At 52.1% G+C, this 522,474-nt stretch overlaps 26 protein-coding genes, 1 long non-coding RNA gene, 3 other non-coding genes and 1 pseudogene across 67 annotated transcripts; 16 read left to right on the top strand and 15 right to left on the bottom strand.

Annotated features, from left to right (window-relative positions):
- Positions 1 to 29,009: 29,009 nt before the first annotated feature.
- Positions 29,010 to 36,934, bottom strand: LOC127477492 (hydrocephalus-inducing protein homolog). Its single transcript, XM_051801868.1, has 3 exons — positions 36,892 to 36,934; positions 31,607 to 31,808; positions 29,010 to 29,208 (listed from the first exon to the last, which is right to left on the bottom strand). The coding sequence occupies exons 1-3, from the start codon at positions 36,932 to 36,934 to the stop codon at positions 29,010 to 29,012; spliced, it is 444 nt and encodes a 147-aa protein (XP_051657828.1).
- A 1,333-nt stretch (positions 36,935 to 38,267) lies between these two features.
- Positions 38,268 to 69,826, bottom strand: LOC127477491 (hydrocephalus-inducing protein homolog; annotated as a pseudogene).
- Positions 69,827 to 77,528: 7,702 nt separating this feature from the next.
- CMTR2 (cap methyltransferase 2) lies at positions 77,529 to 84,357 on the bottom strand. 4 transcript variants are annotated; one of them, XM_051801856.1, is made up of 2 exons: positions 83,772 to 84,357; positions 77,529 to 81,158 (listed from the first exon to the last, which is right to left on the bottom strand). In XM_051801856.1, the coding sequence occupies exon 2, from the start codon at positions 81,137 to 81,139 to the stop codon at positions 78,845 to 78,847; it is 2,295 nt and encodes a 764-aa protein (XP_051657816.1). In that variant the 5' UTR covers positions 81,140 to 81,158; positions 83,772 to 84,357; the 3' UTR covers positions 77,529 to 78,844. The 4 variants fall into 4 exon arrangements, with proteins under 4 accessions (XP_051657816.1, XP_051657814.1, XP_051657813.1 ...); XM_051801854.1 differs by lacking the exon at positions 83,772 to 84,357 and adding an exon at positions 83,422 to 83,466; XM_051801853.1 differs by lacking the exon at positions 83,772 to 84,357 and adding an exon at positions 83,267 to 83,376.
- Positions 84,358 to 91,528: 7,171 nt separating this feature from the next.
- LOC127477528 (purine nucleoside phosphorylase-like) lies at positions 91,529 to 105,232 on the top strand. The gene is made up of 6 exons (XM_051801960.1): positions 91,529 to 91,748; positions 95,072 to 95,241; positions 95,542 to 95,645; positions 96,924 to 97,099; positions 100,096 to 100,286; positions 101,202 to 105,232. The coding sequence occupies exons 1-6, from the start codon at positions 91,726 to 91,728 to the stop codon at positions 101,417 to 101,419; spliced, it is 882 nt and encodes a 293-aa protein (XP_051657920.1). The 5' UTR covers positions 91,529 to 91,725; the 3' UTR covers positions 101,420 to 105,232.
- A 3,829-nt stretch (positions 105,233 to 109,061) lies between these two features.
- Positions 109,062 to 115,442, top strand: CALB2 (calbindin 2). The gene is made up of 11 exons (XM_051801869.1): positions 109,062 to 109,198; positions 112,302 to 112,378; positions 112,550 to 112,639; positions 112,749 to 112,829; positions 113,696 to 113,752; positions 113,857 to 113,934; positions 114,049 to 114,104; positions 114,321 to 114,360; positions 114,491 to 114,544; positions 114,712 to 114,783; positions 115,029 to 115,442. Exons 1-11 carry the CDS (start codon positions 109,108 to 109,110, stop codon positions 115,143 to 115,145), a joined length of 813 nt encoding a protein of 270 aa, XP_051657829.1. The 5' UTR covers positions 109,062 to 109,107; the 3' UTR covers positions 115,146 to 115,442.
- Positions 115,443 to 117,078: 1,636 nt separating this feature from the next.
- Positions 117,079 to 129,501, top strand: GOT2 (glutamic-oxaloacetic transaminase 2). Its single transcript, XM_051801712.1, has 10 exons — positions 117,079 to 117,239; positions 122,567 to 122,723; positions 123,887 to 124,015; positions 124,290 to 124,349; positions 124,472 to 124,633; positions 125,116 to 125,220; positions 126,125 to 126,275; positions 126,905 to 127,070; positions 128,038 to 128,188; positions 128,331 to 129,501. The coding sequence occupies exons 1-10, from the start codon at positions 117,172 to 117,174 to the stop codon at positions 128,451 to 128,453; spliced, it is 1,272 nt and encodes a 423-aa protein (XP_051657672.1). The 5' UTR covers positions 117,079 to 117,171; the 3' UTR covers positions 128,454 to 129,501.
- Positions 129,502 to 130,436: 935 nt separating this feature from the next.
- SLC38A7 (solute carrier family 38 member 7) lies at positions 130,437 to 135,553 on the top strand. Of its 4 annotated transcripts, none has more exons than XM_051801710.1 (12): positions 130,450 to 130,537; positions 131,437 to 131,542; positions 131,717 to 132,157; positions 132,406 to 132,604; positions 132,685 to 132,829; positions 132,942 to 133,040; positions 133,763 to 133,820; positions 134,168 to 134,282; positions 134,493 to 134,640; positions 134,725 to 134,924; positions 135,186 to 135,240; positions 135,335 to 135,553. In XM_051801710.1, the coding sequence occupies exons 3-12, from the start codon at positions 131,891 to 131,893 to the stop codon at positions 135,435 to 135,437; spliced, it is 1,389 nt and encodes a 462-aa protein (XP_051657670.1). In that variant the 5' UTR covers positions 130,450 to 130,537; positions 131,437 to 131,542; positions 131,717 to 131,890; the 3' UTR covers positions 135,438 to 135,553. The 4 variants fall into 4 exon arrangements, with proteins under 4 accessions (XP_051657669.1, XP_051657671.1, XP_051657670.1 ...); XM_051801708.1 differs by having other exon boundaries at positions 130,458 to 130,537; positions 131,351 to 131,542; XM_051801709.1 differs by lacking the exon at positions 131,437 to 131,542 and having other exon boundaries at positions 130,437 to 130,537.
- A 2,733-nt stretch (positions 135,554 to 138,286) lies between these two features.
- Positions 138,287 to 192,585, top strand: CNOT1 (CCR4-NOT transcription complex subunit 1). 5 transcript variants are annotated; one of them, XM_051802018.1, is made up of 49 exons: positions 138,287 to 138,434; positions 143,923 to 144,199; positions 147,712 to 147,819; positions 148,497 to 148,595; positions 149,082 to 149,150; positions 149,257 to 149,311; positions 149,664 to 149,867; positions 151,198 to 151,366; positions 152,818 to 152,944; positions 153,239 to 153,349; positions 154,504 to 154,674; positions 155,211 to 155,338; positions 156,308 to 156,548; positions 157,999 to 158,118; positions 159,144 to 159,266; positions 159,499 to 159,650; positions 162,779 to 162,929; positions 164,315 to 164,516; positions 164,976 to 165,104; positions 166,236 to 166,360; positions 167,178 to 167,464; positions 168,312 to 168,390; positions 169,548 to 169,778; positions 171,023 to 171,163; positions 171,441 to 171,620; positions 172,916 to 173,032; positions 173,447 to 173,557; positions 174,143 to 174,220; positions 174,527 to 174,704; positions 175,199 to 175,329; positions 175,858 to 176,154; positions 177,351 to 177,491; positions 177,588 to 177,692; positions 178,263 to 178,382; positions 179,200 to 179,391; positions 180,914 to 181,056; positions 181,647 to 181,755; positions 181,844 to 182,013; positions 183,094 to 183,325; positions 185,349 to 185,597; positions 186,217 to 186,380; positions 186,658 to 186,775; positions 187,252 to 187,353; positions 187,610 to 187,783; positions 189,111 to 189,260; positions 190,033 to 190,213; positions 190,961 to 191,093; positions 191,213 to 191,347; positions 191,479 to 192,585. In XM_051802018.1, the coding sequence occupies exons 2-49, from the start codon at positions 144,098 to 144,100 to the stop codon at positions 191,555 to 191,557; spliced, it is 7,113 nt and encodes a 2,370-aa protein (XP_051657978.1). In that variant the 5' UTR covers positions 138,287 to 138,434; positions 143,923 to 144,097; the 3' UTR covers positions 191,558 to 192,585. The 5 variants fall into 5 exon arrangements, with proteins under 5 accessions (XP_051657978.1, XP_051657976.1, XP_051657977.1 ...); XM_051802016.1 differs by having other exon boundaries at positions 164,976 to 165,119; XM_051802017.1 differs by having other exon boundaries at positions 164,973 to 165,104.
- LOC127477557 (small nucleolar RNA SNORA50) lies at positions 163,256 to 163,391 on the top strand. Its single transcript, XR_007906983.1, has one exon. It is a non-coding gene; the product is annotated as a small nucleolar RNA SNORA50 (small nucleolar RNA).
- Positions 172,355 to 172,493, top strand: LOC127477556 (small nucleolar RNA SNORA46). Its single transcript, XR_007906982.1, has one exon. It is a non-coding gene; the product is annotated as a small nucleolar RNA SNORA46 (small nucleolar RNA).
- A 3,680-nt stretch (positions 192,586 to 196,265) lies between the features above and the next one.
- Positions 196,266 to 200,081, bottom strand: SETD6 (SET domain containing 6, protein lysine methyltransferase). Of its 3 annotated transcripts, XM_051802020.1 has the most exons (9): positions 200,034 to 200,081; positions 199,842 to 199,940; positions 199,612 to 199,756; positions 198,963 to 199,104; positions 198,474 to 198,668; positions 198,176 to 198,299; positions 197,760 to 197,940; positions 197,247 to 197,389; positions 196,266 to 196,755 (listed from the first exon to the last, which is right to left on the bottom strand). In XM_051802020.1, the coding sequence occupies exons 1-9, from the start codon at positions 200,058 to 200,060 to the stop codon at positions 196,444 to 196,446; spliced, it is 1,368 nt and encodes a 455-aa protein (XP_051657980.1). In that variant the 5' UTR covers positions 200,061 to 200,081; the 3' UTR covers positions 196,266 to 196,443. The 3 variants fall into 3 exon arrangements, 2 of the variants coding, with proteins under 2 accessions (XP_051657980.1, XP_051657979.1); XM_051802019.1 differs by having other exon boundaries at positions 199,842 to 200,071; XR_007906981.1 differs by lacking the exon at positions 196,266 to 196,755 and having other exon boundaries at positions 197,324 to 197,389; positions 197,483 to 197,940; positions 199,842 to 200,071.
- Positions 200,082 to 201,084: 1,003 nt separating this feature from the next.
- Positions 201,085 to 201,157, top strand: TRNAK-UUU (transfer RNA lysine (anticodon UUU)). Its single transcript has one exon. It is a non-coding gene; the product is annotated as a tRNA-Lys (tRNA).
- Positions 201,158 to 201,783: 626 nt separating this feature from the next.
- LOC127477484 (SNF-related serine/threonine-protein kinase-like) lies at positions 201,784 to 206,954 on the bottom strand. The gene is made up of 6 exons (XM_051801857.1): positions 206,855 to 206,954; positions 205,637 to 206,239; positions 204,068 to 204,209; positions 203,696 to 203,908; positions 203,457 to 203,594; positions 201,784 to 203,300 (listed from the first exon to the last, which is right to left on the bottom strand). The coding sequence occupies exons 2-6, from the start codon at positions 206,223 to 206,225 to the stop codon at positions 202,457 to 202,459; spliced, it is 1,926 nt and encodes a 641-aa protein (XP_051657817.1). The 5' UTR covers positions 206,226 to 206,239; positions 206,855 to 206,954; the 3' UTR covers positions 201,784 to 202,456.
- A 1,708-nt stretch (positions 206,955 to 208,662) lies between these two features.
- AGRP (agouti related neuropeptide) lies at positions 208,663 to 211,343 on the top strand. The gene is made up of 4 exons (XM_051801826.1): positions 208,663 to 208,932; positions 209,495 to 209,694; positions 209,956 to 210,050; positions 210,663 to 211,343. Exons 2-4 carry the CDS (start codon positions 209,511 to 209,513, stop codon positions 210,852 to 210,854), a joined length of 471 nt encoding a protein of 156 aa, XP_051657786.1. The 5' UTR covers positions 208,663 to 208,932; positions 209,495 to 209,510; the 3' UTR covers positions 210,855 to 211,343.
- A 514-nt stretch (positions 211,344 to 211,857) lies between these two features.
- ATP6V0D1 (ATPase H+ transporting V0 subunit d1) lies at positions 211,858 to 245,578 on the top strand. The gene is made up of 8 exons (XM_051802011.1): positions 211,858 to 212,052; positions 221,520 to 221,691; positions 235,608 to 235,786; positions 238,692 to 238,771; positions 242,029 to 242,106; positions 242,702 to 242,878; positions 243,619 to 243,696; positions 244,201 to 245,578. Exons 1-8 carry the CDS (start codon positions 211,923 to 211,925, stop codon positions 244,360 to 244,362), a joined length of 1,056 nt encoding a protein of 351 aa, XP_051657971.1. The 5' UTR covers positions 211,858 to 211,922; the 3' UTR covers positions 244,363 to 245,578.
- Positions 245,579 to 246,140: 562 nt separating this feature from the next.
- HSD11B2 (hydroxysteroid 11-beta dehydrogenase 2) lies at positions 246,141 to 263,468 on the bottom strand. The gene is made up of 5 exons (XM_051802012.1): positions 262,781 to 263,468; positions 248,700 to 248,912; positions 248,253 to 248,438; positions 247,500 to 247,637; positions 246,141 to 247,018 (listed from the first exon to the last, which is right to left on the bottom strand). Exons 1-5 carry the CDS (start codon positions 263,073 to 263,075, stop codon positions 246,657 to 246,659), a joined length of 1,194 nt encoding a protein of 397 aa, XP_051657972.1. The 5' UTR covers positions 263,076 to 263,468; the 3' UTR covers positions 246,141 to 246,656.
- Positions 263,469 to 270,952: 7,484 nt separating this feature from the next.
- FHOD1 (formin homology 2 domain containing 1) lies at positions 270,953 to 287,563 on the bottom strand. 4 transcript variants are annotated; one of them, XM_051802007.1, is made up of 24 exons: positions 287,328 to 287,562; positions 281,039 to 281,145; positions 280,837 to 280,901; positions 279,409 to 279,476; positions 279,211 to 279,316; positions 278,720 to 278,814; positions 278,208 to 278,319; positions 278,021 to 278,115; positions 277,789 to 277,932; positions 277,456 to 277,670; positions 277,191 to 277,301; positions 276,876 to 276,899; positions 276,147 to 276,200; positions 275,532 to 275,698; positions 274,357 to 275,285; positions 273,945 to 274,097; positions 273,616 to 273,798; positions 273,228 to 273,347; positions 272,922 to 273,083; positions 272,631 to 272,821; positions 272,359 to 272,551; positions 272,126 to 272,279; positions 271,864 to 272,040; positions 270,953 to 271,379 (listed from the first exon to the last, which is right to left on the bottom strand). In XM_051802007.1, the coding sequence occupies exons 1-24, from the start codon at positions 287,514 to 287,516 to the stop codon at positions 271,297 to 271,299; spliced, it is 3,897 nt and encodes a 1,298-aa protein (XP_051657967.1). In that variant the 5' UTR covers positions 287,517 to 287,562; the 3' UTR covers positions 270,953 to 271,296. The 4 variants fall into 4 exon arrangements, with proteins under 4 accessions (XP_051657967.1, XP_051657968.1, XP_051657965.1 ...); XM_051802005.1 differs by lacking the exon at positions 270,953 to 271,379 and having other exon boundaries at positions 271,389 to 272,040; positions 287,328 to 287,563; XM_051802008.1 differs by lacking the exons at positions 276,147 to 276,200; positions 276,876 to 276,899.
- A 1,679-nt stretch (positions 287,564 to 289,242) lies between these two features.
- Positions 289,243 to 303,351, top strand: SLC9A5 (solute carrier family 9 member A5). Its single transcript, XM_051802010.1, has 16 exons — positions 289,243 to 289,432; positions 294,336 to 294,638; positions 295,304 to 295,467; positions 295,749 to 295,827; positions 296,554 to 296,731; positions 296,862 to 297,082; positions 297,240 to 297,442; positions 297,945 to 298,034; positions 298,165 to 298,235; positions 298,950 to 299,079; positions 299,239 to 299,327; positions 299,478 to 299,604; positions 299,726 to 299,896; positions 300,469 to 300,538; positions 300,747 to 300,878; positions 301,244 to 303,351. The coding sequence occupies exons 1-16, from the start codon at positions 289,300 to 289,302 to the stop codon at positions 301,708 to 301,710; spliced, it is 2,628 nt and encodes an 875-aa protein (XP_051657970.1). The 5' UTR covers positions 289,243 to 289,299; the 3' UTR covers positions 301,711 to 303,351.
- A 13,251-nt stretch (positions 303,352 to 316,602) lies between these two features.
- Positions 316,603 to 398,595, top strand: PLEKHG4 (pleckstrin homology and RhoGEF domain containing G4). 10 transcript variants are annotated; one of them, XM_051801729.1, is made up of 24 exons: positions 316,603 to 316,796; positions 330,603 to 330,800; positions 336,386 to 338,459; positions 343,643 to 343,858; positions 347,002 to 347,125; positions 348,381 to 348,474; positions 353,485 to 353,571; positions 355,349 to 355,465; positions 357,651 to 357,749; positions 358,696 to 358,844; positions 371,082 to 371,220; positions 373,534 to 373,656; positions 374,173 to 374,364; positions 387,334 to 388,277; positions 389,941 to 390,190; positions 390,930 to 391,019; positions 391,345 to 391,569; positions 392,461 to 392,631; positions 392,890 to 393,067; positions 393,685 to 393,801; positions 393,888 to 394,154; positions 394,709 to 394,905; positions 395,463 to 395,538; positions 396,735 to 398,595. In XM_051801729.1, the coding sequence occupies exons 1-23, from the start codon at positions 316,794 to 316,796 to the stop codon at positions 395,502 to 395,504; spliced, it is 6,096 nt and encodes a 2,031-aa protein (XP_051657689.1). In that variant the 5' UTR covers positions 316,603 to 316,793; the 3' UTR covers positions 395,505 to 395,538; positions 396,735 to 398,595. The 10 variants fall into 10 exon arrangements, with proteins under 10 accessions (XP_051657689.1, XP_051657688.1, XP_051657686.1 ...); XM_051801728.1 differs by having other exon boundaries at positions 392,890 to 393,103; XM_051801726.1 differs by having other exon boundaries at positions 391,345 to 391,653.
- A 10,077-nt stretch (positions 398,596 to 408,672) lies between these two features.
- On the bottom strand, positions 408,673 to 412,527 carry TPPP3 (tubulin polymerization promoting protein family member 3). 3 transcript variants are annotated; one of them, XM_051801861.1, is made up of 4 exons: positions 412,406 to 412,527; positions 411,058 to 411,249; positions 409,835 to 409,988; positions 408,673 to 409,615 (listed from the first exon to the last, which is right to left on the bottom strand). In XM_051801861.1, exons 2-4 carry the CDS (start codon positions 411,243 to 411,245, stop codon positions 409,427 to 409,429), a joined length of 531 nt encoding a protein of 176 aa, XP_051657821.1. In that variant the 5' UTR covers positions 411,246 to 411,249; positions 412,406 to 412,527; the 3' UTR covers positions 408,673 to 409,426. The 3 variants fall into 3 exon arrangements, with proteins under 3 accessions (XP_051657821.1, XP_051657818.1, XP_051657819.1); XM_051801858.1 differs by having other exon boundaries at positions 411,058 to 411,410; positions 412,406 to 412,501; XM_051801859.1 differs by lacking the exon at positions 412,406 to 412,527 and adding an exon at positions 411,855 to 412,101.
- Positions 412,528 to 417,078: 4,551 nt separating this feature from the next.
- Positions 417,079 to 436,344, bottom strand: ZDHHC1 (zinc finger DHHC-type containing 1). 6 transcript variants are annotated; one of them, XM_051801850.1, is made up of 14 exons: positions 436,219 to 436,338; positions 435,240 to 435,334; positions 434,362 to 434,580; positions 433,005 to 433,056; positions 432,550 to 432,676; positions 431,837 to 431,938; positions 430,872 to 430,996; positions 430,379 to 430,537; positions 426,916 to 427,028; positions 421,292 to 421,310; positions 421,225 to 421,255; positions 420,522 to 420,615; positions 419,744 to 419,852; positions 417,079 to 419,319 (listed from the first exon to the last, which is right to left on the bottom strand). In XM_051801850.1, exons 1-14 carry the CDS (start codon positions 436,262 to 436,264, stop codon positions 419,042 to 419,044), a joined length of 1,569 nt encoding a protein of 522 aa, XP_051657810.1. In that variant the 5' UTR covers positions 436,265 to 436,338; the 3' UTR covers positions 417,079 to 419,041. The 6 variants fall into 6 exon arrangements, with proteins under 6 accessions (XP_051657810.1, XP_051657807.1, XP_051657809.1 ...); XM_051801847.1 differs by having other exon boundaries at positions 421,225 to 421,310; XM_051801849.1 differs by having other exon boundaries at positions 421,225 to 421,310; positions 435,252 to 435,334.
- A 2,463-nt stretch (positions 436,345 to 438,807) lies between these two features.
- Positions 438,808 to 442,209, bottom strand: LOC127477405 (fibulin-7-like). The gene is made up of 8 exons (XM_051801716.1): positions 442,071 to 442,209; positions 441,465 to 441,621; positions 441,131 to 441,301; positions 440,836 to 440,961; positions 440,550 to 440,672; positions 440,318 to 440,455; positions 440,097 to 440,235; positions 438,808 to 439,365 (listed from the first exon to the last, which is right to left on the bottom strand). The coding sequence occupies exons 1-8, from the start codon at positions 442,137 to 442,139 to the stop codon at positions 439,005 to 439,007; spliced, it is 1,284 nt and encodes a 427-aa protein (XP_051657676.1). The 5' UTR covers positions 442,140 to 442,209; the 3' UTR covers positions 438,808 to 439,004.
- Positions 442,210 to 443,861: 1,652 nt separating this feature from the next.
- LOC127477404 (C-type lectin domain family 18 member A-like) lies at positions 443,862 to 448,758 on the top strand. Its single transcript, XM_051801714.1, has 12 exons — positions 443,862 to 444,139; positions 444,937 to 445,028; positions 445,525 to 445,749; positions 445,824 to 445,921; positions 446,431 to 446,552; positions 446,636 to 446,743; positions 447,077 to 447,169; positions 447,309 to 447,415; positions 447,555 to 447,684; positions 447,755 to 447,851; positions 447,943 to 448,034; positions 448,197 to 448,758. The coding sequence occupies exons 1-12, from the start codon at positions 444,040 to 444,042 to the stop codon at positions 448,232 to 448,234; spliced, it is 1,302 nt and encodes a 433-aa protein (XP_051657674.1). The 5' UTR covers positions 443,862 to 444,039; the 3' UTR covers positions 448,235 to 448,758.
- Positions 448,759 to 449,561: 803 nt separating this feature from the next.
- Positions 449,562 to 455,988, top strand: LOC127477409 (RNA-binding Raly-like protein). Its single transcript, XM_051801723.1, has 7 exons — positions 449,562 to 449,619; positions 451,537 to 451,615; positions 453,859 to 453,909; positions 454,234 to 454,382; positions 454,697 to 454,810; positions 455,073 to 455,239; positions 455,621 to 455,988. The coding sequence occupies exons 1-7, from the start codon at positions 449,583 to 449,585 to the stop codon at positions 455,657 to 455,659; spliced, it is 636 nt and encodes a 211-aa protein (XP_051657683.1). The 5' UTR covers positions 449,562 to 449,582; the 3' UTR covers positions 455,660 to 455,988.
- Positions 455,989 to 456,108: 120 nt separating this feature from the next.
- Positions 456,109 to 458,650, bottom strand: EXOSC6 (exosome component 6). The gene has a single exon (XM_051801719.1). The coding sequence runs from the start codon at positions 458,535 to 458,537 to the stop codon at positions 457,704 to 457,706; it is 834 nt and encodes a 277-aa protein (XP_051657679.1). The 5' UTR covers positions 458,538 to 458,650; the 3' UTR covers positions 456,109 to 457,703.
- A 33-nt stretch (positions 458,651 to 458,683) lies between these two features.
- Positions 458,684 to 473,996, bottom strand: AARS1 (alanyl-tRNA synthetase 1). The gene is made up of 21 exons (XM_051801713.1): positions 473,918 to 473,996; positions 472,335 to 472,543; positions 471,526 to 471,714; positions 470,746 to 470,891; positions 469,432 to 469,623; positions 468,854 to 468,998; positions 467,773 to 467,918; positions 467,163 to 467,271; positions 466,915 to 467,065; positions 466,424 to 466,548; positions 465,675 to 465,819; positions 464,870 to 465,048; positions 464,261 to 464,374; positions 463,339 to 463,545; positions 462,525 to 462,709; positions 461,989 to 462,097; positions 461,169 to 461,282; positions 460,769 to 460,888; positions 460,562 to 460,648; positions 459,241 to 459,354; positions 458,684 to 458,949 (listed from the first exon to the last, which is right to left on the bottom strand). Exons 2-21 carry the CDS (start codon positions 472,476 to 472,478, stop codon positions 458,764 to 458,766), a joined length of 2,907 nt encoding a protein of 968 aa, XP_051657673.1. The 5' UTR covers positions 472,479 to 472,543; positions 473,918 to 473,996; the 3' UTR covers positions 458,684 to 458,763.
- A 221-nt stretch (positions 473,997 to 474,217) lies between these two features.
- On the bottom strand, positions 474,218 to 480,519 carry LOC127477410 (uncharacterized). The gene is made up of 3 exons (XR_007906940.1): positions 479,750 to 480,519; positions 477,341 to 477,410; positions 474,218 to 475,093 (listed from the first exon to the last, which is right to left on the bottom strand). It is a non-coding gene; the product is annotated as an uncharacterized LOC127477410 (long non-coding RNA).
- Positions 475,739 to 482,577, top strand: LOC127477406 (C-factor-like). 2 transcript variants are annotated; one of them, XM_051801718.1, is made up of 6 exons: positions 476,084 to 476,459; positions 476,953 to 477,004; positions 480,469 to 480,656; positions 481,030 to 481,188; positions 481,488 to 481,598; positions 481,921 to 482,577. In XM_051801718.1, exons 1-6 carry the CDS (start codon positions 476,316 to 476,318, stop codon positions 482,032 to 482,034), a joined length of 768 nt encoding a protein of 255 aa, XP_051657678.1. In that variant the 5' UTR covers positions 476,084 to 476,315; the 3' UTR covers positions 482,035 to 482,577. The 2 variants fall into 2 exon arrangements, with proteins under 2 accessions (XP_051657677.1, XP_051657678.1); XM_051801717.1 differs by lacking the exon at positions 476,953 to 477,004 and having other exon boundaries at positions 475,739 to 476,459; positions 481,488 to 482,577.
- A 120-nt stretch (positions 482,578 to 482,697) lies between these two features.
- LOC127477408 (C-factor-like) lies at positions 482,698 to 484,977 on the bottom strand. Of its 2 annotated transcripts, XM_051801721.1 has the most exons (6): positions 484,709 to 484,977; positions 484,290 to 484,341; positions 483,869 to 484,056; positions 483,433 to 483,591; positions 483,199 to 483,318; positions 482,698 to 482,897 (listed from the first exon to the last, which is right to left on the bottom strand). In XM_051801721.1, the coding sequence occupies exons 1-6, from the start codon at positions 484,853 to 484,855 to the stop codon at positions 482,784 to 482,786; spliced, it is 780 nt and encodes a 259-aa protein (XP_051657681.1). In that variant the 5' UTR covers positions 484,856 to 484,977; the 3' UTR covers positions 482,698 to 482,783. The 2 variants fall into 2 exon arrangements, with proteins under 2 accessions (XP_051657681.1, XP_051657682.1); XM_051801722.1 differs by lacking the exon at positions 484,290 to 484,341 and having other exon boundaries at positions 484,709 to 484,915.
- A 2,863-nt stretch (positions 484,978 to 487,840) lies between these two features.
- On the top strand, positions 487,841 to 497,109 carry LOC127477477 (uncharacterized). 5 transcript variants are annotated; one of them, XM_051801829.1, is made up of 14 exons: positions 487,841 to 487,958; positions 488,671 to 488,800; positions 490,290 to 490,414; positions 490,972 to 491,062; positions 491,610 to 491,689; positions 491,888 to 491,932; positions 492,454 to 492,488; positions 492,867 to 493,030; positions 493,228 to 493,312; positions 493,467 to 493,547; positions 494,607 to 494,705; positions 494,995 to 495,704; positions 496,203 to 496,276; positions 496,458 to 497,109. In XM_051801829.1, the coding sequence occupies exons 1-14, from the start codon at positions 487,867 to 487,869 to the stop codon at positions 496,525 to 496,527; spliced, it is 1,881 nt and encodes a 626-aa protein (XP_051657789.1). In that variant the 5' UTR covers positions 487,841 to 487,866; the 3' UTR covers positions 496,528 to 497,109. The 5 variants fall into 5 exon arrangements, with proteins under 5 accessions (XP_051657789.1, XP_051657788.1, XP_051657792.1 ...); XM_051801828.1 differs by having other exon boundaries at positions 493,225 to 493,312; XM_051801832.1 differs by lacking the exon at positions 493,467 to 493,547.
- Positions 497,110 to 497,229: 120 nt separating this feature from the next.
- CARMIL2 (capping protein regulator and myosin 1 linker 2) lies at positions 497,230 to 520,002 on the bottom strand. The gene is made up of 40 exons (XM_051801834.1): positions 519,898 to 520,002; positions 518,626 to 518,717; positions 518,444 to 518,494; positions 518,122 to 518,181; positions 516,715 to 516,863; positions 516,304 to 516,401; positions 515,621 to 515,691; positions 514,832 to 514,905; positions 513,742 to 513,817; positions 513,577 to 513,665; positions 513,139 to 513,233; positions 512,889 to 512,975; positions 512,556 to 512,665; positions 512,102 to 512,179; positions 511,897 to 511,973; positions 511,697 to 511,801; positions 511,396 to 511,465; positions 511,171 to 511,252; positions 510,576 to 510,672; positions 510,233 to 510,290; positions 509,526 to 509,698; positions 508,800 to 508,868; positions 508,098 to 508,191; positions 507,930 to 508,025; positions 507,176 to 507,304; positions 506,098 to 506,211; positions 505,792 to 505,967; positions 505,224 to 505,311; positions 504,662 to 504,778; positions 504,103 to 504,169; positions 502,760 to 503,031; positions 500,943 to 501,046; positions 500,124 to 500,529; positions 499,733 to 499,852; positions 499,374 to 499,410; positions 499,127 to 499,195; positions 498,532 to 498,918; positions 498,243 to 498,350; positions 497,876 to 497,986; positions 497,230 to 497,803 (listed from the first exon to the last, which is right to left on the bottom strand). Exons 1-40 carry the CDS (start codon positions 519,935 to 519,937, stop codon positions 497,628 to 497,630), a joined length of 4,572 nt encoding a protein of 1,523 aa, XP_051657794.1. The 5' UTR covers positions 519,938 to 520,002; the 3' UTR covers positions 497,230 to 497,627.
- Positions 520,003 to 522,474: the final 2,472 nt, after the last annotated feature.

The following is a 522,474-nucleotide window of genomic DNA, read 5'->3' as shown; positions in this document are numbered from 1 at the left end:
TGCCTCTTCGCTGGCTCTGTCGTGGTGGTGTGACACAGCAGCCACTCTGACACAGCCAGGAGAATTCAGGGAATTTTTCCCTTCCTCTCATGTTTTCAAAGCCACACTCATAGTCAGTCATCTGATGCTCATTAATGAGCCACTTCAGAGTGCTTTTTCCTTGTTAAAGTGGGCAGCAGTTCTGCCTACTGGCCACGGGGAGCAAGTTGGATTCACATGAAGAACAAACTGGATTCAGCTTTGAGTAAATACAAAAAAACTGGAGAAAGAGACAGGTGTGTTTCAGCACCCCTAGAAAAAGGAACGTGTGTAAAGAATGGCAGTAAAAAAGTGCAGTTAAAGTGCCCCGTCTGAGCCCTAAAAATTAAGATTTCTTTTTCTTTTTTAAACTAATTTAAAAAATTAGTTTAAACTAATTTAAAAAATTGGGAGACTGCTGAAAGCAAGGCGAGCTTGTGGTTTTGTTGCTGGGAAGCAGCAAATAAAAAAGAGACAATGATATTAGATCTGGTCCTGTCCCTGAAAATCGGGAATAAACTCCTTAACACCTGTGTAGTATTGAGAAGCAGGTATTACTTTATAGCAGCACTCCATGCATGCAGGAGTAATTTCACCTAATATGCAGGCTTGGCTTTACAGGTCTTTATTAAGTCAGTTTGACTCCTTACAAAGTTGGTTACAAAGCCCTCAACATTCCATTCACCGTTACTTTCTCAAAACCCATTTACAACAGTTCTACTGGTTAAAGAACTCACCCAATCCTAGTCTTTGTGACTGAGGGACACAAGGAGACATCCTGATTATTTCCCCCCGTCCGTGGCAGGCAGACAGGAGCTCGCTCTGGCCACACTCAGGGCTGGTAGAGGATGTCACAGCCCTTCACCCCCTTCTGGGGGCAGCTTCTCACCCGTGGCACCTGGAGGCTTCTCTCCTCCTTCAAATTTAGGTGGTGAAGAGGTGAACCTGGAAAATAATGTAACTATGATCAGGGACCTGCAGTGGGAGGGAGGGACACCTGCACGAGCTGCTCCTTGCCAGGACGCAGCCCCTGGGTGGGTGCTGGGGTGGTGAGCTCAGAAGCAGTCGGATCCAGCTGCTCCAAAACCAGGCTGGAGCAGGTCCATGCTCGGAGCAGCCCCGGGATGATGCTGGGGTAGCAGCAGTGCAGGCAGCTGCAACTGCTTGCAGAGGACAGAGATGAACAGCTTGTGGGGAGGCAAAAAGCACAGCAGAAAGGAAAAGACAGAGAAACCGTGCAAAAAGGTGAGACTGAGACACGAAGGGGCAGATCCAGCCAGCAATGAGCCAGCACAGCCCCCACAGCACCCCCCTGGAAGTGCCAATCCTTCATCACCCCCCTGAGGGCAGTGCCAGAAACTCTGCAGCTCTCCCAGGTTTCTCTGGAATGTTTCTCTGACAGTGTCAGGGAGGTTAACATTTTCCAACACTCCCAGGTGACTCAGGTCACGCTCCCTGTTTTAAATCACAGCAGGTGCTCAGGGTAACTCTGCTTGTCTTTCTAAAGCCATATGAGGGACACACTCGAGCTGTGCCTGCCTGTCAGTGTGCTGAGCTGCAAGTATTCCCTGCTCAGTCAAACATAACCTGGATACTCTATTCCCAGCTGGGCTTTCAGTCTCTTTCATGACTCGCTCCCCAAAGAATAACTGTCTTTAGCTTTGCAGCTTATTATCTAAGGATGAGTTTCGTTTCTGGATGAGAGACTCTGCTCATAATAACCCCCAAGAGATCCCAAGAGACCCAAAATTATCTATTCCACCACCTTCGGTTTTAGTGAGTGATTTGAGGCAACTTCCTAGGACCATGGTGCCCAGAGAACAACATTTTTCACTCTTAAAGTAGAAGCCCTCTGGGAGCCAGGACTGGGAGATGTTGTGATGAACAAGCCCTGCTGCTGAGCAGCACAGAGCCCACAAGGGACTTGTTCCAGTGGGGAAAAGTCAAAATGAATAACAGCAAGTGTCACAAGAAGGGGGGCAAGGAATCCAAGGTGCCCACTGAAAGCTGATCTCTGGGAAGGAAACAGTTCTGGCACTGAAGTTGGTGTCTCAAAAAAGGAGAAGGGGGAGGTAACAAGATGTTCAGCATCAGTCCAGGTGCTGCATAGTTCTTTCTCTTTTGAGCACTGGGACTTCCTAAGCATCCTCCAGCACTTCCAGGCCAAGGCTGGAAGGCAGAGGAAGGCAAGTGGCAGAGAGCAGCTCCTCTGCCTGCAGAGAGGACTCATCCCAAAGCACAGGGGCCAAAGGGTTGTGGAAGTGCTTCCACCAGCACTGTGGAGCTGAGACTAGGAGCCTCCTGAGAGAAGCAGGTCAGTCTGGAGCTGGAGGGACTGATAGCAAAGTGTCAATCCCTCTGAGTCCTTCTCACCCAACCCAGCCACTCCTCATGAGTCAAAATGCATCCAGGAATTAACACAGGGATTTAATGGGAGCATGGGCAGATTGACACCAGGGAGAGAGAGGAGTCTTTCCTGCAAGGGCCAGGACAACCCTGTGCCACCTACTGCTCCCAGCATCAGAGATGTTACAAAAAAAAAAAAAAAAGTCCCAGCCTGTGTGTTGGTTTCTGAGCCTGCTCGGGACACAGCTTCACACCACCTCCCACACCCGCCTCCCAGAATAGAGGAGCGAGGAATCACACTGCTTCTGCAAAGCACATGTGGAGATGCACGTGGGATGGCACTACCCTGCCAGCTCAGGGGTAGTGAGAGCCTCCAGTCACCCCAAAGCAGCAGTGGCAGTGCCCGAGGTCCCTGCAGCCCCTGCCAGCACCACAGACGTGTGCCAGAAGCCACCACCCCTCTGCGTTAAATGCAAGGGTTTCGTAGAATATCCTGAGTTGAAAAGGATCCACAAGGATCATTGAAGCCAACTTCTGGACACTCAGCAGTGCTGAAGGCACTAGAGCATGGCACCCACATGTGCAGCATCCTTGGCCAGGCCCCAGGGACCAGGCACAGGGACACCCATTAGATGCCACGAGGCATCTACATGGGTTTACAGAACCCTCTGATGCCCTTGAATTTCTCCTCCAGGCAATCAGATGCAGATTGAAAGGGCACTTTGGAGCAAGCCATGGACAGCTCGAGGGTGTTTGCAAGATCTGCTTTTTGGGTGCACTGAGAGTCCTCAGCTCCTGCTGAAACACAAAGGCCTCAAAGCGTGTCATCACTGTAGCAAGAAGAGCCAGAGGAGGGTCTGAGGCCCATCAGGCTCCATCTAACATGGCTCGTGCCTCTCCCAGAGTATTTCTACATGATGTAGCTCATCCAATTTTGCAAGGTGCAGGCCCTAAAGCTCCTCAGCCACTTTGGTCCAACCTAAGCTGGACCAGGACCAGCCACAATCAGCACTGCAGGAAGGCACAGCAGGTCCTTGTGCAGATCATTCTTCAGTAGCTGTACTTCCCTCTCTGGTCGAGTTGCCCTGGAATCAGTCTCCACTGACTTTGCTGGAGTTACTCTGGCTTGCACTGATTTTACAGATGATAGAACATTACCCATTAAGTCTTCCCCTTCCTTATGCTTTGCACAGCAGCCAGGGGATTTAAAAGCATCGAGTGAGCTCCTGATTCTCTGTCAGACAGAAAAATGCTTCTCCATCAGACTCCAGCCAAAGGTCCCTCTGAACAAATCAGTACCTCTAACAGTAAATCCAATTTGTAGTCTTTGTCTTTGCTCAAAATTAAACAAGCCCAACCGCTGTAATTTGGAGGTGCTACTTAAAGCAATCAGTACCAACAACAATCTTACCAGCTACTTCAAAAATCAGCTCTGCAAGCAGAAGTGACTCCCATAATGAAGAGCAAAGGAGGAGAGATGTGTTCCAGCCATCTGTGTGGCCAGGATCTGGACATTCTCCACTTTAAGATGTTTTCATGGGGACAAGTGCTAAGAACTTGTGAATACAAAGAGCATGGCTGCAAGGGTGAACAGCACATCTGGTTGAGCATAAACAGCTGAGAGCAGCAGGCTGCTCCTGCTTGCATCAGACAGGAAAGCAGGAGGCTTCTAGCCATGGGAAGAGAGAGATTCTCAATCTGTCCTCAGGGCAAAGGCTGCAGGAGATGGCTCAAAAACTGAACCCTGAGGGCAGGCTCATGGCAAGGCTGGCGGCCTCTCTGCCCGCTGGCATCGCTGTCCCTCCACGGGGCCAAGAGCAGAGCCAGGAAAGGGAGGGAGGTGAAATGATGGAGATGTCCTGAAGTCCTCACCTGAAAGGAAACATCCCTGCTCGTCTCGACCACTTCTGCTGAACCCCAGAAGGTGTCTCCACCGGCCCGTGCTGACGTGCCACATCCCGGGCAGGCAGCGAAGCCACAGCCCGGCGCACCCCTCGGAGGGGATTCTGCAGCGGGTCACCACGGGAAGGGAAGGAGAAGGTAAAGCAGAAACACAGATAATGAACACAAAATGAAAAACAAACAAACAAACAAAAGCTCCAGCTTAATATACTTCCTAGGATCGAATCCCAAAATTAATCAGACAGATGCTGAAGCTCCACCCTGCTGAGCGGCCGTCCGTCCCCTGCTCAGAAGGAGCAGGGATCCTCACCCTGGCAGAAATCAGATTATGGCTGGGGGGGGGCTTTTACCCAGTGTAAAAGCCAAGCTAACATCACTGCTGTGTTACTGTTAAAGGTCACTCACGTAATACAACGTAATTCCCCCTGCTTTACCCATAGCAAGGCAGGTGTACTCCTGGGATGTGCTCACAGTCAGAGCCCCACAGAGCTCCTGGAGATGGAAAGAGGGGTGACCAGACAGGATTGACTGGGTCCAGGTAACACCAGGGACTGCTGGGGACAAGAGCAGGTGATGGAGGCCAGGAGACAGGAGGGAGGTGACAGTTACCACCGAGGAGGGAACACACAGAGCAAGCTCACAGCTGGAAAGGTTTCCTGCGGAGGAGAAAGCTGACTCTCCTGAGAGCAGAGCCACTGGAAAGGCAGCTCTAATTGGGTCAGACGATCTTGAAAATGCAAGGCATGGCAGCTGGGCCCTGAAGGACCCCTGGGGTCCCTCACCCCCTGGGAATTCTGGCTTCCCTCTGCTACATGAAGCACACAGTGGGGAGTAAATCAACCTTTCCTCACAGCATCCCACACTACTAACTGTGGGGTGGGCATCTCTTTGGGCTTCCCTGCTTTTCACCAAGCCCAATTCAATCTTCCTGGGAGCTGAAGTCCTCTCCAAGCTGCTGTGCTGTACACAGCTAAAGGTTTCCCCTCTCTCTGCCCCTGGCTGCCTCCCTGTCCCAGCCAAGAGATACAGATGGATGGTGACACATCCCTGACATCCCAAAGTCTTCACCTTAACCCAACTGCTACTTCTTCTCTGAGTTGGCAAAGACAATCCATGGCAACCTGTCAGAGTTCAAGGAGTGTCTGGATGATGCTCTTAGTGATATGATGTAGCTTTAGGTTGGGCTCTCCATCCCCTCTGCACTAGGAAGCCCCTTGGGCTAGAAGGAATCAGCACAAAAAATCCTGTGCAGACTTACAGCCAAAAACATAAGAAGATTTGGCACCTGGATTCAAATTTAGCAAGAGGGGCTGAGCCCCTTCTCCTAAGAGTTTAAAGATTTCTCACCTACCCTGTGAAGACAGGTGTGAAGGAGCAAGATTCAGGATGGGAGCGGTTCCAGGCGTGGGGAAAGACAGGCAGCAATTGACAGGACTTTGTTATATGGACTTTACTGCTATTATGTGGTTTCAAATATGTGTATTGCATTGTATCCACACTGCACAGTGCACAGCCTGGTCTTGCCACGAGTTTTGCCTGCTCCTGCTTCCCCGCTCCCCTCTCTGATGGGCTGAAGAAGCTGCAGAGAGGAGACAGTTCCCATTCCCATTTCCTTCCCTGGTTCCTCCCACGTTCCTCCCCCTTTGCCTGTGTCCCTACCCCGATTTGTTCCCCCCTTTGTCTGTCTCATGCTCCACCCCATGTTCTAGCCCTTTCCCCACCAGAACTCATAACACCCCGGGCACATCTCAGTAAAAGTATTGCATTTGCACCTCTGCCTTGACTCCGGACCCATCCGTCCTGTGTCACGGCCCCATCCCCCCTTGGACCCTGGCAGACAGGGATGCACCAGGAAAGAGCACAGCCACAGTAGAAATGGCACTCTTGGGCAGGGCAATGCCTGGGGTTTCAGATGGATTTTCCCTTGGGAAAGCTGTTTGATGCACAACTTGCAGGAAGCAGCAATAGAATGAAGGGTGAGAAACAGATGGAGAAATTAAAGAGAAATGAGATCTGGAAGATTTATGTCACCTTACTCATCTCTGCCACGTGGAGTGAGGGCTGCTCCCACCAACAAACCAAAAGGAAACATCAACCTTTTGTCTCACAAACAGTAAAGCTTTGCAGAGACAGGCCTTGAACCTCCTGTGCCTCCTGCCCAGAGGGAATTCAAGCATGAGCCACCCAGAACGGGATGGACAGGGAGAGGGACACCCTTCACAGTGCCAGCCCAGGACCTTGGGCTCCCACTGGGAGCCTTGGCTAATGAAGACATGCAGAAAGCAAAGGCAGAAGCTGGCTGTGCCCCAGGTTTGCAGCTGAGCAGTGCTGGCAGAGCTAAAAGAAGTCACCTTCCAGCCAGCATTTGCTGGCTGGCTCTAAAAGCAGAAGGCAACCCCCACCCAACCCCCCACAGCCTGCTCGGGGCATGGGTGACACGTGGACATCTCCCAGGGTTGGTCCTGAGGGCACAGGACAAAGCCAGGGAGGTGGGCAGCCACCTGACAGCACCTTGGGATGTGCAGTGCTTTTCCCTCAGGCAAGGCTTTCTTTCTCCTTCACCTCCCCTGCCCTCAGCCTGCCCCTCCAACACCCTGGGGCTGCTCCCCAGTCCACCGAGGGGAATGAGAGCCCTCAGGGTCTGTCACCCTCGTGCAAAGGAGGAGGCTGAGGCTCCCCAAGCCCAGGTGTAACAGTTAAAGTGACTCCCATGCAGCTGTTCTGAACTCCAACCTCTATTCCAGTGTCTCAAGTCAGTGTCCTCCAGGTGTCTCACAGTGGGCAGAAGAACCTGCCTCAAACGTGCCACGGTGCTCCCATGAGCTCCACCAGAAGGTGCCATGCCCAGGCCTGGGGCGGGCTGGCTGACTTGCCAGCTGGGAAAAGAGCAGCACTGTGCTGGAAGAGGCACAGAGGTGGAAGGTGCATGTGACACCATGCTGAAGGTAGAGGAGAAAGAAGCTCTCACACACGCATTGCAAATAGGAAATCATCACCACCCCTACCTTTGTCCTGGCGAAGCATCACCGTCCCACACCTCATGTCCAGCTTTGTGTGTCTACTACAGACTTGCTAACAACATACACTCGCTGACAAACCCCTCCTTGGCGAGCATCTTGCTTCCTTTTCATTCTGTCTGAATGGAACAAGTAGCAAATTTCCAGGTCTTCCTTGCTTCAGCTCCACAGTGTCTCTGCCCAGGAGTACAGAGACTCTCTGCTGTCTGCAGCAGTGTGTGGCCATCCCAGAAGTGATCCCTGCCCGGCACTTGCTCCAAGAGCCACTCCTCTGTTACACCCAGCAAACCACTGCTCTGCTACTGCCAAACTTCACGCAGCAACTTTCCACCACAACTCAGCCCTTTTCTGAGTTACCCACAGGATTTAAACAGGGAAATAGCACCTGTGGGGTTACCAAAGGCCAAAATCTACTGCCCCATAGAGCTGAAAGCACCAGGGGGTAAGAAAGGTGTGTGCATGACTGTCACTCATCTGAGTGTCCCCAGCCCCAGGGGCATGTGCACATTTCTGATGGATGCTCCCACTGTTCCTGCCTCTCCCTGCCGGTGGCTGACAGAGCACTGCTGTCACATTTCTGCCTTGCACTCTTTTTCACTGCCTGCATTTTCCATTTCTTCCTTGTTATAAGAACAGCAAAGCAAAAACCCATCCACTCTAACACAGAATTGGGGTTTCTTTGGTCAGCACCAAGGCTGGGATCTGGCACAGCCTTGTCCAGGCAGCAAAACAACATTTTTCTCTCCTGGCCAAAATAAATGGCTGCTGGGAGTCTCTGCTGTTCGGCTCCAGCAAGGTTGGATGTGTATGGATGGTTAAATTCTACTGATCTCACCTTCCTGAGACTTGATGTTTGATTCCCTCGATGTCAGACCGAGTTAGTTTGATCTGAACATTTAGAACACCAACAGTGCTTAATGTGGACCAGCAATAATATCTGACATGCTGCCCTTCTGCCAGGCTCTTAATGAGCAATTTGAGGTGTTAATAGCTTGGAGACCATCTTCACTTCCAGCTCTGCCACAGAGAATCACATGGTGGCTGCTGAGGGACCCAGAGAGAATACATTACTGCTTAATTAACATGCAGAGCAGAACAGGGCTAAAGAGCCAGCAAAGGGGCCATGCCAAACCCTTTGGAGCAGAGGCTGCTCTCCTGCCAGATGCTTGGGACCCTCAGCTGCCACCAACTCAAGCAGAGTTGGGTGACTCAGCATCAGCTGGAAGAGTAAGTGCCTAAAGGCTCAGGTCCAGCAAAGCCAATTTAGTGGGAGATGGGGCGATTAAAAGCTGGAAACTGATTCAGCATTCCCATTTCCAAAAACCTAAATTGGTTCTAAAAAAAATAGGAGTAAAGAGAAACAGGCAAGCAGCCAACAAGTGGCCTCAGAGGAAATTAATTCCTCGCGGGCTTTGCTGGAATGTGCTTGTTTCTCTGTTATTATAAAATATGTGCATTGTTCTAGCATCAAAATTAGATTTCCCCTTTAGCTTGTAATTAAACCCTAATCTAATTTGCCAGAAGATGACAGGGGCCTCGAAACAGAGTTTACAGCCCTGCCCCTCTTTCTTTCTCCACCTCCCACCATCTGCTTTTGCAGATTTTCTTCTGTGTTCCAGGGTCTGCTTGTGATGGTGCTGTGCACCAAGAAGGGCCACACGAAAAACCTGTTGGGACTTGGGGAATGGGCTGCCTCAGTGTCCAGGGCTTCTTCCCCAAGCCCTCCTCAGAACCACAGCTAGTTTCCAACTCCCAAGAGGTCATCTCCTCTGAGCCAGGTCCCAGTTCCCCAAACAAAACTGTTTCTGGATGAGCTCTATTCTTTGCAACTGCAGCACTTCAATGCCCAGTGGTTAACTGGGCTCAGTTTCCTGGGGCGTTATGGAAGAACCGTTTGCTTCTCTAATAAAAACTGCCCAGACCAGACTTCTGCACTCTGCACAGGTCAGAGCAGGAGGAACTGCCAGAAATGTGTTTACAGATGTGCCCCAGCACTACTGCAGGATTGCACTTGGGCTTGGAAAGCCCAGCCCAGCCCTGGATGGCCCTGCTTCCCAGGGATGTTCAGACAAGTGCTCCCACCAACAGCTACAGCCACCCCTAGAGTCCCAGCAGAACCTGCTGATCACTGTCAAACACCAAAGAGCTGGTTTGTGAAGGTGATGTGTGGTTTAACAGCTGAAAACTCCCTTCACCAAAGTGGTCTTTGCCTCAGGCCACAGAGGTCTGAGAAAGCAGCTTTCATTTCCAGGGAAAACCAGTGTGGGGGCTACATCAGCATGAAACTGGTGGAGAACACCTATTCCCTGAGCATCCAGCCTGACCACGGCTGGTTGTTGTTATTTCCACAAGGAAATCTCAAAAGCACTTTGTCAGATCCCAGGCAAACATCCTTGGTCCTTGCAAAGCACAAACAGGACCCCAGGAAGAAGAGCTCCAAGCAAAGGAGCACCTACCTTATGGTGTTCACCTGGAAGGACCAGTGGTAGTGGACAGGGATTGGGCTGCAATTGGTCACTGCCACACAATCCACTTGTTCAGTGCCATTTATGAGGTAGCCAAAGTCCAGGGCCTTGGGCAGGATATAGAGGTTTGGGAAGTAGACTTCTCCCCGAATGGTGATCTGCTCCTCATGGGGATGCTCCATGAACTCCACGTTCAGTGTCTTCTCTGCTACCCAGCTATACAAATCCTTTTCATAAGCCGGGTTAAATTGGATGTGACGTTCCTCCCCTTTGTCTAGTTTTATGGGCTGCAAGGAGATGAAGAGACTGTGAAGCTCTTCAGACCCAAGGAAGGTGGAAACCCACTTCCAGGGTCTTGGCTCTGAGTGCAGGAGCCAGGCAACCACGCTGAGCTCACAGATGCCCTTTTGGATTTCCAGGCAAGACATCCTCACCAGTTCCCTGGTCACTCTGTTTACTTTCTAGAACCTTTTTCCCTTTTCAGCAAAACCCTGGGCTCAGAGCTGAACAGGAACAGTCCCACTTCTGGTGATTAATCGAGTCTTTCTCAAGCTACCACTGAGGCAACCCATTAAAACACCTTTCAGAACACCAGTCTCAGCAGGACTTTCATGCAGATACATTTCACATTCACTTCCACATCTGTGCCCAGTGGTCCTGGGACCAGGGGATGCACACCAGGGTTAGCTGGCAGCTTCTCTGCAGAGTTGTACTTCCCCTGGAAAGAAAGGTCCAGGGAGGAGAACACCCCAAGGCCCTGCTAAAATCTGCCCCTCTGAGCTGCTTTCCAAGGGTGCTGCAAGACCTGGCTGCCCTTGGGACACCAGGGCTGGCTGAGAGACTGGGGAGCAGTTATGGAAATATTGACAAAAGTCAAGCTGTCAATTATAATGATCTCTGGGAACAGTTTGCCACGTGGATGGACATCACACTGATCATTAGAGCTGACACAGTGTTGGTTTTCCTCCTCCAGGACTCAGGGTTAGACCAGCCCTCTGCCCACGTTTGTCTGCAGAGGACAAGCGATGCTGCTCCCAGACACTCCCTCCCTTCACAGGACTTTTGTTTTACTCCCTGCTTTCCCCAGATAAGGCACTTGGCATTTGTTTCATTTGCCTTCTGCCTGGGCTCTCAGTCCAAGTGTAACTTTTTTTTCTCTGCCCTTTCTTTCTGCCTCAGCACACGACACTGGTAACCTCCTGTTTGCCCTGAAGGACCAATATTTCCTTCAGCCTATATTTTGGGATCAGCACTGGGTTTTGGTAGCTATGGAAACACAAAAAAGCCTTAGCAACTGATGGTGGCCAGCAAGGAAAGCAACTGGTGCTGCCATGGAAACTTGTGGCCTTAAAACGGTTTCTTGAAGGCACTTGCTCCTTCTCCCAGGCAAATGTCAAGGGGCTGCAGGAGAAGCCCCAGTGGAGGGGATCTGATGGGAAAGGCTCAGCCCTTGGTGGGACCTCACCTGGGGGGTGCTGGAGAAGCCTTCCAGCACCATGTCCTTGGTCTGGCCCGGCACCAGCTCCATCTGCGGCGGCTGCAGCTTGAACACGGGGCTGGCAGGTTTGGGGACCTGGGAAGTGCTTTTGTCCTTGGTGGTACTGGAGGCACGACGCTGCTGAACGATGCTGAACCCTTCTGTGGTCCAGAACAGCTGATGGGTGTGTCACCCTTTGTTATTTTGAACTGGTAACAGCAGGGAGTGAGGCTGGAAGAGAAGCAGAGGTGGCATCAGCAGCACCCTGATGGAGCTCCCTGACTGCACACTCAGCTATAAAACTTCCATCAAAAAGGCCACTCGAGCTCAAAGCTTCAGCCAGGCCTTGGCTGGCCCGAAGTTCATCACCACCCAGCAGCTGCTCTCTGTGTGTACAGCTAGGAAAAGCTTCATTGTCATGGTTTGAGACCCCTAAAAATCTAATTTCCAAGTCCAAGCCCCCCTCCCACAACTCGCTCCAGTGTGAGAGGGGTTTTCCAGACACAACACAAGACTCAATATGGGGGGAAGGGAATTATACTACAATTATTACACAAATAAATATTATAATACATTATATACACAATCCTAACTATCTCTCCTCCTATGTTAAAGCAGTATTTACATTGGATCAAATCTCTTTTCCCTCCAATAAAAGTCCAGAAGGCCACTTCCCCCACATTCCATTTGGCCGTCCCAGTCCAGCTTCCAGGACAACTCCGAGCTTCTCAGCTCCTCTCTCTGGTGCATGTTGCATTTTAGGACTTCCATCAAGGAGAAGTCCACCCCCTCCTCCCAGGAGGGGTCTCAAAGGGGTTTTGGGGAGATTCAATTCAGTCTTACCCCAAAACTGTCTTTGTTGAGCTTAGTCCTCTCTCTCTCTCTCTCTCTCCATCAGACATCCCTGTGTCTCTCTGCTTAGCTGCAGTGCTGTCTTTGCTGCTTGCTTCTTACCTTCTTGGCCTTCTGCCACAGTTCTTCCTTCACTGCTGCTCCACCACTGCTCTCAGTATCTCTGGCTGTCCACTCACAGCAAGGAAACTTCCCCCAGCCCTTAACTACAGTACCTGGTACAGTTTAACACTGTTTCTGAGTTTCTGAAGCCCCCAGCGGGGCTCCTGGCCCCTCTCTCTCTCCTTGTGGTCTAAAACATGGCCACTTCTCCTCCAACTACATCATCATCCTTCTTTTCCAGTCTGCTGTGATACGTTTAAATTTTGCAGGGGCACTGATTGGGTCAACATCAAGAGACACCACCACCCCCTCGGGGGTTACCATTTTTTTAACTCCAAGGGGAAAACCACTTTTTTTTCCCCACCACATTCATGGAAAGGATCTTCTCAGTTGCTGCCTCATCTCAGAGCATCAGCAGCCTTTGCTGCTTAACACTCTGAGGGTTTTTCCAGGGTCTCACTGTACCAGACACCGAGCTGGCCAGTCCCAGCTGCAAGCAGAGGGAGGAACAGATTTGCTGCTGTTTCACCTTTCCCTGGCGAGGTGCTGCCTCAGGTGGCAGCATCCTCTGGGGATGCTACTGGGGATCTGCAGGGTACAGAGACTCATCTGGTGATCTGGGCACCACTTGCCTTCCTGCTGGGGCTCCCATGCTATCCCCCTCAACCCCCCAGGTCTTAGAGAGCATCCGACCCTCATCACTCCCAACAGATCATCTTTTGCCTGAATGGTGTAGCTGGGTCTGTTGTTTTAGGAAGAGAAATGCACTGTGGGAACATGGGATCAACAGAAGTTTCCCCAGTATGAAGATGGCAGCAAGACCAGGTCTAGCTACTGAGGGAGTGGAGTGACGAGACGAGATGACTGGCTAGACAGAAACCAAAATGAATGTTCAATGGAAATTGATTCCCTCATGGAAAGAAACACTAACTGCAGGCTAGTCTGGAGCCATTATTTTACTCTCAATAAATCTGAGCATGGCCAGCAAACAAATTGTTCCTGGAAAAGTTATTGGTTTTTTTGAAAGGCACGGATTATGTGGCTGGCAAGGCACAGGTCTGCTGCCAGCAGCTCCACACAAACACAGGAGGGATGGCATGGGGGAAACTCGCTCTGAAACAGGCTCTTAACAAATGAGGTGTGCAAGCTTAGTATGAAACAGTTTATGTTGGGGACAGCAACAGATGAAAGCCTGGAGAAGCTCTGGGTAGATGCAGAATTTGTGGCTCTGGGAACACCCAACTCATTGGAGCTGTTCCCTGGGTCCCATCTCAGCTCACTGGGTGGTAGCTCTGAGCTGACAGCACCAGCAACAACCCCAAACCAGGCCTGCAGGCACAGATGGGAAGGGGGCAGAGGATGATAACACCAGTCACACCTCTGTTTTGTAGCCAGTTTGTGGCTGCACAGAGCACAGGACATGTGGATTAGCACCCATCTCCCTGCAATGCCCCTGCTTGTGTGGATGGTTGGTGGGTGCATATTTAACCCCTCGAAATCTATCCTAAATGCCTAAGGTGGGATTAACCTGCTCTTTATACCCCAAAATTTGGGTATTGGGAAAAGAACAGGCACATTGAGGAGACTATTCTTCCCGTCCCAAGAGCTCTCCAGCACAAGGCAAACAGCACTTTGAAAAGGCTTCTTTTTCTCCTGTTTACAAGAATGTGTCTGGTTTCTGACAAAGCCATTAGGATGAATGAAGCCCCTCCTGCAAGCTCAGCTCCGTGAATTCACACTCCCAGTGTATCCCACCCAACCTCCCTCACTGGACTTTTCCTGTCCTTTTTGGAGCTGGTCCTGCAGCCACCTTTGCTGGTCTGTGCCTCAGGTTTCCGCTGTGGAGGAGAGAAGGGAGCAGGCAGAACAAACGAGGGAAGAGCCACTGTGTCTAATAAAGCCCAGCCCTGCAGGGGAGCTGGGGAAGAACAATTGGAGGGGTATCACAGGGCAGAGAAATTCTGCTGCTCCTCCCGGATTCCCGGGCAGAGGGGAAATAAAACCACACCATTCATTTAGTCGAGGAGCTGCCAGGAAGCCACTGCCAAGGTTTTTGTGCTGCTGTGAGATGATGCTCCATAGGGAACGGAAAAGCAAGCAACGTTATTGCAGAGAGAAATCTGTTTATACTGGTAATGTAGCGTTTTCCAGCCAGAGGCTGCTGGGACCTGCTGTTTTCCTCCAAATCGTTACTTGATAAAGTGAGGAAATAAAAGTATCAGAACTAAAGACAATTCAGCGACAATTTAGCGACTGGCTTCCACTTTGGTGGCTTTTGAGGGTATCTAAAAACTCTCAACTGGCCATCACATGTTTCTAAAGGAATCAGAGCTGGGACCTTGTGCTCTGAAGAAGATCCAGCCTGAAGGACTCCAGCAAAACTGCTCCTTGCTGAGCCCATGGGAGAAGCGGGAGCTGAGAGAGATCCTACCTGAAGTGGGGCTTAAAGTTGAGCTCCGGAGAGAAAGGTTTGTCAGTGACAATTGTGGTGCCAATGCCCACAGCCTGCACAGGGATGATGTTCACTTCACTGTTCTCAATGAACAGCTTCACCTTGTCCTCAAATTTCCCCGTGTCATCGAGGTTTGCTGTGACAGTCAGAGACACCTCGCTCTCGGGGGAGATCACTCCCTTACTGGGTTCAATCCTCCAGTGTGAGCTCGTGGCAGCCTGTAAGACAAACCAAGCACGAACTTGGGATGGAAACCATGGACCCTGGACTGCTGTGGGGTGCAGGAAATGGAAGGACTAAAGAGAGGAGGGTAAAAACCATAAAGGTTTAATTTACTTAAATCTAAGTGTCTGGCAACAGCAACTCTCCAAGAGCTTATACAACCTGTATTTTACCCTCCTTTAACAGATTCACTCAATTAACCCAGTTTTGTTCAACCCAAGGGATGTTCCTCCTCAGGAGAAGGTTATTCCTCCTCCAGTCTCTCTTTGGAGTCCATGCCAAGGGAAGCTACTTTCCTGGCTTCCTGACAACAGAGCTGGGTTGGCACAGAGGCTCAAGGCCAGAGGAAGCCAGGACTGCTCCAATCCCACCACAGCAGCCACACAGCTGGAGGATATTGCTGAGAGCCCAAAGGATAACTCTGCAAAACCAGCTGAACAAAACCCCAACACTAAAGTCTTCTTTCCCAGGAGGCTCTCAGTGCTTCTCAGCAGCCCCTGAAGGACTGAAGCCCTTTTTTCCCATTGATCATCGGCTGCAGGGAGGTGTCCCAGTGCCCTCTGCTTTGGAAAAGTCAGCTCTGCATGGCTATAGCAGGGCAGGAAAGCAGTAAGCAGAAAGAAAACTGCAGTATGTGTGTGTCCTGTGGGCATGGCCCAGCCTTCCCAAGCACTCTTGTCCTCTGGTTTCTCATGGACCTCCCTCTATGGATGGGGCAAGAGAGCTGGAAGCTGCCTGGGGGAGGGAGGGAAGGCCTTACACTGGGACAGCTGTGCTGACACAGCTCTGCAGGTCAGGGCCTGGTATGAGCATGAAAACCCATCACTGACAGGCCAGGACCACCCATCTGAGGTGGTTTTATCTCTGCAGAGCTGGAAGGCAGAATTTCATTGTGGAGTCAGAGAAAGCTTCCCTGGTTACATTTATCCCCCAAACATCTGGAAAAGCAGCAAGAGGAAAATTCACCTCCCTGCTCCTTGATGCAGGAGATTGAGCCTGAACTCTCACACACCTGATGCTTTATCCACATGTACAAGTCCACTGTGTCAGGGCTGGGTTTAACCAGCTCCAGAAGTTCAACCCACTCATCCTGGAGAACAAACCTCCTCCCAAGCCTGTTTTCAAGCCTCTCATAGATCCCCCCTCCAGCACCATCAGACTAATGCTCTACTCACCACTTTATTCAAATTAAGGGATCAATTTTTCACCTGACTACAATGACATAAATGCAGAGGAAATCTGTTGACTTGAACAGAATGAACAGCATGTGCCCAGTTCCAGAGCTGTGTCAGCTTTACAGCAGGAAGCTGAGGGCAAAGTGTGGCCCAGCAGGTGCTGGGCAGTTCATGGCTGCAGAGTGTTTCCTGTCCCCATTGGAGATCCCCACAGGGAATACAACTCATTCTGCTCCCCGGGAGAGGAGAAATGAGACAGGGAAGAAAAGCAAACTGATTTATACAATGACATCCCTCCCTCTAACAGCCACCTTCTGTCCTCATCCTTCCTCTGCTGCTTTCCATCAGAGAAATTCCTCTCAAAAACACACAAATGGCTTCTGTACTTGACCATATGGTACATGATTTCAGCTTGTGATTTTGGAAACAAAACTGTGCTCCTTCAGGAACATCCCGAGCAACCCAGCTAAAAGAGGCCTCACACCAGTGCAGATCTCTTACTTACACAATACTCAAAGCTGGCAGTGCCAAAGCCCTCCCACACATCAGTGAAGCTTCAGTCCCACCTGCTGAAGTGTGTATGGCTGGACTCTTCCCATACCTGGATATCCTGGAATGCCTGGGAGCAGATGGTCCCTCTGCAGGGCGTTATGGTAAATTCCATTGGCTTTGGGAGACCCTGAGCTCCCTTTCTCCAGGATGGGTGAGTGTTCCTGGATGTCTGATCTGAGCTGGTGAGGCTGGGCTCTCCAGAGCCGTCCCCAGGAATGTGGAGGGTGAAGGCCATGGGCATCAGGGAGGTGTTGGTCAGGCGGCAGGACAAGGTGCGAGGAAAGCCTGGAAAATGACACAATATGGGCACCAATCATCTCCTGATTCCGGGTGTGAATGTCCCAGTAGGATAAAACTGTGCTTGGAGTTTGGCTCTTTGTTACCTGAACTGCAGCTCATTGAGCAGCTCAGCCAGGAATTAATGGTCACTTAGTTCCCTTTGCTGCTGCCCCCAGATTGCTGCTTGGAAATGCCCACTCTTAGCCCTGCTGAACACCACAAGTTTCTCTAATGGGGAGGAGGAGCTCTCTCTCCTGCCCCAAACCAGCACCAGGTATTTCTCACTGATGAGTGTGCACCCAAACTGAGGATTTACTCTCAAAATTCAGGCTGTAAAACTCCCCGTTAACTCTGCCTACACTCCCATGTTTTCAAGATGTAAAAGCAGTGAGTTGTCATCGAGGAGAAGCTACAGTAAAACAAAGGGAGGATGGAACTGGGAACTGGAAAATGATGCAAAGCACTCTAATGCAGTTTCTCTAGGCAGGATCCTTAAGGCACCTCCTGGTTTGGGGCAACTAGACCAAGCATGTGACAACTCACAGCCCACTTCACTGGAGGCAAATTCCAGGCTTGCTTTGAGATCAGGAACTACATCTCACCTTACCAAACAAACAGGGACATAACAGAAAGCCAGGGATTCAGCCACACCTGGTGGGGATGTCCTGCAGAGCCAGGACACCAGCCCACAACCTGCTCTGCACTGGACATCTGTCTTGGCTGGCCAGCTCTGTGGGGAGGACACATCTCCCAGGGCCTGCTTACCAAGTGTCCTTTGAACACAGAGGGGGAGGAAAAACCAACTGCAGGCACAGCCAAGAGCTTCTCTGTGCCCATCAACAGTGAGCACTGCCCAGCTCCAGCAGTGACTCCAGCAGGGAGGCAGGAGGGGCACAAAAAGGACCAACACAGATGTCACAATCCCAAATGAGACCGAGGTCACCAGATGCAGACAACAGTCAGCAGCACAGTTAAAAGAAGCAAAGATACAACAGCTGCCTTCAGCTGAAGAGGCCTTGGGAATAAAATCAGATTAAGCAGGATGAATCTCCTATTACAGAACCATATTCCTACCTGGTGCCTTTCTTGTTGTTTCATTTATTGAAAAGGAAACCAAGAAGTGGCTCAGTGGTGATGCAGGGAGGGGAGGAAGCAGCTCAGGAAAAGTAATGAGTTTTCTTAAAAAGCCCATAAACAGCATGAAAACACAGAGGCATCCTGGTTGCAGAATGATAATGGCCCTTCAATCAATCCACAATTGATTTCACATTTAAGCTGTAGATCATCTCGGTAAAAAGCCTTTTGTGAGCCTGAGATGGAGAACTGGAATCTGCATTTCAATGGCGACGATGCTCTGGGTGCTCAGCCACAGCTCTGTCAGCAGAGCTGCATGCTTGGTAGGGAAGAAGAAGCCCGTGGCTCTGAAGACCTGTTTGTGGACAATGAAGTGCCCTCACAGCACTAATTAACACCCCACACTAAAGGTCAGAAGGGTAAATGGTGTCCTTGCATGTGCCCAGAGCAGCTACAGGCTGGTACATGACTTAAGCTCCCTCCTCTTGCAGTCCCATCCCCTGGGCCCTCCTGGGACAAGGACTTTCACAGCTGTTCTGCTGCCAAGGACTGGGAGATTGTAGCAGAACAGACTATGAGGGACACCAGAAAATACTGACTTTCTATCCCTTTGGTCCTACTTGACCTCACGAGGGGAAAATGCTGCTTAAGCCACCAGCAGCCCTGGAGTCAGCACCCTGGAGAGGCTGCTGTGAAGGAACATGAGTGATGGATGTTCTTACGTTCAAGTGCTCCATTTTGACAACACACAGACCTCTCACACTGTGATCTAAACCCTGGGCACACTCACCAAAGGAGATGTCACCGAGGTGGAGGGCATGGACATCAAAATGCAAAGTTGGTCTGATGACACAGCCCCTGTGAGGACAAAGGCAGAGGAGGCAATGGCTGGGTTAAAGGGAATTGCAAAGGGTTTGGCTGTAGTTACAGCTCAGGTGGGTAGAAGCTGCTGTCAGAGCCACTGTGGGTTTTAAATCAACCCACCACCCTGTGCTCAGCACGGCATCCACACGGACAGGAGGCAGCCAAAGCACTGGACAGCAGCCAACAGCTGCTGATGGGCTTAGGGCACCCCAGCAGGCAGGACATGCCCCATGAAGGACCCTGCACACGCACCCACAGGTGGCTCTGTGCCTCAGTTTCCCCATCTGTGAGGCGACGGACACAGAGGTGTCCCCACAAAAGTGGACTCACTGTAACCAGCCTTCCCAGCCACGGGGACCCTGCTTGGCTGTTTCTTAGCTGGGACTGGTGTTTCCATGGAGGATCTTTTCCCAGGAGATTCTGACCCACGCAATCATTACAGGCAGGATTTTGAATCCAGGGCAGCCCCAGCCATCCACTGAGAAGAGCAGCAACAGTTCTACACAGTGCACAGATGAATCTTAGAGGAAAGGACCAGCTTGTCACCAGTGCACCAGCTGACACAGCCAAGAGCAGTAGCTTAAAAAACCAAACATGGGTGTCCTGAATCCACCACACACCCATTCTTAAATTCAGCACACAGGCTCCAAACTCCAAAAGTCACTAACATCACTGATATCAGCACTTGAAGCTGCACAAAACTCACAAATTTCTTTCATGGTTGATGCCAATCAATGCCTACTCTGCCTTTTGGTTAAAAATCAAGGGCCACAGTGAACTGTGCCTTCTATTTTATTCACAGGACTGCCACTGGCTCTGCTCTACACGTCTCGTCAAGCAAAACCTGCCCTTGCTCAAGGAGAAAGCTGCTTATGCAACAACATCCCGTGACCAGTTTGGGGGAGGGACAGAGTAGAATAAATTATTTGATTGTGAAATGTTCCCTCTTCATTTCCAAAAAAAAAAAAAAAAAAAAAAAAAGAAAAAAGGCAGTACTTCTCCTCCAAACACAAAGCCAGCATAATTGTTTCTCTACCGAGGTCAGACCTACTTACTACTCTTCTCTTGCAAAGTAATAACCTTCTTGTTCTTTTTTATCCATTTCCCTTATCCTGTTAGTAAAATCGACTGCAGATTCCTTTCATTTCTTTACTGCCTTGATCCAATGGCTCCCAACAGCATCAGCCCAGCCACAGCCAGCTCCAGAGCTCCAGAACCCACCATCAGCTTTCCTGCCTGCACCACATTATCCCACCAGCCCATGGTTCAGACTAGCTGGGACAAGCCCTCATGCTGCTGTGGTTCTAAAAAGGGAGCTTTGCCTCTCCCATCATCACCTTCTTTTTCCCCCTTCTCTCCTTTGCTGGGTGAGGATTACCTTTTGCAAGGGCACCAGCCCATGGGATGATGCCCAAGCCCTTGTGACAGCCAAGCTTTTGAAAGTGTCTGGAATGATGTAGTGCCTCATTTTCTAACCCTTTCAGTTGCTCTCTCTACTTTTTTGCAGACTTGACACCATTGGGGTGGAGGCAAATAGGCAGAAAATTGCTTTGCTTCCTTTCCAGAAATGCTTTGGTCTTTCTAGAGCTGGAGATGCACCGAGGCTGAAGGGTGGTGAGGGACTGGTCAGCAAGGGAAAGCACTTCCAAGCCCTTTGTGAGGGCCAGTGCTGAGCCAGGAGGCTGGACAGCTTTCCCTGACTCCCAGGAACAGGCAGGAGGCACCTGACTGAAAACTGTTTGCAATGGACTCGAGCTCAAACGCAGCCAGTTTGTTCCAGCTGCTTTTGAACAGCCTGAGCACAAAGGTGCCTTGAGTCTGGGGCTGGAACTAAAGCCTCTGAACACTCAGGTTTTTGACCCAGTGTTGCTTTCATGTGCCAAGGGGTTGTTTTGCAGGAAGCCTCCCAGCTGCTCTCCAAGGGCAGTTGCAAAAAGCAGGGATGAGGGTTTCAGGAACAACAGATACACCCCTCAGAACCCATCAAAAGGATCCAAATTCTGTGAAACCCCCCCAATTTGACTAATATCACAACTGCCTGAGTTGCCAGAACTTCTGCAGGTCCACCAGGCCAGGAGCCATCAGGATCCACCCCAACCCCTGCTGCTCAGCTCATATCTGTGGGCTGGCCAACAAAAACCTTCTCAGTGTCCAGTTCCTCAGACTTGAAGTGGAGCTGGGGTCTGAGGTGCAGGAGCAGCCTGGTCTCAAGCCTGGAAAGAGATTTCTGTTTCAGCACAATAATTCTCAGTTATCCTGCATTTTCCAGGCTGCCTCAATGCTAGTCCCTGACTCTGAGCTGCATGGGACCAGGTCCTGATGCTCCAGCAGAAGATATGGGACCCTTCTCTTGCCTCAGGAGATATACCTTGGGGCTGGCTTCCAATTTCTAACCCACCCTTTGGGCTGGTTTCCAATTTAACCACCAGTTTTCACTCTGGAAAAGCAATGCCAAGTTTCAAACATGATCTCTGATTTCCTTCCCATGCTCTTAGAGGAGCTGGAGGCACAAAGCTCACAAAGAGCATTGCTGCCTGGCTTGCAGATGAATCGGGGTGTAGGTGGCCCAACAGCACAGGACTTTGTTGCCAAAGTCCTCAACTTCTGCTTTCTGTCACTCAGCCTCTTGTACACAGGATGCCCTCTTGTTTTGTGACTGGCCTTGAACATGATTCTCATCTGAGCATGTCAACAAACAGAGATCCACAGTTTCACATGAGGTAAAGGAGGGATCATCATTTGGGATTTTTGAGTAACTAAGAAAGTTCATTTTGACCTCCAATATTTGCCCAGAGCAAATTTCCAAGCACTTCTCCACTGCTGGTTTTGCCAGTTGCCCAGAGCTGGGCAGCTCTGTAAATCACCCCATCCAGAAGCATCTGCCAAGCAATATCTGGAGGCACCTGCAGTACAGGTGGAGGTCAGCAAAGCCCCTTTCCAGTGGGGCAGGAGATCCAACTGCACAATTCACGGTCCTGCACTGGGAAAAGCCTTCCAGATATCCCCAGCAAGGGGCACACACTGTCTGCAAATCCTCATCCCAAGGGATTTGGGACCGGCAGGCAAGTGCCTGAGGGAAGCAGTCACACTTCTTGCAGGGATCAAGAAGCAAAATCAAATGACTTCCCAGTTAAATATGGCTGTTTTCTTCCTTCAATTCTTTTTGCACCCAGGGGCTGTGACTCTGGGACAATTCCCACCCTGACAATCCAGTGGTTCAGCTCTGGTCTGTAAGGAATGAGAGGGAGAAGTGCATCATTTAAATGACCTCCCTGAGATCCTCTTCCAAGGGGCCAGTGGAAGAGTTAAGCTCTCCCTTGGGCCCATCAGGGTCGTTCAGGAGCAGGCTCCTTTTTCTCAACACACATCATTTGCCCAGCTCTGGTTCCTCTAACTCCCAGACCAGCCCAAGGCTTGCATGCAAGTAGTTTTCCTATTTCCCTGTCATGAAAAAGCTCTCCTGGCACAGCCCCTGGAGATCCCTGCAGCAAAGTGCTGGACACCCCTATCACCAGAGCTGAAATCCCAGAGCCAGGAGCACAGCCCTGAGTGAGGAATCCCTTGGGAGCAACTTTTTAAATCCATCCTTTCCTTCCACAGCTCTAACAACTGCAGCTGGTGGGCAGGAAGACAGTTTGTTAGCACAAGCCCTGAGTAATTACTGTAGATGGCATTTGCAGAGTAAACCCTGCACAATTACTGTCCAAATAAAAAGCTGTTTCTTGACATTTGTATCCGTCACTTGGAGAGGGAAGGAAAGCAACAGAGCTGCAGGGTCAGGGATTGCAGCACCCACAGGAATGGGAGCCTGGCTGCTGGGGGACCACAGGCCTTACACCTCTTCCTCTTAGGTGGGCAAAACCAGAATGTTCCCTGGGTGGACACCTGACAGCCACCTTCCACTCCTGAAAAACACCATAAGCAGCACCATGCAGAGACAGAGAGGAAGGTCAGGGGAACCTGAACCACACCAGGCTCTGCAAGTGTTCCCTGCCCTGGGCGAGCACGGCAAAGCCACCACCCCTGTGGTGGTGTCATAGGATGGGTCAGTGGTAACTGTGCTCAGAGAAGGACCTGACAGGACGAGCACAAAGGTTGTCCAGCAGCCTGCTCAGACTGGTTTCCAGGGAGGATGCTCTCCCTGCTGAGCACAGAGAGCCCAGTGCAACATCACCCGCCGGCACCACGGACTGAGCGCCACAGGGTGACAACTCCCACGCAGCTGCTGTCCAGGGGTGCTCCTTCTGCAGACACCCCGGGCTCAGCAGGGCTCAGCCACCTCCAGTCTGGTGTTGTCTGGGTGGTGGGAGGTGATCCAGGATCAGGGAGCACATTTCTAACTCAGCTCCTACTGCCTGATGATGGATCCACATAAAAAGGACCCATCCTGGGGGTTAGTGGTCTGATGCTCATTTATTAAAGCTGTTCTGCTCTGTAGCTCTTTGGCCTTTGAGGAAATGCTGGCAAAGTCATGGCATGAAAGCTTATCCCTACACTGCTTGGATTGTTCTGGAATCAGTGATCCAGAGCCATCCCGCTCTGCAAGGTGCATACATTCCTGGTTCCCTGAGCACAGGTTCCCACAAGAAGAGATGGGATTTGCTTACAGCTCCACAGCAATCTCAACCAGCAAGTTCTTCTTGTCATGCTCTTGCCCAGGGATTTAAGCCTGGGCCAGGCTACTACCAGTGTGTCTGCAACTCTCTGCTGCTTCCTCAGGGTCTTCTCTCTCTGCTTCTCTCCCAAAGAGTCCTGGCACTGATGCTCAGTCTCAGGAAGCCTTTCCACACAGTTTTGGAGGATCTCAACGTCTTGTAACTGGTTTAAACAAAGGCACCACTTACAGCCCCTCAAACCCCAGCATTACAACTGTTTCTTGATGCATTTGTTGACATAAATACATGCACCCCTGACAAGTGTAATAACACTCCACAAGGAATGACAAATTTAGCTTACAGAAGGAGAGAAAAAGACCAGAGTTATTTTTTTCTATCAACAGAATAAGGCTTTGATTCTGCCTGTGGCTGCACATCCTCACTAGTCTGTCCAGAAGAATCTTGAACTGACTGCAGCCTCCAGCTCTCCTGCAGCATAAATGTTAAATAACTATAATATTGCCTATTGACTTGGCATTTAAAACTCAAAGGACAGCTCCCCCAAAAAATTAAAGAGCTGTGACATGGTAAGTTATTGGGCTGCAGCTGCAAACGATTTCCTAATGCACAGCCTGCTTGGAGTCAACAGAACAGAAGGGACAACAGGGAGAAAAAAAAAAAACTGTTTCAAATGTCCACAAACCAATAAGAAGAAAAGGAAAGTCTGAGAGAATTAATTCACTCCGATGCAAACACACCAGAGCAAACACACTTGCCAGATCAGGTGTTTCTACCCAGCAAGCAACTGGATGAAGGTGAAGCCTCACTGTATGACAACACACTTCAGGAACATCAGCTGGCAACCCACAGACAGCATGTGAGACATCAGACCCCCCAGGCCCCATCAGGGTGCTGCACGGACTCACCAGCACCCAGAGATTGATCTGGGATTTGCAGGAATAAAAGCATGTGGGGTGCTCAGAACACCAGCTCTGCTCTGACACCTGGAGTTTGCCCAAGCAGAGAGCACTGAGAAGAAACACTCGGGTGACTGATTTCCCTGGCTTGGCTAATTAGAGCCTAATAACCCACCAGTGCTCATCACCCAGCTGCCCGCTGTGTTTACCAGCCTGAGTTCAGCGCGCTCACCCTGGGCAGAGCCTCCCCGGGGATAGGGGATGCACCAGGCAGCTGCTGGCCTTTGCTTCGAGCCCAGCAGCTGGAACTGAGCACTCACCTCAGCTCCCCGGTGTTCTGCACTTCTTAAAGCTGCTGTGAGGGCTGAGCTGCCCAGGGGCACCGTTTGGTCCTTCTGTGGCTCTGCCCCGAGAGCTGCAGCCAGCCCTTGCCCTCGTTTGGTTCCTGCACAGCAAATGGTGCCTTGCCAGCCTTTACCAGCACCATCAGCTACACAAACAATCCCCGCTGGTGTGCTGGGAAAAGGCATTAACGAAATGTCAAGAGCAGTGATGATGCTCGAGGTTTTCATCTTCTAGAGGGGCATAAAGCAGGGGGGGAGAGCACATCCTGAGCCTTAAAACCAAAACACAAGGCTGGGAGTAAAAGGCAGGGGAGTTCAGCAACAAGTGGGAGTGGAATGAGCTGCAATTTCAGAATGGCCACCCACATCACTCCAGAGGGAAGTCTCCATTTGCTCTTTAGAGACTCACATGCCAGACAGAAAACCAGGGAGGAGGTATTTGAATGCAACAGGACGCTGAGGGTGCAAACTGATGCCACATTTCACTGTAGTTCTGTCATCAGGCTTATGAGGGCTGTGCACAGCCAGATTACCAGGGACAGGCACCTCAGGGTTTGTGCTGGCTGTCAGGCAGTGCCCACCATAAACTGAGTCCTGATTTTCTGGGACTGTCCTATTTCTTGCAAGACTTGGGAATCTTGGCATAAAATCTGACTCTACTTTTTCAGATTTTACCTCACATTGTTTCAGATTTTAGCACAACACTGGCTGCTCTGAAGCAGAGTTCAAACAAACAAGAACAAGGTCTCAGAGCCAGATCACTCCTGGGAAACTCAGAGAGCATCCTTCCTTCCACTGAGGCCAGAAAACAGACTTCTTGAAGCCTAAAGCAGCACTTCCAGTTTTTCAGGTCAACCACCTCACAAAGTGCTGTTTGGCTGCTTGCTCCTGCAGGATTTCAGGCTGATGGTACTCACTGGTCTATTTTATTGCTGCCATCAGATCTATTGGCCCCATGGACACTTTGGGGCAGTTTGGCTGTTACTCAGAGACTGACAGGGGCAATACATCTCCTGCAAATGGGAGCAAGTGTAATACAATTCATAAGCAAAAATGAAGCTAAGCAGGAAAGGAAGAAAATTAAAAAGAACCGTTGGCCTGATGAATATACATCTGCTAACAACAGTGCTCTGTTCTAGCCCAGCGAGTTTAGCTGACTTTGGGATTTGATGAACGGCAAGGCCAGCACATCTGTGACAGAAATATAACCAACACAGAGATCCTACCCCACTGGTTTGGAGCACAGTAACAGCAATACATCACAGAGACAGGAGTAGGGAGAGACTTGACAGGGCAGGAGAGCTGGGAAGGTGGTGCAGGGCCAGAAGGCACGGACAGGAGTGGGAGATCAGAAACAGCCCACGCTTGAGGGCTGTGACAGCTCTGTCTTTGTATGAGGTGTGCCCACACCAGCTGTCCTGCTCTGGTCGCTGTCAGCTGAGCTGTGGGTGAAAGGACTAGGATGACAAACTTACCTGTTCCCCCCACTAAGCTCTGGAAGCCAGACACACCAATACCCTGCATGCCTGAGCCCCTAACGTGACTCACAGCAACAGTCCTGACTGCAGTGGTGAATACTGGAGCCCTGCACTCATATCCTTGCTCCCAAGAAAACCAGTTAAAAGACTCAAGTCTCTTGAACCCCTGAGATAAAGTCATCCCTCTGCAGGATTCAGTGTGTTTGGATGGAAACCTTTGGCAGTACATCCACAGAGAGCTTCCCTGTACTGTCAGGGACACTGCCAGCCAGGGGTTTGACTTCAAAGGTGGATGGCAGGAAGAAACCATCAGTTACACTTTAGTCTACTATTCTGTGGCTAAACCAACTCTTTAAAGGCATAACTAACTATTCTGGGAAACATTTGCCATTTCTCCCTTTATTACTGTGGTGTGTCAGACTATAAAAGTGGAAGATGTTGTGAGATATTTCTCCTGGGAAATTAAAATAGGCTTTTGAAGCCTGCTACCCCACAGGGTAAAAAGAACTGCTGGTCCAAAGGATATGCCTCATTACTCACCCTTGCAGGCTATTCCTACATGTGGACCAGCCTCGGGGCACCTCAGGACCCAGTGGTCTGCCTGGGCTAACACCTTCTCTATAGGATGGGCACTGAGTCAGAGCACAGAAAACTACCACAGGTGCTAAGCAGGACAGGAATAAAAGCTGTGAACATGACACTGCACCACTTCTGGCATAATTTCAGCCCCTGCCAGGCTGCCACAGGCAGGTGGCATGAAATACAGACAGTGGATATATGATGAGACAGCACAAAGTCTCCAGCTGTTGTAGCCTGGCTTTGCTACAGCATCCAGCAACATGATACAGGAGGGGTTGGCTCACCGTGACTCACAGCTACAGAAGGGACCTCTGTGCAACCACAAATACATGTGGATCCTGTTTCCCTGCCCTCAGGCCCTAAAGGATGAGAATCTGCTGGATCTCCACCAGGTTGGACAAGAGAAAGCTGGTCTTGAAAAGCTGGCTACCACCAGTGTTTGGGCAAGTGGCCTCTTTAGTTTGGCAGAGGGGGAAGGCAATCCATGGAAAGGAAATCACTGCTCAGAGCAGACAGAGAAACAAAGACAGAGCTGGCAACAGAAGCAGCGAAATGACACTCCAAGTGCAGCTTGTTAGTGCAGGGCACTCAGGAGAAAGGCAGTGCCAAAGCTGACATCTGCCTCTTTCCATAAATAACTGAACCCACCATGAGCTGAGGGGTGGACCAGAGCTCCCACTGGACATGGTGCCTTCTGCCGAGCACCAAAGTGTTCAGCAGTAACCTCTCCTTTGGATGGGCACCAGTTTCCCCAGCTGAGGTGGAAACAAACAACACCTTCACCTCCTGGCCCAACCCCTGGCCCAACACCAGCAGCAGATCCATAACTCTGCTATCCTGAAGACCCACCTCCATCAGCTCAGAGTTAACTCATGACACTGGGGAGTCGTGACCAGGCAATGACAGGGCACTGATGACTCGTCAAGGGCAGTGCAATGGTAACAAATCCTTGTCCTCCCCTTCCTCTGGTTTCCATTTCCAAGGAGTCAGCTCCCACGTGTCTGCAGTGTGACTTACAGCTAAGCTGAGGTGGGGAGGATGCAGCAAAAAGCAAGGACTTTCTCCTTTGGTAGCCACCTGGGCCTCTAGCACAGCTGCTTCTGCTGACCCATCATGTGTATTTGCAAAAATAAAACACAATTCGAGATGTGCTCGGCAAGTCACAGTTGCATAACAGTTTGTTTCCCACAGGCTTGGATGGATGCTCAAAATGTTCATGGTCACATGGTGATTCCAAAAATCCCTGCCTCCTCTTTTCGTTAGGATTTTCACCAGTGAGTTAACCCTATAGAGACTACAGTGACCTGCTGGAGCTTCTAAAGACAGTGACACCTGAAAATACTGGCAGCTATTGCCCCACTTAAACAGCAAAGCTTCTGCACAAGCCCTGCAAAGCCACCCTGCCCAGAAAGCCTTTCCAAGACTACTATCCCTCCACCATCTTCCTAACTTCTGGAAGGTACCATTTCCTCCAGTCACTTGTCATAAGGCTTGGATTATTTCTGTAGGTGCTCCCAGCCATTCCATCCTGGATGATGGGTGGGAGGAAGAGAGCAGTCACTGTTGGCCAGAAGGTCAGAGGCAGAGGGGTCCCAGCTTTTTGGGGGCCTCTCCAGCAGATGTGCATGGCAGTGCAAGGAGGGGTCTGACCAAGCTAAAAGTTACAGGGCTGTCACCACAGAGAAGGTTGTAGAAGTCAGTGGATTTTTAGATTCTATATCTGATAAAGAAGAGAAAATATTATCATTTAGTGTAAAGACACCATTTAGTGTAAAGAGCAGGGAGGAGACAGACAGGAGCAAAATTCCAAATGTGAAACCAACTGTTCCATAAATAAAGGAAATCAAAAGATTGATAATGCTGGACAAAACAGAAGGGGAGAGACCCCTGTAACAGCCCACTTACATTCAGTCCTAGAGCAAACTGTGTAACATTGAAACAGCCATTTAAGAAAGGTTTCCACACAAAACTTGTGGTCAGACCATGCTTTATGTCTGTCCATCACTGCATGGAGTACCAGGACTCTGTAGTGTGGGCAGCCAGACTTCTGGAGCTCACCTCAGTGCACTTCAGGAGCTCAGTTGTGGAGACATAGCCCTGTTGTAATGAAACAGGAGCCTGGGGAAACTCTCTGCAGGGCAGAAATGCTTTGTGCAATAAGCTCTCCAGCCTCACAGGAAAGCCAATGTCTTCCCTCTCAGCACATCAAGCCAGCTGAGGTGGGGATCTGCCAAGTGACCTCATGGAGGGGAGGAGGAGGAGAAGGAAGAGGAAGGGAGGTTCTCAGCTATCAGCTATCTCAGATATCACTTACCACCGGTTTAATAGTGAAAATGTCATCAAAGAACAGCATGGGATCTCCTTGCACCTTTGCCCTCTCGTTCTGGTAGATGTGGGAGAGCAGGGAAAGGCGTTCTCCACGAGTGGTGTCCGCTCTGCTCCACTCCAGAAAATTATCTGCCTGGGCATTTTCCTGCTGGCACAGCCTGTGGCAGAACCTGCAGCCATGGGGAGAGACAAAGCCAGGTCACATATTTGCAGAGATAAGGGTAAGTGCAGCAGCAAAGCACTTGGGGAGGAGCAGCAGCAGCTCCTCAGCCAGGGGCTGACCCTGAGCCCTGGAGTTCCAGATGGATCAGAGGATCCCTTGTTTGTTGGCACAGCAGGTGGTTTTACTCCACACTCACAAGCTCAGGAGAGGTTTTGAAAGCCAGCAACCCTTCAGAGAACCTTGTGGCTCTAAGCCACTGAGGGGGTGTCCACCAGCCACCTCAGCTGGCTTTTCCTACCACGGAGCTGCTGGGGGAGGTAGATAAAGATCAAGGAACACCCACTGCAGGGCTTCCCTGGGAAGGGAAGAAGAAGCTGGGTTTCAGCTGCAGGTTACCAGCATCACTCCTTGCTTCTTCCCTTTTGGACCTGCAGGGATAAGCAAACTCCAGCTGCTCTGTTCCCTACACTGCCTTCCACCAGAGCATCCCAGAGCTCTCCTTTACTTGGTAGCTGCAGCAGAAATCATTCTGGTGTTTAAAGATCACAAGAGAGAAGCCCAAAAGATGAGAAAGGAGCACTGCTACAGAGTAGTTGCTTTCTAGCTGGCAGGTCACTGTCCCCCCTTCACGCTCCAGTCCCCTGCCAAGAAGAACCAGCAGGTGACAACCAGGGGGACAAGTAGAACCTCCATATGGAGCAAATCGAGGCAGTGCAGAACAAGCAGGTCAGAGATCATCACCCAGCCAACTTCAGACACAATTAGAGAGGAGATACAGTCGTGGACATTACCAGCTGCACACAGACAGAGCCTCGGGCAGACGCTGTCACCAGCACCAAAAATACTCTCTTTGGCTGGTTCCCTGTGGAGCACAATTGGAAATGTTTCTCCGTGGCTGACCTGCAGTGCTGGGCACGGGGAGGCTTCCAGCCACTGGGATGGGCAACCCTCCACTCAACCTCCATCAACAGACAGTAATTCCACCATGGCATCCCAGAAAGTCCTGCAGGAGGGAGACAGAGCCAACTCCTGGATAGGCCTTGAAACCCATCCCAGAGCAGGGTCCTGCACTGCCCCCTCTCATGAAAAAGTCCTCTTAGCTCTGAGATCTCAAAAGCTTCTCTGACAGCAGGACAGCAGCCTTGGAGCTACAACCACCCCTAAGATTGCAAGTAAGGAAGAACAAAACCTCCTGGTCAAAGTCAAGGACACAAACTGATATGAAAGCAAATGTAATTGGAGAAGGAGTTAGCTGTGGGGAAACCTGGTTGGCTATGAGGGGAAAGAGGATCACTCAGGGTCCAGGCTGAGACAGGCAGGTGGGAAGAAATGGGAAAGGAATGGTCCAGAGAAGGTCATGAGATTTTCTTTTAACACACTGAGCTTGCATAGAAGTCAGACACTGTGTAATTAAATAGAGAACAGTGGAAAACTAGTTTTGGCCTGCAAGGCATTTCTGACCTAATTACGTTGAACTTTATTTGCTCAGAAGCCCTTAAAAAGTGCTGCAGTTTGAGGCAGTTTCCTGATCAGCTCTGGGTTCAGACTAACTCCTGTATACCCACATCCATCCAAATCTGAAAAGTCACACAAGGACTCCCTGAATCACCCAAGCTTTCCAGTGTCATTTTCAATCCATCCCCCTGGGCTGTAAGTGCTTCTTTACTGCCTGAAATGGGAATTTCAAAGCTGCCCCAAAGGTACCCTTTGAAGAACCAGCCCCAGCTCTCACCACCCTGAAGACACAGGTTGTTGAAGCCCAAATGCACTTCCAAGGCCTGTGCTGCCCTACCTTCCCTGCAGAACCCTCCACCTCCAAACTCCCCAGCCTGTAAGGAAGGGTGGAAATCCCTCATTGTGCTGGAGACTGGGGCAGTGCAGGGCAGTTCAATACCCTGCAACAGGATGGCCTCAACTCTCTGGGCAACAAAACCCCCTCCCCTGCACAGCACTGGAAAGGAACCTGCCATCTCATCAGAGCTGGAGCAGAGGAAACTGCAGTGACTACAAGAACAGCTGTGCTACCTGAGCTCTGTTAAGTCCTGCTGCTCAGTGCAGTCCCAGGTTTCGGGTGCTGACACCCTCCTCAGCCTCCCAGACCCTCTGTAGCCCAGGGATCTCTGGACCTCAGTGGTCTGTGGCTCCACAAGCACAAATTTGCTCTCTGAGGTAATCCAGTCATTGCAATCGACCCTTCCTCTCTAAAACATCATCCTCAGCTGGAGTATGGATGGAGCTGGAATGGAAAGTGCTGAGCTCCACTACTCTGAAGCCCAGAGACATCCTGATGCCAGGGATGGTTTAATTGTCCTAAACCATGCAAAAGCACCAACACCTCTCTGAGGCCATGTGTTGGTTATACCCTTGGGCAGTGTACCTCCCTGAAATGCATCTCTCAAACCCACCTCTGCTTCAGCTGATCCTCCTCTTCCTGAGTAGCAAAAGCCTTCCACTGGAAGCGGGCTGTGACATTACTGTGGTTGAGGATGGTCACGGTGCTGTGGTTTGACAGTGTGATGTAAGTCTTCTCAACAGTCACAGAATTCCTGTCCAGTCTGATGTGGACATTCACAGCTGACCCATGAAGGCTTGTGTGGGTATCTTCACCTGGAACAAAGCAAAGAGGAGTCTTTGCTCAGCTCACTCACTGTTGGAAGCACAAGGAACAGAGCAAACCACAGGCGACAGAAGAAAAGGTCACAGCTTTTGGCTGTATGAGCAGTTCCAGGGATCAGGACATTTATCACATCCCAACTGCTGTGTGTGTACAGCGTGGGGATGTCCTGGACACCCTCTCAAGCACCTTATTTCTGGTGTGTTTGTGGAGATCTGTCCCCAAGGTGACAGTATTTAGAGTGAGATTAGTCAGATGTGGTGGGGTGACCCACTCAGGTCACAGGGAATTCTGCATCAGAGTCATTCATGTGACTCTGAGGAGCCCCACTCAGTCATGGCTTGCCCAGGGTCTCCTGCAGGCATTCCAGGAGCTCCTGTCTCTCCTGAACCCTTGTAGCTGACAAGCAACAATGCCTGGGGGCAGAAAAGAGAGGTCCAGAAGAATAAGTGAAGTGATGTCCCACAGCAGAAAGGGACACAGGCAAGGAAACACAACAACATTCAATATGACAAACCACTACAGAATGAACACCATGAAAATTATCATCAACTCCCACGGCCACATCAGTCTTCAAATCTTTGGGATTGTTCTGATCTCACAAACCAAGCTGAAGCACTTGAAATTCAAGAAGGGTGGAAAGAAAGATTAAAAGTATGGAGCAGCTTCTATTCAAAAACTGAATGGGATTCCTCAACCTGGAAACTGCATGGGAGATAGATGGGAGAGGTTTGCAAAAGCATGAATGGCACGGGAAATGGGAATACGGAAAAAATTTGTCATAATTTGTCATCAAACAGGAACCTGAGGGCCTGAAAATGTTATTAGTCAGAAATAACACAGAAGTGGTAGTACTTTTGCAGGGAATATCCCATCCTTTGGAACACTCTGCCAGGGCAGGCTGTAGAGGCTCGCAGCTATAAATCCAGGGAGCAACTGGACCAACGCTTGGAAGATAAAACCATCAGAAGCTATTAAAGAAAGATGAGAATAAAGCCTCCAGCAGGGGAAAACGCCGACTCCAGAGCCCGGGAGGGAGGAAGCAGATGCTCTGCCTGTCTCTCACGCTTTGCTAAACATCCCCGGCTGCGGCGCTCCCGGAGAGGAGCCGGAGCTGCGGCCACCCCGGCACTGCTGCTGCGGGTCTGAGGGCTCTGCTGGAGGATGGAGGCTTTGCCTGAGCACCCCACACCACAGAGGGAAGTAGCTGGCACGTGCTGAACATGTACCCCCCCAAACTGCTGGTGCAGAAGGGCAGGCTGGGGTGCCAGCGAGCCGGGGGGAAGCCGCTCAGATCCTTCTGCCGGGCAGAGGAACCCACACAGAGAGTGGAGCTGCCGGGGTTGGCCGAGGGCAGCTGCAAGACTTCATGTCTCGGGTGCCAAATGAGATGTGACGTTTCATTTAAGGCTCTTGGTTGTTTAATACATATGTTTAAAAAATAAATCTCCGTACTGTACCGGCGCTGCAGCACGAGGCATTTCACTTGACAGCGTCGTGTCCACGGTGTGCGGTTTGGGATGCTCTGCTGCCATGAAAGCACATTTACTGAATCTAGATGGATCTGCCCTATCATTATTTACACAACACGATCTTATTACAGGCTGTCAATTCTCTCATCCTTCCATCCTGTGGATGTATTTCCTACAGATGGCAGGACACAGCTCTCTCTACAACCAGAGCAAAGCAATGCCTGGACTTAAAATTCAAAGCCAGACTTTCAATAAAGCACTAGAGCAGATGTGTTTGGGTTGTGCCCTCCTGAATAATGCTCTGACACAGCAGAAACACCACTGTGTTTTATCCCAGCATCCAGCTGCATGACTATGGACACAGGTATCTTATCACATCACGATCACTTTTCACTGCCCAAAAGTAAGAAATCAAGCACTGGGTCATCCTCTGTGGGGCCTGTAAAAAGAACAAGAGAGAATTTACAGAAGAGCTGTAACATTTCTCTGAATTCTTCTAATACTACATGATCAGCCTGGTGCTAGAGGGAATACTGCTCAGAGCAGCACAAATTGTTCTTAAATAGAAAGACAAATGTTGTTTAGCCTGAACATATATCTCAATGAATGGATGAGCAAGCCCTTGAACTAGATTTCAAAACAAATGTCAGGGTTTATGAAGAATGCTTTCCTAGGGTCCAACAGCTAGTACTTTCCTTCAATTACTGCTCTAAATATTGGGAAACTGGTAGCCAGACTGATTAGACCGAATGGAAATCAAACAGCCCTTGCTGCATTTTGTCTTCACTGAGGCATAGTCTTCCTCTATCCCTGTCAGTCCCTCTTTGCTGACTTTGGATTTTAAATCTTTTAGGAGAGCACGACCGTCAAGTTTGGAATTTTTGGCTATTATGGAAAGCGAGTCCAATCACATTTGCTCAGCCTTGCTCTCATCTCTTTTATGAGCACAGCTAAATCATTCCCAGGCTACAACAAACCTCAGAGCATCCTCATCATCACCATTGCTGCAGTTATTGCTGTTAATGGTCCTAAGTCCCCAGCAAAGCACCTGCTGAGCCCAGGCAGCACATTGCAAGAGGAAAGTCTCTACCCTGGAGGCACTGCAGGAACCACAAGACAACAGATGGGGAAGAAATGGGAGATGGAAAGCCATGGACAGCCAGCAGTGTGCTACAGGACTGGTTGTGGCTCTTCAGACAGCTCTCTGGCACACTGAAAGTCAACTAGTTTTCAATCATACTCCCTGTTGTGCATCCAAATACATTATCTCCTCTGCACTGTGCTGAGGAAGATCTGTTTGCCTTGCTACAGGATGAAAGACTCTGGCACAGGAATATCTGGGAGCCAGCACAGGGCCTTTTGTGAAGGAGCCTTGCAGAATGTGCTGGAAAGGACATGGAGACTGTCAGATGATGGAAGGCAGCTCTGTCCCATGGCCAGAGTGCCACGGGCCATTTTTAATCTTTATTGCTGCTACAGTAATGATACACTGGGGTACCTGCCTGGCTGAAACATTGCTTCTGGCCCCTGGGGAAAACACTGCAGGAACTTTCATTCTAATGGTCTGGCAAAGACAGACTCAATACACCACTTAATAAATCAATCACCCTTCAAGCTGCTCTGCTGCCTCTCAGGAGATGCTCATTGATCCAGGAGGAAAAGAAGCTAATGAATGGGTGGTTCTGCCCTGAAACACATCCAAAGGTAATGACACTTGAGAACACATTGGTGATCTCCAGGGATGGTGGAGCAGACAAGCTGTGGTCAAGGATGACCTGCAAAGAGATGGAAACCACATTCTTCCAGAAATCCTTCATGTGCTAAAAACGGGCTGTGTGGGCTCACAGGAAGCCTGTCTCTGGGAGTACCTGGGGATGACCAAAACAGCCCAAAGAAGAGTTTTAACTTCCAAACAACCCTCCTAGTCCACACCACCCAGTCTGTGGAGTCAACTCCGCAGGTTGCTTTAGCAAGGGGTGTGCCAGCAGGGGTATTATGGGGTTGTGGAGCTACAAAGCTGTGAAAAAAAACCCCAAAAACCTGAGCAAACAAAGCACAAACTTTATTCCCCTTCATCTACCCTCAAAATGACAGACCATCTGTCTTGAAACACAGGGCCCTGGTGAGGGGGCAAAGGCCATAATCTCTTTGCAAGCAGCAGAATGACCTTATCTAAAACAGTATAAAATCATTATTACAAGCAGTTCTAGACAAAGGGGACAGAGGCAGGAAGCAGTTGTTACCTATTAGCTGTTTTGACAGAAATGAGCACATTGGAGACCAATTAGACTCACCCATCAATCTAATTAATTGGAACTATAAAAGCCTATAACCAATCAGCTGGATAAAGCATTAGGTACCAATCCTGCCTCTGTGGCAGCGCTGCTACTATTAAGACACAAAAATCAACATATAATTGCACAAACTCCTACTTATACCTTTTTTTTGCCTACAATATCTGCCTCCCTCAACTCACTTTGAAGCGAGAGTAGAAGGACACGAAAGTTCAACAGGAACCAGCCATACTGCTGGGAATTCTCACAAGGAAAGGAGAAGCAGAAGGAGCCCCAGCCACCTGCAACCAGCAGAAAGAAAAATCCCTTTGCAAAGTCTTTAAAATGCCTGATAGTCCAAGGCAAAGCCAGAGCAGCCTCTTGTTAATAACTGCAGCATCAGTCTGGCTTACACCTTAAGGTAACACAGTAAACAAGATCTTCTTTTAAAACTCACACAGTAAAATAAGTTTCTAGCCATCTGCCAGCACCAAACACAGACAGGAAAAATTACATCACTTGGTGCACCACAGTGAAGCCCTGGAGTCAGAAGAGGCTGCTGCTTGGGAAGCAGAAAGTTCCCCCTCCTCTGAGCACCTGTAAGAAGCTCCTACCAATCTGTCTGGGGTTGAAGGAATGGAGAGTTGCATGAAGATGGACAACTCCAGGCTCGAATAGCAGTGGCACACAGCAGTGGCCAACAGGAGCTCAGGGTGTGCTGGCATGAATTTAGCCCAATAGTAACTTATCACTGCTCACAGCAGCAGCAAAGCCCCTGCAAACACTCACACCAGACTGATTTCAACCTGAAAATGGTTTTGGGATTCCCACTCTGGTATCCTGCACAGCACGGGGATGACTCAGATAAATATCTAACACAGCAGTGAGTTGCCCAGGCAAGTATTGAGCGTCCTCCATTCTGGCTGAAGTCAATATAAATGGAAAGCACTCAGGAACTTGTTTGAGTGATCTCAGGAATGTAAAAATGCAACACGACAAGAGCTAAACCTCAGTTAAACCCTGCTGCCTATCCACATCCATCGGGGGATTTGCAAAGGAAAAAAAAAAAAGAAAGGGGAAAAAAAAAGAAAGAAAGGAAAAGGCTTGATCTAAAGACTAAATCAATAGGATTTTCATTTCATTTTTCAAACAAGTTCCTGCAAGCCAGTGATTGAAGTGCCAGCCTTGCCAGACAGTTGACAACCCTTGGTAGAAAGGGGGTTCTTAAGGAGAGAGAACAGAGCTATGCAAAGGTGGTTGTTTTCTGCAAAGTCTAGGCAAAGGCACAGATGAGTATCAGAGCAAGGCAGTGGTTCTCTCGGATGCTTTACCCTTGTGGGCAGCTGAGATGTTGACAGGTGCTGGCACACCCATGCCACAGTTCCTTGTTCAGCCTCAGCCAGCAATAATCCACCAGGGCTGGGGTTTGAGGAGTTCCCTGCACGTGCACAGTGAGCACTAACACACTGCCAAGCCCCTGCATGGTCTCACACACTGCAGGAAGCTGATTTGGCCAAACCCAGCATCAGTTTTACCCAGAGAAAGAGATTCAGCATCACGACAGGTTTATGTGCGGCTGAGCAGCCCTGTGCTGCTCTGAGCAGCTGAGCAGCCACTAACACAGCTGGCAACTCCCTTTGGCCCACTTGCAGTGCCACGTAGCCTCTACTACAGCTTACCAGCAGGGCCAAGACACACAGCCTGCTTCCCCTGCTGCCAGTCAAGCACACCCAGTTCTGTAGTTACTCATCATCTTCACCAAGCCCCAATGGCTCTAATACAGCCCATCAGACCCGCTGCTGTTCCACAGGTCACTGAAGAGCCCCACGTCAGCTCCCAGGGCTTCTTTTTCTGTGCTGCAGCCTCGTGCTGTGGAACATGAGGCTGATCACATTTTGCCCCACACCTGGCAGGCAGCAATGGGGAGGAAACGATGCTGGGGAGCCCCTTTCCCTGTGCTCCACATGAGCAATTCCTGCCAACTCACAAGAGCCCTCAAGTCCTGGCTGCTTTAGTTCTGTCGTTGTGAAGTGTGGGATGTAGAGGCACAGAGGGCAACACAGATAAAGGGTCTGTGGCAAGACAGTGGAGAAACAGTGTATGGGACAGAGGTGTGCAAGAGACAGGGGGCACTGGAGAGAGTCTGATAGAGATGCTACACGTCACATATAGCACTGTCTAGGAAAACTTGACCCCTACGTATCCACACTGTAAGGGAGAACCAAGGTTCCTCCTTCCTCCACTCAGCAACTCCCAGCAAAACAGGATTCCAAAAATCTCATCCCTGTTTGAGGGGATCCACTATGTCAACACCCTAAACACCAACTAGGTTTTGCTTTTCTTTGTGGTAAAGCTGGGACAGGGGCGGTGCTGCTGGAGAGGGAATTGGGGTGGCTGGAACAGTGGGGAATGATGGAAGAGGGGGGTGCTGGATGGAGAACACTGCTGACAGCAGGGTCCCCCCCAGGGATGTGCACAGCATATACAGAACAGGGACAGACTCAGCCTTGGCCTCTCCTCTGCTCCCTTCTAAGCACTGAAACACAGGGAGGCTTTGAAAGAAACGGTTCCAGAAATAGTTTGCAAAGCGAGTTCAGCGTTATTCTGCTTAGAAAGGGCTCTGCTTTGGAGGATGCAGAGAGTGCACCTTGCAGTGCCCAGCACTCACCTGTGCCACAGTGCACTACCAGGGGTGTGGAACGATCCCTGGTCTGCAGAGGGAGAAATTCCATCGTCACTTGTACGGTGTCACCAGTGTGAGAGTCCCAACAGCTGGAATGACAGAGAAGGGGTTGCAACAGAGAGAGAGATCAGGACTCTTGAGGGAGATTTGGGGACGATATTCCTTTTGCAGTCCACTTCACTTCAGCTCACTTGTGCAAGGAAGGAGCAAACCAACCACAGTCAGCAGAGAGCAGAACACACAGGATGAGAAACTGCTCCTGGCTCACTTCTGAGGAGATCCAGCCCCCAGAAGTTCCTTTGGGACAAAATGACTTCATCTCCCCCATACTCTGCATCCAAGTTCTCTGCAGGGAGGCTCAAGGGTCCGACTGCCAGCAATCCCATCAGAGCATGGTTTGTGAAGAGCACAGAGAGGGTTAAGAGCTATTTGCATGCACAGCTTGACACTCACTGCCTCAGGAATCTTTCTTTTCCTGCCACCTCTAAACCTTACCTTAAGAGATGCAAATGTTAGGACAATACCTGTCCGGCGAGATTACAGCCTAGGAATCAGACAAGGAGAGTAAAAGTCTTGGAGACCAAAGAATAATTATTGTTTAATTTGCAGTGTGGTTGTTTGGGGTTTTTTTACCTTGAAAACATCCTGTTCTAGCCTAAGAAAGGGCACATTTTATCAGCATTTCAATGAAAGCTGCTCTAAGAAAAGGAGCAATCAAAACCCTAAATGAGCTCAAATTCAGATTAGAACAACACAGTGACACTGAAACAAGACCTGAAAGGAGGATCCCATTTACAACCTGAAGGATTCAACCCCAGCTAAATGAAATGCCATTAATAGGAGCACATCAAGGGAGCTGAACAGTGCATTTCTGTGTATTCACCAGTGATGCAATCTGGGACTCTGGGTTGTCATCCAGGCTGGTAACTGTTTTCTTGGCCCACCAGACAAACTCTGTGCCATGTGTTGGAAATATTTATGAAAATGTGTTGGTGCACTTTGGATGTAGCAGGAGCAATTAGGATTTGTTGCCAGGTAAACAGCTCCTGGCTGGCAGACACAAAACTCTGATGCTTAGGGATAGCTCAGCTCAAACAGCTTCTGCCCAAAGGCTGCTGGGCTTTGTGCCCTTGTACAGCCCCACTGAGAAAACAAAAGTTCTTGATCTTAGTTCTTTGCTGGTGGTCAATTTGTCACCTTAAAAACATGTTCTGGGGAGTTTGATGGTGATTAGAGAATGCAACACACACAAAAATAATGAGAACAACTGGAGCTGTGAGCAAGCTGAACTTTGTTCCTGTCAGTGGTGACAGCCGATGGAATTGCTGTAGTTCCTGCTCATTAAGGAGCTATTGCTGCAATTAGGGGCCTGACCCGGGCCCATTACCACCAGTGAGAACACCAGTACTGGCTAATGGAGAAGCCTTGGGCCAGCAATGTTTTTGTGCTGGGCCTGAGAGGTCGGAGAGAGAGGAGGAAAGACAAGGTCCCTCCAGCCCCAGAGCTGGATTGCTCTCCGTGCTCCTGCATCTGCCCCAGTGGGGATGCCAGGACTGCTGCAGGGCTCTGCTGGGGCTCAGGGGGGGATCACTGCCTGGGGTAGGAAAGGCACAGAATATTCTTTCCTATTCTTCTGCCAGAAATTTTGCCAGAACAGAGAAACAGGGAATGCCTGGCAACACTTCAGCACTGCCTTCCATCCCGTTCCCTTCCTGCTCCTGCCCCTTGCCTACATACTCCTGCCCATGGATGGCTGGATGGGAATAACACTTCTGAAGGTGACTTTAGGGGTTGCCTCAGAAAGAAGATATTTTCAAATGATCAGAAGAAGAGGATCCAGCCAAGTTCAGGACTCAGTTCTCAGGACTAAGAAAGTGAGTGCAAATCACCTCCTACATCCCTACCCCCGGGCTGTGCCCACCAGCCACCTCTGTTACTGCTGGAGCAGGAGCTCGTTATCCCTCACATAGACCTGGTTCTCCAAGGCCCAAAGGCACAAACTCCATGGTTAAACTTAACTGCTGCTCTGAATTTCAGCCAACATCACTGAGCTGTTCCCTGAGCCCACAGATAAGAAGAGCTGCGAAGGAGACATCCCTGACACGCTGTAATAGCCAAACGAAAACCAGTGCCAAGAGATGGGGTTGGCAGGCTAAACTTTGGCCTTTTATCCATTAATTGCGAGCTGTTCCTTAAGATAATTCCCATCCTGTTAGATCTACCCTTTCAATGAATCACTTCTGCTCCCGACAGGCAGAAAAGATAAGGTTTGGAGGGTTCTTTAATAGCTTGTTTTCTTCTGCTTTTTAACTACGCCCTTTTGTATGTTTGCTTTCCTGTATGACATCTAAACTTTCACAGGTCCAGATCTCCCAAAGGCACCTTGCAAGCCCCAGACACTGGTCTGGCTTTGAGCAGTGTGTTTGCTCAACAAACACAGATGATCTCCAGAGGTCCCTCACAACAAAAGTTATTCTGTGATTTTATCTTCTAAATCAGCCCAATTGCTTTTTGCATATACCCCAAATTTCTCATCTTTCCTATACACCTGGGCATGTACCTATGGGCAGATGGGTAGATCAACAGGCATCAGAGGAGCTCAACCTATAAGGAAGCTCATGATGACATTCTGATGAACATTTAACACAAAGCAAAGTAAATTAAAAAAAAAAAAGGGGGGCAGAAACACAGGAACTTCGGAGTATTTAAAAAGAAATCTGAAGGAACGTAGGGGTGACTTAATTAGAATAAAATGCTGCTTCGATTGAAAGATTTGAATAATCTGTTTGAAATTTTAAACTGACTTTCAAAGGTTCATCATGAAAGAGAAGAGATGAGTGATGCAGTCAGCTGACAAGAGAAATCAGATCAGCTTTGACTAACAGGAGCAGCACAGGCTGTTCACAACACAGCTCACGTTGGGCATCTGATGAGGGGACCACTGGAATGCCACGTGCTTGTGGCCTCCCAGAGAGTGGGTCTGCTTGGCTGACAGGGGTAGGTAATCATTTCAGAAGGTGTTTGGGGCTCAGGAGGGTGCAAGCCAGCTACTGACACATTCCAGCACTCTGCAGGAAAACTGTGAGAAAGCTCATCCTGCTTCAAGCACTGCAAGTGTTTGGCACAAAGAAAGATGAGCTGCTTTGCCTCTGAGGGCCAGTTTGGTAATGGGTTTTCCCACTTACCAAGGTTGCAAACCAGCAGAGTCTTCTGGGTGCTGTACTTGACTGGACAGACAGAGAAGTCCAGCTGGGCAGAGAAGTCCAAGACAACAGCCTGGATTGGCACAATGAACTTCCCCCTGTTGGTGATGCAGAGGAGCTGGTGCAAACAATCCTGCAGCAAAAGAAACAGTCTCAGCACAGGACATTCAGTGCCATCCCCAGGGCAGCAGGAAAACTGCTGTTTTTTATGCCCCTGACAGTAGCATTCAATAATTAATAGTACTTTGTACCTCAAAGGCCTTTCATTCCAGTAGGATGACTTGGACAGGGCTGCTAACTTGCAAAGAAGAAATAACCCTATTGATTCACCTGCTTTCACAGCACACTGGCAGAATGGGACGAAATTATCTGAAACTTCGATTCTGAGGCACCAAAATAGAATAATTTCAGGTAGTGGGTTGCAGCAATAGCAGAACCTGCTTTGACCACCACTGCAGGCTGTCAAAGGCACCACTGAGGGCCCAGTTGTGCCACAGCAGTAACTCCAGCCCCAGCAGTGCAGTGATGCTGGTGGAGCTTGGCAGGGCATGCTCAGGTACATTTTCAAAAGGACTTTGCCACGTGCACAATCAACAGCCCATCTTTGGTGAAATACTTACCAAGGTGGACACAGCAGCTGCTTCAATGCCAGGTGAATGTGGGGTATGTGTGTATTCCCCCTCCCTTCCCATAATATCATAGGGACAAGGCTGGGAACACACACCCTTAAAATATCTGATTTATCTCCCCACACAGAACTGACTCAGCCCTAACCCCAAACTATTCTTGCCAGATATCTAACAAGTACTTAAATCACTAAGAACTCCACCCCTGCCCTCAGCAGCCTGTTCCAGCTCTGCCAGAGACTTAAGAGTTCTTCCTGTGGTAGACTCATAATCTCCCTTTACATCTCACCGTGGCCTCAGAGGACACAGCAGATAACTTTGCTCCCTTTCTACAGCAAGAGGTCGATGGTCTTAATCACCTTTCTCTTCCAAGGTCTCTAGAAGTGACTGGGTGCCTACCTGGACAAGGGTGGGATCAGGATCTGTAAATGGGAAACCCTCAGACATCCCATCCTGCCACAGCAAACTAAACCCTGCTATTCCCAGTCATTGTTCAGGAAAGAGCCAGATAGCCCCCCTGCCAGCACTCTGGCATTTAGCAGTAGGAAGGTGAATCAAATCACCAAAACCATTTTACTGCAAGGATGAGCAGATCAATCTCCAGGTGTACAGCAGGGCCTTGCTGTGCTGGAATCAGAGGTGAAGCTGCTGCAGCAGGGCCAGGAGCCATTGCCTCCAGCAGCTCCTGTATCAATGAGTTGATAAAAGCTCTGCCTCTTATCACTCACTTACTGGCCTGATCTTTTTTCCTCGGTGCCTTTAACTCGTTTGATATTTTTATCATTGTTGAGGCAGCAAGCAAGACAATCTGATTTAAGGATTGCACACAGCAGCAAACTCCCTTAACCACAACCGATTCAGATTCTTCCATGCTTGGGACCTCCTGCTTCCATACCCATCCTCTCCAAGCCTGGAAGCATCCTAAGGCTGCTGGACAAGGCACAGACACAAAGCTACTGCTTTAACCCAACAGCTAGGACCCAGTGCCTGCCAATTACCTGCTCAGCTGGGGCCTAAGGTCACCCTAACAGCTGCTGTCACATCCAAGACGATGAAAGAGTAAAGAAAGATTTTTATTTTTTTTTTTTGTTCCCTAGGCATCTCAAATATTCACACTGGAAATTGCAGAAGGGCTTTTGCTTCCTCCTGTTTGAAAGGTAAAATTCCAGGAAGGGAACTGCAGCAAACGACCCACAGAATCGAAGATCACATTTCAGGAGAGCGTTTCATCTTCAGCAAGTCTTTCTGAATTAGCAGTTTTGCACTCAGTCTTGCAGCCTAAGCCCTCTAAAATAAAAGCTATGGGCAGCCCATGGGAATTTAAAGCACCTATTATCTGGGCACTTCACGTCCCAGCCTGCTCAGATCCCCAGAAATGCATTAGCAAATGAAGAATGCTATTTACCTCTTTTTTTGTTGTTGTTGTTATTTTGGCCACACTACTGTAACAAAGGCATTGTAAATCCAATTGAAAGCTGTGTGTCTTATTAAGCCTTGGCATGCTATATTCACTTATCTCTCCCTTCCAGATGCCAGGTAGACAGAGGAGGATGCAAGGAGTTCAGATCAGCAGGGGGATAAAAAGAAAAGAAACTTCAGCAACCGGAGGTATTTCAGGGAAGTAAAAGGAAATTTTCAAGTCATTGCCACTTCTAAGGAGTGAGGGAATCAAGAGGAATGTAAATAAGAGCCCAAGGAATGAATCCCTCCAAAAGCCAGCCCAGGCAGCTGTTCCCAGCTCCACTGTCAGTGGGTGCACTGGGACTGCCTGCACAGCTCGGGGAAAGGGACTTGCACCAGAAGTGAATGCAGTGTCAGGACAAACAGGGGGAAACCCAAGGAGAGAGGGGTGTGCTAGGCAGAAGCTGCCTGTCCATGCTGCTGTGAAGCCACAGCCCCTTCAGCTTTAGAAAGCTGAACTGCCCTCTCTTGGGAGAAGAGGGTTGCAAATTCTCCTCTGCAGCACTGCCCTGTGTTATGAGGGCAATAACTGCTACAAAACCCAGGGGTACAGCCGAAACCAGTTTAAAATCTTGCCTTACTTGGCAACTGAAAACCCTAAGCAGACTGTTTCAAACCAGGTTTCTAAATAAGCACGCCTGAGTGAGCAAGAAGATGCATCACTTCTCTGCTTTAAAGAAGATGCATCACTTCTCATCTTTAGATGCAGCTTGAGGCTATGAATTTTCATGAAAATACGACTTTTGTCTTCAGACAATTTCTCAATTTCAAGGAAAATACAGATGACTGTAGAATGGTTCCTCTGCTCTTATTCCCCTTTGATAAGCAGTAAGTTACCAGCTCTGGCCTTCCAAATATCACCCCTGGCATTCAAATTAGTATCCACTGAAACTAAACCAACTGCTTGTCTCAAGTGTTATTTTACAGAATCACAGAGTTGTTTCAGTTGGATAAGACCTTCAAGATCATCAAGTGCAACCATTAACCCAGCACTGCTTTCAGGCCCTTTGCAGACTCAGGCCAGAATTAATTGCTGTCACAGTGACATCAACCTTAATGCCTGCCCAGTACACCAGACTCGGATGTCAGTTATCCTGCATAACCAATCCTGAATCCTTCACTGAGTTCCCTGCAGCAGAAAACTTGTAATGAAAAGATCCCTGTAGCATGAGGTAACATGGTAAGTCAAGCAGGGAAAGCTCCCTGCTGAAACCATGATATCATAGAGGCTGGAAAATAATGGCCATTAAAAGAGAGGAGAGACTGGTGCCTGAGGAGAGCTCCTCAGGAGAAGGGGTCCCCCTGCTCCTGCCCCCTCAGCTACCAACCCACAGGAGTCTTTGAAATCAGTCACTGCGCTCCAGGTTCATTCTGTGCAGGGCAATTTGCCTTCATCCTCTGTCCCTTTCGTCCCCTCAAGAGTCATCTTAAAAGCCTGTTTGAAGTAACTTCCGTGTGCTACAAAACATCTGACAGGGCTGGAACCGAATTTTAAAGGAGTTAATTTCAGTAATGCAGTAACTCACTGTCCTGTCATCTTTCCTATTAATCAGTGAGCAGTAATTCAGTCATCAGGAATAAATTTTGCAAACCTTACAGGCTGAACTTGTATTGCCTGAAAATATTGTCTTGCTACAGTGGAAAGAACAAGAGGACAGAACAGAATAAGCTGTGCGCTGATTTTATATGCTTCCTGCTTCCTTCTTCCTTTCAGATAATCTATTAATAAGCCTGAAGGACACTCAAATGTAAATATTCTTGTCTTTTGGGTATTTGCCAGTCAGTTCCATAATGGTTTCCAATTAGGCAGAGGCTGTCAGACCACAATGCAAGGACACCCGGGAACACAGGGATGGCATGAGGAGACCCACACCGGGCAACTGGAGCCACAAAAGGGGAACGTGTAAATCAGAGGCAGCAAGAGGAACTAATTGGAAATGTTGCCCAGCAGAAACATTAGCATTTCATATTTATAATGCAAGTGCCAATAAACAAAGAGACACGCCAGCTATTCATTTACTTTCTGGCAGCCCGACCGTGCGGCACATTCCCAAACCACTGCAGGACGACGGGGAACTGCTCGTTTGTCAAGAAAGGGCGATGTGGCACGTGGCATTTCAGCCACTGACAACTCACGTGGTCCTTTTATTTAGGGCTCAGACACAATTTTACTGCCTTGAAGCAGGAGCGTCTTCGCTGAAGTCAGGCTTACCCCAGGGAAAAAACAGATTTAAAGCAAGAGAATTATATAAACCAACTGCAACGCCCACAGCCCTGACACAGGGGTTTGTGCCCCGTGGATCATGGAGCAGCTGAGATGTAGAGGTTCAAAGTAGCATCCTAGGCCTTCCATAACTAAAACACAGGTATTCTGCATGCCAGTGGCTGCAAGCCCAACGCAGGTGGCTTTTCAGAACCATTTCTCAGTGCCTGCCTCCTTGCTAAGGGGTTTTCAAGGTGCTCTGCACCTCCTGCCCGTGCTATCGATGCATTTCTAGCTGAGCCACAGCACTCGGGTACTTCGCTGACTCGCAGCTCCATCAGGCACGAGACAAAATGTTCAACTCGTACAGAATTCTGATTCTGCAGTAAAACCCCCCCCGTGCTCCTTGCAGAGCAGCACAGCCCTCCCCTGATGCCCTGCACGGCCCCCAGAGCCCCGCTCAGCACACACTGCCGGGGTGTTGCTGAAGCTGAGCAGAGGAGCTCTGGCTGGCAGAGCTCCCTGGGCCACACCCTCGCCAGTTCAAGGGCGAGGCGAGGGACAGAGCTTGGGACATCAGTGCTCTCCTGGGTTATCTCACCCTCCTTCCGTCTGTGGCCACGTTCACATGTTGCTCTGCTGCCTCTCTAAACTTCGAGAGCAGCGCTTTGCCCTTCGTGGGCATCAATTCACCTCTTCCACCCCAAAAATGAACACTAATTTGTACTAATAAATCACGTTTTAAGGACACCTGTGTACTTTTCAAAGCCTACCTCAGTGACATTAAGCTCTTGTGTCACTTGGGTAGTACAGAGAACTGCTCTAGGCCAGCATAATTTTTAGTCTAAATTTTAATGATGTTAAATAATTCCTCAGTCCCTCCTAAGGACAAGGAGCTGGGAACACAGGGCATTTCCTCTTTGGGTTTCTATATCCATGCTGCTTGAGGATAGGACAAAGCATTAAACCAACTCTAAGCAGCAAAGGAAAGATGAGAAAACAGCTGTGCCCAAAGAGATTCTGCACCTCTGCCCTGGTGCAGAAACATCAGCTGGCTCAGAGCTCCCCCCTCACTTTGCCTCCCCAAACAGGTCAGGCAAAGAACTGTGCCAAGAGGTAGCAGGATGCTGGTGGGCAGAGTCAGCCTGCCTCTCTTTGTTTCCCAGCAGGGCTTCCTCCCTTCCACACCATATCCTAAATCCCTGGGTGTTAACAAGCCTCCAGACAAGAGCATCGACCCTTCACATCCCAGCACTGAGATCAGACTTGCCAGGGCCTCAGCACTGATGTTCCAACCTCCCAGCAAAAGCATGGCACGTTTGGCACGGAAAAGGTGCCAGCTGGCAGATCAACCACAGGGACACACACAAGGACCCAACCCACGGGCTCTGGGGCAACACCTGCCTGCAGGTTGTACCTGCCCTACATGAGCTCTTTGGGGCAGGAGTCCAAGTCACCTGCAGCTCAACAACCTCCTGCTGGCTGAGAGCATCCAGAGCTCAGTGTGCCCATGCCAGGCTGGCTCCCTGCCACCAGCACAGCACGTCCCCTCCCCTGGCCTCACAACTGGATCACAGGCAGGCAAGTGCCCTCAGAGACAGCAGAGCCTGCAGAACAGAGGGTGTGGAAAAGCATCATCTTTGGTTCAGCCCAGGGTGAGGCAGGAAGTGGTTGCCAGGTGGGAAAGAGGAAAGCTCTCTGAATTTATCTGTTCCTCTAGTATTTTCCATAATTATTAAACCCCTTCCATTGAGCCTAGAGATGGCTAAACATCTTATCAACACCCCTCCCTGTCACTTCCCTGCTGTTCCATGTGCATCTTCCCTTGGAAATGCTCAAGGAAGTGCCTGGAGGGAAAGCACAGCCCATCAAGGCTGGCTGCAGTGACTGGCAGCACCCCATGCCAAGGTGTGACCTGCTGCAGGCTGCCTGCCCACAGCCTGGAGCCAACCTCGCAGCACGGGGTGGGCTGTAACCAGAGGGCAAGAAAAACAATGGCTTTAGAGACAATTTTCCTCCAGACTCACCTTGTTCTGCTCAGGGCTGAAGGGGGTGTGTAAAGCAGAAGACTTTACAAGACTTTACAGTGGTACCTCACAGCACTCACCACCGGGGCCGACCAACTTGAAATAAGGTGAGCTCTCCATAGTGACCTTCACCAGCTGAGGAACCTGCAGGAAAGATGTGGAATGATGAATTTGCCACTTGTGGCAAGGGCAGGAGAAGAGACCTGACCATGCCCTGGTGACATCCTTCCTTAACCAAATTCCCAAGCACTTTTAGCACATAGTACACAAGGGTGGACTTGAATCCCACCTGCCTGGGAACAGCATCTCGGCCAGAGGCAGGAGGGCAATGCCTTCTGGGAGGGAAGTGCCAAGCAGGTCAGGCACCAGCAGTATGGAGACAGAACACCTGAACAATCTGCATATTCCACAAGCCCAAAGTCCTGCTTGCTTCTGCCTGCACACAGCCCTGCAGCCCTGTTCTGGAGGGGAATGTGCTACCTGAAGGCAAAATAGCCTGGGGGAAGGAAGAAATTCCCTTCTAACAGACTGGGTTTGAGTGGGGCAGTCTGCTGTGGGCTCACAGTGGGCAGACCAGCAAGAGGAGGAGCCCAGACACCGTGGCCTTACTGGGAGTAAAAGCAAACCTGACGAGCAAGAGGAGGAACACAGCAAGTGACAACCCCAGAAACAAGGAGATGGAGAATTTAAATGGGCTGTAAAGAAGCAAAGTGACAACCCCAGAAACAAGGAGATGGAGAATTTAAATGGGCTGTAAAGAAGCAAGGAAGAAGCACAAGACACCACCAGGAAAGGTTGATGCAGAAGATGAGAGCAATCAACTTGCCAAAGTGATGGAGAGCCAGACAACACCCCAGGCTGTGCCTATCAATTATGGGCTTCAAAGGCATTTTCTGCCTGGAGAAACATGACCAGCACTGACTCACAGTGTGGTTTCATTATTAAAAGCCAATCTTGGCTCTCCAGGAGCTCTTGCTGCCTGGTGATTGTGGCCAGGCAGCTGCCAATGCAGGGCAGCTGGGCATTCCTCCCCTCACCCTGCAGGCACCCTGCTGCCAGCTCCTGCCCTCTGGGGTACACAGAGACAGCAAGCAGGCATTTTCTGGCACACAGATATCAACCTCATATCTCACATAGTCTAAAACAGGCGGTTCTGACTGACAGGCAGCTTCACTGATAAACAACAACCTCACATGAGACTCTGGAAAAAAAATGGAGGTTCACTGTGCACCACCCACCCGAGCCTGATAACCCATGGCCAAGGCTCTCCAAACAGCCTCTGCTTCCAGCGAGTTCCAGGGGCCAATTTCACACTGCAGAGAAACATTTTGGTCACCAGGACCCTTGGGAGATGAACACACCCAGCGAAGACCTTCAGCAAAAGCCACCCAGGGCATCTCTGAGGGTGGCAAGAAGCAGCCAGAAGACAGAAAAGCAATTTGGCAACAAGCAGGTGAAGAACTTTGGAATTTGCACAGCTAGAGAGCTTCCATTTGGAATACACTTGGCTGTTAGCTGGATTTTTATGGAGCAGACAACCTCAGGCTACCACACAAAGTCAGTATGATTCAGAGGAATCTGGGAATCTAGTGAGGAACCTTGGAGACAGAGCATGGTGTTGCTTTTCTCCAGGACATTACCAAAAGCCAATGAAATTAGAATACAATAACTTCTCTTGGGATTATCACCTCTGTCTCTCTGTGCACTTAAATATGCCAAGTGTTTTCCTCAGAGTTGATCTTACTTTTACAGCAGTGCTGTCCAATGGTTGAGGTCTTACTAACTTCAAAATTAATTCTTCTGGGGAGAAAAAATTGACAGCCCTTTACAGGGCATAAAAATCCCAAGATGCAGCTGTACAAGTTCTTTATTTTTTACTGGGAAGGGCAGAAATGTTAATGCAAATGTCCTTTTCCACTTGAAGAAGCACGAGCAGAGCAAATTCACTGCTTGTCTGTGGGCTGGTACTTGGCAAAGACAAACATTTTGAAGAGCTTTCACGGATACTGGAGCAGCTGAAGCCAAAAGAATCAGTGGAAATGAAAAAGAGCAGTAGGAAAAGAGAAAGTGAGGCACGTTTGAATCAGCAAAGAGAGAAACCTACAGCAAAAGTGCCCAGAATCAGTGTGGACCCCACCAATGGCATCCCTTGGGCATGGGCACCCATGCTACACCTTTCCAATATTCCCAGGATAAATGCCAGGCCAGGAATGGTGCACTACTCTCCAGGAATAACTGAGGGACCACACCTGCATCCTTCCCTGCCAAAGGGTCTCCCATTTGCAGCCATGTCCCTGTCAAAACCTGTTATTTCAGGATATATTTTGACTTCTCTTACTGTTCCTCCACCTGCAATATGCCCCAACAGCTTGTTTTGTCCACTTGTCTTTTCCCCTCCACCAGGTAGGCTTGGAGAGGGTGTTAATTCACCTGCTCCTGTGCACAACTCCATCTTCCCATCCCGCCTTTTTCTCATGCATACATCTTACTTCTCATTACAGAACAACATCTTTAATTACACTGTTGTTTTTCTGGCCTTTTCCCACTTCTAGTACGTTTAATGTTATGTACCAAGAGAAACCTTTGTGTGCAAGAAAGTGTTTTGGGAGAAAATGTTGAACCCTGCTCCTTTCCTCCATCCCGTCGCTTCCCCCCAGCTTGCTCCTGGCACAAGAACCTTTTGAGAAAACGTTCCCCTGACTGAAATTCAAAAGGTCTCAGTTTTCTTTTCTCCAGTGGAACACAATTGCTGACATTTTTCAACTTTTTTCCCTTCTCAACTTTCTTGGGAAGTTGCAAAACAATCACAATTTTTTTTTCAAGTGAGGGTCGAGACCTTCGAGAGCACGTTGCTCTGGGTGTGCTGTAGTTCTCCAAAGGGAAAGCAGAGCACCACGCTGCCTTTGGAAAACCTGAGCAGAGCTGAATTAAGCTTAGCAGGTGCCTGAAGTGGCACCTAAAGGCCTCCCACTGCTTCTGTTAAATCAGTCTGATTCCAGGGCTGTTTCAAAACACATTTCCTGCAGTGCCAGTGCCACTAATTATAACTAATTCCAGCATAAAGTGGAAAAGTCTCAACCCCTGAGCTTTGAGTGTGAGTTGCACAGAGGCAGCTAAACAGGCTGAGAGAGGCAGAGATTCCTGCCAGGAACCAAGACTGACCAAGGATCCACAGGACAGGGTGCACCCTCGAGTTAAAGCATGAGAGCAGGTAAGAACTGTGCAGCCCTCAACATTCCCATCAATTCAGGCCTTTCAAAGGAAAGAAAGGGGCTAGAAAAGCTCCTTTGGGGTAGATACCACCAACACACAGCCAAAATCAAGAGAGGATCCCCAGCATGGGAAGATGTGGATCATCTTGCCAAACAGAGGTGCTGAGACATTTCCTTCTGGGTATGCTGCAGCAGGTAACTTGCTCTGCTTACACCACAGGAATTGCACCTCTCTCCTCTTCCAGCACACTGTCAAACCTCCACATCCCAGCACTCACCATGTCCCTGTTCCTCAGAACCAGTGGCATTTCACAGACCTCGTGTGGGACGTAGTTCTGAAATACCACCTCTGATGGGAAAACATGAAACAAGGTCTGGTCTGGGTCAACTGCTGAGACCTGGAGAGGCAAGAGAGAGCAGGGAGAGGTTCAGCTGCTGGGAGGAAGGTTCACGAATGAGGATCCTGCACTGACCCCCAGTGAAGTACAGACTGTCAGTGAGTACTGCCCTGCTCCCCCTGGGGAAACAGCAGCTCACCCACCTCTGCTCTGAGCTGATCAAAAGCTGCTGCACCACAATGAGCAGGCTCAAGCTGAGCAGCTCTTTTGGCAAGCATTCCTCCAGGTCTCCTTCTCCAGAACACCAGGCAGTGCTCACCTCCAGCAGAGCCCTGTGCTAATGGGGTCACAGAGCTCCAGGGCACCGACTGACAGAGCCCTGAGCACCAATGGAGCAAGTGAAACCCCAGAATTTACATCAGTCTCCATGGGAAACAATTTTGGGATGACCTTTACTCTGAGACAGAGACACTGAGTCCCACACAACTCCAAATATCTCTTTTTATCTAGAGCTTAGACACCAGTAAGAAGAGAACAGTACCAGAGGAGGTGAGGGCAAAAAGAAAGTAACCCAGCAGTGAGGAAAAAGACAAATGAGGTGAATGCTGGATGGTGATAAGGTTCAGCTCTTTTCTCAGCAGTGCTGGGCAACTTGAGGAAGACTGGAGTTGGTATCTCGTTTTTCCATGAGCTTTAAATGGCTGCTTTCTTGTAATCTGTTACTGATGATTTATTTAATACCATTGCAGAGGCACATATGGAATGATACAACAGCAAATGCTCACAGAGCAGAGACATTGCTTTGAGAAAACTCCTCCCTGCTTTGTCTGCCCTCTCCAGCTGCACTGTTGCCACTCAAAGCACACAGGCAGGTCTCCTGCATCTCCAAGGAAGACACAGCCATGCTGAGGTGAGTGGTTGCAGCACACTGTCTGTTATTTGTGCACTTGTCTGAGGTGCTCCCAACCTCCTGTGCTCTCCAGGGCAACCCTTAACCACCTCTTGCTGACAGTTTCAACAGCCTGCCTCAGTCACCTACCCATTGGGACTGGGCTTTATACTCAGCAGTCCTCTAAGGAAAGCAGCTTTAAACACACCTCCCAAGTAAACACTGAACCAGACAAAGCACATCCACTCCCTTCTACCCAGGGAGAGTCCCCTGTGTATCTGGCAGCCTGCAAAACCCAGCACCCTGTCAGGGTTCCAACCCAAAGCATTAATGCAATTGGTTCTGTTAAATCAGGAGGAATTACCAGCAGGCTCTCAGCCTTCAAAGGCCAGCACTGCCATCCTGTGAGCCCAAGCATTTGATGGTGACCACACCAAAGCAAGAGGTGGCTATTTCAGCAGGAGAATGGCAAATGGCAAGCTCATGCCCTTGTGTCCTGCCCCAGCATCGTGCTTTAGCTTTAGCCACGCTCCAGCAAACCCCACCAGCTCCTGCAGAGGTTATTTGTGTTGGCTTAGGGCAGATCAGGACTCCAACATCTCACTAGGGGGAAATGTTTTGCCTTTCCCCCAGCAGAAGGAACTCCACCACCAGCAGTTTGAAACGACAAGAGGACCCTGGACACTGAGGTACTTTGATAAGCTGAAGGCAAGCCTGTCACAAGCACTCACCCTCTTCAAATGTCACATCAAACAGCAAGGAAAAGGGCAGGAAAATGCTACCTTGTGATGGAAGGTCTCACTCCTGTCTAGAAGCTGGACAATCCAGGGCAGATTCATCTCCCAGGTGCTGGCCAGCCTCTGCTTGGTGGTGAGAGACATCTGCTTCTGGAAGGCAGAGGGAGTCAGCTGAAAGGCAAAAAAACCAACAAGAGCCTCAGAAATGCCCTTGTTCAGAAAGGTTTTTCTTGTTCAAGTGCCACTGATGAATATTTTGTGATCACAGCCACTAGGACAGTCCTGGAAGTCCTGGAAGTTACTTCCTGAAATATTTAACATCAGTAAATTAATGATAAAGAGCAGAATGCACATGCTCTAACCACGTGGCTCTGTCCCATTAGCTGCTCCGTGATTTGATGTGACATATTCGGGGATTTCTGCTCTTCAGGCATTTGTTTCCTCTTTAGTTGCAGTGGATTGAGCCAGTGACCTTTGCAGAGAGTGGGGAGGAGTTATCAGAACTCCCCCAACTCCATCCCTGCACAACGCTCTCGACCCACGGCGTGTGGAGATGTCACTGCTGGGTGAGTCTGAGGAAAGCAGGAAAGCAGCGTCGTGCCAAGGCTGAGGTGCAGAGGAATGGCTCCAAGCTTTAGTTCTCTTGTTAATTAGCACTTGTTTTCTCTCTGTCTGGCCTCACAGGCCCCTCCACAGAAGAACACAGAGAGATCTTGGCAGAGCCTCAGCACTGGGTCATCTCCAGTCGAGTGAGTTCCAGTCAGCACAGAGGACAAAGAGACATCAGAGCCTGCTGGCATTTCTCACCTTCCCCTCAAGTCTCCCCCATGATTTTGGAACCCCATTTACTGGAATTATCAACCAAATCCCTATTAATACCCAAACTGTCCTTTATTACTCTTTAGAGTCTTCCCAGAAGTCTAATTCCCACTGAAAGAGTCTTCTTTTGGTGAAGGCAAACACCACTTGGCTTCTTCATTTTGCAAGAGCAGCAGACCTGATGTGGCTTTGTGTCTGTCCCTGCTGAGGGCTCAGAGTAGTATGAGCAACCTCAAACCCAAGGCACGCTGCTGCCCTGAGCACTGACAAAATCAAAGCACTTTCCTGCTTTGCAAACCAAGTGTCCACCCTTTGTGCAGGGAGCTGATGTTTCTGGTTAATGGAGCAGAGAGTTCAAGGCTCTGATTAAGAACTGTAGCTTCTCAAGGCTAATTTGGTTAAGTTACAAAAATTATCCAACAAATATGACTCCTTCCAGGCATGAAATTACCACACTGCCCAAGAGCATTTCTCCTTGGAGAACGAGGGCCCCTAATTTTCACTGAGTAACATTCGAATCCGAGGCTTCCTATAGGCATTAGAAGTTGTAACAGCAGAAATAAAAGCATTAAACTATTAAAGGAACATGAGCAATTAGGTCAAATAGAGATTCAACATATGGGAGAGCAGGGCCACTTCAGACTGTATCCTAGTGGCAATTCTTCTTCAGCATCCTTATCCTACAAGGAGCTGTGGGTAAACAGGGCCATTCCTCTTCTAATCACCAGCCTGAAAACCACCTCTCTCTGCCTGTCACACAAAGTGGGTGTGCAAGAAAGGGCAAGAGGAGAAGACAACCCCAGAAAATGGGTCTCAAGCACCAACAAAACTCAATCATTGACAACATTTACTAAGCACTACTTTGAACTAGAAATAATGTCCCTCCCCTTTCTAGTGGACTGAACCAAGGAACAGATGGATTTGCCCCCTTCTTATTTTCTTGGACTTGGGAGACCAGCTCTAAAGTAAAATTATTTGCATCCTGACCTTAAGTAAAATCTCAGATCATGTTCCCTCCTGCTTCCTTCTTTTCCACATCATATTTTTTTGTCCTTTGGACTCACTTTATACAGCAAGACATTGTCTACTCAAAGATGGCCATTTCTTTCCCCACAAGTTTTACCCACGTCCTGCAAGCAACCCAATAACTTCATGCCTTTATTCTCGAAACAGTTACAGCACTGCACACATAATCCACAAGGCTGCTGTTTCCTTTTGTTCTTACATGAAACATGAGAGCACAGCACTGTCCTATGGACACCAGGACAGGCTGCAGCAAGAGCTAGGGTTTGAAGCTGGAAATAACTATATTTCAAGAGAGAAATCTAAAGGGGAATAATACATTAATCTGGATTTCAATGATTTATTACTGGGCCTTAAAAATAACTGGATTATTTGTTCCAATTTTCTAACTGCAATTTCATTTCACTTGAAATGAAGCCTGTCCATCATGCCCACAATGCTTATTTCCAGAGGGCTTCCACTCCCCAAATCCCCATCCCAGTCCAGCAGCTTCCCCTACCCTGCCCTGGAGTGATGCTCTTCCAAAGCCCCACAGTTCCACTTCCTTAAAGACTACAGGGATTAGGCTCCCAGCCCTGGGGGAAAGAAGCAGAACTAAGAAATCAGCCCCATGTCCCTGCAGGGACAGGATGAAACACCAACCATGACACAGCCCAGCTCCAGCCAACCCCCCTGTCCTGTGGGGGGAGATCTGCAATCTGCAATCTCTTCCCCACCTCAGACAGCTCTGTGATATTCAGCATTAACTAGATTCCTGGTCTAAGGGCAAGCCTGGGGAGGTAAATGGGTTCTGGAATTGTTGTGCAGCTCGCAGTGATGGTGGGAACTTCCACCTTAGCTGTCTAGTGAAGGGAGAACTGAGGAGGCTGAATCTGGGATGCCCTCGATGATCTTCAGCTTGGTACACTGGTCTGATAGGTCTGGGTTTCCTGAGACATGTCAGGAATTGCAGCCCAGCCCCCTGAACATTTCTTTATTGCTTTTCTAGGTGGCACAGCTGTCCTGGCACAGATGGTTCCTGTGACTGCAGCAGTATTAGAGAATGTGCCTTAGAGTGGCATTTGGTAATGCTCCACAAGCTTCAGGTAAATTAAATTTAGGCACTGCAGACAAGTCAATCATGTCTTTGTTTAAGGAGCTAAGAAAAACTTTGTGCACTGAATTACAAAGCAAGAGTTTAATTTGTATTTTGCTCGCCCAGGGAGGACCCCGATCGTGTCAGGACAGCAGGCAAACCTCCGTGTTGCTGCAGCTCCAACAATGCCTTTGGGGGTGTCCTCTGGTGCTGCACCTGCTGAATACCCTCTGATGAGCTTGTTCCAATTAATCCCACACATATTTACACACACACCAGCCAAGGACACCCAACTGACAGGAGCATCTCTGCTGCCAGGGAGCTTCACACATTTTTGGCACAGCAGATGCTATAAACAAAAGCTTCTCAGGAGACTCTGGGCCACAGGCAAACTCAGTCCTCACATCTGCTCGGCAAGGAACAAGGAACCCTCCATTTGAAAACCAACATTCATTATTTAGGGAGTTACAATCCAGTCAGGGAGGATCCAAGCCCTGAAAACTAACTGGCTCTCCAGCCTGTGGAGACTCGCTCCAAAACATCTCCCCCGTGGTGTCCAGCTACAAAGCTGAGTGGAAACTGGAGAGCCTGGGCAAGGAAACCTCACATATGACACCCCTGTGCACTCAAGGCACCAAGACAATGGTGTTTTAAGAAAAGAAACTGGGTGGTGGGAGATGCTTCCTGGCTCAGAAGGCAGAGCCTGCATACAGATGTCAAGGTGAGACCCACCAAGTCTGGTCTGAGATGCACTCACAGGGTCACAGGGCTGCCACCTTGTGCTCCTTCCACAGCTCCAGCATCTTAGAACCAGCCTTAGAGCCTCTCACCTGCTGGGCACAGGAGTGACTCCTGCTTGCTGCGGGCAAAGAGCACTGCTGGAGACAAGTTTCATGCTCAGAGAACTTGCCAGAGAAGCCTTGGGTGCTCAGCAAAGGAAACTGCTGGCAGGAAGGGACCTTCATGGAACTGCAGTGGTAGAAACAACACAAAACCCACACCAGGCTTGCAAACACCTCAGCACCCAGTGCCCAACCTGATGCTGGTACCTCAGCCCGCTCTCAAACTCAACCACCTGCTCTCACACTCAGCTGAGTTCCTGCTGTTGAACTCACCATCTACTTTTCCAGCCCAAACCTTCCTCCCCTCCCAGGCAGTTGGAGGGGGCCCAAGTCATTCCTTGGTCCTGCTTGTCAGCCCAGACAAGGTCACTTCCACATCTCCTGGAACTGCTGCAAGGAGAATGCAAGTGAGAAAAAGCCTGATCCACAGGCTGGCACCTTGGATGCTCAAGAACTGAGGAAAAGGCATGGCTGGGGAGCTCAGCTCCCTGGATGACAAAGTCTTTTAGCTAATGACTATTTAATGTGCAGTGCATAAGCAGCTTCTGGAGGGGAAAAAAAAAGGAAAAGAATCATCTTTAAAGTGAAGGAAAGATTTGTTTCAGGATGTGGGCTCACAGTTACTGCAGAGACTCCTTGCTTCAGGCTAGGCAGAAAGGAAGGGTCTGCACAGGACCTGCACCTTGTCCCAGGTGAGTGGTTTTGGCCATGACCTACACTGAATAAATTAAAGCACCTTCACCTCTTGTCTTTAGGGTAGCAATAGTAACCTCTGAATGAGCCTGGCTCATGCACAGTCTCCTCCATTCTGCTCACATGCACCATTTGTTAATGCACCTTCAGCTGCACCCCAAAGCTGGAACAAGGGACTCTGCCAGCATCCCTAAAACCCATCCCAAGCCCTCCCTCCTGAGGCCAGGGAGCCTGGGCACTGAAAGCCACCCTCCAGACTTCAGCTGGGGAGGGGATGCAGCCATTGGCATGCCAGCATGTCACCAGCATCCCCCACTTTCCCTGCTCCACAGGGGACACGGGGCCACACTCACACACGGGATCCCTGCAGGCAGCCAGGCTGTGTCTGTCAGGAGCAACAGGGCCTCCCAGCCAGCCCCAACACAACAGGGGTGCTGAGAGGGGAGGAGGCAGTGGTGGCTTTGGGAGGCAGCAGCAGGACAAAGGGATGCTCAGCACCCACCCAGTCCCCAGAGAGGAGCTGCCTGTGGTCCCCCTGCCCCAGCACAGCCCCTGCCAGCTCGGTGGAGGGGAAACCAGAGAGCATCAAAGGAGCCCCAGACCACCAAACTGCTTCAACAGCTCACAGCTTCAGCAGGGAGCTCTGACCCTCATATTGCTGCCCCAGGACAGCAGGAACCTGCTGCACTTGCCCACATCTCTGGGGCTCTGGAGAGGCCTGGCAAGCAGTGCCTTGTCTCAAAGCAGTGACAGCAACCCAGGGAAAACACATGATGACCACAGCAAACGTGCAGTGAACTCCCTCCAACACACCTGCACAGACTGCAGCACGTCCCAGGGAAGCAGAGAGAGGGTCACACTTGCCCACAGCCCAGCACAGAAGCAAGACAGGCACCCCAGCACTTCAGACAAGCCACTCTTCTCCATCCTACCAGCGACTGAACCCAACCAGAATCCAAGCCCTGCTCTCTTAACAGGCACAGGTAACTTAGTTTGTGCAGGGAGCTGCTCTACAGGGCTGAAATCCTTTTCCCATCCCCTGGGAAATGCTCTTTTCATAGCTCTTCTCCTCCTGCAGAAGCAAAGGAGCATACAGCCAAGGGCAACAGGGAAGCATGTTGCATTATTAACCTCTCCTTTGCTGCAGTGCTAAAAGCACTATCAGCCAGCATCCCCCAAAAACCCTGCTGCAGGCTCTGAGATGAGACCTCACAGCACAGGCACTCTCTGGGTTCTGAGCACCAGAGCCTCTGGAGGGGCTGGAACCTCAGAAACATCTCTGCTGTTGTCATTGCAGCACTCACCAGATGAAAGCCACAGAGGTAACTGGGCACTTGTGGTGTCTTGCAGAACACACAGAGCTGCAGGAAAGTCAAGGGCTGCAAGGAGGATCCAGGGAGAGGAGGGAAGGGCTGGCACAGACAGCTTACAGGATCCAAGGGATGCACATGGGAGCATTTGCTACCCCTGTTTTAACCCAGTTCAGGGAAGGACTGACTGCAACACTGGATCACTTCAGATATTGTCAAAACATTTCCTACCAAATAACTGCACTGAGATCACTTACCCAGCTGCAACCTTAGGAAGTCCCAGTCGTGAAGTCCCAAACATGCAGCCCACAGTCCTCTTTGGTCCAAGTATTGTTCATATTTGTTTTCTTCTGAGAAAGAAGGGAAATAAAGTTGGCTCCTCTTAAGCCATGTTTCCCCTGCCTTCCCCTGAGCAATGCAATCCCCCATTTTTTTGGTAGGACAGACCTCAATACACAGCCTTGGGTTTGTTTTCTTCCTTTTTTATTCCCATGCTGGGAATCAATTTGTTTCCTCACTTTTTGCTTAATTTACATCTCACTTTCAAGTCCTGCTTTTCTACTCCATTTCTAAATCAAGACACTATTTCAAATTCCCACGTTTTGAAGACCCTGAGTCTTCTTAGAAAAGAGTAAATTGTTTCACCTCCACTGCTTTTTAAAAGAAAGCAAAATCCTTGGCCCCAACAAGTGTAATGCCTCCTAGGTTTTCTTTTCCCTTAGTTCTATGAAACCATTTAATCCTTGTCTTTATATAAATGTAGAAGAAAATTTACAAGCCTCCAGAAGTTAATCACAGTTCAAGGGGAATCTCTGACATGGAGGTTAGGAAAGGCAGTAACCCAGGGCGTGCCTGCCAGGAGACAGTGCCCCAGAAGGATGGGCAGGCTCTGGATGGAGGTTCAGGCCTGACTCAGCAAGGTACTGGCACAGGATCTCAGCCTCAACACGAAAGGGGACAGATGTCAAGGGCAGCAATATCTGGGCAGTTACAAGATGGTTCAGTAGCTGTTCTTGGGGCTGACACCACCTTAATCCCAAATGTCTTGGCCTCGTGTTTCCTCTGGCAGTTAAATACCACCTGAGACCCCGTGATCTGAGGACAGAAACGTGCAGCAGCACCACCACACTGCAGCAGCACCACCACACTGCAGCAGCACCACCACACTGCAGCAGCACCACCAGGGCTTTCCCAGGCCCTGAGGCAGGGCAGGGCTCGGTCTCTCCTCCCTCACACACAGCTTTTCTCAGCTAGCAGGGTCCTGCCAGGGCATTCTCCATCCCACCCACTACCACGGGGCACCACAGCCTGGGGAGCACCAGGCTCTCCTCTCCTCCAGCCAAGGTACAGAACCTCCTCCAAGCCCAAGCACGTGGAGCTCTCTGCAACTGGACACCACGTGCTGCTAAAACCACGGCAATAGCTGAGCACCCAGCATGATTCTCCCATGGTCAGCTCCAAGGACCACCCTAAATGCCACCAGCAGGCCTTCCCTCCAAACCTCTCCAGGCTAAGGGAAAAATGCCTCTTATGCTTAACCTGGATCACACCAGCTTGGCTGGCATTGGCAGCTTCTGGCATCACTTGGGAGCTCCCTTTGCAGCAGGACTCCTCTCCTCCAGGTATCCTCTCCTCCTGTCTTCACAGCAAGTTGGTCACCCCCAGCCCCAGCAGGTCTAGTGCCTCCCTGCAGGACACTTCAAACACCCAACAGCTGGTTCTGTGATGAGAAGCAAGGAAGAGATGGATTAGAAAACACAACAGTTGTTGTAAGTGGGACACGGGGAAGGAGCGAACCCAGCCCGTGACGTGCGTTTCAGCTGGAGCCCACAGGAGCACCTGGCACAATCACAGCACTACAAAGCACCAGGCTGTTCAGGAGCAGTGCTGGGAAAGGGCTTGCTTGTTTTATTTATCACTTGTGAGGCACTGAAGGGACAGGCTGATCTCCTTGCTGCTGCCAGCCAGCTGGTGCAGCTCCCTGCAGGGCACGGGGCAGGCTGCGGGCACCAGCTCTGCTGGGCAAGGACTCACCAACCACAGCAGGAACCAAGGAAAAAAAAATCAAAGCTGAACGTGGCTTTACCTGCACTGGGCAGTTGCCTTCACAGGCCCAACACAATCATGCAACAGCCACAATTGTGCAGTGTGAAAGGCAAAATCCCAAAGCAACTGCTGGGTTGCTTAAGAAGGGACTGCTGGATTGCCTTTGGCTTAGCCAAATATTTGACTGCATCTATATCCAAAAGTCTTTTGCTTAAAAGATTGGGAGTTTTGCTAAAGAACAGTCATGCAGAGGCCGTTCTGGACTGGAAGCTGAGCCAGGGCTTTGATTTTCAAACAAGGCACCTAGTACATCCCCTAAAAGAACCTCTGCTCTCTGCCCTGGAGGTGCTGTCAGACTTTGCAGCATTTCCCTGATCGAGGTCCCCGTGCTGACTCCCAGCACATCACACATTGGCAGTGGGAGCAGAGGGGCAGAGTTTTATTTTCCACATAGAGGTTGTCCAAGCTGAACTGTTAAACAAGCTCCTCAGCTTCTTCCTTTGAATCTCTTCCCACCTTTCACATGTCCCAGGAACTACAATGAATCAAAGAGGCAGCAACAAAACCAGCCTCAAACATCTTCTGAGATTCTCCTTCAGGGAAACCTTCCCACTCATGAAAGACCAGCTTTGTAATAAACATATGGCCTCAAAAGCAGAGAGGAAAACCCTTCAAAACACAAAGCAGGAGTGGAGCCACTGATGAAATGAGAGAGGTTGATCAGAAAAGCTGATGGGTCTGTGTAGCAAACACCAAGGGCCTGAAAGACTGAACCTGTCCAGCCACTGATACCATCTAAAACAACCAGGGTTTTGGAAAACAGACAGTAGCCACATTAAAAACAGACATTTTATATATATATAAATATATATATATTTATATATATATAAATTAAAAGCTAGGCACCCCAATGGGGGCAGGAACAGCCAGGTTTGCTTCTCAGTGGCCATCAGCACAAGCATCTCTGATTTCCCAGTCTGAGCTGCAGGACAGACCCATCTGATCAGAGCTGTCAGCCTCACTGCAGAGTTTTGTTTTCCCATTATAGGAGCAGCTCAAGAGGGTGCAGGTTTGATTTGAGCAGCCTCCCTCTGCCAAGGATGAAAGCAAGGACCTGAGTACCCCAATTGTGACTTCCTCTCACATTGAAAAGTCTTCCTACTGCACTCTGGCACCTGATCTTATTAAAAAGCAAGAGAGGGAACAGATGGAAACAGAAAGAAACTGTCAGCTGCCAACCACTGATCCCATCCTCTCTCCATCCCTCTCCCCACTGTGGTGGGAGCACAACTGGCTGCTCTTGCAAGGACAAGGCGAGCAGGAAACAAGGAGGATTTCAGCAGAAGAAGATGAAACCTTGGTAAATAAGATCTCCTTTTGTCAGGAAAGGCAACACATGATGACTGTGCCGTGTCCAGGACCCCTCCTGTCCCTGCAAACAGCAAGGAGTGGTGTGCTGGCCAAAACAGCCACTGTGCCTGAAGCCTGTCCAGCATGCCTGCACCTCCAGGCACCAGCAAACCCAGGAGCAGAGATGCAGCAGGTGAGCTGGGATCCCCAGCTGCATTCCCCAGTGGGAATCCCTCACTCCTCTCTCACAGCCTGTAGTTCAGCTATTGAAGCATTCCAGGAAGCCTCAGCAGACCCAGGGGAGGTCCTATAACCAAGAACATAATGGAAGGGACACAGAGCCTCCATCCTTCCTTTCCAGGTGTTTTCTTCATGCCTGTCCCCAGGATATCCCTCCTTGGGTTCCACCACAGAGACAGCACTGCAAGTTTCCCTCACAGAGCAGCACAGGGACTCCCAGGGCAACCAGGCCACAGAAGAGAAAACTTCCCCATTTCCTTGACCATCCCCAAACATTTTCCTCTTCCCCAAAGACAGGGAAAAAAAAAATAAATCCCCCTCCCCATGCCAGAGGCAGCACACAGGGTGGACCGAGGATGACACTGAAGATCATAGATTTGCACTCATCTAATTACAGCTCTGCCAGAGATCAGGCAAGGGGACTGATCTCACAGGGGCTCAACCTTCCATATTTACTTGGGAAAAGGCAAAGTCACAAGGGGTAGCAAAAAACTCACATTCACCACAGTGCTGGGAATGCCACGGGGAGGCTGATCTACTCTCTGCCTGTAATCAGCCTCTTGAATTTCTGAGCAGCCCAGTGGTTTTTGCAACATATAAAATCAGTTTTCCTAGTAGCAAATGGCATCTTCCACCCAACTAACTTGATGGGAACAAAATGTATTACTGACAAACCTTATCTGGTCCATACCCTTACAGCACAGCTTTAAAACAAGTGCCTGCAGCAGTCCTGAAAGACAGGGAAAACAGCATCTCAGCTTTGTGGCAGAACTGTGATGCAGATAACACTGCACAGGAAAATTAAGGCATAAGTTTATTGTTCATCAGCTCTTCTTCAGCAACTGCCTACAAGCAGAAGACACAAGGTGTCATCCTCCACATTTGCTGTGGGCTTAGATGCCCAGCACGTCTGCAGTCAGGTCACAGAGCCTGCCTCCTGCCTCAGTCACCCACCTAAAATCCCTCAAGAGAGAAATGGAAGGGCACTGAGCATTCAGCTGGTGCCTTCAGCCCTCGGCATCCTCCACCACTAAAAAAAAACCAGGAGCAGGCAAGTGAAGTTATGCCCAGGCACCAGGACCTTCTAGAGGCATCCATCAGCTGAACTCCTGAGACACAAATATCTACAGTTTCTCTTTACCACAGCTTCAAGGCAGATCCCTTCTTTTATCCCTCCCTGGCTGCTACTGCCACCTTTTTAATTAGGAGTTGGATGCTGATTTCTCCCAGACAGGTTTACATCAACTTGCTGGGCTTCAGTTTAATTTTCCTATGACTACAAGACAGAGGTTTCCAAACCTGTTTGGAAACTATTTTTTTTTTTCCTGGCTGGTCTCTCCAGCACTGAGAACTCCTTTTGCAAATGATATCTCATTATAGATACATCTGGGATTAACCAAGCCAGCTACATCAAACCTTCACAAGGAATAGCTGGGCTGCAAAGGGAGCTGATCAATCTCCTTACAGAGCAGATCTGGGAATTAGCCCAGCAATGGGGCTGGTCAGGAAGCCAGCTTGGGAAATGACACTTCTCCAGGAGCAAAAGGAGCAACGGCTTTGCAGGCTGACTGGAGAAGGTTCCAGCAGCTGAGAGAACACAGCTCCCTCCTCCCCTGCCCTGCAAGCCCTCCCTCCCCAGGCAGGGGCAGTAGATCAGACAGCAAACCTCCCTTCAGACAGGACATTTGAGGTTGTGATGGCAGCTTCAGTCCCTTGCTCCTCTCCACGGCTCAGAAAGCTTTTCTGCCCCATTGGACACACTGGTCCCCGCATGCCCTCGACTCGAGAGGGGACCCTGGGGAGGTCAGACCAGCCCCTCCAAGCTTTCAAGCTCACTGGGCTGCATCTCCGAGCAATCCTCAGTCCCTGCACATAAGGGCAGCCCTTTTTCAGTCTCGTTGGCAAACTGAGCTGAAAAGCAGCTGGGGAGGAGCATTCACTTGGGAAGGAAGGATTTCTCCTTCCCAGCAAGTAGCATTTGCAGGGCAGCAGTCAAACTGGCTGACATTTGCAGAGAGCTCTGAAGGCACATAACCCTCTGGAAATGCCCATCATCAGCCTTGCTATTCTTGGCCCACAAAGCTTGTTTGTCTCCCACAAAAGCTGTGAGAGAGCACAACTCTTGCACACATCCTGTCTCCCTGGGAACTAATCCTACCTTCGTCCTTCTTGACTTAACTGTTCGTTTGAGCCCACAGCAAAATTTCAAGGTCTGGAACACCTGGCATGAAATGAAAACAAAGATCAGGTATCAAGTGCCACCTCTCCTGGGGATGTACACCCAACAAGAAACCCTCTCTCACTATGGCATAATACAGGTAAGCCTGAAACAGCTGCTCTTGGAGACAGAAGCAATACAAGGGACTCCCCCAGCACATCCCTCCCAAAGCCCTGCTTGGTCCCGTGGCAGGGCAGGGGCTGCTGCCAGCATGGGCTCCCTGCCTTCCCAAATTTCCCCCTCAACATTCCCACTTGCCCCAAGACTATGTACAAGCCCATCTGGCAAATTCACAACAACAGCAGTTGTCCTTCCAGTAAAATAAATTCATCTAGAAGAGAAAAGGCAGCTGGCATCTGCTCCCCGCCAGAGCCTGCAGCAGACATTTCTTCATGTTTTATAAGGCTCTTTTCTCTCCTTTCACTCCTCATAAAGCAGACTGTGCAGGTCATCAGCAGGATAAGGCAGACAACTGTGGAAAAAATTAGGTGGAAGAGACTTTGGATGTCTGTGGTCCAACCCCTCTGCACAAAACAGACAATTTCCAAGTGAAAACAGACTGTGCAGGGATGCACCCAGCAGTGTTAGGCACGTCCCAGGATGGAGATTCCCCACCTCTCTGGATCACAGAAGACTTCACCTGCCTCTAAAGTTCCCAGGCACACATTTGTCAACTCCAGCACAGGCTCCAAGACGTGCTGTGTGCTGTGACCCCACAGCCCTTGCTCTGCAAGGTAACCTCAGCACATGCCTTTGAAGTCCTTGGCTCCTTGAAAAGAAGGAAAAGACTCTTATTTTGGGTATTGTTTGCTTTTAAGTAGCCATCTGTTGAACTATTGTCTGAGACCAAAATGCCAGCTGCCTCAGAGTGGAAAGGAAAGCCAGCAGAGAGGCACTGAGTTATCTGCCCTGCACACTTGAGTGCCAGAAGATGGGTAACAGACCAATAACCCCACTGAAATAAAAGCAACCTCTTTTAGCAACCTTTATCTTTGGCCCTGCAAATGCAGTGAGATACCCACCTCTTCTTCATGGTCTCCTGCAACCCAGCAGTACCAAGCAGGCCAGTCCTCAAGACCATGGCACAAACACCCATTCTCTGTATGTGGGGCACTGCCAGGGGATGGTGGGCCCTGGGTACACACCTGGCTGAGAAGATGAGTGTTAAGAGGGAAGAACTAAATCAGGGATGAACATCCAGGCAGTCGATTACATAAACCAAAGGGAACAGCCAGGAAATAGTAGAGAGAGACCTGAGTCCCAAACAACCTCCCAGAGCACGTGGTAAATGGGATGATGAAAAGGAAAGAAGGAAAAGGGTTCCCAAAGCACCTAAGCCACACTACAGAGGAAAAGTCAGAGAGCAGGGAACATTCCAGAGTCAGGCCAGCTGTAAGTGAACCCAGCTCATGGGCTGAGAAAAGCAGAGCTGTAACACGTACTGAGAGCCAAGATTTGCTCAGCTAATATATGCCAAACACTCAATAAAACAGCAGCTCTATTTGTTTTCCACTGGATGAATAATCCTTTCTATCAGGATGCAATCAGGAGCCCAGCAATGATTTAGCCTGGATAGCCTTTCCTCTGATTAGGAACCTGGAAATCTCAGCTCAGCCACTTACAAGTTTCTTGCTTGCAGGGAGATTGTGTGTAACAGCCCAGCAGATTAAATACAGCAAACCTTCCCTGCAAAAATCAAAGCAAAGCCAGAGCTGCTGCTCACCTCTTCAAACAGCTGCAGAGCATTTCAGTTGAGGGAACAGAGCAAAGGATCATTCTTGCACTGATCCCTTAAAATTAAAATTATGCAAAATCATTTCCATCCAGATTTAAATGACTGAAGGTGTTCATTTCCTTCTGGAGTCAGGGCAAAATAACGGGGACTTGCCACCTCCACACATCTGCACTCTGGGCTTGTCTGTGTGTGACTTACACAGCCACTGCAATAACACAGTGCAAGAACCAAAGTCTCTCCAATCACTTTATAAGTTAGCCCAGGGAGGTCCAGCTCACAAAACAGCAGGGCCAAAATCTGAAACAAAGATATGCCTGGGGCATGGGGAAGAACAGGGAGGAAGATGCAATGCTGGAAGCACCGGGTTTCTGAAGCTCAGAGCAGCGTGGATGCACTCAGGACAAAAAGCTCTTCATGCTGCATTCCCATACATAATTACTGGAAGTTTTAGCTTTCTCAGTGTTTAAGGCTGTCCTGTACCTTGCTGGAGGTGTCTCCTACAGTAGAGGACCTTGATTCACTCAGCCTTGGCAAGACAAAGCTGTATCCTAATGACAAAAAGCAGACCCGAGCTGAACGTGGGACCACTGTGAAAGTCACTGTCTGAAGTCCAGGACAGAAAAGCAAAGGTCTGCCTCCAATCTCCATCAAAAGGGGCTAATTCCCAAGTGCCTCCTGGGCAGTAAATCAGTCACTGGCAGACCAACCATGTCTTTGAGAAAGAGTCTGAAGCCTCCACCGTGAAGACCAGACAAGCCCCAGATGTCTTCAGCACAGGGCTGGCTGAATTATCCACACCCCAGGAATTAGCTAAGTGCAGTTTAACTCATTTGCCTGCTTAGTCCAGAGCACTATTAAATTCCCACACATTGATCCAAATTGCCAGAGGTGTTTTAACCCTTGAGACCCCCAAGATGGTTAAGAAAGCAATTTTAAATATACAAATCTCATTTCCTTCAGTGTTTAAGGGACTCTGAATGAACTGCTCGTCCGTCCTTGCTACCACCTCTTGCTAGGAGGGGGGTTAATTCAGCTCCATCTTGCATGTGATGCCTGCTTAAAACACGGAGCTGAATCAGCAGATCCTGTCCTGGAGGAAGAGGTAACCCTGCCCTGAACTTCTGTGCATCACGCAGCCCTAATTTGTCTCTGCAAACTGAGGGCAAGAAGCAGGACAGAAACAGAACAATTAAACAGGCATAAACTGCTGGATTTTGAGGCCTGGCATCCCCCTGCCAAAAGACACATCCAAAACCACCTGGGCTGAAGGATTGTTCCTTCAGGCACAAGAAGCAAAGCAGTAACACCTCTGTTCTTCTCCTGGTTTCGGTCACCAGAGAGCTGCTCATCAGCTCCTGGCCAGAAAAGTTCAGATCCTAATTAAAGGCAACATGTAAAAGCCCAAAGCAACAAAGACAGAGATTCATTGGCAGCATCTGGCAACTGACAAAAATACAGAAGCTTTCGGTAACAATTTTTTGAAGGGAAAACTAAAATTTCCAGGACTCGCCGCTGGAAGGCTCTTGGAGGAGAGGGTTAAACATTGTCAACTGGCAGATTTAAGCACTGTCTGGGAAATGTCAAATGCTGTCAAGATATGACAAAGCTCTCTGCAGTGATGCCCCCAGCAAGGGGCTCATCTCCCAGAACAGGCTGATGGGCCATCAGCCCTGCCAACAGAAAGCAGCTTATTAGCAGTTGGTACAGACAGTACAGCACCCTCAAATAAAAAAGGTCAGCTCAGTAAGGCACCCAGCATCTCCCTCTTGTACTTGCAGCCACACCTGCAGCCCTGCCCTGCCCATCAGGAGACCTCTCAGATGGAGTCAGTGCTCCCAGGCTTCCAAACCCTGGCTTTCCAGGAGCTGCACTCAATCCGTTTCAGGGAAAAAAGATTAAAACATTCCTTAACTTCGTCAGCACACTTCCAGGAATTTTCTCACCTCAGAGAAAATGAAATGGAAGGAACACTTCTATTCAGTTGCTCCAAAGCAAAATAAAACCAGCCACTGCAGCAGCAAGACAGCTACCACTGGAGGAGAGCTCTTCAAAGCACTGAAATAAATAACCTTGCCTCCAGCTTCCAGCTGCACTGGATTGCTTTATAATAAACCACCTTACACAAACCCCAAAATAAAATGCCTCCTACAAGTTATCAAAGAAACAGCACTAACAGTGTTCTTGGTGCCCACAGGATTAGGCATTGGCTTCTAAATCCCCCCATCCTTTGTTCCCTACACCAAAGTTTCAGGTCTGATTCAACCCCAGCATCAGGCTGGTGTTCTGAAATGGTGATGAAAGCGGCTTCAGCAAGAGCAGACAGAGCACAAAATCCTCCTTATTAGTTCAAGTCCTGCTGTCTCTGACCAGCTCGATTGCCACAAGAGCCACTTGGCCTGGGGCAGCCAAACAGCCACAGAGCCCAAGCAGGGGACGGGGCAAAGCCTGTGGAAGAAAGAAAGGTGAGAGAGAGACTGACAGAGCGAGGAGCACGTGGATCTGAATATCTCACCATCCCTTCCCAGGTGCCCCCATCTGGCACCAGAACTATCAGGGCCGATGCTCCAAGAGAGAGACACCCCTGCTGCTTTCTCTGCCCTTGCTTGGCACATCAATATTTAAGTGACAGATGCCTTTACTTCACCTCTGAGATATCCTTTGAGGGGAGAGGAGGAGGAAGAGAGGTGATGTGGGGCAATGCACCACCCGGGGAAGATTAAAAGAGCCGAGGTTTCATGAAACCGATCCAGGTGCCAGACATTTTTCTGTCGTTACAGATGTTCCTATACGTGGAACTGCAAAAGATTAAAATCCCTTGCGCGGGGAGAAGAGAAAAGCTTTGGAGACGAGCACAAAGGACAGTGCTGCAAACTCTTTCAAAGCCAGCAGAGCTCACCTCCCCCCGGGGGCGACCAGCCCTAATTGCCACATTGCTTCCCGGTAATGACAGGGGGGAAGGGAGTCAGGACAGCTGCAAAAAAAAAAAGTAAATGAGACTTCTCAAAAGGGGGGAAAAAAAGGAAAGAGAAAATAACTGAGATCTTTTTTTACCGTGCCATTTGTGACAAGAGCCATCAAAGCACGGGGGTCGGTGATGGGCGGCCGGGGAGAACAGTCAGGATTCGACAAAACTGTTCAGACGGCACGAAATCAGGATGAGAATTAACATCCATCAAAAAAAGTCCTCAGTCCTTTGCTTTGCCCTAGGGGTACCTCTGTGTCACAAGGTAAACATCCCTTTCTGCTGCCCAGATGCAGACCAAAACCACTCTTTTTCCAAAGGAGGATGGGACACCACCTCTTCTCTAGCTGGGGAAGAGGAGCTCCGTCCTGATCCAACAGGCACCAGAGTGGGCTGTGCTGCTCACAGTCAGCTGTGGTAGGATGGGCAATTGCTCATGGGCTCCTCGGGGCCACAGCAGAAGCTAAATCCAAAGCTCAGTCACCCCAACCTTCCTCTTCTGCTCTAGTTTCACAAAGGTAATTCTAGTTTTGAAAATAACTCCGTGACTCACCTTCTGTGCCAGTGACCCCATCTTCACTGGGGCTTGCTCTCTTTCCTTAAGCAAAAAGGAAAGGGCAGGGGAAACCTGCCTGAGCAAATTGTTTCCCTTCTGCAGGGGGCGTTTGCTCAGCCCTCCAGCACTGGGAGGCAAATTATCTTCTGGCACAAGGGCACAGAGTTCAGCACACTCTGCTAGCAAAGAGCTTGGCCCAGGTCTCCCTTCTTGATTCCTGCTTTCTAACAAGCACCCCACTGCTAAGACAGTATTTAAAAAAAAAAAAAAAAAAAAGGCACCAGCACAGCTGAGGAGACTCAGGCTCCCACCTCCTGCCTTCCTCAGCAGACCTAGCAACACCCAGGAAAAAGGAGATCTGGGAGTCATCAGATATCTCATCTCATTTATTCCTTACAGCTGCCCCTGTTCTTTCCCCCATATCATTATGGGCAAAATACATGGCAATTACAGTCCCCCCTGTGGGTACATTTTCCACGAGGTTTTGAAGTGCAGCTCTGAAGCAGAGCTCCATCCAAACAGACCCAGCTCTGAGATCTGCATCCCAAAGCTCAGTGGGAAATGGGCACCTCAAATCCTTGCCAAACATCAGTCTTCCCCAACAAGCCATGTAGGACACACATTCCTGTGCCCTCTGCCCTGTGCTGTATTAATTCCTTTCACCACATCAAAGGTCTGCAGTGTCTGACAGTGTTATTTGACAAATTGCTCCCTCCTGTTGCTTTACAGCACTCCTGTTGCCACAGCATTGCTTCCAAGGCTTCCCATTTACCCTAAGGAGCAAGGTTACCCCAGCACTTCAACATCAGACAACAGGTTATCAGACACTTCACTTAGTCAGCTAAGGCACAGAGCAAGCCCTGCACAATTTATGGTGCTACTGGAAGCTGGTGGGGTGGCTACAGCTCAGCTGCATTTAGACAAATCCCTTCTCCAGGCACAGCCTCATCCCACCTGCCAGAGCCCCTGGCTCAGTGCACTGGGCCTGAAGGCATGTTTTTCATCACCCTTCAAGTCCCAGAAGACCAGGACATGAAAGGAGCACCCTAAGGACACAGTCAGAGCGGCCCTGGCTGTAGTGAGGGAATTGAAAAAGTCAGATAGAAGCACAACACCTTTTCCATTTAGTTTCCTTTTCCACACAGTAACTTCTGCAGCTTGGGGTGATGGAGCCATGCACAACCAGTGGGTAGGGGCTCATAGCTGGATGCTTTGCATCCTTCTTGTCATTGCTGTCAAGACATTTTGGCTCTGCAAACCTAAATTCTGGTTCTGCACTGATTCCCCGAAGAGTCAAACTACAGTTTCAGGCATCCCATTACCTGCAGAGGATCCTGGAAGTGTGACTGACCACAGTCTAACCTTTCCTGTAAGAAACAATGGGACAGAGGAATGTGTGCAGGCAGTTCAGAAACACACACACAACCTAAACCCACAAGGATAGCACACGTGGCATGGAAGATGGAGAGACAGAAGCAAGACCACTGGGGTTGCCAGCTGCCAATATAACACTTGGTAGTGACAAAAGTAGTAAAGGAGATTCTAACTGCTTTTAAAATACCAAGAACTAACTGCTTACTAGCCTGAAATTGAGTGGATAACCCCTTTATAACGCAAAATTAAACTTCATCATGTCCTGTTGACCCTGCCTGACCCATCTTCAAACACATCACCCTTCTGAAAGATCTCAGCTGCTTCACCTGCAAGACTGAACACTGGACAAATCCCTCACTGCCAGTGGTCCTGCTACCTCTTCCAATCCATTACATTTTCATCACCACCTTCCTGCTGCTCCCCAAGGTCAATTAAGGATGAAGGATGAAGGAAAGCAGGAGAATGACAACAGTAACCAGAGCAGGGTATTAAACAGCTGACAGCAGAGCTCTGAAACAGAAGGGACAGACAGCAAGGCGTTCCTGTGCACCAGCTTTCACAATGCAAACACAGTATAAACAGGGCAATAATCTGCTCCCAGGTCTGGAAAACCCAACCCCTTCAGCAGCAGCAGCACGACTCACTTCTGCAAACTTCCTTCCACAATTCTTAAGGACGGGAGCTTCACCTTGATCCAGATCCTGCCCACCTCCAAGCTGTACTGCCACTTGGAGGTGTTCCCTCTTGCTGTGGGGCACTCTCAGCATCCCAGCACAAACCCCAAGACCATAATTTATACAGGCAAGGCTGGGTGCAAGCATCCTGTCTGTCTCATCCTCAGAGAGCTTGCAGTAAGCATTAACAATACTTGTGCCACCACTTTTCCTACTTCAAGGAATCCTTCCCTTCCCCACTGTCTAGTTAACCAAGTAGAAAATATCTTCTCTGGATCAACCCTTCCTTATTGCCTTCCTTCTCCAGCACTGCCTGTTCCATGTTGGACATCACCACTCACCAGACATGACTTGCTTTAGAAGTGGATTTGTTTTGCTTTTTACTTTCTATTATTGCTGTGGTACTTTGTGCTTTTAGGCTTGTGTTTTCAAATTCTTCTCAGCAGTTACAGGCATTAACAAAAAAAAAAAAAACACAAAAGAGAACAAAAAGCTCTCCAAATTCTAACATGAATAGCCTGGGATTTCATGAAAAGTTCAATACTGAAAGGAAGTGAGGAAGATTTGAAAGATTGTTCTGCAGTTGAGAGTCCTCAAAAATAACACAGTAGAACTCCCATCAAAACATGCAAAGCCCTAATTTATGTCTTGCTTTTTTTTTTAAACCCTCAGCTTCACATGAAGCTCAGAGTCCATACACATTCCTGCCACACCTCCCCAGTAGCAGCTTTCAGATACATAGACCTCTTCCACTGGTTTGCCAGTCAGCCCCTGCTTCAGTAGCATCCCTGCACCTTGCTCTGCTCTAGTGGGCCAAAAATTAGCACATCCATGTGCCCATGCTCATAAACCAGGACTGTGCTGCAGAGGCCTGGAAAGGCTTCTAGGTACAGAGACAGCTCCTCTGGAATTAATGCATCTTGCATCAACAGAGGCGAGGCCTTAATATTTCAGCAGGAACCAGGATTTCATGTGTTGGCCCTCTTCCAAAAACTTAGGCTACTTACATCACATGCACTGGAATCAAACAAAGCATTATGGTTTAGTTAATTTTTTCTGCTCCATATATCTTCACAGGCATAAGAAACAGCCTTCTGAATTTGAAATGGAGCCTGAAGTTTCTGCAGAGCTTCACTTCCCAAAAACCAAATATTTACATCCACTAGCACCAGCTGCCTCTTTTCTTTTCTCCTCCATTTCATTTCCAGATGCATTGTTGGTGCATCTGCTCTATTAATTAAAACTGATTTACACAAGACAAAATAGAATCCTTAATAGAAGCCTTCAGTGCAAACGAGTGACGTCCAAAATTGCACTGACAGCTTCCAAAATTCCCGTGTCCCATTTTCTCACCTTTGCTGCTTGAAAAGTGTTTTCCTCTCTTCAAGCCCACAGGACACTCCTGTAGCTGAAACCAAAAGATAATTCAGCCTAACCTGACTCTCCTGACTTGCTCTTAGCTCCTGCCATCAATGATTAACACGGTGGGGGCTGAGGGGAAGGCTTGGTGGTGTTCTGCTGTTTGTTTTCGTGATTGGCCCATTTTTCAGGCTCATTTTTAGGAGAGCAAGGAGTGGTGATGTAGTTTGGCTCCTGGCTTTAGCTGACTTTACAGTGCTTAGCAAGGAATAAATCATCACACGACTGGTAAAGCAACACACGACAAGGGATCTGAGGAGCAAAGAGCCTCCACTGTGCATCCCCCTCATCCTCAGAAGAGCCTCACTGGCCTCTGACTCTGGGGTTTGCCTGCAGTTAGTAACCCAGTGGTAACTTCCTTAGAAGGCTTTGCCTTTCATTATCACAGTATCTGAAAGACCTTGTCATCTTCCAGACATGGCTCAGAAGGGCTTGAGGTGGGAAGGGGAAGAGAAAAGCACACAGACAGCAGCATTTCAATTTATACTCCCTCTGGAAACAAGGCAATACCCCTCTGCCAACTACCAGGAAGATTCTGCCCCTGTTTCTCTCAGTTCCTTCTATATCCAAACACCTTTCTGACACCCTGCTGGCTCTTCCAGCCTCTGCAGGACACATCAGCCACAAAGGCCATCTCATTCTCCATGCTTCTCTCCCAGCTTCAATTTAATCTCTGCTGTGAAAAGCCACAGAAATGCAGCCCCTAAAACTCATCTACCTTCAGGGGGAAAACTAAATATACAAGTTGGCTCTAAGAGCAGATGGTGTCTAAAGGAAATTATGATAATTAAGCTTCAGAATTGTAGATTTCCAAGGGACTACTTCAGTCCAGCACCAGACCTCTAGGCCAGCGCCACAGTTAAAAGTTTCACCACATTTCATTAATTGCTAATTACTGCTTCATTACTTCCACTCACGCTCCTCAGATTGCTGCTGTCACTGTTTCCTTCAGGGAACGGTTCAGGTCACTTCAAAACTGCAAAGAGTGATGTGATGAGTAAGGTCAGTTATTGAAACACAAATAAGTATTCTCAGCTGCTCCCCTCGCCAAGCGCGGTTTGTCATCAGGATCGTACCACGGCAGTCAGAAGACGTTTTTAACTTCAGTTCTGGCTCCACTTTGGCAAACCCCAGTCCCAGCATCCAGCCTAAGGAGCAGTGCCTGTCCTGTCTGTCCCCTCTGCAACCCACTGAGGAACTACAGTGAGACTGAATTCCCCATCCGAGGCTAATCCGCTTCCTACTCAAACTCCTCCCTGAGCAAGTCCAGTCAGAGTTTGGCCACAAGTTTTCTCAACAGAGCAATGATACAGCTGGGAATTGAAAGCTGGACAATATCCAGAGCTTTGAACAGGTTTCCAAGTCTGAAAACAGTATTTAAGTACAGAAGTTTCACAAAGCTAGTCACATAATTAAGAGCCAAACCACTTATATGAATATAAATTTATGGGCGAATACTACCCTGTTTCATAATGGAAACAAAGTTAATTTGGGTTTTATTCAGTGCCAGTGCTATTAACTGTGCATCTTAGGCATAATTGAACTTCTCCATAACTCTAAATTTCATTAACACCCTGAAATCAATTACTTTTTGATTTATAGTTAAGGCCATAGTGCTGACAGTTATTAAACACCAGCTTACCCTGGCGTTTCCACACAAAGTGCAAGCTCACCCTAGGTGGGGAGCAGCCTCTCCAGTGTTCCCAAAGTGCAGAGGGAAGTTTTTGAAGTAGCTCTCCCTTCACTCCCAATACATTAGGTGGATCCAGGTCCCTTCCAGCTGCTGCTAACACTCAGTGTTCTAAGAGATGCAGAGCTGCTACATGGTTTTCAGGTGCAACGACAAGCCTCCGTCACCATTCCCGTCAGCCAGGACTCCTAAGTGCACTAATCCCAAGCAGATCCTGTGCTACTGATCTACTCCATGCAGGGCTCTTCACGCTGCCCACACAGCTGGCAGCGTGGCTGGCTCCAGCTGCAGGGCTGGGCACCATCAGCACTGCTGCAGGAGTGAAGGCAGGGAGCTGCTCCGAGGGCTCCCGTGGCTCTGACGTCCCCACACTCCTCCACCGAACACTCGCCTGTCAGAGCACATCATTATCTGAGGGGACGTGTAGCTCCTCAGCAGCCACTTTGGAGGTGGGTTTAATTGTGACCCCACGACAGATTTCATTACATTTCAACTCAACTGGTGTCGAGTTGTGCTCTGTCATCCACCCGGGGCAGTCAATTGATTATGAAGCAAGTATTTACTCACCTTCTCACTCGAGAGACTTAAATTAAGGCACTTCACCACAGCCCCTTCATTTCTTAGTCGTAATTGAGGTTTCATTACCAACTAGCTACAGGGTCATTGTTTTGAGGCACAGGTAGCTGACAGCTCAGGACCTGGGGGTACCTCGGCATGAGCTTCCACTTGTATCAGGCAGCATTTGCCCATTCATCTCTCTGATACGCAGATAATGATCTCTGGCTTCAGCAACAAATCAGTTTTGAATATTGATTCACTTTCACCCTGCTATCCCCCAATCTAAACAAATCAATTCGCCCACAAGTGACAGGCACTTCTCCCTGCTATCCCCTAATTTAGATAAATCAATTCTCTAACAAGCGAGCCGTCCTCATTCAGTGGAGCACCATAAAGATGCACTTCAGTAAATGCTTTCAGGTTTCCCAGGGAGGAAAAAATATTGTTTTAATAAAGCATTTCATATTATTGTTTTAATAAAAGGAGCCACTAACTGCGGTGCACTAGTGTGAGTTGTATTACAGGTAAAATTCCACCTCCTCGGTCTCGATGGGGTACACTGAGGACCTGACACAACACAGAAAAAGGGAATTTGTTAAATAGCTGTTCAGCCAGGGAGAGAGCAAATTTGCTTTGGGCTCAGTGCTTTGGCTTTGCTTTCAACACCAGCAATTTAAACTCAAAAACTGGCAGGCATGCTAGCATATTAAGTTCTATCAAAATTCAAATAAGATACATAATCTAAATAATGTAGTGTATAAATTGACTTTAAGGCCTGAAGAAGCCACATATGCAGCTTTTAAGGTCTGTAGCAGCAAAATAAAGACATCCACATTTTCCCTTTCCTTTCTAATCTGCCATTTCATATGTCTTTAGGCACTGTTTTTATACTGTTATACTGGGAATGCAAATATTTCATAGAACTGTTTATAAGCCTGAATACAATTCTAAGCATTTACATTTCCCTATAATTCAGTAAAAGCACATTAAACAATATTTCCACCAAAATCAACCTGACAATCCCCCTAACAGGCTCTTCCATCCCTGCCTCCTATTTCAAGGACACTTCCAAAGCCCTCATGTCCCCTGAAGTACATTTTGACACTAACAGCCAATGCTGACAGTCTGGAGCTTCACTAAAACCAAGTGAGGCAACACTGTCCTGCAGTTCAGCATCCATTCAACTCCTCTTCTTGTTTCAACATTTTCCCAACAAACACCTACCAGCTGTAAGGAAAGGAAGGTATGGGAACAGCATCCATTTCCTGTGTTGTCTCACACCTCCAGGACACAGAATGATCTTCCCCAGCTCTCTAGTTTGGTGCTCGCTCTCAAAGAGAAAGGCAATGAGAAAAACATATTAGCATTAATAATTGCAATTAAAGTTAGTTAGCAAGCAGGTCTCCAGACAAAGCAGGACAGCCAACCCAAGGAATCCCTGGCAGTGCAGCAGAGCCAGCCTTGAGGAATAAGGCACACAGCTTTTTCTTAATCATACCACTCAGTGAAGGCAAGCAATTAGGATGAAAACATTTGGATAAGGATTAATAATAGACTTTGCAGACAAAAGCACAGTGTTTGACAGGCTTGTCCTACCAAAGCAGCTGTCATAGCCGGGAGAAAATGAAGATCCTGAAGACAAAATCCTTGCTGTTAAAAGTAGGTTACAGCAGCCACACCGAGGGACTGCAAGGCTCAGTGACAAGGCCAAGGGAACTGTGGTCAGGCCTCCTACGCTGCTTTGACCATGTCTGCAGCTGGAATATCTCTGAGCTGTTGAACTGCAAAGGTAAAGACAGTGAGAACCAAAGACCACCCCTGCTGAGCAGGCTGCTCCCCTGCCCCAGCACCCCTCACTCATTAAGGGTGGATCTAAGTGGCAAGATGAGGAAAACCTGGCTCAAAAAAAAAAAAAAAGGGAATATTAAACCTCCCCAGACTTCCCCCTACTGCACTTCATTGTTTTGTTCCATGTTTGGTAAAGCAACACGTAAACAGCAACACTGAAAACTTAAAATAAAAGACTTTATTTTCTCCAAATAACATTTATTTTCCTTTCTTTTTTTAAAAAAAAAGGTCTTTTAACACTTTGACCATTTGCAGACAAAACAAAAATATGCAACAGCCACGTAAATCAACATCCTTTCTTCTACTTAAAAAAAAAAATATGCATCCTTCAAACCAAAAGCACACATGGATTAGTTACAATCCAAAAGTTTCACGACTGTACAACCCCGAGAGTTCCCACACGTGCAAACATGAACACCCACGTGTACTAGAAAGGCAGCACACAACTGGTGAACTGTTTGTTCAGGTGGTTACGCCTCAAAGTCTTTGTTTTAAAGATTTTTAGCAAGGAAAGTCTGGCAAATCCCATCAACCACATGTTATATGAGCCTCTCCTGGCTGGTGGAAAAGTTTCCTGCATTTAAATGTCTCCTAAAGGTTCCACTTGTTATAAGTGGTAAGTGTCTACAGCCACTGGCTAATTCTTTTAGCAAATTTCATTCTTAGGACTTGAGCTCAGCTTTGGACCCATAAGGAGTCACAAGAGAGGGCTCGATGGCAATTCAAATTATTGCCTGAAGAGCAGGCAATGAACAGCCAGAGGCTGAGAGCTTCTCTGGCATAAACAGCTCCATTTGATCCTTCTGTCAAGTGACTGAAGTGCACAAAGAACTGGAACTAAGGATATCAGCATGGCATTGACAAAACAGTTGCGGGAATGAGATGGAGAAACCATTAAAATTTCCCTTGCCAAAGTCTGATAATCTCAGTTCTCAGTTGCTGAAGTGCTAAAAAAGAGGCTGATACTCAAAGGCTACAAGGTGAAATTCAGAAGCTCTTGTTTAAAAATGAGAAACAGGGACAAGTACTGATAAAACACCATAATTCCATACTACCCAGAATGGTAAGGGAGGTTACACAGGACTTCCCCCACTTCATCATTAAGAATTAAACCAGCTGTAAATGAAAGGGATGTCAAAAGACAGTTTTTAGGGATGGTAACAGGAGGCTCTGAGGCTCCAGCTCACTGGTCAGCCCTTGCTTTCACTGATTCAAGGACTCCATGTTATCCTGCATCCTAAAGCACCCAGCTCAGTGGCCAGAAATCAAGGTCTGGTTTTCCTTTCTCCTACTTTCCACATGGACAATATAGTGCAAGTGGGACTGATAGTTCAAAACATCTTCCCAGCACTCCCAATGTCACACCAAGGTTTTACAGTAACACTGCCTTCCCATTAACAACGTTTTTAACACCTTCTGCCTGCCTGTGAAACCAGGTCTAGCAGCAGCAACCCGCCCAGTTCTGGAATGACTTCAAAGTGAAATGTTCCCAGTCATTTGCTGCTGCTGAGCTTGCACAATCAGGTGGAGCTGTCTCTTTGCGATGGCCGTGTTTAAATCCCACAGGAACTCCAACAGCTTGCCCTGGAGGAGAACCTCCATGGGCACGAACTGCAGGACCTGCTGGGGGGAGTCTGTGTCCAGTAAAGAGCTCATCAGGGTATTCAGCTGCTGCAGATATTGGAGAACCGGAGCGGGGAGGCCCCGGTACCCAACACACAGCAGGGCGGCGCCGGGTCTCAGGGGCTCCCGCGAGGTGGGACACGCGAATGTGACTCCTCTGAAACAGCAGTGCAGGATGAACACCAGCCCGGCCGTGAAGCGCGTCAGGCAGGAGAGGAGAGGCAAAACCAACGCGTCTCCCGTCGTAAGCTGGCTCAGGGAACGCAGAACACACTCCAGAAGCTGCTGCTGGTACTTGGGTTCTCCGTCATAAAGCGAGGAGAGGCTGAAAGTCAGCAGCGTGGCCGAGTCCACGGGCTTTACCTCCATCCTGGGCCGGCTCTCTGTACCACAGAGGGAGGGAAAGCCCACCACAAGGCACTTGAATTGGTCACTACAGCTTTCATTTAGGGCGTCCTGATGACACCTGGAAAGATCAGACACTTTCGCCAGTATCAGCTCCCCGGGAAGAACTTCACAGGAGTGACAAGGCTGCAGCACTGCTCTGCTCTTCAGCTTCCCCCCACCCACCTTCTTCACAGCTTCACTGAGACTTTCCAAGACTTGACCATCACAAAACGGGGAACATTTTACCACTGGTAGTCTTTTTCCTTCCAAAATGTACCACAAGCTACATTCGAGGTTAGAAGGTGATCCTTCCAGGATGCACATGTTCCCAGCATTATTTGAACTATGTTCTTCAGCCAAGTGATTAAAATAGCCCTTTGCCACTTTATCATTCCAGGTCAAGGTTTCCATCATCTTCCTTTCATTGTATGTACTAAAATATTTGTTTCTTTGCCCAAACCACTTTGCATTCATGCTGCAACCAGCCTGAGATTTCTTGACAAGCCAGTTTTTTCTGGCAATGGGTTTCATACAAAACCTTTGCATGAAGAACTGTGCTGCACAGTCTCTTAACTCGTTCAGTTTGATCTGCTCTGCTTCTTCCATGCGCTCAAAGAGACGGATGTTCTCAGAGATAGTCTCTACCTGGCACTTGTGGAAGAACATGCAACACTCTTCATGTGTTTTAAGGAAAGATTCCGGTAGTGCATGCTGGGGAAAAAGGGCTTTGTTGACCACTTCTGTTCCAAAGTTCTGTGTCATTTTAGGAAGCAGCAGATGGAGGCTCTCCCTGCCCAAATAACGCAGACAAACCACATAGGCCTCTGAGTTTCCAGCTTTGCTAGTGGCTGGCTTAAAGACATGGACCTCCTCGAAAGAGCAGTTTAGCAGAAAGAGCAGGTTGACAGAACAGTGTTCAAATAGGGTGAACATCTTCAGAACGAAGGATCCTCCAGTGCCCAGGATCATCAGAGCAGTGACTGTTTCACAGTACAGAAGGGGTGAGACCAGAGCTTCCTGCTCACCCGGATTTCCCTGGCAATCAAAGCTGCCATCAGCAGTCACCAAGTGAACTGTGGTCATGCTGCTCACAAAGTTCTGCAGTCCTGACAGATGTCTTAATGTCATCACATCCCCAGTGTTATCTGGGCCAAAGTACCACCAAGGCAACGTATTTGCTATCAGACGGTCGTCCATGATCATCATAAGGGTGTCATTGGCTTCATGGTACGGGTTTAGAGTATTAGCTACCCAATTCCAGTGGCAAGGGACATGGTGGGACTTCAAGTAGTGATTGAGACTGGCTATGAAAGCTCCAGGTGCTTCACAGAGGTGGACAGAATTCAGTTCTCCCTCCTGGAGAGCTTCTTCTGGGAGAAGAAGAAAAGTGCACAGGATCTCATGAAATTTGCACCACGCCTGGGTACACAGCTCAGCATTCACAGACTTCCTCACGTGAGATATTATTTTCCCTGCTTTATTGGTAAAGGAGGTGTGCCGATGCCAGTCCTCCAGGTTCTTATCACTCAGCTGGTTCTTCACTTCATTCATTGAGTCCTTCAGAGCCAGGAGCGAGTGAAATTCCTTGTGATCACATGTAAAAACATTGCTGGCATCTGGCAGCTTCCATTCATTATTCACTGGCTCAGTGTAAGTAAACTTCTTTGCAAAGAGCTTCTCAATTTCAGAAAGAACTTCAGGACTGAACTTTTCAAGGTTTGTCTTCTGGTCAACATAAGGCTGCTTACATTTGTCCATTCTTGGATGGATTCACAACCTGGAAAACAGCAGGGGAGAAGAAATTCCAATCATACAGGTTATAGAAATAGGCAAAGTTTTTCATAAAAAATAAAAATGTCTCCTGCTTAACCTCAGTATTCCAGAATGGGAGAGAAATGCTCCACAGAATCATGCACCAATGAGGAAAAGAAATGAGGGCTACCCTGAATAAGGCCATTTGGAACTCAGGAGGTTCACCAGTTCAGTTGCCCTTCTTGCTATTTAAACAGCAAGGGAAGAAGAGTTTGCTGGTGCTTTGGCCCTTCACTGACTCCACTGTGTGTTCACTGTGTGGGTCTAAACACTTACATACAAACACCTCTCTCAGTCACAAAAGAGAACACACCACAAGCTCTACAAATTAAACAAGTGGCCCAGAAATCTTTTAATCTGTTCATGGCAGTATTTATCTGAGAGGTCAAAGTATGGAAGGTGGGGAGCCACAAGGAAAGGCTCCCTTTGAAAGGGAGCACGGCTGCTGCTCTCCCAGTTCCCCAACAGGGAATAACCCTCCCATCTCTTCCACCAGACCCCGTGTGATGCTGGGAAAGCCCTCACTGGCACCCTCCAGCACAGTCCCTCAGCTGAAGAGGCCCTGGGGGGAGGTGGGACACCAGCCTGTGAGCAAAGCCCCTTTTTTTGTGCTCAGCATCACAGCTCTCTGCCAGGCCCCTGCAAACCCTTATGCCTCCTTTTTCTGACTGAAAAAACTGTGATAAATCCGAAGTGAGAGGAGAGCTGTTTGCAGCTGTGGTCAATGTGAACATGTGCTTGATGTTGAAGAAGAAAGTAGTGCCAAGTGTTGTGCTGCGAGTGGATAAAAGCAGACGAACACAAGCACACTCTGCACAGAGCCAACGAGGCTGCTGCCATCTGCTCCAGCGCCCAGCACAAAGCACACACGGCACAAGTGACAGTCACTAACCAGAAACCAGCCAGCCAGCAATTTATTCCAAACTAAAATGTTCATTTAAGCAAAATAATTTTATCAAAATTACCACCAGAGACAGGAAATCTCTCTGCGTATCATTTCAACCACCCCCTTCCCTTCAAAAGCAAAATATAATCATCTTAACGTGTTATGAAATAGCTGGGTGAGAAAAACTACTGGATTAAAATTGAAAGAGTTGAGAAACTTTGGAAGCAAACAGCACAAAGAATGGCCAACCTCAACACTTCGCTCTTCCCCTCGAACCCACGTGGCATCTCAGGCCATGGCCATGGCCGTCTCCCCTCATCACCATCAGCCCTCTGGAGAGAGACACGTGGTCACACACACAGCTGAGGTTTTCTCTCTTCGAGGCCTTTCAATGAGCAGGTTTAGTTTCACTGTCCTTTGCACAAATGTACTCTGGCTTCAATCTCATCCTTTCTCACAGCATGTGCTGGAGAGGAGAGGGAAACTCAGGGAAACACAGAGACTCCTGTGTCCTGGGCTAGTTTCCCTTCATTTTAAACACCAACTATGAGGCTTTTAATTACAGCTCACCCCAGGAAATCAGAGAAAAGGCTTGGGTTGGAGGGGACCTTAGAGGTTATCTCATTCCAACCCCCTGCCATGAGCAGGGACACCTTCCACTACACCAGGTCACTCCGACCTGACCTTGAACACTTCCAGGGATGGGGCAGCCACAGCTTCTCTGGGCAACCTGTGCCAGGGCCTCACCACCCTCACAGGGAAGGATTTCTTCCTAACATATGATCTACATCTCTCCTCTTTAAAAGCTTTCCCCCCTGCCCGTGTAAAAAGTCACTCTCCCTCCTTACTGTAAACCTTTAAGCACTGGAAGGGGCTCTACGGTCTCTCCAGAGCCCCCTCCAGGCTGAACCACCCCAGCTCCCTCAGCCTGTCCCAGAGCTGCTCCAGCCACAGCACCAACAAGCTCATCCCTAAATCCCTAACCAGGCTGTGCCAGCGCATGACAAAAACAATCCTGCTTTTCCATCATCATTTCCAGCTCCCCCTCACACACACACACACACACACACACACACACACACACACACACACACACACACACACACACACACACACACACACACACACACACACACTCCCCGCCCCCGACCGGCGCTGTGCTCTGCGCTCCCCGCACGGCTCCTCACCCATCCCCGCGCTCGGCCGCGGCCCGGCCCGGCCGCCCGTCCCTCCGCCCCGGCCGCTCGTAGCGCCGCGCCCGCCCCAGGCGCCTCCCCGCGCCGCCCGCTCGCTACGCGAGGCCGCGGCTGCAGCGCGGCCCCGGAGCCGCCCCGGCTCTTACCCACAGGCCCGGCCCGGCCCGGCCCCTCGCCCGGCCCCGCCGCCCGCACCTCCCTCCCTCCCTCCCGCTGCTCGGGGCCGCCGCGGGCACCGCCCCGGCCCGGGCGGTGAGGGCTGTGCTGCCGGGGCCTCGCCATGAGCGCGGGGGAAGGCTCGGGGCGCTGCGGGCGGAGGGTGAGGGCGGCCCCGGGCAGGGCAGGAGGCAGCGCGGAGGTGGAGGCCGTTTCCTTCTCAGGAGCTAAAGAGGGGCTGCTTCGTCGGGGAAAGGGGGAGCGGAGGAGCCGCCTCCCCGCAGTGGGGCAGCCCCGCAGGACGGGGAGCGCTGCCAGGAGTTATTCCCCCAGCACTTACCGGGTGGCTCGGGGAGAAGGCGGGAGGGAAGCGGGGTTGGGATGTGCTGGGCAGGGAGGGCCGGGGCTCAGCGCCCTGGGGGTTCAGGCCCTGCAGGGCTGTCCGGGGAGCAGAGCCTGAACCAAACTCCTTCCTTCATCTCCCAGCCCTGCAGAGGCCCGGGCTCAGCACACCCTGGGTCTGCAGCCCGGCCTGCGCCTCCAGAGCCGGCAGTGATGCTCCTCCAGAGCTCGATTGGGCCTCTGTAACCCACAAGGCAGGTACTTAAGAAGACTCTTCACATAATAACCCACTTTAGTGCCCCTTCTAAATCCTCAGGAGACTGGTTACACCCAGCTTGGTTTAGCATGAGCCATGAGCCTTGAAATATTAACAGATCCATAATGAGCATCATCAAGCATCCATTGCAGCAACCCTGGAAACACACAGGTACTTTTTAGACAGTAAAACAGCATGTAATCTGCACACAGAGGCAGGAAGGTCAAAGCAGATTCATTATTACAGCAGACAGCAGGTGCAAGTTGCTCCCAAGACTTTAAATATTGTGGGGATTTTCCTATATGCAGGTTCAGGAACGAGGCATTGCCAGCCCGTTTGGGAACAAACAGCCAACACTGGAGCATGAGTAAGCAGAAATCCTTTGGCTTCAATGCCAGGCTTCCTGCTATTGACTTTTGCACTCTCACATACTTCTTCTTCACGAAGCTCAATTGAGCCCTAAGCCAGAAGTAGTTTTGGTACAGAAATTCAGTGCTGTGACTACAAAGAACTCCACAATTGATGATATGACTTGGGAAAATTTTGCTAAAAGCCTGGTAATTGGAAAAATTTTGCTAAAAGCCCGGTAATTGGAAAAAACCCCCCTGACATGTCCATTTTAAGGATATAATATTGTATAGGTAAGTGATCTTTTCTCCTGCTCTAGGTAATAAAAGAACTAATATATTAAAGTAAGAAATCTATAACCACACAGTGTCTCTTTTTTCTTTTAAGCTACTTGCCTATTTTCGAAAATGAAGCAATAGTACTACAAAATAGAAAGAACCATAAGTATAGAAAAAGCCCACAGGAATACAGGAAAAGGAATACAGGACTAAAACTCTTGTAATCCCTTGGAGAAAAAAAAAAGATAAGATAATGTATTTTTTAAAGCTAAAACTCTCCTATTGACCCCTAATAAGGAGTGTAACCAAAAGGTACTGGCTACCTCACCAGAAGCTTTACCTAATGAGAAGGAGTTGAGGTGCAGATGGAAGATTTCTGTGTCTGCAACACCTCTTCACCCTTTGACTGGCCTGTTTGAAAATCACTTGTAATCAATCAAGGTGTTTGGCTGTGTAAGGGTGGGAGGGAGAGCTGGGGCAAATGAATGAAAGCAGGTGAGCAGCTGGTGAGGTGGGAGTTGGGGGTGTGGTCTCTCTTTTATTGCTCAGGGCACTCGGTAATGGCATTGCTAAAATCTTATCTTTAAGCTCATGAGAATTTAAAGTTAATGAGAATGTGGTACACCTGAAACATTTGTGTCTTCTGTTTGTAGTAAAATCCTGAACAGAGCTTTCCTTTACTTTTGGCTTTCCCTCTGGTACCTGCAGTGGTGCTGTGATGTTTCAGTGACCTTCCTTTTGTTATTCCTGTGTGCTCACACACCAGGCACCAGACTTGCACTGACTTCTGTGGGCCAGGGGTAATTAAATCGTTCAGCTTAAGGGTTGATTCTTTTTAATTTCTTCTTAAACACTTAAATCACCTTGTCACGTGTTCTCGGGTTCTTAAGCATTTGGATAACGCTACCGACAGGAAAACTACTATTCAGCTCGTAGGGGAAAGTGGTGTGTAAGAAAGACTTTGACCTTTTCAGTCCTACCCTGCTAGGCTTTTACTGTAGTTTGCAGCTTTTCAGTGTCAGTCTCCTGGACTGCTGAAGATAAGGCTCTTCCAAAACAGAGGAGAGAGCAATTCGTCACTGGGCATGTGACAGTACAAGAGCCCTAGCTAAAATAAATGTGATTGAACAGCACACTTAAGAAAAATGTGATACTTTTTCTGAAATTAAACCTTTAACTCAGCTTGTGAGCTTCAGAGTCCTCCTGTGTTTTCTGAAATCTCTTCAAGGTAAAGCACAAATCTGAGTAGATGCTTCTGTCTTATGCATAACAATACCTTTTTTGGGGTTTTGTCCATGTAGGACACTGAAAATGGGAACATAGCACTTTATTCATGGATTAGTCCTGCTTTTGTGGACCTAATCTTTACCAGCTGATTGGCAGCTGATCTTTTCCCAGTCAGACCATAACCTGTGTGCACAGCTGTGGCACCAACAGCCCCAGATGGAAGCATCTGCCTTTGAGGGAATACCGGGCAGTTAAACATCTCATTAAGAACAGCATCCTCTTGTTTATGCCTCTGACTTTTTTCTTTTTCCTTGTGTAATTATACTATGTGATGGAGATGAGGAGTGTTACTGGAGCATTTGGGAGCTCTTTCAATCATACTGGATGTGCAGGAAGTCCTCTGGGAAGACTACAGTGAGCCTTGGCAGAAAATCCATAGATTCTGTAGGACATTCCATACTTCTCACCCTGCTTCTAAAGATCAGCCCCAAACCCATGTAATTTTGGGATAGCATTGGTGTGGTAGAGCAGTCAGGAGAAGGCTCTCAGTCAGGTGGGAGAAGAATCATCCACAGTGATTATGTGCATGACTGTGATTAGATTTATTGCCAATTCAGTGCCTAAACTTTGCCAGTGCAGTGTCTAAATAACAGCACTGTCATCTGTGGTGCACAATGCTGGGATGGCTGGTTGCCCTTAATGCAGCTTTGCATGACCTTGGGGACTGCTCTGTAAGGGTCATTCTTGTTCTGCTCCTGGCCTGCAGTCCAAAGTCAGACGGATCTACATTTCATTTTCCTCCCTGGAAGAATTGCAGCCACTATCTGCTACAGGGAAAGTGAGTTGGGAGACTTCAGTAAACTACATCTAATATAGACAATTAGTGAAATGATCTACGCTTGTCTAACCTTTGCTTATTTAAACAAAAAATCAGTGAGATGAAAAGGAAAACCTATAGACTTTTCAATAATGTGGCATTATTGCTCCACAAATGAGATAATGAGGAAGCATTGATCCTGTTGGAACAGCACAAATACATCCTGACAGACCGTGGCTACAAATGGTGCTATGTTCACCTACTGACCTCCAGAAAGCAGCGTTTTCCAAGGAGGGCTTTTGGAGAAATGGGAACATGGTCCTGGGGCCTGGTGAAAGGTCTGGCACCCAGTTCCACAGTGTGAAAGTATGACTGATTAGTGAGGAGAAAATCAGATCACAGAGCAGGATGAACCTTGGTCCTCTGCTGTTCTGATAGGAGTAAGTGTCCTTCCCAGGGAGAAGTCATATTCTTCCTATGGAGAAGCACATTGGAGCCCCAGGCCAACAGCTGGCTGTGATGCCAAAATATGAACCTGTGTTGAATAGGGGAATATATCTGTTTTCAAGAATATTTAGTGATACACTACTGTGTAGTGTCATTTAACTGTCTGAGAATTGTTTTCTTCTGTGACAGGCCTGAAAGCATTTCTTCCTTATTCCTTAGAATTTTTAGTTCTTTTCAAGTTATTTCTGTTTATTGTGGGCCAGAGGGGTACCTGGCCTTTTGTAGTCTCTAGTCTGCCAGGATCTGTGGTTTCTTTTCCACTTATCCTCACTAAAGTGTTGTTTCAGTCATCCACCACACTTTCCCCTGAGCTCTCTGAATTTCTGCCTGCCTCAAAGCACTTCCAAAGCAAAAAGCCCATCCATTCATCCCAAGCCTGACATACTGCTGATCCCTTGTGCTGGTTTTATCCCTTCAGAAAGTACAACTCCTTTCCCTCAAATCCCCAAAAGGTCCTTTTTATACCTTTTCTCACTGAATTCCTTGACACAGGTGCCTTTGCTTCTGCAAACCCCCATGGCCACAACCCCAGCCTTATCCTTTGCTGTTTGACACCTCTTCTAGGGCTGGAAGATGGAAGTGTTGGCTGGTATTAAGGCATCTCTGCTCTTTTACTGTTTTCTGTGGTATCATTTATTCACAGGTTTCATCAAGTTGCTTTCTCTTTCTGCCTGAGTCTTATAAAGATGGTGAGTTTTTACAGAACTGGCTTACAATTTGTGAGTGCTGTGTCTGGTTCCCTGCCAGTAAACATCATGAAACCCTTTACATTAACTGATCTCTGCCCTAAAAGCCATTTCCTCACTGCCCTCACAGGAGGGCTGTTCAGGGCTGCACATTTTGGGCGGCTGGAAGCTTTTTTCTGACGTCTTGCCTAACTGAACACGCATCTCCCTGGCTTCCCGCTGCCTGTCTTAAGTTTCTGTATCTCTCCTGCCTCCATGGCAACATTTTCAGGCTGTCATCAGAGCATTGCTTTGCTCTTATTTGGCTCAGCTAACCATGACAAGCTCTTTGAATGTCTGCTTTTCTGTTCCCTTGGCCATCCCTTTGCTGCATCCACTCTGGTCAGAGGTGTCTTTTCTGTCCACTTAACAGTGAGCAGCACGGGCACCACTTCCAGCAGATCTTGCTAGAGGTTTCTGTTACAATGGTCTGTAGGGGAATAACTTTTTCTGGCTTATAATTTGATTTCATTTAACTTTCCTGTGGCTGGTGACACTCCAGTGGCTGTCCAGGCTAATCAGTGTACAAACAGTGATGAGTTTCCCAAACGAAGAGTTTCCAAATTGCTGCAAAAACACAACTGATTAGTTCTTGGCATTTAGTGATTTTTCTTAATCAAACTTGGAACCTGTGCTTTTGGTAGTCAGCAGAAAAGCAAAATCTTTCAAAACTTTGTCCAGTTCACCTTCCTCCAAAACACAGAGGCAGAATCCTGGCTTTTCTAAGGATGAAAGGAATTGGGAAAAATTCCCCTAGGCAGTTGAGCACTGCACCTGTAAGGGTATGGTAATGCCTGTAGGGCTTTGGGGGGATATTTTCTTCTGGACTGGGCTAACCAGGGTTGTCCCCACTGTGTAGACACCCTGTTCATGTTCCCCTTCCCAAAGGAGTGATGTGTAGTATGGGTGAGAAGACTGCAAGGTAATTTGATGCTGTGATAATGTCAGCACACAGGGAAGTGGGAGACTTACCCTAAGGCATTAATTAAATGTTTTGATGAAATGCTTGCAAAATACTTCACGACACTTCTTTAGATAGAAATTGCTGTAGGAATGTAAAGCAGTGTTAGAAAATGATTTCAGGTGATTGTGTCTGCATCCTGTAGCAGTTGAAGTTCTAGCTACAGGAGCAGGGCTTGAACGACAGCCAAGTCAGTAAAATCAGGATTACAGATACAAATTGCTGCAGACACATACATACAGAAAGAGATGAGTGAGATTCTTTCAGGACAGAAGACCGTCAATACTTTTTTCAGGATTATGCAATCTATTCAATAGCTTATTTTTCTGGATAGATCTGCTCTGGAGTACTCCCTGCAGTCTAATTGGCATGAATGCCCTCAGTGCTCAAATTAATTTTTTCCTAGCAGGGTGAATCTTTATCTCGTCCTTGTCCAGCCAATGCAGCATTACAGGTTAAAACTCAAGTTAATTTTTGTTGCTGTTGAATACCAGACACTGCAGAAAGATAGATAAAATGGTCCCTTTTTGATAATCCTGTTTTCCATGTAAATCCAAGCTAGGAAGGAGATTGTCTTAGACGAGGACAAATTGGGAAGAGCTCTCAGGCTGTCTGATCTCTCTTGTCTGCTTTGCAAAAAAGAATCAGATTAATGAACGTAATCAGATTAAGGCTAAAGAAGGGAACATATCCAGGGGGCATCAGAACTCTGCTGATACTAACAAACTGTATGGAAAATCAACGTTATGGGCCTAACATTGCTCTGTAATTTAATTAATGGGAGCAAATAAAGGCTTTCAAAGAAGTCCTGAGTGATGGCAAGAGGAGCTTGGTCTTCCAGAGGGCAAAAAGACCTGAGGGAGCTGGGAAGTGGCTCTAAGACCCTGGTTTAGGTCCTCTGGCACGGTGGCTCATGGCTAAGCAGTGTGGGCCTTCTTTGGGCACAGGGTTTGGTGCAGTTAAATCTGCCCCAAACCATCTCTGCTCTCAGCCTGCTGTGTTTTGTGCAGAAAAACAACACTGTAGAAAACAGAGGATACACCCAGAGCAGGCAGAGACAGAGATGACTGAGGTTCAGAGAGACAGGGATGAGAACGACAAAAAGGAGACGTGTGAAAAATGAGGGGGAACGTGGTGAAAACAGAGTTAGAAAGAGGGCACAGGAGGGAAAATGATTTATAGAGCAATATTAGACCCTTAATGTTGATTTTTTTTTCCACTGCCTCCAGCAAACTGAGAGCAAGATGCACCATGCCAGGGCAGCAGTGTGCTGCTCGGTCCTGAAGTGGCAGCACTCTCACCTGCTTATCTTTAGAGAACAGGCATTTTAAGCTTTCTAAGAGAAAGTAAGAATGTGGTGGAAGTGGGAACACACAGAAGAAAGGGAGAAGAGGGTCAAGAACTTGAGGGAAAAGAGCCCTTATTATGGTTTCTGATCAGATCCATTTTCTGTTTCTTCAGTGCCAACTGTACCTTTCAGGAAATAAAACAGAATTCAATGCTTAAATTCTGCTGGTTGTTACAGACTCCCAGCCTGGGCTGGCGTCAAGGCTGGCACTGGGTTTTTGTTTTCCAGAATGAAGTATATATCTCCCTAAAAATGCCCAGGGGTTTTCTTGCTGCATTTTATTACTTTGTTTGAATTTGAAGTTCTCTGAGACAGTTTTCTGGGGCAACAAATGGGATGTTTTGATGTGGGGTCTTCAAGACCAAGAGGTAGAGATGAATGGAAGCAAAAAGAAATAGGAGACTTGAAATGGGTGCTGCCCAGTTTTCTAATTTTTATTTTTAAATGTCTGGCTGATTTGTCTAGGAATTGACAAGTTCTGATTGAGGTTTTGTCCCTGTTTGGGATATTTATAAATTCTACTCCCATGTGTCCCCTCTGGATCTATTAAGCTGTGAATGCATATTTTAGCTGTGGCCTTTTATCTGGGGCATGTCAGGTCTCTACTCATCACTGCTTTTCTTGAATTTTTTTGGCATTCAATTGTCTTGGAAACATCTCTGGCTCTCTGTAAAATGTGGCTCACATCAGTTGTTGGGATCATACACTGTCACACAAACAGATCCACAGGACAAGGTTGTTTTAAGCTTTGTTTTCATTTAAAGCAAAGCTGAAATTAGAGGGGCAGATGGTGGGGCCTCTGACTTTTTTTCCCCCCCGTGTCTTCCATACTCAGCTGAACAGAGGTTTAGCACCTCTCAAGGCAGTATTTCCTTTTGGGAAGGGTGAGGCAATTAAATGTGTGAGCAAAAAAAAAACCCAATAAAGCTGGGGGAGGAGCTAATGGGTCATCACCCCTGGCTGCCATGAAAGGATGGGAAGACAATGGTGTGGGCTGTGGAAAGGTCTCATTGCAGTGGTGGCTGGCATGGGTCATCCTGCAGAGTCTGCACGCTCCCAGTGAGCTCATGCCACGCTCCCAGGGGTTGGAATTGCAAAGGAGCAGGTGACTGCAGCTACCAGCTGGTTCCCAGTGACGCAAGAGTGTGCAAATCCAGGCAGATCCCTTGTCAGCACAGTGTGTGCGTGTGCAATTTCTGGGCTTAATCTGCATTCTAAAGTGTGTGTGTCGCGTGTGAGCTTTCTGTGGAGCTCTAGAGCATGCGTGTCATGTGAGGTGAGGCCAGAAAAGCAGATGTCCTGGCCATGCCCCTCCTACTCGGGGATTGGAGGTGCTCAGGGGGAGCTGGGACGCACCTCCTGGACTCACGGAGACAGCAGCAGCTTCTGCAGGTTCAACAGGCCTCTGCCCTTTGGTCAAACAAAAACCTGCAGCTCCCTTTCCAGCACCCATCCCCTTCTTTTGGTTAACCAGAGAGGAGGAGGATGGCCTATACTGAGGAGGACAGGTAAGGTGCTGTGAAACAGGGGATGCACAGGCATCCTGGCTGGAAAGGGGCTGGTGGAATTGCATCGCTTCTCCTCACCTCGTTTTCCTCTCCTTCCTACTGGGCGCTCAATAAATGTCAGACAAAGGCTGCTCAGAAGTAAACATCATATTATTGAAGAGGAATCTGGCCATCTGCCTGTGCCAGGTGCTGGTATTATGAAATATGGCAGCGGTAGGTGACCTTGGGAGGGGTTATGGACCAGGAGAGACAACTGTCTCATGTGGAGGGGCACAGGCTGCGAATACGTATGGCTGCGTGCCCCCAAACCAATGCTTTAGCTGTTTATTGGGATATGTCTGCTTTTTTTTACGTGGATTTGCTTTCAACCAACCCAGGAGCACAATGAGGGTGGGTTTTTTCGTGCCATAAAAGATCTGTCACCGGTGACAGTCCTGTGTTTTGCAACAGAGGCGTTTCCGCAGCGGATGACAGCAGTCACAATAAAGGGGGTTGTGTTTTCAGCTGATCCTGTGATTTAATCCAAAGCCGTGCTACTGAGCACTATTATTAGGTGAGCATTGTTGGAGGCAGAGTAGCTGGAGGGGCCTTTGTGCTACATGTATTAATTCAAGCTGTCAAAAAGCTCGCACGGGCCTCGTGCTCGCGCGGTTCCAGGCTGAACAGTGTGGTTGGTGACCCACAGATGGAGCTCCCCCCCTGCTCCTGCTGGGCAGGTATCTCCCTCGCATTCAGGAATTATCAGTGCTCGCCAGCCCCTTTGATGTGTGCATCTGGAAGGCTTCTGAAAACCAAATACTGCAGGCAGATCAATTTTGGCGTGGCTGTGCTCTCAGCACTAGGGACAGCTCTGACGTGCCCAAAGCCTTTGGGATGGACAGGGCCCTGCCAGGCCCCTGCACGCCGGCTGGAGCTCCATCCAGGCCAGGAGACGTGTGGGGCACTGGAGTTTTAGTTCTTTGGATAAGAAGTATTTTAATATCTTCTGTTTAAGAAGAGAAAAAAAAAAATCCCTGGAACTTGGCACAGCTCAGTCAGTCCCGATATCTTCAGCAGACATCGAGTGATTCATCCCTAAAATTTCTGAGGATGTAGGAATAATATCCATTCTTTAATGTTATTTTGCAAGGGTGTGTGCACCTTTTTTAAAAAAAAAAATATGGAGACAAAGGGGATTATGGTCAAGATGAAGAGCAGATCCTGGTGACCTCATTCTTTTCTCATGCCTGCCACAGGTATGTCAAAAACTTGGGTATTACATATAAATTCTCTTGGTTCCCTTGAATTTCTAAACAAGGATTACAGTTATTCAATGGAGAGATTGGGTGAAATTGTTCATTAATGTATGTAAAGCACTTTTAAAGCTTTTGTCTGGGAGCAAGCGATAATATAGTCAAGTGTAGACCTCATTAATGTCATTTTCACAGCTCCTGCTTATTTCAGGAGCTCATGGTACACTTGGAAAATTCAACAATATGTGACGGTAAATAAACTTCCTCATTTCCAGACTTTTCCTTTGAAAAGTGTTTCAGCTAAGTAGGACTCTTCATTTTAATCCACGTATATAGAAGTTATTTCTTCTTATTGGGCTGCAGATTTATGATATTTTCGGGCATTTTTGACATCACAGTTTGTAACTGGGAACATAGGTTTGTTGTACAACACGTTGGACAGGACTTGCAGTAGGAGCTGGACAGCTAGGAGAGGAGAAGCTCACAGAAAATATCTGTGCAGTAGCTACCTACCCTGTCAGTATAAAGGAAGAAAAAACATAGACTTGAGATCCTCTATTTCAGTGTCTGATACCTCAGTTGGACGACTCAGTTGTACACAGGCAGTCAAATCCTCTTAGTCAGTGGCCTGACACCTCCTGGAGTGAGGAGCACCACTGTGAAAGCTTTTCTATAAATCCTCTAAGGCTGCAGACAGCAGCATCACAACATTACTGAGGTTTGCACCTCTGGAAATCAAGAGACTTGGGTAAAAAAAAAAACAACCAAAAAATAAACATTCATGAAGCAGACGGTGAGTGCTTATCAGCATCACAGGTGATGTAAAATTGACTGGAGGCCTCGCAGTGTCTGATTCTCTCACCTCTCAATAAGCAGATCAGCTTCTCATATAGAGAACCTTTTTAGCCCTGCCTGTGTTGGTTCACTCCAGGACCTCGTCCTCTACCTTGTACAGTCATTAATTCTACTCATCAATGGTAACAATCGAGTTGCTACCAAGAACTGCTGTTGGTGCCCCTGCTTTTGAGGAGAGTTTCCAATCGACCTTGGTATTGACTTTCAGGAGGTATCTGCATTGTCCTGTTGGAAACAGGATTATCGGATTATTTCCCTATTGATCATGTTTCAAAACTGTGATTAAAGCACCTGAATACTGGGCTAAGAGGTTAAAAATTGAACTTCCCTCCCCTGAGACAGCTGCACGACTGTACAGTGTACACACTAATGCCAGCTTCTATCCCACCTTCTGGCAGGGGGGCTGAGGGCTGGATAAGACTTTTTTTGCCAAGGTATTGGAGCAGTCCCCCTCTTAAATCAGCATAAACTCTTGAGCCCAAATTCCTGGTTTTCACTTGTTTTGATGTAGACTGGTGTCCTTGGGCCTCTTGCTATGGCCTAGGCTGTGCCCCCTGCCCACTCTGTGGGAGAGAAGAGGCTGAGTGAGATCTCCATGTTTATCCTCCTGTGCTGAAGGCACGAGGGATCGAGGAGGTGGGTGTTTGAGGTGTGGTACCAGGCCCTGAAGGAGGCACTGGGAGCTGATGGCACTCAGCACTTATGGAGATTGGCTCCTCCATCTCTGTAGGTGATTCTTGCCCCATGTCTCGGTAGTCAGGCTACTGCAGAGGACAGTGTCTGCTTTTTCATCAGCCCAGCACTCCAGCCATGCTGTTCAGGTGCCTTTGGAGTTCCATCCTCTTGGATTTCCCCATCACAGGCTGCACATCCCCCTGCACACTCATATAGTTTGCAATTTCTCAGTCTAACTGTGCTTTTGCCTTCCTTCGGTAACTCTGGAAAGACCAGAGCCCATCAGAAGCAGGAGTGGTTATGCCTTGTGACATTTCTGTGATCTAGGTATCATTAGCCATTCTTCAATGACAGAATGAAACCGGCAAAGATGATTCAAATGCCTTCCCTGGGTATATACATGAGATTAAAAGCGATGCATCTTCAATAATAGCAGTGAAGCTTCTATTATTATAGCCTTAATGAAATTTCCTTTTCTTTGCACCTTTTCAGGACTTGTATCCTTTGAAGCTTGTTCTTTGAATGGGTTGATAGTCCCCCTGACCTGTTTTCCTTCTGCAGAAACAGCTATGAGGTGTACAAGGAAACAGCAGATTGGTTACGTGCCCGAACCGTCCGGCGCCCAAAAATCGCCATCATCTGTGGATCCGGACTGGGGGGCCTGGCTGACGTGTTGGATAACAAGACAGTCTTTCCCTACGAGGACATCCCTCACTTCCCACAGAGCACAGGTCAGCACAACCCCAGGGCACCAGCGTCCCACCCCTGGGCAGCCCTGCAGCACAGCCTCACACAGATCACTGGAGTCAACGTGCCCCGCTTGGCATCGCCCTGCACGCCAGTCCCTCGGGGCTGAAATGCGTGCTCAGAGTGAAAAAACATAAACACATAGCACAGAAATATGTGTTTATTTATTTATTCGGCTCCCAGCGCCTGCTCTCGCTGCAGAGCAAAGCCATGGCCTGGCAGAGCCCTGTGAAGCCCCAAGGCCTCGAGACCTGTGAGTGAGGTGACGCTGTGTTGGTTTGCAGTTGCAGGGCACGTTGGCAGGCTGGTGTTTGGGGAGCTGAGCGGGCAGCCCTGCGTGTGCATGCAGGGGCGTTTCCACTCCTACGAGGGCTACTCTGTCAGCACGGTGAGTCCTCCTCGAGGAAAACACTCAGGCAGGGGGAGTGTAAAAAAGAAAAAAGGCAAAAAAATGCAAAAGCGACTGCTTGCTTTGCTATCCAGCTGCACATTGTTAGCTCTCACGATGAACTTGCGTTGCTCTTGAAATGGGTCTTTCTTAGATTTCAGATTTCTCCCCAGAAAATAAAATTGGGAGTTCAAACCAAGAGGCTTCTGCTGGGTGAAGGTGATGCTGTGCAGCCACACAAATTGGCTAACCCTGTTATACTTGCAGGGGAAAACAGTTTATCATACAAGGCAGATTAATTTACATTCTTTAACTCAGGCAGTTTAATCATGATTTAAATCAGCAACCAGAAAACTCTGATAAGAATAATCTATTTTAATCTTCTTTTGCATTTGTATAGTTTACAGCTTTTTTTTTTTCCCCTAGAAAAAACTCCCTGGCTACTGCAACTTGCCATACCCTCCCAGCTAACATATAGGAGTGTGTGGATAGTTGCATTTATGCTGCCTAACATACACATATGTACATTTCTGTTAGAAAACACCAACAATATTTACTCTCTGACAGTGTTGTGTGTTCTTTTTTTTATTTGGATAGCTTTGAGATTTTCCTGGTGGCTGAGGTTGATTTGTGTTTGGGTATAAACTGCAACATTTGGCACCACTCAGCTTTTTACAGAAAAACAACTATTTTAAAATCACTCAATACATAACTAGTTTTATCAAGACATGTTTGTCTGTTAAAATTAACTGGTTTCTTAAAGAAGTGGTGTCCACAGTTAGGAAATTTTCTGCTCACAGCTCCTCTAGCACTTGAGAGGGAGCAGCTATCACCCCAGTTCCTTTGTGACTCCTCAAAAAAAAACTGTTAACATTTTTTTCCGGTTCCCAGTTTTTCCTTAACTTTGGATTGCACTCCAGGGCTATATGCATAAGTAGTCACTTCAGTCAGCACAGTGGTTTGATCTCTGCAAGACCTTGGCAGTGAGGAAGAACTATCTGCATGTTCTTTCTGTACCACCTTCATTTGACCTTAGCACAACTGCAGGAAGTGTGGGCTTGGATTTTAATGGTCTTCATTACAAGATTAGGTTTTAATATGTTTAAAAACCATTAAAATTCTGTTTAGATTAGAGGAATGTTTAGAATTGGAGAAAGTTGGTTTGTCTCTGTATATAGACCCTTCTTTGCACCCACCAACTGTGATACTACAAATGTAGTAGCAGTAGCTGTCTGTTGGCTGTGATATTCATTGCACACATGCCTTTGGTTCTTCCAGGTCACCTTTCCCATCAGGGTCTTCTTTCTCCTGGGAGTGGAGATCTTGATTGTCACAAATGCTGCTGGAGGACTGAATCCCCACTTCCAAGTGGGGGACATCATGTTCATAAGAGACCACATCAGCTTGTTTGGCTTGGGAGGGCAGAATCCACTGCGTGGACCAAATGATGAGAGGTAAGAAGGCATCAGCTCCATGTTACCAATTAATCCTTTCTTCCTCCAGCCACAGGCTGGGGCTGCCTGTTGTGCCTGCTGACGGATATTTACTGAGAGTAGAGTCTGGCTCCAGGTATGCACAAGGAAGAGTTAAAGCAATAGCTGTGTGTGCTGTGCCACCTGCCCTGCCCTCCCCAAGCACCCTGCCTTGGCTGTTGCTTACTCTTACAAGCCCAGAAGGTTCTGTGCCATGCAAGTAGGCTTCTGATCCTCTCCTGACATGACCAGCTGCACCGTCTGCCAGAGACCCACTGCTGTCTCTTCTTGTCAGCCCCTCTCTCTGCTGGTTCCTGTTAATTGAGCAGTCAGTGAACTGCAGTGTCCCCAGTCTGTGTTTACCAGCAGCCATTTCTGGTGTGATGGAAGGGGTACAAGAGAGGCCAGGCAGTGAGAGCAGGGCAAAGATAAAACCTCTGATCTCCTGATAACCACACTTGTATCCAGGCTGTTAAACTGGGGTGCCATTGTTAACAGAATGGATTCATTGAAGGCATTGCTCTGATGAGAGGAGGTTGTCTTGGCAGCTTCTTCAGAGACCTGCAGAGTGACCTGCTGCTGGTTGAGCTGGGAAGTCAGGTTTCCTGTACTGGCTGTGTGGCAGAATCTTTACCCTGTGGCCAGTGCAGAGAGGGGCTTCCAACATATCCTCACCCCAGACTGCAGTTGCCACTGGGCATAAAGTTGCTTTGAGAGGGATTTTGGACTAGGAGACCTTGAGGTCCCTTCCAACATGAATTTATGATCCTAAAATCCTTCCAATATGCCACTAGTCTGGTAGGGTGGAAGGCAACCAGTGTGAGCAAGGTCATGCCACTGAGAGGTTACATTCCAGGTGGACCAGTGCTCACAAAGAGAAGCCCTTTGGCTCTCAAATGGGGCTAAAAGGAGTGTGAGGACACATCCACTGGAAATCCAGGCTGAGCAAAGGAAAGCACATCAGTTGTCAGGAAAATCAACATGGAAGCAGTAAAGATCCAGTGCTGTCACAAGCAGGAAAGAAAGAGGCTGGATTGTGATAAGGAGAAAACAGTAGCAAGAATTATTTCCTAACCAAGCTGGCAGGAAAGAAGACTAGGAGACAGCCAGATATGTGAAGCCAGAGGACAGGCTGGTGAAGGAGGTGGTAGTTTATGAGCAAAGAGTGAGTTCAGATAATAAGATGGTTAAATCTGTTGTTGGGTTGGTACCTTCATCCTGAAAAATGGACATGTTTGCCAGGCAGGCATCTGGATTGTCCTTGGATCTTTCCAGAGAGAAAGTTCTGCTGAGAATAAGGTGGCCTGCCTGGCTTTCCCTTAGTTATTTCCTTCCTGATATAACAGCAGCCCCGGCTCCTGCTTGTGGAGAGTCTGAAAGGTGCTGGCAGCTGCCTCGGGAGAAATAACCACTGTGCTGCGATTCCATGGCGAGAGGACAGCAGCCATCTGAAGTGGAACATCTTTACATCTTTGTAGGTAGTGCTGTGGGTTGGAGGAAAGAATGATCAAAAGCAGAGAAGCCACATGGAGCGTTTAAAGCTCTCTGGACTTGCATAATTGCTCTGGAGCAGGAGGAGAAACGCCAATCAAACAACTGCATCTGGACAACGTTCAAAGGCAGCAGAGCTGCCTCATTGCCTCCCAAAGGCAGCTTCCTGGTGAAGACTGCAGTGCTCTGGGAGGTGACTTTTGCACTGCTGACCAAGGCATCAAAATGGGCAAAAGGTCTTTATGAATCAGGTTTCAAAGTATTGCAGAGCTTTAGCTGAGCAAACTCCTAAAATCCTGTCCAGCTGAGCTACCAGGAAGGATTTATCTAAGCACAACAGAGCAAAACCAGAGGCAGTGAAGTGATGTGGAAATAATATTTTTTTAATAAATTAGAGATTGGCTTCTGCATTGCTGGCCATCCTTCAGGAAAGGGAAGCAATTTTCATAGTGATGAATACTTATTGCCTTTGACCAGAAGGGAAAGTTTGTTTTTATTTATATAATATTTATTGTTTATAAAAACAAAATAAGGCACCTCCTGCCCTAAGCATTCAGCTGGAAGAACATGTAAACAAGCAGGAGCTTTAATAGCCTAAATGAGGGACCTGGTCCACTCCTACTGAACTGCACTGGTGAATATGGCTGGGAGTTTATTTTCCAGGTTTCCTCAGTGGCAGCATAACAATCTTTGCCATCTACTCTGCTCTCCATGAGCCAGTAGAAAGATTCACTCCATCAGGAGCAGGACTGAGCTGTTATCTTAAGACCTAAGGCAAGCAAGAGACCCAGCCTTGAAGCAGAGGATGAAGGCTACCTAAAATATGGCCCTGGAGCTCCAAGATGTTAGGAGCTGCCTGCTGGGGTGGGCCTTAAATGTGGTGGCTGGTGCTCCATCAGGGCCTGCTCAAACCCCCTCCCTGGGACAGCCTGTGGGACTCTGTGCCTCAAGGAGCCCAAAGGGCAGCAACTGTTTGGTGGACAGTGTTTAAAAGTCACTATGAGCAATTACTGGGGAGAGAGAGAACTGGCCATCAGTGCTCCCTGAGACAAAAGGAATTGATTGACCATTTCAGGAGGGTTTGTGCAGTAAATAAGCAGTGTCAGACCTTCCAACAGCCATAACCTCTGCGTGCTGAGAGTTTTGGGTGATTAGATCTAGCAGAAATGTCATGCCCAGAGAGGTGGTAGATGCCCTGTTCCTGGAAACATTCAAGGTCAGGTTGGACAGGGCTCTGAGCAACCTGATCTAGTTGAAGATGTCCCTGCTCGCTGCAGGGGTTTGGATGAGATGGCCTTTAAAGGCCCCTTCAAACCCAAACTATTCTATGATTCTCTGATTTGAGAATGATCTGATGATAAGGGCAGAATGAGAGAGGCTGCTCTGCCCTTGACATTTCCCCTCTCCCCAAAGGATGAGCACCCCTGGACTCCGACGGGGGGGAAGGTCGCGGTGTCACACGGCCCTGTCCTTTTACTGCCTTGCAGGTTTGGGGTGAGGTTTCCCTGCATGTCAGATGCTTATGAACAGGATCTGCTGGGCCTGGCAAAGGAGAGTGCCCAGGAGCTGGGCTTCCTGAGCTTCACCCGGGAAGGAGTGTACTGTGTGCTGGCCGGGCCCTGCTACGAGACCGTCGCCGAGTGCCGGGTGCTGCAGGCGCTGGGAGCCGACGCCGTGGGTGAGCCCAGGCTGGGCTGGCAGGGTTGGTTGGGCACATGGATTATACAGTTAATTCTGCTCAAGGCTGATTTGCTTCAGTCTTTGAGTCTCTCAAGTCTCCCGGGGCTGGAGAAACAGGCTCTGTGTGTTCCTGCTTCGTTCTGCAGTGGCTTAGTGCAGCTCCTTGGGTGGATCATGCTTACGGCTGCCCAGGACAGGGATGCCAGCACAACAATGTGTTTGTTTCCCAAACACAAGTCTCTTATGCTCAGATGGCTCCACTTCACCAGAGCTGAGTGGGGCCCAATCAGAAAAAAAGTCTTTTTCTAATTTATTTTTTTTTTAAATTCTGACACCGTGAAGATTTTCACTGTGCTTTCTCCCTACAAACCAGCCCTCCATAAGAGTCTTGTTTAGGAACAGTAATCATGGATACCTTCCCAACTATGCACAAGGAAAGTAAGGGCCATGATCCATATGATTCCTCCTGCTTGGCCCCTGGCTCGTGGAAGTCTGTTCATTAATACTTTGCAGATTCATTGTGTGTGAGGAAAGGAGCTCAGCTCCCCTCAAAGCCGTTTTTCTTTGCAATAGGTTATTTAGCTGGGGAAGAGAAGAGCCAAATGACACAGCACATCAGTACTTCCCTCGGCAAGGCTGCAAGCAGCCTGACACGTCTTGAGGAGGGAGCTGTGGCTCAGGGATCAAATGCAGGAGGTTTATTGTGCTGAGCAGAGTTGTAACTGTAGTGCTGCAGCTATTTGAGCCTTCTAAGTGTCACAGCCTTTAACTATTGCAGGGCTCAGGAACAGAGAGGTGGGGGGAAGGAGACAAGGGCATGTGCTTTGGAGGTAGGATCGTGGTTTGCAGCCTTGGAGATGTTTTGTTTGGTGTAAATCCTGACTCATTCTGGTCCTTTCCTTTCCCACCACAGGCATGAGCACTGTCCCAGAGGTGATTGTGGCCAGGCATTGTGGCCTCCGAGTCCTTGGGATCTCCCTCATCACCAACAAAGCGGTGATGAGCTATGACAGCCAGGAGAAAGCCAACCACGAGGAAGTGCTGCGCATCTCGGTGGTCCGGGCTGAGGCCCTGCAGAAGCTGGTCACACACCTCCTGGGGAAGCTGGGGGAAAGCACAAACTCTCTGTGACCCCCCAGCCATTCAGCATTCATATCCTAACGTGTGAACACTAGCAAGTGCTGGGGGAGAGCCGTTGGTGGGACTGTCCCCTTCTGCTCTCCTCCCTTTGAATAGACCTTTTTATCTTTGTGCTTTGTCTGAACAGGTGCAGAGGTTTGCTTTGAATCCTGCCAGAATGATCCCCTTGTTAGTAGCCAGTGGCCAAAGCAGGTTGCTGGCACTTAAACACTCTGGCACATTCCCAAGCCCCAGTGTTAGCAATGTGAGCTCCAGCTCCCCCTGGTTCTGCTGTCTCTCTTGGCACAACACCCTCCTGCCCCGAGCCTCTGCTCCCCAATGCCTGTCAACAGTTGGTCCTGGGGCTTGGTGCCTGCTGGGCCTGCTTTGGTGGGGCCTGGTCTGAAGCCAGTGGAAGTCCACAAGAAGACTCTGGATTTTGGATACATGAAACGGGCCAGGCTAAAGGTGAGATCTGCCTGGAACAGGCAATGCTGCAGAGCAAGTGAATTGCAATGGATTTTACAGCTTGGAAAACCACTGCATTCCCATGCATGGGGTTGTGCTCCCTTACCATGCCAGATGGTCTCCCAGAAAGTCCCAACTTTGCTCATTCTTGGCTTCTCGTGACCAGCTGCAGAGCTCAGTAGCTGTTTGCTACAATTCAGCTCTCCCCCAGCACCCCTCACACCTCTCTGCTCTGTCTCAATTTACAGGGGATGAAAATGCAGCCCAACAACAAGGCATGACCTATCTGTGCACCATGTAAACATGGCCAAAACAGAAATCCAGGTCCAGCTCTGCCTGGACGTGTTCTTTCTGTTTCTGGATGTCTTGGAGATCAGTAGCTTGAGCATTGGAGATTGGTTCCCTGTTGGTGTCACGAGACAGAGAGATCAGTTTGACCCAGTGTTTCACAACAGCTTTGCTCCACTGCTGCTTCTCCTGCAGCAGATGTTGGAGCACCAATGGTCTGAGGAGTTTAATAATGTGAAATTACAGTGGAAATATTTTGGAGCAGGTGTGATATTTTTCTGACTTTCCAGGTCCTCTTACATAAAGAAGTTGAGCCAAGCAGTGAGCAAAGGACAAACAGGAGAGGCTCTCTTTTACCAGCGTGCTGATGGTCTATCAAGGAAGGGGAACATTCACCAGAATGGTGCATTATTCATTGTTCCTCAAAGGTCAGGCTGAGCCGTGGATGCAGCTGGATGTGAAACAGTGACTGTAATTATTAGATAACCTTTTTCCCTTCATTTATCTTGGAGTTCTCTATAAAGCCCATCACGGTCATAGTTAAATGTTTTCAGTTGACTCACTGGTCTGAACTGAAGACACCCAACTGGTCATGGAGAGCTCCCAACCTGCCTCCCTAAATTTAGCTGATCAGTTGTTTACCACTGACGCTTGCCCTCCGTCACAGCCTTCAGCCTTCCTTGACATTTCTTCCAGTTTTTTTTTCCAAATGGGTATTTGCTTGAAGCCCTTCATGCTGCAATTACTGGTGTTGACCGCAGCATCCGTGGTGCAGATATTGCCACCAGGAGGAACAGCTGTGCCTTGAATGTCTTCCATGAAATGACAGCACTTCAGGTGTGGGGGAGATCTTGGGTGACCGCCCCGTCCCCTTCTCTTCTCGTGGGCAGGGTTACCTGTGCTCATTCCTGACAAATATCTGCCCAGCCTGCTCTGGAGGACTTGTGGAGGAGGAGGATTCATTGCTTGTGCTTTTCTGGCAGAGTCACTTGTTCAGCAGCTCCTGGAACTTGGAGGAGCCCTCAGAGACAGCAGCTCTTCCCATTTGGTGGCTCTGACTGTCAGGGCAGTCTCGAGGACCAGCTCTGGTGGTTTTCTGCAGAGGGGGAGAGACTCCAACTCCATCTTCCACAGGGCTGTTGCCTTTTCAGATCTAGCAGGAGTGAAGTGCTTGTCACGTGGGGCAGCACAAGCAGCGAAATACGAAAAGTGCCAGATGTGCAGAGCAAGGAGGAGCCACTTCTACCTGCTCCCTTTTCAAACTTGCCTCAGTACGGGCTTGCTACAGGGCAGGGAGAGAGCAGATGATTTCCCCTGCCTGGAAAATGGTGCTTCACATTCATCTAATTAATACTTGGTAAATACAAAGTCTCTCAAGTGGGAGTGGAAGGCAGCTGTGCAGCTCGCTGTAGCTGGCAGCAGCCAGAGTAGCTAAGGCTGGGATTTCAGCAGGCTCCATTAATTAATCAGAGTCAGGCTGGGCTGTGATGTGAAGGGAAGCATCCAAAAAACCCTGCTGTTGTGCTGGTGCTTCTCAGGCGGGGTTTGAGATGAAGAGGGGCTTGGCAGCAGCACCTGCTTCCAGCAGGCTGGGCCTGCTCCTCTCTGCAGCTGTACCGGAGGCAGATCCTCTGCTCTTGTGCCTGAATGCGGCTTAAATGCGACTTAAAATTGAATCTGAAAATCACCCTGCAACTAAATCTTGGGCAAATTATGTCTTTTTTTTTTTTTTTTTTTTTTTTTTTTTTTAAGAAATGTTTTCTAAATAGCATTTGAGCCCTTAAACAGTTTGGGGCTCTTCTTTCTGCTGCTCAGGGTTGGCTTGGATGGCCCAAACTCTGTGTGAGTGTCCTCATTTTTGTCCCTGTAAGTGATGAGAGGGAAGATGCCCTGGGCACTTTGGAAAGGATCTTATTCATGCTTTATGGGGGAGAGGGAGAATACAGTTAACAGAGGGGGCTCATCTGGCTTTGGGAGATACTTTTAATACAGTTTTTTGAGGTTGTTTTTACTGCTGCTGAATTTCAAAAGTCTGAAATACAATGGTGCAAGGCAAATAAGATGTGTGGGGAAGAAACTGAGGGAATAAAACCTGCTGTGATCCTGAAAACAGTGTTTTTGTTTGCTGTGCCAAGGCCGTTGTGCAGAAAAGAGGGAGGTGCTCAGCACTCCTGCACTCAGCCCCAGGCTGGAGGATGTCTCTGGGGGACCCCACAGCACCACATCCCTGGGGAGCCAGAGCTCAAAACTGTGGATAAGCAGGACCAATGTTTGACCAGCACTTTGTGCAGGTATTTCTTACTGATCCTACCAGGCTGAGGAACTTATGGAAAAAACACCAAGAACCGAAGGACCTGGACTAACTTTTGAGCAGCTGGGAGGTGTGGTGGGCTGTGGTGGTGCCAGTGCAGCAAGTCAGCTGTGCTGGAGGCAGGACACGGGTTCCTTGGTGCTGTGCCTTTTGTTTAGTGCTCCTGGTGCTTTCTGGCAACATCCAGGGCTGAAATGAATAGGTTGTGAAACAACTTTGGCTTTCTTCATTCCTGTCCTCTGTGCCCCTTACCTGCTTCTGCAGTCCAGGGCATTATGGTCATAGGGATAAGCTGGAAGATGCACAAAAAGCTAAAAAACCTGGCAGGTAGTAAAAGAGCCCCAGATTGCATGATGATCCTGGCTGGATTGGGAACGCCACCAGCACAGGCTGTCCCATGCAGCTCTACCCGTGGCAGGGGGATCCATGGAAAACATGTGTCCATGCAGGGCACAGCTGGCACAGCTCCTCCTTTACTCCCTCACAGCCATGGATCCATGAGCCAGTCTGGCCCATCCTCTCTGCCAGCCTTTTCCTTTTCCTTGCTCACCGTTCCAGAGAAAGCTTTTTGGATCATGAGTTCCTGCTGCTTCCAGTCCCCTGGAGAAGATGGAGGTGTTATATGGATGTGGGATCCACATGAAAGTGTGAGGCCAAGAGGAGAAATCTCTGCCAGAGCCCTTGGCTGGACCATATAATGAGTGTTTAAGTAGAGATCTCTGCTGTTATCTGCAAAACAACCTTGCAACCCCAAAAAATTGGTGATGTGATCATCCTGTTTCCTTTGCAAGGCTCGGTTTTCCAGACTTCCTTTTACATGAGGTTTGCCTTTTGCGTTCTTTCTCATATAAAAGTAAATCAGAAAGCTTTTAAAAGCCTGTGCTGTCTGCCTCAGCTCGGCAGCGAGCGTGTGCCTTGCCTTCAAGTTATCAAAATTCCCTTAGATGTTTCTCTTTATTGAAATCCTGCAGCTGAATTAAGGGGGTTCTGCTATAGTACTGTGTTGTTCGGGTTTTTTCTGAAAGCTTTAGGTCTTCACTGCGTGGATTTCATGTGCTGAAAAGAATTAAACTCTTGCCTGCCACAGTGAATGTGGAGAGCAGGGGGGAGTGATGTGGGTCACGGCAACAGGGCTGATCTTGGAGCACTGCTGAATTAAAATCTGACTCTCTCTCAGCAGCATGGTGGGCTGCAATTTCCAAAATCTGATGGTATGTTCAGAGAGAATCATAAAATATCCTGAGTTGGAAGGGACCCACAAGGATCATTGAGTCCAACTCCTGGCCCTGCACAGGACAACAACAGGAATCACACCATGTGCCTGAGAGTGCTGTCCAAACACTCCTTGAGCTCTGTCAGGCTGGTGCTGTGACCACTGCCCTGGGGAGCCTGTTCAGTGCCTGACCACCCTCTGGGTTAAGAAACTTTTTCTAATATCCAACCTAGGAAGTAATTTAAGAGCTGGGACATGGGTGAAGGCTGGAGGGAACCATCCAGCCTTTTCTCCTGCAGAGGGGACACGCCCTGTGCCCAGACACTCCTGTGGGAGATGGCTTCAAACAGAAGAACAATCATCACTTGCTTTCCTTACCTGAAGCTTCACAGCCCTCTCTAGAAGTCTTTCTCAGCCTTAGCAAATCCCTTCCTGCAGCAACGAGCCCCTTTTCCTGCCGGCTGCTTCGCAGAGGCAGCTTGGGGAAGTGTTTCCCCAGGGAAGGCAGGGAGTGTACCCAGAGCCCAAATTTTGCTCCCAGGTCCCACCTTGGACCAACCTTGTCTCTTTGTTAGCAGAGACCTGGGCATTGTGGAGCAGTGGGTCTGTGATGGGCTGGTGACTCAGAGCCATCCCTGTGCTGGGGCTCTGCTCCCTGTGGAGCAGAAGATGGACCAATGTCAGGTACCTGTGCTACTTCTCTCCCCAGCCTGGGCACAACTGGAGACACATCCCTAAATCCAGCCCTACAGAGGCAGTGAGTGTCCCCTCTCAGCCTCCAGGAAAAAACTGCTCTGGAGGGAGGGGGATAGAAAAGCAGTGGGCTCGGCTGGGGAAAATTGCTCTGCAATAATGGGAAAAAGAATGGTTTTTTGGGTCTAATCTCTGTGCCAGAGCTCAGGAAATGTGAATGGAATACCCAGGGCACCCTTCAGCATGTCATGTGTGCCTGAAGGCTGTGTTGTGCAACAGGGAGAAGGAGAAGGCCATCTTGCTGCTTGGTGTCCCAGTCTGGCTCTCCTCGTGGGATGCTGGTGCAGCATCTCCCTTCCCATGCCTGGAGTCGGGTGTCCTGCCCTGCCCCAGCTTCCCACGGCGTTAGAGCCAGGTTTGGTGCCACCTCCATTGCACTCAGCTCCCCCAGTCCCCAAGCCTGCATCCCCTGCCATTCGTGGGGGGGCACCTCACTTTTTTCTGGCCAAGAGATAAAAATAAAAGGTGCCAGCACCTGGTAGGATGGGCAGTCCCCTGGACAGCTGCCTGCTGCCAACTCCATCCCTGCTCTGCACACATCTGAACTTCCCTGGTGCCTTCTCATCTTTAATTAAGCACTTCCATCGGCTCAGCCTTCTCGCTGGATCTGAATTTCCCCCCCCCCCGTAGCCATGGCAACGCTTCCCCTGGGCAGGCTGCACTGGAGCCAGTGACAAACCCCACGTGTGGCTGTTTGTTTGGGCCTGGAAATTTCCCTGCAATTTGGGGAAACTTGGGAAAAGAGAATCCCACGATGAGCTGGCGAGCAGCAAAGAGAGCCAGGGTGGGAAATGTTTTTTGGGCTGAGCATCACTCCCATCCCTCCAAGGAGCTCTGTTCCAGCAGGGATGGCAGAGCCTTGATCTGGACGTTCCTTGGTTTTTCCTCCAAAAGATGGATGCAGTCCAAGTTTTGTGTCCTTGGGTGGTGAGTGACAGCCCTGCTGTGGCCATGGCACGGTCCCTTGGTGGTGGTGACACAGGCCCTGCCTTGGCCCTGCTCCTCCCGCCAGGACCCCCAAATCATGAGGTGTGAAGCTGCCGTGAGGCAAAGGGACAGTGGCACAGGTGGGGTGACACAGGGAAGGGACATGGTGACAGGGGTGAGGCTGGGGGGCACAGGAGGGGATGCAGGGACTTGGGGAAGGGATGGAGTGATAGGCAGGAGGAGGTGGCAGGGCAGGACTAGGTGACAGGAAAGGGATAGATGACACAGGGCAGGGGTGGGTGACATGGGGCAGGGCAGGTGGCACAGAGCAGGGGGAGGTGACAAGGCAGGGACAAGTGGCAAGGCACAGGCTGCCGACCCCAGTGCCCGGTGCTGCCCCTGGTGTCCCACTCCCAGTATCCTGTCATCCTGGTGTCCCAGTATCCTGGCATCCCAATGTCCCACTATCCCGTTATCTCACTATCCTGTTATCCTGGTGTCCTGTTATCCTGGTGTCCCATTATCCCAGTGTCCTGGTATCCTTGTGTCCCGTTATCATGGTATCCCACTATCCTGTTATCCCTATATCCCGTTATCCCTGTATCCCACTGTTATCCCTATATCCCTGTATCCCTGTATCCCACTGTTATCCCTATATCCTTGTATCCCTATATCCCTATATCCCATTATCCCTGTATCCCTATATCCCTGTACCCCTGTATCCCATTATCCCTGTATCCCTCTATCCCACTGTTATCCCTGTATCCCTATATCCCTGTACCCCTGTACCCCTGTATCCCGTTATCCCTGTACCCCTGTACCCCTGTATCTCACAGTTATCCCTCTATCCCCGTATCCCTGTTATCCCTGTACCCCTCTATCCCCATATCCCACTGTTATCCCTGTATCCCTCTATCCCCATTATCCCTATATCCCTGTATCCCACTGTTATCCCAGTATCCCATTATCCCTCTATCCCCCTATCCCCGTATCCCTGTACCCCTGTACCCCGTTATCCCCCATCCCCGTATCCCTGTATCCCTGTACCCCTGTATCCCACTGTTATCCCCCTATCCCTATATCCCTGTATCCCACTGTTATCCCCTATCCCTATATCCCTGTATCCCACTGTTATCCCCTATCCCTATATCCCTGTATCCCACTGTTATCCCCGTACCCCTGTATCCCACTGTTATCCCCTATCCCTATATCCCTGTATCCCACTGTTATCCCCGTACCCCTGTATCCCACTGTTATCCCACTGTTATCCCCGTATCCCTGTACCCCTGTATCCCACTGTTATCCCCTATCCCTATATCCCTGTATCCCACTGTTATGCCTGTATCCCACTGTTATCCCCTATCCCTATATCCCTGTATCCCACTGTTATCCCCTATCCCTGTATCCCTGTATCCCACTGTTATCCCGTACCCCTATATCCCTGTATCCCACTGTTATCCCACTGTTATCCCACTGTTATCCCACTGTTATCCCCTATCCCCGTACCCCTGTATCCCACTGTTATCCCTGTATCCCCTGTTATCCCACTGTTATCCCTCTATCCCACTGTTATCCCACTGTTATCCCCTATCCCGCTCTCCCGCTGCCCCCCGTGCCCGGCCGGTGTCCCGGGGCGGCGGCGCCCCCTGGCGGCGGCGGGCGGCGCGGCGGCGGCGGGTATAAAAGGCGGCGACGGGCGGGGACGGGATCGGGAGCGGCGGGATCGGGAGCGGGATCGGGATGGCCGGCCCGCAGCAGGCCCCGCACCTCCACCTGGCCGAGCTCACCGCCTCCCAGTTCCTCGACGTCTGGCGGCACTTCGACGCGGACGGTCAGTCCCGGGGCGCGGGGGACGTTTCGCCCCCCAAAAAACCGGCGGGGAGGGCACCGGGCTGAGCATCCCCGGGGGAGCGGGGCGGGAGAGTGGGGGGGCGGTGGACAGTCCCTGGACATCCCGGAGGAGAGGATAGAGTCTCCATCGCCGCAGCCTGGGGATAACGGAGAGCCCCCGGGATAGAGAGATCTTAGGATGGAGAGCCCCCGGAGCAATGGAGAGCCCCCGGGGTAGAGAGACCTCAGGATGCAGAGTCTCCGGGGTGATGGAGAGCTCTCGGGGCTCAGCCCCGTCGGTTGAAGCTCCGGGATCGGGAAGGAGATCCCCAGGACCTCCCCGTCGGGAAAGGAGGGGGAGCCCCAGAACCGGACCCCACCGGGAGCCCCCAGCCCATGGGACGCTGAGCCTGGAGTGCCCCGGGGCTCCTTGGCACGTCCCCCGAGTGCCCTGAGAGCTGGGGTTCGCTCAGGGCTGCTCTCACCTCTGGGTGCTGCTCTGGGGGTTCTGCCCTTTCCGGGGTGCCCCCTCCCTGCCCAGTGCCCACTCTCGGCCCCCTCTATCCCCGCACCTCGACAGTGCGCCATCCTTGGCACCTGGAGAGAGAGGGGCAGCGGGGCCACCCCCTTGCCAGGGGCGACAGAGCGAGTGTCCCACTCCCTGAGCGGGCTGAGGAAAGATCGCCCCGTGTCTGGAGTGCTCGGTCCGTCCCCGCCTGCTCCCCAGCCCCACCAAACCTCTGCCCAGGGATGTTGTGCCAAACGACCGTGTGCACTACGGGGATGTCACCTTCCCACGGAATCACAGCTGGGCAGGATAACCCTGTTCCCACCACTGCCAGCCCCAGAAAGGGGGGGGGAAATGCAAAAAGCAGCATCATTTTATGAGAAAATAGTTTCTTTCAGCTCTGCAGTGCTGTGAAGGAGGCTCAGCCCGCTGGGAAGAGCAGCCCAGGGGAAAGCTCCTGCCCTTCGCTGGGTCTCCTGTTCCTGCAGAGAGGTTTGGGGACCAAAACCCTCCTGGGAACTGCGTCACGCAGCCTCCTCGGCTGTGCTGCTGGAGCTGGAGCTCAGCTTGCTCCAGCTGCACCGTCAGGGTCCCCCCTGCAGCCCCGCAGCACCGGGGACACGGGCATGAGCCCCTGTCACCACTGGAGCTGGCACTGGATCACCACCAAGGGGTTGGGAAGGTGGCACCCCACAGCTCCTGGTGTGGGTGTCCAGCTGCCTCCCTGCAGCGCATCCTGCTGCACCCTTGGATGTGCTCTGTCATCTCCAAAACACAGCGGTGGGCACGGATCCAGCTTGGCCTGCGGCCCCCGGGCAGGGCAAGGCTACCGGGCTGCGGCTGTGCCCGGGAGAGGAGGGACTCGGGCGTCAGGGAAGAAGGTGGCCTTGACAAGGACGATGCTCAGCCGCACCAAGTGGGAGCTCCAACAGCCCCAGCAGCTTCCCTCTGCCGATGGAGGGACGTGGGGTTCATTCCCCTGTGGATGTTACTTCAGCCAAGCTCATCCCTGCACTTAAAACCCTCCAATGGGGCTTCCATCCCTTGAGCCACTTCCCCTCAAGGCTCTTCATGCCCCAGAGATGTCCCCTTGGATGTCTTTGATGTCCTCTCTTTGCCAGTCACAGCTGCCCCGAGGCTCCGAAGTGCAGCCGCATGGACCGGCCGCGGCTCTCCGGAGGGGATTTTCCATGATATTCCACACCCTGCTGCTCTGCGGACATGGATCACACTTGTCCAAGCTGCTGCTTGGAGGAAGCCAAGCTGTTGGCCATGGCTTTTCTTGGCCTTTTCTCTTTCCCAGCTCAAAACTTTTGCTGATTTTTTCCTTTTTTTCCAACTGAATTCGGAGGAGCTTGGGGTTCTCCCGAGCCCGCAAAAGCAAAGCCCCTGGGAAGAGCAGTGGGATACCAAGCACCTCAGCGGCTCACAGCGGCACCCCAATATCGCCCGAGCCCCTCATCCCCTCCAGGGAAGGATGCTGCTGATCCATCGGGTTGTGGTCACCAAAGAGGAGGGTCCTCTGGGACTTTCCCAGGTGTTCCAAGCTGGGATGTGGATGGGTTATTCCCAGCCACTGTGTTGCAGCAGGGAGAAGATGCTGCTGGGGAGCCTGCAGGTGACGATGCCGAAGGCGGTGCGGAACAGGGCACTGTGGTCCCAAGCCTCCAGAGGCTGAAATGTGGAGCAGTTTTTGGGGGAATGCCCACAAGGAAGAGCCCTGGCTATCCCTCAGCCAGGCACTTCAGAGGGAAGGGCAGCATCCCTCAGCTGTGCCCAGATGTTGGTGGGAGGGAGCGTTTCTGGCAGGGAGGTGGCACCTTGCCTGGCAGCACCATGGAGCCAGTGTCCTCTGCTGTCCCCAGCCGTGGTGTGACCCTGCTGCTTTGAGGCACAGTGGCCACCCCCTAAAGCCACCAAGGGCCAGTGCCATGTGTGGCTGGGCCCCAGCTGAGCCATCCTGCCACCGAGCATCCTGCAGGCAGGGCAGGGCTGGTTCTGGAAGAACCACATCTCAGCACAGATAGCAGCAGCAAGGGGCACAGGGGACACAGGACAGGGACCTTTTGGAGCTCCCGAGTGGGAGAGATCAGCACTGCGCTGACCCCTTCGCTTCCTGCTGATCCTGCTGATCCTGCTGGGGCTGATCCTGTGCCCGGGGGCATGGGGGAGATGCTGTGCCATGTGCCTTGTGTCTGCTCCCCATTTGCCCTCACGGCCCCCACAGTGTGTTGAGAAGAGCCAGGCCTGGTTTGGGAAACGCTCAGACAGGATGGGGAGGTTGATTTAAACCACTTGGTTGAAGCATCAGATACAGAAAATGCAGCAAAGACTAAGATGGACAAAATCCCCAGTGCCCTGCAAGTGGGTGCAGGGGACAAGTCCAGGGCTATGTGTCACCTGGGCAAATTTGGGCATTGCCAGTTTATGTAACACTCAGAGTCAGCATTGGTTGGTGTTTCTTTGCTGCCACAGTCGCCCTGGAGCCGTGTTCTGGTGCGGAGGGAACAAGCACTGTGTCCGCTGGGAGCATCCATCCCTCTCCTCCTGCCCTCCAACATGGGGCAATTCTTATTGCATTTTTTTCCTTCCCCAGGAAATGGCTACATCGAAGGTAAAGAGCTGGAAAACTTCTTCCAGGAGCTGGAAAGTGCGAGGAAAGGGGCGGGCGTGGTAAGGGCGTCTCCTGGTTTTGCTCCCTCTTTCCTCGGTTCCCTCCTGCCCAAAGATTCAGACTCATGCCAGCCCCATCTCCTTTGGGAATGGCACTGATGAGCGGGACCAGGTCTCCTCTGGGAGAGAAGGGGGAGGAAATGCTCCCATCCCCTCTCTCCTTGCTGGCAGGACTTAAAGAAGGACAACTTGGCCGACAAGATGAGGGAGTTCATGCACAAGTACGACAAAAATTCAGACGGCAAAATCGAGATGGCAGAGGTGAGTGGTGCTGGACCTGACCAACCCCCGGGGTGCTCGTGTTCCCCCCCGATGTTCGTGTTTCCCCCTGGTGTTTGTGTTCCTTCCCTGATGCTCCTGTTCCCCACAGCTGGCCCAGATCCTGCCCACAGAGGAGAATTTCCTGCTGTGTTTCCGCCAGCACGTGGGGTCCAGCTCGGAGTTCATGGAGGTGAGAGGGACAGGCTGTGCTGGGGCTCCCCGTGGGATTCCATCCTCAGTGCCCAGCTCCACCATGGAAAAATAACTGGGAGCTGAAATTGCCCAAACCTCCCCCAGTCTCCCCCAAACTCCTGGCATTAACTCAGGACTGGGAGGCACTGCCAGTCTGGGGGGAGAGCGGGGTGTGGTGAGTTTTCCCAGTCCTCAGCACCTCTTGGGCACCCCTCAGTATGGTCAGGTGCCTCATCCCACCCTCTGGGCGAGGTGAGCTGTGAGGATTTGGGGCTGTTCTGTAAATTCCCCCTCATAGTTGGTCCACAGTACCCAAGGAATGTGCTTGTGTGTGTTATGGAAGCCAGCACTGCTCTGGGCCACCCCACAACCTCACCATGCCCTTGCATGGGGTGAACCCAGGGAGGTGGGAGAGAAATTGTGGATGGGGAACAAAACACAGCTGGGGGTGGAGAGGAATGTGCAGAGTCCTTGGGAGTGGGGAGGTTGTGCTTGGAAAATGAACCCCAGGTGAAGGCGATGGCTGAAATAAGAGCACACTGTGGCATGGGGGGGGTAAGCTGGCACTGTTGTTTAATTGGGGGTGCAGTTAAATGTTATTAAATATTAAAGCCTGATCTTACATACTGGCACAAGGACAATAGTGCTTGAACTCTTGGCATGGGGCTGGACAAAAGCACCCAGCCCCAAGGGAGAGTGTGTGGCACTGGTGAGGAGGTGGGAGCTGTGAGGTGACCCTTCTCCATTAGGGTGGTGGTGGGGATGCTCCCAGCGAGGGGTTATGGGGGACACACACATGTCAGGAGGGGAAGGGGGGCACAAGCTCACACTCCCACACTCAGGGTCACGGTGGTCCCTCCGCAGGCTTGGCGCAGGTACGACACCGACCGCAGCGGCTACATCGAGGCCAACGAGCTCAAGGTGGGCTGCGGGCACGGGGTGGGCTGAGCTGGGTCCTCGCCAGTGGGACATTCCCACTGGGAGAGCTGGGGACGGGGACAGCCAGTAAAGCCCTCTCCTCCCAGGGTTTCCTGTCGGACCTGCTGAAGAAGGCGAACCGGCCCTACGACGAGCCCAAGCTGCAGGAGTACACACAGACCATCGTAAGTGGGACCCGTGGGACTGTTCCCCCTGCCAGGGTCTCACCACCCCGTGGCAGGTGGGACACAGGGGAGGGGGAGACAACAGGTGACCAGGGGCTGCTCCTGTCCCCACAGCTGCGGATGTTCGACATGAACGGCGACGGGAAGCTGGGCCTCTCCGAGATGTCCCGGTAAGGTCACGGGTGGTGAGAAGGAAGCAGTGGGGAGGCAAAGACACACCTGAAATGCCTGTGTCTAGGAAGAGTCTGCTCCAGCTTCCAAGGGAAAAAAACTGCTTTCCTATTTAATTTGCCTATTTTTTTTTTTTTGAGCAAAAAGTCATTGTGGTTTAATAAGTGTATTTTCCTGGCTGCTTCCCGCCCTTCCCCGCCCTTCTTGTTTTTCAGACTTTTGCCTGTGCAAGAAAACTTCCTGCTGAAATTTCAGGTAAGATAATAATAATAATAATAATAATAATAATAATAATAATAATAATAATAATAATAATAACAACTTGTTCCTATTGCTTACACCTCATCCCCTCCCTCACGGCCTGGTGTCCCTTGCCACTTCCCAGGGGATGAAGCTGTCCTCGGAGGAGTTCAATGCCATCTTTGCCTTCTATGACAAGGTAGGGAGACGGCTCCTGGGAGACACCCCCAAATAAATATAACTTGGGAAAAAATATCCCAAAATCACGTGTTTTCGGATGGGTCAATGCCCCCTGTGCCTATGTCCAAGGGGGAATTGTGGGGCTTGTGTCCTTCCTGCTGCTGATGTCCCTCCCTCATTATCCAGGATGGAAATGGTTTCATTGATGAGAATGAGCTGGATGCGCTTTTGAAAGACCTCTATGAGAAGAATAAGAAAGTAAGTAGGGGGGACAGAGCCTGGCTGCCACCCCCAGAGCCCCCCAGTTCCTCCTCCCCTCTCCCAGCAGCATCTTCCACCCCGCTGTGTCCATGTTCCCTGGGGACCAGGTGAGATGCTGGTCCTGACCCTGCATCCTCATGGGAAGCTGCACAGGAGCTGGGGGGGTTTGTAATCCCAGCCTGAGGATGCTCCCCGGGGAGAAATGGGGTGCCCACCCCCACTGCTCCCCCCATGCCTTGCAGGAGATGAACATCCAGCAGCTCACCAACTACAGGAAGAGCATCATGAACCTCTCCGACGGGGGCAAACTGTACCGCAAGGAACTGGAGATGGTGCTCTGCAGCGAGCCCCCCATGTAGGACCCCCCGTACACACGCCCCGCGCTCCTCCTCCCCCAAAGCGAGCAAACAGGGGAGCCCCCATCACTGCAGTGCTTCCCCACCAGCTCTTGGGTTTGCTGTAGGTCGCTAAAATCCCATTTGGGGGGGGAAAACTCTTATTTTTTTTTTTTTTACCCATCTGCCTGGTTTGTTTAATTATATGATTTTTTTTTTTTTTTTGGGGAGGGGGAGGGTGTTGTTTTCGTTCCTTTGGTCTCTTCTTGCGTTTTTATCATTTACCAAAGAACAGTTTACTAATAAATTCAAGTACTGCTAGACTGGAGCCCCTATTTCTCCATCCCATTGTGGGCTGGGGGGTGGCAGGGACACGGGGGACCTCCCCTACATCCCGATCCCAGTGGGGATGTGGCTTCTGGGTGGAGGAGGGAGATGGAGCTTTTGGGAAAGCCCCTGTGGAATGGGGGAGCAGAGTGCAGGCAGGCTGTGGGCACTGATGTCCCAGCACAGCACACATCCCAGTACATCCCAGTACCTCTGAATACCTCCCAGTTACCCCTCCCAGACCCTCCCAAACCCTCTGGGCTCTCCCGAGGGTTGTTTTCCCCCCTTCCAGTTTTGGAAGCCGGTGCCAGGGTGACGATGCTGGTGGAGTCTCAGTGCCACCTTTCCCAGCAGTGTGTGCAGGGGACACCCCAGTTCCCCCCCACCTTCCCAGTGCCCTGACACCAGGGTGGGTGCTGGGAATGTGCACGAGGTGCTGGTTTCAACACTGAGCCCCCCAAGGGGGAGTGTGGGGGGGGTGGGGGGGAACTGGGCGGGGCAGCCCCTGCACTGTCCAGTACAGCCCAGTTCAGCCCTGTATAGCCCAGTATGGTGCAGTGCAGTTCCATATGGACATGAACAGCCCAGTATGACCCTGTACAGCCCATTTTGGCCCAGTAAGACCCTACACAGCCCAGTATGGTGCAGTACAGAGCAACACAGTCCTGTATGGACCAGTGCAGCCCTGTACAGCCCAGTGTGGTACAGTGCAGCCAAGTGCAGCCCCATACAGCCCAGTATGGCCCCATACAGTCCTACACAGCCCTGTACAGCTCCCTATGGCCAAGCACAGATCAGTATGTCCCAGTACAGCCCTACATGACTCCTCATGGCCCAGTATAGCCTTGGGCAGCCCAGTATGGTGCAGTACAGTCCTGTATGGCTCAGTAGAGCCCAGTGTGGCCCAGTAGCACCCTGTACAGACCTGTAGGGCCTCATATGATGCTGTACAGTCCTATATGGCAAAGCACAGCCCAGTACAGCCCTTTACAGCTCCATATTGCCCTGTAGAACCCTGTACATCTTGGTACAGCCCAGTACGGCCCAGTGCAGTCCTGTAGGGCCAAGTACAACCCTATACAGCCTAGCATGGCCCAATACAGCCCTGTACACCTCCATACAGCCAAGTACAGCCCCATATGGCCCTGTAGAGTTCATTATGGTGTGTTACAGTCCTGTATAACCCAGTGTGGCCCAACACTGCCCTGTGCAGACCTGTATGGCTCCATACAGTGCTGAACAGTTCTATACAGCTGAACCACAGTGCTGTACAGCCTAGTGTGGTACAGTACTGTCCTGTATGTCCTGGCACGGCCGAGTACAGCCTGGCACACACAGGATGGCCCAGTACAACCTAGTATGGCTCACTGTGTCCCAGACAAGTCATCCATATCCCAAGGAAGCCCAGCACATCCCCGCACATCCTAGCACAGCCCGCACAGCCCTGTACAGCCCCGCACATCACAGCACAGCCCGCACATCCTAGCACAGCCCTGTATAACCCCGCACAGCCCCGTACATCCCCGCACAGCCCCGCACAGCCCCGCACATCGCAGCCCCGAGCGGGCGGGGCCGGTGCGGTTGCAATGAGCCGTCCCGGCCGCCAGGGGGCAGCGCCGGCGGTGCCCGGCGGTGGGCGGCGCATGCGCGGGGCGGGGCGCTCGGCCGGCGCTCGCAGTGTGAGGTGTGAGCCGCCCGCTGCCGTCCCGCCGTCACCGCCGCCATGGCGCTCCTGCACAGCCGCCGGCTCTTCGCCGCCCCGCGCCTCGCCGCCGCCGCCTCCCGCGCCAGGTGAGGGCTGAGGGGCGGCTCGGCCCCCGGAGCTGCCCGCCGGTGCCGTTGGCGAAGGGGTTTCTCCGCTGTGAGGCCGCGGGGAGCGGGTCCCTCCGCGCGGCCCGCGGGTGACGCCGCGCTGGGAGAAGGGGGTTGGCGGCGGGACGGACCGCGCGCGGATTGGCTGGGGAGGGGGCCTCTCGCGCTCCGATTGGCTGGGGAGGGGGCTCTCACGCTCTGATTGGCTGCGGCGCGGCCCGGCGCCCCTCGCCTGCCCTTGAGGCGCCGCCGTGGAGGGCGCGTGGGCACCGGGTACCGGGGAGCCCCCTGAACGGGGGGGAGGCTCTGCCCCGAATAACGGGACTGGGGCCGCCCTGTGCCCTGAGAAACGCGGCGGGGGGCACTCTGTGTCTTGAGCGGCGGCGTTGGGATGTTGCTCGTGCTGTGCGCTGAAGCTGCAGGGCACGAGTGATGTGGTCGATGAGAGGCCGGACACGGGCCGGCCGTGTGCGCTCGCAGCCCAGAAACCGACTGTGTGTGTGTCCTGGGCTGGACAAAGGCAGCGTGGGCAGCAGGCAAAGGGAGAGGATTCTGCCCCTCTGCTCTGCTGAGACCCCGCCTGCAGCGCTCTGTGCAGCTCTGGGACCCCAGCACAGGAGGGACATGGACCTGTTGGAGCGAGTCCAGGGGAGGCCACAAACACGATTAGAGGGCTGGAGCACCTTTCCTATGAGGGCAGGCTGAGAGAGTTGGGGCTGTTCAGCCTGGAGAAGGGAAGGCTTTGGACTGACCTAATTGTGGCCTTCCAGTGCCTAAAGGGGCTCCAAGAGAGCTGGAGAGGGACTTTTGACAAGGGCATGGGTGACAGGGCAAGGGGGAAAGGCTTTAAATGGACAGAGTGCAGGGCTAGATTGGACATTAGGAAAAAATTCTTCCCTCTGAGTATGGTGAGACCCTGGCACAGGTTGGCCAGAGAAATTCTGGCTGCCCCATCCCTGAAAGTGTTCAAGGCCAGGTTGGATGGGGCTTGGAGCAACCTGGTCCAGTGGAAGGTGTCGTTGCCGGTGGCAGGGGGTTGGACGAGATTATCTTTAAGGTCTTTTCTGACCCAAAGCATTCCAGGATTCTGTGTGCTGTGGAATGGGGATACCATGCCGCAGGTCTGCAGTGACCCCATGACCCATGGAATGCAAACAGTGCTGGCTGTGCTAGAGCTGTGCCCTCAGGCTACAAACCCTGGCGTGAGGGCGTTTCTGTTTGGGCCAGTCCTGCACTGGCAGCTCTGGATGCCACTATCTCTGGTCAGCAGAGTTGGATGGAAGGATACAGGGTGCAGCTGGAGCTGTGTGAAGAGCCCAGAACAGCTCCACTAAGTACAGCTGACCTGAGAGCAAAGGGCTGGGAACACCACTTGGACCAGGCATCCAAGAAGCAGAGTGTGCAGAGGGATCTGGGCAAGGCCTTGCTGCTCTCCAGAGCCCTTCAACTCTTGGCCCACACTGGCTGGGAAAGCTTTAAGAAAGTTTCCAGCCCATGTCAGAGCAGGAAAGCAGTGAGGTGTTTTAAATCCCCATTCCAGCAGATAAAGAGGGCTATTAGATATTGATTAATGCTTGTGAGACAAATGCTCCCTGTCCCTCTCCTTCTGAGGCAGCCTTCTGGCTCTCCTCAGAAGGGATGGAAGAGCAGCTACCTAGAGCTTGTGTTTTGTGCCCATGGACTGTGAAGGCCTGTGAAAGGTATTGGAGCCCCCTGGCATTAGTTTTGTTTTTCCCAAGCTTGTTATACAGCGAACTATAAATTACCAAGTTGAATTGAGGTTACCCAAGAGACACAGACCATCCCTTCTGTAAGCAAAGAGCCTTGTGCACAGCCCCCGTTATTTCTGTTCAGGAATAGAGTGCCTTGTTATGCAACAAAGAGTGACAAACAGTGATTAGCAGTTTCTGTTTCCTTATCTTCAGCAACATAACTGGTGGTGCTCAAGCTGTTACCATTACTCTGTGCTGAGTATGCTCCTTCTGAAATCAGGACAAAGATAAAGAGAGAGGAAACGGTTAAAATGGCTCCCTTGGCACACAAATGCTAATTAAGGTGATAACTCAGTCTGCTGCTCTGATGTCACAAGACAGCTATTTAAATGCTTTTCTTGGTGGGAAGCTTCCCCGCAGCTCTCTGTGGCGAGAATGTTTAGGCTTGAAAGGCCTTGTAGTAGCCAGCAGCCTGTTGGCATTGTTGGTGTGTAAATATTTGCTTTAGCTGTGGTATCTGGACAGCCTGACAGCCTTTGGCCCTTCTGCTCTGCTCTAGCTTGCAGAACTGCTGTGGGGACTCTGGCAGAGGCTCTGAAATCCAGTATCTGATGTATCTGTATCCCAGGGAACCTGGGCTGGCCACTCCACGGTGGAAACCTTCACTGGGCTTGTAAACACTCGCTCTCCCAGCTTGGCTTGAGTCCTCAAGCACCTCTTGGGTCTGTGCCATAAGTTCAGCAGAAGTTTTTGAAAGGCATTGCTGTTTTGTGCAGTTCCTGTTGCATTTTCCCCCCCCTCTCTGTCCCACTACACTTGCAGCTGTGCATTAAACTGGCTCAGAAGACCAGTCTGGCTGAAGAGAACAGAGACTACTTGGACCAGCTTTGATGAGCATCTAAACTGTGACTCTGCCTTCTGTGTTGAAGTCCTGTAGCTTGAGAGTGTGCTTGCTTTGACTTCCATTGAGTATTCCCTTGGGTAGCTCAGCCCCAGCTTAAATTTACCTCTGGTTAGTTTTCTTCATTGAAACACCTCTAGCCTGGCAGAGATGTGCAGTTTATAGCTTTGACCTTTATTCAAGACCAATATTCTTCTAATTGCTCAAAATAAAATATAGGGCAGTGCAGGGACAACAGTACCATGGGGTAGCAGTGTATGAGGGTTTGTGGCCTCAGATCCCTAGTAGACCTCTTTTCCCAAACCCCTTTGGGAAGGCCTTGCCTCTGTGATCTCTTTAGTATCCTGATGTGTTGGGACAACTCAGCCTGGACTTTTTCTCCTGTCTCCCAGCAAGCTCACCACCCTGGAAACAGCTTTGGCCTTCACCTGGAAACCTTCAGGCTGAGAACAAGAAAATCAGTCCTAAACCTACCCTTTGGGTGCCTTAAGCCGACAGGAAAACCGGCTCAGAACTAAAGTACTTAACTCTCTGGAGTGCTGTAGCTTAGGTAAATGCCCCCAGGATCAGCATTAATTGCAGTATGTTAGAACCCAATGACCTGCTTAAGTCTTTGCAGGATCGGGACCTAAATACCCCAAACTCTGTAAGCTGCTTGGGGAAAAGCCCAGCAGAAAGGAGGTGCCATCACCACTTCCAAAGCAGCAGCTCTTTAAAATACATGGCCAGGCTCCTGCAGCCCTCCATACCAAAATAATCCTAAAGCAGGTAAATTGCAGAGGGACAAACTCCTACACAATGTTTCTCTCTTCCCTTGCCCCTCCATTTGCCAGGAAGGCAGTGGGAGAGGTTTTTCCAAAGCAGCATTGCATGCTGCCTGATCCTGCAGCAGGTTTCTGCCCTGACTACCCCCTTGATGAGTTCTGCTCGGGTTGATTCCCCAGGTCACTCCCTCCCCACTGGCTGCAGCCCCTGTCCCTCTCTGGAGGGTGTGTGTTGCTGGCATGATTGACTCATCCCCCTTTCCAAGCTGATCCTATACTTAAGAGGTAATTAAGACCGGTTAGTGGTCTAAAAATCATTAAGGACATCTTCCATTTTTAAACTACCTGAGGTGGCTCTGCCTTCTACGTGTTTACTGCCCTTTTTTCCACAGACCCTATCGAGAGAAGAAACAGAGGCTTTTTATTTGGAAATATTGTGCTGATGGGAAGAGCAATTTATCTGAAGAAGGAAAAATATGTTTAGGGCTCCGTGAGATTCAATCTACATACACGAGACAGTGCAAAGTATGTTTATGTAGTGAGTAAAGTGGGTCTCGATGGACCTAAACCAGGGACAGAGTAGAGAGGAAAGATGATTTTGTGAGTTCTCCTGATCATGTTAGAGCTTCCTCAACCTGCCTGGCCCTGCTGCCCACAGACCTGTATCTGCCTAGAGAGTCTGCACTGAGCACTCAGCAGGAGGTCTGGCTGTCCCTGAGCTGGCTCCAGGCTGCCTGCATTGCCTGGGGCAGAATCCAGCCCCAGGACAGCATTCCCAAGTTGGGAAAGGTTGTTATCTTCAGGTGAGGTGGCCTTTTGTGGGCTGCAGAGTTTAGTAAAGCTGATATGCCTCCCTGACTTTGTATTTCTCCTTCAGTAATCAGGAGTCCTGCCCCAGAGGAGATAAACCCAATCCACTCTTTGTTCCCCACTGAGCTCTGGGGCCTGGGTAGGCACCGGTGTGGTGCCATGAGTCTGGATGCTCAGAGCTGGGTGGAGTTGCCTTTAGTAACCCAGCCTTCTGGAGGGGACTGGGACAGCCACAGCCTCTGGCAGGCAGGTTAAAAACCACCACATCGCTGCTCCTGCACTGTCTGCAGGCCTGCAGAGCCTGGACGTGGGGCTGGGCAGAGGCTGTGGCCGAAGGAAATAACAGGTTTCTTTTTATAGCCTGGTCTAGTCTGCCCTTGACATTAAGAGAGCCTCTCCATCTCGGGGTGTGCTGCCAACAGGGCAGAGGCAGGTGGTTTGTTGTGCTGGGGGAGCAGGGCACAAAGCTCCTCCTTGACAGCAGGAGAAGGGACTTGTCACCCTGGGAAGAAAATGTCCTCTGCCATTTCCAGGAAAACAGTATTTGGCTACAAGAAATGAGGAAGAGTTTGTAGGGCAGGAAATAGAAATATCTCTATTAGGTCAGCCAATGTTGTGGGAAAAGTAGATTAGTTTTCACACATTAGAGCCCCTCCGGGAGTTTGGAAGAGGCTCCCTATTCACGTTTTGTGCAATTGCCTGGCTCTGGCCAACATTCCCTGGGGGGTACTAACCTATGCAATCCCACCTGTGAGCTCTGGGCACTTGTCCAGAGCATGAGAGTTCAAGGTTTCTGTTTCCTGGACTCTTTGTGGTGTCAGCAGGAAAAGCAAACAGGGCCATTTCGACACACTAATGACTGGGAGGGAGTCAGGTATCTTCAGCCACAGTGAACTGAGGCTCTTTGTCCATTCTGCAACGTAAAATGCAGAGCCAGATCATGGAGCATAAAGGGGTTGGTTTGGTTTTTTCCCCTCTGGATAATTCTCTTAACATTACTTGTACCTTTTTCAGTGGTTTAAAGACAAGATTTCCTTGAGGGTTTCTCTCTACTCGTGTTGCTGTACGTCTCTGCCCAGTTCTCTTGGCTAATTCTTAGCTGCTGCTTTTTCCCTTTAGCTCATGGTGGGCCCACGTGGAGATGGGTCCCCCCGACCCCATCCTGGGGGTGACAGAAGCTTTCAAGCGCGACACCAACTCCAAGAAGATGAACCTGGGTGTGGGGGCGTACCGGGATGACAACGGGAAGCCCTATGTCCTGAACTGTGTCCGCAAGGTGAGCCGGGTGCTGGCCAGGCCAGGTGTCAGGGAGGGGGAAGGCCACTGAGCAAGGCTTGTCTTCGGTCCTTAAAATAAACTTTGTCACTAACAGAGCAGGAAATGTTCCTGGATGTCTCCTTTAGCAGGGCTGATGCTTTTGAGGCATGACAGAGCCGTTAGGTAGTAGGGGACAAAACAGGAAATACATGTCCTGTTCCCATTCATGTAACCCTTAACTAATTGCTGACTTGCACAACCCCTCCAATGCACCTGTCCTTTCAACTTGAAGGTGTTTCTTGAATAGGCTGATGTTCCCTGGGCCACCCAACATGGGAGGAAAGACCTGATATTGTCCCCTTAATGGATTAGTCTTAGAAATTCTGTTGAGCCGATGTTACCAATTTCTCCATAAGCCAGTCTAAAACTCCAGCCCAGGGAGCAGAGTGTGGACATTGCCCTGAGGGGATTATGGGGTCTTTCAGGGCTGTCAGGGTAGAAATAGGCTGTTAAATATTTGGCAGCTGACACACACACTGATTGGCTGATCTCCTTGGAGCTGGGGGGGTGTGCTGTCCATGTGTCTCACCAGTGGGGGGTTTAAAGTCATCCTTTGCCCTCCCTCTCCCCGTGTACTGGGTCACAACCAGAAGGCCTTGTTGGTGTTGCAGGGACAGTTTCCTGGTGGTATGTGACTGCTGCCAGGGTCTGTCCCACTCTCAGCATGATGAGGCTAGGCAAAAGGCTTGCTACCCTACCTGGTCCAGGCACGTCACCTGTATAGACATAATATCTGTCTTTCAGTAACACTCAAGACACCTTCCTGCATGACACTTCCTGCTTGGGCAGAGAAATGTATGTCCTTGTGCAGCACCACTGACTTTTAATGGGCTGGAAGTGGTGGTCTCCTCTGGTGTTGGGTGTCCTGGCTCTGCTGTACTGGCACTGGCACCCACTGAGGGCTCTGGTGGCTGCTGGGCACCACATCCCCTGGTACAAGCAGGGTTTCATCTGAGATGTTTACTGCTGCCCTTTGCTTGGATTGAGCCCTGAACAGAAACTCCTGTAAACCAACTTTTGCCCCTTTTGAGCAAGCAGAAAGTGCAGAGAAGTGACCTCAAGCTGCCCACTGTCCTCCCCACGGGGATGCCTTCCCTGCTGAACGTGTGTCCTCTCTTCCAGGCTGAGGCCATGATAGCATCCAAGAAGATGGACAAGGAGTACTTGCCCATTGGGGGACTGGCAGATTTCACCCGGGCATCTGCAGAGCTGGCCCTGGGTGAAAACAGCGAGGTCATAAAGAGTGGCCGGGTAAGGAGGGGCTGGGGCACGGCGGGTACTGATGGCTCTGAGCTGTGGGCTGGCTGGGCCCAAGGCTCACTGTGAGGCTGGGGTGGAACAGCCCTGTCCAAGGAAGGGATTTAACCTTGCCAGGGCGCCCAAATCCCTGCCCTGCAACTGGAGCTGCTGAGCCTCGCAGTCCCTCCATCCCTTGTCCCTGTTTTGGTGTGCTGATGGAGGGACTGTACTTCCCCGTATCGTAACAGGGCTGCTCACACTCAGGTATCTCTTTCTTCCCCTGCAGTACGTCACTGTGCAGGGCATTTCTGGGACCGGATCTCTGAGGATTGGAGCCAACTTCTTGGTGAGTCCTTGGCCAGTGGGGGAAGGAAAGGCCGTATTTTGACCAGAGCTGAATCTCTAGGGTTTTCTAACTGCTTGAATCTATTCAACCTGTTTGAACACTCTGTCTTTTCTCTTGACCAGGACCGGTTCTTCAAGCCTAGCCGTCATGTGTACCTACCCAAGCCGTCCTGGGGCAATCACACCCCCATTTTCCGTGATGCTGGCATGCAACTTCAGTCTTACCGCTACTACGACCCCAAGACGTGCAGCCTTGACTTCTCTGGAGCCATAGATGACATTTCTGTGAGTTGCCTTCCATGCCTGGAAGCAGGGAGGTGATGTGGGGAGATGGATGATGATCTTACTTTACCCTAAATATGATCCCACATGAAGCTGTGTCAGGGAAGGTTTAGGCTGGGTATTAGGGGCTGGGTATTAGGAAGAGGTTCTTCACCCAGAGGGTGGTTGGGGCACTGGAACAGGATCCCCAGGGAAGTAGTCATGGCACCAAGCCTGCCAGAGTTCAAGGAGCATTTGGACAGCTTGTGCACAGGGTGTGATTCTTGGGGTTGTCCTGTGCAGGGCCAGGAGTTGGACTCAGTGATCCTTGTGGTGGGTCCTTTCCAACTCAGGATATTCTATCCTACAATGCTTGAAGGCACTAAATCAAGTCTGGAACCCTTGCAGAGCTCATCTAAGTTGTCTAGGGCATGAGTCTCATCTCTGCTGCTGAGGAGAGCGCTCAGATACCATTAATAATTCATTCTCTGTAATGTTTTCCTTAGAAAATTCCAGAGAAGAGCATCATCCTCTTGCATGCCTGTGCTCACAACCCCACCGGGGTGGATCCCCGGCAGGAGCAATGGAAGGAGTTGGCAGCAGTAGTGAAGGTGAGCAGTGTCCCAGGGGTACTGTACCATTCCTGGGGAAACCACAACTGGCCTTTCATGGGTGGCACCTGGTCTTCACTTTGGTAAAGGTTACTCTCTTCCCTGAAGCCAGGATGGGTGTCATGTTCCTGACAGGAGCCAGACAAATGCACCCATCGGGCTTTTGTGACCATGTGGCTGACCATGAGACTTTCTGCTGGCACCTTCCCAGGAAGCTGGGACAGGGATATCTGAAAGGAGAGCAGGGTTGAAAGAGTGATCTGTGATCGCTGGAGTGGAGCTCCCAGTGTTGGTGTATTCAAAATGCTGCAAGATCTTTCATGTGCCCAGTGTCTCCTCACAAGCTTCAGCTGGAAACAGGCAGGGACAGGTTCTACCCTCTCCTCCTCCTCCCTGCTGCTCACTCAAGCTGTAGCCAGTGAAATTTGGCTTGGGGACTCCTTAGTAGTGTCCTGAGAACTGGTAGATATCAAAGTGGCCTCTGTGGCCCCCAGAAGGCTGTGGGTCTCCTGACTGAAGGGCACTGTGGCTGGGTTATCTGCCTGGAGGAACTGGAAGGGCAGGCACCTGCCTAGAGAGTTCCCAGGTGGTTTCCTGGAAACTGATAATACAGAAGACACTGAAATAGAATATTTTATTACTGCTGAATCCATTTGTGCCTCCTGTGCCAGACTGCACATCCCATAAATGCACTGGAGGGTTTTTAGCTGCCGTTTTGATGTGTGGCGGGCAGCTGCAGGTTTTGGGCTGCTTCCCCTGTGGCAAAGGAAGGGGAGTGCCTCTCCTGGAGGAGAATGGTTGCAGGCGGGCAGGCCGCTGCCTGCATGGCTCTTTTCACCCTGCTGCCCTGCTCCCTGGAAGGGTGCTCAGCTCCCATGACACTCTCTCCCCTCTTTACTGGCAGAAACGAAACCTCCTCGTGTACTTTGACATGGCCTACCAGGGCTTTGCCAGCGGGGACATCAACCGGGACGCCTGGGCCGTGCGGCACTTCATCGAGCAGGGCATCAACATCGTCCTCGCGCAGTCCTTCGCTAAGAACATGGGGCTCTACGGTGAGGGGGCCTGGAAGGGCTTTCATCTGGGCTGCTGGAGGCACCCCGGTGCCTCTGGGGTTTAGCAGCCAGTGTCTTCCTGCTGCCTGTGTTCATCCTGCTGTACTGGGTGGGGATAACCCGCTGGAGACCCTTCCAGAGAACAGAGATCCACTAAAGCTGTGTGGCGTTGGGTGTCACAGTATAAGAAGGATATAGAGCTTTTACAGAGCATCCAAAGGGCAAAGGGTCTAGAGGGGAAGCCATACAGGGAGCAGATGAGGGCACTTGGCTTGTTGAGCCTGGGGGAGACTGAGGGCAGAGCTCATCACAGGCTGCAGCTTCTCACAAGGGGCAGCACTGATCTGTGTTCTCTGTGACCAGTGACAGGACCCGAGGGAATGGCTGGAGCTGTGCCAGGAGAGGTTTAGATTTGATATTAGGAAAAAAGGTCTTTACCCAGAGGGTGGTTGGGCACTGGAATGGGCTCCCCAGGGAAGTAGTCACAGCACCAAGCCTGACAGAGTTTGAGTGTTTAGGCAATGCTATCAGATGTGATTCTTGGTGTTCTGTGCAGGGCCAGGAGCTGGACTCGATGATCCTTGTGGTGGGTCCCTTCCAACTCGGAGTATTCTCTGATTCTCTTTCAGGAGAGCGTGCGGGCGCCTTCACAGTGGTCTGCAGCGATGCAGAGGAAGCCAAGAGGGTCGAGTCACAGCTGAAGATCCTCATCCGTCCCATGTACTCCAACCCACCCATGAACGGAGCCCGCATTGCCTCTACGATCCTGAACACCCCTGACCTACGGAAGGAGTGGTAAGAAGGAACCTGTAATGCTCACAACAGTGAGGTGTGAGTCTCTTTGTGGCAGCCCTGTGCTGTGCTTATTGCCTGCTGCTGTCACAGGCAGCTCTTAGCTTCAGGAACAGTCAGAACCATGTGCCGCCCCTTTTCACTGGAGAAATCCCTGCTCATGTCCTGGCATCAGCTGGTATTGGTCTAGCTTGATACAAACAAGTTTTCCTTGTGTTACCAAGGCAGAAAACACTGTAAAGGAGGGATAAAGCTCCCCTGGGATTAAGGGCTGCAGGAGCTGCCTATCCAAGAAGTACAAAAGTCTGACTGAAACGCTGCAGCCACGTAGTGTCTCTCACATGGGGGAAATGGAAGCATAAGCCCCCTGGGAACAAGACGAGGAATGTAACCCTCATGCCCTAAGCCTGCTTCCTGGCATCAGCCTGGGCTGTTCTCCCAGGTCCTCGGTGTGGGGTCCCTACTGGCAGCTGGCCTGGCAGAACAAAGGCTGGCAGTGTGCTGTGGCCTCACTGGGGGCTGTGTTCTTTTGGCAGCCTGATGCTTCTGCCTGATCCAGGGCCCAGCAGAGACGTCTCCTAGCTGTGCTGCCTTGGAGCAGGGCCTGTCTGCTTGTGCTGGAAGCTGCCTCTGCACTGTTGGTTTATCTGTAGATGCTTTACCTGGGTTTAGGCAGGGCTGCCATGAGGCATCCTGCTGAGCTGTGGCTTTCAGACATGAGAAATGCCTACACTCTGGGAGTAGTGTCCCCCACTATGAAACAAACACATAGCAGTCAGCTTCAGGTATCAGGAGAAAGAAGCAGCTCCTCAGCTGGAGCTACATCTTCATGCTCCCTGGTCTTTGCTCGTCTGCATCCCCATATGAGGCCCCTCGAGGTGCAGAGATCGATTCCCAGTAGCTGGGGTGGGAAGAGCAGTGTTGGGGTGTTCCAGCCCTGCTCTGAGCAGTTCCTTGGTTGGCTCCTCAGGCTGGTGGAGGTGAAGGGCATGGCTGACCGGATCATCAGCATGCGGAATCAGCTGGTGTCCAACCTCAAGAAGGAGGGATCCTCCCGCAACTGGCAGCACATCACTGACCAGATCGGCATGTTCTGCTTCACAGGGCTGAAACCTGACCAGGTAAACGCAATTCCTGTGGTCTCAAAGTGTCCTTTGCGTCCTTATCAGTAAGTTTTTGACTGCAGGTGCCAAGCTGGGTAAATTTGCACTCTGCTGACAGAGCAGAGGTTGGCCTGTGGTTAACTCTGCTCTTTCCCCCCAGGTGGATCGGCTGACGAAGGAGTTCTCCATCTACATGACAAAGGATGGACGCATCTCTGTGGCAGGAGTTTCATCAGGCAACGTAGGTTACCTGGCTCATGCCATCCATCAAGTCACAAAGTAAAGACAAAGGTGTGCCCTGGAGCTGGTGGCTTTCCCTTCCCCACCAGTCAAAGATGGGGAGGGAAAAGAAACAAGCAGAATACTTCCAGCCACAGCACTTGAAGCCGCCGCTGAATGTATCTTGTAGATGAGTTGTTGTAGAAGCCTAGTCAAATCCTCCCTGCGTTGTGGAGCAGGGACATCATTGCTGGCTCCTGCTCGTCACAGCTGCTCTTCCCTTCTGTCCATCCTTTCTCCATCAGCCCCAGCACCCTTCTGCGCTGGAGGAAGCAAAGGCTTAGCCATGCCATCCTACCGGCGTAGGCACCAAAGGCTTCCCCACACTCGTTTTCCCACGAGGAGGCTTTGGGAGGCTGTTGGCTGCTTGCCCGAGTGGCAGCGGGCAGGGAGCTGGGTGGGCTGAGTGGGAGGGCTGCTCCGGTGCACTGCTCCGACCTCCTCAGCCGTTCCCTGCTGCCAGCAGGCTCCATCCTCCTCCATCCTCCCAGCCTGGGGCTGGGCAGCACCAAAGCTGTCCTCTGACAACCAGCTCTGAGGACTTCTGACTACCAAACTCTGCTCCATCGATGGCTTCGCTCTTTCCATCTGGGACTCTCCTCTCAGGTGTAATTCACAGTGGCATCGGTGTGTGGGGCAGTGCCCTCCTCTAAACCTGCCTGGTTCTCCTGACTTCACTCTTGTACCCTGAGGTGAAACCATTTCTCATTCCCCCCCAGTAAGAACCACCTCTGGAAACTGCTCTCTGGTGCTCTCTGCCTCACCCCATTCCTGCCCTAAGCCCAGCAGTCCAGCCCTGTACCTCCCGTTGCCCTCCCTTCAGTCTTTGTGTGTGTCCCAAAGCCCTAAGCCAAGAGGTTGGTCCTGCTGTGTGTCCCCCCTCATGTGGGGGTGCCCCTCTCATCTGCTCTGTTCAACCACATTTCTGGTGACACCAGAAAACACAAAAGCTCCTGAGGGAAGTCTGAGGGGAGAACTGAGTGTCCCCGAGGTCCTGTGACTCACTGGACTCTGATTTTTAATCCAAATAAACTGGTGCATGGCTATGTTGAGCTGGGGACTTCATCCTGTCATTGTGCAGCTGGATCCTGTCCCTTCCATGCACCAAACATTCCCTTTTGGTGACGTGCCAGCACCTGGGGTCTTGTAGGGCCAGTGAAACCCTGATCTGAGAATCCCACATGGAGAGAGGGCAGTTCCCACCGGTGTGCTACAAGACCACAGGGGTGTGTGAGCTGAGGTCCCAGGTGGGAGTTGGTGTCGTGGAGCTGAAATTAAAGCCTGCAGGGTTGAACGTAGATGTTGCTGGGGAGAGGACAAGTTCCCAAAGACTTCCTGCCTTGGGACATGGGGCTAACCCCTGCCACTGGAGCGTGACGGGGTTTCTCCTTGTGGCCGCCCAAGGTGCCTCCCGAGGCAGACCCGGGGCCATTACCTCTGCTGGCACCTTTCCCCTCTGCAGCCATACCAGGGTATTTAGCAGAGCAGTCCTCATTTCTCATTCCTGCCCAGGGCAGCCGTGTGCCCCTTGGGAGCTGGCAAGGACCGGTCTAGTGCACCTCTCCCAGTCTAGCACGCGTTGTTGGCAGGCTGGAGCCTCCCGCCGCTCCCTGACACGGGTTTGCACTTCCACGCCTCTTGTTTACTGGCCCGGTGCCCACAGCCGCTGCTTGCTGTCCTTTGTGCAATAAACCGCTTTCCGTGCTGCTGCCGTGGGTGCTGCCCTCGGCGCTGCGGGTTCCTGTGCTGTGGTTCCCCGGTTCTGCATGGCTCCGGAGCTGCCTCCTCCTGCCCTTTTACTCTACCTGGGGTCTTTCTACCGCCCGTTCCCTGTACAATAAAAGCACCCTGGAGCACAGCCCTGTCTGTCGCCCTCTCCTTGCCGCGGGTCCCCGCGCGGCTCAGCCGCAGGGCCGGGCTGCCCGAAGGGGGAGCCCCTCGGTGATGCTCCCCGGGATGCGGGGCCGGACTACAACCCCCGGCGTGCAGCGGGCAGGGCGGAGCCGCCGCCGCGCTGCCGCCGCCGAGCCCGGCCGGGGCTGGGACCGGCACCGGGGCCGAGCGGAGCGGGTCCGCTCCCACCGCCCGGTGAGTGGGGCCGGGCTGCGGGGCTGCGGGGGTGGAGGGACACGCGGGGAGCCCGGAGACCCGCTGGGGCAGCGCCGCGTCCCCCGGGGCATCCCCTGCGAGCGGGGGTGGCCGTCACCGGTTCCGGGCCTTGCTTTTCGGGGCGGGGGGCGCCGCCGGGGCTGTCGAGTCACCCTCGGAGAAACGCCTGCTCTCGGGGTCTGCGGTTGTCAGAGTACGGCGGCGTTGCCTGGGGGGAAAGGACCCTTCAGTATCCTCCCCCGGCCCTGAGAGAAGCATCGACCCCCTGCAGCATCCTTGGCCGGGTGGGAGCTGCAGCCCACGCGGACCCACCGGCCCGTCCCCTCCACGTTCCTGCCCACAGGGGAGAGGGCAGCCCTTCCTCACCTTTCCCAGAAATCTTTGAAGAGGATTCATAGCAAAAGCACAGGGTTTAAATAGCCCAGAAGCAAAGGGTGGGCTGGGCAGGAAGAGTCTCTGTAGATGTCGTCTACAGAAAAAAAAAAAAAGAAAAGCTATTTTCCTTGAAAAGAGATTTCCCGTGGCCGTGTAGGTCCCTGCAAAGCCCTGACAGGTTGTGAGGGTTGATTTCCTCCAGCTTGGAGGCACTGAGATGAGATCTGGGCTGTCCCACCCCCAAAAGCTGCGATGCTGGAAACACCAGATCTTCAGGTCCAAAAGCTTCTGAGACATGTGCCAGTGTTCACACTGGGCGTGCACTGGAAGGGGCCAGTCCTGCTTTTCCTGGTGACATGGTGTTCCTGGTGCACATGTGGGTCATTCCCGTTGAGCTCAGCCTTGCCCTTTACCCAGGATCACGTGCACAGTGGCTCTTGCAGAGCTTGCAGGAATTGGGGTTGGAAATCAGGAAGCTGTGACGCTGGGTCTCGTGCCCACAGAAAGGCGAGTCCTGCTGTGAGGCTGCAGCTCCCCAGCCCCGGAGGTGGGGCTCAGCCCCCCATCTGGCAGCAGCAGTGTCCTCTCCCTGGATCTGGGGCACGAGAGGTGAGTTCTCCTGCTGTGTCTCTGCTGGTGTGAGGACACCTGCGTGCTGTTACCCCCCCCCAAACTGAGACCCGGGGAGCTTGTTTTCCCTGTGCCTCCATCTGATGCCCAGGTTGTCCCTTGTTAAGGTAATTTAACTAACACTTAACCGTGTCCTTCATCATCCCCTTCTAGGAGCAGGGAAGTGCCTGACCCCCGTGTTGCTGCATCCCAGCCTGCCTGTTTGCTGCCCTCCCTGCCTGATGGAGCCAGTGCTGGCAGAGGACTCTCCTCGAAGCGACGGGCTGAGCCTGGTGCAGGACCACTAGTGGGACGTGGACAGTGGCGTGTGGCACCCTAGGAAGGACAATGGCTCAGGGCACCGGGAGCATCAACAGCGACTACAAGGACTGGGAGTGGAGCGACGATGCTGGGGAACGGGCCAGGCTCCTGCAGAGCCCCAGCGTGGAGACGGTGCCCAAGAGCGCGGAGAGCCAAGGGAACGGTCTGGGGGCCACGTCGGCTCTGGGGGCTGTCTTCATTGTGGTCAACGCCGCCCTCGGCGCTGGGCTGCTCAACTTCCCTGCTGCCTTCAGCATGGCCGGCGGCGTGGCTGCCGGTGTCACCCTGCAGATGGTGAGAGGGTGGGGAAGGGAAAGTCCCCTAAAGTCCCCATCCCATCCTGGGAGGGTGCACGGGAGGGACACATGGAGCTCCAGAAAGGGCTCAGGGAGGACCAAGGACCAAGCTGCTGGCAAGAAGCTCTGTTGGGTGAGGCACACCAGAGATGCTCAGTGTGTTCAGGGATGGCTGCCCAGGGTGGCTTTGGGGACCATGTCATGTTGTTGCCTCAGTGTCCCCTCCCTGTCTCTTCCCCACCCTAGTGCATGTTGATCTTCATCATCGGAGGTCTGGTCATTCTGGCATACTGCTCTCAGGCCAGCAACGAGCGGACCTACCAGGAGGTTGTGTGGGCTGTCTGTGGGAAGGTGCCTGGTGTGCTGTGCGAGGTGGCCATCGCCGTCTACACCTTCGGCACCTGCATCGCCTTCCTCATCATCATCGGAGACCAGGAGGACAAGAGTAAGTGTGTCCCACAGAGCAACCGGTTGCTGTCCCTTCAGCTGGAAGGGACAACCTGATTGCCCTGGCTGTTCCCACAGTCATTGCTGCTCTGGTGAAGGAGCCCGAGGAAGCTGGGAGCAGCCGCTGGTACACAGACCGCAAGTTCACCATCAGCATCACCGCCTTCCTCCTCATCCTGCCCCTCTCCATCCCCAAGGAGATCGGCTTCCAAAAATATGCCAGGTCGGTAGGGAGAGCCCTCCAGGGCTGGGAGTCAGGGTAGGCCAGCCAGAACCCACCTAAGCACACAGAGTGGGGAGGCAGAGCACTGATGGTCTCCTGTCCCCTCTCACAGCTCCCTCAGCGTGATCGGCACCTGGTACGTCACAGCCGTCATTATCATCAAGTACATCTGGCCTGACAAGGAGCTGGTGCCTGTGGAGATCCCCACCAGGTGAGAGGCAGTGACACAATGCTGATGGTGCCATCTCAACACTGCAGAGCCTGGCAGGGGTGTGGGAGCGAGGGCTGCAAAGGGCTACAAATCTTTCGTGAGTCTCATCCCTGGACCTGGGGATGCTGCATGTTGCTGCCTTAAGCTCCCAAGTGGCTGCACCTCTCCATGTTTCAGAGGAGCAGGTGATGAGGAAGAGGAAGAGGTCGTCTTGAAGGTCCCCACGGCTCCATTGCAGGTTTTGAGGAGCACTGATTGACTTTTAGCTCTGATACATCCGGGCCCTGAGTTCCCTGTGCAGTGCTTGTGCTCACCCAGCAACAAGGGCTGTGTTTACTTTTGGATAATTTTGGTATTTCCTTGGCCAGCACAGCCTCTGTGGCTTGTTCCCTCCCTCACAGTGTGGGCATGTTTCTGGAGCCAGTGCAGGCAATGGAAATTTTTGGGCAGAGCAAAGGTTAGACCAGTTTTCTGCGCTGCCCAATTAGATCCTTATTTTTTACTGATACTTTTACTTTTGTATGCTCAGGTTGGGCTAGTTCTGTCTCAGTGCAAGGCCCTGGTTTTCAGGGAGTGCCAGGCACTCCACGCAGTGGTATCATGCTGGGTGGGGGGATGCAATAACAGCAGACACTGAGCACTCCCAGTTCATCCTCCCCTGGGCACTGGTTGGGGGGCACAGGGGGCCCTGGTCTGACTGGTGGGTGTTTCTCTCCCACCAGCCCCTCCACCTGGACAGCTGTCTTCAATGCCATGCCCACCATCTGCTTTGGGTTCCAGGTAAGGCCACGAGCCCAGCACTCCCTTTCCATGCCACTGCTGCTTGGGTTGGGGACCAGCGTGATCCAGGGATGCTCCCCTGGGTGATTGGCTAAAACCCTCCCCATGTGCTCACTGCACAGCTTTGGGAGGGGGCTGAAGCCTTTTTAACATCTCACCACCTCTGGATGGAGGTGGATCCATTTTCCCCCAGCTGGGAAGTCCGGGGAAGGCTGTTACCCCACTTTTTCTTCCCCAGTGACAAACCTGGGGGGATCAGGATATCACAGCAAGCCTGGGATATCACAAGTGGGATGCTGCATGGCTCAGCCCATCGTGTATCCCTGTATGTCTCTGTGTCCTGGCAGTGCCACATGAGCAGCGTGCCCGTGTTTAACAGCATGAAGCAGCCGGAGGTGAAGACCTGGGGGGCAGTGGTGACAGTAGCCATGGTGATCGCTCTCTTTGTCTACACAGGCACTGGTGAGTGAGGGGGTGGTACCACATGGGTGTGGCACAGTCCTTGGAGAGGCTGTGAACTTCTGGAGGGCAGGAAAGGGAGTGGAAAAGGAGGGGAGTCCATCTAACCCCCTCTGCAGTGTGCCCTGTGCCATATTCATCCAAGTCTGGTCCTTCAAACACAAGTGCAGGAGACTTTTCCTTGTCCACTGCTGACTGCTCCCTTCCTGGCAGGTGTCTGTGGCTTCTTAACCTTTGGAGCTGGGGTGGACCAGGATGTGTTGATGTCCTACCCCTCCGATGACATCCCTGTTGCCCTGGCCCGGGCCTTCATCATCCTCTGCGTACTGACATCCTACCCCATCCTGCACTTCTGTGGCCGGTGAGCACTGGGAGAAGGCAGGGGCTGGTGTGGGCAGGAGGGGCAGCACAGGGAAGCCCCCCTGCCCTGGGTCTGTGCCCACAGGGCTGTCTTGGAGGGTCTCTGGCTCCGCTACACCGGGGTGACGGTGGAAGAGGACGTGGTTCGGGAGCGGAGGAGGCGCCTGCTTCAGACCATCAGCTGGTTCCTCCTGACCCTCCTCCTGGCTCTCTTCATCCCTGACATCGGCAAAGTCATCTCTGTCATTGGGGGCTTGGCCGCCTGCTTCATCTTTGTCTTCCCAGGTAGGGCATCCCGGGATGCTCAGGGGCTGGCAGGGGTCTCTTGGCCTTGTGTCTTGAAGAGGGAGGGAACAGGATGGTGCCTGGAATCAGGAGGTTTTTAGAGAAGGACAAAAATGTGGCATGAGGTTGGTTGGCAGCCCAACTATTTTGACTGGACTCTGCTCTGTAACAGGGAGTGTGGCTCCCTGGCTTGTGGGATGTCTGCTTGGTCCCCAGGGCACAGTCCTCATCTGGGTCTAATTTGCCTCCCCTGCCTTTCAGGGCTCTGTCTGATTCAAGCCAAGCTCTCTGAGATCCAAGAAACCAGGGCAATCAGGTAACTGAAATGTGCTTTCCCTCTCCCCTATTCCCCTGTGGGTATTGGGGTGAAGGTCCCCTGTAAAATGTGCCCTGTCCTCCTGCATCCACAGCTGGTGGGCCCAGGTCAGCTACGGGGTGTTCATGGTCACCCTCGGAGCCTTCATCTTCGGACAGACCACTGCCAATGCCATCTTCCTGGATCTCACTGCCTGACTTCTCCAGGCTGGACTGCACTGCTGCTGCTGAGGGGACGCAGATTCCCCCTAGGACCAAAGGGAAGTGGGAAGAAAACACGTTGGCGTGTTGGAAGATCCAAGAGGAGCGTTGTAACTTGGGGCTTGGCCGAACAAGCCCTGTGGTGGTTCGTATCTCATTGTCTTAAGGCTCCAGGCAGTCAGGTTTCTCTCAGCCCTGGCTCCCTGGTGAAGCCAGAGCAACACTACAAGGGGACCTGTAGTCCAGGGCAAGCCCCTTCTGTCCCTCAGGGTGGACATCACTCTGTCAGGCATCACTAAGGGGTCGTGGTTGGGGTCTGTGAAGCCGAGCTGCTCTCATCCGTGTACCCCCGTGCTGGTGGAGCTCCTCTCCACAGCTCAAACTCCTTCTTCTCCCAGCTTTGGAGGGAGAAAGAGTGTTTTGCATAAAGGGAACTAGTAATCATGTTTACCAGACAGGGTGACACCCCTGTAGTCATCTTCTGTGTCAATGTTTGGTTTGAACTCTGCTTTCCTGTGGCTCAGCTCACTGGTCTCCTGCCCCTCTGCCTGGGCTGCAACTTCCTGTTACAAAGGGGGACTGTTGCCTTCAGCCTGATTTTTTGGGGGGGTGGGGGTGGGATCAGGATGACCCTGGGGTAGGAATGCACCAGTGCAGTGTTTTCCCTGCAAGAGGTTGATCACTCGGTAGAGAAGTTGCAATGACTGCATCGAGCTACTGAAGGCACTACACAAGAGCAAAGCTCTTCTCTGGATTTCCAATCCTGTTCTTCCAGGTGTCCAGGGAACGGGACTGGGCCAGGTGTAGGTTTTAAGGGATGCTTTGGAGATAAAGCAGTCAGTATTAATCTGTTTTATATTGTCCCCTGTGGCTGGTGTTGCTCTGGGCTGTCCCTCTGCTGCCTGTCTGGATGATCATTTCATTCCTGCTTTTGCTGGGTTAAGGAGCTCCCCCAGCTGCACATTTGGCTGGGGGAGTTAAACCTCAACAGCAAACGGCTCTGGTTATGTCTCTGAATTTCTTTTGACCTTGTTTGGCTACTGAACCCCTGGGAGAGGGAGGAATTCACGTGTCCCTATTGCTGCAGCTGTGAGGAGGGTCCAGCCATCCTTATGCAAAACCTTGCCCTTCCTCTCCAGCATCTTTCTGGAAGCAGCCCAGGCTGTCATGGTGGGAACTCCAGTGAGCCATGGCATGTGCTCCTGTACTTCTCACCATGGCTCTCTCCCTCTGCAACCAGAGGCTGCAGATGGGACGACAGCACTTGGGTTCTTCCCAACGTGGAAACTTTTGGTTTTTCCTTATTAACACTCTCTGTGTGTAAATGGGGATCTCCCCATCTCTGCTCAGGATAGGACAGGGAGATCCAGATGGAGAAGGAGGAAGAAAAGCCCCAAGCACAGCAGGAATGTTTGAGGAATGCTGTGAGGGAACAGGTCCCTCCTTCCAAGGGACCTCCAGCCCCTGTGCCCTCAACTTTTGACAAAACCAGGCTCCAGCAAAACCCCCACTGGTATGGCACCAGCTGCCTCCCAAGCCCCTTCCACCAGCAGGTGCTGGGGCTTGGGGGACCCTTTGGCATAAAGATGTCCACTCCTCCTGGATGTGGGGAGCACAAAGCCACCTCCCACGGCGCACAGCAGAGGTGCCGGAGGCTCAGCAGGTGCCAACGCCAAAATGCCCTCCAGTGCCTGTCCCCCACCAAGATGGGGAGGGGTTTGGTACCCACTGGGTCTTGTGGCCTTGGCTTTTCCAAAGGTGTGCTGGGCACGAGGAGGTCCCAGGGCCGGAGTGGAGGAGGACGTGGTGTCCCACGTCTTTGGTCGTCACCCATGGCTGAGGGCAGGACAGGTCTGGAGGTGCTGTGGCTGTTCCTGTTTGCCTTACTGCTCCCCTGACTGTTTACAAACACCGGCCTTCTAACGTGTGTTTTATACGTGCAGAAAGCAGAGGGGGCTTGGACTCAATAAAAGTGACGTTGTGGTGCGTGCGCTGGGCCAGCACGAGGTGGTTTCTGTGGGAGGGGGACGCTGCCGGGCGGGATTCGGGGACAGAGCCGTGTCCTGAAACGCCATCGCAGCTCTCTGAGCTTTGGGATGGATGGCGTGGGGCTGGTGGTCCCACTGCCTTCCTCAGACCCTCACCCCCGGGGTGTCCTCGCACCCAGGGCCGGGGGAGGCCCTGTGGGCACCCCAGGGCTGGCAGGCCAGTGTGGGGTGGCTGAGACGGGCGGGAAGGCGCTGAGGGGACATTCCTCTCCGTGACTGAGTCGTGAGGGTGCAAACGGAGGGAGAATTTTGGTAGAGGGGCCAAAAAGCCCCCGGAGCGGCTCGGGCGCTGTGAGGGACCCGCCGCCGCCATGTCGCGGTGGGGCAGGGGGAACGGCGCCGGGGCCGTACCACAGCAGCGGGAGGGGGGGGAGCCGCTCTCGGGGCTGTACCACCGCCCGGGAGTGGGGGTGAGGCGCCCCCCGCGCCGTAACTCCGCGCGCCCTTTGGCACTGCCGCCACTTCCCCTTCCCGCCCCGCCCTCACGCGCTCATTGGGCGGCCCCGCCAGCGCGGGTTGGCCGCGGGCGCGCACGCGCGAGGCGAGAGGGGCCAACCCCCTCCCCTGTAGCGGAGCGCTGATTGGTCGAGAGCAGAGGAAGGACCCGCGGGCGCTCCCGGCCAATGGCGCGCGGCGCTGGCCCCGCGCGGGGGGCGGTGGAACGCCCCCCGCGGAAGTCGCGCCGCGCTGATTGGCCGCTTCCCGCGCGGCCTCGCGCTCCGATTGGGCAAGCCCCGCGCCGCGGGGGCGGGGCAGCGCGGCGCTCGGTCCGCCCTCCCGCTCCCCCCTCCCCGCGTGCCCGCCCCCGCCCTCCCCGCGAGAGGACGGGGGAGGGGAAAGGCCGCGGCGCGAGCGCGCGACCCCGTCCGCCATTTTGTATCGGAACGGCGGCGGCGCGAGAGCAGCGCGCGAGCGGCCCCGGCCCGGCCCTCACGACACCGCCCAGGTGCGAGCGGAGCCCGCCCGGCCCCGGCGCCCCGCGGGCGGGGTGGGGGGGCGTGAGGTGGAGGGGGGGAGCACTGGAGGGGGTGCTCGGGGGCGGCGGGGAGGGCGGTGTGGCCGCGGCGGGGCCGAGGGCCTGGCCCGGGGTGCGCGGGGTCAGCGGGGCCGGCTGAGGCGCCCGCCCGGCCCGGGCCGCCCTGCGGGGCCCGCGGCCCTCCCCGCCCCGCCGCCCGGTCCTGCGGCCGCCGCGGAGCGACGGCGGGAGCGGCCGAGAGGGAAGCCCGCGGGTGCGCCCGGCCCGCGGCGCTCGGGGCAGGGGGAGGCGGTGGCGTGGCGAGGTGGCGGGGAAGCCGCCGGCTCTCGGGCCGTTCTCATCTCTCCCCCTTGGCTCGTGTGACGCCGGCAGTGACAGGTGGAGTTCGGAGCGCTCCGAGCCGGGCCGGGCTCGGCGGCCTCCGTAGGAGAGCGGCGTTGTTGTGACTTGCCCGCAGAAAGCACGGAAAAAGTGAGCGGTAGTAAATAATCCGGTGACATAACCTCCCTGCGGACCACACGGAAGAAATCCGTCTCACCGCCGTCCTCCAGTTAAGAACACGCTGCCCAGTGAAGTGGACTTGCTTAATTCGAAACTAGAAATAGCAACAGTTGGGTGTTTTGACAGATGCTGTATCGGTACAATGCCTCCTTTGCAGTAGTTCTGTAACTTGGATTGGTACTATTTGCTCCTTAAACAAGAGGTTTAGCGAGTAGCCATAGTTTAATTTCAGCATGTCATGAGCAATTTGGACTGTATTTACAACAGAAGTGAGATAGTACTAAAAACACAACCCCTTGATGTTGATACATCATGGGCTCAGACTGTCTCTGGTTCCCACTTGTTGCAATAAAGCATGGCATCTGCTCTCAGGAACTTTTTTTTTTTAAGCAGGTAACAAAACAGGTGTGACTCTGACAAATCGTTCTTAGTGCACACAGCTGAAGTACTTCCTGTTTCTAAGGAAACTACTTTGGCATTGGCTGAAATTATAGGTAGGGTGAGTCCAGGTGGGGTGACTCTTCTAAACAGGAAGCAAACTTAGTTGCTAATAGGCTTGCTTGTCTTTTCTAGGCTTGTTGCCTTGATTTTTTTCTGCCCTTTTGCTTTCAAGTTCCCTGTTAACTGTTGATGCTGTTGGCTTGGTGTCTCCAAATCACTCATAGCCAGCTTGCTGTCTACCTGTCTCTCCTCTTTGGAGATGTTTAATTCATTTTAATTGATGCTGAAATGGCTGCTGTTGGTGTTAAGCTGAGTAAGTGGGGGAGAAACTGTGTAAACATAACTTAGGAATAGAGGACAGTGATTTTGTGAGCCCTTGATGGGACATCACTAAATCACGTTGAGAATTCTTATCACTGAGAATCCTGGTTGAGGACATCACTATTTTAGCCAGATTTATCTTTTTTTTTTTTTCCTATAGACATCCCTGCTGTATGAATACTGCAGTTCTTTGGCTTTTAAAATAGCATTTAACTGTTTCCAAACACTTTTTGGATGGTAAAACAGTACAAAGCCTTTGAGAACAGGTCCCTCCTTTCCTTTCCTCCAGCAGAAACTTTATGCTGCAATGTTTGAAGAAGTGGGAAGTGAGAGTTTCTTGGGTTGTTGGTTTTTTTTTTTTTTTTAAACAGTCCAGGTTGAGATGTGGGATGCCTGAAGCAGCCATGTCATGCTTGGTGCATGTGTGGTGTATTTGAGGTAGGTTCCAAACCTGAAACTCAGCTGGCCTGAGTGTATGGGAACAATATTGGTGCTTAGCTCAGCCACTCCATTGTGACTTGCAGTTGACTGGAATTGTGTGCAGCTTTCCAGTACATAGCATGTTAAGGTGGCTTTTCTGTGTGTAAACACCTACATTTGAACTGGTCAAACTAATTGGGAATTTATTTTATTGCTAATGTGCCTTACACTGCAAGGTTTTTCTCTCAGAAGATTTCAAGATGGTAGATGTCCTGAAATCTAAAGTATAGTATAATTCAAACCCTTCTTTCTCCCTTGGATTGCTTCCCATGTGGGGCTCTGGAGAGGTGTGCTGCTCTTCCATGTGGTCTATTTGTGTGTGGGTTTGAAAAGAGAGCAAGAGACAGTTCTGAAGAGCAGGTTTAGCAGTGCTCCCTTCAGCATGTTTTATGTGATGTTTTTTGACAGGAGTTTAGAACCTAATCAGTGAACACATTGGTGTTTGTGTCACTTGAGCTGTTTTATCCTCCACATGCAGCATGTGTGGCCTAAAATCGTTACAGCTCTTGAAACACAGCAGGAATAGTTAATTCTGCAAAATACTGAAAAAAATTCCAAAGTTCAGCTTTAAGTATTTTGAAATTACTTTCTTTGTAAGGCTGTTCCTGAGTTTATGGAAGACTTCAGGTTTGTCAAGTTCAGCATCAAGGCTTAGTTACTCCTGGTGATTTCTGGTTAATAGGGAGTGTCTCTGTCACACCTGATGGCTGGTTTCATATTGGCCTTCTGTTTTGTGCTTCTTGAATTCGTGCCTAAAATTTTATCACATTTGTGTTTTAATAGCCCAGCAGAACTCTGCTGTTGAAAAGAATCTACTTAAGTGCCAAATTTTTTGCTGATGGCCCATTGTTTTCCTTAGAGTGTGTTCAGGCTGTGTAATGCTGTAGATTTTGGTAAATATTTTCTAACTCTGTGATGCACAATATAAAGTGGTAATATTGTGAGAGCTCCTGAGTCCTGTGTCTGATATCTTAATCCATTACTGTAATATAGGATCTGTGACTGAAAGTAGCTAACTTTGACAGTGAATCTAGATTTTTTTTTTATAAAATCCCTGTGGCTGAAGCCTGACTTGTCTGAATCTGGCAGGTTTGTCCCATGGACTGAAAGCTTCCTGAATGGTTGAGGCCAGTGTAGGGAGATTCATTCCCACAAAGGATATATGCATCTAAAAATAAAGGCTGCTCCACATAGCATTCATAGCTTTCTTAATCAGTGCTCTAGTAATTGAATTTTAGCCTTGCACTGAATGACCAGAGAGGTACCTGTGCAGTTCTGCTTCCCGGGCAGGATTCCCTTGGTTACTCGGATTTTGTGTACTCTCCCAAGTTGTGCTGTTTGAACCTCTGAACTGCTGTTGGTGTGTTGCTCGTGGGAGCTGTCAGGGTTTGCCGTGTGTCGGGATACACTCCGTGCAATCCATATGTTTAGAACATAAGTGAGAAGCTGTTTCCTCAGCCATTGTGTTCTGTCCTTGAGTCGCCGCGTTTGCTCAGCTCTTGTTCTGCTTCCTTGAAAGGGAAAATCCCATTTTGCCTCCAGCTTGGGTTCTCCGGTAGCACTGCCAGATTTTGCAGTTGGAAAGTGGCAAAGCTTCTTGTGCTTCCATGCAATCAGAGCATGCTGAGAGGGAGTCCCTGCTTTTTGGGGAGACAACAGAGGTGCTAATAGGAGGGCGGGACAGTCAGTGTCCCTGCTCTGCAGGGTAGCAGGGAGGATCAGATAATGGATTGAGCCCAACTCGAGAATTCCAGTATCAAAAAGCTTGATTTTTAGGTGGAGTAGGTGTGAATTGCTGTGCTATTTGTATTGGTCTGAGCAAATTCTTGAAATTCTGTTACTGCCTTAAAAAAAAGTCAAGTTAAAGTTTCGCCTTGTGTCCCGTTCTTGAGTCCTGCTTCAAACATCCCTTGAGTTTTTTCAGGCTGGTTGCTGAAATCTGGTGCTCTGATGGGACTGGATTCCCCTCACTGCCTGCCTGGCTTTGGTAGGTGCAATTACTGTGCCAAGGTCTGTCTGCTTACATTTTAACAAATGTTTCACAGAAGCTTCATACTGGTCATGTATGTTAAACCTTGCCAGTAAGATTGTCTTGGAAAGTGTGTACTTGCCATGCCCAGTGATGTTTTCTGGATTATTCCAAAAGATGAATTTTAGGGTTATTAAAAATAAAAATTAAAAAAATCGGATACTGTGCTACTGAGAAGTGTTTTTAAACTTTTGTGTCAGTCCTCCCTTCTGCAAAGGTGTTTCACGGTCAGTGGCCTTTGAAAGTGTGTGTGAAGGTAATGAATTCTAACTTGTCAGATGCACTAAAAAGAAATGGAAGTTCTGTGTAGTTCTTCTCACTGCAGTTTTAGACATGCCCTGAAATTCTTTCAGAGCCCAACTGCCTTGTGATTGAAGAATCCTTTCAATATTACTGCTTCAAAATTTGTTCTTCGTGAGATGTGAGTTTTATTGCAGAAGAAGGATCTTGCATCGCTTCTTGGGGTAGGCAGGGTTTTACTGTGGCATAATGAAAGTCTGGAAGTCGGTTCATTTGGCTTTCCTTACAAATAGTTTACACATACATTTATTTAACATAATAAATTTCTCTCGAGAGCAGAATGATCTTCATTGTCTCTGATAGTGTTTGTTGCTCCTGATGCTTTGAAATGTAGGCAGATGTCAAATAAGGTTCTAAGTGTGAACGATGAAATATAAAGGGAGATGAGGAGAAGAGTTCTGATCGTATCCAGCTGCCTGTGGCCGCTCGGTGGGGTCTCCCAGGAGGAGGGGTGGCCCCGGAGCTGCTGCAGGAGTTGCTCCCTGCACTGCTTTGCCCTCGGCGTTCCTCGTGCCAAGCGAACACATCACCCGGGCGATCCATCTCCATGATGAGGCAGAAATCGTGTACTGGTGGTTTTGGCCGGAGAGCCAAGACAGCAAGGCAGTAGTTTTTATTCTGAAAAAAGGATCATCAGACTCTTGGCATGAAGCCCAGTGACCTTTGTGTTTCGATCAAGTAGAGCTTCCAAACAGCTACTTTCCAGCTCGATTCTACCTCTGATAATGTACAGTGCTGCTTCGTGGAGCAGCTTAGGGCTTCCTTTGAGATTCCTCAGGCGGTTGGATATGCAGGACTTGCTTTGGGATGCAGTTTTGTCACATTGGCAATCTGTAATTTAACAGATGAGATGTCAAGTGCCAAGTTTTGTGTTGTCATAGAAATTTATTAAGCTGGCAAGCTCTGCTGTTGTAGCTCACTGGAAAGCTGTTTCAGTATAAGCCAAATGTTAGGGTTAGTTTATTGCAGTTCTTTGTGTGTTGCTCATTCACAATTGCTTGTTTTGGTGTGCAGGGTTGAGGCAATACTGCTTGGATGGTACCGAGGCAAAATATTGAGGAGACGGTAAAAGCACGTTTTTTGTATAAACTTGCGATCGATGCTTTGAACGACTCTGACCTCTGATTGTTGCTGTGTGGTAACTAATTCATTATTCATCTCATTTTCTTCTTTCTCACAGTGCTGAAAGGGTAGTCATTCTTCTCACTGAGCTGTTTGCTGGCTCTTTCAGACTGGCAAAATGCAGAAACAAATAAATGTGGTCGGGTGGTGTGGAAACAACTAAGCTTGTGTTGTGAAAACTTGATAGTACTTCTTTTTCCTTGTAGGCATAGTTATGTGAGGTTGCTGCAGAAGTTTAATGTGATACTGTTTGTTTTTTTTCAGGTGCCATGTTTCAGAACAGACGAAGACAACTGAGAAAGAAGAGCTGAAGAAAGTAACACAGAAACAAATACAGGCTAATTGGGGGAAAAAAAATTGACCTGTCTCTGAGGTGACTAAAGGGGAATAATGGTGATTTTGCGCCGGGCTCGGCCGCCTGCTTCCGCCCCAACCAGCAATGAATCTTGACTCGCTCTCGCTGGCCTTGTCTCAAATCAGCTACCTGGTGGACAATTTAACCAAGAAAAACTACCGAGCCAGCCAGCAGGAAATACAGCATGTAAGTAAAGTGAGACGGTGCTACAAAATAAATTTTGGAAAGAGAACTGGAGTGTTGAACGGAGTTTCTCTTCTCGTTGGAACTGTGCTCTGCAGTGCTCTCCTGTGCCACTGGGACTGTTTTCTGTGGTGTTGGGAATCCCAGTGCGTGTCTGACACTCCTGTTGGTTCATCTGTCATGGAATACAGCAGCTCAGAGCCCAGACCAGTGTTAACTTTGTAGATGAATATCAGGATTAACTGCTGCTCCTGGGGCAAAGCTTTCCTAACTCCTCTAGGTTAAATCTTTCAAGTTTTGGACATTCTGCAGAACTGAGGGGAAGGAAAACATACACATTTTGAGATGTTGCACTGAAAGCATGAATATGTGGTAATTTACATCTGAATGCTTTCACTTACCTCAGGTGGAAGTTTTTTGTCCCTCATTCAGTGAAGCATGGCTTGTTGTGAAGCCAGGCTGATTGTCTTGGCCCTGGGTTTTCAGAAGGCAGGCAGAATAACTGTATGTTGAGACCCAAATATCTGTGATCTGTGCAAGAATTCTGGTTTAGCTGACCTTTTTAAAAATAGCTCTGACTAGCAGGGTGGACCGAAAAGCATTATCCACAGAGGAGTGCTTAGGAGGAAGTGAATGTTACTGAGCCAGTTTTAGAAACTGGTTTAGTTCAGTTCCCAGCAGACAGCTGGGCCACTTAAATGTTTTTTTCCTCCAGCAGTTTGATCCTGCAGCGATTTGAATCAGATCAGAAGGCCAGAGGGCTTAGGCAGTGTGAGTTTCTGATAACAGTTGTTATCTATAAAAGTGTATTCATTGCTTATCTCGAGGTGAGAGGAGCTCACTGCTTTAAATGTAGGGCATGGAGATGGAATAGATTTCCTGTAACTTCTGTAACTTTCCCATGTTTTTGCAAGTTCAGTAGTCCACTGTCTTATCTGTGATCACTGCTGTGCTTTTGAACAGATGGTTTTTGCAGCGAGGTGTGACTGAAGCATGACTTGCAGATCTGTCAGGTGAACACTTGTGTGAAGGATAATAAACATTCCTTTGATTTGGGAGATGTGGTTGATCTGCCATTCAGTTGGAGGCTTAAACTGGCAGATTGTCCCTCACCCTTCACGCCAGGCCTGTTTCACTCAGTGTGGTGAGAGACTGGAACCTGGTGTGTGGAAATGGCTGGTTTGTGTAGGTTGGGTTGTAAGACAGATCTAGGATTTCAAGACTGAATTTCTAAAATCATCCTAATCCATTGTCTTTTTTTCCTTTTCTCCTGGTATTGCTTTACCTCTGTGGTTGCTAGTACAGTTTTTCCTTAGATAGTTGAAGAGATTATAAATGCTGTAAGTCTGTCTCATGGTACACTGCTTGGTGTAAATTTTGAGCATGATTCATACAAAGCTTCCATGTAAGCATGTACAGATGTGGAAATCCATACTTGGTCACTTGTGACAATAACAATTCCAAAATGACACTTGCATTTAAATACATCACTCAAGCTTAACAGTGGCAAAGCTTGAGCAACTAATTTCTTTGTAGATGTGCTTCAGTAGTCATTTAACAGAGGTGATGCTTTAATTCTGCTTTAAAAAAAATATGTTGAAGAGAACCTTTTATGCATTTGTCAGACATAAATTCTAAAGAATGGCTTCCTCTGAAGTGAGTTTTTGTGGTCTCCTTTTTTTTAAAGGAGTGGAAAGGAGAGCCTGGTTGGAGAGCAGGGAAGGGCTTTGCAGACAGGTTCATCTAGGAAAGCAAAACTTGCTGAATCTAGAAAGACACAGTTATTTTTTTGATCTAATCATGCATTTGCCTAAACAAAATCCAGCTGGTTCCTGTGTGATAATTCCAAATGCAAGTGGCTCAAACTTTATCGTGAATCACAGACTGGTTGAGGTTGGAAGGGACCTGTGGAGGTCACCTGGTCCAACCTCCTACTCAAACAGTCACTTGGAGAGGGTTGCCCAGGAATGTGGATGGACACTCCACAATCTCCCTGGGCAGCCTGTGCCAGTGCTTGGACACCCTTGTGGTAAAAAATGAGTCTTTAGATCTTATTTTATGACTGGATACACTGTCTTGTAGATGTATATCCATAACTCTGGACTGACATACCACAGACATGCATATTGTAGCCTCTGGTCAAAAGGCAGAGCTAGATCTGACTTGGAAGTTCCTTTGCAGCGGAACAAAACTTGGCAGCCACTGGAATAAGCAGGCTGTGAGGGAAAGGGAAGCACAGTGTCTTAGGTAACAGTGGAAAAATGGAGATGGAAACAATCAAACATCAGAGCCTGAAGCAGCCCTGTTTGTCTCTTTGCACAAAGGAGCTACCAGCGAACAAGGGCACTCAGGATGGGGTGAGGCAGTGGGCTGGGGGCAGGCAGGCAGGCCAGAGGCACAGCTGCAGGTTTGTGCTGGCGTATGTGGCGTGTGTCCTGCAGCTAGAAAGGAGGAAACAATGAGAAAAACGTTGCCAGTAGATGAAAGTTGGGTTTGTCATTAACTTCTACTCTTTGGACAAAAGAGGCGAGCTACTATTGGGTGTGTGACTTCAAATTTCTGCCAGTATGGATTCTATTAAAAACAAGTACTGCTGTGTTCTTAGATGGGGTTTGAAGAAAAGAATAAGCTCTGAAACGATCTGGAGCTGCTTCAGACAACAAGCTGATGAGCTGGTCTGTAGCCAAGAGTGAAGGCAAATGGTAGGGGGTGCTAACAAGAATGTGATATTGTTAAGATTTAGTAATGAGTGATGGTGTTGAAAATTAACAGATGTAGATCACCTGTTTTTGACAGGTATTGGATACAGCTGAATGAGCTCTAATGACTGGGGAAGACTTGGTTAAACTTCTCAGCTGCAGGTGTCCAGCATGTGGCCTTCGATTTTAAAGCTTGCTAATGAGCAAGTTTGAGATGAACTTTTTGCTTTAGATGGCAGAAAAAACTTCCCTTGTGCTTTAAAAGACCCTGGAATAATGGCAGTCAAGTCAGTCCCAGCCAGGAGACAACATACAAGCTGCCTGCAAGATCAGTGAAGATGCTGTCTGATGGCTTGTCTCCTGGATAAGTTCCTGCTACCCAGGCATAGCACAGAGGTGCACACTGTCCCAGGGCTGTGCTCTGGAGGAGTTAGGCACTGCAGCTGTGGGGGAAAGTGGGGGAAATGAGACCATGGCACTGGGTTCTGGGCTGCTTCGGTGGCAGAGAAGCTTGAAACCATCCTCTGGGTGACTCAAAAACCCTTTTTACTTCGTTTTTTAAAAATGCTACCCCTGAAATGCATGACTTCTGTGTCAGTGACTTGTGTCTGGGTTCTTTATCTCTTCATTTATACTTCTATTATGCCGGTGGGGTTAATGACTTGGCTTTTAGGTTACTCATTAAAAAAGAACATTCTCAGCGGTTTTGTTGAAACTATAGATGACTTAACCACTGGAAGTATCCATGGTACCAGCCCCAGATCTTGCTCTGTAATCCCTGTTTGCCCAGCTGGTTTTTTTGATCCTTTTTTGCAGATTGTGAACAGGCACGGTCCCGAGGCAGACAGGCATTTACTACGCTGTCTATTCTCGCACGTGGATTTCAGTGGCGATGGTAAAAGCAGTGGCAAAGATTTCCATCAGGTACAGTTTGCACTGAGGCATCTGTTTATTAGTTTTGGTTGTTAAAAATCTGCAGTAGGATTTGATCCATGTTAAGCACAAAGGCAGGTTAGAAGCAGTAGCTTCAAACAAACTTCTGATCCGTGGCCTTTCAACTGCAAGCACCTTTCACTAGTATTAAGTCAGAAGACAACAAGTTATTGATATCTGACTCTTGCAGTCTCTTGATCTGGAAAAAAACCCAGATGGCATCAGTTCAATTGCTCTTTCTACCACATGAAGTGCTCTGTTGTGAAAGCCTTTCTGTGTCTTTTAAAACTTTGTCCAAATCCACTGACAGTTCTCCTGGTAACTGTGTCTATTGGCAGGAGTGTTTTCATCTTTAAAAAATTTTGCCACAGACTTTTTAGCTCATAAACATGAATTCAGTGCTCTTAGATTCTGTTGAACATGTGAGAATGACTACAAAAAAATGAAACACTGCACATGTGATGGAGAATGTTTTATCACTTTTGTCTTAAAAGCAAAACAAACCTGAAGGAAGCTTGAATGAAAAGAAACTAGTTAATGTTAGTGAGAATTTGGGCACTTAAACGTATCTTATCATTGTTTACTTTTACTACATGAGGTGGGCAGCAGTTTTGTTTTGTTGTCCTGTTACAAAACTCTGAGTCTTCAATTTATCTTGTTCTTTTCAGACTCAATTTCTGATCCAGGAGTGTGCGTCGCTGATTACAAAACCCAACTTTATCTCGACGCTGTCCTACGCCATTGACAATCCCTTGCACTATCAGAAGGTTGGTATGCTCCAAGGGGATCCCCCTGTCAGCAGCTGCACTGAATTGGTCTGTAGGAAACCAGCTGGTTTTCCCTTGTTGTACTAAAAATCTTCAAAAATTGAGCTTGCCCAATTGGTGTGGGCTTTTTGTTAAACTAAGCAAGTTAGTCACTCAGAATGACTGCAAAGTAATTTTAAAGCTTTATCTAATATCAGTATTTTACGTCTTGTTTGTGGCACCAGAACAAAAATAAATCATCAGTGCTCCTGTTTCTTTCTGTATGAAAACCATGATAGTGGTTTGATAATGAAAGAGTGGGGTATATGGAAGAAGCTTTTAGTTTAGTTGGAAAGATGTTTGTTTAGCCATATAAGCTTTGTGTGAACCTACAGCAGAATAGTTACTAATATTCCAAACTTGCCAATGGACTCTAGATAGCCTGGCACATTGCAAATGAGACTAACCCCCTAACAACTTCCATTTAACTCTTCTTACCTGTTTCAGAGTCTAAAGCCTTCACCCCATTTATTTGCCCAATTGAGTAAAGTCATCAAATTAAGTAAAGTTCAAGAGGTAGGTGAACACTTATTTAAAAAATATTTTAATGTATTTTTTTTTTTTTACTAAGCATGTTAGAAAGGATGATGCCCCTTACTATGATGTTTATTCCTGTTTGTAGGTGATTTTTGGTCTCGCTTTACTGAACTCTTTCAGCTCAGATCTACGAGGTTTTGGTAAGTGAAGCTTCTGAAGTGCTGCAGCAGGGACACCCTTTTCTTTTTCAGCACTGGGCTTTCTAGATGGGTAGATATGTGCCTGCCTGGCCTGAGCTTGCAGTTAGTGGTGGGCAATAGCTGACACAGTCATATTGTATGAAGCTGAAGGTCCCTTTCATAATGACTTGCTAGATAATGAATCAGCGTGAGGTACTGCCATAACTTTTAGTTGTCCATTAATATTTGAGGTTTGGAGTATTTAAATCTGAACTGTTGAGGCAAACACAAATTAAGAGAATGGTACCCACGAATCTTTGTATTTAAAAAGGAATTGCAGGTTTTTACTGGAGCCTCTTTTTGTTTCCAAAAGCTGCCCAGTTTATCAAACAGAAACTCCCGGATCTCTTACGCTCTTACATTGACGCGGACGTCAGTGGAAATCAAGAAGGTGGCTTCCAAGATATTGCAATAGAGGTCCTGCACCTTCTCCTCTCCCATCTCCTCTTTGGGCAGAAGGGAGCCTTTGGGGTAGGACAGGAGCAGATTGACGCTTTCCTCAAAACATTACGTAGAGGTAAGTGGTGCTGTTCAGGAAACCTGCCTGGATGCAAACTTGGGAAGGGAATTTCGTAACTTGCCCTCAGTGCCGAGGGCTGAAGTTGTGGGGAGCTTGGTGAGGCAGAACTCTGTAAATTTTCATAGCTCTGAACTGACAGAAAAATAACATTTCTCTGGCATTGGCCATAATGTACTGTTTTGCTTTCAGTGAGCAGTAATGTGGTCTCATGTTTTTGAAAAGTTTGATAAATAAACGTGAAGTGGGGGGTATTCAAGTCTGTATTTGCTTGTATGGGCTGGTGTTTGTGGGTTTAACCAGAGGAGTTCAGTGCACTGTAGCTGAGAAACCCCATACGGTGTAAAGTGTAAGAACATATATGGCCATTTGAAACAGGTACATTTGCAGCACTGTGCTGTTTATATTGGGTGTGGATCCATGAGGGAACAGTGAGGGAGGGAGGTGCTTCTGAGTTAAACTCTGGTTCATTTCTTGGAAGCTACAATGGTTGTTGCAGGGGACCTTATCTACAAGGTAGTCTCTTCCTTTCCAATATGAGTATTTGCTGTAAACCTATCAGAATAGGGAGGATTTGAACTCAAGATGATAACTGAATTTAAATTAACCCACTCCTTGGTTCTGCACAGATCTAGAGGAAGGTACCCTGTATACAAAAGCAAAATACTTGTTCTTATTGTTTAAATATAACTTGTTAGTGTATTAGCTTCTGAAATTCCTGACACTTTGCTTTGGGAAATTGGGAACTCTTCCCTGACTGGCCCTGGAGGGTATGGAGACATTATATGTCATCTTAAAGACAATGCTGTCTCAGGAAGGCCCACCCACAAGGTGACAACTCCCATGCCCACACCTGATCTTCTTGTTACCTGTCTCTCTTAAATTTTACCTTCCAGAAGTGAAAAGTGAGTATCTTCTCTTTCCACACCCAAGTGCCTGGCTTAGATTTGCTGTACTTCTTAGACTTAGTAACAGATCCTTTGTTTCCTAATACTTCCTGACTTGGAGGAGAGGCTTTTGGTGGACTGCTGTATTGTTTCCTGATCTGTGCTTTTTTTCTGGATGACTGTTAGTGACAATCTAAGTCTAAACTTACACCAGCTGCAGTGAACCTGTATGAACCTAGTCTAGTCTGTACTCTTGCTCTTTAGGAATATCCAAGTGCCATTAGAGAACTGAGAGTGGGATGGAGGGATGCTGCATGAGTACCCTCTTGGTTCCTGCAGGAGCAGGGCAACTCTAGCTCAGCAGTGGAATAATTTTGCATAGCCTTTTATGTGCAACTGGTGTTCTGGGGTTTTTGACGCTTTTTTGTTACTCTTGCCTTTAGATTTTCCCCAGGAGCGTTGCCCTGTGGTGCTTGCACCACTTCTATACCCTGAAAAACGGGACATTCTAATGGACAGGATCCTGCCTGATTCTGGAGGGATAGCCAAAACCATGATGGAGAGTTCTCTGGCAGATTTCATGCAAGAAGTTGGCTATGGCTTTTGTGCAAGGTTTGTGGGAAAATGTAATTTTCAAGCATCTTGGGTGGCGGTGGTTTTCTTTCTTGTTTCTTGAGGCAAAAGGTAAAGAACGCCTAAAGTACTAAAATAACTACAATCTCAGTAAATATTGTGAGGTCATTTGTTTGGATTCCTGTTTTATATTTTGCTTTCTTCTAAAGTGTAGGATTTTGTAATAGTGAGAAGTGCTTCAGCAGTGTTCTGTATTCCTGCTCCCTCCCCAGTCTGAAAGGTTAGAGAGGCAGTTCTGGACTTGTTTAGATACATGTGTGAATTGAAGCAGTTACTAGGAAAGGGGAGGGAGAAGGTAGACTTCAGTCAGGAGCTGTCTGTTCAGGAGTTAATTTGAATATATTAAAGGTTAACTTCCTTCTGTATACCTGCTATCTGCACAAAGCCAGCTCAGTTTTTGAATGCAGTTTATCAGGATTTAGGGTAGCGCTCTGCTACTGGTAGTGATAACAGGAGCCTGCAAGTGTGTGGCTGGTTTTGAAGAGGGCCTTAGTCTTAGCCCTCAGTATGAACCTAACCTGTTTTTGTAAAGGAAATTCATTAGGAAGCATAAGCTAGAAATAAATGATTCTGTATTTTAAGAGACAGACTATTGCCTACTTTGGGGAGGTGATCAAATCTCAAAGGTATTAACGTGAATTTGTTTAAACCATGAGGTAAAAACACAGTAAGTGTGTTGGAAGAAAATTATTTCCTTTGTTAGCATGTGCCTGTTAATAAAACAGTTTATATCTGTATTGATGCTGTATAAATCTTGTTGGCCTAGTTATGAAGTGTTCACAAAATAAAAAAAAATAAAGCAGAAAAAGCCTTCAGTTCTAAAACTGAAAATTGAGCACCTGCTCATTGTTTGCTCTTTTGGCTCCTTGAAGGTTTCTGCTGGTGACCTCTGCTCAGGGATGCCATGCCTTGCATCAGGCTGAAAGGCAAACGTTCACAGCTTACCTTTGAACAGTGCATGTCATCGTTTTGAACTGTGTGCATTCTCAAAGCCTTTGTTTCACTTTTAACTACCAGAAAACTTGAGTCTTTGAAGCTCTGTATCACAGGTCAATATGTGGAAGTGCTTTTAGCCAGAAACAGTGCTAAACCTACCCTGTGCCTTTGCTGTGGCAGAGTACAGTCTGTGAAACATCTCCACCTGTCACTTCAGTACACCTGGCTTTGAACTGCAAATGTGGCACAGAATGTTTCATGGAAATAATTGCACGGATTCTCTACTGAATCTTTCTTCTTGATTGTCCTGGAATTTTGTTATGTTGGATCATTTGGCTAACATGACTGAAGTTGAGTTTTAGTCTCAAGTTAGTTTCTCCCAACAATCAGTGTGTGGTCCCAGCTGTACTCACAGGCCTTGTTTCCATCTGTCCTACGTTGTGCCACGGTGAAAGCCGCTTTCACAAGATCTTTGTGTTCTGTTGCCATCTTAGTGTCGAAGAATGTCGCAACATAATCATGCAGTTTGGGGTGCGGGAAGTCACGGCTGCCCAGGTCGCCAGGGTTTTGGGGATGATGGCTCGCACTCACTCGGGACTGACGGACGGGATTCCATTACAGGTGAGTGGCCTCTCGGGCTGGGGATTGTATTTCAGCAGAAACAGAGGAGTTAAAATGCCAGCCTCTAGTAATTTAACAATTGCTTGTATTATTCGAGGCTTGTACTTGTATCAGTTCTGTTGCAAATGTGTTTAATACTTGAATGAATGAAAGATTCTCAGAAGTCTAAAACTGGTGTCAGTACTGGTCTGAGCTTCTGATTATGCCTTCCCAGTGCAGGGAGTTCTGTAGCCAGTGGGTGTTGAGACTCCTTTGTTTTTAACTATTGTTTAATTCAGTGTATTTGACTTGCAGTCTATTTCGGCTCCTGGCAGTGGGATTTGGAGTGATGGGAAGGATAAGAGTGATGGAACCCAAGCCCATACCTGGAATGTGGAGGTCTTGATTGATGTTCTTAAAGAGCTGGTGAGTATTGTGAGCATCTTGGTCTTTTATGTGGAATATCTGAAAGCAGGACATGTCTCAGTGTGATTGTAAAGCTTTCTAAGCTCCAACAGCCTGAATAGCTTTGAATCTCCTTAATGTGACTGTACTTAAAATGATTGGGGTTTTTTTCCTCATGAACAAGAAAATTTTGAGGAATTGTGGGAAATAAAAGCTGCTTGAATGAGTAACTCGGGTGCAATTTGAGATTTATTCCACGCTGCTCCCACGTACTCCAGCATGTGTTCTCTGAGGGTTTTTGTGTTTCAGCGTATTTCTGGCAGGGGAATGTTTTGTTCATCAGACACCTTGCTTTGAAAAGCTTCTCACTGTAGGCATAAATGATGAAACTATTTTTGTAGCCACTCATTCCAACGCTGTAAAGCTTTTTGCGTATGAGGATGCTTTAGAAATAGGAAAGTTTTTCCACCACTTTATAAAAGCAGCAATTTTTGTAATTAACTCAGATAAATGTGAGTCCCATTTTTTTGGTCTGCCTTATTTTTTTGTGATTTTTTTTTTCCCCCTGTATATTCCCTCTAAAGTATACAGGGGTCAATTATTTTTCCTAAACCTTGGACCATACAACTAGCTTTGTATTTTTGCTCATCTGTCCCTGAAGTGAGTGGTTTATGTTCCACAGTGGCCACAGTTCCCTCCCAAGTCTCTCATCCTTATTGTTTCACAGTGTTGTTGAAAAATGCAGTAGGTGCTTTTCAAGGACTTGCAGTTTACATTTTGCAGAAGGAGAAGCGAGTTCTGCTTGCCAGCAGGTCAGACCCTTCTGCCTTTTATTAGAAGGCACGTGGGAGCCTGATAAAGGAATAAGTTTGCATGCTAAGAAAGGAGCAATGTGTTTGGGTTTTTTAAAACTTGTTAATGAGATGTTTGGAAGGATAGACAGCTACTGTAGTGCTGGGCAAGTGCAATCTCACAAGCTAGTTTCACACACTAACTTGCATCAAATTCTCACAACTGTCTAAATACCTTTCTTTTTAAAAAGAACCCCTTGCTTTCAGCTAAAAGTTGGGTGGATGTTAAACTGGATAAAATACTGATGAAGAAAGGGCTCTTACAAGACAGTACTGAGGATCATAATGTTCAAGGCTGACCCCCCCTTGTTTGTCTGGTTGCAGAACCCCAAGCTGGACTTCAAAGTAGTAACGTATGAGTTGGACCACCCGGGATTTCAGATTCGTGACAGCAAGGGCCTGCATATCGTGGTGTTTGGCATCCAGAGAGGGCTGGGCATGGAGGTTTTTCCAGTTAATGCCATATACAGACCTTGGAAGCACGCAGAGGGCCAGGTGGGTGTCCCAACATTTCTGCTGTATTACTGGAGTTTGCGGAGTTCCTGAATTTCTTGGGTTGGTGGATTGGTGAGTTTTAAGATAAAGCCACATTTGAGACCTTGGTAAGGCCTCAGGTGTGTTACTGCAGGTACACTCAGGTGTAGTTCAGCAGTGTCTGCATTGTGTGGGAGGAGATGGTCACTTGTGCACTGTGGCAGCCCCCGTGGCTTTAGCAGAGTTCTGTGTACCCTCTGTGTAGTGCAGCAGAGGGTAGAGCTGCTGCTGCGTGGCAGTGCTCTGCAGTTTGTACCTGGTTACACAAACAGGCCACAGCTTTGTGCAAACAAGTACCCTCAGCATGCCTGTCTCCACTTTCAGAAATCCTGGGAGAAGTGTGAGGTTCAGTCTTAGTAAAACACACTGGTAGTAAAGCTTGGCTCATCTCTGCTGCTTCGTTGTGCATCATTCTCAAAAATGTGTCACTTGATAAAGTGGGAGGAACCTGAAAGTCTAAATATCTAAATTAGTTTTGATGTCTTTTTTAATTCCAGCTCTCCTTCATTCAACATTCCCTCATAAACCCTGACATCTTCTGTTTTGCTGACTACCCTTGCCATACTGTTGCCACAGACATCCTGAAGGCACCACCAGAGGATGACAATCGAGAAATTGCTACATGGTAATCCTGCTCTCAACTGCTTTTCACACCTAGAGTTAGATTACTTGTCTGCTCAAAGCTGGCTTTATCTTCCTGCAGCCAGATTTATTTGTAGCTGTGTGTACATCCCAGTAGATCAGCCATTAGTATCTGTTCCGTGTTTGATGGGTGAAAGTACTCATACCATCAGAACTTCCTCTGTACTTCCATAACAGATGAAAATGTACTGCCAGTGCTTGCTTTTATTGGAGTGCTCAGCTTGTCTGGAGAATTTCTGCTGGTGTATTTTGACTTATACTGCAAGGAGGGGATAGAGGAAGTGGTGTGAATTTAAATCTCTCTTTCCCAGGATGGCATTAGAGAAGTTGGTTTTATTTGTATGAAAGAAGTCCTGGAATTTAAATAATAAATTTGTGGAGCTGTTGGTGAGCATGAAGCTGACTGGTGTGACTTTTTGAGCTGATCCTTTTCTTTTGATATAGCCAGGTAGCTTATTTCAGTAAAGATACTTGCTTCCTTTTCAATTGTATGGCCCAAAATAGGGAATTGAAGGATAGGAAACACAAGTAAATTGACTGATTACTTGTCCAGGAAGCAGACAAAACAAGTAGAGTATCTTCAGTAAGTTTCGCAAATTGGGACTTGGAGGTGTTTAAAAAAGTGTATTCCATTTCTGGAAGTACATTTCAGGTTAAATTATCCAGGTCACCCACCTCAAGCTGAATTTCTTCAACATCAGCTTTCAGTTTTCCCTCTTCCCTAACAGAGTCAGAAGGTCTTAAGCTCTTAAATTGTGAGTTAATTTTTCATGATTTCTTTCAGTCTTGATTGTACATGGTACAAACAACCTGCAGTGTCAGGTTGGTGGCAGTGGGTGTTGCTTTATGGTACCTTACCATTGTTCCTACAGAATGCTCAGCTCCAGGATCCTGTAAGCTTTCTGCTTGGTAACTTTGGGGGGGCTGTCTTGGTTTTTTTCTCTTTTGTTAGGAAGAGCCTGGATTTGATTGAGTCTCTGTTACGACTGGCAGAAGTGGGACAGTATGAACAGGTTAAGCAGCTCTTCAGTTTTCCTATCAAGCATTGCCCAGATATGCTGGTATTGGCCTTACTGCAGATCAACACGTCCTGGCACACCTTGCGCCACGAACTCATCTCCACGCTCATGCCGATTTTCCTTGGCAACCATCCCAACTCTGCCATCATTTTGCACTATGCATGGCACGGACAGGTGGGTGTTTTCACTGGAGTGTGCCTGTAGTTAATTCATGTAACTTGAAAACTTCTAAAATGGGTTGAGCAGTTAGAACACTTAAAACAACAACGGTCGTATTGGTTTATGAACTGGTCAGTTTAAAACCCAAGGGGTAAATCATCTGTGGCTTATGCAAAGCAATGAGTTTGTCCCCTCCCTGACTTGAGGCAAATTGTTATGATTTGATTTTCAGTAATATTTACTGAGAAAATATACCTGGAAAAGTAGAGAGACAAAGTTAAGTTTGACTTTTTTAAGCATTTCAGTTTTAGCTAAAGTTGCCCACAGTTTGATTTTTAAAAAACGCAAAATCAAACAATCCAACAAAAGAAACCCCCAAAACCTTCACAACAGCATCACCTGCCCTGCTCTGCTCAACTCTCAACCTCACACATTTGAGTGTAAAAACTTGAAGCAATAAGTGAAGAGGTTTAAACCAAAAGAGTCTCCTTTGTACTTGCCAAAAGGTAAAAGTTGTTCCAGGCATAAAAAAACTACCCACACCATAAGTTTTCACAGTCTGGGGTGTTTTCAGAAATCTTAGGACTGTCTGCTGACCTCTTTCAAAGAGAACTTCCATGCAGACATAACTATATATGCAAATTCCATACTTTTAATGGGTTTGGTGTTTGGTGTGGCCTTATCATTGTGAGTGCTGGTAGTTAAGCAAAGAGAAGTCATAAGAAACTTAAAGCAGAGGAAGCCTCTGAGGTGGGAGGGAATCTGCAGTGGGAAACATCTTGCCCTCATCATGTGGAGTTAATGGCAAGAAGCTTGAAATCGTGGCTATTTCCTAGCTGAATGCTATGGATGTTTTATGTTTTTCCTTATAGAAGTCTTAAATTGAAGAATGGGGGTAGGATAGGTATGATGTGCTTTTTGCATAAGGCCTTGAAATGGCAAAATAGGCAGTTTTTCCCCAGGGTAGATTTCAGAATAAAGCACAGAATGATGGCTACCATGGGACATGGTGGCATTCCACAACTTAAGGATGTTTCACTTTCCCTTTAAACAAAACCCTTGCTGCCATCAAAGTCTCAGTTGTGTTGTAGTTTAAAATTGCCCCTGTGTGAGCAGAGCTAGATACTGTGTTTTCCATGTTGAATTCTCACTTCAGGACATCATGTCAGGCATAACATTTTTTAAATGGCTTGCATATTCCAAAAGCAATTTATCTACAGTTGAGAGCAATTAGGGAAGAGATGGGGATGTACTTACCATTTGCAGTCGTGCTGCATCCTTTAGCTGTAGCTCCTGGATAGTCTATTCTCGCATAGAAAAGGCTCAATTCAAAAGCAGGTTCTGAAGCTAAAGAGTAAGTATGTCTGTATGTTAAGCTTTAGATGTAAAATACTCTGTTTAACGTTCACATAGGTGATCCTATTCCTAGAACCATGAAGTACAATCCTAGTTTAATTCTCCTTAGGGTCAGTCTCCTTCAATCCGCCAGCTCATCATGCATGCCATGGCAGAATGGTACATGAGAGGGGAGCAGTATGACCAGGCAAAGCTGTCACGGATTCTTGATGTGGCGCAGGACTTAAAGGTGAGTTTTGCAAAACACTGCCATTATTTGCTGTCTGGTGCCTTTTGCAGGTTTGCTTATCTTTTATCAAAGGCTAAGCTTAAATTAGACTAATTTAGTAAGTAAGGATTACTTTTTTTTAAGCATATCTGGATTTATTTGTTGCTGCTCATCTTAAAAAAGAAAAAAAGCCTATGTTGATGTGAGCTGAAGTACTCTTCAGCTGATTTGTGGTATCTGACTGCAGATGCTTTCAGCCTGTCCAGCTGGGAGCCCAAGATGTTTGACGTGGTTATTTGCAGTGGGGTTGGTTATCGTGGCTTAGGTGACAAGTACCTTGGGAAGCAGTACAACAGAATTGCTTGCTGTGTAAATCCAGAAAGAGCTCTGACTGCTTTAACCTTGAGTACTGTTGAAATGAGAATGTAGAAAATATCTGTGAGATATTTGCATGAAGGTGGCACTGCTAAGCACAACGGAATGGGGATTTCTTGCTACTGCTTCTTAGTTTTTACTCATTCTCAACAGACTGGAAGTTGTGACTGACTTCTTTGAGGCCTTTATTGCTTCCTGAAGTTAGATGCAAAATAATTGGGTTGTCACAAAGTGCAAGAGCACCTGCTGCTGCTTGAAGTCAGTTTTGTTGTAGCAATTGCTGTGTGCAGAGATGACCCCTTAGAGCAGATACATTCTGAGTGTCTCTGAAGGGGTTGAGGTCTGTTTGCAGGGAGATGCTTGGCTCTTCTGCTTAATTTTGTTGCAATGTCAACTTGGTAGTTCTCGACCACTTGCTGGTGGATTTTCAGGTAGAGGAATTTAAAACTGTCAGCACAAGGTCGCTTCAAAGAAGGTAAAGTCATGATTTCAAATCAGAGCTCTTGCTTATTTGCCTCATGAGCGAGCTGTAAGTGAAGTTGATAGTACCAAAGAAAGCACAGCAGCATGGGATAATAAGACTTCTTTCATAAAAGGGGGGGGGCTAGAAAGAAAAGGAGAAAGGGTGTCTGTGTGTCTTCACTAGTAGTCTTCTGATTTTCTTTCTTTAGGCCTTGTCAATGCTGCTAAATGGTACTCCATTTGCCTTTGTTATTGACCTTGCTGCACTTGCCTCTCGACGGGAATACCTCAAACTTGACAAATGGCTCACAGATAAAATTCGGGAGCATGGGGTAAAGCAGAATTTTTCTTTTTATTTCTGCATTCGTATCAGTGACTAACTTAAGTCACTTTAACAATTTTATAAGTAGCTTTAAAGTTGTGGAAGGTGTCCATGGTCTGATAGTTCCACATTTTTCACTGAACTATAGTAGCTTAGTGCAATTCTTTCCACGGTGCAATTGCCAAGTTTGAAATAGTGTCCTGGATGCAGTTTGGGAGATTAAGATAACATTTTTTCCTCAGGAACCTTTCATCCAGGCCTGTATGACTTTCTTAAAGAGAAGATGTCCATCTATCCTGGGTGGCCTTGCTCCAGAAAAAGATCAACCCAAAAGTGCTCAACTTCCTCCAGAAACGTTGGCGACGATGTTGGCCTGTCTGCAAGCTTGTGCTGGGTAAGGATTACGTTGCTTACACTGAGCATGTCATCTGTTTGCAACTTGTTTTCTGGCACATGGTCACAGCTGGCTTGGAATTTCACATGGGGTTAATGAGAATGGATAAACTTGCAGGGATAGGTGCTGTAGTATAGTTCATTTTGCATTGAAACTTTTGTTGTGGGCTGGGTTGTGAGAGCTTGAGCATTTTTGTCTTTGTCATGGAACAGGTGAGGTGATCTTGGAGACTGGGGGCTGGCTGGTGAGTCAGATACAGGGCTTTAGTTTGGACAAGGGAATACAGACCATGGTACAGAATGGAACAGTATCTTGGAAAAGTCATTATATAAAGGATTTTGTGATTGTGTTAAGCAGATGCCTCTGTCTGGTAACTGTCCTAGCAATAAAGGGCTCCTGCAGTCCCTTATGTGTAGGAGAAAAGTGGTGAGTGGTGACTGTAGTGTAATTGAGACTGAAACTAGACGTGTGTAATTTCTGTTGTCTTCATTTGAGAGAGACTCAAAGTACTCAGATGGAAAATATTGAAGATCTTTTGCAGATGAGTGTTTAGCTAAAGGCAGAAGAAAAAATGTGTCGATCTAAGAGCTGTTTTGTCTGCTAGAGGGGAGGGATAGACTACAGAAGGGATGATGGAAACTGAAATTGGACAAATCAGTCTTCAAATACTGTGTACACATAGTAAATGTGACTGAATGTTGTAAAGTATTTGCAGTGTCATTTCTTGGTGCTGTCAGACCAAGATGGTATTTATCTCTGAAACACTACTGCAGTTAACTAGACCTGTCACAGGGCCATGTGTGAGCCAGAGCGACTGGAAGCTGGAGATGGTGCTGATTTTGCTGCTGGTTTTGGCACCAAGTGAGCCTGGCATGTCCCAGTGCACGTTACTGATCTGAGCCTTATGCTGTGTCCTTTGGCTTAACCAGTGTTGTCTTGAAAAACATGAGAAACATCTTTAAAGGCATCCAGGATGATTCATGGCTCTCCTGTAGGTGCTAGGAAATTCATACCAACATAGAGTTGTCACAGGGGGTAGTGGAACTGAAAGGGAATTTGAGATACCTGTAAGATTTTAGGAGAAAGGAGTCTCCTGGTTTCTGCTGGAACCTGTGCAACTGATCTTCCAAATGCTGTTAAAGTACTGTTTCTTAAATACAATGGTCAGCACGTGTCTTGGACTGAGAGATAACTGATATTTTTCAACTCAAAGTGCATCTTCTGAGACTAGTTCACAAATGAACTTATATTCCTTGTTTTGCATGCTGCAATGTCCACGTTTTAGAGGTTCAGTAGTTAACTATAGATTTGACTTGCATCTAATGTCATTGTGTTCTGAATCTTAATGTGTTAACCAAACTTTATTTATTGCATTAATTCCAAAAGCCACTAGTTCTCTACTGGCACAATTCTCTCAGCTTTTGGTTTCTTTTTATAGCTCCTTGTATTCCCTTTTATACAAGAATGTGACCTACTTGCAGTCATTTTCCATCAGTTATTCTCTTTGAGCTTTAGAAAGAAAAAGCTTGGATTTCTTTCATGCAGCAGTGGCTGAGCTCAGGTTTCATCATGAATGGGAGCAGGCATTGTGAAGGCTGGAAGGTTAAAATCACAGTAAATATTAAATACATTTGGCAGAGTAGTTCCACTTCACTAGCTGAAGTCTGCCATTTCCTAAAGCTGTTGATTTAGGAGCCTGCTCTTTAATTAGACTAGTTATTTCTTGTGCTGTTTTGTGTCCAGGGAGACACTTTTTTTAGCCACCAGGACCCTGCATGTTCTGAGACTTACTTTGGTGCAACTTGTTTATCCCTGGTGAGCACTGCAGTTGTGGCATCATGTAACAGTGAGTCTTCAAAAAGAAATAAATGTTCCTTCTGTTGCTGAGTGTTTTATGAAGTCAGGGTGGCTGCAGGCACCACAGGCTGACCAAGCACGTGATCTGTTAACAACCTGCTTGTGAGAAGTCTTCCCCTCGTGGAGCTGCAGTGAGTTGAGAGGGGCAGCAGTGCCTGTTCCACACAGTCCTGCATGGTCCAAATGTGTCAGGATGGGGAATTGCCACTTCTTCTCAGTCCCTCTCTCAAGAAGGGAAGAGGCTTCTGTGTAATTGTGCCTTGGAAATGAAAAGGCTTTTTCCTGTTTTGTAAGAAAGGGTTTGGAAAAAAAAAATTAAAAAAATGCAAGAGATGTGAAAGTTTTATTCCAGGAAGCTGGAATTTCCCTTATGGTGACAGTTTTGTTGCTCTAGAGGTGGCTGACTGTGGTTCCTGCCTCTCAGCCCGCCGACTTTGTTTGCTTCAAATGCAGGCTGGTGTTTTTGTCAGTGTGTAAAGGAACCAGCTTGAGAAACAGTTTATTAAATGGAGTTAAAATGAGGAGTCTCCAGACAAGGTTAACAGAGCAATAAAGCTGTGTTGGTATAGTTGCACCATTACAGGGAGGAATCCTCATCAAGAAAGTAAAACTAAAGTTCAGGAGAGTGTAAATAACTTGCTGTATTTTCCAAGAGGAAAATGTTAGTGTTCTGTTAGGATGTTTGTGGTTAGGTATGTCAGCAGCAGAGCTGGCTTTCCTTCCAGTTTGGGAACCTGGCAGTCAGACATGGAACACTTTGGGAAGAGGTACTGACTGCTCTTGGTTGTGCAGTGACTTTGTGCCTAAATTTGAGTTTTCTGATGGTTTTTCATTATATTTACCTTGAATAGTTGAGTTTCCTGCCTCTGTTTTGGTTTAATGTTAGTGTGTAAAGCATGTCTTTCAGTTTGTAGACAGATGAATTTCAGTGAAGCAGGTGGTGGCATTTACCTCTCCTCAGTTTTTTGTCTTTGTGTGTGTTTATTCCATGTATCTCCTCTTTGAGAGAGACCTTGTGTGTAGTGAGATTCAGAATGGGAATAATCACCAACTGTGAAGTTTGAGGACAGGAAGGAGCCTTGGGGAGCAGATTTGAAAAAGGGATCATAGCATCATTAACTATGTTTTAATTCACAAGGCTAAGCTGTGCAGAGCCCACGATGTGGACGACTGGCCAGGCCAGGCCAGGGCTGTTGTAGATGGTCTGCTCTTCCAAGAACTGTTGCAGCCATGCAAGTACACATCCCTACTGTCCTGCCTCTGTGTCCTAGGAGTGTTTCTCAGGAGCTGTCGGAGACGATCCTCACCATGGTAGCCAACTGCAGTAACGTCATGAACAAGGCTCGGCAGCCCCCGCCTGGAGTGATGCCCAAGGGCCGCCCGCCCAGTGCCAGCAGCCTGGATGCCATCTCACCTGTTCAGGTACAACCAAGGGCTGCCTCTGCACAGGGTGCCGTTGGTTTAGTGCTAGTTCTGCTGTAGTAGTTGAGCTCCTTCTGCAGGACTAAGTCAAACATCATCTGGCTCACGTAGTTCTGTGCTTGCATGTCTGGATAACTTGCTTGTGACTGCAGAATGTTGTCTGAGGGTTGTAGTTCAGAACTGTCTTTCACTTCACAAATGTCTGTAAGAAGTAACTGTGAAGTGTTACAGGATGGGAGCACTGGAGAGGGACAGATGTTTGGTTTATTTAAAGTAACTGAGGCTTTCTTTTAAAGTGCTAAAATTTACTAAGAGTTTTGAGAATTAAGCACTGCCTTTGAACCTGATGTGTCTTGTTTGTAGCTTCACGGGCCAAGCCACAGTGCTAGAGCATAAGGACTTGTTATAACTGGGGCTCTTCAGCTCTCAACTGAACTGCTCTTTTAAAAACAAGGTACATTTCAGTTACTCCCTGCCACTCATCATCCCTTCCTCCTCTGGGAGCAACACATTACAGACAGGTTTTGCTTCTAGCAGTTACATTCAATTTTGAAGTGGTGACAGGCTTTTCACATGAAATAGTGGCAATTCAGCATTTAAGAATGACTGAATTGTCAGTAGATAAACTAAACATAAACTAAACACAGAGAGCAGTTTCCTTGTAAATTGTTGCTTTATTGAAGTTGCTCATCAGATGTACCAAACATCTTGGCAACGTGCTGCAAATAAGTGATACGATCAAGCAGAGCAGCAGTTGTTAGTCTGTAGTCATGCTTTCTTCTGGGTGGATAACACCATTTTCTGCTGTTCCTAGTCAGTTCCTTGACTTACTGCTTTGTTAGCCTGTATTGTGCCTTCCCTCCTACTCATCACCCAGGTTTTAATGCTTTTTATTGAAGACTTCATTCAGGTATTTAGGTGGGGAAAAGTGGGCATATAGTGGGATCCTTCAGACAGTGAAAAATAAAAATACTCTGTAAGCTTGAGTCGAAATACCTTTTTAAGTCTTGGGGTGAGGTCTGAGGTTGCAAACTGCAGAGCATAAACTACTGTAGTATAAAAATCTGCAAGTAGAAGTAAATGCTGCTTATTATAAGCATTTACTGTTGTGTTACTCTTAACTGCAGACCGTGGAACAATCAGCCTTTCTGTAAAAGCTCGGAGAGAATGGGATTTCATGGGATTGTAGAGGAAAAATGAAAGCGCGTTCTCTAGACAAACTGATCTTTTGGGGTGATCTGGATGACTTCAGAATTTACAGTAGCCATGCAGAAAGGCTTTTCTCAGAAATGTTTTGATAGGTAGCCGTCTTTATGCAAAACATGCCAAAAATCAGCTGGCTTTTGGTTTATGGATGTCTGTATAACCTTCCTCTCTTCGTTCAGATCGACTCGCTTGCAGGAATGGCATCTCTTAGTTTAGGTGGCTCAGCTGCTCCTCACACCCAGAGCATGCAAGGCTTCCCTCCAAACCTGGGCTCTGCCTTCAGCACTCCGCAGTCACCAGCAAAAGCGTTCCCCCCTCTTTCCACCCAAAACCAGACAACGGGTTTCAGTGGCATAGGAGGACTCTCTTCACAGCTTCCAGGTACTGCTGTTGGGCTGGAGTGATTTGTTTTTGACATGGCAGAGCTAAGGCACTGTTATTGCTGAGGTTGGAAATGCTGGTGGGTTAGGTGCTTCCTTCCCTTTGAGGGTGGGACACCCCAGTGGACAAACAGCTGTGTTGTATGGGAGGGAGTTACACACTTCTGGGTCGTTGCTGAAACAGCACTTCAGAGTGTTGCAGCTGCAAAAGGTAAAAAGTTTAAAGAGTCAAGAGGGTGTTTTGACAAATTCAGCAGCGTCATTTTCAGTTGGGACAGAGATGAATTGCTTAAGTTAAAATTGCTTGATATTAGACAGCTATGAAGATTATAAAGCTGTTGAGTTCTTGGAAACGATAAGTGCTAGGAGGAGTTACAAATGCATGCTGTGAGGGTGCAACTGAGATGACCAGTGGTTTACTTTTCAGTAGGTGGTCTTACTACAGGTTTCTTTTCAGTAGGTGGTCTTACTACGGGTAGCCTGACTGGCATAGGAACTGGAGCCCTGGGCCTTCCTGCAGTGAACAATGACCCATTCGTGCAAAGGAAGCTGAGCACATCTGGACTGAACCAGCCTACATTCCAGCAGAGTAAGATGAAACCTTGTAAGTGGTAGTGTTGTCTGTGGCTGTGATGTGTGACTGTGGTCTGCAGATAATCTGTGTTTCCTTCAGGGGAGGCTTGGATCTATAGGTGGTAAATGTTAGAAATGTGGCTCTTCTGTTACTCCATTAGCCTGAAAAGGTGCTTCTAGGCTTGTATCCTGGAAGCTTGACAAGTGCCCTGGGGGGAATTTAAAAAAACCTGTTAGCATAAAAATACAACGTGTTTCAGATTTATGTTTCTGTCCCTTTTCTGTGGTGCTGTGTTTTGAACAAAAGTGTTGTCCTGCTCTTGACAGAGAAAATTGTATATGCCTGGTACCAGGGTGTTTGGGGATTTATTTGTAACAAGGTTAAAGAAAGCTACCTGAGTAAGGTCCTGTTGCAGCAGAGAACTTAACAGGTGAAGCAGTGAAATAGACTGCAACATTGAATACAAATAAGACTAACAGAAGGTTGGGAAGGTAGTTTTTGGAAGGAGTAATTTGGTTCCTGACACCAAGCCATTATCCTTAAATCATTTATGCCTCTGCAGTATGCTCACAGTGAAATGTTGAAGCAGTCAAATGTTCAGGAAGCACAACCATATGCTAAACCTTCCTCATTGCTCTTAGGGAGGAGCTATCAGAGAAGCCATGAGTAATAACAGCAAAGTTACCTGTCTTTGCAGGTGTACAGGGGAGGTGGCTGTAATAACCATTGGTTTATATTTTGGGTCTTGAGCATTCAATATAAACTTACTGGAAGCTCACTGGCTGGCCTGAAAGTTTGTGTGCAAGTTTGTGTGCATGTCAGTGTTGTGTAGCATGCTTTATTCTAGTCTGTTCTGCATTCATTCATTTAGTTGTCAGTTGAGGTCAGCTTGGGATGCAGTGGGTTCTAGGAATACAACTGTGAGGTTAATGCTATCTTAGGATTCAGGGTTTTTTAATAAATACGGCATATTGGAAACAGATTTTTTTAAATAACAATTCCTGTCTAATGGAAAGGTTAAATATCCTGCCTTTTAGAACAACTAGCAGGTTCTGTACAGATTGGTGGAAGAGTTGAAAAGGACTAGATGAAATCCTGTGTGCCTGAAGTTGTCCTGAGCATAATACCTGTTCCCTTTTTTAACAGCTGACTTATCTCAGGTGTGGCCAGAGGCTAATCAGCACTTTAGCAAAGAAATAGATGATGAGGCAAACAGCTACTTCCAGCGTATTTACAACCATCCACCACATCCCACCATGTCTGTGGATGAGGTGAGTTCCCTTCTTCAGCAGTTGCTGTCCAGAGACTTGCAATAAAGTTGATAGCAATTATTCCTTCACGTTTTAGTGGAAAATAAAAAAAGGGCTTGTGGTAGATACTTACAGCATTGCTTTTTGGCTTGGTTGAAGTTGATTTTGCAGCAAACTTGCAGTTGATCATTACATTCAGCTTTGACTTCTGTGGACTGAAAACTTTAGATGTCTAATTAACGCTCCTAAAATGCTGCTAAGTGGGAAGGATTCCATGTCGTTTGGAAGCCTTTGTGTTCAAAATAAGTGCTAAAGAGTGCCTTTAAATAGTCTGTATAAATTATCTTGAATACATGTTTTTTAAGTATCTAAAAATGACTACAGCATCCATATATATAAGTGTCCCAAGTTCTACCTTCTGAGCTTTTGATAATTATTTTGGTTAGTCTCTATGAGAGTAATTATTGGCCTGATGTACTTGCTCTTTGAAGTACTTCGAGTTTACTTTAATGTATTTGTGTGGTTATAAATTATGGAGGACACAACATTAATTTTAATTTTTCTGATTTTGAAAGTGATGGAGTGGGCGGCCACAAAAAAAGTTCTGTGTGAAGACAGTTACTTAAAATGGAGAAAACTCCAGTCTGAAGAGGAAGCTCATTGTAGTGATGTGGTGTTTGCTGGCTAAAGTGAGATGTTCTTGAAGCAGCTTCTTTGTGGTGTAACTCGTGGTAGCACAGTTTACCCGGGTAGTCGCACACACTCCTGAAGCGTGAAGATGTGGAAGGGCTGGAAGAAAGCAAAAACCCATCAGTAACAATTCCCAATTTCTTTGCAGGTCTTGGAAATGCTGCAGAGGTTTAAGGACTCCAACATTAAACGGGAACGAGAAGTGTTTAACTGCATGCTGAGGAACTTGTTCGAGGAGTACCGTTTCTTCCCGCAGTACCCAGACAAAGAGCTGCACATCACAGCCTGTCTCTTCGGGGGGATCATAGAGAAAGGACTGGTTACTTACATGGCCTTGGGCCTGGCCCTGCGCTATGTTCTCGAAGCCTTACGAAAGCCTTTTGCATCCAAAATGTACTATTTTGGTATTGCTGCACTAGATAGATTTAAAAATAGGTGAGTGTGGGTGTTTGGTAACTTCTAATAGTGTTGTGTCGTGAATGTTGAACCTGCTCTAATCGTGCAGTGCAAGGTTGCTGGTATGTGTTAGGAATTAACACATCTCAGCTTCAGGATTGCTTCAGAGATATGCTGAGCTGAGGCAAAAGGTGTGAATGTGCCAGTTAAAGGGTGACTTTTCAAAATGAAAATGTTCAGTGTGGTGCCTGTATTAATGTGGGGCAAACAGATGCTGAAAATTAGTGCACTTTGTTTATAGAAATAATTAGTGGTGAGTTAGATGAAATTGTCTGATAGAAATGGAACAAATGTAATCACTCTTCACAGGTGCATTCCAATGGAGTGCTGTTTGCACTGTTCCTTATTGAAGGACTGACTAGGAACTAAGCTCCAGGGCTTGGGTTTTACACAGAAATCTCAAGTATGGCAAAATAATCTCAAAAAAAAAAAAGCTTTCTCAAAGCTTTTCATGAATTGCAGATAGAGGAAGTTCTAAGTGTGAGGGGTGCTGTATAAAATGCACTGAGCTAAACTGCAAATTACTTATCCAGTAATCTAAACATAAATGCAATTGTGTGCTCAGTCAGAAGTATAGAGATGTAGGATGAGTTGCTGTGAATAAACCTTGTGTTTTACCGTTACACGAATTAATTTCAAATGGGTTTTGTGACAAAAAGTACTTTGTAGAAAGTGCTTTATTTATAACACAGCTGCTGTAAGGAATCCAGAAGTAATTCTGTGATGCAGTGTGGGAATGACATACCAGTCTGATATTTGTGTTTCTCTGTAAGGCTGTTTCTGGTTTGGGCTTACACTTCTGACTAATGTGTATTTTGTCTGACAGATTGAAGGACTATCCCCAGTATTGTCAGCACTTGGCTTCTATTAGTCACTTTATACAGTTCCCACATCATTTGCAGGAGGTGAGTGTGTTTGTATTAACAACACCAGCTCTCTATGATCTGAAATTCTTATGAGCAGATTTCTGTTTTCCTTTGGAAAAGCAGTCTTGTGTATCATGATTTTAGGCCATGTAGATCCACAGAATCAAATGCCTTTCCTTAAAGTTTTTTCTGTGGGATAGGGTAGGCAGGTGAAGGTGGTTATCTGGTACCTTTCCTGTTTCAATAAATCTCTTTGGGTTGCTTATGTTGAAATAGGTACCTGAATATAACTGAGTGATCCAGCACTGCACAAAGGATTTAAAGTGCCTCAGTGGATTCATATTCCAGTCCCTTAAAGATTTGGAGTTTTCCTAAAATAGAGGACATTCAGCTGGGTTTATACAGTTTCATACTCAGACCTGCTAAAATAATCCAGAAAAAATTTCATTCCTGAAGGTTTGATGAGAGCCATGGGAATACTGTGTAGTCCAAAGCAGTGTTCATCGTATGGTGTCTGCCTTGAAGGTGCTATTATTGGTGGAAATAAAGAAAAGCTAATCCCAGTGGCAGAGCTTGAGAGCATGAGCTAAATAAGGAAAATTATTCCACTGAGGTAGAGAGGCCTCATATCCAAAGCTGAAAAGTCCAGTAGCATTCTTGGTTTCAGACTGTATCCCTTAAATGACAATCTGATGTTACCAGTTTCTGAGGAAATGTATAACAGTGGGGAAGAAGCTCATTTTTTACTATGGAAATACTTAAAAATATGTAGTAACTTGAAGTTGGCCATTTCAGAACTGTAGTTTTGCTTATTAATGGTGAGCTTCAGACTTTTTTATGTAGCTGTTGGAGTCCTTGCAGAAGACTTCTCACCTGCTTTGTAGCCTGTTTCTTGATGTTCACACCTTGCTCTTAGGTTCTCCTCTTCCACTCTGCTGTTTCAGGCTGGGGGGGATGGGGATGGAGTTTTTTGGGTAGTACTGCAAAATTTTAAGGATATTTAGTCTTGTGGTGCTTGACATCAACCTGTTGAGGCCAAAAGGTAGAGTTTGAGGCTCCTCTCCAGCAAGAAAGTCAATACTGACAGGCTGTGCTTTATGAGGGTATACAGTTGTAGTTTGCAGATTCCCTTATGGCAGTAGTGTTGAATATTTTAACAGTTGTTGGCAAACCTGTGCTTTTTCACCCTATTTTAGTACATAGAATATGGACAGCAATCCAGAGATCCTCCTGTGAAGATGCAGGGATCAATCACCACCCCTGGAAGTATTGCACTTGCCCAGGCTCAGGCCCAGGCCCAGGTTCCAGCAAAAGCTCCTCTTGCTGGCCAAGTCAGCACTATAGTGACCACCTCAACCACCACCACCGTTGCAAAAACCATCACAATCACCCGACCAACTGGAGTCAGCTTCAAGAAAGACGTGCCGGTGAGCACTGTGGCATTGTGCCCTTCCCAGAGGTGTTAAGTTGCTGCTCTGTATTGAATTCAAACTGTGATCTGTTATTTTGTATTTAAAGCATATAAACTTTTTAGATATGACAAGCGTTTTTGTAGAGAGAAGGCATTTTTAGTCATTAAACTACACAATTACTTAGGTGTCAAGTTGAAATGTTTTTATTGAGGCTTTAACTGTCAAGACAATTACAGAACCATTGTTTCTCTTAATGACCTCCAGTAGGACTCTTAAAATAGTTGGCAGCTGCTGTTCTGCCTGGGACTTGAGAACACCTACTGCACACATCTGACCTGGCAGTTCTAACTGCATTAGGTTTTTCACATCTTCAGTCACTTGCATAAAGAACTCTCTGAACTGCTTGTTGGAGTTATTACAGGGTTGGCAGGTTGATACTATTGGCTATTGCATAGAAGGGTGTGGGGCACACTTGGTGCCACGTGTTCACTGAGGATGGGTGGTGCTGTAGCTGTATGATGACTGATGCACTGTAAAGTCGAGCCTGTCTTGCTGCTTGGGACTGTCCTTGAAGAGTTCTCTGTAGAGGAGGCAAAAGCCAAAGGTAGCTGAAAGTGTTGTGAACAAACTGTGGAGGACAGGTCATGGTGTAGCTATTACTGTCTTTCACCCCTGGTTATGTCCTGTAGATAGTTGTTACTTCGAGGTGTTTATATTTTCCCATTTTAAACTCCAGTCAGGGTTGATATTTAAAACTGCATCTCCTTTTCCCTTAATTGCAATGCACCAGCTGCTAAAGCCCTGGGGTTCAGTCCTGCAGCTGTAGGGACCTGGTTCACGTTCTGTTGACTTACACTTGACGTGCTGCCTCAGAAGTGAATCTCAGGGATTTCTCCTTCCCAAATCAGCACTGAATTGCTCCTGGAGACTCCCTGCTGTGCTAAGTGCTGCTCACTATTGTACTGTGATTGTTCTCCTGGCTAAAATTGTATGCAGGCTGTTAGCCTAAAGGGTGCCATTGCAGTGGCACCTATTATATATGAATGTGCAGCAGCATTCTTCTGCTGAGTATTGATCATGATTTTTAGGGTAAAAAAAATCACTTGGCTCCTTTAGAGTGCTGCTGAAAATGAATCTGAGACAGTTAAATGTCTCCTGATAAAGCTCAATTCTATTTTGGCTTGACAGAACAGAGCAAAAGTTTCTTTTGATGTCACCCCTAGGTATTGTCTATTCTTAACTTCTTGTTCTCCCTGCAGCCTTCCATTAATACTACCAACATTGATACGCTGTTAGTAGCAACAGATCAAACAGAGAGAATTGTGGGACCTCCAGACAATGTCCAGGAAAAAATTGCTTTCATCTTCAATAATCTATCTCAGTCAAATATGACACAGAAGGCAAGTATGGAAGAATGCTGGTAAAAAAAAAAGAATTTTTTTTTTAATCTGTATTTTTTATATATTTTTAAGTGTCTGCTGATGATATTTCTACAAAATTACAACTTCAGATCTTTGGATGCTGAGTCACTGATTTCAAATATTTTTTTTTAGAAAAACATTAATTTTAAAAGCAATTGACTGACCATAACTATGTGTTGGTCAGAGCTGGCCCCAGAAGGTTTTGCTTATCTTCTCATCTATTCTGTGGTGTGCTTTCTCTTTGGTTTGGCCACAGGTGGAAGAACTGAAGGAAACAGTGAAAGAAGAGTTCATGCCTTGGGTATCACAGTATCTTGTGATGAAGAGAGTCAGTATTGAGCCTAACTTTCACAGCCTATATTCAAACTTCCTCGACACACTTAAAAATCCAGAGTTTAATAAAATGGTTCTGAATGAAACCTACAGAAATATTAAGGTGAGTAGTGCAAGTTTTCTAATACTTGGGTAAAGATTAGGGAGTGTTCCCTTCTTCTCATTCTGTTTGCTTATTATGTTGCTGATCCTCAGCTATGGAATATCGTTCAAAAATCTGCTTCCTAGTTTACTACTAAGCTTAGAGGTTATCTTTATGAATACCAGGATTCTTTTCAGTTAGGAACATGCAGAAGACTTAAATTATATAACAGGAGAGAAAATCTGCATTTGGATTTATTTATGTAGGTGGACTCTAAATTTGTGTGAGATTTGCAAATTATAACCTAGGGAAAAATTGCTTGTGGTGTGGTTGTTTTGTGTGGGGAAAGTAGAAAGATAAGAAAACCATTTCCCAGAAACTGTTATCAATAGAGCATTTACACCCTCTGCCCAGAGCAGGGGGCCCAACAAACACCACTCTGTTCATGCCCCAGGGTGCTGGGTTGTACATTTGGGTTTTGTGGGTTAGAACCAATTGTTTGTCTGTATAATCGTACTTATTGTATTATTTTATTAAATTGTTATTCTGACTTCTCTCTCTTATGAGTTGGGTTCATTTCCCCTGCCGGTTTACCTTTAAACCAGCACAGGTCAAAGAGGAATAAAGGGGAAGTGTGTAGAAAACAGGGGTGTAACAACCAACATTTACTAGAGGGCTAAGATAATGTAGAGGGGAGGAGGAGGAAGAAGCAGAAGCCCAGAAGTGATGAAGAGATGAAACGAGCTCTTGAACCAAGCACTATTTTTAAACCTGTTGGTGGAATTCCCTGACCACCATGGGTTACGCTGTAGTGCAAAAGCATCTCCTGGCTCTGGAGAGCACAGCTGACCTTGCTCTGTTCAGCTGATGCCCCTCTGAAGCTAAGGAACAGAACTAACAACATCAGAATCCTTGTGACAGGATTTAAGCCTTGACATGAGAATTACATGGTTTCCCTAGAAGTGCAAGCTGTAGCCTTCAGGTCTGTGATGAGGCTTTAAGAGGAAGCATTGCCTGCACAGAGTTAGACTTTGCTGAATGAATAGTTGTAACAGTCTCGACAAAGTGAATGGTAAGGTCTGGGAAGGTGTAATCCTCTTTTTTGATCCTTTTAAAGAAATTAACTTTGCAGTCATTACAGAGCAGGTTTAAAGGTTCCTGTCTTAAAGGCTGCTCCAGTATCTCTAATGAGAGTGAAGCTCAGGACCTGATATTCTAAAACTTTGCCTTCATTCAGATCAGCTGTTGGATTTGGTTCAGAGGCTGATAATCTTCCGGTGGTTGCTCAAGCTGGTTTTTTTGTTTGTTTTCATTAGGTGCTGTTGACATCAGACAAAGCTGCAGCCAACTTCTCAGACCGCTCCTTGTTAAAGAACCTTGGTCACTGGCTGGGAATGATTACCATGGCTAAAAATAAGCCCATCTTGCACACGGTGAGCTGCTGTCTTTACAGATTGCTTTGGCAGGCATTGATATGCTGTTACGCAGTAGCATAAGCTATTTGGGATATGTTATCACCTTTCTGGTGCCTCTTTTTTGTGCCAAGTACAAAGTATGATTCCAGAGTTGGTCATTTAAGACTTCTAAATATTTTTTTTTTGTATCAGTAAAGTTAGTGGCTATATTTGTTTTGGCGAGAACTCGTTAATCCCATGTAAAAATGTAGATATGTAAATCTTTGTTCTAAAAGGAATTGCTGCTTAACAGTCTGTAAAATTCAAGGGCTGTCTTTACTCAACCTTGCCTCTATCTGAAAAGGAAGTAGTTTGTAAGTGGAACTTTGCAGTGTGTTTGCTGTTTTCTCCACCCTCCTTCCCAATTCCATAATCACTGATGGTATTTTTCAGGATTTGGATGTGAAATCACTACTACTGGAAGCATATGTGAAGGGACAGCAGGAATTGCTTTATGTAGTGCCATTTGTTGCCAAAGTCTTAGAATCCAGTGTCAGGAGTGTGGTAAGTGTCTTTGTGCTGACAGAGTTATTGCTCAAGTGGCAAAATATTGCAGAAAGTAATCAACTTTTGTCACAAAGTGAAAACTGATTGAATGCCATGGAGAGAAAGAAAAGGGATGCAAAGGCTTAAAGTGAAGGTGTTCTGTTTTGAGGGAAAGTACCATGTATTTTTGCCATATAAATAGTTGGTATTAGCTGAACTGTGCTGTGGTACCCTTCAACAGAGCTTTAGTGAGACATGGAGGGATACCATTGAAGAGGTTCTAGAATATATTTATTTTTTTATTATTTTTTTTTTATTCCACACACTTTGACCCTGGTCAGCTTGTCAGTTCTACTTGGCATAGAACTGATCTCTCAGAAGGATCAGGTCATTGTGTTTCCAGTTTTACACTTAGCTTCCTAATGTAGTTCCAGTTGAAATTAAGTTACTGGACTAATTATTACCAGAATACTAAATTCTACCCTAGTTGCAGCTGTACAAAGGTTTCCATGGCTGTATGCTTGTGTTCCAAAACTTCCAGTCATAAGCCATCCAGATGATTCAAGAAGTTTATGTAATACTGTTCTCTTCTTTCTCTTGTAGGTTTTCAGGCCTCCAAACCCATGGACAATGGCCATTATGAATGTTTTAGCTGAGCTACACCAAGAACATGATCTAAAAGTAAACTTCTGGGTTTTTTTTTCTGTACCTACTGAGTGAGGTTTTCTTGACATACCAGTCAAGAGGGATGTTGGGAAGGACCACTCAGCACTTTTCACTGCTTTAGCAAGGGGAGATTGCTTGGGCATTGCTTTATTTGGTAGAACTTGGATGCAACTCTTCTCCTGTGAGGTCAGAGTGCAAGATATTTGTCTGATCCTCAGTCACTGTTGGTCTCTGAAAGGTGTGGGTTAGAATGGGCAGCCTGGGAGTCAAGGGGCCTGGTAGATGTTTTGTTACACATCCTAAACTAGAACTGTTTTGCAGTTGAATCTGAAGTTTGAGATCGAGGTGCTCTGCAAGAATCTTGTACTAGACATCAATGAGCTGAAACCTGGAAGTCTCCTGAAAGATAAGGATCGTCTGAAAAACCTGGATGAGCAGCTGTCTGCTCCAAAGAAGGATGTGAAGCAGCCAGAAGAGCTACCACCCATCACAACAACTAGTAAGTACATCTATGAAATCCATAATCACACTGTTGAAGGTCAAATAAGACAGGTTTTGCTATTATGAAGAAGAGTATGAAGCTGCATATGCTATTGTAACATCCTTGAATGCTTGGAAGCACTTGGATAGTTTTGTAATAGAAGTAGGTGTACAGAATTTGGAGATGGGAAGGGAGTGGAAGCTGTCATGAGGGCTAATTCTGCATGTGGGGTGTGTAGCTACTCCTTAGAAGGGAGTGAGGCAGGATGATCTGTTAACACAACATCAGGGGCTAAGCTGTTGCAATAGACAGCTCTGTTAGAATGTGCTGAAGCTACTTTGGAACTAATAGTTGGGAAAATGCAGAGTGAAAGTTGTGAGTTTCGGAGGTTTCATGATGAAACTGCAAAACTTTTGGGTTTTAGTAATTTTCTGGTGTAAATATATATACTTGCATTTACAAGCATTTACTTTCCACTAATGGCTCAATACAAACGTATTTCTGTTCTCCAGCTGCTTCTACAACTCCAGCTACCAACACCACTTGTACAGCCACGGTCCCTCCACAGCCCCAGTACAGTTACCACGACATCAACGTGTATTCTTTGGGAGGCTTGGCTCCACATATTACCTTAAATCCTACCGTAAGTTTTAGAGCTGATTTGGTTTGCTAAAAGAGTTTTTACCACCAGATTTGCCACAGGTCTCAGCTGGTGGGAGCAACATTTTGTAAACTGAAGTTATTGCAGTCACTTTTCAAAAGTTATGGGGAGGTTGAGCGCTAATGAGTAATCCAAAGAAGAACTTTAGAGGTGATTAGTAGTTGCATTAGCAACCTGAGATGATCAAGTGGTCTTTAACTGTGACATTAGTATCCACTTTATTTCTGGCAATGTATCATTTGGGATAGTTGCTGCTGTGCTCCTTTTGACCAGTCAGTGGCTTAGCTCTTCAGTCAGTCTTTGCATTGTGGTCAGCTTCATCTTGGTAAGGAAAGCGATCATTTGTCCTGGTTTCGGATTTATCAAATATTGTAATAGCTGCACGTGGAACAAGGGAGAACTGCACCAGCCAGGACAGTGCACTTAGGAGTCGTTCAGAACCTGTGACTGTCTCGGGCAGGTGGGATTCCGGGGCACTTCATTCCCTGACCTTTGCCGCTCCCCGCGCAGATCCCGCTGTTCCAGGCGCACCCGCAGCTGAAGCAGTGCGTGCGGCAGGCCATCGAGCGGGCGGTGCAGGACCTGGTGCACCCCGTGGTGGATCGGTCCATCAAGATCGCCATGACCACCTGCGAGCAGATCGTCAGGAAGGACTTTGCGCTGGACTCGGAGGAGTCGCGGATGCGCGTGGCCGCGCACCACATGATGCGCAACCTGACGGCCGGCATGGCCATGATCACCTGCAGGGAGCCGCTGCTCATGAGCATAGCCACCAACCTGAAAAACAGCTTTGCCACTGCGCTCAGGGTAAGAGCCCCGTCGTCTGAAGGTTATTTCCAGCTCACAGGGCTGCAGGCATCCAGCATTAGCAAGTCAGTTCTCCACGCTGAGGGCTTGCTGGTTAATTACATGGCTTAACTAGCGTGGAGATTAATTCACTGGATAAAAGCCTCATGACTCTTGTGGAATTATAGTGAAAAAAGCGTGTTGAAATTACAGCTCATGTCGAACACAAACTGCTAAGGTGGATCTTACTGCATAGCACACAAACTTCCTGACTAGCTTTTTATTTTGCCCCAGTGTTCTCTCAAATTTAGTCACAGAAGAACGTGCGTAAGCAGAAGGAATTCAAGTTTTGTGGAAGACAGTGCTTTGTATTGCTGTGTTTGCAAAATGTCAAAGTGTAACTTAGTAGTCAGGTTTTTTTATCCCTGAAGACGTATGACATTAATATAAAACCAGTGGTAATCTAAGGAAGTTTTCTTAAAGGGTTAATTATAGAAAGCATTCTGTTGCAGAAGAAGGGTTGTACAAGACACCTTAAAATTCATGCCTGGCTCATTGTATGAAGTGGGTTAACAGAAGTAGTGTAGTAGGAATTAATGAAAGAGAAGTGAAAGGGTAGATCTTAACAGACAGGGAAGTCCAGCTAGATGGGACAGGTTGCCTTTATAGATGTATTCCATTTCTAATGGCAGTTGCTGCTTTGCACCCTAAAAAATAAGTCCGTCTGTTCAGGGTTCTCTTAAAGCAGACTCTGAGAAGGAAAGAAGAAAATCTGTATCAGAAAGGGAACCCACTGAAAAAGGCTTAGGACTGCTGTTTTGCACTGTTAGTGCTGTGCCTTTATATCTTCTGATTACAACCTGGGGAGGGGTAAACCTTGTGCTGTGATGTGAGGCTTTCCCTGCATTAGCATCACTGTGCATGCATCCGTCTGAAGGAGGGCTTTATTTCTGTGCCCTGGAGATAGGGAGGTGGAGAAGATGGAGAACTCCTGCTGTTCTGTTCCTTGTTGAAAGTCTTTACTGTCGTCTTGCCTACATGTTTTATTCAAAGCTATGCAAAATTAAATTTATTGTTGTATATTCCATGGGAAGGGAGCATGAGCCTAAGAGCATTCCTCTTTATTGCTGGTGTTCTGTACAGACAGTGGTGCAGATTTGAGGGGTAGTAATAGGGAAAAACCTACAGCCTTCACTGATTATTGTGGTTTTCAATAGGCAGCCTCCCCACAGCAGAGGGACATGATGGAGCAGGCAGCTGCCCAGTTAGCCCAGGATAACTGTGAGCTTGCCTGCTGCTTTATCCAGAAGACAGCTGTGGAAAAGGCAGGCCCTGAGATGGACAAGAGGCTCGCAACTGTAAGTATGAGACTGCTGTCTTTTAAGTATTATGTGTGCTCATATACATCCAGACTCAGTGTCTAAAATCCAGTGCTGTGTTTGTATTTTTCCCAGGAGTTTGAGCTCAGAAAACATGCCAGACAAGAGGGCCGTCGGTACTGTGATCCTGTTGTGTTAACTTACCAGGCTGAGAGGATGCCAGAACAAATCAGGTTAAAGGTGAGGACATGAACTCAGCTCTGTGCTGATGCTGCTCTTTTCCCCTTCCTGATAAGAAAAATTGGATGGCACAGCTTCAGCTGAGCAATCCTGTATATTGTAGTCTTGCCTAACAGTGCAGCTGCTGTTATCTTGATTAGTATGGAAAGACATAACTATATTGTTCCAAAAGGAGTATTCATATAATTTTCCTTAATTCCTTGAAGACATAAGTCCTGTCTCTTGTTCTGTGCTGTTCCTCTCACTGAAGGATGTCTTGTCTGTTTTGTTGTCTTGCCTCCTTTATATTTTCTTCCTTTAAAGGATGTAGCATGTGCTTTCAGCACAGCATTTCTCAGTATTCAGTTGTTTCTGTTTCTTGAGTGTGAGTTTCAGTTTTAGAGGAAAATCCTCCTGTTAGGTGTCACAGGAGAGGACCTCAGTGCAGAGCAGCTGAATCCTACTTCTTGATGTCTAGGCCACTCTGTTCAAGAATGTGACTGAGCAGCTGCCTGTTACACAAACTGCCCTCATTTTTAACTGCCCCAGTGCTTGTCAATGAGATTAATGCCTGTTCTTTTCTCTGCAAAGGTTGGAGGTGTGGACCCAAAACAGCTGGCTGTTTATGAAGAGTTTGCACGCAATGTCCCTGGCTTCTTGCCTACCAATGACTTAACTCAGCCTACAGGATTCTTGGCTCAGCCTATGAAGGTAGAGGTTTCTGAACTAATCAACTTGAGAGTACTGTAGCCCTTTTGGAGACTGTTGGAGAACTTGTCTTTTGCCAGAAGGACTCATAAGAGTCAGGTGTTTGTATTGTTTGAGAACAGTGGTTGACAGATGCACTAGTTCTAATGACAGAGTAATGGCAACATAAAATTTCCATCCAGTCTGAGGGGTTTTTAACCCAAATTGGGATAAGTTCTGCAAGTTATGATTACTACATGTAGTTCTAGTAGTAGTGAAACATTTTATTCAAATTTTGGGTTACTTTTGCAGGAAGATCATGGATGGCAAGCATGAATTTTGAGCAGGTTTTTGTATACATACTTGGTCTTAGGGACTTAAAGCCTTAGTGACAGGACAAGGGGGAATGGCTTCAAAGTAACAGAGGGCAGATTTAGATTAGATATTAAGAAGAAATTCCTTGTGAGAGTGATGAGGCACTGGAACAGGTTGCCCAGAGGAGCTGTGGTTGCCCATCCCTGGAAGTGTTCAAGTGGGTGGGGCTTGGAGCAGCCTGGAATAAGTGAAAGGTGTCCCTGCCCATGGCAATGGGATTGGAACTACATAGCCTTTAAAGTCCCTTCCAACCCAAACCATTCTGTGATTCTGACTGCCAGAATTGGTTGCACTGCTTTACTTGCTCATATTTGTGTGTTTAAAATGCCAGCATAACAAACCACAGTACTGTAGAGGTGTAAATTCTGGGTGCTATAATTCCTGAAGCAGAAGAGCCAGTCAGTATTTTGAGTGTGACAAACACAATCCTTGCAAAAATCGCTCATTCTCACTTTCTCTTAAGCAGCAAGCTTGGGCTACAGATGATGTAGCACAAATCTATGACAAATGTATGACAGAACTGGAGCAGCACCTGCAGTCCATTCCACACACCCTGGCCATGAATCCTCAAGTCCAAGCGTTGCGGAGCCTCTTGGAGGCTGTGGTGGTGGCTCGGAACTCCCGCGATGCTATTGCTGCACTCGGGCTGCTGCAGAAGGTGAGTGCTGACAATTCTTCTCTGGAACAACTTGTCTAGAGTTTATTACTCATCTGGCTCGTGCATTGTCTTGCCGGTGACGGTGTTTCTTCGTGTATGCTGTGGAACTTGTTTGGTGAACAGTACTGAGCTGCTGTCTTTGGAAATTCGATACATAAATTTGGAAGGGAGCCATGATGTTCACTTGGTGGACTGTACACACAGGGTCCAGGCTCCTGTGGAAAGAAGCTGCTTGCTCATTCCTCTCTTCTGCAGGACAGGGATTAAAACAGAGGGAAGACAAGATGATGTGTTCATTCATATTATGACAGTTCAGTAGGGAAACCAAAAGCTGTGTGTGCAAACAAAACAGAAGTAAAAATCACTACTTCCCATCAGCAGGCAGATGTCCAGCTGCTTCTCGGAAAGCATGGCTTCAGCACATGTGACATTTGCTTGGGAAGACAAACATCAGAACCATGAATGCCCTTCTTCATCCTCCTGTCCCTAAGCTTTTATTGCCGAGCATGATGTCATGTAGTGTAGAATATCCCTTTATTCAATTTGGATCAGCTGTCCTGGCTGTGTTGCTTCCCAACCTCTTGCCCATCCCCAGCCTACCCACTGGTGGGAGAGGCAAGAGTGGGAAAGAAACAGCCTTGATGCTGTGTAAACACTGTTCAGCAATTGGCAAAACTCTGGTGTGTTGTCAACACTCTTTTCAGCACAAATCCAAAGCACAGCACCATATGGGCTGCTGTGAAGCAAATTAACTCCATCCCAGCCAGAATTTGTGAGGCTGTACCAGTGGGGAGTGTCACAGTGAGCTCTGTGAGCTGAGCTGGCACCAGTGCCTGTGTAAGTAGTGCAGAGCAAGTGACAGACGTGGAGAAAAATCCATTTGAGAGTAGTGGAAGAATACTGAGCTGTCTGCCTGAGGATCCAAGAACAGTGCCAAAACAAGAGTCACTGAAAGCTGGAGAGAGACTCTGTTCTTCTCTGATAGTGGTTGTACCTATTAAAGGATCCAGTCCTGACTAGGACTTGACCAAATAAATTGTGCTGCTCCTGCAGGACTCGTCTTCCATTTGCTGTAGACTAACACAGAGGCATCTCTTGAGTGCTGCAGCTCTTTCTCTGAGGAACCTGCTCACTTAGTTCTAGCAGGCTCTGGAAGTCTTTTGTCATGTAGTTTTCCATAAGCCGTGTGCTGAACTGCTGAGGAAGCACTGACTTAGAGAAGCTGCAGCACCAACTAATGCACTCTGTCATATTATTTGGTGCACATACAAAACTAGTGGGGCATAGAGAGACCTGTAGGTTTGTTTGTGGTAGCACAGCTGTGTACAGTGAACTCGTAGATGCCATAGTAACTGGTCAAATCTCACATGGTCTTACCAAGGGGACAAGCGCAATTACTAAATTGATTTTTTTTTTTTCATGTCTGCCGAGTCTTCTGGTGATAACTCTTGCTGATGTAACATGCAGAAGACTTGGAAGAGGACTTGTTTTTTCCTCTGCTAACAGGTTGCATGTGTTCTAGGCTGTAGAGGGCTTGCTGGATGCCACGAGCGGGGCTGACGCTGACCTTCTGCTCCGCTACCGGGAGTGTCACCTGCTGGTGCTGAAGGCTCTGCAGGACGGCCGCGCCTACGGCTCTCCGTGGTGTAACAAACAGATCACCAGGTCAGTCGTGGGGCAGCAGGGACACTGGTGGAGCTTTGGTCATCTTCTGGGAGTTCCCTTGGTACTCCGAATCACTTGCCTGTTAATGTTTTGCGTTGCTGCAATTTAGACAGGCAAAAATTACTGGCTTTTCTTTTTGGTCAAAATTAACTACATCTTCTGATAATGCTGTTTCACCCCAGAACATGATAGGAATCTATAATGGAATTAAGCATTAGATGTGCTCTGGGCTTTTTTATTCTCCTCATTTTGCTGTCACAAAGTGTGTGACGTGGCATATGCCTGTAGCAGAAGCACTAGTGCTTCAGCTAGGCAGATGTGCCACTTTGTCCTTGGAAGAGAGGCTTCTTATGCTGAATAAACTGAAGCTCTTGAAGGGCTTTTGTGGCCAGTTGTGCAGGGCAACAAGTGCTTGAGCCTGACTGTTGTGAACTTAAACATTACCTTAGAGAATGCTCTGGAAGAGGCTTCTTTTGGAGCTGAGTAGTGGATCACAGTGAAGGGCACAGTTTCTGCAGTGCTGAATCTGACTTGCTTCACTTAAGCTGTGTTGTCGAGGTACACTTTGTAAAAGAAGTCCTTTCCTTCAGGTGCCTGATCGAATGCAGAGATGAGTACAAGTACAACGTGGAAGCTGTGGAGCTGCTGATCCGCAATCACCTCGTTAACATGCAGCAGTATGACCTTCACTTGGCTCAGGTAAAGGGAACCTGCTCTTTTGGAGAGATGCGCTCAGCCCACTGTGAGATTTGTGGCTGGGCTTTAATTGCCTTTTTTGTGTTGACAGTCCATGGAGAATGGCCTGAACTACATGGCTGTGGCATTTGCCATGCAGTTGGTGAAGATCCTGTTGGTGGATGAGAGGAGCGTCGCCCACGTAACAGAAGCAGACCTGTTTCACACCATTGAGACACTCATGAGAATTAATGCTCATTCCAGAGGAAACGCCCCAGAGGGGTGAGAGTGTAATACTGTGAAATCTGTTACTTTTTTTCTCTGCTCATTTATGATTTGAATGTTATATAGGCAATGTCTCATATCATTCAATCATACAGCTTTAAACTTCTATAGAGCTGCAGTCCTATGTTAATTTAAACTGTCACTCTAATGTAAATGTGCTCATCTTAGTCAAAATAGAGGCAACTGCAGCAACATGTCAAGCTGAACGCTCGAGCAGGAAAATCTCTCTATGCACTGTGCTCCAGAATACTGTGGTACTGTAAGAAACTTGTTTGAATTCCTGCTTTATCTCAAATTTAGGCAATATTCTTTTCTATTTCAATTATACATGTTATGTTAATTTGTTAATCACAAGCAGTTAATAAGATTGGACAGTCCTTTCTGTTTAGAGCCTACGAAGCAATCCTCCACCAGTCTCACATGGCCTGTGTATCCACCAGCAAGTAACTGGGCAGCAAATGTTGCCACAGCACCTGAAAATACCTCTGGGACTTGCAGGCTCCTGAGGTGGAAGCAGTTGTTGCTGGGTTTGAGAACAACATGGATTGGAGCTTGGAGAACTCTGGATTGCTTATGAGAGCATCCAGCAGCTGGCTGGTGGCAGTGGCTGCCACTGTCAACACAGCTGCCAGTGGGAGGTCCCAAAACAAAAGTCCATTCATCCAGTTGGTGTGGATAGACTGTCTTCACTGTATGGGTTGACTTTCACTGCAGCCAAATTTGGTACCCCAGTCAGGCTGTTCAGCACTGGCATCTCACTATCTGGGAGCATTTTAGGGCTCCTGAAGTCTGCAGAAGTGAAGCTGTCTCTAGTCCCTGGGGGGTTTTGTTGCAGCACTCTGCTGTACAAATTGGAGTGGAACTTCAAAGCTTGTGTGATTTCAGTGTTCCTTCTTTCATCATAAATGTGTCTGCTTTCATGACTTATTTCTGCTATTCCAGTGAGGACTGAAAGATGCAAAGATTTAGTTTAAGAAATAATTTGCTTTCTTTCAGCTCTGTTTGACTGAGCTCCAGTTCCTTCACCTTCTGGGGGAGGAGGAATTCTAACCCAGCTCTTGCTGTTTGTTGCATTAGATTACCCCAGCTGATGGAAGTGGTCCGATCAAACTATGAAGCAATGATTGACCGAGCTCATGGAGGTCCTAACTTCATGATGCATTCAGGAATTTCCCAAGCTTCTGAGTATGATGACCCACCAGGCCTGAGGGAGAAGGCAGAGTACCTGCTGAGGGAGTGGGTGAACCTCTACCATTCAGCTGCAGCAGGCCGTGACAGTACCAAAGCGTTCTCTGCGTTTGTTGGACAGGTAGAGCTTTTGGAAAGAAAGGTGCTTTTTATTCAACATAAGTAGGGTGTGATGCCCTCCATTTTAAAACAGTGTTATAACCTGTGTTAGGCATCCTTTTGAAACTTCCAGGTTTTGACTGTCAAAATTTTGGCTGGTTTTGATGGCAGGGTTCTGTAGAAACTCCTGTCCTCCACCAAATCATGTTCTTCAGATAGTGTAGGAACAAGCTGTCAGTTCAGACCATGAGCTCTGAGATAAGTTTTTGGTGGGAAAAGAACTGCAGCTGAGATAGCTGTTGGGAATAGTAATGAACCTTGACTAGTGTTGCTCCTTGTGGGTAACAGTAAAAGCTCTGACAGCCTACAGAAGGAAATTGGTAATAGAGATTCAGGTAAATTGTTTCAGATCATGTAGACAAGGGAATCCCTCTTCAAACTGGAATTATTAGTGAGGAAAAACTTGAAACATCATTAGCTGAAGTGCTGCCTAAAATTTAAACAACCTCCAACATGTCACTCTGGGGCACCTTAACAGGTGTGACGAACAGCACAGATCTGCCTTCCAGGTGTGATTGAGAAGGGAGATGCCCTCAGTAGCCTAGCAGGTGTAACAAACTCCCTGTAGATCTGCAGTCATCCTCTTAAAACTGTGTTCCTTGCAGGCAGCTCCTTGACTGCAGCTGCAAGGAAGTCTCTGTCCATTGTGTTCATTTTAAATGTCTGTGTCACTGCCACAGAAATGCTGCAGAATTTGCAGCTACGAATGAAAAGAAGTTCAACCTACAAAGTGTGGATAAAGATCACGACTGATGCAGTGGGTTTTTTATGTGACTTTAGTGTCCTTGTGTACTGGCTTGTAGACAGGTTCCTGTTGGTCTGACTTCTACTGCATAGCATTTTTGAATGTTTTTAATAGATATTGTGCTAAACCCACTTTTTAAAGAAATATTTTCACTTATTCGTGTGACCTCACTCTTTTTTACCTTAAATCATGCTTCTAAAACACATTTCAGTGTAGTGTACTCATAATACTCAATACACTTTTTTGTACACTTCACTGCTTACCTTTTATAAATATTTGATCAGTTTTGAAATAGTAATTTAAATATATTGAAGTGCAGTGTTTATTTATATTGTTTCCTTACAGGCTTTAACGATGGGTCTTAAAGGGATTTTTTGTAATAACTGCATTAAATAAGGTTCTATCCTGAACTTAATTTTGCCTGCTTAAGTGTTACTTTCTTTTCACTAGTCTTTAGGACAAGAAGAAACATAGAACTTTGAAGGCAGATACATAAATTCCTTTTTTTTAATTAGGAAAAAATGTTTCTCCAGAAATACTAGAAGTTCTCCACATGATCTCCAAGTTATCAGTTATGCTGTTTTTATAGCTTTATGTCTGTGCAGTAGTTTAGAAATAGGATGTTTTATTTAAAACCCAGAAGTTTCCTGCAGTGTAATTTGTTTCCTTTTGGTGATTTTAATACTGTGGATAACAAATAAAAGGAGGCCTCTTGGGTTTCTTATATATATATATATTATTAAAGCAGCCCCCCCAGTACAAAGCAAAAAAAGCCCACCCAGTTTTTCTTCATGTAATGTTAATGTAAGGAAAATTCACTCTGCTAAGTAGTGATGGTTCCTGAGGTAGGAGCTGGAATCTGCCCTTCCCAGAACTTGTACTCCCTGTTTGGGCTCCTAAAGGCCCGACAGACTGAGCTGCTGCTGCTGCCTCATGCTGTCCTTCATGCAAGGTTGGGTGCTGGTAGCAGAACTGACACTGATGAAAGGGGCTCCTCAGGCATGCTGATGGCTTAAAATATTTGAGATCCGAAAGATTCCATTTGGCAGTAAATATGTTTGCTACAATTGTGTTGCCACCCCCAAATTGCCTTGCAAATAATTATCCCTCTGGAGAGTATGGTAAAAATTAATGGTGGCAGGCAAGGTGAGCACTTTGTAAAAAGGTTTGTTGTTCTAAGTAAACTGTAAAATGAATTTTCTATGGTTATGGTGCTGAGGATTTTTCCTTCCCTGCACAGATGCACCAGCAAGGGATCCTGAAAACAGATGACCTGATCACCCGTTTTTTCCGCCTTTGCACCGAAATGTGTGTTGAGATCAGTTACCGTGCTCTGGCAGAGCAGCAGCACAATCCTGCAGCCAACCCCACCATGATTCGAGCCAAGTGCTACCACAACCTGGATGCCTTTGTGCGACTTATTGCACTGCTGGTGAAGCACTCTGGGGAGGCAACCAACACAGTCACAAAGATCAACCTCCTGAACAAGGTTGGGGACCCTTCCTGTGCTCACTGCATTTAACATGTGCTGTTGGCTGTGCCTTTGCTCATAAAGATGTAGACCTTAGTGCAGGCTGCTGCTGGAGTGTCAGATGAGGACTCTGGGTTGGTCCTTCTGAGTAAAGCATCAAGATGCCGAGTGGCTTTCTTGTTCACAAAGATTTCGTCTCAAACCAACCTGAAACTCTTGTTTCAGGCACTTCAAGGCACACCCTTGTACCTTGAAATGAAAAAGCCAACTGCTGTTGTTTTGAGGCATTTGAAGTGTAGTTTAAGGTAGTTTAAGTGATTCCTGAGTGTTTGCCTTGATGTCGTGAGGGCCTTTCCTATGCTCTTATACTACTTGGTTTAGGGCAGAATGGTCTCAAGTAGTTAAGACCTTCTAAAACTGTCCAGTCAGTCATTGTGTTTGTGATCCAAGGGACAGGGAGAGCAAAGAATAGTGGTTGGGAGTTGCTGAAGCAAATTGTAATGTTCATTTATGCAGCACTTCCAATAACTAGGATTTTTGGTTCTTGTTATCATCTTCTGATGGTTAAAGTATTATCTATAGATCAACTGGCAAAGTAATTCTCGCTGCCACTAATGAAATGTCTTGATCTCTTTAGGTTCTTGGTATTGTGGTGGGAGTTCTCCTGCAAGACCACGACGTTCGGCAGAGTGAGTTTCAGCAGCTTCCTTACCATCGCATTTTCATCATGTTGCTGTTGGAATTAAATGCTCCCGAGCATGTGCTGGAGACCATCAACTTCCAGACACTCACAGCTTTCTGGTATGTATTTGGGATTGGCCACAATGCTCATCTTTTCTTGGTAGGACCAAGGTTTTTCATGTAAAGGCTGTGACTGTTCTTTTGTGGTGGCTTAATCACCTTTGGAGTAACTGGTTCTCCCGTGGACTGTCCACTTGCTTGATTTAAGGAAAATGACTGGTAAAACCCAAGATGCTCAAATGCCTTTGCTTTTAGGGCTGTGTATGTTTTTCCCTCAATGTTATGAAAAGCAGTCTTATTGCTGTGCACTTCTAACCTGCTCTAACTTTTCTTTCAGTAACACATTTCACATCCTGAGGCCTACAAAAGCTCCAGGTTTTGTTTATGCCTGGCTGGAACTGATCTCCCATCGGATATTTATTGCAAGAATGCTGGCACATACACCACAGCAGAAGGTGTGGCTGCAGTTTATCTCTTCTGAATTAAAAAGCTCACACAGATGCTTATCTGGTGTGGTGCTGTTTCACATCTCTTGAAGTGCACTAGTAGCATGGCTGTTCTGTTTTTGTTGTCTTCCATATTCACAGTAACCTAACTGCATGGAGGAGAGTCTGTGTGTCAATAACTGTGGAACACAGGGTGAATTGAATTTAATGAACATGCCTTTTTCAATGTTCAGAAGAGCTGTAGCCTTCTGGGCCAAATACTGTCAGCTCACTATGGCATGTTGAGTGTTCTGGAAACACCCACAGCTCAGTGATGTGCAGCTGAAGCCCTTGAAATGAGCTGTGCTGCACTCAGGACTAGAGCTGGCAGTAGCTAAGCTCTTCCATCCAGGTTTATATAAAGATCCATCTAGTTATAGTTTTGAAGTTAAGGTAACTGCTCTTTGTTGCATGTTTCCCACCTGCTGTTTTTTTTTTCTTGACAGGGTTGGCCTATGTATGCCCAGTTACTGATCGATCTGTTCAAGTACTTGGCTCCTTTCCTTAGAAATGTGGAACTCACCAAACCTATGCAAATTCTTTACAAGGTAAAAAAGTGTTATCTAATAGAGGCTACTTCCAACCAAAGTTGTCTGAAAGTAGAGATGTTGTGGTACCAAATAGGATTTGCTTTTACCTTCTGTGTTAGAGTTGAATGCAAATTGGTGTGGGACAGAAGCAGGCAACCTTCCCAGATTAATTTCCTCCTGGTAATGTTAACATGATATAGAATGATGTCTCTGCAAGTTTTTGGGCAGTTTCTTCAACAGTTAAACACCTCGTGTATTGTATTTTATTTCACAGGGCACTCTGCGTGTGTTGCTGGTCTTGTTGCATGATTTCCCAGAATTTCTTTGTGACTACCACTATGGGTTCTGTGATGTGATCCCACCTAACTGTATTCAGCTAAGAAATCTGATCCTGAGTGCCTTCCCACGGAACATGAGGCTTCCAGACCCTTTCACCCCCAATCTAAAGGTAGAACTTACTTTCAGGAGTTTGATAATTGCTCCAAGTATTCTTTATCCAGTTTTTTTGGCAGAGACTGTGAAATTTTGGGAACAGTTTAAATACTTGATATTGATACTAAAATTAATGCAACCATTCAAAAGTTAAAAAGTAATTTAAAACTTAAGTGAAACAGCATCTGGCAGAACAACAGTTTTTAAAGCAGGTGGGCTTCAGTTATATTTTAATGGTCCCTGTTTGACGTGTACCATGCAGAGTAGGAAGCAAGCCTTGTCCTGTATGAAGTTTGCTGCAGTTGGAGGCATAAATCTTGCCTCTGTGTGGCTTCACTGGCACCAGTAGATACTTGGCTTGCTTGCAGGTTCAGCCTGAAAGGACAGACTTGTGTTATGTGAGAACTGCACTGAGAACCTTGTGCTTGCATGGAGAACCAGAGAGGGCTTGTCTTTCTCCCAAGGGAGACTGACTTGATGGCACCCCTAGATCTGATTGGCACAAGGGGTTGGAGCAAGGGCATCTTTATCATGTCACTGAAAACAGGCTGCTTGAGCAGCCTTTGTGGCTTTGCTGTTTGACAGTTCAGCCAGTAGTTCTTGTCTCCATTTTGTTCAGCTCATGCTGGGCAGTGTAGTTTGTGCTCCACAGGATGCTAGAGACTGGAGTCCTGGGAACTCATTGTGGAAGAGATGGTGTCCAAGCACTGTGAGACTGTAAATGCTTTTGGATGAGAAACATTTGGAACCATTTTATCTTGAAAATAATAAGATAAAGCACTGTTATGAAGCAAGCCTCTTGCTTAATGGGGAGAGACTTTGAGAAGTGTTAATGTTACCTCATTAAATTTTTGGGTATATGCCAGTCAACTAATCCTGGACTGATTAGAAGCAAACTTCCTCATGCTGCTAAAGCATTGTCCTGTTATTCTTCCCTGCCTGAGCTGTGCAGGGTGGTGGGAGCGAAGCTGCAGCTCTCAGTAAGTTATCACTGAAGAAAGCTCCTCTTGAGCTCCTCTGGTGTGGATGTTTGTACTTTTTTAAGCTGCCAGACTGTCTTCAGTGTAGATAGGGAGACCACAAAGGCTGTGACTGAATTTCCCTATGGCCTTCACCCTTGAATTTTTTATCCTCTCAGTTCCTCCAGACATCATGTAATTAGTTTGCATGTTAGAAATCAAGTTTCTTCTGAAGTCTGCAGAAGTCTGCTGTTTTCTTTTCATTGCTGGGAGGAAAAGTGATCAACCCCAGTAGTTAATGTCATGTCATTTACAGATCTGCTTTTGCAATTTGTTCCTTTAGAGATTGTTTGTGGCTCACCTGACTGGGGTTTCTCTCAACAGGTGGACATGCTAAGTGAGATTAATATTGCTCCACGAATACTCACAAATTTCACTGGAGTGATGCCACCTCAGTTCAAGAAAGATTTGGATTCCTATCTCAAAACCCGTTCTCCCGTCACCTTTTTGTCCGACTTGCGCAGCAACCTACAAGTAAGTGTGAGGGGTTTGAGGTTTCTGAGGGTGTTCAGTTCAAATAGCATGGGACAGATGATCTCAGTGGCTCAGTCACCCACCACCACAGGAATTTTGTTGATGTGTTGGTCAACATGTGTTCCAGGCAGTAGAAAAGCCTGTGAAAATGCACACATCTCTGAATAATTCTGCCTCTCCTTAGTAGGATGTTCAAATGTATTGAAGGCTTTTGGAATCTGACTAAATTTTGACTCCAAGTAGATTAATTGATATAGAAATAGATGTATCTGCATGCTAATGCTGTAGGGGTAAAAAAAGGTCAAATTAGCTAAAACCCAGTGCGAGGTTGTGGCTAAAACCACATTTCAGACATCACATGGCTTGGCTTGCAGCAGACTTCAGGTCTGAAGTTGGACTTCCTCAGAGGATTGCTTAGACAGAAACATTCACTTGGTGAGAGGAGGGGTGTTTGGGCCTCTGGCACTGCTGCTGAATTCACATTGCCTTACCTGATTTTTTTCTTTTAGGTATGGAGTAAAAAAAAAAAAGTCTGCTGGGTCTGTTAACACTTTGCTGATGCTTCTGAATATGTATATTCAAATATAGTATTATAATAAGCTGTAATACATGCTTCATAATACATGCTGTATTAGAAAAGGGTAAACACCAAGTTGAATTTGTGGGTGTCCATATAATCAAGAAGAGACTTGGATGCTGTTGTTGTACATGCTGTACCTTCAAGTGCTGAAGGAATATAGATTGTTCATGGTTTTCCTGTCTTTGTTATTAGGTATCAAATGAACCTGGCAACCGCTACAACATCCAGCTGATTAATGCACTGGTGCTCTACGTAGGTACTCAAGCTATTGCACACATCCATAACAAAGGCAGCACACCCTCTATGAGCACCATCACCCACTCAGCTCACATGGATATCTTCCAGAATTTGGCAGTAGACCTGGACACTGAAGGTGAGCTGGAAGCACTGCAGTTCATGCCATGTTACATTTACAGCAAGTGTCTCTTTAAAGAGCACATTGAGGTGCTGGAGCGTGTCCAGCAAAGGGCAACAAGGCTCATGAAAGGTCCAGAAATCATGTCTTGTGAGGAGCAGCTGAGGCACCTGGGTTTGTTTAGTCTCAGAGAGGAGGCTTGGGGGGGCCTCATAACCCTCTGCCTGAAAGGGGGTTTTAGTGAGGTGGGGATCACTCTCTTCTACTGTGCCTGCAGTGAGAGGACAAGAGGAAATGGCCCTAAGATGAGAGAGGGGAGATTCAGATTAGATATTAGAAAAAGTATTGTCACTGTTAGGGCAGTCAGGCATTGGAATAGGTTGCCCAAGGGAGGTCATGGAGTCGCCATCCCATGAGGTGTTAAGAGGTGTCTGATCTGGCACTGGGTGATGTGGTTTAGGGGTTACAGTGGGAGTGCTGGGTTGACAGTGGGGCTTGATCTTAAAGGTCTGTTCCAGCCTCAGTGATTCTGTGATTTCATGTAGCTGCTAGTGAATTCACAGTAAGGAATGCTATGTTAGAATAGTATTACTGTCCCATCAGCCTGAGCTGATACAGTTTTTACATATCTTCACTTAGCTTTGTTCCTTGTGCCTCCATAAGACAGACTCACAAATGTTATCTCAAGCACTGTTAGTGGCTTCTTTACTCCTCTTTGGCTGTGTGTGAGGGGAGCTGTGTGTCCTCACCGTTCCTGTCCCGCAGGCCGGTACCTCTTCCTGAACGCCATTGCCAACCAGCTGCGGTACCCCAACAGCCACACCCACTACTTCAGCTGCACCATGCTGTACCTGTTTGCAGAGGCCAACACTGAGGCTATCCAGGAGCAGATCACCAGGTGAGAGGGGAGGCGTTTCACTTGCCAACATACCTGCTTTTTGCTTTTCTTCCTTCTTTTGGGTCTTCGTTCCCAGTCTGGGTCTTTGAGCTCCAACTGTTTTTACTTTTGGATTTCAGGGTTCTCTTGGAACGACTCATTGTAAATAGGCCTCATCCCTGGGGTCTCCTTATTACTTTCATTGAGCTGATAAAAAACCCAGCGTTTAAGTTCTGGAACCATGAGTTTGTTCACTGCGCTCCAGAAATTGAGAAGTGAGTATGACTTTAACCACAGAATCATTAAAATGGGTAGAGCTGAAGCAGTTGCACCTTGAGGTTTTTGGTGCTGTCACAGCAGAAAGGACCATTTGCTGCCACTACCACCGCTTTGCTTCCTTGTGCAGGTTGTTCCAGTCGGTTGCACAGTGCTGCATGGGGCAGAAGCAGGCCCAGCAAGTCATGGAAGGGACTGGTGCCAGTTAGATGAGCTGCATCCTGCATTCTAAGCGTGCCAACCTGGAGGTCCTGTCCCATCGACTGACTGAAGACTCTGTAAGGCTCCTCCTGACCTTCCCAGCCCCCTCGATTGGGTAGAACACGACAGACCCTGGGTGAAAGTCTTATGTGGGCATGTTCCAAAGTTTGAGACAAATTTTTTGACTTTTGGCCAAAATTCAGAAGATGCTGTGAATATCATTTTAAACTAGTGTAAATACAAGGAACAGAAACATTTTGTCTGGACTTTTGGGTTTGTGCAAATTGTGTAAAAGGCAGGTGGGCAACTGGTGCCTGTCCAGCTTGTAATAAAGGGGCAGCTGCTGATGCCAAGCACTTGTCTGGGGCAGACCTCCTTGTCCTGACATTCCCAGACTCCCAAAGAATATTGAAAAGCCAGTTATAATAAGTAACTTATTTTTCTTTATGTGGATGGGGGACCTTTCAATCACTAAGTTGTTAAAAAAAAGGTGGATGTGTTTGGAATATGGGAATTATATGGAGTATGGGAGGGGTGAGGGAGGGGTTAAGGTTCAGTGTTGCTTTTCCCTCACCCTCATCAGATGCTGATAGACAGCAAGTGGAGTGGCAGTCAGAGAATGCCTCCTTCCTGTTGGATAAAAAACAGGCCCTTCAGGTGAGGGTCAGCTGTTTTCAGTAAATAAACCAGAGACCAGGCCTATAGCTTCTTTATTTTTGTTCTTTTTTTTTCTTTTTTTGACAGTTGTAAATTTTGAAAGATGAGGGGTTCAGTCTAGACCTTTTCCCATCCCTACCCTGTGACCACACATACAAGTTTAAGTTTGTAAAAAAATAATTAGAAAAAAAAAAAAAGGAAAAAGAATAAAAACAAAAACCCAAAGGACCAATACAGCCCATTTTGTAAGGATTTTCAATGTTTTGTAAAGTATTGGTCCATGTGTTGTATTTTGTAGCCTTTCTAGTTCTTGGGCTTTAGTTCTCCCACTCTTGTATGTATGCATACTGTAGTTACACATTAAAAGTCATGACATGCAGCACGTGCCACTCTGCTTATTCTCTCCAGTTCCATCCTGGCTAGTTGGTGTCTTTCAAAGTCTGTTCCACCCATCCAAAACCTGCAATTTTCCAGTGTGTTTTGGGCACTGCCTCTTGAAAGCAACTGGGTTTGTTTCTCTAGTGTGAGGTCAGTGGGGAGATGGAATGTCTAGACAGGGCCTTGCTTTGAAGTGCAAAAGAAGGGAGAGTTATGTGGAAATAGAAATGTCTTAATTGCAGCTTCATGAGCAGTTTGTCTCAGACAGAAGACTGCAGTGGAGGGGTACAGAGTGTAGAGAGCCCATCAGCTTCATTTCTAGTGCCTTGCACCCTGCTGTGGTTCTCCCTGCAGCCCAAGGCTGGGCTTGGCTGTGGGAAGGGTAGGCAGCTCCAGTGTTGCTAATGCTGCAGAATCCCTTAGCCTGTGCCTTACAGCCTGGCAGATGCTGGGAAATTGGGCTCCACTGCTTTCTTTTTTCATAACATTACTAGTTTGTTAAACCTAGTTGGCTGCTGTGGTATGGGCAGAGAGGAGGTCAGGATTTTCTAATCACGTTTAAGGGGTTCTCTATAGGGTTTTGCATTTCCTGCATGGAGCAAAACCCAGCTCCAAGGGGCTGTGCCAGTGGACAGCAGCTCACAGGGAATTCTCTACCTGTTTCTGTTCTGGGCAATCTTTTTTCAGTCACATGTATGTCAAGGACTAGACTGTGGGCAGGTCCTACAATTCCCTGGTGTTTCTGTAGCAGCTCACCAGTTGTGCTGAAACTGAGCCTTTTGAAGTTGGAATTTTTTGGTTCTGCTGTTGTAACTTCAGCTTACTCCTCCTCCTGTGGGGTTAGGATACAGAGAATTACCAGCAACCAGTTTTTCTTTATCTGGTCCAGATGCCATGGGATTTTTTTCCTTCCATTTGACTGTAGCAAAACCATCTGCAGAGCTTATTGCCTTGTCCTGATGGCTCAGATGTGTCTCTGGTTCTGTACTAATGCTGCTGTACAAGGCTGGTGTTGCAGAGACTGGAAGGTGGACAAGACTCAGCCAAGATCCCAGTAACACAAGATGGGCTGGTAGGATGGAGGCCACGGCACTCACATCCTCCCTTTGTTGCTGAATTTTAGGAACTCTCTGAACATGGACAAAGAGTCAGGTTTAGAAAGGAGACATTGTTTATTCTGCACAGGGTGCAAGGTAGAAGTTTTTCCACAAATCAAGCACACCAAGGAATAAAAAAGTGAGAGAATTTAGGCACCAAAGTTTACATAACCCCACCTATCTAATACATAGTTACCTCCTACCTAATGCAGAGTCATTTAGCTTGTGCAACCCTTATGCAGTCCTTTACTGTGCCTGTGGGGACCTTTTCAGAGCTATCTGGTGGTCGTTTGGGGAGCTGCCCCCGTCTCAAGTTTCAAGCAAAGTTCAGCTCAGGCTGCACAGAACCCAAGGTTTAGTGCCAAAGGTGATCTGCAGCTGCAGCTCCATGTCTTCTAAACAACTGCCAAGCAGGGCATAAAATACCAAAGCTTTCCATAAGGATAAAGCAACACCCGTTTGACACACCTGATAACATCTCTTTGTATTCAAAAGAGGAGTTAAAGGTGAGAGTAATACCATCAGCTTCCATCTGCAACAGAGATCAAAGGAAGGGACAGAGAATTCTACTTAAAGATATAAAGAATTCTGCTTGAAGATATCAATTCCCTCCCTTGGAAGCTTTTGAAATATTTTATTAAACACTTGCACATTCTTTTGGCTATTATTGTTCCCAGTTATATTTAAATCTTGGAGGTAGGTGTTTCATGATTCTCCACATTTGATATACAATCCCAGCACTGAAATAAAAAGCAGACAGGTTAGTTTTAAAGACAGTTATGAGATGTACCATTTTATTAAAAATTCCTGATGCTGTTGGAACCCATCCAAATAAAATATTCCACCAATGGTGATTTCTATCTTTCTTCACTCTTTCCATTACCTGATGGATTTCTTTGCTGTCATGAGAGACAGTAATCAAAGTCTTTCTACTACTCTGTTTAGCTTCTTTTAACAGCCTTTGCAAATTTTTATGTTGTAGCAATTTCTTTACTAGCATAAGGCTTATACCCACAGAGGTGAGTTGTAGAGTTAATTAAGCTATAATTTGTTTTTAATAGTTGGAAGGAAGTTACTGGGGCTGAGTAGTTAAAAATCACAGCCTCTGATTTGGGTAAGTTTACAAACACAAAAATTAGAGTGTGATTTAACTGATTATCCATTTCTGTGTATTCCCAAGGAATACTAAAGCATACACACCCTTTAGCTATGTATACAAATACTGGTTTTATATTAATCTCTGGCCGAATTTCAAAGTTACAGATATGCTGTTCCATGTCTAGGCAGGTATCTTGAGTTCAGTTGTATTTCCTTCACAGACAAACCCTTGTTCTTGTGCTATACAGGTGCTGACATTTGTCATCTGTTCCTTTCTCTGTTCTGTTGGATGCACTGTGGTTCCATTACTGATCATGCCTAGAGCAATAATAGGATGAATATCATAGTCTTTAGTTTTAAGTATAGTCAATATTAAATAGTATTTGTTGTTTCCCTACCTCCTTAATTACGTGTGGGTTGGTTTCCCAGGCTTGAGGGGGTTTGGGAGGTGTTAAAGGTTTTCTTTTTACCTTTACTTGTATCCAATGGCCTTGTGCTACTACCTCATCTCCTATGGCTCAGCAGTGATATTTACCTTCCTCCTCCTTATGCATCAAAGGAAATTCTAGAGAGTATATATTGTTGGATTCCCATCTAGTTGCAACAGTAATAATTTCAATTCTCTTCCATCCTCGTTAAACCATTGTACAATTGATTTCTTGTTACAGTATTTGACTGGACAAGAAAGAACAAAAGGATTATCTATGTGAGTTTCCTATTCAGAAGGATTAAGGCAATTCAGGAAAACATGTCACAGTAAGGGGCTTAATCAATGTAAAATTATACCAACATTATACCAAGTTTGACATCTGACACTGTCTCAACAGTCCTGGTTTGTGCAATTGTGTTTGTGTAAAACAATTACTGCAATTAGAAATGCTCCTACCCCTAGAGGGCATTCAAGTTCTGTGTAAGACAGGCTTTCTTCTTCCCAGGTACAGTTCATTAAGTTACTTCTTAATTTTTTTTAGTCCCAAAGATCCGGAGGGGGTGGCTTCTCACTTATCTAGTCCTGTAGTTTTCTTCCCTCATAAATGGTGGTTCCAGGGCTCTAGTCCCTGAAGTTTCATAGCCATGTCTTGGGAGGAGAACCTGCTGCAGTCCTTTCCAGTGTTCCTTTAGTGTCCCATCATTCCACAGTCTCACACAGATCCAATCTCCCGCCTGGAATTTGTGAGCAGGAAGGTCCAATCCAATCCAATTGGATTTCTATGTTGAAGGGTTTAGTGTTGTCAGCAGCTCCAGCTGCCAGATGTTTACTCTGAGCTGCCAGCTGGATTTCTGCCCTCTTAATCTGGACAAGGAGCTGCTCTTGCCTTAAATTTCTGATGCTGAATTAGGGAACCCACTTGCTGTTCTGACAGTGTATGCCTGCCTTCCTAAAACAGCTGCTGGGAGGTCTGGGGTTTCTTAAGGCCTCTGGAAGAAGGTGATATTTGTGCTCCAGAGCTCTCACTGTACAATAATGCCACCCAAAATCCCTTCAGTGCTGTCAAGATACTTCTTTATGTAGAGGTAGCTCAAAAGCCACATGCCATATAAGGGACAAGTGGGCCTATAGTCAGTCTTGCCATCTGTCCTCCCTGCTGCAGGATTGATGTCCAGAGGCTGCCCTTCCCCTTGGATCAGTCCTGGGCAGGTCCTGTCCAGGGGCAGTGAGGTTTCTATCGTACCAGCTCCAGCAGCTGATGCAAGATCCTTTTCTGTCCGTATCGCACGTGCAGAGCCTGCTGCTCCCTTCGACTCAGTTTCTCATAAGCCTCCTTGTTATTTAGCAAGTCCTGCTCTGCTTTCAGGTCTGACCTGTAGGACTCCAGGGTCAGCAGCACACTGTCATAAAGGAGCTTCTTGCATGGGGTTTTTAGTCTGGAGAGAGCCTCATTGGAAAGGGTAGAGTTTTCCTCTTCCTCACTGTCATCTTCCCAGCCATCTTGTTCCTTATACTCCTTGAATTCTTCTTCTGACATGCACAGCACCTGTAATGACCCAGGCAAAGGGACAAGTCACTGGCAGTGTGAGCACATCAGGCTTTCTCCTCTGTGGAAGAGCCACGTGGAGCAGGTGAGTTATTCCTCAGCCACACTAAAGGTTAACAGACTGAAACTGGCTTAGATCCCTAATTGCAGGCAACTCCTGTGTTAGAAGAACGTTCAAACAGAAAACCTGGACATCTCAGCTGTCACCTATGAAGTTTTGAAAGCTCCCTAGAACAGCAGTGGCCATGGAGCGAGCTGTTCAAAACAGGTACGAGTACAGATGGGTGGCTAGTTGAGGAGAGGAAGATGTTTTAACAGCACCTGGGAGCTGGACAGCCACAGCCCCTGCCACTGTTCATGCAGGAGTGTTGGTACCAAACTGCCTTCCCGTGCTTGTCCCCTCCACTGAGCCCTTCTGCCCTGCTGGTTAGCCCAGCTGCACTCCATGCTCTCCTTGTGTAGCTCTCTGCCCCCTTCCTGGCTGTGCTCACCTTCAGGGTCACAGACAGCTCTTCCTCTGTCAGCACCTCATCCCAGCCAAGCACAAAGGCACCTTCCTCACCCACCATCTCCAGCTGGCACAAGAAGTCCCACTGCTCTGAGACCAGCTGCTGCTGCGCTTCGCTGCTGGCACCTGTTTGAAGACAGCAGAGCTGCAACCCCACCGGGGCGGGGGGCGAGCGGAGAAGGGAAACAGGAGGCAGAAAACAAGGCGTGGCCCCAGCACCTGAAATGCTGTGGATCAGGCATTGTTTTTCGTGTCGCACTCGATCCCTGCCCCGTTACATCCCCGTGTACCGGATCCCTGCCCCGTTACATCCCTGTGTACCGGATCCCTGCCCCGTTACATCCCTGTGTACCCGGATCCCTGCTCCATTACATCCCTGTGTACCCGGATCCCTGCCCCGTTACATCCCTGTGTACCCGGATCCCTGCTCCATTACATCCCTGTGTACCGGATCCCTGCCCCGTGCCCTCCCGGGGTGCCCGTGGGTGGCACTCACGCCGCAGCGCCGCCGCGCGCACCGTCACCATCTGGATGTCGGCGGTGTCGTGGGTGTTGCCGGGGTAGGGCTCGGCGAAGCCGTACATGTGCAGCAGCTGCCAGTTGGCCATCTGCCCGTAGGTGTTGAAGATCTCCTGGCCCTTCCCCACGGGCTGTGTTGTCACCATTCGCAAGCAGTGCTGCGGGCAGGGAGAGGGAGCTCAGAGCTGTGCTGCTCCGACGGGGAAACGTGGGGTTTGAGAGCGGCTCAGATGACCCCCAGCTCTCACTAACCAACTCCAAACACGCAGCAGGGCTTCATATTAACAAGATCCAGGCCAGACTCGCTGCCCAGGGGTGTGTCTCCATTCCCAAAGGCCTCATGAAAGGGGAGCCAGGCTGTGACAATGCCTGGCACAGCAGCTTTGCACTCACAGGAGAGTACTCCAGGTTGGCGTTGTGGTTGGCCACGTGATTCAAAATATCTGCTACAGGCACCATCATGGGAGGATTGGGCCCCTTCTCATCTTCATCTTCCTCCTCCAAAGGTTCCTGAAAGCTAGAAAGAAGGGAGATGAAGACAAGCCTGTGGTTCCTGTGGCAGCACAGGGCAAGCTTCATCTTATACTTACATTCTCATGCAACCGCAACCTTTAAGTAACAGCCTCAAATCTTTCCTATGATCCTGCTCCTTGTCCTTACTCCCTGTCAGAGCAGAGCCTTCACTTCTCACCTGTAAGCCATGACAAATGCCACCAGCTCCTTATATAATTCCAGAGTGTGCAGCTTGGGGTCAAAGACATCAGGGTGAGACTCCATGAAAGGGAGGATGATGGAGCTGTACTCCAGGTGGATGTTAGCTAGATCCTTGTCCACGGCTTCTGGAATGCCTGTGCCCTGCAGGAGCCTTGTTCGCTCTTCTTCAGGCCTGTTGCAAGAAAAACAGAGGTTGTGCCTCAAGAAGAGTCTACAGACTGCTTCCTCCTTCAAAATCTCAGCTTCCCCCTGCTCTGCAGATCCCTTTCTCTGCCTGTACCTGTAGCATAACTTCATGGGAGTCCCTCAGGCTCCTGCCAGTGCCAGCACAGGGCTGGAACAGAGGGCTGGGGTTGCCCAGTAGGACCAGATCTGTGCCCAGGACCCTGCTCAGCAGCCCCTGGGCTGTGCCTGCCTCCAGCTGCCAGCCTGGGCCTCCCCACAGCCCTGCCTGGTTTCACCTTACCAGAACATGGGGTGATCCAGGCTCCGGAAATCCTGCCAGAGGGAGAAATACGGCTGCCACCGGGAGCTGCTGGCTGTGTACTCATGCAGCAGGGCCAGCAGGAGAGGGACCCACCCGGACTGGCTCTGCAGGGACTCCTGGGCTGAAGAACCAGACACAGTGGAGAAAATGTAAGTTGATCTTGAGGTGCTTTTTTCCTTATAGAACCAAAGCCTGACACCACAAGCCTCAGTCCCACCTTCACCCTGGAGGCAGGAGTTCTGCTTGCACTCTGCTTTGTCTTAGTGTGTCCTGAGCTGAACCACAAGCTGCTGCTCTGCAGCTCTCCCAGACCCTACTGCCCTGCCATCCTCAGCCTGAGCCTGTGGGTGCTTTCAGAAACCAAGGAACTGTTCTTTTCCCTACAAGGGCCTGTCCTGGGCCTCCAGGGAAACCTAAGTGACATGAGCCTGTCACTTGGAAGTTGGAGATATTGGACTATTGGGCTTTTCTCCCTGCCCGGCAGAGCTCCAGGCTCCTTTAGGGAACCCCCTTCCTGGCTGGTATCTAACAACCCTCCAGGAGGAACGTCCCCAAGGCTTTATCCCAGACCCATTAACTCCTTTAAAAAGCAAAGCAAACTCGAGTGCCACGAGAAGCTTGCGCTCACCTTCCTGCAGGAGGGTGTGGATGGAGGTGGTGTGCTGGGACAGCAGCGCCGTGCGAGGGATGGTGAACAGGACCTCTCCCGCCTCCAGCTCCTCGGCGGCCAACAGGCCGTACCCCGCCACCGCGCCCTCCCTGCTCACGCGCACCTGGGCCGGGAGGGGAGCGGTGACGGGCGGGCCGGAGACACCGGAGCGGCTCGGGGGAGGCCCGGCCCGGCCCGCACTGCCTCACCTTGGGGCTGAGCTCCACCCCGGCCCGCCCGCACCACGCCAGGAACGCGGAGAGGGGGTCGGCGCTGCCCTTCCCCCCGGAACCGCTCCCGGCCGCCGCCTGCGGATGGAAACACGGCGTGAAGGGGAAGGAGCCGCAGGCCGATCGCGGAGCCCCGGTAAGGGCCGGAGTCTCCCCCGGTGCCCCCCGTACCTTGAACCTCTTGGGCGCCGACGCCATGACGGAGCCCACACGTGGTTCCGCACCACGTGGTGCCGCCGGGCCCTTCCGAGTGGGCGGAGCGGCTCCACCACCCCCCCCCCTTCCCCGCGGGGGTGACGGTGGCCGCGGAGGGACAGAAAGGGCCGGGGGCGGCGGCCGCGGAAACGCGCCCGGCAAACTGTGGAGTTCGGGCGTTTCTCTGTAGGCTCTGGGGTGGTCGTAGAACCTCCTGTGGGGTCATGGGACCTCTGAGCACCCCCCTGAAGGGTCTGGGGTCCTTTTGGTGCCTCTCGGTGGGATCCAGGGACCACCACGTGTTTGACTGCGGTGTCTGGGGACGCTGTGGGGTCTCTCTGAGGGGCTCCTCAGGTCTCTCCCTGCATTTTGCTGCCTCCATCCCACCCCGGGGGGCTGCACTGCTGGGCTCACACCTCCAGGCGTGGGTTAAAAACAGCGGGCTCTAATTAATCAGGATAATTAAGCTCGTGCTCTTGTTCTGTCAAGACCATCCCCCTCCACCCTGCGTGGGGCTCTGATCTCCCTCCAGGGCAGTCCCGCGGCTCATTAGTCCCGTCCCCAGGCCCGGCAGAAGGGGGGCCGGTGCCATCGCTGGCGGCTCTAATTAAGCCAATTAGTACGCACGAGGTGTTTGAAGAGGCCCCACGGGGCTCTCCGCGGGCTGTCCCTGCTGCTCCCCCACCCCACCAGCCTTTGGGATCGGCTTTAATCACCTCCAGCCCCTCCCGGGCTGGACTGGCAGGGTGGGTTTCCTGAGGGGCAGAGGGGTCCCATCCCGCTCCCCTCCCTGCCAGCGCATCCCTACGGCACCGCATCTTCCCAGGGCACATCCCCAGGATGCCGGATCAGTGCCCGCGGGATTCCCGGGAGCCGGGTGTTCAGCCCGGTGTGCGCTGGCAGCCTCGCTGGGGTGCTGTGGGGGTGGGAGAGGTCAAAGCAGGTCCCCACACTGTCCTTCCAAATGCTGCAGCAAAGTGGGGTCCCCCCTGCCTGTCCTGGACATCCCCCCAGACCCCAGACAGGAGCCTGGATAGCTCAGTTGGGAGAGCATCAGACTTTTAATCTGAGGGTCCAGGGTTCAAGCCCCTGTTCAGGCGGTGGCTTTATCCTTTAGGAGCAAGAAAGGGGAGCCTCGTGGGCAGCAACTGCCTCCCCTCCTGCTGCTGGAGTCCCTGCTTCTTTTCCCACCACCATCTCCCCCAGAAACGTTCCAAGTCCAGCTCATTCCCATCTGACACCCTCACAGTCACCCAGGAGTGCAAAGAGAGGGATCCCACACTGTGATGGCAAGTCAGGTAAGGCTGTTACACATGAAAATAGTGAGAAATAGAAGGGATAGGAGAGGCACAGCAGAGCTGGAGGGACAGAAGAAAGGGCTGCAGTGGGTACTGGGGGCTCAGGGGTGGCCCTGGGCTTAGGTCACCTCAGGCTGGGGGTGAGGAAAGCAAGTGGGGGGATCCTGGGACTGAGTGTGGTTTTGCCTTGTGGAGGTCTGCAACACCCTCCCCGGGCCTTTTGGCACGTCCAGGCCCTCCCTCACCTCTGGGTGTTGCTCTTCCCTATCTTCACTCCCCTCTGTTCCATTTTGGGCCCGTGCCCACCCCAGCTCAGGCAGACGCTCCCGGGAACCCACCCCTGGTGCACGGGATGCCACCCCTGCTGCCCTGGCCTTGGCAAGGCTGGGGGGGACAGTGGTGTGTTTTTACAAGACACTGGACCCCCATCAACCCACGAGCTTATTTTATTGTCCCGGTGAACTTTGCTTCCCAGCGGCTCCGATCCTTCCACGCGCACGCGCCGCGGCCGGGCCGAGCGCCGGCCCGCGCCTCCGTCAGCATTCATTTCTTGCCAGCAAGAAAACAAAGAGATAATAAATAGGAAGCTTATTTGTGGGGAGGGCCCAGGGGATGGCCTGGGGTCACGGGCCAGGCTGTGCCTGGCCCCGGCCAGGGCCAGCGGGGGGGCTGCAGGCGGGACAGCCCAGCCCCGGGCCGTGCACTCTGCGGGGCTGGGCATCGCCAGCCCGGGGGGACCAGGGGGATATAGCAATCTCTATTTAATTACAGTAAAATAGACTATTTAAAAAATTATTTCTAGTAGTTAAAAAAGTGTCGTGGTCCATCGCACCCCAGCAGGGTCAGGGAGCTGTCCTGGGGTTTGGGGACGAGCCGGCCGGTGCAGGGATGGACCCCAGTCCGCTTCGCCCTCGGAAGGGCCCGTCCTGGGGGGTCTCTCACAGAAGGTGCTCTGAGGGGGCTGGCAGGGTGGCCACCATGGGTGACAAAGCAGGGCACTGTGCCCCCTGCCAGCCCCATGGCACTGGCAGACCAAAGGCAGGGGAACGGGTGCCCTCCCACCCAGACCCCACAGCAGGGCTGGTCCCTCACCCTGGGGCCTTAAATGACGTGACAGCAGTTGAACTGCCCCAGCGAGAGGAGGCTCTCCTTGGAGCCCGGCCGCAGTTTGAAGGCCAGGGCTTTCTCGCAGAGCGGGATCTGCAGGAGCCTGTCCCGCAGGCTGCCCCCCTTGCCCTTGCCCGGGTCCAGCTTGATCACACTCTCCGCACCCCCTTCGGTGCCTGAGCTCTCCACCGACTGCCGGGTGGGGCTGGTGGGAGCCCCCTGCCCTGGGGACGTGTCCGTGGGGCTTGGAAGGGAGGCAGGGGTCGTCTCTGCTCCCAGCACCTGGGGTACCCCAGCAGAGCTGCTCTGGGGTGACAGGACGGCTCCCCTTTCCTTGGGGAACTCTGACAAGGAGCCCCCGGGCTCTGTGTCCTCCTCCCTCCTCAGGGGCTCAGCTCCACGCCCCTGCAGGCCCAGGAGACCCTGGCCCCCCGTCACTCCCTTCCCAGCCCAGGCTGCCCCCGGGCGCCCGCCCCGGCCCCCCAGCTCAGCCCCCGGCCCCCAGACCTCCCCACGGCCGGGTGGGCGGTGGGCGCGCAGGAAGGCTCGCATCTGCTCCTGGTTCAGTGAGCTGCTCTTCCTCTCCATGGCGCTGGGCCTCCCCTCCTCATCCTCCTCGTCCTCCTCTTCCTCCTCGCAGATCTGCTGCAGGGCCGGGGTGCTCTTGGTGATGGTGGTGTCGACGGCGGGGACCTTCAGCAGGGTCCCGGTGGGCTGTCGGCCACCAATGTCCCCTCCGGGGGGCAGCCGGGACCCCCCAGAGAGGCTGCCGGGCTCCTTGAAGGGCAAGAGGCTGCTGGCACCGCCCCCGGAGCCAAATGTGTCCGATAAGTTGGTCCTGAGGAAGGGGAGAGAGGGAGGGAGGTGTCGGACCCAGCTGGGCATGGAAAGGGCTGTGGCAAGGAAGGGGACAGGGGACTGGCCAAGACCCTGCACTGGGGACCTGGGATGGCACAGAGGGGTAACGTGGACAGGGGGAAGGAGAGGGGCTCACCTGCTCTGCACCTCCTTGGCCAGGTTGTAGACGAGGCTGAGGCGGTGGCCCTGCTTCTCCCGCTTCTCCCGCAGCATCCTCTCCGCCAGCAGGAAATACGTGGCCGTGATGTGGTTGTAGCGATCGGCTTCCAGCGCCCTGTGCGACCGAGGGACTCACGTCAGTGCACCACGGACGTGCCGGGACCCCCAGAGCCCTTTGCAGGGGCTCCCACCTCGACATCCCACCCCAGCACTCACTCCTGGATGGTTTCCCGATCCGCGATGTTCCCGCACATCATGGCCTGGAGGATGATCTCGTGCTCCTCCTGGGACACGCGCTTGTGGGAGGTGAGGGGCAGCAGGGAGCGGCTGGCGGGGGACGGGTCCACCCCCTGCAGCCACGTGTGGCCCTCGATCTGCTCCAGGGACGCTCGCTGCTTCGGGTCCCGCTGCAGCATCCTGGAGATGAGACTGCGGGAAAAGGAGCGACGCTGCAACCCTGCAGCAGCACGTGAACCCCAAACCAGGCAGCTTTACCCTCCCTTTTCCCACCTCAGCTCCCAGGCATCCCCGAGGGATGGGGCACCCACCCCGGGGGCAGCATGTTGGGGTCTGGGGGGTGGTGCTTACTCAGCGCACTGGGCCGAGACATGCGGGGGGACGGTGTAGCGGCAGTCCATGATCATGGTGAGGGTCTCGCTGTCGTTGGCCTCCTGGAAGGGGGGGTGGCCGCACACCAGCATGTAGAGGATGACCCCCAGGCTCCAGATGTCTGCAAGAAGCAGCAGCAGTTCAGGTTGCACTCCCCGTGGGCCGAGATTCTCCACCCCAGGGACTCCGGGGGGGCCACCCCACCAGTCCGTAATGCCGATCCAACAGACACCAGCGGGAGGCAACAGCTCCCAGGTCCTGCCCCATGGACAGGGGGACTGCAGCCCCACCAAGGCAGGGAAAGACCTTCCCCATCCCCACATCCAAGCAGGTCTCAAGGGGCTCCACCAAAGCAGTTGAGGTCTTATCCCCTTGTCCAGGGAAGCCAGCCCTGAGCTCTGTCCCACCAGTCACTCTCCCCCCTCCCCCCTAGTGCCATCTCATGTCATTTCTCAGCTTCTCATTCCCAGACCATTCCACCACAACCATCCTGGCACTGGGCTGTGCTGCAAGAGACTGCAGTGATGGGATGAGGACACAGCACTGATCTGGGCTTTCAGGCTGTGTGGGCACCAGCTGGAGTGGGATCGCTGCCCCATCCTGAGGGCAGGGATGGAGCCGGCAGCATCTTCACTGGTCCCTCCTGCCCAGAACACAAAACTCCTGCAGAAGGCACATTTAGGATGCTGAGCACGCCCCGGGGCTCTCTGTTAATACCTTCAGCTGCTTAAGTCAAGTGTTTGAAAATTTCTCATCTGCGTCGGTTCTCTCCCTTCATTTCCCTTTCAGCGCCACCAGCTTATTTTCCTACCGCCTCCATAAGCTATCCCTGCTCTCTGCTCAGGATCCGCCTTTTCCTGAGCCAACGCTGGGCTTTTTCCTTTAAGGGCTCGTGTTTTGCTTTGCTAAATCCTCCTGCCCTAATTCCAGCCAGCCAGCCAGCTCAGATCCTGCTTCCCTCCCGTGTCCCCTCTGTCACAGCAGAGCCTCTCAGAGCCCCCAGCCCAGCTCCCCGTGCCTTGGGACAGCCTCCCCAGCCCCCCGTGCCCCAGCCAGGGGAGGAAGGGCGCTGGGAGGCACAGAGGGGAAGCGGTTTTCAGGGCGGGGATGGAGCAAAGGAAACTTTCGGAGCTCCTCCACCCAAACAGCAGCATCCCAAGCAGATTTCCTTCCGGCCTCACCCCCCCAAATAACCACTAGCGCCAGATTGCCGGCAGCTGCGTCCTCACTCTGCTTCTCACTCTGCTTCTCCCGAGCCCCGGCGGATGCCACGACGGACTCACAGCCTGCTCGGGCTTTTTCCCCTCCCCGCCATGGTCCCTGTGGGATCTCAGTGGGTGCTGGGATGGTCTCTGCAGGGAGGACCCCTCGAGCCAGGGCAGGGCTGGGCAGCCCAGCACCCAGGGGATAGCCGTGCTCCCTGCAGGGACAGCAGGGCCACCGGGTGCTCCCGGCGTAAGGGGCCAAAAGCAAGGTGGTTCCTGGCCGGCAGGACCACACTCCAGGATACGAGGGAGGCAGGTCCCCAGGGTGCCTCACCACCCTTACCCACAGCCGGGGCGTCGTACTCATCCCCGAGCAGGATCTCCGGCGCCGAGTAGGCCAGGGAGCCGCAGCTGGTGGTGAGCATCTTGCCGGGCTGGAAGCGGTTGCTGAAGCCGAAGTCGGTGAGCTTGACCACCCCCTGCTCTTGGAAGAAGACCACGTTCTCGGGCTTGAGGTCGCGGTGCACCACGTGGAGCTTGTGGCAGTAGGAGATGGCGTGGACGATCTGGGCGAAGTAGTGCTTGGCCCGCGGCTCGGCCAGGCCGCCCTCGTGCCGCATGATGTGGTCGAACATGTCCCCGCCGTCGCCCAGCTCCAGGATGAGGTAGAGCTTGGCGTGGGTGTCGATGACCTCGTAGAGGCGCACCACGTTGGGGTGCTGGACCAGCTTCATGCAGCGCACCTCCTGCAGGAGCTGCCCCGCCGCCTCCCCCGCCAGCTTGCTCTTGTCGATCACCTTGACGGCCACGCGCTGCCCGGTGAAGACGTGCCGTGCCAGCTTCACCACTGCGAAGTGGCCCTTGCCCAGCGTGCGCTCCAGGTCGTACAGCCCCGCGATCTTGCCCTCGCCGCAGCCCTGCGCCCCGGCCATGGCGGCCTCGGGCGCTGTGGGACGGAGGAGACGCTGAGCAATGTGGGGTGAGGGATGGAGCTCCCCCGAATACCAGGCCCCCCAGCACCTTGGGCATCAGGACCCCAGCAGCTTGGGTACCCTGACACCCCAGCTCCCAGTCCCCATCCTGGGATTTAGGCACTCATCTGTATCCCCACCTCCACTCCCGAACATCCCAGGGTACCCCATTCCTCATGTCCAGGTCCCCAGCACCCTGAGCACCCCAACATCCTCTCTGTCAGTTCCCAGCACCCTGGACATCCCGTTACAGCCCCGCTACTTCCCAGCAACCCAGAGGGCATCTAGGTGTCCAGCACCACCACACCCCGGGCACCCCAACACCCCTGCCAACAGTCCCTCATCACCCTGAGCACCCCCATACCCCACCTGCGTGTTCCCAGCACCCCGGGCACCCCAAGACCCCTATGTCCAGGCGTCCAGCACCCCTGTCACCCCATGCTGCCACTTCCAGATCCCAGCACCCTGCGCACCCCAATACTGCCAACCTCCAGGTGTCCGGCACCCTGGGCACCCCAACGCCCTCACCTCCAGACCGCAGCACCCCGGGCACCCCCACGCCCCCCCCCCCGCAGCCCCCCGATACCCACCGCAGCCGCTGCCCCCCGGTGCGCCCCGATGGAGCCGCTCTCCCCGGGGCGCGGAGCTGCGGCCGCCGGGGCTGCGGTGCCCGGGCGCGCCCGCCCCGCTGACGTCAGGGCGGCTCCGGGATCGCGCCTTAAAGGGCCCGGCCCGGTGCCCACCGGGGCCGGGGGGATGATCTTCGCACCTCCCGACGGGGAGACCCCGGGCATCGCCGCCCCGACGGCTCCCGCGGCCCGGCTCGTCAGTGCCCGTGTGGGGTGGTGGCACTGAGGGGGCATTAGCGGTAACGAGGGCTGGTGATGGGCTCAATGAGCCGCCCGCCTGCCTGGATGCTTCCAGGAGGAGAGGGAGAGGGAGAGCCGCCTGCCCGGGGTTGTCTCCCGAGGGTCCCGCTGTGGGATGAGCTCCGGCTGTGCTGCCCTCCTGCCCGGGGTTGTCTCCCGAGGGTCCCGCTGTGGGATGAGCTCCGGCTGTGCTGCCCTCCTGCCCGGGGTGCCCGCTCACGGCACCTCCGCTGTGCCCCTGACCCGCTCCATCGCCCGCTCCCACCCTCCCTGCAGCCGGGAGCACCGAGCCGGGGGCGCAGCCCCGGCCCCCCTTTCCCCCTCGCTGTGAGCCCTCTTTTCCTGGAAGCGGCCCGGCGAGCGGCCGGCAGCCTCATTTAGCTCGTTACTGGCCATCGGGATGCGCACAAAGCAGATGTTGCTCCTGCAGATTAAAAAGCTCTCAGCGCGGCCGCCCTCATTCCCGCTAATGCCTTCCCAGAAGTCCTGGCCCGCGGCCCCGCCGGCTGCAAACAGGCCCTAATGAGCCGGGCCGAGGCCCCGAGCGGCGGTGGCGTCAGCGGGGACGGGGACAGCAGGGCTGGGGACCCGGAGCCCCCAGGGCTGGGGATGGAGGAGCTGGGGATGGATGGGGCACTCGGCACCCACCTGGGCCTCGGGGATGGGAATGGGAAGGGCTGCCAAAGCTGCCTCTAGCCCAAGATGAGCCTTCGCCCAGGCATGTGGGTGCAGGAGACACCCGGGTGCTGTGCTGGGGGGGTCCTGACTGGGTGTCGTGCACTGGGGACCCAGGCGGGTGCTGAGTGTTTCCAGCAGCCAGAGGAGATGGGACACGGCAGTCGAGCTTCTCGCTGGTCCCACACTCGCTCAGCCCGTCCCTCAAATGCAGCAGGAATCAGATTATGTTGGGACAGGGAGTGTGAGGGGCAGAGGGGGCCTGCGAAGAGCCCCAGGGCTGGTGCTGCAACCAGGAGTGGTGGCTCATGCTCTACTGGGGACCTGCTGGGAGGCCTGGGGGGTCCCCCCCATCCAGGAGCAGCCTGGTGAGGGCAGAGCCTGGGCTGTCAGCCTTCCTTGCTGGGAATGTCACAGCCCACTGAACCTATGTCTTATCCTCCCATTTCCTTGCAGCACTGAAGTCACTCAAGGCCATGAGCATTCCCGAAAAGAGCCTGGCTCTGGGGAGCTGCAGGTTTTCCAAAGGAATTATGAATGAGAGACACAGCCCGGAGAATCTGCAGATGGCCAGTGGTCAGAAGCCGGAGGACTGCTGGAGGCTCTGGACTATGACTGGACGTTTGCCAGGAGATATGGATAGGCAACATTCCCTTTGAAAACCAGTCGAGCTTGGCATGTTTTTGGCCAGGAGCCCGTAGCCCTGATAATTCTCTATTTGGGAACTAAGAGATGCCCTCAAGTTGCAGCCTTGGTGCTTCTCAGGCGTGGCTGGAAAGGGAAGCAGTCTGGAAGGGCGGTGGGGATCACTTCCAAGACACCTGGGGGTTTGGGGGTAGCAGGGAGCTGTCCCTCCCACGGCTGTGCGGGGCACAGGGCAGGAGTCCCCCCTCCCGCACATTGCCCCGGCGGCTGCTCTCCATCCAGACAAAGCCCGTTTTCCAGAGAATCCCACCTACCTGGTAGTTAGTGGAGTCATGTGGCTGCAGCACTTAATTAATAAAAAGCCGATATAAATCCCAGGGAGCGTGTGGGGCGGAGGACACTGAGGCAGAGAGCGGTGGCGGCGCTTCCAGCGGGCTCGGTGGAGCAGTGAACGACGAGCCCCCTCTCTGCTTGGAGAGGTCAGTGCCTACCATGGGAAGGGGCTTGGGAGCCTGTGGGGTGTGACTCCCACGGGTGTGGGGCTCCCCAAGGTGCGGAGGGGTCTCTCCCAGCAAAGAGCTGGGTGGTTGTGTGGGATGGGGGGAAAAGGGGTGGCCAGCATTGTGCTGCTGGAGCCAGGGCTGGAGCCCCAAGGCTGCTAAAGCAGCAGGCACTGGGTTTCCCAGGATTTGGCTGACGGCAGCAACTGTGGTACCCCCTCCTGGCCTCTTTCCTTTTGCTCCCTAAGAGTCTCCCTGCTTTTTACAGCTTTCAGGCCCCCAAAGCCCACAGCCCGACCCTGCAGCTACTCCCGTCCCCCAGCCCAGTTTGCCCAGTCCTTCCCTCAGCTGTGCCCGCTGTGGTCCTCCCCCAACCCAGCACCCAGCCTCCACTGGCATTTCCATGCTCTGAGCCTGGCCAAGGGAGCAAACAGCCTGGCACGGTGGCTGTGCTGGCAGGGGCTGCCCCTCGCTGACACGGCACTGCTCGGGGGGTGATGCCAGCGGGGGGGGCTGACACTGGACGGGCCCCTCTGTGCAGGCTGTCCCCTGGAACCATGCTGAACGTGCTGCTGCTGTGCTGTGGGCTGCTGCAGGGGATCCAGGCCGTCCTGGACCTCAGGACCACCGACCTCAGCTGTGGGCACCTGCAGAAGGCGAGCGCCGGGCTGGAGGGCGCAGACAGAGCCCGCCACGCCAGCCTGCAGCGGAGAGCCAAGGAGGCACCTGCAGAGCTGGCAGGTGAGTCCTGTGGCCCCTCTGCCCTCCACTGACCCCCACCAGCTCCTTGCTGCATTGCCCAGTGCCTCAGAGTTGAAGTGGGGGTCCCACGCCCAGAGTCACATGCAGGGTGGTCCCCCTAAAGCAGCAACAGCTTCTTCTAGGCCTGGCAGGCAAGAGCAGCCTGGCAGCCCACAGGAAGCAGGGCCTTTTTTTTGTGGGGAGCAGAATCAGGGCTGACCCCCCAGCAGCCTCCTTGTCCAGCCTCTCTGTATCTCACAGGACCTCTCCCCAGGCTGGGGTTTGAGCAGATGGCCCTAGAGGTCCAAGAAGCCGATGGTGACCTCGTGAGGAGAGGTGGTGTGCTGGAACCACAGGTAACCCTGAGCTTTCTTACAGACACCTCAAAGAGCAGGAAAGCAGCCTTCTCTGTGCCCCTGGGGCCAGGGGAGGTTTGGAGCCCATCACGGTGCTGCCTGGGAAGGCACTATCTGTTCATCACCTGGGGAGCAGCCAGGGCTGGGATGAGCTGAGGCTGACCAGAGACACAAGGAGCTACAGCACTCAAAGGAGAGTGGTGCAAACCTGTGCTCCTGCAATCCATTTAATTAACCTCAAGTGCAGCCCAGGAAGCCTCTGCAGAGCAGCAGCTCACTGGGCAATGCCATGTTCAGCCTGGCTCAGCCCTCAGTCCCTCTGTTTGGGCAGAAGGCACAGCACCCTTCACTAAAGTCTGGGCTGTGCTTCAAAATAAATGTGTGCAGAAAGGCCTTGAGACACAGTGGATGAGGCAGTGAACCCTGCAGAGAGACCACAGGGCTCAGTGGTGATTTCCAACAGGCTGAGCCCAGAGTTGAGCACGACTGTGCACTGCTGGCAGTGGCAGGTTTCAGCAGCCACTCCTGGCTCTCTCCCACGCAGTTCTCTGTTGCTGGCGCAGTGGTCCAGCACCAACTCTGCCCCTGCTGTTCCTCCTCTCTCCCCTCCAGGCTTCCTCCACAGAGCTGCAGGCTGCAGGCCGTGAGGAGCGCTCCCCCCGCCGCTGCGTCCGTCTGCTGGAGTCCTGCCTGGGCCAGCAGGTCCCCTGCTGCGACCCCTGTGCCACCTGCTACTGCCGCTTCTTCAACGCCTTCTGCTACTGCAGGAAAATCAGCACCAACTTCCCGTGTGGCAAGAACTAGCGCCCGCCCCACAGGGCTGCTCCCTGCCCACGTGTGGGCCTCCTCCTCTGCAGCTCCAATAAACCAGCCCTTTGCAAAAGCCACTGCTGAGTGGGAATGGTGTGCTGTGTCCGCTGGGGATCTCAGGGGAGAGGGGCAGCAGCAAGGGGAGGGTGCCTGCACACGGCTGGGCACCGTGTCCACACAGCCAGGAGTCCAGGGCACCTCCACGTCAAACAGAATGAGCCTTTCCTGGCTGGGTAAGTGGTGTCTCAGCAGCAGGGGTGCTCCAGGTGATGTCTTGGCCATGCTGCTTTCACCCACAAAATTGAGTTTTTTTCCCCTGTGTGCAACAGGTCCTGACACACTGGAGAGAGAGACGCTGGTCATTGATTTCAGAGCTGCCGAGCCCGGGTGCTCGGGGCTATTCCACAAATCCAGCACGTCCCGCTGGACTTGCCGTGTTGTTATTCACACACAAAGTTCAGAGGCAGTAAATTCCCAAGCACAGCCGCTCTGTTGGGTTGTTTGGTAATTTCCATACAAATCACATAACCCAGGTAACTTCTACTCATGCTCAGGGGAAAGGTCTTCACCTGGGCAGGGTCTTTTTGACCTGCAGGCGTGATTTTTAGTATTATAATGAAGATAGTTCAGGTCTATGATACATGGACCCACAGTATTTTGCCAAGCTAGCCATGAATCCATAGACAGACACCTTGATTTACCTTCTCTACTCTTGATTTACTGCACCCCTAAAGCCTGTCAGCTCCAGATGTCCCTGAGTAAGGGGTGCCAGTTCCACTGTCAGCCCTCCTTCCCTGCTCATTAGGCTTGGAAGCACACAAAGGTTTTACACCAAAGAACACCCTGACACGCTCCGCACTTGGCGGCACCTTCGCGTCGAACGCCGCTATTTGATTTATTCCCAGGGGATCCCGGGCCGTGCCCGCCGACCCCTCCTTCCCCCCCCTCCCCTCAGGCGGCTCCCGCCGCGCAGGGGCTGCCGGGAAGGGGCCGCTGCCACGTGACCAGCGCGCGGGTCACGTGAGGCGGCGGCGGCAGCGCTCCCGGCCCGTCCCCGCCGCCATGTCGTGCTTCCCGGAGCTCTATTTCAACGTGGACAACGGGTACCTGGAAGGGCTGGTGCGCGGCTTCAAGGCGGGGGTGCTCCGGCAAGGGGACTACGTGAACCTGGTGCAGTGCGAGAGCCTGGAGGGTGAGTGGTGGGGAGGGTCCGAGGCTTGCGGGAACAGCCCCCCCGCCTTCCCCTGCCATCCTGAGGGGAAGGTCCGGGCGGTGGGCTGAGGGAACGTGGTGAGGGGCTGAGGGGAGGTGGTGAGGGGCTGCGGGGAGGCGAGGGGCTGTCTGGCAGCGGCGAAAAGAGTCCACAGCGGCCCTGTCCCCTCTTCACCCCTCGGCCGAGGCCGCGTTTTGTGTCCCGGCCCCGCCGCCTCAGCTGACTCAGTTTCCCGGTCAGCGCGGCCGTGTGATTGCCCAGCGGACACAGCGCTGTGAGGGAGCTTGGGCTCCCTGTGCTTTCCTGGGGTGGCTCTGTAGCTGTAGTTGTTGGGAGCCTGGTGGGTTTTGTCGGACATTGCTGGTGAGACTGGTTTTGTGGCTGCACTCCCTAAATGGCAGGAAGCCTTTTTTAAGGCCAGAAGTAAGGTTATCGGGGTAATCTAACAATCCCTGATACCCATGATTAGTTTTTAAGGGGATCAGGTCACCTAGGAAAGTACCTGTTGTTATTGAAGGATCACCAATGGAAAAAATCCGGTGCCTATCTGAGTAAATTCAGCAGTGAATTGCCTGTTGCCTGTGATCTTGAGTTCTTTTTAAAGGCTAATTCTGACTCCCAGACATAATTTCTTTTCTAGATCAGCGTGTACAAACCTGGACAACTTGGGAGGTTTTGCTCTGTGATGCTCATTTTTTTCACAATGAGGGTGGTGAGGCCCTGGCACAGGTTGCCCAGAGAAGCTGTGGCTGCCCCATCCCTGCAAGTGTCCAGGGCCAGGTTGAATGGGGCTTGGAGCAGCCTGGGATAGTGAAAGGTGCCCCTGCCCCTGGCAGGGGGTTGAACCAGATGGCCTTTAGAGGTCTTTCCCAACCCATGCTCTTCTAGGATGCTGAGATCACTTGCAGTCACTCATCAGCTTAATTAGTTGCTGTTAAACTGTTTCTCTGATCAGTGCCCTGCCTGGTTTTCACTCGGCAGTGTCTACAACCTGGATCAAAAATCACAAAGATTAAAACCAGGCCTCTCTTGAAATAGGCTAGAAATACACGTGTCTGGAAATGTTGGTTGTTTTTGTCAGTGGGACTATAATTATTGGATTATTCTTTCTTCCAAAACTATTTGTTAAGCATCAGGTTTATACTGACAGTCATTGCTGAGTGGTTAATTAACCCTGAGTATGTAGATGGATCCCTGACCAGTTGAACCCTGGATACAAGTTACCTGGGGCTGCTCACTCCAGGTAACAACAGAATGGCAACAGAGTGCTGTGATGTGCCTCAGCCTCTACCTTAAGAATTCCCAAGCTGTTTTTGCTTAGGAGAGAAGCTCCTTTTCAGCTTCTCTTTTTTGCAGCTCTTTGCTTGCAGCGGTCACTGTCATTCCTACTGTGGAGCCCAGGGCCTGGAAGAGGGCAGTGGAGTAACTTCTGCTCTCTGGGCAGTCACAAGTGTCAGCATGCCCTGAACTGTGACTGTGTCACTTCCCTGCAGTTATCTTCCTCTTTGGAGTCTTTCTGTACTGAGAGCTTCTCTTTTTTTTCTCCCTTCTTTGCTTTCTGAACCAAGTTGCCTAAACCTAGTTCCCCCTCAGAGTGGTGTTTGCTGATTTGGAATGAGTCAGGTTGGAGTTCCCATATGTTTGCCGTGGTATCATTGGTGTCCTGCCCCCGACAGCTCTCTGCTGTGCTCCTTGTCATGCTTCCTTCAGAACCTGAAGGCTCTTCCAAGTTCACTGTCAATCTTGTTCCTCTTCCACCTGGCTTTCTGTGCCTCTGCCCACTGTGTTTTTGTAGAGGTGTTTTCCTTCAAAGGAATGTTGCTCTTGATCACTCATGTGGGGCTGTGGTCAGACTGTTTCTTTCCTCTGTCCCTTTAGTTGGGATTTTCCCACTCAGTACTTGTTTTCTGTGCTCCACAGTCTTCTAACATGCATTCTTCCTCTCCCAGGACTTGTCTGCATTAAATCCAGGCAGTGGATGGCGTGTTAGCAGCCAAAATAAGTACTGGGACAGAAAGTCCTCATACATTGTTCTCTACTCTCTATTTTGTCTTCTCTCTGCCGCTTGTGTGCAAGTCCAGCTCTGCAGTTTGTCCCAGCCCTGGAGCGAGTGATCCTTGGCCATGGAGAAATCCTGAAGGACCAAGGCTGTTCTGGGTCTGGCCCTGGGAATCGGGTATCTGCCACCTTGCTGCTACTGGCATTGCTTGGAGGGTGCTGTGCTTCCAGGTCTGAAATGCTGCTCCCTCTCGTGTGCTTGGGTTGGTCTGGAAGCACAAAGGCTTCAGAAGTAGCCAAGTGGGCTGTCTGTGGTCAGGCTCCTGAGCTGGCCTGAAGAAGAGCAGAAAAACATGTCCAGGACTGAGGGGGGCAGTGAGAGCTGTTTTCGCTTAAGCTTTCTCGTAAACCCTGCAGCAATAACATGTTTAATCCCTTCATTCAGCATCAAAAGTCCAGGTGCTTTGGTTGTTTCTCAGCCAGAGGCCCTGTGCTGGGGTTGCTTGGAGGCTGCCCGGCCCTCCCTGTTGTATCCAGTTCCTGCTTCTGACACAAGGTGTCAGTGAAGGACCTGGAGCCGCCTCCCTCAGCTCCAGCGGTGTCAGCATGGATCTGTGCTGGAGTGGAATCTGTCTGGGGCAAACAGACTTACAGGTCATCCAGATTTCTGCTGTCAAAAGGTTGGTGAGTCATCTCCAACTCCTAAAGCTGTGGTAGCCTGTTAGAGGTCTGGTATCCTCTCTGGAGAATGAAAAGCTGTTGATGTAGTTGGACAGTGGTGCCAGTCTGGGTCTGGAATGTTGGTTGTGGGCTGGCTTTAATGGTGGTCTGCAATCCTCCTTACTGCCAAATGCACGTGGAGCCCAAGAAAGCACAAAAACATCTTGTTTAGAACCAGGACTGTCTTTACCTTCAGGTCAGTGTTCATGAGCCTCCTATTGCTAATAATTCCTCTTGCTTCCGCAGCAACAGTGTAGGAAAACTGTTTTCTTTCTGACCTGCCAGTGTTGTAGAGGTGATTGGTGTGGTGAAATCCAGCTTCTAGCTGGGTGATGAGGCTGTGAAGTGGCCTGCTGAGGAGTGGCAGGGACTTGGTTCAAGCCTGTGGGCCTCTGTTAGGAGAGGTTTTCCAAAGGCTGCATGTCTCCAACACCACTGCTCTGTAGGTGCCTCTGTCCATGCAGTTGGACAGAGTTGGACAGTCCTCAGCTGAGGACTTTCCATGCCATATAGAAACAGTGGTATGCATGTGGAGGAGTGGGATCTGTCCCTGGAGTGTGTCCTCTCTGCACCAGGCTGAGTGCAGTGTGCGCTTTTGTTTTCACTGTCCCAAGGATCTTTTGTTCTCCCCTAGAGGCTGCCTTTGCTTTGAGGTGTTCAGCACCTCTCTTTTTGCTGAGAAAAGAGCTGGAGAGGTTGTGCTACCCTTCTCTTTTCCATTTTATCACTATGGTCCTGGAATTTGGGCCCCAAAAGGCTGGAGCTGGTCTTCTCTTTCAGCATAACCGCACGGGCAGCATGTCCTCTCTTGTGCAGAGAAGTTGCATTGCTACCAGAGCTCCAGACTGCCTCCAAGAGTGCTTTTGGTGGAGCTTGTGGTGTTCTCACAGGTGTAAGGGGAATGGCATAGATCCTTTCCTGTGCAGCTCCTTTGCCAAACAAGGAGAGGCCACTCGGTGGTCCTGAAGGGTGGCTGTGCTTAGATCCCTCTGGAGCTCTGAGGGGTTCACTCTGAACTCGGGGGGGTGTAGAAGCCAAGCCATAATGTGGTGGGGACCTTTCATCCTCACCCACACAATGAGGATGTTCTCTGTCTCCTGGCATGTGTAGGAGCCCTGGGTGAAAAGCTGCCCCTTGCATGCTGGGACTGTGCAGGAGAACTGTCCCCTGTCCCCAGGAGCTTTCTTCTGCCAGATGAGGCAGAGTCACAGTGTCTGAAAGGCTGTGCTGCTGATCTTGGTGCTTTGTCCTGCATCCTCTGGTGTAACCACTGGCTGTGGCTGGTTCATCAACTGTCCTGTTGAAACAAGCTCCAGGAAAACATTTTTTATTGGAAGAAAGATAGCCCTTCCATAGCCTGCTAGATCATGGTGGCAAACAAACACTGTGGTCCCTGGCTTCCTGCAGGGTTCAGCGGAGGCTCTTTGCTGTTTGTTCTGGCCTCCTTTACTGGGCAGAGACCTACTTCATAGCTTCTCCTAGCTAAACTTCAAGCAGCAGCCGAGGTCAGCTTCTGAGTACTGGTGCAGCTTCAGCCCTTGTTTGGGTCCTGCCCCTCGTTAGGAGATGATGGTGTCTGGGTTTCCTGGCAGGTATTGCTGCTCGGCAGCCCGTCAGTGCTTTCATCTTGTTGTTTTTCCTCGGCTGTCAGCTCCTGCAGCAGGAGACTGCTTTCTGCCCTGTTTATTTTAGCTTCTGAGTGATTTGTTGCCTCTCCCGTGAATCACTGCAGTAGGTGCTGGGCCGATGTCCTGTTAGTGCACTGGACCTCTGAGGTTACAGCTGAGGCTTAGAACAGTCTGCTTTTGGAGAGGGTGAGGATGCAGGCAGATGGGGGGGTGACCTTGCCTTTTGGACAGATTAGGAGGGGGCTGCCTGCTTGAGGGCACATGAGCTGGTTGTGCTGGGTTTGAAAATCTGAGAGGGGTTAATTCAGCCCCAGGAGGGGATGTGATAGAAACACAGGTTGCTGTTTGGTGCTGAGGACATTTCAAACAAGTGAAGAGCCAGAGGTGAGACACTGATGGAAGAAAAGGCCAAAAATGATGCTTCTCTGTGTCTGTGGCCCAGAGGAATTTGCTGCCTGACAACAGAGAAAAGGTGGCACGTGACTGCTGGTGATGTGCAACCACAGGAAAGGTCTTAAATTCTGCAGGGAACAACGGGTCTCTGAGTAATTCCTGAGCGAGATTTCAGAGAACCAGCTTCAGAAGTGTCTGAGGTGGCTATAAACACACCAAACAAACAGCAATAAGGCAAATGGTAATGACTGCAGTCTCCTGAAGGGAGACGTGGGCAATGTAGCTGATCTGCAGACTGCTGTGTAATCCCTCAGCTGCTTTACTGCCTCCAACCTGGGAGATGGCAAATGATATTTTAATTTTTATATAGGCAGTGATGGCCCCAGGTGCTTTGGAGCGAGATGTCGGGGTCACAGCAGATAATTTGCGTGAAAACATCATTTCAGCTCGGAAGTTGCAGAAGCTGATTCTGTGCCTGTGTGTGAGAAGACAGATCAGTCCTTGCCTGGAAGTGCTTGAGCCCTTAACTTGATTCAGAGCTCTGCAATGCAGTTATGGCAGGATGCTGAAGAGGGACAGGGTGGAAGTCTGAGCTGATGAGGCCATGGATCATTCTGTCTGAGCAGGGCTTACAGGACAGGCTTTGACTGACAGATGTCTGACAGACTAAGGGCTTGATTCCTTGTTATGGCAAAGCAAACTTGCAGGAGAGGACGGTTGTATTACTGTGGATCTGAAGTCTCTCGAGAAAATGTCATCTGAAATGTCAAGGTGTTGGCACAGCAGGGTGTTGAATTAACCTTCTGTTGTGTTTGTGGCTCATGTAAAGGCAGCTGCAGAGGGCCTGATCCAAGAGCTGAATGGAGGTGGCTGTAAGTCCATGTCATGGTAATCCCAAGCACTGTCCTACTCGGCTAAAAAAGGCTGTCGTTCTGACAAGCTGTCGTGTTCTTGCACAAGGCAGCTTTCTGGAAGCTGTGACCCAGCCATAATTTACCAGCATTTGCAGGGGAGGAGAGAGAGCAAAAGTGTTGTGGTCATTCAAGTGCTCCCTTGCCAAATACTGGCTCAGTCTGTTACTCAGTGTGTGAACCGCTTGGAAAAATGCCGAGCCAGGCAAATGTACCTCTTAAAATCAATCGCTGGGTCGAGGCCGTGTGCTGCTGTTAGTCAGCATCTGGAGGAGCTCCTTGGGAGGAGCTGGGCTCTAGGTGCAGGTCTCCCTCCTTTCCAGCAGGCAGCTGGGGAAGAGGCACGGCAGAAGACTCGCAGCCAGCTCTTATCGACGTGCAGCCTGTGCGATCTGTGGCAGCTGCCCCTGCCAAGGGGCTGCTCTTGCTGCCAGAGGCCGACTCCAGCTCGGTCTGAACTTGTGTTGGGAACTTGAGCTTTTGGAGAACTTGGGGCTTGCTCAGCAGTGGGTCCACTTATTAGTCACCATGCTACTGGGACATCTCTTCTGGCAGGAAATTTGTGAAACCACGAGATTAGTTTGTTCTTAACCGAGAAGCCTGACATGTGAATAGTCCTATTAAAAGCTCCCAAACTTGGGAGCTCACCCTCTTGGCCGAAGCTCAGTGACCAGCACAGCGGCTGGAGGAGGACAGGCTCGTGTGAGGAGCTGATACACTGTGGGATGCATTGAGTCAGGGTTCGTAAATCCGGTCCAATTTTTGGAAAATATGTTCCGTTTTGTCTGCTTGGGTGCTAAGAGATTCAGAAAAGTTTAGTTTCCCAGTTTGTGGCTGGCCTTCCCTGTAAAAATGAATTCCAAGTGTTATATAAACATGGCCCTTATTCCAGTTGCAACATAATGTGCTGGCTCTTGTGCTGTGGAGTTGGGGGGACGACCCCCTCACGGAGCAGGGCAAAATGTTCTGGGCAAGCAGCTCATGGGAACTTGCTCAGAGCTGTTGAGGGAGAGCCTGCAAGGCACAGTGTGCAGCCTGTGTGGCTCTGGTCTAGATGCAGTGCAGCTCTGACTTCCTGGAAGTACAGCAAACTCTCCTTTTTGTGTCACTGTGTCTCTAGCATCAAGTGACCTGAGGGCAAAGCAGCTTCTTGCGACCTCAAAAGCAGAGTTTCAGGTTGTGATGACACCAAAACAAACCAATGGTATTGGACTTGAGGAAACAAGATATAACCTTTGGAAACTTCCCTACTGAGGCCAGATCTGGTAGGATATGCAATAGCTGCTTCCTCTCCAATGTCCTGTATAGCTCCAAAACAACATCACATGCCTTTTTGGGCAGGCTTAGCTTTCCTTAGGGCTCTGCACAATTACAGAGAAATGCAAGCAGGAGGTGTGTAAGTGTAGCTACTTCAGTCCCCTGTCCCCTCCTTCACAGCCTGATTTTATGTGTGTAATAGTCTTACCAAGACCCTTTGTCTCTCCCTTTCCTTATCCAGATAGTGTTTTCCCACCTTGAAGGTGTGAGGATAAGTTGACTGTGCTTCGGTAGAATAAACCACAGCTATTCAGCTGCAGCATAGTCTGGGGAGCAGAGGTCTAGCTTAGGTTTCTGCTTTGCTTCAATGATGTGTGTTGGGCAGGAAGATCTCTTTGCTGCATCCAGAATTCATAGAACCATAGAATGGATGAGGTTGAAAGGGACCTTAAAGATCATTTAGTTCCAACCCCCTTGCCATGGACAGAGATACCTTCCACTGGACCAGGTTGCTTCAAGCCCCATCCAGCCTGGCCTTGAACACTTCCAGGGATAGGGCAGCCACAACTTCTCTGGGCAACCTGTGCCAGGGCCTGCCCACCCTCACAGGGAAGAATTTTTCCTGACATCCAGTCTAAACCTACTCTCTTTCAGTTTGATGCCATTCCCTCTTGTCCTGTCTCTCCCTGCCCTTGTCCAAAGTCCTTCTCCAGCTCTCCTGTAGCCCCTTCAGGTATTGAAAGGCTGCAGTAGGGTCACCCAGAGGCTTCTCTTCTCCAGGCTGAACAATCCTAATTCTCTCAGCGTTTCCTCATAGGAGAGGTGTTCCATCCCTGTAATCCTCTCTGTGGCCTCCTCTGGACTGACCCCAAAAAGGTTCATGTCCTTCCTGTGCTGAGGACCCCAGAGCTGGGCACAGCACGTGGGGTCTCACCAGAGCGGACTAGAGGGGCAGAATCCCCTCCCTTGCTAAAACTAAGAGTGTCCCTGAACTCTCCTGTAACCCACTGAGAAACATGACACAAGCTGGGTGATATTTAAGTCTCTGGCCTTTATGTCCCCTCTCTATAAACTCCATCTGTTTCCTGCAAGACTGAGCAGTGGGAACACCTTTGTAACTGAAAGTGCTGGTGAAAACCATCTTTGCTAGACCCTCCTGGAAATACTCAGAAGACCTGAAGTTGGCTTGGAAGCTGTTGGACCCTCCCATCCCTCGGGCTGAGGACAGTGTTGGGCTGTACAAGCTCAGGTTGGAGCCTGAGGAGGAACTCTCCAGCTCATGTCTGTGGCTGGGTGGGATGTCAAAAGATGAGACTCCTCAAGCCATGCTGAGTCCTTGCTCTGACCTGGGTGCCGTGGATGCTCGTGCCGTAATGCTGAGGACTCGTGTGGCTCAGCAGAAGGGAAAGGCAACCTCAGTGCTGCTGCCTCAGAGAAACCAGGGAGAAATGTCTTCTTTGTTTTCTCTGGATGGCGTGTTCACATCTGGTTTGACTCAACTCTTCCAGCTGCTCTCCTTTCCCCATAAAGGTCTTGAATCCCTGGGAGGTTGCTTGCCTAACTGGCGCTCTGAGGTGAAGCCGAAGGGAGATGAACATTGTGTACCAGTGCTGCTAGTAGAGCTCTGAGGAGTAGGATTATATGACGTTCCTCAGTTCTGGATTCAGTTTTTCCATAGAGACACTTAAATGCTTTTGGCTCAAAATAGGGCTTTTATCTTGACAGAGCTCAGCATGTTGTGGTTGCTTGTTGGCCAGGACTGCAGCTTGGTTGGGCACCTGACCTGCAGCAGGGGTAACAGAGGAAACAAAGGTTTCCTCTGCTTGAAACTGGAGGAGGGGAAGACTTCTGAGCATGTTCTTCCATCCTGGGCAGGGTTTGCCTACCCTGTGAGATGGATTTAAATGGCCTTCATCTTCACCATCCCCTCTCTACCTCTTAATGCCTGACTTGTCTTTATCAGTGCAATTAGTTGGGCTGGCTTGATGATGTAATACCAAGCTGGTTGATAATTTCAAAGTTGCTGTTCAAGTTTTTTTGGCTTTGAAAGCTTTTTAGGTGCCTCCACATCACTCGTATCTGGGTGGGTGCGGTTAGGTTCTTGGTTGTGATTGCTTCAGAGAAGCCTGCAACCAGAGCCCTTTTGGCTAAAGGGGGTGTTTAAGTTGGGCTTTTTTTTCCTTCCCTAGATTTCTAGCAAATACTTCCTAGAAATGAGTAAGCTTGCACCTTGACCAAGCACAGTGAACAGCTGGCACCCGTGTGTGCTCAGTTGCACAGGTGGTGTCACGGTTTCCTCTTTAAGGGGAGGCAAGGCTGATATGGTGAAACGCTGATCTTTTCCTGCACTTGGGTTGTCCGTGATAAAATTGAGCACAAATAAAAGTGTGTGACTGAACACATGGGTTTTGTCTAGGAGAGCTTTCAGAGAAGAGAATGCCTGGAGGAGTGCTGAGCAACAGCTTCCTTGGCTGTGCTGGAAAAAAACCCGAAACCCAACTCAAAACCCTCTAGAGTGGAATTATTCTTTCTTTTTCAGACTTGAAACTGCACCTCCAGAGCACAGACTATGGGAACTTCCTGGCCAACGAAGCCTCCCCGCTCACTGTGTCCGTCATAGACGACAAGCTGAAGGAGAAGATGGTGGTGGAGTTCCGTCACATGAGGAACCACGCGTACGAGCCCCTGGCAAGTTTTCTGGACTTCATCACGTGAGTACCAGCTGTCTGTGAGCAGCGTTTGAAGTGTTCTGTTTTTCAGGGCTTGAGAGCTCTCAGACCAGCTTCTCAGCCCTGTGCCTGCTGGGTTTGCTGCAGCTTCTTGAACGAAACTGTTTTGGTTGTGTCTGGAGGTCTGAAACCAGCAGCACCATGTCACTGTGTTGCTAAAGGCTTCTGCTCCTGGGATGTGTGTGCTCCATTGGCACAGCTGTTTGGCTACCTCCCACTGCAGAATTGGTTCAGCCTCTACTACAGCTGTCACTTATCTTTGTCCCTTGTGTTAAATGCTCCCGTTTTCTTAAAAACTATGATCCTACTGCAAAATGTAGGCATACCATGCATGTGCACACTGGCAGTTGCCTGCTAGTTCTGAGCCACTGAGGTCGATCAGGCTTCATGAGGGCTGCAGTGATCCTTCTGTTCCCACCCCAGGGTCTGTGGGCCTTCCTCTGACCCCGTCACAAACTGGTTCAGGGAGTTGAGCTGGCCAAAAAATCGAACGCCTTTTCCCGTTTGGTGGTAACCTTTGTCTGGTTTGTTTTTCTTGGACAGTTCAGTGGGATCCAACAAATGCCAGCACTAGGGGAAGGCAGGGCCTGGAATGCTCAGTAGGGAAACACAGGGCTGCAGCAGCCTCAGCACGTCTCTGTCAGTTCATGGAAACACACGGTGCTTCCACAGCAGTTTGAGCTGATGAGAAAAGCTTGAAATAGCTCAGTGTTCTCAAGGTATTTTCTGGTGGTTTTGCACAACCCTCTGTTTCCCTGTGTACTGCTCTTGTTTTATTCAGTAATGAAATGGAATTGCTAGTCTTGGAGAGATTCCAGTTGTCCTACTTAGCATCTGAAACGTGGAAGTAAAATTGACATTTTTCCTTTCCTTTGTCTATATTCCTATAAACTCTAGTTTGGCTTGCAAACTGCACAGCCAGTGGCATCTTCTAACCACCAAGGAGATGTCTTCCAGCTGAAAGTGAATCTGTAGTTCAGTAGAGAGTGACTTTAACTTGCACCTCTGAGAAGAAGATTGTTCTCAAGTAGCACAGTTAATGCACCAGCTCTGGAACAGTGAGCCCAGGCTCATCACAGGCACTCTGGCAAGTGGTGTTTAATCTTGCATTTTTGGTAGGGGTGTGTGTGTGTTATCCTAGCTTAGGATAACAGCTAGAGGGTTTTGAATGATTCAGGCTGATGTAGAAAAGACCTTTGTGGTTGATGAAAAAATTTAAATTTTTATCTATCTGTGAAATCTCCTGCATTTGCAAATATTGAATAAACACCTGTCTCTCTGCCACATGCATCTGTGTTTACTCCTTTCTGTGCCTGGACACTACCACTGTCTCACTTTTCTGACCCAGTGCCTCATATCTGTTATTTTCTGGGTCACTGTGCTAAAGCTGCCTGTCTCTTAAGCCTTTCCTGTTTTCCAAGAAATAGTTTTTTCGTATATGCCTGCCACTAAGATTTCTGGAGTTTTCATGTTTGGACCCAAATATGGGGCAAGACATTACTAAGCCCCCATTTTGCTGCAGTGTTTGAAATGAATGAAGCAATTTCTAGTTCATCTTAGCTGTATGGGGCAATCTCTTCTATTCTCTCAAACTTAACTTTCAGAACACCTCTTTACCCATCTTGAATTTGCTGTAAAGACATTGGTGCTGTTTGAACTTGGCAATATTAGGTAGATTGTCCTCCACTGATGCTTTTCCTTTACTACCTTATGGGTTTATGAAAATGTTTAGTCTCTATGGAATTATCATAGTCATCTCTGATGCTTCTGTCATATCTGTTTAGAGGCAGTAGTTTGGCCAGCAGACATGAGCGTCTTGCAGACTTTAAAACTTTGCTGTTGCCCAGCAAATCTGACTTTGAAAAGCAGTGTGTGGAAAAGATGAACTGGGAGGTTTCAGACCGTGCCTGCCCTGGTTACACACTGCCTGACTTGGCCTGAAGGCTGCAGATGGCCTTGAAGATCCAGTTTCCTGTTACATCAGTCCTGTTGACCTTTATCCAATGTCTACGACCAGCTCAAGTTGTGCAGAAGACCTTAAACATCTTGTTTAGTCAGAAAGGCTGGTTCTTACCAGCCTGTTGGAATCGCTTTTTTTTTTTTAAAAATGGTGTTTTGCCCTCAACTTGATTTAACTTGATCTTGTGCTGCCTCTGTCACTCTGATTTTGATGAACTGTCTACAGCAAATCACGATTCTGTGCAGATATCTGTCTCTTGCTACTGCATAATCTCCTGTTGAATATATTGGTTCCATTCAGCCCAGGATGTTTCTTCCTCAAGTTGTCTTCACTCTTATCTCTTCTTTTCCTTTTTACCCACATGATTTGCTTTAATACAACTGTCTACAGTGCTGCCTAGAGGAAGGTAAAAGGTGTAGCAGGAAAAAGCTGCTTTCCCATATGGATTGTCTCCAGTCTCTTGCAGAGACTTTTGTGCAAGGAGTCCAAGTCTGCAGTTGTGTTTTGTCATGGTTCTGCTGCACCAGTGCTGGAGGAGTCTCCTTTGGCTCTGTACTCATCACACCAGTGGGGTACTGATGAAATAGAGAAGGTGTTACCAGCTTCAGCTGGTCCAAGGTGGGAGTTACTGTCTGGATATTAGAATCTCTATTTTCTAATGACACTATAGACAAGTTAAAACAGAAGACTGAGGACAGTGAAACACGAGGGAGTTTGAAGAGGGTGGTAGTTTTGCCCAGCAGGGTCTTAATATGTTCTCTTGATAAACCTAGTATTTGGTGACAGGGCTAGCAGAAAAGAGAGTAGACTAGATGTGACTTCTTAGGCTGCCTTTCAGACTGTGTTCCCTGAAACTGTCCCATGGCTTGTAGTAGGTCTGGGTTTGGAACAGGGGATAGAAACATCAGAGATGTTTTCTGCTGATGGCATGAAGTTTCCCATGCATGTCCCAAGTAGCTGGAGTGGTGAGCATCTCTGTTTGGAGCTGGCAGTGCATACTTGTGCCAGTGGTTTTCCTCTAGCCCAGGCTTGTGTGGAGGCAGCGCTGCAGAAACGTTTGGCCAGGGGATGTTGGCACTGCTGGGGATGTTGTGCCTGTGCACACAGGGGTACTGAGTCATCCTCCCTGCCTGGGGACACTGGGACAGGCCTGTGCCACTTGATCTTTTACCCTGGCTGCACACGCAGGTATGGGGTGATTGATCTCTGCCTTTTGTAGGTGGCTATTTCCCACTCCGTTCTTTTGGGGTAGTTAATGAAACTTGAGCAGGAAATGGTGAAGACTGCTCCCAGTAGACAGCTCAGGGCGATTGAGTCACCAGGTGCTCAGAAGAAGAAATTGTATTCAACTGGATGTATCCGTGTGCTAAAAGTGTACAGGCTGAAGGGAAATAAAAAATGGTAGAAAGATGTGGAAAGTTTGAGCAGGGCTGGCTTCAGCAGGAGGAAAGCTTGAGTTCACTGAGCCTCTCTTGAGCTGTAAACAGAGATTTTTAACATTGAATGGGATTGTAGGTGTATCTGGCTCAAAATGGAAGGAAATGTTTTGCGGCATATCCAGTTCAGCTCTGAAACTCTCTGCTACTGGTTGCTGTTGTATGTATTTAACTTTTTGGCCTTCTTAGAACTCTTGGATAACCTCACACAAGACAGGCCCATAAAGGCCTGTTGACACTTGGGTACCAGTTCAGTGAGAGTGGGCAAGGTGTGCATGGCTGGTGCCAGGAGGTGGATCAAGCATTTTAAGTCAGACTTTCTCCTTCCTGAATGTCCTGCTGGACCTTTGGAGTGGTTTTGAGTTCATCATCAGGTGACTGTTGTGCTTGCTTTTGAAGGATGCTCACATCTTGATCCAGGCTACATTGCCGAGAAGATCTGGGGAACTGTCTGATCTTGGGAGGCAGCTGAAGTCCTTGTCCCCTGTGATGGCTCCGGAACCAACCTGCCAGGAGCCGTGTCATTTGTCCCATGTGGAATGATGCCGTGTCATTTCATTGGCCTCTTTGAAGCGGCCCATGAACTAGGTGAGGCCGGCGGCAGGAGAAGCAGCAGTGGGGGCAGTGCAAGGGCTCTGGAGCACCAGAAGGATGTGTATTCCTTGCCTGGCTCCAGTGAGGGAAGGCCGTGCTGCCCGTGGCTCGCCGGAAGGTGGCACTCCAGCCCCGTGCTGCCCGTCCCCAGGTGCACACCGAGCGTGGGTGAGGGTCACCTGTGGAGGTGGGCAGGGGTTCATGGCTCTCCTCAGCTTAGGGGAAAGGACGGCGTTTAAAAGCACACAAACAGAACTGACCCCAGAATGCAGCTTAGGCAACAATCCCAAAGCAAGGTCTTTGTTCCTTAAGCCACTTGCTGACACTGGGTTTTGTCCTGTTGTGCTCCTCTCCTGGCACCACGCTGACTCTTTCCTGGCTCTAATCCTCTCCAGGAACTCTGCTGTGGCAAATGTTGTGTTCTTAGTACCAAAATAAGGGAAATCGGCCAACTTCCTCAATTTGTTTTTTCAAGTGGTGGCTGTAACTGGCAGCCTCTGCCACTGCATATTGTGGCAAGGGAGAGCTCGACTTGCTGAGCCTGCTGCCATCTCAATAAACACCTGCTAGCTCTGCATCTTGCCACGCAGAAGGCTGCTGGTACTTCCCCGTGTCTTTCAGCCAAGCATAGTAGGTTCTGACTGATAGGCACAAATTGTCTGCTAACATCCCTGCTCCAACACAAACAATGGACTGTTTGGCTGAGGGAATGCAGCAATGTTCTGCAGGGCAGCAACAAACAGGTATTAAGTGTTCTTGAAACAGCAAAAACCCACTTCCTGAATTCAACAAGCACATATTGACTTGTGGGATGGAAGTGGGTTTTAGGTTCTTCTCAGTGATGTGCTGCCCTGCCTTTCTGTGAAGGCTTTGTTCTTTGTGTTAGCATGACACGGTGCCATGTCCCGTTTCTCCTTCCTTCCAGTGTTCCTGTACATGGTTTAGATAGGGGTGACACTATGATAAAGAGTCCTGACTCTAGCCTGCTGTAGCCTGATCAGATTGTCAGCTGTAGTATTTTTCTGGTGGCAGGGAAAAGGGTTAGGTTTTGTTTTGTTTGGGTTTTTTTTCCCTTGCTTCAGCACAGTCTCTTCCCTGCTCAGTAAGGTCTGGCTTTGCAGCAGCCTGGTGTCAGGGCTCTGGCAGCTGTTGGGCCCCTTGAGCCCTCACAGCAACCTGATGGGCAGAGAAGGGGAAAGGGGTTGATCTTGTGTTCAGGTAACTGTGGGGACACTGAGTGTGCTGTCAGAGTGAAGTCTGGAGGTGAACTGGGTCTAAACACATCTTCCAAATCTGAGATCAAACCTGTTGTCAGAGGACAAAGTCATCTTTTATCTTTACCTTGCCAGCCTGCAAGGGCTGGGAACCAGGTTCCTTTTTTGCCCTGAGGATGCAGTTGGGAACTTGGCTTTCAGTGTGTTTTTGTGGTTACAAGACCTGTTTTTGATGAGGCTGCATGTACCTTTTCCCCTTGCACATGCCTTTTCTTTTCTTAGCTGACACTTCCCTCTGTTACCTTCTCCCTGACCCAGTCCTACTCTGCCTCTCCCCTGTGCTGGGTAGATCTAGTTTCTGCTGCACAACTTAGAGTTCAGTTTTAATCTTGCAGCAGTGGTTTTTCTGGAGCCAAAGTGTTTCAATTGCTACTTGAGCTGAAGAGCAATAATCCTCTTCTTTGGAGTAGGAAGTTGCCTGTCTTTATTCTAAATGTACTAGAGTGTGCATCCTGGCATAACCGTGGAGGTTACAGAATATGACTGCAGCCTTTTGAAGTCCTTTCCTGCAGAAGGAAAAGACTCCAAATGCTTTCCATTAGACATTTGCAGTTCATTTGGGCAAATGCAACAATCTGAGGGATCTCTACTAATGCTGCTGTGGTTAAAATTGCGCTATACTGTTTCAGTTAGTTGTTGACTCCTTGGTGGCGGTGAGATTAGGAAGCAAAAATTACCGTAGCGGCTGGGGATCCTGCAATAAAAGGTTTAAGAGCCTTTTCTGGCAGAGATGGTTTTGGCAAAGCAGCACAGGTTTCTGACAAACGGCTTCCCTGTTTGCAGGGAGTACAAAGTTGAACTGATAAGCCAAGTTCTTGGAGGGGATTATGCAATGTTCGAAATAAGAGGGCATGTAACTAATGGTGTGGAAGTGATCACAGACTTGTGGCCTCTGGATGGTGGCATCAGAAGTGCATCTGCTCTCCTGCGGGCCCAAAGGACGCCGATCTCATACCAGTTTCCCAGAACCAGTGTCTGTGCCGGTGGACTGGGCTGCATGGTGGTGACTGCGGGTGCCCTCATCGGAAAGGGAAGCTTTGAAAGGTGTGTTTCACTGAGAAGGGGCTTTTTTTCCCAGACCTCTGATGCCTGGAAAACGCTTCATTTGGCCAGTGGGTTTGAACTGGAACAATGTTGTTCTTACTGGCCAGCGCTGTTCTTCCCTTGGAAGGTGTTAACACGGTGCCCAGCAAACACAGTCATCTGTGGTAGTGATTGGAAGAGCTAACAACATGTTACTGGGGGCAGTGAAGGTGCAGCAAAAGTGAGTGATGGGCTCCAGATGTCAGCCCACGTTTCACTAGGATAGAGAAATCGTTAAACTCTGCAGCCCTGAGAAGGGGCTCCGGCGTGCAGGCTCTGGGTGATGAGGTGAGAACTCATCGCCCCTGGATAACACCCTGTCCAAGCTGTTGTGGTTTCATCCATAGGCAGCACGTGGACTTCTCCATCTTCCTGGGCTTCGTTTAAAGCTGGATTCTTCTGGTGATTCTGCAGTTCATGGGAACAGTCCTCGTACTTCCTTCTTGCAATCCTTCCCTCGACAGGCTGAACAGGCACAAAGCAGGGAGGGAAGGGAGCACGTGTGTTGGGTTTTCAGTGCTCCTCTGGTCAATCTGTGTGTGCCTGCAACTTTTCTTGAAGACAGCCTGTGTGCAGTGCCCTCAGCTGGATGAACGCTCACTGAGCACTTCTGTTGCCATGTGACATGCTTCACTCCCTGACTGAAACCATTCCCAAGGTTTTCTGGTGCTACACCTTAGCAGCCTTCATTTTCCTTTTACCTTTCCATTGATTTGCCTCACCCAATGCTCTAGACGGGCAAGTTCTGCCCAGAGAAGGCCTGGAGGCCAAGGGCACCTCTTCTGAAGGCTTCTTGGGGTCACCTTGGGTCCTGGTCCCCTCTCCCAGATCTATTCTCTATGCTAGACTGAAGTCTAGCAAATACTTATGTAGAGCTTTGCCTAAGTACTGCAGTATTTAGAGGCTGAGCTAAATCTTGTGTCTGCCTCATGTGGTTTGCTGAATGTCAAGTGGGATGATGAATTTTCTTCCTCTGGCAGCAGGTCTGTATGCACAGAAATGTTCTGCACATTGGCTGGGTCCAGGCCACACATTCATGAGAAGCAGGTAAAGGCTTTTAGGCCATTAAACTCATTCAGATCTCCTAACTACTTTGGGGGATAAAGTGAACAGTGCAGCCTTTCCCCTTATTTTATATCCTTGAAATGTTTTGGGGTTTGGGCTTTACATGTAAAGTAAGAAAAAGTTGATGCATGTTTAGCTTTTGCAGCTGGTCTGTGTGAAAGCAGCATGATTACATTTTAAATATTGACCAGAACCATCTAATTAGTCCTGAAGTCTTCTCAGCACTGCACACAGAGTGCCAGGACTCAGCTTTGCATATGAGCCTAGTGTTTCTGTAGCTTCCAGGCATCAAGTTTAGGCAACTAGAGGTACTTGCGCAAGGCCGTGAGGTGTTCAAAACATTCCCTGGTGTTTCAAGGGGTTTGTAGAGATCTAGCACACAGTGTCAAATTCATAAAGCCTTAAAATTAAGAGTACTTCTATCTTTTTTCTCGCTAGCCTTTCATGCAACTAACACAGTATCACTGCTTAGAAGTTAACAGATGATACAAGTGGAAAACTGAGGTCAGTATCCCAAGAGACCTGGACTAGAGGATGGTAAAAATCATGTGGAGATGCAGCTAAATATAGATTAATGCTGAGAACATTCCTGGATACTTGGGTTTGAAAGGCTGCCACAGCCTCTGCAGTACTGTGAAGTTATGACTCTTTGCTCTGAAATGGTCTCGTTGATCTAAGTTTAGCGGGGCACCCACTTACTGGCTGAGTGCCCTTGGTTTGTGGTGGCAACCATGAAATTCTCAGCTTTCTCTTTGGCAGGTTCATGAACCTACTACTTAGGTGTGGTTTGTGTTGGTGTGACTCTAGGAAAGACGGTGAGCAAAGATAGGAAGAGATCAGGAAGGACACTTTGAGTGGAGACCATCACACGCTGCATCTGCTCTTGCTGTTCCCTGGACTGTGGGAGCTTCAGCTGCAGACGAGGGGCAGAACTGCTCCTGGCCTGAAGCTGCTGGTCTGACATGTTCTAATCCCAGCTGAAAAACTAATTCAGGGTTTTGACTCTCTTCACATCCATTTTCTGTTACTCAAACAAGTCTCAGTGAGACACTGAACTCTTCCTGATGTGCAACATTCCTCTCCAGTTCAGGACAGCTGTGCAGTTGTTTACTAATGATCTTAAACCGACCCTCCAGATACAAACATCTCAGCTGTTGGCACTATTCTTAGTGTCAGCCACTGTTCTTTTGTGCTTTGAAGTCTGTGTGTTGCTTTCCCCCGTGACTGCTTAACATTTGGAACTTGAGAGAGGTGTGACAAGTGGCTCTGTGTACCAGCAGCACAGTATCCAGTGGGATATAGAGGTGGGTCTGTGTATTTATGCACAAACTCAAGGAAGCAGCAGTACAACCAGCCTGAAACTTTTTCCCACAAGTTACTTCCCCCAACAGCCCCTGAGTATATGAATTGGATGAGCTGCAAGAGGGAAGCATTAGATGCTAAAGTGACTATAGTCAAAACAACTTAATTATCTTTTAAAGCTGTCTCTCGAATTCATGTGGAATTCAGAGCACTGCTCTAATCCCACTGGAGATTTCCCTTTTTCATCCCAAAATAAACACATGCTTCTACAGTAATCCAAGTAGCTGCCCAATGCAGTCACACAGGGACTCTGGCCTTGCTCACAGCAGTCTCTGTTAGGGTCTAATGCTGGAAAGCATTAAAGTTACCTGAGCAATGACATACCTTACCCCATCCCAGCAAAGCCCTGCCATGCACCTCTGCACCGGCCCACTGCTCCCTGTGTTGGCTGTGACATGGGCTGTCCTCATGACCCCTTGCAGAGCAGCTGTTAAGCTACAGTTTGGCACAACTTTTGGAGGATCCCTGAGAATCGCAGGTCATGCAATGTTCCGTCATTAGTCATGCTTTGTGACCACTTGCAGTATTGTTAACGGTTTCTTTAGTATCCTGGAACAGAAAGCAATAAAAAAACAACCTATCTGCTATAGGACAATGACTCTTTATGATTAGATTAGATTAGTAAGTGGGGGAGGGAAAAGCTCTAACTGCTTTGGGGTCACTGCCTTGCAGGGCTGTGCCTGAGTGCCTTGAGGCCAAGTTGTAAATGCCCCATGTGATGAGCGTTCATGCATTTCACGTGCTCCCCTGCTAAAACAGCCTTTCCCACTACTCAGTGGGCCACTGCAATCTGTCCTGGATGTCTCATTTATCAGTGCTTGTACTTAAGGAACACCAGAAGGAGAAAAACATACGTTGTAAAGTACCTGTACATGGCTTTTGCATGTGTGCTCTACTCCAGCTCGATCCTGCTCTATAACCATCCATGGATGACTGTCCCAGACTGCAGCTTCTGGGGGCTGGCTCTCCTCTGTTCTCTGTGAGGGGTCTCTGCTGAGTCAGCCTGAGACCACACCTCCCAAACCCAGCACTGAGAATGAACTCTGGTCTGCTGCTGCTGAAAGGAAGGTTTCCCCCCACCCACCTCCGACTTTGGCTTCTCTAGGCATGTTCTAGCCTGACTTTGTTCTTGGTATCTGAGTGCCACCCAAGGTGTATTGTGCTGAAGTGGGTGTCGCTGGAGGAGCAAAGAGATTGGACTTCAGGAAGCTGGAAACCATCATCTCTCTCCTGCTGTGGATGATACCCATGATTTTTCTGTGTTTGCTCTTTTCTGTCCTTTAATAAAAAATTCTGCCCTCGTGTGAGATGCTACTGATGCTTCTCAGTATTGACTAAAATGGTATTTCTGTGAATGTGAATTTCTGGAATATACCACACCTCAGTTCAGGGGGTGACAGGAAGAGCAAGGCAGGGTGTAACATCGAACTCCTGCTGAACATACACTGGTTTTGTGTCCATGTCCTTGGGTGGGCAGAAAACAGCTCAAAGCAGGATTTTCAAACATGTTTGTGCCCAGGAGAGCTTTGTTATGAAAAGAACCCAAGTGGGCTGAAGGAAGACTTCCCGGGGTTGCAAGTGACCAGCTACTCCTGTTTTCTCCTGTGGCCCCTAGTTTGGTGCTTTTATTAGTGCACTGAGAGCTATGAGGGTTAAAATGCTTGTGGAGGGGTCTGAGCATGCATTAACTGTGAAAGCTGAAACATTTGAAGCTGGTCAGAGCCCTATGGGAGATGAGGAGGGTGATGACAAAAGCTGCTCCATTACACATGTAGTTGGAGGTTCCTAGGAAAACTGCTGCCACTGTAATAAATCTGATCCTTTGGACCTGGGAGAAAATGCCAGCGTAGCCAGGACCTCTGCTGTGTTCTTGGGACAGCTGTGCTGGTGGAGGCAGATGTGTTCTTGTTGAGACCTGGCATGAAAAAGAAAGTGTCACCCCTTCCACAGATGAGAAGAGGCTTTACCAGCTGCCCTGGCACTAGAAGATGTGCCTTGCAGTCCTTAGTGACTTAGCTGTGACTGTTTTTACTGGGTTGAAACAGGGACTGAACGTGAATAAGTGTGGTCTGGGCTTCCATGAAGGAAACAGAACTATCAGAAAGGATTAGGTCGAGGTGCTGGTGTCTGCCTGGCCTCGGCAGGCACACCAAGACCTTTGTCCTGCTGCGTCTCCTTTGTTATTGTGAAGGGCTGAAATGCTGTCACATGGTAACTCCTCCTGCAGGGCTGAATCCTTGGACAGCAAGATTTAAGTGGTGTCTGTAGGTGAAGTGCTCTCTAAAACAGTTGATGCCTCCTTAGAGGCCTTGGCATTTGGACTGTAGACCATGCATGTCCCCAGACTTCCCTGAAGAATGAGGAAACAAGCAAGTTAAGGGGTATAAATGAAATGAGAACCATGCTTTGCTCTCTGGCAGTGGGTTGTCTTTCCTGGGACCATCAGTCTGAAGCATAGTTGCACATGTGAAGAGGGTCAGATTTTGGCAGCTCTCTCCAAACCTGGCTGTTGCTTTCATACTGAGCTCATCTGAGGGGGCATGGATGAGTTTGATGTGACTCCAGTAAGCTGCTCTGAAGACCTGCAAGCAGAAGGGCTCCAGGTACTTTTCCTCACTTCCTTCTTGTGCAGTTGACTTTGGCCAGGCTCCTTTTAAGTTGCAAATATCTTGTGGAAAGTGATATCTGTGGTAAGCGGGGGATAGGAAGGAAGTGTGCTGACATACTGTGCAATGACCATATTTCCTTACCTATCCCTTCACTGTGGGCTCAGTTGAAGTAGCAAATTTGGTCTCACCCTGTGTTGTTGTCTTGCTTTGGTGAGAGTAGTGCTGCCTATGGTCTTTCCTTAAAGCTACTATGTCACACTAGGGAAACTTGCATGTTTGAGGGCAGGTGGTGGAGCTGGGAAAGGATCTTCTGTATCCTTTTTCTGGCACACCTCATGGAGATGCATCTGTGTTAGGGTGCAGATGCTTGTATTTACCAGGAACCAGCTGCTTACTGCAAGGGACTGACCTCAGTTCTCATAAACAGGCCCTTCTTGCTGTCCTGGAGATTGCAATCATCTCCATGGTGAGAGCTGCACAAACAGGAGGGAAGATAATGACCTTGTGGATTAAAGGGCAAAAGGAGGTTTCCTAGTACCTGAAGCTTGTGCTGATTGCCCTGGTTCTAGATTGAACCAGGAAAGGTAGGCTGCAAACACAGAAGGGCTCTCTGTAAAAATCACAGGGCCAGGAGGTGCATTACTCAGCCTGGCAGTGTGGAGAGAAAAGAGCAGCGCCTGTTTGAGGAACTAAGGTGTGGATTTGATTTGTTCATGGACGTGCCCTTTGAGCATAGTTGAGAGGCAGTAAGCCCATCTCATAAAAACTACTGAAATCTGCCTTTAACTGGTTCTGCTTGGCTACCTTTGATGTGGTAAAAGGGAAACAGGGCTGTACTATGTCCTCCGTGTTAGCTCGGAAATACAGAGACCTGCAGCATCCCAGTGCCTGTCTGGCAAACATCAACTGAGCCTTGCAATCCCTGCCCTCACCCCAGTCCCAGGGTGCTGGCCTTAAGTTCCCTTTCTTCAGTACATGTGGGAAGCCTGACCCTCAGCAGAGCTCCAGCTCCAGACTTGCACAGCTCCTTCTGCCGTTCTAGTTCAGTCCTGATCTCCTTTGTTTTGGAGCAGCTCCTGCCAAGGAGCTTCTTCAGGTCTTTTCCATTGTCTGAATTTTTAGAGTCAGAACTAGCAGTGAGAGCAAGGGAGTGTAAAATGCCAAATACCCTGCTCTTCCAGCATCTGTGCCTCTTCCCTTTGCTGCTGAGGAACATTTGCAAAGGCAACTTCTGCTGACTGAAAAAACCCCCTCATCTCACTTGACGTTTTTCAGGTTTTCAGCTTGGTTGGCTTGTGTCTTATCTGGAGATGAAGGTGCCTAGAGCATCACTCCTGTCCTTGCTGGGGACACTCAGTATTTATGTGATACCTCGATCTCTTACTTGAACCTCCAGGCCAGCTGTGTCTCCCTTCTCTGACTGGTTTGGGAGAACGGGGAGGTGTTCTTTCCCCTCTACCCAGGACTAGGAGGTCTCACCTGGCATACTGTGCTCATCTCTGGGCTCCTCAGTGCCTGAGAAACATGGACATACTGGAGAGAAGGGCCACAAAGGGCTTGTGTTGGTAGAACTTGTGACAAGTGTGGTGATTCCAGACTGAATGTCCCATTGCTGCAGTGCCAAAGGCTGAACCTGCTGATCCTGAACAACATAAGCAGAGAACGTGGTTAGTGATGTCATAACTTGGGCTAGTGCAAAGAAGTTTGTACCTTTGGTGGTAGAGGTGTGAAAAACCTCGTGTGAGGGTGCGAACCAAGGTTGTGCCAGCCCTGTTGTTTTTGGAAGGGAGCAGGGCTGCAGAAACGTGACCCTTCCTGCTTTCTCTTGGCAAGATGGAGCAGTGTGGCTGGCACAGATAGCTTGGGCTATCTGCACATTCCTCCTTGCTGGTGTCCTACCGTGTACACCTTTGCACATGCTCTCTGCAGAGCACAGCAGTGTGAGGAGAGCAGTGGGAATGCTGGAAGGACAAATGTTCCCAGCTACCTTGTGGGAGGGCGTGGGAAAGCTGAAGCCAGGCTCCTCTTGGAGATGTGTGGGGTTAGGATGAGAGACAGTAGACCAATGACCATGGGGGAAGGTTAGGAAAAGACTTTTCATTTGAGTGTGGTCAGACACTGAAGCAGAGCCCTGGGGAGGTTGTGAGATTATATCTTTGCAAATAACTCAAAGTTCATTTGGACAAGGCCCTGAGCAGCTGGAGCTGGCCATGCTTAGAGCAGGGTATTGGGCCAGAGACTTCCAGAAGTCCCTTCCAATCTAATACTCTTTGATGGTAGGTGGGTGATGCCCAGATGGTGTGGTTCAGCTGTGGCATAAATCACAGCCTGGGATTATGCTTGACTGCCTTTTCCTAGGCTGGCATGATAAGCAGACACTGAGGAGATGCCTTACTATTTCTTTTTTGGGGAGGGTGCATCTTTCTGGGGACATTCATAGGAAGATGATGTGTGTGTGGTGCGGGGTTTTGCATTATTTCTGTTGTTTCAGTCTTCCTCTTTCTTCCTCTTCCAGGTACAGCTACATGATTGACAATGTCATTCTGCTGATCACTGGGACTCTGCACCAGCGTTCGATCTCCGAGCTGGTGCCCAAGTGCCACCCTCTGGGAAGTTTCGAGCAGATGGAAGCTGTGAACATTGCTCAGACGCCTGCGGAGCTCTACAATGCAATCCTGGTGGACACTCCCCTGGGTGAGTGGGGCCCATCAGAATACCTCTCAGCTGTGTGTGGTGGAACAGATGTCCCTTTCTCCCCCGGTCTAACTGGCTCCAGCTAAGCCTAAGTTGTGCTCCAGGAAGACAGAGCGGTGGGAAATGCACAGCTGTGGCTGTACTGCCTGTGGTGGCTGGGCTTGAGTTCAGGTTTAGGCCTGTCCTATGCCAGTTTTTCCTCTGGAGGACCAGCTAACTCTCTGTACCCTTCAATCAGTGTCCAGGCCAGCACCCTGGTAGTGCAGACTGCTGGAGAGTTTGGAGTTTGGTTTGTGTGAGCCAGGCCTTGAGCTTCCTTAGTGAAGGGCTGTCAGGTCTTCTGCTGGAATGAGTCACTTGGTTTCCAGCTCTTTTAGTTGGACCATTGGGTAATTTCTTTAGGCAATTTTTTTAGATATTTACAGAGATCTGCACATGCCCAGTCTTGTTCTGAGACTACTAAAATTAGCGCTAGTTAAATGAAAGCTCTTTATACAAAAAAAACCCAAACCAAAACAACCACAACAAAACAAAGAAATCTCCAAAAGCCTTTAAAACTCGTTGTGTAGCAGGATCCTTCACTGAGGTATTCTGTCTCAGACTGAGGTAAGCTGTTTCAGGGCCATGGGCTTGTTCAGGAGGCACATAATGCTAAAACCAAGTGTCTTGTGAACAGCAAGTCAAACAGATATTCTCTAAAGATAGAAGGTGTAGGAATTGGTTCTGGAGAAAATATGGTAGTCTTTTAGCAGTAGTAGGGGAGGTAGTCACAGGTGACTTGCAAGTTTAGTCTATGTGGGCAAAAATGTAATGAGATGTGCCTGAGTCAGTGATTAATCATTCTTTTGGGGTTGCTAGAAGGAACAAAACACTCTAAGTCATCATATTGTCTTTGATAGAAATCGTTGGTTTTGGAACTGAAAGTGCTTTTGCAAATGCTCTTTGTAATCATAGGGGCAAGTGAAGTAGTTGTCATGGAAAAATGACTTGTGCCCAGGAAAGGAGGGAAGACATGTCTCAAGAGATCTGGGTTGCAAGGCAGGGCAACAGCACAGCAGGAGAACTGAGCCCACTGTAGGGATGATATGTGGGAAGAAAATCCTCCTCATAAGTAAGTGGGAACCTTCCCATTTTGGCAGTAAGATAGAACAGAGTATTTCAGAGATACTAGCTCTCAGAGACCTTAAAGCTTCCAGCAGTGCATAGAGTGAAAATGCCCTGTGTCAGTGGGGAGGTGGTTCTGGAGAATCCAGCTGACAGTTGAGGGTCTTTGCCTCTTGCATTCATGTGCTTGTACAGGAGTCAGTTTTGCCTGTTTCTGCCCTGGCTGGGCTGACTTCTTCTCCAGACCTTTGCCCTGACCATGCCCTTGGGGCTGTGTACCAACCAGTGTGGCATTTCTTCAACAGGGGAACATGGGGAGTAGCTGTGTTGCCTAAACAAGCAGGCATGCAGGCTCCAGTTGTTTAACTTGCACTCTTTCCAGTGACCACACGCAAGGAAACAGCAGCTCTATCTCCTAAAAGTACTTGAGTAGCTACGTGGCTTGGTGGGAATGCCTAACCCCAAATGGCTTTCAAAGGTTAGCAGGGCAACATAAGACTTGCTGTAAGCCTAATTTGGGATATTAGAGGGCCAAGAACTGAAATAGCTGTGTACTCATTCCTCTGCTACTCTGAAGTAGCCACTGCTTAGCGATCCAGGCTGGCCAGCGGGTCCTGCCGTAAAAACCAGTCCTGGCACGCTCTGTTTGCATTTTTGCCAACTGTCAGGCCCCCAGCTACGTGGCACTGGGCTCTGGTGCTGTTGCAGAGGAACCTCTGCAGGGGTTTAAGCCCTGTGCAGGACCCTCCAGACCCACAGTGCAGCTGCTGTCCCTGCCAGGCAGCTCATGCTCTGGCAGTGGCTCAGGCCAGAGGTGTGAGCCTGTGTTGCACCAGTCAGTTCTCAGCACGGTACCCACAGCTGGACTGTGTCAGCTGAGACAGATCAGATTGCTCTTTGTAGCAAATTCAGCAAAGTTGGTTGCTGAGTGAGAGTTAAAGAAGTCATAAAGTCCCGCCGCTGGGTTTTATTGTACCACTTGCTTGGAAGCAAGAGCACGACAGCATTACATTACACTGAGACATCTTCATCTGCAGCTTGCAGCATCCTGTGTTCAGTCTGAAATATGTGTTCTTTAGGTGGCAACAACTTCTCCAGCTCCCTCCCAGAGGTACTCTGGCAAAGTATGTAGGGCTGAGCATCCTACCAAATCCTACTAATTCGTCCTGTCTCCTGTTGTTACCTTCCAGCTAGAAAATAAAAGCCCTCGGAAGAGGTAGAAAATATGACCGATAGACCTGACCAGGAGAAACAACTCCTGATTCCAGCCATGGAGTGTCGTGGGTGGTGGCATCCCCATGCCTCCTCAATCCCACAGAAATATTGGAGAAAGGGGGAGAATCATCAGTTCCTCAGGACTTGCTGTCTCACGGGTGCTTAAGCGCTCCTGCCGTGCTGCAGCAGGCAGTTTGAAGCTGCCTTGTCACCTCCAAGCCCCTGCCCAGACTGGGAACAGTTTGGGGTTTGCTTATTTTCAAATGCAGACTGCTCTGTCACTGATGCTGGGGCCCAGAGCTGAGAATTTCTGCTGGGAGTAGGCTGTTAGCCAAACCATAGGACTAAAGGGTCAGCAAAGATTTTCATGTGAGAATTCCAAAAATTGTTATGGCCTAGGGAACCATGGTGGAGCCTGAGGTTTTGAGTCATGGCAGTTTGGTGACTGCTGAAGGTAAGGGTCAGGCCTAGGAGGGACAAGCTGAACACAGGGTATGCTTCTGCCTGGTACTGTTCAGGAGTCTGGAAGGTGCTGAGGATGGGTCTGGTTAGGGCAGTGCTAACTCTGTTTGTGGCTCTGTTTCAGCTGCTTTCTTCCAAGACTGCATATCTGAACAGGACCTGGATGAAATGAACATTGAAATCATTCGAAACACGCTGTATAAGGTAAACGAGTCTCTGGGAAGGGAAAGAGATGTTAACTTCTCTGTTTATTCCTGGTGTGACTATAGCTCTGTCTTGGGTCAGGAGCTCCAACCTAGGCTACCTTTCTTCAGCCAAAGACATGGCTGTGGTTGGGGTTAGATGCTCTTGGTAGAGGAGTGTAAAAGGTGCAAGCTGGGGGGGCAGACTATTGGCACAGGGATGTGGAGGGGCTAAGGATCTCCTTGTCCTGAGCTGTCATCTCCTCTACAGGCCCCATCTGGTTTTAGCAGGCGGTGTCAAAGCATGTGTTTATGTGCAGGCTGTGGCTATCGCTCCATCTCGACTCTCTGGATCAAGGGGGGGATGCAGATTTTATCTGTCAACCTTGTTTTGGCTGGTCACAGCCAGCCTGCAGTCAGTGTGACCTCTGTTTTCCAAGGAAGCCGTGGCCTGTTTGGAGAGGCAGAGAGCAGGTCAGGCGTGAAGGGAAGAAGGCAAAGGGAGGGGAGAAGGAGTGGCATGTCAGCAGTCATGCCCAGCTGCCTGTGGCCTCTGGCATGTACTGGCCTTTGCTGTAACGGGGAGGGATGGCTGTGTGCATAAACACCCCCAGCCATGCAGGGCACAGGTCTGCCTGTTGAGGTGAGGCAGGAGGGGAAAGACAGGGAGCAGACCAAGCACAGGGAAAACAGGTTGGGAGGGAGGTGGGGGGGGGCATCTCCTTGGTCTCAGCTGCCACGTCCTTTCCCATCTCCTTTTTTTATGCTGCTTTTCATTCTGCTCTTCCTACCCCCAAATAGAAGCATAAGTGCCTGGTATCCCTTGGTGTGTGCTGGGTAAAGAGCAGCCCCTGGGGAACACAGGGGCTCCATCCGTAACAAATCACAGGGCTACAGGGGTGGAAAAGGTGACTGCTGCTTACAGGCTCTCACTTGAAGCCACCTCTCTCCCCAAGGACTGGAAAATATGTAACACAATGCAAACGAGGGAAATAAAATCAGGTGTGGAATCTGCAGAGAGTTGCTCCAAGAAGCAGGCAGGTGCCTGGGATGGATGCCTGTGTCTGTGAGGAGTTGGCATGGGAAGGGGAAATGCTACCTCCCAGGCATGCTGGAGGTTTTTTGAAGGAATTTCTGAGTGTGTTGACAGAAGGTTTGAGCAGGATTTAGAGGAGGAAAGCCATTACAAAGGTTTCTTGTTAGCAGTGGCAAGTGAGAAGGTTCTCAATGGAAATATGGTTAAGATGAGGAGCAGAGGGTGAAGTGGTCAGTGCTTAGTGCAGAGGGTGGTCAGCAGCCAAGTCCTACAGTGAAGGTGTCCTGGCATTGTTATCTTCAGTGCTTATTCCCTCTGTTCCACCTCTTCAGTGGATATGTTGAAGTGAAGCTGGCTGACTGTTAGCCTTTTTCTGATGACCTTCTTGTAGGAACCAGCTGAAGGAGCTTTGTGACTGGGCAATAAAATAAAGCAGGAGAATTACTGTGGATAAATGTGGAGTGATGTATGGGAGAGGCAAGGAGGTAATCCTAACTGTGCTTGTGCAGCAAGGGTCTCCTTGTTCCTTCCTACTACTAAATGGAATCCTGGGTAGTGATTGACCTAAGCAAGTGTCTCTCTACAAGGTAACATGTTCCTAACAGTAGAAAAGAACTGCACAAATATCATTGTGCTGCTGCATCCATCTGTAACATTTTGACATGGACACTGTCTCGTTCATCTCATCTCCAAGTATGAACAGCAGAATAGGAGAAGGTGCTAAGGAGGACTCATTTAAAGGCTTGGATATGATGACTTCTGTATGGAAAACTACAAAAAAAAAGGCTAGGATTCCTCACCTGGAAAAGGAAGGATTCCCAGCTGTGGTGGTATCCACAAATAATGTTGGAAGAATCAATGTGGATGGACAGGCCACAGGTCTTCCTATAAGCTGGATTTGACAACAGATGAGGCTGGCAGGAGGCAGGGGGGGCGGTTCATGGAAGTGAAAGTCCATTAAGGATCATTAAATGCAAAGAAACCCCCATTCCTGGGATAAGGGCTTCAGGACACCAGAGAGTTTCTGTAAGTTGCTGTCACTGGGAGGGCACCCAGTGTGACTGTTTTCCTGTGTTTCCAAGGTGTCTGTGGTACTGGATCCTCATTCACTGCTGCATATCTGAGTACACCTGGTTTTGCTTCTAAAGCAAAGTGTGCGTGAACTCTGATAAGGGCAAAGGTAGTAACTGAACCTCTTATCCACGTTACCTCTCCCGTCAGCCTCAAACAAAGTCCATTATCCGTGTCCTTATTCCTGTGGTAGCTGCAGGCCAATGCTCTCCTCCACCTGAGCAGTGGCGAGTGCTGGAGAGGATGTTTCTTTGATGTGTGATGCTCACCCCAGTACTCTCCTCTTGCACTGTGTGGTTACAAGTATTTACAGAACACAGTAATCCAGGTGCTTTCCTAGTGCTGAGGGTGTCCAACACGTGCATTCTTGGTCCGTCTTCAGTCCAGGAGTTGTTGTGACAAAGCAGAGATTTGTGATGTCTCAGCATCATTTTATTCCATCCCTTTGAAGAGACTCTGGTTGCAGCTCTCTGCCCAGGGAAGTGCTTTATCACACCATCACTTCTTCTGAGAACGTTATTTCCGAATGGTACTTTTAGCCATGCACAGCCTTCCTAGGCTCCCCCTGGGACACAGAGTCATCTTCCAGCTGGATCATGGTACATCTCCACAAAGGATTACGTTTCCTGGAGGCAACGTTGCTGTCCCTGGCCTTATGTTTTCTGCAGTGCTCCAGTTGGGATGGAGACCAAGAGGCCGCAGTGTGAAAAGAGAATTAGAGGGGATGGCTGGTTTCTTTCACAGATGTCCTGTCTCATCCCTTGACTCTGCTTACACAGCGGTACTTTCTGAGTGTAGGTCTTGCAGCTATGGTTGTGTGGCTTGGCACGTTTGTGGAGGCCAGAGCAGGGTCAGGAAACCACGTGAGACTTCAGTAAATGAGTTAGATGATTCAAAGGAGAAAAATAGGCTTTAGCCTTGCTGCCCGGGGATCTTGCCCACAGTAAGCTCATGCAGTCACTTGAACGAACCCAACCACAACCCGTCATGTCTGCAGCTCCTGGGGAAGCACTGTCCTTGTGTGGGCAAGTTCACACGGGGCCAGAGTTCCTGTGCTGTGTTAGAGAGCATCTGGGATCCTCCCTGCTTGCTTTCTGTCCTCTGCTGAAGGGCCCTGTGGGACGGTAGATGAAGCTGTGTAGCAGAGTGCTCACCTGCCCTCTCTCTTCCAGGCTTACCTGGAGTCCTTCTACAAGTTCTGCAAGACACTGGGAGGCACCACAGCAGATGCCATGTGCCCAATCCTGGAGGTAGGTCTGGAAACTCCCATAACTGGCATGGTATTGTAGTGATGTTCAGGCCCAGCTTGCCTGCCAGCATTAAGGATGCTCAAGATACTCTTCAGCAACCCCATGCCCACTCTGCCTGCTCACTGGGAGACCTGGAGAACACTCTCTGCACATAACTTTAGTTCCCCAGTCCTGATCTTGCCGGCTGTTGACACATTTGTTGCCTTTGTGGCAAGATCTTCATCTTCTCATATGGATAACAAGCAGGAGAGCAACCAGAGCTGTTCAGGGCACAGCAGGTCTCCATGCCAAGGCTTGCTATGGGATGTTCAGGGCTCAGGAGCAGTAGGTGAAACACACTCCTGGACTTGGGCGGGATTTGGCTTGTGCCTGGGATGGGGATTTCCTCACCTGCCTGCTCCCCAGGCATCATCTACTGGGTATACTGGGATCCTGCACGTGTAGCCTGCCCTGGCTGAGCGCTGAAGAGCTGTGCACATCCTGGCAGGCTCCTCATGCTGCCCTCTGACGTGACTCTGTGCAGAGCAGCTGTAGTATCTGCTGGCCTCTGGTAAGGATGCTGCATCCCAAGGTGAACCTCTCTCTTGCCCCGCAGTTTGAAGCTGACAGGAGGGCCTTCATTATCACCATCAACTCCTTTGGTACTGAGCTGTCCAAGGAGGACCGAGCCAAGCTGTTCCCACACTGTGGCAAGCTCTACCCCGAGGGCCTGGCTCAGTTGGCCAGGGCAGATGACTACGAGCAAGTCAAAAACGTTGCTGACTACTACCCTGTGAGTGCTCTGGGGTGAGGGCCATGGGGACTGGTACAAGGGCCTGCTCTGAGTCAGAGCTTCTCTGGGATCTGGGGGAACTTGTGGATTGACAGCCTGGGGAGAGGGGTGCCTGTCTTCTGCTGTTGCTGTTGGTCCTGTGCTCTGCTTGGCCAAGTCGGACTTGGCTTTCCTGGGATGCCGTTGGCTTGTCAGTCGTGGTTGTCATTCCAGGGGTGATTGGGAGACTGTACCCTGTCCTGGGGTGTGGGGACTGCCCTCACCACCAAACCCTTGAGGTGTTAGTGTGGCAGCAATGACAGGCTCTCCTTGCCTGGTTTGGGAGTGGAAATGTGTCTTCAGTAAGAAGTGGCGTGCCCCATCTCCAGCCCTGAGCTCTGCTCCAGTCGCAGGGGAGACGCTGACCTGGGAGCACACGCTTGGATGTGTCTGTGTTCCTCAAGCTGCTCTTGTGCAGGCTGGGGACCTGTTTGGGGTCAGTGTCCCTTCTTGAGCAGCCAGGGCATGCGCCAGTGTGTGTGGGCACAGGAGCCTGGCCCAAGCACTCCAGTTTGTACATGGAGGGGGCTGTACCTGATGCCCCTTCCTGCAGGCTCTAAGCGACGATATGGCTTCTTCAAAGGACTCTTGGCTTCTCCGTCCTCTGCTGACTTGACAGGGTAGCCTGTCTGACACAGGGGGCCCCCAAGTGCTGCTGGGCTTGGGTATGGGATATATCCTCATGTAATGCCTTCCTGCAGGAATACAAGCTGCTCTTTGAAGGGGCTGGCAGCAACCCTGGGGACAAAACCCTTGAAGACCGGTTCTTTGAGCATGAGGTGAGTGACACCCGAGACGCTTCTTGGCATGTGCCCTTTGCAGAGCTCAGGGTGGCAGCAAGCTGGTGTGCTGCCCTGTTAGCAGTGCTGTGGATGAACATGGTTTGGGGGAAGGAAAAACACATTGCTCCTGCATGGGAATGGGGGCCCAGCATGCTTGGAATGTTTTCTCACCCAGACAGATTAGAGCACGTTTTGGGACTGCTTGTGGATATTTGGTCCATCGATAATAAAACCAGAGTGTAACTACGTGGGAAAGGAAGATTTTCACGGTACCCGAGGGTATAAATATTTCCCCCTTCAGTGTCAGAGCCTGTCCTGAGTCCTGTGCTGTAGGCTGGAGCTGTCCCGAGGACCTAGAGAGATGCAGAGCAGGATACCTGTGCTGAGCCTTCCAGCCTGCTGGGAAGTCATGGGCCCTCCCAAGCGGGTCCACACTTACCTTGACCAGCTCTTCCCATCTGAGGTGGACAAGTGACATCTCCTCCTTTGGGCTTTCCCCAGGTGAAGCTGAACAAGCTGGCCTTTCTCAACCAGTTCCACTTCGGGGTGTTCTACGCCTTTGTGAAGCTGAAGGAGCAGGAGTGCCGCAACATCGTGTGGATCGCAGAGTGCATCGCCCAGCGGCACAGGACCAAGATCGACAACTACATTCCCATCTTCTAACCCTGCTCTGCTCCTGCCTGACCCTCCCGCCCCTGGAGTCCGGAGGGACCCCCGTCTAACTCCCTGGGTTGTCCCTTACCCAGACTCCAGGGATGTCCCATCTGTGGAACTGGATCAGATGAGGAAACTGTATAGTTGCTAGTTAAATTATTCACAAGCTGAAGTTTGAGTTGTGTGTGCTGTGAGGCGTCCGGAGGGACCAGCGGCCCAGGGTTGGCCCTGTGCAGCAGGAGGGACACCTCCTGTTGTGTGTCCAGTGGTCCAAGTGTTCCTGTACTAATTGCTGTGTACGCTTACGCTCACAGAGCGAGCATGAGCTGGGGGGAGCTTCCTCCAAGGGGGTCCCACTGTTACAGAGGAACGGGTCAGGTCTGCCATGGCTGGGGGTCCTCTGTCAGTGCTCTGCACACCTCCTACTCAGTGTTGTTCCTGTGAGATGTAGTTTGAGTGTGGTCTGTAGCGTAGCCCATGCTGCTGTGCAATCCCTGCATCCCCTTGTAGCTAACCCTGACCTGGGAGGGACTGAACAGCCCTAGCCAAGACTGGGACAGAGCCTCTGGGAACGTGAGGGCAGAGCCAGAGGGCTTGTGGAACACACTCCTCCCACTCTGGCAGCATTTGCACTCATGCAGCCTTGCTGTGTCTGCAAGAGCAGCTCTCATCAGTCTTTCTGCTGCCCTGGACAGGGTTCCATAAGTTGGCTGAGCCCCTTCCTCCTCTGGAGACCCACAGGTCGCAGTTTACTGTCACAACCATGCAAGAGCCAGGGCTCTTTTGGTCTCTGCAGATGCTGATGGACCCTTGCACCTCCTCAGGGCAGACATCCAAGCTCCTCACCTGTGGAGGGCAGGCTGGCAGTGCCATGGAGCTGTACAGTCCAGCTGGCTGTGGGACAGAGCAGCCCTTGGTCACCCCAGCGAGGGCAGATATGTCTTAGGCCCTGCCTGTCCATGGCCTGGGGTGGGAGCCAAGCCCTGGCATGGTGTGGCAGCCCTGTTCCTTGCTGCTCTGTCCTGGCTAGCTCTTACTTGCACTCAAGTTCTGGGAGATGTGCTATGGCAGCAGAGGAGCCTTGCTGGTGGCAAACACGCTGCATGCTGCTGTGGGGAGGGATCAGTGGAGAGCGGCTCTGTCCCAGCTTGTGCTGTGGTCACCTCTGCAGTTTGTTTTCCTGTGACCCCCTCCTCTCTACATCAATAAATATCTGCCTACTGCACTGTGCTCTCCTGCTTACTTGGGCATCTGCTCCCACAGCCCCAGGCAGAGCCTCCATCAGCCACAGGGCCTCTTCCCCAGGGAATCTGATAGTTGTGGTAGCGGAGCCTGGTGTGGCTCCTGCGTGACTTGGGACACTTGTTTCTTCCACGGGCAAGGTGGTCATACCACCCCGTGGGGCCCAGGGCAGTGCCTGGTGTGTGGGTGCAGCTGGGTGCTGAGCTAAAGGGGTGCCTGAGGGGTGCAACCTTAGGGAGCTGCATGGCTTGTCACCCTGCGTGGGGCTGTCCATGCGCGGCACTGTCACCCCTTCCATCCTTGCCCCAGCAGGACCACAGCGTTGGAGCAAAGCGAAAGGAAGCCTTTGGGGTAGGGTTGGGGAGGAGCAGGGAGTGGGCACAAGCCCTTCCTGGCAGACTGACCCCTTTTCTGGGACTCCCATGGCTCCTGCTACAGTGCCCAGCGTGGTGCCAGCCGTGACCGGGCTGAGCTCTGCCTGCAGGCAGGGCATCCCTGAACAGCATCACGGCGCTGCACTGCGGAAGGAGACAGCCAGAACCTGCTGGAATATCAAGAACGGCTTTATTGAAAAAGTGACAATCACGTGGTTCATCTCGTGGAGAGCTCTGCAGCACTGGCAGCCCGGCCTCGGCCCCTGCGCTCGCCGGGAGCACGTGGAGTGTGTAATGAGTGGCAGGGAGGCAGCAGCCACAGGGTCCCAGCCCTGACCCAGCCAAGAGGTGACGGAGACGAACAGCTCTGAGAGCAGTACGGAAGATGGTGGGTAGCTGAGGAAATGCCCGAGGTACATCCCAGCCTGCGGAGCTGCTCAGTCAGGCAGGGATGGGCCCCTTGGAGGATGCACGGTTAGAAAAAATACAAAAAACCAAGGTCTCTAGAAAATGTTGATTCTCGCACAATAGAAAATAGATCTACCTGATTTTGGAAAGAAATTTGGTTTTTAACGTCTAGTGCTGATTGTTCCCCCCACGGTGCAGGAGGGCGCTGCCTCCGGCCGCGCGCGCGCTCGGGGGCCGGCGCGCCTGGAAATCCCGGGAGAGGCCACGCGCGGGCCGAGGTCAGGCCTTCTTCACATCGTTGTGGTGCTCCCGCCGCAGCGCTCGCGGCAGCTTGGGGTTGATGAAGAATCCTTTCAGGAACAAGTCTCGGACAAAATAGGGCAGGTAGCGGTGTATGAAATACATGAGCCCAAGGCCCTGCCCTGGGTAGTAGCGCACGGCTGGGTTGGCAGCCAGGAGCCCGTCCGTGATGCTGTTCACCACCGCGCTCAGGTCCTCCACCGCCACCTTCATGAACTGGATGAACTGGTGGTTGATCTCCTCCACGTAGTCCTCGCCGTAGGCCTGCAGCAGCTCCTGGGGCAGGCTGGCCAACAGCTGCTGCTTCTGCAGGTTCCAGAAGGCTGGGTCGCACGTCGTCCCTGCAAGGACATGGTCCCCCCGTGAGCTGTGTGGCCCCTCCTCCTCCAGCCCCCCTGCCAGGGGTGCCGGCAGCCCCAGTCACCTCCCAGCCTCTTGACAAGGTCCTGCTGAAACTCTGGCAAAGATCTGCCACAAGGGAAGTGCAGTGGGAGCACCATGGTGGCTCTTGGTAGCGCTGGACTCGACCAGAGGTCTCAGACTCTGCCTGCAGTGGGGATAGTGCTACCATAAATGTGGCTGAGCTGCTTCAACCAGCCCTTATGCCATCAGATCTGCTGTCAGGACTTGATCCTGACCCTGTTTCCCATCCACCAGAGCACAACGCCCACAGGACAGCCACTGTCCCCAGGGAGGTGGCTGGAGATGCTCAGAAGCTGCATCCTGCACCACCAGCTGCTCATCCCATTGCTCCATCTCCTGCCTCCCTGGAATAGCTGCCCTTTGCCTGCGGGTGCAGGCAGCGAACAAAAACCCTCTTACCTGTTTTGTAGTAGCCGGGCAGGATGAGGCTGACTTTGACCCCCCAGGGCTGGAGCTCGCTGCGGAACGTGTCCATGAGCAGGCTGAGGGCTGCTTTCGAGGCCCCGTAGGCTGCCAGGCAGGGGAAGGGCATGTCTCCTGGCAGGAGGGAAGGGATGAGTGAGCGGGTGCTCAGGAAGGTGCCTGCATGGCCAGGGGCAGGCAGGGACTGGGGAGGGGGTGTGGGGTGGCTTGTGTTGTGTTGGGCTGTGCCCCCGACCTCTGTGCACAGAGAGGGCTTAGGGTTTGATTTGCTGAGAAAACAACTGAGAGTAGATTCAAATTAATGTTTTAGTGGGGGGAAAAAGTAGGGAGGGAAGAGGAAAGTGGTTTTACCTCCCCATACAGACAAAGCTTAAGGTCATGAACCCCAGTGGAGGATTAAAATGTTTTAATGGGAAGAAAAATTTTGGGGGAGGGGCAGAAGGAGGCTGGTTTTCCCACCTTGGCCAGGGCTGTCGTCCATGGTGGAGGTGTGTGGCAGCTGGGTTTGGGGTTGCCTGTGCTGTCTGTAACTGGGCTGCCTGTCCCCAGGCCCTCCAGCTCCCCATTTCCCTGTGCCCCCTGTGGGGCTCAGTGATACCACCAGCTCAACCTATGGTGCCTGGGGCCTGTCTGATGCAGCTGGCTGGGAATATGGAGGTGCCCAGGGGGTGGGAGCCACACCACACCACGGGGGTGCTCGATTAGGGGTGCTGGAGGGGGGCTGCTCACCTGCAGGGCTGCTGACGGTGACGATGCGGCCGCCGGCAGAGCGGAGCAGGGGCAGCAGCCCCTTGGTGAGCTCCAGGGAGCCAAAGAAATTCACCTCCATGCAGGTGCGAAACTTGCCCAGCGGCGAGAGCTCGGCATCGGCGATGGTGTCGTTGAAGCCGGCGTTGTTCACCAGGCCCCAGAGTCCTGCAGGGACAGGGTGCTTGAGAAGGTGATCTGAGTGGGGACCCCCACCCCAGGAATCCCAGCTGCCCCCCAGGCTCACAGGGGTCCCACGGGGGAATTGCAGGGTGCCCCAGGACAAGCGCTTTCAGCAGAGACTGTTGGCACGGGTGCCCACAGGGATGCAGCCCGCTGTGGGGGCACATAGAGGCTTGGCACTGCCATGCTGGCTGCAGGCTGAGGTCCCAGGGAGCTGTGAGGGGTCCTGGGGGGCTGCAGTCCTACCTGTGCTGTTGGTGTGGGCCTGGATGTGCTGCAGGACACGCTGGATGTCGTCCGGCTTGGTCAGGTCCATCTGCAGCAGCGTCAGCCTCGCCGAGCAGCTCCGGCGCAGCTCCTGGGCACCAGGACTCTGCAGGTCCAGCACGCTGGCGAACACCCGAAAGCCCATGGTGTCCAAGTGCCGGGCTGTCGCCTGCCCGAAGCCCGAGTCACATCCTGAAAGAGACAGGAGCCTTGCAGTGGCCAGTGACAGCCACTGCCTGTCCCCAGCCCCCAGAGACCCCCTAACTCTGCCTCTTCATCCAGGGACCAAATTTCCACCCCAGTATCAGTTCCCCCTGCCTGGGGACAACCTCGGCTGTCACCCTGCTGCAGGTCCTGCCCCACCAGGACGTGACCTTGCCCTGGGGCATTTGCAGGTCGAGGACCTGCTGTTTTCTCTCTGTTGCGGAAAAAACATTCCCTTATCTGCAACCCCATCGCCCCGAGCGCCTCCCTAATTGAAGGTGCAGGCAAACCCGCAGGCACCAGCAAGGCACCAGCACAGCCCAGAGCCCTGCAGCGGTGCGGGGTGGGAGCCGTCAGCCCCCAAAATAGCCTCTGAAAGCTCCATCAAGCACCTTTCAGAGCTGGCATAAGGCTCCGTGGGAGATGCTGCCTTTTGCAGAATGCTTTTCGCCTCTCAGAAATAGTGACCAAGAGGCGGAGCACCCCCTTGCCTGGCTGGGGGATGAGGAGATTAAAAAGTGTGGGGGGAAAGGGATTTTGCTCTGCTCCTGCCACCCTGCATCCTTCAGGGGAGCATCCGACGGGGATGTCCCTCTCTGGAGGGCACTGGGTGCTCCATGCCCGGTCCCAGCCTCATTTCCTCCATCTCGCCTCAAACAGGGGCACCACAGGTGACACTGTCACTGGCAGAACCACCATTGGGGTGGCTGGGGGACAGCCTGGGTGGGAGCTGGGTACTGTGGGGCGGTGACAAGGCCAGTGGCCAGGGTGGAGTGGCTGGGATGCAAACAAACAGCGGCAGCAAGGTACAGGCTGTTCCCGGGGCCGATGGCAGCGCTGATAGCTCGGGGAGTCCGTGCCACAACTGCTGCCCAGGCACATTAACCATTAACAGGGGAGCGCTGCAGGGGCAGCCCCATGGCCCTGCACCCTCCTGCCTGGCACCCTTGGGTGCTCCTCAGGACATGCCTGAGAAGGGCCCCTGTGCAGGAGCCACCCTGGGATGGATGCAACTGTGGCCCTGGGGACTGTCACCCCCCGAGATCCCAGCACCCCTCCCACCAGCCTCAGGGGGGCACAGGGACTGGCTGCCCCCCAGCTTACACACCCCCATCAGGGCACTTCCAGCTCTTCAGGTGCCAGCTAAGCCATCAGCTCAGCAGCTCTGGGCCAGTCCCCAACTTTAGAGCTTTACTTTATTGCTGCGTCAGAAACCCATAATTAAGCCCGTGGCCAGAGGCCAGAGTGATAACACACCCCGGAGGTGCTCAGCTGGCAGGAAGGGGCTGCAGGGACCTCCCTTTCCCATGCAACACCCAGCATCCATCATGGATGAGTGCCAGGCTGGCTCAGCATCACCCCTGGCATTGCCCCCGCATCACCCCCAACACCCTGGTGCCGCAGGGAATGCTCAAGGTGCTGCCGGAGCAGCACCGTCCACCTCTCCTCTCCCCAGGAACAGCTCGTGCTGCCAGCAGCCAAACAGATAAGGTGCATTTCACCTTTCCCAGCAGTGCAGGAGAAAACTGCAATAAAGATAAGGTTTAAAAATAAAAGTGCTCGTGGCCGCAACCTCACCATGACGCAGCTGATGGGACACGGTTACCTGTGCTGCTCCCACGCAGCCAGCAAGAAAAGCTTCCAGTCCAAACATGAAGTTTCCTATCACCAAATGAGCCTCAAAACCCCAGGAAACATCCCCAAAACCTGAGAGAGACAAGTTCGCCAGATTGTTTCAGGCAAGTCTGGCAAGGAGGGAGCAAACACGGCCACGTGCTGTCCAAGCCAGGCAGGATTTGTTTTGCCTTAGAGGAGGAGGGCGGTCAGAGGGTTTGTTTCGGAAGTTCTAATTTATTCACACAGACAAAAAAAAAAACTCCTGGGAGGCTGGCAGGAGGCCCGGGGCCAGGAGGGTGAGGATGCTCTGGTGTTATTTAAGGTCTCCGACGCTGCTCAGCTCCACATCTGCTGTGCTTAGGCCTGGCCAAGAGTGCAGGGAAGGACAATGAAACCCCCGGGCCCATAACACGTGGCCCCAAAGCATGGCAGCTTGCCCAGGGCCTGCTCGCTCCCCATGGCCACCAGCACACGAGCTGCTGGCCATGCTGGAGCTGGCACAGGAGCCGTCACCGCTGGCTCAGCCCCACCGGGATCGCTGGAGCCGGCCAGTCTGTGCGGCCCCGGCGAGGCTGGCGCTGGGCTCGCCGCCCTCCCAGGATGCTGCATCACGAGGAGATGCCGGCGCCAGTTCCTCCCGCCCCAGCTCCCAGCTCGCCAACTGGTTTTGCAGTTGTGCCGGCGGGAGGGACATGGTCAGACCGAGCACAGGAGAAGCCCAGCACAGGGAGCGCAGCAGAGGACAGCAGGTGCCCTGAAACCCCCCATGGCATCCCCACAGACCCCAGGCCAGCAGAGAGAACCTTTTGCTGTAGCAGGAGCAGAAGAAAGCCTGAGTCCAGTTTGCAAAATCCAGCAGCGCTCCGCAGGCTCGGCAAGCCGGGGCAAACTCCCGCACCAGGGGCCGGCTGGTGTTTTGCCGGAGCAGCGGGTCAGCAGCAACTCCCGAGGACTTTGCAGAAGCTCCAGACACTGCAGCGGCTCCCCCAGGAGTGGGACACACCGGCCTCCACTGGGACTTTGGCATGACAAGCCCTGGCTTTACTTATCTTGAGCAAGCAAAAAAGTTTGGCCTCCGGCATTGCCACTGGGGTGCCCTCCCGGCCGCACAGGGAGAGCAAAGAGGACTGACCCCACGGCATCATGTCCTTCTCCAGTGACAGCAGCTGAGCCACCACAGGGGTTGAGCTGCGCCAGCCTGGCAACCCAGCCCACCTGCACCACCTGTGCTTCCTCGCCGACAGGAGCCGGCTGAAGCCGCAGTCCCGGTTTGGTGTGGACACGTTTCTTTCAGGTGAGTCGGGCACGGCACTGCACTGACGTTTGGCTATCTCAGGTATTCACCCTGCTCCTGCACCGGCACCGAGGCCCCCACGTGCAGACACTGCTCAACATCAGTGCCGCAGTTCGCTGAGCGGAGCAGAGATGGGCAATAACACGGCTACGGCCTGGGAGCTGCCAAACCACAACCACCCCCTGCCCCTGCCAGCACAGCACCTGATGGAGGGCTGGGGGCACAGGTCTGCAGCGCTGCTCATCCCAATGAAACATAGGAGTGGCTTCCTCTCCCAAGATGTGAGCTGTGAGTCCATCCCTGAGCCCTGAGCTGTGCAACCTCATCCCTGAGCTGTGGAAGTGCAGTCTGTGCACCTTAATCCCTGAGCTCCAAGCTGAGCATCCTCATCGCCAAGCCACGAGCTGTGTACATCCTCACCCTCAGGCCACGAGCTGTGCATCCTCATCCTCGAGCCGTAAGCAGAGCACCCTCATCCCTGAACCACAAGCTGTGCATCCTCATCCCTGAGCCACACACAGTGGGAGAGGACCAGGGAGACCTGCAAAACCTCAGCAGTGCAAAGCACAGCTTGGCTGAAGAATTTCCATGTGGCCGTGAAGCTGCCCAGAGCCTGGTGGGCTCCTGGGCACAGCAGCAGCTCCTTGGAGCTGCTCTCTCCACAGCCACCCCATCCTGGGACCCCAGTGTGGAAGCTGAAGAGAGATTGCCCCAGGGCTGAGCATCCCTGAGATGGACCAGCTCCCCCAGGGTTATCCTGGCAGTGTGGGCAGTCAGCAGCCCCAGGGGCTGCTCACCAGGCACCCGTTGGCAGCATCGCCCCCTCCCCAGCTCTACAGGCCATCATCTGGGTGCCCCCTGCTGTTCCCCAAATCCCAGACATCAATCCCACCTCCTATGCAGAGCTTTAGGGCCGTGTGTCCCAACACCCTGTCCAGGATGCCTCACCAAGATGGAGCTGTCACCACTGTCAGCAGCCTCCCAGCCTCGGGATGGTGCCATGCTCACGGACACCGTCATCTGGAAGGGAGCTGCAGCACCAAGGCCAAATGATTTAATATGCTGAGCCTTGTTTCCATAGGCTCATGCTGAAATCCTGCCTGGGATGCCAAGTTACACATGGCCTTCTGGCCCTGACAGGGTTCACCACCACCTTGGATCCAGCTTCTCCGGGCACAGGATGGGATTTAGCCAGGCAACACTGCAGGGAGGCTCAGCTGGGCACCTGAGCAGGGACTCATCCCAACTCAGCTACTTGGGGCTGTTCATCTCTGCTCCATCCTGGGATGGATGGGGAAGCCCAGGCTGAGGTGGCACCAAGCAAGGATGGTGCCACCAGGGGAAATGGCTGTTCCCAAAAGGGACTCAGGGAGGGGCTCCCCGCCCAGTGCAGGGCCAGGCAGGATGAAATGCCCGGCACCGTCCTGTGTGGGCAGGGCAAGGCCCTGTGGCCAACACCTCCCGGATGCTGCGAACATTGGGAGCAAGGAGCGATAAAGGGGTGATGTCAGCCCTGAGTGAGAGGGAACAAATTCTTGGCAGGACACAGGAGAGGTAGGGAGGGGAAGGCAGGAGCACTTGTGCCCACAGCAGCTGAGCCACCATGGCCACCCACTGGCCACAGCCTCCCCAGCCAGACACTGGCCACCACCTCCCACAGCCAAGGTCCTTCCAGGAGAGTGGGGCTGGGCAGGGGCACCCACAGCCCCTCACCCATCACAGCCACTGGCATCACTGTCCACAGGAACCCCCACCCCAGCCAGTGGCTCTCACGGCATCACGGCATTCCATGTCCCCACTCCCCACGGAGCCCCCCGGGAGCAGCCCCCCTGTCCAGGCTCAGGCAGATGGATCAGGGCTGGGCTGCTGGTCCTCAGCACCCGGGTTCAGGATGCCACAAGCCTAATTAAATTAAATTAAAGCCAGGAGATGCCTTCAGGGATGATCCAAATCCCATCCCCAAATTCCCAGCAAGTGGACAATGCAGAAGCCCCCCACCCAAGCAACCCAGGTGGGCATCTCTGCAAAGCCTCATCCTCCTTTCCAGGCAGGACCTGAGCCAAGGAGGGCACACACTGCCCCCTGCTCCCCCAGGACCCCTCCCACATGGTACAGTTGGCACAGGCACCTGGATTGAGATTGCTGATGGTTTCCATAGCCCAGGATAAAAAGCCACATCCACATCCCTCCAGCAGGTCCTATGGGGCACAGCAGGGGTCACACAGACCCTCAGCCCTCCCAGGGAGACCCATGACCACGGCTGAAGGCAGAGCTGGGGATGTCCATCCCCACAAGGGGAACATGAGCAACCTACCCCCTCCCTGTGCCAGGGACAATAGCCAGATGGTGTGAATTACAGCGGATTAGCCAAGTGTTCCTGGAGCCTCACACGCCATCCCCTCCACCTGGGAGGTTATCTTCCACTTAACAAACCAAGAGAAGGGGGGAAATCTGATTTTCTGCCTAGACAACCAGTGCAGCCAGGCAGAGATGACGAGGAGCCCCGAGGCCAGTGTGGATGCACCCACAGCTCCTGAATTAAAGCCCATTTCTCGGGAGCTGGTGCATCAACATCGGCAACCCAATGGCACACGAGCAGCTGGGAGATAAATCAGTGTCGGGAGCCCACCCCAGCACTGTCACTAAAAGCCACCCACACGCCTTATCTCCCACCAAAGCTGTGAGCAGCAGATGCTACTTGCAACCAGTGGGGCTAATGAAGGCAGGAGCTTGTTAGTGCCCTGGGGCAGCCGGGACAGGAGTGAGCCCAGACACCTCCCCCTGCACAAGGCCAGTGCCTGGTGGGATGCCAAGGAGGTTGGGATCCCAGAGGTAACCCAGCCCTGGCTGGGCAGTAATGCTGCTGCTGCTGAGGAGCAACCCTGGGCTCACAAGCAGACAGGGTGGAGGAAGTGTCACCAGCAGCACTGCTGCGGTGCTTCGCAGAAAAGGGGCACAGGAATTTCCTAGAATCAGCTGCTTGCTGCACCCGGGGCTGGACGGCATCTTCCGGCAGCCACCGTCTCCACCGAGGGGAGATCCTCTCCCCAAAAGCTGTGGCAGGACTCTCACATCAAGGATTTGAGCTTCTCTTGGGCAGGGATGAGTAAGATAAGACAGCAGGGCTGACATCAGCTGGCTCAGCCGGTACATCTGAGATAATCTGGGATGGATGGATGTCCCTCCGAGAAGAGGAAGTCGTGAAGAGCTTTGGTGATAACCGGGTTAATAATCACCTTCAGAGGGAACACTGTGAACTGGGAACACAGAGCTGACAAGCTGCTAAAGCCATCCATCAGGAAGAGCTGTCACTGGGAAGGACATCCACGGCCCAGGGATGGCTCGACCAGATTGGTGCCAATGCCAAGCCAGCACTGCTAACACATCCACCTGGGCTCTTGGACAGGCTGGGAGCCAGGCTGGGAAGCTGGAAAGTTCCACCAGCCATGGCTGGGATGTGGCACTGGAGATGCCCCCAGGGAACAAGGTGATGGCAGCAAAGCCCTGGCTGGGGCACCTGCTGGGCTGCAAAAGGGCTCTCCAGGAACTCCCAGCAGGCTGGAAAACCACCAGCCAAGCCCCATATCCATCTCTCCTGTGTGCTAATGAGCAAAGATAGGCAGAAGTCACGTCTAAGGTCTGCTACAGGCAGGTCTAAGCCATCCACAAGCAGCTGAAGGGAAGACCAGCTCTTCTACATGGATCACCATGAGCCATGACCACCCTGGGACATCTCAGGAAAGGTGTTTCTCACCAGGAGAGCAAAGCACCACAGCCACTGTGGGACCAGGAGAATCTCTAGCCGTGTGGTGGGGCAGGTCAGCCACGGAACAGCCCCAAAGTGCCACCCAGGACAGGATGCCAACCCCGCCCCCCACCACTGTGGACAAGTCACAGGTGATGCCAGCAGGGACAAAGCCATGCTGAGACAGTGCTGACCAAAGCAGCAGCTCCAGAGCCATCCCAGGGGATCCCCATGTCAAGCAGCTCAGAGGTTGTAGCACCACAATAAGGCTACAGTGGTTTCAATGGAGCTCTACCAGTTCGAGGGTATTTTGGTGATGAAATTCTACTTTGCTTGTAAGGTACCATCTCATCACTCTCCTTATTACAAGAATAAACTCCCACCACATGCCACAAGGCCAGGCAAGCAGAAAAACTGGTGCAAGCCCTGCCCATCCCCACATCATGATGGGCTCTGCAGCTGCACCAACTATTTTCTCTTGCAGCTTCCAGATCCATGTGGATGGAGCTTGGGACTTTTTTTTTTTTTTTTTTTTTAGAAACAGAGCAAAACACTTGAGCAATTTAAGCCCCTGGTCTCAGAGCTGTACTCCATGCCCACTTCAAGCCACACCAGCCCTTTCTATACCCAGTTCAAGCTGTCCCTTCCTCACCCTCTACACCTGCAGCTCTCAGTAGCTCGTCAGAGTTTCAGTATCATAAGACTATTTTGGTGCATTGTCCTCAAAATGCATGAAGGTGGCCCTCCAGGCTGATGTGCTTGGACACAGTCATGCTGACCCAGGCAACGCAGCACCCACAAGTGCCCTTCAGCTTAGGTAGAGCTCAGCACACCAGCTGAAGCAGGGGCAGAAGTCACCACAGGATGGCTGCACACCTCAGGTTAGAGCTTGTCCCCCACCTGGTAACCAGGATCCTGGAGAAGAAGCAGTACTGGTCACAGTGGGTACTCAGAGAGGGTGGTGAGGCCCTGGCACAGGTTGCCCAGAGAAGCTGTGGCTGCCCCATCCCTAGAAGTGTCCAAGGACAGGTTGGATGGAGCTTGGAGTAACCTGGGATAGTGCCAGGTGTCCCTGCCCATGGCAGGGGGTTGGAACGAGATGGCCTTTAAGGCCCATTCCAACCCAAACCCTTCAGAGATTCTACAATTCTGAGAGGCCAGACATTCAAAGCCACCACAGAAGAAACCAGGGCAGGCACCTCAGCTCAGCAGCCCATCCCTCCTCTCCATTCCCAGCCTGCCTGGGAGTCACCCACCATCTGGCTCCACAGGGTCAACCACCCAGCAAGAGGAAGCGCCGCCACAAAGCCTGTAAAGCCAAAAACTGCTTTTCAAGATTACAGCCTTAGAGCCAGCAAATCCCAGGACAGCACCATGTGTGACAGGGAAGCCAGCTCCCAGGGGGAAGCTGATAAAGCTCAAGGGCTGGCAGCTCTCCAGGGGAGAAGGAAGCAGAAGTGATATGTTGCACATGGAAGCATGCACGAGCTGGGACAGAGGAACAGGGACTGGATACGGTGGATGTGCCACAGTAGCCGGGGGGAGTGGAGAAGGGAGTAACAGACAGGTGCTGGAGTGGTTAAAAATAAGAGGTCCCAAACCACACCTATAGCAATGCACTGGCAGCATGAGGGCAACAGTCTGGGGCATTTCCCACTTCATCATAGGGTGGGATCATTCACTTCCAACCACCCTTTCACTAGCCCAGGTTGCTCCAAGCCCCATCCAGCCTGGCCCTGGGGGCTCCACAGCAGTATCTCAGATATGTTATTGCAGGAGGGGCATCAGGTGAAGAGGCACGAAAGCCCTGCAGCCTTTCCTCCTAGGGAAAAAAGCCCTCCAGCTAGAGTTTTAGACCAGCACTGAAAAAAGACTACAGTGAGACGGCAAATGCTTGCCCAGGTTTGGTGGAAACACCTTGAAGAGCCCCCTCACCATATCTCTGCTCAAACAAAACCCTGGCTGGGCAAGCTCACCACCCCTGTGCTACCTGTAGTGAAAGCAGCAACTGCTCTCCTGTAACCAGATCCCGGCCTGAGGGGAGCTAGACTCAACAGTGGGTAACACAATCCCAGGCCTCATTAAAGATGTGCTGCTCATTGGACTAGAGGGCAGCAACTGCCTACACTTCTCTCCTTCCGAAAGCATCCGTTCCCATCTGACAATCTCATTTCAGCAGGGAAGTCTCTGCTTTGTTGCTCTCATGTCCCTGCATAACCCCGAGGGCTAATCAAGCCAGCTTGGGTTTCTCTACCAACTCTGGTCTCCCACAGTATGAAACCTCAATGCGTTTTCCCTCCTAATTAGCTGTGCTCATCATTTTTGGTTAACGGTGATAAAAAACCCCACCCCGACAGGTCTGTGTCACGAGCGGGCTTTGAAAGGGCTTATTTTATAGCTAAGTGAGAAAAAGCTGAGCTTATCAAACCACATGCCTGTGGTGGGCAGGGGTAGGTGTCTATTTCTGAAGAAACCTCAGAAGGGGAAGAAGAGTCCTAAATCCATGGAGGGCTGCTGACAAAGTGGGGGGAAAGCTTCAGCCCTGCAAAGAGAAGGAGAGAAAGCAGCTTTCCTGCTCTGCTCCCAAACGCCAGCAGCAAAAGGGTGTTTGATTTTGGTCCTGTCCCACCCCTCAGCTTGGAGGGAGCAGTTGTCTCTGCTGTTAATTTTTAATAGATTCTGGAAAAATCAGAGCGATTTCAGAGAAATAAGCTGATTTTCAGCCTGCACATATAGAATCACAGAATAGTTTGGGTTGGCAGGGACCTTAAAGATCACCCAGTTCCAACCCCCCTCCACTGAGCCTGGGGAAAGACCCCGGGTACCTCTGAGCTGGCTCACTGGCTCCAGAAGCAGAGTGGAAGTCACCTATGGAGAACTGCAGCACCTTTGCATGAAGCTTTTCTCATGGTGAGGCTGCTGGCGGGCTCAGCACCAAACACAGGCTGTGATCGTGCCGTGCCAGTGCTCCAGCCATGCCCTGGCACAGAGGTGCCCATCCCAGAGCCAGCCCCAAAGCCTTGACCCTCTCCCCCAGCGCCTCTCAATCACATTTTTAGCTGGAAAATAGATCTAAGACAACATCAGAGTCCAGACAGGAGCGATGCTGCTCTTTTACCACGGAAAGTCATTTACCTTCGCAGCAGAAAGCGAGAGTCCCAACATCTGGATTGAATCACTCTGTCCTGCTGCAGTCACCAGATGCTTCAACATCTGTGGAGTCCATGGGAAACGCTGAAGTGCCGCTTGGCTGTGATCAAGTTGCAAAACCTCTGTTAACCTTGAACATGATCTGAAGCTCTGACCCATTTCAGATTGTTAATGGGGCATGCGATTGTAACGAGAGCACCTCCCCAGGAAAACCACGCTTCCCCTGCTGCAGGAAGGAGAAGAGAGGAGAACAGGGCTGGTTTGGGTCTGGGCAGCCTGACCTGCCAACCAATTTTGCTCACAGAGATGATTTGTGGGAAGACAGACCAATCTGCAGGTGCTCCTGGCTTCATAGGCTGCACCAAGGAGGAGCAAGGATGCAAGAGACCCAAATTATCTCCCTCAGGCAGCCACCCAGATGTTTTGGGTTATTTCAGAACTAATTCAGGTGCAATCATCACAGACAGAGCAACAGTTCACTAGTTTCAGCTTCTCATCCAAGCTGAAGTGTACGAACTGATGCCTTGCAACACAACTCCTGTCGTCCCTCTGTCCTGGCAAAGCCCTGCAGACAGGCAGGATCTATGGGCCGGTTTGCCTTTGGTCTTTTCCAAGGATCTGCAGTAAATTGGGCAGTTGGCTACTGTCCAAAGAACCACCCCAAGCAGTCACACATGGCAGAGCTACACAACAGCAAGAGGCTTGCACTGCTCCAGCTGCACAGCGGAGCCCCGGGATGCCCCCTGCCATCCCCTCACCACCCCCAGGCACTACACCCAGTTGTGTTGGGTGGTTTGCATGGACTCACTGAGTTTCACAGGCATCCATTGAGACCACAGGGACCAAATGATGGTCTAGGCTCACGTCTAAACCGAGCCAGTCAAAGCCAAACCTTGCACTGAAGTGCTGCCAGCCTGGATCTGGAGAGGCCAAGCAATGGCAGCTCATCACCTCCTGCCAAGGCTGCTCTTGCAGACCATCACCCTTGCACAGGCTCTGCTTTTTGTATCAATTCCCGATGGGAAGGAGTAAGACTGCTCCTCTTTGCTCACACAGTTCTGAGGAGTCCAGTGGCCCTGAGGACACTCAATGGTGCTGTTTCAGATTTGGGAAGGAGGAAGCACATACAGAAGGCAGCCCTTGGATGCTCAGAGCAAGGCAGCTCCCAGTGAGCCGCTGGCACCACACAGGTCCACGGGTGCCAACCAGCAGCATCAGCACCCCGGGGTGCCCTGTCACACACCATGGAGAGGGATGCCGGGTATCTGCTGTCTTGCAGCTTCCCGGTGCCAGATCAGGCAGCTGCCCGTACCCCGCCTGCCTACACCACAGACATGCCGTGTCAGGGTCCCTGCAGCTTCCCACGTTTGGTCAAAGCCTGTGCGAGGTGTGGGCTCATTTTCAAGGCAGGGTCGGGCTCGGGGCAGGCTCAGGTCAGCACACCAAGGGAGGCATGGACATGGCTGGTGTCTCCCTCCCATCCCGGGCTGGAGCAGCTGATCTCCCCTCCTCATCCCCACCATCCTCCCGGGGCTGACCTCTCCCAGCCCCCGCTGCACAGGGGGGCATTCTCCTCCCTGCAAACAGCTGTGATCTCCTCTAGGAAGACAGGATTAACGCTTTCCTCACCCCCTGCCCCCAGCCAGGCTGCATCCACCGGAGCCATGTTCTAGGAGAAGCTGGACCACTGGGATGCAGAACAAGAGCCCCAAGGTCTCAGTCCCAGACAAACACATCCCTGTCTAGCCCAGGGGACACACTATGACAGAGCACAGCATTCCTTGCTCCCCTCTGGGCAGCAGGCAGCTGCCCATCCCTGCTCCAGCCAAGCCCCAGTCCCACGTGCGACAGCCAAAATGCAAACCTGCAACAGATGGGAAACGCCACAACTTTCCAGTCCCTGCTGCTACCAGAGGGTCAGCAGCTTCGCTCTGCAGCAGCTCCACAGCTGCTCAGCTATTTTCCCATCGAGCTGCAGAGTTAGTTTTCCTTCACCCCCTCCCATAAACTAAGTTTTATTTAGCCAGCAATGTCCGGACTAGCACATGGAGCTGGAGCATCACATGCAGAGCTCAACTTGGGGTTGTTCCCAGGGAGAGTGGGCAGCTGGAAGAGCTGGGACACATCGACTGGGAGATAAAACACCACCACAGCCACATTTCCTTGCTCCAGATAAGCATCACTGAACCTGCTGCGGGATTAAGACAGCAGCCAAGAAGTGTATACAAGGAAACGATGCCTAAAGTTTTTCAAGCTGAGACTTGCAATACTCCATAGTTGGCATCAGGAAGGACTTTGTGGCACTTCTCAGTTGACCTGCAAGGTCCAGCACGACACACAGCATGGCAGAACCTCTGTCCCTGACTTCACACACCTTCACCCATGCCCAGCATCCCCAGGCACCCAGCTCCATACTTCTCACTCTGCTGGGCTTTGCCTCCCATTGGCAAGAGGAGGAAGGCCAGAGCTGATCCTCCCCGGCTGCTCCCACAGGAGACACCAGCAGTGACACCAGCAGCCACTCAATACCCAGCTGCCAGGAGGTGTCTGGAACTAATCCGCAAAAGAATCAGGCTAATCACCATGCAAATACCCGAGTGAGGGATGCCATCCCCAGCAGAGCAGCCCTCGCATCTGCCCCTTGGCAGGCACCTGGTGGAGCAGCAGCACAGAAACACTGATCCTGCACCACGGGCTGTGCCTCGAACCTGTAAAACTGCAAAGTATTTACAGCCAAGAGCAAACACACCAGAACTGCAGAGGTGTCACCTCAACGCACCGGGGTAAGAACACCTTGTTCCAGCCACTGACTCACTAATTATACAGGCAATGCCAGAGAGCCAGGGCTGCCAGAGCTGGTGTGCCACAGGGCACCTGTGAGCACATGGCTATCAGACGTCCTCCCTAGGCAGCCCTGCCCCGACAGGGCTTTGACCTTCACTCGGTTGAATCATTCATTCATCCACCGCCTTGCTCCTCAATCTTCTTCCTCCAGAGTGGCTTCCCTGCACTTCCCACCAGTGCCACAGAGCCCTTCAAGCTGCAAGGGGGACTCGGCTCTTGCCTCAATTTTTTAGGAAACATTAAACCCTCTTCTCCAACTTAGGAGTCTCCAAGCCCAGCCCAGGCATTCCCACCAGGATGCAGGCTCCTGTCCTTGGGAGCACTGCCAAGGTTGTGCCCACAAGTTTCCCTCTCCTCTGCATCCGTGCAGAGCCAGCAGCACCTTCCGGGCACACCTGCAGCAACAACCACCCCAGCTCCAGCGCCTCCTCCTCAGCCTGCCTACTGCCGTCGCCTCACAGCAAAGCACTGCTGAGCCCAGCTCTCTTCATCATCCTCCAGCTCCACTGCCAGGCAGAAGGAGTGGGGAAAGGATTTGTATACCAAGATATCCTAACGAGATTCAGCACCAAGCCAGAGCTGTGCAAAGCCTGGGAGCACAGCACATTCCTTGTGGAGCCACCTTCCCCACGGAGGAGCTCTGGGCCAGGCAGCCCAAAGAGAAGGCAGGCAGTGGTTGGGCAGCATTTCCCAAGGATACCCATGGAGCAAGGGGAACAGCCTTACTTGCCCCCAGCAGCTCCCAGGATGGAGCTCTGGATGAAGCAGTGATGCTCAGCCCTGGGTAGCCAGCTCTGTTGCAGCCTCTAGAGATGCCATGAGTAGCTTTCCAAGAACAAGCACGGCTTCAGAGGGGAGGGGAGGAGAGGGCAGCCTTTGGGCCAGCCGAGGGGGGTCCCAAGCCAGTGCTCCGGCTCTACCCCATCCAATCTCGGGGCTCCCAGAGGAAGGGGCTCTCAGCATCGTGCTGCAACTGATGCTCAACACTCGAGGGGCCAACGCAACTCCCTGCTTCGGGGGCAGGTACAGCCTGGCCGCCTCTGTTCGGACGTGGAGGAGGATGAGGGATGCGCTGCCAGCGGCGGCTGGTCCCCAGCGGGACCCCGCTGACAGCAGCGCGCCGGTGCCCTGCGGGACACCCCGCTCCGCTCCCCGCCGAGCCCAGGCGGTGCCGTCGGGGCGTCGAGGCCGTGTCCCCGCACTCACCTGTGACAAGGACGGCTCTGCCCGCCACCGGCAGCAGCCCGCGGGGCGCCGCCCGCCACAGCAGCAGCCCGGCGGCGGCGGCGGCCAGGGCCAGCCCCAGGGGCAGCGGCAGCCAGGCGCGGCACAGGCTCTGCAGCGCGGCCAGCAGCGCCAGCGGCAGCACCAGCCCCCGGCCCAGCGGCGGCCCCAGCCCCCGGCCCGGCCCCGGCGCCCGCCGCGCCGCCCGCAGCGCCAGGCTGCCGGCCAGCGCCGCCCACAGCGCGCCGTGCGCCCAGCGCTCCAACCCCGGCTCCATCCCGGTGCCGATCCCGGGCCCGGCACGGCCCCGCCGCTGCCGCTCGCCCGCCCCGCCGCGCCCGTTTATAGCCGCCCGGCGGGGGAGCGGGGCGGGGCGGGACCGGCCGCCGCCAATGGGAGACGGGCGGGACGGCAGCGCCGGGCACCGGGACCCGCCGGGGCACCGGCACCGGCACCGCCGCCGGGCCGGGGAAGGCGGAGCACCGTGGGACCCGCGGCCCGTCCCGGCTCGGCTCGGCTCGGCTCGGTGTGGCTCGGCGCGGCGCGGCGCAGCACGGCTCGGGACATCACACCGCCCGGGTAGGCACGGCTCAGCACGGCTCTGCGCGGCTCGGCTCGGCTCAGCCTGGCGTGGCTCAGTCCTGCTCAGGATATTGTGCTGCCCAGGTAGGTGCGCTCAGCGTGCCTCAGCCCGGGACATGATGCTGCCCAACCAGGCACAGCTCAGCTCGTCCTCAGCCCTGCTTGGGATGTTGTGCCAGCTCACCAGGCACGGCTCAGCTCGAGTCAGCACAGCTTAGCTCGGCTCAGCCTGCTCAGGACATTATGCTACCTAAGTAGGCACAATTCAGCTTGGTCCAGCTTGGCACAGCTCAGCTCAGCACAGCACAGCTCAGCACAGATGAGGACTTGCCAATGTGCCAGATAGGCACAGTTCAGCTTGGCATGGCTTGACTTGGCTCAGCTGAGCAGAGCTCAGGATATTTTGCCACCTCAGTAGGTGTGATTCAACTCGACACAGCTCGGCTCGGCTCAGTTTGGGACATTGTGCCACTTAGGTGGGTTCAATTCAGCTCACCTCAGTTCAGCACGGCTCAGGACAGTTTGGGACATGACTCTACCTAGGTAGACACAGCTCAGTTCGACGTGACCTAGCAGAGCTTGGGACATCATGCTGTGTACAGCATGGCTCCACTCCTTTGGCACAGCTCAGGACACGATACCATCTAGGTAGGCACATCTCAGCTTGACACAGCTTGACTTGGCTTGGCTCAGCATGTCTTGAAACCTCATGCTACCTAGATAGGCACGGCTTAGCTCAGCAGAGCTTGGCATGGCTCAGCATGACTCAGCTCAGCACGGCTTAGGACATCACATCATGTCGCCTAGGTAGGCACAGCTCAGCTTGACTCAGCTCAGTTCAGCTCAGCTTGGCTCGACTCAGCACAGCGCAGCCTGGCACAGTTCAGCTTGTCTCAGTCCAGCATGGCTCAACTTGGTTCAGCATGGCTCGAGATGTTGTGGCACCTACAGCAGAGTTCAGCTCAGCTCGGTTCAGCACAGCTTGGAACATCATGCCACCTAGGTAAGCACAAAACCCAGCTTGGTTCAGCTCAGCTCAGCTTAGCTCGGCTTAGTTTGGCCTGGCACGGCTTGGCCTGGTGCCTGTGCTGGGCAGAGTTTCCTGGCAGGAAGTGGCACTGCATCCAGGGCAGCTCGGTGGGAGGGAGGCTCCCCTGCCCCCTGCCCGAGCCAGAACCAGTGCCACCAGCAGTGCCACCCCACATCCTGCTGGGACATGGGGAACAGAGGGCACAGCCACCCCCAGCACCACCCCTCCATAAGGTGGTGCCCCCAGGACCTGCTGGTCTGCTGGGGAGCACCAGGCAGGCACTGGGCCACCTGGGTCCCAGTGCCTTGGCCAGGCACACTCGGTTCATCCCGGTGCCCAGAGCAGGCAGGTGAGGTGTAAATCCCTCCCTGCCATTGGGGGTCAATGTCCCCTGGGTGATCCCAAACCATTTCTCAGCACCCAGAGTGGGCAGCACTTTGCCCCCCACCTACCTGTTGTCATTCTGGGACTCCAGCATGGCTTCCATGCTGGAAGGTCAGCTCCTCACTTGTCCCAGTGAGGCTCGTGGAAGCCCTGCCACGCAGCGCTGGGTGCCAGGTCTGTGCCATCCCCAGCGGGTGCTGTCAGGAGCTCCCTGCACCACCCAGCTGGGGGGGCAAAGTCCTCTCCTTCCCAGGTTAATTACACAGGGTAATTGCTGCCTCTGGGCTCGCTTTATTAAGCACCTGCTTTAATATTTCACCAAGCCTCTGTACTTGGTGATCCTTCGTGCGTCCCTGCTGTGGGCCTGACCCCCAGCGCCCTCCGTGTGGGCTTTTGTGTGCCAGCATCAACACCAATCTCCCCTCCCCTGCCACCAGAACCGGCTGCCCCACCAGACCCTGCAACCCCTGGTGTGGTGGTGGCACGTGCCAGGGATACCTGTGCCATCCTGACTGGAAACAACCTCCCTGCTGCTGGCAGAAAAACACATTTCATCAGCGGTGATGGCAGCGGCAGCGCTGCAGAAGTGCAGCGTCAAACAGGCTGGGGTGGTTTTGCCGGGGTGTGGTGGTGGCACCCAGCTGAGTGCACAGTGCTCAAGGGAATGTTGGGAATGCCGGCAAGGTAGAGGAGGAGGAGGAGGAGGGATGCAACAGCATATCCGCGGGCTCTCCCACAGGAATCTGCTCGCTTGAGGCCCTGGGCTACTGAACTCAGTGAGAACAATGGAGGTGGCCACAAAGCAGAGCCTCAGGGAACTTGGGCTCTGAACTGGGCCCAGTTAAACTTCCTCATCCATCACTTCACCGGGGCTTGAAAAATCCTATCGGAGAAAGGTTGTTTTCCAAGAGGGAGCATCCCTCACTGCCCTGACCAAGCCGGAAGTGCTGGGGTGTGCAAGGGAGCAGGGTCAGGGATCCAGTGTTTTACAGGGGCAGCCACAAGGTAGAATCCATACTCATGATGGCATTTCACAGGGGGTAGATGCAACCTTTCCCAAAACACAACATGAATTCCCACAATCCCCTTGAGAGCTGGGTTGGATGTCCACCATCCATCCATCCATCCATCCATCCCTTCCCGAGCTCCTCACACATGGTCTCAGGGTGCCCTCCCTGTGGGATGCCTCAGGATGGGTTGTAGGTAGCCGTGGTGTTCTCTGTCGTGGCACTCAGAGCGTTCCATGGATGCTCTCACCACGAAATCCAGCGCGGTGGGGCTGGACCAGCAGCACTGTTTGCTGGCCCTAACTGTTCCCCAGCTTTCCCCCAGAAGGCTGGTGTGTGGTCAGGGGGACCTTGGTGGATCTTCCCTTGAAGACAGCGCCTGGCCTTGTTCCTCTGCCCATTGCTCAACGCTGAGGGTGCCTCCCTCCCACCTGGGCCCTGCCGTGAGGAAACACTGGCGATAGCCCCATTACCTTTTGACCTACTTGAGCTCTTCCGTACCCGTTCTGCTAATTACAGATCAACCTCTGCAGGGGAAACGGGGCTGGTTCGACCACAGCCACCTCCCACACCCTTCCTGGGGCTGCTCATGGAGGGGGGACACACATCTTCCTAGTGCTCCCCTTGCCCTAGGCTGTTCCTCCAGCTCCTGGAGCCTCCCATGACTAACAGGTTTTGAGATAATTGTTCCACTCCCTAATCTGATCTGCAGAAGATTCACGACATTGTTTTCAAAGTGCCATGAGCCATTTCCAGGGGCTCTAAGCCCATGAGGGTTGTGATTCATCCACATGCTGCTCCCACAGGTACTTAATCTCCTCCAAAACAGCAAGTCCTTCTTCCAGGGCTATTATCTCCTCAGGAAACACCACCCAGGCGAGCGAGTACCTAACAGGGCACTTTTGTCTGTTCAGTGCTGATGGAGGTTTGTGCCAGCACTTGCTTCCTCACACAGGCCAGAAGGTATAGTCCTTCCCTGGGAGCAGTTGTCTCAGGAGAGGGGACCATGGGGCTGGAACCCCCTTGGATGTCTCTTGTGGGCTGGGTACCTACCACGGACCATCAAAACCACAGAAAAGGGGATATGCCTTGTTGACTATAGCACACAGGGCTCCTTCTGTCCCACACCATGTCCTCTAACAGCCTTTGGATGGACGTGGGTTCATCCTTCTTCATGCTGAAGATTTGGGACACTGGAGCCCATCGGTGTCTGGGGCCGGAGACAGTTCAGGGATGACAAAGGCTGCTGCACTGCCTGGAATTAACCTCATTTTGACCCAGAGGGTCTTGCAGACGACAGTGATTAATTACTCCTGGCACCAAATATTTGTGTCCTACCACTGAACTTGGGCAGTTCTACTGCTTCTGGTTGAACTTTGCTGCTGCAGTGGGAGCTCTGTTATCGCGGCTTTCTTCTCTGGGGAGTGCAGATCCATGAGTGGCTGTGATTCAGCTAAGCTGGGCTCAGCTCCAGGAAGCCTTTCCTGCACCCAACAATATCCCCATGTTCCTTTCCCAAACCTAGGGCATGGAAACTGAATCTAACAAAGCCCAGCCTGGAGGCACTTCCCACGGCATGACCAACCTGAGCCACAGCTGCCCATGGAGCCACCTTAGCTCCTTGTTCTGGGATCTTCTCTCCCTTCTTCCCAGCATTTTCCATTCCTTGTTTCCAACTTACTTGACTGAAGGACTTTTTGGGGGCTTTCTTTATGTTTTGAAGCTGTAAACCAAAGGTGACCATTGGTGCCCATCATCTGATGCCCTGCATCTGATGCCATGTCGGTGGGATCAGCCTGAGCCCCAGGCTTTCATCCTCCATCTGTGGGGTTTCCACACACCTCAGCTGGATGATGGGCACAGCCCAAACCTCTCCCCAGAGCCTGGGCAGGACCTCCCAGCTCCCGGGGTGCTGTGGCTGGAGCAGCTCCCTTGGGGAGTACCAGGGCTGCTCCCCAGGACAGCCTTGCTGCCAACATGGAGCATCTAGCCAGGCACTGACCCTGGGTCTGGCTCTTTCCAAACCCCCTCATCTTCGGAACATTCCTGCCTCTGACTTGTTTTTTCAGGTTGTGCAGGATCCCCAGGTATTTACAAAACATGTCTCTGCTTCCAGCTGCATTCATGGCTTTGGGAGAGGCTTCACCTTCTGCCCTGGTGGGGACCCCGTGTCACTGTGCCTGCACGACCTTGGCAGCCCCTTTGCCATCTGGGCTCTCTGCACCTTGGTTCCCCAAACCAGAGCTGCTTTTGGGCTGCAGGGACCTTGTTCCTTTGCTGTGCTGTGCTGCAGTGGTCATATTCCAAAGTGATTCCAGCTCCACTAATGCCTGGTGCTCTCCTGAGGCCTGTGTGGTACCCACACCAGGCCTGCTTTGCCAGCCCAGCATCACCTTCCCATCTCCCCTCTCTTCCATGCCCATGACAGGGTCTCTACCTCGATATTGGAGTGGTGGGGACAAGGGAAATGTGGCTCCCCCTTGGCCACAAGACAGATACCAGGGGAAGCCGACTGGGCCACGCCCCAAGTGGCTCCTGCTCCCTCTGCCCCCAGGGAAGAGGGCAGTAGGTCACAGCAGCTGTGACCTGGTTCCCATCCCACGCCTCCATCCTGCTGGGGAAGGTGGTTGCAGAATGGAGTGTGTCCAGCCTGGAGTTGCTTAAGAGGGTTGGGGCCAGGAGGTAGAGGATTCCTGCAGCTGAGGCAGGAGGAGGAATTTGGGGGGTGGTAGATGCTCCTGGAAGTGGCCAGGGTGCCCCAGTGCTTGCAAGAAATGTTCTGGATGGTTCTGACCTGGGAACAGAGGTGAGGTTGTGCTATTCCTGGTGGGAATTGTGCTTCTCACATGACGGTGGGGATTTGTGGCAACTAGGAGGTCAGGACCACAGGCAGTCCCCCACCCATGTAGCATGAGGCTGCAGCTGACCTCGGGGTGTGCCAGCAAACAGGACCCTGCACTGGGACAGTCCCATGGAAAGGATGGAATGGAGAAGGCAGGGGACATCTTCCATCACAGTGAGGGTGGGAGCTACAGAAGAGGGTAAATGCAACAACAAGTGGAGCCAGGCTCGTCCTCGCTGTCCCCTGCTCCTCCCCACTGCCTGGAAGGGGGCCAGGGCAGGATGGGGGCCAGGGACAAGCACTGGAGACACATCTTAGCACAAGGGACAGAAGCCTGTCCTCGCCAGCCAGACAAACAGCCAGGACCAAGGACGTGGCTGTCACTCCACCGGGCACATGAAAGAGGCAGGATGTCTCGAGGGGAGGGGAGCAGGGTGCAGCCCCCCGGGTGCCAGGCAGAGGGGGAACAGCGAACTGAAGGCCAGCGGCGAGTGCCTGCAGAGGCAGAGGCAGAGGCAGAGCGGCGGGACCGGAGCGTGTCCCGGGTGGCCCCGCCGTGCGCGTGGCCGCCGTGCCCCCTCGTGGCAGCAGGACACAGCTCGTGGCCCTGGGAGCCACGCAGGGATGGGGATGGAGGGAGGCACGGAGGTGCTGGGAGCCGCGGGGTGCTCCGGCAGGGTCACCTCCTCCCACCCCCGGGAGTCAGCCGGGGGTGCAGCTCCCCAGCTCTGCTGATCTGCCTGAGGCCACGTGTGCCCCAGATCCCCACCAAGCCTCGTGTCACTGCCACGAACCTGCCTCGGCTCGCAAAGGCCCCTCCGGCATCCCACCACCCCCTCTCCTTCCCGGGGGGGCTGCCCCTGCCTGTTGTATTTTTGGCGTAAGCCACTTGTGCCGCGGCCAAGCCAAGCACTTCAGGCGCCGCTCAAGGGCAGCGTGTGCCCAGGGCTGGGCTGGGAATCCTGGAAATATCACCAAGGCTGGGGGAAAAAAAAGTGGAAAAACCCAAATGGGTTGGCAGAGGCCTTGGCTGAGGACAAAGCTGCCCCAAGTGCCACCAAACCACCCAGAGGGAGACACATTCCCCAGCACCCTGCCTACAGTTGCCCCCATCAAGGCCCTTGTGAGCAACACTCCTGGGATTGTCACATGTGTAATGTCACTTCAGGTACCTGGGGCAGGTGCGGGCGTTCAGGAAGATGCTTTCCCATCCCTTTCTGCTTCCTGCTGTGGCTCAGTGTTGCCTATCACAACCTCTTTGTTCTCTCTTTGCAGCCCCAAGTCAAGCACCCAGAGGGCAGGAGAGCCAAACGACATCCTGGGGCATGTCTGGGACACCTGCAGCTCTTAGTGTGGTATCTGGCTGTTCCCAGAGCCACCCAGGGACATCTCAGACATGCTGCAAGCTGGGGCAGGCTGGTGCTGCCCAGCACCTCCGAGGCCACTGGCATGTCCAGCCTCGTGGGAGAGGGACAACCCTGGGCAGAGATAGCCCAGAGGGAGAAGCTGCCCTGCCCGGTGGAGTTTTTCTTCATTCCTTGAAAGCCACAGAGACCTGCTGTGCGGGATTCAGGGCTGGAGGCAGGGCCAGGGCAGCACCGAGGAGGAGCCGCCGTGACGGATGGCACGACACCATTCCCAAATGCCTCTACCATGGGTGACAGTGCCCAAAGCACAGGGGGATGCTCAGAAACGGTATGGACCTGTGGGGAGCATTGCAGCCAGCACCCACTGTGGGGTTTAATCTGTGTCTGGCATGGCATGAGCCATGCTGGGACAGGAGGTGGCAGGGACATCTCCCAGTCCCTCATGGGGACAGATGGATGCTGTTCTTGCTGCATTTACAGCACCAGGTAGCCTGTCTCTGCCAAGCACAGGGAATGTTTTTGAGGCTTGCAATGTGGCTACTGTGCCCAGGACCTGCTCCTGGAGGGGAGCAACCATCCTGCCTCTTACCCAGGTCCAGGTCTGGCTAAGACCCCCCAGGAGAGGTTTGTAAGGGAGAGATGAGCTGAGACATGATTTTATTGTGCTGTGGCCTTGTGCTCGAGCCACTGCTCCTGCCCTTGAGCGTGCAGCCTTGAGCCTGGCAGCAGTCCTTGCTCCTTCTGGAAAGGTTCTGAGCTGTCCCAGCACAGAGGGGACCATGCTGTCCGCAGAGGGACAGTGGAGCCTGCAAGCCACAGGGCTGGCTGAGTGCTTGCCCCAGGCAGCAGGGCTGAGGATGCAGGAGGAGGGGTACTGGCTTGTCCAGGGGGCAGTACCATATCCTTGTGGCCTCTCAGGTACAGGGACAAGGGACACTGGCAGCATATCAGATCACTTTATTGCCACAGCGGCCACGGGCCAGACCCAGGTCCCAGGGGGGGTCTGGGTCCAGCCCCTTGACCCCTATAATACTGCTGAGAAGATGAACCCTGAGCCTCCATGCACGAGTGCTGAGCATCCTCCATCCCAGTCACCGCAGAGCAGCTCTGGGGCATCACCACCCTCCTGCTGCCTGCACCTCTGGGAGCTGGAGGCCAGGAGCGAAAAGTGAGGCAAGACCAAAGGTGCAGAGTGTGCCAGTCCTGGAGCGTGCCACGGGGGCTGCCACCACGTTCTGCCCTGGGGCTGCTGGTGGTGGGGAGCAGCAGGAGCCCTCTCGGCCCCCTCAGACGTCCATGCCGGGCGCCCGCCCCAGGCCCAGCGCCTGCACCAGCTCGTCGCTGAGCCCGCTCTTCAGCGTCCGCCGCACTGCGGGGGGAGCAGAGTGTGGCACCGGCAGCACGGGCGGTGCTGGGTGCCAGGGGCACAGACAGGGCGGCCCTGGCATACTGGGGAGAGTGGCAATGGGGTGCAGTGGCATGGGTTGGTCTCAAGGTACATCCTGCTGTGGCCTGGTGGGCTCAGCATGGCAGGTCACCGGTGGCCCGTGGGGAAGGAGCCAGGCAGGGTGTGGGAACAAGGACACAGAAATAGGACAAGTCATGGGGACAGAGCACAGAGACGTGGAGATGGGACAGAGGACAGGGACAGAGATGAGATAGAGTGCAGGGACTGGGCAGAGCATGGGAAGAGAGATATAGAGATGGGACAGGGCACGGGGACAGGGCCAAAGGGATGGGAGATGGTAAGGGGACAGGGACACAGAGGTAGGAAAAAGCATCTGAGCAGGGACACTGACATGGGACAGGGACAGAGTACAGGGCCAGTGCATGGGGACAGAGATGGAACTTACAGGACTTCCTATTGCCACGGGACCTCCTGCGCTCCCTGTTGGTGCAGGGCCGGGGGTTGGCATTGTGAGTCACCGATTTCACCAGCCGGTCCATGATTTCATCCGAAGCATCGTCTGGGGAGCTGGGAACGTCCTCCTGGGCCGAGGAGCCCTGGGTTGGGGTGGAATGCCCTGTTCCTGCAGGGGGACAGTGAGGATGCAGGCCTCAGCCATGTCCAGCCAGCCAGGCATGCCTCGAATGCATTTGCCATCCTGCTCCTACCCTGGCTGGCCCGGCTGCGGCGGGCAGGGATATCCACGGGGGAGGTCAGCACACTCTTCATGCTCTCGTGACCTGCTTCCATCTGCTCCTTGGGGCTGCTGGACACCACGGCGGGCGGCAAAACGGCCTCGGCGATGCCAGAGAACTTCTCTGTCTGCGGCGGGAGGAGAGGTGGGGATCAGGGGCACGGGGGGCGTCCCCTCCTGCCGGCGCGCGGCCGAGCCCCCCCGTACCTCGGTGATGAGCCGCCCGCGGGTCTTGCTGCGCTCGCGGTGGGCGGCGCGTTTCTTGTGCTGCTGCAGGACGCGCTCGCGGCAGGTGCGGTACTCCAGGGCGAACTCCCGCAGCAGTTTGCAGATGGGCGTCACCTTCACGTCCCGCGCCGCGCTCGCCGGGTACCCCAGGTACAGCAGGAAGGAGTGAAACCTACGGGAACGTCAGTCGTGGCGAGCCAGCAGCAGGACCGTGGGGCTCCTGCTGTGTCCCTGGACCTCGAGCCACCGACCTGTTGAGGACGCGCCTGTGCACCACCTTCAAGACGACGATGCGCTGGGTGCTGTCCTTGAGGAACTCTGTCAGCTTGGTCTTCAGCACCGGCTTGGTCTCGTGCTTGGCAATCACCTTCAGGTTGTCCCAGGAGGCCCTGCACCTCCGCTCCAGCTGCACCAGGCTGTTGGCCAGCTCTTCAAAGTCAATCTGGAAGAGTGAGACGTCAGCCCTTGGCCACGCTGGTGGAGCTGGGCAGCCACAGGACCCACACCCTGTCCTTGCCTGGGTGTCACCTGCCTTGCCTCACCTTGGCGGAGCGGGTGATGGAGGCAATCTCTGAGTAGAGATCAGTGGTTTCTGGGAACTTCTCTACCACCATCTGGCAGAGATGGTAGAGCAGGGACTGCCGGTGCACGGTGTCCTTCACTTCCGAGACCTTCTCCAGGTAGCCCAGTTCAAAGCCTCTGCTCTGAAACACAATGGACTCTCCATCCCTCCTCCAGCAGACCTCCACTCTGCAGACCCCACTAGCACCACCCAGCCTCAGGCACCGTCCCAGGCTCCCCGTGGTCCCTCCCCTTGCACCATGGCTGGTCCTCATCCTGCTCCTCACCTGGGAACCATTCAAGAAGTTGCCCATGGCCAGCAGCGTGGCCAGGATGCACTTGAAGGTGTGATTTTTGGCCAGCTGCTCCATGCCCACCTTCAGATCAAAGAGCGGCTCTGCAATCTCCTGGGTGAGGAGAGAGGCAGGTGAGACCCCTTGGCCACCTCCTCCCTTGGGAACTTCAGCATTCACCCACGAGGACAACCACCCCCTGGTCAACTCAAGCCCGTGCTTGCCTTGGCTGGGGAGCTGCAGCCTGTCCCCAGCCAGGATGGCACCTCCCATGCTTGGACATGGCTGGTCCCCACCAGGAACATGCTTGGCTCAGCACTTAGAACTGCTGGGGTGGCAGCGGTGGGAGGGCAGAGGGGAGATGGGGTACATGGCTCTCTACCTGCTCCAGGCTCTCATAGTCCAGCTTGAAGGCCCAGAGCTGGAGTCTGGCTGTGAGGTCACTGATGGAAGACAGGGCGAGCAGGAACTGCTCTGCAGAGCCCAAGGGCACGTCAGGGTTGGCCAACTGGGCCTCCTGGATCTTCTGCTTCTCCTCCTCAGTTGGGACCATGGTCAGGATTTTCTAGGGCAGGGAAAGAGGGATATGTCAGACTCCAGACATGTCATCATGGGACGTGTCACCCCAGGCATCATAGCATGGAGGTCTCCTGGCCAGGGAAAATGACCTGCATGAGGACCTCAGAGAGGCTGAGCTTCTCTTGTGCTCACCTCAATCCCTTCCTTATTGACTGCAAACTCGTCAAAGTTGAGCACAGCAGTCTTGATGATGTGGACGGGTGGCAGCACTGTGAGGCCAATGTTGATGGCGTTGCTTCTCTTGGGGTCCAGCACCACCACGACCTTCTTCCCATCCACAGCTTTCTGCAAAGAGGACAGGATGGGTGGGGACAGCCAGGCAAAGGGCTCATGAGCTCATCATGGACACAGAGAGTCAATCACGGACCCCATGGTGAGCCAAACCTGTGCACTGCCCATCACCCTCCCCACCGAACCTCTGGGCTGCTGGTACCAATCCTTGGCATAGGGTAAGGGTGACAGTGCATGCTGAGGGTCCCCAGAGGAACCAACAGCCTTCCTCCCACCCCTGAAGTCCCCTTGGCTGATGGGTGCCCACTGGTACCTTTGAAGCTGGCACTTCCTTTGACCGCGACTCAAAGAGATGCTCCAGTTTTGCAGCGTTGATCTCGACATTCTGCAGGGATGCCCACAGTGTCCCCTGGCCAAACCTGCCTGGCCCTACAGTGCCATCCAGCTGCTTCAGCTCCTTCCAGAAGAGCTTCACTGTCCTCTTCTTCTTGGCCTGGGAGGGGCCATCTGTTGCTGAGAGGCCTGGCAGCCCTGGTGGGGGTGGGCAGCCAGGGGCTACAGGAGGTGGAGGTGGTGGGCAACCAGGGATGGCAGGAGGTGGAGGTGGTGGTGGTGGGCAACCTGGGATTGCAGGAGGTGGAGGTGGAGGTGGGAGACAACCAGGGATGGCAGGAGGTGGAGGTGGAGGTGGTGGGCAACCAGGCATGGCAGGAGGTGGAGGGGGAGCCATCAATGTTCCAGTGCTCGTTGCTGTAATGCCAGAATGGAGGAAGGAGCCATTGGCCATTGGCCCTGTGTCCAGGATGTCAAAATCTTCTTCCTCCCCCAGATCAGTGAAGTCCAGGTCCTTGATCTTCAGCTGCACGGGGCTGGCCTCCAGGCGCTCCCATGTCAGCTCCATGTCCTTCTTGATGGGCATCATCCCGGTGTTCTCCAGCTTCTGCGTGTGGGTCTCGGCATCTATGCTGGACATGGCACGTACCAGCTTGGCGTGGGCACTGGCCACTGGCCCATCTGGAGCCCTGCCACGGAGCCAGGCACTCTCCTGCTCCTGGCTGCTACCTTCCTTGGCATCCATCTCTGCCTCACCCTGGATCCGGGGAGATGAAGGGACCTCAGGGAACACCTTCTCTCTCCCTGGCTCTGAGGAGCCCTTGGCATAGAGCATGTCCAGCATAAACTTGGTGTCAGAGGAGATGGTGCTGCAGGAGTCGGTGGCGTCAGACCGAGCCAGGCGAGACCCTGCAGGGAGAGAGGGAGAAGCTGGGACAACACGCTTGGAGGGAGCAGGTAGTGCTGAGCTGCACATGGAGCTGGAGTCCTGCTCCCTGGTGGGGTGTGCTCAGATGCCAGTGTTTTGAGCAAGGAGGTACCACCAGCTCCTCCATGGCTCTGGGTATCACAGTTGTGGCACAGGGACAGAGGGGCCACTAACCCCCACCCCAGGGGCCCTGATGGGCTGGGAACACACACCCTGGCAGCACTTACTTATGCTGGGTGGCTCCGTCCCGGAATCAGAGGTGCCGCTGTCTCTTTCCCACGCAGGAGCAGCAGGATGCTCCAGTGCAGCATCACCGAGGACGTCGAGCCGCCCCTTGGCCATGGAAGAGATCTTCTCCTTCTGGGCTGCAGCCAGGTTCTCCAAAAAGCGAGCTCTGCAAGACAGGGGTGAGCGTTGGCTGGGAGCAAGGCAGGGATGGGGACAACGGGGACAATGGGCACACCACGCCATGCCACACTGCACAGCCAGCCCTGCAGCACAGAAACCCCCTGCACTGGCCACACCACATCAGGGACCCAGAGGATTCAACCTCCTCTGAGCCCTGCAGAGAGACAGGCGTTGCCCCCAGGGCTCGGGGACAAGGCCCCATGGGAGCCAAAGGCTTGTGCCATCAGGGTGCCACTGTCACCAGTTGGTCCCAACAGACCTGCTGCCCACTGCAACCCTCATCCAAAAGCTGCAAAACCCATGAGGGCACCCAGGTAGAGACTCGAGGGGACCCTCCTGCTCCTCATGCCCTGCATGGCTGGAGCCCAGACACCTCCAGCCGGGCACTGCCCGAGGAAGCGCACGCCTGGAGACACACGCATGCCTCTACTTACTCAAACCTCCTCAAAATAGGCTTGTCCCCATGCAAGGAGGGGGCATCCTCCCGCCTGAGGGAAAACAGGGGTTAGCCCCCGCTGCCAGCAGCCCCACAGGGCTCGTGTGTCCTGCACACACCCACCTGGCAGCCCTCCAGCACGGGACCCTCACCCTGCCATCACCCTGTGGCCCCAGGGTTCACGGGGAGCTGGGAGAGCCCCGGCAAGCCCCCTCCTGCCCAGGTATCCCGTGGCACTGGGTGCTCATGAGACGGGACACCGTCTCCCCCACCTGGCCAGGACACCTCGAGCAGGCTCTGCCACCCTCAGCAGGGACACCTTACCCCAAAGTGGGGATCAGAGGGTGCCATCATCCTTTGGGAGATGCTGGTGATGGGGGCAGCGGGATGGGGGTAGTGAGGTGGGTGCAAGTCCCCGCTCCCCCTGGAGCATCATGGAATAGGACAAGGGAGAATTAATAGGACAAGGGAGAATGTCTTTAAACTGAAAGAGAGTAGGTTTAAATTGGATATTAGTAAGAAATTCTACCCTGTGAGGGTGGTGAGGCCCTGGCACAGGTTGCCCAGAGAAGCTGTGGGTGCCCCATCCCTGGAAGGTGTCCCTGCCTATGATAGGGTGGTTAGAACTAGGTGATCTTTAGGGTCCCTTCCAACCCAAACCATTCCAGGATGCAATGATTCTGTGACATGCTGGGAGGGAGCGCGGGTGCAGAGCCCAGGCACTTACCAGACGGGGGCAGTTTGGCGCAGCCTGCAAAAGGAAAGATAGAAAGAGTGGGCAGAGGAGAGGGCAAGCGTGGGCAGAGAGGAGAATGAGGAGGAGCTGGAGCAGAGCTGTGAGTGCCCAAAGGATGCCCTGGAGCCCCTGTCCAGACCCTCTGATACCTGCTGCCCCATTACATATCTCTCCAGCCCCAGTGCCCTCCCAGACTCTGTTTCCCCCTGGGACAGGCAGAGTGTGCCCTGGGATAGGCACACCTCATGCTCCTGGGAGCCCATCTTGCCACCCCAGGGGACCCCCATGCCCCTCCTGGCTCCTTACTTGTAAACACTGCGCTCTCCTGGGCCCGGGGGCTGCTCCTTCTCGGCCAGGGGGGGGGCCAGGGCCAGCCGCACGCTGGACGCGCTGCTGTAGGTGCTGCTGGGACAGGGTCTGGAACAAGAGGTGACAGGGACTGAGAGCAAGTCCCACAGGACTGCTCTCCACCCTGGCACTGGCATGGATCCCACTGCTGCTTATGCTGCACCCCAGTGTCTGCACCATTCCAGAAGCATCCCCACCACAGACCACCTCCAGCTGCACTTACTCTGCTGGGCTGCTCGGTGAGGGGATATCTGGGGTGTCCTCAGCTGGGGGCTCCTTTGGAGTGCCAGGGGACTCCAGAAGGGACTGGGCATCAGCACTGGGCTCTGGGCAGCCGCTCTGGGACCGCCACCCACGCCGGCCCTCGTCTGTCCTCCTCCTCTCCTTGCGTCCCCCCGAGGGCGGCTCTTCCACGCCATCCTCCAGCTTGAGAGCACTCTGTGGAGGGAGTGGGGGGCATGGCACTGGGCACAGCAGCACCCCTGCCACCCCACGCACACCCCCCCTGCTGACACTGGATGTGGCACGTGGCCAGATCCCACAGATCCCCGCTCACTTCGTAGAGTGTGAACTGCTGCTTCAAGTCGAGGTCGGTGCCCTTGCTGCCCAGGTACTCCTGCACCACGTGCTCCATGCCCTGCTGCTCCAGGCAGTCAGTCACGTCGTAGAAGGTGTCCTGGTCCGGGAGGGCTGCCAGCGTCTGAGCAGGACCAGAGGGATGCTGCTGGGACTGGGGTGACCCACCCCAAGCCCCACCAGCATGGCACTGCGGGGACACCCCCCCAGACCTTGTTGATGAGTGTCATGGTGAACACCAGCAGCTCCGTGTCAGCCCCGTGGCGTTGCTTCAGGATGGCCATCAGGTTGGACCATGGGCAGGCACCTGGGAAAGGCAGCAAGTGCAGGTGACACACGGGCCAGGAGGGGACCCCATCCCCTGGTGGGGACCCTGCGGGAGGCGGGGGCTGCACCCACCTCTCGCCTGGTCCACGGCATTGACGGCGCGGATGAGGAGCAGGGCATTGGGCTCTGTGTACTCCACGAACACCAGGAGCAGCTTCAGTGCCATCTTCACCACCAGGCGAAACTGGGACAAGGGATGGCAGCTGGGACAGCAGCAGTGGCAGGGGCTGCCAGTGTGATGCTGCGGTGGCTGTGCCCACGCCCCACGACTGGGGGTTTTGTTCATGGGGCGGGGACCTGCAGCTGTGATGCTGATGGCCAAGGGGCTCTGGCTCCAGACCTGGAGCAGGACCATCTAACCCAAGTTCTGTGCCAGGGAACATGGTCACATCAGGACGAGGAGCTCTGTGGACCCCAGGTGATTTCCAGATGGTTGGGAGCAGGACCCAACTCAAGCAAAGGTACCAGGGCATTGAGCAGAAGTGGAGCACACCCTCTGAGGGATGATGCGAGGGGACAGCCACAGGCAGGGAAGGGGGTGCAGCAGGGGGCACAGGCAGCCCCCCAGGAGGAACAGAACTTACTGGGCTTCCTGACAGCGTGTACAGCCACTGGACGGTCTCGTTGTGGTTGATGACACCCTGCATCCCGTCCACAAAGAGCATGATCTGGCTCAAGGCTGCAAGGCAGAGAGTGGGCAGGCTGATGGCATGGGCAGGCTGATGGCATGGGCAGGCTGATGGCACAGCAGGCAGGGGTTGGGCATTCCCATCCCTGCACAGCATTGCCATGGCAATGTCTGGCAGCTGTGAAGACAAAGCCCTGGCAAACTTGCTGGTTCTCTCCCCCTGAGTGTCAGCCCCTCCTCCCTGGGGATGAGCATAGAATCCCAGAATGGTTTGGGTTGGAAGGGACCTTAAAGACCATCTCATTCCAACCCCCATGCCATGGGCAAGAACACCTTCCGTTAGATCAAGTTGCATCAAAGCCCCATCCAACCTGGCCTTGAACACTTCCAGGGATGAAGCACTCACAGCAGCCCTGCTCCAGAGGTGCCCTGGGCCCAAATACCAACCCCGGAGGATGTAATTCTGGTAGTTCTGGTCGGCCTCTGCCCCCACTTTGATCAGGCACGTCAACCCATCCAGGTTCACGAACTCGGGCACCAGGTCCTTGTCCTCCTGCAGGACAAAGGCCAGGTGTTACCCCAGTGTGGGGTGGGCAGCCAGCCCTGGGGGAGGCCCTCGGCCCCTCCCCACCACCATCACCGTACCTGGAAGAGCTGCTTCAGGGAGAAGAGGGATCGCCGCAGCTCCGGCCCCTGTGAGTTGTACAGCTTCTCTGGGAGGGAAGGAGAGACGTGGCCTGAGGGCCTGACTCACAGGGGCTCACTGTTGTACTGGGGCTCCCAAATGCTCCCAGCTTCCTAGGAAAGCCCCACATCCTGACTCAACCCCTGTGCCATCACCCCAGGATGCCAGCATGGCCCCCAACCGTGGGACACTGTGTGGAAGCAGCTGCTGCTCCACAACTACATATTTCAGCCCTGCCACTTTCCTATTTCCTTTTTTTTTTCTTTTCTTCTGGCCAGCAATGACACAAATATCCCCTCTGGTTTCCTGTGCACAACCTAAACAGGAACTCTGGCAGAAGCCTGAGCTACTTTTAGCTGTCCCTCCCCAGGCATAGCTGTGCCATGGTCCCAGAGCCCTGTGGCTTGGGAAAAACTGCAGGATGGGGTTGGGAAGGATGGCAGTGTGACACTGGCTGCTTGGGGACAGGACTGTAACTGGGCTGGAGACTATGTGCTTATGGGGATGGTGCCTGCAGGCAGGAGCCGGCACTGACCAGCTGGGGCAATGGGAAGCTGGAAAGCCCCATGAGGACACCAAAGCCATTGTGAGTCAGCACTTTCCACATCCAAAAACTGAGTTAGCCAAGCATCCCAACTTATATGGGTCAGGCTTAGAGCTGTAACAAGCCAAAAACAAGATGTCCAAGGAGGCCTCCAGACATGCCCTGTAAAACACGATGTCCCGGCAGCCTCCTCCGCTCTGCTATCAGCTTGTCAGAGCAGCTGAGAGGGAAGGCAGAGCAGCCGGGAGGGAAAGCAGAAGAGCCCAGAGCTCAGACAGAGCCTGGGAACTGCTGGTAAAGAGCATGGCCATGACCCCAACCCCGGGCTTCCTGTCCCTTCCCGCATGGCCCAGCTGCAGCCCTGCACAGCCAGATGATGCCCATCTGGCATCGCTCTGCTCAGTGCTTGTTTCCCCCCTGCTAAAGATTAAAAAGAGGCTTGAGACTCCCGAATATTTTGCAGGACCTTGGAGCAGGCTGCCCGAAACCATGGCAGCACTTTCTGCTGCGTAAGAGCTGTTTGTTTGTCTCCTGCAAAGCTATATTTAGAGCTTGCCTGAATGACCCAGAATAACTGCAGTGGGTGGTGGGCTCCCAGCCCAAGAGGCAAAAGTCCCGGTCTCTGAGGATGGAGGTGATTGACCCAGCGGGCCCCCCATGGGGACCACGTGCCCTGGTCTTTGGGAGGGCTTATGGGGTGGGAGCAGCCCTGGGCTGTATCACTCCCTCTCTCCATCACAAAAAGCCTGGCCAAAACTCACCACAGAGGCCAAACCCCCACCATCCAGGGTGGACGAGCCCCTGGACACACACCAGCCTGGAGGAGGGAGCAGCCCCCACTCACCGATGATGGCGTGGACTCGGACGGAGAGCTGCGTGCGCAGGATCAGGGTCGGCCGTCTCCCCTTCCTAGGGCAGAGGAGAATGAGGTATGAGTACCTGCAGTGGGACCACCACAGCCCCTGGCCCCTTGCCCATGGTCTTCATACACACATGGGGCCCCCGTGTCCTGTCCCCAGAGGGCTCGGGCACCCCACGTGCCTCACCTGACCTCCTCGTAGAAACCCTCCAGATCATCCTTCTGCTCCAGCAGGGACAAGTCAAGGTCCAGGTAGTGTCCGGAGGGTGAGACCTGCAGCGTGCAGTCCTCCAGCTGGGGATGCAGACAGACAAGATGAGCCTCTGGGCCCACCACAGCCTTTATGGTTCCCAGCGCATTCCCGGGTCACCCTCCCATCTGCACTGAACCCAGGAGGCAGACACATCTTGCAACAGGGTGGCAGATCCCGCCTGTCCTCAAGTGTTGGCCATGCAGGGACATGCCCTGGCACCCTTCACCTCAGCCCAGTGCTAACTGGGGAGAAACATGGAGCCCCAGGCTGGGAAAGCCTGAGTGATGGTGGTCCCACTGCTGTGGGGCTCCTTGGCAATCCCTTAGGTGGGAGCCACGGCAAGAGGCTTGATCTGCTCCCTGGGGCTCCCCTTAGTCAGCAGGGTGTGACTGGGGTAGGATCCACCTCCTTCCAGGGCTGAGGAATCGCCTCCGCCTGCGGGAACTGGGTCTGCCAAGGCACCCAGCCCAGCCAGGGACACCCCAAACCAGGGCGAGCCCCGCAGAGAGGTCCCCTGGCTGACACACCCTCTGACTCAGCCCACAGCCACGTGGCATCTTCCACTGGGATGGGGAAAAGCACAGCCCAAGACAAGGCTGGGGTGAGGGTATCTGCCCAGAAAGTCCACTTACAGCACCCAGGGCACACCCCTGCCAGTGGGCACAGCACCCACAAAGCCCCTGAGCCACCTGGGAGCCAGCAGCACCCCACAGCACCCAGGCAGGTCTCCCGGGACAGGGCAATTTGTCCTAGGTGGGTGAGTAGGAGCAGAGAGAGGGCAGTGCCAGCACTGCCTCCCCAGCACATCTAGACCTGTTCCTAAAGTATTTGCAAACCCCCCTGCCCTTCCCACCCCACCTCTGAGGAACAGATCTGCAGAGTAGGAGCTGTCTGGGGATAAAAGCTCATTATTAATGCTACTCCTGCTGCAAAAAAAAAAAAAGCAAGCAACACAAACAGCAATGGGGGAGAGAAGTAGGGACCCACCATCCATCTAAAAGCCCACCTCAATTTCAGCTTCAAATTGCAAAAAGCTCCAAGCACAGCCCTGTGGCTGAGGAGCTCAGATGGAAACAGTCACAGCTCCTCTGTCTTTCCCACCCATGCCTTTCCCCACTGTGATCCCAGACACCCCCAGCAATGCTGGGTATGGCTCCTGCACCTCACTGGGGTTTCTTTCCATGACATTCCCATCTCCTGAAGACCCAAGACTGTGCAAGAGCTCACAGGTATGAATTCACTGCGAGTGTGACGTTAATGGCAGAGGGCAAAGTGTAAAAATGCCACACGCACTGAGTAACCAACGCTGACCACGCCCTGAAATAACGGGCAATTTGGCAGGGCCCTGTTGGGCTGGACTCTGATGTTGTTCAGGATCCTGCTCCACCTCCCATGGTCACCAGCCACTCCAGCCAGCCATGGCAACGTGAACAAACACCTGCTGGCACCGGGCAGGTGCTCCTGGCTGCCTCACAGTGACCCCACACAGGATTTGCTCGCTGGGGAAAACTTCAATTCCTCCACAGGGACAGGCTCTCCTGCATCCCAGGGCATCCCTGGATCCACCCAGGCATCCTTGCAGCTGCCCAGGCAATCCTGCATCCTCCTGGGTGTCCTTGCAGCCATCCCTGCATCCTTCTGGCCACCCCTACATCCTCCCAGCCACCCTTGTATTCCCACAAGCATCCTGGCATCCCCACAGGCATCCCTGAATCCTCCTGGGCATCCTCTTAGGCATCCCCGCGTCCACCCAGGCACTCAAACACAGCAAAGAGCAAATCAGCTCCAGCACAAAAGCTTTGCCTTCTCTGGGCTGCCAGTAAGCCCAGTTAACATCCCCAGCTCCTGCAGGGCCGATGACAAGTCCCAGCTGGAGGGGGAGGCCAAGCCCCTGGGACCCGACCCCGCACATTTCCCGTGTGAGCTTGGCAGTGCTTCCCGCTAGGGATGCTCCAAGCACTGGGCCTGGGTTTGGCTGTGACCCCCCCCTGGCAAACACCATCCCCTGGGGATGGAGACAGGCCATCCCAGGCTCCTGCTGCCCCTGCCAAAAATCACGGGCGGCACTTCCGCGCCAGGGAGCAGCGACTGCCCCGGGGCCGGGGTCACTCCGGTTATCTGGACGAGGGGTTTATGCCCTGCAGGATCCGAGCTGGGACCGAGGGGTCGTGCTGCTGGGGACGGCACGTTGGGGTCATGGGTTGCTGACAGCTCCCAGTGAGGGTGGCTCTGATCCATCTGCCTCCTGCCTGGAAAACCGTTATAAAATGAGCCAGGATTTGAGGGCAATGGGGACTGGAGGGCAAAGCAGAGCTGGGAGAGGAGAGAGTCCCACGCTCACACATCCAGCACACAGCTCCTGGGAGTCCCAGCCATCCTGCAGAAGCATGGATGTGCCTCACCCACAGGACTGGGGTCTTGCTGAGGACAAGATGCTGGTGCCAGCCCTGACAGGGGACAAGGACCCCATGACCCGGAAAAGGTTCCTCTCTTGAATGCCCCATCCCTGGAAGTGTTCAAGGCCAGATTGGATGGGACTTGGAGCAACACGGTCGAGTGGAAGGTCCCTGCCCACTGCAGGGGGATGGAAGTAGATGATCCCTTTAAGGTCCTTTTCAACCCAAACCATTCCAGGATTCTATGGGGCTGTGATGGAGACATCTCCACCTCCAATATGGAGACATCCTCCACTCACAGCTGAACTCACACCACCCACCACAGCATCACATCTTCCTGCTCACTCCTATCATGGCATCCCCACACAGGAAGATGCTCCAAGGCCAGGCAGTGAGTATCCTCTTTATCTGCCAGCAAAGGAAACACTTTTACTTGCTTTCTAACACTTTCTTGTTGTGGCAACCACAATTTCCAAAATTGCTGCAGCTCTTCTAGAAAGGCTATGGGGAAATGACAGAAAAAACCAGTTTATTTATATAATACAGAATAAATAAACATAGGCAGCAGTTAAACACAAGGCACCAGTAGGTCAGAAACCCCTGGCATCACCAGCCTCTGCTCACCCTCCCAAAACACATGGGGACTGAGGGTTTATAGAGCTGCGCCACAGAGGCAACCCCCACCCCAACCAAGCATGTTCACCATGATTTGGTTTCAGGGCTAAGAGGGGTGCCTGCTGCCAGGGCACTCAGGTGCTGCCTCCTGTCCATCCCTGCATGATGGATGGCAGCAAGTGGATGGGAACACTGCCACTGCCCTATCGCCGGGGGCGGGGAATAATACCCAAGCCAGGAGGGAACTCTGGAGGTCACCCAGAGTTGGCCCAGAACTTCACACTTGTGTCCCTCTTGAAGCTACTCCAGCCAGGCTCATTGCTCATTAACAGACCCCTCATTACTCATCAACAGACCTGCAGCAGTGAGGACCCCAGTCCTGGGGAGCAGTCGGTGTCCTGGCAAAACCATGGCATGAATTCCCGGCTGCAGCTCCCACCCCGGGATCCGTGCAAGGAGGGTGTTGGGAGCTGGGGAGCACCAGGGGCTGCTGAGCACCAACACTTGGCTCCAAGTGTGCAACAAACTGGGGGACAGCAGCGCCACTGAGAACCCCCCCTCATGCTTTTGTGCCTTCCAGAGGTTAAGTGGGGCAAAGACCCTCAGTGAAGCCCTCCCCAAGCTTGGTAGGAAACAGAGGGCAACGGGGCTGTGGGATGGAGCTTGTGCTCTTCACACACGCACCGAGGTCAGCCCAGCAGCTCCTCTATCGAGCACAAGAGCTCTCAGTGAGCTTATGGCACAGAGGCCAGCGAGCTGTTTGCTCTTCCCAGGTTTCCGGGGGAGGAAGGAGAAAGCAGAACTCCAGCCTCTGGGGTTTTGCAATTGTTTGGAAAAATCCCCAGATTCAAAGGTGAGATAGTGTTGGGGGCAAGGGAGTACAGTGGCCTTTGGGGACTGAAAGCACGGCCAAAAAAATCTGCCCTGTCAAAACCTGCTTGTGGAGGTTCAGAGAACACCCACACCCCGCACAAGCATCACCCAAGGGTACTGAAAAATGCTGGAAAGCAGGAGAAGATAGTATCGGCCTGGAGGCAAACAATGCAGCAGCAGCAAACAAAGCTGGAAGGTATTTCCAAGCACAAACACACTTTCCGGAGAACATGAAAAAGTCATCAGAGACGGGTCGTGCTCAGGGAGAGGAAGCACTGAGGGTGTCATGGGGCAGGACAGGCTGTTCAAACCTCTTGCTCATCATCTCTAGGCTGTTCCCAGCACAGGGTGCAGCTCTGCTGTGCCCAGGGAGGGCAGGACCCAGCTGCTCCCCCATGGCAGCTCATCCCCTGGGTGCCTGCAGCTGGATTCAATGACGACGATATGGGGACCCCCAGCTCAGCTCCCTCCCAGCTGCTTCACCCTCTTCCTGGTGCTCTGCAGGTCCAGGCACACTGCCCAGCAGGACAAACCTGGCACCAGGCACCCCCAGCTGAATTTTTTTTCAGCCAGTTCCTTGGGAAAAATCCAACTGTTCATTTACTAATTTTAGGGTGGCGACTAATGGAGCTGAGCACTACCTGGCACAAAGGGCACCAGGGGAAGTTTCAGCTGGTTGTGCCAGGGTAACGACATCTGCATGGCTCCAGCTCTGAATTTGGACTTAACTGGGTGCTTCAGGAGACTGACCTCACTCCACAGGGTGTAAATCCTGCTGCAGGAGGCTCCCAGTGAAGACATTGGCTCATGCAATCCCCAGCCAGCATCCCAGCTTGTCTACTGCAGCCCTCACTGGCTCAGAAAGCTTTGTGTGGTAAAGGCAGCATGGTTTATAACCTATAGAATCCATATAACTCAGGAATTTGGTTTAGAAACCCAGCACAGGGTCCTACCAGCTCACCTGTGATTTCACCAAGGGTCATGGGGCGATGCAAGGAAACCACAGGAAAAAACATCCAAAGCTTGGCTTAGGCAGAGAACAGAACCTGAAATCCCAGGATCAACACACCTCTGCTGGGCTCAGGACCTCCTTGGAAGGCTCCTGCCCTCGGGAACTCTGCGTCCAGTCCCCTCCCCGTGCCACCATGGCAGCACTCCGATCCCATTACAGCCAACTCCTGCCCGGGGAGCAGAGCACACGCCTGAAATTTGAGTTTGCTCCATTCGTCATGTCCCAGGGCTGTTTGTTCCCAAACAAACTCCGTTTAGTCACTGCCTAAAAATCGCCTTAAAATCCCATGACGGTGACATGAGACGCTGCTGCTTTGCTCCAAGGAAAATTAAAAGGAGGATAAAGGGGAATTTTTTTGCTGCAGACAAAGGTCTCACAGCGATCCACTCTCCCCTGACAGGCCAGCAAGCTCAGTGCCAGGCACACCAAGCTGATTTCCCCCTCCTGCTGTCCCATCTCTGCTCTGAATCCACACTCCCCCAGACAGTCTGGGTTCCTGCCTGGATTCCTGCCTCCCTTCCCTGCACTCCTGCAGTGCTGCAAGACAGATGCTCAGACATTGCCAAAGCTCTGCTGGGTCCTGTGTTCCTAAGGAGGAAAACAAGCCTGTCTCCATCCTGTGAAGGATGCATCACGCCAACAGGGAAGGTCCCCCGTCTTCTCTGTCTCCTCCACTTCCCAGTCCCCTTTTACCAGCCTGAGTCAGGCCTGAGGACACACAAGCCAGACACAATGCCTCGCTTCACCTTCGTCCTTCTGCCTTCCTCCCGGCTGGAGGAAATTGCTCAGCACGAATTTCCGCGCTGCTCTCTGGCGGCAAAGCTGCCGCCGGATCGGGGAGAGACGAGGGGCTGCAGAGGGGCTGACGAGGAGCCTCTCCGGCCCCACTGTCACCTCCCCAAGGCCCAGCTGCCCCAGGGAGCGGGGACACTGGACGGGTCCCCGGGGTTAGGGAGCCGGTGTGCTCCCGTAGAGGTTCAGCTCCGCTCCTGGCAGCCGGCGTGGATGTGGGATGCCAGGGTGGGAGCACGCTGCCCGGCTCTGCCCCGACGACACGGGGTTGGACGCTTGCCTCCCCCTGCCTGGGTTCCTGCCTGCTCTGAGCAAGCACAACCTCTTCCTCCTTGCCGACTCATCCGGGGCAGGCCGAGAGCTGGCATCTCCCGCGGGGGCTCCGGCATCTCGCCGTGACTCACACCGGGACTGCTGCCCGGGATTTACCGCCCCATCCCTCGCCTCCCCGGCCCCCTCTGGCCGGCAATCCCCACTCTGTCCCCCGTCCGATACCTGCCCAGTGCCTTCCCCAGCGCCCCCCGCTCCCCCTCACCGGCAGCGGGGCCCCGAGCAGGCGATGCAGCGCGGGCAGCTGCGCCCCGAGGGCCAGCGCCTCCTCCACGGCATAAACCGGGGCTCGCCGGGGCTCCGGGAAGCTGCCGCAGCCGAAGGGATCCGCATCCTCCAGGTACTGCACCCGGCAGGGCACGGTCGCCTCCGCCGCCTCCGCCGGCTCCCCCATGGCCACGGCCCCGCCGCCGCCGCGGCCCCGAGCGCCGCCGCTGCCGGGGACAGCGGGGCGGGCACGGCCCTCGGCCCGGCCCCTCGGGCCCGCCCCGTCCCGGGAGCACCAGCGGCGCTCGGCGCGCCCTCCCGCGGGCATCCCGCCGGGATGCTCCAGGCCTCGGGTTGCTCCAGCGTCTGCGGGGCTCCGCCGGGATGCTCCGGCATCAGGGATGCTCCAGGCTGAGGGATGCTTCAGTTCCCGGGATGCTCCGGCATCAGGGATGCTCCATGTTGAGGGATGCTTCAGTCCCCGGGATGCTCCAGGCTCTGGGAGCTCCGGGCTGTCCCGGAGGGCCAGGTAGGGCTGCTTGCCCCGGGTGAACTGGAGCACGGGTGGGTGCCTGGGCTGCACCTCCCCATCCCGGGGCAGGGAGGAACTGGCACGGGATGAGCGGCCCGGAGTCATGGGTGCCGTGGTGCCGCCCTGGAAGCAGGGCAGCTCGGGGCCTCCACGGACAGTGTTGATGCTAACGAGGGTGTTATACATCCAAGGTATCAGTGCTAACGGTGTTGTGTTAATTGCCAAGGCTATGGCAGGCTTGGAAATGAGGATGCAAAGCAGAGAGACAGGGCCCCTGGGGAGACCCAGGAAGGAAACATGGATGCACCAGGGATGGGACTGGGGACATGAGAAGGTGTCATTGCTCTTGGAGTCGGCATTAGTCTACAACTGCCTGGAATCCCTGAAAGGAGGTTGTGGCAAGGTGGGGGTTGGGCTCTTCTCCCAGGTAACAAGAGACAGCACAAAGGAAAATGATCTCAAGTTGCACAATCCCACAAGGCAAAGCTTGTGCAAAAACCATCTTACTTTCTTTTTGACAGAGCGGTGACGATGGTCAGATGTGATGGAGTGGTGGGCAGGGAGCTTTCCCCTTGCTCCAGGCTCCAGCCCCCCCCCCCGTTGGCAAACGTTTGCAGCATGTTTGTGCCTGAGCAGAGAGATGGGAAGAGGTGCTGGCATCAAGGCTGCCAGGAAGGTGTCCTGCAGCTCGTTTCCCCCCAGGCAGGGGGCTCAGCCGGGCACTCAGCATCCAGAAGTGCCCATGCCCTACCACTCCTAAGAGGGAATCTTGGGTGCCCCCCTGGGTGCTCCCAGGCTAGTGCTCAGGCAGTGTCTGGGGCAGGGGTGGGTGGTCTCAGCGGGGAAGGAGCTGGTTGGGAGTGGGATCAGGTGTGTGGGGAGAGTGGGAATTTAGTGGGTGCAGTGAGCGAGCGTGGGAGGATTCAGACAGAGCAAGGACACTGGGGGAGGGTACACGAGACCAAGGTGATGCAAAGGGCACTGGGCAGGTGCCAGGGGATTGGCATGGGGTAGGGGGCAGTGCGGGGGCACCAGGATAATGCAGGTGGCACTGGGGCAGTTGCAGGGAGGACTGAGACAGGGCAGGGGGCTGGCATGGGCCAAGGGGACTAGCGCGGGGTGGGGGGCTCCAGGAGGGTGCAGGTGAGCTGGGATGGAGGGGGGTACGAGGGGTGAGCGGGGTGGTGTTGGGGTCTGGGAGAGGTGCTGAGCTCTGGGGCAGTACCGGGGGATGGGGTGCCTGGGCAGGACCGGGGGGGTCCGGGGCAGTGCGGAGGCCCCGGGACAGTACCGGGGGTGCGGGGCGGGCCGGTCCCGGTCGGGGCGGGGCCCGTGGCGCGGGGGCCGTCCCGTCGCGGCCCCACGTGCGCATGACGCGGGCGGGGGCCGGGACCGGGACCGCGGCGGAGCGGAGCGGAGCGGCGGGAGCGGCGGGGCCATGCAGCCCCCGGCGGCCTCCCCCGGCCCCGCCGCCCCGGCGGGAGCTGAGCTGCTGCGGTGGCAGTGGCAGGAGGTGCAGGCGCCCTGCCTGGTGGCCGCCTGGATCCTGGTGGCCAGCCTGGCCAAGATCGGTGAGTGTCCCCGTGTCTCTCCGCGCTCCGGTCCCCCGTGCTCAGCCCCCAGGGAAAGCGGGGGGATATGCGGCATCGCCGGCGGGTCCGGGGGCACCCGGGACGAGACGTGTCACGGCACACCGGGTCACGGGTCATGGGGACAAAGCCGGCTGGTCACCACCCCCAGCGGGGTCGCGGGGGTCGGGGACCGCCCCACGCCGCGCCGCATCCTCCGTGCCCTGCGCGGGGTGATGCGCGGGGACGGGGAGAAGGTACCACCCGAAGGACGAGGTGGGGGCCAGAGGCTGTTTTCCCTGCAGTGGATGGGCGGGTCGGCGCAGAGGAGGGAAGAGATGCCCCAAAGGATGTCCCGTGTTCCCAAAGGCTGGAACGGCACATGCCATTGGCAGGTCTGGAAGCCATTGATCCTCCCCCCCCCCCGCCCCAGCCCCAGTAAGGGCTTGGTGCTGCCAGTGTCAGGCAGAACGTGTCCCCAGCAGGCTGCGGACGGGTCCGTGCCTGCAGTCCCCTCCAGCGGGTCACTGGGGATCGCCGTGGCCTCGGGCTCTCGTGCTCCCCAGCACAGGACCACGCAGCCGGGGAGGCTCCGCCGCCAGAGGCTGTGTGGGAAGGCGCAAGGAGGATGTGTGTGAGCTGCGCAGGGCTGGGCTCCCCCACCGGCACCCGGGGCGCTGGGGAGGGGACGCCCGCGCGTGGGTGCCAAACAGGGTCCCCAGGGGCTGGTCCCCCGCAGTGCCCCTGCCTGCAGTGCTGGGCCCAGGGGACGAGACTGTGACCTTGAGGCAGGTTTCCTCCTCGGGGACCCCGCTGAGGGCACAGCCCCCGTGGTGGGGGTGCGAGCACCCTCTTAGCTTGGAACTGGTGGGTTCAGAGTTAGGTGGGGGAGTCTTCGAGCAGCCAGGGACTTGCAGCAGCGCTCGGTAGACAGGGGACAGCTACAGCTCTGGCCACCAGCTGGCCTCTGCCTGTCCCAAGCATCATCGTAGATCTCACAGTCCTCTCCTTCCTTGCCTTCTCGCAAGGGAGTCCTGAAGCATCGCGAGGAATGAATTAAAGGGCGTTGTAAGCTTAAAAATACAGCCCTCTGCTGTAGCTGTGCCACCTCCAGCTGCTGAGTGCGTCCCTCCTACCTGCAGAAGATCAGAGAGACAATTCCCTTCCCTGGCTCTTATTTTCTCTTATTTTCTACTCTTGAATGTCTCCCTGGAGCTGCTCCCTGTGCAGGTTTCCCTTGATGTGCTCCTCTAATCACCCTGGACTTTGCCCTAGTGAGTGCAAGAGGGCCTGAGCTGAGATCATTCCCAAGCCCCGAGACCTGCCACACTCTTCCAGGCCTGAGGAAAGCTGATGGTCACTCTCCCTCTCCATCTGGGAGACACAACCCTGATGGTTGGAAGCTTTGGGCTGTTTGGCTTAACGTATCCAATGGGTCTGATGGACACTCAGAGCCTGGGCATGGGTGTCCTCAGAGGTGGCATGTGCGGTCCCCAGGGTGCACAGGAGCCCACAGAGGAGATGAACCAGGGGTGGAGGATTTTGGGGAGCGGAGAGGGCAGTGCCAGCTGTGGTGGCCGTGGACACTGGGCATAGGCTGGCGCAGAGGAACCGCTGTGGTTGTGGTGCTGGGCTGCCAGCTCACAGCCCTGTGATTGCAGGGGAGGAAGTGGCCCCATGCCTGGGTGATGGGGAAATGACACTGTGGGCTCTGTTCTCAGAGGCAGTCACGATGCTGGGGTGCCCCGAGCCAGCAAACAGATGGGGCGGGGAAAAACTGGCTTGGGTGTTGCCTTCCTGCACAGTGAGGCATCATCTGGGCCTTACTGCCTTTTCAGTCCTTGGTCAGAGTACAGGATGTGGGGAAGAGAGAAGTGAGGAGCATTGCCCCAGATGTGCTCCTTACCCATGGCTCTCCCACGGGCAGGGGTTCACCAGCAGACAAGATATTTTTCCACTCAGCAGCATCCTCATGGTTGCAACCCTCTCTCCTCACACCATCACCTCTGTCCCCAGCTGCTCCTGTCTTGGTTTAGGTGTTTTGCCATTTCCCAAGCTCCAGAGGAGCAGAGCAGGTTTTGGCCCCAACTCCTCTCAATGGCAAATCCTGTATTATGGATGCCTGAGTATGGATTATGGCTCTGAAGTTAATTCACATGTGGCTAAGTTACTGTTGCTGTGGGAACCTTTAATGCTGAAATCCTTGACTAGTGTGTGTAAAATTAGAGCTCGTTCTGCCCGTCCCCACTGGCAGCTCCCTACGACTCAGGGGAGCTCGTGTGCTGCCGTTTGCTTGGGAGGGTGGCAGCTTTCCTCATCAGCCAGGGGATTTTGGACAAGCAGGGTCTTTCCCAGTGATGCTGCTCTTTTCTTTGCCCAAGTTTTTGGCTTGCAGGGAGTAATCATAGAACTAAGAATGGTTTGGGTTGGAAGGGACCTTAAAGTTCATCTCGGTCCAACTCCCTGCCATGGGCAGGGAGACCTTCCACTAGACCTGTTTGCTCAAAGCCCTGTCCATCCTGGCCTTGGACACTTCCATGATGGATGACAGCCAGGGCCCCTGTCCCCACAGCATCCCTGCAGGCTCTCCTGGGTCTCTGTAGCCAGCCAGGACATACCCCCACAGCATGGGGAATGCAGATGGGTTGCTGAAGCAGGGAACAGGGAGCTTGGCAACGTTCCTGAGCATGCAGAAAGGGGCTGGACGCCTCGTTCCCTTCTTGAAAACTTCAGAGCTTTGTTCCCGTGGGCGGGAAGCGGTTTCAGAGCCTGCTGCAGGCGCTGAGCGAGCACCATTCATCCACCGGCAAAGGCAGCTTGTGTGGGGTGAACGGGGCTCTGCAGCAGCTTGTGTGGTCATTTAGCAGGAATTTGGCTTGGATGAAGCTCAGCCAGCCCTTCCCCAGGCTGTGGGTCTGCTTGGAGGGCTGCAGTGTCCGTATCACCACGGCCTTGGGGGCTGTGTTGCAGCCTGTGGTGGTGAGTGGAGGTGGCTGGAGCTGAGGGGGGATGTCCCAGGCTCAGTGGCAGAGTTATGGCAGAGGCTCTTTGCTCTGGAGGTGGTTGGTGATGGAGCTGCAGGTCACACCATCCCTCACTTGCTCTGCCCTTGCTGACTGCAGCAGTGTTTCCAGTGTGTTAAGGCAGGGGAGCAGTGCCAGGGCTTGCCAGGATGGCATGGATAGGGCTTACTGTGCCAAGGAGCAACCTCTTGGGGTCCTCAATGAGAGGAGAAGTGGCCCTTAGCCTGCACATCAAGTGGTGGGCTCAAAGGTGTTGTCTCTAGTTGGGAACCAGATCTTTGACATTAAATTATCTCCTCTAATTCAGAGCTCAGCCGTGGTGAAGGAAAGCAAACCACCCAAGAGGTGTTAGGAAAGGAGAAAGGGAGAACATCAGGGGGCTATGATCTCAGCTCCTGGGGTGTCAACATCTCAGGGACACTGGGACCTGTCTCGGAAAGGATAGAGCAGCACTGGGACAGGTTCAGAGGAGAATGACAAGGGCATAGAGAAACATGGAAACCTACTGATGAAGCACTGCTTGTTCCTGGGCTCCTCTCCAAGTCTATGTCACTGGAGACAGGACCCTGGGCTAGGCAGACCTTATGGTCTGTGCATGGGGTTTCCAAAAGAAGGAAGCAGCCAAGTGACCTGGGGTTGATGCATGACCACAACACAGCTTTTCCTCTGGAGGGATGACTTGGCACAAGGAATGGGCACCTTTAATCCTGCTAAAGGGCTTTAGGGACTGGGTTTTGGGTTGGCAGCAGGGCTGGGCTTGCAGCCAAGTGATGGCTCAGAGCCTGCCCTGACGTCCCTTGTACCTGCTGAGTGTGCAAGGACAGGGGTAGCTCTGGAAGTGCCTGGAGGAACCCACTCCCCAGGAGAAGATTTCTTCTTCTGATGGCCAAGTCATGCTGCAGAGCTGGGCTGGATGTCACAAGTGATGGCAGAACTCAACAATGTGGGGGCAAACCTGCTGTGACCCTCGACAGCCTTTCCCCAAGCAGTGCTCTTTTTGGGGCAGCAAAAACACAGCACCCTGTGCTAGGGAGGAGAAATCAGAGGGTTGGGGATTGCCCGCCTGGGAGCTGGACTGATTCAGGATTTCACAGAACACCCTGGCCCTGGGGATAAGGGTGCCTGGAGGAGCAAGTCCCCTGTGCTGGCATCCTGCTGGCTTGTGCCTGAGCTGCAGGCTCACTGCCACATTGCTGATGGATGGATACCAGGGCATCCTCTGCTTGCTTCACAGGATACATCCTGTTCCACAGTAGCTTAAGATTTGGTCCCAACCTCGCACGGAATAAAATGATTATTCCAAGCATCTCTAAAGCTGCAGCTCTCGAGTGCCTGTGCTTTTGCATGCAGGTAGGTTAGCTGGTGCTGAGGGAGGTTGTGCTCTGGCATGGCTTGTGCTGCAGTGGTTTGCTGGCTGCTCTGGCTGCTTGCTGAGACGGATGCAAACAAGGTCACCCCGCCACCAGGGCTGAGCATCCTCGTCTCCAAGTGGGGTAACATGTCCCGGTGAACCAGGATTTCTTCACTCGAGCAGCAGCCAGCAGCGCTCGTGACACTGTGAACGTGCTCACTGGCTGCTTTAATCCTGTAAGTGCAGACACCAGAGACCAGGAAAAGCAAAGTGCCTGGCTGCTTGGCTTATTAGGCAGTGGCTGAGGAGGAGAGGGAGATCCCAAAGCATCAGGGACCTGCAATCCTGACCTGGGAGGCAGCTGGAAGGTCTTCTGTGCACACATGGCCAGGAAGCAGCCTTTCCTTAGGTGCTCCCTTGTCCTTCCCTCATCCATCATGCATCACCCAACCCTTCCGTGGAGCCTCTGGATTTGGGATGCTCTGTCCATGTGCCTGTTTGGCTGATGCTCTCATTCCTCTTTTCTTTCTAGTTTTCCACCTGTCGAGGAAGGTGACATCCATTGTCCCGGAGAGCTGCCTCCTCATCCTGCTGGGGCTGGTCCTGGGGGGCATCGTGTTGGCCGTGGCGAAGAAAGCCGAGTACCAGCTGGAGCCCAACATGTTCTTCCTCTTCCTTCTGCCCCCCATCGTCCTAGACTCGGGCTACTTCATGCCCAGCCGGCTGTTCTTCGACAACATCGGTGCCATCCTCACCTACGCGGTGGTGGGCACGCTCTGGAACTCCTTTGCCACCGGCACAGCGCTCTGGGGGCTGCACCGGGCCGGGCTCATGGGTGGGTGTGCAGGGCTGCCCAGCTTGGACCACACCCACAGACAACAGGTTGGAGGTGCAAAACACCCCGATTTCATAGCCCACTGCCTGTCCCTGCTGTGGATTCCTAGGAATCATAGCACAAACGGGGCCCTGGCATCCTGGGAGTGGTGCTCTGGGTCCTGGCATCCTGGGAATGGTGCTCTGGCAGGACAGTCAAGCTCGCAGGACAAATGGGCCCTGCTTGGCACTGGGCTGATTCATGTCTTTGCTATTTTTGTCGCTGACCTTGGCTGGCGTAGCTGGCTCGCCGCCGTGCTCCCTGTCCTTGGCTGGAGCCACTGGCCCTGGCTGGCCTGGGCTGTGTTTTGAGCTCTCTTGAGACCTGAGGAACTGCTTGATGCCTGGACCCCTCTTCTGGTGGTACCTGCCACAGGGGCAGAGATGCATCTGGGTGCCAAGGGGGACATCCCTCATGCTCCTCTCCTGTTGCAGCAAGGATGTGCTGAGCCCCACTTTACAGGGGGCACCCCAGAGGTCTGGGAATACTCACATTGGGTTCATCCCACTGCACTCCCAGTTGAGATGCTGCAGTTGGGATCAGCTGAGGGACAGGCTCATTTCAGCCTGGTGAGAGGGGCTCAGGGGCAGATGGTTTGCCTCACCTGGGTCCTTCTGTCCTGTCAGATCCGGGTGTCGAAGCTGGGCTGATGGATTTCCTGCTCTTCGGCAGCCTCATCTCAGCTGTGGACCCTGTGGCAGTGCTGGCTGTCTTTGAAGAGGTCCATGTGAATGAGACCCTCTTCATCATCGTGTTTGGCGAGTCTCTCCTGAATGATGCTGTCACTGTGGTGAGTTGCAGTTTGGGGGACCCCAATGTGGAGCCCAGTGCCATGCAGGGTACTGGACTCTCCCAGGTCAGAGGGTGCAGGTGACATCCCCAAGCTCTGGACAGACCCCTGCCATGCTCTCTTGGTCTTTCCTCTCTCCTGGCCCTGGGGGACTTTGCCTGCTGAGATGAACTGTGTCAACTGGCAGGTTTGGGGCAGGAGATGCCTCTTCCACAGGGTCCATCCTGCTCTTCTCAAGGCAGGATATCCTGCATTCCTCAAAGGATTTGCCTTGCTTGCAGGTGCTGTACAAGGTCTTCAACTCTTTTGTGGAGCTGGGCCCAGCGCACATCCACGCCACAGACTACGTGAAGGGGGTAGGTGAGTATGTGCCACGCCAGCCCCTCTGCCTCTTCCTCCATTGTGGAAGTGGACAGGGGCAAGCATGGGTGCTGCTGTCCTGTGGGGTGGGCACTGAGCACCCAGGTCTGTCATCTCCATCCCAGTGGACACATGATGGTCACCAGCAGAGAATCACAGAATGGTTTCAGTTGGAAGGGACCTTAAAGATCATTTCATTCCAACCTCCCTGACATGGGCAGGGACACCTCCCACCAGCCCAGGTTGCCCAAGCCCTGTCCAACCTGGCCTTGGACACTTCCAGGGATCCAGGGGCAGCCACAGCTTCTCTGGTAAACCTGTGCCAGGGCCTCCCCACCCTCACAGGGAAAAGTTTCTTCCTGATATCCAATCTAATCCTGCCCTCTGTCAGTTTGAAGCCATTCCCCCTTGTCCTGTCACTCCATGCCCTTGTCAAAAGTCCTCCAATTCTCCTGTGGCCCCTTTAGATATTGGAAGAGACTCTAAGATCTCCCTGGAGCCTTCTCTTCTCCAGGCTGAACAATCCAACTTTGTCAGCCTGTCTCCATAACAGAAGTGCTCCAGGGGATGCTTTGGGATCATCCCAAAATCCAAAATTCCATGCTCCATGAGATACTTGGTGGGGACCCGGGTGGGAACACAGGCCAGCCCGGTGTGGTGTGGCCGTGGGCCACAGGAGCTGGGCCCGCTTGCCTTTGATGCAGATGAGTCTTCTCCTCCCAACAGCCTCCTTCTTCCTGGTGAGCCTGGGGGGCACGGCCGTGGGGCTGCTCTTCGCCTTCCTCCTGGCCCTGATCACACGGTTCACCAAGCGCGTGCGCATCATCGAGCCGCTCTTCGTCTTCCTCCTGGCCTACGTCGCGTACCTCGCCGCCGAGATGGTCTCGCTCTCCTCCATCCTGGCGTGAGTACTGGGGTGCCCCCCAAGGGGATCCAGGGGGTCGGGGCTGCAGTGCTGAGCAGCAAGAGGCAGCGAGCAGACCCGCTCCTCATCCTGCCGTAGGGCCATGCCAGCTCCTTCTGCCCCTCTGCAGAGTCACCTTCTGTGGGATCTGCTGCAAGAAGTACGTGGAAGCCAATATCTCCCAGAAATCCCGCACCACGGTCAAATACACTATGAAGACACTGGCCAGCAGTTCAGAGACCATCATCTTCATGTTTCTGGGCATCTCGGCTGTGGACACCTCCAAGTGGGCATGGGACACAGCACTGGTGCTGGGCACCCTGTTCTTTATCCTGCTCTTCAGAGCCGTGGGTCAGTCTGCCCTGCCGTGGGTCTGGCCGGTGGCACCTTACCCCCAAAAAGGGGTACTCCCCAAAAAAGGTTGGGGCACAAGGCCAGCCATGGCTCCTGGCTGGGATTTTGTGCAGGCAGGGTTCTTGCAGCATCCCAGACTCTTCTTCTTCCCTAGGTGTTGTCCTCCAGACCCACGTGCTCAACCGCTTCCGCCTCATCCCCCTGGACAGGATCGACCAGGTGGTCATGTCCTATGGTGGCCTTCGTGGGGCCGTGGCCTTCGCCCTGGTCATCCTGCTGGACAGGGAGAAGGTGAAAGCCAAGGACTACTTTGTGGCAACAACCATCGTGGTGGTGTTCTTCACTGTCATTGTGCAGGTGAGGATGGGCACTGTGCCCTCCTCCAGTGCTGCTTTTTTGCCCCAGAGCTGGCCTGGGGACATGTGCTTGGGGAAAGCATCTCTTTTCAAGTGACCTTTGGTCCTCAGTGCCTTCTGGCACCCCATCCATCACCAGGTGTGCAGGACCACTGTGGCAACTGTTGTGATGGTGGAGGCATGGCCCATGTTTTTTCCCCACTGGCCTCTTGTTCTGGGACTGGCTCCAAGGGCAGTGATGGTGTGTGCCTGGCCAAGCTGTTCTCTTTACAAATCTGCTGATGGGCTTTGGCTCTGGGGTTCCTGCAGCAAGGGGAGTCACAGGGAGGGGGGGAAGGGGGCTGGGAGCTTATGACATGGCACAGGGGGTCGGGCTGGTAGGGGCACACGTGGCTGGTACAGCCACTGTCCCCGGTCACTTCATGCTGCTTCTGCTCCCCGTGCCCCAGCCATGCACCCTCTCGCCCTCCCAGTCTTTCCCTTGCCTTCTCCTGCCATTCTAGGGCCTCACCATCAAGCCCCTGGTGACATGGCTGAAGGTGAAGCGCAGTGACCACCACAAGCCCACGCTGAATGAGGAGCTGCACGAGCACGTAGGTGCAAGTGCCAGAGGCTGCCCAGCTCCCCACGCCGGCAGGGCTGGGTGAGGGCCACGCATGGCCTCGGCATCCCCGGGGCACCCCCAGCCTTGCCACCACTCTCACCCTCCTCCCTTCACTCAAGGCCTTTGACCACATCCTGGCAGCAGTGGAGGACATCGTGGGGCACCACGGCTACCACTACTGGCGGGACAAGTGAGTGTCTTAGCCAGGATCCAGTGCCAGCCATCAGCTGGGTGAAGGACACATGCCAGCTGCGGGGATATCACAGGGTCCCCACAGGAGGACAGCCCTGCTGTAGGCAGGGCAGCAGGACCAGGAAGGCTGTATGTCTGTCCATCAGTCTGGATAGGTACCATCTGGCTGCTGTTGTGCAGCAGATCAAAGTCCCAAAGGCATCCCAGAGAGAGGTCAGGGAGGTGCTGTTGGGAATGGTGTGGAGCTGGGATTGATTGTCAAGGCTGAAGCTGCTGGGGGGCCGTGGGGTGTCCATGTGGGTGGCAATGGCCCTGTGCCTCCTCGTGGATGGAGCTGTGCTGGGCACTGAGGAGGGAACAGCCCTGTTCCTGCCCGGGCAGTGTTTATCTGCAGCACGGCGACAGGAAAAGGATGCAAAAAGCCTGTTTCCTGGAGGGGAAGTCTCCAACAGGGCTGCCACACCGGCCCCAGTCCCACTCCCACTGCCTCCCACAGACCTGCTGGTCTCTGGCTTCCCCTTGGGCAGGGATGAAGGGTCAGCCTGTCCCCTCCCCTCCTGCCTTCCCTGGCAGTGTGTCCCTGTGCTCAGCCAGGTCCCGTGTGCCCAGCCTCCCTTTGCCACGATTTGGACACTCATCCTTGCACAGGCAGGTGTCTCTGGCCATGCTGCGCGGTGGGAGCTGAAGCGCCTGTGTCTTCATCTCGTGACAGGTGGGAACAGTTCGACAAGAAGTACCTGAGCCAGCTCCTGATGCGGAAATCTGCCTACAGGCTGCGGGACGAGATCTGGGATGTTTACTACAAGCTGAACATCCGTGATGCCATCAGCTTCGCTGATCAGGTAGGGGCGCGTGGTGGGGGCCAGGCGGCAGGATGGCCCTGACAGGAGAGGTCTCCCCCACGTATGGTCATATGTGAACCCTCCGGCCAGGCAGTGGGGAACCCCCAGCCCAGCTGGGTCCTTGCTGCCCCAATGCCAGCCTTGCCCTCCCCCTCCCAGGGTGGCCACGTGCTCTCGGCTGCCAAGCTGGCGCTGCCCTCCATGCCCAGCCGCACGTCCATGTCGGAGTCGTCGGTCACAAACCTCCTGTGAGTACGGGCATCCCTCCGAGCCCCCGGGCGGACCTCGCTGGACCTCACAGCCGCCCTCTTCCCTGGGGGTGGGTTGTGCTGGGGCTGGCAGGGGGCTGGCACAGTGCGGGCATCGAGTCCAGTCCCTCCACCTCCATGTGCCCGCAGGAGGGAGAGCGGGAGCGGCGCGTGCCTGGACCTGCAGGTGATCGACACGGTGCGGAGCCGCCGGGACAAGGAGGACGCTGCCATGCACCACGTGCTGCGAGGGAGCCTCTACAAGCCCCGCCGGCGGGTGAGCACTGCCGGGCCGGGCTGAGCCCGCGGGGAGCAGCGCCCGCAGGAGGAGCAGGGATGGAGGATGCTCTGCGGAGCCAGCTGCTCACCCTGTGTCTCTTTGCCTCTCCCTCGGCCAGTACAAGGCCAGCTACAGCCGTCACTTCATCTCTCCAGATAAACAAGAGCGCCAAGATAAAGAAATCTTCCGGCAGAACATGAAGAGGCGTCTGGAGACCTTCAAGTCCACAAAGCACAATGTCTGCTCCTCCAAGAGCAAGGCCAGGCTGAAGGAAAAGGGCAGGAAAAAGGCAAGTGCTCCCCAAATTCCTGCTCTTTTCCTAGCTCTGAGATTTGGCTTCCCCCCAGATGCAGTCAGAGAGGTCCTTTGGGGTGTAGGTGAGGTGCTGTAGGGCACTGGCAGCTCCACAGCCAGCAGTGAAAGCAGCTCATCTCACCTCAGTTCTGCGTGTGATCATGCAGGTGTCACGTGTCCATGTGTCCCCACCACACCAGCACTGCTGTGGGGTGGCTCTTCCCTGAGCAAAGTGGTCTTAAGCCCTGGAGAAGCCAGGTTTTTTTTCCAAGAGCACTCAGCATAAAGCATCCAGAATGTTGGTGCAGATCCAGTCTCAGAAGTGTGACACTGCACATTAAATTGAGCCTTGGGTGTCTTCTCTCGTTTGGAGGCTTTTGAAGCCATTGCAGCTGAGCAGTTTGTTGTAGGGCCATGGGGATGCAAACATAAAGACTAGGAACCACTGACTGCCACCTGCCATGTAGCCAGGGTGGGAATCTGCATGGCCAGGGTCACCCTGGATTGCAGGGCCACCTGTTGGGGTTTGCACAGGGCCGATCCCAACCAGTCCCTCTTCCCTCACAGAAGAGCATCTCTCTGACCAAAGAGACGCCCAATGGGAAGACGCAGAGAAACATCCCTTGGCAGGAGGCAGGTGAGGCCAGTGGCAGGTGAGGCTGGCAGGTCCTGGCAGGGGGACCTGGAGGGATGGGATGGGAGCACCTGCTGTGCCTGCCCACTGCCAGCTCGGTGGCACAACAGCGCCCAGGGTTGCACTGGCACCAAATCCTTCTCCCATGGATGCAGGCCTTCCCCCACAGGGTGCCCCATCCTCCAAAACAACTCCCTCTGTCTGGCTGCAGCTCCTGTCCTGGTGATGGTCAGCTCAGAGGAGGAGGAGAGCGATAGCTCGGAGACGGAGAGAGAGGATGATGAAGGGATCGTGTTTGTCGCTCGAGCCACCGACGAGGTCTTGCAGGGAAAGACAACTCCTGGTAGGCACCGAGGCCCCACCCCAGGGCAGCTGCCATTGGATAGCTTGTCCTTCCTCCACCTGTGCAGCAAATTTGCCTTGGCCTGGGCAAAACCAAAATCAGCAGAGCATGAATGGGAGAATCACTGTCCTCTGGAGGCATGGCAGAGCCTCCCTCGTGTTTCCTGCATCCCTGGGCCAGCACAGGGCGTGATTCTTGGAGTTATCCTGCAAAAGGCCAGGAGTTGGACTCCCCCTCCCAACTCAGGATATTCTAAGATTCTATGGCCATTTGGTAGTGGGTGGCTCAGCAATGTTTGCAGGGTCCAAGGACAGACTGAGAACTGTGCAAGCTCCTTCTCACTGTCCCTCTTTCTGCATCCACAGGCAGCCTGGACGTCTGCCCCAGCCCCTGCATCATCCCACCATCACCCACCTTGGCAGAGAAGGAGCTGCCATGGAAAGGAGACCAGGCTGATCTGGCTGTTTATGTCTCCTCGGAGACCACCAAAATCGTGCCAGTGGATATGCAGAAGGCTTGGAACCAAAGCATCTCCTCCCTGGAGAGCATCGCATCCCCACCAGGCACTGAGAGCGGACCTCAGCACAGGAGATTCGTCTGCCCTGTGCTGGAGGAGCAACCCCAGTCTGCAAGCCACGTGACACCAGAGCAGAGCTCCTGCTTCCAGTTCCCCAGCCACATCTCCAGGAGCGGCCGGTCACAGAGTGACAGCAGCCCAGACGGCCCTGAGCAGCAGGAGCTGCAGCCTTTGATGGCCACGGAGGAGCAGGGCAGGATGCCACCCACCGTGGAGCCCAGGCGGCTGATGTTCCACAGAGCGAGCCACCTCTGAGGCACCCTGTGGATGGGGAAGGGGCTGGGGGCTGCAGACAGGCTGTGACCTGCTGACTGCTCCGCTGTCTTGCGTTGTAAAGCTTGTGTGTGTCTCCATAAACTCCAGGAGTGGCAGGAGAAGCCAGTACTCCTCCTGGAGCTGCACTCCAGGGCAGGCTTTGCTCATGCACCTGCTGATGCAAACCTGGTCGATAACTTGGCTTTGTGCTGCGACAGCAGGTACCAGCCCTGTCCACCCAGGGAGGCACAGACCCCAAACCTTATTCTTCCTCTCTGGTCCCTACACATCTCAGCAGCCAGGAGGATAGAGATGTTCCTCCCAGGGCTGGGATCCCAACCAGACTCGATCCTGTCGTGGCTGCGCTGGCCTGAGGTGTGGGGGTGCTGGCTAATGGGCTGTGGCTGCTCACAGGTGTAGGAGTATGAGCTGATCTTCAGCCTGGCTGTGAGTAGGACACCTCTGGGGACAGGACTGGGAGTGGTGGCCGGTGCATGAGAGCCCATCCACACCCAGTGGCCGAGCCTTTGATTTCGAGGTGGCCACAGTGCTGGTTCCTCACAGCGTGCGTGGAGCTCAGCCAGGCGCCCAGAGATGGGCTCCTTGCCACGGCAACTCTGTGTTCCTCCAGTTGTGGAGGCACCACAGAGGCAAGGCCACGACCTTCTCAGGACTGGGAGCAGCGCTCCTGGAGTTTGGCTCCACCAGGAGCTGGACTAGTGAACCTGTACGCACAGGGACTCCTCTGGCAGCCAACCTGCTGTGCCAGCCTCACACCTGTTGTCTGGATGTGTTCCCAACACCTGTGGTGTTCAGCTTTCTGGCTTTGATAGGAGGCAGCTGCCCTGCACAGCATCCTTGGCATTCATCCTGCCCACGTCCCAGTCCCTCCAGTTGCCTGGGGCCCATCATCTGGGAGGACTGGCCATGGTGCAAGGAGTGGAGGCAGCAGCAGGTATGAATGTATATAAGGAACAGGGGTGATGGGTGTGAGCTGAGTGCACCTTCAAAAGTCTGTCCCCACCACCTGCCTCCCAGCCAGCCCTGCTCCCTCCTGAGAGGGTGGTGGGACCTGGTGGCAATGGTCCACGCAGTGCATTATTCCTGGTGCGACCCCAAGGATCAAGAACTGCTCCCCAAGAACTGCTCAGCACACAAAAGAGCACAATGGCTGGGCACTGGCAGTGCAGGGGGGTTGGGGATGCTCCTCTTAGGGAAAAATGGAGACTTGGACTTTTACTTGGGTAAAAGCTGCCTGTTCCAGCTCTGTGGGTGTGCTGAGACAGCAGGTACCAAGGGGACACTCGGGTGCACTGGGTGGGTGAGCCCGATGTGGGGCACGTGAGCTGGTGGGACCCCTGGCACTGCTGACAGGGCTCGGCAGAGACCCTTTGGCAGTCCCACCAGATGAGCATGAGGTTTTTAAAAGGTTTTTATATAGTTTTGCATTTCAGGTATGACTTATTCTGGTTTTGATTTCTGATATTGGGCCATACTAAATCTCTAGCTGGGTCAGTGTTTTCTGTAGCCACGGGCACCACAAATGACTCAAGACTTAATATCTTATTTGCAAGAATATTGTTATAATGTGAAAATATATGCAGAGTATTTTGTAATGTTCAATAAACGAGTTGGAGCAGACATTGCAGTCTGGTCTCTCTGCTGTCTGGGAACCTCTGCCCATCCTGGTTCTATTCTCCTCCACTGTGTCTCCTGTGCCTTTCCATTCTTTTCCACTTGAGGCCCCAGCCCCACCCCCCCCCAGCCCTGATGTGCCTAAATGGATTTCCTGGTTTCCGTAATGTTTGTGGAAAATGTGAAATTCTTTCCAGAGAGGTGCTTGCCTGCAGCCATCATCAGGCCGTGCAGAGGGAGCAGCCAGCCCTTGTGCCCCGAGCCGTGGCTGCGGCACAGCAGCAGCGTGCTGGGAGCCCACCTCTTTCCATGGCCCTGCCACCTCTCTCCTTGCCAAAAATGTGCTTCAAAGGGGTCTGTTTCAGGGTATTCTGGATCACAGGAGCCTCCCTGCGTTGGAGTGTGCTGGTTTTGCTCTTCCCTTGATGTCCTGATTCCGCTTTACCTGAAGGAGAGTAAGTGTGGTTTACTTGATTCACAAGGTGGATGTTTGGCTTGTATTGAACCTGGTATCTACCATCACCCCCAGGTCCTTTTTAGCAGGGTGGAATACAGCTCCTAGCCCTGGGAGCTTTGTGCTGGCCCCTGTGGAAGCTCTTGCTCCTCCTGACATTCCCCACCTGCCTTGCATCCCACCGACGGCAGTGCTGGCTGAGCTGTGCTCTGTGTGCTGGGCCTCCGTGCCAGCATCTCCTGCAGACACGATTACTTTGGCAGTGCACCAGGTTGTTTCCTGGAAGTGGTGGGTCTGCAGCCTTCAGGTTCCTCAGAGGAGGGAAAGTAGACACCTCAGCTTCGGGAAATGCTGATGGATATGGATATCTGATATGTCTCCCACGGATATCTGAGCCTAGAAGCCAATGTGTGTGCAGGCTTTTTACAGGGCACCAGGCAGCAGCTTGGAGCCCCTTCTTCCCACCCTCGACCCCACCTCCTGTTGTGAGCAGGGGTGGTGGCTCCTACTACACCCTTCCCCACAGGGTTTTGTCAGGTTTAATTCTTGTACTCCACGCTCTGTATTTCACTTTGCAGCGTCCTGCCTGCACAGGACTGCTCTGATCCTTCTAGCACAGCACAGAGCAGCCTCTTTCAGCCTAAAAATACTAAAGTGCTTCAGTGGAAAAACACAAGGAACGGGCCAAACCACGAACACATGTGCCCAAACCTCTGCTTCTCCGGGACAGAGTAAGGCACAACCAGAGGAGCTGCTTGTCACTGTAACCCAGAACATCCAATCTTCTGACTGTTACTGTAAGTAAACCCCATCCCAGAGCTGACTATCGCAGACCCGTCATTTTGCACGCAGGCTTCTATTTAAAGCCTGCCATTAAACCTGCACATTTTTTCCACAGGGATTTACTTTCTCCAATACTCAGCTCCTCCACTTTCTCTGTGGTACCAAAACTTGTGAAGTCAGCAGGGGATGTAAGGCAGCTCTGGCATCAGTTGGATGGAAGAGCTGTGGGCAATGGATTGGTGTTGGGTGCCTTCCAAGTGAGTCTTAAAATCACCACCTTGCTGTTGCACAATGCAAGTTGGAGCATCACATAAATTTTAGGCTGGAAGGGGCTTGGGAGGACTCCAGTCCAACCCCAGCTCCATGCAGGGCTGATGGTAAAGCTAGAGCAGGTAGCTCAGAGCACTGTCCCACTGGATTTGGAACATTCCCATGGAAGGTGTCAACTGTCTGTGTCCTAGAGCCACACCATGGCTGCACAGGTCTTGCACAGAATTAATTTCTCCTTATGCCCAGCAAACATTTCCCCTAGGGCAGGTTCCTCCTATTGCCTCTTGTTCTTCCATGTGTGTGTCTGAGAAGAGCTGGGTTTCTGTGTGTCCCCTTGTAGGTAGCTCCCCTCTGCCTTGTCTTCCTAAAGCTGTTTTCCTCTGACTTACATACATACAAATATATGTATACATATATATATATATGTATATATTTGGTGTATATATTTTGGAGACACATCAGTCTGTTCCTTGCTCCTTCCTGCTCCTGTCCATGTATGCAGGCATCCATCTCACTGGACATGATCAGACTAATCCCTCTTCTAAATTCTCCTGCATTTGCTTTCCTGCTCCTTGCACGTGAAGCAGCCGTCCCTGCTTTCAGTGGAAAGCCTGTTCGTCTCTGCCTGTTGGTGGAGCGAACAATTCGTTTCCATTCCAGTACTACCTCTGGAGGGGGGATGCCAGCCCTGGCGCGGGTCTGCCCCGCTGCACGGGCTGGCGAAGCCGTGCAGAAGTTGCCCTCCTGACGGGATGCGAGCTGGCCGGGGCTGTGCAGCGAGCGGCTGGTGACGGAGCTGGGATCAGTTGGCAGCCGGGGAGGATAATGAGGAACAGATTTGCGCTGGGCAGTGGTTCCCATGCTGCGTTCCAGGGCAGCGCGGCCAGGATGGGAGAGCCTTTGTGCTCCGCGCTGCACCCCTCGGGCGTGTGCGGAGCCAGCCCCTCGGCTCCCCCGGCTCTGCTCGACGTGTGCCGGCACTGAGTGTCCCCGGGCTCGCCGCAGAGCTGGGGACCCTCTCCAGCGGCTGTGCCACTCGCCGGGCTGCAGGGCTGGCCAGGAGGCTTCCCCCACACCCCGGCTGTGCTGGGGAACAGGCTGCAGTGTGGACTGGCTGAGGACAGACGAGATCACTGAGGTCTTCGGGTCAGCAGGAGCTGGGTGGGGTGATCACACCTCCCTCCCTTCATGGTTCAGACTTCCCTGATTTCCCGTGGAAGAGCAAACTGGGGGAATCCCTGGAGGACTGTGTGACCAAGCAGCTGCTCCTGGGGACTCCTGCAGAACAGCCAGGATGGATGGAAACGTGGTGGGGGCTTTGATTTTACGAGCACTGCAGATCCAAGAGTTGTGATCACCCCTGCAGCCAGCCAGAGCTGTTCCTCACAGTCACCAGGAAGGCAAAGATCCCTGAAGAAGCCACCTGGGCTCCTCTCACCTCATCTTTTCCTGCCATCTGTGGCCACACAGCCAGGCCGTCCTGAAGGTAAATGAAACCTTTGGTGGGTTAGTTGGAGAGGGAGGGAGGGAGGGTGCTGAGGGCACTCTGGGGAGGTGGCCACCAGCCCAGTTGGTCTGGTCTACATCAGACCACAGGTCACCCCAACCTTGTGGGAAGTCCGTGAAGAAGGGCTTGGAAAGGCCATGGGGTACCAGCACAGCCCAGACTCTGCAGCAGCTCTGCTGTATCTGTGCTCTCCTCTCTTGCAGCCATGCAGGGCAATCCCTGCTGCCTCACAAGCTTTGCCTCTTGGAGCCCAGCTAAGCCAACGCTGTTGAAGTTGAAGAGCCAGTTAAAGCTTTGCTTTGGCTCCTTGGCTGGCTGGGGGGAAGTCAGCTTCTGGCTGTGAACACACCTGGGGCCTCACTGTGTGGCTCCTCGGCAGTTTTGGGGCTTTGAGACTCTCACAGGGAGCTGGATGAACTGTGGGCTCAGAGGTGCCCTGAGAGCCCTCCTCATGGTGCTGGGACCATGTGAGCATCACTTGTGCAAGGGTCACCCCCTCCAGATTTCTCCTGGACGCTTGGATCCCACCTGCTCTCTTAGAAAGCCCCATCTCCCAGAGCCAGAATATCCTCTTGTCTACCACATATGTGCATGTAGATACAAATATTACCAGTAGACCTCCCTACCCTCTTCTACTTACAGAGAAGCTGACAAAAGCTTCAGAAAGGTACCCCAGGACAATGAAAAAAAAACAAACAAACAAAACCCAACTATGAAGGTCAATAAGTATTATGTTTTCCCATGTCATGGTGTGGGCTGGCAGGGAGGAGAAGGCAGTGAAGGAGCACGACCCACGTGTGCCGGGACGGAAGAGCTGTGGAGCGAGCAGTGGGACAGGCTGCTGCCGGGGAGTTAATCCATGATCCCTGCCAGGCTCACTCCGATCTTTGCTTTATCCTGCTGGAGAACAGACAGCACTGTTATAAACGTTTGATTTTTATTTTTTTTCCCCCCCCTTAGTAAAAATAACTTTAGAAGCAAACAGGAAATTACAGACTGAAGGAGTGCAACCAAGAGGGTAAAAAGTCAGGCAGATACCTTGCTGTGCTTGGATTTGTCTACAAACCTACAGAAAGGGACCTGGGAGTTGGGATTGACAGGAAGCTGAGCATGAGCCAGCAGTGTGCCCAGGTGGCCAAAAGGGCCAATGGATCCTGGCCTGGATCGGGAACAGTGTGGCAGCAGGACCAGGGAAGTGATTCTGCCCCTGGACTCAGCGCTGGCGAGGCCACCCCTGGAGTGCTGTGTCCAGTTCTGGGCCCTCAGCTCAGGAAGGACACGGAGGGGCTGGAGCAGGTCCAGAGGAGAGCAACAAGGCTGGGGAAGGGACTGGAGCACAAGTGCTGTGAGGAGAGGCTGAGGGAGCTGGGGGGGCTCAGCCTGGAGAGGAGGAGGCTCAGGGGAGACCTCCTCACTCTCTGCAACTCCCTGACAGGAGGGGGGAGCCAGGTGGGCGTCGGTCTCTTCTCCCAGGAATCAGCAGTAGGACAAGAGGGCTCGGTCTAAAGCTGTGCCAGGGGAGGTTTAGGTTGGATATTAGGAAAAAATTTTTACAGAGAGAGTACTCGGACATTGGAATGGGCTGCCCAGGGAAGGGGTGGAGTCACCGTCCCTGGAGGTGTATAAGATGAGACTGGATGTGGCATCACTGCCACGGTCTGGTAACCACGGCGGGGTTGGATCAGGGGTTGGACTTGATGATCTCGGAGGTCTTTTCCAACCTGGTCTATTCTGTGATTCTGTGAAACCCAGCTCCGCGTGGGGGGTGTCGCTTAACCAAGGGCAACCAAAGCGCCCCCAGGCCGGTGGGGATCGAGGGGCAGGGGTGTAGCGGGGGTCGGAGGAGGTGCTCCCTCACGGACCCGGCGCTGCTCCCTCACGGAGCTCGGCACCGGGAGCGGCGGGAGCGCCCGCACTGCCCAGCAGGTGTCGCCCCGCGCCGCGGCCTCGCCCCGGCCCGCCCGCCAACATGGCGGCTGCGCCCCTCGGGCAGGCCCTGGGCGAGGCGTGGGGTGCGAAAGCCCCGCAACCCCATTAAACGGCGATCTTAAGGGAAAGCAGCATTAAATATGTGGTGGTTTCTGCTCTCCTTTGGTGTGCAGCGCGGTCTACGATGTGCAGGCAGCTGCCTGCTGGACCCACGTCTTGTGCTCTTCCTCAGACACCTTCATCTGGCCCAGCAGGCAGGGGCTGCAAAATATGACCCCAAACCCAAAGCTTTTTTTTTTTTTTTTTTTTACTGAGAGGGTGGGGAGACACTGGCACAGGTTGCCCGGGGAGGTTGGATAAGGCTTTGAGCCACCTGGTCTAGTGGGAGGTGTCCCTGCCCATGGCACGGGGTTTGGCACTAGGTGATCTGTAAGGTCCATTCCAACCAACCCCTTAACGTCCTGTGATTCTGTGAAGAAAAAAAAAAAGCAGCAGAGAACACACACTTGTACGTGCATGGATCTGTGTTAGGAAGGAAGCCTCTGGAGGCTCATGGCCCCCATCTAACAGTTCTGTATGAATCCTAGAGGGGTCTGAGCCTCCCAGTCCCCCCATGGCTGCTCTGTCGTTACTTTACCCTGACTCAATCTGGGAGCAGAGATCCTTCTGTAAGGAGGGATCATCACAGTGGCAGCGGTGATGGAGGAAAGGCAAGTGAGAGGATGACAGGAGGCAGGAGACCTCCGCCCTGCCTGTCTGAAGGGGAAGCTGCTCATGTCCTTCAGGAGACACACTGTTATTACTGCTGATGGCGCTGAATCACACAGTTTCCTGCCTGTGCTCTCCAGCCCTGGTGCCGTGGAGGGGAGGTGCCCACCCCAGCTGGCACCACGTCATGTGCTCCTTCCCGGTGCAGGGTCCTCTCCTTCCAGCCCACACTGGGAATGAAGGTTCCATAGTGTAGGAGCTGTGAACCACATCATACCACCTCCTCCGGGAACCCACTGTGCCCTGTGTCCCATCTGCTCTGTGTTCCTGCTTGGCATCTTTGCTGTAGGCATTCCCTGGGGTGCACTCCTCTAATTGCCAGCTATGGATGTTCCATGGAAGACTGCTCCTATCCCTGTCAAACCAGCCCTTCCTGGTGGCATCTGAGGAGCCTTCCCATCACCTCCTGTGCTCTGGGTCTGCAGACAGCAGAGTTGGCTCCGGACTCCCCTGGGGAGAAGACCCTGACTCCAAACTGCTGTTTGTCTGTGGCAGAGTGACTTGAACAGCCTGGAGCCTTGTGGAGCTGCTCTGTTGAGACAGAGATGGAGGACTGAGATCTTTCCCCTTTGCTACAAGCTGGGCAAGGCTGGAGTGGGACAAAGCAGGTCTCTCTGGTACCAGAGGACACTGCCACTCCGCTCTGAGCAGGCTGCCATTCCCCTGTTGGAAACACCAGCCGGATTAAGGGTAGTATGAGAAGCACCTGGTGGACCCACAGTGGGACTGCTAGAGTTCAGTGGGCAACACAGCCCAGCTGTGACAGGCACCATGAGAGCTGGTGCCAGGGACCGCCCACGTGGCTCTATAAGGCACTGGCTGCAGCTGGAGCTGCACCTTGGGGCTATGGCTCTGCCCCAGGGAGTGCTGAGCTAACCCAGCTGCTCCTCTGCCTGCTTGGTCTGGAGGAGCAAACTGCAGGCAGGTGAGAGCTTTCCTTCTCTCTGGAGAGACTGCCATGGGAGAATGGTTTGCAGGATCAGCTGGGATCTGCTGGGCACAGGCTCTGCAAGTGCTGGCTGTAAGTGTGGGGTTTGTGAGGGACTGGGGGGGGGGGGGCTGGATGGGGGCTTGGCAGAGCATGCACCCAGGGGGAATAGCAGTTCTGGGGCTCAGAGCTCCTGGATCAGAGTCCCTGACTGTCACTCCAGGTAGGACCTGGGTGCCAGCCCTGGCTCTGCAAACTGTGGGGGAGGGACTGCTGCCAGTGGTGAGAGGGGTGGTCCCCACTCCCCTGGTTAGAGCAGTCAGCCCTCCCTCCTAGAAGGGCATAGCTGAATTTAGGTTGGTTTTGGAAAAAGAAGGGATGAGTCTCCAGTTCAGAAGTGTGTCCTAACCCTTGTCTGGTGCTTAGTGGTACCTCCAAGGGACATACCTTCTTCTCTTGGTGCGTGCTGGTTGCTGAGGTGTGAGCTGGGGACAGAGCAGGGACACAACCTGGGGGGCTCCTGGTGGTGTGGAGCCATGGAGGGGGGTGTCTGTTATCACAGCCCTTGTTCTGTCAAGCAGACCTGGAGAGGGGAGCAGGCCCTGGCAGCTGTGACTGAGGATGGCACTTGCAGTAGTGTGTGACCCTGTGCTCTGTGTCTCCCATGTCCGTGGGACAGGGGCTGGGGCAGGAAGGGTGTGGGTGCCTGCTGGCATGTCTAGCTCGGAGCTGAGCGTGCTGTCTCAGAGAGTAGAGTAAACATGTGCTGTGGGGACTAAATAGCATGCAACATCACTGCCAGCAGGGAAGGTAAACAGATGACTGTCTTGTGCCATTAAATACGTGGGATCTGGAGAGAGACAGGTCAGTTTTAGGCTGCTCTTCAGAGAAAGCTGATCTTTTCTTTGAGTGGTGAGACAGTGGTGAGTTTCGAAGCAGCAGGTCTGAAAGCAGAGCTGGATTTCTAAGCCAAGAGCATTTTGTTCTCAGCAAAGGCTGGCAGTGCCTAAACTCCACGAAGACAGACAAGCAGCTTCTCTTAAACCACTTAAGCTCTCTTGACTGGGCCCACATCCACAGAGGTGTGCCTCTGCCTGGCTCTGTGTCCTACAGGTCTCTATTCCAGGCTCCTGGGGGGGTAGGGATCCTCTCTCCAGTATGGTCATGTCCTGCCAACCAGTGCAGCTGCCAAATGCTCAGAGCACCGGGATGCTGGGACCCAGCACCCAAGAGTGGAGTCCACTGCAGAGGGGAAACACCTTGGGGTGTGGGTGCCATAGAGAAAACCTGCCTACTGGGAGGGTGCCTGATTGGGGCAGGAGCCCTGGTTTCCATCCAAGCCGTGCTCCTATCTGTGCTGGCTGTGTTCATGACTTCAAGGAGAAGTCTCTGGAGAGGCTTCTTCATAAGGCCTGGGAGCACCTGTGTCCCCCCCCCAGCACAAAGTTAAGGGAGCCCAAAACTGCTCAGCCTGAGATGGGTGTCCTGGGTGTGTGCAGAAGCAGGACTCTGTCCTGTGGGCTCTGGCAGTGATTGATGCCAGAGCTGGGCTGTTGCTGAGCCAAGACCCCGGGCACTTGGGGATGCCTGGGGCTAGTCTAACTAGCAAGTGCTCTGCATGTATGGAGTCCAGCTGGCTTGTCTGGGAGGGTACTGTGTGTCATCAAAGTGTGCCTTAATATCTGGGCAGAGAGGCTCTGAGGCTGGCATTCCCCTGCTTGGATTGCTTCCCTGTGGGACTGCACACTCTGAGCTTGCACACAGAATCACAGAATGGTTTGGACTAGAAGGGACCTCAAAGTTCCAGCCCCTGCCAAGGGCAGGGATGCCACTGACTAGATCAGATTGCTCCAAGCCCCATCCAGCCTGGCCTTGAACACTTCCAGGGATGGAGCATCCACGGTTTCTCTGGGTAGTCTGTGTCAGTGCCTCACCACCCTCTGAGTAAAGAATTTCTTCCTAGCATCTAACCTAAATCTCTCCTCTTTTAGTTTAAAACCACACCTCCTTGTCCTACCACTCTCTGCCTGCATAAAAGCTTTCTCTCTCTTTTTCTGTAAGCCTCCTTTAGGCTGCTCCAAGGTCTCCCCAAAGCCTTCTCTGCTTCAGGCTGAACAGTCCCAGCTCTCTCAGCCTGCTTCCATAGCAGAGGTGCTCCAGCCCTTGGATCATCTCCGTGGCCTCCTCTGGTTCTGCTCTAACAGGTCCATGTCATTCCTGTGCTGAGGACCCCAGACCTGGGTGCAGTACTCCAGGTGGGGTCTCGTGAGGGCAGAGAGGGAGAATCACCTCCCTCAACATGTGCTGCAGTGGCTCTGATGTGTGAATTATTATTTTTTTTTTAATTTTTATTTCCCCCCAGCCCCCTTCCCTTGTGGCACACCTGGGTATTTGAGACCCCCAAGTGGGACCTTCCTCACTTCTATCCCTATAAAACACTTCCTGTAAAGCCTCCTGATGGTTAACTGCACGCCGAGGTTGCACGTGGCTCCGAACAACATCTTGAATTGTAGCTGGAGACCCAGTAATTGAGTTGCTCCTGTTCCTTCAGATGGGGAGCGTGACCAGCTGTTGTTATGTAGTCTCTCCTCCAGTCCTTCTGGGAAATCACACCGTGATTATATTTCTGGCTTAAGAAACTTTTTTCCCTAATCAGACTGGGCCTCACAAAGAGGTTGCCACTTAGTGGTAATTACTTGCTTTAGAAGCTGAATGTCTCCTGAGGATTGCAAATAGCGGATTATCAAATTAATTAGTTAAACCAAGATGTGCTTTTGTGAAGCCGAGACCTGCTTTACTTGTCATCTGAAATAAAGGTTTAAATGTTATTAAACTGCATACAACTGGCTCTTGTCTCCCTAATGGGGAGAGAGCCATTTCTTTCCTGAAATGTTGTTGGTGCAAAGGGCTCCTTGCAGCTCTACTTGCTGCAGCACTTGTTGCTTTTCTTTCACAAAACGTGTTTTGAGCAAAACCTATCACTGGTTTTAAGGCATCTGCTTGTGTTTGGGTCTAGAGCTGCTTCTTGGTGGCTTCCCATGCTTTTGTAGGCTGCCACTGGAAGGGGAATAGGGTTGGATTTGGTGATCCTTGTGGGTCCCTTCCAAGTCAGGATATTCTATGAGGGTTCATGGTGGATATCTTGGTGGGATTGTAATGTACCTTCCTTGAAACTGTACTTTCAAGGTACAGCTTAATCCATGGGATATCTGCACTGCCATGTCTGTGGACATGGGAGCTGGCAGAGAACCCCAGTCTGGTGATGAGATGCCTGGAAGTAGATTCAGAGGCATCCACTGATCAGTGGGTTAGCAGGAACTGTAGGTCCTGGAGTACTACTTTGCCACAGCCTGCTCCCAGGCTCTCCTTTCCCTTGGAAATCTCTGTGGCTGTAGGAAGTTCCCTGTGCTGAGAACTGCACCAGTGATCATGCTAAATTAACGTGGAGCTCATGGTGGTATTTTCCTAAGAGCTGTTGGCCACTGTAGTGTAATCATCCTGCTAACATGCATATTGCACAACTTCCCCTAGGTCGGGAGATGTCCTTATCTGGCATCTAAAACATCTGTCCTGTGTTTCTTCCAGCATAGCTGAATCCTATTCATAAAAGAATTAAGCATTTCCTGATTTGCAGAACTGAAAATAAGCAGAGCTCTGCTAGTGTTGACTCAAAGGCAGAGGTCCTTTCTCTGCCTTCTACCTCTGTCTGCACTCTCTCCCAGCTCTTGTGGGGCTCTGGATTGTGGTACTTCTTCAGGCACTTGAGAAATACTGCAGCACCAGAAACCAGATCAAGAAAAGGAGGGAAAGAGATGAGGGTCTGAAGTTTTCAGAATAGTTTTTGTACTGACCCCTCTCCCACCTCCTTCTCTTTCAACGCTGGGGAGGCCCCACAGCCTTCAAAGTTTGGCTCCCCATCCCTCCTGATGTCAGAGTCTGCTGCCTTGTGCTGTATTTCACCTCTGGGGCAGATTCTGCTCAGCAATACTCAGCAGCTGCCGAAGGTGGGTACCAAAGAGGTTCCCTAAGTGTAAAATTGCCCCCCAGTCCATACAAAAGACCTGGGTCTGCTGGATGGGAAGCTGGAGCACCCAGATCTCTGCCAGCAGGGATGACAGCAGCCTTTTGCAGTGGCTTCAGCAATTAAACCCACCCTGAGGAAAGCACAGGCCTCGCACAAGGGCGAGGAGACAGTGTGAGACTGTGCTGGGGAACAAGCACAGCATTGTTGTCAGCCTCAGTCAAGAGGGGCTTTCTAACACCCACTGGAGTGCTGGCTACAGCTGTCCCCCATGTGCTTGTGTGGGAAATGGATCTACAATGCAGGAGAAGAGGGAAAGGCCACTTTGCAATTAAAAAAAAAAAAAAAAAAAAGAAAGTCTCTTAGGATCCAGCCACGAGTAAACAGCAGTGAGATGTTCCCCTTAGAGCGGTGCCACGGCACAGGAAATCACGTCACTGCCTCTGACTGTGATGGGGGTGAGCTGAACTCGGGCTCCTCAGCCTGGAAATCCATATGGGGGAAGGTGCTCTTGAGCTTTGAGTGCAGTGTAGGAATGGGAGGAGGTGGGAGGCTGGGCTCTAAGCCACTCCTGTGTTCAACAGCCCCTTCCCCCTCTGCCTCTATAAATGTATACCTACAGCACCGACTTCCTGCATTCTCCTGAGTGGTGTAGGCTTGGGAGCTTGTGGAGAGCTTTCAGTTGTCATGGAAAATGGGATATACTTCCATGGTGCCAATGTAGCCTTGTGCAGATGGTGAAAGCTGTGGTCAGAGGCTCTGGGAGGCAGGTTCCTCATCCTCCTACTATGACAGAGAAAGAAAGTCTCTCCTGTATCCAGACAAGATCTAAGATCTCAAGTGAGTTGTTACAGATAACAACTAGGTGGTGCCTGTGCTGGGTTGTTAACCCCTGTTGCAGTGGCAGGGATGCTCTCCTTCACCCCGTTTGGGATTTGCAGTTGGTGTCACCTGACATGGGCACTGCCTGCAGAGGCAGTGCTCTGCCGATGTGGGGAGGTGACTGGCTGTTCTAGGCCACGGGAGAGCCTCTGCAAGCACAGGGTGTTTGCAGGCCAAGTGCTGACAGTGAGGCAGCTGCTCAGCTCTGGGCACTGCCAGTGTCACAGCCCCTTTTAGGAGGGCACTGCTTTTTCCTTAAGGAGGGCAAACGGCAACCCTGCAGGGACTGTCCTTGCTGCCCTCAGGAAACACAGCAGCACACCAAGCAGCTGGTAGATGGAAGGGTTGGCTTTGGGGCTGCTCAGACCCTCAGTTGCTGGTTAGGTCTGGAAACGTGCTGTGAGGCCATCATGTGCAAGGAGGTTTTAGGGCCAAGTGTTGTCAGTCCTCCCTGAGAACGGAGCATCTGAAGGTGGTCTTGAGCTGGACCAGCCTGCATGGGCTCTGCTGCTGGCCCTGTGGGACAGGGCTTGGGAAGGCTGTGGGAATCTGCCCCCTGAGCCAAGGCAGCAGAGGTGTTGGTAGCAGTCACTCCAGCTTCATCAGGCAAGTACCCTGTGCTGCTCTGCTGAGCTTGTCCATGCAGGAGGTTCTTCCCTCCTGCTGTAGATATGAGTAACCCTTCCTCTTAGGATGGATTGGTTTGTGTAACCCCTCCCAGAAGTGGAGACAGCCAAGTACCACTGCAGTGGATTCCTCGATAGAGGGTCAGTCCCCCCTGAGGCTGCCAAAACCATGCACTGCTTGGTCTGGGGAAGCAGTTTCTGGTCCCAGGCCCTGCACCTCGTGCCCAGGGCTCCAAGGTTCTGCCTGTGTGTCACTTCCCGCCCTGCTTCCCGTTACACAAAGCCTTTGTTTGTCAGCAGATCCTAGGATGCCCCGCGGCACCTGCCTCTCTCCTCTCTCTCTCCGCCTCTGTGGCTCTGCCCTTTCCCGTTGTCACTTCTGTAGGCTGCTGCCTGCCTGTTCGGTGACCTTCCCTTGTGCTCGGGCACTGCTTTTGGCCCCTGGCCATCTTAAACAATTAATGGAGGGGTGGAGAAACTTGCCGTGTTAAATTACTTCCTCCTTTGGGAGGGGGTGAGGTCTCCACATCTCGCTCCCGATCCCAATGCAGTTTGTTGCTGTTGCCTGAAGCGGTCACTGCTCTCTGTTTTCCTTCTAGAAGTTAGAAAAACAGTATTTCAGAGGGCTCTCTCCGTGTTCCTCGTCATTTTGCTTAACCTGCAGCGCTGCCTCAGGATCTCGCGGAGTGGAGAAACTTCTCCGGACTTAGAGAAAAACAAGCCAAGAGGAGGCGGCGGGGGTAGGGGGGGGGAGGCGGGAGTATTTTGCTGGAAACCTCTTTGGGAAGCTGGAGACCTTCACGGGATGCCTGCCGTGGGCTTGTTCTCCTCTCGCAGCTATTCAGATCTTCCCGGGCGAAGGCAGCTCCCTGCCACGACGCGCTTGCATTAAGCAGGTCTGTGCGGCGGCCCGAGGGCCGTGGCTATCGGCGATGCCGTAAGGAGCAGCCCGGGAGCGCCTCTGGCTCTGCCCGTGTCCCCAAGGTCCCCGCAGGGCTGGGGGACGCGGCACCCTGCTCTCGCCATGCCCCTCTGCCGTCTAGCGCTGGAGTTGGCTGTCAGAGAAACCTTCGAGGTCCCCTGCTCAGCCCCGGTAGTGTCATGAGTTAGATTAGTTGGAGCTGTGCTGGGGGCGGTGAGGGCTTGGATTACAGTCCAGAACTCAAAGTGCTTCGGTGGTTCACGTCGGAGGGGAGAGGAGACGCCCCGTCGCACACATGGAGGAAAAAGAGAAAAAACGCCGTCTCTGGAAGTGAGGGGCAATAAAGGAGGCCGGGAACATGGTAAGGAAATCTCTGCGGAGGGCTCTTGCCCTGGGCACGAGCAGGGCTGAGCGGGATGGAGCTGCTCCCGGGGCAGCCTCCCTGGAGCCAGGGCACGGCGCTAATGCCGGGATGGGAAACGGCTCCTCTGGCGCTTCCCGTTACTCGGGTGGTTCCCCTTGGTGCCAGTCCCGAACGGTGGCAGCAGGACCACGGAGCTCTTGCTGGCACTGACCCCCTGCGAGGTGCCTGCCTGTCAGGGTGCAGCGCTGGAGCGAGGAGCTGGGATGGGGCAGGTCAGGCAGGGCCCTGTCTTTCGGGCTGCCTGGATGCTGGGCTCGCCTCCTGCCCTCGCTCTTTGCTGCCCTGGGGCTGTGGACACTGCCCCATTGCAGAGCCCTGGAGAAGAGGAGAGCATCGGCTTCTCCTGCCCAGGGTGGGCATCTGGGGGATCAGAGAATCCCTGCAGCCGGGCAGGGACTCTTCCCTTCCAGTGCCAAGTTCTGCACGTGGAGATCCTTGTTTGGGGAGGGGTGAAGCTGGTGAGCCCAGCAGGCAGCAGAGTACTCGGTCTCCCTGGGAGTGGCTGCAGGGCTGTCCCCTGCCCAGCCACGCTGGTGCTGCCCTGCAGAGGTGCCCAGCCCTGGGCTGGCAGAGGCTGGAGGGATTGCTGGCCCTGTGGTGAGACCCCACTGAGCACCAGCCTGGCTTCTGATGATGGTTTGCTCCTGGGCTCAGGTTGGGATCCGTGTGCCCTGCAGCCCTAGATGTCCTCGAGGTGACCTGCTGTGTCATGGGCTGCTTCTCCACAGCAGAGGGAACAAAGTCCGTGAGGGGCACAAGCAGCTTTCATTGCTGCATTGCCTGGCAGTGACTTGCTCTTTCCTAAAAGTTCAGCTTCTGAGCCTAGAGAAGTTTGGCTTTCCTTGAAGGATGAGTTGACCAACTTCTAGCTTGTGCAACCTGAGCTAACCTTAGACTCATGTCTTTTCCCTTTGCCACCCTCCAGCTACTCTGCAGAGGATTCTGTGGTGCTCTGTACCCTCACATGCCAGTGTCAGAGCTGTGGTGTGCTCTCTTCTCCCATCCTGCTATGGAGGCCTGCAGGCATCTCACTTCTTCCACTTCTCCATCCCAATCAGGAGACTTATTTCCCTCCCCCCATGCCTTGTGTGTTCCTGGCAATTTTTGGTCTATGCTGGTTAGTGTGTGAAGCTGAAATCAAAGGAAAGCACTGTTTGGGGCCGTGCAGGGTGGAGGCCATCCCTTGCAGTCCCATGGGCTGTATTTTGCCATAAGGGCTGGAGCAGCACTTGTGAAACTCTGCTGTGGGAGGCCTGAGGCAGAGACCAGCTCCTGCTACTCTGCTCCTGCAAGCTGGAGGTGACTTTCTGATTCCCAAGTGCTTCATCCCCAGTTCAGGTCCTCCTTCACGTTGTCCTAACGTGTGATGCAAATGCTGTCTGAAGCAGGGTCCTTTGTGTAGAGCAGTGCCACAGCCAGTCCAGGTGACATGGTGGGTTGTGAGTGTGCAGGGACCATGTGCCTCTCAGGTGCTCAGTGCAGCTGGAAGGAGCAGGAACCAGAGGCCAAGCTGCCACAGGCCCAGCAGTGGGTGCTGACCACGCTGCAGACACTTGTGGTGCATGGCAGATGTTTGTTCTCAGTGCTGTGTAGACCAGTCTGCATTTTGGGAGACACGTTTCTGTGAGCAACCAAGTTGTGACTGCGGCTCCAAGCTGTTCTTTTTGAGTTTTTGATGTCCCAGTGAATCAAACAAACCCTGCAGGCAAAAAATATGGATCTCAGTGAATGTGTGTCAGTCTGCTGGCCTGCAAGAGACTTCCCCATTGCCTCCAGCAGCCTGCAGGACACTTGGAGGCTTGGCTCCTGATGGAGGTCTGGCAAGGGACAGCTGCTGGCTGCCCTGCTCTGCGTGAGGCAGGCGACTCCTCTTCATGGGGCTTCAGTGTTAGGGCTGGGGTGGTGTGTGTGCACAGGGTTGGGGCAGCTGGGGGATGCCTAAAGCACCAAATGGGGTGAGGTACCTTGGACCAAAGTAGCCCACTTCCACTAGAAGTGACTTTTGCAGCTGTGGAAACCCCATGGTGTGAGCAAAGCAGGAGCCTGGCTGGGCTCTGTCTACCTTGCTCGTCCCATCGTGGCTTTTGTGACTGGGGATCTGCCCTCATTCCCTGGTATGGAATGGGAGAGAGAATGGGCTTCACCACGCCTTGGTGCTTCCTGCAGAGAAGTTCAGGTGGCACCTCTGTGCTGGCAGGAGAGAGGATGGGTTTCAGCAGAAAATAGGGTCTTTCTTTTATCCCCTGGTTATGTCTTCTCCCAGGGTGGGAAGGAAATGAGTCTGGGAATCACAAAGAGCTTTAAGCATCGGGGATCTTCTTTCTTTATTTCTGTGCCAAAGCCATGAGTAAGATGTTGGAAAGCAGACAAAGTCCAGACACATAATCCTGAGCACATGGAAGCGGTTTGAAAGCACCTCCTCTGGGGTAACAGGGATGACAACTTGAATTTTGCCCAGAGTCCTTCCAAAAGCACTGGGCAGGTGAACATGCTGCTCATTGTAGCAATAAAAATAATGGCTAACTGTGGGTGACAGACCAGCTGCATCCAGGTATCTCCACCCAGGAATCACCAAATGTGTTCTAGTACCACGTGGGAATGCCAGACAGCAAGTGCTTATGGTGAGGTGCTGCAGGCATCCAAGGAGGACTCTGTGCTGAGTGTCAGCACTTATCTTCAGCAAACCAGCATCCTGTAGCTTAACCCCCTCTGGCCATGCTGCTGCCATCTTTCCCCATGGGCAGTTGGCCTGAGGGCACACCCTGCTAGCAGAAGAGATCATAATGTGAGAGCCTTGTCAGCATCTTGCAACTGGTCACTTCAGACATGACAGCCAGCATGTCTGCCTCTAAATACTGGAGCACAGGCACAGCCACTCAGCTCGTGGAGCCTCATTTTCTAGTTTCATCTCAAACATAACCCTGTCTGCAACTGAGCTGTTCAAAACCTGAACCATCCTACAGGCTGTGTGCCTGAACCTGAGCACTGGTGCCGAATGTGGGTGGAAGTCACATCACAGAGGCTACAGGCCCTTTTAGCACCCAAGTGCTGGAAAAAAATCTCTGTTAAAACAGTGGTGTCTTCTGTGGAAACTATAAACTGAACCCCCCCATGGGCACTCATATAAGAGCACCTTTTGTTCATATTCCCGGCTCCCTACCCATGAGGGAGCCCCCTGTTCCAGTCCTGCAGAGTTCAATGGATCCAAGGCCTGAAAAAGGGAGTAGCAGCACCAGGATCAGATGTGTTGCTGACTGAACAGCAATATAAAGCAAGGAGAGGCTGCTGGGGTAAGCTGCTCACCTCTGGCCATGGGATGCTCCGTACTTTCTGCACCACTCCTGGTACCTGGGTAGCAGCTCAGAGAAGTGAGTGGACGTGTCTTATTGACTCTGAAGGTTTGACCATGCTAATACCTCTCTGCCACACCGAGTGCCTCATCTCTGTTGGCTGGCCTAGTCTTTCATTAAAAAATTAACAAAAAAATGGGGCCTTTCTTGTGGTAAATGCTCCTGGCTGGTTTCGTACGTATCCCATTTTTTGCATCATTGGACACCAAGCTGAAACTTCCAAGATCAAAGCAGCACAGAATGAATCTGAAAGTCTTTCTGTCTGCTCAAATTTACCATTCTGCCATCAGACTGGGAAGCCCTGGATGAACCCTTGCTCCAGCTGGTGCAGCCAGACATTTTTTTGAACAGGATCAAATGGCTCAGCTGAAAAGAAGTGGGGACCAGGTGAGGACTCCCACGTGCTCCTCCTGGACACTGGTGGATGTGGTAGAGGGGAGCCTCCATGGGGCCTTCTGGTCACCCCCAGTGGGACGTGGTGCTGTGGCCCCACAGTGGTTTGTGTGGTGCAGAGGAGGAGAGCTGCTGGAGTTCTGGTGACCTGAGCTAGGTGTCTGCCTTGAGCTTTGCAGCCTGCCTTGGGCGTGGCAGAGGCTTCCTGAGCAGGTTCCTTCAGGAGGATCCCTTCCCTGAGGCTGCCTGTCAGATCTCAGTGCCTCCCAACAAAAACCCGGCGCTGTTGAGCCTCCAACATGGTTAAAGGATGTGGGTTGTTTGCTGTCTGTTGTCATCTTGCTGAATACATTTACCTTTTGAACAAGGTCCCTCTCATATGCTCAGGAGGCTGGTATGCAGACCCGTTAATGGATCAAGGGGAAAAATGCCTGTGGATGTATTCTCCTTTGTGTTTGGGCTTATAACCACCCACGTTTTGGCATACATCCCTTCTGTGCACAAAGATCTTTTAGAAATTGCTAGTTAAATCTCCACCCTCCTTTGATATGTATGGAAATAATGGGACACGTGAGACTGTTTTCTGTTTGGGGAAAAAAAGCTATAAAGGGAGTAGCTTTAAAAGCCTGTGTTCACCCCTTTCTAACTCAGGAGTTTAGTAAAAGCAATGAATTTCTGACTGATTTACTTAGCTTTCCAGGAGGCATGCATTTAGTGCTGTATCCAAATATAGGGGAAATGGTTTCATCTGACTCTGCCCCAGGCTTGGCTGCTCAGGGGCAGGAGAGCTTGAGCACATGTGTTTCAGTACCCAGTGAGCTTGGAAAGTCTTGGAGTAAATCTGGGTCCCTCAAACTAGGAGCACTTCTCCCTGCAGGGCACTGACTGATGCTTCTTGGGGTGGCCCATGACTGAACTGGCATAACCATGGACATCTCTGGGCTGCCTGCTCTGTCCTTCTGGCTCATCCTTCCTTACAGCTTCTTCCTCAGATGTGGCATCTAGTTGCTGCTGACGGCTCCTTTCTCATATCAGAGGTGTGCAGGGATGTTCTCCTCCAAGGAAGGTCCTTCTGCACTGACTGTCTTCTCTTGCTGGCCCCTCCTGGAATTGCAGCTCTACTTCAGAGCAGTTTCTGTTCCCCTCTGACACAGCAGGACTTGTATTTCGTTAGCTCATGGTAATACAGTGTGTTTAAGGCCAAAAGGAACTACGGCTCATCTGTTATGGGATACTGGGACCACAGACCTAGCTCCCACATTCAGTCTGGGAGCTCTTTAACTAAAAGAGGATCATTTCTCCATGGCATCCACTGTCAATTATGAAGATGACAAGATCTGGAGAATCCATGAGTCCCCATGGGAGTCTGTCCAGCAGCTCAGGCACCTTGCAAAGGAAGGGGTGAGATGTGAACGTGAGCCCAGAACGTGTGCAACGCTGGCACAGAACTAATAATCTAAATAGTGACCCCATGGAGATCGTTTTTGGCACTCATCAGCTGGTCTGCTGAAGGATTATCATTTTTTTTTGAGCACAGGCGGCTGCCCATCTGTTGTAAGATGCCCCCAGATGGGTGTCTGAACACGAGGGGTAGGCTATGGCCTAATGCCTCTGACTAAAAGGTGTTAAAATGAGCTGACCTGTTCGGTGAAGAACTGACACAGGGTATTTTATGGCTGGCTGGTATAAGCAAAGCTTTCATCTGCCTGGAGTGCCCTGTTACTTGGTACACATTAGGCTACTGCTCGGGTTGGTTTGCCAATGCCTGAAGTTGAGAGCAGAGCAAATGCTGTCGCTAATAATAAGATGAATGAGCTCAAGCAGTTTCTTTTGTTGGGTAGCAGAGAGAAAGGTGCATTTGCAAGAAGAGCTCTGTAAAGAAAGGGAGTCTGCTGCAATGTCTTGTATAGAAGTGGCCTGGGAAATTCTTGGCTCTGTCTGTGATATCTAACAGGATTTAGCAAGCTTTGTCCCAGCCTGTTGTAGGAACATGACACTTTGAATGTGGAGGTCCCTGGCTGGACCGTGGCGTACGGTGCCATGGGCAGACTGTCGGTGCCCATGCCAGGGCAACCCCTGCAGTCTGGCAGCAGGAGTGGAGAATTCTGGGGGGTCTCAGGGAGGTGGGCACATGAGGGCAGTGAAACCACGGCTGCCACGTGCTCATGCTCTTTCAGTCTCTTGCTGGGAAGGGTGTTCTAAAGTACCTGAAGCTTTGCATCACGCAGAGTACCACTTTGTTAATTAATTGCATGGTTAGATCTATGCCAGTGATATTTTGAAAAAACCTGTGCTTAGACAGTTATTTCAGATTAAGGACTTAATCCCTTGATTAAACTAAACCAAAATAAGCTGGTGTCCAGCTGTAGGATGGTGTTTTATACACAGCTCTTCTCATCTTCTGGGCCCTCATTTCAGCTGGAAGATGTCTCTTTAAGGACAGGGCTTTGATCCGTTCTCTCAGCTGCCCTTTAAACACCTATATCATATCCTTGATCTATTGCTAATAGAAAGTAACAGGTCTTTGGCAGCAGGCTCGTTTGTTGGTCTGGATAAAACCTACCTCCTGCTCAGTTCATTGAGAGCTCATTTGTGAGCGGGACACATCCCCGAGAGGAAAGGCTTATCTCCATTTCCCAGGTCGGCCCCTCTCTGGCTAAACTTTCTTGCATTGTGGGTCATCCCCACTTTGGCCTCTTTAATCTGTTCAGGAGTTGTCAGCAGCTTTTCTGATGTTTTGGGTGTCGCACAGACAAAGGAGAAAGTACACAGGGTCTGCTCCAGAGAAGCTGGAGTATGAAAACCTAAAGGAAAGGGTAGAGAGGAGTAAGGTGAGTAAGGAGGAAGGTGCTGTATTAGGCCCACATAAACAGGGGTCTTGGGCTGGAGGGCAGGCTCAGGTGACTGGTCATGTTGCCATATGATAATGTCTGTGTTAGGCCACCTGCAGCACGGCACAGAGCCAGGGATGTACCTGGACCAGGCTGCCCCTGCCATCTGCTATTCCCTGCCTTTTGCTCCAGCATAAGGACAGCACAGGGGTAGCTGTGCACCAGCTCCAAAGCTCGAAGCTCACAGGAGGTCATGCTTCATTTCCAGAGCAATCTGGGATGTCCCCCTTGAGTGAAAACAAACCAAACCTGGGCTGGCAGGGAGGTCGCCCAGCTCTGGGCCTGCCTTTCACCGGCTGCGCAAGCCCAGACCTACAGCATGCGCAGAAGAGGGACCTCGGAGCTGAAAAGCAAATACATCATTTTTCCCTTTGTTTAATTAAATGAGAGATCATGAGTTAATCGCTTCCAAGCGCTTGTTTTCCTGCAGTGCCTGGAATGATAATCCCGTGTGCTGCCCAGTAGGAGCTGCTTTGGCTGCCGCAGCCGCGTCAACACGGAGAAGGGCTGGGAGAACAGAGGGAGGCATCTGGAAATGATTCTCCCAGCTCTGTCTGCTGAGCACCACTCCCTGCAAGGCTGTAGGAGCTGGTTTATCCACAGGCTGCGGAGCCGTCCTGCCTGCCCCAGCGGCAGGGGAGCCGAGCCAGGCTACAGCCGTGCCCTCTGCCAGGGATGCCATGGTGGCACGCAGAAGGCAGCTTGCTTTTGGAGGTACAGCCCCTGAGCAAAGCTGGCCTGGGTGAGGCTGCAAACACTTGCCTCCCAAGTGGAACTGGGCGCTTTGCTTTTCTCCCTGAAAAGCCTAAAACAACAGGCCAAAGAGCAGGTAGGGCCTTTCCTGGTTATCTCACAGGAAGGTGCTGTAAGTACAGGAGTGGGAATGCCTACCTCTACAACTGCACCACTTAAGAGTGCATTATTTTGTCCAGAGGCAGGCAGGGTACTACTGAAGGCAGGCGCCCTCCTCTCAGCCTCCCCGTGAGCCTCAGAGCAAGCAGCAGAGGGGGGAGCTGGCACTTGCTCTGGGAAGATTTTTCTCTCTTGAACTCATTGCCGCTGTGATTAGAACGGCTCAGGAAATGGGGCTGGGAGGGTTCTCCTCCCTGCAGCAATGGAGTGGGAAATCTCAAATTTTGTCAGAAAAACAAGCCTTGCTTTTAGCCAAAGACCTTTTTGAACAGAGAAACGTCTCGTTTTTAAAGGCAAAGCGGCCTGGCTTTCAGCTTTGTGTCAGAAAGTGGAAAGGCTTCATGGAAAGCCCAGAGGTCTGTTTTTACTGGAAATGAGGTTTCTCACGTCAGCTGAGAGCTGAGCAGCCCCAGCCAAGCGGCGCAGCACGGCAGCCTTTGCTGGCGGAGGGACCAGCTAACCCGGCCCTGCTCAGCGCCTGCTGTGAGCTCCTTTTCCCCCAGTCCCAAAGCTGGCTGGGGGCCATGGGCAGGCTCTGTGTTGTGCTGCTTGGAGCTCTGCCTCTTCCCAGTTTTGCTGTTATTTCTACTTTGCAGTCTGGGGCGTGGGAGGCCTGGGTCATCTCTTCCCCTCACCTTTGCGGACTCTGGTCTTTTCTCTCCTGCCTTCACAGTGTCTGTTGGTACCTGGGCAAGAGGGGAGACAGTGGGTGCGTGCAGGACGTGGCCAAGCTCCGGGCAGCCAGCAGAAGGAGGGCAAAGTTGTGGGAGCTCCTGGCACGGCCTCCCTGCTGAGCGGGAGCCGAGGCACTCGGTGACTCAGAGCTGGGTGTTCTCGCTGTGCTCGCAGCCCTGCCGGGCTCTGCTCCACTGCCCAGCCATGCTCCCTGCTCTGCCAAGCTCTGCATTTAGCCAGGGCACTCTGGGACATGTAGTTCTCATTCTTGGGCAGCTCGGATTGGGGGTCTAGGTTTCTGAGAGCAGAGCTGCAGGTTCTTTAGCTTAAATTCCTGCTGCGGGATGAATCCTCGGTGTGCTACATGGGCCAGACCAGCCTGCTGGAAAGGAGTGTTGTCCGCCATAAGTCGTGGGTTAGTCAAACAGTTAGTCTGGTCTCACCGTAACAATGTTTTTTAGGAGTCTACAGACAGCATCTGGGCTGTCAGCAGGGAAGACTCAGCATTTTCTAGGCAAAATTAGCAAAGTGCTTGGGTGAGTTGTAGGGAAAATGCTGCCAAGGCTTCGTGGGCCCAGATGGGTCCAGTAGCATTGCAGCCCTTCCCTGCACCAACTTGCATTATCCTGAGCCTTTTGTGTTGCTGTCTCTTGCTTGAAGAGCATGAAGTATTCTGAGGCTGTGCAAAGTGTGTGTGTGTAGCCCTGGGGATGATCTCTCTGCTCCCCAGGCAGGCTGACTTCTTGTTCTCCAAACCTGTAGGAGGTTCTCCAGAGTTCAGACTTAATTGGTGAGCAGCAGGTCCCAAAGAGGAAAAAGTTGAGTCCTGAGTCAGAAAGAAATGTAGCATGACAGGAGTTCCCAGTGGCTGGAGCTGCTATGTCGTTCTCTCCATGCCCACAAAGGTAGGCAGAAAATTCAATCTGTGCACCTAGAAAAGCCTAAGAAGCTCCTGATTACTCCAGATGCCTCCTGATAGGCTCGTCTCACATCCTGCAGCAGCTGCTTGAATGAGGAAAGGTAGATGTGTCTCCTGAGCAGGTTTGTAACAGGTCCTGGTCTGCTCTTCCTGCTGCCTGCTTGTTAGTCCAGGCTTGGGGCTTCTGCCCAGGCACTGGTAACCTCATTTCTGCTTGACTCCTGGTATTGCTGCAGTTTGTGATGGAGAAGGGCTCTTAGGGCTGAGCAACAGAGCTTTGCCACAACTTTATTGCTTTATTTGTTTCACAGCATCTGTGGCTCTGATGATATGCAGGGGAGGGAGGGCAGCCCACCCACCCCACTCACTGCTGGCCCTGTTCAGACCTAAGCCCTCTGCCAGCTATGAAGTCCTCCTGGGTTCTCCCTGCTCCCCTTCCCCCCCGGGTGGGACCACGCTGGGTTGTTCCTGTCCCAGGGCTCAGCCCACGGAGCCCATCCCATCCCCATGTGCTGCTTTCCTCTTCCCTCGCTGTGCTCCAGCCCCTGCAGTGGCTCCCAGCTGAGCAGCAGTGAAAGCCGGTTTGGCCGGACATGACCTTAACCTGGGCTTTATTTAGCGCCTTGATTTATAGAGGAGTTATTTTAAAAGCATGTTTCTCTTTTGGGAGGTGTGGTGGAGTGGTGGCAGTGAGCTGGAGTTCACAGGTCCTCCTGTGCTATTGACAAAGAAGCATTTGAGTTCCAAGACATCTTTTGCTTGGGGAGATGCTCTCTGGCTTGCTTGGAAAGCGCCCTGGCTAGTGTTTGTGCCAAGTGGCTGAAAAGGAATAAGTGTCCAGGACCTTTTCTGTGAAAGGGATGTGGCAACAGTGTTGGAGGCAGGGAAGCTAGAAATTTCCAGTCCCTGAAGGAGGCTGCTTTTCTGCAGCAGGCTCCTGTGCTGGGCTCTGCCAGCTCTTGGGGGCCACTGTGGGCTGGCTGAAGTGGAAGTGCCCTGGGGTAGGAGTTCTCTCCCCTTGGATCCTTGCTGGGTTAGCTTGCTCTCCTCCTCTCCAGGTGCTGTCCACTCATCCTGGGTCACAGAGGTTTCTCCTCATGCCTGCTGGAGCTAAGTGATGGAAACTCTGGAATAGGTTGCCCAGAGAGATTGTGGAGTCTCCTTCTTTGGAGATACTCAAAAGCCATCTGGAGTAACATGCTCTGGGGGACCCTAACATGCTCTAGGAAACCCTTCAGTGGTCTGGGGGACCCCTAATATGGTCTAGGGGACCCTGCTGGAGCAGAGAGGTTGGACTAGATGACCTCCAGTGGTGCCTTCCAACCTTACACATTCTACGATTCCGTGATGTGGTTTGTAGGTAGGACAGGCTCTGGACTTCAGGTTTATCAGCCTCTGGACTGCAGGGCACTATCCCCTTCTCTTGTTTGTGTGAGTTCCCTGTGCCTCCAAACCATGTCTTTTCCATGTGTGTGGCAGCAGGCCCTGCCTGCAGGCTGGATGTGTGAGGCTGCCCAGCTGTGCTCTGGCATTCAACAGCCTCTTACAGCCCCTGCTGAGGCCCTTTCCTCTGGCCCCTCTGCAATCTGAGAAGTTAATTAATACAAATAAGCAATTCCATCCCTTGGATTGTGAGTTGGGTTAATGAGTCCCTGATTAGAGGTGAATCTGCTGCTATTGCAGGCTCCAAGCTCTGCCGTGTTCCACCCTCTGTGTTTTCAAGGTGACTTCTGAGGCACTGCCATGTTGCACCCTCTATCCCAGCTGGACATAACCCTGGTGACCACCCTGGGTGGGTGGGAGCACTGAAAAGTGGTGTCACCTCCACAATTGCCTGTTGCACATGGAGGCTGCATCCATCCTTGTTCTGCAGCTGCCCAGGGATGCTGGTGCTGCAGTCACATGCAGCGTGGTGGGATGTGGGAATTTACTCCCTATTTGGGGCTTTTGATGTGGAATTAGCAGAGACTGGGGCAAACATTTCTTTCTACCAAATGGTAGGGGTTGAAGCCTTCTCTCTGTCCCTTGGAAGCCTGCACAGCTCTCATGGCTTCATGGTATAGTCTAGCCAGAGGGAGATAAAGCCTCTGTGCTTTGGAGTGCACTGTTAGCACTGCACTCTGCAATGGCTACAGGCTATGGTTATTCTGTATTTTACTAAAGGAAGGATAATGTACGACCTGGTTTATTTTAACCATATAAAAGATTTTTGATCCGGTGCCAGTGTTAATAATTGTTTTGTGAAGGCTTTGCTAAGGCAGCAGGAATGGTGTGAGAACCTTAGAGCGATGCACTGACTCATGTGCAAATATTTTGACTTCTTTGTTTTATTTGCAATAGTAAACTTAACAAATGTCTTTTGGGGAGGGATTGATATCTGAAAGAATTTTGCTCAAGCAGGACATGGGGACAGAGGATGGCACAGAACCAACCCCAGCTGGTTTTGACTGGTACTTTGAAACCTGTGGGCTGTGGAGGGTCAGGGAGATTGTTGTCAAATGCTACCAGCAGCAGTGCTACTGTGATAGTGCCCAAGCAGGCAGCTGGTGCTGGGTGGGAGAGCACCTGTGTGAAGGCCAGTTTTGTCTGACAAGGCCAAAGGCACTTGCTGGGACAGGTTGATGTCAACAGAGGTTATTATTTTTCTGAGTGGGAAGAAACTTGTCTAAAACAGCCTTCTCCTCCCATTTAGGATTGGGGTTAAATGCTTACCCTAGCACTCCGTGTTTGGAAGTGTGCATGTAGGGCTCCTGCTTTTGGAGTCCTTGGGTTAAGAATATTGGGTTAAGAATTCCAACTAAGGACAATCTGTGATTCTGTGAATACGAAAAATAGCTCCTTAACCTCTGTTCATCTGGTTGCATTGGCCTTGAGGAGTACTGCAGGAGGCAGCTGGTTTCTCAGAAAAGGTGTGAACACTTTAGGAGCCTGCTGCCATCTAGCCTTGCTTGTTGCTGCCACCAGGAGAAACAGCAGAAGAGGTAAGGAAGCAGTGCTGTGCCACAGGCAGCGTGTGGTTTGCCTGTCACACGTGTTCTGCCAGCTCGCTGCAGGCAGGAATTGTGGAGGCATCTCCTGGGTGTCCCCACCTCTCCTGTGCAGTCCCACAGGCTGTCCTACAACAGAACAGGGAGTTTATATTAAGCTTAAAACATCCAACCCTCTAAAAGAAGAACTTGGAGATTGTTGAGCTGTGAGAGGTGGGAAGGCTCGTGTGAGGAGCATCATCTCTGCTCGGGCTGCAGGTCGGTTCAGGCTTTCTCTGAGACTGTTGCATTTTCTCAGGCCAGTGGAGGTATCTGGAGGGATGAACCTGTGCTGCCGTGGAGTGGAAGAAGCAAAACAGTTTTGTTTCCTCCTGATCCCCTCGCCCTACTGCTCCCCGGTGGTGGTGTAAGCTGTTGTGGCACTGCTTTGTTTAACTTTCTCTCCCCATCTTGCTGTGGGACTGAGGTATGTTTTCAGGCATGTCCATGCAGCTGTTCCTGTTCTGCAGGAGGCTGTAGGGCCAAGTGGCTGAAATGCTTTTCTTGTCTCTAGTGAAAGGAGGTGGATTTAGATCAGATGAAGACCTGGCCAGACACCTGAGTAAACTTTCATTTGGTTTTGTAGCAAAACTTACTCCCACTGGCTGTAAGTTAGCCCAAGGGATCCCCTCTGAAATAGAAAGCAAAGGAGGGATCCTGATCCTCTCTCCAGATATGTACAGCTTTATTTTTTTTATTGTTACTTTTTGGCAAGCCCTCTTGATTTACACCCATGCAATAACTCAGATTTTGGCCTCTGGCACTGGAATTGGTCCTGACACCATGGGCAGGCTCTGGCTGGCAGGTTCTTCCAAATGAAGGTGTATTCAGGGAAGCCATTGCCTCTGATCTATGAGCTGGAAATGGGCATCCCACGTATTGATGTGTGTGCTCAGGGACCACTGTTCATGTGCAGTCTGTGAATCCTGTTGGGAGGCATCTCTCAGTGCAGAAAATTCCTGGCTCCTGGAGTGGAGCCTTTCATGAGAGGCAAACAGCTTTGGATAATGAGGAATCTCACTGGTGAGCGGCTTTCCTCGGGACCAAGCGCTCCGAACTCACCCTGTGCTGGGACTCCAGAGCGCGGCAGGCTCAGGAGCTTCAGCCCAACCTGTTGTCCCTGCAGCTCTGCTCAGCCCAGCGGGGAGCTGTAACTCTGGGATGTAACGTACCCAAGTGCTGGGCAGCATCTCCAGCCCCGGGTACCCAGGACTCGGGTCCCGCCGATGCGCCCACCCCATGACTGGCTCGCCCGCACGCGCTCACGTGCCGCGGTGTGGTCTAACAGCCGCCCCACCCCGCGCAGGCAGGAGAAGGACTTGCTGCGTAAGCAAAAGCTGGGAATTCTCGCTGCTGTGCACAGCACACTCTGCGAGCACTCCACTCCTGTTTTGGGAGAGCTTTCCAGTGTTTACCTGGAATCTCTGGTGCCAAGAGGAGCTGGAGAGGACAGCGCTTTGCTCCTTTGATCTCCGCTCCTCCTGCGTTTGGAGATGGCTGCTCTCCTGGGCGGAGGGCTCGTCGGGGCGCCGGCGCGGATCGTGCCGTGGTACCACTAACGCTTTGTCTCTCGGCAGGACTCGGAGTCGCTGGACGGCTGCATTCAGAGCACGTTATCAACACTCTACCCTCCGTTTGAGGCTACCGCAGCCACTGTTCTGTGCCAAGTTTTTGATGTGGTGGAGAAGACGTACCGTGGGGATGGACTGCGCTACCTCATAGACTTCCTGATTCCAGCCAAGCACATCCTGCAGTGCATTCAGCAGGATGCCTGTGTGAGTACATCATGCTCTCTAAGGCCTGTGGAGGCTCTCTTGGAGAGTTTTCTTTCTGCCTCTTGTATGTATAACGGCTGGCAGAAAGTATGTGCAGCAGCCTAGGTGGGAGGTGTGATGACCCACAGGGCAGGCAGACAATTGGGAAACAGTTGAGAAATCGTTGTTGAAGCCTAACCCGTGCAGAGATCAGGTGTGGAGCGGTGCCCTCGCCTTCCATAACCAGCAACAGTGAACAGAAGGTGTTAAGGGACTCACAGGAAGAGGTTTATCAAAGCGCTTGCTGGATATGGCTGACTCAGGTGGCCTCTGACCCCGGCCGTTCCCTGGCCTTGTGGATGAAGCTGTCGGGCTCCTGCCACTGGCAGGAGGACGTGCGGGGCGAAATGCTGCCAGTCGGTGTTTTTCCCAGAACTCCAGCTCCCCTTTGATGGTTGCTGGAACGGTCGCCAGGCTCAGTAGCCCCGAGGAGTCACGTTACATTTACTGCCAGAACGAGTCCAAGATTAACGTGCGTTACTGTTGGGAGTCTAAAATGTTAGAAACGATGAGTCAAACGCCTCCATCACAAACTTGGCTCAAAGTCTGAAAGATGAAAAAAAAACCCAAACAACCGGCCCCAACAACCTAAAACTTGGGTTCAGTGTAGCGTTCTTGTCTCTGAATGTGGAGCGGGTATGTGGCCAGGCTGTCAATAGAAGTCCTCATGGTGGAGGGCAAGGGACTTCTAGGAGGAGCAAAGATATTAAATAGAAGCCGAAACAATCAGTTACTCATTTGTCTCAAGGAGGTGAAATGCTGTGGGGAAAGACCCATCACATAGGATGGATCCATGTAAAGCTGCGCATCTTGCAAGTAAGTGCTTTGGTGCAGTGTTTGTCCCACTGTGTTGTCAGCCAGCCTCCAGCTTGGTGCCAGCTCTGTGTCTGTGAGCCCAGGAGGATCCAAGGTTGTACATCAGGATTTTGGGGAGCTGCTCTCTGTCATGAACACTGGAATAGGAATTATTCCATCACTGTCTGTAGCTGCAGTTTTTAATTCGACGGTGCATCACTTTTTTCCCCTCTAAAGAAACAAAAGGCTTTTCATTTGTGTGAACTACTCATTATGGCAAGACACTTCACAGCTTTCCCCAAAACATCTTGGCCTCGCCAAGGTAGCAATGTCCCCACTCCCTGAGATCCCGGCAGCTTCCAGCGGGGCCTTGGGCAGGTGAGGTGGTGGAGGGGTGAGGGAGGGAAAGCAGCAGGGAGCTGAACCCAGAGTGCTGCTGTCCCAACAGGGAGGTGTTGGGGGCAGGAGGGGTGCGCTGGGCAGTGCTGGGGCAGGGACAGGGACACGGACAGGGACACGGACAGGGACACGGACAGGGATAAGGACAGGGACAGGGACAGGGTGGGCCCCGCGCTGCCCTCGGGGCAGGACGGGCGGGACGCGGGCGCGGCAGCGGGGCGGGCCTTGTGCTGCCCGGCAGCCAATGGCAGGACAGCTGGGGCTGCGGCAGCCAATGGGAGCGCGGGGCTGCCTTGACGGGCAGGGCGGGCTCGGCCGAGCTGTTGAAGGGCTGTTGCAGCACGAGGCGGGAGAGGCGCGAGGGCGGCGCGTGCGGGGGGCGGCGAGGCGGGAGAGGTGAGGGCGGTGGGCACCGGGAGGGTCCCTGAGCTGGGAGAGGTGAGGGCGGTGGGCACCGGGAGGGTCCCTGAGCTGGGAGAGGTGAGGGCGGTGGGCACCGGGAGGGTCCCTGAGCTGGGAGAGGTGAGGGCGGTGGGCACCGGGAGGGTCCCTGAGCTGGGAGAGGTGAGGGCAGTGGGCACAGGACAAGCTCGGGGTGCTGGTGGCCCCCCAGGCTGGCCTGGAGCGTGGGCTCAGGTGACATGGAGGCAAAGGGGGGCTGGTGGTGTGTGAGGTGTCCTATGGGAGGGGGCAGCCAGGACGGTGGGTCTGTCCCACCCGTGCAGCACAGTTCGGGGAGGTGGTACAGGGGCACGAGCTGTGCTGGGAGGCCTGCCTGGCACTCCCTGGCCTGCCCAGGTGTGGCCACAAAGTGTGGGGCTGGTGGGGCAGCCACCTGCAGTGAGGGCTGCCCAGGGCTCAGCATTAGGTATCGGGGGCTTTTGCTGAGGTGTGAAATGTCTGGGAGAGTGAGCAGCAAGAGCCTTTCCTCCTTGCTTGTGACCCTTTCTGGCCTTGACTCGTGGCTTTGTACTTCCCAAGTGGCAATACAGGGAGATCAAGGGAAGCTCTAGGTGCCTTGTACTTTCTTTAGAGGTTGTCTCAGGTGATTCCATATATTATTTAGAAGTGTGGTTGTTTGATATTTTCTTTTATTGATGAAATTTATTTGTGGACTCTTTCCCAAACCTCCACTGTGTGCCCCTTCCTTTGTTTGAAATCACAGAGGACTATTTCTTGCTACTCGTTTTTTAAAAGTTTTGCCTGCAATGTTTCCTCCTTAGTTTGTAGTTCCACTACTCCACGTGAGCTTTTCCTAAACACACTAAAGGGAAAAGACTTAATTCCTGTCTGAATGACTGCTGTAGGAAATCTTGAGAGCACTAGATCTTCTGTCAGCCTCTGCAGTGACAAAAGTGTAAGTGGCTTCATGAAGGTAGACGAGTTCGTGGGCTTCAGCTGGGTGGGTTAAAATCAGCACCTTCCTCAGGTGCTGGAAGGGGTATTCCAAGGGATCTGTCTCTGCTTAGCACAAAGTTAAAAAACAGGTTTTGCCCCTGGCTTTCCAATGCCATCCTGAGCTAAATGGTCTGTTCCACCCTAACCATCCCTGCAGCTCTGGGAGATTCCAGCTTCGTGCCATCTTAGTCGTTGGAGCCCAGCTCTGTCCTCAGAGGCAGCTTTATTCCTGGCTGCAGCTGCTGGGCGTAGAGGGTGTTCCTGGCACTCCTCTGATGAGCCTGCTTTGGCTCGGTAGTGTTTGGACATGAGGAAAGCAAATACTTGAGCCTCAAAATGAAATGTTGAAAGGACTATAATAAGCCTCTTCATGTAATCTTCCCTTTGAAGGTGCGTTTTGGAGCAGGAGCAGCATGAGGATGCTCCGCTTCTGAAGTTCTAAAGCTCTGTAATGTTTAGGCTATTGAGGGACTTGCATTCCTGTTTGGATGTTACTCTGGCTCTTGCTGCAGTTTAGACTGTGGCTTTGTAGGGTTTTTCAGAAATGCTACTGCATTCTGCATTTTGGTTTTGGTGATTCTATTGCTGAGTTTTTTTCTCCTTGTCAGTCAGTAGTCAGACAAGTTATCTAAGCAATGAGGTTGGGTTTTTGGATTTCTTAATGTATGAGTAGCCCCCAAAGAGGTTACTCTGCATCCAGAATTTAACAGAATGCCTGTGCCAGGTAGGTGCAGATGGAATTCAGCTTTATGTTAATGCTACTGCTGATTCTGTCTTTCACTTTTCAGTCTTACAGATTATTTATAATAGTTTGGGAGCTGATATTTTTGTCTACCACTTGTTCCTCTGAAAGACCTTCAGTACAGATGGCCTTAATATACGTACTGGGAGGCATTTCAATGGCAGAAGAGGGTTTGGTGTGGTGTAGGGTGCAATTTCATAGTCTCATATGGAAAACTGCATATTTCTCTTAGTTTAAAAACTTATGTACAAAATTCTTGGCCTGGGCACTTCTGTGCTTTACTGGCTGAGGTGCTGTGTGAGTCAAGTAAATGGGAACTAAAGGAAGGTTCAGTTTTGTAGTGATACAGTGTGTAGGTACAACAGTAGGGCAGTTGCACTGAGTGAACAGAAATAAAACTGCCATAGCTGGAATGATATGGACTTGACTGTGTCAAAGAAATAGGACTGGCTGGTCTCCATCCTGGAATGTGGAAGAAGTTACCATGTGATGCTGAATGTTTGGTAACAGGGATTTTATTGAATCTGTTAAGTCAGGGCTAGTAACAAAATACAGAGAACAAGCTGAGTGTACAACAACATGCACTGAGCAAGGACTGAATTAACTGACCCATTAAAAACTGGGTAACGTTTTCATGTGGTTTGCTCCATGCCAGGTACCAGCCTTTTACATAAGCCCTCTCTCTGTAGAGAGATAAATTTCATTGTCTAATCTCTTGCATAAAGGATTTATTATGGAGTCATAATTACTGTGTCAAAGGGATCGAGGTTTAGGCAAGTATTGCGAGATGGGGAACAAACTGGTGCAGGGGAGGGTGTTTGTACTGCAGGGAAAACTGAGTTGGAGGCAGGAGTCATGACACACTCATGGCTTCTCATCCACGACCTTGGCATAAAAAAGTAAGAGTATGTATCTGACATGTTTGTGGTGAAACCAGCCTGGGAGCCATCAAACAATAGCCTGGGAAGAGGAGGGTGAGAAATGCGTTGCACAAGATGAGCTCTAGAACTTTGTGCTTAAAATTTTGTAGCGGTAGACTGGGAGGGCAGGCATGTGCCTCCACGGGCAGAACTGTTGTGAAACGGGGTTCCTCAGCTTGAAGAGGAAAACTGACGGGTGACTGGGTTGGTGCAGGGGCATGGCAAGTGGGAACTTAGCTGTAAGAGATGCTTCTAGCACAGTTGGGTGGTGCTGGTGCCGTTACAGACGGTGTTTTGCGATGCTTTGCACAGCGAACGAGTGGAACAAAGAAAGGTGTTTTTAAGAAAAAAAGACATCACGGGGGAGACGCTTCAGGCAGGCCCAGGAGATGATCGAGGTGGATGTGCTGGGTGATGTGACACGGCTTAGTGAGTCTAAGCAATGGGAATGCATCCAGAAAATAAGCTCCAGGGTTGAGGAGGAGGAATTGTTGAATCTGAAGGATGATTTGGGCTTCCAAGACTCTGAGCAACTTTGCATTAGGTGCAGTGAGAATTAGAAACCTGGCTGGGCTGAAGGTAATGCTTTTATGCCAGTACCTCTTGTTTCAAGGTGTGAGAGGATCCAGGAAGTTCCTTCCAGTTCTGTGGTTTCTCTGTGGCAAAGTAGTTTAATTAATTGAATCTAAACCCTTGTCGTACAGAGAAAGATGAAATTAATTGTAGAACTGATAGCTTATATCATGGCTTAATTTAAATCTTACCCAAGCAGAATCAAGTTCAAAGCACTGAAATTATTTTTTGAAGTTGTGATAAAGCTGTAAATAATTGAGTCAAGTCAGTTCAGCCGTGAAACTTTAGTTCTTTTGCTTGATTGGGATTTGTCTGGGGACTGGCCTGAGCATCTGTGTTGTGGGAATGAGAAAGTTGCTTGTATGTTAAATGTAGTTCCTCACAGCTTGCTGATGGGACTTGTTGCCTTCTTTCTCTGTGGCTCTGCTGTCCTTTCCTCATTTGCTGCCTCCTTTCACCTGCTTTGTCTTTGCAGTGTCTCCTTCCAATTCCTGGAAGGTTGCAGCCTCCCAGTGTAACTTGTCCCCCTGTCTTGCTTACATGGTTTGTGTTGGTAGCTCTTCTTGTTTCTGCTTTTTAAAGAGAAGGCCTCGGTATGAAAAACTCCCCTACACCAATAACCAGAGACCCTAAATTCAACTGTTTTATTGATCTCTGATTGAAAAGCTTGAGCTGAGATCCGTTCCTGATGCTGAAAACATTTTCTCTTGTCTCCCTAGGCTCAGTACTGCGGGTTGCTGTTCCGCCACGCGGGCTGGCCCCTGTGTATCCACGAGAAGATTGTAATCCAGCTGGCTTCCATTGACTGGCGAGTCTTGGAGCCTGGTGACTTCTACCTGCAGGTGGTCCCCCATGAGAAGAAGTCTCCACGAATTGTATTGAAATGTTTGGCAAAAGACAAGCATAATGTAGAGGAAGTGGTGATTCCAGAAGTTTCATATACCTCTATTTTTACTCTGGAATGGCTGAGTACGTTCAATGGAGAGCGGATGGGTATAGCACTGGAAAATTGTTTACTAACCACTGATGATAAAATATTTCGTATCCCCTGGGATAAAGTGGTTAATCCTGAGTTTATAAACAAACCAAAAATAATTGAAAACAGTATCATCTCTCCAGAAATAACAGAGGAACGTTCCATTTTGTGCCTCCCCACTGAGCACAGTTCACCAGACCTGGGCTCTCAGTATCTGCAGGAACAACACACAAATCGAGACAACCTGGTCATTAGCAGCACAGCTCCACAGTTAAGTGGGGCTCTTGTCAATGGTGTCTGTACCAGTCCTGTGCCTCAAGAGAACTTGACAAGTGACCTTGAAGGGGAGTACGTTGAGCTGGCAGAAGTTTCGCTGCCCAGGTTTGGGTCACAAACAGGCTCTTTAACCCAATCGCTGGCTTTAAATTATCTAACTCAGCCCAGAGCACGAGTGAATGAGTCTAAAGGCAAGCACAGGTTTCTTGTCATACAAGACAGCACCTACTCCAAGAACTTAATTCAGTCAGCACTTATGCAGAAGGAGCACTGTCAAATGGACACTCTGAGCACTCCTAGAGAAGTTCTCAAAAATGTCATTCCGTTAGAAAGCAGCAAAATGATGGCACATGGAGAACTGTCTCCAGAAGGTCAGCTGATATCAGTTGGTCCTGGAAACATGGGGAGTAATTTTCCTGTGTCTGAGTCTCGTGCTTGCAGCACAGAAGGCTCATCTGCAGAGCAGGAGCCGGGCAGTGAACACTCGCTGGATTGGCGCTACGCACTGTGCAGCTACAGCGACGCGTGTGCTGGAGATGGCGTTGGCTGCAAAGCACAGACACCTGCTGCTCCGGGAAACACAGAGGGAGAAAGTGATGGACCCGGCAGAAATGCTGCTGTTGAAACATCTGAGCAGAGCCCAGAAACAATTCTGAATGCTACTGCTGCTGAAGAGGGTCAGAATGAACCGACAGAGGTGGACGCCTCTCCTGTGTCTGTCCCAGGGCCTTCGGGACCACGCTGCACACCGAGGGAAGGTTCTGATGTCTCGTGCCAGAATGTCAGTGAAAGTGTTGTGCCAGTTCAGGCCACTGCATTGCCTGAGAGTTCAGATGTATGTGTGGGGAGAGGCTCTCCTTCAGAGAACGTGGCAGATGTAGGTTCTTGCTGCAGCGATACAGAAGCAAATCTCAGTTCTCCATTAAATTCTCCAGAAAAGAAGCAAAGAGAAGCAGGTGAATTTGAGGTGGGAAGAAGGGATAGCCGAGAAGAAGTCAGAGAGATTAAAGAGGTTTTGACAGCAAATGAAAACCAAACTAGTCATAGTCACTGTTCTGCCAAAGCTTCTACAGATGAACCTCTGTCAGATGGTGAAAAGCAAGAGCATAAGGAGGCTGAAGAATCCATACTACTCCAAACTGCTCTGTCAGAGGGGGGTCAGATGACAGAACAATTAAATAACAGTGACTCTTTGGGCCCTGATCCACAAACAGAAGATTCAAGTCAATTCAAAACCCAGAGCTCTGGAGAGAGGTCTGAGGAACCACAAAGACTGGTGGAAAACCAGGGCTGTGAAAGGGAAGAGAGCTCTGTGCTGAACACAGAGTGTGTTGCAGTGCAGGACTCGCCGGGAAGGGAGGAGAACCAGGGAAGTTTTTCTTATGGGGAAAAGTCAAAGACTGTAGCCTCAAAAACACTGGAGTCCATTGAAGAGGAGCTGGAGATTGGACCACTGTCCTCAGGACCTGCTGAGGGACATACAGAGCCCAGTGCTCTGCAGTCCCACCCAGAGGCAGCTTCTGGGACATCATCTCCTAAAGGTACAATTATTGGATGTTTGTTTGATAACATGGATTGATAGCAAAGTCCTCAAGGAGTACTGCTTGAGTACTACTTACCAAGCAGGATTTGATAAGTGTGTCTGCTGGGAGGCTTTGGGGTAATAGCACAGGGAAGTGATTAAATTGTCGTGTTTGTGGTGGGAAATTTAGCTTTCTCTTCACAGGTGGGTTTATTGTGGTACTTTGTTTAATAATTCTTTGCAAATTTACCAAGTTCCAGTGTAAGAGACTTTTAATTTCAGTTGATGTGATTGCTGGTGACCTCTGCCTGTTACATCCATGATGTGCACATTAAGGATGCACACAATAGCAGTGTGTGAGGTGAGAATGTCTAACTGCAAAAGTCTTTTGTAGTTGAAAACTGACTTTAGAAGGATGGTTGTGGCAAGAGGAAGCAGCAGTGGATGCCTCAGTAAAATACCAGCTGTGTAATATGACCTGAAGATCAACTAATTTGTGTGCTGGTAACTGATTTAGGCAGCAAACTGCAGAGTTGAGGGATTCCCCCCTTCTTCCCTCCCTTCCCCTCCGGCGTGCTTTCTTCAGCTTGATTATGTTTCAAGTAAGAGCTGTTTGACTGGAGTGGGAGATCAGAGAGAAATTAAGCATCTAACTTCAGCTCAGACCGAATGTTCAAGCAGGTATTTTCCCAGATTTCCTGATGCCTGTGCTCCTTCAGAAGGAGTTGAGGGGGCAATCCAGGTGCCTGCCTTTTGCACCAGACTGTACCACGCAGTGTGTAACCGCACGGACACGGTGAGGGCTTTGCCCAGCTCTGCTGAGTCTGGAAAGCTGCAGTGAGATATGCAGATCACCCCGAGGAGCGTGTGTGTGGCGGGGGCGGGTGAAACGTGCCATTCCAGTTCCACAGCTCTCATTCCCTGAGACCCCTGGCTAGGAAAATCATCCAGCTTGAAATGTTGGATTGAGGACTCTTGAAACGGTTGGTGGTACAGACCCACGCTGCTAGACCATGTCTGCCCCTGTGGGCCAGCAGATCCAGAGCTGGTTGTCTTGGGATGTGCTGCCAGGGTAATGCTTGCACTGTTCCCAAATTGTGTGGCCAAGAGCCTCCCTCAGTGCTGCAGCACAGCTCCATTTGGCTGCACACACAACTGCTTTCTCAAGTGTCCAAAAGTCACGTTTTACCTGATGTCTTAGTAACCTCCTAATGGAGCTAGATTAGTGTCCATTGATTAAAATAAAATTTCATTAACATCTGCACCAAAATAATCCCGTAGTTAGGCAAGCCCGTGGTTGCCAGGCATTTCTGATACTTTTGGAGTGACGAGCATTTCTCTTCTGTGAAATGGAGGGGTCAGCTCAAAAGTTGCTATTTCTGAAGTGTATGTCTCTGAGCATCTACCACCAGGACCAGAAAAAAAAAAAGAGATCCCCTTCTGCCTATCTGAGGCTCTTGGGGGATGTATGCCAGGAAATAACCGTGCTGTGGGTATCCATTCCTGACCAAGCTGAACCTGGCTTGACTTCATGTTTGCTCAGGACTGAGCCTCGGAAAACCTAGTCTGTATTGAGTGCTGGGTGGACACTTTGCTCATGATTCCAGTGGCTGCTTGTTCATTGTTCCCATCTCTTCTGTCTAAAATTAGCCAGGTCCAGCTCGTTAGGAGATAAGTGTGATGTTCTCACTGCTTCAGAGAGTGAGTCTTGGCTGGTGCTGGAGATTTCAGCTGTGTTGGACCCCTCTGGGGTACGTGTGGAGTTTGTTTTTAATGAAAGACAATACAAATGATTCTGGGGATTTGGCTGAAATAGGTGACATTCATGGCTCAAGTCTGTTGGTGTTAAACTTGGGCATTGCAGTTTAGAAAAAAACCTGCCCTGTTATCTCAGTGTTTTGTAAGGCAAAAGGAAACTTAAATCACCAGGAAAACCGACCAAACTAAAGAAACAAACTCTTTAAGGCAAAGGGGAGCTCAACTATCTGTTAATGCTGGGAGTATGTTAAACACTGTAGCTGGCACTATAAAAAGCTTAATCCATTCAATTACCTTTGATTGCTTTGAGATCCAAACAAGCCATCCCCTTATCTAGCCCCATTAAACCCTCAGAGATATACTAATAAGATAATTCAGAGATAAAATTACAATGTGAAACAAATGTCCTACAAATGGACTTTTCTTTTCCAGCCCGTCAGTGTGTAGATGAGTTAAATTCTCTGTAACTGTGTCTTGTTGGGGTCATTTTGCTACTATGATTGGAAACTGTGGGTATCTTGCCTAAACTATAAATAACAACAAAGCTTAAGCTGTACTGGGTCAATTCAGATCTGCAGTTCACACCTCGGCAGCAGTGGGCAGAGGCACAGTTTGCTCTGTGTGAGGTGGAGGATCTTGCTTCTTACAGCAGACATTGTAGATTATGTCAAAGTACCCCTGCAGAACTAGGGCATCCGAGTTTGCTGTGTCTGCTGTTTTCCTTGTCCCTTAACTCTCTCCCTTTCATTCCACTCCCAGTGGGCTTGTTTTCTGCACAAATATAGTCTTATGTAGAAAGACTTAGATATAAATAAAATGAAGTCTAACTGAGAGTCAAATGTGAACTGTTTTGAGTTGGTGGCTTTAAATTTACACTGGTTCCATTCACAGATAATGTGACTGCTGTTTTTTTCCTAATGACTAACATCTAAGTGAAAGCGAATTTTGAAACTTTGCAGCTCTGGAAAGAATTCCTCTATTTCGTGGGTGGAAAGTATCTTGATATTCAAGAAACAGGCTGAAAAGCCACAGTGGGGCATATTCAGCAGCACCTGTTAGGGCGTTCCGTTCCTGCTCCCAGTTCCTGTGTGATGTTAGCACAGATGATTCTGGTGCCCGGGCAGTTTGCAGGAAAAATGCTAATGTCTCTTTGAAATGCACACAAGCAAATCCTCCTCTGCCACTTCCTTAACCTCGGGGAGGGGTGGAACCTGCAAACACGGCAAATTCAGCTGTCCCTGTTCTCAATTTGCTTTTAGATGTAATCCTCCGCCTTCTCCAATTTCCGCTTCAGTAAGTGCCTCCGCCCCGGCTTGCAAATAACAAACAGTGTGCTGAGGCCTCTTCCAAAGAGGTGGCGTCTGCAGATCTGAGCTGGGCCCCAGCAGCTTAGGGAAGAGGTTCAGCTGGGCAAGATGGACACAGTTTGGAGGCTGCTCAGCTCCAGTGAGGTTTCCCTAGGGCTGTCCCAGTACCAGGACTGTGCTCAGTGGGCTGAGCAAAATGCTTTTCTCTTCTGGCTTTTGGGGGCTGCTGCCTCATTCCGAAGAGATATCCAAGGCAGGGTTGTCATGTACATTTGTGGAATATACATGGATATATATGTGGAACATTGCTATCTATATTCCCTTTCTTGTCCTCTTTAAATGCCACCTTTTGATCCTCTTTGCAGGCTTTTGTCATTTAATACAGATTCTTTTACTACAAGCTGTGTGGTTCTGCTTATTGCCAGGCCTTACAGCTCCTTGCTAAGGTGATTCTATGTTCTCCTAGAAAATCTGTCAGCCCATAATATGAAAGCTTTGGGCATGACTTACATGACTCTGTGATGCTCAAGAAACCTTGTCTGTGGGAGATCAGTGCCCCTCCAAAATGCTGCTTCAGGAAGATCTGCGGCGTTGTCTCAAGTGAGTGACCTCTTGCACCACTGGGAAGTGGAGGCTGAGGTAGCCTTAGGGACACAGTGGAGCTCTGGTGTGGCCCAGAACTGGGCAGAGCCCTGAGGCCATCCTAGCAGCTTAGTGGCCAAATGCAGCAGATGCCAAACTTGGTGCCAGGGATGCTCCTCTCGAGGGGTGTTACAAAGAGGAACAAGCAGCTACTCCATCATGGCCTTGATGGGGCAGAGCCCTGAGCCCCTCCCAGTTCCCCCCACTGTGGGGTGGATGAGCCATGCTGCTCAGGGCACTTCTCTCACCCACTCTAGCAATTTTGAAAGCAGTTCAGGCTAAGCCTCAACCTGTAAATCTCCTTCACTGCTAAAACTTGTATTGAAAGCCACTTCAAGGACTGCTTTGTTCCTGGTCCTGCTCTTTAATGAAGTATTGGAATCTGTTAGTAAATAAACTGAGTCAAGTGGCAGCATTGTTGATGCAGCAGGAAGGTAGGATGGTTGAAGTCAATTTTAAGTAGCAATTAAAATGTCTGACTTCATAGCAAGCAAATAAATACTCCACTCTTATTTTCCTGAAGAAAGGTTGATATTTGTGTTAGTAGATACTGAAGTATCAGTGCAGTATATATAGCCTTTTCTTTATTACAGCTTTCTGCAAACACTGGGATAGCCAAGCTGGGTACTTAGGATGCTAAAGATGTATTATTGAAGGCATACCATTGGCTTCTAATTCTTGTGGTGTTCAGAAATGGGGAATAATACTTCTTACACAGAGGGTAGATACTTTTTTCTTCTATCCAGATAATTTTGCATGAAAATTAAAATGTGATAAAACCAGCCTTAGTTTCCATGTAGTAGCCAGAATATTTAATTTTAGAATTAACCTATTCTGATAACTTGTACTTTAGAGCTGAGGTCTCAGACAAAGGAAGCATTCTCTGTAGTTCTCGAGCAGGAGCTGATTGGTGTAATCATCCTGTTCTTCAGTGCTTTAAAATAGGTTTCTAACTTTCAGATTAACTGTTAATTAAAAAAGTCTGGACGAGCAGAACAAGGTCTCTTTGGCTAATTTCCAGCTGATTTGTCAGCCTCAGGTTGACTTCATATTTTCAGGAACTAATCTGAAAGTGGTGTTGGGGGAGTAATTGTGCTGTGATGGAGTTGCCCTCCCTGTCAGAAGCTGGTTTATCACTTCAGCAGGCTCAGGCTGCTGGAGCTCAGCCAGGGACTTGCACCGTGCCAGACTTCCAGGCTGTGAGCAGACATGTACTGCTTGATATGTTACCTTTAAAAATGGCTTTGACTACAGTAATCCTGATCTGAATCGAGCTTTTGTACTTCGCAAACTTCACAATAACCTGGTTTATTTTGTTAGAATTACAGCAGTATTGATGCTATAACCAGTTCTGGAACACGCCTGCGGCTGGCACGAGGACTGAAGGAGCTCCAGAGTGCTGGGGCTGGAGGCACGTCCCTCCCCCATCTCAAACTTTCATGGGACCTTTTGGGTGGAACTCTGCTTGAGCTTCTGTTTGCTGCTTGTCTTACAGGGATGGTGTCAGAAGGGACAGAGCTGGGAAAAGAAGCAGCTGGCACAGATGTGTTGAACCCAGCGAGTAAAGTCAGTGCCCCGGAGGAAACTTCGACACCAATTACTCCCCCGACATCCCCGACTTCTGGAACTGCCTGGGGTGGTCACTTTGCACCTACCATAGTCAAGGATGTGAACCCAGAAGTGCTCAGGAGTGGAGTTGCCTACCTGCCTGGTGAGTAGCTGGGCCAGAATCCTGGGAAATGTGGCTTGTAGGAGGGTAAGGGAGATAAACCTCTGTTTGCAGCGCTGGAGACGTGGTGCCAGTTCCATTTCTTTCACCCCAAACTTATCCAGAAGCAACACTTCTTGAATCCTCTAAAGGTTCAGAATGGGCAGGACAGGAAGTGGAACTTCCCTCCCATGAAAGTAATGTTAATTTACTCCCAGGAGTCTCAAAATGTTAACCAAGCACATATGAGTCAGAAATGCCAAATCTGTGGGCTCATACCAGGAGTTCCAAAAGAGAAGAGTGAGGGTGCACCTAATAATGGGCTGGTGGGCCTGACATCAGACCTGGTCAGAACAATAGGAACTTGATTCTCTTGGTAGATAATTAAAGGATAGGTGTGTAGAAGATGCTGTGTGACAGGGCTCTTGAAAACCAGTTTTATTCTTTGTAATTAGAAGTTTGGTTGATTTAAATGTAGCTACCTGGATATAATAGATTTTTAGAAAACATGACACACAGTGTTGAAAGGAATATCCAGTGAAGTGTGGGTGAGCAGTGTGTGGGATGAACGATAGTGTAGCTAAATAGCAGATGACAAAAGTAGCTACCGAGGGAGGACTCCCCAGAATTGTTCTGCCAAGATCAAGTCGTAGGTCAAACGTTATTCAGTGTTTGCATCTGTTACAGCAGCAAGTATCAAATGGCTGCAGATAAAACTTCTGCATGGGACAAATATTGACAGAGGGGTGAACAAAGCTGAGGCTGTTGGACAGAGGAGCCAGGATCACTTGGTGGGCAGGGCCCACACAAGACGTCTTTGTGTTTAACCAAACATGAAGTAAAGCAGAGGGAGTGAGATCTACCTCTCCAGTGAGAAACAGCATTTGGCAGCATCTGTGTAAGGAGCCCCTGTGGGCTTTTGTCCTTCCATAGCCAGCAAGAGGGTTGTCCACTGTGGAGCAGGAGGATCCTTGCATTTGATCAGCTCAGGAGCCACGTGCGAGTTGGGCAGAGAGCAGAGAAGAGGTCAGGCAGACCTGTGCAAGGTGAAGGAGTTGGGAAGGAGAGCAGAAAGGCAGCACAGGGATCTCCCACTCGGTGCTAGGGCTGCAAGACCAATTTTGACCTCAGATGTGTAAAGGGAAGGGGATGACTAAACAGATGAAGAGAGTGATTTTTAGCTCTGTGTACTTGAGATGCCTCTCAAATAGTCATCTCTGCTGCTGTGGGCAATCCTCACACCTAAGGGAACACACTCACCACTCAGTTTAATGTTTTATGTTAGTCATTGCTAATGATACAATAATTACATCAGAAAGAGTAACTTTTATAATGAATAGTGAACAAGAGCTAATTAATAAACTAGTAGCTGATGGAGTTAGCTGAAACTTTCAGGATGGTTTCAGTTCTGCATTCTGCTCTTGAATGATCTTGATTGTGCCACTGTTGGAGACCTAGCCCTGGTGGCTGTGGTTGCTTTTTTGACCTGGTCAGGCAATTCCCAGACTACTATGTGGAAATTCAAGGTTTAGTCTAGTTCTGGTGAGGCCCATCCTCCCTGATGGACAAAAGATGTTTCTTCAGAGTTAAAAAGTTTTTACTGAGACTGGTTATTGAGCCATTTTTCCAGTAATTGAGTGTTTTGCTTTTTTAAATTTTATTTTGTGATGATCCCCTTATCTTATGAAACAAGGTATATTAATAAGCTTTTTCTAATTTCTTTCCATCTCTTTGAGTATGCAGGGTCCAGGCCACAGTATTTCAGAATAATAAAAGTTCTCCTGAATCACACAGATGATGAAAGATTTTTGTTAGCAGAGAAAGCCTGTGTCACTGTTTTGGTCCCTGGGAGGGAGAAGGCCCTGCTTTGAAATGATACCCATCTGTGTCTGTGGCCCTTACTCAAACCACATCCTAGTGACAGACTGAGATCACTCCAGGGCAGTTTTCCATGTGTGGGTCTGTCCATCTGTGTCTGTTTTACCTGTCAGCTTTCATGCTTGTCCCTGGGATGGGGAGAGAGCTGGTGCAGGACAGTATCTCCTGTGGTAGCAATATAGTTCAGGAAAGACAGAAAGACACAGCTTTCTCTAAGCCTCTGGTTTTCTCTTGTGCTTGGGATTTTCCCTCCTGACTCTTTCTCATACAATTTGTATGACAGGAAATGGCTCCTGTTCCTATGAATTACTTTTCACACAATAGACATGTTGTCCCTGCTGGTCTCCAAATCACTTACCTTGCCCCTGACCCGTGTGAGTGCTGTCACTTGAGCAGCCTCACTCCAGAGACACTGCCTGCTTTTGAGTGGCAGAGGCAGCTCTGGGTCTCCAAAGTGGCCCACCTGCTCTTTACCTCTGCATCTGGAGAGGAGGCTGGATGTAATTCCAGAACCAGCACTGGTATGTCCTTCTCCTCCTGTGATGAGCTGTGTCTCTGGGCTTTTGTACAATGGGGGGCAGAGAGGCATTGTGCTTCCTGGCTGACTGAAGCAGAGGAGTTTCTCTTTCCCCAGCATATCACAGCTCAGCTGTGTTGCCCATTCTGTGCCTTATCTATTCTCTGAGCAAGCTCTGAAACTAATGAAAGCCTGGCACTGACTGTGCCCTTGCCAGCGCTGTAGGCAGGCAGGGGTGTGCTCCTGGGCTGACCACCGCTCTGCCACCTCCAAGGAGGAGCTCTGGGCTCCTGCTCCAGGGCCTTGCTCCCAGGAGGAGATGTCTGGTTACGTGCTGGGCTCAGCCTGTGTGCCCACTCTCGTTATGTAGTGTGTGTTCTCTTATCTGACACAATGGGAAGGTGAGATTCTTTTATCTTGAGTTCATGAGGTTCTTGCTTTTCTCACAAAATTGGGTTATTGTTAGCCAACTTCAGCCATATTGATGAAGAGTGTGTACTTGGGTAGAAGAGAGCAGTCCAAATTTAACACTGCCATGAGACAAAGACAAGCAGAGCTCAGCTACTTCGCTCTGGGGCAGCAGTTGAGTACTTTGGAAGTGTGTTTATAGCCTCCTGCCATCTGCAACATATCCTGTATTGAGTTCTGTGGAGGGTTGCCAGGAAGGTGGTGGGGTGCTGGTAGGAGGATATGAGACATACAGAGCTGCAGCCAGGCTCTGTTGAATTCCTTGTGTGACTTTCCCTTACAGGTACGAGAGATAAATCGGGGCGTGCAGTGGCCATAATAACGACGAGGAACACGGCCTGGCTGAACCCCCACTGCAACACCACCGAGCTCGTGCGCCTGCTCCTGTACCTGCACAGCATCCCCAGGTGTGTGACCCTGGGGGGGCACAGCTGCTGCCCTCCCTGCTTTGCCTTTTGGGAGGTGGGAATTGGAGCAGCCAGTGGAAGGGGTTGACTTGAGATTAGCTTGATTGGTTAGACCATGGTGCTAATAACACCAAGGTTGTGGGTTTGATCCCTTTATGGGCCATTCCCTTAAGAGCTGGACTCGATGATCCCTGTGTGTCCCTTCCAACTCAGAATATTCTGTGATTCTGTGACTTTATTGGCTTAGGAACCTGGTCCAGACAGTCCCAGAACAGGTGGGGATCTCCTGCTAGGGTGGACAGGCTTGTATTCAGCAAGCTCTGCCTATTCTACATGTGCCTTGTGCACATGGTGTGATAGAACTGGTTATGTACTGAATGTTTTCATGTGTTGCTGTGAATCCAAGCCATTCTTGCTATCCTTCATTAGCTCAGAAGATGGGATTTGGGAGCTATGATGGGGCAGTCATGCAGCAGCTCCGTGGTAGAGTTGTGACATGATATTTTAGGGCCAGGCCTCCAAGCTGAGAGGGAGGGAGGATCTGCAAGGGTTGAGAAAATCTTGATGTCTTGATGCCTTGATGTCTGTCTGAAAATTTATTTTGGAGTCTGCAGGCTGGAGTTTGCTGCAGCTGCTCTTCCTTTTACTATGACAGACTCTTCCTCCACTGCTCATCACTTTGTTTCCCTTTTAGGTGATTAAATAGTAAGAGGTAAAGCTAACTCTGATAGTGATTTTTTTTTTTTTGAAGGATTTAAACCATTGGTAAAGGGAGCAGGCTTAACCCACGAGAAAGCTTCTGCTACTCATGCTTTTGTTTCTTATGCTTCTCCCTTCAAATCTGATTCTGGGCAAGACAGGCTTTGGGTCAGTTCCAGACTGGCTGCTCTTGTGAAGCAGTGAGGCTAAAACAAAGCTTGTCCCTGAACACAATTAGGAAGGACTGGTTTTCCTGTGTGGATTATCCAGAGTGGGTATCGACATGTTTGCTATCAGTGACATGTATTCTAGGAATTGGAGAAATGGGAAATTGGGTGGAAATCACAAAATCCCGTAGCAGAGGTAAGAACTGAGCAATCCAGTGGTGGTTTCCATATATATATTGGTTAGGAGAAGGTGGCCAGTTAGTTCCCTGTCCTCACAAAGCCATAATGTACTGGTTTTTTTCACCCTGCCATGACAATGTGTTCTGTTTCCATAATCTTGTTGATTTTCATTGGTGACAGAGGTGACCTTTTTATGTTTGTCCTTGCAGACCAGAGTGTCAGGCTTTGGGTCTAACTGTTCTCGTGGATGCTCGTCGCTGTTCCCCGGTTCCTGCTCTCTTCAAGGCGTTCAGCATATTGCAGGTGAGCCTTGGGCTTGGGCAGAGCAGCACTGGCTGGCTTGTGTGCTTGGATGGGACATCTCCATCTGCTGCTTTTGTCTCCATCTGGCACCTGGCTTCCAGTTGGCTTTGGGAGGTGGAGTTATGTGCCCAGCACTGCTTTAGGAGGATGACCTGGCCTCACCAGGCTGCAGACAAAGCGAAAAAACCCAAAGCAAGTCTGAGTTAGGGGAGAACACTTCTCCCCATCCCTGAAAATTTGCTTTCATCTCGGTGCTGAGAAGAGCCTGTACCCAAGTCTAAATGCTGTGAGGAATTATCCTGCTTGGAGATGTCCCCTGCGCTGAGGGGCTGTGTGAGATGTGCAGGGATTTTTGCCCACCATGGAGAAGGGAGGAAGAGAGGGCTCTGCCTGCTGCCTTGGGAAGGGAAGGACACTGCTTGCCATGCCAGGTGGAAAAGCACATGCAGCTGTTGATGTAGCTGTCGGTGATTGATTGGAATCGGACGTGCTGTAACTCTATATTGCTTCAGGTCAAAGGCTTTCATATCAGTCACTTGGAAAGCCAGTGGGTTGTGTTGCCCCCGCTCCCAGATAGAAACTGTCTGCTCTGTTGGAAAGCCAGGGAGCTGCTGGGTTGTAGTGATGACTAATCTTGTTTAAGCAGGTGTTCCTCTTAAATCAGAGCTTAGGTCTCTTAGGACTCAAACTCTGCAAACTGGAACAGGGCAATGTTGTAATGAAGCTGATGTCTGTGGTTTATGTGCTTCAGTGCCACATCTGAGAGTTGGGTCTGAGTCAGAGGTCTGTCCTCCTGCTTCCTGGGCTGGGTGGAGCTGTGAGCTCTATCAGCGTCCTCATTCTCTGTGGTGAAGGAGTAATCTGGTGCCCTGCTCAGTTCTGCAGAGGTAACAAACAAGTATGTTCTCTTTTATGCTGTGCCCACATGGCAGTGGGCTTGCTAAAGCTTTTCAGGGTTTCACTGCCCATGTAAATTGCATAGTGGTCTTAGTGGGATGATTTGGAAATCAGCAACGTATTCTGGCTGTCCCCACTCTCATAGAAGCATGGTAATAATGCCATTTTAACCTGAAGTTTCCTCCCTAAAATGAGGGAGGGGGGAAGCTTTTTGCAGTGCCTCTGAAATATCCTGCTGTGATGGCTGTTTGGCTCTGAACACCTCCTTATCAGGGTGGTGCAACAGTTAGTTAACAGATTAACGTGCTGCAAGACAGATTGCTGGACCTCAGTGTGTGCTTCAGGTAACAAGTGACTGACAGAGGCTGATTACTCTGCTTATGGTTTTTTGAATCTTATGCTGACTCTTCTGAAGACTCCTTAAAGGAGACCCCTTTGGGGAACTTATTATCTGATTATGGCAAGGAGTAATCCCTGGCTCCTCTGAGCCTTTTGGAGATCTTCAGCATTTGCTCCGTGATCCCATGGCAATATTCTCCTCTGCTCTGAAACAAGGATAGAGTAATACAGAAAGCTGAGTGTAACTGCAGTGAGGCAGGCTAAGTGTTCCAGAGTGCAGCAGGGTTTGCTGGCCAGTGGCTGCAGAACCACAGTCTGTATGTTATGCTTCTAAGGTCACAGAGCAGGTCATCTCCTTGAGGTCCTTTCTGAAATCCCTGACACATCTCAGTGTCTCTTACCTGTGGCAGACTGTCTGGAGCTCATTTTTCTGCTGTCCTGCTCTTTACTGAAACAGGAATTTACTTACATGGTTTTTGTGGAGCCTGTTTGATAATGTGATAGAATCTGTTAAATGCTGAAGTCCAGTGTTACTTGTTAAATTCCCAGGGGTTGTTTTCCTCTTGACCCAGCAGCTGGAAGCACTGCTTCACAGTGGTTAAGCACAGATCAGATGCCCTAATGCAGAGTCCTTTCCTGCTGCAGTGCAGGATCCGAATCTGTTAAACCTAGAGAGGCTCCTGGGGAGTGAAAACTGATCCTGGGGAGTAGAGGTTCCTGGGTCAGGATCTGTCAGTCTGAGGAAATCCTTCTTCCACTTTACCATCTATGCAGAATGAATGCACGACTGGAATTAAGTGCTAAAGGACAGCTTTTGGTGCTTTCAGGTTAGTTTTCCCTCCAGCACTGGGAACGTGTCCATTGCTCTGCCTGGACCCACCTGGTAAACTGGTGGAAGCTTGTCCTCTGCCTTGCAGTTACATTCTGCAGGACTTTCCCCCCCCCCCTTCCTTTTCAGAGTACTGGGTAGCTGGGAAATCTTTCTGTCCCAGACAGCAGTGGGAGCAGAGGGAGCAGGGGCTGAATAAAGAGCTGCTGCAGAGCTAACTCAGGAAGAAGCTGGAGGAACTCTGGCAGCTGTGTATGGAGGTGAAGGGAAATGCACAGTGTGGCCATGCTGCAAGAATAGATCCTGCTTGTTCCTGTGGGAGACTGTGTCATGATGCTTTGGAGCAAGGAATTTTGCAGAGGTGACTGCCGTGATGTTTGGTCACACATTGTCACCAGCAAGCTCTGTGCTGGGGGGCCTGATCAGAGGAGCTTTGCTGCTCAGTAGTGCTGGGCTGAACCCTTACTCAGTGAGCAGGCAGGGCATGGGCAGTGGAGCGTGTGCACTGGCCTTCAATAGCAGGTATCTGTGGGATTTCCCTCTGCCTGAGTCTTAGTAGAGGGAGGTTGTTTTGAATTTCACAAATCAGGGTGAATGCTTAGTCCTGTAATGTGCTGTATCAGTGTGTTGGGTTGGGAAGAGTCTGTTTAGCATTTAAAAACAGAGAAGCTCTGTGCGAACCTTTCTGTTCAAAAGTTATTTCCATTCGAATTCCCACTCACTGTAGAAGTACAGAGGACTTCTGTAGAGTGGTCACTGAGATTGACTGGGGTATCTGGGCACTCTCCCCTCTGCACAGACATTCCTGTCAGCCCTGGCTTCAGACTCTGCCAGTTAAGTCTGGCTATGGGCTTCCACTTGGAGCAGGAAGCTAGAAGACTGAAACTTCAGTCTAGGAAACGTTGAAGAAAGTATCTAATTCTCTTTCTAAAGAATAATAATAAAGGGATGGCTGTTTATGCTGGTGCTTTCTGAGCTCCTGTTGATGATACCCCTCTATTCTAGCCTGTCCACATTGGTACCTGTTTTGGGAGGTGAGGAGTTCACTTATATGTGGGGAACTCTGTTTCTTTGCTTCCAAATAGCTGGCTTTGTTAGCAAAAGTGGTAAGAGATTGTGCAGAAAGCTGCAAGAAAGCTTCCTCAGGTAGCGTCCTGCTGTTTCCAGCTCTGCCTGTCTCCTGAGGCACTTCTGTAACTGTTTCAGTCTTTGGATTGCTCCATCAGTGCTGTTCATCTTCCCTCAGCTGCTTAAATTAAAAACAATATGGTGAAAAATACTTGATTTCTTTGGAAATGCAGCTTCTTCTTGGATTGGAAAACTGTGAACTTCTCCCTTGACAGCTTTATTTATGAATGGTTTTTCAGTTTCTATTTTCAGTTTCTATTTCAGAACAAACAAACAAGTGAGTGTTTTGGCTGTTTTGGTAACCTCTTGTTACACCATCTCTACCTTTATCCCTCATCTCATGACTGTTGGAGTAGAAGAGGAATTGTGTAAGAATAAATGTGTTTAGTACCATCATCTGTCTTGAAGCTGTGTCTAGTCTTCATCCCTCAGTACTTTCTAGCAGATAAATTGAGAGCTACTGATACAGCTGTAATATTTCCCCATCCTCTCTTCAGATGACCTTCAGTATTTACCTAATGCAGCCTTATTATACAATAAATTCTTTTTCTGGCCTCTTTTGATCGGTGTTCGAATAACAGTGAAAGTGTGAATAAGTACCTTTGGTGAAAGGGGTTTGAGAAGAATTAGAAACCTCTCACAGTTTTGGAAGATGTTTCAGCTGGGATTTTTTCCTCCCTGTTTGAAAGGATCATGGTTTAGGACTGGATGAGAGAAAGGTCTTTTCCCTCTGTTCTGGAATCTCTGCTGCTGTTTTCACTTGCAGAACTGGGGCTCCTTGTGTTGGCATTGTTTCTTAATTGCTGAACAGGGCCCAGTGTCGTGTTAGATGGCTCAGTCTCTGCTGGTCCACTTGCCTCTCTACTCTGGCTCTGCTGTTCCTGGCAGATATTTGAGCCTACACATGGCTGGAGCTGTTTATTTAAACAGGTTCCCTTTGCTGTCATGGGCTGCTCTGGGGCAGTTCCCTTGCAGCTTGGGCAGTACTACAAAGGATTTGTTTCTTGACAAGATTCAAGTTCCTGAGATCCTTGCAGACACGAAGACCGTGTAGGAGACATCCAAATGGGATGGCTTTTGTTTAACCATGTGGAATGACAGCTTCTTCTCTTTGCTTTCCTGGTCCAGGCATCACATATGTGGTGAGCCCTCTCTCCATGGTCTGGATCTTTCTGCCACGTTTCCCTCTTCCTGCTGTCGCTCCCTGTGCCCGTTTCTCACTTCCGTGCAGAGCGTTTCTATAATTGCAGGGCTGCTCCTGGATCACTGAGTTTGAACTGCAGCTGCCAGACATCCCTTGTATTTGGGATTTCTATCTGTTTAACAGTAGAAACAGGATGCAAGTACTTGATTGTAAATTGGCAGTAAGTAAAGAGAAGTTGACCTCTTTGGCACTGTGGGCTTTAAAAAAAACCCAGCTTCCTTTTGGTTAGGTGAGGTGACCAGGAAAGTTACCGAGAAAAAACTTGGACACTGAACACGGTTTTTGGTTTTGCTTTTTTTTTTTCATTTTGTCTATTTTAACCCTGACACACTTCCTTGTGTAGAAGGCAGAGTTTTTTTAGTACAGCCAAGACCTGAGCTCTTCCATTGCTTCCTTAAATATTACAGGACTAGTTGATCTGAAACAAACTACCTTAAGGACATCACCTTGGTGCTCTGTAGACTGGCCGTCCCTAATTCCTGCTGACTGCCTTCTGGGCTTCCTAGATGCCTTTGAAGGATAAATTGCAATCTGGTGTAGGAACTTGGTATGGTACATCCTCCTTAGTATCCCAGACAGATCAGTAATGGATTTGTGCTCTGCTCTGTTGTAGGACATGGATCCTCCTTGCATTCATGGGGTACTGCTTCTGGTTGAAAGAGATGTGACTTTTCGGATGGAGAAGCCACCAGCGAGACAGGTAATGGAGCCTGGGGGTTTGCTGGGCAGCCCGTGATATCCTTCATTTAACTCTCCAAACAGTGAGTTCTCTGTGGTTGGTATCATGTTTATTCTCACATGAAATCTCTGTGGCTGTTCTCTGTGTTTTATGGTTGTGGTCTCTTGCAGGTGTGGTATTTATGGGGTTGTAATGTTTATGGGGGCTGAACAGATCTCTCTCATGCTCTGTTTATTGCCGAGTCCATCAGTGACATTCGTACCATAATTGTGTCAGTCTGCTGGGGCCCTCAGGACCAGGGGGTTTGCTGGGAACATGAATAGCTGTGTGGAGGAGCCCTGCACAATTAACAGCACTAGTAATGCTTTTCATGCCAGTAACAAGGGGGGAAATCCTTGGTTAGGAAGAGATCACATTAGGCTGAATCCTGAACCTCCCCCTTTGAAGGTTCTTGTTGCTTTCCTGGATTTTGCATATCTCCTGTTTCCTCTCCTCATACGTGCTGCTGTCAGTGTCTGAGAGATTCTGCAAGAAGGGGAAGAGGAGATGGGCATTTGTTTGAAGTTCCCTTTGCTGAAATGTCTGAGAAGACTAACAGGAGGGAAAGTTATCACAACATCAGTGAATTCCCCCCACTAGTAGTAAAACTGCCTTGGTATGCCATAGCTGTATAAATGTAGGCTCCCAGCCACCCTGTGGTGAGTGAATAGATATCAGACTGCATCTTAGTCCTCCCTCTGCTCTTAAGACTCTTGCAAGAGACAAGATTGGACTGAAATTTTGTGCCTGCTGAAACCCTGAAGGCTTCAGAGCAGGCCAGTACCTCCCTTTTGGCTCCTGTGGATGAAGAGGTTGTGATAGGCATCAGGTTTGCTGTGTGTGTGGTGTAGTGTCCCAAAGGCTAAAGAATAACAAATGCTATTAGTCCATTTCCTCATTGCCCCTCGTGGAAGAATTTGAAGTCAGAATGGACTGACTGCAGGCATGTGCATGCAGGGAGAGCTACAGAAGACATTGAACACTCTGAACAAATACAAAGAGCGTAGGAGGGAGCAGAGGAAAGGCTAATAAAGACCCGGGCATGCAGGAGGAATTGGGAGCATCATCACTATTTTGTAAGGAGGTGGAAACTTCACAGTGTGTGGGGGGGGAATTAAATGTCTGCACCTGAGTTTGTGTCTGGCCTGGCTTCCATGTACCTGCAGGAGCACTTGTTGCTTTAGTGAGTGTAAAAATCCTCTGAGGTCCTACAGACTCGCAGAAGGCAAGTAATCTGTGTCAAGATCCATGAAACTCCTGTAGCAAATAGCTGCTGAGTGGAGAGTTGAGGGCAGGGCAGAGACTGCTCTGTTAGACTGTTTTTCCAGGAAGTGAGACGGGGAAGCTGGGGGCTGGATTTAACCTCCCAGACTCTCCAAACAAATGCAAATTGGAGCACAATGTGGGAACATGTGAGGGAGTTGCTGTGCTTACACCAGGAGGTACTGGCTCTGGAGAAGGCTGGCTGCTGCCAGACTTCCATCACAGATGTTCTGCCTGGTGGAACAGCGTGTTGTGGCCTGCATTCCTTCAGGGTTCGCCCACTGAGCTGTTCAACAAGCTGCTCTGAGATCGAATTGATTTTTTTTTTCTCCTTCATATTGTAGTGATATTGTAGATATACACTGTGTGTCGTGTTTCTGTGCAAGATAGATAAAGAAATGAAGGATTCTGTCTTTTGTTAACCTTCCCCTCCTCCTCCAAATCTCACACTCTAAAGCAAGCGTGCTTTTTTTTTTTCCCTTCTATTCCTGTGCAGTTTGAACTCCTCACCTCCATGAAATCCCTCCATAAGCACATAGAGAGCTCACAGCTGCCTCTGGAACTGGATGGGACCTTCCCCTACTGCCACCGGGACTGGCTGAGCTTCCGCATGGTGAGTGGGCTGGGTGTGCTTTGGCATCTGAAGGAGCAGTGGCACAGAACAGAGTGCAAGCAAGAGGAACCTGTCAACAGCTGAGCCTACGAGCATTAAAAGACAATGTTCTTGTAACAGTTATGTTTTCAAATGAATCTCTGTTATCAAAAGAATGCTAATACTGTCTTCATAAAATGGGTGCATGACTGCAGGAAGTAAAATTTTAGTTTTCACCTCATCTGCCTGAACTGCATTAATTCTTCCTTCCCTTCAAGATATGGTCAAATCTGAAATGGAATCCTGTTTTGTTTTATACAGAGTGGCTCTTCAGTTAGAGGATTGAGAACATACATTTCTTAAACTAATCTCAGGAGAACGTGTTGGTGTCGTGTTTCCATTGAACTAACAGTCAAGAATTTGAGCATAATAAAAATAGTTAAGTCTTTTTGGTTTTGGAGCAAGTTCCCCAGATCAAGCTAAGAGCCCCATAGGAAAACTGCAGTACTTGAAGTTCCTGATAATCAGTTCAGAATTCTTTTAGGAATATCTTTCACTTCCATTCAGCAGGGTACGTGCAGGCTGCTACAAATCTGCATCTGTGGCACCAATGCCCAGCTCTGTGTGTGCTTGTGCTGTGGAGGGAGCCTGAGTGCTGTGGACTCATGTGCTGTTTGAATCTTTAAAAGCTGTATTGAGAGTTAGGAGTTATTTGGCATGCTGAGACTAGACAGGATTAAATCTCTGTAAATCTGCACACAAGCTGGCTGTCTTCACAGTGAGTTTGACTTGCTCACCCTGGTGGATGACAGAATTGTCACCTCAGCTTCCAGAGGATCCAGTGGTCTTTTGGCTCCGACCCCGCTGCCCGGAGTGCTGCATGGCACAGTGCAGAAACAGATTAAGATGTCATTGATAAAACCACTGTGGCACTGGTAGGAGGCTTCAGCAGTTAGCCTTAGCATGTGGCAAATGTTAATTTATCTTTTCCAACTTATTTTAGAACCCAGTTTTGAAACTTTCATCTAAAAATACTAGGACGGACCCGTGCTGATGCAGAGGTACAGAAGCCTAATCTTGGTGCCTGGGATTGAATTCGAGATGCTGAAGTTTATTTGGCAGTGAGGAAGCAGAGGAACTTTGCAAGAGGTTATGGGTTGATTTTTCTGGGCAGAGTTGAGAATACCTCAAGAGCTGAGGTGCTCTGTGTGTGCAGGAGGGTAATTCTTGAGGGAAGGAGCATGATATCAGACTACTCCTTTGTGTCTTACATCTTAACATATAAAATGTTACCAAAGGGAGTTAATATGGGAGTTGGTTTGTATGGATTGCCTGTCTGTACTGTGTGTGATAATGACCCACGTGCTCAGCTCCTTTAGCTCTGCAGCTATGTGGCAAATAGCATTTATTTCCTGTCTCAGTGATCTCACCTGCATCCTGCCTGCTAATCTGTCACTGCTGGGGCTGTTCCAGCACTCCGGGGAGGAGGGAGTTCGGTTCAGTACGGATTCAAACAGCTGCCTTTTTGTTTTGTTTTGAGCATGGTTATTTTGGAATAGCTGTTTCTCCCTGCTCTGATTCCAGTGACGAAAGGGTGGCATCTGACAATACTTAGGCTTCATGTCTCTGACTTTTCTAAAAAATAATCTCATGAACTCTTATGAAAAGTTTGGTGTTTTGTTTGTTTGTTTGTTTTTCTCTCCCCTTCCCCCCTGCTCCGAAGAAAGGAAGGATTTCAGATTTGTCCATAGCTTAAGGTGCTTAATTTTGGAAGCTTTCCAGTTTCCTGTTCTTTAATTTGCACTACTTTTAACATGAAGAAGAATGATTTAAAGTAGAAAAATTCCAAGTACTTGTTTTATGTTTTGTTTCTCTGAAATTCATGCATAGTGATTCATCTTCATGGGAAGTTACAAGAAATGCTAATAATAGAAGAATGTGGGACATAAGTGGACTGATTTCTGTAAAACATGGCCCATACAAGCACGAGTATGCAAGTTTATAAAGTCTGCATAGAGGCCTTGGGGGTAGTGTGATGGGCCTCTCTCTGCTGGTTGAGCCTCACCAGATGGTATAATTGAACCCTTGGGTTAATGTGTTTGATTCTCTCTTGGTTTTTGTACTTTTAACCCTCTGCAAGCTCAAAACACACCTTTCCTGTCAGCTGTGAGACAATAATCTCTGCCTTGGTCCTTTCTTCTCATAGAAGCTGGAACACTTGCTACAAGGATGCCAAGGTGCTTGTGCCTTCCTTCAGGGAGCTATTCATAAAGTGGAATCTGGAAAATTACCAGAAAAGGCTGAGGTAAGCCTGTCCCTCACCTGTCATCAGAGGTGGGCCTGAGAGAGAAGAGAGCAGGGTAGCTCAGAAAAGCTGTAGCTTTGAATTTGCAAGCTGTAGTAGCAGGATGTTCCAAGTGCTGCGTGTCACTGAGGAGCTGGTAGGACAGCGGGACTAGCAGAGGCTGATCCAAATAAAGTGGTAGAAGCTTCAGTGGCTCATTGATCCTTCAGTGTCACCCAGATCTCTCCAGCTGGGCTTGTTGCTGATGGGTGCTGGCTCCAGCACTGGAGTGCATTTTCAGCAGCTCCACAGCTCTGTAGCTGCCACGAGCTTTGGTGTGCCCAGGGCAGAGCAGCTGCCTCGGGCTGTGCCACACCAGGTTGGTTCAAATGGCCTGGAATAAAGTGAGGTGACAGCACAGTTCTGTGTGTGGTTCCAGCTTTGCTGCTTCCAGAACAGAAGTCTGGAAGTGGGCTGGAAGAGGGGGAAGGTACAAGCACCAAGCCTGTGTTGTCACAAACATTCTCTTCCCCCTCTTGAGAAGTTGCTGTGCCCCTGACGTGGTAGGACATTGCTGCCAGCTCTGCACTGAGGGTCCCAGCAGTAAATCAGGGGAAGATATCATACTACATCCATCTTGTCCCAAGGCTTGAGGCCATGCAGGTCTAGGCTCTCAGAACAGTAGGAGCTAGCTGTGAGTGGAAGATGAGGCTGAATTCCTTCTGTGCCCAGCAAATGAATGGAACAACAGTGATGGGAATTGGGTCACAATAAGGAGAGCTGTTTATCACTTGGGACTTGGCAGGCTTGAGAGACACATCTGTGGGAACCAGCCTCCCCGTTTGCTAGGGTGGGCCCAGGTGAGATGTGGTTTGGTTGTGTTTTGGGTTGGGTGCTGTTTTTTGCCTGTTCCCTCATTGCCTGTAGGTTGCAGTAACTGCTCATCTCACTCTTGTGATCCCTCCAGGATGCAGCTGTGCTGCTGAGGACCTACAGGCAGTTGATGAAGAATGTTCTTGAAGACACACGGCTGGTCAGGCTGCAGCTGGAGGGTGGAGCACTCCTGGCCAGGCTGAGGAAGGAGGAGTCTTGTGTCACCCTCACCCATGACTACAGGTGAGCCCTCAGAGTGGGAGGAGATGGAGATGAGCAAAAAGCAGGCACTGTGAATCTCCCCGAGATGCCCCTTCATTGCTGGAGGCTAGAGAGCAGCTTTGTGTAGTGAGGAAATATGTTGAAAACAGCAAAGGTGAAAAATGTAGGTTTACTTTTATCCTGACTGTTTCATCCCTAGTTAAAAAACTAGTCTAGGTGGATTCACTTAGATGGTTAAACTTCCTTTTTCAAGCCAAATCAGACTTATCTGCTGTAGTGGAGAGAGAGCTGGATATTTTGTGCACCTCTGAAACACAAGCCTTAATTGGTGATGCCAGTGATGAATGTTTAGGTCCAGAGCATTATCACTGTGTGATTTCCCAAGGCACTCCTTATGCAAGGGGATTTCCAAGGACCTTAACTGTGAGGAATGCTTTCTGGCTGCAGCAGGCTCTGATCTCCTCACACATTGGTACTGGTTTGCACAAACAAATAGTCACTGCCCATTTGCAGGGTTGGTATGAGAAGCAGGGGCTGAGAGAGCCCAGCTGTTTGACATCCCCGGGGCATTGCACAACTCCTGTTTGTACTGCTAAAACACCTGAAGCCTATCAGCCTGTGAAGGCCTCTGTGCTATGTGCTGTGCAAACAACAAGGTAGAAAGGCAGCCTTTGCTCCCAGGAGCTTCCAGCCCCAGTGTGAGATAAGCCCTGGCATGTGGGTGCAGATGAGGATGGCGGGCTGGTGTGGAATGGCTCCCTGCATCCGCAGCCCTGCTCTGCTCAAACTCCCTGTTGCCATCACAAGCTGGGAGGTTTGAAGGGAGGGAATGGAGAGAAGATAACAAAATAGTTATGGAGTATTATCACCCAAACACTGGGAAGAGAAAAACGCCTCTCTTTGAAAATTCAGCGAGTGACAGTGCAAATTGGTACTCGTCACTGGGAGAAGGGGGCTGACATTTTGGTGCTGAGAGGGGACTGTGGGGACAGGCTGTGTAACTATTTCTGTTCCCTCCTTGCTGTGACTGCTGTCAGCAGCTCTGGCAGGCTGTGCAGACAGTTGTCTTGCTGAACTGGTGAAGTAATCTTGATGCAATTTTGGATTGAATTAGTACAGTACAGTCTTTTCATTCTCACATGACATGAGAAGCACAATAATGTGAGTTTTTGTGTTCTGTTTAGGTTTTTTTATTTATTTTATTTTAAGCAACACACAGCAACTTTAGAGTCCTAGGAGAGTAGGGAGAACATGCATGGGTTTTATGTTTTGTTTTGGTTTTAAGCTAAGCCTGTGTTCTTGTGCAGGGAAATGATCAACTTTGAAACCTGATCTGGCAGAGCCCCTAAGGATAATTTACTGCTTTGATTACCTTAGCAAGGGCAGGGGCGGGGGATACACACAGAATTCTTTGATTGTACAGTGTTGGAGTGCATGCTGAGGCTGTGTAGCATGTTCTCTGCTTCATTCAAGAAATATTCATTGCCTGCCTGTGTGAGAGGAGACTGCATGCCATGGCTCAAATATATGTGGCTCTCTCCAGCCTGAGGAGCATAAATGAATACAGCAGGAGAAAGTTAGTCCTCTTCTAGCCTGTGGAGTAGTTGTAGAAATTAAAATCCATACAGTATCTTTATTGAGGAAATGCCTGCTTTTCAACCAACTCAGGACAGAGGACTAAATAAATCCACTCTTCCTTGTTCCAGGATACTTTCAAATGGGGAAAAAAGCTCTATCACTTGACTAGAGAACTCTGTATAAGGCACTTTTGGGTTTGGGGCTTCTGTGGCTCTGCACTTGCTCCTTCTTTCCAGTCTAGCATGCAGATGCTAAAGGTTCTGAGCTCTGCTAACCCTGTAAAGGCTCCTTTAGTTATGATTTTCAAAGGCTTCTGTAACAGATATAATCAAAGCAGGGTAGGGACAAAATACTGTAGTTGGCCTACTAAGCTGGCATGGAGAAGATACTGGTGTGTATGTGGGTCCAGTGTTCGATTTCTAACTGGTGGTGTATGAAAATGGAACAGGACTTTGTGTGTGCACTCAGCAGGGCCTGTGGTACTGCTGTTCTGAACTTTGAATTGTAAAATCTAGACCAGTTCTTAAAGCTTAATTCCACACCCACTCTCCCAATACTTGAAATCAAATTATTTACGGAAGCAAGTCAAATGGCTTTAGTCTTCTGAGCCACCTTTTGGCTCTTGTTTCTGTCACGTGTCCCATTGTTCTTTATTCTCTCTTGTGGTGCAAAAGTCTGATAAAACAGGGAGTCATGACTGCCAGGACTTCTTAGTCCTAAGCTGAGGCCAGCTGTGAACAGGTAACTGTCCAAATGTGAGAGAATTACATATAAATAGAGGAAACAATTTTAAGAGCAATTTTCTGGACTCTTGCCTCCACTTAATTAAAATAGGCCATCCAGAAGTTGAGAACTAAAGGAAAAATTGGAGCACCAGAGCAGTGGCTTTGACAAGTTCCTCAACTCTTAGTCATCTCACAATGCGAGTCTTCTTATTTCTTTCTCCAAGTACCACTGTAAAATACAGCCTTGCCCATCCAGCTGCTTATCCACAAAGGGAAAGACAGACTTCTCCAAGCAGTTCTTCTGGATCTCTGCCTTTTCCCAGCTTAGCAAGGAGGAGCTCAGTCACCAGAATACACATCCTGTAGGCAGCTGGTAGCAGATAGTTGGCTCAGGGGACGTGGTGTGCTCCGATGGTCCCTCTCTGCTCTCCCGCCGCCAGGAGTGGGAGTTTGGCCTGGAGTTGGTGTGGGTGTGGCACTGATGAGCCAATGTCTTTGTGGTGCCTCTTTAAGTGCTGCAGTGACAGCTTCAGCAGGGGCTGGCCACCTTGGAGGTAGCATTGCCACTTCTTCACTGTTAGTGGAGCTGGTTGGATTTAGAGCCAGCACATTTACTTTCACACCATCTGCTGTGCTGAAGGCTCCTCCAGGTCTGTTGGCTGAACCCGCAGAGGTTTTGCTGCCCCAGTCCCTCTGGGGATTGCAGTGCAGAGCTGTTAGCCTAGCTGAAGTTCTGTTGGTGAGTGTGGACAAATGCCATGGAGACCTCCATCACTTCAGTGCTGCTAATACTTCTTTTTGCACTTGCAAACAGGAAATTTTTAACTACCACTGTCTTTAATAAGGAACATAGAGTTGGTTAGCAGGTGTAGCTTTGGCTTCTGGCTGTCTAGTGTAGTGATCAACTAACCTGTAGCTTACAGGCAACTCACTGACCCAACTGTGGAAGGTGGACTAATGCACTGCTGCTTTTGTGGTGGATTTAGAAGACTTATGTCTTATGATGGAGGTATCAGAGAAGCTCCCAGAAGTCAGGCAGCAGTCATGGGAGCTCTTGCTAAAGTGAGTCAGCCATGTGGGGCTGGGCAGCAAGGCAAGGAGACTTTTGACCTGGTCTTTAGCCAGACATTTTCCACTGTTGTTCTCATTATTGCTGATCTTCCAGCGTAGCCAAGAGCTGGGAATGTGTGCCCAGACAAACTGTCCAGTGGTGCCTTTCGTCCTGCAGATATGCTGTGAGTCACAGGTGGAGTAAAGAAGGAATAAACATTTTATATTAATGCAAAGATGGTTTATGCTAGTTAAACCAGGATACACCTGCCACATGCCTGGCTCTCCCAGAGAACCCACGTTCTCACTGTGGCATGGGAGTGGGATTGCATCATGCTCTGCATGGTGATGGACAAGATATCCCCAAGGCTGGAGGTGAGAGCTAAAAGAAAGAGAAAAACCTCAGTTGGTGAAGGAATGACCACGTTGAGTGCTTGGCTCTGTGCAACATGGAACCAGAAAAAGCATAACCTCTTCCCCCAAGCTCCTCATCTGAAAAGAATCTGTACTTGCAAGCTGTGAATAAGCAGCTTATAAATAGATGGAGGAGTGAATTCTCCTTTGTTTGCAGTATAGTTAGTGTCTGTACTTTGAGGGTGGAGTGGTGAGAGGCAAGAGCTGGTTTTGTGAGCTGGCTATTTTTAGTGTGGCTTGGTGATCTGGTTGGAAGCCCTGGGTGGGGATCTGAGCAGAGGTAATGGACAGCACAGAGCAGACTTCCTGAGCAGCAGCTGCCAGGTTCCTGATGCTGGACCTGACTCAATAACAGCAACAAAGAGGACGATCTTACAGCACAGTTCTTGTGCCTGTCTTCCACAGACAGTGTTGAGACACTGAGTGTGCTTGAAGCCGTGACCAGTTTTTGATGCAGTGGGTTATAGCTGTGTGATTTTGCACAGCTCATGTTTGTGGGTCTTTAGCAAGACTCCTGCTAGTGGCAACTCCTTGGATGCTACAAGGCTGGCACATACTGCTCTGCAGAGTGGTGTATGAGCTCCCTTTGGTGGAAGTAAACCTGGATAATGTGCAGGCTCTCTGCCCCTTGCCAAGGAACTGCACAGCACCATCTGAAGCTCTGTCTGCTTGGGGTAGAGAAAGAAGAGACTAAGCTGATCATCCAAAATATGGGACAAGTTGGGAGCAAAGTTAGAGGTGTCTGGTGTGTGAGTCCTGGTCTGAGCAGACTGGGATTCTTGGTTTGGAAGGTACAATGTGTGCACCTCCAAGCTGGCAGCTGGTGCCATAGGCTGGTGGTCACAACCAGGCAGCTTACGCTGAGAAATCCTCCCTGGAGGCATCATTGTCTTCTGCCATCCCTTTTCTTCTTCAGAGATGTGTGTCTGCTATGTCTCTGTGTGCTTCAGGAGATTGTAGTCCTTGTGTCATTCTCATTGATGCCAGTTTCTTGGTTCCCTTAAGCAGTACTTGCTCATCTTCAGCCTCTCTGGCAGCTTTGGGAGCCTCTCATGCTGCCGCTCCTGACATGGTCTGCGAGAGGCACCTGGCACTGGTAGGTCCTTCACATGTTCCTCCCGTGGACCTAATCCTGAAACCTTCATCGTGGGACAATCTCTCAGTGTACCTTTGAAGTGAGATGAAAAAAAAAGTGCTTAAATTCAGGCCTCAGAGGTTGGCAGCTCTCTGCCCCGAGACACCTCTGCGCTGTTGCTGGTGACACAGAAGGTGCTGACGAGCACTAACCCTTGGCCGAGCAGGGGTGGCAGTGCTTGTCCACGGCTTTATTTGTTTGTGTCAGGTGGAGGGAGGAGCACAGGGCGACATTTCGACCCAAACACATGCCGTGCTGCTTGGTATTCATTCTGGTTATGGTCTAACCTGTTCCCTCTGTTTGCCTGGTGGTTTTAGCCTGGTAAAAAGCACTTACCCTCGCATTAAACAAACCTCGTTGCTCCACACATAAAGGAGTGTGGAGCTGGAGCTGTTGTCCTCCTAAGTGCATGAAGTGCTGTGTGGAATCAGTTGTGGCATTTGCAGAAAGGTAAAAGATTGCAGAATTCTATCTAGGTAAGTTTTCATTGTTCTTTTAGGCTTTTTATGAGATGATTCCCCTCAGCTCCCTTTCTGTTGTTTATTTTCTGCTGTTTTATGTCCTAAATCATCTTGAATTCAGTGAGAATTTACCCAGAAGACTCCAGTTTTGCTTGGTTTTGTTTGCAATATTTGTCATGCCAACAGGGCATTAGGTAATTAATGACACACTGTTTTTTATCTGTTTAAAAATGTTATGGAAAAACTTGCAAAAACTTTCCAGTATAGGATGTTAGCTGAACCGCCTGACATTCCTGCCTCAGCCCAGACCATCCCACAAGTACCATTTTTTATATGGCTACATTGGGATAGATGCTTTGGTTGCTGGAGGTGGTTAATAGCACAGTCCCTGCTATTATAACATGGGAAGTGGGAAAAATGAGGATGTATCAGGGAAATAGGTATGTGGTTTTTAAATGACAGTGTGTGTATGTTTGAGCTGGACGCCCTGAAAGCCTGGGAGCCCCAACTCCCAGGCTCACAGCCATTAGACTTCTGTTGAACCTCGATATAAAATATAAACAGGAATAGGTTAATGTACATGAAAGAAGGTTTGGAGGTAGAAACTGTTTACAGCTGATAGAAAACCTCAGCTTGAAGCTTGGTGTTCCCAGGATGGTGTTTGCACATCTTATCTCAGGCTCTACTGCAGAGTGAGCTTTCCCCCTACCCAGGCTACTTGTTGGTTTGAGATTTCTTACAGTGTTTTTTTTTCCAGTCAGTTTTATGGATCTTACTGGGATTTAAAATCAACCAGAATCTGAACACGGTTTTATTGTAACTGAATGCAAGCCAGGCTGCAAAAAGAATCAAAGGTCACAGCTTGGGACCACACTTGGACACTTGTTTAACTGTGTGCATTGATCCCTTGGTTTTTAAAGGGATTTCTCAGTATATTTCTGCTAAAAACATGTTTAAACAAACAAAAGAGAATTCTCTCAGCAATTATGGTCTGTGGTGCATGGTATTAATTGGATGAGTTGCTCCCAGTGCATGTGCTTGTCAGGTAACCTAGTGAGGAGGGATTCAACCAGGTCTGTGGTCTCAGCTAGATCCACCATTCCCATCCTCAGAGGGAACAGGAATCCCACAGGCAACCTCAAACTTGATGTTTGACCCCTGTGCCTTTCTAAGGACACATTAGGGTTCTGAAAACTGTACCCAGTTTCTCAAATACTTTTATTTGGTAATTGAAACCACCATGGTTATTTGTGTGCTGCAGAGGATAATTAGTTTATTTATCAATATCTGCTTTAGCTTCACCATGGCCAGTTTGAATTTTAACCTCAACTGCACGTGAAGGTCTCAGCTTGAAGAGCAGGATTGTCCTTTTGAGGTTGACCTCTTTTTATGGGATTGTTACAAACACAGCACTTGTGTAGGTTGCTACCAAAAGGAATTAATGACCAAGAATGGCTCTAATGCATTTCTCTTCCTGCAAAACAGCCCTCAGGCACACAGGACTGTCCCTGCAAAAGCTGGAAGGATTTCTTCCTGAAAGATTGCTCAGGATGTTGAAGTGGTTTGTAGCCAAGGTATCAGCACGTGTGATCTGGGTGATGTCTTTGGACTAATTCATCCTTTAAACCTCCTAGTTGCCAGGTCCTGTTGATTTTCTGCTAACACCTGTACAGACATCCACAAGGGAAGTTCAGCACCAGGAGTGGAAGACTAGATGAAACTGATGTAACATCTGATTGTGCTGCTTCTAAATTACAGAATGATTAGGGATATATGATTTTCCAGGGCAGGTTAGCTGCTCTGTACTTGCCTAAACCCCATCAAATACAATACTGAAATGTAGCATTTCCTTCCATCCGTGAATTTTTACAATTCTAAAATTGACCAGGGCTGGTCAGAGGATGCCCCCTCTTGTTAGATCTGTAGTTCTTGCTGTTGGTTAGGGCAGTTCTTCCAGGGGTGGAAAGTGCAGAACAGTAATGGCTCTGCTGCTCCCCTCCCTGCCATCTCCTGTTTGTGTGTCTCTGGCATCGGCACACGTGGCTCATGCAGCACCTGCTTTTGTGACTCTTTTGTGGCATCTATTTTTTGAAAACAAAACAGGTATTTTGCTTTGAAAAATAAAGTGTAACTCTCCAAGGCTGGCCTCTTTGAAGAATGGATTCAGACAGAAATGGCCTTTCTAAATTATAGGTTTAAAATTACCCTACCATTATACAACAGCTTGGCGCTTCTCCAGAAAACTGAAGACGTTTGGAACCTTTTCCACTGAAACGATAATTGCCCAATGAAAACAGGATTTGGGGAAACATAAACTGACATCAAGCTACTCCTTTTTGCTATAAATTATATTGACTCTGCACTATTGCAAAATTACTTTTGATGATTTGACCATGGAAGAATGTAGCGAAAGACTCTTATTACCACACTCCCATGTGCAGGGAAATTGCAATACTTCCACTCAGATCTGAGCTTAGACGAGACTTTCCACTGACTTCAAACAGCTCTGCCTTTCGTCCTCAGAGTTGCACAGGCCACTATTAAAATATCTTTAAGGTTCTTAACAACCAGGTGTTTCCTTTGTGTGGCAGGATGGAAGTCACTTTTTTCTTCTTCAGCCAAATTTTCAATATTTGGTTTGTTTACTCCAAGCTGCCTTGAAGGCAGTGATGGACAGGAATGAAAAAATCCCGAGTCTGACTCTGAAAAAGAAACAGGTATTTGTGCAAAGTGTCATTTTTTCCCATGAAACTCCCTGTTGCAGGATACAGTGGAGTTTACTAGTATACTGGAAATCATTTAGGAAGTTTTTAAGATCTAGATCAGCAAATGGATAAACAGATGTGAAGAGGGTTGGGAGAACATGCTTAATGCCCAGTGGGTACTGTCTGTGAGCACTGGAAGTGCCCAAGTGAATCGAAAAAACAAACTTTCCCAGGGACTGTGAGTGACTTCTTTGTTTGGCTCAGTTTGCCTACCTACTTTATACTACAGGGTGGAAAGGCTTATATTTTCCTCTGTGTAAGAGAGTAAAAGATGGATGTTACTCAGAGAGCCTGTTGGGCTGGTAAAAGTGAACTGTCAGGGGACTGACAACATATGAATGCAGTTACCTTGGAGATGCAACAGAAGACCAACGACTAGACATTGAGGTTTTAATGAATGCCTGCCAAGCGAGGCAGAACGTGTGAAAACAGCGTGGCTGGTCCTTGAAACAAAGGGCTGAGGTGCTGGGATGCTGAAGGAACTCAAAGAGGAGGAGGAGTGGTGTAAGGCCACACCTGAAGTCCCTCTGGGGCTCTGAGCCCAGAGGAGCTGTTTGGAAACATTTATTTCTGTGTGTCTTGTGTGCAGTCGCTCAGGAAACCATTGGCAGGCCCATGAAAAGAGGCAGCCTTTAAGTGTTGGGTTGTGCCTGATAAGGGTATCAATAGCCTGCTGTGAGAGAACAGAGAACAAAATCAGTTAATTGACAAGAGAAAGGGATTTTGATTATACATATACCTAAACAGCCCAACTTACAGATAAAAGCAAGAGCTAATTTCCAGCCCTCTTCTCAAATGAGTTCTCTGCCCAGTCCCTGCTTACGGTATAAACTCCGAAATGCATCCTAGACTGACTCCAAGTAAGTTTGAGATGCCTGTGGATTAGTAAAGGAAAGGTTTTTAAAAGTGTGTGTGTTCTGCATCAGGATGTCACTGTTGGTACCATTGAATCAGCTGAGCTAGAGGGCAGATGACTGAGTGTGTGTAGATGTGTAGATCTGTCACTGCTGCAGTATTTGCCGAGACAGGGATTACATCCCATGGGGCAAAGGGCTGAGTGCTCTCTTCTGAACTGGAGCTCCCTCCCCTCTGCTGCAAGTGCACAGAAGGCTTGGTCGTACTGAGATCTTCAGGGTCTGGCTCTTTATTTTTCCTGTGTTTCCAGTAATATGGGATAATTCCTTCTGTGGAAGGCATGTGTGGGGCCAGAAGAGTGCTCTTTGGATTTTTCTCAGTCATTCAGCTCAGCACTGAGAAGTTCTCTCTAGACCCTTCTCCTGAAGTACTTGGTGGGTGGGCCAGTGGGAGTATTTTATTGCTGCAGTTTTGAACCTGACTTTCCCTGGAGGGGTTTGCTGGACATAAGGCCAATACTGATCTCAAGTGTGCTCCAAGGGACCAGTCTTGTCCACAATGGCACAGTAAATTCGCCTTTTTACACACTGACCTTGTGGCAGGCCTATATCTGTTTATAAAAAAAAATACTTGAAATGTGTTGTGCTTTTTTTTTTTTTTTAATATAATCGCTTCCTATCCCTCTACCTTGAGGATGATTCTTTTTCCCCATAGTTATAGAGTTGTCTTCAGGAAAGCTGATGTTTTGTGACTTTAGGAAACATGCTCTCTGCTATGTGAGAATCTGTAGTATTTGTTAGGGCCTTGGAGCCGAGGTTGTGACTGACTGCTGTCAAGGAAAACTACTCATATTTGAGGCAGCTGGGGGTTTGTTTCCTCCATCAGGCATGGAAAGGGGTGGAGTGGGAGTCCCTGGCTCCCTTCCCCTGTATCAGATCACGCTCTGTGCTAGATCAGCCAATGTTAGAGCTGGAACTCTTGTCTCGAGTCCCTGCACCATAAGTTACCATCCGGCGATACCTCGCTGAGTGCTGAAGCCACACGTCCTTGTTTGGTCATGGGCTTGGGTGGACAGAAGGACTCCCATTACAGAAAGGTCTAGCAGGTCAATCTAGTTTGCTGATGAGCGACATCAAAGAAGTACCATCAACACCAAAGTGATTTCCATGGAAGCTCAGAGAAAGGTTTGAAAAACACTTTGCCTCGTGAGAGGATAATTGCAAATGTTTGCATGTAACAGCCCGGAATGCCTAAAGTTATAGGTGCTTGCTTGTCTGTGCCTATGGGAGGAAGAGCGTTTGCTGTATCCATGTATTTTCCTGAGTGGATGAGAGCATTCATGCCAGCAGGGAATTCAGCCTCGTGGGAGTAAGGCCAAAGGGTGTCTGCCTGTCTGGCCGTCAGTGTGCTGGAGCCTTACTCAGGAACTGGGACCTGACAGCTACGCTCTGCTGCACGAAACCCAGCAGTGTTAATGGTGTTGCCAAATTTAACTTCCAGCCATCTCCCAAGCTGTTTCTCATTAGCTGTCCCAGCTGTGTCACTGCTGCTGACGGGAACTGGCCTCCACAACCTGCTCTGTAAACACACTTTCCAGAGCTCAGCTTGGACAATGGTTGTGGCTCTGCTGCTGCGAGTCCCCTGGATTGGATCTGGGTCCATCCCTAGGAAAGGATTACGAAACAGAAGGCTCATATCATCACTGTTTGTTTATGGTGGTTTCAGGAAATGTGGGAGCAGCGTTACAGAGAGGATCTTTCCATTGAAGCCTGTGGATTCTCTGTAGAGAACCTGTCTGCTCTGCACTGCAGTAGCACTGATCTTAGTCCAGAAACAATTCGGGTATTTTTGGCTGCACTTTGGAGGAATTCATTCAGTCTAATGGCATTTCAAAGGGGAAAAACAAAAGTATCCAGGAGCCTGAGGTTTGAGAATTTGGCCGTTGCACACTGGGTGGAATTCTGAATGGAAAAATAGTGTGGATTTCTGCTATGCAGAGCTAGTTGTCCAGACCTATTGCGCTACCTCGTGTCAATTAAATACTACAAATAAAAACTACAGGATGTCTGCCACTAAATGCTCGTATTCAGTTGCCTTTCATAGGTTCAAGATTGCCTGTAACCCAAGACAGAAATAAATATGTATGCTGAATTGCTTTGAATTAATTTCCATTAGCAGTATTAGCTACCAGTATTGCAAGGGCTTTAGATAATTTTAACAATATGATAAAAAAGCTGTGCTCTCATAAGTCAGAAGGTTGGAAGGCAATTGCAGCATGAAAGCTTAGGGTAAGTGCAGGAGATGAGCAGGCAGCTGAACCTGCTGGTGTAGAGCACAGCTGAAGGAGGCTGTAGTGTTTTGTTGTAGGTGCCTGTTGGGCCCATAATTGTAAAAGGAGGGGAAATCTTGAAGCAGAAGAATCAGCTTGAATGCTCTTCTGTCTCCTGGATCCCATCTGTAATGTACCCAAGCCTGTGCTGGAGAGGTGTTGCACACATGTAAGTGGAACTTGCTAACATTCATCAGCTAACCAGGATGTGCCAGGTCCCTGGCTCCAGCATCTGAGGGCACTGGGCTCTTCCCAAACCCCTCCATCCCTACCTGTGCACTGCACAGAGGGTGTGAACCCTGCTGTGGGCAGCCCAGCAGGGACAGTGCCTGCTGTTGCCTGCTGGGCTTTGGTCAGCACAGCTGCCTGGGGAAGACAGGGAGCTCAGGCTGTGAATCTCTCCACCACAACATCATCAAATCCCATTTCTCTTGGTGCTGGGCTGTTGGACGCTTTGCCTTTTTGTTTGGCTGGTGGAAATCCTGAGAGTGAGTGGGGCATTGGGAGCTTTATGTTGTTGTTGTCACTGGGGAAAGATTTGCTTACTAGTGATTGCTTATTTACTTATTTTAATTAAATCCAAATGGTGGTTTTAGACGCTGAGACTGCCTGACCCTGTGTTTTCTGAAAGCCCATTGATGCAAATGATCTGTGTTTATGAAAAGCTGAAAAGTGTGGCAAGTATGGTAAATTTTGCAAGGAGCCCAGCTGGGGGGAGATGCTCTTGTCCTTCCTGCCAGGTTGTCTGCATTGGGATCAGAGTGTTGAATCACAGCAATGTGCAAGGAGCAGCAATATTCTCCTCTGTTCTCCATATGGAGATGGCCACTGTGGGTCCCACGGGGAGGATGAGTGCAGCACTGCTGTTAGCCAGGTCATGTTTGCATGAAGTGCTGGGGGAAGGACCTAATGCAAAACCCCTGACCAGACTTGTGTCCCCTTCCAGAGATGCCCTGGATGCTGCCAGCGTGCTCTATAATCGAGTTGATGAGGGCGTTCACCGACTGGTGATGTTGTCAAACAAGCGCATCCAGGAACTGGAGCTGGTGATGGAGTTTGAGAAAGTGGAAGAGTGTTTTAAGGAGGTAAGGCCTGCCTGTCAGTTCCAGTGGTTGCCTGCTGCTGCCCTGCAACACTGTGTCCCACAGCAGGAACTGGGGACCTCCCTTGTGTGGAGGTGTACAGTGGTGCCTGGAGATGCTTAAAAAGAACAACTGAACATAAGAATTTAGAACAGAGTTTTCAGATGTGCTGAGAACGAACCCACTGTTTTGCCTGTTATCTCCTGATGCCAGGTAAAAGTCTCCTGGCTTCTCTCCAGGTGCAGACCAGTCAAACCCCATAAGCATCTGTGAGGTGGCTCCTAAGTAAGCACCACATACTGGTGGGTGTCTTTTTTTGACCCTCCCTGCAAGACTGTTGGTGAGCCATTCTTCATGCTTCACCTTGAAAAGCAGCAGAGCTATGACAACAAGCTGATGCTAAGCCTGTGTCCCCTCTGGGCCATATGTCCTGCAGGGTTTGCTGAATGAGCGTGCCCCACACTAGCTGCCCATCCCTGCAGTGCACTCTGTTGTTTAGATTCCTGTGCTGTGCTCAGGTCCCTGATACCTGATAAGCCCAGGCACACTCCTTCCCCTCTGGGTGCAGCCGCAGGCAGATTGGTTTGCCTTTGGGTGCAGCCCTGTGTACAGTCTCCAGGCAGGAAACAGCCTCTTGTCCTTAGCCCAGGAGCTGTGCTCAACCCCCCCTGCACTGCTGTGAGACCTTCGACTTCCCTTCATATGGTACTTGTTGAAGCTCTTTACAGCCATGGCATAACTGAAGCAAACAGGCACTGGCTTTCAGAAAGACCTTTGAAACCATGTAGGTAGAGAGCCTTAAAAAGTCATAGAATAGCCCAGGTCTGTCCTACAAGAGCTAATCAGTCTTTCAGTGTTGCAGATCCTTAAGCCTGAAATCAACCATGAGATTATGGAGTCACACCATTTCCTGTGCTGCAGCTCATCAACATTGAGAAGGTTCACGTGTCCTTAAAAATCAGTATTAGGACCCATTTCACCATTGCTCTTCTGGGATTCTGGGCTCCTCTCCTCTGGAGGGAACTGGATTTGCAAAGGAGCCTGTAGCCTACCTGTTGTTTTCACAGGCTGAGGTGGATCCAGGAGTTTTAATGACTTCCCATTTGGAGGTAGACACTCGGGCGCCATGCAGTGTGTGCTCAGGACAAGAAGTGTGATGCAAGAACCTGGTAGAGACTCTCTTGGAAACATATAGGTTCCTAAATACCAGGCAGAAATGTAAAAAAGGCACAAAGGCAGGCTCTGCAACCTGTCCCTGCTTTAAATTGAACTTCTTTTTTTTATTCAGTTGAGTAACACTGACTGTTCCCAGCTTACGTTTCTTGCAGATCACTAATGATGGCAGCAGCTGCTCCCACTTTTAAACCTGCCTAGGAGCTCTAGGCAGCAGCAGTGTGTCTCTCTGCAGTGCTGAGAACCCACCCCAGTGGGCTTGTTCTGTGGGTACAAGACTAGGAGTTTGTCCTGGACTGTGCAGTTGAGTTGGGGTATGGATTTAGATGATACAGGAGAACAGGATGCTTGGGCGTTAGGAAACACTTAGTGGGCGTTAGGAAACACATAGTCTGTCCCTTCCCCCAGGTGCAGCTATGCCTGAAGCATTGCAGACAAGTTTACCAGCCTGTTTTTAAAACCCACTCATGATGGAGATGCTGTGTTATCCTGCCTGGCCTCCTGGGACTGCTTTGCTTTTAGGAGGGTCTCGTTAGTCAGTCCTCTACCCCTGTTTGAGGATATAGGCTGATAAGTGCAGCAGTGGCCACCCTCCATTGAGGAACCTGCAGTTGCTGCTGGGATTTGTGGAGAGCTGCCTTCAAAAAAACCAGTATCTGAGAGCCCCAGAGAACTGTGGAACACTGCAGATGGGGAGAATCCATCAGTCCCCCCACAGTGACGTAGTTCATGTGCTGCCAGTCAGAAAAAGGAAGTGATGTAGGAAATCTGGCAGCAGGGAGATTTGATCCCAGTTGGGGGTAACAATAACAGGAATGTCGGGCCAGTCTGCAGGTTCAGAGCTCACATTAGACCATGGCTCACCCGAAACAGAGCCCAAGCAGCTGCTTGCCCTGTTTATGCCTGAGGCTAGTGAGCAACAGCAGAGCTTTGCAATTACTCTGTAACCTGAAGTGGAAAAACTCCTAGCAGGAGGCTCAGACTGAAAGGCTTGGATGGGGGGAGCAGTCTACACACACACATTCTTTCCAGTAATGAGATGACCAGTGTTATGAGAGCAGTTCCTTGCTCTTTCCACATAAAGGCCTACACTGGTGAGTAGCACAGGGTGACTAATAATGGGGCTTATCCCTTTTCTCCTAGGTCAGCAGTTGGATTGAGAATGTTGGCAGAAAAGGGCTAAAGGAAACTGTCAACCTGGATGATTCTTTGGAGATGCTGCTTCAAGCGCAAAAGCAGTTCAAGGAGTTTGATCTTGTTGCCAGTGTAAGTGTTGTCTGATTGGAAAAATATATTCTCCAGTGTCTGAGTTGGTCACATGTGTGTCTTGTACGTGCTCAGCCAAACCCACGATGCTAAGAGGGCTCATCACCAAGGTGTGTGTCATTTCTTCACACTGCTCAGCATCCTTGCTCTCCTCTTGGAGGAAAAGCCACCAGCTCAACACCTTAGTAGATGGCATTTGCCAGTCTTGGGGAAAATAAGTAGTGAGATGGAAGATGGGTTTTTTGGTTACTCCTTTGATGTGCTTGTAACACAGCCTTTTTTGATCTTAATTGACCCATGGCCCTTGCTGTGTAGGCCTTTACAAGCTGCTCTGTGACTGGTGTAACTCATAAGAGATCAGGGCTCCAGAATTCTACTGTAAACAAAGACACCCCTGCTCATGTGATTTGAACCTTAAAACCCCATCTAATTAGCCCTAGTTGTTAATGACCTTGAAGACTACCTGCTGTCCATGTCTGGTCTCAGTCCTCACATGCAATCCGATTTCGTTTTTAGGAATATTGCAAAAGGGGACAGGAAGCATTAAAGAAGATGGATCGATGGGAAGACTTTTCCTCTGTGGATGTGCATTCTTACAGGGTAAAGCTGCAGACCTACAGAGATCAGCTGGAGGAGTTCTGCACTGAGCTGGATGAAACCAGGCACCGAATCTGTGAAACGGTCAGGCTGTACGAATTCTTTGACAAGGTAAGACAAGGCATCTGCTGCACAGAGGAGGGTGTAAAAAGCCTGCTTGGACTCAGTCCAGAGCTAGGTTTTGTATGAAGGGTGTGAAATGGAGTGTTTGCTCCAATAGGGAGCTGGATCTATAACCTGCAAAAGTTCCTTCACGCTCATGTGTCAACAGTGATTTTTTTCAAGTCAGTGTGTGGAAGAAGGCGAGGGGGTGTATTTCAGAAAATGTCCACATCTGTTAAACACAGAGGTTTGCTGCTGTCTGAGCTGGAGCTTTTAAACCCCTTTCATGGCCCCAGTGGACAGAAGGATCATGGCAGTGATGACAAGGGCCAAAAGACTGATTGGTCACGTCCAGTCTTGGCCACCATACCAGGGTGGGCTGCCTGCATTTTGTTCATGCTGTATCTTTACACACTGGAAAATTCAGCCTGTTGGCCCAGCAGGATTAGCACCCTGCTCTTCAGTCCTGAATACAGCCCAACTCCTCCCCTGTGGAGGCCTGCTTGAGGAGATGGAGTACCAGAATGGGGTGCTGGGAAGTGTGCCTGAGTGAACAAGGGGACTGGGTCATCCCAGGCACCTGGGAAGCAGGAGGAGAGAATGCGTGTGGTGACTGAGTGCCTGACTTCACCAGCTTGGTTTAATGCAAACCTTCAGCAGACCTGCAGTTGGGTTTGATGTTCTTTAATTTCTAAAGTTGCAGATGAATAAGCAGTAGGATTTTCTAAGTGCATTTTAAAATACAGCTTTGGCAAGCACAGAAGGCCAGGGAGCCTGTGCTTCATTTATTCCACACTTGTACAAACATTGGGTTTTGAAGTTCTCGAATTCCATAAAGAATAGACACTAAAAGTTAAGCTGTACCAGATGTAGGTGCCACTTAGTTGCTGTCTCTGAGCTGCCTTGGCAGCCAGAAGTGCTCAGGGGAGGGGGGTGGAAATTCAGCTAAACATGAAAACATGGAGAAGCATCCTGTGTGAGGCAGGAAAGTGGAGAAGGCAGCCTGGAACATTGCTGTCAGGGCATGTGAGGATTGAGTTTGTTTGGTGATGCTCTGCAGGTCTACTCTGGCTCATCTCTGCAGTTTGCTGTGCAGGTGGGAGACCATCTTGCTGTGAGAATGTGTAATTTTCCCCCCCCAAATGGAAAGAAAAGTGCTTCCTGTGCCACAGGAGAATGGCAAGAACCTGTGCCTTCCTCACTGAACACAGGCATTTAGGGGCTGCTCTGGTCCCTGAACATGCCTTGCCATCACAGGAGATCCTGGGAAGGATCCTGAGAAGGGTGGGGTTTATCCTGTTTCTTCTGAGAAGCTGAGACACACAAAGCAACAAGCCTTGCTTGGCATATTGGCAGTTCTGTGGTTGAGCCAAACATTAGTCCTATAAGAACCCACCCAGCCAAAGCTGGAAGTCTCTGGAGCACATATGTGGACTGTAGCACATGATCATAGAACCATAGAATGGTTTGGGCTGGAAGGGACCTTAAAGGAATCATCTGGTTCTAACTCCCCTGCCATAGACAGGGATGCCACCCACTAGACCAGGTTGCTCAGGGCCTCATCCAACATGGCCTTGAACTCTTCCAGGGATGGGGCAGCCACAGCTTCTCTGGGCAGCCTGTGCCAGGGCCTCAGCACCCTCACAGGGAAGAATTTCTTCCTAATATCCAACCTAACCCTGCCCTCTGGCAGTTTGAAGTCATTCCCCTTCCCCTGTCACTCCGTGCCTTGCTCAGAAGTTCCGCTCCAACTCTCTTGTAGCCCCTTCAGGTGCTGGAAGGTGCTCTAAGGTCTCTCAGGAGCCTTCTCTTCTCCAGGCTGCTCCATGCACTGTTCAGGCATGGTATCTACATCAGCTCTTGGGCTGCCAGGGTAGTTGGACCTGCCTCAACAGCAGTGTGTTCCTCTACAGCTTCAAAGCCTTTCAAAAAACCTGGACCATTCCTAGGGGCACAAATGCTACACAGACCCCAGGAGTGGCCCATTTCTTTTCTGAGAGCATGACAGCTTCTTTTTGATGGATAAAACCTGTGGGATGCAATGCTTGGCAACAGCAGCATCCTTCTTGGTTGTGCCTTTCATGCTGCACTGCCCCAGTGAAAATGGAATGGTGGAGGCATGGTGTGTTTGCACACTGCTTTGGTGCGGAGGAAGAGCACCTGGCTTAGGGAGGAAGGAGGATTTTGATCTCACTGGTTTCAGTAGAACTATAAACAATGCTGGTGGTATAAATATACCGTGTGTGTCTTGTGAACCAGTGGCCAACCGAAACCAGGAGTGCAGGGGGATACATCCTGCAGCCTGTAGGACCAGGGCAGGAAATGCTGCGCAGTATGAAAGTTCTTTCAGTATGATTTTGATCTCCAGAACACTTTCTGCCTTCCCAAAGCAAAGTCAGTGGCGTGGTCTGGGAGGTGGGGGGTGTAAGCAGATTTTATCTAAACTGATTTCCCTCTCTCCTGATGCTGAGCTGCTTTGACCTTCCTGCAGCGATCTTGTCAGTGTGTGCCTAGCTCCCTTCTCTCTTCCCTAATATCTGAGGGGATATCAACAGCAGGAGTCTACAATAACCAATGTCCTCGATTTTCCTTCTTGTAAGGAGCCTGCAGTGTGCCAAACCCCAGGTTTTGGGGAAGAAGCCCGAGGATGCGTAAGCAATGTACACTATGGTAATGAGCTGGCAAGCTCAGCTCTCCAAACATCTCAGCATGCACCAAGGGAGTGGAGCTCCCACCACGGGGATCGTGGCATTCATCCCTCACGTACCTCCCTGCCTCCTGGGAATGGGAGGCTCTGTTGTGCTGCTCCTTCTGCGTGTGGTGGGTGAGCGTTTTGTAGGACGCTGCCTGTGGCTGCAGGACAGACCATGGAACAGGACAACACAACCCCATATGGGCTGTCAAGACACTCTACTGTGTTTTTTCACTGCTTGGCAGTTCCTGAAGGCCTGTCAGAGCTCCCTGCAAGGAGGCAGGCTGAGCTGGGCCAGACCACATGGAGCTTACACATGGGCTGGCAGGGTTCCCTCCCCAGAGCCATGGCTGGTGCCAAGCTGGATGTTTCCATTTGTCCTCGCTTCCTTTGCGGCAGGAGCCCTTGGTGCCTGACAGGGGCTGGATGATGGCTGGGCTGAGGCAGGAGGAGCGGAGAAGGAAGCTGCCTTCCCCACCTCTGACTGTGGGCTGGAGGATTGTTTTTCAGTACCACAAACTCAGTGTGGGCATATTCGGGGACCTGCCATCTTCCTGTGGCTTCAAGCCTGGTCTGGCTGCTGTCCCTTGTTTACTCAATTCCAAGACTGCACTGGGATCTGGCACCACACAGTGCTTTGGGGGAGAACTGGGAAGCTGAGCAAGCAAGGGTGTGTATGATGTACCAAAAGCACTGATGTGTGTTTTGTTCTGGGGTGCCTGCAAGGACAGTCCCCAGTACCCTTCTCTCCTGCTGTCTATCCTGGCTTCACAGTAACACTGCCATAGGTACACCATCAAGACCAGGAGCAGCCACAGCAGGTTTCCCTCTCCTTGATGTCTCATTAATCTTCATATTTTTTCCTTTCTCAAGCTTTCTTTGGGTGAAATTATTTCTCAGATCACTCCTATATCCCACACTCTTGCCTTTACCATAAGCAAAGTGCAGGTTACCTGGACTGCAGGTTTGAAATGGCCCGTGTGAGAGCCGTGTGTCCTCTTGGGACTGCAGCACCCTACTTGAACTGTCCAGTGAACCTGTCCACATGCTCTGTCCACAGAGCATGGTCTCTGCCAGCCTTGGGATGACAACAAGTCCTGCAGAAGGTTGGGAGCAAAGGTGCACGATCCTTGCTGGCAGAAGTCACTCTGGAAGAAAGCACTGACCCAACCAGAAAGGGCAGTGTCCCATCACGCTGGCTCAGCACCTGCATACCCTGTGGTGATGTGGTGCCCAGAGCTGAACTGCCTGTATCATTAAAGGAGGGCCTGAGGCAGCTCCAGGGGCTTTTTCCTGCTTGTCAGGATGTTGTGCAAGATGGTGCTTCGTTGGTGCTCAGGGGACGTGTGGTCATTGCCCTGCCATAGCCTGGGAGCCTCTTGCAGCTTGAGCCCTTGATTTGTATTTGCTTTCTGAATGAAGCTGTTCAGAGTCCCACTGCTCAGGATTGATGGAGTGAGGCTGGTTCAGAAGTGGTAGGGTGGCCCATGGTGGGATTTCTTTGGGTTCTGTTCCACAAGCCATTCCTTCAGTGGTGTTCTCTGTCTGACACCCTTGGATCTCTTCCCCCAAAGGACCCCTGACCATCAGCCTGTGCTGATTCTTGTTCCTTGGTCATCTTTGGCTTTTCTCTGCTGCACGAAGGGAGCTGCTGCTTCTGAGCTCTGCTTGGAGTGGGCAGAGTGTTACCCGACCTCTCTCCCTTCTGTGTTTTCATCTCTCTGGGAGTGAGTTACCTGTGCTCACGTGTGGTTCTGCCCCCACAGCGGGTTCTCCTCTGCTCTCCTCCTCCTCTGGCTCTCCTCCTCAGTCACTTTGTTCTTTGTGGCTTAGAAAACAAAGCCCTTGGCAAGTGAAGGAGGTGCCTGCCCTTCCTGGGGGAGGGCCAGCTGGCCTGCATTTGATTATGGCAGTGCCTCCTCATCCCTCCCCATTGTCCTTGCTGCTGTAGGAATGCCAGCCTTTTTGCGCTCCGTCCTGTGAACAAGTGTTGCTGCTCTGGGGCCCAAAGAGGGGCTGGGGCCCTTCTTCCCATCCCTCTCACCCCGCTGCAGGAGAGCCTCTCTGCACATCTCCATGCACCTTCCCTCCGAGTCGCATCCACCCCGTCCCGGCTCCGGCAGCAGACGGACGCAGCAAACCCCCTTGTAAGTACCAAGTGTCTGGTGCCCCGGCTGACGTGTGAGCTGGATTGGGATTGTTTGGAAACAATGTAGAGAAGGCTTTTCACTGGGTTGCCTGTGCGTGTCTGTATGCATCCAGCATGAATCAGATTGCTTTGTGTGCAGCTTTCGTGCGCTCAGACAGAGCCCTGTGGGCTGTGGGCATCTTTGCACGGTCCCTCTGAAACCCAGGGTTGTGCTGTCTGTAGGACAGCAGTGCCTGTCCCTCTTTCTCTTTATTAGAGGCTCTTGCATGATCATTTTGGTGGGCATAATTTACCTGCAGCTGGAAGTTGCTGTGGGGGCTGCAGGCGAGCGGGATGTACGTGCAGGGCAGGTGGTACCTCTCAGCCTGCCCAGACTTCTGTCAGATGTTGTGGACAGCACAGGAGGGGGCTGCTCTCCTGAACTGCTCCAAGGTTTGCTGGGTTGCTGCCCCCCGAGTGATTGAGACCTGCTGGCACAGCGTTCCCAGCTACCAGAGCTGGATCTGAGCTGAGCTGTGACAGCAGAAATCCAGAGCATGATAAATAAGCTGCCTTCCACAGATGTCCTTACCTCTCACTTCTCTCCAGAAATTTCAGAACAGAGACCTGCTGATTACCTTGTTTTCTGCTGTTTCACTTCCAATGGTGTACCAGATATATAATGTCACAGATGATAATTTTGAGGATAAAACCAAATCAAGTCCTCTCCAGATGATAAATCCTTTATGTTTCTTTTTGCTTAGCTTTGGGTTGTGAATGCTGGTCCTTGGGAAGCCAGAAAAGATCCTGGTGGCTGCAAACTAAAAGTGTGATTTTTTCTATAGCAAGCTATTTGGCACAGTTTGAGAGGTAATTTTACTGAAAGGGTGCTAGGATTCCCTGCTCTGGGGATGTGCTTGGGGAAGTGCAGAGTAGAACTTAGCACTAAAGTGGAAAAAGAGGCATTTGACATGTCTTTACTGTAGCATACTTGTTGTAAACGGAGACACAGGTCGCTGTGCCACAGTGCTGGTCCCTCACCAGCAGTCCTTGCACAGGTCAGAACATGGCTTTGCCTCCCAGCACCTCAGAGCAAATGAGGCTTTGCTGTGGTTTATAATGAAGTCTCTGGAAGAGGCTTAACACGTGCTATTCTCTCTCTACCTCTGTGTAGAGATGGGCTTTGCTTTTTTGGGGAAGGGCTGCACAACATTCCCAAATAACAGTTTTCATCTGGTTACTGGTACAAGTTCTTAGGATGATGAAGGGAGATCCAAGAGAGGAATATTTACAGTGCCTTCCTGATGCTGTAAAACTTTTGCTGTTGTCTGGCTTCAGCATTGTCTGACAGCAGCTGTCTCATCTCCTTCTGTCCTCTCTCTCTCCTTCCTCAGTTATGCCTGTAAAGTCGTGCCCCTAGACAGACATCTAGTCTGATTTGCTCTCCCGTTTCAGAGGTGTCCTTTTTCATGCACAGCCTGAAGCAGTTGGGGGAATGAGCCCTGGGGGTGGAAAATGGATCCTCTGGCAGAGTTCATGCAAGGTTAATGCATGAAATCTCTCCCTTCTCTTTCCTGCCATGTATTTGCTGGAGAAATCTTCTTGCAAGGTTAATAAGCTTCTCGTGTTTACTTTCCTATCAGAGTATAATTCATGTATTAAAAAGTTTGTGCTCTGCCTTGGAGTTAGAGATAGCCCTTTGCACAAACAAAAAGTCCTGAGCATTTACATCTGATCTGCTACAGCTCCCCTGTATTTTTCTGTCTTGCAAAATTAGTGATTTGGAAACTGTTCTGTCTTACAAATTCTCTAGTAATTCACTGCTAGCTCTACTGGTGCCCAGGCTATTTTCTCCTGTGATTCTCCAATAACTGTGTTGCCAAATGGGCAGCACAGCAGTGCCCGTAGCTCTGGCAAGCTCTGTGGCAGGAGGTGAAAGCTAAATAGTAGTTGGCACCAGCACTCAGTGCTACTTTCTGGTTGCACAACACAGGTGTGAGACTCCTTTGTCTCTCAGTGTTACAGGGCAGCAGCAGTGAATTAATTAGGGTTTTTTTTCACATGCTAAATCCAAGCACAATTTGAAATCGAGAGGTTCTTGGGTTGAGAAGCTTTTGAGTGCCTGTCCGAGCACCTCAGAATCTTTTTAGTGCCATATGAGGTCTGTGTGGTCTGTCTGTGGCCTGTGCAGGGGGACAAAGCCTTGCTCTGTCTGTCTGGGGTCCTTCTCCCTCCTTCTGTGCTGGCTGAATCCTCCTCCTTGGTGGAGGTCACAGCAGGAAGCAGTCTGAGGGAGCCAGCCGGTGTGGAGCATCTTTTGGGATGTAGGGTGCTTGCTCCTCATGTGCCTTCCCCAGTCCCAGGAGTGCCAACATGTTCTGCCACTGGATGTATGCAGGGGGCAGTGCTTGACATGGTGAAACCACCTTAGCCTTGATTGCCAGAGCACCTCTGTGTAAAAATTCCTCAGTGTCTTTGGCTGCCATGAGCGTAAGCTGACAGTTTTCTGAAGGTCTGGCACTCCTGTCAGGTGGGTTCAGATCTCCTGCAGGATCACAACACTGGGAGCCAGTCAGTCAGTCATGGCAGGGAAACAGCATTTCCTCCCAGCAGGTTTAAGAATTTCCCTGCTCGAGTTGCAGCTAAGCTGTGAGGGGAGGGTGTAGTGCTTGAGGTGTGAGATCTGATGCCAGCAGAGATCTTCCCTCAGCTGGGCCCAGCCTTGTGCATGTGTGCAGAATGTTGGGTTTGGTGCTTTTTTCCCCTCTGATCATGGGATAGAAGTGGCACAGGGTGACAGATTTTCTGAATGTTTGTGTGCTGGCATCCGTTTGGATGCTGGGATCCTCCTGGAGACTGCAATTCCCTTTAGTCACGGGAGTTAAATAGATCTGTTCAGGCAATCTGGACATGAAGCTCCCCTCAGTGTACAGATGGGACTGAAGCTCACAATGGCTCCATCTGCATATCAAAGCCCTGGACATATGGACAGGGTTCTCCCAGGCACCCCCTGCCTCTGACCTGGCTCCTCTGGCAGCTCTGCGGGGCTTTTCACCTCCGAGTTCATCTTGGTGTGCTCCTAAACTGGGGAGCAGTTTCCAGTCTTGTCAGCTCCTCTGGAGAAGGGGGGCCCCAGCAGATGTACTGGGTGTCTGGGTTCTGTTTCAGCTCCACATCCCCCAAGGCACCTGCAGTGCAGTGCAGAGAGATCCCAATGCATCGTGGAGTAGTTAAGCAGAGTTTGGCTCAGCTTGTCACAAGGGAAAGGATGTGAATTGAAGGCTACAGAGAAAGCATCCGCACTTCCCTATCCAGGCCCAAGGGCATTCTGGAGATTTTGCAATCCCCAGCTGAGCACAGAGAACCTCATTAAAAAGGGAGCCAGTGCAGGGCAGAGGGGAGACACCCACCACAGTCCAGTCTGTCCTCGCTGGCCTGTGGGGTGCTATTACAGAGGGGTGTTTGTGCGGCGTGATGATGCGACTGTCGGGACAGATGCAAAAGCAAAGCATGCAAAAAACCTCTGGAGGTGACATTAGTCTCTGAACGGGGTAATTTGTTGCTGTTGTGCGAGTTGCCAGGTTGGGTGACACACATCTCACTGTGACTTGATCTCACTGGTAAACATGAGGCTCTTGGCCCACTCCAAAGGAGGGGATTTATCCCCTTCACTAAAAGAAGCCTGAAAATGTGCTGTCCTTTTCCTCCCCTAGGCAGCAGTTGTACATCCACAAACACACACACTCACTCCTTCAGACCTTCTGCTTGCTCAGCTCAACACATGCAGCTTCTTTCAAGTCAGTCTTCACTTGGTTTCATGACTCTGCAGTGACTGGCGTAGCCAAATGAAGGACCAGGCACCAGATTTGAGCTGTTGGGGGCAGCTGAAGAGGAGGACAGCAGTCTGCCAAAGCAGATTTCAGCATGCAGTTGGGTTTATAAATGATGAAGCACCAGAAAGGAGAGAGGATAATACCGAGGCAGCGAGACAGCATCTGCCCTTGTTCTGCAAGAAGGGGTTGTGAGCAGAATTTCCTTGTCAGAAAAGCTTTGCTATGGGTGCACAAAGCTGCTGAAAAAATGGGCAGTGCCTCAAATGTGAAAAGGCTGGTTTGAAGCAAAGGCAAACATTAAAGTTTCTGATTTTACTGGGAGCAAACTTGGCCCCTGGTCTTCTGGAGTTGGAAGCTTTTAAATGTTGAGAAAATCCCTATGGTGAGACAGAAAAACAGGGGGAGAAAAATCAGTATAGAATCTACCCAAGGAGCAAAAAGGGAGCACTGAGGGAAAGCTGCACATTGTTGGCTGTTGGGAGATTTTCTGCAGCTGCATAGCCAGGGAAGCTCTGAGGAGGACAAATCTAGCACTTGCTGCCCAGCTACCCAGGGAGTCATTTTATACATACACACACTTATAAATATCCACACACGTGTCATATGTGTACATGTGTGTCTGTGCACAGAGATGTAGCGAAGCTGGCACAGGGTGCCCTGTGGAAGCTCTGAGTTGCACTGAAGGAGGGGTTACTGTCGCTGCTTGTGATTCAGCAGGTGAGTCACCCTGTTCCTGCGGGGCAGCCCTCCCTCGGTGTCACCTGGCAGTGCAGCAGTTAGAGAGGGGCGAGCGCGTCCTGCACGGCACCGGCACAACGAGCCACGTCTGCCCTTCGGGTCCTCGTGCTGTCGTCAACAGAGCAGAAATCATGTGCAATCCTACTTTATCCAATTATCTTCTCCTGTAATTAGGCTCTCCTGGACTTGTCATGCCTGACTGCCCAGAGGGCAAATGAAGGGATTTTTGAGCTCTGTTCATGTTCGTCCTGAGTGCTGCTGCAAATGGATGTCCAAGCAAGTTGCTCTAATGAGCAGCCTTTGATGATGCTTGGGCTGTGGCATGCCCAGACTAACCCTGACAGGTGCTGCTTCCCTGACCCCTTGTTTTTTTCTCCTGCCCAGCTGTGGTTACTGCTTTTTCTCCTTTCTTATCCTTAAATCCAAGGAGTTTGTACTTTGTGCTGGTCTCTCATCCTCTGCCCTCCTGTGGTGTTTGTACAACAGCTGGCACTTGGTAACTGGCAGAAATGCAAATACAGGAGTTAAAGGTTGTTTCCCTTAGCAGCTAAGTTTAGGCAAACTGATGATTTCAGTAGTCTGTCCTCCCTTGGAGAGAGGAGGGGAGGCCCTGTGAGCTACACAGCAACTCAGAAATGGTTTAGCTTTTCATTTCAAGAGCATACTTCCTTTCATCTTTAAAGCTGAGTTTTTACCAGCTACATCCCTACAATTACATCCCTACCAGCTACATCAGGACACAGTTCTGATTAGTTTGGTTTCTGCTGCTAATGAATCCCAGGCAGGGCTTCAAATGCAGTTTGGAAAAGTCGAGTACTACAGGGTGGGGAAGAGAGCAACAGCGAATCTCTGCATAGAGAGGGGGTTACTTCTAACTTGGTGGCTTTGCTGAAGTGCTTGTCCTCTGCAATTACATGGTTTCTTGTGTGTCCAACGTTTCTGCCTGCTCCTGGAGCCACAGACCTTGCTAGAAGTGAGATGTGGAAAAAGCATCACAATGTCTAGGAGGGATGGCTGTTTCCTCCATGGCTTCTGTGTGTCGGGTAGCAGCTTGCTTTGCATTTTGCTTGAATTTGGGATCAGTTGGGATGTTTTCTCTCCCTGTGTTTTGCACTGTGAAAGAAAGGGAATCTGGCCTGTGCCCAGTCAGGGTGTTCTCTGCACACTTCAGTAGTTCTCATGTGAAGCGTGACCCCTTCCCCCTCTGCCTTGTCTCTGGTTACCAGGGATCCCCAATCTGGTATTTAGGTTTGCAGTATTTGCTTCTGAATAGCTGAGATGATGCACTGAAGCAGTGTCCCTGCCTCAGGTCTGGCTGTAGGGCTGGCAACGTGCCCTGAGCCAGGGCTGAGTGGCTTCTCTTGGCCGATATTTGCAGATGGCACTGCAGTGATGCCAAATCCAACAGACTCCAGGAGCTTCTGTCCTTGATGTGCTGCAAGCCTTGTCCATGGTGAAATGATCAGGGACCAGCACAAGGTGATGGGCTTGAGGGTTGCACCATGCTCCAGTGAAGTCCCTGCCTCTTCCTTACAGCATGGCACGTCCCCAGGAGCCCCTGCCTCTCCTGGGCAGCCTGGCAGGACCAGCCTGTTGCAGGATGGGTCAGCCCTGCGTATGCAGGAAGCACGTTTGTCTTTAATCCTTTAATTGAGAGTTTCAGTAACGACTTTCCTATAAAGATCAAAAGCCAAGGTACAGGTTCCTTCCTGCCTGGTTCCAGACATGGTTGGGAAGATTTCAGCTTCACTGTGCATGGATCAGGAGAGAGGCGGGTCAGGGCTCTGTTGCTTTGCAAGGCAGGGCGATGGCAGGAGAGGGGGTTGCTGCTCTTTCCAGTGTCTCTGTGCTGTGACTGTGTGGGGCTGAGAAGCCTTTTCCCTGAGCAGCTGCTGGTGTTTCTGAAGGAGCTCCGTGTGAGTAATGGGTCTGGCTGCACGCACGCCGTGCAGCTGCAGCTCAAAAGACCAATGTGGATGGCTCTGGGAACTCCGGTGGAATCTGTCCCTGGAGTGACTCTGCTCGGTCTGCAGGCTACAGGCTGTGCTGGCATTTAGCTCTTGTACAAACAGCAACTACGAGGAGGCTCTCATAGCCATCCTTATCCAGGGACTGGGCAGCATGTGAATGAAATACCTTCTGCCCTGCCTCCCTCTGTCTCCAACAGAGTGAACCTGGTTCCTGCTCTGTTTGACAGCCATGTACCTGATAGGGATGCATTGTCTGCTTGCATAAAGCTTGGGTGGATTTTCTTGGTGTCTTGAGTGAGACACTCAGAGTGCTTTAGCTCTCTGAGTAAAGATTGTCACAGTAAGACTGCTCAGGAAGCGGAAAATGTAAAAGCTGGTCACTTTGTTCCTGGCACTAAAACATGTGTTGTTTTTCTGCAGGTACACAAGGCCTTGACAGGTCAAGTACCCTAGTGTGGGCAGTTGGTGGAAGATGTCAGGCAGCCCTATCCTGGGTGTTTTCCTTGCCTTGTGCATCTGATCTTAACAGATAACTCTGTGTGTTCACTGATGAATAGTAAAGTTCCCTGACCAGGCCTGTGGCAACTGGTCACATCTTACTCTATCATTAAACCTTGTCATCATCCCTGCTTTGTGGAGAGATGGCTAATGAGCCTGTCAGATGTTTGCTTGTCTTCTGATTTTGATCGATGACAGACAGGACTTGGTGCTCGATGCTTCATTAGCCCCTCTCCTGCCATAGTTAAGGCACTCACTCTTCCCTTCTGTCTGTCCCATTGGACCACGTTTTGTCACACTCCTCTTGGTTGACTGATGTGGCAGAGCTGTTTCAGCAAGGCACTGTTTTATGCACCACTGCTGGAGTTAAGCCCCACAAAGCTGCTTCCAGCATTCCTGGAATTTTAGAAATAAACTGCTGAGCTCAGTATTCAACTAACCAGCACAAGCATGTAGTGCAGTGGCAAGCAGAGCCAGGCAGGTAGGCAGGGCACAGCTCACCACGTGGGTGCCAGCAGGCATAGAAAATGCTCAAGCTGCACAGTCTCAGATTCCTCCTTGCTGCAAGGATGGGTCAGAGCACTTGGGGTGATCCACAGCCCCCAGCTCTGGTGCAGCTCCAGGCTTCTGTGCTATCAGCTCCAGGGAAATAGGGTGGGGAGCAGCAGTCCCATTCCCTGCAGCTTACTGGTGCCCCCTCGACCTTGTCCTGCATGGCAGTGGTAAGAGTGGCTGGGCAAAGGGGGAGGGAGAGCTCCAGGTTTCATACTGAGCAGAGTCACACCGAGGTGTGAATTCCTACAGTCTTAGCAGCAGCTTCCCCTGGGCCCCCCTGCCCAGAGAGGACAAACGTGCCCAGCAGTGTGGGTGCCAGCGCCACTGGGACCTGGTGGGGAGGTGGGGCTGTGGCAGAGCAGCCAGCACAGCTGAAGCCCTTTGCATAAGGGGCTGTTTGTTTTGCTGAATTGTTAAGCCCCATTGACAATAGCAGCCCCCCCCTCACACTGGAACTGTGATGGCCACACACTGATCCTTTCTCTTGTCTTCAGGCACTGGAATTAGGGTTATTCTTCGCTGAGTCCCTCTGACCGGCTGCTGCTTTTTGTTCTCACTCTGCAGGCGTACGAGTGGGCCTTGGAAGGGATGCGACACCTTGCCTGTGTCAGCATGGAGGACTGCAGCTCCCCTGAGCACTGTGCAGATGTGATCAAGTGCCTGGAGAGTTACAAGGGGCAGCACCCCGACATCAGCACTGCCCGCTTCCAGGAGATGAAGGACTTGGCCTGTGAGCTGAAGAGTGACAAGGGGCTCAAGCAGTGGAAATTTGCATGGTCTAAATGTCAGGAGACCAAGCTGGTTTTTGAAAAGAAACTCGAAGCAGCCTTGAGAACAAGGAAGTCTCTGCTGTCAGACCGCAGCCCAGCTGCCGGGGAGCAGCCCCAGGCTGGCAGTGAGGCTGGCAGTCTGTTCCACTGGAGGCACTCCGAGGGAGCCACCTCCAGGTCCCACTGGGACAGGACTTACAGTGCATCCCACTGTTACAGCAAGTCCAACTGCTCTCTGGAGTGGACTAAGGAGAAAGTTCCCTCGCCCTCCCTGAGCTGCCCCGGTGATGTTGGTGCTGGGGAAGAAGTTGCCAACCAAACTGCCCTCAGCCCTGGCCCTCACTCAAGCAGAGTTTTTTTTGCCAGTGGGGCCTGTAAGTCTCCAAAGCTGCCTGAAGAACAGCCAAACCTCGAGAGCATATTAGAAACCTCGGAGGTGAAGCCACCCTCTGCATCCACGCCAGTCCCTGGGAAGCTGCCTCCCAGGAGGGTGCTCCGGAAGGCCCAAAGCTTTGACCTCCCTTGCGGGGAGAGCCTGTGGTCGAGCTGCCAGAGGAGCGAGCCGGTCAGGTACGGCAACACCGGCGTCTTCATCAAGGGGCTGGAGGTGAGCAGCACCGAGCTGGTGGACAGGACGTTCGCGCTGCGGCAGCCGGCGGCTCACAGCTGGGCTGCAGACTGCCTGCTCGAGGGGCACAGGGGCTGCCTCTCCGCCTCCGAAGCCAAGAGCTGGGGCAGGTAAGTGGCTGGGACGTTTGGTGCTCTCAGGGTGGTGAAAAGGCAACCAGCAGAGATGTGGGGAGCTCTGTAGAGCGGGTTACTTGAGCACTGGGTACGGGGTGGGTGGCTAGAGCTGTGTCTCCATGGTTCCTGCACACGTGTGTGGTGCTGAGCAAGCACACAGGGATGTCCCCACATAGCCTGACACCTTTCTCAGTGGGGAGGCAGAGAAATGGGATCTGTTGCTCTTCCCTCACAGTGTGATTCCTCTCAGAGAGGAAGGAGCAGTTCCCAGGCAGGAGACCCAGGACAGAGAGTCTCTCAACCTTGCTGGCGTTGGAGGATGAGGGGTTACAGAAACACTATTCAGGGACCTAACAAAGCAGGGGTACAGGTGCAGTGGGGGAGCAGAAACATAGTGCATTGTCCCACATACTTTTGGGCAGTGCTGGACTGAGACTGGTAGGGAGGCATTTCCAGCACCTTGTAACAGTAGCTGCACAGGTAAGAGAGTCTTTGTGTTTGTTCTTTGGGGTTGAAATTTCTGGATGTCCAACAGCTGACTTTTGTGCTCTTCTTTTCCTTCTCTGTCCTTGATGGTCTCAAATTTGTTGTCATACTTCAATGTGCTTAAGCTGTGGAGAGGCCAGGGATGTGAGCTGTTCTTGATAGGGGGTCTCCAGGCAGGTCTTTCAGCAGCTGTCATTGGAAAAGATTAAAATAAAACTAAAAATTAATGGCAGAGATGAGAGATGAGTGCTGGATGCAAGGGGACCACTGTTACTGCTCTGAGTGAGATGGCTGGGACAGTGAAATCTTCTGGAAGGGGGCTCCAATATCCTAGGGATATCCAGGGAAGCTTATGGCAGGGAATGAGCAGCAGCAGCCTCCCCATCCGTGGGTGCTGAGGCAGTCCTGCTGTGCTGTCCTCTGAACAACCAGAGGAGTTGGCTTGGGGGAAAGCTGAGAGGCAGGGGAGGCAGGGACGCGTTGGAGGAGTTATGTTTGGTGCTACACTGCCTCTCAGTGGCAACCTCGAGTACCTAAGAGGCATCATTAGATGTGTGGAACAGCCCATGCTAGGAACTGCTGTTTGCTGATGAGGTGTTACACGGTTTGTTTCCTGCTCTTGCTTTTACGAGGACAAGGGATGTCTGCCCTGCTGAGCTTGGATCAGGATCACAGACAGCCTGAGGCTCACTCTCCCTGAATGGGAAAGCTGACAGGGTTTCTTAGAATCACAGAATATCCCAAGTTGGAAGGGACCCACAGGGATAATTGAGTCCAACTCCTGACTCTGCACTGAACAACTCCAAGAATCCCCCCATGTGCCTGAGACTGTTGTCCGAATGCTCCTTGAACTCTGTCAGGCTTAGTGCCGTGAATGCTTCCCTGGGGAGCTTGTTCCACTGCCCGACCACCCTCTGGGTGAAGAACCTTTTCCTGATATCCAGCCTAAACCTCTCCTGGCACAGCTTCCTGCCGTTCCCTTGGGTCCCGTCAGTGCTCAGGGTCAGAGCTATCACAGATAGTTGTTAATATGAGCTTGGACTGTGCTAAGGGATCATCTCATCTCCGTGCTGGGTCTCTGTAGGGGTAGTACAGTGCTCTGCAGGCACTCTGGCTGCCGTGGCCCTGCAGCAGCCTGGGTCCCTCCAAGGCTGTGTGTGTGCTGTTGCAGCAAACTGCGGCACATCATCGACGAGATGGTGACCACGGAGCGGGAGTACGTGAGGTCGCTCCGCTACATCATCGACAGCTACTTCCCAGAGATGGAGCGCCTCGACCTCCCCCAGGACCTGCGCGGGAAGCGCAGCGTCATCTTTGGCAACCTGGAGAAACTCTATGACTTCCACAGCCAATACTTCCTGCGGGAGCTGGAGAGCTGCTGTAACCACCCCCTGCGGGTCAGCCACTGCTTCCTGCGACACGTAAGGCATCATCAGCACCTTCCCCCCGGGGCCGGGTTCCCCCAGGCACGTGCTTGGCTCCTGAGCCCAGCAGTGCCCATATATTTGGTATGTTAGTGGGCTGTGGCCCTTTTTGGGAGGGGGAGGACTGCCTTGTGCTGGGTTGGTTTGTCCCCTTCCAGCTCAAATGCTAGGTTGGACTGGGATGGCTGTGTGAGGCTGAGCCCAGGTGGCAGCAGATGCTCTTTGACTTTCCTGATGCTCTTTGCTACTAAGAGACACTTCCAGGGAAGCAAAATGTCTGCTCCGTGAAGCCCACCTGCTTCTGCAGGGGCATCCCTTACCTGTCTTCTGTCTGTGGTGTAAGGGGGGAATGACTTCAGTGACCAGAGAGGTACAGACCTGCTGCGCTGGGTGAAAAGGGCTGCTGGACAGAAGCATAGGGCACAGGTCTTAAGGTCAGCTGCCCCATGCATGTTTGCTGCTACCAGGGATGAATGATACCAGCTTACTATTGGGTATGGAAGGGGCAAGGGATGACAGGAGAGTGGATTAAAGAGTCCTGGCTACTGTAGGAGTAGGAAGACAAGTACATTCCCTGGCTCTTAATGAGCTTGGAGCAAAGTCATTCCCAATATCATAGGAGGCTCTGGTGCAGCCTGGGAGAGGCAGAAGTAGTCCTAAAATAACCTGCCAGGGGCATGGCTGTCACTGTGTCCTGGGTGTGTGGGTCTCACCTGGGGATGGATCTCTTCTGCAGAAGGACCAGTTTGGAATGTATGCATTGTACAGTAAGAACAAGCCGAAGTCAGACTCGCTGCTGGCCAGCCATGGGAATACCTTCTTCAAGGTAAGTTCCTCTGCCTGCATCATTATTGCTCAGGGTGGTTGGGTCCTAAACCAATCTGTTTAAACAAACTCAGCTTTCCTTCCTGAGGTAGGCTCAGTGCTCCCTCTGCTTCCCTGGCATGTCTCTGCACAGGAGTATGGGGGGAACAGGGCAGAAGGGCAGTGAGGGCTTTGAAAAGGAGCAAACAGCAGTGTTGGTCCTGTGGCCTTGCATTTCCCCGAGAGCACTCGTTTTCTCTGAGTACCCCAGTCAGGAGAGCTGTGGGTGTCAGTGCCTGCCTGGGGGCACAGGGAAGCTGCTGCCTTCACTCTGCTGCATTTCTCAGTTGAAGCAGGTGCAGCTGGGGGATAAGATGGACCTGGCCTCCTACCTGCTGAAACCCATCCAGCGGATGAGCAAGTACGCCCTGCTCCTGAAGGACCTGATCAAGGAGTGCAGCGAGGCTCAGGAGCAGGAGCTGGGCTATCTCCGTGCAGCTGAGGAGATGGTGAAGTTTCAGCTCCGGCATGGAAATGACCTGCTGGCCATGGATGCCATCCGTGACTGTGACGTACGTTCCGGTGTCCTCCCCTGCCCAGGGGGGCAGAGCCACACTTCTTCCCCTTCTCTAGGCTTGGGGTCTTTGGATTGTATGGTGAGCCTCCCCTCAGATTCCCACAGTGCTCAGGGTGCTGTGTGCCAGTACAGCCTAGCAGGACACTGAGGCATGGGGCAAGGGAACAGCGGGGCTTGGAGGTCTCCTTGATCTGTCAGGACATACAGCTGGGGTGCTGTTACCTGAGTGGGGTGAGCTGCTTGTCATAAACACACTGCCACTCCCATCACTGTGCCAGGCTGCCACAGTGATGGGAGGCAGCCTGGGAGCCCTTGCACATGCTGTCCTGCAGGCTGCTTTGGGCCTTTCATCTCTTCTGAGCTGGTGAAAAGAGGGTCAGGCAGTTTGCAAGAAGGAATTCAAACTGATGCTGATGCCAGGGGTAGGGCAGAATTGTCTAGGTGGGACTTGAAGGAGAGTCATGCAAAGTGCAGAAACCCCAGTCTGGGGCAGGAGGAACTGAGGAACTGGCCTTCTGACCCAGATTTGCTCCTGGCTGTTGATGGGATTCGTTTCCTCCCCAAGGGAAAGCTCTGGCTGCTGCCTGCAGTTGCCACCCCTGAGGTTTGTCAAAGATCTGCACAGGGTGACAGAAGAGGGTCATCTGTGAGTTATGCCTGGGAGAAAGGTGCAGCTCTCCCCTGAGCTTGGAGCCAGTTGTTTCATCCTGATGTGATTCTAGCAATGCCTTGCAGCCCTACCTCTTCAAGAGTCCTAAGATACCAGGTAGCTGCCACTTCTTCACCACCTGGGCCACAGCCGTATGGGACCCTGTTCTCCAAGTCAAGGTGTAGGGCTGCCTGGATCATCCTGCTGGAGTCTCACTAGGATGTCCTCTGTGTCCAGGTAAACCTGAAGGAGCAGGGACAGCTGGTGCGTCAGGACGAGTTCACCATCTGGCTGGGCCGTAGGAAGTGCCAGCGACACGTCTTCCTCTTTGAGGATCTGATCCTCTTCAGCAAGCCCAAGAAGATCCAGGGTGGCTTTGATGTGTATATCTACAAGTGCTCCTTCAAGGTAAGGGCAGCTCTGCCACACCCTCTCGTGTGTGTGTGTGGCAGGGAAGTGGTGCTAAATCTGGATGAAGCACTGGGAATTGCCTGAGCTATGCGTGCTCAGCTGTGTCCAGGTCATATCTGCTCCTGACAGGACCTCAGGCTCTTTCCGCTTGGTGTGCCAAGCTGGAGGTAGCTCTGGCACAGGGTTCAGGCAGAGTTTACCCTTTCTGCTCCTGGTGCAGTGTGGTTGATGCTTTGCTTTTCCTCTTCCTCACAGACTGCAGACATTGGTCTGACGGAGAACTCTGGAGACAGCGGCCTGCGCTTTGAGATCTGGTTCCGGAGGCGGAAGTCCAGCGACACCTACATCCTCCAGGCCAGCTCAGCTGAGACTAAGCAGGCCTGGACCAGTGACATTGCCAAGATCCTGTGGCAGCAGGCAGCCCGCAATAAAGGTGTGATTCCTCCCTGGGGCGTCTGTGCCGCAAAAGGTGCGGGAGCCCTGTTCAGCTCGTGCTGTCCTGAGTAGGTTTGGAGCCTGTTCCCAGGCAGCTCTGTGCAGCAAGCAGCTGTGTACTGGCATGCAGCCTCAGGAGCATGTGCTGGGCTTGGCTGGGCATGTCCCTTCCCTGCCCCTCATCCCCAGGGAGCTCAACTAGTCCAAACTCTGTGTGACTGTAGACACACACCTGGACTCCATGAGGGAGCACAGGGTTCTCTGCCCAGTGAGCAGGGGCTGTGCCCCTGAAAGACTCGCTGCTCTCCCTGTGATCTAGGCCACTACTGGAGTGGGAGCTGCCTGAATCAGGCTGGCTGAGTCCCTCCTCTCCCCCCCAGGCTTCCCGCTTGGCAGGACTCTACTAGGTGGCATGGCACTGAGCTACTTCGCCAGAGCAGGGCATGATTGCTTGTTCCTGGAGACTGCAGGGCTGGGGAGCAAGGGGAGAACAGATCCAATCTCAGCAGTTCAGGAGCAGCCAAGCTCAGGATTGCTCTATCATGGAGCTGTGTAATGCCTGTGGGGAGGGTCGGGTCAACCTCATAATGTGGCTGTGGGTCTCTTCCTCTCCAGAAATCCGTATGCAGGAGATGGTCTCCATGGGTGTGGGTAACAAACCATTCCTGGACATCAAACCCAGTGAAGCAGCTATCAATGACCGTGCTATCGATTACATCATGAAAGGCAGAGGTAGGTGCCAGCTGTGCCTTCCACCTTGCTCTGGGTGAGCCAGGCAGGACTGGTTCTCAGGGCTTTTTTTTAATATTTTCTGGCAGGTGCCAGGACCAGAGCATCGATCGCAGTGTCTCAGTTTGACCATTCCAACCCATTCAAGAGGACGCAAGCACAGCTCTCCGCTGGCAACACCCACACTGCATACAACCCTTCCTCCTCCTCTTCCCTGCTGGGCCCCCTCAACCTCCACATGTATGTGAACCAGGCTCTGCTGCCAGAAGTCCTGCCCCCCAGATGCCCCTTTGACATCAGCACCTGCATTGAGGAGGATGAGCTGGAGCACGAGACGAGCAGCCAACCGTCCCTGAGTACGTGTGGTCCCGCTGCTCTGCGGCACCCGGGAGGGGTGGGCTCGTCCCCTCACCTTGCTCTGCACTGTGCAGTCAGACCAGGCTTTTGGGGTCACAGCAGTGCCCCAGACAGGGGCACAAGGGCCCTGCCCTTCCATGCCAGCTCTGTTTCAGCTTCCACAGGGAGAGTTAGCTCAGACACAGGGATTATAAGGTGCCGGCTGAGCTGCAGCTGTACCCGTGGCAGCCTTGGTGCTGAGTACTGGTGCTGCTGTGGCCTTGGGGACTCATGTCTCTACCCCTCTGGTATGAAGCACTCTGTCCCTTGCCCTCATCAGCCTAGTCCAGTGACCCCTTGGCTTTCCTTGTGTGAACTTCCCTGGCCAACCCATACCAATCTCCAGCATCATTATGACTCAATTTCCTTGTGTTGTTTTGTTACCTGGGGCTTTAAAGAGGCCAAGACAGGAGTGTGGCTGATCTGTGGGCTTTGTGTGGCCAGTGCCTCTGCAAACAGGTCATATGCAGGCCAAATTCATGGTTATCAGAGTGACCTTCCTCTCTTTCCCCAGCAACAGAGAGCTCAGAGTCATCGCACTGCATGTCAGCCACTGGCTCCAGCGGCTCCGACAGCGGCTGTGTCTCCAACGTCCCACAAGAAAGCTTTTGTGAAGACATGGGCTCGCCCCCCTACGTGCCCATAGGCCCACAGCACAGCTCTACAGTGGAGGGAAGACCCAGGTTCACAAACAGCCAGTACATTTCTGCAGTAAGTGCAAGCAGCCAAAACACTGTCTTCAGTTTGCCTGTTCCTGCAACTGCCTCCCCGGTTCCAGCCACTGCCTCTCACGGGGGCACTGAAGATGCTGCTTTTGGGCTCGGGGTCGCTGTGGGGAAGTGACATTGCCCCTTGCAGAGACTTGGCTCCTCTGGGGCAGGCAAGAGCCCCTCTGGTGCGGGAGCCACCCCTGTGGTGGCCAAGATCCCCGAGGAGATGAGCTGGAAAGGACCTGCAGTGCTGGAGGCTGCACAAGGAGGGGATGCTGCACAAACAGGAACTATAACGCTGTCATGGGCTGGGGTACATATGTTACCTCCTGGGATGGCTGGAGCTCTGCTGCAGATGCTGCCAAGCTCCTTTCCTGGGAGGTTTGGGCCTTTTTGGGGGAGCAATGAGATGGAGGAGCAGGAGCCTGTTGCTCTGAGATGTCAGTGTGTCTCCTCTTACGTTCCTGAGAGTTCTCAGCTGCTTGCCTTCCCACTAGATAGTATCCTGATGCTGTTGTCCTCTAACCCTGTACTAATGCTGGCTTCTCTCCTCTGCAGAAAGCAGGCCAGGTCACCAAAAGTCACTCGAGAATAGTGTGAGCCCCTCGGCCCCGCCTCAGGAAGTGGAGTTGTTGTAAGTAGCCCCTGAAGGGGATTTTCCAACAGCTCTGAGGGCTGGTCAGGTTTGTCAGTAGCTCTGAGTCAGGGGAACCTCACCCTCTGCTTCTTGGTGAGTTTTCCCCATGCATTCCTGACTGGTCTCTGAGGCTCTGATCCATGAGAAGGCCAGCTCCTGTGGAGCTGACACTTGGAACAGCCAGTCTGATCCATCTGCCTTGCAGAAACAGAACAACCAAAATCTCTTTCAGGTAGTAGAGGCTTGAGCACCACCTAGTCACCAGTGTTCAGATGAGCTGCTTTCGTCTGAATGCTGCCCTCCTGTCTAACCACTAATCTGTTTCTGGTGGCTGTTTGCCAAAATCCTACTCCTTGTCCCTCTGAACTGCCCTGGGGAGTCCACAGTATTCTCCCCAAGCTGGATTTATCCCACAGTTCCCTTTGAACCTCCAAAGGAAATTGCAGGTCAGGCAGAGGAACCTGCTAGGCTATGGTCAGGATGTCCTGAGGGAGCTGCCAGATGTTGCTCCTGTACTTAGTGATTTTGGGAGCATGCCAAAATCACTGTTGATCTGAGGAAGGGTGAACCCTGACAGGACTTGAAGTCAAGCAGGGCTTCTGTCATGTGGGTGGCAGCCCTTGGAATGTCACATCAGGGGCCACACAAACCAGCCTGCTCCTGGCTCAGCTCTCCTCTCTGTCCTTAGGGCTGAGCCTCCCTTTCCACAGGGAGCAGAGGGGTACGAGCGCCGGGGGCAGGATTAGGGCTTGAGCGATGGAGGCACGGGGTGGCAGATGGCTCGTACGTTTGGCACCGTGGAGGTTACACACACACAGGCCCGTGGCCTGCAGGTGTTCATAATCAGCTGAACAGAACTAGCCAAGGTGCGAATTTAACATCCAGAGCCCCTTCTGGGGAGTCACAGACAAGACTTTTGGAGTGGCCACAGAAGCCACAGGTTTGCTGGCCCGTGTAGGCTTTGGGCAAGTCCCGAGGCACAGAGACAGGTCTCCATGTGGGGGAAGAGCCATGTTTCTCCTGCAAGGCTCTTCCAGTAAAACATTCTTTCCCCACCAAAACTGAGCTTGGACAAATGGTGGTTTTCAAGCGTTTTGCAAAGTCACTGCTGGCCAGGACAGAGGGACCTGTGGGCTCCTGCCACGTCACGGGAGTGCAGCCGGTCTAACCCATTGCACGGTGCTGTGTTCCAGGTTTGATTGCCATTTCAAACTCCCTGAAGACCCCAGGCCTCTGACCAGCAGAAGGAGACAGTCTTCACCCTTGAAGATTTTTTTTGGCCCGTACTCAGGCTCTTTCAAACAGCCCAAAACCTGACCTCTGCCTGGGGGGAAGTCCCAAGAAGGTTTCTGTCAACTACACTTAATAGCTTTGGTGTTGGATGGGACCTTGGGCATTCAAAACTTGTTGCCCCTATATTTATGAGTAATAAGTAACATAACAGTTTGGATAAAAAAAATTGTATTATTTTTAAAGCTAAGAGCTGTACAGATTTTTGTTACAAGTGACTATGTTACTATTTGTTGTGTAAGCTGCACATTTTATAAAGTTTTTGGAAGGGCATGAAATGAAACTGAGGTATTTAAGAAAAGTAGTGTAACTTTCTATTTCAGGGTTATATTGACCTGGACTCAAGATGTAACGTCCTTCCTTATGTTCTAAATATGTCTATTATAGCAATAATTTATTTTCTTGGCTTAACACTTCTGTTTTAATAAAAGCAGTTTCATTGTTGTAGTGAATTGTTTCTTCAGATGGTTCTTCCAGTGCCTCAGTGCTGAGCTAATCTCTGTCATAACCATCTCGCAGCTCTGCCACTCTCCCTGTGCCATCTCTGCACTAACCAACTGCCAGCTGAACCTCGAAATCCTCAGCACATCTGCCAGAAAACGGGAAGATTTCCCAGGTAGAGACTCCCCTGATGCCAGTGGGAGGCCAAGGCAGGCTTAGGAGTTTGGAGCAGCCAGCAGGGGAAGAGGTTCTGGTAGAGGTCTGGAGGCACAGGCCACCAAAGTTCCTGGCTCTGATTTTTAAGCCACTTAGCCCTTGTAGCTGCTGTCCCAGTGCAAGTCTCTCTCTCCCTGCTGGGCCAGGTCCCAGAGGCTCCGTTCAGGCTCTGTTGTGCCTTGTCCTGGCTGAGCCCCTGATTTTGGGGTGACTGGCTACTTGCTTCACTTCTGACTCAGCCCCTCTCCTGGTACTTCAGTCGCACGGTCGGGGCTTGTTTGAGGAGCTTTGGATGGTGCTGGCATCCGAGACCAACAGGTTTTGAGTGGAAAGTGTTGATTATAATGCTGAACCCTAAGTGCATGTTGTTTGAAGTAATGCAGCATAACTGGAGGATAAACGTGCCCTGTGTTCCAGGGTGGCTTAGTCACGAGTAACACCCAACTCCCTGCGAGGCCGGGACACCCTCCCTGTTCTTGGAGGAAATGAAAATGAGCATTTTTGGAAACAGCAGTTATTTGCTGCCAAGCTCCTGTTTACTCCTGGTTTATGCAGGGCTATAAATCAGGCTCCCCCAGGTGTGAGAGGAGTGTCACCTTTGGCCTCAGGAGGAAGATGGAGCAGTACTTTATTCAATAAACTGCAGTTTTCCCCCCTTGGCAGTGCAGTGCTGCAGTCTGGGGTGTCACACCCCACAGCCGCCCTGGAGACAGTGTGCCTTCAGGTTTGGAAATTCCTGTACTGTATATAAAACACTTGTTTATTTTTAATAAGCTGGATGTTTTTTTAAAACCTTGTTCTTTTTTCAAACAGCGAAGAGAACACAGTTGGACACCTTTGCACAAAATTGGGTGTGAAACAGTTACACAGGGAATATTTTACAAATTACTGTTTTGAGATAATTGCTGGGTTAATGCAAGGTTTTTGGAGCTGTCAAGGCAGCAATAGCTGATGTTGTGAGAGGGAGAGAATTTACTGATGCAACAAGAGGGACATGAAATTTCCTGAATTTCTCAGTTTCAAAGGTTTCTGCATTGCTGGAAAGTTGTTTACCTGATACTGTTTTTTCAGGGTTGGATTGATTTAATAAAGGTTATTTTCTTTGTATGGCTCTTGTTTGCATTGTGTCATGGTTTCAGCAGCAGAGTACTGGGGGCAGAGTGAAGCAATGTTTCTCTGACCCAACCCAACAGGTTGTTGGGGTGAGGCTGGTGCTGCCTCTCATTTTAATACTGAAAAGTACATAAATTTTTTTTTTGTCCCCTTTTCGTATTTGGCACCCAATTAAATGAAAAAAGTTTTGTTTTATTGACATAAATAGAACTTTTCCCCTTGCCTTCCTTGACTTCCACAGAGTCTGCACCGTGTGTCAGGAATCCCAGATTAGATGATGCATTTTTGAAAAGGTGCAACCACAATAAATGAGCTTCTAATCCAGAGGTGTTCAGCACCACCCCTTAAAATCTTTCTCAAAATGGATATTTTTCAATACTTTTTCCAGCTATTGCCCTTCTACAAGTTAAGTGACAGTCTCTGTCCCTTCTCCCCCCCCCCTCATGATTAACCATGGGTACTGATAAAATCTGACAGTGAAAAGCTGGGATCCCACACTGCTCTGTGACACTCACGACCCCTCCTGTGGACAGTCCATCATGGCATTTTCCCTAAATAAGCTTGAGGGGCTCAGTGAACTGCTGGGAAATCCCCCCTTCCCAGGAACACAACTCTCTGCTAGTAAGTTCTGGCATTGTGCTTGGCCAGTTTATACCCCAGTTCCCAGGCTGGCCATTCATGTTAGAGCCATAAAATCCTGGAATGGTTTGGATTGGGAGGGACCTTAAAGACCATCTCATTCCAACCCCCTGCTGTGAGCAGGGACACCTTCCACCAGACCAGGTTGCTCCAAAGCCCCATCCAACACTTCCAGGGATGGGGAATGCAAGAAGGCTGGTTGGGTGGAATGTGGGGTATTCCCAGGACAGGGGAGGTTTGAGCCCTCTGGATTTCTGGTGATTGATGGATTCCACAGATCTGACAGATGGATGTGCCTGTGGAGGGAGAGGGCCCTCCCTAAGCATCCCCCGTGTTCCTCCACACCACTGCAGCTTTGGGAAACCTTGTTCAGCCTCGGAGCAGAGATAACAGCAGAGGGGGCAGGTGGGGTGGTTTTCAGCTGGACTAATCTGACTTTGCTGGTCCTGCTGCAAAAAAACCCCACAAAAATCTGAAGAGAAGGGCAGTTTTCCTTTTTGCTAAAGATGTGCAGACAGTGGACCAAACCATTTTTGAGACAATTCCATTAAAAAAAAAAAAAAAGAAAAAAAAAGGCTTAGAAACCAGAAGAAACCTCAGAGTTTGGATAAAGGAAATTCAACTATTAATGGATGAAAATACACATTTCAAGCATCCAGCCTGTGTGGACTCGCCCTTCACTGGCACAAGGCAAAACTATGCTGTAATTACAATAAAAAACACTTGTAGCTAAATAGCAGATTAAATCTTTGTTTCAGGTGTCCATTTAATATTTCCATTTATGCAGACACAGAATAGGAGAAGAGGAAGAACTGTCACTTCCCCATTTCACATGACAGTAAATTCAGTGGTGTCCCACTAGGAGGAATTTCTTTGCAGGCAAATTGAACCTTCTCAGGGAGCAACAGAAAGGGCAATCCCACCTTTTCCAGATTAAAATATTCATATTCAATAAGATCAGGCAGCATAAAATTGTCCTCAAGCACAGCAGCTGCTCTTTTTAACTAGTTAATTAAAACCAAAACCCAAGTGGGTGACCATTGAATGAGTTCTTACAGAAAGGTCAGGCGTGAAATTTGGAACATTTTCTGTGTTCACTGACCAGGGCAGATGAGTTGAATGTGACAATTATTTGTTTGGATACCTGTGACAAACCTTGCCAGAGTTATATACACAAACTCTTTTACATCCTTCTAGAGACAATATTATCTAAGAATGAAAAAAAAAAAAGTCTAGGGAAGCCACATAGAAAGTCCCACTTTGCCTGCCAAGAAAGGCTGTGGCTGCAAAATTAATGCTAATACAATAAATGCAATTCAGCAGAGCTGAGAAAATCTAACTTTTGAGCTCTGTGTGTAGAAATGAAGGTACCTAAACACAAAATCATCTTGGTCAATAAATAGTCTGTAATTATCAGAGTCATCCTGAACAGGAGCTTCTTTCCACAGCAGAGATTCAGGAAATGGAGCGACTTTACTTTCGAGACATAAGAAATACCAGTCACTGACATAAAAATGAGTTACCTCTTCTGCAGATCCCGTGACACTCCCTGGTTCCTTCACACCAAAGAGGAAAACGTGTCAAGAGGCAAGAACAGACCTGTAAATTCTGAAACAACATGACATTTTATTTTAGAACCCCATTGGGTTTTGCATTTTATTTTCCATTCCGTGGTGAAAAATAAAAGCATGGGGTAAACGACCTGGAGCATTACCTTCCATTCCCATGTGCCTGTGTGACCATGGGTCGTGGCAATCAGCAAGTTGTGAGGGTTTTAATGGTGTAATCCCTTGGAACAACCCAGTTCACAGCTACCCTGGGGTTGTTACACAGAGCAGCGAACAGAAACATGGCCAGTGTTCTCTTAAAATGTTCAAACAATGGCAGTAAAATGGAAATAAGCACCACATAAATTCCCCCACGCCCCTGGACACGCCATTCCACAGTTAGTTAGGATTTTGAGGTGCAGGTATTTATTGCTATGTCAGTCACAATCCTCTTGGCAAGACAAAATAATTGGATAATTCGGATATTTGGGGAAATTTCTTCACCAAAAGGGTGGTCAGGCATGGGAACAGGTTGCCCAGGACAGTGGTGGAGTCAGCATCCCTGGAGGGATTTAAAAGCCATTTGATGTGGCATCTGGGGATGGTTTAGTGGTGGGCTTGGCAGTGCTGGGGGAATTGTGGGACTCAGTGATTTTAGAGGGCTTTTCCCACCTGAATAATTCTGTGGTGGATGTGGTTTGATCTGTTGTCCGCTAAAAACAGACAGAAAAGTTCAGTTCAGGCCTGAAAAAAAGCCTGCCTGCAGCACAGCAACCACAGCCAAGGAGCCAGAGGTTGTACTGACAGTGGACAACACAATTCCTAGAGCAGAAAAAAAACATGGGGGAGGATGACACCTGATGCTTGGAATGTTTTTAGGCTATTTCTCATGCAAGTGGCCACAAACAGGGAGTCAAAAGCATGTCTGGAAAAGGATGGAGGGGGGGAAACCCCACTCTAAATGCATGTAAGAATTGAACTTACTTGCTTTTAGAGACAGTTTGTGGCTCTAGACAGCACTGATGATCAAAACTCATGGTGCAGAACCACAGTTAAGTTGCCCTCACAGAATGCTTAGCTGAGAGCTTTTCATACATATACTCATGATCAACTTGTTGCTGATACTGCCCAACAGTTTCAAAGCAAATTAAATATTTAAATGTAACACAGGAAAAAAAACCCAAAACAATGAAACAACCTTTCAAGCAAGAAAGATGAAAAATTTTAAGAGGAAAACAACCAGCCACTAAAATCTTGATATTTCTGAATTTTGGGGCACAGTGGAAGAGGGACAGCACCACCAAAACCCCCTCTCCCTACCATTGCTCTGAGGAAACTAATCCCATCCCATCAGGCTGAACCCTCCCAGAGGCCTGGAGGAAGGGGCAGGGCTGCAATTTATCTTAAAAGCCAATAATTAACACAATGCTAACATGACAGATCTCTTTAATCAGATGCTGTTTGTGTCATTTGTCTTAGAACGAGAAACAGGTGAGAAGCAAGATCCAAGGAATAAAAAAAAACAAGGAAACCTGGAATATGACAGCTCATAAATTAACTAATCAGTTTTATCAGGCAGGATTTTTGGTTTTTTTAAAAAAAAACAAATTTAAAGGGCTTTAGATAAAGATATAGGAGTGGTCATAAATATTTTAATATTTTTAATATTTTATTAAATATAAATTATATATAAAATATATAATATATATTTATATAATTATATATAATATAATATATTTATATAATTGTGTATAAATATAAATTATGATTTATAAAATATTTTATCAATATTTTATAAATATTAATATTTTATTAATTCTTAAATATTTTAAATCTCTTTCAAAATAATATTTTTAAGCTCTCTGGGGACAAGGTCAGCATTAAAAAAAAAAAAAGGAATGTCAGTATGAATGCAGGCTAACTCCACACCTTAATATCTATATTTTATGTATATCAATAATTTCTACATTAAAAGTTAATATATAAATAAATCTGTACAATAATAACTGCATTCCAAAGCTATGCCACAGCTCACTGATGAGTTTGTATGTCTTTAACATTCCCTTAGGGTCACCCATTATCATTCTGTGTGTTATTCCTGGAAGTCTCAGCTGACATGGAGCTGATTTATTTAATTTCTTTGTTAATAAGCATCCCAGACAGTGGTTTGGAGGCTGGGTTTTGTGTCAGGTTTATAATTTTGGAGCTGTCAGTCTCTCTGACTTTCTCTCTGGGTTGACTTCTCTGCAATTAAAAACTTACAGGGGTGTCAGAGCCCTGGTGGATGCTTTTAGATGACAGATCTTACAGGGAGGGTGGAAGAAGAGCAGCCAGATGGTGTTTTGGGATAAGGTAGAAAAATAATTATTTATTTTCTGAAAAATGAAACATTAAATAAGGATATTTTCATTTTCAATAAATAAACACTGTATAAACAAATGCCTGGTCACTGTTGTCCTCTCCAGCCTGTGCAGTGAGAACCAGTTGACAGTTCCAGGCTTTGCTATCGGACAGATCCCGTCTTTAGACGGTGCCTGTGGAGTTTTTCAATCCATATTCAGCTCTCTTTGACACCCCTCATGTCCCAGCCGTGCTGGCCCAGCCACTGCCACACAGAGGAGCTGGTCAGCTGTCAGGCAGCCCCTCCTGATTCCCGGGAAAACAAAGGGAGAGCAAACACTCCCCTGCCTGCCTCCACCACCACCTTCATCCTCACCGAGTCCCATGTCCAGCCCTGGAAGGATCCGGGGCCGGATTCTCCACAGCAAGATTTCCAGCAGCACTTCCCAGCCTTTGGATGTTCCGCAGGGACATCAGGGAGTGCCGTGGCTGTTCCAGTGTCCTCATTTCCCGGGTGCTGTGGGTGTATTTGGGCTGGTTTAGGTGTTACTGGTACAACCACACTGCTGGTCCCCTGCCCTGCCCCGGCTGTGGGGGCTGCACATCACATCAGGCTCTGCATCCAGCACAAAACTTGGCTTTTTTTTCCTTGGTGGGTCTTAACTCTGATGCACTGAGCCAGGCAGTGACAACCCCTTCCCAGCAGAGTCCACCTGCAGAAGAGTCCAAGCTCATCCAGTCGGGATATTAACCCACCCTGAGCTCCACACTCTTCTCAAAGCTCCCTCCCAGTGGTGCAAGAAATCCTTGCTGGATTCATTTTGTAATTTACCTTGAGGCCTACTGGGTAAAAATCCCAGGAAGATAATGTTGCACGACTTTCCTGAGCCCACTGTCTAAACCTGCAGCAACAACGTGAGCAGGAGGATGCTCAGCTTTTCCCTCCTCGTGCTCCTCGACCTCGACGTGCATAAGGCAGGGAATAGCACTTCAGATGCTGCAGGGAAATGTTTAAATCCAAAGCAAAAAATCTGTTTCCAATTAGGTCTCCAAAAAAAAAAAAAAAAAGAGAAAAAAAATTCCATAGAAACATTTCTGTTTAGATTTGTTTCCTGACATCACCTGAGCTTGCTGCCAAAACGCTGGAATATCTCGGTGCCTTTCAGATTTTACTGCTTGTTCAGGATTTTTTTATTTTTTTTTTTTTGCACACCTATGCAGGAATGCTTTGAAAATGTCTTTTTTTTTTTTTTTCTTTTAGAAGTGTGTTTCAGACAAACACTTCAAAGCAGTGACATAAGGGTTTGCTTAAACTCACACCATGTTTCACTCATGGACATTTATCGCTTCCGAGGGCTCAGCAGCACCACTGGGAAGGTTCCAAGGGACTTACCAGACACGGGGGAAACTGTAGAAAAGTGATTCATTTCTTGTAACATTTATGACCCTTTGTGATTCTGGGGATTTTGGGTTTATTTTCTTATATCTTGTCTCATCCCAAAGGGATTATCTGATTCAGCAGCTGGACGAAGGGCTGGAGGAGGGCCTTGTATCAGATTCCACCTTACAAGAGATGGATCAGGCTGCTGCTTCCAGCTACTGCATCTCCAGGAATTAAACACCCACATGCAGTAAAGAAAAACTGAAGGATCTTTCAGAGCTGGAGAGGGGCTTTGGACAAGGGCATGGAGTGACAGGATAGAGGGGAATGGCATCAAACTGACAGAGGGCAGGGTTAGAATAGATTTTGGGAAGAAATTCCTCCCCGTGAGGTTGGTGAGGCCTGGCACAGGTTGCCCAGAGAAGCTGTGGCTGCCCCATCCCTGGAAGTGTCCAAGGCCAGGCTGGATTGGTCACAAATGAAGGGGGAGGGGGGAGGATGCAGCACCACAATGAGACTTTGAGCAGTCTGGTCCAGTTGAAGGTGTCCCTGCCCATGGCAGGGGCTTTGGAATGATGTGGTCTTTAAGATCTGTTCCAACCCGAACCATTCTATGGTTCCATGATGAAATCAGTGTATCAGTTTGGGGAAAATATCCCTATAACAGGTGCCCCCTCCCCAGTGCCTGCTCACCCTTTAATTTTTTTTCTGCAACAATCTTGCCGAGGTGGCCACAAACTGTCCTGCTGCAGCAGCTGACTGAAGAGGGCAGCCCCACTGACCCCCAAACGCCTCTCCCAGCTGAGAAATGCATCAGTCATGAGGAACACACCATCACCCCCACCGGGGAGATGCTCATCAGTGCCTCAGCACCCAGCTCTGGGCAGTTCTGCAGCTCAGAGCAACTGCACAGTTGTGTTTTCTAGAGGGAACAAAATAGACATTAACCAAGGACTGTGCTCAGTTCAACCTTGCATGAAATCTCGTGCTGTACTTAAATCTTGTGAATCAAATCATTTGCTTTTTGTTTTCCTTCTCTGTGTCTTCCTGCTTCCATCTGCCCCTGTGTTCTTACAACCCTGCTGCAGTTATTACATTAACAAAATGTGGGCATGAGTTCTGGATAATAACATTTTATCTGGAACCACGCCATGCTGGGAAGAGGTAATTTAGTTAATTGAATTCCCTCTAAAATGATACTAAATCAATATTCCAGCACAGTGCTGGAACACACAGCTGGCAGTGAAGCACTGCCTGGAACACTCGTGGTCAAACCAATATCTCAGGGCACTGACAGGAGGAGTTTGAAGTTTGAGTCCCAGGTTTAGGTGATACAAACTGTGCTCTGAATCTTGTCTGAACAGGATTTACAGCCTTGCCTGTGTGTTTTGGAGAGCGCTGTCCGTCAGGCTAGCAGTGAAATGGAAAAGTACTGAGGGAGCAGTGCAGGTACAGCTCTGTAGGGAAGCTGTTTTGCCTGGCCCCAGATCAAGGACCTGCTCTGCACCAGCACAGTGCCCTCCGAGGAGGGATGATCCCCGGGGGAGCAGATGTTTGGAACAACAGCAATGTGAGCTCTTCCTGGTGATCCTGCACAGGCACAGAAAAGCTAAAACCTCCCTGGGCATATTGGCATCCACTGCCTCCTTCTTCTAGGAACAAATCTGTGTCCTTGAGGAGCAGAGTAATCCATCCTCATCAGTATCTCTGGTCAAATCTCTGGTCATCCCAGAGAAAAATGATCTCTTGGAGGAGTCAGATCCCTTATCCCAGGCACATCAGTGCTGTCAAAGCATGAAGCACATCAGCCATGACCCCAGATGATTTTAGAAACACTCCAGGGAAGTGACCCTGGGGGCAGAGAACACATTTTACAGCTAAATTAATTGTAACCACCCATCTGAGCCCTCTGGGCTGCACGTCTTGCTGGCAAGGTGGGACATCAGCCCCTGAGAGGTTCTGGGTTTGCCTGGGACGGTGGAGGAGGTGGGTGTCTGAGGCAGGGCTGGGGGGAGGTCTGGCACGTCCCTCCGCTGGGGGAGCATGACCGGAGAGCAGCCAAGGGGAAGAGACAAGTGGGAAGGAGAAAAAAAAAGCTTCATGTCTGGGGCTTGGATCAGTGCAAACAACATAAATACTGGCTGAGACACCTTCCGCCCTCCGGCTCCTCCGCTGCCAGGGAGTTGCAGGCTGGCTGCAAAGTGTCTTCCTGGGGCTGGTGTGGAGCCAAGCCGAGAGCGAGCGCCGGGCCAGAGCAAGGTCGTTACTCAGGGAAGTGGCTGCAGGACCTTCTGTTTGGGCAGCATCACTTTTCATCACACAAAGCAGATCTGCAGCTGACATCTGGAGGTCTCCTCTGCCTCAGCAGCCTGTGGCACCACTGCAAGTTTCGCTGGGGAAACAGCTGGACCTGCTGGTCCTGCGGGAGTTCCTTCAGGTTGGGGTCTTCCTGAGGGCTGAGCACCCCAGCCTGGCCTCTCCTCATCTGTCCTGTGCTCCAGTGCCAACCACCCCAGAGGCCTCTGCTTTCCTGCCCACTCATAAAGACTGGTGTTTAAAGGCCACGTTCCTTGCACTTACCTGCCCCTGAGGCTGTGTCTCCACCTGGCCTCGACCGTGCCAAGTGGCTGTGTGATGTTTGCCATTTTTGGTGAAGACCCAAATCGACATCTCGTTGTTCCCAGAAGGCTGTTCCAGTCACTTCAGAGGATGTGACTTCTTTGCAGGTTGATCTGAGGCACTTTGCAGCCGTTAGACCCTGTTGGTCTAATTCTCTGGCAGTGGCTTCACAGGCTGCAAAGAAGCTGCTTCTGTTCAGCAACAGTGGCTCAGTAGGGTGGTGAGACACTGGCACAGGTTGCCCAGAGAAGCTGTGGTTGCCCCATCCCTGCAAGTGTCCAAGGACAGGTTGGACAGGGCTTGGAGCAACCTGGGCTAGTGAAAGGTGTCTCTGCCCATGCCAGGAGGACTGGAATGAGGTGGTCCTTTAAGGTCCTTTCCCATCCAAACCATTCCAGACATCTATGATTCCCAGTCCTGATTTCCCAATATCAAAAACATGTCAGTACCCAAAACTGCCCTTCAGAACTGCCCTGACACCTCCCTGTGATCCACAGCCAGGTCCTGACAGGGGTTGCATACAGGCAGGGGACGAGTCCCACGGGGCCTGACCTGCTCACCTCTGCCCAAAACTTTTTTCTTTCTCCAGGCTGCACAAGGACAGGGTTGAATCACCTCCATGGACCTCAAGGCATGCAGGGCAACCTGGCCCTGAGAATTCTGTACCTCCTTTGTGGAGCTGGCAAAAGAAACAAAGTCCCTCCCCCTGCAGAAACAGGTGTTTGCAGGATGAACACTGGATGCTCACAGAGAGGATTTAGGGATAGACAGCCACGAATCCCTCTGACCTGCTCAAAGAAGGGCTAAGATCCCCCAGCCCTCACCCCAGCCTACCACTGGTAGACACTTACTGCTAGGCCCTCACTGGGGATGGGGATGAATCCAGGCCAGAATAAGACAATCTCTTCCTTCTCCTGTGTTTTCCAAAGCAGGTGTCTCTGCAGGTGGGATGCAGAGGTGCAGTGCTGTGCTTTGGCAGGGAGTGAGCCTGCCCAGGCCACGTGTGTGCCTTTGGCAACATCCCTCATGGCCTGGGCAGTGCCAGTGCCACAGCTCAGGCACCTGGAAATAGTTCCTGTGGGTTATTTAGGAAGCCTGGCTCTGGACGAATGATCATGGAGGAAGGCACCTAGCTGGAAAGCCTGGCACTGTCATCCTGGCAACACCTCAGCAGGCTCAGGTCATGCCTGGGATCGGGGTGGCAGCACCTACACCCGGCCTCACACACCCGCCAGAGTGACCATCCCATCCCGGAGCTGCCGTGCCGTCCTGGAGCCCAGCCTGTTCCCAGGGATCGTTACCAGGAGCTTGTGTGTTTGGTTGCAAACAGAGCAGGAGCGGGAGCCAGGCGCTCGTGTTTGTGTGCCTGTGGTTGCTCAGGCAACTCGGGGCCAGCCAGGAGCTGCCAAAATCATCGGTGGCCAGGGCCGAGCCCCCGGTACGGCTTCTCCTGGGGCGGCGTGACCGGCCGAGCCCCCTCTGCCGGGCGGGGGGAGCGGCCACAGGGCTGTCCCTGCGCGTCCCGCGAACACAACCAGAGCGGAGTGTCAGTGCGGAGGGGCTTTATTGCAGAGCCGGGTTACAGCGTGGGTCTGCAGCATCCTTTGGTCTGGGCTTCACGAAGGCAGCGGGAGGCCGCAGGGGTTCAGGTCGGACACTTTGCCGGTGGCCAGGCGACACCAAGCTGGCCCGGGATGCTTCCTGGGGCTGGGGCAGGAGCATCCCGGCAGCTCCGGCACTGACGGCACCGCAGGGTCTGAGCCTTCCGTGGTGCTGGGCGAGTGGCAAAGCCAGGCAGCCCCGCGGTGAGGGCACCGGTGGGGAAGGAGGAGGTGGCTGTGGTGTAATTGGTGCAGGGTTAAGGCAGGTCCCCGTGAGGTCTGCAGGGAGGACAGGCTGCGGTCCCCGGTGGGACGGGGGAGGGTGCCCCGAAAGCCGGGGCTGAGGTAGGGAAGGTCGGGGTGCCAGCGGGGCGGGGGAGCCCTGAGGAGCAGTGCTGTTAGTACGGTGGACGCTGCCAGTGGTGTGGGACCGGGGGTGACAGCGCGGGGGACACGGGACGGGATGGGGAGATCACAGCACAGGGTGAGACGGACGCAGCGCTGGGGCAGAGCACACGGCCCGGAGACTTTCCCAATCACATCAGCGCTGGGCGGCCGACATCCCGCCAGCCTGGGGCTGGCCCCAGCGCAGCCTCCCGGGCCCCACCTCACACGGGCACGTCCCAGGGCTGACGTGAGCGCCCACCCCACGGCGGGCGAGCAGGGACCGGGGCGGTGGGCGCCGCGGGCACCCCTCCCTACTTTTTCACTTTGGCATCGTAGGTGCCCGCGTTCTTGTAGGCACTGACGTAGCCGCTGGTGTCCACGATGTTCTCCCGCCCGCTCTTGCCCTTGCCCTTGCCGCTCTCGTCGAAGCGCTCCTTGTGGGACCCCGTGTACTTGGAGGTGTCTGTCAGCCTCTCCACGGCCCCCACTGTCTTGGCTTTCTGCAGTGGGGAGATGGGACACGGGAGTCAAGAACGTACCCTGTCCCCTTCGCCCTTTACTCTTGACACCCACCGAAGTGCCCTACACAGCCCCCTGTGCCCTACGCAACCCACAGGGCCATGGGGTCTCCTAGGAAGCATCTGCACTGCAGGCAGAGCTCTATCTTCCCCTCCTGACCATCCCTCCTGCTCCCAGCAGCCGAGGGGCTCCTCACTCACCGTGACACCCACGTTAATGGGTTCCTTCCCTGCCACCAGCTGGCAGATGGCTTCGTACGCCTCCTCTTTGCTCTTGTCCTTAAACCTCTTGGGGGCCAACTCCTCCAGCGCCTTCTTGAACTCCTCGTAGTTGATGACACGGGCTGTCTTCCCTCTGCAAGCACAAAACCCAGGCTGCCATCAGCACCTCTTCAGTTTGTGCCTCCAAATGGGATGAGCTGCATCAGGGAGACCCTGTCTTTGTTCTCCGCCAGCCTCGGCCCCCTCACCCATCTCTGAAATTCCACCACAGCAATCCCAGCTGAGTGGGTTGGGCTGAGCACAGCTGATGCTGAGCTCCAGGAGCTTTTCAGCCACATGCTGTTGAAGTCCCTGGTGCCAAAAGCCAGGGTGCATGGAAGTGCTCTGGGACTTGGGTGCTGGTCAGGTGGAGACGTGCATCCATTTCCACTGCTCCCAGCCCGCCTGGGATGCCCAGCACCCTCCCTCCCCTGGCAGGCATCAATCCTCTGGTCGAATTCAGAAGGATGTGCACAGAGCATCTCTCCCATGAGCTCCTGGTCCTCATCTCAGCACAGCAACCTGCCCTTCTGCGCCCCAAAAACCACCCAGTACTCAGCCCCTCCTGACCCCACCCAGGAACGAGGCAATGCCTGGACAGAGCATGTGGATGGAGCAGGTTCTCCACCCATCCTTGCTCCTGCACCCTGGTGCAGAGCATCAGGTGTCACTGTGTCCCCAGGGACCCCAAAAAAGTTCCAGGTGCCTTTTAGCCCTTCAAGCTGCCTCTATGACCTCCATGGACCAGAGTCCTCCTCAAGTTCTGGTGTTGGCTGGCCAGGCCCAGGGATGGGCCACATCACACAGGACACCCCTTAACATCACAGGGCACCTTCTTTTCAGAGGGGAGCCAGGCAGGCCCATCCCAATGGCAGGAGTGGGAGCAGGGGTACAGTCTCTGCACAAAATCTGAGCCTTCCATCCCCACATTTGGCTTAATTTATCATTAGGCCTTGCAGAAGCAGCCACACACCCTCCCTGAAGGAAGGACACTGCAGGGCAGCACCTGCAGCTCCATGCCATGGGATGGACAGCCTGGGTGCACAGCTGGGGTATCACAGCTCTGCAGGGACCCCACACCCAGGCACCGCCACCCTGCCAACACTGCAAGGGCATCCTCACCCTCTGGGCAGCTGGAGGCCCCAAAAATCCCATTCACTTACTTCACCTTGGAGAAGACAATGTCCACATCGGTGCTGGTGACGCTTTTGCCATCGGTGACTTTGCAGTCCTTGCACAGCTTGGCCCAGTTCTTCCCGTTCATCTCCTGCCCTGTTGCCTTGGTGTCGCCGTAGATGGCGAATTTGCGGAAGCTTTCCTCCAGGGATGCCATCTCAGCGTTCCCGGCCATGGGGCTGCAGGACAGGGGGCAGAGGGGCCCGTCACTGCCCAGGCTCTGGCTGGCAGAGCTCAGCTGGCTGCTCCTGGGTCCTTGAGGGCAGGAGGAGGAGGAGGAGAAGGGCTGTCGAGCGTGGAGGTACTGCAGCAGGGTCGAGGTGTTGTCAGTGCCTGTGGGCTGTGTGGCAACAGTGTGAGGGCTGGTGGCAACCTCGGATGAGCCCCGAGGCCAACAGCCAAGAATGTGCCTTGGGGAACAGAGGCTCCTGGTCGAGAGCTGTCAGCAGCCAGGCTGTCAGCTCTGGGGGCCGGCAAGGAGTGAGTGCATCAGCCTGTCCCCTCGGGAGCACGCTCCGGGAATGACGCAATGCGGCCGCCTTTCTCCCGCTCGCAGATCAGGAGAACCGGCACCGCTTGCTGCCTTCAGCCCCACTTCTGCCCTGCCTGCATCCCCCCTGCACGGAGCTGCAGCACCCCAGTCCCTGTGCCCTGCTCCCTAGGGCTGGGCCAAGCGTGGTGCCCCTCAGGCTGCCAAGTTGCCAATGGGCCCCTGCGCCTCGTCACAGCACCGCGGCCGCTCCCCATCCCTGCTCCCCATCTGCCGTCGCCTCGCCAGCCTCACCCTGCCGGCTCAGCATCCCTCACCACGCACCGAGCACCCACAGCGTCTCGGCAAGGGCGTGGTGGTACCCGGGAAAGCTCCAGTGCCCAGGGGGGCCCGGGTGCACCGAGGTGCAGAGCGGGCACGTCGCCCGGTGGATGCCCGGCGGGGTCCCGGAGGCTCGGCGAGGGCCGGGGAGTGGTCCCTAGGACCGTCGCTAGGGAGGATGGGCGTTGCCTGGCGACCGTCGCTAAGGAGGTGCGGCGGGGCGGGGATGCCGCCGGTCGCCGCCCGGCCCCGCGATCCCGCGGGCTCCCAGCGCCCCGGGCCCCGCAACGCCCCGCACGGCCCCGCAGCGCGGAGCAGGGGCTGTCCCCTCCCGGCTGGGGGGGGGGGTCACCGCCGGCGCTTTGGGGGGTGCCGGGGTAGCGGCCGCCCCCGCCGCCCCCCACCCCGTACCCCCTTCCCCGCGCAGCGGCCCCGGACCGGGCAGCGGGGCGCGGGGGGCGCGGGGGGCTCGGGGGCGCGGGGGGTCCCGTCCGCGGCGCGGCCGCGCTCGCCCGGTCACTCACCTCGCGGAGCCGCGCTCTGAGGCGGGGGGGCGGCCCCGCCGCCGGTTTAAGGCGCCGCCATAGCGACGGGAGGGGCCGCGGGCCGCGCCCTCCAGCCGCCCCCTCCCGCCTCCCCCGGGCCGCGGCTCGGCCGGGAGCGCCCTCGGGGCGGGGAGACGGAGCCCGGGCGGAGCTGCATCGCCTCTGGGATACCCCTCCACCAGCCCGTGAAGCCCCTCTGATTTTCCCCAAGACCTTACCGGAGCTCCACAAGGTCTTTCCTCCACCCCACGAGGTCTCTCCATCACCCCACAAAGCTCCAACATTGCCCCACAAGGTCCCTTCATCACCCCACAAGGCCACACCATCACCCCAAGAGGTCTCTCCACCTCCCTTTCCCCCCAGATTCCCCCTGGCAGCCCTGCTGTGCTCTGCCCTGCAGCCCTGTCCCCTGCCCCACACAGCCACTGTGCCCCTCCGCTGAGGAACTGTCCCCTCTTGATGGGTGACACCATGGACCAAAGGCCACTGCCCAGGCTGTGGGGACAAATGCCAACTGTCTTGCTGTGCAAGCACCTGTCCCCTCTGCATGGCCCAGTGGGACATCCTTGGAGCAGCCACATGCCAGCCTGCCCATCCTGGCAGCCCAGAGCCTGACCACACACAGGGCTCCCAGTGGGTGCTGCGAGCTGAGGCAGTGCCCAAATATTGTGGTTGTCATGGAGCCCCAACACAGCCCACATCACTTACTCATGGCCCCACCTCAGCTGTTTGCCCAGAGCCCGTTCCTGTCCCAGTGCTCTGCTGGCACTCCCTGGGCTCAGGGCATCGTGGGTGACCAGCCACAGCACCATCGGGAGCTGTGCACAGACAGGGGGTGCAGAGTGTGGTTTGCTGCTGCCATGAGGGTCCTGTGGGCAAATCAGCAGCTTGGGGAGCTGGGAAGTGACTCAAACAACAGAGCCTTTGGCAGCCTGTGGTCTGTGTCTGCCCTGGTCCCTGTGCAGAGGAGCCTCAGGACAGGGCTGTCCCCACGGCTGGGCTGCCCCAGGGGTGTCAGTTCTGCTCATGCACCCAGAGCCCTTTGCTGTGGGGTAGAGCCTCAGTGACAACCTCCTCCTCTTGGCTGAGGGGCACACGTTCTCTGCTGGGACATAGTTGACACAGCTTTTGACTGGACAAAGCTGTGAGCAACCTGTTCACACTGATCCTGGCTTGGAGCAGGGACTGGAGACCTCCAGAGGTGACCACCAGCCAGCTCTGGGAGTTTGGGATCACTGAGTTTACCTCCCACTTCAGAGGTGAGTGCCGGGGCTGGTGCCAGAGGCTACAGGCACGTCACAGCACCTGGCTGCTTTGGTAGCCCCAGCTGGTCACAGCCACATGTTACAGCCACTGTGTTACATCCCCCAACCAGCCCGGTGACGTCTCCATCAAGGTCTCTGCAGGAGCTGCTGTTTCACAGCCCAGCCAGAGGCAGGGTGGCAAGGACATCCTGCAGAGGATAGTCCAGCGTGGGCAGGATTGGTGTGGAGGCTCATCTGACACTGTAGAAGATGGGGAAGAGCTTTTGCCTTCTCTCTGATTTAAGGAGAGGGGAATAACTGAGACTGCCACACCAAGGAGGGTGGATAAGTCTTGCTGAAGGTACAGTCTTGTCCTTAACTTGCCCTGCAACTCCCCACTGGAACAGGTGTCTCTGGCTCAGTGTCAGCTCCGGAGAGGAGCCCAGGTAATGTGGGCTGGAGCATCCAGGCTGCAGCAGCTCCGCAGGGCTTGACAGCACAGTAGTTCCAGTCAGCAGCAGGCAGGAGCTGGGCACTTTGACAGCTCTTCTGTAGGAGCTCCAGCTGGTCCTGGGGCTGCAGAGCCCAAAGAGCCAAGAGGTGGCACATGGGAAGAGCTGGGCAAGAGGGAGCACTGAGCCACAGCTGGCGAGTTGCCCCACAGGGTCGGGCTGAGCAGGTCAGGTTTCTGTTCCTAAGGGCTGGGGTTTGTTGTGCATTTGTTGTCATCATGTTGGGATGGAGCGTGGTCCTTGGCTGGCTCCTGCTGTTCCTCATGCAGCCCGGAAAAGGAAGCCCAGGAGGAGGCTGGGGCTTGATCCAGAGCCCACAGGACGGGTAGGAGTTGAGAGGGAGGTTGCACAGGTCCTGTGCTGCAGTGGAGGAGCATGTACATGGCTTAGGGCTCAGCTCTCCAGGGACATTTCCCTTCTAATCAAGGTCAGGATGTTCCCAGGCTGTCTCCTGCCCCAGGGACCTTAACGAGCCGAAGACTCCAGTGCTTGCTCCTGACACACCGAGGCTCACACACAGCTCAGTGTCCCCAAGGTGCAGCTTCGGCTGCTGGAATGGTCCCTGCTAGGACTGTGTCCCTCTCCCTGCCTTCACACGGAGCCCCCGAGTGCTGTGACTGCTCAAGGCACAGCTCAGAGCTTGCACGAGAGCACAGCACAACCTCGGAGCACCCTCTGTGCTCACCCTCATCCTCTTTGCCCCTCACCTCCCCCGGGGCTGGGCACTCCAGGCTCCCGGGAGTCATCTCCTTTCAGGAATGAGTCGCTGGCTCGGCTGCGTCTGGGGTGGGATGAGGTTATGCGGGAACGCTGCTTCTCCAGCGCGAGTTGCTACAAAACAGAGGGAAGTGTTTCGGAGGTTGTGCAATCTGTGTACGGTCACCGCGGCAACAGCGTGTCCACAAGGCATCAGCAGGGCTTAGCTGCGGCTGCCGAGCAGCGGGATGGCGGGGTGCTGTGTGTGCTCTGTGTGCTCTGTGTGCTCTGTGTGTGCTCTGTGTGTGCTCTGTGTGTGCTCTGTGTGTGCCGGCTGTGCCACCGGCACCGGGCACACAGGAGGGGGGCAAAGCTCCATCCTCTGGCAGGAACTTCCTTTCCCCCGACCCCCGCAATTCAAGGCAGCTCATTGAGATGCTCTCGGGACGTGTCAAAAGCAAGGGCAGGAACGGACTCACACAAAATCATTTCCCAAAGGAAGGTCCCCTTGACTTCAAAGGGTAGACAAAGAAACTTGAGCCAGGCCCGAAGATGAAAGCAAGCAGGACGTGTGACCCCTGCCAAGGCAGGAGGCTCACAGCAGGCACTGCAAGGCCTGGCACAGCTGCCAGAAGGTGGCCAGAGACCATAACTTCTGATTTTAGAGGATTGTGCAAAGCTGTCATCCTGCAAATCATTGCTTCTTCCTAATAAAAAGCCACAGTGTCTCGTGGTGGAAACAGCTGGTCCAGGGCGCTGCCTCCTGCTGATGGGAGAGTTCATGCCCTGGCAAAAACCTTCTATTTAGTGCTGGAGGAGGTGCTTGGGGATGTCAGACCTCAATGTTTCTGCAGTGAGGGGGAGTTAAAGCTCTCACCTTAACCCAGCTCTCTGATGGTCTGGGGCTGTACCTTGCAGTCATTGCAATCCTCTGGTGTCGAGACCAGGACCACTCTGCCCACATGCTGGACTCTGCAGCAGCACCCTAATGTGATTCTATCCTTTTGCTTGCTGCCACAGGTCTGCTGTGGACCTTCCTCATCCAGGACAGCAGAAATACCATTGGCATCTGAACCTGTGGGGTTATCAGCATTAGAGTCCCAAGAGAACAGAAGCAAGGTTGGGAAGGAGAGTGCAATTCTCTCAGGAGCTAAAACCATCTTGGCCTCACCATCTTCACTCTTGAGTGCCCATTATGCATCTTCAACAGTCCTCCTTTGATGTGGTTGTGGCAAAAACACAAACCCCAGCCCAATTCAAACCACCATGTGGCACACACAGTCCTGCCTGCTGCCTGTGAGGTTCAGGAGATCAGAGTCTAACGCTGGCAGTGCTGAGAGCCCGTCCTGCTGGAGCCTGGCTCTTGGCAAAGCACCCAGCTGCTCCAACACATGGACACAGCAATGTTTGGCAGCCTCGAGTTATTCAGCAGAGCAGAGAAAATGTTCCAGCTGAAGGCAGCAGAAGGATGGCTTCCCTGCCCAGGATCCCACTGGTCTCCAAAAAAAGGTGTTTGGCTCCTGCACCTCACAAAGTCTCTGCAAGGCTGGGCAGAACCAGGACAGCCCAGCAGCTTATGGGGCTCTGCACTGCTTGCTGGGGGCTCTGGGGGCAGAGAGCCTCCTCAGGTGTCTCTGTGTGTGACAGAGGAATTTGGTGCTGTTCTCAGTAGGGCAGTGGGTAGCAGAGCCTGGGAAGGGGAGGACTAAATGGGAACCTCAGGGTGAGTCCCATGCTTCTGGACAGGGTCATGTTCCAGCAAACTGTAGGACATCCCCTTCCCTCCCAGACTGAGCCCAAAACCTGGCACCTCAGGACATGCCAGAGGTTTCTTCCCCTGGACATCTGACAGACCAGGAAACCCAGCTCCCCTCAGCCCAAAGGGCACAGCAACCTTTCTGCATCCCAACACAGAGCTGGCTGGGCCTCCTCCCCCTGGTGCTCACCCTGCTCCACCACAGAAACCAAGCTGGTTACACACCTCTGGGAAAAGGTGATCCCTGATCCTTACCCCTCAGGGAAGGTAGTCCTATGTAACATCCACAGGGCCCTAAGGAGAGGGGACTGCTGTCACCCCCACACTGGTTACAGTGCTGAGCCCTGCTGGGACATCAGGGGCTCAGGGAGAAGTGAACCAACAGTTGGGAACATTGACTGGGCAGATCCAGGAGTGGCTGAAAAAATGAGGAAACTGTTTAGCAAAGAGTATAGAAAATTTTATTGTGGCCAGAGCTACTAAAGAGCTCTGTACATGATTTTGGGACTGGTTCTGCATGGACAGAGATTAAGAAAACACACAAGGTCTGCTCAGGGGCACCTGCTGCAGAGGAATTACCAATGCCTTCTGGTGGAGGGACAGCTGGCCTTGGAAAACCCTGAGCCCAGTGTTGCTACAGAGTTTCCTTGGATGACAGTGGACATGAGGAAAAACAAGAGGAAGGACTTTGTCTAACCAGGACCCATTGGTGAGCAGATGCCCTGGTCTCTGCAGACACCCAGTGCCACGTGTGCTGGTCCACTAAGGCTGGATCCACACTCACCTGCTTTTCCAAAGGGTCATGCTGCCAGTGGATACTGCTAGCCACAGCAGCAAGGGAAGCTGTAAGGAAGGTGACCACAGGCCAGCCCTTCCTGTAAACTGACACAAAATTACTTCAGCAGCTACAGGAGACTTCACTTTTGCTGATCAATGGATCATGTAATTCGATGAGGAGTAAAGGCTCCTCATCCCAGTTCTTTCAGGAGACAAAAATCAGACAACAGAGAACAGTGGTAAGGCAGCCCTTTAAAACACCCCCAAGTCTTTCTCCCTGGGGCTGGTCTCTCCCATCAAGGCTGGGAGTCCAGCCTGCCTGTCCCATGTTGGCTGTGCCCAAAGAGCTTTTGTCCTCAGACATCCTGTCCTGCTCTGAACCATTTCAGATAAGTGTTTGCAGATTGAGACAGGTGAGGGGAGAGCACCTTCACTTGCCTCAGACAGCAAACCTGCTCCGCCCTGTCCTTCCCTCACCTGCACCCACCGCAGTCTGGACAAAGGGTCGGTTGTGCTGTCCACGCATCAAAGATTTGGTAGGGTGATGAAGACTCCCCCGGCTTCCTTTTCTTTCCTAATTCTTCCCTGTTTGTTCACCAGCACCAGGGGCCTGTCTGGAAATGGTGCAACTGGTCACATCAGCCACTGCCACTCAGGGCACCGGCCGTGCCAGGGTTGTGCACGTGCCACGGCTGCCAAGTGACAAATCATGTCAGGCACTCCCATGCCCGTGGCAAGGCCTGTTGGGATCTGTGCATAGCTGCTCTCCCAGGCTCTGAGGTTAGATGGATACTAGGCAGATATGGGCTTGCTGGAAGCTCCAGCCTCAGTGCTCAGCCAGGAATTTGGAACGGGGCATGCTGCCTGGGGAAGCCAAGAGGGCAGGGAAAGCTGAGGAGCTGCAGGACAGCAGCCCAGACAGATCCCTGCTTCTCACCCCCAGCACAGGCTGCTGTGACTCGAGGCACTGGCTGTGTGCCCCAGTGTCTGCTGTGGGATCCTTCTGCACCACACACACTCCAGGCTTGGCTGGGCACTAATGCAGATCTGGCAGCCTGGGAAAGGTTTCAGGACTTGCTGTATCCCAAAACTTCTGATATGAGAAGGCTGTGCTGTGGGGCACCCCAGGCTGCTGGGAAGGGGGAGCAGGCCAAACTACATTGCCTTCCAGAGAACATGCTGGTGGTGGACTTGGCTTGAGGGGGCACAGTGGAAAGCGGTATAGGGAAGGGACAATCCTGAGGTTACTCCCTGACCACCTGCTGAAGCCCCTGCACAATGATTCAAAGACTGACAGGGTTTAGGCAGATGGGAAACACAGATTTCAGGGTGCAGGGAAGAGCAGAGATGCAGCCTGGTTCTTCCCCACACACTCTCCTGGGAAGTCCCTGCAGTACCAGTGTGCAGAGGGCCAGGAAGGGTTGGACCTTTCCTAAGGAAAGCACTGGAACTCTCTCGAGCAACAGGTCTGCCTCAGGTTTGCCACCTTTTGCTGTCTCTTGCCTTTGGCTGAGGGTGAGAAATGTCCCACTGCAGCCTGACAGCACATGCACAGTGAGGGATGAGTCCCTTAGGCCTCTACACAATACTAACACTGTTCCCAAAGGCTGTGGCTTTGGAATGCTGATCCCTAGGCCGCTGTGGTGTTTGTCCTTATGTCCTTTGAGCATGGATCATGTCTGCTCACACGTTGCTTGCTGGTGCATTTTCTGTGGTCAGGCTCGGTTGTGCTCTCCCTGGGCTGGAGTTGGGGGACAAGAGGTTCTCCACTGCTCTTACTTACAAACACATCAGGAACCTTAGGAAAAAGTTCCAGGTCTTGTTCCAAGCGTCTGTCCTGCTGGCAGCCTCTCCTTTTTACCTTGTGCTCAGAATACAGGTTCTTCTTCCTGTCACCTCTGGGATTGTCTGTGGACAAGGGATAATGTTGAGAGTTGCTTGAGTTATTCTTAGGAGGCCCTTGAAGGGCTGTGCTCCCAAAGCGAATCTGAGCCACAGGAATCTCATCCATGGACTCAGCAGACTCTGAGTGATAGTCAGCTGGGGGTCCTGCTGCCTGGATGAGGCTGATGATGCTGGGGGGCACAGCAGCTCTCAGAGGAGAAGCTGGCACTAAGAGGTGAAAGCTGTGGCAAGGTGAGGTGGCAGCAGCTGTGGCTGGGAACTCTGCAGATGGAAATAAAGGGAGTAGAAAGCTTGAGAGAGATCTCTCAGCTCCACAAAGACATCAACAAGCCCAGGAACTCTGCTGTGGCTGATCCACCAGTGTTAAAGAAAATCATGCCTCTATTTATACAAAATTCAGCAGAGAAACTGAGTGGGGCACTCTCACCTGACTGGGGATCTGGGAAGGAGGGCTGACGTGTAGCATGTTCTTTAGATCCACTGTCCACTGCTGAGGAAGAAGCTCTGTGCATCTTCTTTCTTCTTTTCTTCTGTTGCTGTGAAAGCAAGAGGCCCAAGAGAGGAGAATTCAGTTTATCAGCCCAAAGTAATGAGACAGACAGGTTTTTTTACTTTGCTACCTCTTTTTAATTCCCCCTACTTTGAATAATGATCACTAGGTATAACCAAAGTCCAAGAATATTTTATAGTTTAAGACTGAGTTGCTATAAAGCAGTGACAGAGTACAGGTATTGAATGAACACACACATTATCTGCATACAGTGATTCTCTGTGTGTTGTCTCACACAGCTGGAGGGTTTATGAGACACTGATCACTTGTACTGGTAAAGCCAAACTAGAAGAGGGGGCCAAAACTCACATAGCACAGGACATCCCAAGAGAGGGACAGTTCTTGTCCAAAATACAAGTACAGATGAAAAGCAGTTTTTCTTATCATGTAGATGACAAAATTTTGATAACAAGCTTGGAGGAAAGGGGAAGAGCAGCACCATCTGCCATTTGAGCAAGAGGGGAGAGCATCTGGACGCAGATACATGAATATCAGGAGCACAGTCCAAGGACTTTGGACAGCTGTTTCATAGGTTCAAGCTTCATGCCCTGTGTGAGCAGGGGGTAAGCACAGCCTGCACTGGAGTGAGTGTGTGCCCCTGCACCTCGGTGGATTGTCAGCAGCAGAGGTTTGGGGTGTAGCAGGTCCTGCTTACCTGAGAAGGGACTGCAAAGCGAAGAGCTGGGGGGTCTGGGGAGGAGCTCTGCTCGGGGTCACCTTCTTTGCTGTGGACGTAGAGCTTTGGAAAGCTAAAACACACAGCAGACACACAAGGTGAGTCCCTAAGACAGGACTTAACTCTGATTCCCTCGTTGCTTGCATGTACACATCAGCCTGACTGAAGCCTTGCCCGCCTTGCACAGCATTCCCAGCAAAACTGCAGGGGAGCTTCTCCTCCACAGTTGTGCCAAATATGAAGGAAATTCCCAGGGACACAAGTTAACAGGTAAGGATTAATTAAGAGACAAAGATCTCCTTTTCCCATGAGTGCTTGCCTGTGTTATAAACTTTGCATCTCTTGACAACCTGAAATCATGTAACTATAATGAGCACATACAGGAGTTACAGGACAAATCAGGCAGCTTCAAAGTAATTTTAACATAAAACAATTAATAGAAACCACTTTGATATAAAATATTTACTGTAAAACAGCATTAATAAAGTATTCTAGGAATTATATTTTCCCAGGGAAGGGAAAGCAAGTATTTACCCCCTCTTGGAACTCAAAGATTTCACTGTGTCTTGGTCAAAATACTGATGGCTCCCTATCCTCCTAAGTATTTTTGTCTTAGGGTCCATCAGTGACCTTGATGACAATTTCCCATTCACCATACACACTGCTGGGAGACTCATCTCACCCTTTTCCTGAAGTTACTGTTGAGAATTCCACTGATTGAATTCCAGGGTCTGTATAGCCAGGGTTACCTGACAATAAGTCTGCTTCCTGGAAAAAAAAAAATTAACATTTTCAGACTAATATGGACACAGAATGGAGAAGAGGAATCTTCACTAGATGTCTCCTTTCTCCTCATGACATACATTTTCTGCCACCCTTACAGGTAGCACAGCTGAAACTCAGCAGGACTCTGCTGCTTAAGAAGATGGAAAACCAAGACCGGCACAATCAGAAGTCCCTGATTTGTTCATTTAGTCCAGGCAGTATTTTGTGTGACTCAAAACCAAATCACACTTAGAGAGATCAGCTTAGTCATTTCTTGGGACCACATTCAAAACACCACTTAAAGCCTCCATTAGTTACACAGTTCAATCCGAGGAACTACTCAGTGAATGCAAAAAAAGGTCTTTTAAATGCAAAATGGTGAGGAGGATGAAAGCATGAAACATACAGGAAAAACATAAAGTATTTGCTGTTTCTTGTATGATCCTGTATGACTGATAACTGCTGTTTTTTAAAAAAAGCATGTGATACATTGAATATTTGCCTCAGGTACAGCTGAACTCAAAGTAATGCCACAATGAACATGAAAATTGCATATTTTCAGATACGTATAAGAAGATTCAATAAATGAGCCTCCTAAATCCAAGTGTTTGCATTACAGAAAAGGACTCCAATTCTCCCTCAGAAGGACCCAGTTAAGATGGTCAGAGTACCAAGGGATGCAGGCCATGAAGCCCTGTTATCAAAAAGGATAAACCATGCTCAGAAGAACCCTGACACTACTTATCAGCTCATCTTAAACTTGAATAACCAGCAGGACAACTTCCTCTTAAGCATTTTAGCATCCAGTGATTATAAAGACACTCATTTTAAGGTAACTTTTAGGTGGTAAAGAGGGAGGGATTTAAAATGTGACAGGCATTAGCTTCAAAAATAGCTTAAACAAGCTCATGAAGACCTATTTTTCTGAACAGCCTGATCAGCAAATTTGAGAAAATGAAGTCAGAGTTGGACATCCCCCAAATGGGTTCCTGAGAGATCCAGGGCCTCTGCACTTCACCAAATTCATAAACAATCAACAAAAGAGCAGAGCAGTGAGAAGCCTGGTGATGACACTCCCTGATGTAAGGCATTAAAAATGAAAGTCAGCCGCAAAGAGCTGCGGAAGAACCTTGTAATCCTGAATTACAGGGTGAGAAAATGGCACACAAAAATCAATGTTGCTAGAGGTAAAGATGGAAAGTGATGCACGTGGGGAAAGCAGGGTAAACTTTATGGACAGAGCCATGGACAGGTCTCTGAAATAGAAAACAATCCCTGGAGTTGCACATTCAGTGGCAGCCAAGAAATCATTTCAGATGTTAGGGATAAAAAGGAAAGGCAAATAAAAGGAGAAAACAGAAAATAGCTTCATGTTACTGGATAAATTCATCGAAAGCCTGGACACTGGATTCTTTATAGTGTTCCAGGATCTTTCACCACAGAAGACCAGGAAGAAGGTACAGAGAACAGTGACAATGAGAGGGACTGAGCAGTTTCTGTACAAGAACAGCTGATGGACCAGGCTTCTTCAGTCAGAAGAGGGAATACTCAGGGCAGATATCAGTGGAGAAAGCCTATGGGGAATAATTGTTTAGTAGCTCTCTAACACAGCACTTAGAGAGCATCAAATGAAAAAAAATCAGGTAGTAGTTTCAAAAGAAACAGAAGAAAGGCTGCATTTCTGACACAGCGTGGAAATAAGCTGCAGCACTCACTGCCATAGGGTGCTGCAGGTGCTAAATGTGACATGGACTCAAGAAGTGAGAAAGGTTCCTGTGAGAAACCAGCAGATACAAAGCTGTTTGAAGCTCTGTGCTCCAGAAGCCCCTAACACACCCTGCTGAGTGCTGGGAGAGAATACTCTGTCTCAGCAGCCAGAGCTGGCCAGTGTCAGAGCCAGCACACTGGTCTGATCCCCTTTGGCCAGCCTTCTCCCCATGCAGCAGAGATACTTCCAAACCCACTAGTTCCTTTCAAACATCTTGGCATCAATGTCTGGAGTCTCTGTACTCATGCAATTGTTAGATAAGAGAGTTGCCAAACTGGAAAGACTTCAGAATTGCTGCATTTTGTTAACATGCTCTGTGTTTGACTGGTCTTGGAAAGAAAAAAGAAAGAGGTGGAGAGGAATTTGCAGCTGTTTTATAGATGGCAACATAAAATTTGAAGGGAACTGGTTTAGCAATTGCAACTATTAGGAGTTTCTGACTTGAGAATTATGCTATTTAGATCTATTACAGGCAGGATTTTCTGCAAGTGCAAGATTAATAATCCACAAAAATTTACTACATGTATTTCACATAGAACTTGTAACTCAAGTCAGATCATTGCTGACCATTGACTGAACACCAAATGTGCACAAATGTCTCCTCAAAGTTCCTTGGGGGCATTTACAACCAAGATTTACATTCAGGTCTCATGCACCTGAGTCACAAGTGAAGAAGACCAGACACAGTCTTGTGTCTCTGTGATTGCACAGGTGTTTTCAGAGGGAAGCAGGTTGTGGCTGAAGGGAGCTGTAGCAGGAGACATCCCAGTGTGCAGAGTAACTGAAAACAATCAGGGCTCAATGTCCACAGTGCACAAACAGGACTGCAGGACCAGCACTGCGAGGGAGATTAATAAATGATTCATCTTGAGAATAACATGAACGATTTCTTTCCAAGCAGGGAATGAAAGAGCCTTTTTAAAATCCATTTTGTTCATTTCAGCCTTCTATAAATAATATATAACCAAAGCAGCCACATAAATGAAAGTACCCCACTAAAGCTGAGTAGTGGAAACAAATGGAAGCAGATTCGCTCAGTAGAAAATACAGTGTTCTCTCAGTGTGACAGAAACTACAGCCACAGCAGAGTCCAAGCCTCCTTCTGCTCTCAGGCATCAGCAGGACAGCCAGAATCCTTCCACTGCAGCACCAAGACAAGCTCGGTTTGCAGCTGGGTTGTTTGGATTCAGCTGTTAGTCCTGTTGAAAACAGACTGCGGGATGGACAGACCACCGGGCAAACCCTGGCCCTGCTCACCAAACACCAGCTGTGTCACCCCCAGGACCATGGTTACAAGCTCATGATGAATTCAGCTCCCTTGCCTGCTGCAGCTGCCCTTATCAACCACTTCAGTGACAGCAAATGCCCTGAAGTGCTGTCTGCCTGGAGGGGAAGCAGAATTGAACTGGAAAAAATGCTCTTGTCCCAGGGAAAGTGGATCTCTGAGGATGAGAGTGAAGACAAGGTTCATCTTAAGGCAACACTGGAAGAAAGAAACAATGCTGAAAATTTGAGGGAAGCTGAGTAAAATCTGTGTCTATTATTTAAAAATCAACCCTCACCAACCTGAATCAGTGTCCAAAGCAAGTTCAAAGCTTTAGGAATGTGAGAAGAATCACATCCCAGCTGGCCTCCTATGAAAGCCAGCTCCCTGGCATGAATGCAATTGTGCATTAAAGCATCAATTTTGGTTTAGTTTGTATTTTTTTTGGACTGCTATGCAACAGCCTACAGAAAAAATCGTTACTTACACATCCTGCTTTGGGTACAGTAACAGAGGCAAAGGCTCAGTGTGTCCAACTGGTTTGCATTTTTTGTGACACCTGAACTCCTTAAGTGTGCAAAATTAGGGCTTTGGCTTTGTGCATGTTCTGAGAAGGATTCTACAAGTACATAAGAATCCTTTAACCTGAACAAGAATCCTCTAACCTGAACATAGCCAAAGACTTAGCTACAGACCAACATGGAAAACTGAAGCCAAAACCAACACCAAAGCTGGAATAAGGCTCAAAAACAGGGATTAAAGGGGAAATGCATGTTTCTTCTTAGTCCCTAAAATGAATGAGCAGTTCAGACAAAAGCGGGAAGAGGATGATTTCCATTTTATGCTCACAACACGCTGGATCAGTTACAAAGGGCTGCTGTGTTCAAGCTAAAGAAGGCTGCATTCAACATAGCTCACAAAAGGCAAGTCACTTGGTGTCCTCCTACTCCAATCTGTTTGTTTGTGTTTATCTCTGGTTGCTATGTAAGAAACAAGGAAAATCTGGTGGGTTAACATTTTTTTTAACAATGTTACTGGGCACCATCCAGTCTTTCTTGTTCCCCAAGGACTGCAGCCCTGAAACACCGAACTCCTTTTCACCCTGCTCCTTCCAGGCTTGCTGCTCCAAATTAACCATATTCACACATATCTAGACAAGCACCAGTGCAAACAGGAGAACACCACTGAAAGGCTGCATCCCAAATGTGCACACACACGTGAAGTTCACCCCTGCTCAAACACATTTTCAGTATTGATTAATATTCAGTAACTAGATGATTAGAGCTAATGCTTTATTATTGTTTTAATTTTCATAGTAAGCAAAGCTCTATGAGACAAAGTGCCAAATATTTTTGTTGTTATGGAAACCTCCGTTTAAACTGAAAGTTCAACTTTTCCAAAACAATTAAAAAATATATATATATGAAAAGCTAGGGACTCCATATTATACAAAACTGAATTAGCTGACTTTCCCCTTTGCTTTGATAGGGAGAAACCATGGATGAGTCTAGAGAGATCCCAGTATTTCTACCCATGATACATAGATGAAGCTTGGATTTAATTAATTTCTTATGAAATGTAAAACTGGTTGTATAGTAGGTAACTTGCATAAAGTGAAAAGTTACACAGGTCTGAGAATCAAAGAATAATTTAGACTAGGAAGAATTTCTGGAATTTTCTAATTCAAGTCCCTGATAAAGCCAGTACATAATTTGTCTGGTCAAAATTTGAGCTAATCCAATAATTTATTTTGCCTTGTAGCAAAATAAATTGTACTGAACCTCTCAATTCAGAGCAGGGTATATCTGCCTTTGCAGAGTGCAGCAGCATTAAAGAGCTTGTAGAACTCTTTTTACAGAGATACAGATCAACATCATGGTAATCACAAGGACCCTTATCACTATGTAGTCTCAATTCAAAGAAAAGCAGATATCTGGGTCATTTCTGAATGACTGGTGTCCTTTTCACTTTGAAGATGGTTAAATTATTGGGCTGATCAGCTGCTCCATGATTAGTTTCTCCAGCCTTAGAGCTGGTCTCACTTGCAGCCATGACCTGGGATACTGTTCCCACAGGCAACCAAGATGTGCTCTGCCACCTAAACAGCTGGACCTGTCCTTTTCAGGGATAGGATTCTTCCCACTCTTCAGTCACCCTCCTTCGTGCTGAGCCAGGCATTTATGTGACTGCTTGGTGAACCAAATGGGAGGGAGCTGGGCCAGCTCAACTATTTTTTTAATAACTTTATTGTTACTCAGATGAGTTTCCCCACCCTGTTCTAACGAACAGCTGTGCTGGCAGAGGAGATGAGACACTGTAGGGCCCAAAACAAGTGGTGGAGGAAGAGAGTGGGTGGGATTGATTCCTTTGAAAGCAGTGCTTGCTTATGCCTAAAGTGTTCATCGAATTACAGGCCTTACACTCTCTCACATCCTACTCAACCCCATCAAAGTACCTCTAAAGTCTTATCTCTAGCAACTGCCTTCAAAATCTGCAGCTCAGAAAAGTGAAGCAACCTTTACACTGAGGAAAAGTGAGGCTGGTTTTGAGAAATGGACTGAAAGCAGGATGAGTACCTGACTGGGCCTCACTTGGGAGGAACAAGGCTCCTGTTGCTTGTCCCCTTTTTCTGCCTCTTGCTGTGGCCGCTGCTGCAGGATGTACTCGTACGTCGTCAGCTTGTGCCACACTGGGAGGAAAGAAAGAAATCTGTCAGCACAGGAAAGGCCACTCCTCACTGCACTTACACAAACAGCCTGAATAACCACACAATGCAATGGTAACTATAAACACAAGAGGATGGATACTCTAAGCCAAAAGTACCTGTGTATTGTACTGTATCTTTTATGCGTCTTACTATATCCTTTACTGTCATCATCACAATGCTTCCTTACAGTCCCACTGCTCTTCACCACATGATGGTACAGCCTTCTAGACTGCAGTAATTTGTTCAGCTCATTTCAGAGCAAATCCATTATTCATACCCAACAGGTATGAATAGCTCGGTGAGCAATCAGAAGGTATGTGATGCTAAATGGAGGAAAAAAATTGCTCAGGTTACAGTGTCCTGTAGAGACTGAGGCACTTAATGTGCAAACCAGGGAGCATCAAATGCACAGCCTGCCTTGTGCCAAACAGATGTGCCCAGAGCTCACATGTCCCGGAGTTTATGTGCTCTTAAGGTCCCCCACACAAACACATCTGCTTCCACAAATGACCAAAAGCACGTGACATTTCTGAGCAGCTTGGTTTCTTCGTGAGACCCAAAATCTTATCAGGGTCCAAAACTCAGACATTCCTCCCATAATGACCCTGCTGTGGTAAGTATTTTTAGAGAACAAAATCCAGAAATGGATGCTCAAGATTTTTACTGCACAGCCTGATAGTTATTCCTCCTTTTCACAGAAGCACAGCAGTTAAAGCAGATGCCTGGGATGTGGGACATCCGGACTAAAATCCTTCCTCTGCCTGAAGACACTTGTACCAGTAATATCTTATCCCTCAAAGCCAGAGGAGTAGAGGACTACACAGGAAAATGGGGGAGAGCAGAGGAGAAGGTGCCCCTCTGCTAAAGCAATCACCTTATGAAGAAATAAAAATTCAGGATCCATTTGGCCAGGAAGACAGAGCACAGAGAGATGAATGTGAGTCTGCAGCCAAGTGATTAGCAAATGCACTTGATGGGGACAGTGCAGAGTGCTGGCAAGTGCTCCTAGAATGGCACCGTTTGCTTTCTTTGAGAAACAGAATATTGCTTCACAAGCAAAGGGCTATAAACCATTTTTAATTTAGAGTTTGTTGGTTTCTGAGTACTTACTGTGTAACTTTTAAAATATTTTAATAGAGCTATTTAGTTAAAATACTGCACTTCTTGGCCAGATAAGATTGCAGCACATAACACACAACATATAATCACAGCCTGTGAAGAGCCACATATCCTTTCCTATATTCCCTTCCTATATTCCCTACTACTTTTTTCTTTTTATTCTGCTGACCACTGGCCTCTTAGTATTGAAGAAAAAATATATTCTCCCTCCAAGTTTGTGAAGTGCTGTGCTTCACTGAATGCCTTTAGAACTGAGTCTGAATCAAGACTAGTAATTTTTAATACACATGGACCTACCATCTGGAGAATAACCTACATCCTTCCTTTTGAGTGATCACCATGAGTAATTAAAATCAGGACAGTAACTCTGAAATTTCCGCTGTGCTTGTAACAAAACTAGATTCTAAATTTTCAAAGTCATACCTGACCTCAGCCAGGTTTTTTTATGCAAAGCCTAAGGGCATTACCACTCACAGGGATGCTATTTTCTTTCTGTAATTTAATTATTTAAAAACAAAAAGGCTTATGAAAAAATACTTAGGAACAGTAATTAAATTTCAATTGGTAAACTGTACTTCTAGTCCCAAAAGAGGGTAGACAGTTCATTAAAACACTGTCTACCTTAAAGCATTCAGAGGAGACTATTGACAGCTACAGATGTGAAATAAGAGGAATTAAACCAGACCTACTTTGTCTATCTCCCTGAAATCCAGGTTTTAAGTTAAATGCAGTTGTAAGTGCAATGCATACTCAAATGCAGCACAAAATATAGGTTTCAGTATAGTAACACTCCTCCTTCAAAGCAAGGACTTACTGCATTCTGCACAGCTGGAACCAGTTTCATTAGAGCAGCAGATTTTAATGTAACAAAACATTAGCAAAAATTACAATAATTAAATTAATTAATCAATTTTAAATTGGGCCAAAAGTAAAAGTTAATTTGGTTCAAAATTGATTCTGAAAGAGGATAAAGAATCACCCCAAGACAAGAGAAACCAAAAATCCCCTGAAACCCGGAGCAGAGCTGCACGTGTGGCGCACACGCAGGTTTCTGGCAGAGAAAGCAGGTCTCTATCCCAGGCACGGAGCACCCTCTGGTGGAAGCTGTGCACAAGGACAGGACAAATACTGCTCAGAACTAAACCGAATAATCTTTTTTCATCCAAAAGAAACCTCACTGGAGTGGCCCCAGCTTTGATATGCTTTTTGTCTTTCCACGGTTCTAGAGATCAACCTTTTGAATCCCCGGGTATCGCCATTAGCCCAGCAAAGCCAACAGTCAATTCCACCAAGAAAGCAAAATTGCAGCATGACCAAATTTAAGTCAAGCTCAGAGAGGCTCTAGAAGGAAAAGGACGGTGTCCTCACTGACTGTAACATCCGTGCCAGCTGAGGAGCACTCACCCATCGAATGCTGCACTTCAGCACTGCAGCTGGTTTGCTTCTGGAGCCGCGCTGGTTTGTGCTGACCTAGTTTGTGTTGGCACCTGCACAGATGTTAACTGAGACCCTGAAAATCCATCCAAGGATCCTCTGTAACTGCCGTCCTTCACTTCTCTTCCACCACATCCCTCCTTCCCTAGTTTTGGCACTACCATCTAACACAAGTGTAAGATCTTTTCCCATCACGACTTTCGTCAGCAGCCAAAAAGCATTGGCTTCATTTTAGACGATGACTGAAAACAAGTTTTTGATGCCCATCTGTACATAAACAAATATAAATACCCCTTCTTGACAGAGCAACAACCAGGAGATCTAAAGAGAAGCCTTTCTGAAAGCCTCTTCCCCTGAATTCCACAAGTCTTGTGTCAATATGGTACAAGTTCCATAAAGCGACCTTGGCCTGGATGTCAGGGTTCCTGTTAGAAATTTAGCTCAGAACATCCACATTTCTCTGGGATAAGGGAGAAACAGGCTCTCTCACACACCCAAGGTACAGTGAGGAGACTCACAGAGCCCATATGCAGAGTCAATCTGAATCTGCCATTGCTGGCACCATGCCCCACATTACACATGCACTGATAAGCCTACCTGGTACTGGGGGAAACTCAGAAGTATGATGTGAACCCCCAGTTTTCTACCTTTCCAATGGCAATCTTGCACAATGTGTGTCTATTTGTGACAGAGGTGAACACAGAATGAATGCAGGATGAGTAGAAGCTAATAAAATGAAAACAAAATAGGGATGCAGACGACAGGAACATAACACCTACAGAGATAAATGTGAAAGGTCAAGAGGTGGCCCAGCAGGATCACGGTCACCAGGCTCAGAAGAATAAAAATCCCAGCTGTGACCAAAATGGCAGGTGCCTTGGTCTCAACAGGAGATGCAGGAAGAAACACAAGCCAGCGGTCCATGTGGTTCCTTAGAGCTGTAAAACAAAGGGAATTGGAGGTTAAATGGATTGTCCAGGTAGGAAATATCTTTAACTAAACTTTACAGCTGGAAATCTTGTTAACTCAAAAGTAGCTGCAGACCCACTGTGCACTGGAGGCCTAAGAAATCTGGTGCCTGTGGGGAATTTAGGAAGAGCAGTTAGCTCTGTAAGGAAAGACACTCCATCCAGCTGAGCAGAGATACTCTAACAGAAACATAAAATAGAGTAGGAATGGAGTTTCTCCTGAGTGGAAGAGCCCACAGAACCCAAACCCATATGGAGATATGCTGGCTGGTTCACAGGATGCTCAACAGAAGCACTGCAGTACCATCGAAGTGGTGGTCGGAGCGGAGCATCGTGGGGTCGACGAAGAACTCCACAAAGACGTAGAAAGCAACGAGCAGCAGAAGCCCCAGGCCCAGGATGGCAGATAGAACACTATTCAAAAAAAGCCTGCAAGAAGGGGAGAGGTCTCAGTGGCTTCAATAACATCACACATACAATTCAATATCCCAGACTCTAATAAAGATGGAGATAAAGACAGCTGTCTCAAATTACTGTCACGCTTTCTTACACTTATGATAGATACTGGTAAACAGTCTCACTTTATTTTTGTTACCCTGAGGGACTAAACTGTAACCCTTTAGAGCAGCTGTGGTTACAAAACACTCAAGTATATCTAGGACAGACAAAGAGCTCCCTGCACAAAATCTGAAGGCAGTGAAACGTGGCACCCAGCAGCAACAACACTTTGCTCTCCACAGGGTTTTAGGGCGGGAAAGTAAACTGAGAAGCATCAGTGATAGTCTGCTTATTCTTATCTGAAACCTGGCATGGATTAGAGGTGTCTATATGCTGCTGTGAATCCTGCCAGCTGGCAGGTCTTGTAGGGAAAGCACACAATCTGGATGCAGGTGGTTTCAGATTGGAACAGCATGATCATGGTTCTGTTCCCACTCCAGCTCTCAGAAACATTAAGGACACCCAATTAACATCCTGTAAGCTTTTTCTAACAGCAAAGAATAAGAGTATGTCCTCTGTTTTTACTCATAGATGTTCAGTTACAAAATTCTAATTGTTGGGATTTTATCCCTGGTTATTTGAATATCATAATCATGCTTGTATTTTCCACCTAATTTTCTCATGACTGATTTTACTCAGCCAGAAACTGAAAGAAAAGTGGTTCTGTGTGGCTGAGTACAGACTGGACTGAGATGCAGGAGAAGCTTGGGAAGAGAAGGAGTGACATTACTGATGCAGTGTTTTGCTCCTGTCACAACGCCAGGCTCCTACCAGTAATTCCTCTCTCCCACACAGTTGTTGAGCCATTTGCAGTGATGATCAAAGCCACATACACACTTGTTGCAAGTTCCACAGTGCTTTGACTTGGCACTCCTGCCAAAGAAAGGGTGGCATTAGCGTGGCAGCACTAGCTCATTACCATGACTTTCCAGTGACACAAACACAGGGGAGATACAGCAGCAGAGATCCTGGTAATAGTGTGAAAACCTTCTGCATCAAGAGCACTTCAACTCCCAAACGCACTGGACCACAATCCCAAACACTACCAAATTTGCCTTGCAGTGCACTGCATGATTTCTAAACTGGAAATTGTTGATTTCTGATTTGAATCCCTTCAGCAGTTCTACAAAACTTCTTAATGCCTGCCCTTCAAGCATTTCCTGATACCTTATTAGCATAGAGCCAGATACAAGCACACACAGACACACACACAGTTACACACTGTTAGGTCAAACACCAACACCCAGGTAACACAGAACACAACAGCCCTCTCCACACAACACGTGAGCAACGAAATAAAACACAGAACCCTGCACACATCTGACAGTAGGTCCCTACCCAACCACCTGAACCCTGCCACGGGCTGAAGCTGAGCTCGCGCTGCAGGGGCTCCGTTTCAACCGTTCAGTCTGACATTACAGACTAATGGTGAAGTGCCAAGGCAAAGAAGACAGAGAAATAGGAAGAAAAGAGAAGATACTTACACATCCACGTCACAGACATGGCAGTGATGGTTTTCAATGACATGGGCATGCTGGTTACGATTGAAGGTGGCCAGAGGCCCCAGATAGTTTTTTTCTCGCACATTTGCATCCGCAGGATCAATGGAGACTGCAGTAAGATGAACAACTAAATGGTAGATAAAACACACTCCTGGACACTGAAGTAAGTACACAGTTAAGGATTTAATGTTTTTAAATTTATCTTTTAATCCTTAATACACAAAGCCCACATAGATGAGGAATATATGACTTAGAATTGGAAACCACTATATAAGTGATTGCAGCAGTTTATTAATAGAGATGTTTGCACTGTAATAAATATCCTCTGGAAAAAGATAACTAAATCTACAGGAACAATCTTCCTTATTGTGTACTACGCTGCCTCACAGAAATGTCATTACTAGCACAGGGAGTTTTTAAGAGTTACCTTTACTTACCAGAATCTGACCCTGCTGACACAGGTCCACATTTCTTAGTCTGTACAGACCCCTTGGAAAGGAGAGTGGTTAAGGTTGTGCATATGCCCCTTCACAAGACCAAATTCCAAGAAGGAAAAAACAGAAGTCACATCAAGGAACTAGTATTGATCACCTTGCTTCCCTTTTTCTTAGCCAGAATTCCAAGAAAGAGGAGCAACCCTTTAGAGTAGGCTCCTACCCAATTTACAGCCAGGATCCAGGATTTGTCATTGCTCCTTGAAACATTACATGTTTGGATTCTTGTTTCAAAATGCAGTACTAATTCAGAACAAATATATTTTAGGCTTATTTTGATCAGACACCTGAAGTAGCTGCTGATATTGGGAAAGAACATACAAATATATATGAATATGCAAATGCAAAGCAGCAACCCTGCATGCCTGGAGTACCCCTGTGCTCAAGGGTTTGCTTTTCAATACACTGCAGCTAAATAAGCATATGTGCAAATATTAACCTTCTGGTTACACCCAGATGTGCACATCACTGACCATATCAAGGCCTATGGAAAACAGAGCAATGTAGTAAGGAAAAAAATTGAGGTCTTTGAGAGGTCCAGCTGACTGGAGCTCTGATGGCTGGCGTAGCAGAATGGGAAGGGATTTGCCTTTGACACAAAAGAGACATTAGTGCTTTATTAACTGGAAGTAAAACTTTGGGATACATTAATCTGTTGAATTAGAATGACTTTAGATTGCATTATGAAGATATTTGGTAGACAAATTCACGAGGTTTGAGCTGTGATAGTACCAAGGATTTGGGTAAGCTAAGTACATGTAAGACCATTGTGAGCTAATGACATTAATGCCTAAATCACACAAATATAACTAAAACAATGATAAGTAAAATCATCCCAAACATATCAAAAACTCATAGACCAACATAAATCAGATGTATAAATGATGTAAGATGCACATCCCATCTCTTCAGAACTTTTCCTAGGATTCTCTCAGTAATATTTCTTGGTTATCTGGTTCTGGCTAAGCAAGCACCAAGTGTCACTGAGCCACCTGGTCAATTTTATTTTCACCAGGAAGATGCTGCCAGAAAGATGAGAAAAGCCAACACTTGCTCACAAATTATAAACCCTCACCAGGCTGTTAAGTACTAAATTCAAACCTCAGAATACCGGTGACCGAAAGTGAGGATTTCAAAATAACTGTTTTTTATAGACAGGACAAGATCAAGGTGATGGTTATCGTTCAGAAGAAGATTCTGGTTCAGCTGCTTTCTCCTGTGCTTCCTATGCTAACTACTGTTAAAAAACCCCCAATGACAGTTGGTTACAGCCCTTGTTCTCCTCTTGACCAAAGGATACGATATAGCCAGCGGGCAGCCAGTGGCGGGGCAGGAGAGGAACCAGGATTCCAAAGCCAACCAGCGCAAAGAAGAGGTACAGCAGCCAGGCAATGATCTGGAACAGGTGCAGTGGCCAGCTCCAGCCATTCCTTCGAGCACGTTGGACCTGCACCTCGGGGACAGCTTCACCCAAATCCTCTGGAGCTATCTTATTATGAGGTTTGTTGCAGATATTCATCTACAGAAATCAAAAATGGAAAACGAAAAGGACGTGATACAAACATATTGTGCCCGAGCCTTGGTGCTGGCCACATGCTACAAGGTGGACCAAGTTAGAGAGACTAAAATGATGACACATCTGAGGAGAGACTTCTCTCTGCATGGGGGATTTGTGATCACTAGGAACAAAAGGGTAAAAACAATTTCACAGGCTAAAAGCAAGTGCTGATGTCGGCGTGAAACCACCATACCCCAAATTTGCAGCTAAGGGAAACTCGCAGGTTTTGCCAGTCTTTGAGTGGCTCTTGACCTAAATGGAGTAAAAAGAGCAAAGAGGGTATTTTGGTACAGAGCAAGTATGGCAACGTGCTGAGAGTGAGCAGGACAGTTCCAGTCTTGGTATGCCAACAGTCCTTCAGCCCCAGGCAAAGGGCTGGAAATGTCTTTTGGGGTCAACTGGTAGAGGAGTGAGTAAGAATAGAAAAGAACATAATTTATATTCCTCAGCACAGTCCTGTAGACAAGCAGCCTTTGAGGTAATTAGCAGCATCTGCCTGCATTCATAGCTTAAATTGCTACATGGCAACTGGCTCATCACTGAGGAGAAACAGTTTCCAATCATGCCATCTTTTTCTCATTAGGTTGTTGAAAACTTTCTTGTGCATCACTTTGAGCTACCTGATACAAAACCTGCTCAGACCATTTGAAGAAATTCCCAGGTTTTTCCTTTCTCCTAATCAGACCTTGGCTAGGGAAACAGGCCCACAGAGATCCTGAAAAAAAAAAGGAGGAGGTTCTGCTGCAAGATTTTGCTGTTTTGTGACACTGGATGGTTTTAACACTATGGTATTTAACGTCCAAAACTTTGGTAGAATTGGACAGAATTCTGTCAAACTCTCTGTGACTGAAGCTGCCTCCTGGCTGGGCTGTCCCTATGGCTGCAGCCATCCCAGAGCAGAGTCTGGCTGTAACAGGCTCTCAGGAAGGAAGAAAGCCATGTGTAAGGCTTTGCTTGTCCCATTTCAGGACCAAAGTTCCTCTTGCCTTTCCCTGACAACTCAATGGCTTGTAGTTAACGCACTGATGAAAAACAAAGCTCTGTGCTAAGAGGATGCAGCAGAGAATCACAGAATGGTTTGGGTTGGAAGTGACCTCAAAGCTCATCTTGTTCCACCCCTTGCTATGGGCAGGGACACCTCCCACCAGCCCAGGTTGCTCCAAGCCCCGTCCAACCTGGCCTTGAACACTTCCAGGGATGGGGCAGCCACAGCTTCTCCGGGCAACCTGTGCCAGGGCCTCACCACCCTCACAGCCAAGAATTTCCTCCTACTATCCAATCTGACCCTGCCCTCTGTCAGTGCGAAGCCATTCCCCCTTGTCCAGACACTCCGCCTCCCCCTCCCGATGGGATGCCTTTATGCTGTGGGTATGCCTAGCACTCCTTTCTACCCAGCTCCAGAAAATGCTGAATACAAATAACAAGGCATGAAGTCACTGTCAGGGTGCTCAGGGCAGACAGCGAGAGAAGCACCGGTACGCAGGGGCAGTCACCAGAGCAGGCACCAGGGGCCGAGCCGGGCGAGCGGGTTCCCGAGCAGCCGCTCTGGTAACAGCGGCGTAAACCCCTCCCGCACCTCCAGCACCTCCCTTGCCTCACCTTCTCCCCGCTGAAGCGGTTGGCAGCGGCCCCGTCCCCGCCTCATGCCCGGGCAGGGCGCGGGGCCCGCGGCCGAGGCCTCCACGGCCGCTCCCGGCGCCTCCTCGGGCCGCTGGGCCCGTCGCCATGGCAACGGCTACGGCGGCGCGCGGGGCCCAAACGGCGCCGGGCGCGATCGTTCCGCGGGGACACGGGAGGAAGGAGCGAGGCTCCGTCCCGCGTCAGCCCCGGTGTGGGGTCCTCACTGAGACCCACGCCCGGGGAAATCCCGGCTGCGACACGCCCCACCCTCCCAGGAGGTGACATTTCATATGCCTAGCGATGCCCTAGGAGCCAGCGGTGGAGACTGGTTGTGAGCCAAAGCCACCCTGCTCCTGGAAAATTCCCTTCCCTATTATGTCAAGTAGTCTTTATAGCATGGAAGCGTATTATTTTTGTTAATATATATATATTCAGATTTACACTGAGATGTAAATGAGATCGCAGAATTTTACTGGAGTGGTTTGTGTTTAGGTAAAGCAAATTAAAGGACATGGAAGTATGGATTGCTTCTGGGAAGCATAGAGTTGTCTAGGAAAGATAAAGGATCCCCTGGGCTACTGGGATAATGCAGCATTTGACATTGCTTTGAAATCCTCCCAGCATCGTCTGGTGTCAGTAATTCCACCAAGATGGACCCCAGGGATGCCTGGATTATGGAATCACAGATTATCATGAGTTGGAAAGGATCCACAAAGATCATTGAGTCTGACTCCTGGCCCTGCACAGGACAACCCCAAGAATCACACCATGTGCTGTCCAAATGCTTCCTGAACTCTGTCAGGTTTGGTGCTGTGACCACTTCACTTAATCAATAAACAAGCAGCAAGAACCATGAAATTATTAAGGTTGGAAAAGCCCTCTAAGATTATCGAGTCCAATTGTTAACCCTGCACCACTATGTTCACCACTAAACCAGATGCCCAAGTGACACATCCACACACCCTTTGAACACTTCCAGGAATTCCACTGCTGCCCTGGGCAGCCTTTTCCAGTCCCTGACCACCCCTTCTGTGCAGAATTTTTCCCTGATATCCGATCCAAACCCCTCCTGGCACAACTTGAGGCTGTTTCCTCTCATCCTGTTACATGTTACCTGGGATAAGAGGCTGATCCCCACCTGGCTACAGCCTCCTTTCAGGGAGTTGTAGAGAGTGATATGGCCACTCCTTTTCTCCAGGCTGAGCCCCACCAGGTCCCTCAGTCACCCCTCATCAGACTTGTGCTCCAGACCCTTCCCCAGATCCATTGCACTTCTCTGGACACGCTCCAGCTGCTCCACATCCTGCCTGCAGTGAATTTTGAGAAGTTTTACTGTCATTAGCAGTCAGTAACGTGGGTGTAAGTGATTAATCAAGTCGTGTTGTCCCTGAAGGGCAGAAGAAACCAACCCCAAACCCCGTTTGTGGTGGCCGGTTTGGCCGGGACACCTTGTGCGCAGGGATAAATATTTACCCCTGTAATTCCCCACTTTGCATCCCAGCCTCTCTCTGCAGTGGGCACGGGCCAGCTGCGGATTTTGGTGACGCAGTAGGGCCGGCCCTGCCAGCCCTGTCCACAGCTCCACTGCCCCCGGGGAGGCTTTTCCCTGTCCTCCGGCGAGGAGCCCCGCGGAGCCCCGGGAGCCGCTGCCCGGCGCACAAGGAGCTCTTTATGAGCCGCCCGCCGTCTGCGCACAGCGGCTGCTTTGTGCTGGCCGGACACTCACCTGAGAAGGCTTCTGTGTGCCGAGGGAAGGGTGTCCTGGAGGCGGCATGTCCTTCCCTCGCTGTCCCCAAAGGCCCTCGTCACCTTTTCAACCTCCGGCTGCCGGCGGCTCTCCCTGCGCAGGGGTCTGGCCGTGCCGGCGGTGGCAGGGGGTGCCCAAGGAGCCTTGGGGGCTGCACCTCTCTTGTTCTCTCAGCCCACCCTCCTCGAGTTGGGTGCAGGGGAACAGCTGGAGTGCTTGGCGAGCTGTGGAGCTCTGATCAGCCATGTGGTTGGCTCTTGTCAGAGCTGTTGCAGAGGGAAGCCTCCTGGACACAAGGAAGCACGGCCCCATCACCATCCCCTGCTCACCAGAGCATGTTCCAGGCACTGTCAAAGGGGCTGAGCCTTGGTTGGGCAGGTTGTGCAGGGCAGCTTGTAGGAAGGTGTCTTTGCCCATGGCAGCGGTGTTGGAATGAGATGATCCCTCCCAACTCAAACCATTCTGTGATTCTCTGTTTAACCCATCTCCCAGTCCTGTGCTGCACAGCCCCCAGCAACAGTGGTGCTGGAAGGGACGTTGACACTGGATGACCCTGGGTGGGCTTGGCAGTTCTACTGGCACCCCAAGCTCTGCAAATCTGCCATGAGAACAGCCCCCAGCCCCCAGGAAGCTTGCCCCAGGAGCGTGGGGTACAGAGCAAGGAGGACACCCTTCCTACAGCCACTTTTCTTTTATTAGAGATTACAAGATACAAGAAGCTGGACCTGCATGCCAAGTGCTGTTGGCTCACTCTGCCTTTCTCCTCTGTGTGCTCTGCAGGCAGAGAGGAGGGGGGCTGGCAGAGATAGACACTCAGGCTGGTCCCCCCATTGCCCGTAGGGTTTTTCCTGCAGGGACACCGTTTTTGCTGTGGTGGCTTTGCCCTGCCAGCCATGAGCAAGCATTATGGGAGAGAGCTGTCTCCAATGGGACAAGAACTGGGACCACTGAGCTGAATGTGCTCCATCGCTCCCCAGGGGAGACCCCGACTTGGCCCCGCACCTGCCTCCAAAGGGGATCAAAACACATACGGGGACACAAAGACCGTGACCTTGAAGATGTGCTTGCCCAGGAGGACTTTGCGGGAGAACTCGCTCATCTCCAGCTCCACCTCCAGCGTGGCTGGCCCGGCCACGGGGCTGGTGAGCAGCAGCTCTCCCGTCTGCCGGTCGGAGCGCCGCACGGAGAAGACGCCCTGGCCCCGTCCGCCCGTGATGGCGAAGCGCAGGCTGTCGCCCACGAAGCGGGTGGTGGACATCTTGAAGAGGACACGGGGCACGGTGCGGTTGGCCTGGAGCGGCAGGTAGTGGAAGGAGATGGAGGTGGCAGCCAGGAGGCAGGCCCGGCTCTCCATGGGGCAGGGGTTCCTCTCGCACTGGCTGCCGGGAGAGAAGGGGTGCCACCGCTCAGAGCTGTGGTTTGGCTCTCTCAGGAAGCTGCCCTCATCCTTGCAAACAAGCCCAGCCCACGCCACAAGCAGCATCTCCAGCCCCACTGTTGGTCCTGTGGCAGAGCAACCCAAGACAGTCACATCTGAGCGTGCCCAGCCTTGGATCTCTACCTGGTCCCTGCTTCTGCCAGGCAAACACCATGCCTTGCAGGCACACAGCTCTGGGTGATGCTCTAAGGCTGGGACTGGGGGTAGCCTGTCCCAGCTGGAGGCCAGGGATGGAGGTAGATGTGCCTCCTGAAGAGGAACATGTCAAGATCAGGGATGCTCCTCTGCTTGGGTGTTTTTGCTCAGCCACAAAGTGATTTAGTCTCAAGAGTGCGATGGCCACTGCTGGAAGCCAGATGATGGCAACACATGGATGCACAGCAGAGGGGAAATAGTGTCTTTCCCTACAGTATGGGGCTCTGGGGGGAGGCAGGATTCTGGATAAAGCCACCACATATCGGGGTGCTCCTGCCTGCACCTCCAGCATCCCCAGACCATCCAGGAGCATGCCAAGCACACCTGGGCACCCCACGTGGCAATTTGCTACCAGTGCTGGCTGGCACTAGCCCTGCTGCCCCTGGGTGACACACTACAGTCCCCAGGGCACAGCAGGACCCATCAGTCTGGGAGAGGGCACAACACAGCCCGAGCCACCTGCAGTACAGTACTCACAAGGCAGAGGTCTTCACGTAGCTGGTGTTGTGGCGTGGTGGGGGGCACTTGGGGCGCACGCAGCGGTGGCCCCCGAAGGTGTTGATGCAGAGGTCGCCCTGGGTGCAGTTGTGCTGCTTCCCGGCGCACTCATTCACATCTGCGGTGGTGACACGGGGTGAGAGGGGCTGCCCCCACTGCACCCTCTTCCCACGGGATGCTCCCTGCCCTGCCACTCTCACCCTCGCAGGCGTTGCGGTCGGCATGGAGCAGGTAGCCGGGGGGACAGAGGCAGCGGTAGGAGCCAGGGAGGTTGAGGCAGTCGTGGAGGCAAATCCGGGTCTGGGGGCTGGACTGGTAGAGCAGGCACTCATCCACGTCTGGGGGTGATAAAAGTGGGGAATGGCCAGGGGGCCCGTTGCCACCAAGCCTCGGTTTCCCCCCCTCTCCCTGCCATCTTCAGCCCTCTTTTACCTTGGCATACCCCACCGGCTCTCAGCTGGAAGCCGGTGTCGCAGCTGCAGCGCCGGGAGCCTGAGCGGCCCTCGGCACAGCGGGGCTGGCGGCTGAAGGAGGCGTTGCTCAGTGTCACCCAGTCTGTGGGGGACAGCGGGTGTCACATGCTGGGTGGGGTATGGGGAGACGGGTGGAGGCTGAGGTCCCTGGGGGGGCTGCCAGGGAAGTGGGAGATGGTGCAGCACAGCCAGGTGCTGTCCCCATGAGCATCCCCATCCTCCACGGTCCAAACCCAGGCACCTACAGGAGTAGATGGGGTTCTGGCAGGTGGGGCCTGACCAGCCTGGGGGGCAGAGGCACGTGTAGCTCTGGTCACCATCCACGCAGGTCCCGCTGTTGGCACAGGGGTTGCTGGAGCAGTCATCCATACCTAGGGAGAAGCAGCTCGTGAGCACCAGCTGGAGAAGCACATCCTCGCTTCATCCCCGTGCCCGTGGCTGCAGCCTCTGGGCAGAGCGATGGAACCCCGTGGCTCAGGGTGAGGGAGGAGCCCACGGGCTGGGCTGAGCCCATGGCACCCCAACCCCACTCCACTTCACTTCTGCAGAAGGGCTGGGTGCCGCTCCACGTGCGGTTGTGCCGGCAGCTGCGTGTCTCCGAGCCCACCAGCCGGAAGCCGCTGTCGCAGACGAAGTGAACGTCGTGGCCCACCCGCACACTCCGGCCCAGCATCCGCCCGTTCAGGGGCACCGCCAGCTGCGGACAGGTGTCTGTGGACAGACAGACACGGGTGAGGATGGACACCACCAGGCTGGAGCCGGCCCCAACCCGGCGAGGAGCTGGGGGTGCCTTGCCCAGGCTGTCTGTGGGGGTCCAGGTGTCAGAGGCGGCCCTGTGGGGATGTCACCGGTGGTGGTGACTGGCCGGGGGTACCATTGCGTTTGGTGGGCTGTCTCTGGAGGTGGCTCTGGAGGATGGAAAGCTGGTTCCGGAGCCCGCGTGTGCCCCGCAGGTGAGCAGCCTCCTGCGCCGCCAGCAGCTTCTGCATCTGCCGCACCGCACTGAGCGCCTGCTGCCGGCTCAGGCACTCCTGGGGGGACACGTGGACATCCCTGTCACCCGCTGGGCTCCTCTGCCACCCTGCTGCAGCCCAGGGGGACCCTTCCAAGCAGGCAGCATCTTTGGACTTGGTTTGAACATCCTGTCTTGGGCAGAGCCCCTTCCCATTCTAATTGGGGTCCGCCCCTGGCTCCATGTCTGCTCCAGCCTCAGCCCTCCCCACCCAGCCCTGCCCGGGCACTTGGATGCTGAGGAGCAGCTTGGATGCCCCAGGTGGGTTTAACATCGTCTCACTGCTGCAGTGGAAAAGTCCTATGATCACCCCCTTGGCCCTGGGCAGCCCCACGGGTGTCATGGCTGTGCTGTACCCACCATGCCGGGCTGGTGACGGGGCACTGGGGTGTCAGAGGTGGGTGCTGATCAGCCCACAGTGGGGGGTCTGCTATGGGGCTGGAGGGAGGGAGGTATGAGGGTCCTTACCTGGGCGCTGCCAAGAGGCAGCTGCAGGATGCCCAGGGCCAGCCAGGCTGGCAGTGGGATGAGGAGCATCACTCCGGGGCTGGCTGCAGGGACAAGACGCCGACGGTCCGGTTCTGCTCACAGCCGCACTCCTGCACTCGCTGGGATTTATCCGCAGTGTGTGCCTGTGTGTTTGTTGGTTTTTCTCCTGGCCGAGGCTGAGCTGTAGGAAAGTTTCCCCTTGGCACTGGCGCCAGCCTCTCCCTTCCCTTCCCTTCCGTTCCTTTCCCTCTCTGCACATCAGAGGCTTTGGGGCCTTTCATGTCCCAGGGCCAGCAGATGCCGGGGCCAGGCGGTGGCTGTCACGGCACTTACGGCAGTACCAGGCTCACCCCACGGCCAGCCCTGGCTCTGGGGTTTCCCAGCACGCAGGGATGCAGGATGAGGCTAATCCCGCGCGTTTGCTAAGCCTGGGAAAGTCTGCTGTGAGAAAAGATGGCTTTGGGGTCTGTGCTGGGGTTCAGCTCTCTGGAGGGGCTGGGGCCGTGGGGAAGGGCAGCCCAGGAATGCTGTGGACTCACTGGACTCAGCACAGCTTTGCTGGGGTGAGCTCAGCCATGGCTGGAGTTTAGAGTGGAACCCCAGGGATCTGATGCAGCCTGGAGTTGGGATGCAGGTTGGTGTTACAGTCAGCATTAACATTAGGGTCAGGGTTAATGTTAGAGTCAGCATTAGGACTAGGGATGAGGTTAGGATTAGAGTTGTGGTTAGGGTTGGGATTGATTAGGATTAACATTTGGGTTAGGTTGGGTTTAGGACTAGGGTCAGGGTTAACATTAGGGTTAGGTCTGGAGTTTAAAACTCGGGTTAGCATCAAACTCATGATTAGGACTAAGGTCAGGTTTTTTCTTAGGGTTAGAGTTAGCATTAGGACCAGATCAAAGGGTTCAGGTCCATATTAGCAGGAAGGTTTTGATGAGAGTTGGGGTTGGCATTAGCATTAGGCCAGGGTTCAAGGCCAGGGTTAGGCTCGAGATGAGGGAACTGAAGCATTTAGAGCTGGGTTTATGCTGACACCCAGCTCAGACCTGACAGCTGACAGGCAGGATGCTCCGGGTCCCTCCTGCCTGTGGCAGCCCAGAGGAAAGGGCACGGCCACATGTGCCTGTCCCCTGGCCACCCCCAGTGGGGATGTCTGAAGCCCACACTTCTGCCCTGTGCCAGTGGAGCAGCTGCCATGGTTGCTGGGAGCCCTGTGCTGGGGCAAAGCCTTCAGGGTGCTACTGAGCCCCCCGAGCAGCCTGGGCTCCGGCCCCACTGCCTGACCCCGAGTGCCTGCTGAGACATCCCTCTCCCTGAGCTCGGCATCTCTCCCGGCACCGGCCCCCCAGCCCTCACATCCTCCCACCCTGTAACCACACTGCCCAGCTCCCCGGAGCGGGTATTTGGCTTCCTGCCTGCAGCGGTGTGTGTTACCTCCCCGGCATGTTTAATTCATGGGGCAGGAGGAAGGCTGGCAGCAGGGGCCCCCTGACTGCCCCAGCCCCTCGGTATCCAGTCTCGCAGAGTCCCAAATTGGGTTCCGATTGCGACCCCGGCTCCTGCTGCCTCTACACCCCGACCCCGGCCCGGCGGCGGGGCTGGGGCAGAGCACGGGGGGCTGACCCCGCTGCGGGACATCCCGGCGGGGCTGCAGCCCAGGGCCCCGGGACTTGTCTGCCACATTCGCTCCAGCGAGCAACTGTTTTGACAGAGCTATTACTCACCCGTCAAGCTTTTGTTCGCGCTGCCCAGCGGTGCCTGTCTGGAGTCCTGAATAGGATCAAATCCTGCGACCAGACACACACACACACACACACACACACACGCAGGCGGGAGCGCGCAGGAGCGCGCCGCCGAGCTCGCCCCAAAGCCGGGGCTGCTGCGGGGTGGTTCGGCTCTCCACAGCCCTCCCCCTGGAGCCTCTGGTCCCCCCCATCCCAGGACCGTCATGGAGCTCTTGGTCCTGCTGCTTTGCAGCCTCCTGGTGTGGAGGGTGGGTGAGACGAGGTCGGATGCTCCAGAAAAGTTGTCCCCGCTGGCGCCGGGAGGTAACTGGGAAGAGGGGCTGCTCCTCCGGCAGCAGGGCTGGGAGGCAGCTGGTTTAGGGGGTGAGTGCACCCTGAGCACCCGCTGGGACAGACCAGGCGGGCAGGGGACTGGGTGGGTGATGGGTATCCAGGGATGGCAACGAGGATCTCGATGGGTGGTGGGGGCTGGGGATGGGATGGGGCTGGGAGGGGGGCATAGATTTGGTGATGGGATGGAGCTGGTGATGGGATGGAGCTGGGGGGGCTCTGGGGCTGATGATGGGATGGAACTGGTGATGGGATGGGGCTGGAGAACTCTGGGGCTAGTGATATAATGGACCTGGGGCCAGTCTGGGGCTGGTGATGTGATGGAACCTGGGGGGGCTCTGGTGCTGGTGATGGGACGGAACTGGTGACAGAATGGGGTGGGGGGTCCTGCAGCTGGTGATGGGGACTAGTGACGGGTCCAGCCCGGAAGGGTCTGGGTGCTGGCAGGACAGAGGTAGGGGGTTGGGGGGGGGAGCGGGTGCATTCCTGGCAGTCTCAGCCCACCCGTGCGAGACAGGGGCTCAGCGGGCTGGCCGCCCCCCCCCGGCCCCTTGCCCCTTTTGTGCTCCCAGCCCAAAAGCGCTTTCTTCTCTCCCCTCAAGTCTCCATGGAGACCTGGGTGCCTTCCCCGTATCCCCGGCTGCGGTCGGGCCCTTCAGGGAGAGTTCCCACGGCTTCCCGAAGGGTCTGACCACAGCCAGGCATATGGGGAAGGCACTTGCACCCCCCGGCCCCCTTGGTCCCATCCCTATCCCCTGCTGTCCCCCCAGCTCTCAGCATGAAGGAGACCTTCCTGGTGCTCTCGCTGCACAACAAGCTGAGGAGCAAAGTGCAGCCCCCCGCTGCCAACATGCAGAAGCTGGTGAGCCCCCTCACAGGTCCCATGTCCCCCACCTTCGATGTCACATCCACCTACCACTCCATGCCCAGGGAGGGGGGTAGCCCGTGGGTGCTACGCAGTAGTTTGTTAACAAGCTAACGAAGCAGAAGACCTGGTGTGGGGCCCCAAGGGAAGGACGTGCCACCAGCACTGACAAATCGAGGGCACGCCAAAGACAGGGATGGTCCTTTGAGGTCTTTTTTGGGGTCTGCCATGTCCTTCTGATGTCCCCTGATCACCCCACACCTACACATACCAAGGACAGGGCTGGTCCACAGGGGTCTTCCATGGGGTCCCCCATTCCCCATGATGGCCCTTGGTGTACCCCCAACCACTCCATACCTGAGCACACCAAGGGCAGGACTGGTCCCTAGGGGTCCCTTGCAGCATCCCCCATGACATCCCCCAGTCATCCCCTGGACTGAGTCCCTTGTCAGCCCCCAAATTCCCCCTGAGTGGCTCACGCCCATCCCCGCAGGAGTGGAGCGAGGAGCTGGGGCAGCTGGCAGGGGCACGGGCAGCCAGCTGCCTGGAGGGCCCCACTCCCCCACCAGCCCCACAGCTGGGCTGGAACGAGGCCCTGCTGCCGGTGGGCACAGGGGGTTTTGTATTCCTGCTGGAGCGCTGGTTCGCCGAGGGACGTGGCTACAACTACGGCACGGGGCACTGCGCCAGCAATGCCACCTGCCACCACTACACCCAGGTGGGCACGGGGCAGGGTTGGCTCCGGGGGGCCGTGGGGGTCCGGGGCACGGGGTGACACGTGTCCTCCTTCAGCTGGTGTGGGCCACGGCGGGGCGGCTGGGCTGCGGCCGGCACCGCTGCCCCGGCCCCCACGGCCCCAGAGAGGCCTTCGCCTGCGCCTACAACCCGGGGTAAGGGCTGGGGGGGGAGGGACAGGGGAGGGGATGGGGGGAGGACACGCCGGGAGGGGCAGGGCCATGTGGGATGGAGGTGGGGCTGGGGTAAGTGGGTGTGGCTTATGGGGTGGGCGGGGTCTCTGCTGGGTGTGTCCCGGTGGATTGACCTATGGGGATGCACGGTGAGGGCTGGGGGTGGAGCCATACCATGCTGGTAGGCGGGGCTGGATGGTGGGAGTGGGCGTGGCTGAATGGTGTGGGCGGGGCCATGCATTGAAATGGGCGGGGTGGGAAATGTGGGCGGTACTATGTTTGGGGAGTGGGCGGGGACTTGATGCCATGGGAGGGGCTATGTGTTAAAATGGGTGGGGCTGAGTGTGGTGGGTGGGGCTATGTGCAGAAGTGGGCAGGGCTGTGAAGTCTAGGCGGTGTTGTGCACTGGAAGTGGGCGGGGCTCTGTCCAGAAAGGGGTGTGGCTTGTCGGGGTGGGCGGGGCATCCTCCTCCAGCTGCCTGCGGGGCCAGGGGCAACTGGGAGGTGGCCGGGATGCCCGTCCTGCCCTACAAGCAGGGACCCTGGTGCTCCCTCTGCACCGCCGGCCTCTCTGGCTGCTTCAAGTCCTGGGATCACGGCGGCGGGCTCTGTGGTGAGTCCCTGCGGTCCCTTCGGCCCCTGTGTGGCCCCAGCAGTGCCACTGCCGGCCCTGACACCCCCTCCTGCTGTGCCCAGAGGTGCCCAGGAACCCCTGTCGCATGAGCTGCAGGAACAGCGGGCGCCTCGACATGAGCAGCTGCCAGTGCGCCTGTCCCCCCGGCTACACAGGAAGGTACTGCCAAGGTGAGAGGGCACCACACAGCCCTGCCTCTCCTCCTCTCTCGAGGCACGTGCGTGGCTGCTGTGGGTGCAGGCCATGCGTGTGCAGGGTGGGTGCAGAGGGTGCAGGTACAGAGCTGGTGCAGGGCGTGCTTGGGCATGGCCAGTGCAGCACTCACAGCCTGCTCAGTACCCGTGTGCCCACAGTGGTGCAGCACCAGGGGCACCAGCACAGCTCAGTGCATGTGTGGGTATGGCTGGTGCAGCATGGGCAGCATGGACAGTGCCTGGGGGGCAGCGTGGGGCGGGCAGGGGGCCGCCGAGCCCCCCCCAGCTAAAGCAGCACCGTACCCACAGTGAGGTGCAGCGGGCAGTGCCTCCACGGAAGGTTCAGGAAGGAGGAGTGCTCCTGCCTCTGCGACGTGGGCTACGGTGGAGCAGAGTGCGGCAGTGAGTCTGTGCCCACCTGTGCTGCTGCAGGATGGCAGCAGGAACCCATGGGCAAGGACCCCCGGAGTGGGGTGGAGGGTCCTCTGTGGGCCCAGCTTGGCCAGCACAGGGACCCACCTGCTCCTGCCTGTGCCCCCAGCGAAGATCCAGTTCCCTTTCCACGCTTGCGATGTGCGGATAGACAGCGACTGCTTCATGGTGTCCCCCGAGGCCGACACCTACTATGGAGCCAAAATTAAGTGCCAGGTGAGCTCCTGGGATGCTCCGGGCATCCTTGTGCATCTGAAAAGTGCCACCCATGCTCACAGCCCTCCCGGGCATCTCTCCTCTGCCTGGCGCAGGGCTGGGCCACACGTTTGGGGCAGACTCACTCCCTTCCCTGCAGGAGAAAGGGGCGATGCTGGCCCAGATCAGAACCCAGAAGGTCCAGGACATCCTGGCTTTCTACCTCAGCCGCTTGGAGATGGGTAACAGGGTGACAGACACTGATTTTGAGACTGGGAACTTCTGGATCGGTGAGTGACAGCAGTGGGCAGGGTGCCCGGGGTGGCAGCAGACATGCCAACCCACCTCCCACTCCCCCAGGTCTCACCTACAAGACATCCAAGGCTTCCTTCCGCTGGGACATGGGCGAGCCATCCTCTTTCACCAGCTTTGCTTTTGGGCAGCCGGACAACCAGGGGTAAGTGGATCTAGAGGACACCGAGCCCTGCATGGTGTCACCGCTGTGCCACTGCACTGCCTGGCTTCACCACCCTCCCGCGGGGACACAGGTTTGGGAACTGTGTGGAGATGCAGGCGTCGGCCGCCTTCAACTGGAACGACCAGCGCTGCAAGACCCGAAACCGGTACATCTGCCAGTTCGGTGAGTGAGGGGCTGGGGGCCCTCCCGTGTGTCCCCAGGGCTTCCAAGCCCTGGGGGTGCCAGTCTCCAGCTCTGCTGGGTCTGTCCCTTGTTGCCAGCCCTGCCCAGAACTCTGGGTGCTTCCTGGCGTGGGGGGCACTGACTGTCTGCCTTCCATCACAGCCCAGGAACACATCGCCCTGTGGCAGCGGGACCCCTGAGCCAGCAGCCCTGGGAACTGGCCAGCGCTGGCTGCTGTGCCAAGCCTGTGGTTCAGGAAGACCCTGATGCTGTACCAAGCCCGGACCATGGCTCAGAAGGATCCCCCCATGGCTCACCTGCACAGGGGATGGGGGATTGAGGGGCCCCATGGCACTGGGACCTGGTGAGAAGGGGTGTGCTTTATGTCAGCATCCCCAAAACAGCGTCTTCTTCTGCCCCTCACCTTCCTCTCTCACCATCACACTGTGACAACTCCTGGGCAGGAGATGCCCCTGCAACAGCCTGGTACAGCAGCATCCTTCTCCGAAATTGGCAGCTGGGCCATGTCTGGACTGTGGTCTTGAAGTGACAAGGGGCCAAGGGGGGCTCCAGGGAGGTGCAGATCTCAGCACAGCTGAGGGTGAGGACCAGGCTCAGCTCTGAGCCATAGTCCCAACCTGTGTGGGAACCTCCCAGCCTGCTGGGTTCCTCATGATCACCTGACCCTTCATCATCACCCAGTTCCTCACCACCACCATCTGCCCAGCAGTTAATAAAGACCCTCTCCCCCTTGGGAAGAGCAGTTTGTCTCCCTTTGCTCTCTCAAGCCCACCAGACTCTCCCTAACCACATCCCACATCCTGCCTGCACTAGGTGGTACCTCCATCTCCATCCCTGGAGCAAGTTCTGGGGTTGGAGGAACCAGGACCAGTCCAGCCTCTGGCTGAACTCTTGTCTCCAGCACCTGGAGGGGTTTTGGAAGGGTGGCATTAGCCAAGAGGTGCTTCTTCCAGCCCCAGGACAGCCCCAAGTCAGGGCTCTCCACGTGCTGAGTGAAAACCTGTGACTCCAGCGCTGGTGGGTGCCAGTGGGTGCTTTTGAAGGGGACATGCCTCTGCCCTCCTCCTGTCCGAACAGCTCTCTCCAACGCTGGGCTGGGCTGGGAATTAAAACGTCCCCAGCCAGGGCGCTGCGTGCCAGCTGGTTGTGTCCCCAGCTCCGTGGCGGGAAGGCGCGATCCACATCGCTGCCAGCAAGGCTGGGCTCGGGGCTCCGGGCGAGCTGGGCAAACCCGGACAGCCACCGAGCCGGCGACCGGGAGGGCAGGATCCGGCAGGTGCGAGGGGCGGGAGGTGGAAGGAGCCCGGGGAGGATGAGGGTGAGGATGGAGATGCCGGGGGCGGCGTGAGCGCGGTGCCCGCAGCGGTGCGGGCAGGGACAGGCAGCGGGGCTGCCACGGACCACCGTGCGGGGCGTGGTGTCCCCCCGCGCCGCGGTGGTGCGGCCCGGCCCCCCCGCCCGGCGGTGGTAGCGCCCGGTGGCAGCGCTCGGTCCGGTGCGGGGCCGGTGCGGGGCCGGTGCGGGGCCATGACGCTCTTCGGCAGCGGGGACGCGGGCTGGAGATGTGAGTACCGGCCGGATCGGGCCCTCATCCTCCCCCCGGGTATCCCTCCCGCGGGATCGGCCCTCCTCCCGCACCCTTCCCCCGGGAGATGCTCCGGTACCGGGATGCTCGCCCGGCACTGGCAGCCCTGCCCGAGGCGGGGGTGTCCCCCTGCAGCCTTCTGGTGCCCCTAACGCTGCCACCCCGGGTGGGGCCGCCTCCCAGGTGCCCTCCACAGCGGTACCAGTCCCTCCCCAGGGCTGGGATGGCCTCCCGATACCGGGATGCCTGGTTCTCCCCATGCCATGACCCCCGGAAAGGATGCACTCCCAGTACTGGGATGCCCCCATGCCATTACCCCTCGCTACTGTTACCTCCAGGACAGGAATATATCATCACAGTACTGGGATGCCCCCATGCAATTCCCTCCTATCTCGGGGATGTCCTTTTAGTACTGGGATTACCTCTAGGTCAGGGATGTCCTCCCGGTGCTGGAATGCTCCCCCATACATTATTCCCCCATACCATTACTCCCTAAGGACAGGGATGCTCTCTCAGAACCCTTCCATTACACGGAGGGGAGCCCAGACACAGGGCCAATGACCCTGGGTGATGGAGCTCTGCTGCCTCTGTCCCCTGCCCCAGCAGGACAGTCCCCTAGGTACAGGTGGCCTCTGACAGGGTCCCTGGCTGGGGTGCTGAGGTCTCTGTCCTGCTGGCAGGGAGTGGAGTGAGTGTCTCTGCTGGGCTGGAGAGAGGGATGTCAACAGCGGGCTCTGGCCCTGAGCAGTCCATGGGAATCTGGCTGCACCCATGAAAAATTGGTGCCAGCATTACCTGGCATGCACAGAGCACTTTCCCCAGCTCACCCTGAGATCAGAGCCAGCCCACAGACTTCACCACACAAGGTGGCAGCCTGGAAAGCAAAGTGCCAGTTTCCTTCTGCTTGGATCTTTCTCAGAAACCCTCTTCCCTGTAGGGTTGGGGGGAACTTCATCTGACAGATGCTGGGCTGGAGGGACCCGTGGCCAGTGTCCACGCTTCTGGGGAGGTCTAAACCTCTCTGCTGGGACAGTGTGTTCCCAGAGCACTCAGGAAGCTTCAGCTTGGTGTGCCCTGGTGCAGTGGCATCCACAATGTCACCTGTGGGACAGCTGGTCACACTTACTGTGTCTAAGGGAAGTATACAAGAGGGACCCCTCAACATCTCACCCACCACCTCCTACCCCAGGGGCCAGAGAGGTTTTGGAGTCCCCCAAAATCACAAAATTAAATCTATGGAGATTTAAACCACAGTATTGGTGCCTCTCAAATGTATACACAGAAAGGAGATTCAAGCTGGCTTTTATGTGGATGTTGGCTGTGAAATCCTCACAAAGGGGTGAAGGGCACTGCCGGGGAGCTGTGATGTGACATCGCTGAGCTGCGCGTCCAGAGGCATCTCCACCCCACACCTCGGCATCACACATGTCTCAGCAGCCTTTGAGAGGGCAGAGCAGCAGGATGTGGGGCTTCCCACATCCCTGGCATGGTGTCCCGCTGTCCCAGACCTCCCCAAAATACAGCCCATCCACCCAGCAGGAGTGATGGCAGAGGTGGATTCACCGCTGCGGTGGGAAATGTCTCCGAGGAATAATTATCCTCATCATCAGAGGTGCTTTCTGCCACCCTAATTGGAGCTTGCCCAGCTTTGGCTCCTTGGGACAGGGCACCCATGGGAAGGGATAACTTGACCCGCTCCATGTCCTGGCACAACCTTGGGCTGCTCCTGTCCTTCGCAAAAGCTTAAATCCAGACAGCTGCCAGCCTCCTGCTCATCCTGCAGATTTTCTGAGGTGGGACATCTCCAACCGGGACAGGAGTGTGGTTGGGACCAAAGGAAGCTGGTGCTAGAGATGTGTCTATGTGGGTTCATTCTCCTCCTCTCTCTCCCCACAGATCTGGACATGGCCAGGGAGCCCAAGCCGAGCCGGGCCAGGCTGGGCCAGAAGCGGCAGCACAGCAGCAGCCTGTACCAGTGAGTGCCTGTGTGTGGGGTGGGGGCTGCACGGGGGCGCTGGGCACTGTCCCACACCCGGCTGCTCTTCCCCCCCTGCTCTCCATCACTCACACCTCTGACTGTTCCAGCTGGGAGGTGTAAGTCTGTGGGATGTCCCTACCCCATCCCGACAGGGCTCTTGGCCACACACGTGCTGGCTGGAGTCCTCGCTGGGCCCCTCCTGGTGTGTGTCACCAGTGGGGTGTGGGGACCTGCCCTCCCCACCCGAAGGCAGTCAGAGAAGCCCTGTGGTCTCCATGCTTGTTACAGATGTACTCCTTCAGTAATGGCTTCAAACTGACAGAGGGCAGGTTTAGGTTGGACATAAGAAAGAAATTCTTCCTGCTGGTGAGGCCCTGGCACAGGCTGCCCAGAGAAGCTGTGGCTGCCCCATCCCTGGAAGTGCATAAGACCAGGTTGGATGGGGCTTCCCAGTCTAGTGGAAGGTGTCCCTGCCCATTGCAGAGGGGTTTGGAATGAGATGAGCTTTAAGGACCCTTCCAACCCAAACCGTTCCAGGATTCTACGATTCTGTGTCTATATCCATTGCAATTGTGGCTTTTAAATGCTGTTCCTCAGGGACAGACACCCCTGCAGGGACACACGGGGGTGGTGATGGCCCTGAGGATGGTGGTAGGTGATGGTGATGGCACTGATGGTGGCAGAAGAGTAGGTCCCCATCCCTGCACACTTTTGTCTCCCTGTCTCGGTGGACGTGTGGTGAGGAGGGGATTGGAGCCGGGCTCCTCTGTCTCATAAGAGCTTTTTTGCAAACGCCCTGATTGAACTAATTGCTCTGCCTGTTGCCATGGAGCTGAAGAGAGGCAGCACTGGAGGGCCGGGACTGCTTGGCCCCCTTGGGCGCTGGAGCGTGGCAGCCACTGCCTTTGCTCTTCCCAGGGGATTCTCTGAGCAGAGCTGAGCCAGGAAACCCCTTGCTGTGTCCCTAGCTGGGTGCTAGACCCCAAGACTGGGTATCCTGCAGTGCCACCAGTTCTCCCATTGCACAGGGTGTCCTGTGGCATCCCCAAACCTTTCAGTGTGGGCTCCATGCAGTAGCAGCAGCCACTGGAGCAGGCACCTTCCCTGTGCCCCGTGTGTGGGTTGGGACACCTCTCGGTCTGCCCATTCCCTGTTTTCCCAGGACAGGTTGTGACCTTCCCCCCTGGGTGACAGGCAGGAGTTGGGGATGCAAAGGACACACCATCCCTGTCACAGCAACAGAAACTTGGAAGGCAGCAAGTCTGGACCAAAAGCTCCCAAAATAGACCCCAAGGATTGAACCCCACATGCAAAGCACAGGAGCAGGCAGGTCACCAGGGCTGCCAGCTTGCCCTTACCAGGAGGGCTGATGCTTGTGGGCTCTGCCTTGTGCAGAGGATTCCTGAAGAAGGTAGGGTGGCAACAGGACAGGAGGTGCCTCTGCCCCATGACAGGCTCCAAGCTGCCCTCTGGGCTGGGTGAGCCTGGCCCAGGCTTGGTGCTCCAGGCAGGGCAGACCAGGTTGCCTGTGAGCCCCTCAGCAGACCTCCCTGAGCCCCAGCATTGATCCCACAGTGACAAGCTCATCTGCAGCCAGATCTGGAGCCCTGGGGGACTTTGAACTGGTCCCCCCATTCCTGACAGCAGGAAGGTTCCCTGCTCCCAGTGATGCCTGGAGCGTGGCTTTGTCTCTACTGGGTTAGGTTTAATTCTGTGCTCCCTGACTCTGCAAGAACTGAAGCAGCAAAATGAGCTTCAGCATCTTTCCTCTTCCTTCTCCTCTTCCTCTTCCTCCTCCCGCCACTCCCCACTCCTGGTCCATGGCACATGATTTATTATGGACATGTCACTGCCCGCACTGGAGGGGATCCGCTGACAGATCGGTTCTTAGTTTGGAGCCGAGTGAGCTGACAGCACACCTGGAGCCAGGGACTGTGGAGTTTAACACCAGGGCACTCTAAATGCAGCTTCCTGAGGACAGACCCTGCTGATGCTGCCCCGGGGGCTCTCACCATCCCTCCCAACACCCTTGTTTGCCTCGAGGAAGATCCCTGCCAGGGCACAGACACCTCCCAGGGCATGCTGCAGCCCAGGCAGCTGGTGTGGGATCCTCCGGAATGCCTCCTGTTATGGGAGGTTGGAGGCTGGGTGGGTGTCTCTGCCCTCCTGTGCCCAGCAGTGACTGCTCCATGGTGATCCACAGAGCAGGTGACATGTTCTCCTCTCTCCCCCTCCTGCAGCAGTAACTGTGACCTGGACTATGACCTCTACAGGGATGACTTCCCGTACCGGTGAGCGCAGCATCCCAGGAGCAGGATGAGCATGTGTGGGTTTGGTGTGTGACCGTGGAAAAGCAGGGTGTCCCTGGGCACATGTCCCCCTGCCTCCAAGAGAGGCTCAGTGGTGTTTCCCCACTTTGAGGAGCCGCAGCTTCCACAGGCTGGGGGCCTGGGGAGGGGGCACAAGGGGCAGGGGCACCATGTGGGCAGGGCAGCACCCACACTGTGGGTCCTTTCACCACACAGGGACCCAAAGAGATGCTCTCTTGGCTGGTAAGGGGTACTGCTGCACCTCTAAGGTTGTGCTCATGCCGCTGTGCTCTTGTGCCCTTGCAGGGTCTATGAGTACCAGAAGATCCCCCCCCTCATTAACCGCATCCCGGTCAAGACCAGACGGACTCACCTGGGAGCAGGAGGCAAGAGCAGCCTGAGTCCCCAGCCCGGGACGAGGAGCAGCACCAGCTCCACGGCAGGACGGACAAAGTGTAAGTGTGACAGGGCTGGGAGAAAGAAGAGGCTCAGCCCTCACGTCTCAGTGTGTGCTGACCCTGCTGCTGTGAGTCCCCAGCTCCAGCAGATGCAGCCTGGGCTGCACTGGGTTGGTGACTGTCCCCTGGGCCCATTCCTGTTCCTCAAGGATGTCTGGTGGGGAGTATATTTCATAGAGGAAGATGTTTTGTGAAGGAGAATGTTCCAGAGGGGGGAATGCTCCAGAGAGTGGGGTGCTTCAGAGGTGGCTGCCCAGGATGGCGTGTCCTCCTTGATCTGGGTGGGCTCCTCACTACTCCTCTCCCTGCAGTGCGAGCTGAAGAGCTGCACTCCATCAAGGGGGAGCTGAGCCAGATCAAGGCACAGGTGGACAGTCTGCTGGAGAGCCTGGACCGCATGGACCAGAGGAGAGAGCGTCTCACGGGTGAGGGGACAGGCCCAGACCCTCCAACACTGGGGTGTCTGTGCTGGGCAACCTGAGGGCACATGTGAGCCTGGACCCTGAGCTGGCTGTAAGGGTCCCTCCGTGTGTGCCCAGGACATCCAGAGCTGGCTGGCAGGTTCCTTACCTCCTTCTCCTTCCCTGCAAAGTAAAAACCCAGCCCTTTGGCACAAGGGAACGCAAGCGAGGACAGGGCTGATGTTTGCACAGGTACCCCAAATTTCTGCTGTCTCTGGCTTTGCAGGGTCCAAGGAGAGTGAGAAGAAGAGGGCAGAGCCAGGGACAGAGTCGCCGTCCCCAGCAGGAGAGGGGTCCCGGGAGTCGCGGGGGAAGGAGGGGATGGGAGCTGATGGGCACAGTGACCTGCGCAACATCGACAGCGCCGAGGAGAGCACAGACACTGAGGAGACGGTAAGAGGAGGGCCAGATCCTCTGCTGGGTTCTCTGCTTCCCTAAAATCCACACCTGCTTGCTGGTGAGGGATTCCTGGAGTAGATGAGGTGCTCCACCAGGGTTCCCCAAGCCATTCCAGCTGGGTTCCAGGGCTAAAACCACCAGTGCCTCTGGGACAGGCCCGAGCACCCCACAGCAAACCCCTGGGTGTGAATCAAGGCTGCACTAAGGCTGCAAAAAATCCCTCGGAGCAGAAATACCTTTTATCAAAGGTGCTGCTCCCTCACCCACATCCCCCAGCTGGATGTGGGATCCCGAGGATCCCCGTGCTGGGCAGGGCACTGGGTTTGATCCTCTGCCAGCACGGAGGACGGCCACGCCGCATGTTTCTCCTCACAGGTGAAAACCCACATGTCGGATCCCGAGGGGAGCCAGTAGCCGGACTGGGATGCTGTGGCCTTCCCGTGTGGCCAGTCCTTCCCAGCTTGTGTTCATTATTTCTTTTGAGGCTTCCAGCCAGGCACAACGCGAGGTGCCCGCTCCTGGCACAGCCATCCCCGGCCGCCGGCAGCCCCGTGTCCCACCCTGGCAGCTGCCAGCCAGCTGGGGAGAGAGAAGTTTTTGTGTTCCAATGCGCTCATTTTCTTTTTCCTCCTGTTTTCAGACCTAGAGATAAGCAGAGGTGGCCGGGGGAGGGAGGGGAGGAGCAGAAACAAAAGAAAAAGGACCATGTCCCGAAGGAGCAACCCAAATCCCATTTGCCTTGCTGGCAGCACCTCCTCACCCACAGGGTGCTGTGGGGCACAGAGAGAGCAGCCCAGGGTTCCCACCCCTATGGCACAGGTCACATCTCAACTGTCAGACCCTGCTGGGAATTGGTGCAGCAGGCACAGGTACAGCCCGTGGCAGCTTTCTGACCCACTAGAGGAAGGAGGAACCACCCCAACCCATCTCCAGGAGGTTTTTGCAGGATTTTGGGATGGTGCCAAGCCTAGCTCTGATGTGAGCTGTGTGACCAGCAGTGGGGCAATGCCAACCCAATCGCTCCCATTTGCCCCTGCTCCCAAATGTATTTTCCTTACTGGTTTTCCACGGGCTGTTCTTGTCCAGGCATCGTGTTTGCAGTCAGTGGGGCTCCTGTGAGAGCTTTACCAGGGCCCCTCACCTGCACCCGAGGAGTCCTGGTCCCCCCGTGCTCCCCAGCATCACATTTCGGTTCCGTGTCCCTCATTTCTTGGTTGTCCTTCTCTCACTGGTAGGAACTCGTTCTGTATTTCTAATTTGCTCTGGTAAAAAGAGTGTATTGTGCTGGAAAGAAAAATAATTTGTATTTATTTTCTCTGGTTATTTAACTCTGGTGCAGTTTGTAACTGAAGTGCTCATTTAATTTTTGTACCTAATTCTGTGTTCTGCCGGACACAGTCCCTGGCTTTCTTGGATGCTGCCTTTCCTGCAGCTCTGCCCTGTTTCCCAGTGGAAAATACCCAGAATATTCCCTACCAGCCCACGACGGTGCAGCTGGGCACACAGAACTGGATGCTCTGCTCCATCCCCAGGAACAACCAGATCCCAAGGCAGCACCCAGGTCTACCTGCACCCCTCAAGGAAGGACAGAGGGAATAGAGGGGGAGTGACCCCAATCATGGAAGGGAGGGACTAGCCCTTGGCTAGCAGAGGCCCCAGCAGAGCTGTGCAGGCAGAAGACTCACCAGAAAATAAATGATTTATTACTATGAAAAAAAGCCAACAAAACACAACTCTGCTGCCCTGAAGCACTGCCTGGGCAGGAGGCCCAAGGGATGTGCAGTCCATGCCACGGTGTGGTTCCTGCCCAGGGGTGACTGAACCCTGCCTGCACAGATGGTTGTGGTGGGGAGCTCGGTGTGAGGGTCTCAGCCTGGTGCCAGGGCCACCCCATGGTGAGACGTGGGGGTCCTGCAGTGCCAGCAGCAGCTTGAAGGGAGGTCTCAGGCAGGCTCTGGCTGCTGAGACAGTATGGAGGCTGTTTTTGGGGGCTTCAGCAGCATGCCAGGCTGCTTGGGCCCTGTGGTGCCAGTTAGGAAAGTCTGCCACACGGCAACTCCTCAGATATGCTTTTGGGGGCTCTCCAGTGGTGTGGGGGGTGTAGACACCAGTGTCCTTCACCAGAGTTCTTGGGCCTTCAGCTGTGTGAGAGCAGGGGGTCTCCAGCAGCACCAGGGTTGGCTCACGGGGTCTCCAGCAGCACGAGGCATGGAACAGGCTGGGTCCGGGGTCTCTGGTAGCATGAGGTGTGGAACAAGCTGGGTCCGTGGTGGTCTCCAGTAGTTATAATTAAACTTAATAAACTTCTAATGTTCTAAAAGCAAACTTATTTCAATCCCCAACAGCGAGGCGCGGATCAGGCAGGCTCCAGGGGTCTCCGGCAGCACCGAAGGCAGCTTGGACAGGCTCTGGGAGACGATCCCATCCCCAGACCGGGGCACCCGGGGCTCGCGGGCGCTCAGGCCACAGAGGCAGCGGCGGCGGTGGCGGCAGCGGCGGCATCGCGGCGCTGGGCGGCCCGCAGGAGGCTCTGCCGCAGCACCGGGTACTGCCGGTGGCAGCCGTCGAGGCCGAGCCGCAGGGCCTGCGCCCAGTCCTCGGGGGGGCCGCCCTGGCCGCCGCCCAGCACGGCCGACACCTGGTTGAGGGCGGGCAGCAGGGCGAGCGTGAGGCGGGCGGCGGCGCGGCGCTCCTCGGGCTCCGCGGGCTGCAGCATCCAGGCGGCGGCCGTGGCGGCGGGCGGGCGGCAGAGCGCGCAGCCCACGGCCAGGTCGTACATCTCCACGCCGGCGTCCGCCAGCGCCAGGGCGGCGGCGCTGACGGCGGCGGCCAGGGCCGAGCCGCCGTCCTGCAGCAGCAGCGCGCTGACGGCCAGGCGGGCCCGCGGGTACCGGCCCAGCCGCACCGCCGGCTCCAGCGCCTCCCGCAGCGCCGCCGCCGCCTCCCGCTCCGCCTCCCGCTCCGCCAGCCCGCCCGGCCGGCCCCGCGCCCCGCGGCCCGCGAAGGGCGCCCGGCGGAACTCGCACAGCAGCCGGCCCGGGCCGGGCTCGGCCGCCTCCCGCGGGCCCCAGGCGGCGCAGAGCACCTTGGTGCCGCTGCCCAGCTCCACGTAGGCCGAGCCCTGAGCCTGGCTCAGCAGCCCGGCCCGCGCGAACAGCGGCCGCAGGGAGCAGGGGTCCCGCGGCGCGGCCCCCGCGCCCTCCTCGTCCTCATCCTCGGCCGCGAGCGCTGCCCACAGAGAGGGCGGCTGCGACTCCTCCGGGCCGCACAGGCGGCGGTGATCCAGCGGCATGGTCGGCGGGACGGCGGCAGCGGGCGGGGACAGGGAGGAGGCGGGGACGGGCAGGAGGAGGGGACAGGCTGTGACGGGCAGGAGGAGGATCCCATCCCATCCCCTCCCCTCCTATCTTGCTCCCCCAGTAGAGCAGGGCCGCAGCGAGCAGGGCAGGGAACCTTTATTGACAGGAAATCCGCGCAGGGGAAACAGTAGGAAAAGGGGGCCAGGGACCACCCTTCAGTCAGTTCTTCAGCTCCCCCAGCCGGAGCCTAGCAAAGTCCGTGGCCAGTTTCAAGGCTTCCTGCAGGCAGCCCACGTTCTTGCCCGTTGCCTGTGCAGAGATGTCCTTCCCACCGCCTTTGCCGTCCATCAAGCCAGACACCTCCTGCACCCACTGGCTGGCCTTCAGGCCCTTATTTGCAGTCTCCTGGGCAGGAAAAGAGAAAAAAAAAATCATGGTCAGCACTGAGGGACAAACAGCTGTCTCCCTGACCCATGCCTACCACCATGTTACGTTCTGACTCTTCTTCCCCATTTGCACAGCACAACCTTTTTCCCACACTTCTGTAGACTGATGATACACCAGAGCATGAGGGTTGTGGCTCTGGCCAAACCCAAATCAATCCCGGCCGTGGAGTGTTGGATAGTTCCTGCCTGGAAGCTGCATCTCCCCCAGGAAGGTTCAGGGAGAGGCAGATACAGAGTGTCTCAGCATTACCTGGGGTACCTGACACAGGCAGGTGATCCTGCCAGCTTCATTATCCACAGCAAAAAGCATGGCAGCAGTCTGGGGGGAGTTAGTCTTGAAGAGCTTCAGAGATTCATTCAGGGCCTGTAAGAGAAGAAAATTATTGCAGCACATCTTCCCTGCACTCACACCCAGCTCACCTCCAGCCCCCATGGCACCCACAGAGACCTCAGGGATCTGGACTTGCATTAAACCAGCCAGCATCACCCTGCTGTGCTCCTCCTCCCCAACACAAGCCATATTCACATCCCTTGCAGTGTAGAAGCCTTGGCAGGTCACACAAGCCCTGTCCGTGTCCCCTGAGGCAGGAAGGAGAAATTGCCTTTATTTCTCCACCTTCAGTTATCCAGGAACTGGCAGAATTTGCCCCAGAGTGAACCTTAGCCTGAGTTACTGGCTGGAGGGAAAAAAGCTCCCCCCAGGAGGAGGGAACAGCTGTTCTAAAGTGACTCAGGAGAACTCAAAAACAGCATGAAGAGGCTGCAAGGGTTAGCAGACACAGCAGGCACACAGGAAGAACCAGGGAGATTGCCATGCATCCTGCTATTCCCAAGGAGAGCATCATCCCTTGTTCACACAGATAGCACGATGCAGCACAGAAGCTCCAGGAGCAGGTCCTCTGGCAAGCAAAGCAGCGCTGCTCTGGGTGGATTGGGAACACGCAGCTCCCCGGGCTGCCAGCACTGCCATCCCCTGGGATGCACCCTTCTGCCAGGGAGAACACTGAGATGGCACCCACTGCGAGCGTGGGTGTCATGGTGACAGGGAGGGCCACAGAGAGCGAGCAGGATCAGCTCCAAGACTCCCAGAGTGGAAATTTAAACAGGGCATTAAAACCAGAGCGCTCCAACCCCAGGCACGATCAGTCCCTGCTGCCTGGCACTTGCTGGGCTCAGCACTGTGGCACAGTGCACAAAAGGGAGCTGTTATTCCAACAGATATCGCTTGGAAAGAAACTTGTGTGTGGAGGAGGGAAGGAGCAGATTCAGCCCTGGCTGTGGAAGAACCTGAACCGAGCTGTGGCTGACAGTGTCCAAGAGCTGGGGGGCAGCTCTCTGCCCAGCCCTGTCCACACAGCCAGCCCAGGACAACGCTCCTGGAGCTGATCCGCAGGGGCCACAAACATCATGACTTCCACTGCCCCAGCAGTCCCTCCTCCTCCTCAGGGACAGTAGGTGTGAAGAAGGACAGCTCTGTAGCACTGCACTGCCTCCCTGAGGGAGCAGAGACCACCCAGCTGCTCCTCAAGGCACAAGGAAGGTTGCTGAGGAGAAACCAGGCCTTCCCATACCTTCGCTGAGGCTCCATTTTCCATTTCCATAATGACCCATGGCTGATTAGGGTGACTCTCAATGACTTGCTTGGTCTTCTCCAGCACCTGAGGACAAGAGTGGTCAGAAAACAGCTCAGCTCCCTTCCACGATGGACACAAGCAGAGCTCCCAAGGGAGTGCCCTGCAGCCCTCCCACACTATCCTTTATTCCAGCCCAGGGCTCACCCGTTTCTGGATGTCGGCTTTACTTGCACGGTCCAGGTCATCCATAACTTTCTTCAGCGCTTTAACAGCCTCTCTCAGCTCATCTTTCTGCCACTGTGGGATAACAGCAGTGGCCAGAGTCTGCAAAAGAGCAGGTGGAGAGGGTTAAAGGTGCTAGCGACCACAACCAGGAGATGCTGCACCTCATGAACCTCAGTGCCTCAACTGGCAGAGCCCAGTAAGCCCCGCTCCTCTCCCAGTGCCAACAACCCAGTCAGGATGTGCCAGCTGCAGCACCCATGGGATGCAGGGCTGTCAGATAGGAGCAGGAAGGTGAACATGGGCCTCATTAATGCAACCCAGTGCTGGTAATCAAGGTCCCATTCACTCTGGGGAGGTAGAGCACTGCTACCATCCTCACCTCACCGAGATCTGCGATCTCCTTCTGCACATCCTTGTTGGGAGCTGTCTGGACCTTCACCTTAGCCTCCAGGGCTGACAGCAGTTTCCTGAGGCTGTCGACTTTCCTGAGGGCCTAGCAGAAAACAATCCAGGTTAAATCAGGCAGGAAGATTGAGCAGGCTGGGCTCTTGACCACCCCAGGGTAAGAAGGGAATGCCCCAGCATGGAGCTTAGTAACTCCTCCAGAAGACAGAGAGCCAAAGCAACAAGCACTTGACTAGAACAAGGGTATGATGCTGGCAGACAGGCCCCACGACTCTTTCTTTGCCAGAAGCAAAAGAAAGATCCTCAAAAACAGAAACCATCTCCCCCATGAACCCCTTTCTCCCACTCTAGGAAGCACCAGCCCAAGCTAGCCCAGGATCTGCTAGCCCAGCAGCAGAGGACTGTGTTCTCAGACTGCACCACTCTCCTGCCAGCCTTGACAGCTGCTGAGAGCTCTACATCTGCAGCCCATTCTGCTAAGCAACCTGAGCTATTCCCAGAGCCATCCACAGACCACCCTGGGCCCCTCTGCCCCCCGACACAACACTGAGAAGCTGGGACTTCTCCCCTTCTCCCCTGCTCTTTCTGACTGTAGCACAGCTGGGGCCTCCAGCCCAGCCTCTGCCAACAGCAGCACCCTTTTCCCTGAGTCCCTGCTATTCCCAAGGAGAGCATCATCCCTTGTTCATTCTCCCTCGTGCTGACAGGGATATTGTACAAATTCAAACAAAAGGAACTCTGGCATAGGGTTAATACGTGGAATTTCACAGAGGATCTCTCCTGCCTCCCCTTACCTTCCGAGCTTCAGCCCCGGTGACTGCAACTATCCTCCGAATGCCTTTAGCAATGGCTTCTTCTGAAACAATCACAAAGGGGCCAGCGTGGCTGGAGTTCTGCAAGTGCCTTTGGAAAGAACCCAGACAGACCCACAAGAGACAGTTAGCAGTCCACCTCTCATCTCAGCAGGAATCAGCACAGAAACAAGACAACCACTCTGCCAGGGAGATACAGCAAGTGTGGGGACAGGCAGAAAACCCAACCAAGCTGCTAAAAGCAAAAGAGCAAGGAAAGGGTGGCAAGGGCTGTGCTCCCAGCACTGCCAGAGACCCTGCGCGTGGGCAGGGCAATACGGGCAGTTCCCTGCTTGCAAAGTCTTGATTTTAAACACGGATTGCCTGAGGAGTGGGAATGCAAAGGTACATCACCACTGCCTCCAGCTCTGCCCTGGCTGTGCCCTGCATGTACCCACAGCACTCCCAGCAGAGACCGGGCTCCACAGGAACTCCTTTTCAGCCACCCTGCCGCCTTCCCTGCCTCTCCAGATACTCACGTGCCTCCACAGAACTCAATTGAGGTGATGGAGCCCCCAGGACCAGAGGGGTCAGCCAGCAGCTCCTCCACAGGGATGCCAATCGAGACCACACGGACAGGATCGGGGTAGGTCTCGTCAAAAACTGCCCGCAGCCCTTGGATAGCTTTGGCTGCTGCGAGAGGACAGTCCTTGGCATACACAGTCTGCAGAGGACAGGAAAGGGATGTGGGTAAGAGCAGGTCCTATCAGCTCTGACTGAGGACTCACATTCCCTGGGAACTATGACTTTCTCTGAAAGATGCTAAAAGCGAAGCCTTGTGCCTCACCCAAGCTGGGGTTTGCTGAGCTGCAAGAATTCCAAAGGTATTGGCAGATGTCCCATGTTCAAAACTCCCAATACCACCTGTTCAGACTCCCTGTGTGCTACTGTACATGCAAATGGTTCCAAACACAGACTCCTGAGCAGAGCACAGGGTTCTCCAGGGTCTGCTCTGACACAGGCCTGGCACCAGACAGAGCAACTCTCTCGCCCTTGGTGACACATCACTGGCTTGTCTGGGTGTATGTAAATCCAGCCAGGCCTGCAAAATTTCTCTGCTTGACTTCCTGACTCTTCTAGCTAATGTGAGACACTACAGCAGGCATGGGAACACGCCAACCCTAGAGAGGGCCTGGGACCAATGAACAGAGCAACCCACATGGCGTTTTCCTGCTCAAAACTCTCTGAGGTGATGCCAATCTGTGCACAGAAGACTCCTGCATGCCAAACCCCCAGCATCCCAGATCATCCAAAAGCTGGACTCCAGGCGTACAATCTGTCAGCCGCACCCACCTTTGACTCCTCGATCATCTGGTTGGCAATCCCTTCGACTTTCTTCACTTCCTGGGTGGACAGGGCTCCCTTGGCCGTGAAGTCGAAGCGCAGCCTGTCCGGTGCCACCAGGGAGCCCCTCTGGTCGGCCTCGCCCAGCACGGAGCGCAGGGCGAAGTTGAGGATGTGGGTGGCCGTGTGGTTGCTCATGACCGGCCTCCGCCTGGCCTGAGGGAGGAAGCCTCTGTTAGACGGGGCCCTGCACTGTGGCCTCCAGCAGGTGAAGGGGAGGCTGCTGCCCTCCGACAGAACCCTAAACTAGCTCAGGAGATCAGAAACAACTGGCCACACTTGCTGCCCTAGAGCTTCAGCTAAGGGAGCAGGGTGTTCCCCACCAAATTTGTGCATGGTTTCCTGTCTGGTGGGAGGACAACGATAAACCAGGTCACAAACACTGATCTGCTCCTCAGCAGGGAAAAGCACTGCGAGATGGAAGCCTCCCCTCTTCCTCCAAAGATGATGCCTCTATAGAGAAGGGAAACACATTTTGCAGACTAGGCTCAACCCAGGACTCAGCAGGCTGAGCCCACAGGAGCCATGTCTGGAGTGGGGCAGGCAGCCCAGGCTCCCTCCTGCTGTCCCCATGCAGTGGGGCACCATACAAGTTCTACCTTCCAGTCATGACCCAAAACATGTTTCTGCTGCTGATCAGGAAACCCAGAGAGTGTGGCTCTGAGCCAGCTGGGCATTATCTGCCTCCTGGTAGGAGAAAGCCAGGTGCCAAGCAGGAGAGGCCTGGAGTCAGCCAGGCATTGCTTGATCATATGCTGCAGGGAGGGCAGGCCTCAAACATCAGGTCCCCAGAGTGGTACTGATGAAAAGGAAGGAGACAAAATCCAGGCAAAAGAGATGAGCCCACGTGTTACACCATGTTTTAACTCACCTCATCAATAGACAGGTGGACCTGATCTCCCACTTTCAAGCTCCCATACAGAGTTCCTATGTGGAGCACGTAGCCTCCTCGGACCTGAACATTCTTCACAGTGAATTCTGTTTTCTGTATAAAGAGGGAAATGCCCCATGTAAGCAGAGCAAGAGGCCAAGGGGAGACAAACCATCTATCCAGAGGTCTGAGCTGCAACTGGAAAGGTCCCAGTTGAGAGTGAGAGAGGGTGTGTGCTGGAGAAAGACAAGTGTCCCCAGGCACAGCACACAGCAAAGCAGAGAAGTGAATGAAGGTGGGGCACAGCTGAGGGTCACAGAAAGAGCTCCCCACCTCAAGCTCCCCATCATGGCTTGAGAGCACTGCCCTTGGGCAATCCCAGCACCACCACCACAGGCAACAGCAGCAGAGTCTCCACTTCCCCAAGAAGCAAGGGGAACAAAACTCCAGCACATCCGTGCCATGCTGCACCCCCCGAAAGGAAACCCGTGCAATGCCTGACACCTGACATGGATGGGAAATTGCTGGAGCTTGCTTGGCCCCTTCTCCCCCTCTGCCCAGGCCCCGGGGTCAGACTGAATCTCACAAAAGGCTCTCAGGCCCACTCACATCCTCCCTGCTGTCGTCATCCTTGACCATGTAGCCCTGGTCATAGATCTGCCCACCCTGCTCGGCGTAGAAGCAGGTCCGGTCCAGCACTATCCCACACTCCTGGCCAGTGGACACCTCCTCCACAAACTTCTTCTCCCTGCGGATGGCTTTCACTGTGGCCACGAGGCTCCCGAAATCTGTCACCAGGATGACAGGCAGTGTCAGTAAAATAGGAAAACCTTGTAGACACTACATGGGAGTTGAACTTCATAGCAACATCTCCCAGCTATTGCAGGAGATCATGGCAGCTACCACATTTGCAGAGGGTAAGGAGAAAGGAGTAAGGCAGCAGTTAGCTGGGAATTCCATTCAGTGCCCTCCAAGGCAGGGGCTGTCACTGCCTTCCATGCCTATGCAGTAAAAGTCAGCAGCACACATGGCTGTGACCCTGCAGCCTCCTCAATCTCCACCAAATCAAAGAATTAGCAGGAAGAGCCACAGCAAACGAGCCAAGAGCTCTCTAACAGGCCAAGCAGAAACTGCAGTCCCCTGCAGCAGTGGCAAAGCAGCAGCTGAGAAACACCAACATAGGAGTGTGGAGACACAAAGCTGCAGGGAACAGGAATCCCCTTAACTTGGCAAAAATGGGCCTCCCAGTCTGTCCTTCCCTTTCCCTGCTTTGTAATAAGCAGGCTATTCACCTGCACACCTTTCCACTCCCACTTCTGTGTCCCAGGACAGGTGAGCCCAGAGGGGATCTCTTTGAGGTACATGCCAGGGAAGGTTTAGCAGCAGCAGATGATTCTGAGAAGGCTTTTCATACCATAGGTGCCACTGGGATCTGAAGCATAGCTGTATTTTGGCGAGTCATCGGTCACCTCCAGCCCTCGGGCCCTTAGCTCTTCAATGGCATAGATGTCCAGCATGAGGAGGTCCTCCCCTCCAGCTCCCTTGCCCTGGGATTTGAGCTGCCAATGACAAGCACTAATGTTTAAGAAAACCCACCTCAGCTTCAGCCAACGCATGCCAGCCTAGCTGCACATCTCACTCACATCCCTGAGAACTCTTTGGTTTAGAACTCTGCCCTGGGAAGCTGTGTGCCAGTAGCTGGAGTGCTCCTGTCTTTTCTGGCTTCATAACGTAGTTCCAGCATGCAGACCAAGTGGGCCTGAGCCCAGCAAGGGCAAGGTAAGTACCCAGCTGGTCAATGCCACTCCCCGCTGCTGCAGCAAAGGTGCTGTGAGAGGCACTCAGGCTGCAGACCTGCCTGGACACTGCTCCTCAGACAGGGAGTAACTTCCAGTAGTTAAGTGCTCTGAGCACTCCACTATGTCTGTCTGAAGGCTGAGCTCAAGACCCCATGTTCTGCTAGTGAGAAAAACCAACCCCAGCTGTACAAAAAAGACATGTCCCACAATAACTGCTGTTGTCCTGGTGTTTCCCAAGGGACACTGGGGCACATGGGGTGTGAGCAGACTCAGTGAGAAAGGAGCAAGTCGTGACTGCAAACTGCACGGAAGGGAAACCTCCCTGTCTGCTCACAGCCCAGCTTCCCCTGGAGCTGTTACCTACCTGTGCATTTTTCCGCTCTTCCTCAAAGCCCTCCATGTCCACAACAAGGCCCTTCTCCTCTGCAATCAGCCCGGTGAGATCCGCAGGAAAACCGTAGGTGTCATAGAGCAGCCAGGCAGTGTCACCTGCAGAGAGAGGGCAGAGCAGTCAGCTCCCATGTTCCACAATACACTGCTCCCTTCCCTGCTCTCCCACTGGCTCTGTCCCACCCAACTGGCTCTGCATTACGGCACGACAGCAAACAGATTTGGAGAATGTGAACATCCAAAAGGCTCCTCTCTGACAGCACAGGGATCTGGGCAGCTTTGAAACCTGAGCAAGTGAACACAGGCCAGAGGAGAGATGTGTGGCTCAGCTCTGAGAGATGTCTTTTGACTCCCACTCTGTCCCACACCTTCCACCACCTCTAAGTTCCCAACCCAGTGGAGCCCTGACATGATCCCAAAAAATGAATGCCTTTTGCTGCATCCAGACAGAAGTCACAGCCTTACCAGGGATGATTTTACTGTCCCCCAGGCTCTGGATCTTCCTGTCCAGGATGCGACGCCCTCTGCTCAGTGTTTTCAGGAACTGATCCTCTTCTTCATTGATAATGTCCTTCACCATATCTGGGTCTTTCTTCAGCTCAGGAAAGGCATCTCCCTGCAGACCCAAGAGGATGAGCCCTTCAGCATGAAGATCCACACACCCCAGCAAAGGAAGTCTTCAGCACATACAGTGGAGCAGGAGAAGAACTTACCAGTGACTGCACCACCACATCAACCAGAGTAGCAAAGAAACCCTTGGGGGCATTGAGCTTCTCGTGGGAGTAGCGCACGGCCCGCCGGAGAATCCGCCTCAGCACATACCTAGGGAACAGCAGAGCCCCCCATGCAAATGTTACACCTCTGAGTTGTTCTCAGGGGCTCCAACAGCATCCACCTACTGGCACCCTCTCCCAGGACCAAGAGCACAGGGTTCTTCTCCCACAGCAGTTGCTCACAGCAGCAGCAAGGCACAGGCGAGGTGCCAGGCCCCAGCTCTCTGATCCAGACTCACTGTGTGCTTGCTGTGAGTCCAGTGGTACCTGCAGCACAGCCCCCCCCAGCCCAAACTTCCTTGCTTTTTAACAGCAACACTGCACCAAGCAGGGTTTTGTGCCTGTCTGCCCACAGTGATCCTTTCCAGGGGCTGGTACAGCAGCACTGTGCACAAGAACCCTCAGACCTTTGTGTTGTGGCATCAAATATCCTGAGCAAACACTCTGCTATCCACTGCTTTAATGCCAGAGACACAGGAGATCCCAGAGCCCTCGGGGAAGCTGTGCTGAACAGAAAGGGAGTGGCAGCACTGCAGCAGCTCCTTCTTACCCTCTGCCAGTGTTGTCAGGCCTGCCCCCGTCCGAGAGGGCCAGGGTGATGGTCCGTGCGTGGTCGGCCAGCACACGGTAGGCCATGTCTATCCCATCGGCATCCTCGGCCCCCACCTGCCCCTGGTACGGCCTGGCACCTGTGCCCTGAGCAGAGAGGGGAAGGCAGTGAGCAAAGGGGGATGATTACAGACAGTGGGGGCCAGCACCATGGCAGAATAACAAGGAAGAACCCCAGAAGCCAAGCCCACCCCACCGCCGGCAGCCACAGAGGAGGAACACTCCTCTGGAAAGAGGTGTCTCAGTGAAGCCAGGGAAGGTGGGAAGCTGTGGGCTCTGCATGGCATTACAACCTGAATTTCCAGGGCCAAAGGCTCTTCACACCAGAAGGAAGAAAAGCCAATATATCCCTACATTAAGGCCTCAAGAGAGAAGGAAAAGGACAGAGTACAGGGAAATCATGTGTTTTGCACACCGGCCCAAGTACTGCAGCCTGGCATAACCTGCCCAGCCAAGAAGCCTTTCAAATTCTGTCACACAGGAGATGGTCCCAGCTTCCCTCTTTTGGGGTGTTTTTATCCACATCCAAGGGAAAGATACTGCTGTAACAGCACAGGTAAGGTGGTCCCCATGCCAGACAGTGCAGCAACAGCACACCGGTTCTGTAAGTGGCTGTCACGGTTCATGGTGAAGCACTCCTGTCTCAGGGAATTTTCTACAGATCAGCGTGTTCCAGGTGGGAGACTGAAGGACAAACTGATTCTGGGTTAGCAGCACCACATGCTCTCTACCACATGGCAAAAGGGACTGCAGAGCATCTCCCACCAGAGGAGGACCAAGGACTGTGCCATCAGGACAGTTCAGCTGGGAAAGCTGCACCACTCATCGTCCTGTGTTTTCCCCTAGAGATATGTCCAAGGACAGCAGTTACTGTGCCAGCCTGCATTCCTACCCTCAGCAAAGCACAAACCTGTGGGGCTCAGAGCAGCTGGGAAAGCAGAGATCACCCTCTCTGTCCAGCCCCAAGCATCTCCCCAGGGATTCAGGGAATGGATACAGCTGGATCAGACCCCAGTTCCTACCTTTTGTATGGCTTCAAAGTAAGGAAGGAAAAGGTCAGTGTCATAGTTGGACATCTTGTTCTGCAGGACAGAGACCAGCCTCTCCAGACCCATCCCAGTATCAATACTTTTCTTAGGAAGGGGTTTCAGTGTCCCATCAGCTTCCCTGCCAAAGAAAGATGAGCTGTTATGGATGGGGGCTCTGTAGGGGGAACCCAGTCTCTCTCCTCATCCCCATGAAATTTGGTTCCATCAGATTTATGACACGGGCCCATAAAAGCCATACAAAGGACAACTGTGATAAAATATAATTAACAAGACCATCAGTGACAACTCAGACCCAGAGCAGGATGGCACTTATTCCCTACCGAATTCCTGGCAGATAAATGGGAGAAAATACTTCCAGTTTGTCCCTAAAAGTAGCATGACTGATCCCTTCTGTACAGGAGGGTCAGGGGACAGAGAATCACAACGTACTCAGCTCCTGGACCACCGGGAATGGTGAGCAAGCCAGGGGCAGTTAGAAGAGCACGCAGCCCAAGCAGCCTCCCACATGGAGCTGGAGCGACCTGTCTCACCTGGAAGCAGGTCTGGCTCACCTGTTGAACTGTATGAACACCAGGTTCCAGATCTCCAGGACGTTGGGGTCATCCTGATTGACCAGGTGTGAAGCATCTCTGTCCCCGATCCGGTCGTAGTGGATCTCACTGCAAGGGCCACAGGGGCCTGTGTCTCCCATTTCCCAGAAGTTATCCTTCATATTGCCAGGCAGAATCCTGCCCTCAGCCAGCCTGTAACAAGAAACTTACTGAACAACAGAGACTAAGAGCAAGGCAAGAATTCCCCAAACTAAGGGCTAGACCAGAGAAACCTCAGCTCACTAATTCCCTGGATGAGACGATGAATTCTTAGAGCCTGAGCCTCGGGATCCCCGCTGAGGGGGATCAAGTGAACACTGGCACCTGTCCCAGCTGGAGGCAGAGGCTTACACAACACCTCAGCGAGGCCACCAGCAAGGAGACAGGGATGGGATGGAGCACGTCACCTATGAGGAAAGGCTGAGAGAACTGGGATTGTTCAGCCTGAAAAGGTGGCTCTGGGATCACCTTGTTGAAACCTTTCAGTACCTAAAGGGGAACACAAGAAATCTGGAGAGGAACTCCAGCTTTAGAAGGGCATGTAGTGAAAGGAAAAGGGCTTTAAACTGAGAGAGGACACATTTAGATTACACATTGGTAAGAAATTGTTCCCTGTGAGGGTGGTAAGGTCCTGGCACAGGTTGCCCAGAGAAGTTGTGGCTGCCCCATCCCTGAAGTGTCCAAGGCTAGGTTGGATGGGGCTTGAAGCAAGATGAGCTGTAAGGTCCCTTCCAACCTAACCATCCCATGGTTCTAGGATCCCATGATCTTCTCAAATGCTGTCAGCAGCAGCACACTGGACAGGACAGCCCATCCATCTGACCCTCTGGGGCACGTGTTAAGCTTTCACAAGAGATTTTGAAACCAGAGCTCCCAGTATCTTCTATCTAATACCAGTACTTCCCTTTAGTTTCAAAGCTCCACCACCCTGCAAACATTATTTGTGACACTTCAATTTTGCTAACACATCCTGCCACGTGTTATGTTCTGCCACATAACACATGCCATCATAGAGTCATAGAAACATTTAGGTTGGAAAAGACTTTTCAGATCATCAAGTCCAACTGTTACTCCAGCACTGCCAAGCCCACCACTAAACAATGTCCCAAGTGCCACAGCTACACAGCTTTTGAGTCCCTCCAGGGATGGTGACTCCACCACTTCCCCAGGCAGCCTCTTCTGTTCCATCTCTGTGAAGAATTTTTCCTCATAGCCAAGCCAAACAAATTACTATTGCTCATCAAAACATGCACCTTCCTCAGTGAAAGGCCTTACCCCAAGTCCAACCAGATCTGCTTGCACTCCAGGTCTGGCTGCAGCCCTGCAGCCTCATTTCCACCAAAGTAAGTGACATAGAGTCTTTCAGCAGGAATGCCAAACTCCTTGGTGAGAAGTTCCAGTGCCAGTTTACAAGCGAGTTCCTGCAGAAGGAAAGATGAGGTCAGCAAGTGAGTGCAAAGACAGCTTCTCTTCAACATCCAAAGTACTGGCCACTGCAGGTACCAGCAGGTAAACTGCCAAAAACTTTCCAACCTTTGACATAAGAGGCAAATTAATATATGCAGTGAACAGAGCACAAGAAACATCTCAAATGACTTTCCTGATGCAGCCAAGTTAACTCCTAGGCATGTTTACTGCCCCCAAAAAGCCTTTTAATTCTGCTGTTGTTTTGTATTCCTAACATCCTCCCTCTGACTTTGAGCACTACACTATCAAGAAGCTTGGGAAAGGACATCATCATTGTATGATCACTCCTGTTTGAAGGTCCACCATAGCTGCACAGCACACGCAATTCCCCACAGCTCCAGGACAACCCCTAAAACCTCTGCCTGAAGACTCCAAACTAGCAGAGTTAATTTAATCAGCTTTGTAAACCTTAAGTAATTAATCTCAAATCATTCTGCAGGGTCAGGGCAGCTTCCAACCTCATTTATCCCAAAGGAGCCACAAGCACCTCTGTGCCAACATATTCTCTTTCCTCTTGGCAACCGTTCTGCTGAGTTCACAGAGATAAATTTGTGCCAGAGATTCAGAGCTGCACCCAGCCTGCTTTACCTTGAAGTAATCCCCAAAGGACCAGGACCCCAGCATCTCAAAGAAGGTGTGGTGGTACACATCTTTCCCCACGTCATCCAGGTCGTTGTGTTTGCCCCCTGCTCGGATGCACTTCTGAGTGTTGGTGGCTCTGCTCAGTTTAGCGAGCGGGTGTGAGGGGTCGATAGTGTTGAGGAAGATGGGTTTGAACTGAGAGGAGAGAAAAAAGGGCAACTCAGACCAGCACTCAGAGCCTGTTTCCAAATGTTGCAAGCAACAGCAAGGCAGTGTGTGTCATCTGTGTGACAATATCACTGGCCTGGACGTATCCAAGGCACCTTTCAGAAACAAACCTGCTGCTCCTGCCTGTGGCAAGGCTGCAGCACTGCCTAAAACTCAGCACTCACACACACACACACGTTTCTGGAGCCCGCTAAACCCTGGAACCTCCAAAGGGACTGGAAGCTGTCAGATTCCCAGCTGCCAAAAAATAGAAACTGGGTGCTGATCTGCAGCACAGCCCTTGCAGCAGGTCAGTCCCAACTGCTCTTTAAAGATGCCATTAGTCATTTGTGCCAGGACTGGCTGTGGCACAAAGGGTCAAGGAAGGGAGACTGGCAGAACTCCCATCACAGGGACCTCTCTTCCAGTGCTCCTGTCAATACTGTGAGGGCACAGAGGATTCCAGCAGGACACACCAACCACCTCATTGTGACCAGACGGAAGACGGAGAAAATAATAATTTTCCACACAAAAAATTCTGCAAACAGCCTCAAGGGTTTCAACAGGATATGTTCTTAAGGACCGCAGTGCCAGGGTGGGAAACCTACCTGATTCATACCAGCATTGGCAAAGAGCAGCGTGGGGTCGTCCAGGGGGATGGTAGAAGATGAGTGCACGTAGGTGTGCTTGTTTTCCTTGAAGAAGTCGATGAACCGCTGCCGGATCTGGCTGGCGGTGAGCGTGGCCTCCATCCTGAGGCTGCCAGTCACCGCTGCCCAAAGCAAGCGGCGGGGAAGCAGCAAGGCCTCGGTGCAGTCTGAAGAAACAACAACAAACAAGGCTCTGACGTGTTGTTAGCTCAAGCTGAACATGAGGATCATTGTCTCCATCTCCTGGAAGGGTCCCCCCCACATTAAGTACTCACTGGCTCCTCAGTTCAACCAGTCTGCCCCAAAGAGCGCTGGCCCAACCCCTAACTTCTTCTCCCCCAACCTCCCTGATTTCGGGGCTCTACATCAAGTTACCTGTTCTTTGAAAACACATGGTTTTAAAATTGCAAATTCACATGGATACTGAACTTAATATGTCACATTTGTGTTGCTGGGGACATGGATGGAGGGGGGAACTGCCAAGTCGTCAAAGCACTCAAGGTGAATAAATGCAGGAGTGGGGAGACCTCACTGCGATCCTCCAGTATCTGAAGGGGGCTTATAAAAGAGAGGGAGAGCAACTTTTTACATGGGCAGATAGTGATAGGACAAGGGAGAACAGTTTTAAACCAAAAAAAGGAGAGATTTAGGCTAGATTCTTCTCGGTGAGGGTGGTGAGGCCCTGGCACAGGTTGCCCAGAGAAGCTGTGGCTGCCCCATCCCTGGAAGTGTCCAAGGTCAGGCTGGATGGGGCTTGGAGCAACCTGGTCTAGTGGAAGGTATCTCTGCCCCTGTCAGGGGGGTGGAACTTGATGAGCTTTAAGGTCTGTTCCAACCCAAACCATTCTGTGATTCTATAATTAAACCACAGAAGAGCCAAGTTCAGAAATGACCCCTGAATATCACTTTGTCCGCCCTCCCTGCTCCAAGCAGAGACAGCTCCAGGGATGCCTGGAAGCCTTCCCTGGGAGGACCCACATGCGCTCAGGCACCCCAGAGGCAGTGACAGCCTGCAGGGCAGCACCGCCCGAGTGTCCCGCGGGTGCACAGAGCTGTCCCTGTCAGCGGAGCGCAATGCAGATACACGGGGGGGGGGGAGATCCCAGCAGCGTGCTGCGGCGCCGAGGGACGGGAATCCCCCACAGGAGCAGGGCCTGGGAGCACTTCATTGAATCACAGAATCAATGAGCCTGGAAAACTCCTTTGGGATCATCGAGTCCAACCTCCATGCTGGAGGAGGGAATGACCCGAGGAGGGAAGGACCGCGCACAGGGCCGACCAGAGGCCCTGCCCGGACACCGCCCGCTCTCCAGTGCCCGAGGAGGGGCGGGGGAAGCGCTGGGCCCGCCATCCCCCCGCGGGGCCCGCCACCCCCCCCGCGGGCCCGGCTGGGGCGCGACCGGCGGCACCGCCACCACCACCACCCTCCACCCTCCCCCATTATCCTCCCTCCTGCCCTTCTCCCCTGGGCCTGGGGGTCCCGGGCGGGCCGTGGCGGCCAAACCCGGAGTGCAGACCCCCCGTGTCCGCCCCGGCCGTACCTGCGCGGCCGCCGCCGCCCCTCGCCCCTCACCGCCGGCCGCCGCAGCGCGCGCCCCGCCCCGCCCCTCCGCCGCCGAGACAGCTCCCATTGGCTGCCGGCGCTGTCGCTCCGCGGAAGCCCCGCCCCGCCGCCGCCGGGGCGGGCCCGCCGCCGGCTGATGCAATGGCGGGAACGCGGTGGCCACGTGACGCGGCCGGGCTGAGGCCGCTCTGGGCGCCGCCATTTTAGGGGTGCCCACCCTGTGGGCGTAGTGGGGTCACCCTCAAAAATCGAGCTTGTTTTCCCCCGTGTGCAACGAGCCAGTAATGACACACGAGAGAGAGAGAGAGAGAGACATTGAGACACGAGAGAGAGATACTGATTCCTGATTTCAGAGCTGCCTGAGCCTGGGCACTCGGTGGTGTTCCACAAGCCCAGCACGCCCCACTGGACTTTCTGCGCCGTTATTTGCACACAAATTCTGAGTTAGTGACTTTGCAAGCGTTACAGTAACTTTTCAGTCTGCTCTATTAGGATTGATTAGTAATTCCCATACAAATCACACAACCCCAGATAAATTCTGCGCATGCTCAGGGCAAGGGTCTTCCTTCACCCGGGCACGGTCCTTTCGACCTGTAGGTGTGATTTTTAGTATTATAATGAAGATAGTTCAGGTCTAGGACACATGGACCTTGAGTATTTTGCCAAGTTAGCAATGTCATCCCTAAAGCTTATTAGTTCCAGAATGTCCTTGAATAAGGGATGCTGGCTGCTGCCTGTTCCACTGATTAGCCCTCCTTTCTTGCTGATTAGGTTTGAAAGTATACAAAAATCTAACATCAAAGAACATCCTGACTTGAGATAATCTAGAGACACATTCCACATTTTGCAACAATGACCGTGCGGTGCCGGCCCAAGAGCTTTGGCCACCCAACACAGCCCCACTCCCTGCCTGAAGCCTTGGCTGTTCCCATGGATAGAGCATCTCTTCCCCAGTGGATCCTTTCTGCCCCTGGGCTGTGATTCCCGAGCCATCAGCATGCCTGTGCTGCTGTCCTTGGCCACTGTCGGTCAGCCCTTTCCAAAGGTCGCTCGGTGCTTGCCTCCCCTGCTCAGCGCTGGCCCGCAGCCATTCCCACCATTCCTGGTCCTGCAGCCTTCTTCACTTGTTTCTGTTGTCTCCTTCCCGAGGAGCCTGGAAGGAAAAGAGGAAACTCCAGTCTTATTGGTTCCTAATGGGAGCTCTGCTCTGGATGCTGCTGGCAGATAGCAGCAGGAGCAGGCAAGTCTGTGCGGAGCAATTGCTTGCACAGGTGATTACACCCTCAAGAACGTCTGCTACAGCAGGTCCGACTCCAACACCACCCAAATCCACACCCAGCACGCTTATTTCTCATGGGGGCCATAGTCTGGCCACTATGATGGAAAGAAACATCATTACTTTCTTCTCTCCAAGCTCTGTGTCACCTGAAATCTCATCTTGCAAACCTGGGGCCCCTTCACTACCTTCCTTGTATTCCTTTGGTGATCACCAAATGTGGAAGCACTCAATACCCAGGGAAGAGGCAGTTCTGTCCCCTCTGCCAGGCTGGGCAACAGATATGTCCCACTGGGCACATCCAGATGGGAAGGACCCATCCCCACAACTTTCCTCTTCTTGTTCCCTTTCCCTCCTTACATTCGGGTTGCCCCAATTCTTCTGTTTCAACTGAGGCTCTTTACATGGCAGCTCTTTGCTTCTTTTAGCACTTCTGCATCCTAGAAATCCATGCCCCTAGGCTGGTTTGGGCTACAGGAGCCTTGGCTTTACAGGCACCTCTTGGGCTGATAGGCATCCAGCATTCTCCTCCAGCAAGGAGGAAGGTGATGGCCATGAGTCCCAGCAGCAGGTGGTTGGGTTAGCAGGAAGCTGGGGGGCTTTCCCTGCTGGCTCCTGGGTGGGGTGTTCAGGGGGAAAGTATCCAAAATTCCTTCCCTGTGCTTCCTAGGCTGGACTTTGGATTAGTATACCAGGGTTCAACCATCCCAAACTCACTCCCCAAACTGGGAGATTGCTGGCCACAGTCAGATTTGAACCTGTTTTCCTCTTCCTGGTGGTGTCCTTCCAAACCTGTGGAAGAGATGGACCCTTCTGCTGTTACAGAGGCTCTGGGAGCTGGGGCTTTAGAGGAGTGAAGTGGTGGGAATCTGGGTAATGCAGGAGACACGCAGCCCCACGTGCCAAAACGTCGGAGACCTCTTGATCCTCCTGAGACCCTGGCTCTGTTTGGGGCAGGCAAGGGGCCAGGGCTGGTGCTGGCACTGTCCCCGTCCCCGTGGGCTCCCGGAGCCACACCCTGGGCTGTGCCTGGCTCCTCTTCACGCCGAGCAGGCAGCAATCCTGCCATGTGTCACCGCCCGGCGCGGAGGCTGCGGGGATGGCTGCGCTGGCTCGGAGCGTCCTGGTGACGGGGTCCAACCGGGGCATCGGGCTCGAGCTCGTGCGGCAACTCGCCGCCAGCCCCTGGCCCCCCCAGCACATCTTTGCCACCTGCCGCGACCCCGAGGGTCCGAGAGGGAAGGTCAGTGTGGGCACAGGGCACGGGCATGGTCCTGAGCCAGGTGGGCAGAGGGAATCCACGGTCCCCACAGCCCTGACAGCTCCCCGCTGGCTCTGGACCTGGCTGGGTCGCCCAGCAGTGGGGGCAGAAGTGCTCTGGGGGAGTTTCATAACCCCCAAATACCCTGGATAAGGCAGTGCCTGATGTAACCGGGTGGGATGAGGCTGGAGAGGCAGACATATCTTCAACACTCACTCCTGGCTGTGCCAATGGCCAGACAATCCCTTCTCCATGCTGGGATCACTCAGGATGGGGGGCAGTGCCTAAGTCCAGCAGCACCATTCTCCTACTGGCTGTGGGGATGCTGCCCTACCCCATCCCCTGGGAATGGCCCCACACACTTTCCCCAAAGAAAGCAAAGCCATCCTGGCTCGGTGACCTGGGAGCAGGGGTGGGACACCTGGTTGTGCTGCCAGTGACTTCTAACCTCCTGCCTGCTCCATCATTTTTCCAGGCCCTGAAAGAATTAGCTGCCCAGCATGCCAGTATCAAACTGGTCCAGCTAGGTATGGAGCAATCTTTCTCCTTTCATCCAGCATTGCTTCCAGTTGTCTGCTGGCTTTGGGGACAGGACCAGGGCCAGCTTGGCCAGGAAGCTCTAGCCCTGCCAGGTGGGGAGGGATCCATGGGGAGGGATCCATTCACTTCAAGTGAAGCTGTCCTCTGGTTGGGGCAGTCAAACTGGATTCAGAGGAGGCAGAGGTGGGTCTGGACACCTCAGCTGAGCAAGTTTCATGGGAAAGGCATCTCTTCCCAAAGATGCTAAGTACAGTGGCCAAGTTTTGGGCTGGGACACATGGGTCACAAAGCAGAGGAAGGCAGGGCACAGCAAGCAAACCTACTGGATGGTTCCTAAGTAGGAGAGTTGGTTTGGGATCTGCTTGGAAGTAGCCACGGTCAGCATTTCTTTCACTGCAGGTAAAAAAGGGAGGAAAAAAATAGGTTAAAAGGCTGCATATGGGAAATCTGGCCTTGTGGTGGTGTTGGTATCCCAGGCTGATGCTTAGACTCATAAGCATGCTCCAGTTTGGGATGTCCACATCCTAGGCTGGGGAGATGTCCTCTTGTCCCTTCTGTGCTCCCATGGAAGTAGCCTTTGTCAGCGGTGCTTGGGAGCAGCAGGAGAAGGTAGCAAATGGACCTGGACAGCACAGGGACTTGGGGAGAAAAAGGAGACCAGCCAGAGTGGTGTTTGGAGTTGGCAAAGTCAGGAAGGAAGCTTCCAGGGTGCTGGACAGGGCTGGAGGCTCGCGGGGTAGGACAGTGTTGGAGTGAAGCCTGGGGAGATAAGGAGCACCAGGCTGAGGAATGTGATCTCCTGTGGATGTGTTTCGAGGAGGCAGAGATCTCCTGTGTTCTCCTGTGCCTGAGACAGTGGAGGCTGCTCACAGCTGCTCTTTCTATTAATGAAGAGTTGGTAAAAAAAACCCGTCCAAATCCAAAAGAAGTGTTTTGGGAAAGTGCTTGCACCAGAATTACCATCGCTGTAATAAGAGAGGTGGGGAGCAGCCAGAGCTTCTAAATATTTCTGAGTACTTCACTGTAGTCAGTGATAAGAAAACTGAATAAAGGCCATGCAAAGACTGTATCAGTATCTGCCTACCTACCTACCTATTTATTTGTTTGAAAACACCTGAAAAGTTCAGGTTTTCAAAGTTCAGGTTTTTTAGCATTTCTTAGCAAATAAGACATTCCTGAAGTCAGGCTTTTACTACGAAGAGGCAGCAAATCTCTCTCTCGCTATTAAGTAGATTATTAAAGTAAAACACCTTCTCTGTAATAAAAAATAAATGAGCTGTGAGCCCCAACTGGCAATACATGATGGGAAGTAAGCTCACTAAAGCATGGCCAACATAAAAAGGGACATCTCAAAGGACTGACCACTACATAAACAACCTCTACTAAAAGACATACGCCCAAACCCCAGACTATCAATTAAGTCCCAAAATAAGCTAAAAAACCCCAAAGAATCAACAGCAACAAAGTATTTTTTTAAAAGAGAAGCTGCTTCAGGCTGTCTTGCTCCATCTTAAGGAAAGGTTGCCTCCAAACCAGCAACAGGAATGGACTTTTCAGAAAGGAGTTAAAAAGTAACTCCAAAATGTGTACGATCTGTCACTTCTTTTTGTTCTCTCTTTCTTTCTTATCCTTATCTCGTTTCCTCTAAGGAGACAAAAGTTTACTCCTTAAGCAAATTTGGTGACTTAGAACTAGAAACGTGCTGGTCCCACACGTGTACCCCTCAGAGCAATGACTCAGCTAATCCAAACAGAGCAGTTAATCGTTCACCAAGTGACCAAAAGATCCCTCACTGTGGTGGAGAGCCTTGAACTTCATCCGATTTATCCAAAGAGAAATCATCCCAAAACTCTCTGTCCTGCAGCTGGCCATGCCCTCTTGAATCCCAAGGCTCCAGCCCCTCACATTCCTCTCGAATGTTTTCAGGACACCTCTACAAAGGTGTGTGCTGCGCAAGGCAAGGTGGACACAAGTCCCATGCCACTCACATACCTGCTTACCACCATAAAGACACCAGGCTAGTTAAAAATGCCCGGAAAAAGGGTGGTTCTGCTGCTCGTCAGTGCATGAAATACTCCAAGAAGGGAGTCTTCAGCCTTGGAAACCTCTGCTAAGTCACTCTTGTCTAAGCATGAGAACAGAAACTTAGCTCAGGGGCCAAAGTGTTGCAAAAAAGAGGAATCAAGCCCTGCGGTTGCCCCCTCCCAGCAGGCTCATCAGATTGGCATCTGCAAAAAATGGGCACAGAAATGTGCAAGGGGAGCAAGGGCACACTCCAACATGCCCATATGCTTGAATATTCATGGTTCTTAGGGGATCAGTTGAGGTATTAAAAGGCAATATATAATGTTTAATGTTGGCCTAACCCGCCCATTGCAGATCCTAAAGGTGTTTAGATGACCCTGCCACTTCAGTGGGTGAGCACCCGGTAGGGGACACAAATCCCAACAAGCAACCCAAAAAGCTGAACATAAAGTTAAAAAAAATACCACTTTTATTGCCTTAGCCAAAAAATCCTGCAATAAAAGCGTGGCAGAATCTCAAAACCAGTATTTAAGCAAAGAGGAAGGCATTGGGGATGCTTATCCCTGTTAGCCCAATTTCAGTTGTTTCTGGTTGCTTGAGAGGGGTTGTCCCCACAACTTGGCCAGTAGGGATGGGGAAGTTCAGACTCAGAGCCTGCAACCAAATACTGCAGGTTACATCCCAAGTCTTTTATTACTTGTACTCACCTTAGCTCATCTGTGAGCTCCAAATCCTTGTGAGTAACAACAGGAAGCAAATAAAAATCTAAACAGAAGAAAACGATAGGAAAAAAGATGGATTTTTGCATACCAATGGCTGCAAAACTATGGGAAGTTGCTCTGTGGAAGATCAATTTAAGCACAAATTGTTTAAAAAGGCAAAGGTAACTAAAAATGATTGGTCAGAGTGGTATCAAACGAAGGATTTTCATCCAATCTAATAATCCCCTCTATGTTAACAGCCCCTATAGCTGCTGTGAAGTACAAAAGGGCTCGAAGAGCATAGTTTGGTTGTTTCCTCAAAGATGGTGTCTGTCCTTAAAATGTGCCCATCTATGGTGGCTTCCAGTAGAAATAAATTTGGGAGTCTCAGTGTGCAAGGACCAAGCATCCCTTCTGCAATCATAAATTCCTTGAGTACAGAAAGCAAATACAGCAAGCAAATACAGCAAGTTTTTCCTACCAGTAGCCCCCATACAGCCAAAATGGGTTGAATTGAGGTTTAATTTGTCTGAGGCTGCGAAACCAAGAGGTGAGGACAAGCTGCTGATCATTTCAATGTGCTTAATAACCTGACCTGCTAAACCTGCTGTGCCCTTTCTGGATAACGCTGGTTTAGAGAGAGCCATTCCAGCCACAGCACAATCTCCAGTGGGTGCTGTGTGACCTGCAGGAGCTCTGCTCCACTTTGCTTTTTGCCCTGGCAGACACAGTGAACCTGCCCAGCATCCGAGGGGCCGTGGGGGCTGTGGGGTCTCATCTGAAGGACCAGGGCTTGAACCTGCTCATCAACAACGCAGGTGTCAGCTCGCACGCCACGCTGCGCTCCGTGGATCCCCAGGAGATGCTCGCCGTGTTTGCCACCAACGTGGTTGGGCCACTGCAGGTTACCAAGGTACATGTGGACCTTTTGGGTTTCTCCTGCTTGGGGGGATGTTCCCTGATGGGAATAAGGCCACCTCCATGGGTCTCCCCTGCCCACCCAGGGGAGCTCGGCAGTGCAGCCCAGCCCCGACACCTCCCTCGCTTTGTTCCTCCCCAGCTGGAGCTCCTGCCCGCCCCAGGCTGGCTGTGCCAGCTCGCTCCTTCCCTGGGGAGGGGAAAGGCTGGAGCCTGGCCACTCCTTGGGGCATCCTCCCCATCCCCTGCCCTTCTGCCAGGGGTGTCTGTCCAGCTGCTCATCCGTGGCGTGTGACAGAGCCCTCCAGGGCAGTCCCCAAGCTGGGAGCTTGTCAGGCCTGAACAGAGCGTTGGTGTCTTTGCCTCAGGAATTCCTGCCACTCCTGGAGCAGGCGGCGAAGGGCACAGGGAAGGAGGGGCTGAGCTGCGGCAGGGCCGCGGCCATCAACATCTCCACCAAACTGGCATCCCTCGGGCTGTGCCTCGGGGTGCCGGAGGCCCCCATGTACCCGTACCGTGCCAGCAAGGTGAGGGGCCAGGGGAGGTGCTGGGGACGCTCTGCCGTGCACGGTGCCCGTGGAGGGGGAAAGGCCATGGGGGCACCCCCTGCCCTGCTCACCCACCCCCTGCCTGGTTCTGCCAGGCAGCAGCACAGAGACCGGGACAGCAGCACCTGGGACTGAGCCTTCCAGGCAGGTCGTGCTGATGCTTTGCCCAGGGGCCAAGTCCCATTTCCCACCTCCACAGCCATTTTCTGCCTGGGAAATGGGCCCCCTCCTGCCCACCCGCACCCCGGGTCGTGATAGCAGGGCTGTGCCTCTTCCAGGCTGCCCAGAACATGGTGACAAGGTGCTTGGCTGCAGAGCTTCAGGACAAGGGGATCTTGTGTGTGGCCATCCATCCTGGCTGGGTGAAGACTGACATGGGGACGGAGAAGGTACTGGGCTGTACAGGGGAGGGACAGCAGAACCCCCCCTGTATCCCCATGTCTTGGGGAGGGCAGGGGCACTTGGGGGATGTTGTGTGGGCTGCCAGGACCATCTCCTGGGTCGGAGCAAGCAGGGAGCAGGCAGCAAGCAACACAGCCAGCTGTGTCTCCTCCCAGCCTAGAGAACAGAGGGGTGGCAGTAAGGAAAAATATCCCCATGAGCACTGTGGGTGCTGCTCCCAGGCTGCACACCCTCTCCTCTGCCCAAGAGCTGCTCTCTGTGCTGATCACAGCCCATGGCAGTGAGGCTGTGCCTTGTCCCCTCCTGCAGGCACCGCTGACGGTGGAGCAGAGCGTGCGGGGCATCCTGACCGTGCTGGCCAGCCTCTCGCAGGACGCCTCCGGAGCCTTCCTCGACTGGGAAGGAAACTGCCTGCCCTGGTGATGGACAGATGGATGGTTTCTCTTGCCCACACAGCAGCCTCGCACTTGCTGACTCACCCCTCTGAGTGGTCACTCTGCTTGCCCTCAGCCCACTCTGGGCTGTCAGGGAGAGGGGAAGGAATTGGGAAGTAAGTTCTCTCCCCTTCCCCATCCTCTGCATGACCCTGTAGTCTCTCTGTACCCCCCACCTCAGTAAAGTCTGTGAGCTAATGTCTCTCTGCTCTGTCTCCACACACCCAGCCTCAAACTCCCCACCCGAGCCCGGCACACGCTCGCTGTGCACTTCCCAAGTGCTGTGTGTCTGTCTGTCCCACCTGTGACCAGGCATCCCCCAGCTGACGAGAGGGCAGCTGGTCCCCGTGACCCCCAGCCCCTTGGGCAGCCCAGGCTGAGCACAACCCTGGGGTGCCCTGCAGCTGGAGGGGGAAAGCCAGCCCTGCAGGTGTTCAGATCTTTTGACTCCATGGAAGGGCCTCTGCCCTGGCTCCTCCAGTGCCTCCTGGAGGAGAGGTCTCCAGAGTGTTGTTACAGTGCCATGGGACCTGTATGTTGTCACTCATGGGGGTGCAACGACAGCCATGGATCCGGTGGCAGTTGTGGGATTGAGGAGTGGGGCAACCAGGAAGGGGCCACCCCATGAGCTGGCAATGCACAGCAGAGCTGAGGGCTCTTGACAGGGGTTTATTGAGGATGAGGGGCAGATGGGAGCAGCAGCAAAGGGTCCCGCTGCCAGGATCCTGAACTGGTGTCTCACCAGGGCACGACCTTCCCTTCCCAGTCCAGGAAGGTGCCGGTGTCCTTCTCGGAGAGGGAGGAGAGCACCTTCAGCATCCCTTTCACGCTGTCGTCCACTGTCACGGGGGGCTGTGGGGCAAAGGGGGAGAGGCAGCCTATGCCCAAGGCCTGGCTGAGGGCCCTGGAGCAGCTGGAGCCAGGGGAAGGACCCACTCCAAGGCAAGGGGAAAACAGACAACCTCAGGCAGAGGGGCTGAGCAGGGAACCGAGGGGATGGGGGCACCCAGCACCCGGGACCAGGATACGGAGAGCTGTCCTGGCAGAGATCAGGTAGGAGGGGAAGTTGTGTGCAGGGAATCATGGCAGTAACTTCCACCCATGGAACGTCAGCACATGGGCTCTGACGGAGCCACCATGGTGGAATTCCTACCGTGTGTCCAGCAGAGCTGCCCATGTCAGTTTGCACCCAGCCAGGGTGGAGAGCAACACAGAAGATGCCATGCTCCTTGTATGCCAGGGACTGGCACTTGCTCAGCATGTTCAGAGCAGCCTGTGGGGAGACAGGGCAGGGATGGTGGTGGGAGGGGAGGGGGGGCTGCAAGGGGACCTGCGGCTGTGGCAGCGCAGGGGAAGCAAATCTGTCCCCAGCATGGTGTGACAGTACCTTGCTGCAGCGGTACGAGGCAGCTTGGATCATCTCCCAACCATAGGGATTAGTGATGGAGCCGCCAATGCTGGACATGTTGACAATGGCTGCCTTGCTGCAGCTCAGCCCTGAGCCCGGGCTCCCCTGGGCAGCCTTCTTCAGCAAGGGCAGGAACGCCTGCGAGGAGGAAGAGGAGACAGGGGAGACATGGATGTGGCCCAGGGGAGAGGACCCGCTCCTTCCACAGTGGGCAGCACTGGCACCAGCATCAGAACATTGTCCCTTCTCTCCCCACTGCCCCAGCCTGCCAGGCTCCAGCTCCTGAGCTCCAGCCCATGACTCCACAAGCTTCTCATCAACTGAGAGCCCATCAGGCTCCAGAGTGGAAGCAGGACCCCCTCCCACCAGCCCTTCACGCTCCCCCAGGACAGCCCAGCTTGGGTGAGGGTCTCACCTGGCCCATCAGCAGAGGCCCAACTGTGTTGGTGGTGTAAGTCTCGGTCATGTTCTCTGGTGTCTCATTTTCAAGCAAGGTTATCTTGGCAATTCCAGCATTATTGATGAGAAGGTTCAGCCCAGAGCCCCCCACGTGCTCCCTGACCGTGGTTGCAGCTGTGTTGATGCTGGCAGGGCTGGCAACTTCTGCAGAGCCGATATAGGGGAGGTCAGTGTCCCTGTGGTGGCTTGGGGTGTCCTGTTTTCCCCCAGGGACATGCTTCAGGGCTGGTCATAGGCAGGAGCTTTGGTAGCGCACGATGGCCCCACAAGCACCAGCCCATTGGCACGGCTCCCTCCCAGCACAGGGACTGCCAGGGTGTGCCTTGGGCACTTGCCAGAGGAACTGGGGCACAGATTCCCCACCTCGGGGCACCTACCGAGTGGGACTATGACCAGGTTGGGGTGCTTGGAGGCCAAATTCTGTAACTCCTGCAAGAGAGGGCACTGTGTGGGCACAGAGAGGCAGGAGGGGCTGCACAGAGGCTCAGCTTTTCTCAGGCAAAGCCCATGTTGTTCTGGCTCCATCCCTGCACTGCTTTGTGCCCAACACCCTGGTCCAGCTGCCCTGCTCCCATCACATGGGGATCTGTGCCTCCTGCATGTGCCATGTGCCACTGTTCCCATCAAACATCCCATGCACAGCTGCGCCCACGGTGTCCCAGCCCACCTGCCCTGTGCTGTGGGTGCCCAGCTGCAGCTCCAGCCCCTCACAAACCCCCTCCTCGCTCCAGTCTCTACCATGGCACCGAGTGCTCCCGTCCCCCAGCACAGCCACTGCCTCCCAGCCCAGTCTCACCTTTGCTCGCTGTCCCTTGGGGTCCCGACAGCCTGCAAAGACCCACTGGGGTGGGTTTGGCATCTTCAGGAAGTGCTGGACGAGCCCCAGGCCGATGCCCCTGTTGGCCCCAGTCACCAGAAGGGAGCGGACACGGAGCCCTGCCATGCTGCTCTGTCCTTGGCTGCACTGCTCTCACCCGGACTCTGCGGGTGCCTTTTGCTACTTGGTTATCTCACATGTTCCCATGAGGACTTGCACCAGCCCGTGGCTCTCGGAAATTGTCTGCCTGAACCTCAATCTCTTGGCTGTGGTCCATACCCATGATCCACTTTTCCCGGTGGCTGAGGAATGACGCAAAGGGAGCCAAGTGTCCTGCCCAGGCAGGGAATGCCCTGGGCTAGATATCTAGAGTGCTGCTTTCTGTACCTTCCCTGCTCCTCCAAACCTGAGCTGCTCAGTTTTCAGGGCCAGTACTACTGTCCCTGCACTGAGATGCTCTCTCCCACCACCACCCTCCCTCTTGGGATCCCAGCCTCTGTCCCTCCCCTTGCCCAAGGTCAGGCAAGCAAGGCTGGATTTCCTGACCTGGCACAGCACAGTTTGTTGGCCTTAATTTGTGCAATGCCAAAGGCAGCGTTTGGAATGGAGCAGTGAGGACAGGCAAGTGTCCCTTTACCATAACAACAGGCTGAGAAACCTAGAAACCCCCCAGGACCACTGGGAAACCCTCCAGGGCAACCCAAACCTCCCCTGCATGGAGGGACAGAGCATCTGATGGATGATGGCTGGATTGGACTCAGTGGTCTTTTCCACCCTAAATGATTCTCTGATTCTATGATCCCATGGCCTCCCCAGCTGGTTCCTGCTGCAGCATCACCCAAACTGCACAGACAGTTTGCAACAGCGGAATATGTATATTTAAGATGGTTGGGAGATGTTGTGTAGGTCATTTAAGATTATCAGTAACCACAGATCCAGGAGCTGGTTGGGTAGGACTGGGAGGTGTAAGCTTGGGGACTCTCTCCTGCTCCAGCTGAAGATGCTGCTACGAGGACCTTTGCAACTAGACAATGACCAGCCGTCACGTTCAGAAGATCTGATCCTCCACCCGCATGCTGCCTCATGCAACCATCCCAATAAATTAGCTTTTGTCTGCAAGAGCAAACCCTGCTCCCTACTCTTGTGTGTGTGTGGTGGGTTGACCCTGGCGGGATGCCAGGCATCCACCAAAGCTGCTCTATCACTCCCCTCTGCAACCGGACAGGGGAGAAAAAAAATATAACAAAGGTTCACGAGTTGAGATAAGGGGCGGGACAGATCACTCACTGAATACCACTGCAGGCAAAACAGACTTGAATTGGGGATATTAACTGAATTTATTACTAACAAAATCAGAGCAAGATAATGGGATGTAAACTAAATCTTAAAAACACCTTCCCCCCACCCTTCCCTCCTTCCCAGCTCTACCTCCTCCCCTCCAGCGGCACAGGGAGACAGGGAATGAAGGTTACAGTCTGGCCATCACATGTTCCTGATGCTGCTCAGGGAGAAGGGTCCCTCCCTTGCTCCAGCATGGGGTCCCTCCCATGGGAGACAGTCCTCCATGAATTTCCCCAGCGTGAGTCCATCCCACGGGCAACAGTTCTCCACGAACTGCTGCGACGTGGGTCACTCTTCCACAGGGTGCAGTCCTTCAGGCACTGGCTGCTCCAATGTGGGTCCCTCCACTGGGTCACAAGTCCAGGAAACCTGCTCCAGCATGGGCTCCTCTCTCCATGGGTCTTCAGGTCCCTGCCAGGATCCTGCTCCAGCATGGGTTTCCCACAGGTTCACAGACCCCTTTTGAGCATCCACCTGCTCTGGCGTGGGCTCCTCCACGGGCTGCAGGGGGGGGTCTCTGCACCCCCACTGACCTCCATGGGCTGCAGGGGCAGAGCTGCCCCACCATGGTCTGCACCACAGGCTGCAGAGGAATCTCCACTGCGGCGCCTGGAGCACCTCCTCCCCCTCCTTCTGCACTGACCTTGGTGTCTGCACTGTTGTTCCTCTCGCATATTCTCACCCTGCTCTTCTCTGGCTGCAATTACACCTCTGCAGTAACACTGGGGTTTTTTCTTCTTAAATATGTTGTCCCAGAGGCGTCACTATCATTCCTGATTGGCCCAGCCAGCACCTTCTCACAGAAGCCACCCCTGTAGCCCCCCCGCTGCCAAAACCTGTCCACGCAAACCCCACACAGTGTGGCACTGATCCGTCCTGTTGTGCCATTTCACCGCACTCACACCAACCCATTGATGCAGCCCCAGCCTCTGGCATGGGGATGAAAAGGCACCAACCACATTGAGCCACAACTGAACTGGGCTAGAGGAAGAATCTGCCACCCCTTCAGCCCGAACATTTCCCAGTTTGCTTGGCAGATTTTACCAGGTAAGGGGTTTTAATGCCTTAAGAGGAGGTAAAGGATGTGCAAGCCTGTTGTAGAAGGATGCTTCTTCCCCTGGGCAACCACCTGGTGAGACCCTGCGACTCCTTGTAGCTCCTTGGACTCCTTGGAGTCAAAACTGAAGGAAAGAGCATCAAAACAAGGCAAGGTTCCAGGGATGGTTTGGCATTACATGTGCACCACTGAATGGGAAATGGTACCAGAAAGTCGGCAAGAAAATGGGTAATCCTGGAAAGGTTTGCATTGGAAGGGACCTTAAAGCTCACCCTGTTCACCCCCTTGCCAGAGGCAGAGACACTTTCCACTATCCCAGGTTGCTCCAAGCCCCATCCAACCTGGCCTTGGACACTTCCAGGGATGGGGCAGCCACACCTTCTCTGGACAACCTGTGCCAGGGCCTCACCACCCTCACAGGGAAGGATTTCTTCCTAATATGCAATCTAATTCTGCCCCCTGGCAGTTTCACGACATTCCCCTTCGTCCTGTCACTCCATGCCCTTGTCCAAAGTCCCTCTCCAGCTCTCTTGCGGGCCTTTCAGGTACCGGAAGGTGCTCCATGGTATCCACGGATCCTCCTCTTCTACAAGGGCACATGAACGCCGAGGAAAAGCGCCGAGGGTAGGGAAGGGGAGCGGGAGGGGGATGCGGAAGGGCCGGAGCTGGGATGGCTCCCGCGGCCGCCCCGCCCCGGATCCGCCCCTGCCGGGCCCTTTCCCGTTCCGGGGTCGCGGCCATGGCGGCGGCGGAGGCCGCTGCTCCCGGCGGGGACACGGAGCGGGAACGGCGGGACCAGCCGGGCCAGCCGGGGCTGGAGGCGGCCGAGCGGTGAGGGGGGACCGGGGAACCGGGGAACCGGGGAGGGGGGCAGCCCTGCCTGTCCTCAGCCCTGTCCCCAGCCCTGCCTGTCCCAGCCCCTGCCTGTTCCCACTCCTGCCTGTCCCCAACTCCGGCTTGTCCCAACCCTGCTTGTCCCATCCCTCCTGTCCCCAGCCCCTGCCTGTCCCAACCCTCCCTGTCTCCAGCCCTTGCCTGTCCCCACCCCTGCCTGTCCCCAACCCTGACCTGTCCCAACCCTGCCGGTCCCATCCCTACTGTCCCCAGCCGCTGCCTGTCTGGCTCCTGCCTGTCTCAACCCTCCCTGTCCCCAGCCCTGCCTGTCACCGATCCTTCTCCCCTTGACAGTTCAGAGACTTATGGTTAATACTTGGTCAAAGGAAAATAATTATTGGGGGGATAATAAACAATAAAGGAAGAGGTAGAAATACAGGTCCTGAACCACGTGGGAGATTCACAGGAGGCCGGACACACTCCAGAGCTGCTGGTGTCCTCCCTCCGCTGCCCAAGAGGGATGCAGCAGAACCTGCGTGCCCTCAGCAGTGGCTTCCTCAGCACAGTGCCCTCAGGATGGGTCCTTGTGGAGAAGTGGTGGGATTTGGGCTGGATTTCAGCAATCTCCTGGGTTTGTGGCTGTGTTTGGGATTCAAAACCCTTGGGATGTTGGTGCATTGCTTATGGCTTGGTGTCTCTTCTCCCGCAGGTCTATGTTTGTACACAAGGATGTGTCTTTTACCAAAATCTACGTCCTACAGCCGTGGATCGTCAGCCTCTTGTTGAAGGATAACCAGCTGGGTTACCATGAGAATCTCCTGGCTGGGCAGGTGGTGCGGGTGGGTACTGAGAGGGACTGTCCCAAAGTGCTCCAACAGCCCTTGAAATCTAAATTCATGCAAGTGCTCCGTGGTTCCCCACTTGGTGGCTGTGGATATGTGACCGTTCCTCCTCAATGTCCCTGATTCTAATTTTTTTTTTTGAGGAGGAGGAACTTTGCTTTGCCCATTTCTGGCAGCTTTGACTGACTTTTCACCTATGGTAGGTGTGCCCTGCTCTTGCCCGAGATGTTTATGAGTCTCAGAGGTCATCTCTCCTAGGCTTACACTTGCAGGCTGCCTTGTCTTCCTCCTTGTCCTCTTTGCATCCCTTCCTTGTAACATGGCAGTTGATGATGGAGGGTCCTGACAGTAGCACGAGGCAGAAACAGGACCTGCTGAGGTGTCTGGAGTCTCATCCTGCCTGATGGTGAGACCTGGTGGGACCACGAGCTCGTTCTCCTCTCCTGGGAGAGCCTCTTTCTTAGTGGTTCAGGACATGGAGATCTAAGGCACAAAACCTGCTCCTGAAGGCTTTAGTCAGGGGACTCTGGGATGTCTGAGGCTTGATTAAAAGGAGGAAGGAAGCAGGAGGAACACAACTGAGTGGAGTCAGTGCTGGTGTGGGCTTGGAAGGTTTGAATGAAGATGCTGTGAGACAAGTGGATGCACAAGCAAATGTTGGGTGGGCCTTGTGATGGGTTACTGATGTCTGCTGAGGGAACCCAGCTCCAGTGCTCTGGTTTGTGGTTCCCCCACAGCCTTTGGGTGCTGTAGCAGCATCCCACCATGGACATTATTGTTGGCCATCTCCTGACTTCTTTTGGGGAAGGAGATGTTTGAGGAAGCTCACGTCTCCTCGCTAACAGGGGCAGGAAGGAAAAGGATGGGAATTGTGATTTAAATAGGAGGAGAGATGAGATGGGGAGAAATAAGCAACAGTCAGAGAAAGCCAACTCTGTGGTCCTGTTCCTCATCCCATCTGAAGACATGGAGGTGGTGAAATCACTGTTTCCCTCTTCCAAGTCCCCTCTCCCAAGCAGGAGATCTCTTGTACCTGGGCTGATGAAGTCACCAGTGAATAAGGGAATCCCCTCTCACCCGAGGTCTCAGGGGTTAATGGGGAGAGTTCCCTTGGTGTGACCACTCTCCAGCCTGTACCCACACCATGGATGACAGTTGGGCCCTGGGCTCCAGCTGTGCCTTCCATCCTCTGTTTCAAAACTGTAACTCCCAAATCTACCCTCTTCTTCAGTTTTTTTTACCCAGTCCTGAAAGCAGCCCTGCCCACTGCTGGTACTGGTGCTGTCCTGAAGCGTGGGCTGAGCCCACTCCACCTCTGCTGCCCACCAGGACTTACCCATAGTGAGAATCACACCACGTGTCTGAGACCATTGTCCAAACGCTTCTTGAGCTCCGGCAGGCTTGGTGCCGTGACAGCTTTCCTGGGAAGCCTTTTCCAGGTCTATAAACGAGATTTCTTTTTTCATCCTCCCCAATCTCTTGACAGGTCATGAGTGACTCAGATGCCCCTGACCGGCCTGGGGTCCTCCAGAGTGTTTCTCTGCAGGTCACCGATGGATCCCACTACATCCGCGTGGTCGTTACACCCGATGCTCTGCAGGCAGAGGAAAAGTGGGTTCCACCATGACTCACCTGTGGCTGGGACAGCGGTTCTCCACAGCTGCTAGTGGGGCTCCTGCCTGGTCTTGTTTCAGGTTGTGTTAAGCTAAAGCAATCTCAGGGTGGGAAGTCGGTGTGAAAGAGCTGCTAAGAGAAGCAAGCTGGAATGCTGTGCTCCGGTCTCGGCTGGCTGGGATGGGCAGGGGGCCGTGGCAGAAGCTGTGATACCATTAGAAAGGACTGAAGAGCCTGTGGGTTTTGTGAAAGGAGCCAGAGCATTAACCATGGGCTGCTCCTTCAGTGCTTTCCTCCATTTCCCCATTTGGACACCCTTAAACTGGTGGGGTGCAGGTAGCAGAGCCAAGGATAAGCAGCAGGAAGAAGCTGCTCTTAGGCAGGAATTATTAAGGAATAAGGAGCCCTTAGTCCCTGCTGCTCATGCCTGGACATGTTCCAGCATGCCCTAGTGTGGTTGGCAGAGCTGTTGGGGGAGCCCCACTGTGTGTCTGGGGGGGTCCAGCTCCATTCTTCATCTCTCCAAGGGTGTTTCTGCTCTGCTCCTTTTCCAGTGTCCACATGCAGGTCCAGCTTGCCGGCCTCACCTGCAGAATTGTCGTCCTGCAGAAGTACAGAGTGTGTTTTCAGGAGGAGGCCAGACTGGTAAGTGCTCTGAGGAGTGGAAGCAGCCTGTTCCTTTACCTTGCTGTGCCTGCACACTTGCCTGCTTCCAGCTGCTGCCAGGAGCTGAGCACAGATGATGGGTGAAGATGATGGGCAGATGATGGGTGGGTGGCCTTTCATCTTCGTCTGCAGCTCCTGGGAGGTGTGTGGCAGCTGGCCTGGGCTCTGGGGTGGGGATGAGCCCTGCCTGGGGATGGGGTGTATCTCCCCCTGGGGCAGTCTGGCTGTCACTGTTGGGCAGCTGCAGAAGACCTGTGTGGGCTGGTGGCAGAGCTGCCTACTGTCCCCTCAGGGGTTCAGAGGTGTCCCCACAGCCTCCCCGGGGCTGGCTGAGGAGCCATCAGCTGACACAGGAGGGTACAAACCCCCCGTTTAAGGGGGGTTGTCCTGTGTGAGGGGACCCTCACTTAGGCTGGGGGGTTGGTGGCAGAGGTGGGGTGGGTATGTGGGTGCTGGCTGGCCCTGGGGGAGGCAAGGGCAGAGGTGGGACTGCAGAGGTGCCTTGCAGGGTCTCTTCTCCCCGCAGGAGGACTGCGAGTTCTACCTCACAGCCCAGCAGTTCATCGTGCTGCCCATCCAGAGGCAGAGGATAGAATCATCCGATGGGTAAGGCCTGTGGGGTGGGTGGGTAGGGGGCTCTGCTCAGGGGAGCTGCCTCATCTTCCCAGAGCAGCACTGACTCCAGGGTCCTGGTGTGACCTGGTTGTGGTGGGCACCTTTTGAAAGAGGGATTGTCTCCATGGCAAAGGAGATGGAAGATGGGGATTTGGAGAGAAACAGTAACTGGCTTCTCTCTTGCTGCAGGAACCAGGAGCCTTCTGTGGTGAAGAAGATAAAGGAGCTGTGGCTGTAAGTGTGGGGCTGAGAGGTGTATCCAGACACCCTGATGAGAGCATACAGGCTTGGGCTTGGGGTTAGGGCAGGCTGGCAAGGGCCGGTAGTGTGGTGGCAGCTCCTGATTCACCTGTGACTCCCTGCCCCAACTTGTGACAGAGCTGAGTAGACCATGAAAAATGAGATCCTGGTGACACAGAGGGCTCTTCATCCCCAGCCCCTTCCTCTGAGCTGGGAGGAAACACCCGTGGGGAGCTTGTTCCTGCCAGTGGTGGGCAGCACAGCTGGGTGGGTGAGCCCTGCACAGCTCATTCCTCCCTCCACCCTTGGAGACCCAACTCTGGAGATACTTGGGGCCCTCCATCAGTCCATCTCCAGGAGTGAGGCTCCCTGATGTCTATCCCTGGGATCCCAGCACTCAGTGGGGAATCCACAACTTTCACAAGCCTCTTCTGCCAAGCCAGGGTGCTTGATCTATGACCGAGAGCTGCATATGACCCATCCCTAACCTGGCTTTGTCTTCTTGGTCATTATAGGAGGAATCCTGCTGTGAGGAATGCTTCCAGCTCAGGTAAAGAGTTGTGGGGGACACACAATGCTCTGGCTGCCTCGTAGAGTCGCTGGGTTTCCTCAGCTTGGTGTGTGTTAGGCAGAGGTAGCACAAGTATGGCCAGATCTCACAAGGATATGTTGCTAAACCCAAAGCAGGATGAGGCAGTGCTGATAGCTGAAGCAGTATGGGACATGGCATGCTGTGTTCATGCTGCTGGCCCAGGAAGTGTGGACAAAGGAAAGAGAGTTTCTAGAAGCAAAGGAAGTGCAGAATTTTGGATATTTCCACAGATTTCAGTGCACACAACAGTCATGCAGCTAAGTAAAAGGGTTTGCAAGTGGGGCTTGCCAGAGTTCAGCTGTCTGCTCCACATGTGTCTCTGTGTTCTTGCTTCAGACCCCTCCATCTCTCAGCTAATTGATGCCATAGGACAGAACCAGCTGGAGATTTTGAAGGAAAATGCTGAGGAATGCTTGGATTTACGGATGCCCGAGGAGAAGACGGTGACGGTGACGGATGAGGTTCCTGTCACCGAGTGGGAGGCAGAGCGCAAGAAAGAGGTCAGTCTGGCTTCTGGGAGCAGCTGAGGCGGGGCTGCGACAGCTCATGGTGCTCTGGTGGGGTGGGAGAAGGAAGGGGAAGGGCGGTGGGCAGAGCTGGAGGTTGGCTGGGGAGGGAGATGGTGTTCGGCTGGCAGGTACAGGTGGGCTCCTGCACCCGGAGAGGGAAAACCACATAACATGTCTCATTTCAGCAGGGTCATGATGTTTTCATGGTCCCAGTCAACACCCTGGTGATCCCTCCTGAGGAGGAGGAAGTTGCTTGTGATTCTTCCAGGACAGGTCAGTGCAGTGTCTGCATCTGCAGGGTACCCAGATGGGCAGTGCAGCGCCCAGCCATACGAAACGAGGGGCTCCCTGGAGTGGGGAGGACAGTTCCTTTGCTCTGGCTGTGCCACATGCTGGGATGCGACCAACAGCGCCCCTTTCATTGCAGATACAAACAAAACAACTCCTGGGAAGAGTAGTGATGACAGGACAGTGCCAGGGGACCCAAGTGTTGTATCCCAAGCCAGCCGTGAGTAGCGGGTCCTCCAGATCCCAGAATGGTTTGTGTTGGAAGGGGTGTTAAAAACTGTCTAGTTCCAGTCCTCTGCCATGGGTAGGGACACTAGACCAGATTGCTCCAAACCCTGTCCAACCTGATCTTGAACACTTCCAGGAATGGGGCAGCCACAGCTTCTCTGGGCAGCCTATGCCAAGGCCTCCCCACCCTCACAGGGAAGAATTTCTTCCTGATATCTAATCTAACCCTGTCCTCTGTCAGTTTGAAGCCATTCCCTCTTGTCCTGTAAATCCATGCCTTTGTCAGAAGTTCTTCTCCATCCCTCTTGGAGCATCTTTAGGTACTGGAAGGTGCTCTGAATTCTGCCTGTAGCCTTCTATGCTCTAGGCTGAATAACTCCAACTTTCTTAGCCTGTCTTCATAGCAGAGGTGCTCCAACCCTTGGATCATCCTCGTGGCCTCCTCTGGACTTGCTCCAGATCCCATCCAGCCTCTTATTAGTTTCCTGTGCAGTTGGCTCAACCCACCTCCTTGGACTGAGCAGAGGAGGTACCAGCATGGCCAGGTCTTTGGAGACCTTGAGCAGGCAGGGAGTGGTTCTGTTCCTGCAGCCTCCTGAAGCTGAGCAGCTTTAGTTCATTATGCTGGGAACACAAGTCATTTTGTCCCTTTGATGCCAGCACAGAGCCTGAGTCTCCTGCCCAAGTGTAGGCTCCTTACTGACTCTGGTTCAGCACCAGGATGGGTTTGTGTCACCTCAGTGAGCTTGGTGTCACAAAGCTTTGCTGCACAAGTACCTGCAGAAGCTCCGTGTAGAGAAGGAGGTGAAGGGAGATGCTGTCCTGGATAGTGCAGGGTGTAGGAGAAGGTCTTCCTCTCACTGCCTGCTCTTTGGGCAGTGTCTGCCTCTCCACTGCCTGCTGGCTGGGGTCTTTGAATACCCCATTTTGGGCTGGAAAGGGTTTCAGAATTCCTCTTGAGAGCTGTCTCTGTCTGAGACCTTGTGCACAGGGTTGGAAGTGGGCAGCTGCTTTCTTTGCCAGAGTCAACCCTCCAGCCTCTTCCTTGCAGATGCTGAGTCACTGGCCTTGTCAGATAGCTTGGAGGGATCCCTGGACAACCCCTGGAACAGGATCCCCTCATTGTCTTTGACCCCGAGCTCTTCAGATGGTGAGTCCCCATGTCCCAGGGCATCCAGCCTGCCTTGCTGGCAGGAGACAACTCCTCTCTTCTCAATGGGTGTAGCTCATCCTGGATGCTGGCTTGATTTTCCCTGGCCAAAAATTAGTGCTTGATCTGCAACCAAGAGCTGCATGTGCCCCAACTCTAGCCTGGCTTTGTTCTCATTGCCCTGTGCCTGCATCATTCCAGCTCTGACACTCCAGCCCACACTGACATGCTGGGGCAGGTCCCACCACCAGCCCCCTGCCCAAACTGATGATGTGTTTCCTCTTACCAGAGAAGACCTTTCAACCTGACGCTTCCCTGAAGACCCAGAAAGATGTGTCTGCTGACAGCAACACCCCCGACCTGCTAGACCTGTGTAGCCAGGACTCTCCCAAGAGATTGCCACAGGGAGAGCCAGTACAGACTTTCTCTCCCTCCCTGCTCTGCTCCTACAGCAATCCCAGTCCACTGAAGACCAGCACCAGCCAGGCAGCATCAGCTTTGGGGGCAGCCTGTGGTGCCCCCTGCGCTGCTCAAGGCCCGCAGGGATCAAGGGGCTCTCAGACCACCCTGCCAACTCTTTCTCCAGATTTCCCTGTCTTGCCCAGCACCAGCTTGCAATCCATGCCCAACAGGATGCCTCAGGGGGAGCAGGCGTGCTCCAGTGGCACAGCTTTCCCTCCAGATGCGTTGAAGCCTTTTCCAGCTCCTGCCAGGACACGGAACCAAGCTGCTGCGGGTGTCAAGAGGAAGCTGATGGTGGGAGATGACCAGGCACTGCTGGCCCCCGGCGAGCAGCAGCATCCCCAGGGCACCCCAAGGGGCAGGGGGACAGGCACGGGCAGGAGCCCACGGGGTGCAAAGAAGAGCAGAAAGGAGACGGGGCTGCGACATGGAAAGGAGCTTGAGGAGGAAGAGGAGGAGGAGGAGGAAGAAGAGCAAGCGTCATCCTCTGCGAGCGGCCCCAGCTCCAGGCCGGAGCAGCGCAGAACTCTGGAGCCGGTAGATATGAAGCAGCTGGTGGGGTCCCTGGGGCCTGGGGGGTCTCTGGGGAGGTTCTCTGTGCCCACACCCCTCACGTCCATTCCCAGCATCTTTCCTCATCGTCCCGTGGGGATGGGAAGTTGAAAGTAGGTGTCGGTGTAGATGGTGAAGGATCTGGGAACACCGTGGGAATTGTAATCATTTAGGCTGGAAAAGACCTTGTGAGACTGAGTCTAACTGTTCCCTCAGCACTGCCACACCTACCACTGAACTGTGGCTTCAAGTGCCACATCCACATGCCTTTAAATCCCTCCAGGGATGGTGAAGATGTGGTTGAGCCCGAGCTGTGTGGGAACTATCAATTTCTGGAGCATCTTCCAAGATATCTGGGTAAAATAAGATCAAAAGAGCAGGAAACAATTGAGAGAGAGACTCCAGAGTTTTCCTAGGGGTATTGGGCTCTCAGGGCTGTGCGTCTGGGGCAGACCCATCTCACCCTCCCCTTTGCTTTTGCAGTACGTGAGGAAACCAGCCCAGTACAAATATGAGGCACCAAGCCCCGAGCTCTGCCAGCAGATACAGTCTATCAGGTCAGTGCAGCCATGGACTTGTGTGGCTGTCCCTTGTCCCTGCTGTGGGATGTGAGCATCACTGCTTGCATCCCTACAGCAAGTTCCCAACCTCTGCCTTACCCCTTGTCTCCGGCTGCCCCCGCGCCGTGTCCGCAGCCGGGTTCCCTCTCACCTCAGCTCCTCCTGTCTGTTTTCACAGGATCTCCAAGGCAATGCTGAAGTGGGCGTGCTGGATACTGACAGAGGAGGAGGAGGAGGAGGATTCCTGAGCCTAGCCCGTTCTTCATTCTGTCCTTCTTTCACCGTATCCTCCAAAACACTGGGAAGAGCAGTTGGGGGGGGATGTGGGGACACCAGGACCCCTGTGACCAAGAGGACCACTGAGTAGGCTGACCTGGCTGCAAAGACCCTGGCCCAGGGATGCTGGGATATGACCTGTTGAAAGCCAGCACCCTCAGTGCCAAGAGGGGAAAAAAAGCATCCATGCAGGAATGCCTGCATGTGAGCTGGCATCCCTCTCCCACCTTGCCATCCTTTCCAAATGCCTTGGCATCTGGGGACAAGAGGTGACCCAGTGCCACTGTAGCAGCAATGGCAGAGGCCTGACAACCTGATCCCCTCTCCGAAGGTGCCCCAGGAGTTTGGACGTTTTATTGATTAGTTTGGGTAGGGTCCTGCACCGTTTGTTACAAAAAATATCCCGCAGGGTTATGCTGTAGAAATTAAAAATAAAAATTGTATATTTTTTAAATACACGGCTCTTGTATTAAAAAAAAAAAAAAAAAAAAAAAAAAAAGAAGAAGAAGAAGAAATAAAACCAAACCAAACCAAGCATCTTGCTTTGTCGTAAACATCTGTGTAAGGAATGCGTTTGGTCCGGAGCGAAGGGCAACACAGAAGAAAGCCACTGGGGTGTCGGGATCGCGCTGGTGCCGTCGGGGATCTGCGGGGCTGGAGCTGCGTGCTGGAATGCTGGGGGTGGTGGTCCCGCCGATGGAAGCCTGCGTCTTGCGGGGGCTGGAGAGAGCGGCACCCCATGGGGCGAGGAGCTGGAGTGGTGAAAGCGCCTTGGGAACACTTCCTAAAAATAGCTGGCTGCCGAAAAATCACCGGCTCTCCCCCCTGCAGCCCACAGCGGGCACCGCGACACCGCTCGATGCGTCCTGCAGGCTCTGGCACGGTCCCTGGGCATCCTGGGCGATGCTGGTGGCCTGGCTTGTCCCCGTGGCACAAGTTGGGCGATGCCATCGTTGGCACATCCACGCCAGCCTGGTGCCCCGTCTCTCCGCACCCCAGCTGCCAAGCACCCTGGCACCGTGCACTTGCTTGCAGGGTTTTATTGGGAACAGTGTGGTGACATGCAGGGGCTTCACTGTCCCAGGGCCGGCTCCTCCCGGCCCGGCACCGGGCGTCTTTGGTCTACGGCAGCTGAGTCTTGTGCATTCCCAACAGTTTGTGCCAGGGCTTGCGGCCGCTCGCTGTCAGTGCCTGTGCCAGTCTGCGGCTCCTCCAGCCCGGCACGGGGCCAGTCCTGCGGCGTGGCACCTGGAGAGGTCACAGCTGTGAGCATGGCGGGACCCTCCGTACCCCGGCGCCTGCTTTAGCATCGTGTCTCACCTTCAGCATCCAAGGACGGTCCGGGCTCACCCTCCATCTCTGAGAGGGACTCGTGCTTGGTCCTGTGCCTGAGCACAGGCGACCGCCGCAGGCGCAGGGGAACGGTGCCCACTGGGGAAACACAACCCAGCCCCATGTTGCAGTGGGGTGCAGCAGCCTGGCTCCTGCCAGAACTGATCTCATTGCCCCCAAGTTCCCCTTGGGCACTTCCCAGTGTGGCTGTGCCATTGTCTATCACCCTGGCACCACAGGCTGCCACCCATCAGCCGGGACAGGGAGCACCACCACCCCTGTGGAATGCCACCACCCACCTCTGCTGGCGTTGGATGCAAGGGGGGTTTGAGGTCCCAGTACAGCCCCAACTTACTTCCCAGCTCTGCCGGGCACTCGGGCTCCCTGAGCTGCTCCTCATGGACGGACAGAGCTCGGCGGCCGGTCCCCCGTGGCGCTGCCAGCCGTGCCATCAGCCGGTTGTCTGGAAAAGGGGAGAGATGCCATTGTGGGGGAGCCTGCAGCACCCCGGATTCCTCACAGCCCCCATCAGCACCCAGTACTGGTTGCTTGGCTCCCCGCTGCCCTCGCTTCCCAAGGGCTCCAAGAACAGGCCAGCAGTGGGATGGGGAACCCCCATGGGCAGCTCATGCATCCATCCCTACCTTCGGTGTTGGGCGGCGCGGGCGGGGTGGGCAGGGGGCTGCCAGCACCCACCTCCCCACCGTGGCTGACCCTCCGCGGCAGCGCCGCCGGCACGTTCCTGCCCAGCCGTGGGAGGCTGCTGCTCCAGCCCTCCCGGCCCCCGGGCTCCAGCAGCCCGCTGGGCTCAGACAGGATGAAGGAGCGCCGGGGCTGGTCGGAGCTGGTGCCCAGTGGCTCAGCAGGCAGCTGCCTCCCCAGGGCTTTCCAGGCTGGCCGGGGCTCGGCGCTGGGCTCCATCACAGCGGCCGGGCTGCGGAAGGGTGCGTCTGTGGGGCAGGCAGGAGGGAGCTGTGAGTGTCCAGAAGTGTAGGCTGGTGCTGGGAACCAGCCTGCAGCCAGCCCAGGGGCTGGGCAATGGGCTGGGTGTCCATCCACCATCACCAGGGATGGGCACCCATGGGTGCAGGGCACCCTCTGGAGGGTAGGACCCTGCCCAGGTGCCTGTGCCCACCAGTCCCTCTTGGCTCCAATCTCCATGCTTGGTGCTAGGAGAGATAACAAAGCCTTCTGCCCTGGGGGATGGTGAGACCCCTCTGGCACCCACTGGTAACCCACCTGTGGACACAGAGTGTGTGCGGGCCTTCAGAGATGGGGGGGAGTCCGCAGAGCTATCCACGATATCCCCTGCAAGCACAAGCCACCAGCAAGTATCAGTGAGCTGGGGCCTGCCCTATGCCACCAGCACCCAGCAAGGGCAGGATGTAGTGGGACCTGCAGCTGGGAGCCCAAGAGGGCCAGCCCATGCCCACCCATGGGTGCCCAGCTGCGTGGGGGTCAGGGTGGGGAGGGTGCAGCCCCTCACCATCTGAGCCGGCTTTCTTGATCTCGCTGTCTTTGTTCTGCAAGGGGAAAGAAACCTTGTAAGGGGGGATGTCAGGGTGGTAGCACCCACAGGGCTGATGGCTGGCAGAGGGCAGGGTGCTGCCAGGCTCTGGGGTGGCTGCAAGGGGTGGGTGCATGCCAGAGAAGGAGGGACAGACAGACAGACACCACACAGCACGTAGGAATCCACATAACAGTCCCCTTGCAGAGGGTTAGGTGACAGGGCAGAGGCCATGAGCAGCAGCAGCACAGAGCTGCCACCCCTCTCATCCCATGGACCACCATCTCCACCCACCCTGGGGGTGCAGGATCCATCCTGAAAATGGAGCCACTCCCCACCTGCAGCTTCTTGCTCTCAGCAGCCGGGCCCTTGGTGACGCCGATGCGGTGAAGCATGACCTGCACACGCTGCTCGAAGGAGCTGGACAGCTCCCCCTCGCTCTTCTCCAGGTGCCTCTTCTGTAGGAGAGACACAGCCCTGCCAGGGACATGGACCCGCCACAGCACCTACAGCACCCACCTGCCTGCCTGGGGAGGACCCAGGTCCCCAACCCCAAGTGTGCCACCGGGAGACGGTGACACGGACATGATCTAGTAGGGACATCCCCACCCATTGCTCCGGTGTCCCTGCATTCCCTGGTGACCCCACCACCAGCATCCGTGGGTGGGAGCAGCACACACTGGGAGAGCCAAACAGCAGTGGTGGCTCAGTGACCGTGACAGTGCTTACCTTGTCATGCCTGACCCCCAGCGCATCCTCGTCCTCCCCGGACAGCAAGATGAGTGACTGGGATTTGCCCTCCCGAGAGTACTTGGGCCGGATCCTTCGGGCAGAGTCGGGGGTCTGGCAGTGCTCAGGCTCTCCCTGGGGCTCAGCAGCGAGTCCCCCCTCCTCTGATTTACTCAGTGGCTTCCCCGCCTCGCCCGCCTTGCTGGGGGCTCGTAAAATGTCACTGAGCATTGAGCGCCTGCTCCTGGGGGCAGCGGGACCACCCTCGGGCTCCTTCTCACACCTCGAGCCCCGGCTGGATTTGGGTTTCTTGAAGGCAAAAAAATTCCCGATTTTCTTCTTGAGGGTGCGGGAGCCGGAGGGAGCCAGAGGGGCTGATCCTGGGCAGGTCTCCGGAGCCGCAGGGCTAGGGAGAGATGAAGCATTGGAAAAGGTGAGCTCCAGGCTGCTGAGGGACAAGGGATCAGCTTTTTCCCCCACCACCACCTCAAATGGATCCAGAGACCCTGGACATCCCACCTGAGATGACAGTATCCTGCCAAGGGCACCCATTCCCAGTGAGGGCTCCCATGGGTGCTGCCTCATTGCCTCCCCAGTGCAGGACAGACCCCATGGCCACATTCTGCACCCTGTGGCTGCTATCTCAGTCCTCCCCCCCCAGCCTTGCCCCGGGCAATGCCCCCGGGTGTGCTGCTTTCCCCAGCATCCCTTTGGCACTGGGACCAGCAGAGTTTGCAGGAGTGGCTGCTGAAATCCCAGGGATGGGTGCGTGACAGAGTGCTGGGCGGGTGAGGGGCCCTGGGATCCCCCCAGGCTTACGGCAGTGCTTCTGTGATGAGCCTCTTGGCAAAGAAGTCCTCCAGCCCCTCGTCCACATGGGTGATGCTCCTGTCCTCGCTGTTCTCACAGGCCACGGGCTGTACCTGTGAGCAACCACGGCTGTGAGCCCAGCGTGGGGCAAAGGTTCCCCAGGCACAAAGAGGTGTCACCCACGCCTGTGCACAAACAAGTGGGTGCCCACACAGGACAGGTGCTGGCACCCTCCATCTCGTACCCAGCATGAAAGCCAGACCACAGTGTTATCAGTTGCATCCCAGCTCTAATCCTGCTGCCTCCCTTGAGCATTGGGAGGCTCCAGCCAGTCCCAGGCTCCTGCCAGCCCCTCACCCCCCTGGGTGCCACGTGTGGGGCTCCTCAGCACAGTGGCTGGGTATGGCACCCATACTTGCTCAGGTACACTTGTGTTACACCTAGGTCAGGTGGTTCTGACCCTCCTGGTTAACACACAGTGGCAAATCCTGCCAAAGCCCTCCTAGAGCTGGGCCAGGCCTCTGACCTGCTGGCTCTGTGGGAGTAGCCTTTAGCAGAGATGCTTCCTCCATTTGAGCTCCAAGGAGGGGACCCCACACTGCTGGTGGGTGATGGAGCAGGTGACCTGCAGGGGCCCCACATCTGTATCCTTCAGATGCTTCAACTACAGCCTTGGAGCATCACCACAGCCTGCATGAAGGCCACTCAGTCCCTCCCCATGGCCAAATGGTCCATGCCATGGCCAAGCCTTCCTCCATGGCACCTTCCTCTCCGTGGCATGTGGCGCCGCATCAGTGGCTTCCTATTGATGAGAGGGAGGCGCTTCCCCACCGGTGACATTTCAATCCATAACGACTTTTCATTACGGCTGGATTGATGCCGTTCAGGAGCCGTTCCAGCCATCTGAGATCTGCTCTCCCTGTCACATCACATCCATCAAAGCCTGTCCTTGCTCAAGCCTTGGCCCACCCTGGGTGCCAGGCGTGCCTGTCCCACTGCAGGGTGATGGTCCCCCGGCCCTGCCTGGCCCTGCCAGCCTCCAGCACCCACCCTGCCTGTGGGACACAGCTCCTGCCTCTCCTCCGGCCCCGCGCCAGCGCTGATCCCACTGCCATCCAAGGGCAAGCATCACCGTGGCCATGCAAGCTGGGGCTTTCTGGCAAGTGAAAGGATCCAGCTGCATCACGGTGGCGTGGGGACAAGGTGATGCCAGCAGGATCCAGCCCCAGGGACAGCGACGGAGCTGGACTTACCACCGACTGCACCCAAAAGTTACTTTTCCTTTGGGAAAGGGGGTGCAAAGGCAGGATCCCCATCCACTCGCCTGTTGGATGGGGGGCAAAGCAAAACCCACCCCGCCACAGCTGGCAGAGCCCCACCAGCATCACTGGGAGCCGTGGTGGCCACCGGTGCTTCAGGGACGATGGGTTTTGGATGAGGGGGAGCAAACTGAGCGCAGGAGGAGGGAGGCAGCCGGAGCCATTGCCGAAAGCATCGCCGGCCCTCTGCACCCAAACTCTGCGGGTTTTTTCATTCCTCCCTGCCTCCTTGCCGGCTCCCACCGCTCAGCAGGAAAGGGGATGGATGATCCCCCTCGCCCCCCGCCCAGCCCCCTTGCCCATCCTTTGGGGCAGCCCCCCTCCGAGGAGGAGGCTCCGGCAGCAGCTGAAATGCAGGATAATAAACCCACCGCGCCTCCTCGCATCTCATTTTCCTGCCTTGCAACAAATACTGACCGCAATAATTCACCCAAGCGGGAAAAAAACCGGGAAAAACAGACCAAACACACACCACCACCCCCCTTGCCAGCCGCGCCCCCCCCTTACATTGGGCTTGCTGGGCGGCTGCTTGTGCCGGCGGTTGGGCCGGGGCCTGGCTTTGGTGCAATGCTCCAGCTTCTCGCCGGCGGTCGGCAGGTCCATAAGGAATCCGGTGGCGGTGGCGGGCTGCGTGGCGGGGAGCGAGCCGCTCGCAGGCTCAGCATCCTTTGTGGAGGCAGGGCGTGCCGGCGGCGCGGCGGGGCTGAGTGACGGCGGCGCCCGGTGAGCTCGGAGCCCGCTGGCGTCTCGACCCGCCGCCGGCTCCAGCTCCGACACACCTACGAGGGGCGAGAGGGTCCTTGTTGACGCCCGGCCTCGGCAGGCCTCCCCATCATCATCATCATCATCATCATCACCGACGCCGTCACCTTCGCCCACGCGCGGAGGGTCAGCGGGGCGCTGGCTCCGCCGCGGGGACGGGAGCGTGGCCGTGCCCGCCGGGAGCGCGCGTGGCGGCTTTGCGGCGCAGCCCGGGATGGATCCTGCCACCGCCGCTGGAGGTTGGCGTGCAGGGAATGCTGGGGGGATGTGGGGAGATGCTCGGGCAGGGACGGAGCAGAGCCCCGCAGCCGAAACCTGCGGCAGGCAGCAGTGGTACGGAACGAGCTCTGCCAGCGCTGGCCCGAGGAGCAGCACCCACAAACACACACGTTTTGCCCTGCAGGCAGCTCCTCACCACCCCCCCGTGTGTTCCCTAGGCTGGGGGTCAGGATGCTGTGGGGCTCAGGGACACCAGGAGTCACCTGGGGACACCGGGGTGCTGGGCACTGGAGTCTGGCACAAGCTCTGCTTTAGCCAAGGCACTGAAAAGCAGAAGTTGCCCATCAGCTGCTCATTGCCTGTGCCTGTGCCCCTCCTGTGCCCTCCTCCTCCCTTTCCTAGGCACACAGGGCTCTAGGGGCAACACCAGGAGCAAGGAGAACCCGTGGACAATGTCTTCTCCCCAGGTTTGTTGGGTGAGTGGATGGGTGGGTGATGCCCATGCCCAGGGTGGTCCCTGGGATGGCTATGGGAGATGACATGGCTTCCACAGTCACAGACAAACCTCCCACCCCTGCCTGGCTACATGAGGAGAGAGCTCAGGGCATTTACCCCACTGCCCAAGGGCACTGAGCCAGCTGACCTCCCCAAACCAGCATAAGAGCAAGGTCAGGGTGAGCTTTCCCCACAGACCCCCACCACAGCACTGGGAGAGGCTCTCCAAAGGGTCCAGCTCCTGCTGCCCACAGCCTGTGACATCACCATGGAGGGTTCTGCCCACCAGCCCCCCAAACAGCTGCTGCAAGCCCCCCGTCCCTGCCGTGCTCCAGCTGAGCCGCAGCAGGGGGACAGTTCCCCAGTGACCTTACTTCTCACACTTGGCGTGGGCCGAATGCTCCTGAAGTGCTTGTTTTTCCTCCGCAGGGCCATCTTGTACTGCAGGGAGACAGGGATGGTGGCGGCTTCGGCGTGGACAAGCTGGCTGTGCTGAGTGGCATCCTGTGGCAGCTGGAGCCAGCCAGGCTTTGCCAGGTGACGGGTGCAATCCCCCCATCACCCCCAGACCCGCAGCACTGCACCCCCTGATCCTGTCCCAACTCCAAAACCCCCCATGACGCTGGATTGAATACTTCCCCATCCAGGACCCTGCAGCACGCTGGATCCCAGAGCAACAACAGCGGGAGAGGGTGCAAACAGCCAGGACCAGCTGGGCCACCACAAGGACAAATTCCCGGTGCCAGCAGCATGGCCTGGCAGGCTAATGGTCCCATTTCCCAGCACTAATTGCCTTAGCACTGCCCTGGGGGGGTGCCGGGGGGTGCCTGAACCCGGAGAGGCTCCGGTGCTAAGCCCGGCATCATCCGGTAAGGCGGATAAAAGGTGGTTATAGCGCGGGCATCACGCGGCAGCGCTGGGTTTGGACCCTACCTCCTCTGCGGCGAGGTCCAGAGGATTCTTGCCCCTCGCCAGCGCGGTGGCATCGTCCTCAGCCGACTCCGGCAGCAGCACCAGGAGGTCGAGCCCCTGCCTGGAGAGGCTCTCTGCCTAAAACCATTAGGAAGCGCTTAAATTATCCCGGGGGCTGAAGCGTGCCCGGCTGCCCTGTGTGCTCCGTGCTGCTCCGCTCCCTACCCACGGCTGGGATTTGTGAGCGGATTTAGGCCTGATTAGCCGGCTGCCAGCCCCAGCACAGCTGCCCCGCGCCTGCCCCAGTGCACGAGTGGCCAGCGCCCGGCTTCACCCCAGCACCCCCCACCACACCACACGGCAGCAGCTCCAGGACTTTGCTCAGGGTGTTAATGTTGCTGTGACCACACCAGGAGAGGATTACCTGGCAGGAAAACCAGCCTGGGTGGAAATTGTCCTGCTTCTCAGACTGCAAATCTGTGGTGATAGTGTTGGCTGGTGCCCGGGCAATGCTGGGGTACCCCTATCCCACATCCCAGCACCACATCCCTATCCCGCAGGTGCTGGTGCCCCTGGCACTCACCAGTTTGCACTGGGCGATGGTCAGGTCTCCCAGCACAGCATCCACGATGCAGTCGGCCGCAGCGGCTGTGATGGACAGCTTGATTTCACTGGGAGCAGAAAGAGTGGTGTCAGGGCCAGCACCCACCCCCTGCAAGCCATGGAGCCAGCCCCCCCCCAGGGAAAGCCTGCTGAGGAGATGGATGCTTGGCTGTGGCACCCAGGATATGCCCTGTGCTGTGGCTCACTGGGTTTGTGCTGCCAGAGCAGGAATGGCAACAGGGGCTGGCTGGGATGGAGGATTCCAAGTGCATTCCCACACTGATGGTTTGGGCTCCCCTCTGCCAGCCACAGGGGTGTGCCTGCAGGCACATCATCCCATGGAGCCCCCCAGCTTCCCAGGGACACATCCAAACTAGACCCAAGCAGGAAGCAAAGCCACGGCTGGGAAAACACAGCAACAGGACCCAGCACATCACCACCAGAATGTAGGGAGAGGGGAAGTTGGTAGGCAACCCCCAAAATCCTCCTCTGGCCCCGTGAGTGAGTGACAGTTGTTGAGCCAGGAGGAAGAACGGCACATCACCCACTTCAGCTTGCTGAAGACATCAGTGACCATCTGGTCCAGGACGGCACTGAGGCTGAGGTGGTCCTGGAGGCAGATCCGCTCCGACATGGCATTGACCAGCTGATCCCTGACCCCGCTCTTCTGCACCACGTCTGGGCACAGGCTGTGCGCCGTGTCCAGCACCGCCTGCATGATCGCCTGCAGTGTGGGGGACAAAGGCGAGTTTTGGTGCCTTTCTGTCTCCATTCACGTGGTTTCCAGGAGGCACCATCTCCCTTATCCTTGGGCCAAGGCTGATGAATATCCCATGCTGCCCATGGATGCCCACCTGGATTTCCCAGCTGCAGGTCTGCGATGCTTCCTCCGTGAGACACTCCAGCTTGTGCTGCAGCTTGCCATTCTGGTATGGGGTGTTTCCTGCCTCATACAGGAGGGGTAGGATCTGCCATGGGAAGAGAGATGGTATGGATCATCCCACGCCACTTCATCTTCGCTTCCCATCCTTCCATGCTCAGCCAGCAGCTGTGACTGTGCCATGGAAGAGCATCACCTGCATCATCTGGGCAGACCTAGAGACTTGGTTTTGCTGGGCCAGGGTGGGGCATCCTAGTCCCTCAGAGTCCCTGTCCCCTCCAGATGGACCCTCAACTGCTGCCCACCCCCCACTGACCCTCCCTCCCCTCCTGCACACCACTGCACTGCTGCCTGCATCAGCAGAGATGGTGTCCCATCCCTTTCACCCCCTTTCCAACAACAGCACTGTCCTCTTAAGTTCTATGCCCACCAGATTAAGTACCTAAGGGGGTGCTGAGAGAGTTGGGAAAAAGGGAAAAGAGATGGTTTGAAGAGAAGTAGAGGAGGAGGAGGAAAAGGTGCAATGGGGAGAGAGAAACAGGACCAAGAGAATCAAACCAGATCTGACAGTGCCAGGAGCTGCCCAGCCAGCATGGTGGATTTCATCGTGGGCTGATGGAGCACTCTCATCACCAGGGTGGGATGAGGGTGTCCCAGGAAAGACAACCCCTCAGGGATGCAGGGAGGTTTCTCACCAGTGTGGGCATCTCTGGGTTGCAGGTCGTGCCCAAAGCTGGAGCAGTCACCTCTCCAAAGGAGGGGCGTGCGAGCATGGGATGCAAGAGAGGGTGCACTTGTAACCTCTGCTTCCCCTGGGGTGTGCCTTTGGGGCGAGGGGACTGAGAGCATTTTGACCCTTGCTCTAGAAGGGAATTCAGAAATCCTCAGCTGTTTTCTAACGTCTGCAGATGCTCGGTGACGTGCATCTGTTGCATCGACATTCTGGCGTTCCCTGACTGCTGGTTAATGGTGTCATTAACTGATCAATGCCCCGCTTCGATCCCGAGCTGGTGCCGGGCGAGCCGAGGGGGTTTCCCGCGCGGGGCACTCACGCTGACGGAGAGGTTGGCGTTCCTGATGGCCTCCTCCGCACACAGGACGTCCGCCTGCACCTCCCTGCCCGGGCAGGTGCTGAGGATGTCGACGTGCTTCTGCACGCTCAGGCAGATCTCATTCACCATCTGGAGCACAGAGAGGCTGCGTCATGTGCCGGCGCCAGAGCAGCACTGCCAGTTCCCTTCCCTGCCGTGGTGCTCCCGGAGAAAAGGCTGCTCGGTGGGGGCACTGGCAGGCTACAGCCCCCCAGAGCAACCCTGCCTAATAACCAGGGGTGCCACACGGCAGGGACTCGCTTGCAAGAGTGCACAGATTGCTGGGAACACGCTGTATGGGGTAGTGTAGCAGCAAGTTATCTCAGCATTGCATATGCATGAAATGCATGGATGAAAACAGGAGGGTTCCTTGGAGATCTGCTTTCTGCCCAGCCCCATTCCCATCATAGAACTGTGGAATGATTTGGGTTGGAAGGGATCTTAAAGGCCATTTAGTTCCAACCCCCCTGCCATGGACAGGTACACCTTCCACTAGGCCAGGTTGCTCCAAGCCCCATCCAGCCTGGCCTTAAACACTTGCAGGGATGGGGCATCTCCCACCCCTCTGGGCAACCTGTTCCATCCCTCCAATCTGCTCTGCCCTCCACTCAGGAAAGGTGAAAAGGGGGTTGTGCTGCTTGCAAGAGCTCACTAGCAAGCCAGGGCCATTTGGGGCAGGGGAGAGCAGCCCCATGCAGCAACTGGGCCATCAAACCTGTTCAGAAGAGGTGGTGAGGATGCCCTGCTGCAGCCGGAAGGTCTGGGCCGGCAGCGTCTGCCGCAGCTGGTTCCTGGTCAGGCAGGACTGGAGCTGCAGAGGCAAGGGGCCATGAGCAGTGTGGGTGGCACCCAGCCCTGCACCCCTCAGCCCACATCCCCTCACCTTGTGCACGGCCTGCTCCGTCCTCTCGGGGTTGCTGCGATACGCCTGCGCCACGTCGCTCATCGGCAGCGGCATCGACTTGAGGGTGTAGTTCCTGTGAGGCAGCGTGGAGAGAGCAGGTGCTGCTGGACTCAGCGCTCATCCCCACCCTTCATGTCCCCACAGACATGACACAGGTCCAGAGCCCACCCAATGGCAGCCTGGACATTGTCCCAGGGTCCAGCCCTGTAGATAGGGATGGCCAAACTCTGGTCGTCAGTAAACCCTGACGGGGAGGCAGCGACCGCCTGCCCAGGCTCTCCATGCACCCCTCTTTCTTCAGACCTCCAGGGAACCTGCACAGCCAAGCACCAGACCCGAAGGTGGGTGTGCTCAGCAGGTGTCCTCAGCAGGAGGAGAGGGGCATCACATCAGCACCACCAGCAGATCCCCCTGCCCTCGCTGGGGGCTCCGTGGGTGACACGAGGCTGTGCTGGTTGCTCAGGGAGACCCTGAGGTTGAAGGTGCCATCACGAAACAGTGGCAGGTTGGTTTGCTGGCTGCAAGGCCAGAGCTGCAGACCAACTCCCTCGGGACGTGTATGCAACTGTGTGATTACAGCTCCAAGGGGACGAGAGGCCCTGGGGACAGTGATATCCTGGTGACAGGGGCTCTTTTGCATGGCAGTAGCAAGCCAGGAGGACCAAGAAGCTCCTTCCTTACCTCTCCAAAGCTTGAGCCACCTCCAGGAGCCCGTGGGCAGTTGTGTTGTTCCTGTCCCAAACCACGGTCCTGCACAGAGAAGGACATGGGTGAGCCCTGCTGCACCCACACAGCCTTGAGGGGGGTGCCAGCAACAGCGAGCCCAAGGATCAGAAAACCTGAAAGTGGGGTTAAAAATCTGAACTTAAACTTTCAAAATCCAAAGTGGGACTTTGCAAGGAGCTGTAAATTAGGCAGGAGGGAGTGAAAGGTTGGGAGGACACAGTCAGGTGCCATCCTGCTGGCAGGGGCAGATATCCCCCAGAGGAACAGCTCTGGCCATGACACCCTTCCCTGTCCCCTGCAGACACCCCTGCCTTGGTTTTGTGGGCACAATGTGGTCAAAAAATGGCATTTTAGGAACCGATAGCAGAGTGTGTGGGAGGGCAGTGACTGCAAAGGTCTGTCTGCAGCACAATGGGCTGTGCAGTAGCCTGGTAAAGAGCTGGCAAGCGCTGGGGCAGGGACTGAGCTGCTCTCTTGGCCCTCACATGTTCCCTGCCAGCAGTTCTAGTGGCTGCCACAAGCACAACATATGGCCACAGCATCTGACAGTGTGCCAGGAATTGTCCAGGACCACATCCATGGTCACCAGGAACCATGACAAGCCTCCTCTGATGGCACCAGCATCCTGCCCAGGACTGCTCGGCACAGGGCAGCCACAGGGTGACATAGACCTGCTGCTACCTGAGCTTGGTGTTGATCTGCAGGGCCTTGGCGAGCATCTTGGCCCCCGTGTCCCCCATGGCATTGCCACTGATGTCCAGAGCTGTGAGGCTGGTGTTGCTGCCCAGGGCGCTCAGCAGCACGTTGGTTCCCAGTTTGAGGCGCGATTCAGCCACGGACAGAGACTGGAGAGGCTAGAAAGGGGACAAGGAGGGGAGAGGTGGCCAGGGCACGTGTCAGGGCACACGTCACCCTCGCAGACACAGCCTCCATCCCTGTCCAGAAGCCTCGGGGCTGGGGTTGCTTTTGGAGACACCAAGTGATGCTGCACCCCAAGAAACAGGAGGGCAATGGGTGCATAGGCAACAGCCTGGATTTAGCTCAGATGCCTGCCAGGCAGTGGGGAGAAAAGAGGGATTTTTTTTGGAATGCTGGGCTGCATCCAGGTTACACCAAGTGTCTCCTCCATGCCTTTAGCCAGACTCAGGCTCCAGCTTTCCCAGATGAACAGGAACAGCTCCCACTTCTCTGTCTGAGCATCTGCTTCAGACCGAGGAAAATAAAAGCAGAAAGGTTTGAATGGCAGTGGGAGGGAGGAAGGTTTGCTCCCAGCCTGTGCTGGGAGGGATCTGGATGGCACCCTGGCATGGAGGCTGCACAGTGGTGGCAGAGGGTGACCAGGAGCACAGATGGGATGGTTGGGGTGGCTGAAGGCAAGTTGGACTTACACAGTCCTCCTCCTGGGTGAGCTGGACGATGCGGTGCAGGACATCCAACAGTCCTTCCCTGCAGGAGAGGTGGGGGGTTACATGTGCATCCCCGGGGCCACAGAGGCAGCTGGCAGAGCTCCATCCTCCCTCCCACTCTTGCCTGACACTACAATCCATCCCTGGGACTGCACCAGTTGCTGGCAATTGTTCCCCCACAGCCCCTGGTTCCATGTTGGGCTGGAGCAGCCAGGATGGGCAGGCAATTCCTACCAGCCCCTGGGCTTTCGATGGGGAGACAGAGTGGAGGGGGTGCACAGTGCCAGGATGGCTCCCAACCTGGGTGCTGCAGCTTTTCACCTACTTGGATTTGATGTTGAAGTTCTTCCCCAGAGAGACGTGCCTAACAGACTTGCTTCTGCCAATGGAGAGCACCAGTGTCACCATGTCAGGGTCAAAGCCTGCAAGAGATGGGAGACGCCCACCAGGATGCTCCAAGCAGTCCACAGAGGTGCCATCAAGGTGGTCCCTCACAGGAGACCTGCAGACCCACCAAGCTGCCACCACAGGATGGTGGAGAGATGCTCAGGGAGCTCCTGAGCACCTTTCTCCCTTCCAGGCTCCCTCAAGGAGACTGAAGACCTGTGCACAGCCAGAGTCCCTGAGGAGTGAGGATTCCCAGGGAAGGAGCACCCTCTCTGGGCACTCCTGCTATTTGGGGTGCCAGTGCTGTTCTGAGCCATGGGAGCACTCATGGAGCTGTAGGTGGCACTTACTTTCTGCCATTGCCCAGAGATGTGCCCTCCATCACCCACCCACCACCCTGGGCAGCATGGGGGGACTTCTCACACCTTTCAGGCAGCTGCCTGCACTCCCATCCTCATAGATCACCCAGGGAAATCTGGTGAGATCCAGGAGATGGAGGAGATCTTCTCCCAGGCTGGGAAAAAGCAACCTACCATTGTCAGACAAGTCCAGGCTGCTGATGGAGCTGGCATCAGGGATGAGATCCTGGATGACCTGGGCCCCTGCTGATCTCAGCTTGGAAGAAACAGCAAGACATCAGTACAAGGGGAGGCACCAAGCCCTGCAAATGGGATCCTGCCATGGGGAAGGTCAGACAGGGCACAGACCTCCCCTGACTGCTGCAATGGGACCCTCTGGCTGGGCTGCTGGCCCCTCACCTCACAGCTGCTAAGATCCAGGTGCAGGTCACTGATGTGGCTGTTGTCTGCCAGCCCTTGCAGCAACGCCCTGGAAAAGTCACCAAAGCCCCCATGGGTGCAAGAAATGAGGGCAGCAGCACATGCTGTGGGGCACCCCCAAGGGTCCAGGCAGTGGGAGTGGGGTGCTGGAGAAAACATCCTTCCCAGAGCTCTGCCTCCCACAGCCCCATCCACCCATCCTCCCCACCAGCCCTCAGTGAGGTCCCCCCTGGATTATGCTCATTCCAAATCCCTGGGTGGATTCACAGCCCAACCTCACCTCACGACGTCTGCAGGCAGCTTGGTACCTGCCAGGGAGACGTGCCTGAGGGCACAGGCCTGGCTGAAAAACTCCTTGACGTCAGGGGAGATGGTTTTCACCCTCCTGAAAAGGATGGGCACAACGTGGTATCACCTGTCACCCAGCACCAGCCACCTGCCCGGGTACCACTCTCCCCTCACGCCATCCCGGGGCCTTACCTGTGGGAGTACACGTTTTTGGAGAGATCCAGGTGGATGAGGCTGTTGTGGCACCCGTGGACCAGGGCTCCAAAGAGCTGCCAGGGTGGGGAGGCAGGTTGTGTGGAGGAGGACCCAGAGGTGCTGCAGCCCCTCACACGGCCCAGGGGTGGAGGGGGACTGAGGGCAGGGTCTCACTGCCAGGAACCCCTCGGTGGGTACTCACAGCATCCAAAGGGCAGTCCGTGCCAGCCAGGCTGAGGTGGGACAGAGAGTGGCACTGGCGGAGGAGGCTCTGCAGGCTCTGTGGGCAGAGGGGGCTCAGCAGCTCTGCCCAGGACCCTGATCCCCCCCACTCAGCAGCCCTGAAATCCCAGCTCCAGCCTATCTCCTCCCTCCTGCTGAGCCCAAGGGTGAGTCCTGCACAGAGGGACCCGCTCACTCATGGGATACATCCTTGCTCCAGGTGGCATCTCCCACCTTCCCACAGGGAGATGCAGAGGGATGTCCCCAGGGCTTCCCCAGCTGCTCCTGGGCAGTCAGGGGGCTGTCTCAGCCGTGACATTCCCATCCCTGGGGTGCTGGAAGGCTGGGCACAGACCCCAAGACACCAAAGCCATCCAAACCATGCTGGGGACAGATCCCAGGCAGTGTCACCCCATCACATCGTGGGTACTCACGCTGATGTCATCCCCAGCCAGGGTGCCAGGGTTTCCAGACAGGTCCAGGTGCCGGAGGGAGAATCCAATGGCTTTGTTATCTGCAAGGGCCTTGCACAGTGTGCTCATCCCTGCTCGAATAGAGGGGGAGAGATGGATGGCCACAGGTTCCCTGCACTGGGGAGAGCCGTGGAGCAGAGGAAGGGGCATTACCCTCCAGCTGGGGCAGCAGGACATCACATCCATGAAGATGCCCTTTCCAGGGTGTCCATGTGGCCCCTCCAGCCACCCCTTTTTTGCTGGGTTGGCCTGAGAGCTGCCGTGCTCAGCCTCCCAAGGGCACCTGGGCTGTACCTTTGGCTGTGAGCATTGTCCTGGCCAAGCTGAGACTCTGCAGACCCTTGGAACTCTTCTCCAGGTGCCGGCTGAAGGCAGCAATTCCTGATGAAAGAGCAGAGAGCCCTGAATTGCTGTGCCAGCACAGAAGGGTGTCCATCTCACCCTGAGCTACAGCCCCCAGGACAAAGGGCAGCTGCTGGTGGGATCCGGAGCTGAACATCAATTTTCATGGGTGAAAACTCATCCCAGCCCAGAATTTGGGTACCTCTGTCTTCCAGCTGGTTGCCAGAGAGGTTGATGGTGTGCAGGACAGAGTCGGGATGGCTGCTGAGTGCCTGGGCCATCCTCTGCACAAAGTCACTGTGGGGAGAAGGGTCACCCATCTGAGCAAGGTTTGGACACTTCCAAGAGACACAGCCACCAACCCCGTAGCCTTATGGGGACAAGCCACCAGGTCCTGCCTGTGTGGCAGGGCTGGCTCCATCTGAGAAGCCAAGAAGATCTCCGAGGGCGGGTGGAGTTCACTGGCCTTCCAGGCTGTGGGGGCCTCTGCTCCCAGTGTGCTTCACACTGTGGAGGGCAGGGAGCCACCAACACCCCCCTGGCACATGGCTTCACGGACCCCCCTGCTCCATGCCCTGAGGGAAGCACCACCAGGCTGCCAAGACCCTGCTCATCACTGCCTTGCAGCCCCTTCACTTACGCTTTCAACCCGCTGTTTTCCAGCACCAGCTCCTCCAGCGTCACCGATTTGCTGAGCATGTAGAGCAGCTGCTCCGAAATCTCCTGATTCTGGCAGGGGAGAAGAAAACCTCTCTGGAAACCTGGCCACCTCTGCTGGTCCCAGCACCGCAGCACCAGCACTCACCAGCTTGAAGTCCTTGCAGGAGAGCTTGGTGAACCAGAGGTTGAAGGACAAGGCAGCGACACTCAGCGCCACATCTCTGCAGGGTGACAGGGATGAGGGAGTCAGGGTCGGGATGAGACAAGGGTGGTCCCAACTGGGTGCCCCAAAGCGCCCAACCATGAGGTTCCCCAGGACACCCAACCCTGGGATGCCCCAAGACACTCAAACTCAAGGTGCCCCAACACAGCGTTCAACAGAGCAGGATTGGTCCATGAGTTTAAAGCAACCCACAAACACAGCTTATCTTTCCCAGATTATTCCCCTGGGCAAAATAAAATTACTCAAACTATTTGCATGCTTCTATCTAAACCCCTGGGTTTCAAATTCTTTTTAATTCTGGGCTCTCATGTGAAGACACCACAGGTTTTGCTCAAGTGGAAACAAGTTTCTTTTTTACTTCCCCGTCCAGAGAAATCTCTAAAAATGTCTCCTTTTTGGCCAGCTGAACACAGATCCTCTGTTCCCCAAAACACTCAGCCCAGAACTCTGATTTGCTGCAGCCTCACCCCAGAGCAGAGCCCTTGTTCCATCTTTCTTGGGATGGAGACACGGCTGAGCCCTACAGGGACAACTCCAGGTACAGCCTGAGCTCACAGCCCGCTATCAGGTTATTATAAGGTGACAATAAGGTGACAATAAGGTTATAACAGAAGTTTGGGGTGGCTGGTAGGGAGCAGTGCCAAGTTTCAGGGAGGCAAGTGGCACCAGCTGCTTTGCATAGTGAAACACCTGACAGCCACGAGCTGCCAGAAGCCACTGTGACGTTGGGTTTCCACCCCTGTAAGCAGCTCACACAGGCTGATTTAAGAGTTAAAAATGAACAGAGAGGCTGCCTGGGCTCTGGGTTGTTGCCCCGTGGGACAGGGCTCGTGGTGTTTGGTGTGGGGGAGCATCAGGCTGCAGATGTGGTGTCTCTGGAGGGTGTAAAGTGACAAATACATCTAACACGAGCAGAGGAGCGTGTTGGGGCACCCCTGACAGCGACAGGGAGGATGAGGATGAGGGCTGGTGTGGCACAGGGCACCACAGGCAGCACAGTTGGGGGACTCACCGGCTCTCCAGGTGGCTGAAGTCCAGCAGGTTGAACTCCCGGCAGTCCTGGCTGTGGTAAATGTTGTCCACGTCCTTCCCAGAAAGACGGACACATGGATGAGGCTCAGCACCTGATCCTGGGGATGGCTCAGGTGCCCAGCGCTGCTGGAGGGAGCTGAGCCCTTGGGAACCCTCTTCTGGGGAGCCCCTTGCCTAAACTCCAAGCTCAGAACCTCCCCTGGTGCTCTGGGTGGCAGGGAACATGTCCCAGCTTGGCAGGACAGATTGGTGTGTCTTGGAGCAATTTTGCAGGGATTGTCCAGAAGAAGGAATGCACCCCGGGCTGGTGGGAGTGAGGGTGTGGGAAGAGGTGGGAGGGGATCAGTGTTCCAGAGGGAGAGGGGTCTTGTTATAGCTGGCTCCCAGCAGGGAGCTCCTCTACTACAGACATTCAGCAAGGTCCCAGATTTTCAGGGATTCTCTTTAGATCACAGTCTGGGAAAGAACCTGGTCCAAGGCATCTGACCCCCACCTGCACTTTGATTCCAGCCCACCAAGGAGCAGGGGGCACTGAAGCCAGGCAAAGCTGCAGTTCCCATCTCGGATACCCCTGGGATGTCTCTGGTCCCTGGGATGTCCCAGCCCCACACCCAAGCCAGGCAAAGCTGTGGTTCCCAGCTCTGGCACGTCCCAGCCCCAGCAGCCCCACGAGGCTGCTGTCTGGAGTGGAGGCACCCACAAACATCCTGCTTCCCTGCCCACCAGGTGACACTGCCACTGCCTCCAGCCCCGGGATGGACCAGCTCACCCACTGGATCTCCTCGCGGAAGGCAAAGCCGTTGTAGTCACACAGGGCAGCGTAGGTCTCCGAAAACCCCCCTGCAAAGAGAAGGCAGTCTTGGGGGCAGGCCTTCCCATGGGAACATGGAGGAGACCTTTGGGGAGGGCAGGAAACAAGAGAGGGATGGCAGGGACTCAGAAGGATGGTGAGGGCTCCCCCCTCCCTCCTCAAAGGGGCCAGAGATCTCCTGTCAGCCCAAAAGCGATCGGCCAGCTCGGGGGGCTATGGCTTGCTTTGCTTGATCCATGAGGATACCAGGCAAGGCACATTGCTATGGTGATAACAGAGGTATCCTGCTCCAAACCAGGCTACAGGAAAAGCTCTGCAGCTATGCTGTGTGAAGTGAGAGGAAGCATCCACAGCTGCAGGTCCTCACAGGTGGATACTGAACATCCTTTCTTCACAGCTGTCCTGCTGCTTCTGGGGGAACTACAACCCGTCAAACCTGCTCCTGCCCCAGGGGATGGGGTGGGCTGGTGGAGAGCAGACCCCACTAGCAGGGCTCCATCTGTCTGAAGGCACCATGGTGCCCTGCCAGCAGAGGTGGGGGCTGTCAGCAGAGCTGGTGTTGGTGGATGCAGGGCTGGGATGGTCCCCAGGCTGCTCCAACCCTCCTGGTCCTGCCTGGAGGAGGTTACAGCAGGACTTACCACAGGGCCCAGGGCTGCTCTGCAGCATTTCCTCCAGCGAGTCCAGGATCTGCTGGATCCTCTCATACAGGCTGGGGGGGGAGTTCTTGAGCAGTGTCCTGGGGAAGGATCAGAGGGATGTGTGGTGGTGGGCCAGGAGAAGAGAGTCTCCACCACTTTATGCTTAGCTGTAACCTTGTGCATAGGGTGGCCAGAAATATTCGGCCAGGAAGCAGGGTCTGGCCTTTTTCCATGTTGCTCCTGCTAAAACACACTATTGTGCACCCATCCTACGTTTGGGACCTTCTAGTTGAAGGTGTCCCTGCCCATGGCAGCAGGGTTGGAACGAGATGATCTTCCAACCCCGACCATACCAGAATTCTATGATCTGGGACTTTTCTGAGCCACCCCTGAGGAGCAGAAGACCCTTACCCAAGGGATGAGTCTGGAAAGACCTTCTTAAGTGACATGGTGACATGGATAACAACTTGCTCCAAATCATCCAAGGACATGAACCGGAAGGCGTAAGATGCTGCATCTGTTTCTATGACAACCTGCGGGGTCCAAAGGATGAGAGATGCCTGAGCAAGCTGGCAGCACAGAGTGTCCCCAAGCCCCCAGACACGACGGTGACAGCCATCAGCTCCTCGGTGCCAACCCAGCCAGAGCACCATGAGCACAGGGAAGGCCGTGAGCACCAGGAATTCAGGATAAAATACATTCAACAGACTGTAACGTGCAAGAATAAGGCATAAACCTCGCCAGAATTCACGCTAAGCTGATGCAGAGGCAGCCCAAGGCAGTGGGGTGAGAACAGCCTTGCCTCTGCCTGCAGCAGCCGCAGCTGAAGGATGGAGGTTTCCTCCCTGAATTTATCTAATCGGGTTTTGAGGCTTTTTTAGCTTTTGGTTCCTACCAGGAAAAAGAAAAAAATCCCATGGCAACACTCTCCCTGATTTAATTACACGCTGATTGAGGCGTGGGAGCAAGATGACAATTATCCACCGGCATCGGGCGAGGACGGCGCTTCCGCCGGTGCCCGGGGCTGTGGAGGCAGGAGAGCGTGGGTCTGCCTGCACATTAACAACCTCTGGGCTCTCCATAACACAGTCAGATGTCTCACCCCCCTCCACCCTGAGGTTTCAACCCCCAGCACCCCTCAGTCTCTGCCCAGGTCCTTTAGTTCTCTCCTGGGGCTCAGCCTCACAGCCTCCCGAGCTGCAGAAACCCTGTTTAGAGGCTGAGCCCACTGTCACTGGTGATGCTTTAACAAGCAGAAGCCAGGCAGGAGGTTAAAAAGGACCAGACAGGAGGTTAACAAGGACCCACAGCCCTGTCTCAGCCAAAACATCCAAGCCAAGGCATCCCATTCCTCTCTTCCATGGTTCCCACTGCCGCATCTGCCCTATGTGCCTGCCTCTCTCTAAGAGGATTAACTGGGTTTAAAACACCGTCCTGCTAAATTTGTCTTCACCTTGGTAAGTCAGCAGCCATTTGTCACCTTGTCCCTGCTGAGCATGGCCAGGTGCTGTCTGCAGCTGCTGGAGGGGAAGAGGTGTAGGCACCTACCCAGCACCCCTGGGTGCCTCCCTGCACCTCCAGCCCAAGGGTGAGTCCCCCAGTGAGGCCATAAGAGGATTTATTTTCAGGTGGAAAAGAGATAAATAACCTGTGGAGCTCTCAGGGATCATCACTGGTTACCCTCAACACGCAACGAGGAACCAGAAGGCCCCCAGACCCTGTGGTGGGCTCGAGATCAGAGTTTCCCATGGGGGAAGGAGGGCACAAGTTTGGGGGAGTGCCTGGGCTGGTTTTGCCCTGGGTGTTGGGGTCACTCACCACACTGGGCTCTTGGACTGTCATCTCCCTCACCTCCAGGAAGCTGAAGCTGCTGTGAACCTGTGGGTGAGAAGAGCAGGATCAGCCCCAGCGCTGATGGAGAAGGGGGACCCAAGGGTGCCCCCCAGCTCCCACCCTTCCCCACGCCTCAAATAGTGCCTGGCCATGCCCCCAGCCCCTGAACCAGCCCCCTCCCCTTCACCCTCTGCTCATCCTGCTCCTGAGGGTTTCCCAGGCCCAGCAGCCCAGGTGACCCACCCCAGTGCCCCAAGGCCCCCCAGGCACCTCAGGGCTGTACCAGGCACAGGGTCCCCACACTCACCCTCACCGGCAGCATCACCGGCAGCACGTACGCTCGCCAGGGCGTCAGCACCTAGGCAGGGGGACACTGGTGTGACAAGGGACAGTGGTGACCCGGGAGCCACCCCTGTCCCTCACTGCAGCCATGAAACAGCTGCCTGTGGAAACCAGGAAAGCAGGAACCAGTCCAGACTCTGCACGTACCAAGATGAAGTCGTCATACTTGGACTTCACCTGCAGCTGGACACTCAGCACCAGGAGCACCTTCTTCGTCCCCAGGAAGGTGGTGATGCCCTCTGAAAAGACCAACATCCACGTGAAATGAGGTGGCTGAAGTCACCTTGGCTCTCTTCCACACGCCCTGCTGCCCCTGGGGACACTGTCCCTGCATACCCACCCGAATATACTCCTCTCCATCCACGCCAGTCACACTGGTTGCTCTCATCTAAACCACACACGTCACCAGCTGCGGGTCTCATTTGCTACTCGAATGATGCACCCTCTTCCCCATCACCTGCCACAGCCTTGGCTGAGCACAGGGCTTTGGGGTCATTGGTTCACCCTGCCCGTGCTGCCTCGCTCACTGGGAGCTGGCACTGAGTGACAAGAGGGCCCTGATTTCTCTCATTTCCTTCCCAGATTTACCACTGGGGAGCAAATGGGCACCCAATTCCTTCCTCCCCATGGAGCAGCCAGGGTAGTCACATGTACCAACCTCCCCATGTCCACAGACCAGTCTCTCCCATGGTCACTGGACCAGTGTGGGCGTTGCTCCTGCCTTGAGCAACCTGTCCTGATTCCTGCCTCCCATGGGGAGAAACAGGACCAGAACCACAGTTACCCATTGCCATGTGAAGCAAACCAAGCTTCCACAACACCACCAAGCCCTGTGGTGCAGTGGCTTGAGCCCCCACAGCCCCACCCTGGTAGAGCCAGGACCTGAGGCTGCAGAGACACTGTGACCCAGCTCCTTCCCACCCCACTTCAAGCCTCAGTGGGGCTGATGAGGCTGAAGGACCCCAAGATCTCTGTTGTCTTTTGCTTTTCAATCAGATGAGAGAAGTCTGGGAGCAGTGGCACTTCACACACCCCCAGTGCTGGGCTGCAGGCTGTGCCTCCCTGGGGAGCTGCCAGGGACCCCTAACTGGCTGGGAGAATCCAAGCCCATGGGAGTGAGCAGCACCAAGCTGTACCTACAAATTAGGCAGCCTGAGCCATGCAGAACCCCATCCTTGAGGAGACAGGTTATCTGGGGATGCTTTTGGTCCAAACTGAATCCTCAGGCATATGAGTTTTGGGGACAAGAGCAGCCCCCAGACACCTCTTGGACCCCCCTGAATCTCAGCTGCTGCTGCTGAGGAACCTGAAAGTGGCTCTGCCAACCCCAGCACGGCAAACTGGGGCTGAGCAGGCCCCGTACGGGCGCCTTCCATGTGGCAGCGATGCCCCGGCAGCGCGGCGGCGGGCGATGCTTACCTTGCAGCTCAGCAGGGATGCCTCCGGGGGACGCAGCCATGGTTGGGACCGCGGGGTCACCTGCCGGGGGATGCCGGTGTCAGGGCAGCATCCTTGGGCGCCGCGGGAAAGGCGCCCCGCTGGGAGGAAGCGCTGAGGTTACCAACCGGCAGCGCCGCAGCCTCGGTGCCTCCTCCCCCTCCCGGTGCCTCTTCCTGCCCCGTCAGGCGAGATTTACCGCCTGAGCAAGAGAAGCGAAATGAAAGCGACGGTGCCCACGGCCCACCGGCCCCGCCGGGAGGAGGGGGCATCACTACCCAGCGCCCTTCTCCCCCTGCATGGCATCCCCGGCCAGAGCCTCCCAGCCCGAAGCAGGAGCATCTCTCCCATAGTTCCAGCCTTCCAGGGTTGAGGATCCATGGCCTGTCCCCATCCCGCAGCCCCCTGAGGTGCTTCATGGGGATATATTTCTGCCTGAAGATCGCTGGTGAGTGGGGAGAGGGCAGCTCTACCCTTCACAGCACTGGGTGGTCAGCCCAGCCCCATCACCTTGCATTGGGAATCTGCAAGGGGAGTTAATGGAGATGGGTGCTGGTGCCCACGGCTGAAGGCAGGGCTTTTCCAGAGCAGAAACACCCCAGGCACCCTGCCAAAGTGACTAAATTGCTGTCCCAGAGCAAGGACAAGAAGCAGAAGCCAGGTGACTGCCTTGGAGCAACAGGTTCAGTGCATCAACCACTCCACTCTCCCAGGAAGGTTCTGGACCAGGCAAAAAGCCAAAAGCACTCTAGGACAGAGCAGAAAGCTGTCCCGTGCTGTGCTGCAGGACTTCCCCAGACTCAGTATTTCCTGCTGTTGGTGCAGCTTGGCCCCACCAGAGACTCAGGACAAGGTTCTGAGGGAGCAGGCTGAGCTGCTCTCAGCCGGCAGCCCTGTGACCAGTATCCACAGGGATGGAGGGTGCCAGCTGCCTTCTCCCCCTAAATTGCCCCTTTTGACAAATGTCCAAGCTCCAGTTTGCACTCTGCCAACCAGGGACTCACTGAATTTTCCCAGGGGTGGAATAACTCAGGAGAAGGTGGTCCCTGGAAGGGTTGGGTGACGTTGCCCTCCTGCCACGTGCACCTGGGGCCACAGCACTTCTGAAACCACCTTCTGTGAGAAGGCAGGAAGTCATCTCCCTGCAGGGACGGCGTCTTCACAGAGCCCAACCACAACACAAGGCAGCTCTTCTCAAGGACGTGGCTGGGGAGAACGTGGCTCAGGGCAAGGACCAATCTCTGCCGGCCGAGGCACCTCCTCAAGCCTCCCGAGCTACGTCAGCAGATGGATGAACATCAGGAAGGGCAAAGGGTGTTCACCACCCAGTGGAGACAGCAGTCACCAGGAACAGTCCTGTCTGGTTCCATGTTTTTTCCAGGATGGGAAGAGGCCAAGCTACTGGTATCTGAACTTCTCAGTTTTGTCATGCAAGGATATTAAGGACACAGAGAGAGCTGTCCCATTGCACCCACCAGAATGGCCCCTATCAAAGCTTAGAAGCACAAAGGAGCTCCTGGCAAGCTGCATTCCAAGCTAATTCCCCAAAATACTGGATCCCACAAGCTGGGACATTCTGAGCATCAGAATATCTACCTCAGGAGTGGGGCAGAGGAAGACATCCATGTGCACAAGTGTTCCCTGCCTCTGTGAAAGCCCAGGCACATCAGGATATCCAGAGCAACCCACAGAGAAACCCATCCCCTGTGTCCGGCTGTGGACTCTGCTTTGTAATGTAAGAGGATTTAGTCCCTCTAACCTGGCAGAGCTCTCAACCTCTGGAAGCCAACCAAGCCTTTGGCAGGCTGCAGCAGTCACACAGAGCTGGTCTCAGCCCTCTCCATCCTGACGCTGTTCTCCAGTGTGCTCCCAGGACAGCAGCCCAGGCGCCAGGGATGGCAGCCAGGCCAAGCAACTGGCAGAGGCAGTGATGTTCCTTGGATCCACACCAGCTCTGGCTTTTCACTCACAGCCCAGGACACAGCTTTTCCAGCACTGATAAGAGCTCTGGGGTTGAGCCAGAAGTGTTCTGTCCACATTTGGGCTTTGGGTGCTGCCCTGGATGTTTCCTCAGGAGCAGGCTGGGATGTTGCTCTACATCTCTCCAGAACAGCTCCAGAAGCCTTGCAAGAGGCACACAAGCAGAGATCCCTGCCCAAGGCAGGAGCCACAGCTCAAATCAAATAAAACCCAGTCTGTGTAACAGGGCTATTAACTGAGCAAGCACAGAGAAACCAGGTCAACTGAGCAGATCACAAGGTAACACGCCAGGCTGGGGAAGAAAGGAGAATGACCACAGGGTGACAGCTCCCATCCTCAATAAACTCTTGCTGAGGTCTCTGAGGAAAGTTCAAAAAGCAGTCCACAATCAAAAAGTTACTTAGGGATCATTCCTCAGATGTTATTTCCTCAGATAAGCACAGGAGAAGCCGCTGGTCTCACCTCCCCAGGCCTGCTGCGGCCACGGGCTGTGCCAGGCAGGGTGGGAGCTGCCAGGGAATTCAACACACCACCAGCAGATCAAAGACTACTTGGGACCAACCACCTGTAGTCTCTGGA

This window comes from Manacus candei, unplaced genomic scaffold, assembly GCF_025592945.1.
Source record: "Manacus candei isolate 608988 ecotype Guabito, Panama unplaced genomic scaffold, ASM2559294v1 h1tg000053l, whole genome shotgun sequence".
In the NCBI taxonomy this organism is placed as follows: Eukaryota; Metazoa; Chordata; class Aves; order Passeriformes; family Pipridae; genus Manacus; species Manacus candei.
Note: the sequence above shows the minus strand (reverse complement) of the source record. Positions and strands in the feature narration are given on the sequence as shown.

Coding starts and splice junctions, on each gene's coding strand:
- ATP6V0D1 (XM_051802011.1), top strand. CDS start 211,923: ATGTCGTGCTTCCCGGAGCTCTATTTCAACGTGGACAACGGGTACCTG. Junction 221,692..235,607: donor AGTTTTCTGGACTTCATCAC/GTGAGTACCAGC, acceptor TTCCTCTTCCAG/GTACAGCTACATGATTGACA. Junction 242,879..243,618: donor ACGTTGCTGACTACTACCCT/GTGAGTGCTCTG, acceptor GCCTTCCTGCAG/GAATACAAGCTGCTCTTTGA.
- LOC127477409 (XM_051801723.1), top strand. CDS start 449,583: ATGACGCTCTTCGGCAGCGGGGACGCGGGCTGGAGAT. Junction 449,620..451,536: donor CGGGGACGCGGGCTGGAGAT/GTGAGTACCGGC, acceptor CTCTCCCCACAG/ATCTGGACATGGCCAGGGAG. Junction 454,383..454,696: donor CACGGCAGGACGGACAAAGT/GTAAGTGTGACA, acceptor CTCTCCCTGCAG/TGCGAGCTGAAGAGCTGCAC.
- EXOSC6 (XM_051801719.1), bottom strand. CDS start 458,537: ATGCCGCTGGATCACCGCCGCCTGTGCGGCCCGGAGGAGTCGCAGCCG.
- CARMIL2 (XM_051801834.1), bottom strand. CDS start 519,937: ATGGCTGCGTCCCCCGGAGGCATCCCTGCTGAGCTGCAAG. Junction 511,466..511,696: donor CTGCCTGCAGACGTCGTGAG/GTGAGGTTGGGC, acceptor TGACTTTTCCAG/GGCGTTGCTGCAAGGGCTGG. Junction 504,779..505,223: donor CCATCGCCCAGTGCAAACTG/GTGAGTGCCAGG, acceptor TAATGGTTTTAG/GCAGAGAGCCTCTCCAGGCA.
- ZDHHC1 (XM_051801847.1), bottom strand. CDS start 436,264: ATGAGGCGGGGACGGGGCCGCTGCCAACCGCTTCAGCGGGGAGAAG. Junction 420,616..421,224: donor ACAGTAACTTCAGGAAAAGG/GTGAGATGAGTC, acceptor TGTGTGTTTTAG/CTTTCCAAAGCTCTACGTCC. Junction 419,320..419,743: donor CTTCCCAGATCCCCAGTCAG/GTGAGAGTGCCC, acceptor CCTTGTCCACAG/ACAATCCCAGAGGTGACAGG.
- AARS1 (XM_051801713.1), bottom strand. CDS start 472,478: ATGGAGGCCACGCTCACCGCCAGCCAGATCCGGCAGCGGTTCATCGAC. Junction 462,710..463,338: donor AGATGATCGAGGAGTCAAAG/GTGGGTGCGGCT, acceptor TGTCCTCTGCAG/ACTGTGTATGCCAAGGACTG. Junction 460,649..460,768: donor AAGCCGACATCCAGAAACGG/GTGAGCCCTGGG, acceptor TCTTGTCCTCAG/GTGCTGGAGAAGACCAAGCA.
- SLC9A5 (XM_051802010.1), top strand. CDS start 289,300: ATGCAGCCCCCGGCGGCCTCCCCCGGCCCCGCCGCCCCGGCGGGAGCT. Junction 296,732..296,861: donor TCGCTCTCCTCCATCCTGGC/GTGAGTACTGGG, acceptor GCCCCTCTGCAG/AGTCACCTTCTGTGGGATCT. Junction 298,236..298,949: donor TACCACTACTGGCGGGACAA/GTGAGTGTCTTA, acceptor ATCTCGTGACAG/GTGGGAACAGTTCGACAAGA.
- LOC127477484 (XM_051801857.1), bottom strand. CDS start 206,225: ATGGCCGGGGCGCAGGGCTGCGGCGAGGGCAAGATCGCGGGGCTGTAC. Junction 203,595..203,695: donor GATCGGGAAACCATCCAGGA/GTGAGTGCTGGG, acceptor TCGGTCGCACAG/GGCGCTGGAAGCCGATCGCT. Junction 203,301..203,456: donor GCCAAGGAGGTGCAGAGCAG/GTGAGCCCCTCT, acceptor CCCCTTCCTCAG/GACCAACTTATCGGACACAT.
- SETD6 (XM_051802019.1), bottom strand. CDS start 200,060: ATGGCGTCGGCGCCCAAGAGGTTCAAGGTACGGGGGGCACCGGGGGAG. Junction 199,105..199,611: donor CCACACCCTCCTGCAGGAAG/GTGAGCGCAAGC, acceptor CTGGTTCTTCAG/CCCAGGAGTCCCTGCAGAGC. Junction 196,756..197,246: donor AGCTGTCTGTGACCCTGAAG/GTGAGCACAGCC, acceptor GGGTCATTACAG/GTGCTGTGCATGTCAGAAGA.
- TPPP3 (XM_051801861.1), bottom strand. CDS start 411,245: ATGGCCGGGAACGCTGAGATGGCATCCCTGGAGGAAAGCTTCCGCAAA. Junction 409,989..411,057: donor ATTGTCTTCTCCAAGGTGAA/GTAAGTGAATGG, acceptor TTGTGCTTGCAG/AGGGAAGACAGCCCGTGTCA. Junction 409,616..409,834: donor CCATTAACGTGGGTGTCACG/GTGAGTGAGGAG, acceptor TCCCCACTGCAG/AAAGCCAAGACAGTGGGGGC.
- AGRP (XM_051801826.1), top strand. CDS start 209,511: ATGCTGAACGTGCTGCTGCTGTGCTGTGGGCTGCTGCAGGGGATCCAG. Junction 209,695..209,955: donor GGCACCTGCAGAGCTGGCAG/GTGAGTCCTGTG, acceptor TGTATCTCACAG/GACCTCTCCCCAGGCTGGGG. Junction 210,051..210,662: donor GTGGTGTGCTGGAACCACAG/GTAACCCTGAGC, acceptor TCTCCCCTCCAG/GCTTCCTCCACAGAGCTGCA.
- LOC127477477 (XM_051801828.1), top strand. CDS start 487,867: ATGGCGGCGGCGGAGGCCGCTGCTCCCGGCGGGGACACGGAGCGGGAA. Junction 488,801..490,289: donor TGGCTGGGCAGGTGGTGCGG/GTGGGTACTGAG, acceptor ATCTCTTGACAG/GTCATGAGTGACTCAGATGC. Junction 493,313..493,466: donor TTGTGATTCTTCCAGGACAG/GTCAGTGCAGTG, acceptor CTTTCATTGCAG/ATACAAACAAAACAACTCCT.
- CMTR2 (XM_051801856.1), bottom strand. CDS start 81,139: ATGGACAAATGTAAGCAGCCTTATGTTGACCAGAAGACAAACCTTGAA.
- LOC127477406 (XM_051801717.1), top strand. CDS start 476,093: ATGCAGGAGACACGCAGCCCCACGTGCCAAAACGTCGGAGACCTCTTG. Junction 476,460..480,468: donor CCGAGGGTCCGAGAGGGAAG/GTCAGTGTGGGC, acceptor TTGCCCTGGCAG/ACACAGTGAACCTGCCCAGC. Junction 481,189..481,487: donor ACCCGTACCGTGCCAGCAAG/GTGAGGGGCCAG, acceptor TGCCTCTTCCAG/GCTGCCCAGAACATGGTGAC.
- LOC127477528 (XM_051801960.1), top strand. CDS start 91,726: ATGGCCTATACTGAGGAGGACAG. Junction 91,749..95,071: donor GCCTATACTGAGGAGGACAG/GTAAGGTGCTGT, acceptor TTCCTTCTGCAG/AAACAGCTATGAGGTGTACA. Junction 95,646..96,923: donor AGGGCTACTCTGTCAGCACG/GTGAGTCCTCCT, acceptor TGGTTCTTCCAG/GTCACCTTTCCCATCAGGGT.
- LOC127477404 (XM_051801714.1), top strand. CDS start 444,040: ATGGAGCTCTTGGTCCTGCTGCTTTGCAGCCTCCTGGTGTGGAGGGTG. Junction 446,553..446,635: donor TCACGGCGGCGGGCTCTGTG/GTGAGTCCCTGC, acceptor TGCTGTGCCCAG/AGGTGCCCAGGAACCCCTGT. Junction 447,852..447,942: donor GGGCAGCCGGACAACCAGGG/GTAAGTGGATCT, acceptor GCGGGGACACAG/GTTTGGGAACTGTGTGGAGA.
- PLEKHG4 (XM_051801725.1), top strand. Junction 357,750..358,695: donor AATTACCAGAAAAGGCTGAG/GTAAGCCTGTCC, acceptor TGATCCCTCCAG/GATGCAGCTGTGCTGCTGAG. Junction 390,191..390,929: donor GCCACTGCTTCCTGCGACAC/GTAAGGCATCAT, acceptor TCTCTTCTGCAG/AAGGACCAGTTTGGAATGTA.
- LOC127477408 (XM_051801721.1), bottom strand. CDS start 484,855: ATGGCAGGGCTCCGTGTCCGCTCCCTTCTGGTGACTGGGGCCAACAGG. Junction 484,057..484,289: donor CCTGGTCATAGTCCCACTCG/GTAGGTGCCCCG, acceptor TCGGCTCTGCAG/AAGTTGCCAGCCCTGCCAGC. Junction 483,319..483,432: donor CCTCGTACCGCTGCAGCAAG/GTACTGTCACAC, acceptor GTCTCCCCACAG/GCTGCTCTGAACATGCTGAG.
- CALB2 (XM_051801869.1), top strand. CDS start 109,108: ATGGCCGGCCCGCAGCAGGCCCCGCACCTCCACCTGGCCGAGCTCACC. Junction 113,753..113,856: donor TCGAGGCCAACGAGCTCAAG/GTGGGCTGCGGG, acceptor CTCTCCTCCCAG/GGTTTCCTGTCGGACCTGCT. Junction 114,105..114,320: donor GGCCTCTCCGAGATGTCCCG/GTAAGGTCACGG, acceptor CTTGTTTTTCAG/ACTTTTGCCTGTGCAAGAAA.
- CNOT1 (XM_051802014.1), top strand. CDS start 144,098: ATGAATCTTGACTCGCTCTCGCTGGCCTTGTCTCAAATCAGCTACCTG. Junction 169,779..171,022: donor GCTTCAAGAAAGACGTGCCG/GTGAGCACTGTG, acceptor TTCTCCCTGCAG/CCTTCCATTAATACTACCAA. Junction 176,155..177,350: donor GCTTTGCCACTGCGCTCAGG/GTAAGAGCCCCG, acceptor GGTTTTCAATAG/GCAGCCTCCCCACAGCAGAG.
- SLC38A7 (XM_051801709.1), top strand. CDS start 131,891: ATGGCTCAGGGCACCGGGAGCATCAACAGCGACTACAAGGACTGGGAG. Junction 133,821..134,167: donor CCATCTGCTTTGGGTTCCAG/GTAAGGCCACGA, acceptor GTGTCCTGGCAG/TGCCACATGAGCAGCGTGCC. Junction 135,241..135,334: donor CAAGAAACCAGGGCAATCAG/GTAACTGAAATG, acceptor CTGCATCCACAG/CTGGTGGGCCCAGGTCAGCT.
- HSD11B2 (XM_051802012.1), bottom strand. CDS start 263,075: ATGGAGCCGGGGTTGGAGCGCTGGGCGCACGGCGCGCTGTGGGCGGCG. Junction 248,913..262,780: donor CAGAGCCGTCCTTGTCACAG/GTGAGTGCGGGG, acceptor TGTCTCTTTCAG/GATGTGACTCGGGCTTCGGG. Junction 247,019..247,499: donor GCCCGGCTACTACAAAACAG/GTAAGAGGGTTT, acceptor ATGTCCTTGCAG/GGACGACGTGCGACCCAGCC.
- GOT2 (XM_051801712.1), top strand. CDS start 117,172: ATGGCGCTCCTGCACAGCCGCCGGCTCTTCGCCGCCCCGCGCCTCGCC. Junction 117,240..122,566: donor GCCGCCGCCTCCCGCGCCAG/GTGAGGGCTGAG, acceptor TTTTCCCTTTAG/CTCATGGTGGGCCCACGTGG. Junction 125,221..126,124: donor AGTTGGCAGCAGTAGTGAAG/GTGAGCAGTGTC, acceptor CTTTACTGGCAG/AAACGAAACCTCCTCGTGTA.
- LOC127477405 (XM_051801716.1), bottom strand. CDS start 442,139: ATGCTCCTCATCCCACTGCCAGCCTGGCTGGCCCTGGGCATCCTGCAG. Junction 441,622..442,070: donor TGCCTCTTGGCAGCGCCCAG/GTAAGGACCCTC, acceptor GTGTCCCCCCAG/GAGTGCCTGAGCCGGCAGCA. Junction 440,456..440,549: donor AGCCGGTGGGGTATGCCAAG/GTAAAAGAGGGC, acceptor TATCACCCCCAG/ACGTGGATGAGTGCCTGCTC.
- LOC127477492 (XM_051801868.1), bottom strand. CDS start 36,934: ATGGGTGTGCCAGCACCTGTCAACATCTCAGCTGCCCACAAGG. Junction 31,809..36,891: donor CATCTCAGCTGCCCACAAGG/GTAAAGCATCCG, acceptor GCTTTGTTCCAG/GTGAAGATACCCACACAAGC. Junction 29,209..31,606: donor GAGGATCAGCTGAAGCAGAG/GTGGGTTTGAGA, acceptor CCATGGCTGCAG/GTTCTGCCACAGGCTGTGCC.
- FHOD1 (XM_051802005.1), bottom strand. CDS start 287,516: ATGGGGGAGCCGGCGGAGGCGGCGGAGGCGACCGTGCCCTGCCGGGTG. Junction 272,280..272,358: donor GCGGGCGGCTCATCACCGAG/GTACGGGGGGGC, acceptor CTCCCGCCGCAG/ACAGAGAAGTTCTCTGGCAT. Junction 272,041..272,125: donor CCGCAGCCGGGCCAGCCAGG/GTAGGAGCAGGA, acceptor GTCCCCCTGCAG/GAACAGGGCATTCCACCCCA.